General features: G+C 45.2%; 1 protein-coding gene across 1 annotated transcript; it reads left to right on the forward strand.

The window, feature by feature from the left end:
• Positions 1-48,179: 48,179 nt before the first annotated feature.
• Positions 48,180-452,077, forward strand: MDGA2 (MAM domain containing glycosylphosphatidylinositol anchor 2). The gene is made up of 17 exons (XM_086613247.1): positions 48,180-48,273; positions 189,327-189,466; positions 219,376-219,550; positions 257,912-258,108; positions 261,755-261,887; positions 281,676-281,945; positions 305,684-306,013; positions 320,358-320,651; positions 369,705-369,974; positions 401,100-401,248; positions 423,396-423,573; positions 431,504-431,524; positions 437,220-437,375; positions 438,476-438,634; positions 445,150-445,280; positions 451,146-451,251; positions 451,989-452,077. The coding sequence occupies exons 1-17, from the start codon at positions 48,201-48,203 to the stop codon at positions 452,075-452,077; spliced, it is 2,871 nt and encodes a 956-aa protein (XP_086469373.1). The 5' UTR covers positions 48,180-48,200.
• Positions 452,078-576,716: the final 124,639 nt, after the last annotated feature.

The raw sequence follows: 576,716 nt of genomic DNA on the forward strand, positions 1-576,716 counted from the left end.
TAAAGGCTGAATCTCCCAGCCGCTTGTTGCTCCAGGTAGAACAGACCTCAGCGAGAGCATCGCGCTGAGCTTTTTCCCTCCCAGACATTGTTTTCCTCCCTCCTCACCCAGTAAATCATCTGTTGTGATCTTAAACCACTTCCTGGGCTTAGAGTTATAATCTTTATTGACTGAAGTGCTATGAACGGCTCTTAGGACGTAATAAATAGGTGCTTCTGGATTGGCTCTAATTTATTGCAAAGTATAAAACCTCAGGTCATCAACAAAATCTCAAATCTGTGTGCAGTTATTGGTTTGTGGGTTTTTTTAATGTTAACACTCCAAAATAATAACGTAGCCAGACTATGGTTCTGGGGACAGAGATGACTTCTGTTCAATTACAAGTAGAAATATAATTCCTAACTGAACACATAACACAATTACGTTATTACATTTCAATATAATTCCAAAGTCCAGCTGTGTGCATTCAGGCTGCCAGTGGCTCCTCCACAGACAGTTGTCTCAAATGATGCAATCCAGCTCATTTCCCCACGTTTGTAATTGACAAGATACCTAAATAATCTAAAGTTACTGAAAGCTCTAAGTCTAAATTAAAGAATCAGATTAAAATATCTAAAATTTACTATTTATATGTATCTTATTTATACGAAGTAAGACTGTAAGAACATTTTTCCAAAAAAACCCAAACTAGGGAAAAAGTGAGAGGTCCCTTTCGGCATATACATGCAATATTTCCTAACTTCCTGCTCTCCATTGTTAATTAAAAGCAGTGGCAGTAAAATTCAGCATTATATATATCTCAAAAAGTTTGATTAGGACCGGGAGAAAAGCTGGGGAAGTTAGTTTACAACTATGTGTGAGTTACACACCATAGTACTATGCTATTTCAGGTTTTTTGATTTCTTTTCTTAGCATCGGCTCCAAACACCAGTTCATCCAAAGTCCCTTTCCATCTGCAAACCTGATCTAGTTGGAGATATCCCCGTTCCTTGCGGGGGGGTTGGACTAGATGATCTTTGAAGGTCCCTTCCAGCCCCTAACCATTCTATGATTCTATGAAGTTTCCCAAAAACCTATGTTTTGTGTGTGCGTGCGCGGCTTCAGAGCGGTGACATTGCCCCAGGGTCTCTGCAGTCTCTGCAAAACCATGCAGAAAAATTCCCAGAGGTCCCTAAGCAAGGTCAGATCTCCTCAAACAGCAACAACATGTTTTATCAGACCAATGGGCCAGATGCCTCTGGGAAGGAAGGAAGACACTTCTTGAGGGATATTGGTGGAATAAGTGTCCCACAGGTGTTTTTTTTTCACTTTTTTTTGTTGTTATTCACAGAATCACAGAATGTTAGAGATTGGGAGGGACCTCAAAAGATCATCTAGTCCAATCCCCCTGCTTGAGCAGGACCACCTAGATCAGATCACAGGGGGTTTTTAGTTTTGGTGTTTTTTGGTGTTTTGGTGGTTTTTTTTTTTTTCAGATTCATTCCCTTCAGGCTGTCTCATAAGATACTGTCCAGCCCTACCTGCAAAGTTTTCCTGACATGGATGATGTGGGAGAACGTCTCCTGCCACTGCGTTCTCCCGCTGCTGGCAGGAGTGAGTGATGTAGACACTATTTCCCCGTCTTCTGGAAAATAAATTTATCTCTGGGCGGCAGCACAGATCTGAGTTCTGTCTTCCTGGGACATTTCAGAAGGCATCAAACGATGTTAAACCTCAGGGCTATTTAAGCAAATACCAGAGAAATAATTGCTGGCAATTCCCTGACAGCTTGAAGCAAGCTTCCCATGAAGTTCCGCAGTAAAACAAGCATCTGATGCACAGAAAACATGACAAAAACACTCTGTTTATGGTGCTATTTTTTTTTCCTTTTACTTATATTTAAATGTAATGAATAATGCTTTCAAATAAGATTTCCACTATAACACTGGTTGTTATAAGCTCATGTCTCAGTTTATTTACTTATCTATTTTAGCATGAACAGGTGGGGTTGCCTGCTCCTGCCAGGAACAGGTGAAAAAGATGTCTTAGCCTTTCCAACCTTATCAACAAATAGTCTGAGGTGTTTCCAGCTGGTGACACGTCTGAGGATTGGAAAAGTCTGCTGCTCACGAGACTAAAATCCAGCACAGAGGACTGGGACTGCCTGCCATCAGCCGGAGAAACGCATCGTGTTACACAGGAAAATCCTGGTAACAATCTATTAATAAAATATTTTCGAGAGCACTTGACGGGCAGCTTCGTCCCCCAAAATCCTCCAGCCCTGTGAGCCATCCCCGCTCCATCCGGGATTTTAAATGCCATTCGCCAAGCGCTCTGATCCTCGTGCATGCCTGAGCTCTCTGCCCAGCGAGGATCCAGTTATCTGGGTAAAACTGCTGTATCCACCTGTGTGGCAATATTTACTGACAAATGTCACTAATGACTCGTTAAAGAGTTTTGAGTTTGGTGTGTGAGAAATGCCAGTAGCCTCGCCGAGTCTCCACGGCCCAGCTCGAGAGCAGAATCTACAATCCGAATCGCAACCGATGGAATATGAAAACCTAGCAGAGAGCAGCATGACCTTTCTCTGAAGCCCACAAAAGAGTTTGCATCATCCTCCTTACCAGGAGGACCCAAAACTGGTCCCTGCTGATGAACTTCAGTCCACGAAGCTTTCCACATTCCCACCCAGGGTTCCAACAGAAGCAGCCTGGGATGAACGGGAGCTCTGGCAGCGCATGACAATATGTGGCAACATCTCTTTTCTGCGTAACGAGATGCTTGGGGGGATAAGAAAAGTAATTATGGGCATTATTATTCTCTAATTAGTGGGAAAAGCAACTACGTTGCTGTCAGAAAGGACATCAGAAGCACAGAAACTGGTATAAAGGCGAATGCTCGGCACTGCGGGTCCTGTCAAAGAGACTCTTTTTAAAAAAAGAAAAAAGAGTCTAGAACTGAGAATCAAAGGAGGAGGAACACATCCATTTGACAGACAAGACCTGTGGCATCCCAGAGAAGGGGCACCCACAATTAGGATATTAGTGGATGCAAAGCTGGTTCACACAGCTGCAATTTAAAAGAAGCCCCAAAAACACACGCCAGGTCTGGAAGCTCCTCCGGAGCAGCTCTGCTCTGCTCCACTGCTAAGAAGGTGATTTTCCCTTCCAAAAGAGAAAACTTTTGACACCAGGTGATGTCCTGTGTTCCAGGGGAGGTTTAGAATTAGATATTAGGAAAAAATTCTTTACTGAAAGAGTGATCAAACATTGGAACAAGTTGCTCAGGGAAGTGGTGGAGTCACCATGCCTGGAAGCGTTCAAAAAATGTGTAGATGTAGCACTTCAGGACATGGTTTAGTAGGCACGGTGGTATTGGTTGACGGTTGGACTCGATGAAATTAGAGGTCCTTTCCAACCTTAATGATTCTATGATCCTATGGATGTCCCCGGACTGTCACTAGCCTTAGCAGGACGTGCTTCCCAGGATGTGCAGGGGACATGGCCCCATGGTGTGGACTTATTCATAGATTCATAGATTCATAGATTTCTAGTTGGAAAAGACCTTAGAGATCATCGAGTCCAACCATCCCTAATCCCCATTAAACCATATCCTCAAGTAGCTCATCCACCTATTCTTAACACATCCAGGATGGGGCTCAACCACCTCCTGGGCAGCTTATTCCAGTGCTGACAACCCCTTTCAGAGAAGAAATACTTCCTAACACCAACCTGAATCTCCCCTGACTAAGCTTATGCCCATTTCCTCTTGTTCTATCTCCCATCCACTAATGTAAAGAGCCCCTCCCCTACCTCCCCACCATCTTTTCTCAAGTATTTATAGGCCGTAATCAGGTCTCCCCTCAGCCTCCTCTTCTCCAGGCTAAACAGCCCAACTCCCTCAGCCGCTCCTCATAAGTTTTATTTTCCAGCCCCTTGACCAGTTTAGTCGCCCTTCTTTGGACTCGCTCCAGGAGCTCAATATCTCTCTTAAAGCGAGGGGCCCAAAACTGGCACAATATTCCAGGTGCGGCCTCACCAGTGCCGAGTACAGGGGCAGGATCACTTCCCTGCTCCTGCTGGTCACACTATTCTTGATACACGCCAAGTATCCCATTGGCCTTTTTGGCCACCTGGGCACACTGCTGGCTCATATCAAGCCGGTAGTCAACCAACACCCCCAGGTCCTTCTCTGCCAGGCAGCTCTCCAGCCACTCCTCCCCGAGCCTATAGCGATGCTTGGGGTTTTTATACCCCAAGTGAAGGACTCTGCACTTGGCCTTATTAAAGCTCATGCCATTGGCCTCAGCCCAACGATCCAGTCTGTTCAAATCCCTCTGAAGGGCCTCCCTACCCTCGAGCAGATCGACACAGCCTCCCAGCTTGGTGTCGTCCGCAAATTTACTGAGGGTACATTCAATCCCTTCATCCAGGTCATTGATAAAGATGTTAAACAGAACTGGACCCAGCACTGAGCCCTGGGGACCCCACTGGTGACCGGCCCCAGCCGGATTTAGCCCCATTTACCACCACTCTTTGGGCCCGGCCATCCAGCAGTTTTTAACCCAAAGGAGGTGTTGCCTATCCAGGCCAGCAGTTACAGTTTCTCCACCAGAACACTATGAGAAACTGTATCAAAGGCTTTACTGAGGTCCAGGAAAACTACATCCACAGCCCTTCCCTCGTCAACCATGCGGGTCACCCTGTCATAGAAGGTGATCAGGTTTGATTGGCAAGACCTGCCTTTCATAAACCCATGTTGACTGGGCCTGATCACCTGGACTTACCTCTGTCTGGGCTTTGCATTTCCAGCCAGCCCCTTCTCTCACTTTTTCAATGCAAATTGAGTATTAGAGGCTTTGCATGGAGCAGCAGCATCTACTACTCCAGTCTACCTGGAGGCTGGTTTGTACTGCAGCTGCCAGCTCCAGGGTTAGATTTCTATGCAGGAAAAGGGGGAAAAAAAAAAAAAGTCCTGATGGGATAGTAAATTACCTTTCTATGTTTAAAGTCCTGATACTATCTTCCCTCCTGCGTTATAATTTATAGTATGTTTATATTTTTAAAATTTCTTTTCTGGTCTGACCATGCTTCATGTGTTTCATACCATCACAAGTACCCACTGTACCACGACGTGAGACATCACTGTCTTCTCGCAGAAAGACCCCGTTGTGCTTAACCAGTGCAGGTGGAAGCTGAGCCGTCAGGTGCTCAGACCAAGCGCACGTGTACCCTTCCTCTCCTCTGCCAATTTTAGGGTTCACTACATCACATCCTAATTTGGAAACCACGATGAAGACAATTGCAAGACTTCAGAGGCAATTATGGTGTGAAACCACTGATGAAACCCATCCATAGATAGTTTCCTCTGCAAGAGACATCAGTCCTAGAATGGTTGAGCTCAGGCACCTTCCAGCACACAGTATGTGGAACAAGTTGATGCTGTTGAAGCCCCGGTGATGTAACCCATGACTCAAGTGTAATGGAATTTTGGTTAATCAAGATATGTCTGAAAGGAAGCACTGCTCATTGATTTCTCCAGGGGAGAGCTGGCCATGTTAAACCTCTTTTTTTGTTCTTTTTGAAGTGCCAGACAACATTTTTGGCCAGTCTCAAGGCGTAACCAGGATAGGAGAGGTTTATTAAATGTTCCCTTATTCCTCATAGCTTGGCTCCAAAATCCATGGCTAGCAACTTATTTCTAAAGCACAGCAATGATCTACTGCCTTCCAGCCATGGCAGGGAGACGAAAGTATGAAAGCATCATTGCTGCCAGAACAGCTGGACTCCATCAGCCACCTGAGCAAAGACAAAGGGGCCATCTCAGGGTTTAATACATACGTTTTCTTTCGTTGTGAATTGTATCAGAGAGCACCAGGAGCCTTTACGATGCAGAAAGTCACTTCTGTACATCTTTCACTCTGAAAAGAAAAGCTCCAGCTTCACAGCTGCCTTGCTGGGAGGGTGTGAATGAGCCCAGGAGATGTGTCCCACCAAACCCTCCAAACAGAGGAAAACAGAGGGATGCTTTTGTTACTATTTGTTTTCTTCTCTGTTACCAGGAGAGCAATTTAACTGAGCTTCTCCAAGAGGGGCTAAGGACGCACCTTGTATTTGACCAGGCAAGCTTGGGTGGAGGCAGGTGCTATTTCTGCTTTCATGTTACCTTTTGGGTTTTTCCCCAAAAACTTTATTTTTTATTATTGTTCCTGGTCTCAAAACAGAAAAAAAAAAACAAACAACACAGAATGAGATTTCAATACACACTTCTAAAACTCCATGGCAGGCAGAGCTGGTGTGAAGCTCACCACGCCACGTGAAGTGAGGGAGAGGTGCTGTCACAGCACCCACAACCAAAACCACTCGGTGATGGAAAGTCGTTCCACCAGTGCAGAGCTGGTGACCACTTTCAGTGGCAGCCTGCAATCTATGGCTTCCCAATCTCTCCCAGCCACAGCACAACAGAAATGTGTATTATAATCTCCTTCTAGGAATAAAAATACCCCGCGTCATAATCTGCTCATCCTCGCTTTTCATCCCTAGATTTAGGAAAGCAAAATAAAGCGAACACGTTTTAAACAAATGAATGAAATGATTCACCCAGTAACCCGAGTTTAATCTGGAAAATTACTATTCTGGGATCTGAAACAGAATTGAGGCAAAACGCAGGAACCTTTAGACAAGAGGACTTTAAAAGGGCATCTCTCAGAAGCAGGGCTTCAGATTGGGACCCAGCTGGGACAGAGAGAAACAGTCCCAGTGGTACGTACAGGCATTTTATAATCACATTCTGAGCACCAGGCAAAACAAAAACAGAAGCAAAGGTTATACAAAAAAAACCCCAACCAAATAAAAAAAACAAAACATCCAAACAAAAACAACAACAAAAAATACACAACAGAAAAGCAGATGCACAAAATAAACCATCAGCTGGGATAGCTGGTTTGGGATAACCATCATCAGACATCTGCTCTATTGCGTGCTTGGTTCCAGACCAAGGGCTGCAGCCACCCTTCTCCACATTTAAGAGTTGCTTCTTGATATTTGAAATACTCCTAAGAAAAAAATGTAATGAAATTTAACCCTGACCTTTCTTTATTTTTTGTAATCCTAACATCTTGGAGAAGAAAGAAAGAAAAAAGCCAGGCATGCACATTTGCATGTGCAATTACGCCCCGTAATTTGCTGCTGTGATTATGATGAGAGCACATTAAATCATGTAATTGCATGCTTAATGGATAATTAGGCATGTGTGTGGATACAATCTGATAGCTTGCACATTTAACTGTGGCAGTAGTGTAAATATTTTGCACAAAAGTTTTCGTAGGCTTAACGAGTTTTGCTGGTGCAAGTGTCCTTGGTGTCCTACCTGACACCACTATCTACACAGCAGCTATTGCACGTATGTTCCTTCACAAGGAATTGAAGTGCTACATTTTCCCCATGCCTCTGTGGAAGGAAGGACATTAGTTTTGTGGAAGGACGATCATTTTGGCTCTTCTTGGAGATATTGTGGCTAAAGTGAATGATGGTGGATTTGGTCATTCAGCAGTGGGCAGTGCAGGGCGATCTCTGGCTGTTGCCATCACATGGAGGTAAGTGCTAGCTAATACCAATATTAAAAGAACGTTTAGCAGCATCAGACGTGATTTGCAGAGCCTGTATCTCCTGCTTATTTATTCTGGAGGATTATCAAGTCTGCATTATCTGTTGTTTATCTGTAATTAGGCCAAAGCAAGGTTTGCTTCCTTCATGTTCTTGTTGCACCCATTTTTCAAAGTGTCACCTTAATCTTCTGTAATTATTGAGTACTTCACAGATCAAGTCAGTTTTGAAACCCATTAAAAATCCAATTAATGCAAAACTCAAGAATTCCTCTCTTGCTGTGGGACTGCCTCAAGCCCTAGCTTTGCTTGCATGTGAAGTGCTTTTGCCTTTGACTTCACGTACTGCAAGGATCACTTGTTTATTGAATGGCTCGTCAGCTCCTGCTGCATAACTGTGATACTAATTGGTTGCTTGAATTTCATGAGCTTTCTAAGGAAAGATGTGGGCTGTTCTAGTTCAGCCAAGTTTGATAAACTTTGAACTTATTTCACATCTATCTGCTTCTGTCTCTGGCAGTCATACTGCCAGGCAAGTTCTCCAACAGCCATACACACAGACCTGGATTGATCCATTTATTCACAGAAAACTGAGATCCCAATGAAATTAATCTTCCCACTTCACCTCTGTCATAACTGGGTGGCATCTATCCATCCAAAGTCCCCAGAGACCCTTTCTCACCACACTAAGCAAAGCAATTACTTGTGGAACTTACCAACCATCCATGACTTTGGTGTTCATGATCTGAGAGCTGACTCCTCTCTTCAGTTGCTTTCCCTACCTCACTGACCCATCCAGAGGCAGTAAGCTGGACTTATCCCTTCTCCAGTTCTCCATCTAGTCTTCACTCTTTTCTTGGCCACCACCTTGAAACACAGAAATTCAGTTGTCCCTACCTCTCCAAAAAGTTTTGCCCTTACTCTGGCCAAAACTCTGAGGCTCGCAGTCAGTTTATTCCCAGGAGACCACAATCAGCAGGGTTCAAAATAAAGACGTGGTTCCTTCAAGCACTTGGGACCAACCCCTTCAACTCCCACTCCCAGATGAAGGGGAATTTTGAAGGGAAATCTGGCTTATCGTCTGTTCAGTCTGACCGTGCTTGGAGAAGGGTATGGATGGCTCTTCTCTGCAGTGAAGGTATCACCACCTCTGATGCACTTGGTAGATGTTACAGGGAGCTTCTTCACAGCCAGATTGAGCAACCACCACAGTCCTAGGCACCACTGAGCTGCTTTTACTCCTCAGAGTAAGGCAGTAAATGGCTTCGGGAAGTCTTAGTCTCTTCTGCAGCCAGGTTGAGGGCAAAGCCAATTAGCCCTTAAAGAATTATTTAAACCACCTGAACTTGCTAATTAGCTTTGTCATTGTCAAGAAGAGAGCAGGTCACAGCACTATTGTTGGGGTAGGCTGACCCCCGCTTACTGCCCCATGAGCTCCTGGGGATCAGACAAGTTGGTTACTGCACACTGAGAGGGGGCACAATAGCTTGTCTCAATTCTCTAATCAAACTTTGCAGAGGGAAAAGATTTCAGGGGAAACAAGACGTGTGAATCCCAACAGTAGACAGAGCGAAAAGACAGAATGATGAAGGCTGTAGAAAGATCTGTTTAATCACTTGCTGTGATTTTTGTAATGCCATCTATAGTAAGTAATTTTGTCATTACGCTTCTCATCATCACTCTAAATAACCTACTTTATAGAACAATGAGATTAATTAATCCCATTAGTTCAGATTTGCTGGAAGACTCTAATGAATTTTCATCTAGGATTTATGTCTTCCTCATCCTAAGAGCCAGTGAAAGGATTGGGAATATGGGAAATTTCCTCAGTGAGCACAAGATGTCCCCTCTTTCCTGACAGCAGATGGCTTTTCTGTGAAAACGACAGCTGTGCTATTACTAAGGGGGGTCTCAGTCTCTGCACTCATGTCCCTGGGTGGCATGACCCCTTGGGCCACCCTGATGGTGAACAGGACCAATTTGTGTCAGGAGAAATTCAGTAGTAGTGTAAAAACCATGAGAAGCCTTTGAGAGAGGAACGTAGGTGTTTAAGGCCAGGTTGGATGAGGCTTTGAGCAACCTGGTGTAGTGGAGGGTGTCCCTGTCCGTGGCAGGAGGGTTGGAATTAGATGATGTTGAAGGTCCCTTCCAACCCAAATCATTCTATGATTCTATGATCTGGTCCACAAGACAGGAGAAGAAACAACAGGAGTGAGCAGAGAGGAGCACGGGAGGAGCATCAGGGATTCCTCTGGCCTCCAAAAATCTACAGCACCACTTTACTGCTGGAATCACAACAGTAGCAGTCTGTGACGACGACATCTCTGAGATGAGATTACCAAAACAGGTCTGCATCTCCAACATCCGCCAGTGGCCTTACCTGATGGGAGTCTGGTCCTGCACACCACAGCGTGCAGCCTTCTGCTGTGGGAGGTTGCAGCCCGGTCACTGCGTCCCATCAGACTTCCCCACGCTGTGCCAGCCAGCTACAGGGTGCGATTCTTCATGGCACCTGGATCCAGAGCCAACAATCCAGAGCCAACCAATCCAGAGCCTGGATCCAGAAACAGGAGTGAAGGTCCTTAGGGATGGAACGTGCAGATGGGAAAAAGCGGCAGGAACAACTCTGAGCATCTGGCTGTGGCTTTCCATGGGCCGTGGGAGGTTTGTCACCTTTCAGAGAAACATGTCTCAAGCAGTTTTCCATAGGACTCATCGGCTCCCTTTCAGCTGACGCAACAACTGGTGCCAGGTCCTGGCTCTTCACATTTATCTTGTGACGTTGCCTTGTGCTCCAGCAGCGCTGGAAGCAGCCGCGTCGCAGAGGTTTCCCATATTGGGGCATCATCTAAAGGGCAGCCGTTATTGCGCATAAATATTCCAAAGGAATCCGTATTTACACAGCGGAGGAAGAGGAAAACGCAGCCTCCTTGCAGAACTTGCTGGAGGTAGCACACTTGTTTAAACAAAGCTTATTTTACCAGCATTGAATTAAAGCATCTCTTTAGCAGCCTCAGCGAAGGGGTTTCTCCCCTCATGCTCTGTGACTGGCATTAATTGTATTTAACGTTTGCATTTCCTTGCTTAGGTGCATACTTTTGAACGACCCCAGCCCACGGAGGGGACCATCACAGTCAACTTCGGCAAACTAGAGTGAAGGGAGAAGTGAGAAGCTTTCAAGGGAAACAGCCAGACCTCCCAGGTTGGATTATCACTTCACCTGAGATCAGACATTGTCAATTTGTCAAGAACTAGGAAGTTAACAATAGTGATTTGATCCCTCGGAGGATTAGTTTAATCCCACTGTGATAATCAATATAATAAGCACTTATTAGCTTTCTATTCAAGCTGATACCTCTCTCCAGAAGAGCACACAAATCTCAAATAGCAAAGGAGCCTGCTGATCTCCACCACCGGCAGCGGGTGCTGGGAGAGCAGGAGGAGGAGATCAGGACAAGGCAAGGAAGGGAGCTCGCCAGGAGCACACAGGAGGAATCGTTCTGTTCTGCAACCCTGAGCTGCCCATCAAAAAAGGTTTTATTTCAGGAGGCAAGGGGGAAATCACACCATGACCCCCCCGCTCTCTGCCCAAGAGTAAATCAGAAAGATCATATTTCTAGGAGAAACGTAATTTTTTAAAAGTTGCTGCCTTTGTCAGCATAGACAACGCTGTCTTGGGTCAGGTCCATGTGTTTTGTGTCGCAGCAAAGTTACTGAACTGGCTCATGCTCACAGGCCATCTGCTGAGGTCCTAATCAGTAAAAATCCTTTACTCATTTCATCTCCTTTCCTTCTGTTTAGCTTTTCCCAGGGCTTCAGTCCTGCAGCTGTAAACAAACTTTCCACCGATGCCCCTACCCAAAGAGGCACTGAAAGGCTGGCAAGGAAGATTTCCTTCCTTATTCTCAGCACTCCGCAATATCAGCCCAAATTCACTCTTGGACCATACTCTGGCGTTGGCTTCCAGTAGACTTGTAATGAGATTTGGATACACCGGCTTGGAAAACGGATCTTCCCTCTTTCCCTATCAGCTTCACCTGAACAGCTTTAAAAAACTATGTGGTTTCAGAGGAACACCACGCGCGTTATTTTTCGTGATGCAAAAGGATAAAGACCTGGAGTAGACACCGAGGAAGTGTAGAAATGAATGAACGCAAACTTCGGCTATTCCTGACATCATCCTAGCTTTGAAAAGTCACTTAATGTCCTCCTGGGACAGTCTCTTAACCACAGGAGGCTAACAGGCAGCTCAGAAATAGGTCCCATCACAGATGTTACCTTGCAGAAGAGTCCCAGTTTTCAGGTCCTCCCCGTCCCGTGGTTTATACCAGAAGGATGCACGCAGGTTTTCAGAGCAGCACTGGGGACCCAGCATTCATTCCAGTGAACTAATTAATTTAAGCAGAGCTCTCACCTTCTTTTCACCTTACTTACTAATTTCAGTGCAACATATTGCTTCTTCCAGAGATTTGTGAGAGTGTAAATAAAACATTGCTTCAGACTGTTTACGCCTGTCTTGCCTTTTGAAATGCACCAGTCCAGTGATACGTTGATTTTTCTCACCAGACTCATTCCTCATCTGGAGAGTTAATTGAATTGCCATTTTATCTGATTTCATCCCTCCTGGAAAGCATGCCTTGCACTGGTACAATTTTCATGGCTTCATTACAACCTACACGTTTATGAGCATGGGAAGTATTAACAATTCCCTTTTTTTATACCCACAAAATTCAGGCTGCGAGGAGGAGTTTACATTCTCTGCTGCAGAGTAATGACACTGGTGACTGCCAGCACCTAAAGCGTCTCCCCTCCTTATTGTCCCACTTACTTAATAATGATTTAAATAGGCTGGGAAACTACAGGCAGCTCCTGTCTTACATTATCTCCTTGTAGAGGAGCCCAGAATCATCTCAAGGCAGACAAATAATAAAAAGTAAATAATAAATGCCAAAACCCCCCAGTCTGCTCCCAGATCAGGACCCTGTGGCTCTGTCGAGGCAGGACTGCCCTTTCCCTCTACATGATTCAAAGCAAGGCTCCAGCTTGCTGCAGCTGTGTCTGTGGACCAAGCAAGCCATTGCAGACAGGCACCAAGAGTTGGGGGTTGTGGAGCTACAGGGTTCTTCTGACTCTGCGTGCATCAACCATCTGTCACGACAGACAGATAGACAGGAGTTTCGGTTCAGCAAAGCTGAAGGAGGATGAAAAAGTTCTTCACTTAGGAGCTGGGAAATGAAAAATGGAAGTGGAATATTTAGGTTTAATGCAATGGAAAAGATTTTCCAAGGCTTTCAGATAGACCGACTTTCTTAAGAAAGGCAGTGGAGATCATGTTATTTGGGATGCTCTCAGTCACGGTGAACTGAGCTTATACATCGACTGTGCAAATGATTTACTGCATCTGAACCCTCCACTGGGAAACCAAAGGGAGTAATAGCACTCCCATATGCATAAGTGGTTGTGGAAAACCAGACCTTAGTACTGTTGACAAGATCCAGGAAATCAGGATGGAATGTAGTGGGTTGACCTTGGCTGGACACCAGGTGCCCACCAAGCCACTCTGTCACTTGCCTCCTTAGCAGGATGGTGGGGAGGGGGGAGAAAATAAGTTGGAAAAAACTCATGGGTCAAGATAAAGACAGTTTAATAAAGCAAAAGCAAAGGCAGTGCACAGAAGAAAAGAAAAACAAAAGATTTATTCTCTGCTTCCCATCAGCAGGTGATGTCCAGCCACTTCCCAGGAAGCAGGGCTTCCGTATGCACAGTGGTTTTTCCAGAAGAAAAACGTCGTAATAACAAAGGCCTCCTTTCCTCCTCTCTTCTCTTAGCTATTATTGCTGAGCAGGCATCATACGGTATGGAATATCCTTTTGGTCATTTTAGGTCAACTCTCCTGGTTGTGTTCCCTCCCAAGATCTCACCCACCCTCAGCCCAGTGGTGAGGCGGGAATATTGGAGAAACAGCCTGATGCTGTGGAGCACTGCTCAGCCAAAACTTTGGTGTGTTATCAACACCTTTCTAGCAACCAATACTCTCTTAGTTGCCCAGAGAAGTTGTGGCTGCCCCATCCCTGGAAGTGTTCAAGGCCAGGTTGGATGGGGCTTTGAGCAACCTGGTGTAGTGGAAGGTGTCCCTGCCCATGGCAGGGGGGTTGGAACTAGATGATCTTTAAAGCTCCACTCCAACCCAAACCCTTCTGTGATTCTATGATATCACTGAATAAATAAGAAGGCATGCGAAAGACAAATAGTTCGACATTCCAATTCCAGAGTTAATCTTATAAAACGTCTTAGTACAAGGTTTTATGTGGAAGACAAACAATTTTAAAGAAACATCTTCAGTTACTATTACTTAATCCGAAATCAATACTTTGCTTACATGAAATAGAATTAAAGACTACTTTACAGTTGTCCGATTTCATTCCTCAATAATAAAAATTGATCCACCTTTCTTTGAAAGCGAGGGGAAAAAACAGCATAACTGACTGTTTTCAGCAACACTTGTGTAAAGCCTTTACCTGAAATATCACAAAATAACTGTTAATAGCAATTAATTCCACTGAAATACATCATCCCCCTAAGAGTTGGGTACTATAATGCACATTAGCAGGCAGCCTTCGGGATTTTACTTTTCAAAACCAATGAAGGAGAACATTAGATGAATATGAGCATCTTCTCCACTATCTCAGTGAGAAACTGAGGCATGGATTCAGCCCTTGGCCGTGCTCATTCAGGGAATCCATGGCAGAGTAAAACTCATCCCCAGACCCACAGTGGTTTCCAGTGAATTGAAGACTGTCCTAATAGCTGTTAAGGCTGGTGGAAAAACTCTATTCCTGAGGCTAGTTAAAAATTCTCAAATTAAATGACAGTAAATGAGTACTTGTCTCTTGGATAAGCTGGTTTTGGGGTAAGAATCCTGAAAAAACTCATGAACTTTATTCCAGACTTTTAATGTCAGTAAATATCTCAAGGCTGCTCTCCAGGTTAAGTCAATGGGAAGCGTAAATGCAACATCACGAAGCTAATTCTGAATGAGATCATCCACATGGGGAGATTAATGAGCTTAGCCTTCTTGCTTTGGGCTACTCTTCATGATTCAGGTTTCCACATCTCTTCTTTCTTGAGTGTTCCTCTGCAGAGGAGCTGACACTGAACTTCGCTACACATGCCTGGCAGTGGGCAAAGGGATGGAGGACCTGAAATCTTGATTAGGTGAACGCTGGGTGTTCCACTAACATCACTGTCACATGGGTGGTGCTTCACTTCTCCAAAGCCCTCACCTGCTGACAAGTCAACACTGAAAACATCCACTCAGAAAACATACTTTGAACAGGAAAAAGTGGCCATTTACATTCGTGCCCTTTCTGCTCTTTGCAGGCTACGCCGTAGGGGCAACGAAACGGCCAAGGCTGCGATGTGAAGCGGTGCAGCAGATGTGCAACCTGAAAAGCAGCGAGTCCAGCTCCTTCTGTGCTTGAGCTGGGCTGTAATTGGTGGATAAGTGCGAAATGTGCACTTTTAGCTGGGAAGGGGCAGGGCAGTGTGTTTGCAACAGCTTTGGAGGTGACTGGGGCAGGCAGAAGAGCCTTGTTCCATGAGAAGTGGTACCTCTGGCTTGGCCTACACTGAGGATGGAGAAGGCACTGCAGAGCACAGCTCAGACATGTCCCTGGCTGACAGCACGTGGAAAATGGCAGGAGCCAGGGACAGGCTCAGCAATTAGCTGAAGTAATTAATTAGGCAGTGACGAACAGCATGACAGACCCGCGAGGAAAAGAAGGTAACCAGTGTGGAAATGTCTGCTAAATGGGAGGAAACACAACCATGAAAGGTGTCCCCTGGTGCCACCAGTGGCCCCCGACGGTGAGGCCAGGGAAGGTGGCAGAGCCTTGAGGGCAAAGTCAGCACCGTCCACCTGGAGCCGACATCCATGGACACGGTGTGCTGAGACCAGACCATGCAGCCAGGTTACAAGATGTCCCTTCTGTCCCTGCTGTGGAGAACTTACAACCTCCAGCAGAAGGTAACATAAATACATCGGATTGATTTTCTTGAACTAGCATAAATCTATGAAGTCAGCAAAGCCACACTGATTTACTTCCCGTGAGGAAATGGCCAATAAAGGTGATGTTTAATCACTGTCTCTCTCCTTCTGCATGACACACGAATCATTCTCTGTTGCCCTCACGCTGTGACCAACAGCTTGGGCTTGTCCACAGCCCCTTGCAGGAGCCCAGACATGAGAAAGAGAATTCCAGCTTTGCCCAAATTGCTGCTGATCTGCTCCAGAGGGCAAATTCCCTCCGGAGAGTCTCATTTTAAGCTGTAATTTGGCTTTAACCTCCCCACCCATACTCACTGCTTTCCCTTTTCTGCTGTGTTAAACACTTCTCTAACTCAAAGCCAAGAAGCCCCAGGGCCAAGTCACGGCATGGCTGAGAGAGGGGCTGTCAGAGAAGGATCCGGTTTGTATAAGGGGAAAAGTAGAGTGAGATGCTGGACTCTCAGAGGAGTTCAGTTGCTGGAGCCTCCACAGGTGTCTCCATCCTCTCCCATGTCTTCATCCACGTGGGCAGGCTCTCGGCAGAGCCCGGTCACTGAGGAGGGGGCTGCAGGGACTCTCCAAGGGCTTTATCTTCTCCTGTTGGCCTCATTTTTGAGTCTGTGTCCATCGCCTGCATTGGGCTTGGGGCAGATGAGCTCCTGCTTCAGCTGCTGGCAAAACTCCACGAGTCCTCCCTGGGGCTGTTTGCACAGAATTAGGTCATTTTCAAGACTCCCAGAGTTTGCCTAAACCAGAGCAGAGCCTGTCATCTGGAAGAGCATTCCAACGAGCCTCTTCCTCACTTGGTTTGGTGGTGCCTGATGGGGAGTTTGGATGGGTGGCTATGGCCATCTCCTTGGGGACTGAGAAGGGAAAGGGAAAGGGAAAATCGAAAGGGAAAAGGGAAAGGGAAAAGGGAAAGGGAAAAGGAAAGGGAAAAGGGAAAGGGAAAGGGAAAGGGAAAGGGAAAGGGAAAAGGAAAGGAAAGGGAAGGGAAAGGGAAAGGGAAAGGGAAAGGGAAAGGGAAAGGGAAAGGGAAAGGAAAAAAGGAAAAAGGAAAAAAGGAAAAAAGGGAAGGAAAAAAAGGGGAAAAAGGAAAAAAGGAAAAAAGGAAAAAAAGGAAAAAGGAAAAAAGGAAAAAGGAAAAAGGAAAAAGGAAAGGAAAAGGAAAAAGGAAAGGAAAGGAAAAGAGGAAAAGGAAAAAGAGAAAAGGAGAAAAGGAAAGGGGATAGGGAAAGGGAAGGGGAAGAGGAAGGGGAAAGGGAAAGGAAGCAAGGCAAGGCGAGGGAAAAAATCAGCATAGGATCCTGAGATCCTACAGAAACCTTACTCCACATCTGTTTTCCTTTTTCTTTTTTTTTTTTTTTTTTGTATCAAACACAACAGTAATCTTCCCTTTCACACAAAATCCTATGTTTTCTAGCCTTTTTAGGAGTCTGATGTCACACTGATTCTGGAGTTTCTGTGTGCACATCCTTAATTTCACATGGTTTAACGTGTGTTACTGAACTGAGCTAATGAACTCAAAACAAAATCTTGGTGAAAACAGAGCTGTTCCTAGTTTTCAGAGGAAGCTACCAAGTCAAGGAGCACATTCAACGTGTATTAAGCCAGTGGACAAGTTTTAAATAATTTTCTTTTTACAAAGTGACACCTTAAACCTCCCAGTGGAAAGAGACACACCTGAACGCCACCGAGTTTTGACAACTTAACCTTTCCTAAATAAGAGATAAAAACCTTAGTTTAACACCCCTCTAGGGCTGATACCTTCTCATGTCACCAAACCAGCCACGTTCAACCAACGGTCCATAGTTCCAGCCCACTTTTTGTAAAATCTTCATGAATTAAGGCATTTCCATTAGGGCAACGTACTGTGTTTTCACAAATACACTATAGCCCTATCTGCAGCCTTGACCAGCCATGTGGTAGTAATAAAACCAGAGCCACGTCTTACCTGTATTTCACAATAAGTTATCTAATGCTCCTCAGTGCATGATAGTGAAGGTTTTTCTCTTTTGGGCTGTGCAAAAACACCTCTGGGAAGAGCTACAAAAGCTAAAAATTGCCTTGTCTTCACTAGAATCCTAACTGGAGTAAAGTCAAGAGAGCATCTGTTATATTCATAGCAAAGACAAGTCCTTCATCATCTGCTTGTAGCATGGTACTTACAATACCAAGAGTTAACTGCATCGGAAATTGGTGCAATCAGTTCCCAGAACACAAGCCTTAACACAGTAAAGGGAAATAACAATAACACAAAAATAAATTCCTACAGTTACAGCTGTTTTATTTCTATCATATTGGTAGAAATTTAATATCCCACTAGAGCTATTAAGCTGTTTGTTTTAAAGTTAACTTTGTCCTTTAGGAAAGGAATTGGGAAGAAACTGTGTAGATTTGTCCAATATCAGAGAAACACAAATCTTCCCTACTTAAGCAGACAGTCAATGGTCCCTGCTTGTCCTGCAGCCAGCATGGAGGCTGTCCTGAAGAGGGGTACTCATGCTGTCTCATGTTCTATACTTAAATGAAGAAAAAAATAAATGGTCCTATGAGAAAACCACCCCATGCGCAACGCTGTTGTCCAGCGTACAAAGCAAGAACCAGATCATAGAATCATAGAATCATAGAATCGTTAGGGCTGGAAGGGACCTTCAAAGGTCATCTAGTCCAACCCCCCTGCAAGGAACAGGGATATCTCCAACTAGATCAGGTTGCTCAGGGCCTCATCCAACCTGGCCTTGAACGTCTCCAGGGATGGAGCATCCACCACCTCTCTGGGTAACCTGTTCCAGTGTTCTACAACTCTCATAGTAAAAAATTTTTTCCTAATATCCAACCTGAATCTACCTCCCTCTATTTTAAAACCATTACCCCTTGTCCTATCACAACTGGCCCTCCTGAACAGCCTCTCCGCATCTTTCTTGTAGGCCCCCTTGAGGTACTGGAAGACCGCTATAAGGTCACCCCGGAGCCTCCTCTTCTCCAGGCTGAACAGCCCCAACTCCTTCAGCCTGTCCTCATAGGAAAGGTGCTCCAGCCCTCTTATCATCTTCGTGGCCCTCCTCTGGACCCTCTCCAACTGGTCCATGTCCTTCTTATGTTGGGGACTCCAGAACTGGACGCAATACTCCAGGTGAGGTCTCACGAGGGCAGAGTAGAGGGGGAGAATCACCTCCCTCGACCTGCTGGCCACGCTCCTCTTGATGCAGCCCAGGATGCGGTTGGCCTTCTGGGCCGCAAGAGCACATTGCCGGCTCATATTGAGCTTCTCGTCCACCAATCCAATTCCAGATGTTGGAATGCTGCTACTCCTACTTGTAGGATGAGGATCCTGAGCTGTGGCACAGCAGAGCTGTCCCATCTGAGCATCCCGAGTACCCCATGTACCTGTCGGCGAGAGACTCTGCAGGACACATGCCAGCCTGAGAACAGCAGCTACGTTCTCAGAGCAAAGGTCAAGTTAATCCAGTGTCCTGTCCCTGATGGTGGCCAAAAGTGGATGCTCAGGGAAGATACAAACACAAGGAAAATATATGTTATCCTCGCCTAGGTACCCCACCCTCTGATCGTTTGCAACTCAGGGACAGAACAAGATGTTGTGTCTGTGTATCTAGTGACTCAAAGTGAATTTCTGCCCCATGAATTAGTCCAGTCTCTCCCTGAAGCTGTGTAGTTTCCTTCTGGAGTTGCAAATGCTGGCAGAAATCCATTTCCCTTATTGGCTTTCCCACAAAAACTGCCTCTCCTTGGTAGACCTCTGGCATGAACCAAAGGAAGTTGGACTCTGTGCTTCAGACAAGCACATTTAAGGGAACACATAATGCAAATTTTATAATATGAAGAAAATCAGCATTATGGAAAAAATACTCATTGGAAGACAGTCTGACCGGCTCGAACCCACATGTGCCTTTTATTTTCACATGAGCTTGGGGTACTGATCCTTACAACAAATTCTTTCTGTCATTTGGGAATGCATTAAGTGGTGCCTGACCAAATTGCACCTGCTGCCTCGAAAAGACAAAGGTCTTGAGAGGCTGGCAGGCCTGATGGGAGAGCATTGGGCAAGGACTTGCCCAGAGAGGTGGTGGATGCTCCATCCCTGGAGACGTTCAAGGCCCGGTTGGATGAGGCCCTGAGCAACCTGATCTAGTTGGAGATATCCCTGTTCCTTGCAGGGGGGTTGGACTAGATGACCTTTGAAGGTCCCTTCCGGCCCTAACCATTCTATGATTCTATGATTCTATGATTCTATGACTTGGGCTCTGATGCTGGCTGTGTCCATGGGCAAGTCACTTCACTTCTGTGCCTTTCTTTCTCTTCCTCACCTTCGTTCATCCTGTGTGTCCTGCACGTGATCGCTCACGGCAGGGTAGCCTCTCGCTAAGGACTTGCCCTTGGATCATCTCTGTTCCGTATTTGTGGGTATAGAGGACTCTGTGCACCTCAAGGCCCTCCCTTCCCATCTATCCTCCCAAACGCAGAGAAGAAAATGATGCTGCGCTACAGTCCTGTTTCACAGATCCCAATGCCACCTCGGGTCTGTCTTTAGCTTTGCAGAAATATTTTCAAGAACCAGTAGCCAGATCCTCTACAGCTACAAATTGCTACTGTAAGCAACACTCATAAAACCACGTTTTGCAAAGCACTGGCCTGAAAAGATGCCACTGAGCACCTGCCACAGTGCCAGGTAGCCTGGAGAGGACTGCAGCCACCAGACAGCCAAGGAGGAGATCAAGGACGTGGTGTCACGTTTGCACCTAGCATTTATGACACCATTTTCATTGACAAGATACAATTTTTGGTGTCTACACTGAAAACCTCACAAGCATCAGGAGAGTGTGAGACCTGGATAACCTGCTCGTAACGAAACTCGAGATGGGTCTGTTTATAGAGGGCGTAGAGGGGACTTGTTCATCGTTTACAAGTACCTACATGTGGCACATTTTCTGATGAGAGAGGGCTCTTTCATCCAGCAAGAAAAGGAATAATTAAGGATAATACTCAGCACCCGGACCTGGAAAAATTCAGACTTGAAATGAGGTGAGATTTCTAACAGGAGCAGTAGTTAGCCACTCAAACAATTTATTTAAGCCTACAGTGGCTCTGACACCACTCAAAAGCCCTAAATAGAGGTCAAATAAGATTGTGGGAGCTCTGACATTGACAGAAGCCGAAGGCATTTTGGGCAAGGGGATCTGACGGGGGGGAGGTAACCCACATCATAAGCCAGCTCAGTTCAAGTTGAAGGTTAAGTGGTGACTTCCCTGATCCTGCAACTGGCACATTTTTAGCAACTTTAAAAAACAGGCAGTTTTGCACAATATCATAAATATTTTAAAACAGAGACCTGCAATGCATCTAAGGGGCTTGAGTTTTGAAGAAAAATACTTGAGTTTTTCTCTGGGGTTTCAGGTCTTCAACAATACTCAAGATCAGGACAACATTTTTGCAGAAAAGTTCAGCCTCTGATCAGATGTCACTATACTGGCAAATTTCCTAAAGGTCTTGTCCAGCTGGCTGATCTCAAGGTTTCTGATCTTTCAACTTTCAACCCTTTGGGTTATTTCCACAATTTCTTTGTTAAAAATAACTAGCCTCGATTTGCATCAGTCAAACACCTGGCTCCTGTTTCTACCTTGCTTCTCTACGCAGTTGCACAAACTGTAACATTACTTAGAATCAAAATTTTACACTCACTGATGTGTAGCAGGCACATACCATTAAAAGAGTTTTACCAGGAAAGATTATCCATCACTTTAAATAGGTCATGCATACACTTAGCATATGTTACATTAATTCTCTTACATGCAGCCAATCACACTGGCTAATTGAAAATTTCTGTAGTCACCACCAAAGAAAGTAATTTCTCTGGTGATTAATAAGCAGGGAGTCTGGGAAAAGAGGAGAAAAAAGAAGCAGGGGCATGAAAGAGGGACCAGACTTGGTGGGAAGCTCAAGAAGAGTTGCATCCTACAGTGGACCCTCCAGCTGCTGATGTAATTTATATTTTAAAATAAAAGTGCCATCTCCATCTCCACCCTGTACGTGGCAGCCCTAAGCAGGGAGGGACCCCTCAGCATCTTCTCCCAGGTCCTGCCATCTGCTTGGGAACGTGAGCGCTGAGGATCAGACCCATTTCAGAGCTTAACCCATTTCAGAGCTTAACACGTCCCAGGGCTCACCAAGGGGCCCGTGCGAGGTGCGGAGGGCAGCACTGAGATAGAATCATAGAATGGTTAGGGCTGGAAGGGATCTTCAAAGGTCATCTAGTCCAACCCCCCTGCAAGGAACAGGGATATCTCCAACTAGATCAGGTTGCTCAGGGCCTCCTCCAGCCTGGCCTTGAACATCTCCAGGGATGGAGCATCCACCACCTCTCTGGGCAACCTGTTCCAGTGTTCTACAACTCTCATGGTAAAAAATTTTTTCCTAATATCCAATCTGAATCTACCTCCCTCTATTTTAAAACCATTACCCCTTGTCCTATCACAACAGGCCCTCCTGAACAGCCTCTCCCCATCTTTCTTGTAGGCCCCCTTGAGGTACTGGAAGACCGCTATAAGGTCACCCTGGAGCCTCCTCTTCTCCAGGCTGAACAGCCCCAACTCTTTCAGCCTGTCCTCATAGGAAAGGTGCTCCAGCCCTCTTATCATCTCTTATCGAGATGCCATCGTTGGGGACACAGTTAATGCATCACTTAGCATGAATTCAACCAAGACATTTATTTTTTCTAATCATGCCCATGGCTTTCTTCAGCTGGGTTAAACTCCTCCTTAATGCCAGGTATTTTTAACCACTGCCCTTTGCAAATGCTGCACCAATGTCCCTGTTTCTCAAATTTCTGGTCAGAACAAGTTTTGCTGAATTCTTAAAAATGGGACAGCAAATGGCTTCAGCCTTGCCTGCTGACATACCACCACATCACACGCTGCTTCCCTCTGAAATATAGGAAGCGTTCCCCAGTCGCACTGGCAGAAACGGCAGATGAATCAATTCCTCTGCATTCATTCCCAGGCACCCGCAGTCGACTGTCAGGATTGGGCTCAGACCTTCAAGAATTGATCAAGTCCCTTCCTGGCAATTTACCCTCACGCACACGCTTCCAACGTCACCGTCCCGGGCCGCGTAGGCAATGTCCAGTTTGGTGCTGGTGGATCTGCGCCAGCTCCGAGCACTCCTCCACCCTGTTACCTTCTCAACTGAAATGATTGCAGGGCAACTCAGCATGGGAATATTTTTTTAAGACACACTGTAATACCCGTCAGGGACAGATGGTCTCGCAGGGATGGGCTGAGCTTGTCATTGATGTCTGCGAACCTCCTGGGCAGCCAATCGCTTGTTGCTTGTGACTACAGTGGGTTTAAAAGCTGGGAACGCCTGTGCTTGGCTGTGGGCACAGCTCTGGGAGCCCGTGGGGAGGTGGAAGAGCCGTGCCAGGGGTGGCCTTGGGGACCCGTCTTCCTCCGCATCTGAGCAAGGTCCTGGGCTCTGGTGCTGGCTCAACCCCAGGGGCAGCACCAGCACCTCTGCGCTCTGCAGGGGAGGCTTAGACAGGGAGAAGGTGACCAAAAAGCAGCAAAACAGGAGCCATCAAGGGAAGCTGCTTCAGGCACCCTTGCAGGAGTCCAGGCTGGCAGCTCCGGTGAGCCCGCGATCAAATCGCAGCTCCAGACTGTGAGTCTCCCGTTAATAACCGCAAATCCAAACTGAACGAGGCAAACAAACACGTTCCCTTCCTACCACAGCAGCTCCCAGAAAGGTAAATCTCAGTTTGCATTTAAATCGTGCTCATTTCATGGAAATTCCTCCAAGAAGCCCCTGGCAGTGAGGAACTGCATCCACCCACTAGATCCACGCACATCGCATTGCTCCAGCATCTCCCAGCACACGGCACTTTTAGTAGACTGTGCCTGGTTTCCCCTGTAACGAGTACCAGGTCTAAACGAATAAAGTTGATTTTGAGATGCTTTCATGAGCTGCTGCTTCGCATTTCCCTTGCCTGCTGCTCCCTGCAAAGCTTGCCTTGCTCCAGCAATAATGTCATTTGGATATTAATCCACCCAGTGTCTCCTAGTGTCTCTCTTCATTAGCTGAGAACATTGTTCATGGCAAGGCTTTAATTAATGAAGCCAGAACTGCCCTTTGCTCGGTTATTTTCATTTCCTTGGGCCAAGCAAGGTAGCACCCAGCTTCCCTTGTGCTTGGAGACATCTCCTGTTAACTTCACGGAGAGCTTTGGCTGTGTTGGCACAAGGTACTGCCTGAGAGGGCTGAATCCAGGATGGGATGTCTCAGCTGGAGTAGCTGTAAGAGGCGACCGGGGATGCGGAGATGGGTCCTGGGCTGAGGATCGTGCTCATTTATGGCAGCTGTTACGTATCTCCTTGTGCAGGTCCACAGATCTGAACAGCTCTGTGATAGCCACTATGATAGACCATCAAAGGACAGCTTCGTTGTGACGTTCATTATTCTCCACTGTCAGCCATCTCCTACACTCTTCTTTGGCAGGGAAACAGCTCCCAAAGCGCCCCAAACAAAAGCAGTATTTGCTTTTTCACACGACGTGTAGATCAGCTGCTAAGAAGCGTGCTGCAGCCCACTGCCCAGCTGTGCTCTGCACATCTGGGTCCGCCTGCCAGGAACGCGCTGCCGGGAAGGGCACTGCCTCCTTTGCAAGAGCTCAGTGTTATTCACGGCAAAGCACAAGACTTTGAGTTGTCATCTCAAGTAAAATCCATGCCAGACCCTCTCTCATCTGTGCGGCGTTTTCTCCTCCCATCAGCTCCACCATGGCTCTTGCCTCTCTGCTGGGAACACAGCACTCCCCAAACCACTGAAGTCATGCAGCTGTAGGTGCAAAGTGCCACACACCACCACCTTGCAGCTTCCTTGGTCGAGTGGAGCCCATCAACACAGTTGCCTGGAGCAGAGCCGAGTCATTCCTGCTCTGCTCGGAGCCTCTCCCGGGTGCAGATGCTGGGAGACCCACATCCCAACCTCTTCTCCACTAGCCTCATGCTGACTCCACTTGATGCTGCACCCAAAGCCCTGGAGCTTGCTCACGTCCTGGTCATGGAGCTCAGTGGCTTCTGCACATAGGAGGGTGCTGGAGTGATGCTGAGACAGGCTGAAAACACTCCTGCGCACGGGGCTTGCAAGTCATCTTCATCACAGAAGCTGATTAATTAAGGAAGGAAACATGGAGGCCAAGACGAAGCTGGATTAACGTGGTGATGGATGCTCTTGAGCAAGCCCAAGGACTGGACACAGAGCAGAGCCCGGTGGGAACGGGGACGGCAGGTGTTGCTGCCACGCCGGTCAGGAGCATTGCTGGTGCCGGAGAATAATGGGAATTCCCCCGTGTTGTGGCACACAGTTTCATTTTAAATGATTGCTCTATCTGACTGAGCCATTCGGCGCTGAACAAGGCTGTTGCTTTCTGCTGCTTTCAAGCAGTGCAGATGTAAAGCTATAAAATAATAACTGCATTATGGCAGGTCTGGGGTGGTAAGTATTAGAGCTCTTTAGCCTTTCCCCTTTAAGGGGATTGTTGAACAAAGGCAGTCCCACTCACCACTTTACTCCATCTTTATACTAAAGGGTACCAGCAGACCAGAAAATTATTTTAGATTTCAAAGGAGCTTCAGTTCTGGAAGGTGCCTCTGAGTTTTCTCATCCATAACCACCGAGAGGGAAGGTTTCTGCGTGGCAATAACAATCTGTTGCTGCATTCACTTCCAGAGAGATATAATACAGTGACATCCTTCTGACAAGACTCGCTGAGGAATAGTGTGCTGAAAGCATTCAAGGCAACCGGGGAAGAAATGTGAGCCAGTATTTCGACCAGGTTCCTAAATCATCACATTTTGGCAGCAGCATCAGCGACATGAAAATGAAGAGAAAACACAGAGACCCGAAATCAGTGGCACCCTAGGACACTGCAAAAGCTTTTAATAGCCTCCTTTCACAATCCCAGCTATTTATGCAAGTTGGTATTGTTTAACTCCACAGTTTGGCACAGCTTATTATTCAAGGGTGCATCCTTGTTCCTTCCCCAACGAGGAGAGCGAAGCTGAGGGGGGGCTGGAGCGCTCCCCCAACCCCAGCTCCCAGGCCAGCACTTCCCACTGGGAAGCTTTCACCTAAGTCATAGAATCATGGAATCCTAGACTGGTTTGGGTTGGAAGGGACCTCAAAGATCATCTAGTTCCAACCCCCCTGCCATGGGCAGGGACACCCTCCACTACACCAGGTTGCCCAAAGCCTCATCCAACCTGGCCTGGAACACTGCCAGGGATGGGGCAGCCACAGCTTCTCTGGGCAACCTGTTCCAGTGCCTCACCACCCTCAGAGTGAAAAATTTCTTCCTTAGATCTAATCTAAATCTCCCCTCTTTCAGTTTAAATGCATTGCCCCTTGTCTTATCACCATATGCCCTTGTAAGAAGTTCCTCTCCAAGTCAGCAAGCCATGGGAGCAACTGGCTTTTTGGCAAAACCGTGGTTGGTTTCACCACTAATAACTCAAGAATTTGGTGGCTTCGATGCTTATTTAATTTCAGTATAATGACCATCAGTTTTATTATTTAACCTCCTTGTATTCTGCGGTAGATTTAATGCTGCAAAGCACAATTCCTCAGTCCTGGGGGAGCGTAACGTGCCTGAATGCTGCTATAAATGGTAGCAGAAGGGCCACGTTCTGGCATAGACCCTCTAATTTATTTAGGTTTCTTACACAGCCTTCATCACCATAGTTACCTGAGTGCTATCATTAATGAATTCATTAACGTTGATGTGCTCTGTGTGATTTTACCCTGGGAGGGGAACAAGTGTGGTGCCTGGTTTGCAGAGAGAACTGAGGCAGAAGGCAGCAGGACATGCTGGGTGTCACACAGAAAGGCTCTATGAGGAGCAAGAAGCAAAGTGAGTCCACGCGAGCCCCCGTGCAGGACCACAGCTGCACAAAGATGTTTCTTTCCCACCTCTGAGGACTGATGATGAACATAAGCAAAACATATAAGCAATGGTAGTTCTCTGCCCTGGGATGACTATTGCACCAAAAACCTACACGTGCATCACAACTCTTATGAGCCTTCCAGTACTTAAAGGGGCTACAGGAAAGCTGAAGAGGGACTTTTTCCAAGGGCATGTAGTGATAGGACACGGGGCAGTGGATTTAAACTGAAAGAGGGGAGATTTAGATTGGATATAAGGAAGAAATTCTTCCCTCTGAGGGTGGTGAGGCACTGGAACAGGCTGCCCAGAGAAGTTGTGGCTGCCCCATCCCTGGAAGTGTTCAAGGCCAGGTTGGATGAGGCTTTGGGCAACCTGGTGTAGTGGAGGGTGTCCCTGTCCATGGCAGGGGGGTTGGAACTAGATGATCTCTGAGGTCCCTTCCAACCCAAACCATTCTAGGATTCATTCTATGATTCATTTCCAATGCAGAAAAAATGTTAAATTCTCATGTTATGTCTGTACCTTCATGAGTGGCTTTTATCTATTGTAATTTACACTTCTGCCAAAATTTCTGACCAGCAGGCACTAAACGCAGCACCAGGGATGGTTTGTCTGACCCTGCTTGGCCAGATGGTCTGGTCCCCTCAGCCGCGCATTGTCCCAGCCGCAGGGATGCCACGAGCTTCTGCAGTGTTTCATGTCACCTTCACCTGTCGGTGTGGGATGTTTTAGTCAATTTTCTGGGTGTGAAACTTCACTTCCTCAATAAACCCTGGAGAGAATGAACTCTTGACTTGTGTCGAAGGAAACAATTATCACAGCTGAACAATAACCGTTTTGATTGGCCTTTTTGTTTCCCAAAACTCTCGGTAGAGAAGCAGCCATCATCTTCACACCCTGTTGGAGCCAGCTCTGACTTCACGTTCCCAGTTTTCTTGGGGCTTTTTCTTTAAAGATGTAGAGAGCTTAGTGGGTGTGAATAATGCCTCAGCTCCTTGGGAAAGCTGTGCAAACAGATAAATCAAGCACAAGTTCCTAGAAACAGAAATATGTGAATTTGCTCTGACTGTAAGAAGGGATCTTTGTCCTTGGAGATATTCAGAAGTCAACTGACCCAGGATCTGATCTACTTCATTTAACTTTGCATCTGGCGTGCTTTGAGCAGAAGGCTGGGCCAGGCGACCTCCCGAAGTTCCTTCCAACCTAAATTATGCTCTGATTTCATTAATTTAATATCTGGTCAAATACCACTGACTGCAAAATCATAATAAAGCTACTGCACTTGGGTTCTAAAATATATTAAGTTAATCTAATAAGGAAGTAATTCATCATTCCCAAGTCCCATCTAGCAGAGGGAGGAGGAGTACTTACACTGAGCTGGATAAGCCAGAGGAGATGGGCAACATGACGGCTGGTTTATTTCAGTGCTAATAAATGCAAAACTCATTAGGACCCTTGCAAAGCCCTTATTTATCTGTCTGACCTTGGGCTGGTCAAAGATGCCCCCAACTCCTGCCAAACTCCTTAGGAGTTAGATAAATAACTCTTAGGAGTTAGATAAGCATCTAAGTTAGATACCCCAATTTTTTGCAGCTGATGCTGATCTCTAGTTCTTTCTCTGATGTCATTCATGTCCATATTAAAGCAGACCTGTCAAATACATATCTGTAGTGAGCTCTAGCAGCCACCTCCCTCCATCCCAAGATACCTCTGCTCAACATACATGGATACCTTCCCTTTGGCCAGCTCCCTAACCAGCTGGCATTATAGGCATTAATCCCCAGCACCTCTACCTTTGGTAACAATTTCCTGTGGGGAACAAAGTCAAATGCTTTACTTAAATTAGACAGCCTGGATCTGCTGCATTTCCCTTATCTAGGAAATTATTTTCATATAAAAAAATAAAAAAGATACGAAATGTCTCTGCTGTAATCTAACACTGATAAAACCATGATGTAATTTATCCTGTCCACTCTTTGCTTTCACATCCTTAATTACTCTTTCCTTTAGAAAGTGTTCAGAGGCTGAGCAGAATATTGAGTTCAAACCACCAAGACTGGAGTTCCCCAGGCCCCTTCACTTACACAGGGTTTTCTCCACATAGTACTTGCTAAAACCACAAAGACCTGCCTCTCAAGCTCTCAGTTCCTCAGCCAGCCTTGCTATTGATAATGACATTTTGTGTTTGGTGTTTTGTTTTTTTTTTTTGCTACTAAAGGCAAAAGATAGGCTCGTTCACATGCAGAAGTGGGAGGTTTTCTTGCCATTTGTATTTTGCAATTTCTGCTGCATCACTTCCATTTCCTTAAAGTAAGGGTTTAGACTCCTGGACAGAAAACAAAGGCAAATTCATTCAACATTTGTACATTATGTGTACAGTCACATAATTTGTTGTAACAGGCTGTTGGCCATTCCCGTTTTCCTTTTATACTTTCTAACTTCCGAGGCAAAATTTACCTTCCCAGACCTCCCCTCTTCTGTTTGTTGGGAAGTCTCTGCTCATTCTCAGCATCTTCTGTGATGTTGATCCGAGGGCTGGAGCACCTCTGCTATGGAGACAGGCTGAGAGAGTTGGGGCTGTTCAGCCTGGAGAAGAGAAGGCTCCGGGGAGACCTTCCAGCAGCCTTCCAGTACCTAAAGGGGCTACAGAAAAGCTGGAGAGGGGCTTTTTACAAGGGTGTGTAGTGATAGGACATGGGGAAATGGCTTTAAACTGAAAGAGGACAGATTTAGATCGGATACAAGGAAGAAATTTTTCACTTTGAGACTGGTGAGGCACTGGCACAGGTTGCCCAGAGAAGTTGTGGCTGCCCCATCCCTGGAAGTGTTCAAGGCCAGGTTGAATGAGGCTTTGGGCAACCTGGTGTAGTGGAGAGTGTCCCTGCCCATGGCAGGGGGGTTGGAACTAGATGATCTTTGAGGTCCCTTCCAACCCAAACCATTCTGTGACTCTATGATTCTATAATAAGCCTGTGCAAACTAACGAGCGATCTGCAGAAGGCAGCGCTGGGAGCACTCCTGTCCCTGTCCTGTGCTGTGGGATGAGGGACACTTCATGGAAACCAAAAGGTAGGGAAGTCTACGTTGATACAAGAGCTTAGCACGGAATTAGACTGTCTAATAAATATTATTATTAGATAATAATACTGTTAGATAATTAGACAACAATAACTGTTGATAAATATTATAGAAACTGAAAGAATTAATGGGATTCAATAAAGGATTGGAAGGTGATATAAACCTTATGGCAGCAGAGTACAGTTAAATCATGTGCTCATGAATTTCTGTGTGTATTTATGTATGTTCAACATATATATACATGTCGAAGTGTGTATATATACATACACAGATTCACTCACCTCTGCTTCAGAAACATAAATATATATGCACATATATACTTAAATAAATGGTGTATCAAAACTATAAATCAATATTAATGAACAACCTTGGGCTCGGACAGACCCGTTCTCTGAGCAGCATTTTGATATTCTTCTTCACCAGATGTGCAAACTAGAGGAGAGACAAACAAGGGCTCCCAAAAAAGCTGCAAATGGGCTGCTTGTGCCCTTCAACTGCTGTTACCACTGAGGACCTTCCTACTCACAAAGCATAAATGGCCTTAAAAAGCAGTTGACTTTCTTCTCTCCAGAGCCCATCGAAAGGAGTGGACAGACACCCACCAGCCAGGCCTTGGATCACACCCATAGGATGTTTCTGTCTTTTAGGATGAGGTAGGTAACCGTAGCTATCTGCAAAGGAAGAACAACTGTAAACATCAAACAAGTGAGACATCTGTTTTGCTCTCAGCAAATATCACCACGCTGCAGATGTGCCCTCGTGTAGATGAAGGGTTATTTTCTCTCTTTTCCTCTTCCATAAAGAAAAAGGGAAGAAAACTGTAATCCTTGAACAGGCACAGAGATCGCTTTTCACGAGGAAATGCACAAATTCAGCTGTTCTGGCATCTCCAAACCTCACTGGTGCTGGAGATGCTCAGCAAGACCTGTTGGTTTCAGAGCTGTCCACCGTGAGCGTGGGGACACCTCCGCATCAGGCAGCTGCATCAGCGGATGCTCACCATCAAACACCAGCCCCACGACGAGCTTGTCTCTCAAAAATGCTGGATGAGCTCATTCCAGGGCCATTTAGTGAATATAGGACATCTTGGGCACCGCAGTCAAGCTCTCACCGTTCCTACTGAAGGGGCTGACTGTATATATAGGACTGAAAAGTCCTAAGAAAAATGATTGCACTTAGATTAGGTCTGAGAAAATGAGTCTGAGAAGGAGAGGAAAGCAAGTGCCCAACTGTGGTTCCAGGACCAGGGGTCTCATCTGGAATCTTGAAGGCTCAGCAGCGCTGTGCATCTTTCTCAAAACTCACCACCTGACTACGGGATTAATTCTAATAATTAAATATTAACTCTGGTTAAACCAAAGAGATTCCACAGACAAGATTTCATATTTCAAGACAAATATCACCTCAGCTTATGAGCATACTATCCATGGTAATTAGGAAAGCTACTTGTTTCTGTAATTTGAAATTATATTCAGCATGACCTCCTAAGGAGGTGCCATTAGATGCACCAAAATTTACCACAATGAATTTCACATTGTCTAGTTAAAGGTGTTTTTTTTTTTTTTAAGGAGGGAAAATTTAAATTAAAAAAATAACTAAGTCTGAAAGTATGATCCCGAAACTCTGTTTGCCTGCTTCCCTGCTCTGGAGTCTCCAAGCTCCTTTGTTCCTGGTGGTCCTAAAGGTCTCCCATGCATAAAGGTCTTCTCCTGAGCATGTACAGAGGTGTCTAGGTTCTCAACAAGGCAGAGCAGATCACCTCATGTATAAGACATGTCCTTGCTGAGACAAGTCCTACAAACACAGGCCACCTCCCTGTGGGGTTTCTCTGGTGGAGGATAGAAAAGACAACTAAGTGCATGATGTTGGTTCCTGCTTGCCCATCTCCAGCTTTGCACCATGACATGTCCCCAGCCACAGTAACCTGCCAGCCTGCTCCATGCCCATCTGCCGTTGCCAACTCTGCGCCTCACCATGCCCATCTCGGGTAACCCCATGTTTGCACCCATTGTCTGAGCCAACTTCATGAGGTTTCTGGTTCCACACCGACATACATGGTTAAACGCTTCAGACTAGTTTAAGACTGTGACTGGAAAGCAAATTCTAGGTGAGGTTTATGAAAAATATAGCCTATTTTCTCATGCTTACTGCATTGTGATCTTGGATGTAGTCATGTAGCTGCCTGAGGCCAACCAAAGGTGCAAATTTGGTAAACTGTTTAATGTTCCGAGCTTCTTCCTTCTCCCTGTTGGGAAAGAGGAGAACAAGTGCCTCTTATCATATTTGTATAATTAAAGCAAAAAAGAAAATCACAACCTCCACCCTCAGCCACAACTGGGAATTCACGGGTGCGGAATGCAGTCAAATACAATTATTTATCAGTCCTAGCCTGAGAACAGCTTTTACGAAAATCCTTCATTATCAAAGGCAGACGAGGCAAAACCATCCTATGGCTAAGTCATTCTGTCCTTCAATACCTCTCTTACTGTTTTATCCTTACACCTATTTTCATGAACATATTTTGCCCAGTTTTCTGGGCATTATTCAGGTTATTTTTGGGTTTGCTTCTGAGCATTTCAACTCAGGTGTGAATGAGGGCACTCAGCCTCTGCTCTGCTCACAAAGCTGAAACTGTGGGAGTTGTTTTTCCATCTCACTAGACCTTGATGGTGAGATGGTGTTTTCTAATCAGACGTAGACTACGAGGTCTAATTCTGAGCTTCATTGCATAGGGCAAACCATTCCCATTGCGTATTTTCTTCATCAAGAAAGACTCCACAAGCAGTAACACAAGACAACTCCTATACTCTATACAGTGTAAGTTCTTCCCGTTGTCTCTGTGTGACACAGACATTTGATATTTTGGATTCAGTGGAAGATGCTGCGATCCAAGCTGCCATTATCACCCATCGGAGACCTGAATTAAACCCAGAAGAGAGAAATCGAGACATCCATATTCATCTCTGTGAGAATCAAGCTGCAACCTTTTTAAGGGACCCTTGCTGCGAGCTTTCCCGCATGGTGTGGCACTAAAAGTGGCACCTGAACTAATCCTACTCTTTGCTGTTGATATGCTTTTCAAATATTGATGTGTTAGTCTAAAGGAATAAGAGCATTACTTTTGTTGGAACAGGTAACGTTTCAGGTTTGAAAACGTGCTTGTACTGAAGACTTCTCTATGTTTTCTACCTGTACCCATCAAACCAATTAAAAGTGCCACCTCTCTGTGCAGACCTGACCTTACGAGTGTATGTAAAGTCTGAGAAGGAATTCAAGATATTCTGAAATAACAGTAAAGGCTGAATAATGAGATCAGGATAGCAAGCTATGAGCCCTTTTCCTTTGAAAGTTGGCTGAAATCCTAAATTAAACCCTTTCATCCCAGCAACTGGTTTGAAACTCCGAGTTCAAACCGAAAACAGTCAAAACCATCTCCTGAGGAACGGAGACTTGACCCATCTGAAATCTGATCTACAATGCTTATCTTTAAAAGTTCCAGTAATCCTCATAATTATTATATGGTAGACTTTTTTTCCTTTCTACTCCCACACGTGCACTTCAATAGAAAAACACTCTTTATGTTTCTGTTTTATGAATAATACAGAAATACATAAATAATAGATATGTTATTAATGAAATGGCCAAATATGTATTCCCCTCAAAATGCATGAGTTTGAATGGAATGTCAAACAGATTACTGGATGAATATTTGATATTTTAATTTATTGGGCAATTTCTTACAAGAATAGCTGAAGTCCTCAATTAGACTTCATACCCCTGGTCCTCCATCCCATCTGCCAGCAATTTATGCCATGTTCCTTCCACTCCTATGAACCTGCCTCTCAAGAAAGATTGGTGGTTGCACGAGCAGTCAAAAACTACCTTCAAGTTGACACTGTCAGTCGCAGGCTGTCCCTCACCAGAGATCGAAACAATCTTTGAGATGCTCTAACTTGCCCCAGGACTTGATGTCTCTTCTTTCTGGGATGAAAAGACATCTCCTAACAGCAGATGTCTGAGAGCAGGTGAGCTTTTGCACAGCAGCAGGCAAAGATCTCCAGCCAGGAGCTAAAACGATGGTCCAGCACAGCTCCAAATCATGCACCAACAGCTTCAGACTCATCCACAAAAAGTCGAGCTTTTGCACAAGCTGAAACCTCCCACCCAACAGACCTGGGCACTGCAGGCAGCAGGACCAGGGCTCAGCTCTGCGGGATGGTGGAAGCCGAGTAGAGCTCTGGTCCCACCTCCTCCCTGCTTAGCTGAAGCTAACGGGGCTCTTGCTCTGAAAGTGGTGCACACAGTCCTGCAATGCTCCTGTATGAGCAAAAGGCTCATGATAACTTCAGATCTCCTCTTTGGTCCTGCTCCCGCACACCCCAGGACCAGGCAGAAAGCAGAACGAGCCTTGGAAACCCCACTACCATGATTAAAGACACAGGGGAAACATGCATGTGGAAAGAAATCAAATACACTAATGCTCTTGAGCTGCCTGAAATTTTATTTAATTAGTTTTTCAATCATGTTGAGAACGGTGCGTGTTTTTTTTTCCCTCAGTCATGACGTTCTGACTGTTCAACAAAACTAAAAATAAATTTGACTCAAGTAGGAGATAAACAACAGCCACCAGAGTTTCTGCAGGGGATGTATCCCCACTCCTGTCGCTGGCTTTCTGCTCTTCCCACTGGAGAAGGGGTAAAATAAGAAAGAGGAAGGGAAGGAGCCCCTCCGAACAGAGCAGCTCCATGACATTTCCACCCAAGCTGAACTGAAACAGGTCTGTGGTTCAGCTCAGATCACTTCCATTTTTCAGCCCACCTTGCTAAGCAGTTTGCAAAGACAAAAAAGAGACAATAGAAAATAACAGAAAAGTCTGACTCACCTGAAACAGGAATAGAAAAGCATCTTTTCTGAGAATAGATGAAAAAGGAGTAATTTTTGTCTTGAATTCACCTGCAAAACTCATTGCCGTAAGCTATTATTGAGGTGAACAGCCTTTTACTGTTAAAATGATTAGACAGGTGTGTGAAGTATCTAATAAACTGGATATAAATTAAAAGACAGATTTTTTTTCAGAAAACTTAGTGCATATTAGAAAATTACAACCCCTTTTAAGAGCCGGGAGACATTTCCATTGATTTCACCTAGACTGAAACTCTAAAAGCAGCCGGTCCCAAATTCCACTCTATTTCAGTCTCAAATTCATATAACTGGCCTGAATCAGGAAAAAAACAATTAGATTCACAAGGCAGAAGAGTTTGGCAATGTCTGACATCAGTTCCTGTCGGACAAGAGCCCACCCAGGAGCTGTACATCAGACCCACCCACAGCAAGACGCCTATAGATGCAGGTACGTTATGTTTTCGAAAGCACATTGGCCACCAAAGCACAGCAGCTGGATTTATTGCACTTGAGGAGGTGTAACATCACCCAAGCAGACGCTTCCAAGAAGCTCCACGCCAAGGGCTTGGTTGGGGAAGATGGATAAGTCGTTCCCATCTACTCCAGGTTGGCACAGACCATTGCCTGTCAGCCTTTGCACAAACTCCACGCTGCACATCCCCCTATCGTTTACAGTTAAGTGTCTTAAAGGTCTTAAAAATCAACCAGTGTCCTTTGTCACACGTGTCCAGGGAAGCCTGGCTCCTCTTGGTACTCTGGATCCAGCTGAATGGGCTCCTATGGGAAAGGGTTATTACCATGATGACATTTTGGAAAAATCTGAAACATTGCCTAAAATTGCTTTCATAAGCAGAGCAGTGTCCCAGCTGCATGGTCCTCCACGTTGGTCTCCTGGAGTGATGGTGAAGGCTTTCGTATGCTCAGAGGCACTGTGCAGCACCACATGCCACTGAGGCTCGTTGTCCTGGTGTGCCAAGGTGAGTGCCATATGTGATGCCAAGAGTGACACCAAGACCTCTGGCAGGCTGCTGGCAAAGTTGTCCCATGGAGCAGCCACCCAGAAAGCACACATTGATCTGCTGCCACCACCACGTGCTGGATTCAGGCCATGAAGCAAAGGGGTTCCTTCCACTGCGCTGGTGTTGGTAAGGCAGTTTTCTAGTCTGTGCAGTGCCTGTCACTGTGAAGAAGTCACCCATTTGGGCTAAAGAGAGGGGATTGATCCAAACTTTTTGTCCTCATCATTATGCTCTAAGCATATGGTCTAATCATCGTTCCAACCTTAACGATGATGAGGAGGTCACAGTCAGTGCAGCTATCACCATGTGGGACAATATCCAGTCTAACCTTTCCCTGGTTCCTGTGTTACTTCTAGTCGGCCTCCCAGATCATGATCTTATCCCTCCATTAGTGTCATCAGTCCAGGGACACCGTGGACCTAAAGGTGACTTGATAGACACCAGCAAGACCCAACTGGAAGTCTTTCACTGCAGCTCTGGTGAAGGTGCTCCTTGGACTTGTTCCATGGCAGGAGGGGGCCAAACAGGTCCTGGAGCCAGTGCTGGGCTCCTCAAAGCTAACAGCCCTTGGCACCACTTGCAGCCACAGCAATCTGACCTCTTACAGTAAAACAACCTTTAAAGCACCTGATGATGAAGGCATAGCTGTCAAACGCCGTGGGATCTTGGGCACTGGCTAAGTGATAGCTAGCATGAAAATGGAGAAGACTTCATCCAGATACCTCTGTGAGGTTTTTTTTTAATGCACTGTGTACAAGGTCTAGGTCGGATGAATAATTAAGATGAAGAAGTTGAACTCCAAATCCATCACCTGAAGCTCCACGAATGTCTTTGTGGCAGTTTGTGGCAACAGTTAGGGGCAGGCTGAGGCAACATAAGGACAGCCATGACAAAAGAGTGTTTGTCAGTTAATCAGTGAGAGCTTTTGGTGAGAGTCACTCCCCAAAAGGGACTCAAGTCTATTTATCAACATTTAGAAGAGGTTAATAGCTTCTCTATTGGGCGGGGGTGCAAGCAAGCTCATTTCAGGAATCAGAGAACAAGAAGGCATCCAACTTCTCACAAGATCATAGAATGATCAGGGTTGGAAGGGACCTCAAAGATCATCCAGTTCCAATCCCCCTGCCATGGGCAGGGACATCTTCCACTACACCAGGTTGCACAAAGCCTCATCCAACCTGGCCTGGAACACCTCCAGGGATGGGGCAGCCACAACTTCTCTGGGCAACCTGTGCCAGTGCCTCACCACCTTCATTGTAAAAAATTTCTTCCATATATCTAATCTAAATCTCCCCTCTTTCAGTTTAAAGCCATTGCCCCATGCCCTATCATTACACACCTTTGTCCAAAGTCCCTCTCCAGCTTTCCTGTAGCCCCTTTAGGTACTGGAAGGCTGCTGGAAGGTCTCCCTAGAGTCTTCTCTTCTCCAGGCTGAACACAGCACTGAAGGCGGGGTCTCATGAGAGCAGAACAGGGGCAGAATCCCCTCCCTCGACCTGCTGGCCACATTTATTTGGATGCAGCCCAGAATAAGGTTGGCTTTCTGGGCTGCCAGCACACATTGCCAGCTCATGTTGAGCTTCTCATCAACCAACACCCCCAAGTCCTTCTTCTCCAGGCTACTCTTAATCCATTCTCTGCCCAGTAATTGTAACCTCCATAACTCACCTTTCCAACACGAGCAACTCAACACTCTCCAGAAGGAGAGTATGAAGAAGAAAAAGACATTGGCCTTACCCAGACAAAGCCACAACAGCCTCCACCCCCCCCAACCTCACTCTTGCCAGCAATATAACACTATGGAGGCAGCTGCTTTGCAGGTGTAAATGGTAGCATACTGATTTGCACCAGCTGGCAGGCTGGTCCCCTCAGCCGAAAATCTTCCAAACTAATGCAGTTACACAGCGTTCACCCTGCTGAAATCTTATTAACACTTTCTCCAGACACCTCTAAGCTCCCTGTCCACGGCCATGAATCACCAGCGACGCTCACAGTGTAATGGCCCAGAGAAAAATTAATTTGTTCATCTCCAGCTTCCTGGGAAGTGCGAGACTCGCAGAACTGATCCCTTAGTGCTTTCCCAGGAGATTTCACCCCACGTGGTCCAGGAACATCGCACCCTGAGGAAACCTGCCGGCACCCTGGAGGCAATGCCCAGCACCAGCTCCCCTCGAAGCCCCAAAACTAAATGAAGATGAGCGTATCCTTTTTCATCCTTAACCACAGCGGGTGAAAAACTGCAGCGGGTTTCTCTGGAAGGGGAACTGCCTTCCTGCAAGGATCCGGGGTGAGAAAGCGAGGTGGGATCTGGTGGTGCTTCGTCCCTCGGCCCGCGGCCAGCAGAGTGCACTCCAAAGACATCCTCTGCTCCTGCAAACCTCTCCTGCTCTTAAAACCCACCCTGTGTTTAGTATGTAGCGGCCGTAGCGAGGAGCTACTGAAACTTAATTGTTTCCCCCTGCATTATGAAGAAGAATAGAGACACTCCAATGGGATTTCGTTTTATTCGGGGAAATAAACTCAGTCTGATTGTGTTATTTTAAATAATTCCCAGGATTCATTTCCATAGTGCAACAGGGGCAACTTCACCAGCAGGAATGTTGTGTATTAATATTTCCCTTTACCTTAAGAAGAATTCACGTTGTTGGGTTTTTTTTTTTTTTTCTGCTGATAATGCACAAGACACTCATTATTTTTTTGAATGTCAGCCTTATTGGAGTTATCTTTGTGCACTACTCATTCGTAAAATAGCCAGGCTACGGCAAGGGCTGCATTTTTTAGTATCTTGTTTACTATTGCCAGGATGTCCAACTTCTTCTGTAGCCCATAATTTGAAGTTTGTGGCCACAATGCAGCCGATACATTGAGCAGCCCCCATTTGTCACTGCTTAATTAAACGTGACCCATTTCTTCCACGCTGTCCTTCCCTGCCACGCCGGGGAACCGCTGTTCACATGCCAGTCAGTGTTAGCGCAGCAGGGCAGAATATTATTTTGATTATTTGGCACAACAGTGCTGCATTTTTGCAGCCAAAGCCGTGTGTGTGCATACACACAAGCAAGAACACACACGTCTTGCCGGGGCAACAATACTGTCACTGTAGGAAGCCAAAACCAGACAATGGATGTGTCCAAGCACGGCAGGTTTAAGATAATTCAGCTGGTCCATCCCTCCAGATGCGATGCGTTGGTGTGGTGGATGGGACTGCTGAGTTTAGGAGGATCTAAGAGGACCTTTTCCTTCCCTCCTGGTCCAAGGAGATGGGGACCTAAGGTTGACTTACAGGTCAACTGTGTGCAACCAAGGAAAGCTTCCATCCGGCTCTCCCTAGGGTTCTTCCTCCAAAATGTAGACGTCCCTTGCGGCCACCCCACACCCAACCCCATGGGCACTGTTGGACCTGCTGCGGGTAGAGGTGCTGCAGGTTCTCAGCTTGGAGGGTAGCTCTTCCCATCCGGCAGATGGACCACGAGACAGGCAGACATCGCGTCTCACACTCAAACTTTCATTTTTCTGCCAGTTTAACACAGGCCCTTCGGGAAGATGAAGGAAAACTGGTGGACCAAAGCAGGGCTTGTTTCAGCCGCTCACAGTGAAAGGACCTGGAGGGTACTTTTTTTTCTCACATTACAGCTGGTGTGCTGGCTTCTCGCCGCAGAGCACAGTCCTGCTCCTCTGCAAGCCCCAGCTCCGGCTCTCCTGCCCTGCCTGTGACCACGAGCTGCAGCTCCTCGTAGAAACACTATGGAGAGATGAAGCTTGCCAGCAAAGTGAGCATTTCATTAAGGGTTCGTGGTGCAAGATAAGGGTGGGGGTAAAACATAGGTGAGATCAGCAAACAAAGACAGGGGCTGCTTACAGAAGTAGAAGCACCAGTGGATGTGAGCACAGGAGCCTCCTATGAAGCCCAGCAAGCCCTAGCAAGCATCCAAGTGTGGCTTTTCTAAGCATAAGGGGGCAAAAGGGCTGTAGCCCCGGCCACCAGTCTCTTGCTGATAGCAGATGACATGTACATAGGCATTTATTCATTCAAGCCACCTCTACCCACCTCCAGAGTTACAGACATGGATCTAACTGGAGCACCCGTATCTCCAACATGCAGCAGTCTCTGGATTAAATGGCTGCAGGCCCTGTAGCCCCGAACAGAGACCTGTCCTTCTTCATGAAGATGATGGAGAGCTCATGGCAGGTATTTGTGGCTTCATTTACAGTCTCTGTGGCTTTATTTCTGAGACAGAAACAGAGCAAGTAGTGCAAAATGAAAGACCACAGGAATGTTACATGGATTTGAACTCTTTATCCCAAGACACAAAACCTGAAGCCAATCTGACCCTCGGGGTCATGTAAAATAAGCTGCACACGTGTGTACAGAGATGTCTCCGGTCAATGAGAGACAGACCGATGTATATCTACGGATCACTGCTTCTCTCTTCCTGAACCACACGATGGTCGCTAGGAAATTTTCCCTCTAAGTATTCACCATAAAATGACAGGTTTTTTGAAGGAAAAAACCCACCACCTCACTCCTTGAGAGTGCCATGGCTTCTTGCCGTTGCCTCCATCAGTACGTGCTTCCTGCCTGACTTCACATCAGCACATCAGTTGGATTCTTTCCCCTTCTTTACGGGATGAAGCCTTTTGCTGAAAATCAGTGGAAAGCAATATTTTGCCTGGTTGCTTGGGCTGGGCTACAGTCCTGAAATGGACCTTAATGTAGACTTTACTGGGCAGTGCTGCCATGGCACTTAATACAGAGTCACTTTTTCCAGCCATTCCTCTGGATTCAGAACATTAACCCAGACAACAAATTTCAACCATGAGCATCACCCAGACTGCTAACTGACATTATCCTGGGGTGCACAGATACCAAAAGTGACCGCGTTTGATCTAAACACATGAGAAACCCCCCAGGGAGGGTAAGCCCAAGGCACACAATAACATTTAACTTGGCCTTAGACCAGCGTATCTCCCACCAGCGGCCCAAATTGTTTCATCTGTGTAAACTCCTGGACGCCAGAAAGATTCTTCTCAATTCACACCAGTCCTGGAGAGCAGACCTAGCCTGAAATTAGGTAGTTTGATGTAATTTATAATACTTCTGAGACTTAAACTGCACCAGTGAAGATAACAGGTGTGTCTAAAGGGTCCGTCACACCTAGTTATTTATCTAATAACTCCGTCCCTTGGAGGTTTGGTCCTAAACATTGTTAAATGAGCCTGTTTCAATTTTCAGAACAAACCACATCTTATCAAGAGAACGTGAAAAGGCACAAGGCAGATGCTGCTGAAACCTTTGGGGGCTCTGGGGCTGCCACTTCAAACGGGCCCTCGGTGGCTATTTTCATTCCCAGCATCTGACCCGAGGAAGGGAAAACCTCACTGATGCGGCAGCTAAAACCTACGGGCTACCAAGAAAGTTGGGAAGAGCCTGTGCTGTGCAAAGGCAGAGCGTTTAGCATTTGCACTCTTAACTTGTTCCTCTGCCAGTACGAAGGGTAGAGATTTAGTGTGCATGTGTGTCCGAGAGAAAAAAGTAAAAATGACATAAAAACGGAGGAACTCTCATCATGCTGCAGCTGCAGAAACCGGAGCTTTAGGGAAAATACTATATACTGCAATGCACGAGCAGAGCTGACAGTCGACTCTTACCTGGCTATGGAGAAGAGCAACATTTTCCCAGCAAGAAATGCTCCGATTTTTGTGCTGCTTTGGTCACAGTCCATCAATGTCAGACACTTTCTCACGCACAGCTCATGCCGGTTGAGCCCGTCCCACATGACACACACAGGGACCAGATGGGTTTGCGCCTTGGGCTGGGAGGTGGATAAGGGCAATGGTCCCATTTTCTCTGCAAATGCCTTTTGTTGGTCATTCCTGTGTGTCCTCGCCCCTAATACTTCCATGTGCAAAGGTTGTCCCTCTGGGAAGCAAACTCCTTCCCAGCCCAACAGAAAGTACTGTGGTCATGCCAATAGAAAGGCTGGGAAATGGAGCATCTGGCTTTGATGGAGTCACGCAATTCCTGCCTGGTCCACCTTGGAGGGACGGGCACTGTCCCACCGTGGGGATTCCTGCTGCACCTTTGCAGGAATTCAAACAGTAAATGATCCAGGCTTGGATCGAGCACCTGACACTTTCCTGTCCCTTTTTAGATACTCATTCTAGAGTGATTTGCTAATTAGGTATAATCTGTTCACCCTCTAAACACGCCTCACGTGACACATGCAGTCCCCAAATTCGGCAGAATTATGAGACCGAGTTAAATTATTTAGTTTTGCCTTAGTTTTGTTGGATGTTGGAAATCTCGAGCCAGTGTGGCTGATGAGGAACTGGAGTAACATGCACAACTCACCGACACCACCAAATTATTCAGAATTTTAATGCTACTTAATGGTCTCCCTCAGTCAAATCTCAATTATTTGTAGACTTGCTCCCAACAACGACAGAGAAAATAATTTGCTCCTGTCTGGTGCTGGATGAAATGAAAAAGCTGCCAAGAAAAGAGCTTCTGAAATAAATGGCTGCTGGAGTGTGGGAAGCATTAGAGTCCCAGAACTTTTGTTATTTGAGCAGTTAGCCTAATTCAGTTTGATTGATTTCATTTTACTTTATTTACCTCGCTCCCTCCTGCAGCAGGGGGTCTATAACACGCACTTGGTGCTACATCCCACTATACAACCCTCTGGATGCTGAGAAATGCAAACCAGCCCGTTGTGATGTGCTTCACTGGTGGCTCCGCATTTCTGGGAGCAGATGAGTGCAGCCAGCTTCACTTATACAGGAATATTTTGCACCAAGCAGCACGGCAGCGTTGCTCACACGGGGCAATTAATGCCCAGGCTATAATGATGTCCTGTCCTTGGCTGCAGACCTGTGTCAGGAGAAGGTGAGGGACCAACGCTGCCGTTACTTTCCATAGGAAACAGTTATATTTCCTTGGGATCCCACGTCTTTTTTGCAATCAACGCTGATATTCTGATAGACCAAATCATCGCAGCCCCGGCTGTGATAACCTACTGCACAACTCCTTGAAGCGTGAGGGCTGGCTAAAATCGAGCTAAGCAAGCAGCTAAAAACCTACCCCAGTGTCTGCTACAAGACTAATAGCATTTTTCCCGTTAATAAACATTAAGAGCAACCTGATGCTTGCAGACGCCCTACAGCATGGAAGGCACGAAGTAAACTTTCATAGATTCATAGATTTCTAGGTTGGAAAAGACCTTAGAGATCATCGAGTCCAACTGTCCCTAATCCCCATTAAACCATATCCCTAAGTAGATCATCCACCCTATTCTTAAACACATCCAGGGATGGGGTATTTCGTTCTTGTGTGATCTATCTAGGTGGTCCTGCTCCGGCAGGGGGATTGGATTAGATGATCCTTTGAGGTCCCTTCCAATCCCTGACATTCTGTGATTCTGTGTGATTTATCACGAGCTTGGACTGTGCTCCCTGACAGCTGAGCAGAGCCCTGGTTGCACACAGACATGCTCTGCAGTGGGTCCCAGAGCTCCCCGTACCTGCCACGGGACCCCGAGCACAGGTCCAGGAGGCTGCGCCGGGCACTGCGGGCACAGCCAGGGACCCCCGGCTGCCGGCTCGACCTCGCTGTCCTCCTGCTCTCCCAGCTCTTTGCCTCACGGACTCATCACCTGTCTGATGCGTGGTGTCCTTGGGCAGCCTCGGATACACTTTGCCAGCACTGGTGGGTCACTCTGCATCATCTGAGCAGGAGAGTCCTCGTGCTTTGGGGAGCTGGCAGGGAGAAGGGGACAGTACTGAAACAGGAACTTGTTTTGGGGTTAAAAGTGACAGATGACCCTTGTGAGCCTCTTCAGTGATAAGCAGAAGCCCTAAAATGAGCCTGTGGGTTCGTTTGGATTTGCAGGCTGAAGCAGGGCATGTGAATAGTCTGCGGGGACCTTCTTGGCGACACGTTTTCCCTCCGAAGCGAACCACAAGTGCTGGAGCTGATGGAGCCCAGTCACAAACCCCAGTCCTGGTCCCAGGAACACCCCAAATGAGACCAGCTGAATGTCCCAAGCCCCAGAACAATCCCCAGCTAACTTATTCCAGTGGGGAGCAACCCCACTGCTATTGAATATTGTTACCGAGAGCAATTTGGGAAACTCAGCGAAATCAGGTGGCTGCCAGCTCCGACTCGGTGGGTTATTTTAATTCCTTCTTTGTCCTTCAGCAAACTACTACCCAGTGAGATGGTTGAGTTTAGGTTCACAGCTCAACATCGTCAAGCAGATCTTAGCAGTAGCTGTAACGTTTAAATATTTAAGAACAAGGTATTTTAAAAGAAGCCACGTCAGACGATACTGTTCAGTGGAAATCATTTGGGCGCTTACCCTGCCGAGATTTATGCACCTGCTTAACTCCAGACTGTGAGTTATTTCCACGAATTTCCATCGCAGTGCTTTTGTGGTCAGGTTTAGTGGGTGCCTCAGCCTCTTGATGATCTAGCACAATGATGTGCTAACAAAATGCTGCGTCCCTTCTAACGGCTGTTCCACAGGGCAGAGCAGAAGCCAATTAATGATTTCAGCCTTCAGGACCAAATAACACAAATAATCAAATAACGCTGCGCTGTGACGACCTAGGATTTAACCACGTAAAGGCTGGAAACAGGGTGAGAAAGGACCAACCCTTTAGGGGTTACTGATGTTCTACCTCCAAAACAGACAATAAGGTACACGTCCCTCTTCCATCCACCTCCACCTGAAGTATCTCCAACAAGATAGATGAGATGGACGAGAGGGAATGGCCTCAAGTTACGCCAGGGGAAATTTAGGTTGGATATCAGGAAAAATTTCTTTCCAGAGAGGGTTGTGAAGTATCGGAACAGGCTGCCCAGGGAGGTGGTGGAGTCCCCATCCCTGGAGGTGTTTTAAAAACTGCGGATTTGGTGTTGAGGAACATGGTTTAGGGACCTTGACAGTGCAGGGTGAATGGTTGGACTCGATGATCTTGTGGGTCTCTCCCAACCAGATGATTCTATGATTCTAAGAAGGGGTAAGGCTGAGCCCTGGTCTTGTTCTCCTGCCAAGACCTGCCATAGACAGGGCTTTACAGGTGAAGAAAACACGCGCTGTCCTCACAAGGCCAAAAGAGGGTTTGGAGTATGTCCGTGTTCCATGCTGTGGGATTGTTGGTCACAGGAGTAAGAAAGGGGACTGGGGGGAGAAATTGCTGCTGGGGGACCAGAGACCTGGGTGCAGGTATGAGTTGGTTTGGGATTACCATAGCCCAGAAGATGTGGCACAGCTGTTGCTTTGAGGGCTAGTTTGGCAGACGTGTGGCTGGATGGAGAGGCTGAAGGCAGAGAAAAGACAAAAAGCAACCGCAGGTTGAATGTCATCTATTGAAGACCACACTGCGGGTTCAACCTCTGGAGATGTACTGAGGCACATTACCCCAAATTCTCCTTGCAACTGAAAAACAGATGAAAAGGAGCATCAGACAGACCCAGACATGCAGCCTGGGATTTCCTTCAAATAGGGAGGCCAACCAGTGAAGGTGATGAGATGCATTTGGATGGTTTCACGGAGAGAATAGCTTTGCTAGGCTCTGACCAGTGCAACGGTAGCTGAGGACGTCCCCTCCATACTCCAGCAGTGTCCATGGCTTCTGGATGTTTGGCTCTATTGAGCTGAACCTCCCTGGGATATGCTGGGCAGGAGGAAGCTACAAGCCCTGGTCTCCCCTCAACCCTAGATGTCCCATCACGGAACAAGACATATCCAGGACTTGCAAGTCCTTCATCTCCTGTTGATAAACAGCCCCACCACACCTGGCCAGCTTTTTGTACGTGAAGCAGGAGGAAACCTGCATTAAACAGCAACTGTGCTGCCATGTCCTACACTCGAGTTAGAGGCTGCTTGGCAAGAGTCTGCCATTTCCTCCAGCACATTACTGTGAGTGAGGAAACCCCCATGGAGCACCCTTTGCTGATGTCCACCCAGTGGCCACACAGAATCCGTCCCCAGGAGTCAGTGCAGCTGGAGGCACTGCCCTGCATTTGCTCGCGTTGCTGCCCGCCTTAGCAACAAAGCAACAACCCCGTGGATTTTGGTGTACATCTATATACCAACGTGGATCTCTGCGAGGCTTCCTGACCTTCAACCAGTGGAGAAAACCTTCCTGACCCCTTCCCTGACTTGATTTTCTATGAGAAGAGGAAATGCTTGCACACAGGGTCAGCTCTCTGGACGCTGGCCTTGCTCTGTGGACATGTCAAACCCTCCCTGCAGCCAGAGGCCGCAAGAGCATCTGGAACGGCACAGACCAGCGTATTTCTTGAGGGGACACAGTATTTTGAGGGCAATCACAGTGCAATCTCAGCACCATCCTCGCAGGCTCCAGCTGGCAGTGGGTTGGCGATGGGCTCCAGCCAATGCTGGGTGCCAGCTTGTGATCCGTGGGCATCGGGATGGTAGGGAGAAGCGCTGCACCCATCCCTCCTTCCACCTCCCACTTTCTTATCGGGTTGGGAAGAGAGAGCAGCCCCAGCCAGAACTGAATCCAGCCCCTTGCATCCATCAGTATATTTCCAGATGATGAATTGGATGGCTCTGAGCCCTTCGGGGATGGAAGCTCAACAGAGCAACATGTTGCACCATCTCGGAAGGGCAGCACTGAGGAGCTCAGCCCCCGTCACCAGTGGCCAGGAGAGCGCTCAACAGTGCCAGAAGAGTCTGAGCCTTGTTAACATTGTCCCACCTCATGCCAGTGGGGTCACAAGAAACCCCGACAGCACAATTGCTTTTTCCAGAGCATGTCACTTTGTCCTGGCTTTGAGCACTAATCCTTCATCGATGCAGGATGAAGCTGAAGGTAACTGTGTCCAAGGCACCCATGGCTTTGGTACGATCCTTGCAGGAACCAAGCAAGAGGGGAGGGGACAGTCACTTCCCAACAAGTTCTTGCTTTGTTCTGGTAAACTGGAAGCAAGAGACCTTCACCAGCACAAGTCATGGGACCCCAGAATGTACGGACATCAGGGAACCTGAGCATGGCCTAGGAAGGTGCTGGGAGCCAGTGAGGTATCTCAGATACTTGATGGAGGCCAAGCACCACTGAAGAGGGGAATGACCAGGTGAAAACCCAGCAGCGGGCAGCGGTTGGGGTGTGCACGTCAGACACACGGAGCTGCCTCGTCCCCTTCGTGCCCCCTCCCCGTGCCACCTCTCACCACACCAGGGTGCGGGAGCCCCCGCGCTGGTGACCGTCCTCAGCCCTGTGCCCTGGGGCACCCACCCTCGAGCAAACACGGGGCGTTTAGCCGCTGGCGGTTGGCGAAATCTCCGCTGCTGCCCCCCCCGGCGCCCCACGAGCGTGTGTCGCCGAGCTGAGCCCGGGGGTGCCCCCCCCAGCACCGGGCACAGAGCGAGGGGGGGGGACCGGGGGGGCGCGGGCAGCGAGGGGACCGCGGGCTCCGAGCGGGAGCGCAGCCCCGGCCGGAGCGGGGGCTCTGCCCGGGCCCGGCGGGAGATGCGCGGGAGCCCGCGGCCGGGCCAGCCCCCCCCCGCCAGCAGCCGGGAGCGGAGCGCGGGCGCCCCGCACCGTCCGCCCCGCGCAACCCTGCGGAGCCGTGTGACCGGTACCGGGGGGACAACCCATCAGCGCCGCGGCGCGCAGGGGGGACCCCCGCAGCGCGCAGCCACCGCGGGAGCGCGGGCGCCCCGCACCGTCCGCCCCGCGTCGCGCAGCAGCGCGCAGCCGGGAGCGGAACGGGACGCACCGCACCGCGTGTCCCGGCTCCGAGCGGGACGCACCGCGGAGCACGGATTGGCACCGCCCGCGGCCCTGCGCGCCCGGCGGCGGCGGCGGCGGAGGAAGAGGAGGAGGAGGAGGAGGAGGAGGCGGAGGAAGGCGCGCAACAGCGAGCCACGCAGCTTTGACGTCGCCGGGCTGCGGCTCCCCGGCCCCGGCTGCCGGCACGTAGAGCGCAACGTGACGGCACAGCGCCGCGCGCCACTCGCACCCGCGCGCTCACCCGCGCCCTCCGCGCGGCACAGGGAAACCCGCCGCCCCCCCCCCCCGCCCCCCCGCCGCCCCTCCGCCATGGCCGCCGCTCCGCAGGCGCGGTGAGGGGCAGCTTCCCGGCGCGCCAAGAACAGGACACACCTCCGCGGCTCCGCGCCCTCCCCCCGACGCCACCTCCGCGCCGCGCCGCGCAAGGGGGGCCCCCCGCGCACCATGCGGGGGCCGCGGCGCTGCGATGGCATCTGATGGCCGCGGGGCGCAGGCGGTTGCGGCGGCCCCGCGCGGCGCTCGGCGGCCCCGGGAGGCGGCGGCGGCGGCGGCCGGCGCCCTGAGGGGGCTGCCGCTTTGAGGCGGCGGGGCGGGAGGGGGGGTGGGGGGGGGGGATCGCCCCGCTCCGCGCCGCTCCGCGCCGCCCGCTGCGCAGGAGGAGGAGGAGGCGGGAGGCGGAGGAGGGAGGAGGAGGAGGACCGGAGCGGTGCCCGCCGCCTGCCCCCGCCGCCCTGCCTGCGCGGGCGTGCGCGGCTCGGCCGCAGCGGAGCGCGGGGCTCCGGCGGGCGCTGCGCTGCCTCCCCCCGCCGCCCCCCCCAGCGCCGGGCTGGATATGTGGATGCTCACGTGAAGATGGATGTAGCGATCGGGCTGCTGGGGCTGCTGACGGTTCTGCTGGAGGGCAGCTCCGGGCAAGGGGTGTACGGTGAGTCCGGGGCGCGGCGTGACCTTGTCGCGACTGTCGCCGGGGCGGGAGCGGTGGTGGTGGTGGTGGTGATGGGGGGGGGGGGGTAGGGGTGTCTTCCCCCCGCGGCGGCGGGGGCGGCGGGGCGCCCCGCTGCGCGCCGCGGGAGCCGGCGGAGGCAGAGCGGAGGCAGCGCCGTTGCCATGAGACGCTGACATTGCACGGCGAAAACGGGGGCGGGGGGGGGGGCGGGGGGGTGTCGGGGAGGGGGCGCGGGGGTCGCCGGCCGGTCCCGGCCCGGCTCGGTTCGGCCGCTGCCGCGGAGCGGGTGGGCGCCGCCGCGATGAGGCTCCTCCGCGGAGCTCCGCGGGGCCGCCGCACTTGTTAGCAGCGGCGCTGCCGCCCGCCCGCGGCCGCGGAGCGAGGGGCGGGGGCGAGCCGCAAACTTCCCGGTGCTCCGCCGGGGGCGCGCAGACCCCGCGGCCGAGCGGCGCGGGCGGCTCCGCGGGCGGGCGCGCAGGGGAGCGCCCCGCTCCGCCGGCCTCCCCCCGGCAGTGACTTGCATATCGCCGCCGCGGAGCGGGGCGCGGGGTCTCCGCGGAGCCGGGCGGCCGGGGCGGCTGCGTGGTGTCCGGCGCTGGGGCCGCGGGTCTTGTTGCTTCACCCCCCCCCCCCGACCCCCGCCCCGAGTTGGCCCGGTTTCGATGAAGCCCGGAGCCGAGCAAGCGGGGAGAGCCGGGCGTCCCACCGGAGCGCGGTGCTGCGCGGCGGGGACACCGCCCGGTGCGCTGCCCCCTGCCCCGGTGATGCCCCGGCGGTGCCCCGGCCCCGGCGCTGTCCCGGCCGGGGTGATGCCCCGGCGCTGTCACCGGTCCCGGTGATGCCCGGTGATGCCCCGGCCCGGCCCGGCGGTGGGGGGGGGTTATGTAAGCGGCGCGGCGACGGTGCGGTGCTGCCGGGAGCGTTGTCTCTGCTCCTCGGTGTTGAGACTTCATGAATTTGCCAGTAAATGCTGCCTTTGACATCCGCTCCTTTGAGCCCCTGCGCCTGTTTCACCACTAAAATATTTGCTTCGCACCAGCAAGGGAGCTCCAGCTATAGATACACTTCTCCCCCCCCGCCTTTTTTTTGTTTGTTTGTTTTTTTCTTTTCTAATTTTGCAAAATTTCAATGTAACTGAAGATGTCTGAGGGGTTCTGCTGGCGGTGGCTGGATGACTACTGTGCAGATCTCAGCGCCGGGGCTCCCTGCCTTCCCCGACACACAGGCACATATTGTTGGATGCGCTGGAATAGCAACTGCTGTCGTGAATAGGAGAGAGCTTGTTCAGGCAGAGAGTGTTTTTTTTGGGGGGGAGCTACAGGAAAGGGAGCTCTTGCCTTATTCTGGATGCCGACATCGATGTACGGGCGATGTCACATTCGTAGTAAGACTTTTGTTTGGCGATGATGCGTTTTCATCCTGTGAAATGTAACGCTTTATTTAGGTTAAGGACGATGGGTGAAGGGCTGGTGAGAGCGTAAGGGGTGGGGGGGAGTGGTGTGAAGTCAGTCGTGTGTGGCTGCACTGTATTTGAAACCAGTTTCATGTGAATTTGTGTTTTTTTGCGTTGCCTCCCGGAGGTCGGTTTGAGAAAGCGGACAGCCCTCTGCCAAAAAAAAAAAAAAAGCCAAGCCCAGGTTCTGCCTCCCGGCAGCTTGGAGCGCCTTGGAGAGCCCGCTCGGTGCACCAGGGCCATTTTGAGAAAGGAGATTTTGGAGGCAGTGCCCTGAGATTTGTTAGCAAAAACGAGCCCCAGCCCTGGGGAGGGAGCCTGCTCGGTCCTTGTTGCTTTGGTAAAAATACATTTGTGGGATTTGAACAACTTTTTTTGTCCCTTATTGAAGATTTCCAGATCCTCACAGCTCTGCTTGCAAGCATGGTGCAGTTAGGAAGATATCTCGCCGACTTAACCCACTTGTTCCCTGCTTTTGTGCCGATAACCTGAAATGCCGGTGTTCCTTCCGAGAGCGGGCAGAGCCCCAGCAGCCTCCTCCATGGGGAAGGCTCGGGGTGTTGCTCCGCTTCGCCAGGCGCTACGGTGTCTGGTCATCCTCCCCCAGCCCCGCACGGAGCACTTGGTGCTTTGCAGCTCACTCGGACCCATTCCAGGTGATGTCTGCCACTCCGACTCCTCTCCCGTTCCTCCCGTTGGGGTTGCGTCTCACCCGCAGGAGGACCCGTGTCCTTGGGACAGGGTCTCACCCGTGACGCGTGCTGTCCCGGCTCCGCCGGGATGCTCCCTGGCACTGCCCGCCCTGCCACGGGTGCTCCTTGCTGGCACTGCAGCAGGTGTAGAGAGGGAGCGCTCAGCTCTGCACAGTGCCTGTCCGTGCGTGTCCGCCCCGATCCGCAGCACTTGAGAGCTGTTTTTGGTGCCTTTAAATGTGAGATAAAAGGTCCATGTTTGCTTATTCCTGGTTTGTACAAGGCAGCAAATTAACGTCCCGTGGTGCCTGGCTGTACATCTCACCGTAAACTTTGCTCTGTTGCTTGTGAATAGTAAAGCTGTGGTTAGAAAGTTGGTTGCTCGTACAGCTGAACCTAAGGGGAAACTGAGGCACTGACACTGGGAACAGTTTCCCAACTTTAAAGAACAGGTCAGCCAGGGCGGGTCTGCCCAGTGCCCACCGTCCCCTGCTCTGTGCCACACGCTGCTTCTTCAGGGGATGGGGGGTGGAGAGCAGAGCTGCTAAAATCCCCTCTGAGACATGCAGTTCCTCAGCTTTGCTTTGCCCAGCTTGTTTCCTTGGCTAAATAATCTTTGGAAAAACTCAAGTGCTATATGCACTTTCCCTCCCCTTCAAGTTCTGCGTGACTCGCATGGTTAATAAAGCAGAAAACGCAGGTGTTCGGAATATGATGGTTATCCTTTCAAGTTACGGGAGAATAAATGGCTAAATGAGGAGGCCGACGTGGGCACGGAGCGTTTTTAAGCAGATAAGCGGTGGCTTATCAAAACGTGGGAGTTTGTGACAGTGGAGAGCAGGTTTCCCCATCCGTTTCCCTGGTGCAAAACAGCCCCGGTGCAGGGGGCTTGCTGGGGACCCGGGGTTCGGGTGCTGAGATGTCCCCGGCGTCCCACCTTGTCCCCTGCGGAGGGATGAGCAGCATCGTGAATGCCTGGAAAGGAGCCTGGGTGCTGCCACCACCTCTGGGGTGGGATCCGGAGGGATGCCCGGGGAGCAGGGGGGACTTGGTGGTGGGAGGATCAGGGGGAGCGATTGCTTTGGTGTTAGAGCCGACACTTTCTGATTCTGGGAAGCTGTTTCCAAAACACGCAGATCACCAGAGTGACTGGGAAGAGCCGTGTTAGGTGCTGAGCGAGGCGTCGCTGCACCCACGGGGCTGTCGCGTGTCGGGGGGTGCAGCCCACCCCGGCACCCAGAGCAGCCCCTTCTGTGGCACAGTTTCCCCAGGGCCACTGGGGCATGTTATACCCACTCCTTGCAGAGCTTTTAGTTATTTTCCTCAAGACTTCAGCTGGAAATAAGCAGGGCAGCTACTGCAGACAAGTTTTTCGTGTATGTAAAGACCAGGTATGTCATAAGGAATCACAGAATCATGGTTTGGGTTGGAAGGGACCTTCAGGATCATCCAGTTCCAACCCCCCTGCCATGGGCAGGGACACCCTCCACTACACCAGGTTGCTCAAAGCCTCATCCAACCTGGCCTGGAACACTTCCAGGAAAAATGTGTGTGTGTGCAATAGTCATCCCTCTGTGCACCCCCCCACCCCGTTTTGTACCGGCTCCTTCAACCAAAAGTGCCGAACATCTCACCTGCAGGTGCAGGTAACATTAGGACAGCCATAAAGGCCTCCTGAAAGCAAGTGATCACCAATGTGGTGAGTATCTGCTGTGCTCAGACATGTCAGAGTCCCCTGGAGGCTCTGCACCAGATCGGGGTGCGGGACTCAGCGTGCGAAGTGTTGGGAGAAGCGACCATGGCCAAGGGAACAACCACGCTTCTCCCTGCTGGTGGAAGCATAGGTATTTATCGGATCGAATGTCAGAGCTTGTCCTCGTTCCTCACGCCAAGCATCAAAGGTTCTCCCACGGGCTTGATTTTTATTGCAGTTGTGTGTTTTATAAAGAAGCAGGTTTGGAAACAGGGGAATCCAAAACCCAGAGCTGCCCCTTCCACCCCAGATGGCAGCTGGATCGGGGTCTGATGAAACGCTTTGTATCCCGAGGGAGGTGGAGCAGGGTCATGCCGTGCCGGGAAGGATCTTCCATCACCTCCGGCTGCCTCTTTATAATGATGATGATTATTTTGTGGTACGCTCAGCTCCCCGGGGGGATTAATGACTGGTGGCTTCCGAGCTCCGAGTGCCTGCGTGCCGCCGCCGACCTGCCCTTTCCCTAATGCTTGCCCCGGTCGACCAAGTGGATTGGAAGGATGAAAGAAGAGAGGGAGGGGAAAAAATACCCAACCCCACTCTGAGCAAGAGTGTTTTCCCCATTGGAAAGGCTGGTTGCCTGTTTCTGCCGGCGAGGGCAGCCACGGGATCACCGGCCCCAGATGCCACCGTGGCGGCACGGGGCTGGACGGTATTTCCGTGGTGCTGCTCGCCTCGGCCGGGTGTGAATGCGGGCGTTGTGCGCGCCGGCGTGACCCCGCACAATTCGGGATATTGTGCGAGGGAAGCGCGGCGGTCCCGGGAACAGGGGAGGAATTATGCGGTGCCACAGGGGCCGGCGTTTCGGAGCAGCTGCGCGCTCCTCCGCCGCCCGCTCCAGGAGGTTTCGCAGGAGCCAACTGATCGTGGAGAGCTTTAACTCTTCACTGAGCCCCGGAGAGGGAATTTCCTCCTCCCTCTCACGCCGCAGATGTTTACACTGGGATTTCGGCGCTGGTCTGAGACGAACTCCGGCTTCAGCAGCTAAAGCTGGGAGCGTGCGGAGGCGGGAGGCGGCGGCCGTTGTGCCTCCTACGGATGGCCGAGCGATCGGGATCGACTCTGCTCCCGCAGTTCTTAGTTGTGCTACAGGTAAGGGGCTGTGCAGCAGCCGGCGTCGCCGAAACAAGGGAGTCCGGTGTCCAGGTGTGCTGGTCAGTGCGTCCGGGGGGCTGTTTTTTTTCCTGGGATGCAAGTTTGGAGTCGAGGGATGCAGATGGATAGAGTCAAAATGTAAAAACGCTCCATAGTAAACGTGCGGGAGAAGCACAGCAATGGAGATTAAACCTAATTCCAGGTCTGCTGAATCGGTGCAGGAGCTTCCATCGTGTTTGGCGTGTCCTGGGATGTGTGACAGCTCCAGGCAATCCTCCTGGCACGCAGCGAGTTGCCTCCGTGCTGTGCTGGACGGCGTCGCAGCACGTCTCGTCCTCCCAGGAGCAGCTGATGATCCGTGCGTCTCTGGGCAAAATGTTGCTTTCGACTCCGCGTGAGGGAGATTTGGAGGGAATCTGGTGGCAAGGAAACAGTCTTTAAGCAAATAAAAGAAAAGGTCTTCTGGCTCAGAAGAGCCAAATCCAGTTTAATTAGAATCAGTCAGATGAAGTGCTGGGGAGGAAGGAAACAGATGAATGATTACAGCTCAGGTCTGTCTTCTACCTTCCTCAAATATTTTCTGGGACCTCCTTTGGCGAAGGGATGATCTGCTCCCTGCACGCATTGCAGTGCCAGCCTATATGTGCATGTATAGGTACGTGTACTCCTGTAGGGCTTCTGTGGTATATCCCCTTTCTCCAGCAAGGAAAAACACCCTTTTGGATGGGAGGCACCCAGCAGTGGCCCAGGTAGGAGCCAAAAGCAAGCAGGGAGGATGCTCCCTGCCTCCCCTGCCAGTGCCAGGACGCCGTCGCTCTCCCTGACTCGAATGGGCTCAGGGTCATAAGTTGTTTCTTAAATCACATTTCTTAAACCTGGAAAAAGACACGCTTTTTTTTGGAGAAAGGGGTTTTTGAGAGCGGCTGTCCAAGGGAAGGCAGATCCATCAGTCCCCACGCGCCGGGTTCGACCCAGTGCACGTGTTCCATGTGCAGTGCCGCCGCTCCGTCGCCACTGGAAGAGCCCCACCTTGTAGCCATGCCGAGTCCCCATGACTGGCTCCCCTTTAGGTCCGTTGGTTTATCTTTTTATAGCCCCTCTTTCCAGTTTCGAGTTATGTCTGGATCCCGCTGAATGATTTCCTGCCATCTCCAGAAATAATGGCCTTGCTAAATATAGCTGGAATGGAGGGAAGTCAGTTTGCTATTCTCAGACAGATTTTGAAGTCTGGCTCTTCTGGAAGGAGGACTTTCTTTCAAGACACAGTGGTTGCCCGGGACCAGGCCAGTGGTCCAGCCTGGGAGATACCTCCTTCCGTGAGTGCTTCTTGCATCCGTGAAAGGTTGAAGGACCAAGCAGTTGCCTTGAACATCCTTAATGGCCCTCTTGGCAGCATTTAGCTTGAATTTGATGTCTCTTTGCTCTGATTACTTGTTGCCAGCATGTTTGGGTACCAAGGAGGTTTGTGATCTGGAACACAGGTCATAGAATCACAGAATGGTTTGGGTTGGAAGGGACCTCAGAGATCATCCAGTTCCAACCCCCCTGCCATGGGCAGGGACACCCTCCACTACACCAGGTTGCCCAAAGCCTCATCCAACCTGGCCTTGAACACTTCCAGGGATGGGGCATCTACAACTTCTCTGGGCAACCTGTTCCAGTGCCTCACCACCCTTAATGTAAAAAATTTCTTCCTTAGATCTAATCAAAATCTAAGTCTTGTGAGGAGGGACTAGAGGAGCTCCATGCGTTAGGGGCGTTAAGACAGACCGAGGTAGTCAAAGAAGGAGGTAAACACATGTTATAATATTCTCGGGAAGGAGGAGGCAGGCAGTGGTGCAGAGCTGGCTCCAAGCAGCCACCTAAGGTGTTAGAGGAGCCAACAGCAATCATTTGAAGTTATCAAAGCCCACAGTGGAAATAAAGATGAGTTTTTTTAACAGCTGGGGTAATTAGCTGTTGGAGCAGCTCACCGAGAGACGCGCTGGACTCCCTGATGTCGAGTGTCTTTGATATAAAATCAAATGTTGCTTCTTAAATTGGCGAGCTCGATACAGGTGGGAATTGCTCAGGGAAATCTCTGGCTCATGGATATGTGGGAGGTCAGCCCAGATGAGACCCACTGTCTCTCCTGGCCTCAAACTCTAGGAAGAAGTTAATCTATTTTTAATATATCAAAGCAGCGATCGCAGTAATATACGTTACTTAGCAAATGGTCTGGACTTTAATTATGTTATTAATGCATTACATGATTAAAACACCGTGTACCCTTCAGAGTGCGGCGTACGAAATGCGTCGGTAGGTGACTCTCAGCGTGGGAAGGGAGGGGGAAATGGGATCAAGAGACCAAAAGATCCATTTCACTCCTCTGTGTGTGACGTGCAGTATCGCTTTCCGGGGGCTTTCTGGTGTGTATGGCACATACCTTGTTCCAGCCGTGGCAAGCATCACTCGGGAGATCACAGCCAAGTCTTTGGCAGGTGGCCTCGGCGTGCCAATGTGCCCGAGTCCTGTTGGCTTCAAAATGAGAGTGGTGCCCAGACACCCTGGGAGCGACGCTCTGGGAAAGCGTTGGAGCTCCGAGGTAGTTTTATTGAAGAAGAATTTTTACTGAAGACATGGGAGCAGCGCTGGATGAAAGCCACCTGGAAGGTGGAATGGAAGAGAAAGATCAACCCTGGAGTGAGACTGGGACCATGCTGGGGGCTGTGCGTGGCTGGGCTCGGGGGGAGGCTCTCCTGGCTTTCACCAGTCTGCCTGGTGGCACCCGGCTGGTTTTTCATAAAGGAATAATTCGAGAAGGTAGCTGTAATTTTAGGGTGAAGACAACACCCTGCTGCTGCCTTTATTGTGCTTCTTAGGTCTTCTCTAGTCCTTGCAGTGCTCTTCAAAGAGCCAGTGATGAAGAGCCTCCTTCTACCACCCACCCTGTGGTCCCCTGGGTCTGCCTGGCACCCAGCACTGGTACCATGGGGTGTCCCTGCACTGGAGACACAGGCAGCTGTGGGCTCAGAAAATGCTAGCATTTTGGGATGAAGTAGCACCCATCAGATACAAGTATGAGCCTCCTTGTCTCCTGCTGAAGCCTGTTCTGTGTCCAGCTGGCTGTGGGATGGCTCTGGAGCTGGTACATCGCAGACGTGGATGGGCACAGGCATCCCAAACATCCAAGCATCCCATGTCTCGACGTGGTAATGGGCTCTTGAGGGCTATTTGAATGACAAGGGACACCTTGGTGCCCGAGGGTTCACTGATGGCACATCCTGGATTTCATCTTCAGATGCTTTTGTCATGTGGTTGGCTGGTACTCATTTGCAGGACTGTGGGACATTTGTGATGATTTTCAGCTCATGACACACTTCTTTGTTAATAAATGGATGTGGCTGCACAATACTTCAGCATTTGAATGTTGGGGGAAGCAGGGTGAGTCATTAAACTGTGCTGAGATGCCACTGTCAAGCACCTTGCTCTTCTCTCATGGCCTGTACCTGAGGTGTACCTCAACACCCTACAGCATCATGTCCCCCTCTGCACCACGCAGGCAGGTGGGCTCGTACATCATCCTGCTTCTCCTTCTCCAACCTCAAGGACGGCTCCTGGAGCTTGTGGGGTGATAAGGACGCTGCAGTAAGCACCCAGACAGTTGAACTGAAGTTGGTATGAGCTCATCCATGGGTTTGGGTATGAGCTGCCCGTGCTTTGGAGTGGCCGTACATGGGCTGTATTGCAAGCGCGGGCGCCCGGAGTGGCTGTATCCTGACAGTTGGAGTGTGCTTGGACAAATCCCGATGTCGCTGCTGCCATCTCAGTGAAATGGGACGTGTTAGAACTTGCAGTGGTGCTGTGGTGAGGGGTGGGTGAGCTCCTGGCTCCTGGTGGGAGTTGGTTCGCACGTGGTGGGTGCCGTGCTTTGTTGTGTCTGTGCTGCACGGAAACAACTCGGGCAGTGTAGTTAACTGAAGGAGTCACTAGCTTCCTAGGAAAGCACAGTTTCCATTAAAAATTGTTAAAATGACCGATTTTCTTTACGACTCATGATTTTTTAAATAATCTGTTTTCCCCAAAATTTGAGAAAAATGGTTTTGTGGGTCATACCCACCGGGTGGGAATTACAGAGTCACTGGGACCACCAGAAGGACCCGAGGAGAGGGCAGCATTTACTGTAATTATCTGGTAAATGGGACTTGTGGCCAGTGAGACTTTTCCTTTCAGTGATGGTCGGGAGGACTTTGGGAAGGCAAGAGGAGCTTTGGTGGTGTGCTGATAAGAAGACCTGATGAGCCTGCCGGGTGGTGGGTTCAGCCTGCCCACAGCCACTGGCCAACTTTGGTGCTTCTCCATCACTGGCAGAGATGCCTGCCAAGGGCAGGTGGATATGTCTGTCCTTACATCTGTCCTATATGTCTCATATGGATAAGATGCTCCTTATGGGGAGCCTCTTATGGCTTTTAGTATCTCCGTCTTCTTCCCTGTGCAGTGGGAGAGTCTGGGTCCAGCAGCCTTATGCCAAGGGTCTTGTTATGCATCACTGGTGTCCGTTTTGAAGGGAGCCTGTCTGATTTGGTGAAGGTAACGGCTAACTGTCCTTGATGCACCAACCCAGGAACCTTCAGTCTTCTGGAGACAGCCAGAAAAGCTGCGCCGTCATCTCCAGCGTGAAACTGCCGGGACTTTTATTCCTTACATCGTTTCACTGACTAATTCTACCCGGTGGCCTATGGATTTGTGAGATAGGGATCAAAGAGGCAGGGAGATAAAAGCTTTATATCAAGGCGATCGACGAGCAGTCAGTCATCCTCCCATTTCAGCGGGATGTGCTGTGGTGCTTAGTTCCAATCGGGATGTTGAGAGGAGCTGCGCCGGCTCCGTCCGCGTGTGGGGTGAGATGCCTTGGTGCCGCGGCACGGCTCACCACGGTGTCCTCACAGGCACGCGCGGCCGGTGGGGCTGTTAATGCTTGGATTAATATTCATGGAATCATAGAATGGTTTAGGTTGGAAGGGACCTTCAAGACCATCCAGTTCCAACCCCCCTGCCATGGGCAGGGTCACCCTCCACTACACCAGGTTGCCCAAAGCCTCATCCAACCTGGCCTTGAACACTTCCAGGGATGGGGCAGCCACAACTTCTCTGGGCAACCTGGTCCAGTGCCTCACCACCCTCAGAGTGAAAAATTTCTTCCTTGAATCTAATCTAAATCTACCCTCTTTCAGTTTATTCTGGGTTTCTGTCTCATTTCTCAAAGTGTAGTTGAACCTTGTTGAGGAAGTTCTTGTTTTACGAGTACTTGAGCCCTGAGGAAGTCGAACGCTGAACTTGAAAGTATTTTCCGTACTAGGGAGGTGACGTAACATGATGACATGTTGCTGGAGCTACTGTGCTTTGCAGTCCTTCTCAAGCAGTCTGGGAGGATGTTTATAGAAATGATGTTGATTTTAAATATGTCTTATTTGTGCAATGTTTTGAGAAGTTACTTCTACTGCTTCCATGTCCTAAGGAGTGTGTCCTCCACAGATGTTATATAGCTTCCTTCCATTTGCTAGAAGAGCCTGACCCTACTGGGATGGGGACCCAAATTTTCATGTTGGGTAGCTTCTTGCACTGCTCCCTGTCTGCTTTCTGGAAATCTTTTTGGTCTAATGAGATCCTAACAGGCTTCCAGGTGAGTCCTGCTGACCGTTGCACTATTTTGAGCTGGCCTGATTAGATGATCATGGATTTGTGCTCACGTTGGTTTTCTGCCTTTCCCAAAGTCACCCCTTACTGTTACGCTGGTGATGGTTTCCAGACCTACCTTGACACAGTTGTACAATAACCTGCTTCAGGGGGAATAAAAATTCAGCTCAAGTGTTCCTTCTGCACATCGTGTGGTCACTGCCTTTATTACAGGGATTAAGATTCTGTGTTCACTGAGCACAGTTGCAATGAATTGGCAGCTGAAGTCGTTCTTTTCAATTGCTTAATCATTTACACACTCGTTTGCTCCAGCTCAAATTCTTTGGAAACATTTCATTAACATTGTGTTGTGCAGTAGCTGATGTGTGCAGGGGGCCATGTGCTTCGAATTATTGCACCATCAGAGCATCACTTAAGGTGGCAGGGGGCTCGAGAAGTCTCTGGTGCAACCCTTCCTCAAATGAGGGCCAACTCCACCATTGGGATGGGTTGCTCAGGGCTTTACCTGGTCCAGTTTTGAACATCTCTGTGGGTGTTCAAACCCGGCACCACTCTGGGTCCTTGTTCCAGTGTTTGACCAAAATTTTGTGCCTTATACCCAGTTACAAGTTCCCTTCTTGTGACCTGTGCCTCTTCCTTCTCGTCATTTTGCCGCGCACCTCCATGAAGACACTGGCTCTGTCTTCTCTATGACCATCCACTTGGTGTGCGATGACAGTGATTAGTGTCTTCACCTTCTCTTCGCCAGGCTGGATGTCTCTTGACCTGCTGCCTGTGCTGTTGCTGATACAGCTGAGGACATGGTTGGCTTTCATCCCTGCAGGAGTGCACCAAAACCTTCTCTAGAGACACTTTCTCCAGCCTGTCCTGCTCTTCGGTGTTCTCCATCCATGCCCTGTGTCCCTGGGCCATATCTCTATATTATCCCCTTCCTCAGAGAGGCACAGTGCCCCGAGCATCTCCCCTAGGAAGAGGAGACCCTCCCCAGAGCATGAGGGAGCATGAGCAAACGTGACTGATGCTTTGACTCTTGCCCCGTGCTTGAAAATGAAAGTCCGTTTTGTGTTCCCAGCTCACCGTGCTGGGACTGGTTGAGGTGAGATGAGAACTGCTCGTGAACCTGATGGAGATGGTGGTGTCCCTGCCCATGGCAGGGGGGTTGGAACTAGATAATCTTGACAGGTCTCTTCCAACCCAACCCATTCTATGATTCTGTGATCTCAGAGCAGCTCAGGGGGGTCCTACAGGGAGCAGGTCTCTGCCTGGGTAAACGAGGGGTGTGCAGTGGTATTCTGACTACAGGTTTTTCTCTTGAATATCTGGCGTCTTAGTGTACCAGTGTTGAAGTGAAAATCCTTGTGGAGATGCTCGCAGCGTGACGGGTGCTGGAACAAGTTCTGGCTGCTGAAATGTGCTCGGTGGGAGTAACGCGGTGGCGAGAAGGGGGTGTGATTTGCAGTCTGTAATTAGACTAACCCAACCGTTCGGAGAAGGATGAGCCAATCTGATGAACTGGTGAAATAAAAAGTCATAGAGATAATGTTTATAACAACAACGCTCTCTGCCCTTCATAGCCCTTTGTCTTGTAAACGTGACCCTTTTTCTAAGAAAATTATTTTCGCTGTTAACAATAGTGATCGATAAAAAAAGTAGCTGGTTGTTTGAGAAACTCCAGGATTTCCCCAAAAGTCAAAAAAAAGGACCTTTGCCATCCCCGCTGTGCAATCTGCCCATTCTCAGGGGCTCTTTGTGCTGGGAAGGGGTGAAGCCTGTGAGCGAGGGGCAGGAAAAGGCGAGAGGAGAGGGAGGACGGTGGTGGTTCCCTCCTGAGCCCCCACCACATCCCTGCGCTGCATCCCGTCCTCCATCAAACCATCCCCTTCCATCGTGTCACCACCCATCCTGGTCATGCCACCAACAGCTTCCAGCTTCACCCTGAGCTGAAAATGTGAAGGTCATTACGGTTTAGGGCTCAGGGGCTCGGATTAGGAATTAGCAAATAACTGAATATTTGCTGGTGGAAGGATCTGAAGGAATTGGATGCTGCATTAGGCTGCCCACCTGATTAATAGCTGTTTTTCTTGCAGGTGGAGTTACTCTGCTCCTCTGGGTGTTGGATTGCTTGCTTTTTTTTTTTTTTTTTTCCTTTTTGCTTAGCATTATATTGACGGAATATAAAGCAATAAAGCAGTCTTGGCAGCATCACACTGCGAGGGTCAAAGCAGTGAGGGAGCGGTGCCAGAGTAGCTGTTCTAGCCCAAGTTTTACCCTAGAACTCGATTTCCTCGAGTAACGGGGCAAAGTCCTCCTTTCCTTGCAGGCCTCGTGCTGGCAGAGGGATCAGATGCAAATGTGAGAGAAACATCATGATTTCGTGCAGCTGGCAGCATCCCCTACACCCGCTGCCATTTAGACCGCTCGTTATTCCAGTTGCCAGCCAGGGCTGTTCCCCACTCCCCTGGTTTTGGTTGGGTTTTTTTTTTTTTTTCACCCCCCATTTTCCCCATGTCACTGCCAAATAGTGCAAAAGAGAACTTTATATATCAGCCACTTTCCTGCAATCTCCCTCCCAACTGGAGCACAGCCTCACTTTTTCTTCTGCACACGAGCCCAGCTGCCAATGCAAAGTCAATTGCTGAGCTGTTTGCAAGGGGCACTGCTGCCCCACAGCTGGAATTAATTCTGATCATTACTTAAAGCAAGGCCAGGCTGGCAGCTCGCTTCTCTTCCCAGAGGGGTTGTGAGCAGCCTTGGAGTGAGTTGGCAAAGATGAGGTGCTCCAGTGACTCTTCTCTTCCAAATGTGAGTGTTTTTTCCTCTTCTTTCATTAAAATAACTCATTTGCCTATTGAGGGGGGAGCTGATGCTTTCTTATATTCACTGTATAAGTGGGTTAGAACATGGTTAAGGAGGTGGCTTCTTTGTTGTGAGGCTCAGTTCTTCTGTGGGCTCTTGAGCCAAGGTCACTGAGCAGCTTTGTGGTGGGTCTGTGGGGATGTTCTGGTCCCAGTGTTGCAGCATCTGTGCTGCTGGGCATGATCTACCACGTGACATCTAACCTTCTTCAGGTCATCGTGTGTGATGTTTGAGTCTCAGTGGAAGAGAGAAAAATGGTGCTTTAGGGAGAGATGGGTCTCTGGGAGGTGCCTGGTCTAAGTTCACTGAGGCTGGATCTGGGGCAAAAGGAGAGAAATGTGGTTTTTTGGGTAAGTGGTGACTTCTAAGAGTTGCAGGGGTTATCACAGGTGATCAGTGCATTTTGATGAAGTGGAAATGTGCTGGGGGTTATTCTGCTTTGGATTTTGTTTGGTTTTGTGGTTATTTTTTTTTAAATGTTGAGTGCTTTAATATAAAACAGAAGGCAATTTTCAAACAGGCATTTTAAAATAAAAAATTGAACTGTTTCACTTAAAAAAAGTCAAAACAGTTAAATATCTTCCAATTATTAAAAAATGTTGTCAGGAATTCATGGAATATGTCAGGCTTTGGAATTTACTATTGTTTTTTGGCTGGAAAAAAAGTTTTGTGGGAAGAAGGGGAGGGAAAGGTCCTCCTTGAGCTTGCACTGTAGTGAACCACACATGGTATGTTGTGTCCCAGGTCTTAGGTTAATGAGAAATGAGCTGATATCCAGTCACATACAAGAAAACCTGTCCCCTTTCAGTAGTTTCTCTTTTTGTGATATGATTTCATGTGTGCTATCAGCTTCCTTTGCACTGATGTTTAGAGTGATCTATTATACATGAGCAAGGCTGTTGTAACTCCTTGGCTTTCTTTGTGGCGAGAGGTCAGATGCAGCTCATGATGCCAGCTGGGTTTTGTCTGGCCTGTAGTCTCCTGCCCTATTGCAATGCCAATTAATTGATTATTAGTTAATCCATTGTACATGACTGTAAGTGCTAATGGAGATGTGGATGAAGGATTGTTTGAGGTGTCCCTTCCCGTGCAGAAACTGGGATGCCTCTGTCAGCAGAAAACAAGACTGAAACGATTAAGGTGTATGAATAATCCTTTTCCATATTCACTGGGCATGACTTAATTCATGTTGGTAGCAATGCCTTCCCAGGCTGCTGTGGATGTTCAGCCAGTGCCTGCTCTTACCCAAGTGCCTATTTCCCTGCAGACAGAAGATCTGCTTTGTAATTTGCGGTCAACCAAGTCGAAGAACTTTTCACTAATAAGCTGTGAGAGCGCTCATCTGAGGCAGAAGCTCTCACATTTTCTAGTTAGTTTAATTAATGTATATGTTTTGCCTTATAGGAAAGTTTAACTTTACCTCAGGCACCTGAGAAGGGGGGGAAAAAAAGGAATTTTACTGTTGCAGCTAAATAGTCTCATAAAGAGAACGTTTTATTGCCCACAGCTACTCTATACTCAACTAAGTAGCATCCTCAAACTTCAGGGGCTTTTAGAAGTGTAATACCAATACCCTGCAACTAAACTCCCATCCAGTGAGGTCCGATGGGATTTCACTAATGGGGTTTCCTGTCCCCCTAGCACTCATGTAGAAGCCTCCTGAGAGCCCTGTCCCTGGTGTGCTGTGATGAGTCAGAGAGAAGGGAATGGAGTTTCTGGGTATTTTTGCTTTAAGGATTAGGATAAGCCGTAGGAGTGATGCATGGATTTAGGGCAAGCACTGGAAATGAGTGTGTTTAACTGAGGAGTGGGTGTGAGTCCTTTCCTTCTGTGCTTACCAGCCAAGGTCTGAACTCCTTAGCTCTTGGGTAGCTCTTGATGTTCCTTTCACAGCTGATGTTCTGGAGAAATGGTGATGCCACATGCTCTGCCTGAGCTGTTCAGGCAATAGTGAATATTGATGGGGAAACCAGAAAACTGGGTACTTTGCTACCTACGGACAGTGTTGTCGTGGCAGTCTGGGATAAGCTGTTTGGTGAACCCTGGAACAGAGTTGGTGGACACCAGGTATGGAAACACAAGAGGGTGATTTTTAGATGTGGTTATTGTTGTTTCTGAAGTCCTTCCTTCTCTCAGTATATCGATGTGGGTAAGTACTTGAGATTTAGTTGCCAGGTTCCTTCACTCCAGTGACTTGTACATCACGGGCTGGTAGCCAGATTTGTTGCACTGGAGATGAACGTGGCAGATTGATCCATGAGGACAAGCATAGTCTTCTTCACCAACCCAGGTGTTGGAAATATAGGGCAGACCCAGCATTCACATGGCAAGCAGGATTTGTGTTTAAGATACTTGGAACTCACTTGCAACTCCAACCTCTGCAGCTTTTTGTATGGTCATCTTGTAGTGATAGGACCAGGGGAAATGGCTTTAAACTGAAAGAGGGCAGATTTAGATTAGATAGAAGGAAGAAATTTTTTGCTCTGAGGGTGGTGACCTGTGTCCCATGGGAGACCTGAGTTTTGTCTCGGTATGGAGAGAGAACCTTGAAGCTGCCCGAGTCAGTGCAGTGAGTCAGCCAAGAGGAGGGTGGGAGAGGGCTGAGCCCTCTGGGCACTGCTGTTGTGTGTCAGATGAAGAATAATTCTGTCTGAGTGACTCCAGACTTGCTGTAAACAAAATCATGGTCTTGCCCTTGTATTGTTCTCTCTGTTAATGACCATGAGTCAAAGCAGCTGGATGAAGCATGGAGGGGTGGTGCAGAGCTGGGTGCCATGACCAGCACTCCTGGTATCTTCCAGGGCTGATGGAAGTTCAGAACTCTATCAGTTTAGGCTGCCCAGGGAGGTGGTTGAGTCCTTGTCCCTGGATGTGTTTAAGAATAGGGTGGATGAGCTACTTAGCAATATGGTTTAATGGGGATTAGGGACGGTTGGACTCGATGATCTCTAAGGTCTTTTCCAACCTAGAAAATCTATGAATCTATGAAACTGTGGGCTCGGCTGGTGTCTGTTCACGTTTCCCTGACTGCTGGCTAAAAAGACAGCATGTGTAGCACATGGGAGGAAGTGTTGCTCTGACCCCAGAGCCTCTCCAGTACCAATGCCATGGGTGAGCAGGGTTTCTCACTCTACATTTATTGGTGTGGAAGCAGTCTTTGATCGGAGGGGAAAATGGCTGTGGAGGAGCTCAGCCTCCACTGGGAACCTGCTGTGGGAGCTGATATTTTGAGATGAGGTTTCTCCTCCAAGGCAGGAGCCCAGGTGTCTGTTGTCACTCTGGGTATGAAGCATGACTGCGCCGGTGTTGTGGATGATGGCTCTGGTGAAGGTGTTGGGGAGCGACTGTGCTGGGAACTCAACTCTTGTGAATGGGAGAGGGAAATACCTTAACTGTGGGGCTGTGATTCAGCCCTTGCATTGATTTGTGTCTCTCTGCTACTGAGATATCCTACCACTAATACTGCTCAGCAGGCTTGAGCATCCTTGCTGTGCTTCCACCAAATGCGTCTGTATCCTGATGTCTTGGTGGTTTGATCTGAATGGTTTAAGTGCATCATAGAATCCTAGAATGGCTTGGGTTGGAAGGGACCTTGAAGGTCATCTAGGTCCAACCCCCCTGCCATGGGCAGGGACACCATCCACTACACCAGGTTGCTCAAAGCCTCATTCAACCTGGCCTTGAACACTTCCAGGGATGGGGCATCCACAACTTCTCTGGGCAACCTGTTCCAGTGCCTCACCACCCTCAATGCAAAATGTTTCTTCCTTAGATCTAGTCAAACCTGGTGCTGGCCAGCTGTCCCCAGTTCTGCAGGGTACCTGCTTGGAGCAGTGCTGACCTTCCTTGGTTGGTCTCTTGGTTTCTGCTGGGAGGTGTGTGAGTATACAGGTGGGCAGAAGTAAAGCAGATGGGAGTGTGTGGTGATGAGGACAGCTGAAGATTAATCCGGGGTCAGTAGCGCTCCACTGTTGAGTTGCACAGCTGTAGCTAATACAGGAGTAAATTAAATTGCAGCAGTAGTTAGGAGTGGTGTTGAAAACCTGCTCCACAAATTGGCTGTGCAGTGAAATATGTTGAGAGAGGAGCCCATGGTCGTCCCTATTTAAAGCCTAGTTTGGTTTTAGTGTCTTGTGTTTAAAAATGGGTTAAAACCACTTTAACTGTTCTGTTGCCAACAAGGAGAAGAATTCAGCCCAGAGAAGCCCTTTTACATGTTTCCTGCAGTGATTGTCATCTCCATCCTTGGAGATACTCAAAAGCTATCTGGACATGGTCCTGGGCAACTGACTTTGGGTAGCCCTGCTTGAGCAGGGAGGCTGGACCAGATGGCCTCCAGAGGTCCCTTCCCACCTCCACCATCCTGTGATTCTCCATGAGCATTGGCCCAAAAGGAACTGCAGTCCTTACAAGGACAGCCTTACTTTTCCATTTTCTTCACTCTTTTTTCCTCTAAAGCCAGCAAATACAGGTGATGTGTCCACATTGCTGTTGGAAGATCAAGAAGAAGAAACGGAAAAACAGGTATTGGCATGTTTTCTACTGTGACACAGAATGATGAGAACTGGAAAAATCCTACTTTGTTTCTTATGCTGCCAAAACATTATGGCTAAAATTGCCCTGGCAAACTAATTCTCACAACTTGCTGTTGTGTGTTTTTGAGTAAGACTGCGAAGGAGTCTCCAAGTGAGCATGCTTTGTGGCCAGGTCTGAAGAAAATGCTGCTGTTGGGGCCACTGAGGATGTGGCTGTTGAGGGACGACACCTTCACTGTCACTTTCATGTGGTAGGTTGGTGCTGGTGGGTGGCCCGTGGCTCCTGCTGCTGCCAGGTTGCCTATCAGATTGGCAGATGGTTCATGGATTGGGGAAGAAAAAAGGTTAGCAAGATAGCTTGTGCCAGTGGGGAGGAAAAATGAGCCAGCCAGAGAAATCCATAAGAGAAGAGTAAATCTACTAGTGTGATGAGTGGGGAAGTGCTCTGCTTACACTGGGGCTCAACAAATCGGCATTGTGCTGTAAAAATCAAAAATTTCTACGATTATTTCATTATTTCTCTGTTATAGCAGAATTCTTACACTTTTTTTCTTAATGTGAAGTCTGTGGCTGCTCAGCTTTGTGCGGCTCTGCTATTGCTGGGCTTTGTGTTGTGACTCTAATGCAGATGTCTCTCTCAAACTGTGTGCACTTGCCCGTGCCCAGATGTGCTCACAGTGTTGATCCCATGGCGTTTGATGGGCAGGAGGTCAGGCTGACAGCCAGCTCCTTGCCCAGGGCTGCACTTGTGCCATTCCCATGAAGGGTAATGGGAGCCAAGGGCTGTGCATTAAGGAATCAATTCTGCAATCACCATGTGGGCAAAACCCACCAGGTGTCTTACATGTTTGGTTTCTTAGCCAGGATGGTCTCTGTTTCATCAACCTGTAATGACTCACCAGTGGTTTTGCTCTTGCAGGAAGGAGTATGTGCTCCTTCCTTCCTTCTGTGCATCCTTGGGAGAGCGAGCATGCAGCACTTGGCTGCTCGTTCTGCAGTTATTAGCTTATAAAGCACCATATGGAGGGATATTAAATGAAGCACTGGTGTTTTCTGAGTGCTGAGTGATGTTAACTGAAAGCACTGGTCCTTCTGAGGATGACAGTTGTGTTTCTGGCAGTTTTCCTGCTGCCTCTTGTAGAGTTTGTGCCACATCCCTCTTGGAAGGGATGATGCAGGTAAGAGCCACTCGGCACAAGGAGGACCTAGGGTCTAGGAAAAGGAATGGGGCTGCAATATTAACGTGTTCCCAAATCAAGGAGCTCCCTGCAAGGCTTGTTCTGGTGCTGGATGATGGCACAATGTGCACCTTGGTGGTGAGGACTGTTCCCAAGCATGATACTGTGTTCCCCAGCGAGATGGTGCTTTTGGGTTGGTGCCTTCCAGAAACCTATCTCTGGTTTTGGATGTGCCCTTTTCTTGCCCAAATTCTCCAGTTACATGTGTAGCAATCATATTTGCAGCGATAATATTTGGGCACAATAAATCAGATGTGTGCGAGAATGTGCCTGGTTCAGTCATGTTAAAAGAATCTAACTTTGGTGGAGCAAATCAGATGTGTGATGGATGGTGAAAATGATCTTGTGGGTTTTTTGGAAGCAATTTATTATATCTCTTAATGTTTCAGCCCTGGCTCCCTCATGGTGTTAAATATAAGGTATTGCCTAGAAAAGCTGTTGTGCTTATTGTGTTGAGCACTGGAATATAAGGTTTACTCTGGCTAATCCTTTGTGTGCTTCTCACCAGTTTTGGTTAGGTTACTGGGGAGGCAGCTGTGTCTTGCAGAGGATCTGCAAGGTGTCTGCCAGCTGTGCAGCACTGCTGCTCAGCTCCTGGGGTTCATGCTGAGCCCAGGCAGAGCTCAGTGCTGATGTGATGAGGATAGAGGTGAGCTTGGAGACACTTGGAGTGGTTCCCAGTGTTTTAGCAAGACCTTATTCTTGTGTCTGTCTCTTAGAATCATAGAATGGTTTGGGTTGGAAGGGACCTCAAAGACTATGTAGTTCCAACCCCCCTGCCATGGGCAGGGACACCCTCCACTACACCAGGTTGCTCAAAGCCTCATCCAACCTGGCCTTGAACACTTCCAGGGATGGGGCAGCCACAACTTCTCTGGGCAACCTGTGCCAGTGCCTTGCCACCTTCTGAGTGAAAAATTTCTTCCTTATCTCTAATCTAAATCTGCCCTCTTTCAGTTTAAATCCATTGCCCCGTGTCCTATCGCTACACACCCTTGTAAAATGTCCCTCTCCAGCTTTTCTGTAGGCCCCCTTTAAGTACTGGAAGGCTGCAATAAGGACACCCCGGAGCCTTCTCTTTTCCAGGTTTCTTGTCGTTGTCTCTCAAATCCCATCTTTGACAAACTACTGGGGACTTTTCCCACGTGCTCTGTGTTGGAGGCTGCAGCATTTGCTCTTTGCCCGACCACCAGGGCAGTGTGCGGGGAGCCTGGATGCTGCTCCCAAGCTGTGCAAGAGATGGAAAATATCCCCAAAGGACCCAATCTCTTGCACTGCTGAGAGATGCTGTTGTGTGTCTGTTGTGCTGGAAAATTTTCTGGTTTTAACTAGTTTGAGATCACTGTGGAGTAAGAGCAAAACCACGTGCTGAATTAGGATCCTCTTAGGGTTGATTTCTCTCAATTAAAATCTCAAGTTTACAGCTGCTCACTTAGAGCAGGAAATGCATTTTCCCACTTAAGAGTAGGGTTGTGTCATTAGCTTCATAATGGTAAGACTGTGTTATTGCACATTAAAACGTTAATGAAACTTTCCTAAAGCAGGGGGGTTTAAAGCAGAGCTCTGCCAAGCTGTGCAAACTCCGTGCTTTAATGGATCGGCCAGGATAAACTGGTTTGTCTATGTGTTGACCTTAATTGGGGACTCTCTGCAGATGCTTCCTCAGAGGAGTCTGCTCTCAAGTATCCATGATCCTGGGAAGCACAAGGTTTCCAGAGTATTAAAGCTCTGGAGCTCTGGAAGGAGAAGGCTGGTTTACCAATTTAAAAGCCATTTGGAGGGTGTGATGGGAAGGTCACTGGGGGACGATGTAGGATGGGAGGATGAGGAGAGATGGAAATGAAGGGAGAGATGAAGTGTGCCAAGGAAATAAGTAAAGAGCTTTAGCAGGGGGCAGAAATCCAGAGCTGTTTTTGTTTTTGAAACAAATTTACTTGGCCTGCAAAACCTTTAGGGTGGGACTGTGCTGTGTTTGCGCATCACCTGTCACAGTGGGATCGCAGCTCCTGGCAAAATTTCCGAAGTTTTATTGCAATGTAAATAATAGTAATTAGCATGTCCTTATGAAGCAGTCATGGTAGTGTTTAGATTAAGGGAGGGGAGAAAAAAAAACAAACGGAGAGGCATTATTAATGACTGTAAGAAGTATTAAAGGATCATTTGCCTCTCACAAAGGCAGGGGGAATGCAGGAGAGCCTGTTTTAATGGGAATCCCATTGGCTCTTCTGTGCTGGCCCCATCCCTGCAGCTGCTGAGAAGGACAGGGATGGAGCAGGATGAGCCCCAGATGTGAGTGAGATGTGAACTGTTGTCCAACTTCAGGGTAATTTCTAGAAGATCTTGTGGAACACTTTTTTTTACGTATTTACAAAAAACAAAATAAATTGAAAAGTCAGAAAATGCAGCAGGCTCTGCAAGCTTGTCAGCTTGTTGCCTTTTTAAATAGGAAGGTGAAAATGAGGCTTATAGAGAAATGAAGTGGGAATGAAAGGAAGGATGGTGATGGCTTTCCAAATTGTCTTGGAGTATCAAAGAAACATGGAGCAAATGCTCCCAAACTTGAGCAGTGAGAGATGGGAGACAAGCAGTCTGGGCATCTGATTCAAGTCATGGGCTAAGTACATGCTCTAATTATCTTACTGAAAGACTTTCTCATGCTCTTGTAGGGAAAAACCTTCTATTGACATGTGCTGATATTGTGATTCAACAGAATCCGTTCTCCTTTGTCTGGGCAAAAAAACCTTTTTCAACTTTCCATAGAAGAGTCTAGTGCCTTAGTGATACAATAATGTCATAAATTGGTACAGTCTGGTCAGGGCATTGTGTAGGATAAGGGAAGCAGCCCAGAAACAGCAACACTTAAGCTTTTAGGCATTTGAAGAGTTATGAAATGATGAAGCACAAATAATCCTAAAAGTAAAGCTGCCTTACTGCACGCTTTGGGGTATTGTGGTGTGTGTTCTTCAGGGGTAAGCACACAGTATCTCTGTTCTGATCCCTGCGATAGTGGGAGCTAAAGTAAATCCAGGAGATGTGTTCAGAAAATAAGTGTCTTGGGGGTTTGCTTGTGTGTGTTCATTTTAAGATGAATCTTGAAGTTCATCTCCCTTCCTTAGTCTCTGAGCGTGATTCTGCTGAGTACCAGCTCCCCTGTAAGAGTTTTGGGGCTGTTCTACTGTGTTGATTGATCTTGCTCTGCAGTCTTGTGGCACAGTCTTGAGCTTCAGCTAAACCATCCTGTGGACCTCTCACCTCTGTGGCAAGGAGCTCTGCCTCAGCAAAAGCAATGGGATGTGATAGGAAAACAACTCTTGAAGTCTTGTTTTGGACTCTATGGTTCTCTTGATGGATTTTGGGGAGAAAGTAGATGTGAAGTCTGCAAAAGGTGGAATGGGGACTTGAGAGGGAGTATGCAACAGCTGGGCCAGCTGTATTTGGACAAAACAGGTCTGAAAAATAGACAATGTTTTGAAGCAGCTCACTTTGAGAGCATCTCAGACATAATAGGAAGCTCTTGCCCCAGCCTCCCTGGAAGAAAGATTTAATGTTTCCTCTAAGACACTACAATATATCTTTTATTATCACACATGGATGGTGAGAACAGTAACTCACAGCCTGGGCAGGTTTTATTTTCAAGGGAAGGAAGGGATAAGACGTCCAAGGGACATCTCAAGTTAGCTGAGGCACAGGCTGCTTGCCAGCTGTGCATGGAGCAGCTTTAAACTGAAGATGCAGAGGATGGAAGAGAGTCCCCAGTGAGGCATCCAGGCTTAAAACAGATGTGTTGTTGCCGTGCCATAAACAGGATTTCTTCTTGAATGTGTCTGTGTCCCTGTGATTCAGGTTGTTGGACTAAAGACATCCAGTAGACTTTCAATTTTGAAAAGGGTATTTGGGCAAAGCAAGCTTGTTGAGTGGGTGAAGCAACATGCAGGAGGACAGGTGGCATATCTGTGTCTAGGTGTGGGTGTGTGGTGATGTGGTGGCTCTGGGTTTTGGTCAGAGGTGGTCACTTGTGTGTCCCTATGAGCTAGGCAGCCCTGAGGGTGTGCTTGAACCCAACCAGAAGTCAGGGACACGATGCAGAAAACACTATGGGAAGTGGCACCATTCAACTGTGGCTTCTGGAGGTCCTTTAAGGGCCCTTCTGGAGTGGGGGGAAGAGTAGGACCTGCGTGATGTTTAATGGAACCTGTAAACTACTGATTCAGCCTTCTGTCTTCTAAGGGAAGATATAGAGGAGTTTTTTGTTTTTCTTGATGTAGGGCTGCCAAAGAAAGTTTCCAAGGTGGAAATCTTTCTCTTAACAGCCCATCAGGTAGTAGCAACCTTGGAGACCTCAAGAGCATTGCATTCTCCCTGGGAATGTGAAGGGAGGCACAAACTAATGCAATACTTATGTTTGGATAACAAACAACACTCAGGGTTCACTCTGGGAGAAGTCACTGCATGCAGCCATATTACAGTAGTTCCATTTATACCTGATTTCACCAAAAGCTGTGTTCCTCGTGCTGAAATACAGTGTGCTCTTAAACTGATATCCCCACCTGTGTAAAGGGATGATCTCCAATCTTCCTTTGGCTCATGTTATTTCTAGGAGGTGGATTATGCTTTTAGCAGGAGTTGCCATGTTTTGTGCAAAACTCTTAAAACCTCAAATGACTTTTGAATAAAACCAGGCATTCATAGATACCACATGAAAAAAAAAGTGTTGCCACCAATTTCTGTGCCTCAGTATGGTGGGTGAGGGTCTTCTGGTGGAGGCAAAACCATGTGGTTTTAAAGGGTGCATGAACTACTTAAGGATATGGTTTAATGGGAGATTAGGGACGGTTGGACTGGATGATCTCTAAGGTCTTTTCCAACCTAGAAATCTATGAATTTCTATGTCAGGGGTTTCTCATGGCTCAGCTGTGTTTTCTACCCTCTCAGCTGTGCTGAAACCCCTTGATTTTTGTCTTTAACCTGGGTGTGTTCAGAGACCTCATTTGTAGCAGGGCCTCACAAGCAGTAGTCCTGGCTGGACCCAGGAGATCAGAGCAGGAGTGAAAATGTAGGTGGAAGCATCCTGAAATGGGTCCCCCACCACCATCCTTCACCAGAGTTTGTAAGAACTGAGTTATTGCATTATTTCCCTGATCATAAGGAAATGTGTCTGTGGTCCTCGACCTTCTTGTACCACTCCAAGGTGGGTATAACTGTGCAGTTGAGGAGCTGAGGGCTGCACTGAGCATCACGGGCAGGTTTTGCTCCCTGTGCTGAGCCCTGTGCCAGTGTGGAGGTGTCTCTGATACTCCTGGCTTTGGTAGCTTTGCTCACTAAGTTTGTGCATGGCGTGGTCATCTCTTGCTGCCCAGATACACCTGGGGAGCTGGAGGGGGCTGTGATTCATGTGTGGTGCTGATTCTTTTGGCAGTGTCCCCTCCTCTTGCGGACCCCCCCAGGAGGGGGTACCAGCACTGACCTGTGCAGCGACTCGGTGTGATGCAGTAACGCAGCACACGGTGCCAGGGGAAGCTGGAGCTGTTGATTTTGCGGCGTGGGTGCAGTTGGTACTTGAGTCTGGTGAAAGGGGAGGAAGTAGTTTATGTCCTCTTTGAAGAGAGGCTCAAGGATAGGCCTGATTTGAAGGACGAGTCTAAGTACCCTCGTGAAAACAGAAAGAAGGGTGTTCACTTGTCTTGGAAAGCACTTTGAGATGTAAAGTACTGAGAGGTCTGCCTCTCTGAGGGTTATTATTAATTAGGGCTGTGGCAGTGAAGAGCTTCAGGCTATGGAGGAACCTGTTCCAGGGATTCACCCCAAGTGTGCACATCACATTTGGATGTGGTACCGGGTGTGGGCATCAGGATCCATCCAGAGCTGTGTCCTGCAGGGAGCTCTCAGCACAGCTCTCCCAGGATCAAGTATTTTCCTTGAGGAGCAGTGCTTTAGCTTTGCTTCCCGTGGCTCTACATGCCTCATCCTGTATCCTGCTCAGGCCATTTATTTACAGGTTGACCTGTAAATCCACATCGGCTGACCCAACAGAGAGCTGTACTGCATTACCTGGGGCAGGTCTTGCCATGCAATGAGACCTGGTGTTGCCTTGGGGCAACCATCCATGCAGATGGGCAAGCTGGGCTGCTGAGCCCAGCCACCACGATGTCCCCTGGCCCTTTCAACACTGCTCTGCAACTTCAGGGCTGTGCTTAAAAAAACACACCCTGTACCTGCCCCAGGGGCACATAGGGTTTCTAAGCACTGGAGCTTTGCTTCCTTGGAGAGCAGAGTGGGTGCTGGCTGTGGGTGTCTTAAAAGCAACATTAACAGATGCAAAGAAGTGGCCAAATGCACAGAGGCCACTGGTTACAACTGGTTGCAGTGTCTCTTGTGCAACTCACGTCCCTGTTCCTTTGGACAGATCATCATTTCATAGGGGCTGCTCTTTCTGAACCTGGTACAGTCCCAGATGCCTGACAATCCCCAGTTCCCGTTGCTGGATACAGTGGAGACAACTCAGAATTTGTGTCGGGAGGCAGTCACTGCAGCAATAATAATCCCTGTCTCTGCAGTGCTGCAGGACTGGTGCCTGAGCCCGTTTTCCCATCCTTGGGCCCGTGGCAGTGAATGGCTGCAGGTTGTCCCATGGTCCAGCACCTTAGTGTTCCTCGTGTGTGTGCTCTCCTGGCTGGGTAGACCACCAGGGATTGCTGAAGCAGACCAGTGTGACAGGTGGGCTTTGTGGGAAACGAAAGCATCTTTGCAGTTCCTTTCCTGCTCTTCCCTGCTTGGTTCTTTACATGCGGGAAAGAAAGTTACAGAAAAAAATATTGAATATTTTTTTTAATTGTGTGAATCTCTGGCTCTCCATCTGCTGGATTTGAGACAGTCTGAGTTTGGGAAGATGAGGGATGGGTGCTGGGTCCTGCACAGAGCCCTGTAGCTGAGGACCTTCGTTTCCACTAGTAACAGTCCACGTTCAGAGTCAGGGGTGCTCCCTCTCCCGTTTGTCATTCATATTATTATTTTTTTTTGCAATTGTGTCCCAATAGGTACAACTGCTTGCAGTGTTATAAATGTCTTGGCTTCAGGTGCTGCAGTCCTTTTTTGTAGTATATCCTTGAAGACCCAGAGCAGGGAGAGCTGCAGGATGTGCTGCCACATGGGGCCCTTTTGTATGTAGATCATCTTTGCTAATGAGATTTAGATTTCGACTCCCATCTAACCTGAACACTTGCCCTAAGGTAAAGTGAAAAAAAAAAAATAGTGGTGAGCAGGTGGAGGCTTCACATACCACGTTGTCTGTAGTGTCAATGCAGAGGGCTGCAAAATCACATGTAGCCCTGCAGCGAGGACCAGGTTCTCCTTGAAAGGCTTCACTTAATCCAGTGGCACTGGAAAACATGTTTTGCTCGCTTGTAGATGCTTCTGTGAAAGCTGGAAACGGGGTAAAGCGAGGAGAGCGTGGGATGGTGAAGGGACAGCGCTGGCTGGGATGTGGTGTGACATGCACTAAGTGTTGTGGAGATGTCCTGCCCTCAAACTTGAGGTTAGACAGTCCACTCTGGTCCTTACTTCAAGGACTGAGGTGCAGGAGAGGACCTATGTCTTCTGTAGAGTAGCAACATTGCTAGGAAGAGTACTGGCTTTTCTTTGTGGCTTGCTTAGCTATGTATGTCTCTGGGAGCTTGATCCTTTCCAAAATGCTGCTAGGGGAGCAGGTGGTGCCCCAAAGTCCATCAATGTATGGATATTGAGTTAAAAGTCATCATGCAATAGGAGAGAGCTGTGGGATAAGGTTAACATGTATAAGTGTGTATGTAATGTAACTGCTAAGTATGTTAAACTGCCATGTATTTATGGGACTGTAGGATCGAATGTTGGTTTGGAGAACATGCATCAGGAAGTCAGACTATGTCCCCACTTGAGCACCTGAGGAAGCTCATGTAGGCTGAACCTGGGGGAGCAGCTTCTTTTGGGGCTTCTCGTGTATCCACCAAGATGTGGTTCCTTCATGGGCTGGTTCAGAGCTGATGTGCTGCCCCATGGAGGAACCTGCCCCTTTCTGAGCAGAGGGAATGTCAGTGTGGCTTTTCTGGAGACCTTATGTTTGCTTCCAGCTGTGCACATCTGGCAGCATTGCCTCACCTGCACTCCTAGCTCCATGCTTTGCAGGGAGACCTGCACCTGAACAAAACTTCTGCCACCTGCCATGGGACCTGGAGCTCCCTTTGTTCCTTTGAACCCTTCCTTAAGCACTTCGTGGCTATGCTGATCTCCTGCTCCATCCCATGCTGTGGTCTCCTGTGAAGAGACACTGAGAGAGTTGGGGTTGTTTAGACTGGAGAAGAGAAGGCTCTAGGGAGACTTTCCAGCAGCCTTCCAGTACCTGAAGGGGCTACACAAAAGCTGGAGAGGGGCTTTTTACAAGGGTGTGTAGTGACAGGACAAGGGGCAATGGCTTTAAACTGAAAGAGGGGAGATTTAGATTGGATAAAAGGAAGAATTTTTTTTACAGTGAGGCTGGTGAGGTACTGGAACAGGTTGCCCAGAGAAGTTGTGGCTGCCCCATCCCTGGAAGTGTTCAAGGCCAGGTTGGATGAGGCTTTGAGCAACCTGGTGTAGTGGAAGATGTATGGGCAGGGGAGTTGGAACTGAATGATCTTGAAGGTCCCTTCCAACCCATTCTGTGATCGCCCCTGAGGATTTTGGGGCAGTCTGGGGAGGGATTTGCTATGGTCTGTTGCTTTGAGGAATCTGCTGTACAAGTACAAGAGTGTTGGGGATTTCTTGTGGGCTTTAAGACAGCGTCAGGATGGCACTATCCAACTCCTGCTGAGTTTATTCCCTTGCTTGTAGCAGCTACAGACTGAGGTGGCCCGCAGCTCAAAGATGTTTGGTGTGAGCAGTTATGGGCTGGTCTTGCCTCTTGCCTGCTAGTGATAAAAATATCCCTCATGGTCTTGTCTGAATGGAGCTCAAAAATCAAAATCAGAAAAAAAAAAATTAAAAATCAGCAGCGAGGGGGTAGAAATGTATTTTGCAGTGGGATTTCCCCTCCATCCCCAGCAAGAGCAGTGTGTGTGGGGCAGTACCCTGGGGGCAGAGCATTGCTGAACCTACTGACTGCAAAGGGCATCCTTGATATTTTCCTTTTTTTAATCTTTTTATCGCAGCCTGGTGGCGGTGAAGGCTGTGCAGTGATGTGCCAGGCTGTGTCTCCTGCATGTGTGCCATGGCGAGCGGTGCTCGTGTGCCAGGACTTCACAAATGTAGCAGGGTAGAAATATAAATTATATAAAATAAATTCTATAAGTACATTGCCATAATGGTCTGAGCTGGACAGGGCAGGAGGTTTCCTGGATGGGACAGTTCTGCGTAGAGCTATAGATGGGGGAAGGATAGCTGGAAACTTTTGGCTTGTTTTCTGTGCAGGGTGTGGAAGGCTTACAAGGAATTTGGTGTTATAAATGTGGCTGTGCAATGCCCCTTACCTACTTCTTCAGGGTTTGGGACATCACAGGAGCTTTGCAGCTCTGTGCTTGTCCTGTGTTGAGTGCCATGAGAGAGAATCTTGTTCGGGTGTGTCATTAATTGCTTCATCACTACGCAGCATAGGAGATGTTAGAACTACATAAACAGATTGTTTTTCCCTGTATTCCTGGCTGTGGTAGGTAGGTCTTGTGGAATTACGTTTGTGATGTGCTCCTGTGTCACTGAGAAGTGGCTTTCATTTTGTGAGAGCTGAATAAGAACGTGCAGGATGACGTTGTGCTGCTTAAGCAAACGGAAGCAGCAGAAGTTGAACTAGTTCGACGTGTTGGCTTTTTGTAGGACATGAATGAAATTGCTCACTAGAGCAGCTGTGAGTTGAGGAGTTCTTGACCATACATATTTCAGGTAAATCAGTTGTGAAAAGTCCTTTCTAAAGTCTCCAGGGACAGAGAGAGCAAGGAAAAGGAAGTCAAATCGAGTATTGTTTTAAGGCGCCTTGTTTCTCGCTATGGAGCACAGCACAGGGCAGTGAAGCTCAGGAGACCAAAGGTTAAAATTAACATCCTGTTACATAAGCATTAAATAAGAAATACAATCAAGAGTTTACAGGAAAACAGTTGAGATCATCAGACAGAGACTTTGAATTTCTGCAGATGCTGGGCTGTCTAAATGCTCCTAGAAGGGCACACGGGATCCTTGCAGGCAAGCCAACTCTTCCTCCTGCCAGGCTTCGTCAGAAATTCTTCCAGCTCTTTCTGGTCAACAACTTACCTCTGGTTTTGAAGCAGTAATGTGTGTTGTAGTCATGCAGGAAGCACAGGCTCGTTTCTCCAGGACAGGAAAGCTTCAGTTCCCTTGGTCATGCTTGTATTGGCAGGGTGTTTCTTTGGCCGCAGGAGATAGGAATCCATGGAAATGCTGCAGGTAGAATTGGAAGCTCTTGTGGATCAGCACTCTCAACCCTTCAAGGTCATCCTGAAGACCAGGCTCTCAGACCTGGATCTGTTGCAGGACCTGGATGAGCTCACCCAAAGGTGACATCTAGACTTGTTAATGCTACTTTGTCCCCCTACCTTGTGGCCAGGGCAGGTTGGGAGGATGGTTGAACAGCCAGTGTCTCCCATCGTCTCTCCCAGTGCTGGTCAGAAAGATGCTGAGGTTGGATGGCTTTGAATTGTTTTTTATGGTTGTTGCTCATATGTATTTACAGGAAACTGTAAATACATATGAGGCTTAATATATTTATGAGGCTTTGGGCAACCCGGTGTAGTGGAGGGTGTCCCTGCCCATGGAAGGGGGATTGGAACTGGATGATCTTTGAGATCCCTTCCAACCCAAACCATTCTATGAAACATCACACCTGTACGAGGAGGTCTCTGCCATGCTCATGTGAACAGGTACAGCACAAGTTGTGACTTAACCCTAAACAAGGACATGAGAATGGCCTCCTTAGTTTGGACTGTGTCCAGTGCCTTCCCTTCACAGGAGCTTGTGGCAGATGACTGCAGAGTGTAAGGTCTGGTCTGGAAATGTGACTCTTTCCCTGCAGTGTGCCCTCCTGACTTCTGCCACCTCTGAAGGATTTCCTGAAACGAAGGTTGCGTGTCTATCTGTACATTTAAGGGTCTTAAACATGCCTTTCCTTCTTCATTACTTTGCACTGGTTTTGAGACACTTTGGTTTTGGTCTTCAAAATATTGAGAGCTACACAACCACCTTGCATGGTGTGAAGCAGCAGCCATGGTATTTCACTGCTGCCTCCTGGTTCTTGTGTTATGAAAACCAGTGTGAGTTCGCTCTGCTGCCTTCTCATAATACTAATGATTCTGTGAGAGACTGCAGCACCAGATGAAGCTGTGCAGAAGAAGAATGACTGCTGCCACTTCCCTCTGCAGAGCAAGTATGACAAACTCAGATGCTGGTTCTTCCAGCAGGTGACAGAAGTGCTCATGCAGCACCCTGGATGGCTTCATATTGTGGGTATCTGCATGGGACTGCATCGTTCAGCACATCTCCATATTCTGGCAGGAAAAATATAGATTCCTGGACCTTAAGGTTAGAAGCAACCTGTGAAATCCTCTGATTATTTCTATTGCAACATGGAGGCCTTTAAAGATGTATACGTGTTTCTAAGGGGTGATCCTACAGTCAGAGATGGAAAGCCCCTATGAAGCAGTGATGCTCTGAGTATGTTTTTGTAGTTCTTTACACATTTCTATTCTGGTTTTGGATGACCCAAAAGATTATTCTTCTTACTCAATTAGTTGCATTATAGTTTTATCAGATGATGAAGGGATGGAGGAAGACGAGCTGCTTGCAGACTTCATCTCTACGTGCATGTCCCACCTCCTGAACACAAGGTCTGAAGCTGTTGATGTTCTTTCCAAGAGGCTTTGGAGCCCAGGCAGGCAAAAATGAGTGTGAGTAGTTATCTCTGGTGATAACTTTGAGGAATTTATGGAAGGACTAACAGTGTGTTTTTTTGCTTCTTGAGACCTTGTCAGCTTTATTTGAAAGGCTCAGGATGGTGGCACAGATAGCATCTGAGCTTTCAGTTGCTTTTAAAGTAAACTTATGGTTCTCGTGATAGTATAGAAGAGCTTGACAATGTGACTCTTATGGGTTTGAAAAGCAATAACTTCAAATTTACTTCTAAGAACTCTTGATGTACTGGCCTTTCCCACGGATTGAGTATTGTCCAGGAAGTGCAGTACATCACATGCCCCCAAAACACATCAACTCAGATTTAATGGAGTTGGTGAGAGCTTGAGGTCAAAGAAAATAGCTGGGAAAGCTGGAAATCAACACGATTGGGGGAGCAAGGAACAGCATCCAGAGAAGGCTGCAGAAGCAGGCACAGCAGAGACCTTGCTCTGGCAGAGTGGGATTACTCGAATCCTCCTTGGGGATGAATGGATTTGAGAAAGGGACAATGCAGGAGAGGAAACAAGGCGAAGCTTCTGAAATACCAACAGCAGAAAAGTCAAGTGAGCCAGTGAGCTGATGGCTGTGGTGGATGAGATGCAGGTCCCCAACACAAGTGGGGTGAGAAAAGCCTCCTGTAGTGGTTGGACTAAAAGCTGAAACAGCCCAGTGCTGTGCTGTGCCTGGAGGGAATGGGTACAGTGGGAAGTGGGTGGGCAAAGCTCAAAGCAAATGTGTAACACAGCTCAAGTGCTTGGATCCTTCATGAGAGCATCTGGACCCCACAAAATCCTGTCTCTGGTTTGGCTACTCTCTTGATTTCCAGTATGTATCTCCAGCTAAATTCAGTGTGCCCAGGAGTGTCTGCCCAGCATGGGGCAGTGTGGTTAAACACACATAACTCTGCTCGCCTCCAGAAGAGGTTGGACACATGTGATGTTGCCTGTTGGGATGGGTCTCCAGCTCCTGGGGATGCTGGAGCTGTGCCCAGGTGGCTGGGAGAGCACTGCTTTGTGTTAAATGGTGCAGTTTAACATCTTTGTTGGCGACATGGACAGTGGGATCGAGTGCACCCTCAGCAAGTTTGCAGATGACACCAAGCTGTGTGGTGTTGTGGACATGCTGGAGGGAAGGGATGCCATCCAGAGGGACCTTGACAAGCTGGAGAAGTGGGCCTGTGAGAACCTAATGAAGTTCAACAAGGCCAAGTGCAAGGTCCTGCTTGTGAGTCGGGGCAATCCCAAGCACAAGTACAGGCTGGGTGGAGAATGGATTGAGAGCAGCCCTGAGGAGAAGGACTTGGGGGTGATGGTGGATGAGAAGCTCAACAGGAGCTGGTGATGTGTGCTGGTAGCCCAGAAAGCCAACTGTGTCCTGGGCTACCTCCAAAGTAGTGTGGGCAGCAGGTCGAGGGAGGGGATTCTGCCCCTCTACTCTGGTGAGACCTCACCTGGAGCACTGTTCAACTCTGGGGTCCCCAACATAAGATGGGACAAGGGGCAATGGCTTTAAACTGAAAGAGGGGAGATTTAGATTAGATGGAAGAAATCTTTTACACTGAGGGTGGTGAGACACTGGACCAGGTTGCCCAGAGAAGTTGTGGCTGCCCCATCCCTGGAAGTGTTCGAGACCAGGTTGGATGAGGCTTTGGGCAACCTGGTGTAGTAGAAGGTGTCCCTGCCCGTGGCAGGGGGGTTGGAACTGGATGATCTTTGAGGTCTCTTCAAACCCAAATAATTCTGTGATTCTACTTAGCCCAGGCCAAATCACTTTTTGCATCATCCAAATAGCCCATCCATACAGGTGACCTCCCAGGAACATCCCCTGATGCTTGGCTCTCTGGGCTCAGCATGGTCTCTCACCTCCAGACCAGCTGTCTTGCTTAAGAGGGCTGAGCAGGAAAATGCAGGTTTATGATATTGCATTTTTTTCATGGAAATCATCATGCAATAAGAGAGCTGAGAACACTCTGGTAGCTTTGCGTGGTTCCTCTCTAACTCTAGCACTGAAGAGCAATTAATCAATGTGAAAAGTAATTATGACATTAAACGACCAGTGGCAGAACTTATGTTTTCCCACCCACAAGCTTCTGTGGTTTTCTGAAGCTGCTTTTCTCCGGAGTATGGTGGTGTGGTGGGAGCTCTGATGCCATTTTCCAGCATCTTGTCTTCATTTCTTCATCTTGTCTTCTGAATCGTTCCTGTAACTTTCAGCAGGGCAGTCACTTGCTTCCTGGCATATGGAATAACTTGAGACATTTTGATAATCTTGGAGAGGTGGGGGGGGAATTATTTTCTGGAAATAGAAGTGTTGACATCTGCTTCAGAAAATAACAAATGTTCAACCAAATAAACTCATTAAATACCCATTGAGTGCCACGGCAAAACTATAATTGCACATCTTGCCTGACATCCTGAGCCTTCCATGCAAGGATTGCTAATTATTCTGCACTTTTCTCTTAGATGAGTGCCACAATAATGAACATTTATCACGAGGTTCCCAGTGGTTGGTTTGAGGAGTTTGATTGTGACAGTCTGAAATTGCTGGAATGTGAAACAAATGCCCAGTGTGTTTATGGAGATGCTGGTGACCACTCCAGCACTGAAATGGAGTAGTCATGCTGCTTTTTGTTGTATGGTGGCCTTCCTTGAAGGTACCAGTTGAGACTGGGGCCTCAGCAGCTTTACCAATACTTAAAGACTGTCTTTAAGTAGGTATATTTGGGTTTTATATATATATATAAATACATCTTTAGTACATAAACTACATGATAGATATATATTTTTACAAATACTTAAAGATGTTAAACCAAAATAGATAGAAGAAGGTTCAGAAAACTTTGCTGCCTTTGTTTTGAGCTGGCCATCAGGGCAGAGTTCAGCACTTGTTTTATTTTACATGAATAATTATCCCATGAAGATAGCTCTGGGGTATAGCTGCAGCTGAGAAATGGGGAAAGAGCTTGGAGAACTGCAAGAGTTCCCTTCAGTTGAGATGTTATTAAAATGTTTTTGTGATGTCTCAATATTTATTTGTTTTTTTTCATATTTAATGAAGAGATTAAAGCAGAGCACAACATAGATATTTTGGGTTTGAGCAAGAGGATCCAAAGTTGTGATGTTTCAACAAAAATTGAAAACTCAGCAGTAACAACAAATATTATTTCAGTTCAGCCTAAATAATTTTTTTCCCCAGTTTGGCAAGTGAACCAAAAAAAAAAAAAATCAATATTTGGGTCAAAAAGATTAAATGATTTCTCTGACATACAGTCAGTGGCAGCACCAGGAGCTGACTGTATGTGCTGAGCACACCCATCTCCACCTGAATAACTAAACACTTGTGTGTGTTTTATCTCTAGAATTTAAGGCTGCAGTGGTGGAATGGGAGATGAGTGTTTATTTTTCCCTTAACAGGTAGGTTAAATAAGGCTGGATGAGGTGTGTGGCTGTGGGTCGGAGCAAACAGCCCTGTCCCAGAGCTGTTGGCACTTGGCACCTATGTCTGGAGTAACGTGGTGGTGTATCCTCACTGTTTATCTCCAGAATCTCACTTGTTGATTTTTTACAAGGGTGTGTAGTGACAGGACAAGGGCAAATGGCTTTAAACTGAAAGAGGGCAGATTTAGATTGGATCTAAGGAAGAAATTTTTCACTCTGAGGATGGTGAGGCACTGGAACAGGTTGCCCAGAGAAGCTGTGGCTGCCCCATCCCTGGCAGTGTTCAAGGCCAGGTTGGATGAGGCTTTGGGCAACCTGGTGTAGTGGAGGGTGTCCCTGCCCATGGCAGGGGGGTTGGAACTGGATGATCTTTGAGGTCCCTTCCAACCCAAACCATTCTGTGAATCTATGATTTCCATAGCTGTCACACTTTAAATGCAAGGCTATTTATGTGAGTAGCTTCGAGACTGAAAATCTGAATATTGCCCATTCCCAATAACAGATTGTGCAGGCTGGAAATGGGCTTGGTGGGGCAAACAGCACTGGGGCATCGGGCCGTTAAACAACTCCTCTCTGTTTAAGGCAGAATTCTGATGTGCATTGGGAAGGGTTGTTGCGTGCACAAGGGCTTTGCTTTATATGGAGCAGGAGGTGACAGTTAAAAACTGAATTTTTATGAAGGTGAATGTTTGTCCACGTTTCAGAGCTGACACAACCATTGATTTGCTTAGAGCTTTCACTGTTTCTTTCAGATGGCCCTGTTTGTATTGCATCCTACCTGAAGAAATAGGAAGGCTTTTTTAGGATGACATCTTCCTATCTAGGATTTATAAACAGGCTGTTTTTTCTTTAGGAAAAATAATCATCTCTTTTCTGGGTATTTTGTGCATTTATTTTGCATTGAGTGGCTATGGCTGACTTGTGACAATAATGACAACCAAAAAAAACCACCAAATGTGTCATCAACCCAACCTGTCATTCAGCTTTTTGGATAATGTAGATACATATGTGTCCCCTTGGCATGTTGCCTCCCCATCCTCTGTTTCTCACCGACAGCCGAGACATTGACCATCACTGCCTGGCCCTTGCACATCAGAACTAAACCCACTTATCTTTGGTGTGAGCCCAGAAACGTTTGGACCATCACATATGCTGACTGGAATACTGCAAGTAACGATGAATCCAGCATTAACCCTTCAAGTGGGTATGGTGTAGCCTTATCCATGATCAGAAACATGCCCTTGTATCCATGCTGAGAGAAGAACAAGTTTTCCATTTCATCATGAGTGGTGCTGGGCTTGGCAATCTGTTTGATAGAGGAGGCTCTATGAGTATGTGGTTGTATTCAAAGTCATCAGTGGGGTGTCCACGTCTTCTGCAGCACTCTGGTATCATGAGTTTTAATGGTGGGGGAAAATACTTTTCCCTTGTCTGCACTTGTGTATCCTTCCCCTTTGCAGTTGAGGGTTTCCTTGTCTGAAGAAATACAACTAAAACAATTACTACTCTTCAGACTGAGCTGGTGACTTGGTAAATGTTGGGGAATAGCCATACACTGCTCCAGAGCTGCTAAATCTCAAAGTAGACAGTGCTTTATTTATTCATGAGTAATTAAAGCTGCAGCTGCTGAGGTCCCTTCACCATGTGAACAGACCCACTTTTTGATTACTGCCAGAGGAATGTGCCAGGCTGGGCTGGGAGTGTGGTGGAGGTGGTACTGCTCTTATGGTATGGAAGTCCTGTTTTTTTCTCTAATTGCATCTCTGACATGTGTGATGGTGTATGCGTGCACATGTGAACTTACCTGCTCCCAACGTTGTGCAGTCCCAGCCAACTGGATGGCTAAAGAGTTGGAAGTTAAGGAAGGAGAGTTGTTCAAGCAGCCTTGGATCAGAACCTCCAGCTTCATATCGCGATAGTCTTTAATTAGATAAGCACGAATTGCTTTCTCAAGATCCCCACTCGTCTCCACGGAGCAGGGGATGTCGCTCCATATATTCTTCTCTCCTTGTTCTGCGGTGTTTTCTTTTTATTATTTTAAACCTGAACAGAAAATTGAAAAAGATGCTTGATCCAGGTTGCGTGCTCTTGTCCCGTCATTAAGGGCACAATAAATAGACGGCGGTGGCACTGGAGGGGTGGTCGGGCAGGAGCCCCCAGCCAGCCACGCAGCCGCAGGTGCCCTTTGCCATCCAGACACGCCACTGTTCAGAATACATGACTGCTAATTTCTGCATCTTCTCACAGTAGGATCTGGCTGCTCGTTAATGACTTCTGGAGGAAAAAAATATACCCAGCAGCCTCCCAAGAGCTGCATCTGCACTTCTGGTCCTGCCGAACTTCCCCGTGGAACACCTTGTGCCTTTCTTCCTGGGTTTTGGAGGCCTTAGGGTTGTCACTGCTGCTGGTGACAGCTGTAAAACCATCCGTCAGCAGACAGTGCTGCAGGGTGGTAACGCTGTTTCCCAGAACAACAAATAAATAAAAACTAATGCCAGGCAAGTAACTGCTAATTTAGCATGTGCGAACATTCATCAGAGCTACAGTAGCAGCTGGGATCATCTAATTATTTTTTAATGCTTGAATTAATGGTGGCAGGAGGGCTGCGAGGTCCTACTGGGGAGATGGTGGGGAGGTTGTATGCCTGCCAGCAGGTCCAGGCAGTGCAGGACCCCAACCCTGTTGGCATCACCAGGGTTGAGCACGGTGGCGGGGTGCTGGTGTGTGTTTCTGCATGTTCCCTTGTGCTGGAAACATGAGGGGCTTGGCCAGGTTCTGTTGACTCCAGCGTGTGTTGGGTTGGACCTTCTGAAGGTGGTGCTGGACCCTACCAAGAAGTTGTTTTAGGCTACTATGGCTGTTTGCTTCTGGTGTTGACTTGGCAGACTCCAGCCACTCCAGCTTGTTTAGTATTCAGTGCCCAATTAGAGGTCAGAGTCCTTGTGTTTGAAGATGCTGGGATTTTAAGATTTCTATTTTATTTTTCACTGTGATAACAGTTGCTAAATATTATTCCTACAACTCTCACGTCTGTGAGACACAAATTCTCAGTATACATAGCAAACCATAAATACACACGCAGCAAAAGACTTTTTTTACACTTTTGGAGGTCACAGACCTTATATCTAAGCTAACAGTAGCCTGTACACAAACACATTAAGGAAGTAATATCAGTTTAATCAGTTGAATATCAGTTTAATGTTTGAATGAGTGAACAGTCCCAAGTCCCCTTAGGTTATCTCTGTGCTTCTGCAGCCACTCCCTGTAATCTCGTCTAATCTCTGTTTATACAGAATGGTATAAATTGAAATGATTGCCCTGCCTGGCAATCTTTTTTTGTTTCTTCTAGAAGCAAAAATTAATTTTTATGGGTTTTATGGTTTGTAGCTAAAACTGGCTCCAGCCCATCACGTTAGTGCCAGAAATGCATTCTAAATCTCTGAAATCAACTTTTTCTTAGGCTCTTTCCTGCTCCTAGGTAGGGTTTGGGTGTTGGGTGCTGTCAGAGGTGGCTTTGACATGTGACATGTCCGTAGCCTGCAGTCTGGCAGGGTGACACTGATGGTTCCCTAAAACCAGGAGTCTGTCTCACTTTTTCCAAGGAAGGATTTTGGTGGTTCTTTTCATATGGTGGAAAGCAGATGCCATCTCATTTGCTGTTCTCATTAATGGGGTGGCCTTTCTGGCCATGTAGTTTGCCAGTGCTGACAGCTCTGAGCAGGTCCAGTGCTCTTGCAGAGCATCCTCCTGGGGATGGGGAAGCTGGAAACAACAAACTCAGAAGAGCTGCCAAGTTTCCACTTTAAAAACATGAAGCCCAATCCAAAGGATCGTGAAAACCAAGGTGCACGTCTTGTAAAACGGCTCCCAGCCTCATTAGGATAATTAAAACGTTTCTATCTCCACTAAAATGTATTGTGGGATTAATGAGTGGAGTTTATAATTCTAAATGCAGATATAATGTCATCTTTTGCCATGTGTGATGTCTTCAGATGGTTGGATGGGCAGATTGCTTTGGTTCAGTAATCGCTTACGGCTGGGATAACGAGAGGAGTCCTGGAATAGTCTCTGATAGTCATCATGTTGCCACCTCTTTCTGCTGCTTCTGAGCCCTGGTATGGTTTGGGTGCCCTGGGGCTGTCCCATGAAGCTGTGGCCATGGAGTGATGCATCCCTGGCAGGGCTGAGCTTGTCCTGGCCATGCGGGCTTGGGAGTGCGTTGGGCACGTTGGCCATGGATGTTGGTACGACTGTGGAAATGAGTTTTGTCATTTCAAAACTGATTTTAATTGGAAGCCTGAATGGCATATTGAGAATGGGAGTGGGTAAGGGCCACTGGGAAATTCCTGGACTTAAAGTAGCTGGAAGCTTGTCAGCATGTAGCACAAAAACTACTCCCAGTGGGGTTCTTGATAGGATGGGGGCTTGCTGGGGCTGCGCTTTGTGGCAGAGCCTGGTGTGCCAGAGTCTTTCCGGAGTTATTTCTGACCCTGTATCACAAAAGCTGTGATTGATGGTGAGCCCAAGCAGTCACACAGTCAAATAAAATAACACCAATACCATGAAGCCAAGCAGGGCTGGAAGTGGGAGGAGGTGACGAGTGTTTCTGGGGGACAGAGGTCCATCCTTTCCTGCCAAATGCAGAGGAGGGCACTGGAGTGATGACAGATACCCCCAAGAAACTGTGTTTAGTGTTCAAACTATGGACAGGAGGTTTGTGATGCTGCAGGAGCTGCTTGTTGTGCATGAGCACTTTGATGTGATGTACAGCTGCGTCTTTCCAGGTAGTTACTGTGTGTGTCTGCAGGCTGGGGAGTGCTCATCTCTACCAGGTCCAGCCAGAGTGGGATGGAATGGTTCAAAAAATACAGAAAAAGTTACTAGGTTTCTTTTTATGAAGGTTTTTCCTCCACTGCTGTCATTCTTGAAAACAGCAGGCTGTTTTTATTCAGATTTCTGGAAAATGAAATCGAACTGGGGCTGGGAGAGAGCCTGAATAAAAATGACTCATAGGGGTGCATGCCATTGAAATCGTGTACGCTTGCAAGTGATAATTGTAAATTAAAACAGACTTATTCGTTACAAGCTCTGTTTTGCACACACTTAAAAATACAACTACAGCCTCGAGATGCTCCACCAGAGCCTCCAGTAACCCTTGTTTATCTCTTCGCTGTGCAAATCCGTGTTGAAGAGGTGGGTGCTGTGATTTAAATTGCAAATGGCAGATATTTCAGCAAAACCTGAGCTCTGCAGTAGCGGGAGAGGTGCATTCCGAAGGCATCGGCTCAGGCGTGTTCCCTCCCTGTTGCGTTGAATTCCGGTTGCATGTCCTCTACCCACCATCCTTGGTAGACTTCTGCACGTCGTCCTTGGCACAGCTGCCTTCCAGCTGTACATGGTGCTCCTGTCTGCCCATGCATGGGGAATACGTGGAAAAGCAAAGGTTACCCTCCTGGGACTCCCTGCCCTGGAATTTATGGAGTGGTGAAGCTGGGTTTGATGTGAGCCATAACTCTCTGGCATGGGATGGATGGATCAGCTCCAGTGTCAACTACGGCTGGTTTAGTCAAATCAGCCATCTGCCCGTGATGAATTTATACACTTGTGTGGCACGTTGCCGTGCAGGGGCTGAGCTCTGCCTGGCTCTGAGATGTCCGTGAGGAGGACATCTTCCTCCAAATCAAATTTTCTCCATATTTTCATGATTTCTTCCATTGTGACCATACTTTCTTCTCTAATTTGCTCCGCTGATGTTGTGCTGGGTGCACGGTCTCTGCCCCAGCAAGCTCATGGTCTGCTGGGTAAAGGAAATCAGGGAAAACCTTCTTTCCTTCATGGTGGGGTAGCTCCAGGGATGCTTGTGGAGCACCGGCGCCTGCTCTGTGGCGTGTGCAGGGATATATGCTGCTGCGTGCGAAGGCTTGCTTCCTCGGGGATGCTGAGCTCCTTGGTGGGGTAGGTGTGTAGATGCCCATGGGAGTTTACTTGAGTGTCTTCTGCTTTTGCTGAGCTGCATCCTCTGCTACTGGCAGCAGTGTGAAACCCAGCTATCCCTTTGTTTTTCCTTGAACATGTGTTTGCAGCTCCCAGGGTGGCTGGTGGCATCTTCTCATCCATGGCAGCCCTCTCTGCAGATGGCTTTGGATTAATGAGGACCACTGTGGATGGATGGGGAAGAGGATCCTTCTCGATGAGGTTGTTTGAAGCTCCCTTGTCCTTGGCTTGTCTGCACAGCTTGAGTGAGAAAGCCTGGAGATGTGCAGAAGGAAAAAGTCTTCTGAAAGGAGTGTTTCCACACTTCTGTGGTAGGAAGAGGATGAAAGATACCTCATACTGACGTGAGCTACAGCAGCAGGTCTCTGCAGTTGTGCACCCTCAGCCTTGTAGCAGCTCTCTTCCTACTGTGGGCATCAGCTGCAAATTGTGTCTAAAGCTTGCTTGGGTTTTAGTGACTATGGCAAAGGAAGGTGTGGAGAAAATAACCCTCAGCCTGGAGAAGAAAAGGCTCTGGGGAGACCTAGCAGCCTTCCAGTACCTAAAGGGGCTACAGGAAAGCTGGAGAGGGGCTTTGGACAAGGGTGTGTAGTGATAGGACAAGGGGCAATGGCTTTAAACTGGAAGTGGGCAGATTTAGGTTAGCTAGAAGGAAGAAATTCTTCACTCTGAGAGTGGTGAGGCACTGGAACAGTCTGCCCAGAGAAGTTGTGAATGCCCCAGGTTGGATGAGGCTTTGAGCAACCTGATCTAGTGGAAGATGTCTCTGCCCATGGCAGGGGGAGTTGGAACTGAAGGTCCCTTCCAACCCAAACCATTCTGTCTTTATGATGACTCTTACCTTGAGCAGGAGTGGTGACTTTTTATGCTCATTTTATTCGGTCATTGTAATTTTTTTTTAGTCTTATGTTCATTTTTCCCAGGTAAAATGTGTTCTGCTGTCACTTCAGCATTGCAAGCATAGTGGGTGCCCCTGCGGAGGGACATTGAGCTGGTTTTGGAGATCACAGTTGGCAAGAGTCACTGTTTGTGACTCCTGCCTCAGGCATTGAGCTGTCCAGGCTGATGATGTGATGGGTGTTATAACCCAGGAAAGGTCCCTGGGCTGCATGAGGGAACCATGAGATGTGCTGTGCCATGCCGTTGCGAGGGATGACTGTGGCTTTCTGTGTCAGGGCTTCTGGTCTGTTGGAGTGTGAGGGGTGGGATATCTTTGATTTGCATGTTTAGGATGTTCAGCCTCATGCTGAGGCTGTGGTTCGTGACCACATGAACACCACCAGGGAGCTGGCAGGCACATGTGGTTGAGGTGAAGCCCGTGCTGTTGCATGACAAACTTGAAGGTGATGCTGCGTGTCAATCCTGGATCAAAATCCTTTCCACAGGAGACCTGCACGATGCTCTGCCGAGGTTTCCTGAGGTAGTACCTGGAGCCAGTTGGTCATCAAGTTATTTGAGAAACACTGGAGGAAAAGATAGATGAACTGCATGGACGTGGCCTTTGCAAGAAGAGATGTCTGTCATGAAACGTTTTAGCACAGATGTTGCTGGAGCTGGTAGTCATGACGCATGTCATGGGCTTGGCCAGAGAACTGGTGACAGAGCTCTTGAATGAGTGACTGTGATTGGAGAGGTTCAACACCAGCCTGAGTGCCCCAGGGCCTCCTGTCTAATCTCCATCAAAGAGGGCAAAGGAAGGTGCAATTGTGTCTTTCATATAATAAGTGGGAAGAATATTTGCTTTGGAGGGATCGTTTCAGTACCTTCTTGGTCAACGGCAGATTGACCAAGTCTGGCAAAACTGAACCTGTCTCCTCTGTGTCCCTCTATAGCACCTAAACCTAATGGCTTGTGTCCTCAGGCTTTTCCAGCACGCTGGCAACAGCTGATTAGGGATGCAAATACCTTTGCTCCCTATTAGTTAAGAACACATTCATCTCCAAATGCAGAATTTTGGCTGGAAGCAGCTGAGGTAGGTTCATCCTCTTGGCTGGCAGTACCAAGCTGCCCAGGTAGTAGGTGCTTTTGCAGGAGCATATCTTAAGCAGAGAGTCCCAGGGACTTGTTCTTGCTGCTTGGTTCCCATGTATACTTAGGTTATTAACTCTTCTATACATCTGCCATTCCTCTTGGCGTATGTTATATAATGATTTTTGCTATAAAAATACCTTCTGTGTGTTGTAGTGTTTGCAAACCTTCAATCACATCTTCTAATAACCCAGGCTTAAAGCTTTGCACTCTACTCTGGTTTGAAATGATAATAGCGTGTTTCTTCCCAAATATGCTTTGTATAACAAAGTTAGTGAAGTAGGTATTTTACATTTGAAAGTATTTTCTACTGGAGGGAGAGGGGGGGAAAAAACCCCTTAGACTGCTGTATTTTTTTTATTCTGTCCTTGACTTGTCTCCGAGTGTTGCTGAAAAACACTGTCAGTTCCGCTGTACGAAGATTGTTTTCAGGGAAGGAAGCGTTTTGGTGGTGGCATTATGTTCCCATTCGATACACCTCTGGGTTTGTGAGCTGCTGAAGGAAGAAACGGGGACACTTTTGTTTAATTTCCAAAGCGAAGCAAAAGCCCATTTCTAAGGTGATGGGCGGTGTTACGAGGCCGGGGGTGTCTCTCTCTGTTCTGGTTGGGTGCCAAAATCTTGATGCAGTGGGCTGTGTGGCCACCATGTCAGCACAATCTGTGAGGTTCATTAAGTGATTGCCCCAAAGCTGCCCATCAGCACCTCTAAAGTGCGGGAATACACACCCAGAGGGCTTTTCTCACCTTCTGCCTCTGTGAACTTGCAACTTCATTGACATTGATGACAAAAAAAAATATTTAGTGTGCTGAGCTTGGAAAAAAAACCCAAATGTTTTCTTCATCCAGATCAGAACCTTCTTTGTGCTCAGTTCAGACCCACTGGCATTGCTGGTAACCAAGTTTTTGCTGCCAGCCAAAGCTGGTGGTAGCTTTCCCAGCAGCGTTGGCTCTGTTTGAGGAGTGTCTCCTGGGAGTGGCTGCTGAGCTTTGTAGGAGGGGTAGAAGGTTCTGCTCCAGGCCAGGCAGGGTCTTCAGGGGTTACAAGAAAGAAAACACGTCATTATGGGTAAGCTGTGTGCCTTTGTGAGTGTTAGGGAGTATTTATTATAGATATAAAGGTACTCTACGCAGCCAACTTTCATGAGGTTGACGTCTGTCTAGATTTTACTCCAGTAATCCTCCACATTTTCTGTATGCTTGAGTATTTAAGCTTAATCTGTCCCATCTAACTTGAGATGTCTCCATTGGAGCCAGCCAGCTTGGACTCCCTTCCATAGCTAACCTCTGTCATGGCCAGCTGAGGAGAACACAAGGTCCAACCCCAACTGACCAACCAGCCCCTTCACCTTCAGCTGGTAAAATCACCATCCTGATCAAAGTCAGCGAAGGGATGCCTCTGAAAGTCACCTCTCTGACAGGGTTTTCCTCTGGAGACCCTCTTAAGAGGCACTTGTCCTTCTCTTCCTTGCCAAGATAAGGAACATGGGTGCTTATGTTTGCAGTAATGCTTCATTAGCCACTGAAAATTTAATTGCAAGTTAAGTGCAGGCTGTATGCCATGGATTTTACTCCAGCCTGGAAGATCAGTGTGCTGTTCTGGCTTGTGGGACCAGATGGCAATTTAGAAATGTGATGGGGTCACTTCTGGTAGTTTGGCCAAAATCCAGTGTGAACCATTATATTCTACCTACCTAAAATCTTCCTCTTGCTTTGTGTTTAACTTTAGTTGGCAGCCAAACTGTTCATCCTTGGCAGATGAAAGGGCAGCCTCGGTGCTCAAAAGAGCAACGCTGAAGTTTTAATCGTTTAATGTTCTGCTGAACAAAGTCAGCAGAAGGTGATTAATGAACGTCATGTCGGAGATGTAAACTGGGACTTGCTGCTTTTTAGCAAAAGGATAAAACAAAAGCCAGTGGGGCTAATGGAATGAGTGTGTGAGGGGCTGCTTCTTTAGAAATCCTGGTGGTGGTTCTCGAAGCAGCAGTTCCATAATGTAGCACAGCTTGATTAATAGCAAATTAGTTAATGATCCAGATTTTTTATTTTGTTTTGCTTTTAATTTGGTGGAGTGCTAATCAATCATAACTCGCAAGGGCATGTGCCCTTTCAAATGTCCTGGTCCTGTAGCAAACAATCCTGGGCACGTTGATGAAGTCAGCTTTGGCCCAGGGAGCGTACCCAGTGTGCTGTAGCACCTTGATGTTACTGCAAAATATGGTGAATTTCATAATCCAAAATAATTTTTACCACTTCCATGCTACCCCTTTTAGCTGATGGTTAATGTCCATTTGCTTGCATCTGGGTGGTGCTCTGAGGCAGGAGCAAATGGCTTTGTACCTCCTGGTAGCTGATGAAGGACACAAATTGCTTGGAAATGCTGTTCCTACTGGCCCCTTGCTACCTGAGCTTGCTCATAGAACTGGAGTGAACTTTTAAAGTGTAATGATGGCCTTTTTTTAGCTACTCATGAAGTTGGAGAATAGGATGGGAGCAATTATGGCACATAAGAAGCAAAACCAGCTGTCCCAAACCATGCCCCTCAGCTGTGTCCATCATCCCCAGAGCACCTGCCCTTCATACAGCTGTGTGTGGGCTTTATTCTCAGGATCCTGCTGTGAGGTTGGACTTACTCATTTCACTGAGGCACAGGGTGGCAGGAGGAGAAAGAGTTGGATTTGGGGCAGTTTCAGCCACAAATGGGTTCAGTGTGATTTCCCTGCTCTTGGGAGGAATCCACTTCTTGTTCATGTGTTGCTGAAGTGTCCCTGCAAGAGATGACAATGTATTACAAGAAAACTGGAGAAGGACTTTTTACAAGGGTGTGTAGTGATAGGACCTGAGGAAATGGCTTTAAACTGAAAGAGGGGAGATTTAGATTGGATATAAGGAAGTTCTTCGCTCTGAGGCACTGGAACAGGTTGTCAAGGGAAGTTTTGGCTGCCCCATCCCTGGCAGTGTTCAAGGCCAGGTTGGATGAGGCTTTGAGCAACCTGGGGTAGTGGAGGGTGTCCCTGCCCGTGGTAGGAGGCTTGGAACTGGATGATCTTGAAGGTCTCTTCCAACCCAAACCATTCTAGGATTCAATCTCCAGTCTCTTTTAGGCCCAGAAATCAGGAGGTTTTTTTCTTTAGCCCTTTTTTTCTTTTTAGCCCTTTGTTCCCTGGTGCTGATGTGTCATGATAATGAAATTTTCTGCAGGTTATTTTTTTTTGGTAGAACTAATGACATTGCAGGTAGCTCTTCCTGGGTTTGTGCTTGCTGTGAGTTTGAGCCTTGAGCTGAGGATGCTGAAGACAGCAGAAGTAGGGAGTGATGGTATGGTGCGGTGTGGAGGTCTCCTCTTTGCAGTAGAGTTTGATGTTTGTCATGAGCAAGGCTGAACATGCTCATTTTGGAGACCACTCCATATTTATGGGTGGGGGAACCGAGGGTCAGGTCTGGCTGACATCCAAGATGCCATCTTACACTGAAAACCATGAAGCATTTCAGGAATGTCATCCACCCAGCATGGTGATAAACACAGCAGCATCTTGATACTGTAGCATGATTCATCTGCATATCTCAAAATCTTTTAAAGAGGAAATTCAGGGTAGTTTTCCCTGTTTTTGCAGAAGAGGAAATCGGGATGGAAGCATGTGTCTGGGGCTGTGACAGCAGGTCAGAGCCAAGGCTGAGGCTGGTACTGGGATTGCTGTGCTCCCAGGCAAGGTTGTCTCTCTGAAGGACATAAAAATTGGTTAGATCTCAGCCTGGCGTAGGCATCTCACCAGACTAGGAGCTACAGCTGGTTGAGATGCTGATTTATTTTTCAGATACTTATTTTTACTGAGTTTTTATCTATAAATAATTTTTCTGACGTTCTGGCAGTTTGTCTTAGCCCCGTCAGGGCAGCAGATGGAGTGAACTTAGTGTTTTCCAGCATAAGAAATGTGGCAATCTTCATTTGTGCATGGGAGAACTTTAGGTCTTTCTCATGATTAAATTGTTATGCCCACCAAATGCCTAGAAGTTTGAGTTCAAAGGATAGTTGTGTACTAGATGGTTGTGTTTTTTTAGTTAAAAAGGAAAATCAAACAAAACTATTAAAACGATATTTAATGAAACAGGTGGCTGGAGTAATTTTCTCAGGAAAAAACGCATTTTTAGAAAGTATTTCACTATGTCTGAAGACATTTCAACAAAGAATGATTTTTTTGCTGGTGGTCTTGGATGCATGCTGAAGGCATGTTGGAGCCTCCTCAGCTGAGGACTGCTTTGAGCAGGTCCAACAGATCTGTTTTCTCTTGCCCACTCCCCCACAGCAAGACCAATGCTGAGTAATTTATTTTCATTTTCAACCACTTTGGTTACGTGTTGTATTAATTGGGTGGTTTGATGATTTAGAGGTATTTAAACTTACTGGTTTCAGTCTGTTATGACCGCAATTTGATCGTAATTCTGTTCTCTCTTGAATTAGTTTGTAAACATGCTTGCTCAGTGCACACTTGCTTGCTCATCCTTTCTAAAATAAAATCTATTAAGAGGAAATGGAACAGGCTATTCTATCAAATTGCAGTGTGGGTTGCAGCCTCAAGGGCACAGGTGACCTCAACTGATGAACAAGGAAGATGTTCAGCTCTGCTTCCTAGCTTGTGCTAGTGGGATTGTGTCTGTTTTCTTTTTTCTGATGACTCCGGACTCTTTCCTGTTCAAGCAGGCCAGGTGGGAACCTGAACTAGAAGCGATTTAATAGGGGGTGGTGGTGTGAATGTAGGTCCATGCTGAAGAGGAGTCCGCTGTGGCTATGGGACTCCCAGTTGGTGCCCAGCTTGCCCTTGAGTTGTGAGTCTGGGAGATGTTCCTAGAGCACTTTCCGAGATCCCACTAGAAATCCTCTCTCCTGATGTTTTAAATAAAGCATTCAGTACTTGGGGATGATCGGAAAATATAGACCAGTGGCTGTCTGGTCCCTGAAGACAGATTGGTGGCATACCTGGTGGAACCATAGCTTGGCTGAATTCAACAGGGAAACTTTCCGATGCAAAGGCTTGGCAGGGCTGGGGTTTTGCTACAGACTTTTAGTCAACCCAGAAAGCACAGAGGATGGCCGAGAGCAGATGCAGAAGATGGCAGGACCATAATCTGCCTGTAAAATGGAAGAGGTGGGCATCATTTCAGTTGGTGGCTTCTGCAGCATCGTAATGCAGCATCCTCTGCAGCTGGCCCTAGATGTGCTGCAAGGGGAACGTTTGCTCGAAATAAAATTTGGATCCAATAATGAAAAATTCCTCTAGCGTTGACAAATTAAGACTTGAATTTTCATGCAAAGGCAATGCATAACAATGGATGTTTTGAGCTGTAAGTGAATGTATGTGTTATCTGGAGAGCAGGTTGTGTGCTGGGTACAGAAAGGTTGGATGATTTTATGGTTGTCATTCTGTGTAATGTTCTATTTGGTTATTAGCGTGAGTGAAGCACATTTGTGCTGCTTGCTGATCTTTTTATTACGTCTCCACAAATGCACCCTCTAAAATTAGCAAGTAGTCCAGCCCAGCTATTTTTAGTGAAAAGGTTTTATTTCTGACACAATTGGTCAAGGAAAATGAATAGGGTTTTCCAAGAAACTCTTGATGAAAGCAAGAGAGCAGCTCCTCTAGAAACCTGAACACTGTCTGTATCCCCAGCAGTTCCTGGGAGTTGAGAACATTTGAGCGTTGCCCACCATGGTATATAAGTACCCATCTCCCACTAAACTCATCAGATCAATGGGTTTTAGACCCCCTCCACTTGAAAATGGTAGGCCTGGCTATGTTGTGGAAGCAGCAGCTAGCACATGGCTGATGGGACTCAGAAGATAATCTAATAATTGCTGATGGTGATTGTATGTGTGTGTTGTGTGTGGTTTTTTCTTTAATTGAGTGTGTACTCGAGCATCCCCACAGAGCATATGCTTTGTGGGGGGGGGAAATGATTTGAATGAAATATAGAAAAGTGGTTTAATTCCAGTGATGTGTGTCTTGTTTGTAGAGTTGATTGGAAAAAATGTTGTGACGATATCAGTAGCCCATAACTGCAGTTTTCCCCTTAGCTCCTCAGTTACATTTTCTTTTTCTCCTTGGATTGCTTTATCATCTCTTGTGTTTGGGGATTATATATTGTGTGGTTTTTTTAGCCCTGTGAGTGTCTGCATTTTTACCTGCAACAATTTCACCCATCATCATCCTCCGAGGGATGTGTTTCCATGTCGTAATTTCCTTACACATCTGCTGGGCGTTTTTTTAACTTGACTTCTCTTGATTTTAATGGCTGTTTGACTCCCACATTTCAGTCAGATTCTGTTATCTGCAAAATGCAGCTGCAGGCATGTCTTCAGCAGGCATTCTTTTTTATATGTAGATATTATTTTTATATATACACAGGCACACACATATATACACCCTTTCTAGATGTTTTCAATATGTGCTCTAAGTCCTGTTCCAAATGAATTGCAGTCGAGCTTTGATGTTTTCTCAGTCTGACAAGTAGTCAGCAGACTCTCACTACGAAAATATTTGTTGATGCTTGAAGATTCTGTGCTGATATCTGAGCTGTGCTGATGGATTGTGAGCACTCTGGTTGTGAATTCACTCTGCTTCACGTCCCCGTGTTGATTTTCCCTTCTGGTAGATGACATCAGGATCCTTTCTTTGAGAAAAGTGGGAATGAGGGTGTATTGTTGGATTGGCAGAACGTGAGAAACTCTTTAGAGCACTTCATGGTTTATTTCAGCTGGAATATGCCAGAATGGCAGGAGAGGTTGGAAGATTGAGACTGGCATCTCATGGAGTTCTGCGTGTCCTAGACATGTACTAGATGTTAAGTACTGTTATTATTATTATTTTAATTTCAAAGGTCTTGGATTTCACCTGGTAACCTCCTGATGTAAAAGTCCAATGTGCCATAATGCAACTCCATGCAAATCTACCCAATGACAGCAGTCAGTGATATATTTTTGAGTAGTGCTTGTGGGAGGAATGGTATATGGGTGATGGGTCTCCCCCAAAGTCCCACCTTGTGCCTCCCAGCATAATAGAGAGACTGGGGGGAACAGAAGACACAATCTTATGTGGACCAAGTCGGGTTGCTGATGCCTTACTCTGCTTAGAGCTGTGGGCGAGGTGGCCTTGGTGTCCTGTGGCATGGTTGGGGAGGGGAAAGGAGCAGGTTCCTGTTTGTAGTGTTTTCTCCAGGTGCAACTCCTATAGGAGTTGTGTCCTTGCTGTACAAATCCATCAATTCCTGGGAGGGTTGTAACCATAAGCTGCTATTGAAGCTATTATAGAGATGGAGTGTTGCAAAATGAGTAATTGGCTTTCCTTGAAGTCTTCAGAATAAAGGAGCAAGGTGTCCCCTTCTCAAAGGGCAAAGAGAAGGAGAAGCTGTGTAAGACAAACCTTTGAGGCTTCTAACTCTTCTGTGGCAAAACACAAAGGTATGGATCGGAGGCAGGGAAAGAAAGCTCTGAACATCCTTTAATCTCAGATTTCCTTGACTGTCACGGACTCTGAGTTGAGTATGGATTTTGTTTTAGACTCTCTTCCGTAGCTAACATGTTTGGATTAGATGCAGCAATAAAATTTTTCCTACCCAAAACTGATTTAACAGGAATTGGATAGGACATTCCTCCCTCCTTTTCTGACAGTGCAAGATAGTCGGTGCTGGAAGGTCTCAAGTTCATGGCCAGTGCTTCTCCTAGCTAGAGCTTTGTGTTGATGTCATCTGTTCGTTAGTGCTTCCATCAGCTATCCTGCTCTGAGTTGGGATGCGCAGCATGTGGAGCGTGGCCACGGATGAGCAAGAGAGACTCTTGGGATGTAAATGAAGGAAAACATATTTCATGGCAGCTCTAGTTAGGGCTGTTTTCTTTACTAAATGCCTTCTACTGAAGTCAGCCTGGGACTTGTTCCTTGGTTACCCTTGAAACAGCTCTGCTTTCGTTGTCAGAAACGTGAGTTCGTGTTAGATCTTCCATTGGCGTTGCCATAGAAGTGACTGCCCTTCCAAGTCTTGACTTAGAAATCCGTGTATGTGTGCAGCTGGAGTGGGAAAAAATTGGAACATGTTGAAAGTGTGGTGAAATATATTCCACTACTTTATTTCTTTGACCAGTTCGAAGGTGTCTGATTCCTTCATGTTTGGTGATGTGGTGCATTATGTAGCTGGTGGGGAATCTCCTGTACCAGACAAATACTCATAATTTCAGTGTTGCTCTGTCATCTCTTGAGGGAACCACTGAACTATAGATTTGAATTAGTGTCCTCAGTTAAAATATTGTCAAATGTAGGCCACTGTATGAATGGAGATGGGTTTATTGTATCCACAGAGCAAGTCAGCTCTTCCAAAGCTGCTCCTATCATTGGCTCTTGAAAAGTAGAGACAGTAAGTAAAAAGGTTTAATTCATTTTTTAGTTCCTTTTATGTATTAGATTGTACATGGCCACACGGGTGGTGTTGTGTCCATAACAGGTAGCAAGGTCTGCACTTAACTGTGCTCCAGCCCCCAAATCCTGCTGTGCCCTTGCCAAGGCTGTTCTGCCAGCAGGACCCTCCAGCTTGACCAGAGAGTGGGCAGGTGTCAAAATTAGCCATGAAAACATCTCCCTGTCCTGTGCAAAGAGATATTGAGCCTTTGTTAGAAGCCAAATGGTGAGCAGGGCATGGGTGCACCATGCACAGACATCAAAGCAGTGGTTTGGCCAATGCAGCAAATGACTTTCCTCAGCAATTCTTCATAGCTCTTGGAGCATTGATGATATCTTCTTGGGGCTGTAGTGCCACAGCAGTGAAGGAGGAGGGTGGTAGTTTCCAGATAAGGATGGTGGATATCCTTTGCCATGTCTGTACTTGGTTGTGTCTTGGTCATGCAGATGCGTGGCCCTTCTCGTATACCCCTCATTATGCTATAGGCTTTAACTAGGAAGATTTAGTTTATTTGCTCTGTTATAATTTATTTCCTATAACAAGATTTTTATTTCAGTAGTCCTCATCTTCAGAGTCATCACTATTAAGGTGCTGTTTTGATGTGCCTCACATGCTCTGAAGGAGGCACCAGCTGAAGAAGCTCCCCTGGTGCTGACCCTCTGCCTGATGCTGGTCCTGCCCTTCTCCAGCCTGGGCTCAAGGTCCTCCTTTGCCTTTTGGGTGATATTTTCTTGAAATTGGGTAAGAGTCTGGCTGCAGCTCACTGTTTACACGTACAACCTTAAGCACATCAGGAGGATGAGGTGGAGTATTTCAATCAATGTGCTTTGAATTATTTAGGAATTCATCCTGAATTCAGCTCACTTAAAAAAAGAACCCTGAAAAAGGAAACGTGTTTTATGGATTATTCCATTCTGACATTTCCGAATGGGAACACTTTGACTTTGCCACTCTGAAATAAGGTTTTACTTCTGAACCTGCCTCAGCTTAGTATCTAAAAATGCGGAAAACGCAACAAATTTGCAAACAAAGCCTCTTTTTGTCCCATTTAAATGTATTTTCTTTTTTCTTTTCCCTCTGGAAATTCTGAAGCTTCTTCATTTTACATTGACAGAGCATGTTTGCTCAACTGGCAAGCCAAAAACTTAGGTCCTGGCTCACAATCCCTCTTCCAGCACTGGTCCCTGCTCCTGCTTGTTGGCCGTGTCACTCTACAGCCAACACTGTTGTTATTTTGGGGGGAAAAGGTTTCATTTTGAGTCTCGGCAAGTGCAGAAATTCGTTGTCTGTTGGGATGAGAGTGGAAGGACTCCTCTCCACCCCTTCCACGTGCCAAGTCCCGCTTTGGTGGAGGAGCAGTGACAACTGCAATTGGGGTCGGGGTTGTCATGTTGACAGAAAGTGCTTCTGAATGCTGGAGAGGAGAGCAAACGCTTTATATGCCTCGCTCTTCTCACTCAGCTTTTCTGGCAGCTGCCCAAAGAAAAATCCTTAATTTTTTTTTTCTTTGGACAATGCTTTTTCTCATGGGGGAGAAGAAAAATGAGTCAAAGAAGGTTGGAAGGAAGGTGATTCTGTAAATTGGCTGAAGGGGCTGGTTCATCTATAATAGTGTTAGAGAAGAGCTTCTGGTAGGAGTGCTGCTGAGGGTTTTGGTGGCATGGGCTTTAGAGGTGCACTGGAATTATAGCCATCTTATTAGAAAAAAATGGGGAATCTGGATGGTTTTGAGTGAGCTTTGGGGGAAGAGCCTTCTTCCTTGGGGATGTGGGAGTTGGGCTCCAGCTTGCTCGCTAGCCACATCCAAATGGAGACAAGAAGAGGTCTGCAAGCTGTGGTGGCTTTTGTTCCAAGGAGGGGGGAAATAAACAGTTTGTGACACTCAGGAGCAGAAGATGAGTGAGGAACTATGGAATTGACATCACAACAATGTTTTGGGGCTGAGTAAACTGTGCAAAAGTAAAGAAATCCAGAGTTAACTGTGCTCTGCTCAGCTATTGCCTACAGGCATGGCGGGAGATCCACTTGGATGTTGAATGGAGGATTTAGAGATGGAAGAGCAACCTTGAACCTGAGCTGCCTTGCTTTTGTCAACGCAGTTCAATCCTTAACAAGAATTTATCAGGTTTTGGTATTTAATTTCCTTTTCTTGCTGGGGACAGCTATTGGTCTGTGTGACAGCAGCCATTCTGGGGCCGGACCAGACATGAAGGAGCCACGACTCACCAAAAGCTGCCGATGCCAAAGGGATTCATTTTGTACTGTTTTGTGTATGTGGCATGTACAAGTGAACGTTAATAAGTTAAGTGGTACTCCTGATATCCCAGTAAACTATTCTTTTGCATCTGAGTTGATTTCTTTCCAGCATGAGAGGTGGTGGATGCTCCATCCCTGGAGATGTTCAAGGCCAGGTTGGACGAGACCCTGAGCAGCCTGATCTAGTTGGAGATATCCCTGTTCCTTGCAGGGGGGTTGGACTAGATGACCTTTGAAGGTCCCTTCCAGCCCTAACCATTCTATGATTCTATGTGCACTTCAATGTTCACACTGATGCTATAGAACATCACTTGGTGTAGCAGACATGGCCATAGCTAATGAAACAGTTGCTGATGTTCCTTCTGCCCAGCTCCTGACAGTCCTGTGTATCAGTAGCTTTGTTTTTTGTCACTTGAGTGTAGGGAAAGTGTTTTCAAAACTCTTCCGACCCTTCTTTGGTGTATTCTAGCTCTGAGCATCTGTGGAGACCTGTCTTCCTTGATCTATTCTAGCTCTGAGCATCTGTGGACACCTGGCGTCATCATGCCATGCCTACAGGGTAATTGTGTATTTTCCAAAATCTGGATCCTCTGCCCATGAAACTACATAAAAGCCTGTTATCTTGACATTAGGGACCCCTATGGCCAGTTTGAGCTGGGAAGGAGAAAGATTGTGCTTTGGGCAGAAGTGCTGTGAGTACCTCATGCCTCTGGAGGCCAACTGATGGAGGAGCAACGAAAGAAAAGCTTTAATTTGCAGATCATGAGATTACAACTTCTAAATGCCTTGTCCTGCCCATGTGTAACCAGGATGCTTGGCTGAGCACTGCAGGAGGTGGCTGCAGGCACGTTTTTAGAGTTGCCATATCACTAGCAAGTGTGGAGAAGGACCGAGAGGAGCCACTTGGCTCTTGGTCAGCACCAGAGCAGCGTCCATGTCACCAAAAATCCAGACAAACTCTCCAACACAATTTGTAGTGTTAGAAAGTGGTGTTACTTTATTGTGATGCCGGGTGCACGGGGGATATCTCCTCCTGGCATGCACGCCTGGCCCCTGGACAGAAACTTAGTTATACAATACAATAATGCATATTCATTGTTATTCTCTTAAACAATTGGTTATTTTTCTCTCTCTACATTTAAACTACTTTGCATGCTCAGTTCTCTCTTCTGCCCGTTTCTTTTGGGTCTGGGACGTGTTTAGAGGAGGTGGTCCATGAGTTGGTGGTCGCCATCTCTCCCTGCCAGAATTGCCTTTTCCCCAAGTCACTGCTGAGCATGTTCACAGCTCAGAAAAACATGGTCACAAAGTTTTTACATTTTCTGGGATGTTCCCTTCAAGGACAGCCAGTTCTTGATAAAAAGTCTCTTCCTAATCACTTCTGGCAGCTTCAAGGATGGTCATCTTATGTTCTTTGGGTGTGTGCAAGCAGCCTACTAAACCCTTCATGAAATTCTTACACAAATTTTAACCTCTTCATTGTTAGATAACATCCAGGTGGTGATGGGAGCTGGAGGTTTGGGGATCTGGCGTGTGGAGGAGTTGTTGGGAAGGATTATTCGCTGTCAGCCCCTGTCCAGAGAGTGCAGCAGCTGGTGGACAATGCAGAAATTAATTGAAAGTGTAATGAAGCTGAAACTATAGTCTCTCAACAAGTCACTGGGGCAGCGTTGTACAAAGCCTGTGCCCTCTGGTACCTGCAAACCTGATACCAGGAGAACAGGAGGGGAAATCGGGCGTGGGAAACTGGAAGTGGTAGCGGGAAACTTCTCGTGCGCTGGGGAGGCAGCTTGTTTGTTAGCTGGGTAACTCATCTCTTAATTTAGTGTGATTTGATTAATGTCAGGCAAGTCTTTAGGATTGCAAATAGGTCTAATCAGGGAGATGGGCAAGTTTAAAGTCCAATCTTTACGTAATACGGGCCCAGTAAATGTTCGTTTTATCTTTTTTCCCTTTTTTCATAATTACGCAATATCAGCCTCTGTTTCTGTGCTTCAGTTCTGTTCCCCTCCTCTTGTAAGATGGTGCAGGTTCTTCTTCCCCACGACTGTCAGCAAAAATTACTGGTTTTTTTATTTCAGCTATATAAGACCTTATCAGTGATTTCCCTGAAATATCTTTGATATAATGATACACACAAAACTCTTGTGTGTAAATCATACGTGTATTTGGAGTGGATTAGCCCAGTCCTGACTGCAGGAGAGAAATCTGTGTGTGTTCTGGCATCTGGAGCAGCAGTGCTGTGGGTTCACCCTTCTTCCAGCCATATGAAGCCCGACGTTGTGAACAGAAAAGCTTGCAAAACAGTAAAAGTCTGCTCACTGCTTTGATTTCACTCGTATTCACCACTTTTTTTCATGTTCCTAGCTCCAGTTTCTCAGCAGTAGAACAATATCTGATGCTGGTGGGTTATGGATCCACTTTGTTTTTCTTGCTTTACGCACTGTCACTGCCATTCCCTGCCTTGGAATCTCTCCAAATCCTTGTTGTCCACTATAATGAGCCTCAGCAGAATTTCCTGGCTCAGGATGTGTGATGTGGCTGTGCCTGGGTGTTGGCAGGACCAGCTCCCTACTGTGGGACGGGCTGCAGGTAGATCCCATCCTTCTACCAGACAAGAAGAAGATTTCAGTTAGCAACTGTTTCTGCTCTAGAAGCTTTTCTCAAGTTTTAACTCCTTGCAGCATTTTGGAGAGTGAGGTTCTTCTGGATGGTTGCTTGTGGTGTTAGGGAGGAGAGGTGCAGCTCTGGTCCCCAGCAGCACCTCATGGGAAATCGGATGGGGCTGTATGGGGAGTCCTGGTGTGTCCCGTGCACAGAGCCTGGAGGGAGCAGTTTTCCTTGGAAAATAGTCTAGAGAAGAGGAGAAAGAAGAAGGTGCAGTCTTTGGAAGAGCCTTTTGGGATGGAGAAGCTGAGCAGATTTTAATCTTAGTATTTCAAAACCTGGAGAAGGGATGGCTGTAGGTAAATGCAATTTTAATAAATGTGTATGGGAGGGAATTACTCCAAAATACAGAGCAAACCCAAATGGAAATAATTTGCATGATGTCATTCCATGATCATTTTGCTTTTTGTTGGGTCTTGATTGAACTGAGACAATAGGTGAAGTTCAGTCTTGCCTTTTTTTTTTTTGCCTCTCCTAGCAGAATATTTATGTTCAGCAACATGGAAAGGGAGGGTTGGCTCCTTTGCTGACCCTCTGACACCCCACGACAAGACCAGGGCACAGATCTTGCCTGGGTTCCCTGATGAACCACGACTGCACCAGCTGCTGTATGACTGGCAATAGAATAAAAACTGTAATTCCCAGCAATTTGACCCCAGAAATTCAAAACAATTATTTAATTTTAATGGAACTCTCCAAGGCACGAACAAATTCTGCTTTGCACCTTTCCGATACAAATCATGTATGTTTAGTGATAGCTGAGCAATTTTTTAAAATGAACTATTTTTCTACAAGGAGCTTTCAGCATGAGAAGCAAAACAAATTACTCAGACTCAGATTCCTTTCAGCAAACAGCAAGACAAAGTTAATAACGTAGCAATTAAAAGTGAAATTTTGTTTCCGTTTGAAAGGGGGACACATTAATTTTTCATGTCAAAACGAGCTTTTATTTTTAAAACGGTCCCAGAAATGAAAACAAAACAGAGGTTCAGTCTGGGACTGCTGAGAATACTTCATTTTGCCCAAAACTGTTTTCACCACAATTTTTTTCTTTTGCTGAGGAAACCAAACCAGCTTTTGATTGCTTCTCCAGTTCTTGTGTGTGACAGTAAATTGAAGTGAGTCCCAGCTATTCGGGGAGCTCTTTATGGCACCAGATGAGGAGACTTGGTATCAGAGGTCATTCATCTCTTTTGACCCTCAATGGTCTTCCTGCTGTTTTCTTCTTTGCTTTCACACCCTATTTGTATTCCCCTTTTAATTTTCCTTCCATTTTCACACATCTGAAGACTCCCTTTTCATTGCTGTGATTAACCTCTATACGTTTGCACCAGCGCTGGGGGATCCTACAGTGCCTTTTCTAAACCCAGAAGATGCTTTTATACATTTGGGAGATCCATCATGGAGCCAGAATCTCCTTGGAAGAGGGACATTTTTTTTTGGCATGTTTTTTTGTTTGCAAAGTCATTGCAGAGGCAGTTTTCCATGCCGGGCTGTGGCCAGTTTGAGGTTGAGCCAAGAAGGGCATCCAAGAATTAGGCTTGCTCCAAAATACTTGAAGAGATGTAAAAACATCCAACTATTTTATTCCAGTGATTAGTAACCTGGTGCTGTGCCAGTCTGCCATTGGGTCAGCTAACACCAAACTAGACAGTTCAATACTTGTTCTCAGTTACTTATAGTGGCAATTTGTTTTCTTTTAATTTCAGATTAAATTTTGCTTTGTTACATTGGACTTTTCATTGTGCTAAATTACATCCTAGGAATCATCCATTCAACTTTAAAGACATCTTTATTGGTTTATTGATGTCTTTTTTTTTTTCCTCTGGTCTCTATGCTGAAGATGTTTCTTGAGAATACAGCCTGCCAGAAATTGCTTTGTCTTCTAGACACAAATAAGTGTGGGTTTATGCATTGGTTTAAAGAAAAAAAAAAAAATGTAAAAAAAAAATCACTCAATGAACTTGCTTTAAGATATATAGAAACACAAGATGCAGTGGTTAATTCTTGCTGCTTAAAACATAAACCTAGATAAACCTTTAGGTATGTGACTATGTAATAAAATTCTCCAAGATTAGAACAAGCACTTTGAACTGGGAAATACTTTGGAGCAACGCAGCAGATGAGGGGGAAGAACAAAATAAGAATGAAAGGGAACAGTCACAGCACACTTGTAGCAGTGTCTTTTGTAAGTATTATCTAGGTTTTCACTGTGAGCAAGCTGTAAAAAAGAAAAAAAAAACACAAAAAAATAAAAAAACCCCACCCCAAACCACACAATTTAAAAGGGAAAGACTTGCAAATAAACCACTGTGAATAAAAGGTGTGGTGGGGGATAGCCTGGCAGTGGTGACAACCAACAGGTCACTTTGCTGTAGCTGCAGGAACATGCTGAGAGCTGGAGGTGGCACCGAGGAAGATGTGTGAGAACAATGGGCAAAAATTCCCCCTTTTATATAGAATTCTAGAATGGTTTGGGTTGGAAGGGACCTCAAAGATCACCCAGTTCCAACCCCCCTGCCATGGGCAGGGACACGTTCAACTACACCAGGTTGTCCAAAGCCTCATCCAACCTGGCCTGAAACACTGCCAGGGATGGGGCAGCCACAGCTTCTCTGGGCAACCTGTGCCAGTGCCTCACCACCCTCGGAGTGAAAAATTTCTTCACAAGCAAATTATTGAACTCTAAGGAGGAGAAGAATTGCCCAGTTAATTTCCTTTCTCCCAGACCTTCATAAGAGTTTGATTTCTGAAGAAACCCCTTGGGGGACTCGTGTCAGTACAGAATTTGTGAACCCTGCAGCGTGTTGCAGAGCTGGGGGGGCGTCTTGCTCCACCGTATGCATCTGCCCTTGGGTTGGCTCCAGCCAACTCCTAGTGTGCAGCACAAAGAAATCTTTTGTTAAGCAGAGAAAAACTTAAATGCCTATTCACTTCAAATTTGCAAGTGTATTAGTAATACTTGAATGCTTAAAACTGTGCATCCAAAAATGACTATTTCAGCTCAGCAATGGCACCGTACAGACCTTGTACATTAATTTTACTCCTTAGTATGATGCCAAAAGCTTATTTTCCTGTGCCTGATTTTTTACAGATGAAAATAATGTCATTAGTTCTTCACACAAAGCCATCGGCTTGCTAAATTGCCTTAAAGTGATGACAAGTAGGTGACACCAGCATGATTGCCTACATTAGTCATGAGCCTTTTAGGAGGCTTTTGCCAACCCAGCACTTAATTTGTTTTGAAAACAAACGCAGGAGAAAGATGAGTTTTAAATAGTGGAGTTTGGCCAAGACTTCTGAGATGGGGGATGTTCCCCTGGAGTGGGAGGTCTCTGAGGTAGCCTCCTATGTGTGTTAAAGCATCATTTTCAACCCTGATGCAAAATGTTTAGCTTTCCGAAAGATGCTGGATTTGGGGTATCTCAGTAAAAGTTACAGCAGGAACAGCCTCAACAAGGAGATGATGGAGCTTTTGTGACTTTTGGATCATGGGAACTTCTTCTCCCACCCGTGTGGGAACCTGTTGGTCCTAATTTTGGCTTCTAAGAAGTCTGAAGAAGTGACCTTATACTTCCTGGAGGAGAGGGAATAGACAGCTTCGGGGCTGCTGTGGATGGGAAGCCATAGGAGATGCCACAGTGGCATGGTGACTTAGGAGACCTCATGTTGGCAATACAGCACTGGGGAGGGGTGGTTGACCCCAAAGACATGTCCAGTGTCTGGAGCAGAGCATCTGCTTTGCTCCAGTGACCAGAGAGGAGTGCAAATGTTCTTTCAGCGTGGTGGAGACCACTGTCGACAGCTCTGGAGTGAGCCTGACCCACCATCTGCGTAAAGAGCACATTGCCTATGTAATCCCTAACACTGTCTGGGGAATGTGGTCATGTTCATCTAGCAAGGAGCTTGTTTACATGCTTTCCTACCTGTTTTCCCTCTTTCCAGAGCCATGGCCTGGCAGATGGAGCCTATATTAAGCCACTGCCCCTCTATTGCCTGGCTCAGAGGCGGCGAGGCAGTTGGCCTGCTCTCCATGCATCCATCTGTCTCCTTGCCATCCAGCCTCAATGAAAATATTTTGAACCCAGAGACCAGTTTTAACCACTAGAAGAAGCTGCCTCAGGGATAATGAAAGCTTCAGGGTGTGTAGTGATAGGACAAGGGGCAATGGATTTAAACTGAAAGAGGGCAGATTTAGGTTAGATATAAGAAAGAAATTCTTTACATTGAGGGTGGTGAGGCTCTGGCACAGGTTGCCCAGAGAAGTTGTGGCTGCCCCATCCCTGGAGGTGTTCAAGGCCAGGTTGGATGAGGCTTTGGGCAACCTGGTGTAGTGGAGGGTGTCCCTGCCCATGGCAGGGGGGTTAGAACTAGATGATCTTTGAGGTCCCTTCCAACCCAAACCATTCTATGATTCTAGGACAATCTACTGCTGTATGGAAAAAAAAAAAGTGGCATCTATGTCTCTGGGAAAGAATTACATGTATTTTGGCAGCAACCAGGTGATGTAGCATGAACCGTTTCGTGGTGGGAGGAGGGCTAAGGGACAAGGCTCTGGTAGCTTCGCAGCTTTCTGGGCAAATGGTCTCGTGTATTTATTCACCTTGTGGCTTAGAGAGGTGTAACAGGTCCCTGTTGGTCTGTGTGCTCCAAAGGAATTTTTTATTTTGGGTGGGGGGAAGAAGAAAGGGGAACTTTAGTGCTATAGCAAGAGGTAAAAGCTGGGCACGGGCTTCTGCGCAGCGGTGCTGGTGCCCCTGTGATGTGCTGGTGGGTTATCTTTCCTGGCAGTGTGCTGCAGTGCCTCGGAGGCTGCTGCCCACCGTGCAAGGCAGAGCAGAATGATCTTCAGGGAGAGCTCTGCTCACCTGGAAGAGTTGTGACTGATGTCGCGCAGGGCGGATTGCGAGCCCTGCTGATATGCTGTGTATCTTACAACGAGCAGAAAATTGGGTTTGGAGTCCTTGAAACAGTGTGAAACGCGAAGAGGAAAAAGCTCTGCTCTTAGTCTGACGTGAGCAACGTTGGAGCTCTTGACTTGGCTCTACTCTCCTGCCTGCCTGGCTTTTCCTTGCAGGTTTCCGAAAATGGCCTTTATAAATGCAAGAGGTGGCTGCTTTTTCTTTTTTCTTGCTGCATCCTGTGTTGTGTGTTGAAATCATGGTGGCACAATTCTGCTGTGCAGGTAGAGCGAACTGTTCCTGGGGCAGGAGGAAATGGCTTTAAACTGAAAGAGGGCAGATTTAGATTAGACATGAGGAAGAAATTTTTCACTCCGAGGGTGATGAGGCACTGGACCAGGTTGCTCAGAGAAGTTGTAGATGTCCCATCCCTGGAAGTGTTCAAGGCCAGGTTGGATGAGGCTTTGGGCAACCTGGTGTAGTGGAAGGTGTCCCTGCCCATGGCAGGGGGGTTGGAACTGGATGATCTTTGAGGTCCCTTCCAACCCAAACCGTTTTCTGTTTCTATGATTTGGGAACATGGGGACAGGAACTCAAATGAAAAAATGTGGTTATTTATAGGAGAGTATATGTTGTTGTCTCTTGGACAAATATATTTGTGGGACAGAGAAAGGACGTGATATGCTGCTTTATTCATCCCAGTTGGAGTCACCCTGATGTTCCCAGGCAGCTGTGTCAGGAACCAGGACCTTGGAGACCCTGGTATTGTGGTCTTCTCACTGGGAAGCATGGTATGAAGCCTACAGAGACCCTGTGCTGTACAGTGTATGAAAAGGCAGCGGCCGTTGGTGAGCAGTTGGTGCTGGGGCTGGTCCTGTCCTCTCTCCTGGTACATACTGTGCATGCACTCATGCGTGACGAGTTAAGTGAGAAAAATAAACTGTTAGGATCTTGGTGTAGGGTAATGCAGGAGTAGGGAATCCATTTGCTGAACAGGATGGGCAGTTTGTCAGGGGGGTGATAGGAGAGGCTCTTTCCAGCAGGTGAGCCTCCCCAAAATGTTCTGCTCAGTCCTTGCACCCACCGTGGTCCTGCTCCGGTGCCTGCAATCCGCTGCTGCTGGTTATTGTAAAGTGTGTGCAAAACATCTCCCAGCTACCTTAACTGTGTACAGAAACACTGTCCTATATGGCCACTTCAGCATCTGCAGGAACAGCTTCTGTTGACTCTTTAAAAGTGTCTTATCTCCGTACAGTTGACCAATTTTCTAGCAAATTGCCTGGGAAGTCTCTGGAGCAGCTGGATTCTTTCCCTGTGTGGCTTATGAAGACCTTTAAACAGTTAGTCATCATGAAGTATTTTTTAGGGACTTGGAGAAGCAACCTGGTTTGCAAACAGGATACAGTACAGGCTAAATTTCGTTTCTGTTGAACCTGTTTTACAAGATGTTTCTAAATAAGCCCTACATTAGTACAAGATGTGTGAGATTAGGACATGTTAACACCAGAAACGTTTTTCTGAAACACCTAGAAAAAGCATTTAGTCCATAGGATGAACTGAAACATACCTGCCAGAAGGGTGATTGATCTCGAGTTAGAGATCAAGAGCTGAGACTGAACAAGAAGACCTGGTCTGGCTATGAAGGCATGCAAAAAGAGCAGGTTCCCCATTGTGCAGCCATAGAATCATGGAATGGTTTGGGTTGGAAGGGACCTCAAAGATCGTCCAGTTCCAACCCCCTGCCATGGGCAGGGACACCCTCCACTACACCAGGTTGCCCAAAGCCTCATCCAACCTGGCCTTGAACACTTCCAGGGATGGGGCAGCCACAGCTTCTCTGGGCAACCTGTGCCAGTGCCTCACCACCCTCGTTGTAAAAAATTTCTTCCTTAGATCTAATTGAAATCTCCCTGCTTTCAGTTAAAGCATCTACCATTGGCAGGTACCTCCACGAGGGAAGGCAGAGGTTCAGGTGTCTGAGGGCCATGCCTCTTCCAGCTTTGAAGAGAGTGATTAATTTGATTACACAATTGCAAATTGCCAGTGATGACTGTAATAATATGGAGACAGATGGGTAAGGGGAATATTTTTGAAAGGCTTTCCAATATCCTGCTTCAGCAATGATCAACTTCATGTCCCAGTTTAGGAAGTCCTGGTGTTGAGCGGGTGCCCAGTCTGGATAAAACTGCTTGTGTTCTTTCCTGCAACAGAGCCAGAGCAGTTTGCTGAATCACTGTGTGAGAAGCAGCAGCTCTTCTAACCAAAAGTAAAAATGCTTTAAAAGATATTAAAAGATCAAAGACCCATCCTTTGAGTAGAAACCATCCTTTTGAGTAGTCTTCGTAGGATTTAGTCAGATGTGAAAATGATATTGCTAAAGGGTGGGGGGGAAACCCACCCCAGCCAAGCCCAATGAAGATGTAAAGAGAATTATAGGCAAAAAACCTCTCAAAAATTGAAGAAATAAAAAGGCATTTCTACCAGACATGGTGAAATAAAATCTAGACCATGAGAAGAGCTGCATTAAATGAGATCTGTGTTGTGGTAGGCAAGGCAATGAATCACACCACCTGCCTGTTGTTTCTAGATGAATAGCAGGTTGTACTTTGTGGAGGAACGTGCGTTTGGGAGGTGACCCCACTTGCCCGTTAGGCTGGAACGAGATCAGCAGTTAATCCCTGCAAGCGAGTCCTTTGCCTGTTGCAAAGGTGCTCGTGGAGCATCCACCACGTTGGGTAGGAGCGCTGCGGGAAGGGGGGTGGGGGGTGAGTGTGTGCTTTTGGGTGGGTGTGAGATGGGATCAGAGTGTGGCATCAAGGGGCGGGCAGTGCAGATGCCCCTAGTCTTCCTCTCCATCCCCTCTTGCTCTTCATAGAGAACACTGGCAGTTGCAGCAATGTCTGTTTAAATTCCAACAAGCACACCACGAGGCAGTCCCTTCAGCCCTCAATTTTGAGGGGGGACCTCATTAATGTTTATAAATATGTGAAGGGTGACTGTCATGAGGATGGAGCCAGGCTCTTCTCACTAACATCTAACGATAGGACAAGGGGAAATGGACGTAAGCTGGAACACAGGAGGTTCCGCTTAAACATGAGGAAGAACTTCTTCCCAATAAGGGTAACAGAACACTGGAACAGGCTGCCCAGAGAGGTTGTGGAGTCTCTTTCTCTGGAGATGTTCCAAACCCGCCTGGACACGTTCTTGTGTGATCTGATCTAGGTGGTCCTGCTCTGGCAGGGGGATTGGACTAGATGATCCTTTGAGGTCCTTTCCGATCCCTGACATTCTGTGATTCTGTGAAAATACACTATGCCATTCACATTTTATACTCTGTACATGTACTTGTGGGTCTCTCTTTGCTTTTTTTTCCCCTCTGAATCTTGCAGCAGTTGAGCGTTGCACAGTGGCTGCTGCTGGTGTCCAAGGCTTCAATGCTCTGCTGTTCCATGGGCAGCTTCTACTTCTCATTGCCCAGCTGGTTTTGACCCTTTCTAAGGGACATGCCAGTGCAAGGCTTCTGGGCTTTGCTGTGATGATGGCACAGGTGAGTGACACCTGGCAGGGATAGGTTTTCCTCTCTTCTTGCAGATGGCCCAGATATGCCATTGCAGGGGGCTGTGACCCCCAACAAGCAATAGGACTTTTTTGGCTGATGCTAAGTTTTGAACAGAGTTGACTCTAGGTGAGGGTGTTTCAGGGAACTGTCAAGTTGGCCTTGAAATAATTTAACTGGCTTCTTAATGAAGAGCTAAAGGCTTTAAATGACTTAAAAAAAAAAAACACAAACAAACCCCCAAACAAACAGAAACACAGAATGACAGAATGCTAGGGATTGGAAGGGACCTCAAAGGATCATCTAGTCCAATCCCCCTGCTGGAGCAGGACCACCTAGATCAGATCACACAAGAACGGATCCAGGTGGGTTTTGAACATCTCCAGAGAAGGAGACTCCACAACCTCTATGGGCAGCCTGTTCCAGTAAACCCACGACAAAACAAAAAAAAAAACCAAACCACATAAACAAAACCACGAAAACCCAAACTAACAACAAAACTATACTAAAAACCCAAGTAGTGAATTTTGCTTTCTAGACAATCTTGTGCATGTTTCAGTAGACATTAGAAAGCTCTTGAATTCCAACCACCAGTGATTTTTGGAGAAGACAAGTTATTTCCTTTCCTCTCAACATCTTTGCTCTGCACCATCATTCCAGCAGCTCAGGAGTGTTCCCAGAGGAAATCTGTTAGCACCCTGAAGAAGTTTCCTAGCTGCTGTTGCACCACGCGATGCAGAAGCAGAACCTGCGAGCTATGTCCACCCCAGCTGCCCTCCCACAGCGCTCTGTGGAAGAAGGGTTTAGTAACCATCAGCCAGATTTTCCTGGGAATGGGAAAAAGCCTGACGAAAGCCAAAGGAGAGGCGAGACGTGACATTAGTTGGCAGAAGCTGGAGCAGCGTATCCCGCAGGTTTGGATGTTGGACAGGACCCAGAGCTCATGTCCTTTATTTTTAACTACCTGATTCAGCACAGGTTTTTTTGGGCTGGTCTGTCTGTCTCACCATCCCCCAGACTGTCTCACCTCTTGGCAGCAAGACCCTGTGTATGCACCTGTGCCCGTGCACGCAGGGCCTCGAGCCGTCTTTTCTAAGATTTATAAAATTATCATGCTGATGTTGTCACTCTGGAAATGGCTTGGGTCAACCTTTGATTTCAATCCTTGACAGACCAGGAACACCCCACTCCTGGTGCTGGTGGCAGCAAGGTGACTTGTCACCTCCACCTGGAGTGTTTGGGGCAGTTGACAACCAAGGAAGGAATATATGCTTTTTTTTTTCCTTGGATTTTTTGCACTGTGTAGCTGCCTGTATGGTGGACCAGACAGGGCTTGGAAAATGAGCCATCAGGTCTAGCACAAGAGCGGTCCCCAGAATGAATAATCAATACTGGTTTCCCTACTACCCGTCTGTCCTGTTACAGCAGTGGAATAAAAAGTGCTATGTCAGGAATATTTCTCACTTAATTAAACTCTTTTCAGCTTTCTAAGTGCAGCTTGAGATAAGCAGTAGACATTTGCTTTGCACCTTCGAGCTGGAGAAGGTGTGAGGGTGAAAAGCAGCTCTGGAGATGTCGAGTGGGAGGATTGCTGGAGTGAGGTTTTTATACCTGGGCATCCCTGTATTAGTCTATAGAACTTTCAGATTCCAGATACCTGGAGCTCCAAATATAACCCTCTCCTGTGGGACTCACATCTTGACTTATGGAGGGGGTCTTAACCTGAAGGTAATGCCTTATAGGATACCATAGTGGACCCAGAGACCACATGCCCAGACCTGGGGACTGGAGGATCTCCCTGAAAATCCTTTGGTGCGCACTGGAGACCCCTTGATCCTGCAGATCCGTCAAGTCTCGGGAGCAGGATCCCATCTGGGTCACCAAAAATTGTCACTGAAATTCCAGACAGAAAATGTAACACAATTTGTAGGTGTTACTTTTGTGGCACCGGGTGCATGGGAGATACCTCCACCGAGCATGCACACCCCTTCCAAAACTCAGAGCACTTACACAGTGCGTATTACCATATTTACATATTTAGTGTTATGTTCTTAGGCAATTAATTAATTTTCTCTTGTTTAGCATGTAAATTAGTTTGCATGCCCAGTCCATTGGCTCCAGCTCTTTCTTTTGAGTCTGGGGTACGTTTAGGGTAGGTTGTCCATGAGTTAGTTGGTGGTCGTGATCTCCTTCTGCCAGAATTACATGTTCCCCAGTTACTGCTGCACGTGCTGACAATCCAAAACATGGTAACAAAGTTTATGCATTTTTCTGGGATGTTCCCCCTTCAAGGATGGCAAACTCTTGATAGGGAGTTTCTCAATTAATCACTCTTGACAGCTTCAAGGATGGTCATCCTGTTCTCAGACCTTGTGTGCACGTCTGTTTTCTTTAGGGGCGTGCAAACGGCCTACTCAACCTTCCGTGTGATTTGTTCACAAAATTTAACTCCTTGATTGTTGGTTAAGTCCCAGCTCCCTGGCAGTCACCAAGGGCTCTGCTGAAGAGAGCCCAGATAATGCTGATCCTAGGTCACAGCTAGGAATGAGGTCCTATTACTCCTGAAGTTAGGAACTGAAAGAGGAGACACAAAATGTGTCTCCACGCATGTGCCTTTATGCAACTGTTATCAATGCTGGTTGCCCAAAGGTTTGCACCTCATGTGTTTTAAGCTTGGTCTAGAAGTCCTGCAAGTCCAAGAGAAAATATGGGCAGTGCCTTGAGGGATCTCAGCACAGCTGCCTTTATAGCCGTCTCCTCCACTGGAAAGACTACTCATATGATTCCTTTTCTTTAGGAGCATTATAGTTAAGGGGACCTTATTGAAGAGTTGGAAGAATGTGAGTTACATAACTTAAGTCATAAAATCATAGAATGGTTTGGATTGGAAGGGGACCTTCAAGACCACCCAGTTCCAACGTCCCTGCCCATGGGCAGGGACATCTTCCACTAGACCAGGTTGCCCAAAGCCTCATCCAACCTGGCCTTGAACGCTTCCAGGGATGGGGAGCTAGATGAGAGTTAGAAGCCACAGACATGGGCACCATCCCAGCTGCTCAGCATCCCTGGAGTCCCAGAATGTGTGTGAAAGTTTCCCTGTTTCATGAGAAGCAGCCACAGCAGTTGCTGTGTGATGTGATGAGCTGCAGAGGAAGGGAGGGCTCGAGCGAGGGCTGGGGAGTTGGGTTGTGCTTTAAAGTGCTTCAGCAGATGCGATGCCCATAAGTGCATGGCAGAGCTGCTCCTGCTGCTGGCCTTCTGTGCTGACCAGGCTTGGGAGATGGAGGGGTGAGTCTCCAAAAGCCATGCTCCATCTCAGTCATCACCTCAGCATACGAGTGCTGTGTTATGGGAAGCATCAAAGCTGTCAGCAGCCTTGTTGGTGGGCAGCAGCTTGGGCTGGAGGTGCTCCTGTCCTGGGAAGGGGGAGATCTCATGCATGGGGCAGCTCACCTCTTGCACTCAGGACGTATTTTTGAGGGAGAAATAGATGTTGAGCTGCCTGGTTCTTACCCTTTCAGGACTGTTTTTACAGATATTTTATAGGGATGTCGCTATTTGAGTACCTAAATGGGTACTTGCTCGTCTGAGCGTTGCTGATTTCTACTTTTATTAGTAGAAAGGAGCCTTTTACCAGCTCAATAATACAAGTTATTGCTCTTATATGAGACTGACTACGCTGTAGTGAGTCTTTTCATAGTAGTATAGCCGTGTTCCCGTTGGTGGCAATGGGAGGCAGGGGAGATGGCTTGTGTTGATGGGATGTTCTTGTGCGCCGCTTCTGCGTGACCTTCTTCAGCTCAGTCCTCTGTAAATGCAGGTAATTGTTCAACAGCTTCAAGGAAACTCAAATACAAGGTGCCAGTTGAGTGCAGAGGATGTTGCCATGTCCCTACCAGCTCTCCTAACTCGCCCTCAGCTGGTGTTCTCATGGCAAGGCTCATCACAAGATCATTGGAATTACCTGGCTGGTCTCAAGGGTGCCAGTCACTTGATTGTTCTGCAACTTGCAGCACTTCCTTCAGCAAATGTCCTACTTTTAGCTTCATATTTCCAAAGGCCACGTTAGTAGCTGGCAACTAGGTGCATAATTCTGGTAGATGGAGTTTGGATGCTTTAGTCTTGTTCCCTGCAGGCCTTGGGTTAAGTACAAATTCATCACATGCAGAGTTAGAAATTGAGGATCAAACTTTTTCTCCTGAAAAAGGTAATAATTATCTGAAATCTCTTTTTTGGTAAATGGGGATTAGTTTGTTATTTTTAGCCCATTGAGGCTTTCAAAGTTAATCTGTGGTTGACATAGTTTCTATTTTAATACAATTATTAAATGAAAGAAGCCGCTAGTTATGTGCTAAAGCAGCTGTATGCCAAGGTTACTAGTTAATAACAAACTTCAGTAACGAAACAGCCAGTTGTGGCTGTATCAAAACAAATATTAATTACGCACCGAGTTACTGCTGCTTGACCTTTATGATCTACTTGGGAAGATTGTAAAAAGCAGTGTATTACATGTACAACAATTTGCACCCTAAAGCCTGGAACCTGGTATTTCTGTCGGAAAATTGCTTCTTTCCTGGAGCAATTAATATCTTACAACCCCTGAATTTATCGTAGCAGCCCAGGATGTATTTGTAAAAAAGGAGTAACCTTGGCAACGGCAACATCTCTGCAATTTGAGCCATGGAGCTTCTGCGCAGGAGAATGTAGCATGGACAGTCCTATGTGACTGAGTTTACCTTAAAAACATTTTGAGGTTGAGATGATGCTGTGTTAGCAAACAAATGTTCTGCTGCTTAGCATTGTGTTCTTGCAGCCCAGATGGTTTTATTTTGCTTTTCGTCACCGTTTCTTTTGATTTTAACCTTGCTGCACTGGTAGCTGGGCTGGTGCTTTCCTAGACCTGGGCTGACCCATGGCAAGGAGGCTCTCTGATGCTGTCTTTTGTTTCCCCAAATTGAGGTTAAATGTGAGTCTGGTGCTTCCAGAGAGTGAGTTACCATGGGTATGGTGTGGCATAAGGGCTTGAGTGGGTTCAAGGGAGCGAAGAAACACTCCGCACCAGGAGCTGGTGAGCGAGCGGTGCCTGAGCTGGAAGTGCTTCCACCGTGGGCTGACGGGTTTAGAGTCACCCAGGATGTTTTTGCCAGACCTTGAAAATGAATATGGGCTTCAGCCATCCTTCCTACTGCTGCAGGATGAGGGTGGGGAAGCAGGGTGGATCTGGGAGCTGGCAGTGGGGTGGGATCATAAGCTTCTCTGGGTGAGCCGGCCCCTGCAGCTTGCCTTCTTTCTGCATGGGGAAGGATGACACTAACTTGTCTCCCTGACCATCCCTGACATTTTGGGCTTTCTTTGAGCACTGTGGAGCAGGGAGTGAAGCTCCTGCATGCCTGTGGGCAGGGTTGGGCAGTGGGGCATTGCTGCCCTCAGCCCCCACCCCATAGAATCACAGAATGGTTTGGGTTGGAAGGGACCTTCAAGATCATCTAGTTCCAACCCCCTGCCATGGGCAGAGACACCTTCCACTAGATCAGGTTGCTCTAGGCCTCATCAAAGGGCCTCATCTCAGGCGTGTGGTTTTTTGGTTTGGTTGGGTTTTTTTTTTTGCAATACTGCATTAGAGAGCACTTCCTTCTGTATGGGAACAATAATTATTGTCCTTTAGGCTGGTTAGCACCAGGAGAGCGTGGCCTCTAGAGTCACTGTGTGCCCAGGGGAGCAGTGGTTGGCACCCTGATGCTGAAGCATCCTTGACTGCATTGAGCCATGGGTCTGCCCAGCCTGGACCAGTGCAACGGTGGAAGAGAGGGGTGGGATCCTGCATTAAGGTGGGTGCAAGGCTCACGCTGATGGAGCAGAGTCAGCAGCATCCTTTGAAAGCTCCTTGCTAAATTTTTGCTAAATTTTTTGTCGTTTGAGGGCAGAGGGGGAAGAAAAAGCCTATTTGTGGCAGCGACTAGCCTGAGGCACAACGGGAAACCCAGCAACAGCAAACACATGAGAGATGGGAATACGGGTGTCATGGCACCACTGGAACCAGCCTTGAGCATCTTCCCAGGGGAGAGAGTTCTGGAGAGTGCAGCAGCAATTAGGGAGGCCAGAACAGAAGAGGTTCATTAGTTAGGGCAGAGATAGGGCAGAGACACCCTTTACCTATGTGGGCGTTTAGGAACAGTTAAAAATGTGATGCAGATGCAAAAGGATCATTGCAAACTGCTCACCTTGTAGCATTGGCTGAGCACTGATAATTAATAGAAGCTAATAATTAAATAGGAAGGACTCTGTAAGAAACAATTTCTGGGTAGGACAAACAAAATACTCAGTTCTCATCAGTTCAGGACTGGCGTATTGCTGTTGGTACCTTAATGGAGAAGGGGACTTTAAAATCCAGTTGTAACTTTTGGAGTGTTTTTTGTCTGTTTGTTTGATGTTTTTCTTGTGGGTGTTTTCTGTGTGGTTTTTTTTTTTTTAATAAAATCAGAACTTGGAGACAGGGCTGAATGTAGAAGCACCAGCAGGTCATAAGGCAAATGCTGAGTAGGTGGGATTGTGTGCAGGAGATCTCCTTTCACTGAGATGCAATGGCCCTGCCAAATTGTCTCCTCTGCAGAAAGGTTGCTATGCTTGTGTTGTGCCTGGCAGAAAAGTCGCATTAAATCTGTCTGTGTTCCTATATAACCTCCTTTGAAAACAGTTAACGAGATCTCGGTCTGATGTACGTGGTCTTGACTTGAGTAGATCTCCATATATGAGCACCTGGAGTCCCTAAAGTGTGATTCTGCTTGCGTAAGGCTTAGAGCTAAAGGCTCAACCTTCCTGGTGTCAAGACTGTGATGATTAATCTACGTTCCTTTTAAAAAAACGCCTCTGAAAAGCCAAATTATGGCTTTCTGGAGTAGGCACCGTGGAAGGGTGGGTTGCCAGATGCTCGGTGGGGCCAGCGTTTGCTCTAGCACCAAAAACCAGTTCCAAAGCAGTGTCCTGCAGGATGGCAATGCTGCCGGGAAGGTTTCCCACCATGGCATTAATCCTCATGCCCCCAGACCGGAGGTCTTGTAGCAAGTGCCGTCTCTGCAGCTGGCTCAGGCTGTCAGCACCCTGACTATCATGGGGTGCCTGTGGGAGCATCTCCTTCTAGAGATGGGGACAGAGAAGATCTGCTGTCCGTGTCGAAGGACGTGAGGCTGTGTTTTTAACTGATTTATTAAGTATCATCTGGGATTGGATTAATTTTCGTCTAAACTGCCATGTTTTATGAAGATCAGAGCTGTGAGGGTGTTTGTAAATCTTCTCCTGAAGAGGCTTCAGAAAGAAAAAACTACTTATTCCTCTCAGCTCTGATTAAGAGCTTCCTGGAACATAAGGACAGATAACTGCTGTCACCCAGGCTTGGGTGACAGGCTGAAGGGCATGGGAGAGACTATCCACCCCAAAACCTCCCAGTTGTATTCACTCTTCATTCCTGTAATAGCGTGAGTTTTCCTCTGTTCTCTCTGTTCCTTCTTGTTGCATCCCCTTTTGGCAGTTTGCTCTCAACAGACTTAATTTAAGTGGTTAAAACCTGTTTCCTATTGAGGCTTTGGGCAACCTGGTGTAGTGGAGGGTGTCCCTGCCCATGGCAGGGGGGTTGGAACTAGATGATCTTTGAGGTCCCTTCCAACCCAAACCATTCTATGATTCTGATTCCCATGGGGGCGGGAAAAAAAGTGCAAAATTTTGGATTTCGTTGAGTGATGTCGCAAGGGCCAAGTTCTTTACAGACTTGGGTGCCATTAGATGCCACCAGTAATTAGAAGTCATTATAAATCCAATGCAGTATATTGGCAGTGGCGTGTCTGGACGTGCAGAAGGCGAGAGGATGGGAAGAGGGTCCTGCAGTGACTGTGCCCTGTGTGTGTGGTGGGCCGGGAGCTGGTTCTGCCCAGGAGCACTGCTGGGCAGTGAGCAGGGCATGAGGGACCCATCGTCCTCCAGCACGAGGGGTTCTTATACTCACATTGCTGTGTTTCGGGATTCGGGTAAATGTACATCTGTGCAAACTTAAGTTTTTGTGGGATCCCCTAATATCTACTTTTCATGGCTTTCATTAATTTCAGTTCCTACATCTGATATATTCCTGTATCATCAGGGGGAGCTTTGGTATCATAAAAAAGAACAAAAAAGTGCAGAAAGAATAAGAATCTGCCCTTATTTCTAATAAAAATATAAGCTTTTGTTGCTAGTGCTCTGCAAGGCGTTTCTGTGCATGCAGGGATGGCATCTGAGATACAATACCCAGGGCAACAGCTCTCTGCACGCTATAACCAGTAAATATGAGTTTTTTTCTCTGTTGTATGCTGAAAACCCAAACAGCTGCACCTGTGCATTCAACAACAAGAGTTCAGATAAGAACTGTTGGACCAAATTCCCTGTTGGCATAAAGAGCGGTTAGTGCTGTGCCGTGTTCAGGTTGGATCGTGGTGTAACCTGCTGGTGTTGGTGCACCGACAGCTGGTGGGAGCCCAGTGCTCCCTGTCAACCTGCCAGTAGAGCTGTGCCCCCACCCCGTCTTACCGGTGGATGCCGTGTTGTTGCTCCAGCTGCTTTAATGTAGAAGTTGTTCAGTGGGGAATAAAAGTCGCAATTTTTTCATCGCCTTAAATGTTCCTGTTTTACTTCGCTCTGTGGATGTAGCGAACAACTATGGCAGCAGAAGCAGGACAGGGACTTGTTGGAGCCGGTCCAGAGGAGGCCACGAAGATGATCCAAGGGCTGGAGCACCTCTGCTATGGAGACAGAGTTGGGGTTGTTCAGCCTGGAGAAGAGAAGGCTCCGGGGAGACCTTCCAGCAGCCTTCCAGTGCCTAAAGGGGCTACAAGAAAGCTGGAGAGGAGCTTTTTACGAGGGCATGTAGTGATAGGACAAGGGGCAATGGGTTTAAACTGAAATAGGACAGATTTAGATGAGATCTAAGGAAGAAATTTTTTTGCAATGATGGTGGTGAGGCAGTGGAACAGGTTGCCCAGAGAAGTTAGGGGTGCCTCATCCCTGGAAGTGTTCAAGGCCAGGTTGGATGGAGCTTTGAGCAACCTGACCTAGGGGAAGGTGTCCCTGCCTGTGGCAGGGGGGTTGGAACTAGATGATCTTGAAGGTCCCTTCCAACCCAAACCATTCTATGGTTCTGTACTTTGCCCCTTGGCCATGTGTTTCGCTCTCTGTACTTTAGGGTGTCAGCAAGAACTGAGCTGCTGGTCTGGGCATCCCTGGGAAGCTCCCCTCCTTACTGCACATCCTGTGAGGCTGAACCTCTGACAGCTGAGACTCCAGCTGGAGAAAACATGGAGCAGAGGAACGTTTTCTGATTTAATCTCTCGGATCCTCCTTCCTCTGGGTTGCTCTAAGTATGGTGTTTGCTGGAGTTAGCTGGGTTATGCTCGCAAGAGCCCGATCACTTAATGATGCAAAACCCAGCTCTGCTCAACTGTTGGCAACCAGTAATGGTTTTTATTGGTGTGAGACTGTGTTCTCCACTGCCGTAGCGATCGCTGACAACACGTGATCTGATCTTACTGGGGTAAAATCCGTGCTTGCAGGCTTTGCAGAGATTCCCGAATGCTTTTGCAGCTGGAGGCCCCTTACCTCGGAACAGGGCATACCACTGGCAACTTCAATTGCTGCAATTCCTCCTAATGCTGATTACCAGGCTTATTTAAGCTTCTGTATATTATTTCCTGGCTACAGTTCCCTATTTTAAAGGAATTTGCAAGCTTCTTGCTGCTTTTGTTTTGTTTCTGTGTTGACCTGGCAGCCAGACTGACTGCACTGATTTATCTGCCTCTTGGCTCTCCCACTTTGCCATTCAAGATGTGGTTGTTAATTAAAGATGCCCTCCACTCTCCCAGCAGACTAATAGCTTTCCTCCCCTGCCGTGGGTCCCTGTGCTGCCCTGGTCCCTGCGTGACAGACGTGCCCCTGGGCCAGGAGTGAATATTTTTGCTGCAAAAGTGTCCGTCTGCATCTCCCTTTATCTGCAGCTGTTACTTCCCTGCAAAACATAGAATTGGAAACTTTTTTTTTCGCCCCACGGTATTCAAATGAGCGTAACGAGCGTTCAGATGTCCATGAGTAATCCCAATCCCAGCTCTCTGTCTCTGGCAGGAAAAAAAAATGACTTTCTTGGGCTGTTTGCTTGCAGCTTGCTGAGCTGCTGTGCTGCTTTTGTGAACCTGGAGCAGAGCCAGTGGCCCTGGCGTGGGGTCCATCCCATGGGATCCATCCTGTGGGGTGGAGGAGCTCGTCTGCTCTGTGGAGAGCTGGGGCTGCCGTGAGGAATGGTGTTGGAGGGAGCACAGCCTTCATCGTGGGGTACCGTCCTCTCCTGTCACTGTTATACCACCTTTTTTTCTCTCCTGAGTCCACACATACTGGTGAAGAGTAACGTGTAAACAGTTTTTTTCTTCTCCTCCATGTCCTCCTTTCTGTCCTTCACAGAATATTCTTAAATCTTGAATGAATTAACTTCAAGAAACGTAAAACCATACTTGCTCCTTAATGTCAGTTATTCTATCAGCAGTATTCCCATGGCTTAGCTATCCTTTATTACATACATTGCCTTCTGCCTGTGCCCAGCGTTTTACTTTTTAATATATATATATCTATGTAATGTGCTTGTATGTGCAAGAAAGAACCAAGACTAGAAATCTTGGTTCCTACTGCTACGAATAGAAAACAGAACAAAACAAAAAATTACACTTTAAATTCAGGATGAACTACAAAAGGACGAGTGAGCTCACTCACAAGATCAAAAAAAGAATAAATGATGATGCGAAGGAGAAACATTAAATACAGATCTTCGAAATAATGTTGCAGAAACCTCATAAATACTTTGGATGGCAAAGTAAATTGTTTCCTGCACAAAGAGAACAGTTCTTGTTCTCACTTCTATCACAGTAAATCCCACGAACATCAGGAAAATCGATAGCGTGGCACTCATAGGAAGCAACAACACTTTTTCTGTGATTAATAGTGCTGCATCTGGGTAAGGAAGATGTAAAACAGGTCAGGAAAAAGCCACTGTGGTGCAAGCTCCTTCATAAGGTGTGAGGCTTTCTGCAGCCATCAGCATGGTTTCGTTTACCCCAGGGTGCAAATAGGAGTGCAGGAAGGTTGACTCAGTCAGTTGACTTTTTTTTTTGTTAGAAAGCTTTAGTGGTTCCTTAAAGTGAAACATCCAACTAACAAGCTCACTACCTTGGATTCAGGAGAGCAGACTTTGGCTGCTTCAGGGATCTGCTTGGGTAGAGCACGATAAGATGAAGCCTTGGAACTCTTTTCAGGTTGCCCAGAGAAGTTGTGGCTGCCCAATCCCTGGAGATACTCAAGGCCAGGTGGGATGAGGCTTTGAGCAACCTGGTGTAGTGGAAGGCGTCTCTGCCTGTGGCAGCGGGGTTGGAACTAGATGATCTCGAAGGTCCCTTCCAACCCAAACCATTCTGTGATTCTATGAACCATACAGTGGAATTGTACAGGGAGCAAAGTCTACACAAAGCAAGAACTGCCCAAATGTCTTTGGTGATGCAGTACAGAGGATATTACCTATAGGTCCTCAATTAGTCCTCACAACCAAGTCTCCTTGAGTGTCCAGAATTTAACAGTAGCTGGGTACTAAGTGCACTTCTGAAATGCAAGGAGGAGGAGCATTACTTGCCATGCACGAGGAGACTCGTAGACTTGCAGCTAATCCCATTAGTGTCAGATTCGGTGATTTTCAGACAGAAGGTGCTGAGGCTGTGTTAGCTGTGACATCCCTGCCTGCCAGGAGGTGGAAATCGCTGGGAGAAACGCCGTCCTAACCTGGCACTGCTGCAGAAGCCAGGGCTGTGCGTTCACTTGCCTTGTCTTCCATTTGTTTGTGACACAAAGCACCATTCAACGAGCGTGATCTTTCATTTCGCGCGCAGTCCCCTGATGAAGACCTTTCTTGGTCGTGTCTGGTATGAATACGTGCTGCATGGTGATAACGCTGCTGGTGAGCACAAAGGGGCATCTGTCTGAGCGCAGACGTTAACTCTTTTCTTGGCAAGAGACAAGGCAGGCAGGAGAAGAACGGGCTGCTGGGATGGGGAGCAAGGGGCTTTGGGAGAGGATGGATCCTTTTGCCCAATGTACTCCAAAGAGGATTTTAGAGCATCATACGTCTCAGCCTCCTCTGGCATCCACGGTCCTAATCATGCATCCAGGGCACCAGGCTGTTTTGGGATCTCCACTGCGATGGGACAGTGCTGTGATTCAGCAGCATGGCTCGTGAGCTGGGATCTGCTGGTAATTGCTGGTGATGTGATGAAGAATGTGCATATATCAGTGCACCAGATAGGAGTTGTTCGTGTGCTGTCAGGATCTCAGACCTGCTTCTGTTCACTTAGTCGTTTAGTGGATGATTGTTGAATCAATGTGCTAATGATTAGTGGAATTGACTGAGTTTCTTGTTCTCTTGCAGGAAGATGTTTTTGGCCAGAGAGGCATGTTTTTTCCTGGTTGACTCTTTATTCCTCTCTGTCCTATTTAATTCCTAGATAACCATCCTTCCCCCTTCTTGCTGGTCCAATGCATTGGCAATGAGTGCAGTGTAAGATCTCTCTAGGGGCAGGTGATACCTGGGTGGAAGCTGTTGATGGGAGAAAAGCTGCAGTCTACAGAAATGGGGCGAGCAGCAGCATAGAGGAGATTAGAAGAGCTTGTGGAAGTGATGAGGGGGTGAAGTTCCTGCTGAGGGAGATGTTCTGAAGGCAGGGTGAGCTACTGAAGTAGAAACACAATTGTTGTTAAAAGCAGAGAGTGGGCTTGTTTGCAATCACGCTGATTTCAATATGCCATCCCAGTCCTCCTGCATCTGGCACGCAAGCAGGAGTTGGATCAGGTCTGGTGGCCTTGCAGCACTGCTAGAAGCTGTGCATCTCAAAGCCGTGCCAGGGTGGAGGTCCCATGCCCGGGGGAGCCTCTTTCTTAGCATCCCATGTTTCTGCCTGGATGTGACAGCACGTGAAAATGTTTTCCCATAGAAATGATGGAAAAATCTATCTTGTGGTCTGCTCAGGTACTTAATGAATTTGAGAATCTTGATCAAAGTGGACAGTTTTGTAGTCGCCTTTAAGGTTGTTGAGTCTGGAAGTGTCTACCCAGGAGGTCACTCTGAGCACAACTGATAAGGCACTGGCTCCAGCTTTAATAACTGGATTATCCAGGAGGACTGTGGTTGTCTTGGCACACTGTTGGTATTACATCTTCAGATGTTCAAGCCGATAAGCCCTAAGAAAGGGAATCTTCAGTGGGAGATGAATGAGATTGCATTGAAATCTAAATGAAAGCAGTTTTGGCAAAAGACATCTGCGAATCCCTCAATGTAATACGCAGCTCTCAAACTTAGAAGTCAATTTATTCTGGAAATATGGGAGTATAAAAAGTATATCCGAGCTTAAAAATAAATAAAGAAATCATGAAGTATCCAATATGTGCTAGGAGAAAGATGAAAAAAATGGGAAGAAAACATTTGTTAAAAGCTTCATTGCAGGTAGCGCCAGGTAAACAGATAACAGCTTTTAGTGAGCAATACCAAGATGTTTAAGGAATGAGATATTTGCACTCCAAAGCAACAAATTGTAATGGATCCAAGGAAATCCAGCAGTATAAGGTCATATTACTGAATTCTGCCCATGGGTTCTCTTCCTGTCCCTGAAAACCATATACACGTTTAGATATAGATAAATAGATGTGAAACATTCCTGTGCAGGTACCCTGAACTTTACCTCGGAGCGCTTAACATTCTCTGATATATCTTGGCATCAAAGGAAAGAAGCGGGTAACCCATGGGGATGTAGAAACAGCTGTAAGAAGCAGCAGTGGAAGGAAAAAAAAAAAAATAGCTATAGACAAATTATTTCCCTTTTTGCAGAGAATAATTGAGTGCTGCTCTGCCGGAGACAGAGGAGGCTCATATCCTTAAAAGAAGATGAAAAGCCAAGGTTGATGGTAACATTTCTATTTCATACTTAGTGACATAATACATGGTTATGGCTGATATTCAGATCTGTTGGGATTGCATAAATTAGAGAAGCAAAACAGGGAACATCTCCCTGACATGTGGGAGGAGGTTGTGGAAGGGATCGTTTTCTCCCTGGATCTGTAAGTTCACGACATGATTGTTCTCCCATTAGAAAAGAGTTTATAAATGGCTCTGAAGGAAAATGCAAGCTGCTTCTCCATGACAAGCAAGAAGACTTTTAAAGGGTTCCAGAACTAGCAGAACATAGGGGATGGACATCAGGTCTAAAGAAGAAATATTTAGGATCTCAATGCAAAGCTCTGTACCATACTTAATGGTGTCAAAAAAGCGTAGATATTTAACTGTGAGGAAACCCTGGTTAGCATGGGGTGACCCAGTTGGCACCCTTGTCCCCTCTGGGTCATGGATGCAGCCTGGGGTGAAGGGGAGGGGCCAGCTGTGGTTCTTCTGCAAACCATGTCTTATTTTTCCTTTATTTTGTTCTTGTTGTGATAATTAGGACCTTTCATTCTCTTTAGCTGGGCACATACCTCCCTTGACTCTTATCAAGTGTTGCTTTTGCCAGTAAGGTTTCCACTGTGTCCAGCTCACTTAGGTGCGTGCCCAGGACTGAAGGGTAAAGCCTTCACGGTAATTTTCAGTTGCAGAAAACACATCTTTTGGTTTGGCTGCACTGACACAGGGAACTGGGCATGTGTTTGGGTATTTTGGGAAGTTGGAAAGTGTGTGATCAAACGGTGCTTGATTTATTGCTTGGTTGTTCTGTACCTTGTTAGCTAGAGAAGACAAACTTCAAGTAAGAGTAGTGGGCCAAAGTTAGTCTTCCTTCAAGACAAAGCACTGTGGAGGAGTTGAGTCCTTGATATTAAGGAAAAAGTCAAGCTAATAGGAGGTTTGCTCATAAATGAGGGAAAAGCCATTTTGCTAAGTTTGTCCTGAAGAAAACGTAGAGGGAATTTTTTGGAGAGAGCTGCCTGGTTGGATTCATTCTGCCTATCATGCCTCTGGCATGTGCTACTGTCTTGTCTCTCTTTGGAGTCTGACCTTAAGAGGGAATTGACTCTGTTTAAAACACGGTGGGATGAATTGTCCTCTGGTGTTGCTCTTCCTATCCTGGTTAGAGGAGTAGGCACCTAGGGGTTAGACCCCACACTTTAGATAGCTAAAATCAAGTGGGATGAGTTCCACACCGACTCTTTTTAGCATCTCTTGCCCTTTTTGGTAACTTCTGCTTCAAACTGAGTTTGCCCACCAGCTTACATTGGAGTCCAAAGATGACTGAGGACCTCTCAAAAGTAGCATCTACGCTTTTCACTCAAATGTATGTCATACATGACCTGCCTGGACAGCTGCGTCCGAGGGGGACAGGGCTAATCCATGCTGGGAACGGAGTGTGTGGCACTTAACACTAAGACACTTACTGCAATAATACCCCGGGGCAAAAGTCTTGCAGAGATGGACAGCAGGAATTGCAACAAGCAGCAGATGCAGCGTGACGCAGTGGAGAAGACATCTGCAGAAAAACCCGTGTGAGAACAAGATGGGGCATTGAAACTGGAGGAGGTGAAGTGATACTTGCTGCTAAACAGTTGATAAAAATGGCATAGGTGGCTTTGGCCAGCAGTTTCATAAGCTAATGGGTTGTTGTCTTACTGGTCATTTTGGCTTGAATTTTTTTTTGTCTGCCGATTTACCCGTTGATTTAAAAGTAAGTTGTGGAATAAACAGATCTGTACCTCATTAGAGGATAAGGATGAAATGCAACAAGTGGGCATGAAAATGCCATATTTTTACTAAGTATTGTGTGTTATTTTCTGGAAATCATCCATAATTACGGTCAGTAAGATGATGTCATGGATGCTTGCTTGTTCTTCACTTGACCCTCAGTCAAGCTCCGAGCTTCATTTGTATTTTCAAAATATTCTCAAAAGATACTCAAGGAGTCAAAAACATTAAAAAAAAAAGTCTGAGTGAGGTGAAATGTGTCAGATGTCACAAGGTTTGTGTTTGTCTTATGGTGGGGCATCTCAGGATGTAAGTTACTGTACCGATGGTAGTAGTTGGGTGCATTGTGGGAGACTGGGAACTTTCTAGCAAGTCTCTGCAAAGGATTGACTTCTGATGCTTTTGTGGTGCTGGTGGATCACCATCATCCCCCTTAAATCCTTCTCATCAGCGCAGTGCTATGAGTCAAAATGATCTTTGTCCACTTGAAGATGGCAAATGAGAATCTGAAAACTGGAGCTGTGGAAATGATGTAGGTCAAAATATGCAGTTTCAGGTCAAATCCTGAAAGCAGAAAGATCACTTGCCATTCCTGAAGTAAATCAGGAATAACTTCACTGAAACCAGGGGGCTGACAGGTACATAGGAATAATTCCAGGTAATATGTGCCAAAAATATGTAGTCTCCTACTGCCTGAGGATGTTTCCTTCATCATCTTCAGCTGAGCATTGCTCTGGGTTCAGTTTATTCCATCTTAATGGCTGACCTTATTGGTGCAGTATAGGTTGATGGACTATATTTTCCATTCATCTCTCCAAACTGAGAACTACAGGACCATTTCTCATGACCCAGACCTTTCCTGCTCTGTAGTGGTGGAGCTCCAGTGTAATGGATCTTCATTGTGTTAAACCAAATGAGGATTTACCTTTCTTTTCAGAGAAAAGGTAATAAATTAATGCTCTGTGCATAAATGCACAGGACTCTCCTGTCATACCTACTTCTTCCCATGGCCCGCTTCCAGACAGCTCAGACGTGCTGTTGGCAATAATTCTGTCAGGTCAGAGGATGTCTGGGATTTATAATGAATGCCTGTGATAGTTGGCAAGAGGGAGGTTTTTTCCAGTGTTTGGAGTTGAGGTATCTAAACGCGTTTAGCAATTTTTGGATCTGGGTCGGAGCAGGTTTACGAAAGCCAGACGTTATCGCTGGGGAACTGAGCTGAAGCTGGACCCAGAAATTCAGTCACTTAATTAAGTGCTTGAAGTTTTTAGGACTAGGAAGTCCCAAGTTGCCTGTCTATAATCACATTCTCGGGGCAAAAATATATCCTATTTGTCTTCTCTTTTCCCTTCTCTTTATCATATATCTTCCTATTGCAGGACCAAGAAATTAAATTCCTTTTTCTGACTTGTTACTTTGCAGTTCCTATTTGTTTATCACTGTTACAGCCTACGAGAAACCACTCTGGCTCTGAAGGCCTTCCCTCTCGTTTTCCTGCCTTATTTCCCCCTCTCCCAGGTGTTATCCTGGAGAAGCATCAGGCTGATACCTCAGTAGAAACTAAAGAGTAATTACGGGGATGCAGTTTGCGATGCCGTTAAGTCAAATGACGAAGGCGAAGAAATTCCTAGTAAAAACGTCAAGGGAGGAAAAACCTGTCAGCCACGTTTCCTAAACTGCCTTATTAGATGTCACACTGTTGTTATTTATTATTTATGTAGCACCACAGCTGTGCCTGGCACCCTAAATGTGAATGAAAAGACACAGGTTAGATTTAACACCAAACACACTGGCAGAACGTGGATAGGCAGCGGTCTATACAGGGGGGAAAAAAAAGGATGTTGTTTTTCCTGAAGTGGGAGAAGGAAAATGTGGAAACTTTTTGGTGTTTTTCTGTTTTTCTTTTAAATAAGATTCAGCAGCAGACCGTTAGGGAGGCTGTGATTCTGTCTGTGGACCGGTAGGCTAGGACTTGCGAAGTGGGAGATGAAGGATTTCTGAATTAGAGCCTGTGGTTATTAGGCATGGAAGATCTGTCTGATGTCTATAAATACATCACTGCGTGAATACGTGGTAGGAAAAAGAGGAATTTAGGCAAAAGGCCAGAATCAGTAAATATGCAAACAGACAAAAGTGGCTGGAGATAATGTTATGCTGAGACCTTCAGAGTTGATGCCCAACCATCTCAACCACGGGCTCTGGAAAGATACCCCAATGGGCTTCATAAGGCTGATAAGCCCAAGTACTGCTCAGATGTCATATGTGAACCTGCGTGTGACACATGTCTCCGGCGTTTCATCATGTCTGGTGTTCCTGTTGCGTGCAGTGGGCTGATCCACCACGGCTGAGGAGCGAAATCTGCTGCGAGGAGCAGTGTCCCTAGCAACTTCTCATGAGCACATTATTAATAAGCAGGAGCAAATGCTGCAAAGCAAATCCTGAGAGAAGAGACTTGTAGCACTGAGATACCCTTAGTGCCTTTTTCGTTCCTTTTTGCACTTTTGTCCATTGTCCATTATTTCTACTGCATGTGTTTGAAATAGGAGAAGAAACTCTACCTGTTTCTCTTGGGGTATGGACCTCCCTTGTTCAGGATGGATTTAGTCCCTTTTGAGTCTGCGTTTGAGCCTTGTGCAGGAGCTCCCCAGGAAAAACTGTTTTGTTTTGGCCACATGTCATGGTTTTGAGTTTCATCCAATTCTTCTCCATGGAGGGAGAGATGAATGCCTGGGGAGATAAACACTGCACAATGCGGTCATGTTCTGAGGTTTATTTCAAGACTCAAGTTCAAAATCCTTTCTTTTCTCAAAGAAAAGTCCCAGGCACATAACCCTCATCCAATTGGTATGGGATCAATAGAGGAAAAGCTAAAAATAAAGCAAGACAAAGAAGCCGTTGACACAGCTAATGGAGTTCCTTCAATACAGGGAGCCCTGAAGATCAATGCTGTCGTCATCCTGTGAAACTAGCCATTTTGTGCAACCACTGCAACACGCTCTTGCTTTGTAACAGTCTCCACTGTGAAAGCAAGTGCTATAGGGTGATATATGTTGTGCTATGGATTGGTAAGCAAATATGAAAACCACGTGGTGTTGCAAAGCAGGAATGTGATATAAGAGATTTAAGTGTGTCCTTGGGAGCTAGTAACTCCAAGATAACCAGACTTTTCATTCATGTGACACCAATAAACCGTTTTCAGTCACTTCACAAAATGAATAGCTTCACCAGGATGTATCCAATGATACGTACAGGCAGGCTCGGGGCAAGGGGGAGACACAAGTCATCTGTCAGAAGCCACCAGGGATTCTGTGATGGAGCTCATGTAATATGAATCAAAGCTCAAGAATGGAGGTGGGTAGAGATCAAATAGTAGATGTGTCCCAACCCTCTGTCCTGCATCCGCAGCACAGGCCAGGCCAAGGCTAAAGCCTGCAGCATCTTCTGCTGTTCTTACTGATGGAATGCTCCATACTTCTAAAGTTATCGGAGAGAAAAAAAAAAAAAAAAGAATTCCAATCTGCCCTTGTCTTTGAAATAACTTTTCTCCCTTCTTCATTAATCAGGAAAGCTGTTACAGCTCTTGACAGCACTCTGGAGCAAAACAAAAGGGCCTAATTCACTAATAGGACCTAATGCATAGTTAAATTCTGCAGTGAGTCAGACTTATTTATCAAGACAGTTCAACTTGAAAATTAGTCATGTAGAAAGATTTTTGTTGGCGTCTATGGAGTGGGCACGTTTTCCTGAAAAAGGGACGTCACTACTGGGAGGACTTTGAGAACAGAAGCCTCACACTTCTTAGATGTGATCAATGTATTTGAAAGTCAGGTCATTTCTCTGCCCAAATAGTTGAAGCGACTCAGGTGCGAAGTGTCTACTGATACAATAGTATGAATGAATTCTTCTTTGGCCCGAGGGAAGAACAAGGCATTCACAGTGCCCAGGCAGTCCCTGGAATTGCTGAAGCTCTCCCTTCAGTGTCCTTTCATAGCCAAGGTTCTGGGAGGCTTCTCTATCATTGCTGTTCAGAAAAAAATATGAAAAGTGTGCTTTAGATACTTTTTTTCTCCATCAACTTCTATACAAAGCATCCCTGCTAAGTCTGGAGTTTATGCTATAAGGCTGATATATCACCAGTAGGCTGGAGTACTGTTTATTGAGACCCAGATATGGACTTTGAGGAAGGCATTATCTGTAGATCAAGACACAAGGCATTATCTGTAGATCCCTCGTGAGACCTCACCTGGAGTACTGCGTCCAGTTCTGGAGCCCCCAACATAAGAAGGACATGGACCAGTTGGAGAGGGTCCAGAGGAGGGCCACGAAGATGATCAGAGGGCTGGAGCACCTTTCCTATGAGGACAGGCTGAAAGAGTTGGGGCTCTTCAGCCTGGAGAAGAGGAGGCTCCGGGGTGACCTTATAGCGGTCTTCCAGTACCTCAAGGGGGCCTACAAGAAAGATGGGGAGAGGCTGTTCAGGAGGGCCAGTTGTGATAGGACAAGGGGTAGTGGTTTTAAAATAGAGGGAGGTAGATTCAGGCTGGATATTAGGAAAAAATTTTTTACCATGAGAGTTGTAGAACACTGGAACAGGTTGCCCAGAGAGGTGGTGGATGCTCCATCCCTGGAGACATTCAAGGCCAGGTTGGACGAGGCCCTGAGCAACCTGATCTAGTTGGAGATATCCCTGTTTGTTGCAGGGGGGGTTGGACTAGATGACCTTTGAAGGTCCCTTCCAGCCCTAACCATTCTATGATTCTATGACACCTCTGGGAAAAAAGCCCATGGCTGCTGTTTAAGTATAATATGTTGTGGTTGCTTGTGTGGCAAATGGATATGAAAACACTCAGGTGACCTTATGTTTTATTTTTGTGTGTATTTGGAAAAATGACAGTTCAGATTTAATGAGGATATCCACCAGGTGTATGGGATGCAGTTACACCCAGCCACCCAGCCGAGATCTCTGGTTTTGGCTCCCAGACTGCTCAGCAGGATAAACTGGAGTTGTTCCACTGAAACCACACTGCAATGGTCCAGAGCGTGTACTTGGAGTCATCTCCAGATGGATTGCTTGATGGGTTTAAAATGGCCTTGGTGGTTGAGTTTGCTTGATACGTCCCATTGTAACGTCTGAGTTTTGATAGCATATAACTGAGTGACATTTTCAACTCTTCAGGCTTCAATTTTTCCTTTAGAGAGTCTTTCTAGGACTCAGGTTTTCAGGAATATTTTGGCTAATATGTTTCAGCCATTTGACAAAATGAGAGGAAAGAAAATGACGTCGTTTTGCTCATCTTAAAAGATATTCTTGGAGCTGTTTCCCTGAGGCAGCTCTGGCATTTTCATATCGTGGAGCAATGCCTTGGTAGCTGATGGAGGCATGTGCTTTTCTTGTAAAAGACATTCATATTTGACCAATTTCAAGTGCCTGAAAAATCTAAATGTGTGCTCAGTGGAGACTTATGGAAGCTTTGTTTAATCCAAAACCAGAGAGAACAAGTGTCCTGAAAGTCACGTTCAACAGATTGAGGATGGAAGAGTAGGGTGGGGAGGACCCAAGAAGAAGCCAGGAGGTGTTTAGAGGATGAGGAGTAGCTGGTGAGACATTGAGCATCATCTTGAGCCATCTGTGCAGCTACTTGCTGAGGGTGCTGGTTTTTGTAGCCCCACATAAAGACCCTCACTCCCCTGTGTATTTTTTCCATGGCACAGGCATTTCATAGAATCATACGTGTGGAGCAAAGTTTCTGGTTTCTCTGAATCAGGTACTGCAGAACATGAATTTCTGCATTTGACCCAAAGGAGATGCATGCAGGCACAGAAGGGATTTTTAGAAGCACGCAGTTGTCCAATCTTCATTGGTTTCAGTGGAAGAATAGTTACTTGGACACATCTAGATAAGTATGTGCACCTTGAGATGCTTTTAAAATTTCAGCTTTAATCAACTACAGTAAGACCATCTTAGGGAAAAAAAAAAAAACAAGGGCATGAATATCTCTGGGTAGTGGAAAACATGGGCATGGAGTGAAAATGCCACCTCGGGCACAGGTGCACAAAGGGGACATGCAGAAATGCTGAGTAAGTTCTCATGTGCTGGCTGAGATGGTGCTTGTGGAAGAGCAGCGTACGGGCATGTAATTGCAGATTATGGTGGTAGTCATCCATAGCAACCAGGAGAACCATTGCATAATGCTCAAGACGTGGGGCTCATAATGTGTTTGTTTCGGAGTAAGAAATTATTTCTTAATCATTTTTGTTCACTTCTGTGGGATGAATCTCTGAAAAGACTGACCAAAGCTCAGCTGTGAATTCAGTCTGAGAGTAAGCAAGCATTGGGAGAGCATTGTAAAATAAGCTTAAGTCTGTGGCTTAAGTCCCTGCCAAGACCAGAAGAAGTGGGTTTTCTGTGATGGACCAGCTCACATGTGGCAGTTCAGTATGAATGATAACTGGTTGCATTGGAGCTTGAGATGCTCCAGCCCAGCTTGGGGTGTGCTGATGCCCTGTTCAGGTGGCTAAATGATCAACTGAGTGCCAAAAGGGATGGATAAGGGACCTGACACAGTAGGCTGCTTCTTGGAAGCTTTTTGGGCTTACTGTAGTCTGCCCACAGACTGCCTCCTTCTCACTTTCTGTTATAAATTCCTGTTCTGATGGTGTTTCTAATCAAGGATTAGGGCTGCTGGAGAGGTGATGAAGAAAACAGTCTGTGCCTTAGAGGCCCTACAAGACATGCCACCAACAGATAAGTAAAGCAGCATGGAAGTGGTAGTCTTCCTGTGTGGGGTAACACACCAGAGGCTGGTGGAGCGGTGGAGATACCTGCACGCAGTTGGCCTGACCATCTCAAATTTGCCTAATTATGCATTCCAGATCCTTTTCTACTTTGCTTTTAATTACTGTTTCTACCAAGACTTCAAGTACCTGGACCTAAAGAATAATTACATAGCAGCTCACTAACACTCCTGCACTTTAAATACTATGAAAACTGCAATATATCTACTTCTCACCTGCAAGAGCATTCATTCTTTAATTAATGTCTCTGGAAGACCATTCCGAATCTGTTTGTTCCTCCTCTCCCTTCTCTCTCTCTCGTTGTTGGTCTTGTTCCTCGTTTTTCATTAGCGTGGTTCTCTCTCAAAATGAAATTGTAATTGATGATCTGAAATTGTAATTGATGATCTGAGTAATGTTTTGATAAACTTGAGAGCAGGATGGTGTGCGGTGCTGCCTTTGAGTGCAGAGCCAGGTGGCTTCTCCTGCACCTTCTTGCCCTTGGGCTGATGGTTGCCCACATCTAATAAGAAAATAAATCTGAAAAAAAACTAAACCCCACTCCTTCTACTTCCTCTACTCCTATAGAACATGTGTGCTTTTACCTTGCCTCTCTGTGGTTCTGTAGTGATGTCCATCACTGGATTATCTGTACTGCCTGGTCAAACAGTGTGATTTTATATTTTTTTTCTCCCAGAATGTGCAAGGGTCCTTCAGCTGCCTTCCCTGCACACATGATGCCTGCTTGCTCTTACAATCCTGGCTATTGCATTTACAAGAAAGCAGTTAAACACAGGTGAGCAGGGCCAGACATGCTCAGCAGGGCAAAATGTGATTTTAATTTGTTCGATGGAGGTATCAAACTTCTTAGATAATTTGTTAATAAGAAACGTGCAATCATGTCTCCAAAGGAAACGCTTCTCCCAAATATCAATGCCATTGATCTCTCTTCCAGTTTTGGTTAAGCCATATCTTCCTTAATGATAGCACAGCAGGTTGTTTTGCTGCTTGTTGCAGACAGAAGGGTTTAGCCAAAACCCTTTTGTTGCTGCTGGAACATCTGAAGCCTTTCATCCAGTGTACTCCAGAGGTGTAAGAGTCAAGAAGTTGCTTCCACAGGTTGTTGTTTTAATGAGTGCAGCTGCCTACGGAAACAATACGCTTGACACTCTTTGAAGCAGTGTGCTCTGGGCCAAAGCTGGAAAACGGGGTTGAACTGTTTTCCTCTTGCGAAGCAATGGATTGAACGGGGCAGACTCTCCTTGAATAATGGCCACTGCGTGTGGAGTTGTGGTGGGTGCCTGGAGGTGCAGTTTGTCTTCAGTGTAAAAGCTGGGAGAGCATGCTTTCAGGGAAAACCATGAGATCATAAATCAATCCATCATTAATCGTAAATCAAAATGCTAGCTATTATGTATATAATAGATTATTATGAATTTTTAAAAGGTGCATTTCCAAGAGTCTTGGGCAGATTGGGGTCTGAACACCTCCTGCCCCATCCCTGGAAGTGTTCAAGGCCAGGTTGGATGAGGCTTTGAGCAGCCTAGTCTAGTGGAGGGTGTCCCTGCCCATGGCAGAGAGGATGAAACTAGATGATCTTTGAGGGTCCCTTCCAACCCAAACCATTCTATGATTCCATGATAGCAAATGCTAGAGAGCTACTTGATGAGAAGCATGTAGACTGTTTTAATAGAAGTTAGTTTTCAATTTAAGGAAACTGTATTTATTTACAGTAAATCATAGAATCCTAGAATGGTTTGGGTTGGAAGGAACCTTAAAGATCATCCAGTTCCAACCCCCCTGCCATGGGCAGAGACACCCTCCACTACACCAGGTTGCCCAAAGCCTCATCCAACCTGGCCTTGAACACTTCCAGGGATGGGGCAGCCACAACTTCTCTGGGCAACCTGTTCCACTGCCTCACCGCCCTCAGAGGGAAGAAGTTCTTTGTTAGATCTCATCTAAATCTCCCCTCTTTCAGTTTAAATCCATTGCCCCTTGTCTTGTCACTACATGCCCTTGTCCAAAGTCCCTCTCCAGCTTTCTTGTAGCCCCTTTAGGTACTGGAAAGCTGCTGGAAGGTCTGCCCGGAGCCTTCTCTTCTCCAGGCTGAACAGCCCCAACTCTCTCAGCCTGTCTCCATAGCAGAGGTGCTCCAGCCCTTGGATCATCTTCATGGCCTCCTCTGGACCCACTCCAGCAGCTCCATGTCCTTCTTGTGTAGATACATGTAGGCAATATCTACAGATATTGGCAGACACGGTTGGTACTGTTAGCATCTTGGTTCATCCTTCACCAGTGCCACTAATAGTGGGGACATAACCAGTCCTTCCCCGTACACCACAGTTAGTGTGTGGTCCTGGTTGTTGCATTGCAACGTTGCACCCGATGCTCTGACAGATGAAGCAATATCAACTTTATTTTTCTGAGTATTTGTGCGTTTGAGTAGCTTGTGATTACCAGGTTGTTCCCAGTGCTGAGGAATATGTAAATGCCCGGGTGTGAAATGAGAGACGTGGCAGTGGAAACCATTTGTGTATATCTTTCTGGTATTTTTCTAGTCTATATTTCACCAAAAAAAAATTTGATAGCTTGTACTTAACCTGGCAGGAAAACTGCCATGGTTGGAGTGGCATGTCTGTTTTTTTTTTAATATTTATATGTATTTCAAAGTACAAAAATGCTTTTAGGAGGATAAAACAGAAGAATAGCTAGTGTCTTGAAGGGAAAAAATTCAATATGAAACAGCTACTAAAGTAGGTCAGTTTTTAAATCTAGCAACTTGTCAGTGCCTTTTAAAAATAGGAACCGTCAGGTATGGAGGTCCTCTGTCTGCCTGCAGGACTTTTGTCTGAGTTCTGGCAGATCCCAGACCCAGACAGTACGGTTACTGAATTGACATCAAGGTGCTGTTAGTGTGCTTCAGCTTAAAGTCACCATGTTCAGGTTCCAGATGCCTGCTTCTGCTGAGCAATCCTGAGTGCCCAAAGCCAGGAGGACTTTCTAGGGAGTGCAGAGATCCGGACCTTTGCTCAGATCGTAGAATGGTTTGGGTTGGAAGCGACCTCAAAGATCAACTGGTTCCAACCCCGCTGGTGGAGGATATTGCCAGGTTGGCTCATGTCCCATATTATGAGCAAGTTACAGCCATGTTGTCACTTCCAAAGTCATGGTAGATGATCAGAGTAGAGACTGGTGGAAAGACCTCAGCCCAGGAGCATCTGGGGCACCAGTTGGGACCTCTGGGCAGCCTTATCCTGACAGATGATGTTGATGTAGCAATAGGACAAGGGACAGTGGCTTTGAACTGAAAGAGGGGAGGTTTTGATTAGATAGAAAGAAGAAATTGTTTACAGCGAGAGTGGTTAGACACTGGAAGGGATTGCCCAGAGAAATTGTGGCTGCCCCATCCCTGGAGGTGCTCAAGGCCAGGTTGGATGAGGCTTTGAGCAACTTGGTGTAGTGGAGGGTGTCCCTGCCTGTGGCAGGGGGGGTTGAAACTAGATAATCTTTGAGGTCCCTTCCAACCTAAGCCATTTTATGATTCTATGTAGGTCTTGAGATGAGGCAGGTGGGAGTGAAGGGAAGGTTGGGTGATGAATTAGTCCATGTTAAGGAAACAGATTAAGGGGGAAGTTCTTAAAGTAATGACACATGGTGGTTTTTCTTAGAAGTGACAGTATGAGAGTGCAGCTGAATATGTATTCTTGCCCAAGACCTGAGGGATGGCCAAGGTTGTACAGCATCTCTGTGGGAAACTGCATGATGTGGTTTGTATATCTTCAGCCTCTATTAACCCTACAATAATGCCATCGCTGTCAGATGCCATCTTGTTTATCATTCATTGCAGTGACATAGATATGTGAAAGAAAAGAAATAATTAAAACTTGGCCTGAAACACTCTTAGGCTGGATTAGCAGAGGCATTATACACTGGGGGATGAAAAGAACAGTGAAAACTAAGAGTTAAGACTCTTAGTGAGCTGCTGTCTCTCTGCATCTGCCCTCCATGATCTTTATTCTTTAAAACAGGAGAGGCAGACAGGACACACAGACGTAAGGAAGGACTGTCACTTCAGGGGAGTTCAGCTGAGGATCATGGCAGATTGTTCTGCTTGGCTGTATGGCAGGAGAAGAGACTTGGCTGGGTGCTGGGGGGATGTGTGCTGTTGCAGAGGATGGACCTGGAGGTGCAGTAGGTGTGGATCAAGGTGGAACAGGTTATCCAGATGTCCTGGCTTCAGCCTAAACCATGACACCAGAGAAGTTGTGGCTGCCCCATCCCTGGAAGTGTTCAAGGCCAGGTTGGATGGGGCTTTGAGCAACCTGGTGCAGTGGAGGGTGTCCCTGCCCATGGCAGGGGGGTTCAGACTAGTTGATCTTGAAGCTTCTTTGCAGCTCAAACCATTCTATGATCCCCCAAAAATGCAGCGCTGGAAGGGGGATTACAGAGAGGCGGCTCCCAGAGCTGACCCAGTATAACACCCGTTATGCACGAGGAGCACCCACAGCACCAGCCATCTGTCTCCCATCGGTGACTTCAGTGGTGACTGACCCCTGGAGCTGGGTGCTGAGCGAGAGGGCGTGAATCCCACCTTCTGTTTGTCGGCTTTCGGCCGCAAGGATGCGGACGGGAAGGGAAAATTGTGCCTCGATTTATGTAGTAATGCTGCCTCTGCCATCAGTTTCTCAGTGAAAGCTGCTGTTCTGCAGCCCCGATTGCAGCACGGTAGCCCAGGTGTGTGCAAAACCTCTGAATTTGGTTTGTCCTCAGTAAAAACGCTGATGCCCTTTGTTTGCTCCTTTCTAAATTAGATACTACTCTGGAGAAAACAGAGCGGTGCAACATATCGATAGTATTCAGTGTGAATCCTATTCTGTGCTGATTCCTTACCAGGCACAAAAGGATATTTATTTTTTTTTTTATTAGAGACAGAAATCTCAGTCTTGCAGTGCTGTTTCTCCAAAAAGCATGCTTTTTGTCTTCTGAAAAATAGCTGTTGGGTGACACGAAGATGAAGGACTGCAGCTTAGATGTGGCTGTTGTGACACCTGGGAAGTTAAAGCTGTGGAAAGATTTGGCATTCCAGGCTGAGGTCTGTGCAGGATCCAAGGTGTCACTGTCATTTACATCCTTGTCCTCTGAAAAGTGAACAAAGCTGCACTCTTGCATTGCAAAAGTGCTGGGAGGGTGAGGAATGAAACCATCTATTTGTTATTCAGAGCAGGGTTAGAGCTTTCAGGGCTTATTTAAGTCTCTTGTCTTTCCGTGGAGCAAGCTAACGAATGTGCTAATGTAGAAACTTGCTGGAGCTCCCAGCAGCATGAAAAAGGACACAACTGGAGGAAAAGCTTGTCAGTCACTATTAAAGCTTGCCAACGTGGGAAGCGGTGCGATCATCACAGGTACCTCTGGTTATCATACACTGCTGGCAGTCTTCCCAAAGGGAGATTGCCATCAGAGCCGTTTGCTGGGATGGATGAAGTGCAGATAGTTGTCTCAGAGCTGCTTTGTTCGGTGCAGAAGCAGCTTGTGCCATGGTGGGCATATAGCTGGGATGGCTGAGATGCCCCATGGCTGCCCAGAGCTATGTGATGACTTGTAGGCTAGGCTGGTAGAAAATTGGGCTCAATATTCCCTCTTCCTTTTTTTTTTTTCTCTTAAAGTGGTTATGAAATAAGTGCTTGGGCTAGTCAAAGAGCATCATGATGTCAGCAGTGTGTGAGAGCACAGCCAGCACTACCTCTGTTACAGCACCTGCACCCAACTGACCTGCGGATATTTACATCTGGTTTGACTAAGGACAGTCTCGGGCATAAACTCAGTAAGACCAAATCTCTACCTGTAGATCCAAAGCAGGACCTCTTGTCTCTGATGTGCTGCCTGGGGAGGTGGTGATCACCATTGGCCTGACCTCCATGCAGGTACCAACAGGTGTAGACAAGTGGCATAGTTTGAGCTGGATGTGTCCCACTGCGTCTCTGTAGACCGACTTGTCTCGCACTGAAGGTGTAGCCATTCCCACAGGACTTCTCTGTGCGTGCACAGCCTTTCCTTTTATATGTTTCTGTGCTCATGCATCACAAAACACTAGAATATCAGTAGCTTCTCCTTCATTCTTCCCTGCACCAACACTGGCTAGTCATAATTTTGCATATTGGGTAACCAGATAAAGTCCTAGGCACTGCAGATCACTTTCTATTAATTTACTTTAATCTTAATGACCTAGAGTATTCTTAATGAGTTTTCCACCTCTTTCTCCAGCCTAAAAGCACCAAGACTACTTGTACTGGGAAGCCTTTGAGTACATTGAATGTGTTTTGGCCAATGGTAGGGCCATCTTGGTCCATCTTCCTCCTATGTGTTTCAATGAAGATCTGCCCTTGCTCAATTCCAAAAGGGAGTTGAGCTTGCGTTGGGAGAGAATGATGACTGGGAAGATCCAGGAGCTGGATAGCCTTCCTGACCTGTGGGTTTGGCTTCTTCAGCGTAGCAAATTGTAAGTTGAGAGGGAATACAGTGCTCCTAGCAGAAAAGGCATGAAGTGGTTGTTTAAGCCAGAGAACCAGAACTTGCACAAGAACAAATCAATATAAAACAAAGCAAGAAGACATTTGAAACTCCAGTTAAGGAGGAGATATATAATTGTGGGGACAGAGAAGCTCTGGGATGATTTTTCAGTATAGCAGGGTGTTGAAAAACAGCTCTGGACTTCACAGGTGGATAGTTCATAGGAGGGGTTATGTGTTGGAGGTACCTGTAGTATTAACAATTGGAGCCCAGGGCAGTGAGGTTCCAACATCTTTTATTCCTATTGCCTTTATGCTTGGATGCTTATACTTCAATTTGTCTTGTATACATGGTGTGCCCTAGTGTGAATGTAGGCATCTGCTCTCTCCAGCTCCAAGGTTTCCATCCAGAAGGCCCTAAATTGTCCTAGATGAAGCCATGTAGCTGGAGAGGTGCTTTGTGTCAGCTCTTCTGTTCCCCAGGAAAGGGATGCTGTGCTGCTCTTTGTGTGTTTGAATGCAAATAATAACTCTGTCTCTATTACATATCCTTAGTTTCTGTTTAACTGGAAAACTTGTCTGTATTCCCATTTATCAGTGTGTGACTGTAGTTTTTATACCTGGAAAGTCTTTTTCTGGAAAACCATAAGGTTCCACTGATGTAAAATGTAACAAATACAACAGCACAAGAGGATGTGTATATTATTTTTTTAATGAGAACTGGCTTGTTCTTGGGAGGAAGGAGTTTACCTTACTAGAGAAGATAAGTCTGCGTTTCCAGAGCCTCCCATGTAAGCCAGGTGATGAAAACCTGACCTCTACGAGGTACATCTGTACCTCCTGGTCACCTACTGGTAATACACAGCTCAGAGTCCATTAGGTTCAAAAGTGCATCTTCTGGTATAAGCTTTAATCTCTGCTGTAGGGTAGATTTACTTCTGTTTGTACCTTTTACACAGCCTACTCCATCCCTGCCTGCTCCTCTGCTTGAATTAGCCCCTAAATAAGTCTCGTTCTCTTGTCCCTGGGAATAGGATGTTAAAGTTAGGAGGAGATAGATCCAGATGGGCATTTTTGCCTCCTGTGTTTTTTGCTGGCCGTAGCAACAGGCTTGCAATCACCTGGCTTGCTTCTACACCAGAAAGCAGTAGTGATAGGACAAGGGGCAGTGGCTTTAAACTGAAAGAGAGGAGACTTCAATGACACGTAAGGAAGAAATTTTTTACAATGAGGTTGGTGAAGCACTGGAACAGGTTGTCCAGAGAAGTTGTGGATGCCCCATCCCTGGAAGTTTTGAAGGTCAGGTTGGATGAGGCTTTGAGCAACCTGGTATAGTGGAAGGTGTCCCTGCCCATGGCAAGGGGACTGGAACTAGATGACCTTGAAGGTCCCTTCCAACCCAAACCATTCCGTGATTCTATAACCCTGCTGCTTTGCAAACTGGCATCTGTGCAGAAGCCATGTGTGGCACGACAGTGGGGTTGCCAGGTGCCTGATCAGCATCCTTACCTGTCCCGACGTGATTGCCCTTGGAAGCGTGAGGGTGCAGCGGGTTGACGTGCCGGCAGCCCACTGGCCTTAGCTCAAAGTGTTGATTAACTAACCAGAAACATTTTTCCTAAACCCCCAGTTGCTCCCTGCTGTGCCATTCCTTTGCTTGCAGCTATTTCCAGGCTGCTGCTTCCCTTTGACAACACCGTTCCCAACGCTCTCGGGACTCCTGCTTTATTTGCAGTACAGGTCATTTCAGCTTAAGTCGCTTGGAGGTTTTGGGGGCATGCTAATAGAGCCTCGTGGGAGGTGGTCTCGTTTTTACATAGTGCTTTTGCTTGTTGGAGCTCTGTTTAAAAGAATACCAGATACCTGGTGTGCCCATGGAGATAAAAATGAATTGAAAGGTCAACACCAGCCTTCGTGTTCCTACTTTTGCCCGTAGAGATTTTTTCTCGCAGAGGAAGGGCTGTGGTCTATAATTTATTGCCTTGAGAAAGTGCTGAGAGGGCTGTACTAGGAACAGCATAGAGAAAATATGATTATACACACGCAGGCACACACACACGCACCCTGGTGACCCAGCAAAGGGAGGACAGAAGGCAGTTCACCATGCCAGGCCATGTCTTGGCTATTTGTGCACGTCACTTCAGGTGGCCAGAGCCCGTTTTGTGGCTTTCGTGGAGGTTTATATGTCGTCTTGTGTTCTGAGTAGGGTGAGCTGGAGCGTGTAACTGCTTTGCTCAAGACCTTCAGAGAGCTGTGGGGTGTGATGGTGAGTGCAGAATGGTCACTGCGGCACCTGTGAGGTCTCTGGAGCTAATGACAGGTCCTGAAGTTCCCCTGTATAGCTGGATGTGGGGTTTTTTTACACAGTATGACTCTATCTTCTACGCAGAACATGTGCCATCCTTGTGTCTCCCCCTCAATGCTCATCTTTTCCCCCTGAGGAGGGTGAAAATGAAGAAAATGGTTTTCAGAGAAGCCCTGTTTGAAGTCAGTAGGACTGACTTCCAAGTATTCTGCACCTCTGATTGTCTGGCTTCTCTGACTCCTCATTTTCCTGCTGTCTTATACTTGTGCAGATTCACAGATTCCTTGATGAGCTTAGGGTCAACTGTAGGATTGCAACAGACTGCCTGGACTGACCGCTATGGTTTCCCCTGGAGACTCTTACATAGTCTTAAACCTGTGGCTAACAGCAGTTCCCCTAAATGACTTGCCCTACAGCAGATAGACCAGCAACCTGTTCTCCATGGCTGGCAAGCACGTCAGCCAGGCTGAGAGTCCTCCTCTTTTACCACAGTCTGTTTTCATGCTGACATGTACTGTTCCCTGGGCAACACAGACCTACAGCACCCCAAAAACTGTACCTCACCATGTTCCTAGTGCATCTTATGGTATGCAGTAGGATGATATGGACCATTGACTTGTCATATTTTAAAAAAAAAGATGGTACGGACCATTGACTTTCCATATTTAAACTGATTGAAAGTGTACAGCAGATGCAGCAACCTCTCAGTGATGATTCTGGTGATGAATGAGTTCCTTGCCTTCTTCAACACTACTGGAATCCTTCTATACCAAGACTCTCACTGCCCCTTCCTCCTACCCCTTATGATTTATTTTTGAGGGCATCATAAAGCATAAATGACTGCAAATTGCAAGAATGGCTTTGAGGCTACTTCGCTGTGTGAGGGCTTCAAGGTGGGAGAGAGAATAAAGTATGGACCAAATGCCTTGGTAACACATGGCTGGCGTTTCAGCATAAGTGTAAATTGAGTCTGAGCTGGGCTGCATGAGACAGGATACATTTATGTGACAGAGTTGAGTTCAGTGAATCCTAAGAATAGAAAGGAAAGGGAAAAAAAAATAATCTTAGGCATATTGTATTGGGATGGCAGGCTAAAGAGAAAAGAAGGTCACCAGGAAAATAGAGATGGTTGTGTTATTCTGTCACTGAAAAAAAAAAAAACAACAAACCTTCCTGAGAAAGCATTCCCACTCAGGAAAATATCAGCTGGTAAAGTTTGTTTCTTGGTTTTCTCCAAGGCTTTACAGATCTCTTAAAGAAAAGAGAAGTTGCTGAGTGGTGTTAAAGCGTGGCTCCAGGAGGTCAGTGGTGTAGGTGGTTGTGTTCTTGTGATGTATTGTAAACATAGATAGTTCAGCTCGTGCTTGTTAGCCATGAGCATGTAAGGTTGAGAACGTGGAGTTTGGGGTGGGAAGACTATGACTAGCTGGGATGCCAGAAACCTTACATGTTCTTGTCAAACAGCTTGCCCAGAGATGCTGTGGAGTCTTCATCCTTGGGGATAGTAAAAACCTGACCATTTCTTGGAGCAACCTGCTCTGACTGGCCTGCTTGGAGCAGGAGACATTGCGCTAGATGATCTTGAGGTACTTCCAACCTCAACTGTTCTGTGATTTGATGGTTTGTCCGCACTTACGTGGAAAGGAAAGGTCTTGGAACTTTGTAGTCCCCTTCATTTCCATCTACCTTCTTGATCGTCTTCCATCCTAATACATGTACTGCCACACGAGCTGCGAAGCGCTTTCATTAGATTCTGGAAGGTCTTCTACTGAAAGACTCTAGCAGAATGACTGCTACAAAGAAGATACCAGCATAAAGAAACAAAGCATATATCCATGCTAAATGGGTTGCCAAAGCTGCATGGCCACAAAAAATGAGTGTTTTTTTTAGAAAAAGTCTTGGATAGTGATACAAATTAAGTTAGGGGACAGAAATAAGCAATTAAAGGTAGGTAAAAACATGTATGCTGCATGCCAACAAATAATATGTCAGAAAAAAGATGTTGTGTGAATTTAAGACCTTTGGGAAACTGTTAGATTTTGGGTAGCTGATCATTTGATTTGCCTTGTAAGAAAACAGCAGGAAGAGCAGTTAAGCTGCAGCTTTCACGTTTTCCCCACCGTTTGAAAGGAAATCTGAGTGCTATACCTGCAGTATTCCTGCGGAGGTCTGCCCTGGGATCAGAGCTTTTCCCTAGAGCAGAGAAGCAAAGTCTTCCTTGGGCGTAGGGATGTGAAAACTCTCATCGCTGCAGCTCCTCGTACCTGAGTGCAGATTTATGGCATGCTCCAAAATCATAGAATCATAGAATAGTTAGAGCTGGAAGGGACCTTCAAAGGTCATCTAGTCCAACCCCCCTGCAAGGAACAGGGATATCTCCAACTAGATCAGGTTGCTCAGGGCCTCGTCCAACCTGGCCTTGAACGTCTCCAGGGATGGAGCATCCACCACCTCTCTGGGCAACCTGTTCCAGTGTTCTACCACTCTCATGGTAAAAAATGTTTTCCTAATATCCAACCTGAATCTACCTCCCTCTATTTTAAAACCATTACCCCTTGTCCTATCACAACTGGCCCTCCTGAACAGCCTCTCCCCATCTTTCTTGTAGGCCCCCTTGAAGTACTGGAAGACCGCTATAAGGTCACCCTGGAGCCTCCTCTTCTCCAGGCTGAACAGCCCCAACTCTTTCAGCCTGTCCTCATAGGAAAGGTGCTCCAGCCCTCTTATCTTCTTATCATCCCCAGTGTTTTATGATCTTTGTGTGGTTCTGAAGTCTGTGTTGAGTAATTGCAGGTTCAATACCAGTCTGCTTTAGTGTGCAGTGTAAACCAATTAGAGGCAGCTGGTAGTCTGTGCCAGATACAATAGTCTTAGGATCTAGGAGAAGAAAGTGAGAATGTTGTCCTCAGTTTTCCTTAGCTCAACCTCTTTTCAGCACTGTTTCCTCCCCTCTTTCCTCAGGAAAGCGCAGCCAAAATCCATCTCGGTTTTCAAGGAGCTCTGCTCAATGGTAGCTTCTGGTTTGAGACAGGTTACGAGCTCAAAGTTTTCCTGTTTGGCAAAGCTGGCTGTTCTGGAGACATTTAAATTTGGGAGTGATGCTAACGGGTGGCGTCAGCGTGCCCAGTGAGAAAGAAATTACCTGGAGAAAGAAATTTGTGGACAAAGCCAAGCTGTAAGGAGAAGAGGAACGCAATAGAGTAATGTTTCATGTCCAGGTAGTTGTGTGAAATAGTCGAGTTCATATAAAAATAGCTCAAATCCAGGATCATCTGTGGTTTTTTTTTAAAGAGTTTCAAAGAAATGTCTAAATGAGAGGTTAGTGTAGAAAATACAAGGTTGAAAATTTGTGATCAGTCTTATGGGAGGTGAAGTAGGTAGAATTTTGTGGTTTAGACCACTTAAAAATGCAGCCTTGGATAAACGGCAAGGCAGTTTGGGCATCCCAGATTTTGCCGTGCAGAGGAACGGAGCAATCTCATGTTCAGTGCTTTGGCTTGGACACTGCTCCTTGTAGGATTATCTGGGAGATTAAGCTGCTTCCCGAGTTCTGGCATGCAAGAAGGAATACACTGGATACTTGGCTCTCTGGGGATGAGAAGATTACCTTGATGCTGAACATGAGAAGCAGCAGGTTGTGGCTTGCTTTTTTTTTATCCAGCAAGAAATAGGTATTATAATTCAACCCTAGAGCCACACTTGGCATCTTACTGGGAGCGATGGCCTGCAGCTACTCATATATTTGTGTAAGTAGGCATGGCTTTTGTATCAATGGATGTACTGCATGATGGCACAGAACAAATAAAGCCTGCAGGAATAAATAATTTATATTTTATGTATAATCTTAAAGCTGCATCATCTGATGCTTTCCCGTCACCTCTTTCCATTTCTTTTCCTTCTTTCAATCAATCACTGCTCTTGTATCCTTCATTTTTTCAAGCTTTCCACTTATTTTCTCAAGCTGCTTCTTGCTCTCCAGGATTTCCATTTATGTTCCCTCCCATGCTTGGTCCCTGTTCCCTATGTTTCCCATGTCCTGCATATGCTCTTTGAGATATTCTGGCATGCTCCGAGCCCAGGAGAAGTGCAGAGCTTTGCCCAAAGTTTGCACAGAATCATCCTGTAGTCCAGCGCTCGGGTAAATTTGTTCTTTGTATCCAGATTCCTCTCTGTGATGTCAAATAACGTCACTACAAACCACCAAACCAAACTCCATCATCAGCAAAGTCTTTATGAGCTTCTAGAAGCTCTTAGACTTGTGACATCTGCAGGACTACTTGTTTGTGTCTAAAAACTCAGTCTCATCAACCTCCACGTTACTTTTTAATGAAAACTGGGGGTGACTTTTCTCCCAGAATACACTTCAGTGTGCAAAAGCCAGTGTCAGACATGAAACTGTGCCACAGCAGCAACAACTTTGTCTTTTTTTTTGTGCAGTAAAACTGAGTATTTTGAGAATAAGGTCCATAAATGAAGTGTTACGTAAGCTTTTAATGATGTTATCTTTTTCACTTACTTTTGGCTTTACTCAGCATCTGGTTTATTGCATCTGTGGTGCTGCTGGGTTTTTAATGTGTCCATGTGAATTGAAGTCAGGGCTGAACTTCATAAAAATGTAATAACGGCCAAATGTTTAAAGGCACATGCGTGAAATGCACAATTAACCCTGGCTTCAGTGAAGTAATTAAAAATCATTCCTGAAATGTAGGAGAGCTCCACATGGTATCCTGAGTCTCCAAACAGCTGTTGTCTAGTGTCCATTTTATTCCTTAATTATTTTCTCACCTCATTCCTTCCTATCAATGCACAACTTTGTATTTTTACAGGAAAATAGCAAATTGTTTGGCTTTCCAGCGTTCAGTACTGCTTGTCAAAGCAGGCTTGATTTTGAGGGTACATGGTCAGGATTACCTAAAATCAGGCCACAAAACTGAGCCACCCTAATTAAGCATCTGCAGATGTAGAGATGATGGACCAGCAGCCAGTCCTGAAGGTCTCTCTCTAGAAGTGATACTGCAGGTTGATCTTGAAGGCATTCTGGCAAAGCCTTTTAGAATCATAGAATGGGTTGGGTTGGAAGGAACCTCAAAGACCATCTAGTTCCAACCCCCCTGCCATGAGCAGGGACACCTTCCACTGCACCTTTTGAGGTCCATCTCAGCCAGAGCTGTCTTCTGAGGACTCTACAGTGTCCATCATCTTGAGTGGTTCTTCTCAACTTCTTGCTGAAGAGTTGAATTTCCATGGCACTTTTATCCTGTTACTTTGGTTGGTTTGGGACGCACAGTAAGCATCTTAGGGGAGACAACAATTTTGTAGTTCATGGACATTTATGCTTGTACTGGAATGATTAGAAAGTTAATCATAAGACTAACTTGTCTCCAGTGGAGCCTGACGAGCTTTCTGCTTCTGAAGTCAAATATGTATTTTTCTTTTAATTCCAGGAGCGCAGAGCCAGACCTGGCCAGATACAGATCTGGTATCAAACCAGTGGTTCAGAGGGCTGCTTTAAAAATATCTTTTCAAAAACAAGAGCTGAATTTGTAAACTATTTCTGGGATATGTGCATTACAAAAAAAAAAAATGTGATGGTGTGAAATGGTGCAGGAGTTAGTGTCATTAAATCTTCCCTTCCAGCAAATGAAATTGCTGAAACGCTGTAAGAAGATAATGCTTCATTATGTTTGAAATTAATTAGTGTCTTTAAGGAGCCCTATATTTTAGTTGTCTGAATCTGAAAGGGTGGCTTGAACGGTGACATCTCCCTGCTTTTTTCATGACCTCAGCTGTGCTGTCTGCTTAAATGCTGCCTCAGAGGGGAGAAAAAAGGACCTGCTTTTCATATGAACTTCTCATCCAAGGCATTTGAAATGAAATAAGTTCTGAGATAAATGCCCCCCGGGCCCTTTGGGGTGTCACGGTGCATAAGTCTTCCTGGAAACCGTACCTGCAGAGCTAAAAATAGGGGAAGTCGTGTGCTGCTTTTCATTACTTCTTCGAGGAGATGAGGGTGGAAAACAGGCGTTGACTTTTCATTGGTGTGTGTTATTCACACAGGTCTAAGCAGCTTGAGTTCTGTTTATCAAAAACTGAAAAGGCACCAAAAAAACCCCCTACAAATGCTATGAAAAAAAAAAACCCAAACAAACAAAAAACAACCAAAAAAACCCCAAACTAAAAACCGAAGGGGGAGGTTTTGTGTTTGGAGAATCACATAGAGAAGGAGAATGAGGGAACATGGAAAGAAATTCAGGAACATTGCTGAGGCAGTAAGAAAAGAAAAAGACTTGGTGTTATTCAGGAGTAGGAGGAGATGCAGGAACACATCATGAGCAGATGTTTCAGCCTGGTGTGGTAGCTTTGATTTTTCTGTTAGATGATTTTTTTGGGAGACACTAGGCATAGGCACCATGGGTAACAGCCAAACCTTGCTTAGAAGAGTGAATGCAATTGAGGTGTCATCCAGATCTGTATGTCCAAGAGGGTGGTCCACAATCACCCTATCTAGCTACCGAGCAGCCAGGAGCTGTAGAATGGCTCTTCTCCCACTGGTCCATGTCTGCTGCCCTCCTGTTGTTTTTCTGGGCTATCGGTCTTGCACCTTCCTGGGATTCCCACACCCCAAATACCTCCCTGCCCCTCCTCCAGCTCCCTTTCCAACAGTATCTTGTACAAGTGTCCACCAAAACTTTTAATTCCTAGAGGATTTCCCTGATCACTCCAAACAAGGACTAAGGAAACTACCTTCTCCAATGGATCAACATAGAGACCTTGGGTTCAGAGGGATGGCTTCCTGTTTGTACTTCAAGTCTGCTTGTTCCCTTTGGCACCTGAAGATGACTTGTTAGGAGGTCTTCTGGCACGCTCAGCTTCTGAGATAAAAAAACCCATCACCTATGACTACAGCCTTTGCCTGATTTGATGGTCTTAAACCATCCTTACTGCTGTGATGCTACTGCAGAAGAAAAACACACAAAAAAAACCCCAGTAAAATCAGATTGGGCTGTGATTCAGTAGCTGATGGCATCAGGGTGATACGCTGACTGTTGTGGCATCGTGGTTTGCTGTTGTGGTGTGTGTTCTCTCTCTGCGTCTATTTGAAAGTTCCCATCTCTCTGGAAATAAGATATTTGAGCAGAATTGTCCCTGGGGTGTTTGAAGAGTGGTCATTGTAGTGGATGGTAACAGTGGTTGTGAGCTGCATCCTGGACTCCCAGGATGGGAGTTTGAAAACAAACCATCTTGTTGATGAGCTTATGCCAAAGGCTTCCCGTAGCTGTTGGCTTGGTGGTATCCAGGAGATAAGGTTGTTTGTTATGTCTTTTTTCCCCCCCTCATGCCAACTTTGTTTATACAACTTTCATATTTAGATAACTTTTCTGTGGGTGTACTGACCAGGAGATTTCTTGGTGCTGACCGGTGTATCCAGCCTGTGTTCCTTCCTGCTGTTTTCCACTTGGATTCCCAGGCTGTAACCCATACAGAGATGAGGGCAGCAGGGCTCTTGGCTTTGTTGTTCTGGTTTTCCTCTTGTGAGGATGCCATCCAGAGGGACCTCGACAGGCTGGAGAGGCGGGCCCGTGCCAACCTCATGAAGTTCAACCAGGCCAAGTGCAGGGTCCTGCATCTGGGTCATGGCAATCCCAGGCACAAATACAGACTGGGAGGAGAATGTATCCAGAGCAGCCCTGAGGAGAAGGACTTGGGATTACTGGTGGACGAGAAGCTCAATATGAGCTGGCAATGTGCTCTTGTGGCCCAGAAGGCCAACCGTGTCCGGCTGCATCAAGAGGAGCATGGCCAGCAGGTCGAGGGAGGTGATTCTCCCCCTCTACTCTGCCCTCGTGAGACCTCACTTGGATTATTGCGTTCAGTTCTGGAGCCCCCAACATAAGAAGGACATGGACCAGTTGGAGAGGGTCCAGAGGAGGGCCACGAAGATGATAAGAGGGCTGGAGCACCTTTCCTATGAGGACAGGCTGAAAGAGTTGGGGCTGTTCAGCCTGGAGAAGAGGAGGCTCCGGGGTGACCTTATAGCGGTCTTCCAGTACCTCAAGGGGGCCTACAAGAAAGATGGGGAGAGGCTGTTCAGGAGGGCCAGTTGTGATAGGACAAGGGGTAATGGTTTTAAAATAGAGGGAGGTAGATTCAGGTTGGATATTAGGAAAAAATTTTTTACCATGAGAGTTGTAGAACACTGGAACAGGTTGCCCAGAGAGGTGGTGGATGCTCCATCCCTGGAGATGTTCGAGGCCAGGTTGGACGAGGCCCTGAGCAACCTGATCTAGTTGGAGATATCCCTGTTTGTTGCAGGGGGGTTGGACTAGATGACCTTTGAAGGTCCCTTCCAGCCCTAACCATTCTATGACTCTATGATTTACGCAGTGCCCGTGGAGAGGAGTGTTGCTCCGGGGGTGCCTCTGTGTGTATTAGAGGGAGGAAGGAGTTCCTTGTTTTCACAGAAGGAAGAAAAAATAAAAATACATTTTTAGCCAGTAAATTTTCAAACGGTGTTTATTGATGCTTCTCAAGACTTCTGAGTATTAAGATAAATCTTAATTGACCACTCAGGGGCAGGGTGGTGCAGGGAAGCCTTGGCACGTGGGGGGCTGCCAAGGTTGGGTCAGGAGCTGGCCTTGGAGCATCACACACTGGTCAGGGAGGAGAGGGTCAGGAAACGGTGGGACAAACCAAGGTGTGATGGGGATGCAGAGCACGCTGTTGAAGGCAAAGGGCTGAGAGCAGCCCCTAAACGCTTCCAGGGTGACCTTCTGCAAAAGTGGATGAGAGATGCTCCAGGGATGACTGACTCTGAGTGGTGATTGATCACAAGAAACCTCTGGCAATTAACAGTTGAGGCATGTAGGATGTTTAATTAGCGCAGAATTCAGCAATTTGTTGTATCAGTGTGTGCTTAATCATTGGAGTGGGCTGCTCTGTAGCTCTGTCGTGGGCTCGTAGGATTTAAGGAATAGAGATATCCCAGGTTTGGCCAGTAAAGGTTATGAAATCCAGCACAACTCTGTATTTTCCTCTCTCCTGTGCAGTGTCTGCCTCTTTCCCATGTAGGATTGCAAACCTCAATGCTTTAGAAGCTGAAGACAAGCTGTGAAATAAATTATTTTTCCTTTCCAAGCCAAGTCTCTAGGATCATCTGGAAGAGCGGGTTGATATTTTTCTATGATTATTAATCTAGTGAGAAAGAGCATTAATAGTTGACATCTCAAAATGTTTTGTTTACCCTTCAGTTTCTGACCAATGCTGGTTAGAAAAGATGGGTTTTTATGAATGTTTTGGAGAAAATAGTTTTCCGGTGCTGATAGTTTAATCCACAGATTAAATTTGACCCACTTCTCTCAGTGTCATTATTTCACCTCAGGTATTTATAATCTAAAGTCCTTCCTCTATTGTACTGTGCTTCAAATCCTGGGAGGATTATATGTAATTATGTGACAGATGCATGGGATGGGAAAAAGCTAAAAATGTATGCATTAATTTTTTTTTTTTTTTACCTGCTGAGCAGTCTTGCTTTCCTCATTAAGAGATGTGGTGAGGAGAGGAGGTTCTTCCTGCCATTAACACACCAGACAGGAATATTCGTGGCTGTGCAGCTATTCCAGGTTCTCACGCAACGCTCAGCCCGTGGGAATAAGGTTTGTGGGATCGATATTAAAACTGATGAGCACACCTTTGGCTGGTGGATGAAATTTTCAGACATGGCAGACTATGAGACTTTCATAGGCAACATGCTCTTTACGGGGTACAAGCAACCTGTAAATAGTATGAGAGTTATGGAAAATGCATAGGAAATAGTTAATGGATCTCCTTGGGAGAATTAAAAGAAATGGAGCCTGGCTTGGTTTTTGGGTATCAAGTACTTAAAAGCATCTCCAGCAAGGAATGTATAAGCAATAGTTTCCTGGCGTGTTATTTTTGCTGTAGTGTCAAGAGTTTTATTCAGGCTCAGCAAAAAAATAAAATACATCTAAATTAATTTTACGAAATTTTGCTCCCTGAGAAATTGCAGGTTTTGGAACCCAGCCGTCCTATTCCAGTTAGACGTTATCTTTTCAAAAAGTACTTGTGAGCCACCATTTAGTGTCTTCAGCCCTCAAGAAACTGGCAGTAGTGATGTGCAGCACTGCTGTTAGAAACAACATATTCGAGTTAGAATCACAGAATGGTTTGGGTTGGAAGAGACCTTCAAGATGATCTACTTCCAACCCGCCTGCCATAATCCTAGAAATACTGCTAAAACCCATTTTTCTTGCAATTTTTTGGCTGTCAACTACGGAGTATTTTTTCTCTGTAGTGTTTGACTTCCAGAATATTAGGAAGATATTTGACATTACAGCCGTTGGAATTATACCACGAAGGTCCATGCGTGTTTTTTCTCCCATTGGATAACTTATTGCCATCAGTGGGTGGGTATTTTTTAGGAAACGAGCAATTTCGGAGAACAGGGATGCCTGATATTTGAGGTATCAATCCAAGTCATTTCCCGTGGAGAGAATAAGAGTGGTCAATACTTCAGGCTTTGTCCTGAACATTGGTAGGTCCAAACTGGCTCAGATTTGGTTGGAAACAGCACAGTTTTGAAATATTATTTTTCTGATGGTGCGTAACCATTGAAATAACCTGCTTTCTTGGCTGTGAGCATATCTATAAATACACACACGTTATTTATACATAAAATTGAGCATGAGCTCATATCTGTGCACAAATACAGAAATACTTCTGGTTTTGAACTGCGGTTTAGAGAACTCTGGGTTGTTTGGGGCTTTTTTTAGCTCTTCGAAGAGGGCAGATAAGATTTAGAAGAGTTTCTGAGTCTGAATGGAATGCCTCTGAGCTACAAAAAGTAATACCTACTGCTCAAAGTGCTGTTGGAAAATAATAGATAAGCTTTCCCCTTTTTCCACACTCACTCTCTCGCGTGTACCCGCCTGGCAGGCGACGTCTGCTGGGGCCGTGGCTGGAGGAGCGCTGGCAGTGACTAAGAGGTTGCCCAGAGGTGTTCACCGCTGTTCTTCTCCCTGCGTGGCTTTTCAGCTGTGCTGTATTTTTTATTTTTTAGGCTTATATCCCTTTATTTGTGTGGGATGTGGAATACGTTGGAGCACCTCTGCTATGGAGACAGGCTGAGGGAGTTGGGGCTGTTCACCCTGGAGAAGAGAAGGCTCCGGGGAGACCTTCCAGCACCTTCCAGTACCTAAAGGGGCTACAGGAAAGCTGGAGAGGGACTTTTGTCAAGGGCGTGTAGTGATAGGAGAAGGGGCAATGGCTTTAAACTGAAAGAGGGCAGATTTAGATTGGATATAAGAAAGAAATTCTTCACTCCGAGGGTGGTGAGGCACTGGAAGAGGTTGCCCAGAGAAGTTGTAGATGCCCCATCCCTGGCAGTGTTCAAGGCCAGGTTGGATGAGGCTTTGGGCAACCTGGTGTAGTGGAGGGTGTCCCTGCCCATGGCAGGGGGGTTGGAACTGGATGATCTTGGAGGTCCCTTCCAACCCAAACCATTCTGTGATTCTGTGATCCTTCAGCCCATGAGCTGTTTTAGCATTGCACAGTCGTTTCTTGTGCTGTGCCACTTGCATGTTCTGTGTTCATCTCAACTGTACTCTTGTTTTATGGACTTTATTCAGTTATCTGTGGGGTTTTTTGTTTTGTTTTTTTTTTTCCCCGACAAATTAGCAGCCCGTTTTTCCAAAGCTGTTCTCTGGCCTCTCTCTACATCTATTTGGATCTACGCAAACACTCACCATCCCAACGTATCCTCTGGCACGTTGCAAAGTATGTCACAACCTCATCAGAAGAATAACAGCCGGCGAGCTCCGCACAGAGCAGAGCCGAGTCCTCTGCTGTGGCAGCAAAGATCCCTCCTCTGCCCACTGCTAACAACTTGAGGTACAAGTAGGGTGTGTGGTTTTAACAGTGAAAATACAAAACCTGGCAAAAAGTTATGTGTTTACATGAATTTTCTAATACTGAACCTTTTCATGCAAAAAAACTTAACTATTGCCACTGCAGGGCTGTGAGTATGGAACAGGACTGTGGAAAAATGAACATCTTTGCATTATTTAGTATGGCATGTAGCACAGAACAGATGTATCATAGAATCATAGAATGGTTATAGAAGGGACCTTCAAAGGTCATCTAGTCCAACCCCCCTGCAAGGAACAGGGATATCTCCAACTAGATCAGGTTGCTCGGGGCCTCGTCCAACCTGGCCTTGAACGTCTCCAGGGATGGAACATCCACCACCTCTCTGGGCAACCTGTTCCAGTGTTCTACAACTCTCATGGTAAAAAATGTTTTCCTAATATCCAACCTGAATCTACCTCCCTCTATTTTAAAACCATTACCCCTTGTCCTATCACAACAGGCCCTCCTGAAGAGCCTCTCCCCATCTTTCTTGTAGGCCCCCTTGAGGTACTGGAAGACCGCTATAAGGTCACCCTGGAGCCTCCTCTTCTCCAGGCTGAACAGCCCCAACTCTTTCAGCCTGTCCTCATAGGAGAGGTGCTCCAGCCCTCTTATCATCTTCGTGGCCCTCAAAAAAATAGATTCTGAAAATCTATTGTTTGGAACAGCACTATAATTACTCTGTTTGCCCTGAATGGACCTGTTTTTTGCTTTGGTTTCGTTCTCTGGATACTTCTTACTAAATGTTGCTAGTAACTTCTTAATAAAATTCTGTGTTTTCTGGAAAACGCTGGTTTTTAAAGACTAATTCAAAATTTGTTTGCGTATGTAGGTGTAGCGTGGCATTCTGTCCATGAAGATGAACGGGTTAGGAGCATTATCCCTGGCATTTACCTGGCTGTGGAAAAGCAGTCCTGTCACGCAGACCTAATTTCCTCCTCCTACGAGGTTGCAAGTTTAACTGGCAAAGCTAAATTCAGTGAGACGCTGAACTTAGATTATTAGAAGCCACTTGACCTAGAACTAAATATCACTCTAATTAAAAAGTGATCCCTGCAACCTATGAAATCCTGATGTACGGAAAGGCTTAAGGACTGGCAGCTCTCATGAGCAGCAGGAGTTCATAGGGAATGGTCGCTGGTGGGAATTATAGTGCTAATGGTGTGACAAAGGCTGTGGGTGATTGAATTCACCACCAGTTACTGTGTCCACGCGATGATCGGGAGACAAATTTGAGTACACAGTGATGAAGACAGGCTACTTGCATACCACAGTCTGAAAAAAAAGGGAAAATAGATTTGGTAAAAATAGCAAATAGACATAGAGATGGTGATTGTCGGCCATGCACAGGGGAGGTGAGTCCTGGGATCATGTCATAGTCCTGGAGGGAGGTCTGGGGTGGTGATGCCTCTTGCAAAGATCTGAGTTTCCTAGCAAGGTGAGCTGCCAACGCTACGCTGCAGCAGCATGAGGACTGGGGTGGTGGTGGCACATCCCTGTGCTTCAGTAGTGAGGATAGCACTGGTCTTAATTGTTTTCACGTTCTTTTTGGTTGTTAGAACTTTAAAAATGAATGGAATCATAGAATGGTTTGGGTTGGAAGAGACCTTCAAGATTGTCCAGTTCCAACCCCCCTGCCGTGGGCAGGGACACCCTCCACTACACCAGGTTGCCCAAAGCCTCATCCAACCTGGCCTTGAACACTTCCAGGGATGGGGCAGCCACAGCTCGTCTGGGCAACCTATTCCTGTGTTTTACCTCCCTCATCATAAAAAGTTTCTTCCTTAGGTGTAATCTAAATCTACCATCTTTCAGTTGAATGTGGATTTTAGAGATTCAAAGTGCTTGATTTCTCTCTTCAATATGGCCATGCTGGCCAGGCATGGAGCAGGGCAGGGAGAAGATGAACTTACCCCTCCCATGGGGCAGGGAGAAGATGAACAACTCACCCCAACCGTGGAGGCTCTTTCGGAGGGAGCTGACTCTTGGATCACGGTTAGGAGGTGCTGTTGTTGCTCTGCCGATGCTCAATGCTTAAAACTGGCTGGTAAACCACAGTGCAAAAACAAAAGTAGTGGGCAGATTCAAAACTTTCAAGGAAGCAATTTGAAATTCGTTGATCTGGAAATGGATGTGCTGATGAGACTTTGTTTTAAGTAATTATTACGTGTCATGAGCCTAGCTTTGGAGTGGAAGTAGTTGTTTTCTTTTTTCCTAAGAGCTCAAGAAAAGCAAAAGAGAAGCAGTGTGTTTCCCCTAATATTTCCATTTTCAGCTGCATCTGTAACCTCTCTTCCCTTCAGATAATGCTGGTATCAATGTGTTTAAGTGCAGGCTTATTACACACCAGTATTTTGACCTTCACAAACAAGCATCCCGTTGCCTACAGACTTGTTTTTTCTTCACCATTTCTTACAGCAGCATATTTAAAAGGCTTTCTGTGTTCTTTTAGCAGAAGACAAATGCATAAGTGAAGGAGTAGCTAGTATTTGTTTGATGTATATTAAATAAGGTCAAGTTTGTATGAGCAGATTTTCTTGAAACCCAGTAGAAGAAACAGAGGATGCCACCACTGAAGGTGCTTCTTCCACAAGGCTGTCCTTTCCTTTGCTGGTCCTGGGACTTGTGGATGTAACCGGGGCCACCTTCATGGCCCTGAGGAACAGAAGTGTCTCCTGGCTCTCCTTTCACCCTGTTGTCATCAGTCCCTTGTCACAGCTTCCTGAAGGCTCTTCAGAGGAACAGGGACCTCCTTATTAAGCTGTTTCTGGTGGATCATTGGAAACAGTCTTGTCTTTATTTCCTTCGCTCGGAATTTCCCACTGTCACATGTTTTCATGGCTCCAGCCCAAGACCTTTCCTGCATTGCAAAGCTGGGTGAGCAGCTGCCTCTCCAGCCAACGTCAATGGCTTTCCTGAGGAGGTTGCATGGATAACTTGTTCATTGTGACTGCACAAAAGCAAAGCTTTTCCTTCCTTCCTCCATCGCTTCCCTGCCCCATCCAAGCCCTCGGTGAGCCCCCGAGCGACTCGGCACAGGAGCAACAGCAGGAATGGGTAAGGGAGCGTTCCACCACCATGGTGGGTCTTCACTGTTCACCACCTGCCCTTGGTGCTTAACGGGAAAATATGTAGCATGAACGTGAACAAGGACAGCCCTGACTTTGGGATCAAAGGACCAAAGCTGGCATGGTGTGTGCCAAATTCGTGTCCTCCTGCTCTCTGCAGAAACTGGGTGGCAGCTTTGGCTCTCCAGACAGTGACATTTCTGAAGTTACATGTTTTAACTGGACCCATGAAATAAGATAATATACATATAGATTTTTTGACTCGGGGCAGAAAAGCACAGATGATTATTTTTATCACAGGTTTTCCTTGCCCAGTGGTTAGTCATTAGAATATTAACATTTATATTTGTTTTTAATATATCTAAACATTTATATTTTTATATACATTAAATAAAATTGCTGAAGTTCTATTCATGTAACACTTTCTTGCAAGACATGGTGATTCAGCCTATGTTGATTTGTACCGGATAGGATTCCCACGTTCATCAGCCAATACAAGAATTCGGGGTATGTCTTGGGATAGTTCTTTTTATCCCTGTTTTATCCTTTTTATCCCATCTGCTGCGGTGTCAGTAAAATAAGTGGCTAATCATTAGCATTTAAATAAGCTGTAGTGAGGATCTTAAGCTTTTTATTGATGCAGCCAGAGCAAGAAGAGGCAGAGCTCAGCATCTGAGACTATTTTAAGAATTAGCTATTCTGGCAAAAATGGTTGTGGTCAGCAAGGCTGGCTGGAGCTCTGCAGAAGTGGAGAGCAGTCTGGGGAATGGGTGAGGGGGAAAAAAAAAACCAAAAAAACAACAAAGTGGGCATTAAGCAAATGTTATAATTAAAAAAAAAAAATGTTAGTTGCTGCTTTAGTTCATGGGAACTGGAAAAAGTCCATTTGTCTGGAGTTGCCTGTCTGTACCCATGATAACACTAAGCTCTTCTGACACATCATTATTAGCCAACTGTTTTATGGCCAGAAAACTTGGCACCCGCAGGGACCTGTCCCAGCAGGCAGTGTGGGGGTGCCAACGGGAGAGCCAGGTACCTGGGATGGAGCGGGATGGTCTTGGCAAGGGGAGGGAGCAGCAGCGGTGGCTTTGGCAGGAGCTTGTTGCTTGGATGGCCATGGAGAGCACTGAAAGCCCTGGATTCAGCTTTAGAAATGGGAAAAGATGGGTGATAGAACCCATGGGTGATAGAACAAGAGGAAATGGGTATAAGCTTAGTCAGGGCAGATTCAGGTTGGATGTTGGGAAGTATTTCTTCTCTGAAAGGGTTGTCAGCCACTGGAATAGGCTGCCCAGGGAGGTGGTTGAGTCCCCATCCCTGGATGTGTTTAAGAATAGGGTGGATGATCTACTTAGGGATATGGTTTAATGGGGATTAGAGACGGTTGGACTCGATGATCTCTAAGGTCTTTTCCAACCTAGAAATCTATGAAATCTATGAAAACAAGTATCCTGCTATATTGAAGAGCAGAAAGTGTTTTTAATGGCTGTTGAGGGAAAGGGTGGGGAGTACTTACAAATGCTGCTTGAAAGGATCAGTCCTGGTTTCAGCTGGGATAGTGTTAAGATGATAGAACTAGATGATGTTTGAGATCCCTTCCAACCCTAACCATTCTACAGTTCTACAATTTTCTTCTTCATAGCTAGAATAGTGCCATGTTTTGGATTTTTTTTATGGGATTTGGTGTGAGAAGAATGTTGGTAATACACTGATGGCTTTAGTTGTTGCTAAGAAATCAAGGACTTTTCATCTTCCCGTGCTTTGCCAGTGTGCAGGTGCACAACAGGCTGGGAGGGAGCATGGCCAGAGCAACTGACCCAAACTGGTCAATGGGATGTTCCACACCATGCGACGTCCTGTGCAAGGTAGAAATGAGGGTTGGCCGGGAAGTTCTCCGTCTCTCTCTGAGGATTGTGGTTTTGGGATTTCTCCCCTCCAGAATCCCTAGCTGGGGATGGGATGGGCCTTGGTTGGCGGGTGGTGAGCAGTTGCACTGTGCATCACTCGTTTGTATATTCCATAATTATCATGATTTTTTTTTATTTCAGTTATTAAATTGTACTTATTAACCCATGAGTCTCCTCGCCTTTACCCCTCTGATTCTCTCTCCCATCCCCCTGGGGAGGGTGAGCGAGCAGCTGCGTGGTGTTTGGTTGCTGACCAAGTTAAAACCATGATAGTCACCCACAGGTCTGGAGCATCATGGAGGAGCTGCTTCCACGTTGTGTCCTGCAAGAAGAATTTCAGAAGCTGGAACTGCTTTAAAACTTAAAAAAAAAAAAAAAACCCACCCAAAATCAGATCCATAGCTTAATTAGATCAAAAAACCTCTCACTGGCTTCAAACCCCAAATGTTTCACATGCATGTGCTTCATTCAAATAATCTTCTGCAGAAAAAGCAAAACCAGTCTCTCTGATAAACCTCAGATATTTAAACACCTGGGCAGATGTCGGGGGAGATGTTTAAAAATAAGGAAAACATTCAGCTGTTCAGTCATGTTTAACTTAAACTGTTCAGTGTGAGAAATGTCTTAGGCTGAGCTGATGCTCTGGAAGTTGCTCCTCGTTACTTGAAATGGGCTGAAGTGGATAATTCCATTAGGAGTGGTACCTTTTCAGTGCCATGCTATTTCAGTGGGAGCAGTGCCCTCTTCTGAGGCTGGAGGTGGTGGCAGAGCAACGCAGCAATTCCGTGGAGAAGGGATTTGCAGATTTTCTGAATTTAAGCTGGCGGTTTTCCCTAGCAGGCTGAAGAGTAAATGGAGGTTGGATCCCAGTGGGCTGGGAATTCAGCGATGTCTGGATATTGTACTGGCAGAGCATTTCTGTGTGCTGCTGGGCAGAAGCTGGCACACTGGAGGCTTGCTAGCTAATGCCAAGGCTTGTCTCAGGGAGAAGTCTGATCTTTTGGGTTGCAGTATTTTATGTGTATATATATTTTGTCTGTTGGAAGTAGTAATTGCTCACAGAATCATAGAATGGTGACTCTAACTCATCCTCCAGATGCTACAAACAATCCAGTTCCAGGTGTTTATCAGAAATTTCCCTCCATGACCTGGTCCCAGACCCTGGTGCGGTGGTGGGCCACCAATACAGCAAGTAGCCCACAGCCCCTGGTAGACACTGCTGTCATCAGAGCGTGGTGAAGTCTCCTGCTGCAGTCTGGAGCGTGCGGAGCCCGTGCCGGGTGCCTTGGTGAGATTGCTGGTCCAGAGGCTTTGTGGGTCATGGGGTAAGAAATTTATTTCTCAGGCACTGTCGTTTTGAAGAGGTGCAGAAAAAGGAGGTGATGGATGTGGTGGGAACGCATGGAGCAGGCAGGCAGGGATGATGGCTGGATGTCAGCTGCAAGCTCCGAGAAACCTTCAGTGCTGAACCTCCCCAAGTCAAGGGGGCAGCTTTGTGTTTAATTGGGATGGCCTTGATAGGATTTCTTTCCATTAATTTGATGCTACATGATAAGACATGCATTAAAAATGTATTCATCTAATAAATCACAGAAAAGAAATAGTAATGTTAGAATGACTAAATATTACAAGTTATTACCCTGTTAATAGTAAAGTGATATGAGGCTTTGGGCAACCTGGGGTAGTGGAGGGTGTCCCTGTCCATGGCAGGGGGGTTGGAACTAGATGGTCTTTGAGGTCCCTTCCAACCCAAACCATTCTATGATTCTATATCTTAAAAATTCATACTGCAACCTCAAGTCTTGATTATGTACCTCTATAGTAAAAGAAAGCTTGTGTCTTACACCAATGTGTAAGTACAAAGTAGCCTCGCACTACGCAGAGTAGACTAAGTCAAAGGAATTACTCCTGATTTATGCTGAGAGTGCCTGGCTCAGTAATTCTTAAAGATAAATTAATTGTATATGAAATGCTTAAGCATACAAACAAACATCTTGGTGATTAATTTGTATTTATGCTTCAGTAATATATTGGGAACATCGTCATCTTTTTTCATGAAGGATCATCAGGATAAACTATCTCCAAGGTTTCTAGATGGATGTAGACATGTGTTGTTTGGATTATGTCGAGAAGCAGGATTAAACTTGGTTAAGTAATTGCACAGCAGGGAACAGATGTGGTATTGGAGTGAAAGTTGCACTTTGAAAATGAAAGTTTTATGTATGAGAAGGGAGAAGGAAATCAGGAGTGACAGTTTATAAAAGTCAAAACAGTGTTTCTCTTCTATGCTGCCAGCTGAATGTAATCAGCCATCTTAGATGTTTTTTCCTTTTATTCCTTTACTTCTTTAAAGAGATGTAAATTTTGCTGTTGAATAAGAACTACCTTTGGAAGGGCGACAAAATACATTTCGACTTGCCATGATGGATAATAAGAGCATTAGAGCAACAACAGAAAATCTGATTTAGGATCACCTGGAGGCACGTTGAGAGAGACTCCAAAGGAGCGTGAGCCAAGCTGCCGGAGTCAGTGCCAGGTGGGAGAACGAATCCTTCAGGAAGGCTGTCAGTTCTGGCAGGTCTTTGTGTGTGTGCTGGGGAGGAACGGGCAGCCCTGCGAGGCTGCTTTGCAGGACACGCTGTGGTCAGTAATATGTAACTGGGGGAAAAACATGGCACCACCACGGTTCTTCTGAATTACCAAGTTGACTTATTATTCCAGGCTGCTATCTCATATAATTGATTTCATAAACTGATGAAACTTCGACCTGAAGGTTATGCTTGTCTCTTGTGCCCGCTCCCATTATTGCCATAATATTCCAGGACCTTTTGTGATGAGTAGAAATCTTGCCATTTGTACCCTATAGTCATTCCAAACGAATTGGTTATTATTTGTTCTTATACAGTAGAGGGAATTCCTTTCAGGATACATCTCCTGCACAGATCCATAGGCAGAAATCATGATCCTGCTTGACTGTTGCTTTGGTAGCTCAACAAGCTACAGTAGCCAGTCTTTCTTTTAAGATCGGCTGTCCCTTGAGCATCCAACTGAAGACATCACATTTGGACCAAGGTGACAACAGTTTGTCGGCAGCAGGGTAGTCTCCTGGTCACACTGATACCATCTTGTTTTGTTTTAACATAATATGTGTATTTAGGACCTGTTTTATAGCCTTCATGTAGGCCATTCTGGATTCCAAGGTGTTAGTCCTGAAGGGAAGGGCAAGCACATGTCTGTGTTGATCTCTGATGGAGCCTGTGGGTTTTCTATGGTTGTATTTTCTGCAAACAATGGAGACTCTTAAGTGGGTCATTGCATTGTTAAAGGGACCAAAAAATTCACAGCACTTGGATTAAAATCCCTCTCTCTGTCAGTATCTCATGACACTTGTGTTGGCTTTAGGATTATTGAAACCAGGCAACCAGACCTAAAAGAAATTGAGCCAAAGTGGAACGTCGTTCAGAAAATGCATCCCAGAAACAAACAGGACAGGGTATTACTGACTTGGGGGGGTGGTCTGAATATTGTGTGAATAAATCTCTCTCTCCTGGGAGGCAGAGGATTGCATAACCTTGTACATGCTAGTAGTTCAAAGGATGCAGCACCTCTTGCTGTCTTTGAGCAACTGGATTGCCACAAAGGGAATATGGAGATACGTGGGTAATTCTGCGTGGTTTGGTGGCACCTTCTCCACCTGATGTCATTTCTATTATTATATTGACTATATTAATATCAAATAATATTATTTGACTTTGAAATTTTGAGAAGATGAGCTTGCCCTTTGCAAACCTGGTTAGCAGAAAAAAAAGTTTCTGGTTTGGGGGGGGAGTGCGTGTATTTTGAGTCAAGATGTCCCTATTTGCTTAAAAAAAAATTCCTAATGTTAAAAAAAACATTGTAATTTGTAATCTTTGATTACTTGTCAACTTTTTGTTTTGGAAGAATCCCAACATTTATCTTCATTTTGGGCGTAGTTCTGAAAAAACTAAATTTTGCATGCTGTTTTGTTGGTGGGCTTCCCTCAAAGCTGGCTTGAAGTAAGGATGACATCTTCTGGGTTAGCAAAGTGTTGTTTCTGCAGACAGGTCCCCAGTAGCAGGTGAATGAAGGAGCTCATGTTGGTGCCTTCAGAAGAACGAGGCTGATCGAGAGCTGTGCACCTCCGTGTTCTCATTTTCATTGTCTTCTGACAAAGTAGATTGAGGCAGAAAGCTCAGTAAGGTTTGCATTCCTCAGTCTCATTTTAGCTGTTATTGGCTAATAAGATCCAAGTGAGCTCTCACTGAGAGATGTCAGTCTTTGTCTCGTTGGCAGGTGATTAGACTATGGAGAACGCTTTGTTTGCGACAGCTTTAATGGAAAAGATTAAAGGCTCCATTCATGATTCTTACGCTCTTCCATGCGAAGTTGATTGCTTTTTTGTTGAATTACTCTCTCTGGATGAAAATCACAGCAGATATAGTACAAGTCTTGGTTTGACCAGAGTGCCTGAAGCTGTGCTTGGTGGAGCCTCCCTGGTGAGGTTGGGTATGGTTGAGCGTGGTTTGAGTGCTGCCATGTGGATGGAAAATGGGTGGAGGGATCGAGGCGACTTGTGGCAGCGAGCAGCAATCTGCTCTGTGGTTGCTGCAAGAAGAGGGGCTGATGAAGCTGTTGTAGGCTCTGTGAAGTCGTGTTGTAACTCCCACCCTTCTAATGATTGCTAAGAGGGGGTCATCAGTGTGTTGTCTAAAAGCATAACTGCAATTGGGTGAATAACTCTTTCAGTTAACTTCATCATAACCAACTCATTCACAGGACCTGATCTAGAGCCTGTTGAAGTTAATGAGAGCTGTTCCGCTGGCTCTTCTTGTTTCTGATTGCTAATTGTGTGTAAACAGCTTTCGGTCATCACAAGTTTGTTTATTTGAAATTTTTTGCAGATTAATTTTGGTAATTCATTTCTCCTTGAGTGTGCAGGGTGTTCAGCCTTTGAAGTAGATTAGACAGCCTGAGAGAGTTGGGGCTGTTCAGCCTGGAGAAGAGAAGGCTCCGGGGTGATCTTATAGCAGCTTTCCAGTACCTAAAGGGGCTACAGGAAAGCTGGAGAGGGGCTTTTTACAAGGGTGTGTAGTGATAGGACAAGAGGCAATGGCTTTAAACTGAAAGAGGGGAGATTTAGATTAGATCTAAGGAAGAAATTTTTCACTCTGAGGGTGGTGAGGCACTGGCACAGGTTGCCCAGAGAAGCCGTGGCTGCCCCATCCCTGGAAGTGTTCAACGCCAGGTTGGATGAGGCTTTGGGCAACCTGGTGTAGTGGAGGGTGTCCCTGCCCATGGCAGCGGGATTGGAACTGGATGATCTTTGAGGTCCCTTCCAACCCAAACCATTCTGTAATTCTGTGATTTCAGTTGTTCACATTTGCAGCTCTTGCTGGCGCTCTGTTCCTGTATCCTGACTGAACGGAGCTGTTGTGAGCATCCTCATTCACTTATTCAAAAGTTGCTTTTCCATGCATTCATGGTCAAGTTCACAGGAACTTCTGACCTGCTGTGCTGAGTCGGGTCAAAGCTCAGTCCTGCCCAGTGCGTATCTTGATAATGGTTGTATTATGGATGCTTAAGTAATGAGCACACAGAGTGATTGTTGTTTATCTTCCTAATGAACTGTAACATTACCCATGACTAATAATTATCTCCCTTGTAACTTTATGCACTGAGCATTGCAGCACAGAACATGAGGCTCCCAGTCCATGTAACTTTGGAGTGGGCAATCTAGATCAAAGCTCTTCTTTTCCTGAAGAATTTAAATATTTATTGATGTACATGTCTGCCTTATTTTAACATTATTCTGATATCAAACCATATTTTGGCTTTCCTTTTTTATGTTCAAAGTGATGCAGAATAAGCAAGTGACACTGAGGTTTCTGATTTATTCTATTTCAGCAAATATTTTGTGGGCCACAGTCACTTCAAGATGGGTGAGCACTCAAGTATCGATGCTGAGTTGAAAGGAGGAAGAGGAGTGTGAGCCACTGGGTCAAAGTCCCCATAGCGCAGAGCAGAGCATGGCAAGATAAGAGATTATCTTGAGGGCTGGAGCACCTCTACGAAGACAGGCTGAGAGAGTTGGGGCTATTCAGCCTGGAGAAGAGGAGGCTCTGGGGAGACCTTCCAGCAGCCTTCCAGTACCTAAAGGGGCTAAAGGAAAGCTGGAGAGGGGCTTTGGACAAGGGCGTGCAGTGACAGGACACGGGGTAATGGCTTTAAACTGAAAGAGGATAGATTTAGGTTAGCTAGAAGAAAGAAATTTTTTACAATGAGGGTGGTGAGGCACTGGAACAGATTGCTCAAGAAAGCTGTGGCTGCCTCTTCCCTGGAAGTGGTGTTCAAGGTCAGGTTGGATGAGGCTTTGAGCAACCTGGTGTAGTGGAAGGTGTCCATGGCAGGGGGTTTGGAAATAGATGATCTTTGAGGTCCCTTCCAACCCAAACCATTCTATGAGTCTGTGCTGCTCATGCCATGTGATACGGAGCCCAGCTGCTGGGTCCTGGTGGCCATATTGGGGATCTGTAGGATCTCTGAGGAGCCACATGCAGAATTTCTTCTCACAGTCTTCCTCTTCAGCCCAGGCACGTGCTTTGTGACTCTGGGCTGTGTGAGTCCTTTGGCTTGCAAAGCTAAGAGAGCTGGTGATACGGAATGGGAAGTTCTGCCATTGACTTTGACCATAGTCAAAGCTGGTGGAGATCGTAGCTAACAGCCAGGTGGCAGTTCTCCCATGGATGCAGAAAGTTACTCTCTTGAAAGTTTGCTTAACTCATCTTCAAAGACAGTAATGATCTAGAGTTATGCAGCTCAAAGTGATGTTGTGTAATTTGACTTCAGCCCGTACCAAAGTATCTGAACAGAAATTCTTCTAGACTGATCTTGCGTGTATAAAAATGTGTGTCTTAATGCATCATCTTGTAAAATATCTATTTGCTGGCACTTTTACCGTTCAGATTTTTGGAGCTCTGTTTTAAGGAGGAGAAGTTCAGTAGATTTCAACAGTGCCTGTGAAGGTTTAGATATCTGAGCTGGCAGGGAAGGTGGACCACAGGCAGGTTCCAGATACTCAGAATTGGTTCATAAACAGCTCTTGCCATATTAAGGTTGTCGGAAGAGAAACCTTCACCACCTGACGTTCAGTAGCAGTTACGGTGGCTGAATTATGGCTGAGAAGCACAAAAGCTTGTGCCTGGATGAATTTTGAAAGGCTGAGGAGTGGAGACATTGGAAGACCAGGTCAGCCAGAGAGCAGGCTCCGTACAGCGGAGATGCAGGGTGAGAGGACGTCAGACATCAGTGAACCGCTGTAGGAAAGAATGGGCTCAAAAGAGTACATGCTTGGTTATTTTAACAGAAAAAGCATGGATTTCTGGTGTCAATAAGTATAAACAGAAACACTGGACTTGAGCATCTCAAGAGTTTTCTGTATTAACACCTAATATTTATGATTCTGCTCCTGAGGGGCTCTATGCTTGTGTCTTGTGTCATGTGTTGTAAGTTGTTCTTTGGCCTCAATACACCCGGAGAAGGAAAAAGAGGAAAGGCAGGAGTGGGAGAGCATCACAGAGTGAGAACAGGCTGTAGGTTGGCACCACGTTTGCATGTTTGTGCAGCATGGGAACTGAATCGCGTCCTGAAAATCTGCGTGTTGCTCTGGCTGAAGTCATGAGGTGCTTTCCCATAAGAGCAGGGTACAGCCCTGAACACATTGTGGTGATTGGGGAAAAATGATGCACTCCAAGAAACCCGCGTAGATGTGGCTTCACAAAGCTTTGGTCCTGTAGCCGCTGGAAGGATATGAAGACTGTTATCTCTGTGAGCGTTTTCTCAAGTCCTCCACCTTCTGTGTGCATAGGCAGGCATGTGGGTTGGCAGAGGGTAGACCACCTCTTGAGGAGGGCTGGTGTCCTCCTGCTGCTCAGGTGCTCCTTGGGATGGGCCTTACCTTGTATTCCTGCAGTTGGATGCAGCGAGATCTAGATGCACCATCCATGCTGCAGCCAGGGACCCTGTCCTCCCCTTCCTCAGCTGGGCCAGGCTGACAGCCAGCACCGTGGGAGGGATCCACAGCTTGGAGTGGTCAACAAGCCCAAACTTACTCATGAATCGTGACACAGTGAGCCACTGTGTCTTCATCCAGCTTTGCATGATACAGCTACAGATGAATGGAGAGGACCCCGTTGGGTGGTGGGTGAATGTGCACCACTGCAGCCGGTGGCTGGTGGGATCTGCAGTGACCAGCCCAGGGCCCAGAAGGCTTCGTGTTGATGGTGATGGGACAGGACGAGATGCTACATGTTGTGGATGCTTCCTGGCAGGCAGCAAGGCTGTCCTGTTACGGGCAAGTCTCCTCTGTACTGTGCTGGGACGTCGTCCTTGCTTCCCCTCACCAGTTCAGGATCCTGGAGGACTTATATTAGTAGTTCCATGGATGATGATCTCTTAGAGCTCTTTGAATGGCATCTTTATTGTTGGTTTTCCTTCTGGGAAGAAACACAGGCAAATGTGTTGGGGTCATGTTTGTTCATCATATTAACTTCTTCAGCATTGCCTAGAAAATCAATACTATCTTTTAATACAGAAAAGCCTGGACAGGATGGCCCAGGTGAAAGTCCATGGGAAGAGTATTCCTTCAGAGAGACGGATGCTGGGTGAAACGAGCGCTGGTTGTCTTCGGCGCTTTGGCTGGCAAGCAGAAGCTGTTGTCAAACGAGCCGCAGCTCAATGGTGGTGGTTCCAGCTTCTCTGGCCAGTTTGGCATCGCGCCCATTCTGCCATCCAGCTGGCATGGGGCAGGACCAGACCTGGCCAACAACAGCCCTGGGCTTGGGCTCATGGATCCTGCAGAGCCAGCTCCGTCGGCCCCTTGGTGTTGGGTGGCTTTGTCATCTGAGCTTCCTAGGTATTGCTCAATGGAGCTTGGAAATCTCTTATGCAACAGTATTATGTGATGTAGCAAGTTTCTGTGTCAGAAATACATCTTTTTGCCTTCAAGTTGCTTTGTTAAAACAGCAGATGTCAGTCTGGACAATTTTTTTTTTTTCGGTTTGATTCACAATTGATTTCAGATAAACTATTTAAGCGTGGCTGTAGCTGCACGGATGCTTGATGCAGCTTAAAAGTCATCGCCTCTTCCCTCACCCTCTTCTTCCTTCTGCTTGTTTAATTGTCTTTTTAGAATATGAAATGTTTTTCCAAGCTTTTACAGAAGTTTAATAAAACCGTGAACTAGAGGTCACAGACTTGGAAGTAAGTCACTTCTCCATTTTGGTCTGGGCAGGTTTTTAGAAGTTTTTTTACACTCTCCCTGTCTCTTAACACATGGCAAGTGAGCAGTTCCCAGCTGACCTCAGGCTGGGATGCAGAGTGAGACTGCCATGGCATCGTCCATCATCTTGCTCAGCCCTCCGTGGCTTTGGTTTCAAGTTGCAACTGTCTTCTAGTCACTGGAGAAGTTTGCAGCCACCTCTTGCAAGGGTCCCTGGGCTGCCGTGGAGTGACGGGAGTGGAAATGGGGTACCTACATCCTCCAAATGCCCAGTGGGATGGGGGAAGTCAGGGATTTCTGCAGGAGCAGGTGGGGAGATGAGGGCTCAGGAGGGAGATATCGGGATCTTTGTGCATCTCTCAGGTGGCATGTGCCAGTCGGGACTGCAACACGCTTTAGTGAAAGCCAGGAGCAAGGATCTGGTCTATCAACTCTCAGCTGAATAGCAACAAAAATATTAGTTTGTTGTGCAATTTATTATCTAAATTATTAAATAATCTAATATAATAATAATACACAATATAATAATTTAGGTTATTACTATAATCTGAATTATTAAAGGGGACTTAGAAGAAAGCTGAAGAGGAGCTTTCGACAACGACGTGTAGTGGTGGAACAAGGGGTGATGGCTTTAAACTGAAAGAGGGAAGATTTAGATCAGATCTAAGGAAGAAAGTTTTTACAATGAGGGTGGTGAGGCACTGGAACAGGTTGTCCAGAGAAGCTGTGGCTGCCCCATCCCTGGAAGTGTTCCAGGCCAGGTTGGATGAGGCTTTGGGCAACCTGGTGTAGTGGAGGGTGTCCCTGCCCATGGCAGGGGGGTTGGAACTGGATGATCTTGAAGGTCCCTTCCAACCCAAACCATCTGTGATTCTAACTCATTCTGTGAGGGCCGAAGAGGGATTGCAGGAGGTGGAGAAAGCTGAGTATCCTATTCCAATGCTTTAAGCTGAGAACTTACTGAAATCTGATGAAAACACACTTGTGCAGGTAACGGGAGAATTTATGCTGACAGTTATGCTACACATACAAGGCTGTTTTTTTTTCCTGTTTATGCCAGTTTTACTCCATTGGCATTTATTCCTATTGTACATCACAAAAGAGAAAGTCCCTTATAACTAGGTAATTCATAATAGCTTATATTTTATTGTCTGACCCTTAAAGTAATTCTAAATTATTCCTTCATCTTGTGCTGTCTGCTTGCAAATAAAATGGTCAGGAGAACTTTTTCCTTAAGAAAAAGAAAACATAGGTGGCTTGATTTTTGCTGTTAATGTTGATGGAAAAATTTTTTCTAAATTAAATATTGATATAGCTGAATATCTTCAGTGCAAATTTCGTTTAAATGAAAAGGCATTCTTTTGGTTTTTTTGGTTTCAGCCTCTTAGAAGAACACTTTCATCTTCTCTACTTACATCAACAACTTCCAACTTTATGTTGGAAAGAAGCAAAGCTTCATTGTGCCAGTCTGCTCCCCTCAGCCCAGCACAGCTGAGCCTCCATCGGCGTGTGCCACGGGGTGGGGTGAAGCCCATTGGAGTGGACAACCGGCACGTGTGGGCAGTGCGCTTCCATCACGCAGACAGGGCAACCTGCTACTTTTTCCTTTCCTGCTGGTTTGCTTCCATTTTGGGTTCAGTTAATGAAGAACCATCTGCTGAATATTCAGGATTTAGAGCTGCACAGTCAGTACAGAGGTCTGGTTTTGCCAAGTTTCTAGCAGAAGAATGGAGGAAAATATCATGTTTTCCTCGGTTTTCTTGGGTGTTGAGTTGGAGGCGCCCAGACTTGCAGCACAAGAAGGTCTTGGCTCCCAAAGAAGAGTTGGGGTATGGAAGTCCCTGTTTTAATTGAAAACCATTCCCATGCTCTGTGCCCACAAGCTGTCCCAGCCCTTTCATCCTCAGAGAGATGCTTGGTGTTGCTCCAGAGGGAAACAAACCCCAGAAAAATTCCTTCTCATGGTGCTGTTTCTCCTCTGTGTGACTTCTTCCATGCAAGCAGCAAACCATCCTGGGAAGGATGCTGCAAGCCTGGACGGTCCATGTGCAGGTGGCCACCTTGGCCAGCCCAGAGCAGGCTCGAGCTTGCAGGGGTCTGGTGATGTCCCCTACTGTGCCACCACGCTACCAGCTCACGCAGAGGGGGATTAGTGCTGCCTTTGGTGTGTTATTTTTCACTGTGGTTTTATACCATTTGATCAAAACCTTCAATGTCCCTTGAGCAATAGCTTAAAGCTTTTAATTTTTTTGCACCTACGTCCTCCTCTGCGTAGATTGGGTGCTCGTGAGTACGTGTGGTGAGATGTTAAGCCTTTTGGGTCTTGTCTTAATATTAAACAGATGCAAAATCAGCTGTGATTTAAAACTATCAAACGCTTTTGTGACTTAGGAGGACCTAGATAACGAGGAGGATATTAGGTAGCCATATTCGTATTTTTTTGAGGTTGGGAGAAGAATTTATGCAATCATTATCTTTATTACGGACATTTTAAAGCCTATGTGGCTATTTTCATTATCGAGTGCTATCTTTAGCTCTTCCAATTAATTTCAAATTCCAGGAGTCTGTATAATCTGACAGAGTTTGCTGTGCTGAGAAATGTATTAAGGGCAGTTTATGATACACTAATTAGGAGAGCATTTAAAGAGCCAAAAATCTAATAGCTCTGAAGAAATCGGCTTAAGCTTTTTTCCATTTTCAGCTGTTATTTCTCAAGCGTTTTGTTTTCTGAGTTCACAGCAGCAGTATAAGGGCAAGACTGTCAGCTGCTGGAAATCAAAGTACTGCTAGTGAAGTTGCTTAGATGCTGCTGGATTACTCCAGCTGAGGATACGGTCCCCAAAGCTCAACCCTCAAGAATTCATCTGCTGTGACTTTGTGTTTCTTGTGTGAAGTTCTGCCATCTCCTGTGCATTGTAGTCAGTTCTACAACCAGAAGTTTATTGCTTTGCCTGGGGAAATATGCCAGAAGAACTATTAAACTCTTCAAACCAAGGCCTTGTTCACTGGAAAATACACTTTGTGGTAGATGTAAGGAGAGAAACATGATTGGAAACACCTTGAGTGTCATCAGGTTCTGTTTTACCAGGAAATACCAATTGGTACTTGACTCTGTAAATTATTTGCTGGTGATAGTATCTGTGGTTGATATGAAAGTATAAAGGGATGTCTTCTGGATTTTGATGGAAACACCAGTGACCAGGATTGAGATCTGAAAAGGTTGTCTGAATCTTATTTCCCCTGTGGCTATTGCAGTGCTGGAATCCTCGGAGGGGACTTACTCTATCACTGTATCTCTGCCTCAATGTCTGCATGAAAATCCGGTCAGGCAGATGCTACTTACTCATTACTCATCTATTGCAAATGTTTTAAGTTCCAATTCAAAAATGAAAAACATTTTGATGGAATTCTTGAAGGGGGGCGGGGTGGCAAGAAATCAATAATGTGACAAAGCGTAAGGATAATCACCATGTTTTGGATTTAGAAGTCAGTTCAAACCTTCTCTTCTGATGAAAGAAGAAAATTTTATAAAACTTGAGCTTTTTTTTTTTCCCCTTCTGCCATTTTTTTTCTTTTTTTTTTTTTTTTTTTTTTTGCTGCTGTTGAATGGCTTTGCTCTCAGGAAGAGGGATGAGGGGACTCTGTGATCTAACATGACCAAGCCCCAGTGACTGGGTCAGGGAAGCAGTGGGGAAGAGCTGAGCTGTTAGGGGGGTCCACAGGCAGACAGAGAAGGTACAGGAGAATCCCCCTTCTTGCCTTCATCCTCTGCCTTAGCTCCTTGTTGGGAATTGAGCACGTGGAGTGGCTTCTGGCTGTGATTTCTGGAAGGCTGAATCCTGTCTCTGGGTGAGCCTGTCCTCGGAAACCCTCCAGTGACCGAGGTCCTGCATCCCTCTGTTTTCACATGTTCTGCATCTAAACTTGTCGTCAGAGCAACTGCAGAGATTTGGAAACAGAATAAGCAGGACTGCACACTGGCTGAACATGTGTAGCAGATACATTTGTGGTTTTTTTTTCCTTAAGAAACCTACACCTGGAAGGTGTGGATAGATTATTCTGCCTCACTCTTGATGGGATCTGTCGCTCTGCTTGGGCTGCAGCTATCGGACACCCAGTGCTATGAGTAGGCAACATGATGATAGGAACTAAAAGTCTTATTTTTTTCATCTGAATTGGAACGATAACAGGGAGCAGACTACTCACAGGATTTGCAAATTAATTCTGCAGCGAAGGCTGATGTTGGCTTCCTTCTGTTCATAAAAAATACGGTTTTGCTTTGTGCTGCTTAGCAGAGCTCAGCTCTACGAGGAGCTTTTAAACTTTTTGGCTTTGTTATTTAAGTGTGGGAATGGGCAAAGCCAAATGTCAAGAGTTTACAGCGGTGGAAGTGTTTGACTTTGTCTTGGCGTTTCATTAAATAACAAGAAGAGTTAAAATAACACTTTCTAGTAATTTTTATAAGACTTTTTTTTTCCCCTCCCCAAATGCCTTTTGCAAGGGATCTGAATCATTCTTGGGGCGAGGTCTTTGGTGACATTGCCTCCTGGATCAGCACCAGTCAGTAGCTTTTGTGCCCAGAGTATGGTCCAGCCCGGAGCCGCGGTCACGTCTGCGCAGTGCGGGTTAGATGTACGGTGCCTGGCTGGCACCCGCTCCGGGAATTTCGCCTTTGCACTCTGCTGAGATCTCCACTACGGTTTTGCAGTAGAATATAAAGTTGAGGAAAGTAAGAGCTGAGTTGGGTTTGTGTGTTACATAGAACCACAGAACAGTTTGGGTTGGAAGGGACCTCAAAGATCATCCAGTTCCAACCCCCCTGCCATGGGCAGGGACACCCTCCACTACACCAGGTTGCCCAAAGCCTCATCCAACCTGGCCTTGAACACTTGCAGGGATGGGGCAGCCACCACTTCTCTGGGCAACTTGTTCCAGTGCCTCACCACCCTCAGAGGGAAGAATTTCTTCCTTATATCTAATCTAAATCTCCCCTCTTTCAGTTTAAATCCATTGCCCCTTGTCCTGTCACTACACATCCTTGGAAAAAGCCCTTCTCCAGCTTTCCTGTAGGCCCCCTTTAAGTACTGGACGGCTGCTGGAAGTTCTCTCCGGAGCCTTTTCTTCTCCAGGCTGAACAGCCCCAACTCTGGGGACACTTTTCTGCCGGTCCTGACCCCTGGGAAGTCACTTCTGGGTGGCTGTATCAGGGATCAGACGTGGCACCCCTCGAGCGCGTGCTGCTGCGGAACCCGAGGCTTGCTCAGTGCTCTGAAAGCCCTTGCAGCGGTGATTAATTTTGGCCAGGAGAAATTTCTCACTCTAAATGCTTTAACGGGCTTACGCAAATTTTGCACGAAAGGAGCGGCTCTGTAATTAAAGTTAATGGCTAATTGCACTCCGTTAATAAAATTGGAGGTGTCATCAGCTGCTGAAAAGGGACTGGTAAATCGTGTAAACAATAACACACAACCTGATGTTGCCTGAGCGCCGAGGTGGGAGTTTAATAATTTTTGTCGTTAATTTTTATTGATTTGTTGATCGCTCATTGATGCCTGGTCAAATAAATCATGGAAGTGCTGATGGTGAACTTAACTCTGAAGGCAAGTTCCGTATTCAGTGGCGCATCAGTACTGAGCTGTTAGTTGAGCTTCCCAAGGAAATGAGATCTATGGGAAGGTGATTTCTGTTTCTGCTGGTTTGTCTGCCAGTCCAAAGTGCCAATTAATGTCCAAAAAGTTGGGTCAATTTGAAGCACACTTGATGGAGGAGCCTCAAAGACTGCTCAGCTGCTAGTTCTTGTGGAAAAAAGTTGGTTGAGCACAAAGGAGTGTCCTGACAGTACTGCTTCCAGGAGAAAAATGGCAATGTGAGCTTACCTCCTAGTAGACATCAGAGAATCATAAAGGTGAGAGGGCAGGGATTGACTGACAGAGATATGCTATGAACTTCCCAGTTCCTGGAAGTGTTCAAGGCCAGGTTGGATGAGGCTTTGAGCAACCTGGTGTAGTGGAGGGTGTCCCTACCCATGGCAGGGGGGTTGGAACTGGATGATCTTGAAGGCCCTTTCCAACCCAAACCATTCTATGATTCCTTGAGGAACTGGGACTGCACTTCCAATTTCCTTGAGGAACAAGGGACTGGACTGAGTTGCTCGAGTTCCTTGGGGCAAATTTAAACATCTCCTCCTTAATTAGAATCATTGAATGGTTTGGGTTGGAAAGGACTTTAAAGGTCGTTAATTCCTGGTAGATCTTCCAAGCTGGCTGGGTGGTGGGTCTGTGCCGCTCTGTCGTGTGTGGGCAGTTGGCACAGAAAATCATGAACATCAAACATCATTTGAGGACCTCTGTCCCCTCCATTTTAAGTGCTTCTCTGCAGCGCTCTCCTGTGCTGACGCAGCCTGTGATTTACTAAAGAGAAGGAAGACGGGCGCGCTTTTGCTTCTGCTTATCTTGCCTCATGTCATGCCTTGACTAAAATTTGGGAATGCTTTGATTTATTTTATGAGCAGTCAGGGTTTTCCCTGGACTGCTGGGAAAGGCTCCTAAGCCGTCACAGCTTGATGCTCCAGATTTCTTTCACATGAGGAAAAGAAAAGGCTTAGTCCTGGTGGAGCCCCCAGTTCTGTTCCCCGTGCCAGTAGGAAACGGGTGCGTTTAAGGCAAATCAGCTTCTCCATTGCAAAGTGATTGAAAATGGGTGTTATGGACTTTTTCAGTGCCAGATGTGGTTGTTGCTGCATGGTTGAACTGATTAAGTGTATTTGCAGCTGAAGTGGTTGGGGGTGGAGTGCTGTGCTTTGTGGGTCCTGACAAGTTCCCGCACCATCCCTTGACCAAGTGGAGACATCTGGCCGGTTGACTTGGTCTCCCCAGGCTGGTGCTGACTCTCTGTAGAGCCACTGTAGGTAGGTTAAACATGCTTTTCCCCCAGCCTCAGACCTTATGAGGTCTGTCACTTTGAGCCCGTTTTCTGAGGAAGGTCAGAAGACAAAGGCCTTATAAGCTCTTCCTGAAGAAATCGTGCCAATGGCCAGTACAGGGCAGGCATGAAAAAGCACAAGACAATGCCCATCTGCAATTCCTTTCTCACTTCTGCCCCCAATTTTAAATTGTCTTTGGAAATTGTTCTGCCTATGGGGACTGCAGCGCCTGGCTTACCTGCTTAATTCCTCATCTCCTCATGGATGTTTCATACTTTCTCCCACCTGCTCCCATTCTGTATCCCCCATAAGAATTTTAATCATAGAATGGTTAGGGTTGGAAGGGACCTCAAAGATCATCCAGTTCCAACCCCCCTGCCATGGGCAGGGACACCCTCCACTACACCAGGTTGCCCAAAGCCTCATCCAGCCTGGCCTTGAACTCCTCCAGGGATGGGGCAGCCACAACTTCTCTGGGCAACCTGTGCCAGTGCCTCACCACCCTCAGAGTGAAGAATTTCTTCCTTATATCCAATCTAAATCTCCCCTCTTTCAGTTTAAATCTATTTCTCCTTGTCCTATCACTACATTCTGCTCCTGCTGTCAGGTTTTGTTATTTTGCCCTGAGGAAACTCAGTCCTGGTATTCCCCCTCTTCCAGGAAAGCTGGAAGAATAGATTGGTCAAGAATGAGATAATGCTTTTGTTCTATCCAGTTAAAAATCAGTGTTGATGCTTGTAGTATCTTGAGATCAGCCCAGTCCTGGATAGACCCAGCTCCTGCAACTCCGTAGCACAATGGGCATCAATCAGTTTGGAGTGCACAAAGCATATAGGTGGTCCATAAAGTGGAGCAAGGGCTGGTGAGCTTTATGTATGCAGCTCCTCCAGAAATTATGATGATTATAAAAATACCTCGTTTTGCTTAGTGTAATCTTAGACCAGCAAGACAGAGATAACAGCTCTACCCTGTTTATGCTCTCTTTAAAGAATGGAAATGAAAATAACCCAATCGTTAGTGATGTGGTTTAGGATCTAGGGGAGAGTCACAGCCATGGATGTGTTGGTTGGAATTGGCTTTGGAGATTTGGAGCGGGACTGTCGCCAACTCTGGGTCACATCAGCCATGGCATCGTCTACCAAGGCTTCAGCCTCCGAGGGAAGTGTTTCCACAACTGGTCTGGATCCTTTTTCCAGGGGATACACTACTTTTGTGTATGCGAAAAGAGTTTGTACAAAACCATCCTTACCACTGTCTTTTTGCTAAAGGACCAAAAGGTCCTTCAAAAGAAAACAAATCAGATAGAAACGGGCACTTTGTCTGATGACAAGCTCTCAACAAGAAGCACTGTTTTAAAAGACTCAGTGATAGAAAATACTATCTGTGATATTCCTTCCTGGGCTGTTTTGCAGAGCTGGTGGGTTTGGTGGAGGCTGGTGATGGTCAGGCTGCACTGTGAGCTCCTGGACTTGCTGGTGATGGTCGGGCTGTGCTTGAGAGCCCCTGGACCTGCTGGGGAGCTCCTTCTTGGTGGCCACTGGTACTGATAGGTTGTGTGCAATGCTGCTGGTCTCCTTGGGCAATGCTTCTCTCCTGAAAAGCCATGTTCTTCTCTTCTCATAGAGCATCCAGAGGGCTCCGCTCCTCCAGGGAGTGGGGAGATTAGGCTTAGTCACAAGAACCTGACCACCTCTTGCACAAACAAACTGAAGTTTTACGATTTAATTTAGAGAGTTGCTTCAAACAAGTCAGTTTCCATAAATAACTGTTTTTATTTTTTTTTTTCTCATTTTTTTAGGGCTGAGCTAAGAGGTCCCAAGCTGTAAGAACATGCTTGGTTAATCCTGGGCATCCCTGGGCAGGCTGGTGTGGAGCTGTAGGTGGTAGAAGCTGAGCAGAGGAGCTGCTGGGCACTGTTGCTCCCTCCCACCCCAGTATGCCCAGGGCTGGCAGTGCAGGCAGACTGAGCTGGGAAAATTGAAATTAAAATCCTGTAGTACAAAACCTAATAGAAAAAAACCGAATAATTTCCATGGTGCTTCTGCTGAGTTGCTTTTTTTTGGTTTTGTTTGCTGTTTAACTGTGTTACTCCTTTTCCTGCTGAAGCTGAAAGGAATTGCACAAGTTTTGGTAGTGCCTGGAATATGTAAAATCTGGTGTAACGTGTTTCTAGTTTTATATAATGGAACATATTCCAGTCACTCAGCAGTTACTCCTACACCCAGTGTTTCGAAACAGAGACGCGAAAACTTGGTGCGAGACACTGAAGTTCAGGAAACACAATTTTAATTCAAGAAATGATTTTTTTCTTCCTGAAAGGAGGTTTGTTTCCTTGAGAGTCGCTGTTCAGTGGGACAGATTTGTGCTATCTCACAAGAAATGCAAATCGCTGCTTAAAAAGCTGTTTATTCTTGCTTAACACTCTAAAGCAGCATTCTTTTCATTTGCATTCATGTAAGGCTATGTATTTTAAAATTCCTCTTTAATATTAAACTGTGGTTTTTTGTGTGTTTTTTTTTTTTAGTCAACAAACTAAACCGAAACCTTTTCTGAGAGCTGTGCAGCATTTAATGAAACTTTCATTACTGAGCCAAACAACAACAGGCCCCTTTCAGGACAACACGGTCCCTGTTCCTGGCAGTTGTGTGGGCTGTGTAGCACCTACAGCACTTTCTTCTGCTTTGGGACACCCTCATAAACTATTTTTTTTATTGCTTTTGCCCAGAATGATGAGAAAGTTGAACATTGCACCTGGCTTTCAGAAGAGGCAGGGGGGCTCTGCGTGTGTTCCAAGTCTGATTGTGGCTGTGCTCTGAGGCAAGGTTGACTCGTTCTTCTGCATCTGCAAGCCCCTTGGGGCCAAGAGTCCTGTCCACCCCATGTGCCGGCATGGGCAAGGGAAGGAGGAGCTCTGGAAATAGTCCTCGAGCTCTGGAAATAGTCCTCAAGCTCTTTGGGGTAGCACTAGGCTCAGTGTGGAAAAGGCTGCTAGGGAAGTGGTTGAGTCACCATCGCTGGAGGTATTGAAAAGACGTGTAGATGTGGTGCTGAGGGACATGGTTTAGTGGTGGACTTGGCAGTGCTAAGTTAACGGTTGGACTTGATGACCTTAAAGGTCTTTTCCTACCTTCTAGCCAAACCTTCTGGGCTGTCTTTTACCCCACAGCTTGTGGTTCAGGCACCCAGCACCTCTCACACAAGCATGGTCCAGTGTCGTTGAGTCTAAGCCGTGTTTTACACCGTTTGACTGTTTCCATCATTACTCTCATGAGATACCCATGGCCCCTCTGCAGGTGGTGGAGTGCAGATATGGTCCTCCCAGTGAGGTGCCCTGGCTGGGCGGTGTGCATTGCCGAGCATCGCTCTTCCAAGGGTTGACGCTGCCAAGCCGTGCTTCATGATGGGAAACCAGGATGGGCTGGGCTTAGTTAGCTCCAGGGGTGCTGGAGCTTGGAGCTGTTCCACCTAAATTCATCTGACATGATCGTGGATCCTGGAGGTGCGTACAGGTCTGCGGAGCAGGCGGCGATTTTTCATTCACTGCTGGGGAAAGGCATTTTAACGTTCTCACTGGATGCCAGCCCCAACCTCATTCTGCTTGGTTGCACTCCGTTGGTTCGTCAGCAAGTGCCCTACTGTAGATGTGGCATGACATAGACCTTGACGTGGCTTTGAGCAAGTGCCACGTAATAGTGGCACTATCAGATTAATAGATCGAGACATCTCCGCACCTCAGAGCGAATCTCAGTGGATCTTGCTTTGTTCATTCTATGCTTGGCTGCAGAGGGGATGGGAGGTGGAGGCAGCCTATTTCCCCACCAGCTTGTACTGGCTGCAAATGGAGCTTTGGTTGTTACAGTGGGACAGGAGAAACTGCATGAAACATGGGAAGAAGGTCCAGAGTTGGTCTACTCTGAACATCCTTGGTCCTGGACAAGGTCTGGTACCTGCCAAGAGCTTCTGATATGGATCTCGATTCCCTCCTACCTGCATCTGTAATTCAACACAGCCTTGGCTTAGTGTAATTTCGAGTTTCCTAAGTGGGACATGACCTTTGCTATGTTGTGTTGGGACCTGTGGCTAATTTCCATAGCTATATATGTGTGTGTATATATATATACACACAGATTTTTTTTAGGGCTGAATCCGTCTCCTTGGTGCTGTTTGTCATGAACTGTGTTACCAGAGGTTTCTTTCTCATTTCTGAAAGATGCTTTGTCAAAGTGTGCGAACGGGAGTAACGGTGAGGAATTCAGGATTCCTTTTGAAGAGGTGATTTTTAATGTGTTTGATTTTGATGTGTGTCTACCATTTTAGGTGGGGGAAAGTCAACATATTACTGTATGCTCAGAGCAGCCAGAAAAGTAAGACATGTTCACTGCTGGAGCGTAATACTGTTGAAACAGGTCTCGCAACATCGTCTGTTTTGTGATGCCAGGAACAACATCTTCTCTGAAAGGGTTGTCAGCCACTGGAATAAGCTGCCCAGGGAAGTGGTTGAGTCCCCATCCCTGGATGTGTTTAAGAATAGGGTGGATGAGCTACTTGAGGATATGGTTTAATGGGGATTAGGGATGGTTGGACTCGATGATCTCTAAGGTCTTTTCCAACCTAGAAATCTATGAATCTATGAATCTATGAACAACAAAGCGTTGCTTCAATTAAGCCCGTGACTTGTAGGTCATTTCTTTTCTTATTTTAGAAGACTCATTGAAGCTACTGCCTGCAATCTGTAAGTTGCAAACTGTTTGAAGAGCAGTTCAGGGAGGAAGATGTGGTGTAGGAAGATTTCCCTCTACGCTTGTCTCGACAATTCCCCTCAAATCGGTGTGATCCGGGAAAGATACCGTATCTGTTGTGGGCAAAGGATGTATCAACTTGGCGTGTTGTGAACTGACCAAGAAATCGTGACAGTGTCATTCTCTGAGCGTGCTGGAATAAGAAGTTGGGAAGTTTAGAAGTACTAGTTGCAGGGACCACTATTACAAGACAGAAAACATGGAGTATGTGATTTGTGGCACGGGAAAATGGGACTTCCGTGCTAAGCTTTAATTGCCTGTGGCCAGCAGAAGCAAGAGCTACAAGGCAGTGTGTCTCAATGACTTTCTTTTACTCATTGCAAGGACCCAGTTTAAAAACAAACAAAAAACCAAAGTCCTCCTCAGAAATCTTGCCTGGGATGTTTTATCAGTGCTGATACTCCCAGGCAATTCAGTTTTTATTTCCAAGGTCGAGAGAGACTGTTGTCATGAGTATGTCCCATGTGCAGTGCTAGTTGAAGTAGAGATATCCATGTTGTCCTTCTGTTTCTTTTGTGAGAGTAACTTGGCAGCCAAATCTGTAAATGTTTGATCAGAGAGTGTGCAAGCTAGCAGTCCTACAACGTGGAGAAGAGCAGTCCATCTCCTTGAATTAAATTAGCTGGCCTTTTGATGGGTGAAAGGAAGAGCAAGAGGTAAGTCAGGAGATGAATTCCTGCAAGAACGTAGAGGAAATTATTCCTAATTCTTTGCCTTGATGGAGATGCATGATCATGACCCAGCAACAGCAGTTGTGTTGGTGGCCCTTTGCTCCTGCGGAAACGGCAGCTGAGATGATATTGCAGAGAGGTCTTTCTGATGGCTCAGCTGAGGTGGAAAGAGGTAGATTAGTATGAGAAACATGTGGAGCAGGATAAAGGTTTTCTTTGGTGTGTGGTGATCTCTCTGATATTCCAGGACAATTCCCAAAAATCCTTAAAAAAAATAATAAAAAAACGCACTGACATCAGTTAATTCCATGTCTAGAAGAGGGAGCTTGTCTTACACCCATATGTACAGAAATACATATGGTGGTTGGGATGGTACAGAAGTCTTCCAAAGCTGGGCTTTCCCACCGGGTGGACATGGTGGCTGTCCTGGCAAGATGAGCAGAGAAGGGACTGAAAGGTCCACAGGGTTGCTTTGGGTCTTCCCTGGCTCGTTTGGATCTTTTCAGTTCATCTATGGAGAGAGCAGCTTTGCTCGCTGACTTTGCGTTGTACTGGTAAACAAAGAAGGAATAAATCTTCAAGGACAAATAAATGCTGATGGCAGAATCATAGAATGGTTTGGGTTGGAAGGGACCTCAAAGATCATCCAGTTCCAACCCTCCAAGAGTAAGCAGCAAGTTGGTTTCTAGTTAGCTCTACCTATTCAACAAGTTCTCATGTGTTTGGGAACGAGTTCCTTCTCTGGCTTCCATAGAAAACTCACATTAGAAGAGCTTTTTGCAAAGGATGCTCTATATTTGTGGTCCCTCAATTAACCAAAGGCTGAGACAGCACCAGTCAGACTGGAGACCATCTGCTTTGGGGCTGCTGCCAGGCGTGGAGAGCCTCAGTGTTACAGTTCCTCCCAAATGTGATTATCTCTGGCCAGTTATTTGCTGGTGAAAAGTTCCACTTAACACAGAGATTTAGTCGAGACTTTGTTGGAAAACAATGGCGAGAGAATTAAACGGAACAATATCAGAACCCAGGTTCTGTGATGATTTCCTTTAACCTGAGCAATGACAACATTTTCATGATTTGTGGAACGTGCAGAATCAACTTAAAGCGTAATTAAAATGAGATATAGAGGTGAAATAGGAGACTTAAAATGCTTCTACTGGGAAATGTGGAATGTATTTGTCACAAATAAAATGCTTCTCCTCCTTTAAAGCATTTACTCCTGCTTTACCCATCAGTAGTCCCTCCTGCTCTGCTGCAGCACTCGGAATTCGCAGCATCCTAGCATGGCTTCCTTCAGGTTCCTTGGTCCCACGTGCTGTTTGGAGCTGATTTCCCTCCTGCCCCACTCCATGGGGACTCCAGGGACAGGGCAGAAACAGGTGCACGGGGGGTGGTCGCCTTCCCTGGCTGCATTCCTGGTTTTGCCCCACCATCCGTCGTGGGGAGCAGCGCTGGGAACACGTCCGCGTGCTCAGCCTCGGACTCTCCGCTGCACGTGGGCATCGTTTGCTCGTTGTTCCTGTGGTTTTTACACTGATGCTCTGCATCATCAGCCTTCCCATGTAAAACCAATTAGCCAAGAGCGAAGCCTCCAGTGAATTTCATGCAGTTCTGCAGCATAAGGAGGAAATAATCCTTTTTTTTTTTTCTTCGAAAGAGAAGATTTAAAGTAATTGCAGATGTGTTTGCAGCTTTCAGAATTAATTTTTCCCATACTCATATCGGCTCTTAATTCTCCTAATTGCAAATGAAGTGAACTGGAATCTCAGTGGTGTTGCCATGATGAACGCACTGCTCTGTGGCGATGGTTCTCATCAGTGCCGTGTTTAGAGCATTGTGCTACAGGTGATACATGATGTCCTTTTCCAACTAGAGGTTAGGTGACATTCAGAGAACGTTTAGGCAACATTTGGCCAGAGAAGTTGTGGATGCCCCATCCCTGGAAGTGTTCAAGGCCAGGTTGGATGAGGCTTTGGGCAACCTGGTGTAGTGGAGGGTGTCCCTGCCCATGGCAGGGGGGTTGGAACTGGATGATCTTTAAGGTCCCTTCCAAACCTAACCATTCTATGATTCAGTCCACTAATAAATTTATTACTGGACTAGCTTTTTTGTTATTTTGAAAGTGTAGTATTCTTGGGGGAAGTGGAGAATGGGAAATGTTATACAACAAGTTTTTATTTAGTGAATATTCGGGGTATTGATTACATTCTTCATTTCAGGTCCCAGCTGAGACAAATGCCAAGTACCTAACACAGAGGGAGGTTCGAGGTGGCGTGATGCTGACCCGTGCAAGGGGCTTGCCCTAGGAAGGACCATTTGAAATCAGTTGTGGCCGTCCTGGTTCAGTCCATATTGTGCAAAGTGCACCTGAGCAAGCACAGGTGGTCTTGTGGAGATTTTTGAAATTATTACATTTGGTTAAAACTCTCGAATATCTTCTTTAGTATTGCTCTCTTTTAAAATTTTATTTTTTTAAATAGGGTTATGGCTATATGTTACTTTCAGTAGCCTTGATAGTTCAGTGATAGTAAGAGGTCTGCAGTTGGAAAGGTTCCTGTGTATCACTAAATACATCCCACCTACTTTATGCACATGGTAGCATCCGTCGTGTACTCTCCTCCTCCGAACTGACCTTGCCCACCAGACTAGCAAAGACAAGGACGAAGTCAGCTTTCTTTCCTCTTTGATTGGACTGATTTTTGCCGTGTTTTTTCCTATTTCCCGACATCTCTGCAACTCCAACTGCGTTTCCGGAGCTCAGGAAGGCTCCTTGATTGATAGCACTAACATAAGAAGGCACTGAGCTAATTAAATCACGCTGCTGCTTCCCAACACTGCTGTCACAGGATGACCTGATTTCGACACTATAAAGCAGAGTATCTATTGAGTTAGGGGAACCATGAAGCTGTTTTTAGGAACACGTAGTTTTTATTATTTTTTTCCCCCCTTTACAACTCATTGCACTGTTGTTTACTGTTCCTCCTGCATTAAAAACATTAAATGAGCATTAAAAACTTATGACCTATGGCATATAGAATCACAGAATGGTTTGGGTTGGAAGGGACCTTAAAGATCACCTAGTTCCAACCCCTCTGCCATGGGCAGGGACACCCTCCACTACACCAGGTTGCCCAAAGCCTCATCCAACCTGGCCTTGAACACTGCCAGGGATGGGGCAGCCACAGCTTCTCTGGGCAACCTGTGCCAGTGCCTCACCACCCTCAGAGGGAAGAATTTCTTCCTTCTATCTAACCCAAATCTGCCCTCTTTCAGTTTAAAGCCATTGCCCCTTGTCCTATCACTACACACCCTTGTAAAAAGTCCCTCTCCAGCTTTCCTGTAGGCCCCCGTTAGGTACTGGAAAGCTGCAGTTGTTGTGGCTTTTCCTTCCCCTTTAAGTACTGGAAAGTTTTGTTGTTACGGCTTTTCCTTCTGACCTGACACTTGGCTTTTCCGTGCGCGCCTTGCCGGGAACAGCACGGTGATGGATTCTTTCATGCAATATTTAACATGTATAATCACAAGACAAATTCTTCTAAAATGCCACAAACAAAATAAATGCCGAGTATATATTACTTTAATGTCTCGTCTGGTGTTAAATCCTTGGAGGCATATTTCAGAAGTAGCCGTAATGAATATTCCTGCAGTAGAGAGGGAGGTGATGTTTCATAATTATGCAATGACTTCTGAAGGCTTTGAAATTTAAAGAATTAAGAATATTTTGATTTTCCTTTGTTTGTTTGATCTCCTCATAAAGGAGTGTATTATTTTGCCATTCTAATACACAGGAGAGTATTTTTTCTTTTCTGTATTGCCTTTCCAAACCTAATGGATATGGAGCAGTGGCATAGACACTAAAATGAAGGACACTTCAAATGTAATTTCAAGTTATATGAATATAATATGAAGGAAAATGTAATATTAATGTAATATGGATTTAAAAGGCAGCAGGATGTTGGCATAATGTTGCTGACTCTTCTAATTTTGTCAGAAGTCTCATGATCTCTGCTGAACCTTGTTTTACCTTTCTGCTCCGTGGCTCTGCTTTAGCATTTCGGTGTTTTATCATTTGCGTTGTGGGAGATCATCAACACCCCAGTTGTGGCCCAGAGCCCTGTTGTACGGTGGCTGAACAAGGAGGATGCTCCATGTTCCAGGGCATTGAGGAGGGGGAGCAGCTCTCCTTGGACAGGGAAAGCTTCAGTATACCGAGCATTAGTGTTGCCGTTCTACTTAGGGGGGGGAAAAAAAAAATAAAAAATTTAGCAGATTCTTTTAAGGTCAGAGTGTGACCCATGGGACTGACTCCTAGACAAGGACGTCTTTGTCGTTGCAGGAGGGACAGTGAGCTCCATGGGAAGGGCCACCTGGACTGATAGTATAAAGGGTTGGATGGGTTCGATTTGTTTCTTCTCCGCGGTAAATAGCATCTTTAGCCTTGCAAAGCGCCAACTGTGTAATCCTGCGGGGAGGGTGCTGGGGCTGCAAAGCAGTTCTGAGCAGTAGGAAAGCAAAGCCCCTGTGTGAGGGGGAGGCAGGTGGATAGACGTGTCTGACTAAGGTGACCATAAGCTGAGCATTGCGTATATGTTCAGTCTTTGTGTCATACTTGGAAATAGCTGATGCTAGGGAGCAATTTCTGGTGGCCTCATAAAACTGCCAAGAGCAGGGATGCATCGGTCTTTAACCTGTATTCATCTTTGATAAATAGGGACTGCCCACAGAAGAGTGGAGAGGGTGAGTCGATGGGTCTTTGGAGCTCAGCGCATGGTGGCTGGAGGATCTGCTGGAGCTCGCTGCTGTTGTCATAGCTGGAGCTGCTGGGCCACCCCTGCCTGATGGGGGACTGTGACCCTGGGGGGGCTTTTTGCTCTTGTGCCCACTTGGTTAGTCATGAGCAGTCCCCTCCACCCTAAGCTTTGCTGATCTGATGGCCTTCCAGACTTGTGTCGCCTTGTACCGTTAGACTTACGAGGACACCAGGAATGCAGGAAACACCCATTCCCTGCAGGAGCACTTCTGCCTGTGCCAGTAGTCTGCAGAGAGGCCCTCCAAGAGGAGATCTCTTAAACACTTGCTGAACAGGTTAACACAGGCCAAGCCTATTAAAAATGATCTAGATATAGTAGACCGAGGTGGACCAGGGCAATGCAAGGTAGCTGGGAATATTAGGCTTAGTCATTACTGCCTGAAATAATTATTCTCTTCCTGTTTGTTTAGTTGACCTGATGCTGTCCTGTTCAGGGTCCTTTGCTTGAGTCTCATTTTCTTCAGCCTCTGTCAGAGGTCGGAAACTTGAATTATTAGCAGGTTTGTATCAAGCCTATGCATGGCGCAGCGCTCGACAGCACAACGCGCTGTCGGGTGGGACCTCTGCGTGGGTCAGCCCAGCAGTGGTGTGCTGGTGTTGGGGTGGGGGGGTTCCACAGGGGTGCCGGAGCCGTGCACCCTGGGAATCTCACGTGTGCTCGACGTGGGTCTCAGCTGAGCAATTTTGAGTTGAGCAAAGGAGAAGTGGTGTGGGAGGGAGGCGATGCGCAGCGCGGAGCCCTGGAAACGGAGCTGCAGCCTTGGGGAGGGGGTACAGCTGTGGCAAGGGACGAGGGGAGAACACACGGATGTTTTCCCAGCAGAACAAGGCTCTTACCCGTGGGAAGAGGGGCTGGGAGCTCTACAGCTTCGAGTCCTGTTGGGCTCAGCTCCAATTGTTCTGCTTTCTGGTTGTGATTTAAGGCTTCAGTGAGGACTTTTACATTGAGGGTGGTGAGGTACTGGACCAGGTTGCCCAGAGAAGTTGTGGATGCCCCATCCCTGGAAGTGTTCAAGGCCAGGTTGGATGAGGCTTTGGGCAACCTGGTGTAGTGGAGGGTGTCCCTGCCCATGGCAGGGGGTTTGGAACTGGATGATCTTCAAGGTCCCTTCCAACCCAAACCATTCTGTGATTCTATGACTTCGAGGCATATCTACTTTTACCAACCAGGTGCAGAGAATAGTTGAGCGGAGAGGGTGAAATAACGGGTCTTTAAACTCACCAGAATGACATTTTATCTCTTCTGCTGTTTAGTTTATGTTACTTCATTTGTCAGTAGGACTGTAAATCAACTTTCTTATCTTATCGATCCGCTCGCTGAAAATTTTAATAGCTGTGAATTTTGTGGTTCAGAAATAAAAGAAAATTGCAGAGCCAAGAACATGCTTTGCAGACTTGCTGGAGCAGAGCTGGAATTTGTACGTGTGGTATTAACAACAACGTTGCAGTTTTCCTACAGGTACAACGTGTAGAACAGCGTTAACTCCTGTAGTTCAGGTTGCATATACATGAGAATTAAAGTAAGAGTTCTGCTTGAATGTAACCTCTAGTCCAAATCCTGATCCCTCTGACAGCAACAGGATTTTGGGATTGACTATGGAAAGACGCAGCATCAATCCTACCGTTTCTCCTGCTTAATTTTAATGGTTTAATTAAAGCTTCTCATTTGCATAAAGAGTGCGATAATGCGTTTAGAAAGATATATAATAAAAAAAATTGCTGCTGCAATGGGAGTGGGTCCGAGCGAGCTCCGGGGGTGCCGGGAATGATGCTCACCTGGTTTCTCTCTCTGGCTCTTGCAGCCCCCCCCACGGTGCGGATCGTGCACTCGGGACTGGCGTGCAACATCGAGGAGGAGCGCTACTCCGAGAGGGTCTACACCATCCGCGAGGGCGAGACGCTGGAGCTGACCTGCCTGGTCACCGGCCATCCTCGGCCACAGGTGAGCCCCCGCCGTGCCCGGTGGCACCTTCCCTCTGCCCCATCTGTCTCGGAGTCTGCACTGGTCGGCTTCGTCTTCTGCTCAGGACTAGACTGGTGCAGGGTGGTAGAGACCTACGCAAGAGGATCCAAAGAGGGTATTTGTCCAGTTTGTTGGTTTGATGTTGGGACATTGCAGAAGAACCATCAACAGCAGAAAAGTTCACGACACTTTGGAATTCCTGGCTAGGAACGTGGTATAAAAATCAGCGAGTCTATATTGTGCTTTAACGTGGGGTCCTGATGTGAGTGTTTGAGATCCACAGAGATTGGTAGAAGGAAAGGAAAAATAAATATGAGGCCAGGGACGACTGAAAGCAGGCAGGGTGCTCACCGGAGTGAGCAGCTGGAGAGGGGGCACGGGAGAGCTCGAGGGAATCTCACTGTGCACCTCGGTCTGGAATGTCCTTGGAACCGCAGCATTGCAGCCCTGCAGAAAACAAAAGTTAAACAGAAACTACCATTTTCCAGGCCCAACTTTATTTTATAGCATCACAGTCAAAGATAGAGTCTTACCAGGTGTGCTACAGCTGCGTCCCCCTGTCACCACCCAGGGTTCCCTGTTAACAGGTCATTTTAGATCAGGACCTTTCAAGACCTATGCAAGTGTAATGCTTTATCCCCCCCCAGCTCTGCTTTTCCATTTCCATCTTTCCCTTTGCTCTCTGAACCAAGCCTGCTCTCTGTTCCCCCTTCTGCCATTGCCACTTTGCCTTCTGCTGTGTCCCCTCCTCTTGCTCAGTTGGTGAACGGTACGGAGAGCTGAGGGTATGTCTGTAATTAGCTGAGATTGCCACGTTTCACACTGCACGTATTTGATTTTGAACTGCTGGAATACCTCACAAGGAGCACCTCTCCTGTGAAGATAGACTGAGAGAGCTAGGGTTTTTTTTTCAGCCTGGAGAAGAGAAGGCTCTGGGGAGACCTTCCAGCAGCCTTCCAGTACCTAAAGGGGCTACAAGAAAGCTGGAGAGGGGCTTTGGACAAGGTTGTGTGGTGATGGGACAAGGGGCAATGGCTTTAAACTGAAAGAGGGGAGATTTAGATTAGATCTAAGGAAGAAATTCTTCACTCAGAGGGAGGTGAGGTACTGGAACAGGTTGCCCAGAGAAGCTGTGGCTGCCCCATCCCTGGAAGTGTTCAAGGCCAGGTTGGATGAGGCTTTGGGCAACCTGGTGTAGGGGAGGGTGTCCCTGCCCATGGCAGGGGGGTTGGAACTAGATGATCTTTGAGGTCCCTTCCAACCCAAATCATTCTATCATTTTATGAATTGAACACCTCCCTCTTTCAGTCGCATACGACTGGTGGAAACTGTGAACTGCAGTAAGCTGAGGAGAGGAGGTTCACTGGAGATCTGAAGTCTGCAGATAAGTGATGTTTCTCCAGGAAGGAGAGATGTGCTGATTCTCTGTGTATTTTGTAGCTGTTCACAATTTAATGAGAAGATGTAAAAATAGATAAGTTGAAGCTTAGCCTGTGCTGGTTCCGCGGAAGGCGTAGGTCAGGCTGTGTCTTAGAAGACCCTACTTTAACGGCGCACAGTTGCCCTCTCTCAGCTGCAGTCACACATTAAAGCCATGTTCTAAGCCAAGCCCTTTTTCTTTTAAATTAAGTGATCTCTGTCTAGTCCTAGGTGAAGGAGAAAAAAAAAAAAAAAAAAGTCCTAAGAGGAAAAACAAAACCTGAGCCAAGTGTCCAGATGTTTTGATAACACCCCAAACAAGAAGAGTGCTTTTCTAAAATCAGTGCTGTTTTTATGAAGCTGAATATTCAGTGCCTCACAGGGCATGAAAATTATTTACTACCCTGCTCTTGTGTTCTCTCCCATTGCTGGTAGTCGTCCTCGCTCCAACATTGCGTGGAAGATTGGTGGCCCATTGAACGTTGTTGGGAAGATGCTGGTGGCTCCTCGTTGGAAGAGCCAAGTGAGAGGCTCTGGACTGATACAGAACCTCGTTCACAAAAGTCGATAATAACATTTTTGAAGCAGGAAGGGAGCACCTCCTGTCTTGAGGACATCCTGCTGCTTTTTAGGGAATCTGTTACGGCATAAGGTGCTGCTCAACGTGGGGAAGGTGGGATCTGCCCCAGGCTGGCTGCCTTCTCCAGGCACCTCTCCGAAACAAGTCCATGTGTCTCAGTGCCTGTTGGTAATGTTGGATTCATTCCACCTTCCCAAGCTTTTCTTATCCAGGCTTATTTTACAACTTTTTAAGATCCAAAGCAGCTGGCTCTGGACGCAGCAGCTTTTGGCATCTGTGTGTTTTGGGGTGGGAGTACACATCTGTGTGCAGGCAGAGAAGAGCAGGATAAAGGTGGGCTGATCCATCCAGTCTGCTTCCTTGGAGAATGTTTCTCTCTCAAACTGTCTCCTCCATCTGCTCTGGCAGAGCTGACCAGCAGCCTGTGAGGTTTGGTGCAGCCGAAATCAAAGGTCCCTCTCAAACCCACCTGCCTGGAGGCTCGAGGCAGCCTCAAAGTCAGCGGGGCTGTTATCCGTCAGGAAACGCTTTGGACCAGCTTTGAAAGGTGCCATCTCGAGCAGTAACAAAGCTTATGATGCTGCTGAATCAAAAAAAGAGGAAAAAAAAAAATCTTTTAAACCAAACCGTCTTATCAAGAAAGCAACCACAAGGCTGCTTTTTTCATAAAAAAAAAAAAAAGTAAATCTCTTTTCTCATTTGGAATTATGGATGGAAAATTGATTTTTTTTCCTTTTTACCTGTTTATAGATTTTTTTCTTTGTCAGCCAGCACCTCGGTCTGCTCGCTGGCGCTTGCTGTCGTGCTGCAGCTCTCTGAGACTCGCAGTATTTTTGGCAGATGAGTTGCCCGAGCGCAGGGGGATAGTTTTGGTAGTCTCAGGTGGGTGATTCTGCAGCGAAAGGCAGGAGCCTTGGCAGGGCTGCATTTGAGCATCAGCCTTTTTCTCACCTTCCTATTAAATTTCCGTTCAATTTTAGTGCTCCAGAAGCTGGGAGGGGGGGAAAAAAGAGAAGGCGAAGACACTGAAACTTTTTGCATTGCCACATTTAAACTTCAACGTACAACTCTGTGGGAGCCACAGCCCCTCGGACTCGTTGCCCGTGAAATTTGGCTTCTCTTAAAGAAGATTGCCATGGATCTGGCCAATGTTTGTGTTGCTTTTGTCAATGGGGCTGCTGGGGAAAAGCACCAGTTGGGGTCAGGCAAGGGATGAGGGTTTGAGCTGATGCTCACCGATTCCACCTGCCAGTACCCACTCTTGGATATTTTAAGTACAGATGGTATAAGATTTTTATCTATTTTGCTGCTTGAATACATTCTGCTTTATGGGCCTGGTTCTTTAGGAGGAGGTCTGCAGTGTGCTTCTGTGGTGACCAGGAGGCAGTGGCTGGCTGGAAGGGGTGATACAGCATTTATTTTTCAGCCTGCCTTTTTTATATGTGCAGAATTTGTATCAGAAACTTGATAATGTATTGTTAAATTCTCGTGTTCAGACAGCCTTCAATATGAGATGGGTTTGAGGGGAAGTAGCTGGCAGGATTCTTCCTATTCCTGCAGATGGAAGTGATGAAAATACGCTTTTCTTTTTCTTTTTTTTTTTTTTTTTCTGCAAGAGACCTTCATCTACATTTTGTGGCAATTGCCAGTATTTTCAATACTTCAGTTTTTTACCAATTTTTTTTTTTTTTGCACAGGTGGTTATCACATTTGGTTTGCAAATTGTATGGAAATTATTTTCAGAATGATATTTTATCAGACCCTAGGAAGTGAGTTTATAAAATATGTAATTATGTATCTATTCTAAGAATGCTATTCAACTTAGATGCGTTTCTCAAACTTTTTCAATTACTATTGGCATACATAGAAACTCCTTTTGTTTTAAATGCTGTAAGAAGTCAGCAAGTCTGTGCTGGGCATTTATAAAATCCCCTTTGCTGTTCACTATATCCTCCCCCAAGTTAGGAGTGGGCAGAAGACACATGAAGTAAGGAGAAAATGAAGTGGTGAAAGCATGCTGAGGGTTAGCTGGTGAGACCATCCATCCTGCATCCATCCTTCCTTCCAAGAAGTGGCCTTTGCAGATGCTGGTGTGGCTTGTGTCTCTGCTAATTGTTATTGCTTTGGCCATCACAGGTGATGGCATTAAAGCTAAACAGGGGCTGCCAGGTTCAACCCATAAACACGTAGGTGGTCCCCATTGCAGGGAGAGGAGAGATGAATTTCAGGCTTTGGTCCTCAGGAACGTTGTGCTGGTTCATTAACGGAGCCTCTGCTTCTGCTCCTGCCTGGTGAGGTACGGGAGCCAGGCAGCAGGGCTCAAGTAAAAAGATCATTCAATACGTGAGGCTGGTGTTACTAACAGGCTATATTTAGTGTCCTTAAAGTGAAAATGTGGAAGTACCGTCTGCAAGACTTCAATTTTGGGAATAGCATTCAGGAGTGGGTGCAAAGGCTAAAGGAAAAGTTCTCGTCCTGATTTGCAAGCTGAGTTTGATAATTGAGCACCTTAATAGCTGGGGGTTTGGAGCTACAGTTAATTACACCTACGAAATTGAAGTGTCTTTAAAATCACATGCTCTACTTAACAAAGAAATTTTTTTCTTGTTTTGGGGGCTAATTAGCTGCATTCACCTGCTTTCCTGATTCTGAGCTCCCAATAGGTCTCCACAACTATGGAGAGGCGGTTCAAAAGCCAAGTATCTAATGGTTGGTAGACGAAAATCTCCTTTGAACTTTCCTCCTTTGAGTCCTCTTACGATCTCGGCCAGATGGCAGGCAGGCGTGTGCCAGACCTACTGATGGGCTGGAGAAGATGCCAGCACTACAGGGTGGGTCAGCTTCAGAAGCCGAGCCTAGAGAAGAACGAAGCTGAGCCCTTTGGCTGCAGAGGGCATCATCAGGTCTTCTTGTCTGATGTCTGTCGGGTCATTGCCTTGCCATTGCCAGTGGCTGTGGCTTAGAGAGGTGCCCACGAGCGAGCCTTGGGTGGTTGCTCCAAATTGCCGCGAGTGTGTTGGCCCAAAACCTGGGGTTTGTTCACCAGATGCATGATGTGCCAATCCACACACAAGAGTGGAGGTGCTGCCTTCTGTTACATATATGCATATTTATGAGTGCCTGTCCCAAGACAGCACACTGAAGTTCCAAATCAACAATCATTTGTACACAAAACGTTAACATATTCATTATTCTGGTACGTTTACATTGTTACTCCATTAAATGATTGGTTAAAATGTCTTCACCTAGGATGCAAATTGGAACCCATGCTGATTTTTCTACTTCTATTGTTCTCTTTTGAGTAGGTGGGATCAGTTGGGTCGATGGTCAATGAGTTAGTGGTCATGCTCTTCCCCCCCCACCCCAGAATTACCTTTCCTTTTCCTTGGCAGTTCCAGGCTGTTCTTTCTGGTTTGTTGACCACACTTGGAATTTATCAGGGAAACTTTGTTTAGCACAAACCACATTGCCCAGTGGTCTGCTGTTCACTTTCCTATTCGAGCTAAATCATTAACTTGTTCTAAAGGATGGGGCTTCACAGATGTCAATTTAACAGCACTGGTTATTAAGAAAATTCTTAGCTACTTTGATTTCCATGTAACAAGTGGAGATGGTCCTTAGTCTCCAAAGGCTCCTCTGTGTGCTCTGCCAGCCCAAGCACCTTTCTCCTCCACTCCCACCATCCCATGGAGCTTGCCTAAGGAGGGGAGACTTTGCTGATGCTCTGTTGCAGCCTCCAAGACTGCTGCTACCAGCACAGTGTCCATCTGCTTTTCCTTTCTACCACATTAAGTTTCCTTGAGAGATAAAGAGAGAGAAAAAAGCGTCTAAGAAGGTTGCAGACTTGTCCTCCTTTATTTTACCAGGCTACTCCTGAATATCCAAGTTGGTATCCAGGGCATGTTTACACATAAGCTTGTGCCACGTGCATGTTGTGGTGCGGTGTTATTTTACACCCCCTCCCCATGGGCATGAGGACTGTAGTATGAGGATTGTAGCAATGGGGAATCAGACCCAACTAGGTGGGACCTGTATTTTCTCCTTCTTCATAAAATCCTAGAATGGTTAGGGTTGGAAGGGACCTCAAAGATCATCCAGTTCCAACCCCCCTGCCATGGGCAGGGACACCCTCCACTACACCAGGTTGCCCAAAGCCTCATCCAACCTGGCCTTGAACACTTCCAGGGATGGGGCAGCCACAGCTTCTCTGGGCAACCTGTGCCAGTGCCTCACCACCCTCTGAGTAAAAAATTTCTTCCTTATATCTAATCTAAATCTGCCTTCTTCCTTCACATGTTGGAAAAGTCAAGGAGAAAGTGATGCTTATGGGGTTCCTCTCCTAAAAGTATGCTGGTGGGGCTGGTGTGGGTGTGCATGCCGTGGTGCCGGGCCACTGCTGCCTTCTCATGACACCCTGCATGATTTGAGGCTGCCCATGGTGGATGTCTGCTGCAGGTGAAAGTCTGGGAGGGCGAATGAATCTTTTTTTTTCTCCCTGTTTCATGTCAGTGCTCCTGCACGCTCTACCAAAGTGCACGTTTTTGCCTTTTTGTCTTTCCAGGCATCACTTTTAACTTCTGGATCAATCGATGTAGTTCTGTAACAGGCTGCTGACTTGGGTGTGCCTCTTGGTGATGGGCTCCAGCTCACGTTGAAATGATGCTGCTCTGTAGGGGCCTCTCTTGGAAAATGTCTCTTCAGATTTACCCACCACGTGCCACCAAATTCTCTAGTTATGGGCAGGTGGAGTTAGGGAAAGTCCATGTGTTCAGAGTGGTGGCTGCACTTTCCAATGGGAAACTGTTTTGAAACTTTAAACTAAGTTTGTTGAGGTCTAATCAGTAACAGTGAGGCTTTTAAGGAGAATAATGTTAAGACGAAGCAATTAATGCAAAGGAAGAGAATTACACTGTTGTGCCCCAAAACTTAACCTCGCTCCTGATTGTGCAGAAAGCTCTGAGCACCCCAGCAAGTTATTTTGTCTGCTTGTTATCTGTGCAGTGATTGTGCAGCGTCTGATACATCACTGCTGTTCATAGTCTGCAGCGTTCTTACACACAGCACTCATCACTCCATCTATTAAATGCGCCATTAGTTGCCATGGAAACTAATTTTCCTTGATTAAGTTTGCAAAATGCCACATCCATGCTCAGGTGAGGCTAACGGTGGGTGGGCAAATGCAACCTTTTTTTTTTTTTTTTTTTTCCTTCCTAATAAATTACTGTGTTCAGGATTTTGCCCAGAGATTGGTTTGGATTTTTGAGCAAAATTCTGCACAGCCCCTTGTTGTTTGGGAATGAGGTTGGTGTGATGAGTCCTCCCCTCTCTGTGGCTGCCTGAGCTGAGCCCACGGTCCGTGCTGGAGCAGCAGGGGCTGGCTGTGTGTCCTGCAGGGTGAGGGGCTGCTGTGTCACCCTTAGGACCCATCTGTTTTCCAAACATTAGCCCAGGAACCGAGCATTGTGCTGTACCTGCCTGTCAGCTGGACAAGAGACATGTAGGGATGCAATAAGGTCCCTTTTCCATATGGCACAGAAGTTATTTGCTGTTTTCTGTAGCTAGTAGGTGATGTTTTATTTACATTCGAGAGCCTCTCCTGCACAGCCTGTGGAGGTATGTGGCTTATCCCAACCTTCCATGGCTGCTGTAGCCTGTGCCAGGGGGTCTGGCTGGTGGCAGCAACAACTGTGGCTGTCCCAAGGTGAGGAGTGACGTTTGGACCATGGTGGGTCCAGCATCTTGTGAAAAAGCAGGAACTGGTTGGGATTTTGTATTTCTGGGTGTTCACAAAAGACTGGATGACAAAGACCTTGTTGGTCACTACAACCTCACCTACATTAGGGATTTTTTTCTGCTCTGGATGTTTTTGGTTTTTTCTCCCCCATGTCTTTCACCTGCATGTGCTGCCACAGCTCAGGTTCCCTTATCCTGTCATGAGCAGTACTTTGAGATGCAAAATGTTCTGAGTGGAGAGAGGGCGATGCCCCAGTCCTCACCCAGTTGCTTCACTGTGGCTGCAGGGTGGCAGTGGGGTCAGCTGCAGGAGTGCTCCCTGTGCCCAGCGTGGCCCAAGGCTCCCTGGCAAGTGATGGGGGTCCCCACATCTGTCCCCCAGCCCCGACCAAGCTCCAGGAGTCAGGGCAGGCACATGTAGTGCAGCCATCTGAGAGCTGTGTGCTCTCTGCTCCCAGCAAGCTCTGGGATTTTGACTATTTTGGGAATGTGACGTGCCCTGACGAGTGCTGAATCTTTCTTATGCAGAGCAGTAGCAGATTCCTCCCCCTCGCATCCTTCTGCCACCCCTTCTTCTATGCAGGGCTATCGGACTATATCACTTTATCCCCTTGGAATCAAGGGGGCTGAGAAGTGCGTTACTGCTGGTTGTACGTGATGAGAGTGGCAGATAACTTGGGAGGATCTGCGTTTGGAAGACCCCTAATTTTCTCCCTGCCTCTGTTTTGCTGTGTTTTCTTTCCACTTGTAGGAGTGGAGTGCTGTGCTGATGGCCACTCTGTCAACAAGTCGATAGTCCCCTCGCAGCTGAGAGGCTGTCAGGAGATACCTTCTGCTTCCTGAGCTCCGTGCTTGCACACCCAGAGCAGAGCCAGGGCTGATGCTCCTCCTGGGTGTGTGTGGGCCTGGGGACACGTACCTTGCCTGCTGGGAATTTGGGTAGGTGGTCCAGGTGGCACACATGTTCTGCCTCCCCTGTGGGGGAGCGGTGGGGATGCTGAGCTGGCTCACCCTGTGTGCCAACACGGCTGGAGCAGCAATGCCCTGAGCACACAGCCTGTCCTGCAGAAATGGAGGTGGTGGCTGGCAGGGGACACTCCCAGTGTAGGCTCCATCAAGCACAAGCATAGGCTGGGTGCAGAATGGATGGAGAGCAGCCCTGAGGAGAAGGACTTGGGATGCTGGTGGATGAGAAGCTCAACATGAGCCAGCACCATGCGCTGGCAGCCCAGAAAGCCAACCGTGTCCTGGGCTGCAGCCAAAGCAGCGTGGGCAGCAGGGCGAGGGAGGTGATTCTGCCCCTCTGCTCTGCTCTTGTGAGACCCCACCTGGAATACTGTGTTCAGCTCTGGAGTCCCCAACACAAGAAGGACATGGAGCTGCTGGAGCAGGTCCAGAGGAGGCCACAGAGATGATCCGAGGGCCGGAGCACTTCTGCTTTGGAGACAGGCTGAGAGAGTTGGAGTTGTTCAGCCTGGAGAAGAAGGTCTTCGGGAAGACCTTCTAGCAGCCTGCTAGTACCTAAAGGGGCTACAGGAAAGCTGGAGAGGGGCTTTTTACAAGGGCGTGTAGCGGCAGGACATGGGGCAATGGCTTCAAACTGAAAGAGGGGAGATTTAGGTTGGATATAAGGAAGAAATTTTTCACTCTGAGGGTGGTGAGGCACTGGCACAGGTTGCCCAGAGAACCTGTGGCTGCCCCATCCCTGGAAGTGTTCAAGGCCAGGTTGGATGAGGCTTTGGGCAACCTGGTGTAGTGGAGGGTGCCCCTGCCCATGGCAGGGGGGTTGGAACTGGATGATCTTCCAACCCAATCTTTCTATGATTCTAAGCACCTTGAATCCTCAAAGGTGCCCGGACTGACCCAGGCAAGCTACAAACCATGTCGGGACTGGCAGGGGTTTGCAGAACTGACCCGTTTTGCACCTGCCTTGTTGCAGCTATTGTCCGCAGCGTGCGGGTGACGAGGTTCATGTTGCACACTTCTACTGCAGAAGAAGGAATTGTTTGATTTTAGTTATCATCCGGTGCTGAGCGACGCGATGGGGCTTGAATAAACAACTGAAAGAGCAGGCAAGACGGGAAAGCAGTGATACCACGGTGGGGGAAAGCCTCGTGTTGCCTTGCATTTAATTTGCTGGGGTTTAGGTTTGTGTGTTTTTTCCCAAACCAAGCATGCTGACCCTAATAGTAAGGCTTGAGGGGGATGGCAAGGACCCTGTTGAAGCAAAGAGGAAAATAACCTCAAATTAGAGAGGAGGATCACTAGGGAGAGCATACAAGTGAGTAAAAGACTAGCACGTTTGTCCTTAGGGCAAAACCATGGTGTGGAGGGAGCCTGCAAGGTCAGTCCAAGTAGCCCAAGTGAGCAGCAGAGTTTACTCAGCCTTCTAAGATTGTATTTAGAAGCAACAGCAGGGAAGGAAAAGACTTAGTAAGAACATTACTTCTTTTTTGGGAGGTTTTTTTCCTCTCTCAAATGAACGACAGCAATCAACTAAACTTCTGGAATTAAATAGCTGCAACTCCAGGAGTCTCTGGCTCACTTGTCTTTCAGTGCTGTCCCTCGGCGAGGATGCTGCGATTTCTGTCCCAGACTTTTGTCACGTTTTAACACTTATTTCTCTTGTCAGACGGAGCTGGGGAGGGTGGTGGTGAGCACTGAACGCGTCTGCAGGGCTCTGCAGAGGTGTTGAATTCAGGTGCTGTATTTCAGGAAGGAAGCAGCAAATACACTGTTCATCGCCTCAGCAGCAAAAACGGCATGTCAATTTTAATCACTTATTTCTTTTAACGCTGAAGAATGATGGAAATACATGCCCTTCGTAGCTTTATTGAGTCAAATGTTTGTGAAGGGTTTTTTCCAGCACAAAATGCAGGCTAATTTAGTCATGAGTCAGGCTGGATTTTGTCAGGTGTTCACTGAACAGTTGTAAAGTCTTCCCGTGAACTGAGGAGTGTCGTATGAGATCATCATCAATTTTCCTAACACGAGTACAATTATTGTAGTCAGGACGTGCAGGATGCAGTAGGGAAACAGCTGTTCCAGGGTAAGTACCACCCCCACCCCCCCCCCACTCGCTGTCTTTGGCCACATCAGCAGTTAATAAGAATTCCTATCAATTGAAAGAGAAAATGTAGCATCCACTTTACCTCAAAGGAGCCTTTTATGTTTCACTTATGGCTGATCAAAGAGAACATCACGTGGGGGTTTGGTTTTGTTTTTCCGAAGGGCTGCTTTTTATATTTTAATGGATGGAGTGCCAGAAAAATGTTAGTTCTTTGGGTGCTTGCTAATAAGGTGAAGGTAGGATTCTGTTGTGAAACGTTAGAGGAGGCTGCACTAATCACACTGAGTAATTAGGATGGTATGCATTTTAAATAATGAAGGTGTTTCTATGTTGTTGCCACAGTTGCATGTGCCTGTTGATGGAGGCACCTCACTGCTTGACCAGGAGCTTGTTCCTTGGAGCTGGAAGGAGAGATGTTGCTGTCTGTCAGCTCCAAACGCTCGTGGCCTGGGGTTTTGCAGTGCTGGGTGATATCCTGATGGCCCACGGGTGTTTGAAAAGTGGCCTTTACTTGCTTCTGGACCTCGTTTATTGGTATTGACAATAAGTATATTTTTGTCTCCATGCTTCTTCATATTGTCTTGATGCCAAATCTTACATAGGCTCAGCTGCCGGAGGAAAGGCTTTCCTGATGATGACTGTGGGAACCTTGAAGTAAGAGCAGGCAAAGATAGTGAAATAAGTGAGGAAGGACGGAGGTCCAGAGGTGCTGAGACCCGGTCGTTCATATCGATTATGGCCTTGATGGTGAAAGTTAAAAGAATTTAGACTTCCCAAAAAGCAAATCAGAAGAAAAGACAAACCATTCAAGAAGCCGTTTTCCTCCAAAAATCTGTTTTGGACCTGAAGTCCTTGCCTAGAGTGGCAATCTAACACTAAGAACTCATAGTTAAGCCATAATTAATGTAGAGGCTTGGTGGAGTCGTCCTTGTTCGGTGGCAGTTATATGCCCCTTTCTCCACCTTATCCTGAAGTGCAGAACTTTTTGGGCAGCAGTGACGAGGCAGGTACCGCATCCTTACTGGTCCGTCCGCTCCTCTGGCACACGGACTTTCCTGGTGACCCTGAGCTGGGTGCTGTGGTCAGTGCCTGACGGACAGCTGGTGGCCTTCATTGCTGAGCTCCGTTAAGCCCTTTATCTTCAGGGTTCCCTCTGTATTAAAATGTAAACCTGTCTTGAGCGACATCATTCTATGGTAACTCAGTCCTGTGCTGCAAAGAGCACAGAGAATGACATGGGGTTGGAAATGACATCCAGGTTGGTGATTTTTTTACCATACCAGTTTCACGTTGACCCTTGTGGAAGCTCAGAAGCTGCCAGAAATCCCCTACAGAAAGTTTCCAATGAACGCAGAGCATGAATCTGCCATCATTTGGGCAACCTGGTGTAGTGGAGGGTGTCCCTGCCCATGGCGGGGGGTTGGAACTAGATGATCTTTGAGGTCCCTTCCAACCCAAACCATTCTATGATAATCAGAAGAAAAATTTTCTGGTTTACTGAAATACGCATCTGTCTTCTCCTTTTCCCCTGGATCTTCTCTCCAAACCGTGCTCTGCAGTCTTTGGTTTCTGTCAATGGTCAGCTTTTGTTTTCCTTTTTCTTCATGGCCCTTAAAAGCTTGGGTGCTGGCTGAAGGGCTGGACAAATGGCTCTGGGGTGCTGCAGAAGTGGCTGTTTTCCATGATCATTAAATGTACCAGTCTCATAATCAGAAATGAGGTGGGTGGTTTTGGAATGAGGTCTGTTGCTGTGGGGTCTTGCTGAAAAAATGTGTTTGATGAGTAAAGAGATACTTTAGTAACCCAGGGAAACCAGAAGCATATGCAGATCTGGGGCTGCAGCAGAAGTATGTTCTGGTAGCTGGTCCGTGAAAAGGTATCTCCTAAAGAAACACTTGAAGATGCTTTTTGTGGAGGAGAATGGGCAATCATTCCCATTGCTGTGGACATGGTGAAAGGCACGTTCTCCTCCATCTGTGAGTAAAACTTCAGAGCAGTGAGCTCCTCATATTTTTATTATTTTTTTCCCATAGCAGCAAGAAGCGTTCATGTCTCGAAACCACGTTTGTTTCGCTGCCCATTTAAGTTCTTCTCCAAAAAAATGATGTATGTTAGATCCAAAAGTTCAAACATATTTTAATGTCTCTGAAAAAATGTGGTATGACTCCAGACTTGATGCTAGTGCCTTCTATGCTTGACTTCAGAGTTTACCTCTAGAGCTGATGCCCTTCAAAGGGAGATTTATTTGACACCACTGTGCACTTCCATGACTGGTTGTTCAATCGTTGAACGTTAGGGGCTTGATAATTCTTCGGAGTCTTTTTTCTTATATCCCACTAAATTCAGGGGGCAGAGGGAAAATGGTTCTGTAACAACACTGTGGTTCTACGTGCAGGGAACATCCTGTCCTGTTTGCCACGTATCTGCATATAGTCTTGAAGACATGGCTTTCACAGCAATAACCTGATGGCACCTGAGGACCAGGATCAATGCCCTCAACTACTAAGGCAGGCTCTAGAGATGGTTGTCTTTGTGTTTTAAGGAAGGAAATGCTGCCCACAAAACCTTGTCTATCTCAGGTGTCTGATGATGATAGAGTTTGAAGAAATTGGGTTGTTTCTGCTCTGACTGTTAAACGACCCCTCTGTGATCCTTCTGGGTGGTTTTCTTCTCTGTGCTGCTACCAGGTTGTTCTCATAGATAAAAATTATGTCGTAGGCTGAGCTCTCCTTCAGGCTCCGACTGCTGGGAGTGGCTGTTTTGGGAAGTACCGAGTTGATTTTTGCTGCCATCCACCTGAGCACTCGTATCTGGTGGGCCCGTACCAACCTCATGAAGTTCAACCAGGCCAAATGCAAGGTCCTACATCTGGGTCGTGGCAATCCCAGGCACAAATACAGACTGGGCGGAGAATGGATCGAGAGCAGCCCTGAGGAGAAGGACTTGGGAGTACTGGTGGACGAGAAGCTCAATATGAGCCGGCAATGTGCTCTTGCGGCCCAGAAGGCCAACCGCGTCCTGGGCTGCATCAAGAGGAGCGTGGCCAGCAGGTCGAGGGAGGTGATTCTCCCCCTCTACTCTGCCCTTGTGAGACCTCACTTGGAGTATTGCGTCCAGTTCTGGAGCCCCCAACATAAGAAGGACATGGACCAGTTGGAGAGGGTCCAGAGGAGGGCCACGAAGATAAGAGGGCTGGAGCACCTTTCCTATGAGGACAGGCTGAAAGAGTTGGGGCTGTTCAGCCTGGAGAAGAGGAGGCTCCGGGGTGACCTTATAGCGGTCTTCCAGTACCTCAAGGGGGCCTACAAGAAAGATGGGGAGAGGCTGTTCAGGAGGGCCTGTTGTGATAGGACAAGGGGTAATGGTTTTAAAATAGAGGGAGGTGGATTCAGGTTGGATATTAGGAAAAAATTTTTTACCATGAGAGTTGTAGAACACTGGAACAGGTTGCCCAGAGAGGTGGTGGATGATCCATCCCTGGAGACGTTCAAGGCCAGGTTGGACAAGGCCCTGAGCAACCTGATCTAGTTGGAGATATCCCTGTTCCTTGCAGGGGGGTTGGACTAGATGACGTTGGAAGGTCCCTTCCAGCCCTAACCATTCTACAATTCGGTGATCTGGATGCTCTGCAGAGCGCGAGTGAGCTTATCAGGCTGGAAAAAACAAAAAAACACGGCGCCTTTTGCTGAAGGATGCTCTGTAATTGAGGCTTCTTCCCAAGTGGTGCTGAAGAGCTCTCGTTCCGTTATCGTTGTGTTAGGCTTCCCCCTCCACCCCGCCAAGCTTTTGGAGTCAGCTTGGGTACATCTGGGGTTTTTTGTTTGTGTGTGTTTGGTTTTTGGGGTGGTTTTTTTTTTCGATAGATTGTTCTGTGTGTTAGTAAAGGCAAGAAATCTCAACCTGAAGAGGAGATGATGAACTTTAAATAAGCTTAACTATTTAATCTGTGTGTAAATGTTTGCCTTCCCAGCCAAAAGCAATTAAAAAGAAGACTCAACTGTCGCTGTCCTAATTCATTTGGTGGGCACCAGGTATTTGTTCTGGTATGTGCTACAGGGCACACGGCGTCGCTGCTGAAATAAAGCTGAACAGATCTAAAAAATGATACTGTTCTGGTGAGGGTGGCTACATTGGTTGTCTCACAGGTGGCCAAAAAGCACAAGGAGCTTTAAAACCTCTTTCTAGAGCACAACAGCGTCTTCCATTAGAACAAGCAGGAGCAACTTGTTTTCTTCTGTGCTGTGTTTTTCTGTGTGGCCTGTTATTCTTCTTTATAACAGCAACTGCATAATTAGACACCAAACAGTAAGAATTTCCCAGATTATTCTTATCAGCGACTTTTTTACAGAAAAATTTTGCTGCACTGGGTGACTCTTTGCTCCTTAGTTTTGAAAGTTTCTCCCTCCTTTTGGTTTGACTCGTTCTACCTCAGCGTGGAAGGTGTAACCTTGGTATAGATTTGATAGGTCCTTATAAATAATTACAGCAACATTATAGGCTGAATCGTCTTACTCTTGCAGATTTCAGGATCCAGGAGATAAAAATAACAAGTGAGGTGTTTTTTTTTTTTCCTCCCTGTATGTCTATCAATCAAAATGATAAAGATATTTATGACTTGCACGTTTTAATGATGTAATTAGATATAATTACATGTTCAAATGATTACACATATGAACACTAATTACATAATTGAAGACAATTATGCTAACTAGGTAAATACATAATTAACTAAAAATCTCTTGTAAAATCAAGGAAATCTGCACGACAGCCAAAGAAAGCAAAATCACAATAAAAAATAAATAACTCTTAGTCTGACAACTCCAAGAGCCAGCCAGCCCTGAATAGTTGGAGAAGACCTGGCCATTTAACTTCTGGTGGTCTGAAGCTCAGGTCAGCTGCCTGTTCTATTTTACAGTCCCCTTGTAAAAGGAAGGTGAAAATTAAAGCAAAAAGATGTGCTGTAATTGTGTTTATCTTGGTCTCTGGCAATGTTTTTCTAACCTCCATAGGTTGGATCTTTGAGGTCCCTTCCAACCCTAACCATTCTATGATTTTGGTGGTTCATTGAGGCGTGGGCTTTTTTGGGGTGGGGAGGGAATTGTCCAATTTGTCTTTATAATGGTGGGTTCTTAGTATAGAAGGAAGGGAAAGCTCAAAGCTCGTTAGTTTGTTCCTATTTTAATGCAACTATAATATACCAAGAAGGGGCTCATAAGGGCAGTGCTGCCCTGCTGAGGCTGCAGGATGGAGGCTCATCACCAGCCCCTGCAGACACATCAGCTTGCCTTGCACGCCCTTTCCAACTGCAACAATTGGTTAAGACTCGTACAGTAGAAACATAGTGAGATGGCCAGAGCCTCAGTAAACTCTCCAGTGCAGAAGAGCATTCGAAGATGGATTGTTTTGGGAAGGAGTGTTGATCCATTTGATGATAGGAAGGCTCTGCAGAGGGATCTGGACAGGCTGGATCGATGGGCCGAGGCCAATTGTATGAGGCTCAACAAGGCTCAGTGCTGGGTCTGCACTTGGGTCACCACAACCCCATGCAGTGGTACAGGCTTGGAGAAGAGTGGCTGGAATGCTGCCTGGTGGAAAAGGAACTGGGGGGTGGTGTTCTGAGTATGAGCCAGCAGTGTGCCCAGGTGGCCAAGACGACCAAGAGCATCCTGGCTTGTATTTCTGAGTGTGGCCAGCAGGACCAGGGCAGTGACCATCCCCCTGTGCTCAGCACTGGTTAGGCTGTACCTCGAATATCATGTTCAATTTTGGGTCCCTCTGTACAAGAGAGACCTCAAGGTGCTGGAGCGTGTCCAAAGATGGGCAGCGAGGCTGGTGAAGGGTCTGGAGCACAAGTCTTGTGAGGAGCAACTGATGGAACTCGCGCTGTTCAGCCTGGAGAGGAGGAGTCTGAGGGGAGACCTTATCGCTCTCTACAACTGCCTGAAAGGAGGTTGTAGTGAGGTGGAGGTCAGTCACTTTTTCCAAGTAATAAGCGATAGGACAAGAGGAAGCAGCCTTAAGTTGCACCAGGGGAGGTTTAGATTGGATGTTAGGAATGATTTCTTCACCAAAAGGGTTGTCAAGCCTTGGCACAGGCTGCCGAGGGAAGTGGTTGAGTCACCATCCCTGGAGGTATTGAAAAGATGTGTAGATGTGGTGCTGAGGGACATGGTTTAGTGGTGGACTTGGCAGTGTTGGGTTAACAGTTGGACTGGATGATCTTAAAGGTCTTTTCCAACCTCAACGATTCTATGATTACTGTTTGTTGGGCAGTGCTGAACTAGTGGCTGTAGCCCCTTTCCTGTGCTATCAACTTTTTCAGTTTGAGGCTATCTTCAATTCCCTTTGGAAATCATCTCAGTTCATTGTTGCTTCACAATCGTGATGATTTCCTTAGCCTGCATCCTATAGCCCTCTAAGTCTGTTCCCTTAATTCTGTCCTTTTATTTCTAGTTGCAAGCTGAACCAGGTTTCTTTTTTTTTTTTTTCCTTAAAGTCTATTTGCAATTCTCTTGATATGTGGGAACTGTTCCCAGATGCCTTTCCTTGGCACTCGTGGGAGTCATTTAAAGGTATGCCAGGAAAGCTCAACGAGACGTGAATGATGCTATTTGTGATTATTACTGTATTTTTCTTTTTTTTTCTCATTGGGTTCTGAATTGAAAATAAGCAAAGATCTCAAAGTCAGTAGGATTCAAACACCTGCTCAATTTCTTTTCCCTGAACAAAGGTCTTGCAGAACCCTTCTCAACTGTGCCAGGTACAGGGCAGAAGAAACTCAGTCCTTTTCCGCTGTTGTTTAATATTGTTTTAGACTTTCTCACTGTCTGAAGGAGACTTTGCCACTTCTTCATCCTCTGAAACAAAGGAAAAAAAAAAAAAAAAGAGTACACAGAAGCAAAAACATGGCAACAGTGGTGTGCTCTGGTGTCTGTCACTGGCACTTTGTCCTATCTCCTTTCCAGCACCTGCAGTGTATAGGTAGGATGCGCTTACTCTTCCAGTCTCCGGGTTTCTGATGGTTTGGAATTGCCTGAACAAAAGGTTGTATCTGGTGACTGTGGTAACTGGGTATAGGTAGATTGAATTCCCAGGAAGGAATATTCTCTCTTTTGGAATCAGTTTAGAGCCCTGGACTTCATGTCATGGCGTTGGTTAATAATTTGAGACTATTAGTTACCCAACACAATTATGTGTTGAATTTTGAAAGGAAAAGAAAAAGTTGTTTTTTTTAAAAAAAATGCTGTTTGGATAATTTCTGTCAATGCTTCTGATTTCTTCCATTTCAAGAAATCGTGGGCTTGATGTAGGATCTGTGACTTGTGCTCAAGCAGCTGCTGATCTTTTCTGGCCTCAAGTTCTGCTGATGGCATTTCATACCAAGCTGCCTTCTCAGCTGAGCTGCCAACCCTCTCTTGTCAAGATTTCTTCTCTTTTCCCTTCTCTCCCTGCTACCTCCCTTCCCAATTCTTCCAGCTTTCAAGCAAAATAAAATGTCATCCCCTTTCTCTGTCATCACAGCTGAAACAAGTTAAATCTCAGGATCTCACTCTCCTTTTTCAGCTCATTGAGATTGCACGGTGTAATTCAGCGCGTACGAGTGGTGGTTCCTGTGGAGGGAAGATAAAGCACAGCTAATGTTACCGGATCGCTGGGATTTAGGATTTAATTCCGAAAGATGTCTGGAAACAAGCCAGGTGTGCATCTTCACTCTCAGAGGGACGCGGCGCAGGGCGCGCTGTCGGAGATGCCGATAAGGTCCGACGTGAAGGCAGAGCCCGGTGGTCTTCAGCTTTGGATATTTAGAAGGGATTTTTCCTCAGAGTCTCTCCCTGCACCATGTCTGCTGCCGGTGGCGTTGGAAGCACAGCACGATTTTTCCGGATTACGTTTTATGAAGTTTTTGAAAATGGGGACGGGTTTGAGTAAACAGGCTTCTGTTGCGTTGCGGGAGATGGATAACGGCGGCGCTCTTTGCGGAAGACGATGTAGTGGGAAAAGAGCCGTTTAAACCCGGCGTTTAAGGATGTTGGGTGGAGTGGGTTTAATTTGCTTGATCAAGCAGAGGTGGGCCAAAACCATGCGGGGGGTCACCATCGGTGGCACCACTGCCTCCGTGGGCTGGAGCTTTGCCGGAGGAGGACAGGCAGCGCCTTGCTCGCTCCCGCGGGAGCAAGGAATTGAGGAGCCACAAAAAAACTTGGCACTGGAGCCCTTGGAGGTACAAGCAGATTCTGGAAACAACGTTGTTTTTCGTTTTCACGCAGAAGGAAAACCAAGTGTGTTTTTCCTTCTTTCGTCGACTCAGCCATGCCAGGGGTGTGTAGGGCTCTGCCCCGTAGCGTTCGACATCTGCACAGCCATAACTTTCTCTGCCATTCCGTTCTTACCGTGCGTGCAGCCGGGCTGGCGGCAGCTGCTTTGCCATGAGGATGGAGCCAGGCTCTTCTCACTGGCATCCAATGATAGGACAAGGGGGAAATGGAGATAAGCTGGAACACAGGAGGTTCCGCTTAAACATGAGGAAGAACTTCTTCCCAGTAAGGGGAACAGAACACTGAGACAGGCTGCCCAGAGAGGTTGTGGAGTCTCCTTCTCTGGAGATGTTCCAAACCCGCCTGGATGCGTTCTTGTGTGATCTGATCTTGGTGGTCCTGCTCCAGCAGGGGGATTGGACTAGATGATCCTTTGAGGTCCCTTCCAATCCCTAACATTCCATGATTCTCATTTGCAGGTACCTTTATTCGTGACACTTGTCAGTCTGTTGAAAGGCTGTATGTCTGCCCAGAAATATCTCCTCTAAGGATTGTTGCAGGAAGCAGGTCGAGACGCGCGTTGCTGAAAGACCAGAAGAGAAACATTTTCTTCTGCCTTTATCAGTTCACTCGTCGTGAGTCTCTGACAGCGTTTTGGGTGTGCTCTGTAAAGCTGTTTCTCTTGAATGCGCCGTTTCTCCCCAGAGGTCTTACAGGGGAGTGAAATGGGTAGAGATGAAGAGAATGAGCAGCAGAAGTAATATCTGAAAGGACTGTTACAAAAGGAAAAAAGCATCAGTTTTAAACTGTCTGGATTTCCAGATGGCTTTGTCACCTCGAAACTCAATTCTGTTATGAAGAGTGACTTCAAAGTAGTGAAATCCTGTTTACCAGCCACTTTTTCCTTTCTCTGTTTAGACTCCAGTCTTCTGAGTTTAATCACAGAAACGCGTTTTTTGTGCCTTTTTGCTCTTGAGGGAGACAAGTAGTTCTGGGGACAGGGGGAGCTGATGGCTTCTGGTGTCCTAACGCTGCTCGTGCTGTGGTTGAGCAGCAGCTCCTCAGACCTCCATCCTCCAACACCCACCCACATCCCCATCCCCAAACTGGATGAAGGCAGGAGGTGGGGATGGTACTGTGCTGGGGTTGGCTTTGGGTAAAACTGGGCTCTGAAACCTTGTGCAGGGAAGACCAGCAGAGAGGTGAGGCACTTTGCTTGCAAAACTGGGCTAGTAAGAGTGATTTGGGGTAAAATAGGGGTTTTATGTCTGAGGACAGTGCGTTGGTTGTAGAAGCACTGGGTGATGGAGGTCCAGCACCAGGTGATGGTTTGGGCTCTAGAGCTGGTTCCTGGTCGTGAGCACAAGGAGGAGATTTCATATCCCCCAGCACTCCTGGAAAAGACCTTTGGCACTGCTGGCTTTGATTTAGTGAAACGTTTTGGATAGAAGAAGTTTTGCAAGAACATCGTAGGCTGAGTAAATAGAAAGTGATTTCTAATCCATTTTATTACTGCCTTAACTTTGCCTCTTATGTTGGAAATTGATCCTCTATCGAATTTTGGTCCCTCATGTGTGTTTTAAAGATGTTGATTGCTTTTTCCTGAGTTTTCATTTGATACTGCAAATTTTCTGAGCTTATCACTTGCACTCTTGAGCGTGTTTCTGTTACTTCAACGAGTATTGTGGCTTTTCTCTATACCTTTGTGGATTCTTCAACATCTTCCTGGGGTATAACCCTCAGAGTGGAACTGTCACCTTAGACTTTATTCCAAGGGCAGTTGTAGGAGCTTCAGGTAGAGACAGTGTAAAACCTCTGATCTATCTGATTATTTTCTGCTTTATACAACCAAAAAAAATATCTCTCAACGTTTTGGTTCACTGGTAGTTCAGAGTACTGGTGGGGATGGCATGAAGCATGTCGTTAGCTATGGTACCCCCTCCCCATCCCCTGTCCTCTTTAGCAATTGCAGCTTCTGAGAAGTGCACAGAATGATGACTTCTTGAGAGGTGACCTTTTTGAAAACTGTAAACGTTTTTAGATCGTTTACTGTATCTCTGTGGCAACAATAGCAACTTATTCTGTCACTGGGAAAAAAAAAAAAGTACTATGATTTAGATGGACCCACAAGAGTCTGGATGTGAATTTCAGAGTGTTCTCTGATGGTCTCATCACCAAGCTTAGTTCTGTGCTAGTGGCAGGAGCTACAAGTTACAGAATGTCTTGTATTTATTTGCCTTTACCATTTAAGAACTATAGCGAATAAATTTTAATGCATTGAAGTTATGAGGATGTGTTTATGACTCTGGTAGTTTAACATGGTATACCAACATTGGAAGCCCACCATAAAAATTAATAAGTAGGAATTCAAATGGTGCTATGTCTGCTTCATTCTGCACTTAGGTTATGTTCTTTATTATGAGAGTGAAAAGTTGTATTTCATTTTGAAGCAAATTAATGCTGCTGAATAAAAAAGCTGAGAGAATAATAAAAATGCACCATTCATAGATGTTTGGGTCATTTCAGGAAGCTCAGCAAATAATTTAGGTGATGGACAGTAAATAATTTCCCATTAGGAAGGCATAACCGTGCAAGGCGCTTGTGAGTCCCGCAGCTATTGACAATTTTAAAATGATACTGACCTCAGTAGAAACAAAGTTCTGTGAAATTCGTTGAACTCAGCCCTTCCCTGTTAATGCTGGAGAAGGTATTTTTCCTGCCAGGCAAGAAGAAAAAAAACTCCATCCTTCAGTGGGATATTTATAGTAAAATGTATATTGATTATTCAGTATAAAAGTGCTAATTTTTCGAAGCAGTGAAACATCTTAAAGTCATAAGGAAAAACGTTATAGTCAAACTGGGATAAATTGCTGCAATTAATCATTTAGCAGGTTGCTCAGGTGTTTTGAAAAAGTCCATATAGATGTTTCCTCAGACACTGCCTTTTCTTAAAGATACCTGGACTGATTCAGCTGAGCGAGATGCTGTAGGAAGGACCTAGAGCAGAGCTGTTTAACCAATTTACCTAATGATTGCAGTATTCTTTTGTTCAGGATCCACTCATTGATTTCCTGTTAAATTGGTCAGTGATCACTTAAAGTTTCTTCATTTATATCCAGATAATCTTTAGTTTTTCAGCCTTTGAGCTGAAGAAGCACTCCTTCTGCGTTTCCAAAACCAAATTCTTAATTCTCGGTGTTCAGTCGTCCAACGCCTGTGCGGTGCCTAATTTTCAAGAGTTTTGCTGACAACATGTACGAGTCTGGGTGGAGCAACTGAGACGCAAACCTTTTGAACTTATGAACAGTGAAGTAACCTTTCCTGCCTGGAATTTGTAGCACTGGAGAAATTGTGTTTAAAACAAACAAAATAAAAAAGTAGTTTTCATGGAGGAAAATATCTCTGAAAACTCTTGGCTTCGGGATGCTAAGTGAGACTGGTGAGACTTGAGTAACTCTTGGGTAACTTGGGATTAGGTATAAAATAGGAATAACCCGTTTTGAAGAAGTGCAGGAGGTTCAGAGATGAAGGAATAGTCACATTAGATACAGTTTTTTCTCCCATTATGAGATGCTGAGGTCTTGAGTTATTCACAGAATCCCAGAACGTCAGGGATTGGAAGGGACCTCAAAGGATCATCTAGTCCAATCCCCCTGCTGGAGCAGGACCACCTAGATCAGATCACACAAGAACGCGTCCAGGCGGGTTTGGAACATCTCCATTATTCTTCTTGACCCTCTCGTTTATTACAAGTTATCGTTTTGGAGTCTTAAGACTACGGTCTCCATCCATAGACTCTGGACACGGCATTGCTATGACTGGTATGTTTTGAGCTAAAGTGGGCTATGAAGAAAGCACCAAAGTTTTTTCTGATAGGACTTGATTGCTTGTAACTTAGTGGTTTTAACGCTGATTTGCTCTGTAATTAATAACCGCAATTTTTCCTCTGTTAGAGAATAAGAGGGAGTCTGTTTTTTTTCTATGTGTTATTGCAATCAAGCTGGAAAATAACAATTTCTCTGTGATCTCTGGCACTGAATCAGAAGTGATCATGTCCTGCATGTTAACAGTTACTGTCACAGACTGTTTTCACTTGGATGAGTAAAAAATTGTGCTTTTGTATGCCAGCCTACTAAAGCATCAGTATGTGTGTAAACATAAGCACATGAGTTGTCCCATAAGGGCACCAGCATCAGCCCCACGCCTGCCCTGGGGCCAGCACTCAGTTTTCTTCCCTGGTGTTTCTGTGAAGTTTCAGCAGTCCAAGTACGGAGCGATGCAACCCGATGCTCGGAGGTGACTGCATCTTGGCTACTGCAAACTCAAAGAAACATATTTACTAACCAGAGATTCTCCAGTTGTGCATTTGCTTTGCACTGGTAACAGCTTTCCAGCCCTGCCCAAGGTAGAGGATCACCGTTTCTGACAATCAACACGGCTTGCTTTGGGTCGACTGCTTTGCCGTGCCAATATTCCATGCAAGAATTTTTGACTGATGAAGAGTACTTTTACCTGAAGCCATTTTAAAGCCCAGTATTTCAGACTTTATCCTATGAAATGAATAGGAAGAGGATTTTTCATGCCACTGTTGCATGTTGATAGCCTGTAGCAACATCTTTTCCAATAACGACAGATGTTCTGTACCCTCCGCCGCATCGGGCAGGCTGCATTGTGCTGCCTCTGGTTTACTAAAAATCAACATCCCTGCCTCCCGCCATCTTATTTAGCTGTAGGGGTGATGGATCCTGTGATTTAGACATGGGAGTGCTTTCCTTTCATGTAGGGTGAGAACGACCTGGTGAACACGTGGGAGATTTCCTGGAGTAAAGATATCCTTGCAAAAGTGAGCGCAAGGGGATGTCCTGCGGAGCCGTGGTGTTTTAGGTCAGTGATGAGTCTCCTGTCTTGTAGGCATGGTGCAGGAAGAGCTGTGATTTGGTTTAGATGCCCAAGGGAAGGATGTTTAGAAACCCTTGGAGGTGTACATTGGATTAGTCTATGCCCTGAGTCATCAGAAGGCCTTGCAGAAGTGTTTGCCTGGACGCAAGTCAGAGGGCACATGTTGAGACAAGGAGCTCTTGAAGTCACTTGGTGATGGTCTTTGTGCCAAGGACATTCTGTGCGGAAACCTTGGAGTTGAACAGCTTGCTCTCCACTGTGAACCTGTGCCCATGTAAGCCTGGTAGAAAATCCATCCCTGGCACTCCTGCAGTGGTGATTCACATCTGCCTTGCAATGGTTTGGCTCTGTGACTTGTTTGCAGGAAGGGATGGGGGTCCTTGGTGGAAAAAAAGGCTATTTGGGGTCAAAACGTATTCCACTTATTGCATATAGATACGAATTGTGTCTCCTGGTGTGAGGCAATGAAAACTTGGATCCAATGTGCTCTCCTGTTTGTTTGTTTCTGGTTTTTTTTGTGGTTTTTAAAAGTAATTTTGGATTTTTTTTATATTTTTTTTTAGTTTTGAATCAGAGAGTAGGAAGGGAGTATTGGAACTTCGAAAGTGAGTTTGAGCCAAGTTACAGAAGAGTTTTAAATATATGGTGTGGCTTCTTACGTGATTTGGTTCGTTGTCTAACAGAGCAGCGTATGGAGGAGATCTCTGCGGGGCTGTGTCTAGACCCCAGGCTGGCCCATGTAAAATGATCCTGGATGTACCTGGCAGGTCACCGAGATCTTCAGTGGGGTTATATCCCTGCTGTAGAGAAGGAAGAGGTCAGGGGGGAGGCATATGCTCAAAACTGCTTCAGATAGTTCCCTTAACTAAAGGAGCAGAAGTCACGTTCTCTATCCTGGCCCAAAAGTGGTCTTTTTTATAGCCTATGTTCAGTGTTTATTGTGAAAAGAGTGAGTACTACTTGCCTTCAGTAGCTGCTCCCCCAGCCATTGCTTTCCTGGGAACAAAAATAACCTCATGAAAAAATATTAAAGGGATTATTTTATTATTTCTTTTTTTGGAGGAGTGATGGGTATGTTAAAGATAGCTTTTACCAAAGGCTCTGATGTCCTTAGGCATGAAGAAATGTTCCAGCACATCCCAGTGAAGTTGTGCAAAGACCTCTTTTGCGGCTGTTGGCATACGAAGGAAGGATTTTAATCTGAGGCAGGGATTTGGGGATTATGACAGTGCCCAGGAGGTTCTCCTCGTCCTTGTGTTCGTAGTGATGTCAGAGGGCAGTGACTGCAGTCCATAGTGGTGAGATGTGGTACCAGCCCCCAGCACAGGCACTGGGTGTGTTTTAAGGACCGTATTTACTTGCAGTTGTTCCATTAGGCCGATCTTAGAGTCATGGTATAAGAAAGAGATTGTCAAAATCTCATTTTCCACCAGCTATTTCCATGGAAGAAAGAAAAGTTAGAAAAGCTTCCATTGCAAAATGATTATTTTTTTGGTTGCGGTGGTGGGTTTTTGGGGAGGGTTTGGCAGTGATTGTTGTTTTGAACCGAGCAAGATGTTTTGTATTCAGAGTAAAGATATTTTAATGTTTATTGTCACTGACAAAGTATTTAAAACAGAAGTGTTTCATTTTTATAGCATCAAAATTAAATATTTTTCTTATTCTGATGTCTTCTTTTTGAGCACGCGTACTTTGCTTAAGCAGAGAAAAGTTAGGCAAAATATTCTCAGAGGTCTTTTTTTAATCAGCAGTTTTAGTCTAAAAATGTAAATAAAGTCTGTGACTCCTACTGAAGTTGAAGGAAACCTCACTGAGAAAGCTGAAGCTGTAGGGTGAAATATGACTGCGTGTCTCAGGGCATCTGCTGAAGCCAATAAAATACTGTCAAATATATTGGTGGTTAGAGAAATTACTGGCATATAAAATCAGGCATGGGATACGATGTGGTCACGATATGGCTAGATGGGTCATAACTCACTAATTTTTAAAAGTGGAATAATTTTTAGTTGAATTATTCATAATTTTTTTCATGTTTTGCAAGAAGAAAATAAACATTTTTATAAACAAAGACCATAATCGTATGGCAGAGCAATGACAATACACGGGTGGGATTCCCAACTACTCATTGGAGTAGCAGCGAGCACTTTGGAAAATTGCATCCTTAGAAGCCAGCGAGTGCGTGTCTGTGGATGGATTAACATTTATCAGTCCAGTTCGTGTCCACTGTGATGTGCAGACACGTCATCTTCTGATTAAGACTTTGCGTTACAAGCAAGAATGGCTTTGACTTCTTGGTGGGATGGAATTTATTGACTTCCCCCGTTATCCACGCAGTCCGGGTGGATGCGCAGAGCACGCAGTGCGACTTCTGCACAAGCAGCTGGGAGGTTTCAACCAGAAGAGCAGGTTCTGAGTAGCAAACACTGATAAAATGCGTCTGGGTGAGCAACTGTTTTGTGTCATAGATTTCATAGATATCATGGATTTCATTGTTGGAAAAGACCTCGGAGATCATCCAGTCCAACCGTCCCTAATCCCCATTAAACCATATCCTCAAGTAGATCATCCACCCTATTCTTAAACACATCCAGGGATGGGGACTCAACCACCTCCCTGGGCAGCCTATTCCAGTGGCTGACAACCCTTTCAGAGAAGAAATACTTCCCAACATCCAACTTGAATTGTGTCAAGTTGTTTGAAAATACTGGAGCATCCAAACTATGTGAATATACAAACTAATGCTTCTTGTTTTTTTAAGAAAAAGCTAGTAATCTAGAGGCTTTGTTGATCCTCTACCATACAGAAGAATGGATGCTGCTTTGGGACTTGAGGCTGATACCTGCCACAGTGTCCCATGAGCCCGTGGTCCACCTTTGCCAGCACTGCCCACCTTGAAAATGGGATAATGCCAGTGCTGGGGCAGTAGTCGCTCTGAAGGTCACTGCGTTAAGCAGTGATGAGGGCTTGGACACTAGAGCCATGAGGTGCTCCATCTCTAAGGATGGATTTGATGGTCTTTTACAAGTCATTAGAGGTCACCCCAAAGCATGGATAGGAGCTTGCAGTGGATGACTCTGCTGAGGAACCTCTCTGAAGAGGTTGTCAGTCTCAGACATCTGTCTTTCCTGTGCCAAATTATTTGATTACTGCATTAGCAGGGGTTTTGAGTCAACTTTCTTCACAGTGAGTTCAATGAATTACAATGCAATATCGATCAGTATGTTTTTGTGGGTGTGTTGAGTTAAAGCTAAGGTAAATAATGAACTGAAGTTAAATCAGACCAGTGACATTCCTGGAGGATATCTTTTGAGAGAGAATCTACTTGACAGTATTCCTTTTATTCTTCAGGGATTGCTACATACTTTATAAAATTAGTTAATTGGTTAAAATTACTTCTTTTTCCTCTAAAACAGATGTTTGGGTTTTTTTTTAAAGCTGAAAAGTCTACTTTTGACAGCCAAACAGTATCCTGTTAAAATTCCTTATAATAAAGAGAAGATAGATGCATCAACATTAAGATGCAGTGGTGGGGCCAGGATTTTATATTCATAAAAGAAAGATAAAACTCTGACAGTATCTAAATAAACTTTGCTAGGTTTTTTTTTTTTGAGTTATGTAATGTTACCAGTTGCATAGAGGCTGGTAATACTTACAACACGTTATTTAAGTTATATGTTCTTTTGACAGGACAGACTGCCTTCCACTGGAGACTTTTTGTAGAAGAGGAAGGGAAGGAAAAGACAAGTCATGTTATTAATTTTTTTTTCCAGTTAAATAATAATAGTTTTTACAATTCTGCTTGCATAAAAGGAAATAAAACATAATAAAATCATATAAAACGCATAAGAGATTCAGTGAGCATCTTAAATACTGTTTTCAAATGCTTCTCAAGCTTTTGAAATCTGTATGATGAAATCGTATCCTGCAGCATGTAGAAGCTGAGCGTGTGCTCCAAAATTATCCCGCAGCACATTTGTGTGGCTGATTTAAAAAACCCCGGAGCCAAGAGTTTGGAATAGAAGAACAGACAGATTGAGGCTGGTAAATATAGCAGTGCTAAGTAGCATCTCTTCCACACGAAGACCGAGTGGTGTAGATGTGGAGTTTGGCATCTTGGCTTTATCCCAGAGCAGCAGAACCGTGTGAGTGTCATGCAGGTCACCTGGCAAGAGGGCAAAGCCACTCGGGCTGCTGGGTTTAACAAGCCAGAAGGAGGTGAAAGTTTTTTGGAGGTATCGTTTGCTGTAATTTCAGCCTCTGAAGCCCACGCCTGCTGCTGTTTCAAGGGGGAGAGAATTTGCATGGGCTACAGCTGGTCATGAATTTTTCAGTTCGGAGCCTTTTGTAGAAGATCTCTGCTGCCTAGGAGAATTCCCAATGAGAGGAAGGCCGACCTCTGCCCACCTTCTGCTCTTGTGCTGGTTACTGGGATCTGGACCCCAGTTCTGGGTCAGGACTGGGAACAGTGAAACTCAAGTGTCTCTGCAGCCTAGGGGAATGATCTCCCTCCGGCCAAGGCAACCCTTTGGGCCACCTTGGTGCCCACCATGGGCTGCCCAGCTTTCTTCACGTGGGAGAGGGCTGGAAACACACCGTGTCCAGCTCAGGCTTGGATGGCCATGGAGAAGACAGACACTTACTACTGGTAGTAGGCATGCACTGCCTGAGCTGCCAAGGCTGCAACATCTTGTCCAAACCAAGCCAATACTGGCTTAAAGCTGCTTGTAGACAGTCTGCTTAGCAGATCCCAACAGATCAGTGTCTAAATGCTGTTCTTTAAGTCATGGCTTCACTGACTGTTTCTGGACAATCTTTGAGGACCGTAGCCCAGAAGCTAATAGCCAAATATTTATTATCTTGTCTTGTGTCAATCTCATTTTTATCGATGACTATAGAATTTTTGGTCTTCGTCCTGGCATAGCATTAGTGGATGGAGTTGAGAAGAGAGAAGCTTTGAGAAGCTTCAGAAGAGACGTAAACTTCTCTTTATAGATGTGTCCCACTTGTGGCTCCTATAGGCAAGAAAAAATTGCCATTTAAAAAAGCAGTTTTGGTCTGGAACTGAACGTTGCTTGTCCTGGTCATTGAATTAGCGTGAACTGAAAGAGGAGGAGATACCCAAGGAGTCTCTGGAGGTCCAGTGTGTTTTATGAGACAGCTGAGTCTACTGAGTCATGCAGACAGGGACTCGGGTCATCAAGCGTGGCTGTTAGCAATGTGTGTATCCACCTCTGTGCAGCTCTTGCTTGTAGTGGGCTGTTACTGGCATTTTTATGATTTTAGAATTAAAAACTTCCCTTTTAAAAGTTTTGACTTTTGGAAAATAATTACTGATGTAAAGGAATCTGTAATTGCCATAAATGACATTAAAAAATCCACCTATTAGAAGAAACAGATGTTAGTAGTTTGTTGCCGTTTCAAGGAACTGAACATTTGACTCCTTAAAATTGGATTTTATTGCTGCTAAAAGATAATCCATCAGTCGTTTTGAAGGTGCCTTCCAATGTGCCCTCATCTTTTGTGACTATGATTTCAATGAAAACGATGGTCAGTGCAAGAGTAGCCTTTTCTGGTGAGCTCTGCTCACTGCCATTAGTGGAGAATTTTTCTGCAGCTGTTCCAGCTGTGTCACTGATGGTGGCTTGAGTTGTTCTCCATGTCTCTGCTAGCGGTGTTTGTTATGATGCATTTCCATCACAAGTAATTAACAATTTCTAAGACACGATGGTAAATGCAACATTACTATTCAGGGGCTCTTGGTTGAAGTGTTTGATTGTAAGTGTGAGCTATTCCATTTTCTGGAGAAGTTCCCTGAGTCCTCCAATGTAAATATGTGGCCACTGCACTGTGGTTCTCGATTTGATGAGAAGAGATCTATACTCTGCTCGCTTTTGTAGACCTCAAGTAACAATCTTTTTTGGTGCTTGCTCAGATCAGGTGGACCAAGACAGCAGGAAGTGCCTCTGACAGATTTCAAGATTCGAGTGTCTTCAATGAAACCCTGAGGATATCCAACATCCAGAGACACCAAGGAGGACGCTACTACTGCAAGGCTGAGAATGGCTTGGGTTCACCAGCCATTAAGTCCATAAGAGTGGACGTGTACTGTAAGTAAACCGCTTGGGAAATCCTTACTATGCTTTTTATTAACTTCTTGTAGGATATTTCGTTACAAAGAAGTGACCAGCTCTTTGTGAAGTCCATCTTTAGGGCAGGTTCTGCAGCGTTTGGGAATATTTATGATCAGAAGACTTGTGGCTGCACCCAGTGAAGTCAGGTGGGGCTGTTTGCATGTGGAAATATCTTTAAACAAAATCACAATACTTTGGTGAGAAAGGTGAAGCTCTGATACAACCGAGCTTGCTTAGATGTCAGAGGAAGATTTGTCTGTAGCTTGTGTAGGGTGAAGACCTAATAACGTAGCACAGCCCTTAATCTCTTGTACTTTTGGCTGTGCTTGCCCTCAAAACTGGTATGGGAGGAGGTACAGATGTGTTTTGCTGTTTTACTTTAGTTGCTGTTGAAAAATGTGGGTTTTTATGATTTTAAATGGCAATCTCATCACGTTCCTGGGAGACGCAGTTTTAAAAGCTGCACTTGGAATGTTGGGCAGTGAAAAATATGAGGTACTGGGATTGCAATGCAATGGCTGACAGAAAAAGAGAAAAAAAATGAAAACATCATTTTTTTAATGATGTAATTTAATAATTTACTGATTTAATTCCATCGTGTGCGTTTTATACTACAATAAATGCACAAAACGGAATTAAAAAAAAAAAAAAAATCCCAGTCTGAGTTGCACAGACTCCAGTGTCAGGGAGTGGATCAGGCAGATGAAGCACAGCTCTTGCTTGTGATCAGGTAGTTCAGTGCTGTAGGTTTAATGGTAAACTTTGTATCTGGCTCTGCAAATTATGTGAGTGGACTCAGCTGTTGGAAAGCAGAAGACCTGGATGCCTGGAACAACTGTGGTTTTCTGTACGCTTCAGATTGAGAAAAACTCTTCAAAATCAGTTTGAAATGCTCCAAGGATAGAAAGTCTTTGCAATATACCTTTGGAGACTCTTCTAATGCAAGTAGGGTGGTGTAAATAAGTATGTTTAAGGGCCACATAGATAGTTAGACAAAGAGCTAGAGCTCAAAGTTAACCCTTTGGTCTCCTGAGTCCTTCAAAGAGAAATCTGACTGTCTTATGACTGTGCAAGCGTTGGGCTTGTGTTTGCCAAAAAGTACCCTCTCCATCAGACGAATCTCAGGATGTACGTTGATTTAGAGACCTAAATGGTGACAATTTTTGTGGGTTAGTGATGGGGTTGGTGGAGGAGAGCAGCTGCCTTCTGGGGGGTTTCCTTGCCTGGTGCCTGCACTTAGCTTCATGATGTGCTTAACGAGCTATAACGTACCAGTGCTGAATTTGTAGGTCCTTTATGAACAATAACTGAATTAGAAGTAATTGCTCATTAACTTGTTGGAGTCCAATAATGAACAGGCAACTGTAACGACGGCGTGTAAGCAAATCACACAAAGCACTCAGTGTTTGTAAGGGGCTGGCCTGAGGCTTGCACAAGGGGCGAGCAGGATGCCTGGTCCAGGTGATGTCCAGGGCTCAGCGGTGCAGGGCATGGTCCTGGCACCCAGGGAATTCATTGAAACTTCTTTCTGGAATGTGCCTTTTTCTTTGTATCATATTTCGTTTAGCTATTAATATGTGTTCTCGGATTTACAGGTTTAATTTTGGGTTTTACATCATATGCTGCTGCTTAATATATCTCAAATACAGATGATGTCTTTCTGGAACATGACAAACTTCAGGTTCCAGCTGTGATTAGATCCTAGGTGACTTCCTGTCGTACACAGACTGGTGTTTCACTGGGCATTTTCATCTGCTAATGATCAATATTTGCAGGCAGACAGTGCTGCTGTGGTTAGCTTGAGATGCCAGTGAAGATTGAATCTAGCTGTGACAAAGATAGGAGAAAAAACCCTGCACCCCACGGAAAAGCTCATCAGAAATCGAAGTATTGGAAATTGAAATACTCCTGTCAAAATTTCCACATAGCTTAAAATAATTTTGTCTTTTTTTTTTAATTAGTTGAAATTTTCTGGTTTGATTTTCTGTTTGGTGAATATTTACTTTATAGATTGTATGTTGGATGTGCCACGTCAAGAGCTCTGGGCAGTGCTGAGCAGGAATATTGGGGGTGGGTGTGTTTGCTTGAGTAGTTGCCCATGAGACACTTTTGCTCAGAGACCCCAAAACGAAGGATAAGGATCACAAGTACTAAGCCAACGTTTTTTATCAAAATGTGTTTTGTTTTTTTAGTGAACACGTATTTAGTAAAATTACGTAGACAAAGACAATTTTCTTACAGGTCTAGTTAACTGTCAAGAACAAACCTGTGGAAACCAGTTTATATTCCCTTTTGAAAGCAAAACTTTACCACTAGCGCAACAAAGAAATGTTTTTAGTTTTTTGATGAAACCCTCAAATGTGTTTAAGGAAACATGTAAAATGCTTCTGTTTCTTAAAAAGTGTATGGGTGAAAAATCACTTTGGAAGCATCTTGGCTTATAAAGCTAAAGAGAGAAAATGATACTAAAGGTGTGTTTCATGTTACTTTGGGATCAAGAGGACTTCCTGAGGGCTAATTTAAGTCTTCAGGCTCTAATTTAAAATTCGAAAAGGCACTATATCTGTGTAGCTTGAAAATGAATTGTTGGGAAAAAAAAAATCCTCAGAAAAATCGTTGTTTCCTCATTCATCTCCATTATTGACTTGCTGCCTGGTTGGGAAATTTTAATATCAACATTTGGATGGGAAATCTCACTCTCCAGTAATTTCCTGTTTTTCATTTTCCAGTTAGCTCTGGCATTCAGCAGCATTTGGAGCTGCATTTGCTGCTACTGCAATAATTAATTACAGAGATATAAGTGGTGAACGAGCCAGAATGTTGGGCTGTGTGAGAGGAGAGGGGGTGGTTATGTTGTTATGATGGACTTTCTGCAGTCTTGAAAATACTTTTAGTTTTGTTTTTGGAGAAAGGCTCCATCAGAAGTCATGAGATGTTTTGCATGGGTCTGCACGTGTCAGGTAGCTTATCTGTTAAAGAAGTCTCAAAACATCATCATCAATTTCTCATGATCTCAGATGGCTCTGACCGTATCTTCTGACCGCTTGGTTCTAGGTCTTCAAGAGGTTCTTCATGCGTCTTCTGTAAAGAAGATCTAAGCTAAAACTCTTGGGACCAAGAGGGTGGATGCTGGGTCTCAGTTCACACGTTGCACAGCAGGATCCAGATGGACAAGTTCATTCAGTATTTGGAAGTAAATAATTTTAGTGTTCATAGATAGATGCATCTTATTCCTTCATCTCTGCGAGTTCGGTGCAGGTATAAGGACTACTTGGTGTTATTTTGGTGTACCCTGTAGTTACGATTTACCACTTTCTGAAAACTATTCAGCTATTAGTCTGAATTCTATGCTGCTCGAGGGTGTAGTATTTTTTTCTGCTCTAAGAAGTTAAACAAAACCCCAGGCGTTTTATAACTACGTTCATGGGTAAGGAACACAGCTAAGGAGTTAAACACAGACAATGGTTTTGAAAACAGCAAGAGGTGTTAAATCCTCTGCTGGACTGAAGGAAAGAAGTGCTCCATGAAGAATCATATCATGGATTATGCCAAACTAGGCTACAATCTCTTCTGTTCCTTTCACATACCCAGATCTGAGTCAAACCTTCGAAAACCAGCAGTCCTTTTTGGTCTGGTATCAAAATACTTGAATATAAAAATGGTGGAGGAGAGAAAAAAAAAAAAAAGAAAATAAAAAAGGTGGTTTGATGTTGCCAAAGTTCTCATTTCATCTACAGCTACTCTTGGAAAGAGCAAGGAGTCCTTGGCTGTTCGTGGGCAGGCACAGAGCCTCCTTCCAATGCTTTGCAACTCATCTTCTTGGTTTTCTTTGCTGGCTTCTTTTAGAAAGATCTCCTTTTTGCTTTTGGGGAGGATAGGGCCGTGTTAAATAGACTGGTAACAATCTCTTCTTTAGAAGACAACTTTCTTTCCTTACTTTATATGTCTTAAGAAAATAGTTTTTTGCTCTCCCAGCTTTGGCTGAAGATCCTCATCTCTCACATCAGATTAAAACAAACGCACTCGGTCCCCGTGGCAGCATATTCTCAGGAGAGAGGTTTCCATTCCTGCTGAGCTACCAGGAGAAGAAACTGCCCCGTATATCCAAGCTCTATTCATCCTAGACTTGAACTCTTTTTCTTCTGTCTCTGGAAGTATCTTTTTAAAGTACATCTCATCTTTCCTCTTTGAAGAAAAAGCTTTTGTACTTGACTCCTAGGAAAATTTTTGCTTGACTTACGGAGGACACTTTCTCCTTTTATAAGGAAGGAAACTTATGGTATAAATTAAGTATTTTTATTTAAAGAAGCAGAACTCCTACAAGAAAGCTTTTCTGCTTGTTCCCGAAGGATAATTTACCAGATTTTTAACAAAAAAAGCACTAATTGCTTCATTGAAAATAGATTTTTGTATTCCTCTTGCTCCACAGATAGTTACGGACACAAGGGCAAGCTGCACAGCTTCAGTGAAAGAAGGTGGAACGAAAGGTCAGGTTTATGTTAAAAAAATTTTCTAAAATTAATTTGGAGGTCAAGATGAAAAATGTTTTTCAAACAGATTTAGTGCACAGATATGTTAAGATTTTACTGTGTGGTATATGAGACACATACGTTGTGTAGAAAACACTGCTTCTTGAGGAAACCTCTAATTCCAGGATTACGAGGTTGATCTGGGAGTTTAGGGGAAACAACCATTTCTTTTGCTCAGAGATCCACTTAACCCTTTGCTTGCAGCTCTGTTTCCAGAAACTGTCCCTTTGCACAAGATTAGTTAGATCCACCATGGGGTGTTCTGTTTGCGTGACACGTATTAAGTCCATCCACCATCAGCTGCTGCTGTGTGCACTGGATTTTGGCTGCTTTTCTGTCACGATAGCATGACGGCGAGGGGGAGGCCAGGGCATCCTGATGAAGTATCTCCTATGGTGGGGATATGCCCTGCACCAATTCCAGTCCTCTGTGTATCATCATGCAGTTATAGGAGGGGAGGCTCCTGCAGACCCCTAGCTATTCCTCCTAAATACCTCTTCATGTGCGTGTAGATTGTGTGTAATATCCATGAGGGTCATAGTTACCTTGGGTCACTGTTTACCACCTGTGAGATGTCCCCAACTCTTTCACTTCTAGGTTCAAATCTCTCGTTTCAGTTTTTTAATGTGTTGCTTCTGTGGTTTTTGCTTCTCCGATGGGTCTGGTGTGGCAGCAGCAATTGGTTTGCTGTCCATCATCTCTGTTGCCGTAAGGAAGTTTGTGGTGTTGGCAACTGCAGCATCTGCCCTGGGCTAGCTGTGAACATCATCAGGACGCTTCAGGACTGGTGTTAGCAAGGCCCGTGGGTGCTCAGGATTGCATCCTAATCTTGTCCTGAATTTGAGAAAGAAGTCAAAAATATCTAGCTTTGGTCTCAATTCCGGGCTCAATCTTGATGCCCTTATTAATAGGGGTAATTTTATTCTGAAGACTACTCTTTTCATAGGTGTCGTGCATTAAAGACCTCATCAATACCTGTCTCAGACTGGAGACTTTGACAAAACACCTCATAGAATGGTGTGGGTTGGAAGGGACCTTCAAAGACCATCTAGTCCAACCTCTCTGCTGTGGGCAGGGGCATAATCAACGAGATCATGTGGCTCAAAGCCCTCTCCAACCTGACTCTGAATGTTTCCAGGAATGGGGCATCTACCACCTCTCTGGGCAACCTGTTCCAGTGTTTCACCACCCTCATTGTAAAAATTTCTTCCTTATACCCAGTCTCCTCCTACAGCTCTACCTGTCTCCCAGACTTTTTGACACAACTCAGTCCTGGAGTCAGGAGAGATGGGACCTCTCAGCTTCAACATTCACGATATGGGATTGATTGAAACATGTTCTGTGTTGACAGCTTGTTTTAGCAAAGAAGGAGCATCCCAGCTTTCCTGGCTCGGGATGACACAAAATGCTGCTGATAATACGTGTCAGATGCCAAAACTATCAAAATGCCAATCTCTTTCAGCGTTGGAGTGTGTCTCCTGGTAGCATGCGCAGTCACCAGTCTGCCAGAGAAGTGTTGCTCGGAGGGAACCCAGGGGCTGCAACTGGGAGATGGTGACGCTGATTTCCCTTACCAACCCGGAGAAGGATGTTGCAGGGAAACGCCGAGTGTCGTGCGCAGGGATGTGGTTGCGTTGCTCTCCATCTCTGTCGTCACCGTTAACGGCACCTGCGCTGCTCCGTCCCCCCCACTTGGTCCACCCCTGATTTTCTGCCCGCTGCACAAATCCTGTCATTAGGATGCAGAATCAAATGCAGTGTCAATAATTATTTGATTCCCAGTAGTTGCTTTGCTGGGCTCCTGCAGAAGTATTCCGCACCGTGCTCCAACCTCTGCTGCCGTGCGGTGCCGTAGGGCGTGAATGTGCCTGTTGGGACACCATGGCTTTGCTGGATCTGTTCATAAATGACATATACATCCGTGTGCACACAAGTGGTACCATTTGCTTACTTATTTGGAGCAAAATAGATATGATATTGAAGATACAGTACTGGGAACGGGGAGGGGAATTGGCTGAATCCACCAGCTGCTCCTCGCATCTTCGCAGCCTTCCCCAGTTCACCGCAGTCCTAAGAAGCCAGAGAAGCTGGATTTAGACTTGCTGGGATGAGGAGGAGGTGATGCTTTCTCCCAGAGTGCTATTTTTGTCTGCATGAGATAATTGCATGCTGCTCTTGAATGATAAGGAGCCTGCCCTCCGATTCCCTCTGCTTCTTACGCTGCTAGTGCGTGGCCAAGTCTGCCTGACACTGGGAAGGAAGGAGCAAAGGGAATTTTATATGGAAAAATATGAAAAAATGAGCTCTTTACACTAATCCTACTGAAGCAAATAACGTGTAAGTTCACAGGGAGGGTCTGTAGCAATGGGCTGTTTTATGCATAGAACATTGGTGGTAAAAGTGAGAATTGGAGATGGTGCCCTCTGAGTCTTGAAGTACCTCCTTAGGTAATTACCATGTTTCAGTCTTTCAGCATCCCATGTTTTCCAGTTTCCATTGCATGAGAGTGTTAAAGAAATCCCTTTCTCTCACTCAGCTTTCTCCATCCTAAATAACCTCCGGATTTTAAAATATAGGCACTGGCAGCTTCCACTTCTTTACATTCACATTATTGTTGCTCCTAGAGTGGCTTTTAGGAGAGAGTGATGTGTGTGTGTGAGCTGAACCTTTCTCCTGCACACTATAGTATTCCTTTGAGTTTTTTTTCTGAATAACACTGATGTAGCTGTTGGACTGTTAATCTTAGGATGACTAGAATGCCTGAGTAGCAGCCTAATCCTTTTTTACTCTGAGGTTCACAGGGGGAGAATGCTTTGATACCTTCTGAGGGTGGAGCTACTGGGCTCTGTGCCTTCTGTGATCATAGAATGGTTTGGGTTGGAAGGGACCTCAAAGATCATCCAGTTCCAACCCCCCTGCCATGGGCAGGGACACCCTCCACTACACCAGGTTGCCCAAAGCCTCATCCAACCTGGCCTTGAACACTGCCAGGGATGGGGCAGCCACAGCTTCTCTGGGCAACCTGTTCCAGTGCCTCACCACCCTCTGAGTGAAGAATTTCTTCCTTATATCCAGTTTAAATCTCCCCTCTTTCAGTTTAAATCCATTGCCCCTTGTCCTATCACTACATGCCTGTGTCCAAAGCCCCTCTCCAGCTTTCTTGTCACCCCTTTAGGTACTGGAAGGCTGCTGGAAGGTCTCCCCAGAGCCTTCTCTTCTCCAGGCTGAACAGCCCCAACTCTCTCAGCCTGTCTCCGTAGCAGAGGTGCTCCAGCCCTCAGATCATTTCCGTGGCCTCCTCTGGACCCACTCCAGCAGCTCCGTGTCCTTCTTGTGCTGGGGACTCCAGAGCTGAACGCAGTATTCCAGGTGGGGTCTCAGGAGAGCAGAGCAGAGGGGCAGAATCTGATAAGCAGAAGATGATAAGAGGGCTGGAGCACCTTTCCTATGAGGACAGGCTGAAAGAGTTGGGGCTGTTCAGCCTGGAGAAGAGGAGACTCCGGGGTGACCTTATAGCGGTCTTCCAGTACCTCAAGGGGGCCTACAGGAAAGATGGGGAGAGGCTGTTCAGGAGGGCCAGTTGTGATAGGACAAGGGGTAATGGTTTTAAAATAGAGGGAGGTAGATTCAGGTTGGATATTAGGAAAAAAATTTTTACCATGAGAGTTGTAGAACACTGGAACAGGTTGCCCAGAGAGGTGGTGGATGCTCCATCCCTGGAGATGTTCAAGGCCCGGTTGGACGAGGCCCTGAGCAACCTGATCTAGTTGGAGATATCCCTGTTCCTTGCAGGGGGGTTGGACTAGATGACCTTTGAAGGTCCCTTCCAGCCCTAACGATTCTATGATTCTATGAATCCTCTCCCTCGCCCTGCTGCCCACGCTGCTTTGGATGCAGCCCAGGACACGGTTGGCTTTCTGGGCTGCCAACTTGTAGAAACACAAAGATTTGGGTTCAATCCACACTAATTATATGGGTTTTGGAGCTGCAGACATGTTTGGAAAGTGAAAGTAAGTTTTCCCGTGGGAGGAGGAGAGGAGTGCAAGCAGCTGCTTTAGAGATGACACACTTGTGTGCTCGAGGCTTTTCTGTGGGAGTGTCAGAGACGTGGCAGAAAGCTGGATGTTAGCATGGACCAGTTGGGACTAAGCCGTCTCATTGCGTCCTCCTGGACGGCTGAGCATTGGTAGGGCTGTTGTGATTGTGAAGAAGCAACAGCAGCAGCTGCTGAAGCTACACTCAGATGTCCTAACAGCCAAACTTGCGACCTGCTATTTCCTGATCCATCCCTTTTTGTTTCCAGCACCATTTTGAAACTCTTTTCTGCTAGAAGAGAGAAAAAAGTATTGTGCATAGCAGCTGGGGTCACTGGAACAGCAGCAGCTGGGGATGCTCACTGGTGCTCTAGATACCTCGTGCAGGTTGGCCACCCCATGACTGCAGTGTTACTGGGAGCACAGTGAGAAAGTGATGGAGGAGGAAAACAAGTGACACCCAGTGCTGTCAGACAAGGTTGTTCTTTTTTTAAAACCAACCTCTTGGTGCATTGCCAGGTGGTGGCTGAAGACTCCAGCCCCTATCTGAGAATTTTTGCAATGGCTGAAACAACAGGTGATTCTGCCCCTTTACACTCATGAGACCCCCCCCTGCAGTGCTGCGTTCAGCTCTGGGGTCCCCAGCATCAGAAGGACATGGAGCTGCTGGAGCAGGTCCAGAGGAGGCCACGGAGATGATCCGAGGGCTGGAGCACCTCTGCTATGGAGACAGGCTGAGAGAGCTGGGGCTGTTCAGCCTGGAGAAGAGAAGGCTCCGGGGTGATCTTATTGCAGCCTTCCAGTACCTAAAGGGGTCCTACAGGAAAGCTGGAGAGGGACTTTTTCCAAGGGTGTGTAGTGACAGGACAAGGGGCAATGGCTTTAAACTGAAAGAGGGGAGATTTAGATGAGATCTAAGGAAGAGATTTTTTACAATGAGGGAGGTGAGGCACTGGCACAGGTTGCCCAGAGAAGCTGTGGCTGCCCCATCCCTGGCAGTGTTCAAGGCCAGGTTGGATGAGGCTTTGAGCAACCTGGTGTAGTGGAGGGTGTCCCTGCCCATGGCAGGGGGGTTGGAACTAGATGATCTTTGAGGTCCCTTCCAACCCAAACCCTTCTGTGGTTCTATGAACAGAGCAGTAAAATGTGAACATCTTTAGGAATTTGTATCTTTCCTTATAAAAAATATAGGAGGAGTGGATTTTTTCTCCCTGTCATGGCTTTGGCCATTCCTTGTGCGTGCTTTTTCCGTCACCCTGGGAGAATCTGCTTATCCCTCACTATTTTTCTGATGAATCCTTTGGCTGGACGGTTGGATGACGGAGAATTATTCTGCCTAATTATCGCCTGAGGAGGTACAAGATTGCGGTGGAGGATGCGTTTGGGAAGCTGAAGGGCAGGTGATGGTGTCTCCCAAATAGATCAGAGGCTACTGTATAGCAATATTTGGCTGAAATTAGTCTCCTGCTATGCATGTGCACGTCATCCAGGGGGGTAAGGAAGAACACCCAGATGAGGGTGGGAGTGTTGCAGAATTTCGGAGGGCAATGAAAAACCAGTGAGCTACCTTTTGTTCTCCAGGAAGATGTTTGCCTCAGGTGTACAAGCAGAAATGCCTTTTGTAAAGATTTGCCTTTTTTTTGGTTCTGTTTTTTGTTTTGTTTTTTTTTTTTTTAAAAAAAAAAAAGAAATCAGTGCATATATATATATTTCAGGGTTTTTTTTGTAGCTTTTCATCTTTTTTAATGGAAAAGAATTTGTCTGAAGATGGAAGACTGTGCTTTTTCACTGCAGAAGACCTGGCTTATTCCTGCTTTTTGCACAGTCGTTACACGTTCGAGTATAGAGGTTTCTGTTTCCCCTGGTTTGGGGAAGCGTCACGTTCTTTGGTAGTGTGTTGGTGCTGGTTTCAGTTGAGGTCTTGGTCCCCAGTGTGGGACAGCAGGGTGGGCTGTCATGGAGTTGTTGTGAAACGAGGTCTCCCTGTGCATTGGCATGAAAGCCACCAGAGTTGAACCAAACCATTGTTCTTAACAAAAATGGGAGTATAAATAGAATCATAGAATGGTTTGGGTTGGAAGGGACCTCAAAGATCATCCAGTCCCAACCCCTCTGCCATGGGCAGGGAAATGGTGTAAAGGTATTTCATGAGAGCCTCTGGCAACAGAGCCATACTGCTTCCATCTAAATTTGGATTTTTATTCTTATTATCTTGTACATTTGATTTGGAAATTGGGTATCAAATGCCTGGGCATCCTGATCTAATGATTTGACTGAGTAGATGAGAAAGTTTACGGTAGGTGACTGACAGTGCATTTTGGACTGGGACAATTTCAAACCACGTTTCGATTTTGCTGGTAAGACAGGGTTTGTAGAAGCATTAATGCCAGCATTTGAAGTAATTTACCTTCTCTGAAAGCCTTGTGCACGGGTTGCTGGTGGTGTCTCCGATACCATCCTTGGTGGTGGAGCTCGTCGTGGCAGCTTGGAGACTGTTGTAGGTACTACTGGTAGAAATCACGCTTGCGTCTCTGCTACTTGTCCTAGCAGTGAAAGGTGTTTTTGTGATGTTAAGGGATGAGAAGCTGGGAGTAAGCATGTTTAGGAACGTTAATTGAAGCACAACTGGGTGCACATGGGCATTACTCAGCACAGTGGTCCATGGCAATGGTATGGATAACGTAAGGAAGGATGTAGTGGTGTGTTGTGGAACGAGTCAGGGAGCTGTACCATAAAATATTCCTGCAAACGTGGGCTGACAATAATTTCAATACCTTTTTATACCCCCAGCAGACACTTTCAGCCTGAATTAAATAGCTTTGCAGTGACTGTTAAATGTTATCAGTTCCTTACTAGCTTCTGTGAGTTCTCATTTTCTACAATGAAAATCTTTGTACGAGCAAGAGGGGGGAAAAAAAAGAAGAAAAGCAAAGCCTGATGTTGTTTGCACTGATGAAAGGTTGTACTCAATACTTGTAAAATGCCAAAAAAAATACTTGTATGTTCAGAATTGAGCCAGAATGATCAAATGCTTCGGGAGCTGCAAAATTCCTGGTTTGTGGTACACTTGCAATCATGTTTTTCGTGGTAAACTTTCTTGTTTTAATTCAGCTCAGAATGGTCTTTTGGGACTGGAGAGAAGTTTTGTGTGTGGAGGGGGTGGTCGAGGTGGAGTGAGCAGCTGGGTTCTCCCCCTGGGAGATGAGGTCTTTCCAGTCTGAACCCAGGTGCACAGCACAGAGCATCTCTGGTGGGCTGCAAGGAAGGGCAGTCATGGTTGGCTTTGCTTTATGTTACTTTATTTTATTTACTTTATTTTTTTAAATTATATTTTATTTTTGAATTTTATTTTTTAAATTATATTTTATTATTTTATTTTTTATCTTTGCTTTTTTATTTTTCATGTTTTAATTTATTTTGTTTTTTTAACTGCGTTATAATAATTATTATAATTATAATAATCTCATTTCCAGCTCTGTGTGCAAACCCCTGAACTGACCAGCCATTCAGGAGAGTCTGAAAACGTGCGTGTCCTTCTCCTACACTGCGTTTTAGCCCCTTGTTGCTACTTTTAAGCCTTGCCAGGCAACTGTGCACAATGGTCTGTCGTGACTTACTGCTCAGAAGAAAAACTTTTCTCTTTAAAACCTGTTGGAACTTGAACTGGAAATGCTGGGAAATGATCCTGGCTGCTGCCCCAGGCACCGCATCTGATCCCTTTGGGGTGTGTTTGAGTTCAATCCCGAAGGGAGAATTATAGAATCATAGAATGGTTAGGGCTGGAAGGGACCTTCAAAGGTCAAGAAGGAGGAGGATGTTGTTTTGCCCCATGTGGTTGCCTTCACCTTCCCTGGGTTTGTGCTGGGTTGGGCTTGTTTTCTGAAAGTGTTTCAATTTAGAGTGCTTGATGGAAAGTCATGTGAAGTGTACTGACCTTGTTGTCCAAAATAAGAGCATCATTTAGACAGAGAGCCAGGTCTATATGTCCTTTTTTATAATGCAAACCTCTTGCAGCCCTTCTGCTTCCTAGTAGAAACATACAGTTGAAAATACCAACCTGAAATGATGTAGGTCGGTGTAGAGATTTCCCGTAGGGTGCGAATCCAAATCCTGGATGAAATGAAATTTGTAGTGAACACCTTAAGGATGAGTAATGTAGCCCAGGAATGGAGGTGGTACAATCCCTGCTTACCATAAGGCACTGAGTCTACATGTGTAATTTGCTGAACTCAATGTTTCCAGGATGGTTCTCTTTGTAGGAGTCTATCATCAGTGTCAAGCCTTCTGTCTTTACTAATTTTATTAGAGCTGGAGAGTCGGTTTAAGGAACAAGAGCTGCAAGTCAGAAGCACCAGTAATGTGACAGTCAGTGCCTGTATGGCATTTTTTAATAAGAAACCCCCAAATTTCCAGCGTGTTGGTAATATAGGACAAGGAAGAGCGATTCTCACGTCTGCTGCACTTGACTGCAGTGGTGTGATGAGCAGTCTACTGGAAGAGGGGAGGTTTCAATTAGATCTAAGGAAGAAATTCTTTGCTCTGAGGGTGATGAGGCACTGGACCAGGTTGCCCGGAGAAGTTGTGGCTGCCCCATCCCTGGAAGTGTTCAAGGCCAGGTTGGATGAGGCTTTGGGCAACCTGGTGTAGTGGAGGGTGTCCCTGCCCATGGCAGGGGGGTTGGAACTGGATGATCTTTGAGGTCCCTTCCAACCCAAACCGTTCTGGGATTCTATAAACCGAATCGGATAGACCGAGTTCATCTGCCCTTCTCCCAAAGTGAGCCAAATACTCCTTTTTGGGTTTTTTTTTAGGACAAGAAGATTTTTCAGGGGTTAATTTTAGGTTTTGCAGCAGTTAAAGCTCCGGGTCACCAGTGTAAGGGCGATGGAGCACTTGAAGGTGTTTTATGGAACTTTTCCAAGGGTGTGTAGTGACAGGACAAGGTGCGATGGCTTTAAAATGAAAGAGAGGAGATTTAGATTAGATCTAAGGAAGAAATTTTTCACTCTGAGGGTGGTGAGGCACTGGAACAGGTTGCTCAGAGAAGTTGTAGATGCCCCATCCCTGGAAGTGTTCAAGGCCAGGTTGGATGAGGCTTTGGGCAACCTGGTGTAGTGGAGGGTGTCCCTGCCCATGGCCGGGGGTTTGGAACTGGATGATATTTGAGGTCCCTTCCAACCATTCAATGATTTTATGAAGCATCTCTGTGGAAGGCTGCTCTTCCAGACATGATGGGAAGACAGTGTGATTGCTATGAGTTTATCTGTTTTCCAGTACTTTTCTTGCCAGCCATGCTTGGGGTGAGGCATGTGTTTACCATCACCTGCAAATACGAAACCCCGGCAGGTGCTACGAGCAGTCCAGGAGAAGCCAAGCAGTGGGGTGGTGGGGTTTGGCAGAGGAGTGGGACTTCAGGAAGGAAATCTGGAGAGCACAGCCTCTTGATTTCCTTGGGTTGTTACAATGAGATGTATTTTAGACACCAATTGCAGCCTCATCATCTGGAGACCACCACAAGGTTTTTAGACATCCCTCCGATGCCGACGTGACCGGCAGCTTCATCCCAGCTCACCTTTCCCGAGTCAAGCGCTGGAGTTCCTCAGAGCTGAATTTCCCACTTCTCTTGTTTAAATATAATTTTAAATGCAGCTGCTAATTTAAGACTTGGCAACCTGCTGATGGCCTCATCTGAAATGATGTTGGTTTGCTTAATAGCTTGGGATTTTTGTACAGTAGGTGTTGGGGCTGCAGAGTCCCTAATAGCACATTTTGGAGTGCTGATGGATTTTTAAATAGCCTGCCAGCATTAAGGCAGGCTTTCCTGTAATCTGTGTTTTCCAGTAAAATAGGAGCCTGGTTAACCTACTGGTCTGCAGTTTTCAGGAAAGCTATTCATGCTCCTTCCCTCCTTTTCACTCTCCCTTGTTTTTTGCCTTCATCGCTCCACGCACGGCACTTAATTGATGTGCTGCAAGCAGCATCTCTGTGGCAGGGCCAGGGAGGAAGAGGAGGAGGAGCAGGAGAGGGGCATTGGGATTTTATATCTGGAAACATCAGTCCACGCAGTTCCTTATAAAAAATTAAAACTGCAAGCTGATGCATACCCTTTTCCTTGTGGATAGCCTGCACGGACAGTGACCCCTGTCAAGGTACACTTTGTTTGGGAAAAAAAAACTTTATATAATCCTCTCCTTGCAGTAGAAGAGAGCAGTTGTGGGTATGCAACTGTCCCCATGTATTGTATGCTTTGCTACTTGCTGACAGGATTTTGGGGGGATTTTTTTTTTTCTCCCCAGGTATTTTTCAGTTTGCACATGCAAATATCTGTTAGGTCGCTGGGGTGCAACATACAGGAACTTCTAATGGATGCAGATTTTCAGAAAAAAATTCCTATCTTGTTCACATTTCCTTTTGTTGAAGTATCTGCGTTGCCTACGCTTGGTAAAACTATAGTTAAAGTAAGTTGTAACGTACCCTCCTGTGCCACCCTGGCACCATGAGCTGGGAATTTGGAGCAACCTGTAACTTCTAATGGGGTGTGAGAGTATGTGTAGTGTCAAAATTTAATGCATCCTGTTTTATCTAGCTGGAGGCACTGCTCATAAATTAAACAGCCAGTGATTAGTGATGAAATGAAATATTGCATAACCAGGGTTTGAAACAGCTGATGTCTCGCATGGCTTTTTGTAGCTTCTTGATAAACGGGCACCAAGTGGCACGGAGCTGAGGACTTTAAGGAGGCAGCTGTGACCTCAGAAACAGGTTGGACAGATTTGAAAAGTGGTTTCTGAAATATGTTTTGGGGAGAGTGTGTCCTTAGCTTCTGCAAAGGAAAATAACTAAATAAATAGTAAATAATAAATAATAATAAATAAATAATAAAGGAAGGTCTGTGAGTTGAGATGAGTGTGAACGTGTCGTAACCGTGCCGTGTAGCTCTGGAAAGCAGAAATATGGCATTTGGAAGGAGATGAGGGGATGTTTCTGTAAGGAATTGATATATCCCTTCTGCTCTAGTGCTTCTTGGTCTGGGGAGGGCTGCATCCTTCCTCGGGGAAGGTGTGAGTTGATGGTCAAGGTCGGAGGAGTGAGAGGATGAGCAGGAAAGGTTGCTGGTGCAGGAGTCAAACGATTCGTGAGGATTGTTCGTGGCGAAGAGGAGAATTCCAAGGAAGGGTGCAGTTAATAGGAGCCTTCAGATGGACAAAAGAAAAGGAGAATTTTTCTTTTTCTGAAGATCCCTGAAGGATCAGACAGGCGGTGATTGGCTTAAATTGCAGTGAGAGATGTAGATTAGACAGCAGGAAAAGCTGTTTGATGCTGGAGATGGGCAGATACTGAAACAGGAGCTCCAGGGGACTGGGAGCATCTACTGCAGGGAGCTCTTTAAGGACAGGCTGGAGGAGCATCTCTTGGTGCTGGCAGTGGCAAAGCCAGTCCTGTCTCCAGGCACAGGAAAGGGTGACCCAGAGCTTAGTGGAGCTTTTCTGGCCCTTTTTTGGAGGATTCTGTTCCCAGCATCAGTCCTGACCAGGGCTGTGACGTGGCTTCCACACAAGACCATCACAGGCTGAGGTGGCATTTCTTCAAGAAGGGAAAATGCAGAAGAACTATTGGAACACACAGAGATTAGGCAACTGGACAACTGAACTGGGGGAAAAAAAAAAACACAACCTCTCCCCACCCCTCACATACTCCAGCCCCCACCAAATCAAAGCATATATCATATTATTATTATGCTTTCTAAAAATACAGCTCGAGAGAGATGCAGCTCGATTGCTGGTGTATGATGATTTTTTTTCTCTGTATTTGTATGAAATAATAATTAGTCTCTTTTGAAAGCAGAGAATGCCAACCAGCTCAGAGGCCATTATTTACTTTATCTTTGCATAAATCTGTCAATGCTGGGAGGAATCTGTACATGTTATTTAAGCTTTGGACCTGAATTCCCGCGTACTTACACTGCTCATTTGCTGATTATATTCGTACTAGATCCAGAAGATCCACTGAAATAAATTAGAGCAGAGTTGGGCCCACTGTGTTTATGGGATGGCACAGCCCAACACCAGTGCAGTCTGCAGGACTGTGAATGGCATGGGCTGGTTTGAAATTAAACAGAGGAAGGCAGGATGTGTTAAAATATCCCAACAGAGAGCCTGTTTGCCAGCTGTTGGATTGTTTTCCTCTGGCGGTATCTGCAAAGCAATTAGGCATAAATAAAAACTTCTCGAGATGCTTTCAAGGAAATATTGACCGCTAATGTTTTAATTAAGGCACATTGAAGCAGAAACATTTGAATCAACAATCTGGACAATAGCAAAGCAGGTGGGGCTTCAGAAGAGGAGACTTGTTCACCATCCTCCTCATAAAACATCCAGTCTGTACCCATGACCCAAGTGTCCGTTTAAATTAGGTATATGGAGGTTGGATTAGATGATCTCTGAGGTCCCTTCCAGCCTATGCCATTCTATGATCTTACCCCTCTTGGTCTTAATAATCAAAAAATTGAAGAACAGGCGGTTTTAAAATAAGCTTAGCCCATCATTCACATCCATAAACAAAACATGTTTGTGCACTGAACTGTTGCACTCATGGAGTGGTATGAGACAGCCCTCCTGAGAGCACCCATCTCCTTACTGGTGGCAAGGTGGTTCTGCAGGGCTGGAGGATCGCTGGCGTTGCCTTGCACCACAGCAGCATTTCTCCAGCATTGCTGCTAAGATGAGAAGAGGTAAATGTGTTCTGCAAGCTGCTGGAGAGGGAAGAATGGATGGAGCAGTTGTCTTGGGAGCTTGACCTGGCTGTGACTTTCACAGAATAACAGAATGCAAAGCCAGTGCTGAAAGCGTTCGATTTTCAGGGGGATGGTGGATATTGGATTACTCCTGATCAAACCATCCCTTCCTTGCACAGGAACGGACTAATTTTCCCATTAATGCTTCGGCTGGGTTACCAGACCCAAACCCACCGCGTCAGCTTCAGTGGGCTGTGGCTAAACTGAAACAGGGGCACAGACCTGCAGGAAGAGCCCCATCCCTGGAAGTGTTCAAGGCCAGGTTGGATGAGGCTTTGGGCAACCTGGTGTAGTGGAGGGTGTCCCTGCCCATGGCAGGGGGGTTGGAACTGGATGATCTTTGAGGTCCGTTCCAACCCAAACCGTTCTATGATTTTATGAAAGGTGCAGGTTATTAACAGCATGTGGAGACCACCTTCATGCTGTGGAACTTTATTAAGAAAATAGAGTTGCTCCTTCTCTGAGGGCATGTGGCACTGGCACAGCACAGTGTCATGCCAGCCTTCCTGGGCAGGAGCTCTGCTGGATAGACAAGCCCTAGGAATGTTTTCTTTGTTGAAGGGTTGTTTTCTAATTCTGGAAGTTTGGGGTTATAGCTTTTTGCTGAGTAACTCAACAGAACAGAAGGGACTTTAACCAGACCAGGAGAATCTTGCAGCCCTTTTCTCATTGAAATTTATGCTGAAAATATGAATGTGCTTTGGGAAACATCGAGTAGAAAGAGATAAATAGCCACCCTAACATGTAAAGATCCCAAGGAAATCAATTACTAGAAAAAGATGGGGTTTTTTTTGTTCTTTTTTTGAAAGAAAAACAGCAAAAAAGCACAGCGCTGGGCCTGTGAAGATACTGCCCCTTTAAAAAAAGAAATCACAAACCGCATCCTAAAGAAGCTTCAGTGGGTACCCTCTGAAATTCAGCCTACGTTCTCCCCATCCGTCTGTCCCGCAGTGTATGCCATTGTTCATAGTATATTCTTTCTTCCTTGAGGAAATCCAGTGTGTCAGTCATCATGGGATGGCAAATGTTGAGCTTTAATAACCTACTTGAGGCTGTCCTCAGCGTGGAGATCAGAGTAAGGGGCTTGGAGTCTGATAAAACTCAACCATGCCCAATTCTCATCGGTTTGTGATTTGGTGATGACCTGGTTTTACAAGTATGGTCAATATTTTCTGGGCTAGACCAGCGTTGGATTTAGCTTTTTTGATGAGCCATTATGCATTAGGTATGGCCAGTGTAGGTGGCAAGAGAAGCTGAAAGTGATGATGCATTTAATTGGTTAACTAGGATCTTCTGGAACCAAGCTGTGACCTTCTCAATTGCTTTTTTATGGATTTTGTGGATGGGGAATATAGGCAAAACACAGATCCCATCTTAAAAAAAACCAAACAAACCACCTTCACTTCTTCAAAGACTGGTCTAGAACAGTAAGGATAGTAGACTCAAAATTTTAAAGGATGTTTGCATGACTATTTGATCTCTGACTGTGGGATTTTTTGGTGTTTTTTTATCAAACATCCCCCCAAAACCAACCAACCAACCAAAAAACCCCGTAGTATTTTATCAACATTTCTAATTTTATTAACTGGCATATTTGAAACATATTAGCCACAGGCTTGGACTATGATTTCGTTTATTTCCGTAACTTAATTACGGAGGAACTCGGTGAAAGCAGAGTCACCTTGAGGAAAGTCAATACTGGTCAAAAGTACTTGGTTTTCACAGGGTTGCTTTTTTAATCCCCTATAACTCAATGAAATCAGTATCTTGAAAGAAAACTTTGGAGCAATTCAACTGGCCATGCATTTGAATTAACCTCTTATTTAAATGCATCAAGGGGCTTGTGGCTCTTAGTTTTCAGCCTTTCTGCAAACTGCTCTGTCATCTCCCTCGCCTCTCATTCTCAAAGTTTTCTTAGTGCCTACGCTTGCTCATGCTGCTACTTTCTCTCTCTCCTTTTACTTAGAAAGTGCTGAACAAAAAATGAAATTCCATTAAAACAATGCCGTAACTTCATGAAGGTTCCAGTACATCTCATTAGTGTTTGCTGGCTGTTTCAAAGACTATTCATTATTCTCAAGAAATTTATTAAGCATTGTTTACGCATATTTTAGTATTTTTTAAGTAAAGGAGGAAAAGCAGATATTAACATATTGGATGGTTAATTTAATCGTAGAATAGAATATTACAGTTGGAAGGGACCTACAATGATCATCTGGTCCTACTGCCTGATGACTTCAGGGCTGACCAAAAGTGAAAGCATGTTGTTAAGGGCATCATTCAAATGCCTCTTCAACACTGACAGGCTTGGAGCATCGACCACCTCTCTAGGAAGCCTGTTCCAGTGTTTGACCACCTTCTCAGTAAAGAAATGCTTCCTGATGTCCAGTCTAAACCATTCCCGTGCGTCCTGTCCCTCAATACCGTTACACAGTATAAGGATACAATGGATAAGGGGATCCGTTACTCAAAACTGTATGTGGATCAAAGTGTATTTTTGTTTTTCAAGGACCTCTTGGAGCTGGTATCTTAGAAAAACTTGGACATGATACTGAGCAACACACTTCTAGTTTACCTGGCTTTGAGCAGGGGGGCGGATAGCGCGCTCTTCCACCTCAACTATTTGATGATTCTGTGAAGTCTTGCAATTCCTGAATTGCTGCAAAATGTATATTGCATTTTCATATTTAAACTGGACTAAGTTGTAAATTAAAAAAAAAAAAAAGAAAGAAAAATTGAACTGTCTTTTGAGATTTTAAGGTGCCACGTATGAAGATTTTCTTGTTGCTGGTTTTTTATATACTGGATCAAAAAGCTTTCCCGTATCTTTATCTTCACTGATTGCTCAGATCTCTTCAGTTGTCTCGAATGGGAGGAAAACGAAATGGCTGTGATAGAAGGCAGATTAAAGGAACAATGAAATCCAAACTTAGCTCACGACCTACGGGTTCTTAAAAAAAATTACTATTCACCGTAGACCAAAGAGCTTTATGCATAACCTCCTCTGTTACATGCTTGGCATGTAGTAGCATCAGCTGATGATATATTAAATAGCTGAGGGACTAGATTCCCTGATTTTTTTGCACAGAGAGAATCAACCTTGCAGCCTGAAAGGCTTGTGTGAGTGTGATGTCTCTCAGCGTGAGAGACCTTCTCCCGGAGTCAGCCGTGGAGGTAAGAGGAGTTGACATCATGGCTTTCCGTCTTCCCGGGCGTGTAATCGTGTGGTGTGTCCGTCGTCTGTGTTGGCTCTTAGTCTAAGTGGAACGGGTGGAAAAAATAACTTTAAAAGATATGTGTCCCTCCTGTTTTAAGCAGACAGATATTGAGCGTTCTGATGAAAATTTTTCTTGACTTTGATTTGGAAGTAAATGAATGGAAGCTGACAAACTCTACGTGCAGACCTCTTCCGTTGACCATATCTTTCTGGGAGGCACGTTTACAAGCCAGCCTGTAAAGCTGGGGCTTCATCCTGGCTTGGCACTGCCAAGGGTTGTGTGAGCCTGGCCAAAATCACGTGAAAAAAAAAACTAATAAATACGCAGGTTGCTGTTTTTTTACCCAAATGGGATGGAGAAGAGTAGGAAGCTTCATTCTGGGAGTTGCTGCCATTGCTGTCACTGTTTAACTAAACATCCCTGCTAGGATGGTGGCAGAGAGGACAGTAAATTTGGGCAGCACATGTTTTTCGTGCTGACATGAGCTCATACCACGTGGTGATTGGTGATTTGGGTGTTCAGAGGCAGGAGTCAAATTCTGTACATCACTGATTGCGCCCTTTGCTTGTGTTAATTAGTCTGGCACAGATTGACTCTCGGGGGTCACAGAGCTCCTGACCTGTGCATGGGTCAACCCAGCTGCTTGAGCTCTTGCTGCACATGTAGATGTTCATTGGGGAGCCTCCAGCATCGTTACTGTCTTCCCATGTGGGTGCAATGTTGGGAGAGACTCCTGGAGTTGATAGGAGTGTGAGTCAAAAGCTTTCAGGCTGTAGGATTTAGCAGGCTCCTTCCTGGCTTCCTTAGCAGAAGTTCTGTGCAGGAGCTATATGGTGCAAAGGTACTTGTATGGGTCTTAGGAGGCTCCCAGGTGCTCTCTTGGGTGTTGGAGGGCTTCCTGGAACTCTTTTTTGTTTTTGTTAACATTGTCCCCCGTTTCCAGAGGTACAGTTGTAACTGTCCCAGTGATTTGGGGACTTGTTAGGGTAAAGGTTGCTCAAGTGAAATGTGAACAAAGTGGGCGACCTCTCGCATCTTGGGACGATTGTCAGGAATAAAGGGAGTCTTTCCCTGTGGCGGATGCTAATTAAGAGTCTGTTGGAGCACTTATGGGGAAATAAATCATTTGGTTCTGCCTGTATAAGCTGATATCCGATGGAGATGTTAGTAATAACAGTATCTACAAAGAAAGCATGAACAAAAATCTTGCTTTTCTTTGACTTCAGTGGAGTCATTTCTCAACTTCAGTGTCATTCACTTCGGTTTCAAATCTCTTGCAAGAAAAAGCTCAATTTCATTTGTTGAATGATCTTCTTGGATTAATTAGCATCGATTTGGTAACTACATGTTAACACATCAGTGTAGATAGTGCTGCTAATGCCTGGTTTGGACTTGCTGCTTTTTTTTCCTTCTCTCTTTGACCAAAGGAGCTATAATGCACTTTCAAAGGTTTGCCATTCTTGGGAAACTATTTAGCATGTATTGCTAGTTGTTACAAACTGAGAAAGAATGGTTAAACCTCAGGTTTACCAGCCTACTTCCAGTAAAGCAGTCAAATATCTCAGAATAAGGTCTGGATGTATACGGGTTGGAATACGTCGTCTTCTTTACTTCTTCATCCTGTGGTTTAATTTGCTTTACATGTGTCCGTTTCCATGAGACATTCAGTGTCTCCTGGCAGTTTGATAACAAGACACCAGCTAGTTTAGCCTGCCTTTGAAATTCTAGAAGACTCAGGAGAAAATGATGGAAGTTCTGTGCAGAGGAACTGAAGAGCTCAAAAGGGGATTTCTCTTTGAGCAGTATTAGTGTGGTAGGGCGTCCCAAAAATCCATTCCAAAAGCTCGTAGGGAAGTGATAGTGCTGCCCTTGATGAAGCCTCAGTTGTGCTGCCGTGGATTTGTGTCGCACAGCAGCAACATTCCTGCTCGTTTCCCTTTTCTCCTCAATTTTAGGTTTATATTCTAGTATATCCAGACAAATGAATCTGCCTGCAAGGGAGGGAGAGATCCTTTAGGTTGATTTTTTTTTTTTTTTTTTTCCTTGCAAATCATAATTAGAGCACTGAGCAGTGTAGCAAGTACTTCAATTTTCTTTTTTTTTTTTTTTTTAAAGAAAGATTTACCCTGGTTTTATAGAAGAATATTTATTCTTCAGGTGAGTCTTAGTCTGTCCTGTAAATTCTGTAAGATCTGCACTGCACCTTTTGCTGACTGTTTAACTCTTGGTCGGTGACAAAACACCTGAGATCCAAAGCCTCTTCTCCCTCCCCTTCTCCTACAGCTTTTTATAACACTGCTGTCACCCAGGGATGGAGCAGTAAGTTGCAATTTTCTTCCGTAGCTTCAACAGCCATGGAGTAACCACAAGACTGCTGACATGGCATCATGGTGGGATACGGTGGGTGCGTGTTTTCTGAAAACGAGGAGATTCTTTCCATCCTGTACGACTGCGGTGGTGTTTCGGTGCTTTCCAGGACCGCGCTAAGCGATGTGACTTGCATCTGCCAAGTGCAGTTTGTCTGTTGATTACTTACACCAAATAATTTCATAGATTTCATAGATTTCTAGGTTGGAAAAGACCTTAGAGATCATCGAGTCCAACCATCCCTAATCCCCCATTAAACCATATCCCCAAGTAGATCATCCACCCTATTCTTAAACACATCCAGGGATGGGGACTCAACCACCTCCCTGGGCAGCCTATTCCAGTGGCTGACAACCCTTTCAGAGAAGAAATACTTCCTAACATCCAACCTGAATCTCCCCTGACTAAGCTTATGCCCATTTCCTCTTGTTCTGTCACCCAACACTAATGTAAAGAGCCCTTCCCCTACCTCCCCACCATCTTTTTCTCAAGTATTTGTAGGCTGTAATTTGTCTATAACCCAGGGCTTGCTCTACCATGCTTTCATTTGCAATCACTCCACTTGCAAGAAGTCTCTGATTTGACTTGACCGTTGACCTTGACAATAAGTGTGCTGCATTTTGTGATTCCGTGGTTTGCTCTCCTGAAATATCACCAAAATGCAGTGTTGCTCGTTATCCAGGATTATAAAAGGTTCCTTTTGTGTGTGCCTGTTTCTTACAAATTGATGGATATCAGGAAGACACAGAAGGCACAAACCAGCAGTGAGAACAGACATTGAAAACCATTAGAAAATTTTATTAAAATTGCAGCAATTTCAATAAAAGCAAGCCAAGAATAAAGCAAGTGCAAGGTCGAGCTTGTAGCTCAACAAAAAGCCTCTTGAACTCTCACATTAACATTTTTCATCAGTCTTGTTGCATTCCAGTGTGTTCCTGGCACTTGTTATTTTCTGGAGAGAGGAGGGGAAAAAAAAAGTTCACCATGGACTATTTGTGTGTGTTTGTAGAGGTGCCCATTGTTAATGGAAATTCAAACAAGCCTCACCAAAAAAAGCGAGACGGTGGTTCAATGGTAGGACAGAGTTGGTTTTTTTGTTCTGGAAACTTTGTGGTCATCCTGCAGAAGCAGCTCCAAGATAGTAGGACAGGGCAAGGCTGTGTCAGGAGCGATGCTTCCATGCGTCCTTTGTCAGGGGCATGAGCTGGTTTGGGGGTTTAGCAGGGACCCAAGTGCTGGTGTGGGTTTGCAGCCTGTTGAGCTCCTCCTCAGAAAGGAAGCAACAGGCTACGATCCCTTCCCGGTCAAAAAAAACCTCAAAATGTTATCAGAAGATGATGGCAGATGCAGTGAAAGTCAGTAGGCATGTGTTAGTGGTTCTGTCCTTAGCTCGTAGTGTCAGGAGGTTCCAAATGATACAGGGAGTTGCGCTTAAATAAAAAAAATAATAAAAAATAGTTTTATGTAGCTGTAAATAAAGACTCCTGTTTGAATTTGCAGCTGAAGCAGGAGTGTTTATTCTGGGTGAGAATGCCAAGGGGTCAAACCCTTCAAGGTTTTTGGGGATAAGGGGATCCTGTATTTCACAGGAGATGGAAACGTGAGCCCGAGAGCCAGGCACCGCACCGACCGAATTCCCCGGGAGGCCGCGGCGTTCACCTGAGCGCAGAGTTTGAAGCAGGCTGGTAAAAGCAACATTATCTTAGTTGTTGCTTTCAAAACACATGCTATCGTTAGGATTCATTAGCTCCAGACCAGTTTGTGCCCCAGCATCCACCAAAGCCTACAAATACTTGAGAAGGGATGGGGGGGAGGTGGGGGAAGGGCTCTTTACATTAGTGATGGGTGATAGAACAAGAGGAAATGGGTACAAGCTTAGTCAGGGGAGATTCAGGTTGGATGTTAGGAAGTATTTCTTCTCTGAAAGGGTTGTCAGCCACTGGAATAGGCTGCCCAGGGAGGTGGTTGAGTCCCCATCCCTGGATGTGTTTAAGAATAGGGTGGATGATCTACTTAGCAATATGGTTTAATGGGGGATTAGGGACGGTTGGACTGGATGATCCCTAAGGTCTTTTCCAACCTAGAAATCTATGAAATCTATGAAAGCCTCTGCCTGGCTCCCTGGGACCACCTGGGGAGGTGCTTCTGTTGGCCCCATCTCACTCCTGGTCCTCTGCTGGGGCATCAGCACCCGTGAGCACATTTATTTAGAATAAATTACCAGAGGGTCATTTATAATGTTAATTATAAATTTTAATTATTAATTATTTTAATTTTAAATTACCAGAGGGTAAATACAGCGGCATGGCTCAAGTTGGTGAGTGCTTCCTCAGGTGGTTGCCCGTGCCTGGCATTGCTTGCACGTGCCTTTCTGTTTTGGGGCTATTTCATAGGGTCTGGGGCCTCCAGAGGTTGAGATTGCACTGTCACCACTCCCCAGGCAGTTCTGTTAAAGGTTTTACGGGATTAGGGATGCTCTGGAAGGGGCAGTTTTAAAAAGATTCAGAAGTAGGATTATTTTTCCTTCAGGTTAAAATACGTACATTCATATGATTATGTCAATTATGGGTGAATATTGTCATGAGAATAATACACTTCAGATATGGTACTACAACTGTGATACTAGAGGGTGTAACAACACAGAACACTGACAGGGACAGTTTGCACAAAAAAAAAAAAAAGAGATAGTAGAGAGACAGAAAACAAGTCATGGGAATGGTGGGGGTCAGCAGGAGCAAAAGCAGCCACAGCACACCCCTCCCACCTTGCTATTTCTGGGTGTCCAAAGACATGGACTTTTTACAGAAACCACAAAAATAACTGGCTAATACTTACTGACAACCTTGCTTGTGAAAATTAAATATGCATGCATGCAGGAATGGAAATGCAAAATTTCTACTAGGATCAGCCAAGGAAGACTTGTATTTTCATGTTGAGCTCGTTTCAGTGATGTTTAATTAGCCCTGAATAGCTGCTGAGGAAGGTACTCTGCAGAATTTGTTCAATGTAATACTCCAGACTTCAGTATTTTTAACAAAAGAAAAAAGCTTACAATTAATTAGAGTATTAATTCCAAAGTATTACCTGGCTGCGTGTGCGGGTTTTATTTTTCTCCTTGAACAAAAAAAAAAAAAAAAAAAATCTAGTAAGAGTGCTATAAGGTTATTTGAATGCCTTTTATGCTGTTCCTTTTCTAAATTAAAACTGTCTCTAACACATGATAATAGCTGTAGTTAGATCAGTCTGAGATGAGTACGTGTCAGATGAGGTTCAAGATAATTGATGCCGTAAATATCCCTCGAGTGGAAAGATAGACTGTATTAATGGCTTGAAAATGCCGTCTGTTTGTAGGAATCTGATTTGAGCTGTAATAGAAATAGGCTTAGACTGTATAAAGCACTGAGTTTATGGCTTACGATGTCTTTCAGATTTGCTATCGCTAACTGGAATACTCCCCTCCTGCCAACTGTACGTATCGGAAAACTTCCCTGGCATATTTTACGTTGAGGGTGGTGAGGCACTGGCACAGGTTGCCCAGAGAAGCTGTGGCTGCCCCATCCCTGGAAGTGTTCAAGGCCAGGTTGGATGAGGCTTTGGGCAACCTGGTGTAGTGGAGGGTGTCCCTGCCCATGGCAGGGGGGTTGGAACTGGATGATCGTTGAGGTCCCTTCCAACCCGAACTGTTCTGTGATTCTACATGGTTTGTTTTGTAGGCACCTTCTCTGGAAGGTGAGATTTTGTTGCTGTTTTGAAGAGATTTGGTGTGGGTTGTCTCGTTAAAACCAGAAAGGCACTCCTTCCATTGATGCCCCTTATCTGGGGAGCAAAAGGTGCTGGGGAAGGCTCAGCCCTGGCAGTCAGCACATGCAGGGCTACCAGGAGCACTGCAGAAGGCATCTAACCAAACAGCTCAAGGTCCTTCACCTGCGTAAATATACTTTATTTTGTATAATTGGAGTAGCAGAATTAATAAAACTTTGATTCTTGCAGATTCGTGTCCTTCCTCCCCACACCTCTGTCTCCCTTCCCTCTCCCTAAGACTTGCTGTTCCCCATAATCTCTGGTATCTCTGTGATGGTGGGCTCTGCACAGGCCACCCATGGGTGCCTGAGGCCAGGAGACTGGCTGCATGTCCTCTGGCCACCATCAGCTCATGGTGCAGCGTTTCCCTCAGCTAATTTGAGCCTTGCCCCTATGCCCGCATCTCCCCACGTGTGTGCACCAATTTTATAGAATGTGCTGGAGGTTAATTATCTTTGGGATCTCAATCCCCATTTGAAATTTTGCTAGAAGGAGCTAAAAAGCTCAGCAGGTTTTGGGGAAGGGAGGCTTGGCAGATGGGCAGGCAAATGTAATTATCTAAGGAAGGAAATCTTGGATGCTCTGTGGGATTCAGCTGCATTTACGTGCTGTAGTGATGTTTCGGTATGAATTTTTGCTGATGATGCAAAATTGATGGCGTCATCAATGGAGAAGATGTGGAGAGAAGCAAGATGTGGACTAGAAAAGGTCCCTTGGAAGGTGGGTGGGATTTTAGCCCGTGCTCCTAAAATGGACTGGCTGGGGAATTTCTTTCAAGTCAGCAGAAAGGCCTCACTTGTCTGGGTTCAGGTGTGGGCACTAAATATTCCGGGCATGTTCATTTTCCTCTTCCTCTTTGCTGTAGCTTTGCTTGATTTGTCATCTTCATCTGCCTCCAAGGAGATTCTTACGTGCCCTCCTTTTTTTCGTCATCCACTCACCATTATTTATTTCCTCTAGTCTTGGCTTTCTTTTTATTTCTCTTCCCCTAAAATGCATATTTTTTGTATTCTGTTCCAGAAAAACTGGGAAGAAATACGGTCTTCTTTAGGAGTAGAGATTGTGAGAAAGTATGTAGAGCACTGTTGAGATTTCTATACTGACATTTTTAATGGTAAAGAGTTTAAAGCTGGAAAATAAGTGTCAGTCTTGGAAGAGCAGAACATATATGGGGTGGGGGTGGGAAAACATGGCACTCTCTGTTATATAGGAATGGACTGTCAAATATATGGGTGGTGTTGTGGTTTTTTTTCTGTAATATAATGTTTTCATGCTCGTTTTAGAAAATGTGAAGTCCAGAAGAAGGCAGTAAGAGAGCAGTGGGGTGTTACCAGGAGCCTCTGCTCTCCAAGGGACCATTATTTGCACTTGATACATTCAAAATGTGGTTTTTAACAGGGATTTAAACTATCTGAGGAGCCTCTGGAAAAATTTTCCCACAGCCATTAAATGGAGATGGATGTGGCCTAGAACTAGCCTTTCTTAACCCAGTTTGGTGTTCATTGCTTCAACAAAATTAAGTTTCTTTTGTTGAAGGAGCGAGCATTAATTGAGTTTGCGATTATGCAACCAATAATTACTTATCATGTTAGAGAGTCCTATTTGTAACAATTATTCCTAGTAATGTGTTGTGCACGTTGGGTGGACTTTAGTGTTAGTGGTTGCTTCTCCTGGCTTGGTTGGTAAATCCTTTTTTCTTTTAGAATGTAACCTTCCGTTCGGTTTCTTTACAGGTACAGAGAAAATTAAAAAAAAAAAAACTAAACACAAACAAAAACCCAACAAGGTTAGCTGTTTAAAACCCAAGGGTAACAACAAGACAGTTCTTGCAGAGTTCCTCCTCAATCAATTCTGTATATTGGGATAAAAATTTACGTTGTTTGAAGACTATCCAACTCCTGTATGCTTATATCTGAATCTTAGTTCTTAAAAGGAACATAAATCCCTGGAAAGTGAAACTCCTGTAGCAGAGTCATACGTTACGAGTGCTTTTGTAACTGCTGTCCCGTTACCTGGATGTCCTTTCAATCCCTGCAGTGTAAGAGTGGCTCGAACTCTTGTTTCCTACACGCTTGGTTTATGGATCGTCATGGCTTGTCAGCATTTTTCACATGTCTGGCGTGGTGGGGAACCAAAGTGTGGTATAGCCTAATGCACGTGGAATGAAAAGATTTCATAGATTTCATAGATTTCTAGGTTGGAAAGACCTTAGAGATCATCGAGTCCAACCATCCCTAATCCCCATTAAACCATATCCCCAAGTAGATCATCCACCCTATTCTTAAACACATCCAGGGATGGGGACTCAACCACCTCCCTGGGCAGCCTATTCCAGTGGCTGACAACCCTTTCAGAGAAGAAATACTTCCTAACATCCAACCTGAATCTCCCCTGACTAAGCTTATACCCATTTCCTCTTGTTCTATCACCCATCACTAATGTAAAGAGCCCTTCCCCCACCTCCCCACCATCCCTTCTCAAGTATTTGTAGGCTGTAATCAGGTCTCCCCTCAGCCTCCTCTTCTCCAGGCTAAACAGCCCCAACTCCCTCAGCCGCTCCCCATAAGTTTTATTTTCCAGCCCCTTGACCAGTTTAGTTGCCCTTCTTTGGACTCGCTCCAGGAGCTCAATATCTCTCTTAAAGCGAGGGGCCCAAAACTGGACACAATATTCCAGGTGTGGCCTCACCAGTGCCGAGTACAGGGGCAGGATCACTTCCCTGCTCCTGCTGGTCACACTATTCTTGATACACGCCAGTATCCCATTGGCCTTTTTGGCCACCTGGGCACACTGCTGGCTCATATCAAGCCGGTAGTCAACCAACACCCCCAGGTCCTTCTCCGCCAGGCAGCTCTCCAGCCACTCCTCCCCGAGCCTATAGTGATGCTTGGGGTTTTTATACCCCAAGTGAAGGACTCTGCACTTGGCCTTATTAAAGCTCATGCCATTGGCCTGAGCTAAGATAGATTAAATGACTCCATTTCTTGATTCAAGTGTGCTTGATTTAATGATAATGATCTGGAATTCTTTAATCAACTCTAATGACATTTTTTTTTCCTAAAAAAATAATATTAGAATTGACCATGACATCAGTCTCATTTGTTCTCCTTTATCTTACAGCCCTATCTGTGGTTGGTTGGTTGGTTTTTGGTTTGGTTTTGGGTTTTGGTTTTTTTTTTTTTTTTTGCTTTTCAGCTGTTCTTATATTGGATGTAATAATTTGTGTTTCGCTAAAAACGCCTCTGGTTGCATTTTGCAGAGGTGAGGAGTCCTCTCTATGCCCAGGTAGTCTGTTCCTCTCTTCAACTCCTTTATCTTCAAAAAAAAACCAAAAAGTCTGATCTTTCCCGTACTGAATTGGGCTTCCTTCAGTTTCCAGCTATTGTTGCTTGTTGTATATATTACCGGTAGCCTAAAGAGCTCTCTTGTACCTGCTGTTTTCCCACCATGAGGTACTTACATCCTATCATAAAGTCACTCCTCAGTCCTCTTTTCTGAGAAATTAAACGCGTCTCGCTCTTTACATCTTTTACTGCAAGCTGACGTCGTGAGTGCTTTCTCCAGTGTGTAAGTACTTTTCTGTTGCTCTTTTCTTTGCCCTTTAATTTCTTAATGCTGCTTAACAGTGGCTGACACCAGATTAGGATCCTGTACTCAGGTCACCAGTTCTACATATGAGAGAAGATTATATCCGTGCTCTTACTGCACGCAGTGATCTCGGCAGGCCCATCTCTCTTTATTTGCATATACATGGAATCATAGAATGGGTAAGGTTGGAAGGGACCTCAAAGATCATCCAGTTCCAACCCCCCTGCCATGGGCAGGGACACCCTCCGCTACACCAGGTTGCCCAAAGCCTCATCCAACCTGGCCTTGAACACTTCCAGGGATGGGGCATCTACAACTTCTCTGGGCAACCTGTGCCAGTGCCTCTTAGACATATGGAAATTCAGTATTGTGGTAGGTGTTGCTGTTTTCTGCTGTTAGTGCTTTAAATGCAAAACCCTCAGCGCCAGTGTGCCTGCTGTCCAAGGACTCCTGTGCTAATCCAGACTCAAAAATAACGAGCATTGGCTCAGTTTGGCATCCTGGGATAAACAAAACCATCGCTGCCCACTTACAGGGCTGCGTGCTCTGTGCCATCCTCGCGACGTCATTAGGATGCACTCGTATGAGCAGTCCATGCAAGTTTCAATCAGGTATGTTTATAACCTCATTAAAAGAATAAAGCAAACGTTTTCTCCATAAAACTACATCACCAAGTGTTTGTTATGTTTCTCCTCTTGGATTCTTTGTTGATAGACTCCAACCCTTGGCAGGCAGAAATGGTCTTGAGCTGCGCAGGGCATTGTTGACTACTAAGGTCATCCTGTTTGTCCTTTTGTGTTTGAGCATGTTAACAGCCTTCTGGCATGTGTTTGATCTTCCCAAAATGGTATTGGAAATCAATAGAAGCTCATCAGGGGTCTCCCAGGGTCACGCTCTTAGTCTTGTGGGAGCAAGGAAGAAAGGCTTGCTTGCTTATAGCATCTGGCCATGCAAGTGATGCTGGCTTTCTGCTGTTGTGTCCCTACTGCACATGCAACACGGCACTGCAGATGCATAATAAATCTCTTTTAAAGGGCTGTAGAGGGAAAAATATCTTATGTGGAGCTCCAGGTAACTTGGCTCCCCTATTTCCAGCTCGTTTGGAGCTCTTGTGTCTCCACACTACGTGTACTAATGGATGGTACGCAAGACAGCTCAGTATCCTTTCCGTAGGTATGCAAGAAATAGGTATTTGTTGAATTTTTTTTGTGCATTTTCTGAATCGTGTGTAACTGCCGTATCTTGTTTTACCACGAAGGACTTCAAGCCTGCATAATTATTGATAGCTTGTGCTAGGTAAGGCTACAGTAAGGGAAATAGCATGAAAAACATAGCAGTCCTACATGTTTCGTATTTAAGAATAACTCACGAGTTAGGCTAAATATATGCATCACTGCTGTCTCCTCTCTGGGTGTCTTGATGAAGCAGCTTCAATCGATTTACCAGATGCGCGTTTTATTATTATCCTGACTTCCAAGCATCGCTTGCTTTGAACATCTGAAGACAAAGGCAGCTAATTAACAAACGAAATCAGCAAGCCGTGTAGTCCCAGCAGCTGAGAAAAGATGATGTAGCAGATATAGTCTGTGATCCTGCTTTGCTCTTTGTTCGTGTGAAACTTCCCTGGAGCTCAGGTGAGGGTTGCAGGAGATGGTCCGTGTTTCCTACTCGCAGACAGAGCGATGCCTCCAGTGATTTGCAGTTCAGCGTAGAGAGGAGGTTGATAGCATCTGCCCCACTTCTGTGCACCTTCCACGTCAACGTCTCTGACCAGCGCGGTGCGATTCGCAGTGCATTTGGATTAGACCCGTTTTTAGACCCGTTTTGACCAGCTTCTGCTGGGTTTTCTGTTTGTTTGGGAGCTTAGGGATGTGTGAAGGGAATTCTTCCAGTGCCGTGTTTAGCATGCCTGTGCCATCTGGGTTTTGGAAAGTGTGTGGTTCAATTCAAAGATTAAAGACTGAAAAATTGAACCTAATGGTGGCATAAACCTCTGTGGAAAACATACTTCTGTAATTATTTTCGTTTTGATTAATAGGCTTTAACTACATGGCAACACCCATGACTTCGGTTTAATTTAAAGAACGATTAGTCAGTTAACTCTTCATAATTTGATCAACCCAAAATGAAACTTTTAGGATTTTTTTTCCTCTTAAAATTCATCTGTTGAGCTTTCTAATGCTAAAATCTTTCTCCATTGCAGTAAGTTCTCCCTTCTCTTCAGAGATCTCCCCTCTTTCCTCTTCCCAGGTTAATTTCTGTGCAATACCTGACGTCCATAGCTTCCATCCCAGCCCGCTGAGTCCCTGACTGTTCCAGGGCTTTTGAAGAGCAAACACCCACAGATACTTGCACATATGCACAGAGCTCTAAATAGATATATTTTTTTTAAAGTCTATTTGGAAATTTGGCTATCGATTAGTAACAATTCAATTAGATGCTGAAACGATGCCCCATCCCTGGAAGTGTTCAAGGCCAGGTTGGATGAGGCTTTGGGCAACCTGGTGTAGTGGAGGGTGTCCCTGCCCATGGCAGGGGGGTTGGAACTAGATGATCTTGGAGGTCCTTTCCAACTCTAACCATTCTATGAGTCTATGAAACTGGAGTTCTCGAGCGCTTTGACGAGTGGGCATTAATGCCACCGAGATCAGGTGACTTTAAATACCCTGCCTGAAGGCAAGGAATTTGGCAGTTGCATGCCTCCGTTGTAGTAACCCTGCAGAACACCTTGGCAGAATTATTTTAAAAAAGCATATTTTGTGTTATGTTTGCAGCTCTCGCACTGCTTGAGCAAGAACACGGTCTTACATAACAATCCAGTGAAGCATTTGTCTCACCCTGCCCAGCAGCGGGGCCGGCAGTTGAGCGTTCCGCGAAATCTCGGAACAATGGCAGGCGTTGTTTTGTCTGCTGTCAGTGCTGCTGCTTTTGCTGTGGTGCAGCTGTTGAGATCTTTCCAGCACTGCCGATGGAAGAATCAGTCAAGTTCTGCAGTGCAAATTTTCCATTAATTGACTGTTATGAAGTGCTTTGGTGGAAGGCTTGCCGCGTTTGCATTCCCAACTTAAATTTCTTTGAGGTTTCATAGAATCATAGAATGGTTAGAGCTGGAAGGGAGCTCAAAGATCATCTAGTCCCCCCCAGGGACACTTTCCATTACACCAGGTTGCACAAAGCCTCATCCAACCTGGCCTTGAACACTGCCAGGGATGGGGCAGCCACAGCTTCTCTGGGCAACCTGTGCCAGTGCCTCACCACCCTCAGACTGAAGAATTTCTTCCTTAGATCTAATCTAAATCTCCCCTCTTTCAGTTTAAAGCCATTGCCCCTTGTCCTGTCACTACACGCCCTTGTAAAAAGTCCCTCTCCAACTTTCCTGTAGGCCCCCTTTAAGTACTGGAAGGCTGCAATAAGATCACCCAGAGCCTTCTCTTCTCCAGGCTGAACAGCCCCAACTCTCTCAGGGCTGCTCTCAATCCATTCCCCACCCAGCCTGTACTTGTGCTTGGGATTGCCCCGACCCACGTGCAGGACCTTGCACTTGGCCTTGTTGAACTTCATTAGGTTCTCACAGGCCCATCTCTCCAGCCTGTCAAGGTCCCTCTGGATGGCATCCCTTCCCTCCAGCGTGTCCACAACACCACACAGCTTGGTGTCATCTGCAAACTTGCTGAGGGTGCACTCGATCCCACTGTCCATGTCACCAACAAAGATGTTAAATAGCACTGGTCCCAGTACTGACCCCTGAGGAACACCACTCGTCATTGGCCTCCACGTGGACATTGAACCATTGACCACAACTCTTTGAGTGCGACCATACAGCCAATTCCTTATCCACCGAGTGGTCCATCCATCAAAACCAAGTCTTTCCAGTTTTGAGATAAGGATGTCGTGGGGGACAGTTTCCTTGTAGTCATATCAAAACCCATCCCCTGTCATAGTACAGCACCATGCAGAAAGAGGGTGTCTGCTTCTCTGTGTTGTAGAGGACACTACTGGTGTTGGAGGGGCTGAACCAACATCCAGCATGGACCCATTGCAAGAGAGTAGGTAGCACGAGGAAGTGATGACATCACAGCTCATGATGTCGTGGAGTAATTTAGATTGGGAAACAGCTCTTGTCCAACCTCCTGTTCAAGCCAGGGCCAACTTCACAGTAGGTTAGATTGCTCAGAGGTGTGTCATGCTTTGAACGTTTCTGAGGATGGTATCTCACATCTTCCCTGGGCACTTGTCTGTTTGCACGGGGAATTTGTTTTCACTTATAACCAGGAGGAATTTCTCTGGGTGCAACTTAGATCCATTGACTCATGGTCTTTTGCTCTGCATCTCTAAGGAAAGTTTGCCTTCATCTTCTTCCTATTACTTCCTGGTAGTCAGTTGAAGATAGAAGTTGGATCTCCCCTTCATCTTATCTTCTTCAGGCTAGCCAAACCCACCTCCCACAGCCTCTACTTGTATGGCACCGGCTCCAGCCCTCTGATCATCTTGGTGGCCTCCTCTGCGCTTGCTGCACTGTGTCCATGTTTTGACCTGGACAGGGTGCTCAGGATGTTGTCTCACAGCTGCAGGATAGAGGGGAAGGATCGTTTCCCTGGATCTGCTGGATGCACTTTTGCTGTTGCAGACTGGGATATGGTTGGCCATCTCTTGTTTAACCACCAGGACCTCCAGGGTCTCCTCTGCAAAGCTGTCCTCTGGCGAGTCAGCTGGGATGTTGATGGCCACCTTACACTGGGAGGCTTCGCAATTGCCTTAAGTCCCATTTTGGGGCTTTAAGTGATTGAACGTGTCTAGTTTTGAGTACCTTCATCAAAATGAAGCTGAGTCAAGACTTGGATTTCTGTGTGTTTCACTTAAGGGCATGGACCTTCATCTAAGGGTGAGAGATTCGAGGGGTGGTCCCCTCACTTGGTGTTGGAGGCTCTTGACTGCCAGTCATAGAATCATAGAATGGTTAGGGCTGGAAGGGACCTTCAAAGGTCATCTAGTCCAACCCCCCTGCAAGGAACAGGGATATCTCCAACTAGATCAGGTTGCTCAGGGCCTCGTCCAACCTGGCCTTGAACGTCTCCAGGGATGGTGCATCCACCACCTCTCTGGGCATCCTTCTCTGTGGTCTAAGGATGGGCTTTAATAATCAGACACTGGAAAGCTTTCATGTGTGAAATGTTCTGATTTTCCTCAAAATACAAGAAACAGGTGTTTTGGCCTAGAAATTGAAGCTAGCTGATTTCCTCCTTTTTATTTTCCGTTGCATGAGTAGAAGACATAACGATGCGACAACCTCATCGCTTTTCAAATGCTACCGTGATTTCAAATAACCTTTAAAAGAAAATGGAATCTCATTAGAAAATGCCATCCTAATTTGGAGCCGCAGTTTCATAATTTGTTTCTGTAATATTAAATTAAATGTTTGGTTGAGTAGAACGAAGGTAACATTTACTTAAAATCTGTGCACTATTGCAAGATATTATTGCTTGAATTATTCCAAATTTTAGAACATGTTTTGTTCCTAATTAATCAAGAGACTCTCAAGCTTTATTCTTCTTATGCAAATTAAAATGTAAGCATCTAAAGAATAATTTTTAAGTGCAAACCACTTTTCAGTGCGGACATTTGAAACATGCTAATCTATTCAGATTGTTAACGATGGTCTTCCTTCATAATCCCATGAAGCTCTGCCTCACCTCTAGTTTTTAAAAACTATCAAACACTCAAGTTTTTTAAGAACTGCTGTGCTGATAGTCCATCTTGCAGAGTACCCTGTGGTGGTTACAGTGGTGTTTGGCTGGCACGTGGGGAAAGGACATGGGACCAAAACGCATGTGGTGCTTCATCCAAAACTACCATCCTTGTTGTCCACACCTTTGAAAAGGGACTCAAGGCTGCAAGTCCCTTTGAGCATGACAATGTTCCCTTTGGCACCGGTGTTCGTGCTAAGATTTGAGAACCTCGTTCTGCACTTCACTGAATCGCAGCCTCAGACAAATCTGATGAATTGGCGTTTGGCTCACACAAGACTTTCATAGAATCAGAGAATGGTTTGGGTTGGAAGGGACCTCAAAGATCATCCAGTTCCAACTCCGCTGCCATGGGCAGGGACACCCTCCTCTACACCAGGTTGCTCAAAGCCTCATCCAACCTGGCCTTGAACACTGCCAGGGATGGGGCAGCCACAGCTTCTCTGGGTGACCTGTTCCAGTGCCTCACCACCCTCTGAGTGAAGAATTTCTTCCTTATATCCAATTTAAATCTCCCCTCTTTCAGTTTAAATCCATTGCCCCTTGTCCTGTCACTACACGTCCTTGTAAAAAGTCCTTCTCCAGCTTTTCTGTAGTTCCCCATTAGGTAGTGGCAGGCTGCTGGAAGGTCTCCCTGGAGCCTTCTCTTCTCCAGGCTGAACAGCCCCAACTCTCCCAGCCTGTTTCCATAGCAGAGGTGCTCCAGCCCTCAGATCATCTTTGTGGCCTGCTCTGGCCCCGCTCCAGCAGCTCCATGTCCTTCTTGTGTTGGGGACTCCAGAGCTGAACGCAGTATTGCAGGTGGGGTCTCACGAGAGCAGAGCAGAGGGGAAAAATAGGGTTAAATTTGTGGACAAGCAATTAATTGAGCCCTACATAAAGAATTACTTATATTTTGTTTTAAGGAAGAAGCGCTGGTGATAAGGTTCTGAAATCATTTCAGTCAAGACCGAGTTGCCCACGGGAGCGTGGTGTTGCCGTGTGCGTGCAGACCGCGTCGGTACAGGTACAACTGGGCAAGTTGTTCCTGCTGTCTGTGGGCAGCAGCAGCAGTGCCTGTATTGTAGCTGTAGGAGCCAAACCTGGACGTAGCTTTAAAACATAGAGGCTAGACTTGGAGAAGCAACTTCTCCTTGGCTGCCAGCCCTCCAGGTAGTGTTACTCCTGCCTGAAGCTCGCCGGAGAATTGCTGGCCACATCATTTGGAGGTTGAGTGTTGTGAACTAGTGCCTAGTAAAGATGGGTTTTGCTTCCTTTCTTTAGTTTATGTATTTTTCCTTCTTCATCATAACTGTACCTTCAGGGAAAGCTCATAATAATCAGTAGTAAAACTCTGCAAGCAGGAATCGACTTGTTCCTGATGGAATAAAGTCCGGATTAATGAATTAGGCGTACTCACATTCCAAGGGCTATCGTTGTTGCTTCCCTATATAAGATGAGTGATTTCTGTTGTGAGGATCTAATTTTCTTTGAGCTGATGCAGTGGGAGTAATTATGTGATATCTGTATTTTAATCAAGAGAATTGGGTTCTAAAACCTGCAATGAATTTACCTGCTAGGCGTTAAATGCATGTAACGGAAAGAAGGGGACATGCATTGTATTACTGGATTAAATTGCTGCTTTAAAGGAAAACAGATGCATGCATGTGATCTACTGGATCCTACCATTAGGATGCAAATTAGTCTGTCTATTTATTTCCAAAGCTTTACAAACTATTTAGTCGAAGCGATGTTTAAATTGAAATCATACATGAGAAACAAGTAGTAAAGATGAAAAACATGTGAAATGGAAGTGTTAGTGGAAACGTAACAAATACAGTTGACACTATCATGTATGATATCGTGTGTGTTGTTATATCCGAAAGCCTGAGTTGTAAACAAAGATCCAGTTGTGTGAGGTGGATCATCTGCAACCAGAGAAGTTGTGGCTGCCCCATCCCTGGAAGTGTTCAAGGCCAGGTTGGATGAGGCTTTGGGCAACCTGGTGTAGTGGAGGGTGTCCCTGCCCATGGCAGGGGGGTTGGAACTGGATGATCTTTGAGGTCCCTTCCAACTCAAACCATTCTATGATTCTAGGTGCTGAAAACTAAATCTGGATTTAGGACTGCAGAAGTCCTAAAACATACATTTGTGGCTCTTAGAGCCTGTGTTTTCCTCTTGACTTGTATACAAGGCAATGCACGCGCTTCCCATGAGTAGAACCATCGTAGAGTCGACTAAAGCCTGACTTTATTTCCTTGGTTTTGCTTTCTGTCTTTCCAGATTTGGACGATCCCATAGTAACAGTCCACCAGAGCATCGGGGAGGCAAAAGAGCAGTTCTACTATGAGAGGACAGTGTTCCTCAGGTGCGTGGCCAACTCCAACCCGCCCGTTCGGTACAGCTGGCGACGCGGCCAGGAGGTGTTGCTGCAAGGGTCTGATAAAGGAGTGGAGATCTACGAGCCCTTCTTTACCCAGGTAGGGAGGAAGGTACAGCTTTTTTAGCTTCCCTAGGCTGCTTGCACCAGATTCTTTGTAACTGGGTTTGTCTATGTGTCCCTGCTGGGTTTGTGGGGTGGGAAAGTGGGCAGACCCTCCAGATAACTACACCCCGGCACAAATGCACCTGCATGTTTTTATAAGACTTGTTAATATAAAAGATATTTTTAAATTTTTGGTAAGATTATGAAATAGAAAATTACGGGAAGATGCGCAGCAGGTGCTATCTGGTGGAACCCCTTTGAAGTCGTTTTGCTTGGGCGCTGCAAGCTCAAACCTCTGGTTTGACTGCTATTTCCTAATTTTTTCCAATACAATGCAAAATGATTCTGCACAGAAGTTACAGCCTGAAAAGCTTTTCAAGAAGGCTAAGCTCTCTGGCAACTCCCTGTGTTGCTTTTTTTTTTTTTTTAATTATTATTATTTTTTATTCCGCCTTTCACTTCTTTGACTATAAGTTTTTGTTCCAGAATTACATACTTAAAAGATGAGGTGGCAAAAATGGAAAGAAATGCTCTTTTAAGTCTTCCTAGTCTCGTGCACAGGCATGAAGGCAGACTGGGCCATCAAAAGAGTCTGTCAGATTAGACCAGATTAATTTATTGGTAGCACATTTGCACAGTCCTGGAATAAAAAGGTGGCATATCCTATTGCCTATGGACTAAAGTGTGTGATGGTGTTTGGGGGGGAAAAAAAAAAACAGCAAGGAGGATAAAAAATTATTTTGGAAAATCTCAAGCAATAACGAGTACAGACAGAGGTGAAAACTGGCTGGTAATTTGGGCTTTGTAGCAGAAAGCGACCTGCGACTTTCATAAATAATTTTCAGCTAATGATTTGAGAGCACCTTCATATTTTCTTTTTATTGTACTTGACAGCTTTATATTGCTACAATGCCGTGGTATTTTGCTGAGAAACGTGTAGCCTGGAACCTTGCAGAGATGAGAATTAGATTACATAGTCAAGTTATTGGTCTCCGAAACGTGATGAGATTATTTTTAATTTAACGTGTACAGACCCAGTTTCGCAAATCTGTGGCTTGTTTCCTTGGATTCAAGTGTGTAAACTGGAGGATTTTAATGTTTTAATTAAAAAGTGAGAGACTCCCTTGACGTGGGACTTTGTTTTGCGTTGCAGTATGGAAATGCTGACAATTACCTTTCCTATTGTCTCATAATAACATATCTAATAAAATGTGTCACATGAAATTAGATTCAATTTAAAAAAAAAACAAACCAAACCAAAATTCTAGGTTACTACAAGCGTTTTTCCTAGAACCTCTCTATCTGGGCTGAATTAATGAATAAATCAGATTGTCATGTTGATAGTTGAAAGCTTATCCATAACCTTTTTACATTTATTGGAGATCAGGTTAAATTAGTGTATCTGTGTGAGATCTGATATATGTTTATAGGAGGAAAAGATGTAATTAAAGGTTTAAGAGTCACAAATGTCTCTTATGCACATCTCTGCATAATTGGTTCTGCTTACAACAGGGCAACAAACAGTAAGAGCTGATGTCCATAGGGATGGAGGGTGTCTGACCTCAGAGCATCAAGAGAGATGAATTTGAGGTGGCATTTTTTTGTTGAGTGCTTCGAAGGTGGATTATCAATCTGAAAATCAAATTACATGCAAGGGAAAATAAGTAGTAACACAATTAGGTTTTTCTCAGGGATAAAGGCTGGTTGTACTTTCCAGTGGTTTTCTTACGAAATCATAGAATGCATCTGGAAAACTGGGTAGATGCAAACAAATCCTTGAACTTTAAACAGGTTTTTTTTGATGAGTCAGGTAATGTCACCTACTTATTTTAGCTGCCGTGGGGAAAAGAACTGCACAAACGTGCACATTCTCATCTGCAGGAGTGTTTGAAATACTGAACTTTCCAGAGCCAAAATCTGGATACAGAATTTTTTCCTAAGAGTTTGCATCATCCTCATTGCACATTGTAATTGCACAGCCTGAGTACAAGATTAAATTTGCTGTATTTACAATAATTATGCAATTAGACGTAATTAGACTAATTATCCAAACCAATGAAGAAAATACATACATTTTTATAAATCTCTGCAATCTGGGGACATGATCCAGAATACCATTTGGAGTTCAGCCCACAAGTTCCAAGTTGGAGTCCGGAGCTAAGGATGGAACTGATGGGATGCAGGTGCTCCGTGCTTCCAGAACTCCACGGCCTTAGGAGCCGTGTTCCTGCTAACCTGGATCGGGCCCTTCTCTAGCCTGGCTAAACCTCTGCTTAAAGGAGGATCTTCATCTTTAGGAGCAACTTTTCAAAGGCTTAGTCTTGCAAAGACTAAACCAGCAGGTGCTTAATTATGTGCTTAAATCACACAGTTTCTGTGGGACCGATTGCACGTACAAAGCACTTCAGTTCCCGTGCTCCAAACATCTACCAAGCTTGATTTCATGACCGTCTCTTTTCTTGTCTGGCTAGCTGTATCTCCTCTTTTATTGCTTTTTGCTAATTCTGTACATTCATTTTCACAAACTGCCACGTTTTGTATGTCCTTGTATAGGCCTGGGCAGCTGGTGCACATGATATTTTTATATTGGAAGAAACTCAATGCGCTGCTCAAGCTGTGATAATATTAAAAGTTGCTGCAGCTTTAACAGGACACATGATCATGAAAATTTTCCAAATTTTGCTCTTTTTGATGCTTTGCAAGCCCGTTCAGAGTGTCTGCCCCCCTGGGCTGGGGTTCTACCTTGGCCTTGTGTAAGCATAATACATTTTTAGCTTCTCACTATAAACACAGGCAAAGACTTGAAAGTGGGCAGCTGGAGGTGGAGATGGAAAGCCTGGAGAGGTTTGTTCTGTTAATGCTAGGGTGAATAATGTGCAGGTATTGAGACATACAGATTTATCCAACGTTTTCAAAGCCCTTCACGCTGTTGCATCCTCACACCTGACACGCTGATGTGCTTTCTTCCTCCCTGCTCTCTCCCATGACATCTCTGCCTGCTCAGGATTTCATACCCAACGTTTCTTTCAGCTTTGTGTTACTCTTGTTGCTTATGATGCTGTAAGATTTTACATACGTATTTCAGCAACTGACTTTTTCTCCTGAGTTTCTGGTTCTGCAGTGCCAATTTCACATAGTGCTGCAGTGGGAATCTCATATTCTCCGCTTTTCTTGTCATTGTGTCTGAAGGAACTCCTTCATTACATATCCCATTCAGGTCCCTGCTCCATCATTTACACTGCTGGCTAAAAATAAAATCCAGCAGCAGCTCATTTTGGAAGGAAAACCACAGGACTTCTGTAGCTCCTGATTTTTTTCCATCATGTAGATTTTACCTTAAGATACATTATCCCAAATAATGCTGCGACCTCAAAGACTCTGTCAAACCGATGTTCCTCTCACTTCTCTCTTTTTTTTTAACCTTTAATATGTAAGTGGAGCTGCAGTTTTAGGTTATGCCAGCTGCCATTCTTTCAGATAATTAAATAAAATATGTTTTCTGGACCAGTTCAATATCTGCTACTAATTAACCACCTCTGCATCTTCCTCTTGCCCTCCTGAAAGCCAGTCTTGGTGTATCCTGCATCCCTGCTTGTTCCTCTGCCTCGGTCCTTTCTTAACGCTCTTTCTTGCATTCCCAGGGAGAAACCAAGATCCTGAAGCTGAAGAACCTCCGACCTCAGGATTATGCGAATTACAGCTGCATCGCGTCAGTGAGGAATGTCTGCAGCATCCCGGACAAGATGGTGTCCTTCCGACTCTCTAATAAAACAGGTGGGCCTCCAGCAGCGACTTCCTCTGGTCATTTGATGTCCCCATGGGCTTTTGTGTTTCGGTGGTGTTCTCTTCCTTAAGACACGCGTGACCGTATGGAGCCGCGCAGCGGTCGGAGCTACTCGGGAGCAAGTTGTAGGTGTTGTCTTTTTTCTCACCAAAGTTAGGATTTGAAGAAGAGTTTTGATTTGTTGCTCTCAATATTGGTCGCTCTCTGGATTTTTATATCAAGATTTGCGTTTTCCCCAGTGTCAGGGGTTTCACTGTTGTGGATAGGCTTCAAAGATGCCTCAGTAAGGAGAGAGGAAGGGGATGGAGGAAAACCAATGCTTTAGAAGCCCTCCAAATGCTGTCAACTGCATCTCTCCATGCTGTGTTGAAACCTGATGATTTTTAGTCAACAAAATACGTTAGGAAGAAAAATCAACCTTTTTATATTCTTATCATTGATTTCAACGATTGGTTTTGTCTGATTGATTTGATATATTCTTACATCGATTCCAACATTGATTTCTTACATTGATTTAAACCAAAGTGTTTGCTTTCAGCTTTGATTGGTTCAAAGGAAAATATTCAAGCAGTTGTGCTGAAATGCGTTGCAGGAGGATACCAGAGTGTTTCTCTGTCTCTGACCGAGCCGTTTCTCATGGTGTGGCTTTTCTTGTGCCTTTGCTCTTTTCTTTGGACTTGCTGCTGGCTGAGCAGTGGTCAGTTGTCTGTCTCCCTCTCGTCCTGGCTGTATCACTGCTGTGTGTCTCGAGAGCCTCATGCCAGGGGTTGACCTCAGGAAGGGCGACTGGGAATGCTGCTTTCCAGGAGGACAGAAATTATATGATTTTAACTCTCCTAAAGTCTCTGTGTGCAGGATCCGCAGGGGATGTGTCTGAAATGGTTCATAGATTTCATAGATTTCTAGGTTGGAAAAGACCTTAGAGATCATCGAGTCCAACCGTCCCTAATCCCCATTAAACCATATCCCTAAGTAGATCATCCACCCTATTCTTAAACACATCCAGGGATGGGGACTCAACCACCTCCCTGGGCAGCCTGTTCTAGTGGCTGACAACCCTTTCAGAGAAGAAATACTTCCTAATGTCCAACCTGAATCTCCCCTGACTAAGCTTATACCCATTTCCTCTTGTCCTGTAACCCAACACTAATGTAAAGAGCCCTTCCTCCACCTCCCCACCATCTTTTCTCAAGTATTTGTAGGCTGTAATCAGGTCACCCCTCAGCCTCCTCTTCTCCAGGCTAAAACCTGGTTTATAAACTTATAAACCTTCTCCAGGTTTATAAACTTGATGCCAAAGAGCAAAGGCTTCGGCTTAGGTTTTGGAATAATTAGGAATTTCAGAGAAGTGTTTTCTGGAGAACAGCTCTGCAGCAAACGTTGTAACGTTGGAAGACTTCAGGTCAGATTACTCTGGGTTGTGCCTTGATAGCGTGTGCCTCAGGGCGCCGAAAACAGGTGTAGCAATGAACAAAACAGTTGGGGCATTGACACGCTGAGTGTGTCTAAGATGAGCTGTGAATTTTGTTTGCACTTGCACATTTCACGGTGTTTCTGTCCTGGCGGCTTTATTCCAAGGAGTTGCCTTCAGCTTTTTCTGAATTTCTGATTTGACAGCAGGGACTTGAAAACTGTGGTGTGTGCCATTACTGTACGTAACCCACCGCAAAGCAAATTCACAGCTCAGCTTTAAAGCTGCCCCTGGCAGTGGGGGAATTACAGTCAGCTCCGAAGGTATCTGGCAAAATGATTTGGAAGCCCTAAATTTTCTCCCTCATTAATTTTGCTGGGGAAGAAAAAACAACCCATAATGTGAGGCTGGTCCCTCATTAGCTGCTCTGATTTCATACCAGAAGAGGCACGAAATCCTGTCTGCCATGGAGGGGTGTAGCTGAGAGGTGGGAGCAGCTTTCTGCTCAACACCAGTAATAACTCACCCACTTTCATCCATGAGAGCAGAGGACAAGAGTTGTCACTGCTCCCCTTTGTCAGAGCAATAATTTTGCTTTTGGAGCCAGAACGGCTCTTTGTCCGTGTTGGACCTCATCTGCAACAGGAGTTTGTGTTACAGTAATGGGGGAACATCAAACAGCATAACTGTTCTGAACTGAGGACAGGCGATCATGATCTCATTTTGCAAAAATAAGAAATTATTCCCACCTTACAAATGTCATTTTTATTTTGGGAGAAGGGTGTCTTGCTATATTGACAGGAATTGCTCTTCTGGAGTAATTCCCAAAGTAAACAAGCCTGAAAAATTATGAAGATCCACGCTTTCTCATGAAGAACTTGGTGGCAACTATCATCAAGGGCAAGATTAAATACGTGTAGTAATTACTGCAACTTATCGTTAAAGATGATGGCAGATGTGTCGATTACTCTGGGACAAAACTTTTCTCGTTTGCTGTGACTTCATCTGAACAGTTCTTTGGTGGAACTTCACCTGGTGTAGCTTCATAGAGGTTATACAAATTGTAAATCCAGAGTAATCCAGGATGAATTCAAAATAATGAAAATATGAACCTGGACTTGATACTCTGTTTCAGTGTAGAGCAGTCCTTGTTTGTCCGTCTGATCTTAATTTGAAGCTGGAGGCATGTAATGGAGATGCCTATCTCATGGAACAAAGGAGGGACAAACAGAAGTGTCTGTAAGTGGCCAACATGCATGATAGTTATTGTCGTTAACGTGGCCACGAGTGAATTTAAGTTTGCAGCCTGGTCTAGGGTAAGGTGTCCCTGCCTATGACAGGGGGGTTGGAACTAGATGATCTTTGAGGTCCCTTCCAACCCAAACCATTTTGTGATTCTATGATTCAGCTGCAAATTATGTGATCCCCATCATAAGAGAGACAGAGATTTGTTGGAGCATGTTCAGAGGAGGGCCACAAAGATGATCCAGGGGCTGGAGCACCTCTGCTACGGGGACAGGTTGCAGGAGCTGGGATTGTTCAGCCTTGAAAAGAGAAGACTTCGGGGGGACTTAATAGCTGCCTTCCAGTACCTGAAGGGAACCTACAGGAAGGCTGGGGAGGGACTTTTTACAAGAGTGTCCACTGATAGGACAAGGGAAAATGGGTTTAAGTTGAAGGAGAACAGATTTAGATGAGATCTTAGGAAGAAATTCTTCAGTACGATGGTGGTAAGACTTTGGAATAAATTCCCCAGAGAAGTTGTGGATGCCCCTCCCTGGAGGTGTTCAAGGCCAAGTTGGATGGAGCCTTGAGTAGCCTGGTCTAGTTGAGAGGCGTCCCTGCCCATGACAGGGAGGCTGGATTAGATGATCTCTGAGGTCCCTTCCAGCCTATGCCATTCTATGATCTTAATGGAAAATTGCTGGCAATTTGGCTGTTCGGCATTCATCAGTCTGTAAGTGTAAGCAAGAGAAGTTTTTGTTGAACTTGGCTGTTGTCAGGTTCCCTGTGATTGACTCGTGAGCAAAGCTGGGGAGGTTTTTCCCTGCCGTAGACGTGCGTTCCAGCTCGGGTTGCTGAGGGACATCAGCTGTCCCAGCAGCCAGGTTTGGGGACCATTGGGCGCGGTGGCTTGCCCTTCGCCTCGGATGATGGCCACGGTGCCCGCGTGACAGCTGGGAAGCCGCGATGCCGCAGGGAGCCCCTTGGCTCCCCGCTGGCCCTGATGGATTGCCAGGGCACGCTGATGCACAGCAGGACCTCGGCATGCCGTAACGGGCGTTTGTCACGTGTGATGATGGTTGGCACGCTGTGCTTGAGGAAGTCGTGCCCAGCAGATGTGAAAAAACCCAATGTAACTATAATTGCATGCCTGGAAATCCTTACTGCCCTTACAGTATCCTGCTACCACCCTGCCTGCTGTCCGTGGCCAGGGTCGTAGAATCATTTAGGTTGGAAAAGACCCTTAGAATCATAGAATGGTTAGGGCTGGAAGGGACCTTCAAAGGTCATCTAGTCCAACCCCCCTGCAAGGAACAGAGATATCTCCAACTAGATCAGGTTGCTCAGGGCCTCGTCCAACCTGGCCTTGAACGTCTCCAGGGATGGAGCATCCACCACCTCTCTGGGCAACCTCTTCCGGTGTTAAGATCATCGAGTCCAACCATAAACATGGCACTGCCAAGTCCACCACCAAACCGTGTCCCCATGCAGCCGCTTGCTCACTCCCTACCGGTGGGATGGGGGAGAATTGGAAGGGTAAAAGTGAGACAACTTGTGGGTTGAGATAATGACAGTTTAGTAGGTAAAGCAAAAGCCACGTGAGCAAGCAAAGCAAAACAAGGAATTCATTCCCTACTTCCCATCGTCAGGCAGGTGTTCAGCCATCTCCAGGAAAGCAGCGCTCCATCACATGTAGCCATGAAGACAAACGCCATCACTCCAATCATCCCCCTCTTCCTCCTCCTTCCCCCAGCTTTATATGCTGAGCATGACGTCATATGAAATAGAATATCCTGTTGGCCAGTTTGGGCCAGCTGTCCTGCCTATGCTCCCTCCCAGCTCCTTATGCATCTGGCAGAGCATGGGAAGCTGAGGGTCCTTGACTGCTTAGCAACAACTGAAACCATCAGTGTAGCATCAGTATTGTTCTCATACTAAATGGGAAAACATAGCACCGTTCTAGCTACTGGGAAGAAAATTAACCCTATCTCAGCCAAAACCAAGATAGTGCCGCATCTACACGTCTTTTCAATACCTCCAGGGATGGTGACTCAACCGTCTCCCTGGGCAGCCTGTTCCAGTGCTTGACAACCTTTTTGGTGAAGAAATATTTCCCAATATCCAATCTAAACCTCTGCTGGTGCAACTTGGGGTCCCTGAGGTTCTCATATGACAGCTAAGTCACCTGTGGAACCTTCTGCTTGATGATCTTCCCATATTGTTAGAGAATATGATGGCAGAGGCACATAAATGCTTTTTTTTTCTCCTGTTTCTTTCTCTGAAACCCTCTCAAGTCTCCTCGCCTTCCCTCACCAAGAGCTGTAGGTGACTGGGTCGTGAACGTAGACACTTGTTTCAAGGAAAGCTTTGCAGATTCAAGCTGCTATTCGTGCCACAGGGTATTTCATACATCTCTATTCCCGTGCACACACCTGAGTTGAGAGGCTAATTTGAGGAACACCAGGCATGTCTCCGGTGAGCAGTTCAGCTTTCCGTTCACTGCCACCCGCCAGCCTGTCCCGGTGACCTTTTTGTTTTCTGTGCTCGCTCCGTCTTGCCGATTGTTTGATTGCATGTCGTGGCATCACCAGAGCAACAATCAATTACCGTGATAGAACCAATCCAAAGAAACTTTCTGCCTACCTCTCCTTGAATGATTAGAGAGGTAATTAAGCTGGTGCCATCAGATGAACAGTGTATTCATCAGTACACTTTGGACATGGTGCAGGTTTAAAGTGTTACACATAGGTGTAATTAGGTACATTCACACCCCCTTCATTTGGCAGCAGTGTGTTAATTACATCTGCTCTGTGAGTCTGAAGCCCTAGATGCACCATCGTGTGTCTGTAGGTACTGCAGGAGTTGCACTGGCATCATTTTTCAGACACATGGATTTCTTTGTTCCAGTGCAGACTAGTTTAATACAACAACAACAACAAAAAAGTGGACGTTGTAATGGGAGAAGCTGAGATCATCTCAGAAGCCCATGACCATGCGTATGCTGAAGCCCAAGAAGACAGTTAGCAGTAATATTGTACGGCAGCAGGTAGAGGCACTTGTTGAGCACAGACCCACTTTGTATCTAAAGGCAGCTATTGCTCTGCGAATTTATTATCTAAATAGATGAGAAATTTGAAGGGAAGCAGAAACGCTGTGAAGTGATTCACCTGCTGGCAGATTGCTAGTGAGTGGCAGGAACAGAAATAGAAGTCAAGATGTGAGGAAGAACAGCAAAGGCACTAATTTTGCAACTCTCATTTGTTTTTAATAGACTGAGTCCCTTTAAAAATCAGCACAGAGAAGTTAATTTGGGTACGTTATCGCAAGCAGGAGTTGTGAAACCAAATGCAGCTGCTTTGCAACAAAATCAAGGGGTTATTCTGGCAAGGAGGAGGAACCCTGACAATTTTCTCAGCGTATGTGCTTGAGTCCATGCTGTCGGAAGAGGAGCAGCTGCGAGGGTGGGCGTCACACTCATGACCTCCGTCCTTTCTGTCCACATTACCTGGTTTTGTTGCCTCACTATGTCCATGCTGTACCAAAGAAGAAATCCTATTGATCCATTTCTGGCTCCTCCTTGACCCGTTGAGCTTTTCCTGGAGTTGCTACTGTCTCTTCCTCAAGATCTCAGAGGTTTCTCGCATGGCACTCGTGACTTTTCCCCATTCGTGTTTTTCACCCTCTTAAAGCTCTTAGTGTATTTGTATTCCTGGAATCAATGATTTTTTTTCCTCCAAACGGTCCCTTGCGGTTTGAAACTGCAAGAAGCAGAAAAGACAGAGCTGGCAGCAAAGGCTTCGGGAGTGGGAGAGCGCTGCAGGTTGCGTCTTCTCATGGGAACGGCTCCCCGACACCTTTCTCATCTCCTGTTCCCACTTAGGAGTTTTTTGGAGTCACCCTCTTGATTCCTTTATATACTTCTCATCCTCTTGCTTTGTATTTAGTAAGACCTGTAACATGACCTCCTACAGTTTCCTTACAGCCAGGTTTGAGAGATGCGAATGATTAGTGGGAAAATCATAGAATGGTTTCAGTTGAAAGGGACCTTAATGCTCGTCTAGTTCCAGCTCCTTGCCATGGGCAGGGACATCTTCCACGAGATCAAGAAGGTGCTGGGCCTTTGAGCTTGAAGGGTGACATGATGTCTGATTGGTGATCATTTCCTCACGTCATCCCTCGGGGATCAAAACTGGGAACAAATAGTGTACAGCATCTTTATTAATGACCAAAACAGTGGGACCAAGTGCACTTTTGGTTAAGTTCTTGGACAATACCAAATCGGGAGTGATGGACAAAATAGGATTCTTGACAGGCTGGAGAAAGGGGCAGACAGGAGCCTCATGAAATTCAGCTGAGGTGGATGCCACGTCCCGCTCCTGGCAAGAATCAACCACCCCCATGTACCACTACGTGTTGGGGCCAACTGGGTAGAAAGCAACTGTACAGGAAGGGGACTTGGTTGCCCTGTGGACAAGTTCAATGTGAGCCAGCAACGTGCCCATGCCAAAAAGGCCAACAGCAAACTTGGCTGTACTGGCAGGACTGCAGCCAGCAGGTCCAGGACACTGATCCTTCCCCTCTGTTCAGCGCTTGTAAGATGGCATCCAGACTGTTGTGTCCAGTTTGGGGCTCCCTAGAGCAAGAAAGACAAGGATGGACTAGAGCAGGACAAGTGGAGGCCACCAAGATGGTCTGGAGCTAGAGCAGGTGACGTGAGAGGAGGCTGAAGGAGCTGGGTTTGCTCACCTCGGGGAACATGCTCAAACTTTGACTAGTGGAGGCTTTAGCAACCTGATCTAATTGGCATTGTTTCAAGCAGGGCTCTGACCAGAGGCCTCCAGGGTTCTCTTCTGATGAAGATCGTTCTGTTGTTCTGATTAAAGCAAACACATTAAAAGGCAAAACAGTGTTGTGGATGTTGTGGTTTGAATTCAGTGTTGTCTCCCCTCCCCAGCATATCGTTGTCTATGTAAGAACCCATTAAAGTCCTGAAGACCTATCACCCCGCCTTATCCTGGACCATATGTTGGTCAGGAGGAGCTTCTTTTGCAGATGCTTAGCAGCAACAGGTGCAGTCTCCTTAGAAATACAGGGATTATGTTATTCCAAGAACAACTCTGCTCTGTATCAAACATGAATAATTGACAGATAATGTTAAAATCTGTCACCAATTTGCATGTGACTCACTTTAATCTTTTGAGCTTGGAAAGGTCACTTTAGATACAACTAACCCTACATGGCACATCTGAATGCTCAGGTCTAATAACAACATGAATGGATCCTTTTAAGTGTTCATTGTTTCAAAGTATCAGAGAAAAGGCATGATATTTACCCATAAACCCACTGAAATTCTGGGCTTCCTGTAATATTTCTTCTAATAGGACTGAGTAAAAGCAAATAAAACTATCTTGACCTACAGAGTATTTTTGCTGGCACATTTGAAAATGTGTATTAGTTTGTGCATTAGCAGTCAATTCAGGCTGCTTAGTGCAGGTCATCATTAATGTGTAATATTTAGGCTGAATTTTGGCAGCCTCCAACACAGAAATAACCCACAACAGTAACTTTTACCAAGAAAGATGAGTATTTCAGTACGTGGTTTTTCAGCCGCATGACATAGTTGATACAGATCGCAGCCAAAGCTGGCGTTCTGTCTGGGGCGTGTGGTGGGAAACAAATTGAAGAAGGCTTAATTCACTTTTAATCCCTCCGTTAAGCAGTAGTCTGTCACGATAAACTTGTTTTTTTCCCTTCATTCAGACAGTATGGTGTTATGAGAATTATCTCGTTTTGAAAAAAAAATCTTTCTCGTAGCATCCCCAGTGCGACCCGGCACTAAAGAGGCTCGAAGTCCTCAGATAAGAGACACAGCCAGCTGTATGCTCAGAGCTGAAGCCTGAAGGTGGAGGGTTTTAATGCTTTAGCAAAAAGAAATAATAGAAAATAAAGCTGGGAAGGGCCCCAAGAGGTCTTCTAGTCCCGTTTTCATGGCAGAATGCACTAGGTCTAAACCTTGTCCCACTGATGTCCATTTAACCCAGCTGCCAGCAGCAGAGGTGAAGTCTGGCCCATTGCTGTGGTCCTGTCCACCACGGCATGAAGAAGAGATTATTAATGGCTTTAAACTGAAAGAGGGGAGATTTAGATTAGATCTAAGGAAGAAATTCTTCACTCAGAGAGTGGTGAGGCACTGGAACAGGTTGCCCAGAGAAGTTGTGGCTGCCCCATCCCTGGAAGTGTTCAAGGCCAGGTTGGATGAGGCTTTGAGCAATCTGGTGTAGTAGAAGGTGTCCCTATCCATGGCAGGGGGGTTGGAACTAGATGATCTTTGAGGTTCCTTCCAACCCAAACCATTCTATGATTCTCTTCCCCTTCGCAGCAATGTTTCGTACATTTGAAGATGGCCATCTTGTCCCATCTCTTCTGTTGGATAACAAACCTAGCTCCTTATTTTTTCCCTGTGAGTCACATCATCTCAAACACACAGTGTACCTGTTGATCTCCTCTGTCTTCCTCCTTGGAGAAGTTCAGTGCTTCAGGGCATGTAGAGTACTGCACAGCACCCAGCCTCGTAAGCATGAGGGTCAACGCAAGACTTGTTCCATACATTTCCCTGCAAAGTTCTTGTTTATGCATCCCTGTATAACTCCCTTTTAGCGAGCGCGTGTTCCGATGTTTGCTTTGTGTCCAGATTGCCAACCTCCTTAACCCTGAGGGTCCTTTCTCTGCAGCTCCTCGTTAGCCAGTCGTGCCTAATCTGCTAATTGCGTGGGCGATGGTTGCTGTTGCAGGATGGGATTTGTCTCACCTCAACACCCGTCTGAAATCTTACCTGTCTGTAGTACACAGTTGTTCAGGGAGCACCGTACTTAGCGGAGAGAGACGGATCCAAAGAGCAATTCATCCCATCTGTTTTTGGAGAGCAGGAATTGTGCTTTGGGGGTGCTTAAATCTCGTTGAGAGGCACGACCTCGGATCACACGGCTGACTTTCGGGTGGTTGGAATTGGCCAAGATGAATTTGAGCCTACACGTGGCACCGCGCATCTAAACATAACGATGAAGGGGGCAGTTTGGTGATGGGGCTCAGCTGATTGAACGCCGCTCCGCTGCTGAAGGGAGGATCATAGAATCGTAGAATGGTTAGGGCTGGAAGGGACCTTCAAAGGTCATCTAGTCCAACCCCCCTGCAAGGAACAGGGATATCTCCAACCAGATCAGGTTGCTCAGGGCCTCGTCCAACCTGGCCTTGAACGTCTCCAGGGATGGAGCATCCGCCACCTCTCTGGGCAACCTCTTCCAGTGTTCTACAACTCTCAGATCCTGCTTTCCCTTCATCCCTCTTGATAAAACATCCACAGAATGAATAGTTCATACAGTGTGGGAGCTGTGAGCTATTGTAGTCATCTCCAGAGCGTAACCAGCGAGGAAGTGCTCTGAATAGCCAACGTACCCGCCTCCCTTCCTCCCTGTCGGAGCTATCAATGCCACATCTGTGCATGAACGGCAGCACGACCCGAGCGCCAGTCATCAAAGTGCTGCTGCTGCTGGGTGGAAAGCAGCCAGGCAGATCGGGAATAAAGAGATGAGTCATCAAAGCTGCATCCCCATTGGTTAAAAAACAGAGGATTTCAGAAAAAGTTGGAGGGGGGGGGGGGTGGGAAATGGTTGTTGAGAATAGAGGGAGAGCGCGGGGAGCGGACCACGGTTACCTGGGCTGGCACTCCAGGCCAGCCTGTTCACATGTACGGGAACATGTAAAGGCTGAGCCCAGCTGAAAATGGACCTTTTTAAAATATTATCTCATTCTTTGCTTTTTTTTCTTTCCTGTGACTCCCCTCTCTGCTTGCCCTGCGACCTCATAATTTTCTGTTCTTGATAGCCTGCCCAGACAAAATGATCTTGCACTTTTCTCAACTTTTAAGCTTTTAAGGGAAAATGAAAAATACGAGTGTTTTTTTTTATCTTTGACCAGGTAGTGTATTCAGATTGAGCAGTGAGTGCTGGTATGTGGGGGCACATGCACCCCAGTCTGAGGTTAAGGCACCCAGACTGATGGGTGTCTTCAGCAATGGTGGGGGGAGCCACCTCTTTGTGCCGGAACAGGTCCGGGTGCTTTGGCGAAGACGGGAACCCTAAAACACTTGCAATACTAAAATCTCGTTTGGGAATATATTACTTCAGTAATTCCATGTATTACATGAAAAATGGACACGTTCTTGAGAGAATTGGGGTTTGAACCCTTTGCCCTTGCAAGTGCTGGTATTTCAAAGGCAATGAAATGGGAGAAAGAGCAAGTAACACAAAAATAAGGCTGATGTGTAGTGGAGGGTGTCCCTGCCCATGGCAGGGGGCTTGGAACTAGGTGGTCTTTGAGGTCCCTTCCAACCCAAACCATTCTAGGATTCTATGTATGGTGATTGTGTCTGGATTGTGTGTCTAAACGCAAAGATGTTGAGAACTGGAAGTTGTTACAGCTGGAGTGTTTTGCTGCTCTTCTGCGCTTAGATCGCGTGCAGCACCTGAGTGAGACACCGCTGAAGTTCAAAGCTCTACATGACTGTTTGCTACTGGACAGTGACTATAAAGCCACATTTCTACTGGCACAGGTGGCTCCGAGAGGTTGTGGAGTCTCCATCCCCAGATATTCAAAAGCCATCTGGACACAGCCCTGGGTAAACTGCAGTAGGGAACTCTGCTTGAGCAAGGGGTTGGACCAGGTGACCTCCAGAGATACCTCCAACCTCAACCATTCTGTGATGAATTCTGGTCCTAAGCCTGCAAAGAGCTCATGTTTAAGTCTCTCTGAATAATTTTTCTCCCTTGGCTTTGTTGGAGCACTCATTGGCAAGACAGAGGTGAACCTACCCCTGGAAGCCTTGCCCCTTCCCAGCAGAGTCCACAGCAAAGCTGGCATGTCCTGGGAGAGTAGATGAGCTGTCAGCACATGTAGGAGCGTGCTTGCTTGAAAAATTTGGCCCAGTGAAGTATCTTATCGTGGCTGGTTCAATACACACTGGCACTTTCTGCCTAGGAGAGTTGTCTCCTTTGTGAGACCAACGAGTAAGACTGTCAAACAGCAGTGAGAACGTCATGGTGCTCTCAGCAGCAGCAGCAATGGTAAAGCAGAGAGGATGGGTGTATAAAAGTGATTTTCATTGGATTTTGGGTTTTCATTTTTAAGTTTTGGGGTTTTTTTTTGTTGGTTGGGTTTTATTATTTTGTTTTATTTTATTTTTTAAGGATTACTGATGAAAAGCAAGGACCTACCGTATTGCAGCATGCCGTGGCAGTGTGGTCAATAAAAAGTTTATTTTTACCCTGTAATTTAAAATCTGGACCTCAGCTGGGAATTATAATCTATTCCTTTGTGAACTTTACTGAGTAAATACGTACAGAAATGATGATCCCAACCCAGCAAGGACCTCAAATGTTCTTTTTTTTTTTTCTTTGCTCTGATTTGAAAGGGACTATTCACAATGTGTATGGTTAGGAATATATGCATTGTATTCCTGCAAGAAATCATGGATGTAAATTAAACAGATGCATACACACACGCATATATATGAAAGTATAATTCAATTATGTTATATTAATTTGGTTCTGCATATAAAACAATTCACAAAACTGGAGGAAATAACGTCGTTTCATTTTTGTTCATCATAGATGAGTGAGTTGTGAAGGACAAGACTTTGTGCCTCTGCTTTGATATTGCTATTAAAGTATTAGTTTTCTTTTGCATTTCCAGTAATCCCTAAAGCCAATTGTGACATTTTCTCAATTCCATATACCCGGTCTAAATACATATTCTTGTCTCACTATAATTATAACGCACGTTGGCATCAGATATTTTTCCTGGATGCTGCACCAATGATAGAGCCCTTTCTCCTCCCAGTATAGTATTGGTCTCAGATACCCACTCCAGGCAGCAGCAGAGACTCTGCTGCTTTCAAGTTCAGTGAACATCAGTATCGGGTCATTGATTAGAAGATGTTTCCAGTCTCCCTGCTGATGATCCCGTGGCAGCTGGGAGCATTTTGTTGTAGAGAGAGGTGGTTATGTCGAAGGTGCTTGATAAACTGATCTTGTTAAGGGTGTATCTTAGGGTGTTAATGATGACTTAATGACTGCTAGCTTCCTGCTGGATCTGAGAAACTTTTGCCCCAGTTGTTAATCAAAACCAGTGAGTGTTGCATGCTGTATTATTACTCTGTGAGGATGGGTGTATGTCGTAGCCACGTTTTATAATTAATCTCCATCTGGAGATTGGGCACTGGAACAGGTTGCCCAGAGAAGTTGTGGCTGCCCCATCCCTGGCAGTGTTCAAGGCCAGGTTGGATGGGGCTTTGGGCAACCTGGTGTAGTGGAGGGTGTCCCTGCCCATGGCAGGGGGGTTGGAACTGGATGATCTTTGAGGTCCCTTCCAACTCAAACCATTCTCTGATTCTATGATCTGTATGTCGTCAGTGCCTAACGTGTGCACGTGTTAATACCAGGTCAAAAAATCATTGCAGGGCTGATGTAAATTCTGCGTAGTGGCTCGCAGGGCCATGCGTTGTGACCCGTAGCACTTTCTCCTGTGCACTGTCGAGTTCGCAGCCGGGCTCTACAGCCCTGTGAAATACACTGGGTGCAGAAGCAGCACTTGCACACGGACGCCTCTGAACTGAAGTCCCTTTAAAAAGGATGCAGCTGCAATATGAATGGGGACCCGAGCAGTTTCCCTGGGCATCAGTAGCGCCTTGTTCTTCGCGGGGAAGAGCTCGCAGTGGCACTGCGGCTTTCTTTGTCCCCTGGCAAACCAACCATGACTTTGAAATGTGGGACTGACGCTCGGAAACCCCTACTTCTAAAGGGCAGTAAAGATGCAGGGCTCTTTTGAACACTGAGCCGTTCTCATTACGATGCCCAAATACGACGTTTGGAAAGCTTGTTCCATGCACTCACCCATGGAAATATTTACCAAAGCTTGCTATTGTTTTATAACGAATTTTGTTAGTCCTACGGAGAGTTGAAAGAAAGTTTCCGCTGGGCGGGTTGCCTGGCCGAGTCTCTGATGATGCCGGGGTGAAGGTTCTGGCTGGGAGATGCTTTGCTTGCCAAACCTGGATGGCCCAGCATTCATCTCCTTAGTGCTGATGGCTGGTAGTCATCTGAGAGAGACCTCAGCCGGGGTGAAGCTTTGAAAGCGGCTTTGGGGATGATAATATACTCCATTTAGTATTGTCTCCTTTTGGCAGGGACGTTCCTGTTGCATTAGGAATTCTGTGTAAGTTTAGAATATTTCATACATGAGCACCTCCTGTGTCTCCATCAGTTTTGGTACTGCATACTTGTGCTGGCTCTGATGCTCATCTTTCCAAACTCGATACTGAACGTTACTTAAAACTGTAAAATCCATCACTCTTCAACTCTGCATGAAATTGAGAACATCAGTCCTGTATCTGCGTCTGTGTCAGTTTAGCTCCATGACCCAACCCTTGACCCAGGGTTTTGTGACATGGAACAGATGGAGCTATGGGGCCATGAGGGAGGAAGTGAAAAAATTCAGACTATTTAGTTTAGAGAGGAGATGAATAGGAAGGAAGACAGCAGAAATAAGTAAATGACGTAATGCAAGATTAAACCAAATCCAGAAGAATAGAGCAGTGGAAAATAATAAAACAGATCTCTACCTTCTAATGGAATTTAGCTGGATCTCTGAAAGATTTAAGCAGAAACTGAGGAGCTTTTCCGTATGCCAGGAGCAGCTGTTTAGCAGAGAAAACCTCTGGGCTGGTGCAATTGTGCAACTTTTCTTTTGATTGCATATCCATCTGCTGAGTTCTGGGGCTCTGCAGTGCTTTGTTTGTAAAGTGCCTTTCACATAAGAGCAGCCCCGTGTAAACGTGGTGACCAGCCAAGCACCTTGCTTGGTGAAACTGAATTTTGTAAAACTTAAATAATAAAATCAAGATTGGAGGCATAAATTGCTGCCTTACAGTTGCTGCAATATGTAAGTTTTCAAATTATCTCAGTTGGGACCGTATGAAAACTTTTTTGTAAGGATGGTGAGGGTCTTCTCGAGTCTCAAAAAGCTTGGGTTACCTTTCTGTGCCTTGCAAAAAACCAAACAGGCAGTTCACACAAGCTGCTTTCAGGAAAGCAGGCTGGGCTGTAGGAGGGGAAGGGACCTTGGCTCACACCTGTATTTCTGCTCCCACAGTTGGTGGGGATGCCATTGGGTGGAAACCACTTGTATCTTGGAGGCTGAAGCCTGACTCCCCAAAGGAATATTCATAGTAGAGGCAAACTGAGTGCATTTCAGACTTCTACCAGGAGCGCACAATTTCACGGACTAGTTTTTCCAAGAGTCATTTTAATAAGAGTCGGGTCTTTTGGAGAAGTCTTTCTCCTTTTCCTTCTGACTCAATCACACGATTTCCTTCTATCTAAAGGAATATCACAGCTTGGGCTGGGTCTGCATCGTGGGTCTCCTGGTTGGAGTTCAATCATGCTAGAAGCTTTGCAAATGCAAAGGATGCATAAACACGTACATTGTCCTTTTGGATCAGATCCCATGTCTGTCCTTAACAGAAGCCAGCAGGAGACATGTTGGAAGAGTGTGTAAAAAGGGTGCAGTAGACAGATAGGTGATAGTCTGCCCTCCCGTTCCAGAAAAAGATACCATTTTATGCCCTGAAGCATGAGTTTCAATAATCCTTCAACAATATTTTGGTATAATCATCAACTATTATAATTGCTCTGGATCATCTTGTCATCTTTATAAAAGCTTGCCTCATTTTTTTTTATCATGATGGACAAAAAAAAAATAATTGAGTGGCAATGAATTACAGAGTTCAGATTTATGCTGTATATGGTGTTTAGCCCCAAAAGTTGACAAATAAATAAATGAGATAACAAATCCATTTTAGAGAGAAGATGAGGCCAAATTTTCCATTTTCTGAAAGTGCAAGGATCTGAGAGGATTTACAAAACACTGGGATCAATGGGAGTTTGGTGCATGTACGTTGTTAAAAACATCACTTTCTGCCCATTCCCATCTGTAGGCTCCTGATGCGTTTGTAAATCCTCATCCTGAAGGTGGGATTGATGTCGCCCATCTTCTGCCATCTAAATCTTACTTGCCTAGATTAAACTCATCTTCAGGCTCTATCTGCCGTCAGCAGGGAGAGATGGATACCACAGGGTGAGACCCTTCCCAGAAGACAGCTCAAGGTAGATAAGAGAAATCACCGTTTGGTCTTGGTGTCATTGAAATTAGAACAGGGAGAGATCTCGCATGATAACGAGCTCCATTTCCTTAACTCAAACATGAGCTCATCTCAGTCTTTGTGTCTCACAGATGTTTGCTCAGAAAATCTGGAAGACACTCTGCAGCAACCCTGAGGAGCCCAGTCCAGGGGTTACTGTCCCTACTGTTAACGTGGAGTTTTGTCGTTGCACCTTCGTTGCTCCTTTCTGTGCTACAGCTTTGCATGCCCTGTCTGCAAGGAGAGGCAGCTGTTTGCAGCTGCATTGCTGGAGCATCCTATGGGGAGCAGTTAGAGGTGTTTCTCTGGTTTGGGAAGAGAAAGCATTTCTGGATGAAGTCAAAAAGAGGAGCTATGCGGTAAAGCAGAGCTGCAGAAGCCCTGCATGCTGTTAATTAACCCAAGTCAATTAACACAGATCTTCCAGCAGGTGACTAGACTTGAGATTTAGCCCCATTTTGTTTCCACATCAGGGCTGACGTACAGAAATTAACATGAGCATTCTCTAACTTAGAGTTAAAGCTGTTTTTCTGTCCCCTCATGGTGTCTGAGCACGTCGTTGGAGATATCGAGCGTTTGGGATTTTTACCATTTGCCACCTTTATTCCCTGGCTAACTCTCCCAGCTTCTCTCTTCTTCTCTCTCCCCTTCCCTTGACAAGTCAGCCAGCCAGAGCCGTGATGGGAAACCACAGCTCTCTAGTTGTGTTTGGCACGTGAGCAGCTGAGTGTTGACCACCACCCTTCCCCATCCGTGGCTGGAGGGAGGAGAGGTCAATGTCGATCGCGTTGGGAGCAGAGGTTGCGCTCACAGGGATGGGATGAGCATGTTTCAGCGGTGGAAGGGCAAAGTCCAAGTGACTACTTCCAGTCTCTCCATTCCTGGGCCAAAATTTGGCAACGTGCACATGACAATGCATCAGGCACGCAGTGGGGTAGACCCAGTTCTATCCTTGCTCACACCATAAAGCTGAAAATAAAGACGTTCTGTTATTGATGCCTGGCCATACAGTGCAGATTATGTATAGGGTTTCAAGCAGAGAAATATCAAAATAATAGCTCGTTGTTGCTGTGGATTCGTGTTTTATTCATGATAGGTATTTCACCCTTTATATGCTACACTGAGTTTCATTTGCTGGAAGCCTTAACATCCCTTCTGAATTTCTTAATATTCTGTGGTTTAAATCAGGCTTTTAACAGTAGTCGTTGAGTGTATTGCTGAATTTTTGTTTGTGTTTGTCTAGTGGGATAGGTTGTAGTTAAGTGAAATGTGTGGTGTAAGCAAAGAGAAATTGCTGTATGCAAACCATAATTTTCATGTACTTACTGTTTTGAGTGCTGTGATGAAAGGGATGTGTCACAGCATTTTTATCACATCAGCCGCTATCTTTGTCTCTCTACCTGAAGGATGGCAAAGGGTCCCCTTTCATCTGGAGGATTATGAGGCCATTATGGTAAACAGCACCACCAGGTTGGGTTGACGTTGTTGGAGCTTTCATCTTTTGTTCGAAGTTTTGAAGGGTTATTTGTGGTTCTCTTGTTCCCTGTCTCATGACTTGATGTTTAGTGAAAGCAGAGAGCGGCTCCTTGCCAGAGTTGTTCAGGAAAAATCATTAAACTCAGGAGGGAGGGAGAAAGAGGGGCCAGCTGCTTGCTACCCCCTGGTCGGTGATGACCCTACAGGTCTGGAGCTCAGTTCTAGTTGCACAGCAGTACCTGGATGCCTTCTTCTGCTGCCTTCGCCCAAGCAAAATCTACTTAAGCATGAAACATGACATACTGCCCGGTTTCATACCTGTAATCCCAAAAGATCCCAATCCTGAGAGTTGTAGAACACTGGAACAGGTTGCCCAGAGAGGTGGTGGATGCTCCATCCCTGGAGACGTTCAAGGCCAGGTTGGACGAGGCCCTGAGCAACCTGATCTAGTTGGAGATATCCCTGTTCCTTGCAGAACTAGATGACCTTTGAAGGTCCCTTCCAGCCCTAACCATTCTATGATTCTGTGAAAACAGAGGTCTGTCAGCTGATGGATGCATCAACTGATGAAGGAATATGAGGTCAGAGGACGTGAGCAAACAGACACTGACAGTGGGCAGTGCTGGCTTGTTTTCTGTCTGTATTTTCAGCTGTGCACCCAGTTTCTTCACCTTAAGTTGGTTACCTGAGTGCAGGAATTTATGCTGGGAAGTATCTGCAAGGTCCCAAGCTGGGAGGAGCTGGAAGAGGGGACTTTGCTTGTAAACCTCTGCTCTCTTCAAGTGTTTCCCTGGCTGGAGGTTGCCTGTTGTCTCTATACTGGGACAGGTATAAATGACGTTCTTCCCATTTGCGTGCTCCAGCTTCTGAATGCAGAGCAAGCTGATTCCTCTTGGGTGAACTCCAAATAAAGAAAACTCTGATTTTTATAGTTGGGTCTTGTATTTGCATTTAGTGATTGATGTGTATCTTTCAATATTGAAGATGCAGATATAAAGCAGAAGACACAAGAATATATCTCTGTAATAATGAGGATAGCGGTATGATTTTTGAATGTAACGTTGTTATTTCCTTTCATTTTTTATTGTCATGTTTTCTGGTATTCTTTGCCCAGAATTTCAATCCTTCACTTTTGTGCCTAAATGTTTATTTAGCATTGCTGTTTTTTCTCTACTAGTAATATGTGTTTATATATTGGCTTGTCACTTATATGGTTTAGTGTATGCCTTCAAGCAAAGCCTGAACCCAGCACGGGTGGATCCCTCAACGCAAATAACAGGGGATGTCACAGCTCGGATTGTGATTTTTAAATTCCAACATCTAAATTGGATTGCTCTGCCCTGCCCCTTCATACTGAGCATTTGTGTTCTCCTTTTATCATATGCAGATATTTCATGGAAAAGAAGAGGCAAGAAGAGAGAATGAAATTTGTTGACTTTCTTCTCCCTTCTGAGATCAGCAGCACCTTTCCCTTAGCCTGTGCTGCAATGTAGTTTGGCAGGTTTGGTGGTCCTGCCCAAACAAAGCCCCTGCAGCTGGTCACTCAGCCTGTGTCTCCCTGGCTGTTGGGTGGGAGTCAGTAGGGACCCAAGTCTGCATCTCTCTGGTGTGTCTGAGAGATGGAGCCATGGCCATGTTGTCTGCTGGGGCTGAGCGCTGCAGGTTGTGCTGCCCATGCAGGGAACAAAAGCATCTGTGCTGGATTCTTCAGTTTCCCTGTGTGCAAGGAGATGCTGCCCCAAGGGAGATGACTCTTCCTGATTCAACCGACCCAACTCAAACTCTACAAATTCATCTCAGTCGGCAGCCAAGTCCCAAGGAGTTCACTGGGGAGGCGGGTGGATTGAGACAGCCAGTTTCAATGGGTAGGATGTGACTTAGAGAGCACAACATGCTTTCCATGCCAAATGAGAATCATGGAGTCATAGAATGGTTTGGGTTGGAAGGGACCTAAAGATCACCTAGTTCCAACCCCCCTGCCATGGGCAGGGACACCCTCCGCTACACCAGGTTGCTCGAAACCTCATCCAGCCTGGCCTTGAACACTTCCAGGGATGGGGCAATAGGGCAAAGATGATTGTTACTGATTCCTTTCTTCTGAGGTTTAAAGTCCAGTGTGCTGTCACCTGTGCCATACGTTATACATTACTTCTCAAGAACATCTGCAGAGTTGTCCATGCATAAATCCTCATCTGCAGTTTGACAGCAAGGTGAAAGTCGATGACTGAGCAGGGTGAGAAATGTGGTGTCAGGGGGAGCATCAGGATGGGGGAGCACCTTCTCAGAGGGCACACAGTCATGCCAAGAGCTGATGTGCCTTTGCTGATCTCCGTTGGCTTCAGTGTGCTTCTCCGGACTGAGCAATACCGCAGACGTAGCCCCGCTACATCTTTCTCTTCCTCTTGTGTTTTGCAGCATCGCCTTCAATTAAGCTTCTTGTGGATGACCCAATAGTGGTGAACCCTGGAGAAGCGATCACGTTGGTCTGTGTGACGACGGGAGGGGAGCCAGCCCCCAGCCTGACGTGGGTGAGGTCTGCCGGCGTCCTGCCCGAGAAGACGGTGCTGAACGGCGGCACTTTAACGATACCTGCCATCACGTCAGAAGATGCTGGCACGTACAGTTGCATCGCCAATAACAACGTTGGAAATCCTGCGAAAAAGTCCACCAACATCATCGTAAGAGGTAAGTTGAGATGGCAAACTGTTGACCTTCATCTTGGAGGATGAATTGAATCCTAACCTGGCAGGGTAGCAGTATTGACGTGGTGGTGTCCTGTGTTGCCAAATGTGTTTCTGGTCATTTCTCATAATGTATGAGACAAATTAGTGCTGGCTTCAAATAGCTGATGGCTCTTGTGCTGGGCTCAAACCCCTTGGTTGGAACAAGGGTGGCACGGTGCCCCTTCGTACTGTGAAATGCAGCAGCTCTCCCATCCAAACTGGAGACAAATGGTCACCAAAGGGACACCATGTCTTCTGGCCATTGCCTGTGCTGACCCCCTGCACACCCTGCCTTGGCAGCGACTGCATCCCAAGATGCTGGAGATGTCATTGCCTACTTGACCCTTTTCTTCCTCCTCATCAGCTGAACTTGTTATTGAAATTAAGTCCATGGTGCACGCTGTGAATCTGCTGCCATCAGACGACTGCTCCCTGGGTAGAAGCTTTAGATTAGTACCTATGCTTTAATTATACTAAATAGCAGGATACATGTCTTGGATAAAAGTAAGAGACAAGTGCTTGCAGAACAATTACTGTCAGGTGGAGAGAAACTCTCCCCAGTTGTTTATTGCTTTCTGGATAACCCCAGGGACATGGCCAGTTGGTTTGAAGAAGGAGTTCGATTTGCAGATAGGCATCCTTGGAGTGGATTAATCTACCTGAACCAAACGGCTCATCTGAAACTAATTTTCTATAATCTAATCTGTGAATGGTGGTGAAACATAAACTCCCACACTATAGGAACTTTAAATAATAGCATGTGATCAATCATACTCAGGAGAAACTGCTGTATAAAGAGCCAGTGGTGTGAATATTTTATGAGAGCCATAACCCCTGTTCTTCTATTGCCCAACATATCATGCTCTTCGGCAGGATGAGGCTTTAAAAGCTATTTCTGTTCTGGGGGTCAGGGAGAGAGCATCACATCAGCCTAGGTCTGCAGGAGTTGATCAGAAGATGTCCGTGGATTTACTTGTAATGTTGTATTTCCCTTTGAATTTTTGACATTTGGCTTAGGGGTTTTGTTGTCAAGAAGCAAAAGCAGACTTGTTTCAAGAACGTGGTGGCATCAACGTTAATTTGCTGTGATTTACGATGGCGATGAGGTTGGGAAGAGGAGATGGGAGTGAAGCACACGCTCGGAATAAGCAAAAAGAGAGGAAAAGCTTTGTGTGAAAAGAAATCTTGATATTTTAATTGACCCAGAGAGCCCAGAGGAAAAGCCAAAGTCCCCAGCTCCCTGCAGATACACGTTTCATGAGTCATAGCATAATAATAATATGCCCTCACATTTTTATTTATAGAAGACCGTGCGTATGAGATGCCTAGAAGTTGCAAGATGTTGAACAAAATATCATCAAAGCGTTTGAGGTGACTTTTTTGTTTTATCCTCTCTGCCTTGTGGCCCTGCTAATTCTGAGGAGGGACCTCAATGAGGAGCAGCTCATTAAATACATGAAGCACAGCTCCCTTCTAGCCCTAGTTCTTGCTACCTGCTATGATTTTCCCCTTCTAATTTATGTTAAAGGGGAAGAACTGTCTTTTAGAAAAAAAAAATCTTGATTCCAGTCTTGATTGATTTATCTTTACTAAAAGTGATGCTGAGTTTAGGAGTGAAATAGAGAAATCCGTATCAGAGTTTTGATTTTACTTAGTGTATATATTTCTCAGCATTTTGCCTATAGCTTATTACTTCTCTCTTATTTCATCTCTTTTTTTTGTTGTGTATCTGGATTTTCAGAGAGCAGCTGAGGATTTCCTTGAAATAGCATCCAAGCCTTGCAGGAGAAGCATTTGCTAAAAGGAGTTCACATCTTCTGTCAGGTGGACTACCAATTCCAGGATTAGACAATAAGCCCCTAATCTCAGCCAGAAAGAAATGTAAAGTTGTCTAAAAGCATCATCAGGTTCAGATGAAATTGGTTCCCTTTAAAATTCACTGAATTTCACTGTGCATTTTTCTGAACATGCCTTTATGGTGTGTGCTTCATTCCATGGATGCTACGTTACCTTCCACAGCTCTTGAATTTTTTCCTGGGCATTTTCCTGTCTTTGTGGCTGACTGCCCAAGTCTGTGGCTACCCACCACGTCTGGCTTCGAAGCCCTTGGGAATGATGTCAGATGACTGCCACTTATTTAATAATAATCCAAAAAATCTAAAACCAGAGGGAATCCTTCAGCAAGAAACAAATAAAAGTAAATGAATGAGTAACAGAAGTAATTTATTCTTTTTGAAAATCAGAAATTACGTGGATCGATAAGCAATAAAGGCAACAGAGTCTGTGTTTAAAGGGCAAATTCAGGCATTGAGGTGCTGACGTGACACCCAGGTGTATTCAGGTCAGCTCTGTGCTTCTCCATCAGTCTTTTCCGAGACTCTTAAGAATTGGGGATAAATACAGTGAAAAGGCAAGATGACCAGATATGATGGCTTGAGGGAATAGAGATACATATCATCTGAGAGATGGTGCAAAATGTGCCCGTGTGGAAGTTCTATGTGACGTGTGTTCTCCACTTCTCCAGGTTGTAAATAACTCAAAATATGTTTTCTCTGCTTCTTCAGGGTGTAAATAACTAGTAATGTGTGTTCTCTGCTTCTGCAGGGTGTAAATAACTAGCTCCTGCAATTGCCACGTGCTCCTGGAATTGTGGTGGGATAGCAGGTGCTTCTAATGGTCTCAGTGCGTTGCTTTCCATTTCTTAGCTCCCAGGGTTTGTCTGCAAGCCTCTTAATGTGCATAACCAGTTAATATGTTCCCTGTTTTTCCACCATTCCTTGATTTCCTCCCCTTCCAGTGAGCATCGGCACGGAAGGAGGTGTTTGTTCTTAAAATAAAAAGCAGACTAAAGCTGCCATTGCAGCGAGGAACCCGTTTAGTTGTAACCATCTTTGGAAATTTTTTAATTTTTTTTTTCTTCTTCTTCTTTTGGCCTGTGTAACTTAAAAGGAATTGTAAATCCTTCCAACAGAAACAAGCTGGGGGCTTGCTCGTCAGTTCGGGTGAGCAGGGATCTCTTGCAAAACAACAGGCGTTTGGTGACTGCAAAATCAATCTGCTGCCTCCTTAAGCCGTTAAATTAACACTTCCAGATAAAGCCAAACCCTCTGAAGATACCACTTTCTGAAGCAAGTTGTAAGCTGCAAACTCTGCTCCCGTTGTCTCCGTGCTTAACAGCACAGGGGAAAGGGACCTGGGGGTCCTGGTGGACAGCAGGATGACCACGAGCCAGCAATGTGCCCTTGTGGCCACTAAGGCCAGTGGCGTCCTGGGGTGTATTAGAAGGGGGGTGGTTACTAGGTCGAGAGAGGTTCTCCTTCCCCTCTACTCTGCCCTGGTGAGGCCACATCTGGAATATTGTGTCCAGTTCTGGGCCCCTCAGTTCAAGAAGGACAAGGAACTGCTGGAGAGAGTCCAGCACAGGGCCACAAAGATGATGAAGGGAGTGGAGCAGCTCCCTTCTGAGGAAAGGCTGAGGGAGCTGGGTCTCTTTAGCTTGGAGAAGAGGAGACTGAGGGGGGACCTCATTAATGTTTATAAATATGGAAAGGGTGACTGTCATGAGGATGGAGCCAGGCTCTTCTCAGTGGCATCCAATGATAGGACAAGGGGAAATGGAGATAAGCTGGAACACAGGAGGTTCCGCTTAAACATGAGGAAGAACTTCTTCCCAGTAAGGGGAACAGAACACTGGAACAAGCTGCCCAGAGAGGTTGTGGAGTCTCCTTCTCTGGAGATGTTCCAAACCCGCCTGGATGCGTTCTTGTGTGATGTGATCTAGGTGGTCCTGCTCCGGCAGGGGGATTGGACTAGATGATCCTTTGAGGTCCCTTCCAATCCCTGACATTCTGGGATTCTGTGTGCTGCCGAGCTCTTGTGCTAGTGCCTCTCCCATTCGGCTGTCAGATAATGTAAGTTTTGCTGAGATGATGAAGAGAAATTGTTTTGAGTACCACAATGCCCTTCCTTAAGAGGCACAGACGTAACGCAATATCCCTCGTTCCCTCCGTTTGCTCCACACAGGAGCTCGCCTGAGGCAAACTGGTGGCTCTGTGCTGTTTACCTGGAGAAATCACTACTTAGGGAGAAAGTCTGTGAAATGCAGCCGTGTTAAAGAATGCCACTATCAGCTCAACTGCACCCAAAGTTATTGCAAAATATTTCATTCCATCAAACTCATCGTCGTCCATCAAGGTGTCTTGGGTCAAAACAGAGAAAGAAGAAAAACTCTCTCCTTTCAGCAAAGCTGGCTGCTCACCAATTCTCATTATGAAAGCTTCTTTCTAAGTATTTTCTTTAGATTAATGAGTTCCTTAAATGATTGCAAGTCTGCTAGCATTTGAGTATTGGTGGGTGTTCTCATCAGTGGCATCTTCACATCCTGCTCTCAGACTGATGATTAGAATTGCTTCCCTTAACATATTTCTAGACAAAACCATTAGAAAGCAGAGGAAGCTCGAAGGGAATCTTGACTCCTCTTTTTCTAATAGAGTTTGATGTTGTTCTCCTATTGAAAAAAAAAAAAAAAGTAGTAAATCCCAACACAGCTCTCCTCTGGATAAACAAATTTCCTGACAACCTCCATGCGTGGTATCTGTATTTTTTGCTGTGCTTGCTTGGAGGATCTTCTGTTTTTCTGACTTTTCTCTGGTGGAGAAAAAAAAAAAATGTTGTTTTGGTGCCATGGAAATAATTCATCATAAAGGCCAGGACGGGGGAAATGTGACACGCTTCTTTCAGAGTTCTTTCCCACCTGAAATATTTCTGTTAATTTGCTTTCATCATTGATTTGTCACTAGATACCTCTGGTCCTACTTAGAGGCGGATGACAATCAGTCTTCCTATGAATGTTTTGTTAATTAAGATAAGAAGCAAACATGCACACATACATTTGCATTAAAGTCAGATGGAAAATCTGATTTACTCACAGCCCTTGTGCCAACACACATGGTGATACGGATCCTTTTCCATGTCCCATGCACACGCAGCCACGCGGAGAGGACTTTGCATCATCAGCAGGAGCTTGGTAGGACCTCACCTGTGATGTGGCCCCAGGCTCAGTTCCTTGCCCTAATCTGGCATGGCAAGTTGAACATCCAGTTTATCCCATGTCCCAGGAAACTCTTTTAGCCTGAGGATCTTTTAGACTTTGCTGTTGGAGGTTGTTTTGCTCCTTTAAAATTCTCTTTTCAATGCCTATGTGGAGAGGGAAGCAAAAGGCATTAAAGAAATGGTGGTACTGGCCTTGTAATCCTTAAGATGCTACATTAAAGTGTGATCATCACAAAACCATGCAGGTTTTGGGTGACAATTGGAAATGTCAAAAGAGGCAGGAATCAAGATAATCATATGCCTACAGCTTCTGGAAAATGACACGTTTTCAACATGACTCAAACTGGGTACTCAGAATTATGAGAGTGTAGAAGAACAAATACTCCAAAGACACCACGAAGAGGAAAATGACAAGAAAACCTCTTTCTAGCTACCAGTATGTCAATGAAGAATTAAAGGCTTTCGATGATGAAGGATGTAAGGTGGCTTCTCCATCCAGTGGGAGAGCAAAAACACTGGGTGGCATCTTTGAAGGACACCTGTGCATCACAGTGAGAAACAGGTAGAGCCAGAGAAATGTTTTACAGGTCTTTAAGTCCAGAGCACTGAAATGACTTTTTACAAGGGCCTGTAGTGACAGGACAAGGGGCAATGGATTTAAACTGAAAGAGGGGAGATGTACATGAGATATAAGGAAGAAATTCTTCCCTCTGAGGGTGGTGAGGCACTGGCACAGGTTGCCCAGAGAAGTTGCAGATGCCCCATCCTTGGCAGTGTTCAAGGCCAGGTTGGATGAGGCTTTGGGCAACCTGGTGTAGTGGAGGGTGTCCCTGCCCATGGCAGGGGGGTTGGAACTGGATGATCTTTGAGGTCCCTTCCAACCCAAACCATTCCATGATTCCATGACTTGGAAGGGTGTCAGCGTGCCCCAACTTGGATTTGTTGCCTCATCAGCAACTTCTCCCATTGCCTTCTTTGAATAGATGACTTCATCTCTTCCTTTGTAGCTGCAACATTTTTTTAGTGCCAATTGACTCCTACTGCGTGCCTTTTCCCTTCTGTGAAGCGGAAACGTAGTGTCTGGAGTTAATTTTTCAAAGGGGTGGGATTTCCCTGTCAGTTTAAATACAAAATAATAATTTTAAATGACCTGTGCTCAACATTAGCACAAAAGCTTTTGCTGAACAAAAAGCACTCTGGGGAAATGCGTTTTAAGGCCGAGATTGCTGGAAGTGCCTATTCCATTATGGCTTTAAAAACTGTATGTGAACTGCGTAGTAGTGGCTGCTAAAAAGAAGGTTAAAGAAAAAAAAAAAAAGACCCAGATTGTGAAATAAATGAAACTTTTGTAATAGATTTTAAAAAATAATCCTGTAAGCTGGTTATTTCTGATGTCTGTTCTCCCATACCTGCTTACCCTTCTGCTTTCCTGCAATGGATCTGTTTATCCCAGAGCTTTTTCTTAAGAATTTCCCTTGTTGGTTTAGAGCAGTTGCATGATGTAAGCGATAAAAGTAAGTCTGGTTATTCATCAGCACCTCTGCTGTCACCCCTTGAAGATCCTCAAATGGCAATGTGAGCAGGGCCCCCACAGGCTGGTGCCCAGTGCTGAAATGGAGGCAAAGCTCATGAGTTTTATCCAAAAGGTGGAAACTGGGTTTTGGTGGCACCTGTGACAGTCGTCACCTGGTGGGACACGTGGCAGTTTTGCAGCAGCTGGATGCAGTGGCCAAGCAATGTGTCTGTCTGACCCGCGCCATCGTTAGCCAGCATCATCTGTGATGGTGGGAGCACTGGTTGGGGATGTTGGCTTCAGCATGCTTCACTAAGGGCAAATCCTGCCTGACTAATTTGGTGGCCTTCTATGATGAGGTTACAGCATTGATGGATAGGGGAAGAGCAACTGACATGAGAGTTGTAGAACACTTGAACAGGTTGCCCAGAGAGGTGGTGGATGCTCCATCCCTGGAGACGTTCAAGGCCCGGTTGGATGAGGCCCTGAGCAACCTGATCTAGTTGGAGATATCCCTGTTCCTTGCAGGGGGGTTGGACTAGATGACCTTTGAAGGTCCCTTCCAGCCCTAACCATTCTATGATTCTATGACATCGTCTGCCTGGACATATCCAAAGCATTTGATACTGTCCCACACCACATCCTCATCTCTAAACTGGAAAGACGTGGTTTTGATGGATGGACCACTCGGTGGGTAAGGAATTGGCTGGATGGTCGCACTCAAAGAGTTGTGGTCAATGGTTCAGTGTCCAAGTGGAGGCCAGTGACGAGTGGTGTTCCTCAGGGGTCAGTCAGCACTGGGGCCACTGCAGAGGGGGTTTGAACCAGATGATCTTTGAGTTCCCTTCCAACTCTAACCATGCTATGATTCTATGCCAAGTCTAAAACGTTGAGTTTTCTGTGCAACTAGCAGAATGATTTTTTTTTTTTTCCCTCCTTTTTTTTCCCCTCTTCTGTTCTGGGAAGGTCTCACAGCAGACTGATTATACTGGTGCTCGTTTCATGGCTGGAGAAAGCCAAAGGCCGGGGCAAATATCCGTACACATAAAACAGGCATTACTACAGCACACGGAAGTGACGACCACCGTTGGCTTCCTAAGGAGGGACGGTGCAGGCACGTGGAGCTCCATCGTGCGTGGTGCTGCCTGGCCACAGGTGCTGCAGGTGGGCAGAGATGAGCTCCCCGGGATGCTTCCGTAGGGTGGAAATTGAGCAGCACCTATGCTGGCTTTCAGTATCCACTGATGGTGGTGCTTTCCTTCGGGCACACTAGAAAGCAAGAGCAAATTTATGAAAGTGCTAAGGTTTTGAAATTCATATTCCGGAATAGGACTGGAAGGGCCCTCCTGGGTCATCGAATCCAGCTGTCTCTATCCTGGGCATCCGTTTAATCTCATCTCATCTCTTAGAATCATAGAATTCTTGTATACTCTTGCATCATCGTTGTGTAGGTTTTTTTTTGTAAAATGACCAAATCCTCCTGCAATTTTGATAGCTTTTTTCTAGCACCCTCCCAGCTCTTCCCAGGACACTGTTCTCATATCTCACTGCTCTGACGTTGAGGTCCTCAGTTATTTTTGTCATGATTTTAACAGCCAGCGCTCCCAAACTTGCTTAGTTTCTGCTGTGTCTTGTTGGACAAGACAAACTACCTTCCTGCGGTGTGGGGTTTAAATGGACCTTTCAAAAATGTTTCCAAACGGGCTTTGGGAGAGACCCCTGTGCTGGATGAGGATGAGGATCAGCTCTAAATCGGAGGCTGGGCACCAGCCTGGTCTCCCACCCCACACCAGCCCTCCCAGCTTGCCCACGGGAGCCAGCACCGCTGCAGGCATCTCCCCAGGGCTTATTCCAGCTTTTTATGCATGAGTACAGTTTACTCTGAAAAATAATACCAGCCAACTCTGATTTTGCCACTGAGAGATGTGCCCTGGGAGTGAGATTGTGATGAGACAAGGTTTGAGCCCAGAAAACCTCGTCTTACAGCACATCCAGCGTGTTGCTCCAGCCATAAGTTACCAATGCGCTATCCTAAAACTTTACAGCTCTGAGAATGAATGTGTAAAAAAGTTGAGCTTCAGAGTTTAAGTCCATTTATTTTTATTATCTGCAATAGCAGTCTCAGGCGTGTGCGCTCTCTCCCAGGCTGGGGTGTATCACGGACAAGTTCATAAAACGGTTCCATATAAAAATGTAGATGGTTTATTGATTCTTCTGCCTTTCATTAGGACTTCCCAGATCTTTTCGTGTACATAAAATTTATTTTAAAATAGGTTTGCTGCTCTGCAAAACGTCCTGTGGTGTCTGTCGGGCACCACATGTCTGTAAAGATATAAGAGAAAGGATTTCAAGAGGTAATACTCATTTGATCTCTCTCCTTCTGACCCTTGCAGTTGGGCTGCTTCAGGTAGCCACGTTCTTTCTTCATCAGAGGGCAAGGAAAAAGAAAGTTATCCTCACTGTGGCTTGGCTAGCAAGTATTAACAAGTAACGCATGCTAAATTCTTTTGGCAAGGATGTGGTGTCATGGTTTAATATTGTATTAGATCTTGGCTGTTTGATGCATGCTGATGTCTTTGTAGTCTTAACAAAATTATAATTTTAGCAGAAAAAAATTGAGGTTTTCAAGGGTTTTTTTCTTATCCCATTGGGAGAGGGAGAGAAGAGAGGAGAAAGAATCATAGAATCATAGAATGGTTAGGGCTGGAAGGGACCTTCAAAGGTCATCTAGTCCAACCCCGCTGCAAGGAACAGGGATATCTCCAACTAGATCAGGTTGCTCAAGGCCTCGTCCAACCTGGCCTTGAATGTCTCCAGGGATGGAGCATCCACCCCTGTAAAGAATGAAAGAACAGTGTAATGTTTTGGTTTGATGTTGCCAAGACACTTTGATGACCTTGAAATGTGTTTTAATATATGTACTTGTCTTGCATCAGGCAGTTGTGAATGAGGTTGGTAGGTCTCTGCCCAGTCTGGCAAATAATTTTGGAAAGTTTTATAGGATCCTGATTAATTTTTGAGGCATCGAACTGTGGAGTAAATACAAAGTGTTGAAAGGAAATGCCTCCCATGTTGGAACAAATCCAGGCTCTAATGAAATCCTTGTCGAATAAAGCTCTTGAGCCACACAAGAAGCAGGAGATGGGGACAATCCAGTGTGGAAGCCTTGGAAACTGAGGGTTTGCTCTAGGTTTTGGAAGAAAGGCAAGTACTCTGTGCTGAGTTTCATTTGCAGTGTGTGGGCAAAGAGAAGAGTGAAGGTTTGCAATATATTACTTTTTGGCATCCAGGAAAACTCAGCAACACTCTTTTTTTTTTTTTTTTTTTGACAGCTTTGGCACGAGAATTAAACTTTATAAAGGCATTGGCCCTGGAAAACACCCAGCTGTAATGTTCAGAGGATTTATGATTTGCTTGGCAAGTGCACAGCCCACTGGGGATTGTGTCAGCTTCTCCGAATTGTTGAATTTATATCCCAGTTCTTGTCTGGCTTGTGAAGTTCCCGTCTGCCTGTGAGCTGGGCGGTGGTGGGACGGGGCAGCAGAGCCCACGGCTCTGGCTGGGATCACACGTGGTACATTGGCTTGGCAAGCTGTCACAGCCTGGGAGTTTGCAGCAAAAGAAACGTTTTGGTGGCTTTTTTTCTCTCTTTCTTCTGCTTGGGGTTTCGAAACGCGCTGAACGCCAGCTGCCTGTTTGTCTCCACTGCTTGTTGATCAGCCTTCATTCATTTTTTTTCTGTTTCACCCTCATGTACTCACCTTGATGCATTTGAATCGTTATCTTAAAATCAGAGAGGAGAGCAGCCTTCCAGCAGGCGGACGGGGCTGTGGCACATGCCAGTCCTTGGCAGGACGCTACGGTTTACATCCCAAAATCAGTGGGTGACACCACTGAGGTGACTCCTGGTTTCCACAAGCAGAACGTTGTGCTGTCTCCATCCCTGGAGGCTTTTGAGCCCTGAACAACCTGGTCTGAGCTCACATCTTCCCTGCTTCAAGGAAGAAATTTTTCACTCCAAGGGTGGTGAGGCACTGGCACAGGTTGCCCAGAGAAGCTGTGACTGCCCCATCCCTGGAAGTGTTCCAGGCCAGGTTGGATGAGGCTTTGGGCAACCTGGTGTAGTGGAAGGTGTCCCTGCCCATGGCAGGGGGGTTGGAGCTGGATGATCTTTGCGGTCCCTTCCAACCCTAACCATTCCATGATTCTATGCTTTGAGCAGGAGATGGGTCTCGAAGCCTCCTGAGCTCCCTTCCCACCTGAATATTTCTGTGAACCTATAGGTCTTTGTTCTTCTCGTGATGCTTATTCCTCTTGAATATTTACTTCTAAAAGCAGTTAAAAGAGAAACCATGCTGTGTTTCACATACTTTGATCTCAGCTTCGTCTGTTTAATGGATCATATACTGGGTAACTCATAAACTGAAATCTTCTTCATTACAGAGAAGTACACACCTCCCCTCCCTTCAAAATGAAAGCGGTGAAAGAAATAGGAGCTAATTAGCTAGAGCACACACGTAAAAACAGACACCTGCCACATGGCATGTCCAGAATAATAAATCTTTTTTCTTTTAAAAATTAGAAGCGTTTATAAAAATAGAGACAAAACCTGAAATCTCTCCACAGTATTTGCATTTAAATTGAAAATGTGAATGCATCTGGTCTTGTAAGTGCCAAGTAATTAGTTGATATTAAAAAGTTTGGAGATGCTCTCGTAGAAGATGCTTGACAACTTAATTGTCCTGATAGCTACTGAAAGTAAATGTTTTAAAAAACTTTTAAGCTAAAAACATGTTGACAGAAGTAAAATGAACTGTTGGTAAAATGCTGAGAGTATGTGTCTTTTTTTAGCAAGACCATACTTCAGGTCTGTCTTTGGATAGGAAGATGACTAAAGGGAACATGCAGGCAACGTAATTTTGTCAAAATTATCTTGCAGAGTCCTAAATACCCTGTTTAAGAAATTTGAATTTTGAGAAGAGCGGTCAATGTTGGTGCATTCTCCACAAAAGCTCTGTCAATGTTTATGTAGTTGTGTTGGTTTTTTAGTGTTTTCCTTATCACCCAAACAAGGGGCACCCTGCCTGCTCGCTTGGTGGGTCCGTTTCCTTCTGGAGAGAGTTGTCTTATGTGGAAACATCAAATAGCATTATTTGATGCTCGTGTGGGTGAAGCTAGCACTGCGCGAAGCTCATGGATGATTTTCATTTGATGTTAGACCGACTTTAATTCTGAGCAAAATGTGCAGACCTCTTTTCAGAATAAGAAAGTTTCCATACCTCAGCAGTGGACCTGGCAGTTGTAGGGTTCTAGAGATGAGCCGTAAGGTGAGAGAGCTTTCCCTGCTAAAGGAGGAAAAAAAACCAACAGCATGATGCTGACCTTGGCAGAGCTGGTGGTCCTCCGTCAGCCAAGAATGAATCTGAATAACTGAGTACAAAATAGATGCAACTGCTGTGCAGGCAAGTTGGCAAGACTTTGAGTATTTAGTTCAAAAAATGTTGTGGGCTAGTGCTATGCAGAAGATGTTGAGGGATCTATCCCATCCGCTTTCTTTTTGTCCAGTTTGGTGTTTCCATGGAGGTGTTCAAGGCCAGGTTGGATGGGGCTTTGGGCAACCTGGTGTAGTGGAGGATGTCCCTGCCCATGGCAGGGGGGTTGGAACTGGATGATCTTGAAGGCCCCTTCCAACCCAAACCATTCTCTGATTCTGTAAGAAAAAAAGGTGAAACTCATGGCTGGATAGAAGGTTGTCACTCTGGGAGTTTCGAGGTCCTGTGAACTGGCTGGAAGATAAAGCACATATTGGCAGATTTCCACAATTTTGGTTTTCTGGGATGTTTATTGCTTTGTTTGGTTTCAAAAATGACCAGTGAGGGTGAGCGTTCTTACTGAAGGACACTGAAATGTGCGCTGATTTGTTCTGTATGGTGGATCTTGCAGACCCTGTCAAGCCACATCTACCATGATTTATTATTTGAGACCCAGTTTAAACACCCCAGGGAGGGGATGGCTTTTGTGATCTGTGGTGCAGGCTAGTTTTCAAGATTGCTCAAAGACAGAAAGCAAAATCTGGATGGAAAGAGGTGTCCGTTGCCTCGCAATCGCTTTTTGACTTAAAAAAAACCACCACAAAACACTGTGATTATAGCAGCTGAGTATTAGAATAGCACAAAAAATCAAAGGTGAACAGTGGAAGGAGGAAACAGAGGATTTACAGAAACCTTGGCATATCCAGAGGGAAGAGCTCACGCACCTGAGGCTGCTACTTAAGCAACTCAATTTGGGACCATGTGCTGTCTAATTAGAAGTGCTCAGTGCACAGTGACAATGAGCAACTGCAGATGGAACTGTGAACTGCAGCTTTTCTTTTCTCCATCCGTTATTTTAATTACTCATCAGCAGATGTGTAAGCCTTTAACCATATATTTTAGCTTTTAAGCTAATATTAAGAAATGCATCTTCTTTAAATAACGCTGAATTTGGACATACTTTTTTCTTCCCTGTTTATATTATTCCCCCAAATCTGTTAATCTTATTTCCCTTACTGTTTGGAAAATCGACTTCTTAAAGCACCAGTTGGACACACAGGTTTTCTCCAACAGTTCAACAACTGCATCCCGTTAGTAAAGCTTCCTATTCTTTATTGTCCAAGAGTCAAACCATGCTCCAAACTCAAAACCTCCAACACATCATGAGGTCCAGTTTCACTAGAGCAAAGTTTTCTACCCCTGACCTGGCTACAGGTTTCTTGATTGAAGTATGGCATGAAGCATGTGGCCAGGTTGGATCTTAGGTACGTTTGGACTTGAGGTTAAGCTGAGACATTACTTTGCATCAGGTGTTGATGTGGCCATGATCTTCACAGCAGGATAGTGTGGCCTTAAAAAGAATTTGGTTTCAGTGTTACTGAAATTTTCCATACGTGGTTGCATGTCTGTAACAGCGCCGAGTATGATGGATGATAGTCATTCATCACGAAGGAACAGAAGTTATTGTTTACAGGACACTTCAGAGTGGGCTTTTCTGTGTCCAGGATTGATGTGCAGACTGTACAGATGTCACAGTCCAGATAAACTTTCATTATGGAGAGCCAATATCTGCAAACTTTGTTACCTCGAGTGTGGTTTTGCTCTTCTGTTTTAGAATTAGGCTAGAAGACTGTAATACTGAATGAGTTTCTTTTTGTTGTTTTCCTTTCAGATGTTTTGCGGGTTGGCAAAAGCAAATTTGAGTTTTCAGTGTTCCTTATCCGCATAATAATGTCAAAATGTATTTTAATGCAACAGAATGAAGTTTAACGAACTACACTGTGATATTCACCAGTGAGAAAAATATTTTAGACAGTTGTTAAATTGTTTCTACTCAGCTTAGCTGTTTGATAATGTAGTTTAAGGCAATATTCTGTAGAAGACTTAAGACAATGCAGCTTTGTTGCCCGTGGCCAAAATAAACAAAGACTTCTTGTTTCTTTGGAGCTTATGATAGGAACTTTGGTTTTGCTTCTATTGATTTGATAGAGGTAGACATGTTAATGAGGAAAGAAACATCAGAGAAGGATTTCCATGAGTCTTTCTTCAGTGGGAATGACTTGTTATTTAGTAAAGAGACCCATTTACGCTGGGCTTTCACATGAAAATAAACAAACCAGATAATATTAACTGCACTGCAGTTTCCAAGGTGTGGTACTGGAGCAGATTCCTTTGTTTCATATGTTCATTCATGGAATCATTCAAACAAATCTGAAACCCAGCCTGGTTGTGTAGATGTTGAATGATAGGTTTGACAAACAGGTGTCTAAGAAAGCATCAAGAGGTGTTAATATTTGTTTTGTTGATTGCCTGCATTGCAGGGGAGTGTGGTAGGGTGGTCCCTATCTCGTAGGAAACCAGTGTTGCAGACTCCTGGTCAGCTGGTGGCCTGTGATCCCCCAACCTAAACACGGATCTGTTTTCACTTAAGAGAGGAGATCTGCGTAGTAGTCCAAGTTTGTGATTGCTGTGCAATTAGTTACGTGTATTGTTGTAGTACAGCAAAGCTCAGCTCACAGAAAGGGTGCATCAGACTAATGACCGAAGTCGAAATGTGCCTTTTTCTCTGCTGTTTGAGGTTCGAAACAGATTATTTCAGGGCAACGTAAATAATTCAGAATTCCTGCATCACTTGATGTACTACTACGCGTTTTTGTGTGCCTTTAACGACAGTGAACCGAGTAATTTTGTTTTTTCCTCATTTCTCAGTGATGAGACACTTACAATTTTATAAAGATGATGCGTTAATCATGGAATCTACCAAACCAGATACAGGTGCTTACAGCACATACATTAAATACATCCATTCTGTACACTGAATTTGTGTGTTTAACCAACTGCTGTATTTATTTATTGCTGAAATTCTCTATTACAAAGCTGGTGCCTTAACCCTGGACAGGCACAGGTGAGCTGTGTCTGACACCTCCACAGCTGCAAGCCAAATCAGTGAATTGCTCCTTGAGGGGAAGGAAGTGGAGTTTTTCTTTTCCTCTACAAAATCTGGGAACAAGCAAAGACTACAAGTAGGAGCAAGAGCATGCGATGAGAAAAGTTGGCTTCTTAAGATGTCTTGACAGATTAGGAAAAGGTTTAGGTTTATGAATGCTCTTTACAAGTCTTTTAGGGACTATCTCAAATCTTTGTTGTAAGGCTGTGAATCTTTCGAACTGCAGTTGTGCGAAAGCAGGATTGCTTTTCCCATATGTAAGGCTCTAAGGAGATGAGGGACCTGATAGGATTGAAGCAAGAGCTGATGATAAGAGTTGGCTTTCTCTACCCACCGCCTGCCTTACCTCTTTTTCTCAAGAACCAATGAGTCATCCCAGTAATCATCTTTTGGTACAAGGATCGCAGCAGTAACGTGGAGAGTTGCTTCTCAGTCTTTTAAAGCAAGGAGCCTGTGTCTGGATTAACAGACTGGAGTTTCTGGAGAATGAAGCTGAGATTTGCAGCTCACTTTCCAAGCAAGCTGTTCCCACAGTGCTTTTTCTGCTTTGTTTTTTTTCTTTTGATGTTAAACAGAAGTCATGGCAAAGGGCTTAATCCAAAGCATATAGAAGTCACGGAAGGACCATCGTTCACTGTGGTGAACTTTGGATCCGATCTTTGAGCTTTTCCTTTCTGTTTCTCTGCAGGCCACTGGCCTTAAAAATAAAGTCAAGAGTCTTTCCAATTAGCACAAACTCTTTTTTTCATGCGCGTGAGAAGGAAACATCAAGGGGTCAGTAACATCTGAGCACTAGGAAAGCATTGCTGCCCTGCCTGACCCAGGGGATGCAGTTGCAACACAGAATTCCCAGTGGTTTTGGAGGGTCCTGGAAGTGACATCCAGCTGCTCCATCAAGGTTAAAATCAGTAGTTTGTCCAGTTCTACTACTGAGCATGGCCTTTGCCTCGGGCTGCGCACAGACCTCAGCAACCACAAAGCTGAACGTTCCCCAGTGGCCTGTGTCAGTGCAGGAAGCAGCCAGTGGCCAACAGTGATGGTGTCAAAGCTTGCAAAGGGTGCAGCAGCTGATATATTCAGTTATGGTATGTCCCAAAATGTGCGTTGATGAGATACGGACGTTTTGGTGCATTAAAGGAGCATGTTGGGTTGAGCAGGATGGGAGTGGGAAGATCCAACTTCACTTAATGAATGCAAATAGACCTCAGTTGAGCTACCGAAATGCATTTTATTACTTTGAAATGTCATTAATGAGGGAGGGCAAAGACAGTTTTGTGAGGAGTTTGAGGACAAAAATTGTTTCATCTTTGTTTATTTGATCACATCATAGTTCTTTGGGGCCTCTTTGGAGAAAGACTGGCACTTCCCTGAGTCTCAAAGTACAGTTACAGACTTATTTGCACATTTTCTGTTATTTTGTAGCTCCGTGTGTTGATTATATTCTGAAATCTCTTCTGGGAAGCAGCTGTGGTTAGCATATCTACAGCAGCATCTCCCACATTTTGCTGGTTAACTTTGTCTCTTGTATTTGCTATATCTAACCCTATGGAAGCCTTCAGTGATACCTCAGATGTCACTGATAATGCAGTGAAAAGCCGGAGTCAGAGTCCATTGTCAATCCAAGTCAACTTGCTTGACATTATACAGGGGAACATCTGAAAATTATGGTCCAAGAACCTACCCATGAGGATAATCTAGTGTCGTGGTTTTTGGACTGAGGGTCGAGACAAGAACCGAGAGGGAGCACCCACCAACCATGGTCCCGGGCAAAACATGACTCAGGCTTTCTTCATAAAACAAAACTATTTATTAACAGTTACTTAACAAGAGACACAAGGGAACAAAACCGGTTACTTGAGAGGAGAAAAGAGAAAACAAGGCCAGATCTTAAAACAACAACCTCCCCACCCCGTTTCCTTTCGTTCCTGGCTCAACCTCCCCCCCGGCGGCGCAGGGGGACAGGGAATGGGGGGGTGCAGGTCAGTTCATCCATGTTGTTCACTGCCGCTCCTTTCTTAAAGAAGGAGGAGTCTTTACACCATTTTTCCCTTGCTTCGGTGGATCCCCTACTCACGAAGAAAAAAAGTCCCCAAACTTTTCCAACGTGAGCCCTGCCCGCAGGATTGCAATCCTTCCCCATGGATCGCACCAGTTCGGGCTTTACCAGTCTCGGCCTCTTAGGGAGCTGCTGCCACTCGCGTCGGCGTGGGTCGTCCCACGGACTCCAGATGCCTCCACGACCCCGCCGTGCATTCCATGCCCCATTATCAACAGTACCTGGTCGCGCATCCCCTGCTCCACAGCCTCTCCTGGGCTCAGGCATCTCCTTCCCGACGTGGGTTTCTCCACGGGCCGCGAGTGGGTCGCTGCTCTGCCGAGCACACCCTGGCTGCAGGGGGCTGCCCGCCATCTCACACCGATTGCAAGGGAAACCTCAGCTCCAGCACACCTCCTCCTGCTCCATCTTGGCTGACCCGGTCGTTGTGGTTGTTTTCTCTTAGATATTAATCCTCTCAGGGGGAGCTCGGCCCGGCGGGCACCCCGGGAGCAGAGCGCTTCCCGAGCCCCCCATGCGGCTCCCCCGGTGCCATCTTGAGCACATGGCGCCGGCCCGGGCCCGAGCGGCCGCCCGGCCGGGAGCCAGGAGCGAGGGCAGCGCCCTCCTGCTCTCTCCTCGCTCCTGAGCAAAGAGCCCTTTCCCGCCCCTTTGTCCCAACTTAAATGGGGCCATTCGCAGAGGCGCCGATTTGGCTCAACCTCCCCCGGGGGGGATGGGACTCAGATCTGGTGGCACAGGGAGCAAATCCCCTCCCCTGCCACCAGAACACCCCCCCACACATCAAACTATCACATCTAGCCACTGTTTTATGGGAATTGACCATGAATGCAAAGCCATGTGCAGCATACATACGGAAATCACTTTGCCATTACCTGGTGGATTCGTACGAGACTCAAGAAGTCAGTATATGAGACACAGTGTAAATCAGTCAGGTCTGAAGTCTTTTTGGAGACCACATTTGGTATATGTGTATCTAAGACTCTACACCTTCTTGCCTGCAAGAAACAGCTTTGTATTCCCAAGACTGCTGAAGGCACAGTCACTCTGGAGAGGTCTACTAACCCCATGTCATTTTGCCAAGGGCAACCCTGTTAGCTCTGGGTCTGAGACGAGCTTAATAGGGCCCTTCATTGGTGTAATAACTTTTCTTTCAAAGACCTGAGCAAGGTCATCCCATCCTCGCCTATCTCTACCAGCAAAGAGCACTCTAAACTCTGACTTACACAGTCCTCTTCTCCATTGGAACGTGTCTGAGAGTGGTTTAGCTGCTCAGAAGGGTTTCTGACCTGGTAGGTCAGGAAGTTTCCAGTATAGGAAGTGATTTTGAGTCTCATCAGTCTGGAGTGGGAGATCCAGGTTCAATTTCCTCTTGCTACAAAGAGCTCTAGCTCCTAAGGTGATGTAGCACCATAGCTGCTACTGCCATTTTCAGGGTCTGGGGAAGGGAGGTTTATTATTACTTAGGGGCGGTGGCAGTACTGCAGTACTTTCCATCCTTGGAAATTAATGGTGGAGCAAGCCCACCAGGAATTCCAGTGAGAGATACTCTAGTTTTTGGGCTGCTTCTGGGCCAAATATTGAGCAACTAAGCACATCTGGGGCAATTCTGGCCATAGTCCCAGTGTCAGGAGAAGCGTGTCTGCCCATCATGGTGCTGTGCTGCTCCCACTGCTCTCCAGCTCCACATGCCTGTGGCTATCAGACATCTTCAGGCACCTGTGGTTGGTTTCTTGGGGACATCTTCCAGGTAATGATGGTGATTTTCACATGCTTTGCTGGCACATTAGAAATTCCAAGATACAGAGGTTAATTGTAGAGATCACTGTGTTTATTCTGGTGCCAAGCGAGATTAGGGATTTATGGATATGGGTCATTTAATGATGTTACTTAACTCTGAAATGAGGCTGTATTTTAAAGTCAAATTTTTTGCTGATTTTGTTGGTAGCAGAAGAAAATGCTGATAGCCGTGCAGCTTGTGGAGTCTTGGAGAAAGGGGTTATAAAAACAGTGCATTGACTTTCAAACATAGGTTGTAGTTACACAGTTGTTGGATTGTTTGATGTGGGGCTTTCATGGCCGTTACTGATGAATATAGTGTACACGTCCACATGCCTTAAGAGATGTTAAGAGGTTTTGTTTGGGGAATAGAGCAAAGAGACTTTCTTCCTTCACTTCAGAATTTCTAGAAACTCCCTTAACTTCTTCTATGTAGTGCCCTGAGTCACAGCCCTCCTCGGAACTCCTTGTGTTTGTACACATTTGTACAAACTCCTTGTGTTTGTACATCCTATTGATGTACAGAAAAATACTCAGCTCAGTTGTCAATATGCTTGGCACAGTTTTTTGGTGATTAGTTTGCTGTAGCAGATCAGGGCAGTGGATGATCCAGCCCAGTTGTGCCTAACACTCAGCTTGTATAAAACCAAACCAACAAGCAACAGCCACAAAACTTTTTTTTTTTTTTGTAATTTAGTCCATGAGCCAGAGGGCACAGACCCTCCTGGCCCATGAAGTAAGTGGCTTGTGGCCCAAAGCTTGAGGTTCTGTGCCCTTTATCTTGGCTTGCAGATGGTATTGCAGCACTAGCCATAACAAAGATGAAAGGCAATGTGACTTTTCTGTTAGACCTTGTCGTTCCTTTATAGCAAAGAGAAACTGCTGAAATGGTCTATATGAGCACTTGAAGCAAAGGAGAAAAAAACCAGAAGTAAAAATTAGTTTATTCAGGTTATTAGCGACTAATTCTGTTTGAAATGTGCTGCTCATCGTGCCTATCACGAGTTATTTTTTCTTTTTCACTCTCTGAAAACTATTTGCATAACATATTTGCTGGGTTTTGTGTATGTAAACATTGTTTGTTCTTCCATTTTCAAACAAAAAAGTTCAGCTTAAGTTTCAAAATTACTTGCCGTGGCAGTTTCCAGCTGTCATGCAATGTATGGTTGATCCTCTTGAGTCAAAGCACGTGTTCATTCTGCTTCCTGGGGAGCTGGCTCCAGCTTTTAAAAGGGAATGAGAGATGCTCAGTAAAGACTAGTGCATTTTGGTGCAAATTTAATATTGATAAAACTCAAGAATCATTTTCTTAAATAAATGAAATAATAATGAATTCTTAAAAACACATCAACCATTTGGCTTCTTGAATAAACTGTTGCAGCTAAATAGCAGCACCCAGATCCGTGCCATACCCCATCAGCACAGCAAATGGAACACTTTTTTCTTTCCCTGATTAAAAGAGCTGCCTTCCTCAACAGGAGAAGTTTCTCACACCACGTTTGAGGGGGTGTCCGCAAGTAGCCAGATTTTATGCTGCTTTTCCCACGTTGAAAAAAAAAAAACCAACTAATTATTAGATAAATGTTAATTCTTTTCAAAGTTGTGAAATTGCTAATTCAGCATGGCGTTTGCAAGCTCCAAAGAGTTGTTTTGTTCAGGGACCTACTGAGCTCGCAGAACTGAGTCTGCATTAGCATTTTCACCACTGGTCGAGATGGAAGGAGCCGATGCACCGTGCTTGGTGCCTCAAACATCTATTTCCACTTGATGTTGTTACGCTTGCTGTACCCAGCAAGTGAAAAGTAGGTATCACCCAAAGTACAGGATCCGGAGGAATTTTCAACTCATAGCCATTTGTAACAACATCACACTGCGTCGCCTGTAAGCAGGTAAATAGAGGAGAGCAGAAAGGAGAGTGCTGCAAATGGGTCACTTACTCAAATGCTCCACGTGGGGGGCAGAGGGAGCAGGAGGGGAACACTGAGCAACTTGGAAAACTTTTCAGTAGAATCACAGAATGTCAGGGATTGGAAGGGACCTCAAAGGATCATCTAGTCCAATCCCCCTGCTGGAGCAGGACCACCTGGATCAGATCACACAAGAATGTGTCCAGGTGGGTTTGGAACATCTCCAGAGAAGGAGACTCCACAACCTCTCTGGGCAGCCTGTTCCAGTGTTCTGGTACCCTTAGTGGGAAGAAGTTCTTCCTCATGTTTAGCGGAACCTCCTATGTTCCAGCTTCTGTCCATTTCCCCTTGTCCTATCATTGGATGCCAGTGAGAAGAGCCTGGCTCCATCCTCATGACAGTCACCCTTTCCATATTTATAAACATTAATGAGGTCCCCCCTCAGTCTCCTCTTCTCCAAGCTAAAGAGAAGTCAGCACGATGACAAGAAATGGTAGATTTAATTATTTGTCCTTCAGTGCTTGCATTCAACCTGGGTATTTCCTTGCAACATTTTGACTGGTATTTCCATTGTAGGACTTTGCAGTTGGAGATAGCATATATGAACATACATATATACTTATGCACACGTATATAGGGAGAGAGGGATCTTGGGAATGTATAAGTAGCGTTTTATATTCAGTAGATCAAAATATATGTGTATTTGAAAGATTTAATGGCTGGTTCTGAAGCACTTCTCCAAAAATAAGTGTCATACCAACACTGCTTTAGAGCAGTCACTTTATTGATGTAAATGGTGATAGTTTCTGGGTAGTTTTATGCTCATTTAGAGAGTGACAAGAAAAAAATCAGGTGAGTGAGTCACAGCATGATTTTGCTCCTCTGCAGTAGATTGATGAGGGAACACTGGTAAAAGATGCTGGTCTCACCAGGAAAATGATGGGAAATAGCGTTTTCCAGTATTGCTGTGCCCCTGAATCGGTGTAGAGCACTCCTGAGTGCTGAGCCTGCCTTTGGGATGGTCTCAAAAATTCATCTGCCTTGGAGTTCCCGTCTGAAACAGCGAGACTACCTTATGTCTGCTTTGCTATGGGTTAGAGAATTAGTTGAATTTGTATTGGAGGCTTGAATAGTCTTGGATGCAGATAGAGATCCTTGGGATACACTGTGCCTGTCTAAATGATAATGTTCTTCTCTCAGTTGTGTGTGCAACTTTCAGCCTCAGGTTTCTCCCGCGAGTGTGGAATGAAATTTCCTCATCTGACAAGACCAGCCAGGGAATCACAGAATCATACAATCACGGAATGGTTTGGGTTGGAAGGGACCTTCAAGATCATCTAGTTCCAACCCCCCTGCCATGGGCAGGGAAGCCTTCCACTAGATGATATTTCTCAAAGCCCCATCCAACCTGGCCTTGAACACTTCCAGGGATGGGGCAGCCACAACTTCTCTGGGTGACCTGTTCCAGTGCCTCACCACCCTTGTAAAAAAAATCTCTTCCTTAGATTTAATCTAAATCTCTCCTCTTTCAGTTTAAAGCCATTGCCCCTTGTCCTATCACTACACACCCTTGTCCAAAGTCCCTCTCCAGCTTTCCTGTAGCCCCTTTAGGTACTGGAAGGCTGCTGGAAGGTCTCCCTGGAGCATTCTCTTCTCCAGGCTGAACAGCCCCAACTCTCTCAGCCTGTCTCCATAGCAGAGGTGCTCCAGCCCTCAGATCATCTTCGTGGCCTCCTCTGGACCCCTTCCAACAGCTCTATGCCCTTCTGATGTTGGGGGCTCCAGAACTGAATGTGGCACTGCAGGTGGGGTCTCACAAGAGCAGAGTAGAAGGGCAGAATCCCCTCCCTCAACCTCCAGCATGCAACCAAAGTGCTCGTGATGGGCTCTCCTGCGTGGTTACATCTCAGAAGAGAATCTTTTAGACTTTTCCTGTTGACCATTGCCTAACGATGTACTTTCAGCCCCCTTACCTTTTAGGAGCTGGCAGCAGTTTCCCCACCTGAACAAGACAGTACCGTTGGCTGCCGCTGCTCTGCCGTTCGGTGGGGTAAGGCATCCTGCCGCCGGGCAGCCACGGGGACAGAGGGAGCCCTCGGGGCTGCCACGGGGAAGGAGCAGAGTGTGTAAACCAGGGCAGGCTGTAGCCTTGGGCATGTGCTTACCTGTTCTCGTTTAACCAGCTGGCACAAAGCTCTTTTGCATGGCCGTGTTCGTTTCCAGATAGATTGGAGATGACACTGCTGGTTGTTTTAGTGATGTTAGGTTGATACCTCTATTTTCTCTTCTCTCAGTGCTCTGATAGCATGGGGGTGAGGAGGGGCTTGTAAATATCTCCAGAGACAGGGTAACAAACACTGAAGATTCATGAATTATTTTGGTTACTCATCAGTTGTCGGCAGCTCTGCCTAATTTAGGTGCTGTGACTTCATATTTTTCATTTTGGAAATGACAAGTACTTCAGCAATGTATAACCTGTGATGATATTTGATTAAGATCTAATCCTACAAAAAATTAACCATGTGCCAAACGTGTGCATTGGAAGCTTCAGTGACTTCCCGAGCATCATAGAACTGTTTAGGTTGGAAGGGACATTTAAAGGTCATCTAGTCCAACCCCCTGCCATGAGCAGGGACATCTTCAACTAGATCAGGTTACTCAGAGGCCCATCCAACCTGGCCTTGAATGTTTCCAGGGATGGGGCATCTGCCACCTCTTGGGGCAACTCGTACCAATGTTTCACCATCTTTATAATAAAAAATGTCTTCCTTATCTCTAGACTGAATCCACACTTTGTTAGTTTAAAACTGTTACCCCTTGTCCTGTTGCTACAGGCATGATCGTGGTAAGTCCTTGCAAAGTCTGAACATACAAAATCAGTACTTTATTAGAGTAAACTTTTTTTCATATTTCAGCCTTAAAAAAAGGACGTTTTTGGATCACCCCTGACCCATATCACAAAGACGACAACATCCAGATTGGGCGAGAGGTGAAGATCTCCTGCCAGGTGGAAGCCATCCCTTCTGAAGAGCTTATGTTCAGCTGGTTTAAAAACGGCCGCCCCTTGCGAAGCTCTGAAAGGATGGTCATCACCCAGACTGACCCCGATGTTTCACCTGGCACCACCAACCTGGACATCATTGACTTGAAATTCACTGACTTTGGGACATACACGTGTGTTGCGTCTCTGAAGGGAGGTGGCATATCGGATATCAGCATTGATGTCAACATCTCCAGCAGTACAGGTAAGGAGGCTTGCTTTGATATCAGTTTTCCTTGGATATAGCCAAGCTATGGCTTTCTTTGCTCTTGGAAAAAGGTGTATACGTAGAGCACTTCTGACCATGGGGATGTCCAAGCAGACCCTAGATCAGGGGCTGAGCTGCTTTGATTAAAGGACAGAAACCTGAGTAAGTGGCCTGTGGTACAGTCTCCCAAGAACACACTGATGTCTGATTTACCCAAACATGCCCTCTTTTACTGCCAGAAAAGTTAGTGCTTCTATAAGAGGACTTTGGCCTTTTTTTTAGACTTCAAGACAGTCATGAAAAAAACAGCTGGTAGGAAATTGCAAGGAGAAAGAGGAGGGTGTTAAACTGAATTAATCCAGCTACTCTGATCGAAGAGCAAGTGCCGAGCATGGAGGAAGGAGCCCTTTTTCTCTTAAGGATTGTGCATTGCACGTTGGCGAATCATCCTATTCCCGACAGGCAAGAAGTTTAAGGTGTCTCCTGTATTTCCAGATCAGTGATTGAAACCTCTCTCTGTGATGAGATAGAGCCTTGGCTATCACTTTGATAATAAATACCTTGTTATTCCTACTATGGAGCAGGAATATGTAACACAATAGTAGTCACCTGCTTTTATTTCATTGCTAAAAGCTGGTTTGTAACCAATAAATTTCATCTACTTTTCCCCCCCAATAGCTGATTTTGGTAACTAAAACAGTCCATCTTAATAGAATGAACTAGAAAGCATTCTGAACGCCGAATTTTTTCCTGCCCAAAATTAGTTACAACCCAGGAAAAAAAAAAAAAAAAAAAAAGAAGAGTTGTTGCTGGTTGATTTCTACCAAGAAGGATAAAAAAAAAAAGCACTTCAGTTTTCCAAACTCTGTTTTACGTTAAAATGCAGAGGCAAATAGTGTCAGTATTATATCTTCTAGCCCTCCTGTCTTTTATACGAAGTGTTGCTGTGGTTTTCCTGAGATTGTGCTTGTTATTCGCTGGGGTGAGGCACGCGGTGCGCGCTGTTTAGGAGTCAGACAACAAAGAACACACTGGAAAACATTTTTATGGCGAGGAAGGAAAATGTTTAATAGACATCTTCTGACCTCTTTTTACCAAAGACATTCAAGTATATGCTTTCTACTTTTTCAAAAAGATTAAACGCATGCTTTTGCCTCAAAGAGTGTATCCACAGTTCTCCAGATTTTACAACATCACTAATGCTTTGCAAGTACATGTCACGTCTAAACAGCCTCTTACAACTTTCATGGTAAATTATTGCTTAGATTTTAATTCAGCAGCCTGCCCTCTGTCTTCAGTTCGATAGGTGGTGAGGCACTGGAACAGGTTGCCCAAAGAAGCTGTGGCTGCCCCATCCCTGGAAGTGTTCAAGGCCAGGTTGGATGAAGCTTTGGGCAACCTGGTGTAGTGGAGGGTGTCCCTGCCCATGGCAGGGGGGTTGGAACTGGATGATCTTTGAGGTCCCTTCCAACCCAAACCATTCTGTGGTTCTGTGATTCTATGATACTGGTACCATGGGTCCTGCTTGAGGGCCACATGGGTTCTGACGTGAGTCTGGAAGATTTGCCCACTGCAAGGGTTTCACGAGGAATATTATGTACAACAGGGAGACGAGGTTGGATTGACCTGTGGTTTGGATAGGAGCCTGGAAAGTAAAGCCATGTGATTGAGGTAGGGGCTGCTTAAGCAAAATGGACGTATATAATCCCGTGGGACTGGATAAGAGGTATCTAAGGGAACTGACCAGAATCACTTCCAGGCCACTTTATTGTCTTTGAAAAGTTGTGATGACCTAAGGAGATCCAACAAAGACTGGATAAACTGAAATTCTAGCCCATCTTCTAAGAAGACAAGAAGGAGATTCAGGGGAGTTATAGGGCAGTCATCCTCACCTCAGTCCCTGGGAAGGTCAGGGAACATGTTCTCCTAGAATCCATGTCCATCTACATGAAGGACCAGGAGGTGACTGGAAACAACCAGCATGGATTATTGGAAGCGAACTGAGCCTCACTCAACCTGGTTGCCTGCTGTGATAAAAAGAGTGTCTCTGTGGGCCAGGGAAGGGAGAGGAAAACTGTTTGCCTTGACTTTAGTAGAGCCTCCAGCACAGTCTGTTGTAGCATCTTCATAGCCAAACTGGTGAAGCATAGTTTGGAGAGGTGGACTGGGCATAAAATGGGTTTGGAAAATGAGATGCAGAGAGATGTGTTCACTGATAAAGAGTCAAAAATTGTGTGGGTATAAGTGAACAAGCAGTCAGCGTTTAAACAGTTCACCTTTGCTGTGTCCCACCCTGAAACATAATGCTCACATACACAAACCTTGAGAGACAGGAGGAAAACACTCATTTTATTTACTTTAGTTAATTCCTATTTTACTATTTGCTATTTTTTTTCTATTTGTGTTATTGTTCAGGGATCCTCAGGCATTTTACTTCTTTTTCCCAATTTTGGGGAGCTTGGGGAGACAGTTGTGGAGGGCTGTTCCCTTGTGATGGTACCTGCGGGGGCTGCCTGGCTGGGGAGCAGCTCTGCGGAGTCCTGGTAGGCAGCAAGAGGACATGAGCAGCAGTGTGCCCTGACAGAGATGGAGGCCAATGGATACTGTGTCCAGTTTTGTGCCCCTGATGCAGGATAGGCTTCAACAAACTGGGGTGAGTCCAGTGGAGACTGTGAAGATGGTCAAGAGGGGGAAGGAGACTTGTCCAGCCTGGAGAAGAGACAGCCCTGGAGCACCTAACAGCAGCTGTCCCCTTCCTGTAAGGAATGTACCAAGAGGATGCAGCCAGGCTCTTCGCAGTAGCGTGTACTGGGAAGGTGAGAGGCAATGGGCATGAGTTGAAATGAGAAGTTCAGACTGGGTGTGAGTAGCAACTTTTTCCCCATGAAGACATCTGAGTGGGAAACAAAGACCTTGTGGGATCTCCACCCTGGGAGGCTTCGAAGACCTGAAAAAGCCCTGAGCAGCCTGGTCTGACCTCACATCTGGCCATACTTTGAGCTGGAGCTTGAACTAGAGGCCTCCTGAGCTCCCTTCCAGCCTCAGTTATCCCATGAAGACTGTAATGATAGAACCACCACCAGATTCATGGACAAGGGAACAGCCTGTCTCTTGGCCTAAAGAAACATGTTCTTCAAACTTATTAACACACATCTTATTAACAGGTAGAGCACTGAGAAGATTATTATGGGGTAAGAGCCAAGTTTGGCATGACGGATGGCAGTTGCATGCAAACTTTGTTACCTGCTTGCCAGGGTGAAGTGGACAGTGACGCTCGTGCCGTCACGCATTGCCCAACTGGCAGGCTGTAGCCACTGTTACCTGTACTTGCTGGGGAATCGTTTGGGAAATTGATGGGATTTATTGGAAACATCCATTACATGGCAGGCAGTGATGAATTATGTCAGCTCTGAAGTTTACCGTTTCGTAACGCTCAGGAAAATCAGACAGGGGGAAGAAAACGTTTGAGATCAGCCTTATTTAGCATCTTAAAAGAAGTTCTGCCTGTTTGTATGACTTCATTACCCGATTAAGTGGAAGCTGAAATAGTTTCAGTGTGCATTTGAAGGTCATTACTGATTCATCAAGATTCATTACTGCTGTGGTAATTATGAACATAAGGCCGAGGCACGGAGACGTTTTCCAAATGCCAGGAACTTGCACAGATATATTAATATCACTCTGTGTGTCTCTGATGGTTTTGGGGAGAATTGTCTCTTCCTGATGTGCAGGAGGCTCCTCCTGGAGCCACAAAGAGGGGCAGGAGGGGCTGTGTCACCTCGTGGGGAGGGAGGGAGATGGTTGTTAGGTCTCCTCTGTCCCTCCAGCAGATTGGAAAGGGACGTACAGCAGTGCGAGGGATATTCCAGCCTCGTGGCATACTCAGCATTCCACTTGTTTATGAGGAATATTTTTCCCTTGACGTTTTGTACTTTCAGCAGGAAAGGCATAGATTTATGTCCTGAGTATCTTACATAAATGGACCTGAAGTAATCCCCTAGCAGCCTCCCCCCCCTCCGCCATCTCCATAAAGTAGGTCACTGGATGGTGGAAATGAAGACTCAAATGTTGAACGTTTGCCCTATAAAAGCCCTGTCATCCATAAAACCAACCCTGGGCAACCGTTACTGAAAGACAGGATGGCTCTTCTGCGTGCGTGCGTGCATGTCGTGGGCAATCTGAAGGCAGAGCGTGTTAAAACAGCAACAAGAAAAGCCCAGTAAAGTAGGCTCATGGTAGGCACAAAAGAGAAGTGGATCAGGAGAGCGTATTAGTGTCTCTAAGTGATCTTTTTCTCTGCTTTAAATATTGTATTCGAAGCAGGAAGAATAAGGCTTGAGGTGATGCATGGTCTGCTGCGTTCGGTTCGGGTTCTTACACTGTCTTTATCCCCCTAAAATCAGTATCGGTACAGTAGGAGATGCAACATCTGTCACTTCTGGCTTATGCTCTTTTCATCTGCTCCCTGGAGGTAACGTTGTGCAGCGAGGTGAGTTGTTATTTCAGGGGGGTTGTTCTACTTTGTTCTCCAGCTGCACTGCTCTGAATCGCTACTGGAAGGGCTGGATGGAGGAGATGGCTGATACTCTGGGGCTGGAGGTGGTGGTGACCCTTCATGTCCTAAGAGAGTCCTTTCTACTGTTTCACTCCTACCCAGCGCAGGCACAGTTGGGTGTCCTACGTGGCAAATATGTCAACCAAATTCTTCATCCCTGGGTGAACATGAAGATGTACTGAGCGTTTGCCACCCTGGGTACCCTGCCTGGGGTACATCCTGGAGTGGGACACGGATGTTGGGCATGAGCACAGGGCAGGCTGGTGGCCTCCAGGTCTCCTGTTCCATTTCTGAGGCTAGTCATGCCAACAGATAGATTTTGTTTTACGTAAGTGCTGCCAGAGATGGGCAGAGAAATTCCTGAAAAACTGGTGTATATGAGGCTGGGTATCCTCCCTGCAGTATAAGAGGGCTTCCCTGTTAAGCTAATCAGCTATCTATTAGTAATGAATTAATTAAATGTCCAGGCTGCTGTGTTAGGACATGTGGCCTTGATCTGTTTGTGAAGTATGTGTCCTCTGGTCATCGTGTTCCTCCTTTGATGATAAGTAAAAGAGACTTTCATTGTAGTTCTAAATGTTTATTAAAGTCACTGTACTGCCTCTTTGCATAATGAAAAAATGCTTTTTGTGAGATAATTAGTGGTCCAATTAAGATATTTGTAAACCCTAAGCACTGTCCAGAGTGCTCATTCACAGGCAACCCTGAGACGTACCAGCAAATAGACAGACGTGTCGTTATTGCAGCAAATTGATTATTTTTGTGAGCCATTATCTTTGGAGTTTATCTTTGAAAGGAATAGGTGAACAGAAGGGACAGATAAACGCCGGATTTTGTTAAAAAGCTTTTCTTTTATAGTTCTATTTTAGTACTTAATGTGCAGAGATTTGGTTTTTTCTTTTTAATTCTATCCCTGGGAGCTGCCGTCCCTCTGCATCACGCAGCTTTTGGCCGTGGTCCTGCGGGGAGGGGACAAGGACAGGGACAGGCCAGCTCCTGCTTTGCAGCCCCTTCCCTCCCCAGCAGCCTCTCTGGGATGTGTTCATCCACCACGGATTGGCTTCAGCTGGGTTTCTGGGAGCAGACACCCTCTTTAGCAGCCACGTATTGCAGAGTCTCTTTATTCTTCTCCGGAGGGCCGTGGAATCAGCCCATCATCTCGCGTTGCATATGGCTCACGGAGCTCCTCAGCATGACTCCTGCGAGATCACTGAAAGCTAATTTGGCTAATTTGCTGCTGGCTGTGTACGTTGTGGGTTTGAAATGTTCCTCTTCAGAGCCTGACTGCAGAGTAAGGGGGTGTTTTAAGGTATTGAAAGTATTTTGAGCTCTAAGTACCGATTCTGGAATTATTTTACTGCCTTAGCAGATCTCTTGTCCAATCTCCCACCATGAAACCCATTGATGTTCATGTCTTCACTTGCAATGAGAAGTGGCTGGTGCCCAAGGAAACATGGGCTACGGTGCTTTCTCTTCTCCTGTGCCTATGGGCAGGACAGCACACCGGTGACTGGAGCGATGAGAAACAAAAGCAACCGTGAAATCAAGACGTGATTTCCTTACAGGTCGCTCGATTTGTCTTCCACATGAGTAACTCAATAGAGCCTCTTTCATGGTGACGAAAGGCCATGGAAAGGTTAAAATAAATTCTCCTGACTTCAGCTGCTTTTCCAATCGTTTGGCTGGATCAGCAGTCTCCCCAAGGGCTCTTTTCTCACCTCTGGAGACCCTTTAAGCGTATGTTCCCTGGAATTCCCAACATTTCTTCTAAAAGAAGCACACATTAAGGGTACACTGAGCAATTTCAATCTCTGTTTACAGAAATATCTATAGGACCTGAATAATTATCGCTTGCTGCCCTTCAAAGGCTAAAGGATCTTGCTCAGATGCATTTTCGGTACAAACTGAGCTTCCTCTACCAAACCTTAGTCTGCCCTGTCTTAAAAAAAAACCTCCATCACATACAGACCATGAATCATGAACAGGGTCCAAAATGCATGTCTCTGGCAGAGGATGATTAATACTAGAGATTCAGTCCTTCAAATTCATAAATATTAGAGAAGGAGGATACGCAAATAATTTCACCTCTATCTCCTAGCAAGTGCAGTGCAGATTCTTCAGTGTTCCTCATCCAGGCTGGTTTTAAATTCCTTGAACAATGTGACTTCCAACACCTCTTTGGAGAGATTATCTCTGAGTAATCTGTAGGGATTATTTCTTGATACTCAGCGTGGACGCTCCATTGCTCTGCTTTATCCTGTAATTAATAGTTATAACCATTAGTCCGTTTGAAGCAGCCTGGTCACAGCAGCCCACAACTCCCAGCCCACAGCCTCCCCATCACGGTGAAGATTGCTGGTCATTGCTTCAGGGCTACGGCTTTCCTTGCTGCCTGTTTAAGGCACCGGAGGAAATTCGGAAGTGACAGTAGCCTTTACTTCACCTGAGCCATCCTTCATCCCCAGTAGAGAGCTCAGGAGTCATGCTGTCCCTTCCCAAGCCTACCATGGGGTCAACGCTTCTAGGGCCTCCTTGTCCTTCTCATGCTGGTCATCTTCTGCCCCTCTGAATAATTTCTGTGTAAGAAGATGCCTCTTCTGTTGCCTCTTTGGCAATTAATTAAGCTATTTGGCAATTAATTAACCTATTTGAAATAGGGACAGTAACTGGACTCGTCAGGATTTCAAAGGTCTAGAGTAGACTAGAGCTAGGTTGTGTCTACCTAGAATATGCAGTGAATAAACATTCTAGGCTCGTGCATTTTGGCTTTTTCTTTGCAATAGCTACTTTGGTCCTGTCCCCATTCTCCTATAGACACAGTGGCTGTTATGGATCAAGGATACTACGGAATTATAGTAGAACTACCACAGGAGATCAGGCGGAAGGGTCTGGTCTGGTTCCCTATCTCCAGTAACAGACAGACACGTCTGCCTAGGGAGCAGTTTAACAAAAAAAACACAGGACAAGAATACAGTGATACCTTCTGCCACCTGACCTTCTGGTGAGTCAGCGACTTGCAGAGACAAAGGTTGTCTCAGACCATTTTATTTAAGAGCCAGGAGTGGACATATATCACCAGTAGCCCTCTTGTACGTGTGCCTCTGCCCGTTTCGAAGGACAATAGTATGTGTTTTTAAAGCGGGTACTACTTCAGTGTTGCCAACACTTTTGTTTTTCAAGTGATAACCCTCTGCTTTAGGAAACAGATTTAACAGCTGAGAGCATTAACTGATTTTTTAAGCCACTTGCTGCATGAATCAGGTAACGTTTGTTGTTTCAAAGATAGGGTTTAGCTCATTTGTTATTCTGCACAAGCAGGAGCAGGATTGACCTTTATTTGCAGCAGGCTCTGTGGCTGGTGCTGCAGGAGGCATGCTGATGCCTCGGGGAGGAGGGCTGAGCCCCTCCAAGACTCTGCTTGTGCCACAGCAGCACCTGCTGGGAGCGGGAGGCTGGCACAGCTGGTGGCACCCTGGCATGGCCAGCAGCACCCCGATACAGCCAGGAATACCCCAATACAGCCAGCAATACCCCGGCACAGCTGGCAGCACCCTGCTCTCTTGCTTTGCACTTCTGCTTGCTCAGCTGGCACCTCTCTGCTCACCCCACTGGCAGCACCTTTGCTAGGACACTCTTGTTCATGCACGTTTCCTCGTGCACCCTTGCACCTTGGCTTATGCACTTTAGCTTGTGCACCCTTGTTCACCCACCTTTGCTCGTTCATCTTTGCTTGTGCACCCTTGTTCACCCACCTTTGCTCGTTCATATTTGCTTGTGCACCCTTGTTCACCCACCTTTGCTCTTTGCTTGTGCACCCTTGCTCAGGCATCTTTACTTCTAGTAACTAGAGATAGGACAAGAGGAAGCGGCCTCAAGTTGTGCCAGGGGAGGTTTAGATTGGGTATTCGGAAAAAATTTCTTCACCAAAAGGGTTGTCCAGCATTGGCACAGGCTGCCCAGGGAAGTGGTTGGGTCACCATCCCTGGAGGTATTTAAAAGATGTGTAGATGTGGTGCTGAGGGACATGGCTTAGTGGTGGACTTGGCAGTGCTGGGTTAATGGTTGGACCTGGTGATCTTAAAAGTCTTTTCCAACCTAAACGATTCTATGATTCCACGTTCCTACACCCTTGCTTGCACGGACTTGCCAGGACCTCCTCCACAGCAGGCTCAGCCACTTGATCCCTGGCCCTGGAGCTTCCCTGCATCTTGGGTTGTAGTAAGGGAAAAAGAACTCTGGTTTGTTGTTCTCTGGCTCTTCCCCTCTCTGCCTTGCCTCTCATCTTCCCAGTTTCTCTGTTAACATTGCACTGATGGAGTTTCTTTTGTGGCTTTTTTTAGCTTTATTGCTTATGAAAGCAAGTCATACGTGATCAGGCTGCCAGTGCCTGTCAGTTGGCGTGTTGCAGTCCCCCACACCCCCTGATATTTTTTTGACCCTATAGCTAATTTAAACCAAATTTGACAGCGGATTAGACATCTTGGAGATAATAAAGTACCTGTGAGTTCGTGAAAATTAAATAGATGGCTATAAAAAGGGAAACCCTACAAAAAACCCTCCCTGAGCGAAGGTTTAGTGCTGTCCTAATGAGACAGCAGAGAATCAACATGTGAGTCAGAGGGACCCGTAGCCATAACTGCTGTGGTGGGGACAGAGGATAACTTTGTAGGAGCTCACTGTCTTGGGCACTGTCAGTCAAATACAACACGTGAAAGCTGCAGCCAGGCTTCTTATTTATGGCGTTGGCCATGAAATGATTTGCTTTAAAAGATGGCCTTGTCCCACCTCTCTCCTCCTCTGTTTCCAGTAACAAGAACATTAATAAATACAGTAGACCATAAAAACATATTGGCTGGCTTACAACATGACAGATACGGGTTGTGTTGCAAAATGCCACAGGAGAAGATGGCTCAGGGTATTTTGAGGTATCTTTCCATCTGGGGTACCGATACAGCCTATCTTATCAGCCTGCCTGCAGACCTGGTAGCCTACAGTCCTTATCTCACCAGTGTGCGGTTTTTGCAGTACTCTTATCTCTATTTTTCAGAAGAAAACTGAGTTAAAGAGAGGGTAAATTACGTGCTCGCAGTTGCACAGGACCTTTTTGGCATGCATCTTCCTCCCCTCCTCCAAAGATGCGTATCCTGTGCCATTCCCCCTCTTTCCTCTCACGTGCCTCCAGAAGCTACATGTGACCATGAGAAGCAGGGGGTGTATTCTTTCCTGGTTTCTTCCTTGCATGGTTCACAGTTTGCTCGGAGTGTACAAATTTCTGAATTTCCCTTGTCTCTTGGTCTGGGATGCTGTTCCCTGCAGCTGGCAGGCTCCCGCAGCCGGAGCTCCGTGCTGCTGCCTTCCTGCATCCCCGCAGTCCGGCTGCGTGGGAAGCAAGCCTTCGCCAGCCCCTGTTGCACTCACCCATCTCTGCCCTCCTTCCTCTCTAGGTCCACCTCGTGTGCACACTAAACGTGTCTCTTTACTCCTCCCAGATCACTGCGACGAGCTTAGTGAAGGAGTTTCTTAAACCAGAAAGTTGTGGATATGTAGGGAATAGCTCCTCAATCCTCCATTTATTTGTATCCCATCCCTGTTTCAAGTGCAAGGTTGGGTTATTCTGTCTCTCTTCCATCATGCGTTGCCTTCACAGGCACCGTTTGCGCAGGACCACTCGCTGTGCCAAAGGCGAGTCTTGCTCCTGGCTCAGTGTTTGAGATAGAATCACAGAATGGTTTGGGTTGGAAGGGATCTGAAAGATGATCTAGTTCCATCCTCCCTGCCATGGGCAGGGACACCTTCCACTACACCAGGTTGCCCAAAGCCTCATCCAACCTGGCCTTGAACACTGCCAGGGATGGGGCATCCACAACTTCTCTAGGCAACTTGTTCCAGTGCCTCATCACCCTCAAAGTGAAGAATTTCTTCCTTATATCTGATCTAAATCTGCCCTCTTTCAGTTTAAATCCATTGCCCCTTGTCCTATCACCACACACCCTTGTAAAAAGTCCCTCTCCAGCTTTCCTGTAGCCCCCTTTAGGTACTGGAAAGCTGCAATAAGATCACCCGGAGCCTTCTCTTCTCCAGGCTGAACAGCCCCAACTCTCTCAGCCTGTCTGAGAAGTTACAGCCAGAAACCAGATGATTTCGCAGGGTGTGACTTTATAGTCCAAACCTGTCGCTCTGATGGCAGTTTGGAAAGGATGAAAGAGGCTGCCAGCACAACATGTCCAGAAAAAGGTCTGCACAGACAATCACCAAAGGGAAATCTCATGACCTGGACCCACCTGGACCATGGGGTTGCAAGCAGAGCTGTGGATGGCGCTGTGGGTGGTACGTAGCAGATAGCAGACCTTTTTGCTCTTGGTAGCAGGTATCTTGTTTGAGGGCAGTGCCCCTGTTGTCTTGGCCTCACGATCTTCACGGTCAGCGAATCCCTGAGACGGGAGAAGGTTGTGCTGTGCTTCCCTGGGGCAGGGAGCGAGAGGAGAGCCACGAGGGAGCCTGCAGCATCCGCCCCAACTGGGACATGCTTCAGTCAAAGCATGTTCCCAGCAGGGAGCAGATCGGCTGTGCAGAGGGGAAGGGACAAAGTAAATGTTTTTCTACTGATCCAGACAGAGCTGGGTAGTGTTTGAACTAAGCTGAGAAGCCACAAGCCAGGTGAGCTGGAAACAGTGTTCAGGAGGCTCCTTCCTGCAGGCAGGCAGTGCACAGCGTGCTTTCAAACCTTCCTCCTTAAACTGTGTTTTCCTTCTCGGAACAATACCTTTTTTCCAGTTTAGTCCGTGCTTTCATAGAACGTTGCTTTAGGACATGGCCATTTGGTACCTTGATGTGCTCACTTTCAGGAGAGAGTCATAGAATCGTCTGGTTGGAAGAGACCCTCAAGATCATCGAGTCCAACCGTTCCCCCTGCACTGTCAGGGTCCCTAAGCCATGTTCCTCAACACCAAATCCATACGGTTTTTCAACACCTCCAGGGATGGGGACTCCACCACCTCCCTGGGCAGCCAAGGTGGAGGTGGAGAGAAGGTGGAGGAGTCCCACCATAAGCACCCGGCTGACACAGGTCCAGCACAAGTACCATCTACTTTGCAGCAAAAGTGTGGGATGTAGAAACAAGGGAGAGGGAGAGGCACACTGGTGGAGCAATGCAGTCAGAATAGCTTGGAGAACCACAGAGCAGCACTCATCCGCTCTTTCTGTCTCATCCTTCACTGCCTTCCCTCTGTATTTTTTTTTCCTGTGAGCTCTGATGAAGCTCTAAGAAGACTGCGGTCATGGCTTTGTACCACCCTCCCTTCGCTGGGGTGGACTGTCTTGTGTCCTGCAGCCCTTCCTCACCAGGGGCTTTTGGGCATCTTCATGGGGTGGTTCATCTCTGGCTTCCTTCAAGTGACCCAGGTCTCCTGGGCCTGTGCTCAGGACCTGCTATGACACATACGGGCGTGAGTGAAAAATAAGAATGTTTTATTAATGTTGGGAATGTTTTATTAAGCAGTCTTTGTCTTTTTTCTTTTTAGCTTCTTTTTTGAAATATAAAATAATTTTTCCTTTACTCTCCTGTGGAAAAAGTTACTTCCACTTTTGTGTGTCCCACCAGATTCAGAAGGAGCTATTAAAGCCTTCAAAACAGCTGAAAACAGCATTTTGGTGCCTATGAAAGTCCCTGATTTAAACTCTGATTCCGAACAGCCTTGTCAGGTCCGTAGGCACGAGGTAGATCCCGGGGGAAAACTGAGACTGTTTCTCGCTGATACAAGTATGTTGTTTCTGTCTCTGGAGGCCTGAAAATAGCCTTTAATTATTTTTTCCTGCTCCCCTAAGCAAGAGTCCCTGGAGCTGAAGGCACCATGTGTGATCTGGAGATCACAGGTGGCTTTAGAGACGGCGATTTCGTTTGTGTCATGCTAAGAAAAGAGTAAGAAATTGTCTATAAACCCAACGTAGGTATGACGAGGTGGGAACCTTAATTGGACATGGCAAAACCGTTCTGGTCAGGCTGGCAGAGCTTGCCAGTGCTTCGTAATTATCCAGCGCCATCACCTGAATGGCTGAGGCAGAGGGGCTTCTGATGGGACCAACGGTGGGAGCTCGCTGGGATGCCCATCGTGCGAACACCAACGCTTTTGCCAGGGATGCCACGGCGTTCCTGTCCTGACCCAGCAGCGTCTCTCCCGTGGGGAGTGAGCTCTTGCCCTCACTGCCGAGGGCTGGTGGCTCAGAGCCGTGGCTGATAATTCGGAGAGGCACCGCGGGCGATGAGGAAGTCTTGCAAGACTGCGGAGAGCAGGAAGGATGATGGATCCCTGGGCATCGCCAGCTCACCGCGCGGCAGTGCCGGGTGTTCCTCATGTGACAGGATGCCAGACTCCTGCTGGAAACAGTTGTTCATGTATTCCTGCTGGATTTGTTAGCGCAAATCTCCATGAAAATTGAGGGGGGGGGGGGGGGGGGGGGGAAGGTGAAAAGCAGCCCTGAGGAAAAGGACTTGGGAGTGCTGGTGGATGAGAAGCTCAACATGAGCCGGCACCGTGCGCTGGCAGCCCAGAAAGCCAACCGTGTCCTGGGCTGTATGAAAAGGAGCGTGGGCAGCAGGTCGAGGGAAGTGATTCTGCCCCTCTGCTCTGCTCTCCTGAGACCCCACCTGGAATACTGTGTTCAGCTCTGGAGTTCCCAACACAAGAAGGACATGGAGCTACTGGAACGAGTCCAGAGGAGGGCCACGAAGATGATCCGAGGGCTGGAGCTCCTCTGCTATGGAGACAGGCTGAGAGAGTTGGGGCTGTTCAGCCTGGAGAAGAGAAGGCTGTGGGGTGATCTTATAGCAGCCTTCCAGTGCCTAAAGGGGCTACAGGAAAGCTGGAGAGGGGCTTTTTACAAGGGTGTGTAGTGATAGGACACGGGGCAATGGATTTAAACTGAAAGAGGGCAGATTTAGGTTAGATATAAGGAAGAAATTCTTTACATTGAGGGTGGTGAGGCACTGGCACAGGTTGCCCAGAGAAGTTGTGGATGCCCCATCCCTGGAAGTGTTCAAGGCCAGGTTGGATGAGGCTTTGGGCAACCTGGTGTAGTGGAGGATTTCCCTGCCCATGGCAGGGGGGATGGAACTAGATGATCTTTGAGGTCCCTTCCAACCCTAACCATTCTATGATTCTATGAAAAAACATCGTTTTACCAAACCTCTTGCCATAGAAAGGCGCCGACTGCGTTTCGATTTCAAGTCTTGAGCTCTGAGCCCGCTTCTGAATTGGCACGATTCTGCCTCATCGCGCGGCCGGTACGAGCAGGATAAAATCAGCAGCCAGTCTGTTATAAAAAAAAAGGAGTTTAGTGCCAAATACTCATAAAAAGGAAAGCCATAACTTGGGGTGATAAAGCGCTAGCTGCAGTCAGTGGTCCAAAGGCGCCGATGTGCAGCAGTACGGCGTGTTGGACACGCAGGGAGGCAAGGAGGTGTCACAGCTGGGGCTCTGAAAGCTTATTTTGACCACTTCAAGCAGCTGAGCACCTCGTCTCATAAATATAGTAGCATTGCACGGTCTTTTGGTATGAGGCTTTGAGCAACCTGGTGTAGTGGAGGGTGTCCCTGCCCATGGCAGGGGGGTTGGAACTGGATGATCTTTGAGGTCCCTTCCAACCCAAACCGTTCTGTGATTCTATGTAGTCAATAGGTGTTGCTGTCTGTGTATAAATTGCTTCTTGATCTACGACTGTCCAAGCAAGAAAGCCACCTGATGTTTTTGTAACGCTAATTGTTGAAACATCTCTTTTTCTCCTTTGAAGTCCCACCCAATTTGACTGTTCCTCAAGAAAAGTCACCCCTGGTCACCCGGGAAGGGGACACGATCGAGCTGCAGTGCCAGGTGACAGGGAAGCCCAAGCCCATCATTCTCTGGTCCCGAGCAGACAAGGAGGTGGCGATGCCGGATGGGGCGATGCAGACGGAGAGCTACGATGGGATCCTGAGGATCGTGAACGTGTCCAGGGAGATGACGGGAACCTACAGGTGCCAGACCAGCCAGTACAACGGGTTTAACGTGAAACCCCGAGAAGCTTTGGTACAGCTCATTGTACAGTGTAAGTAGACCCTTCTTTTCTTTCCAAGTGGTTTTGCTGAGAAAAAGAGGTTGATTTTTTTTTTTTCTCCCCTAAATACACAGCAGCAAGAGTCTTATGGTTGTTACATTTTTGATGTTTGGCTCTGCAGTTCCCTGAATCCGTGATTTTAATGTGAATACAGAAGTGAAGATGACATAGGAGTCCCATTTATATTACAGGGAAAACATGAGGCAATAATTATTTTCCCAATGCCTTGTTTAAATTTCTTGACACAGGAACAAGCCCATGAGATAGGAGGACATATTTCTATAAATGCAGATCTGATACTGATCTCATTTGTTGATACTGTGTAAAACAAGAAAAAAAAAAAGAGAGAAAGCTGTTCCATCTTAGCTGATCTGCATACAGATCTGCATAGCCTGCTCTGACTCTGAATGCGAACCATCAGCATCAGGAATGGGGTGGAAAACATAAGGGGAAATCAATTATTTTGGAAATGCTCAGCATTTATTATTGGAAAATGAAAAGTCTGGTTTGATATGGTTCGTGGGAAATAATGAGCTATTCTTTGTTGCTGTGTATCTGATAAAGATGTTCACTAAATGCCTTTCATGTGCCTGGTGTATTGCTGGTTACTTATTTTTACCTTTTTTTTATGAAGTGGCTTGCGCAGCCTCATTTGTTCTGTTTTCAGATGCCCAAATATTATGGCAGATTTGCTCTTTAAGAGTGTTCTGTGCTCAGCACAACTGACCTCTTTTGGGGCCTCCAGGGATAAGATGCTGCGATATACATAATTATTGCTAATAATCAACTGATTTGTTTTTTCCAAGGTCTGTTGTATAACAAATTATTTATGCACTTGATTACATGTTGTGGTATCTGCAGCTCTTTCATCAGAGCTATTTACTGGTGTGCCGGCACAGCTTTTTCTCAAAGCACGCTTCTGTCCCAGCCAGCAAGCTGGATGTGGATTAGTGACACCCAGAGCTTCCTGAGAGCCAAGCCTGACAGCAAACTGGGACCTTCTCACTTGGGCTTCTGGTTGTGGTTTCATCTGCGTCAGGACTGGCTTCATCCCACCCTCCCTGATGTATCTAAATTGGGAGCAGAGGTGTCTTTGGGTCCCTCTCCAGAGCTTGCAGAAAATGGCTTGAATCTCAGAGCATCCTCCGGAGAGGTCCGTCTGTGCCTATGGAGCATAAAAGGATCACGGGGGGATCAGTTTCCTACTGATGGCAATTTTAAAGCACATGGGTTGTTGGGAAGACTGGCTCCTGTACGAACGGGCTGGACCCGCCGGCACGTGCTGCATCAGTTCGGAGCGGTGGTAGCACGGAGGGGCTGAACACAAGAACTTTTACTCATGTCATTGTTAGTAGGATCGTGGTTATTCCGGTAATGGCTTTTGTGGTTATCATGACTAGAACCACTCCTGATGACATGCAGCTTCTCTTTTCACATCTTCTATGATAACCTGTCATCATTATAGGTGTTAAACTTTAGCTGCACAGAAAATGGGATTTACAAAAGGTAAACGTCGTGAAAGAGTAGATGAAAGATGTGGAAGGGCAGAATGTAGGGTATGTGGAGGAGACCCCAAGTTTGTCCTGTAAAGAGTCACGCCACCAGGACACAGGTCATTGTCAGGGCTGATAGAGCTGGTGATGCTGTGTCCTGGGCCCTCGCAGCACGAACAGTGCCAGAGAAGAGGTCGATGCTGGGGAAGACGCGGAGAGCAGCAACACAAAACCATTTCAGGGGTTCTCAGTTGCTGCAGTTCATCAGGTGTGTGCACAGAGGCTGGATGTGGTATGCTTGGACTACCACAGCTTTGCTGGGACCTGCCTTTGCTAGCCATCGCCAACATAAAAAACACAAGGAAAGGTTGCTCAGTGCAGTTGTATTTTCTTTTTGAAGAAAACCAGGGTTGAGAAAACTCACTGCGATGCTCCCCAGCCCGTTGCTCTTGGGACGTTGGGTTGGGACAGCTCATGAGGATGGCAACAGCGTGGCTTATAGAAATGGTGGACTAAGACTGGTTCCTCGTAGAGCAACAGTGATGGGTGAGAAAGGTGATAATGCTCAAGATTTTCAGATATCTTGGACTAAAGATTGGCCGGTGTGGTGACTGCAGGCCTTGATGGTCTTGAACAGCAGAGAGGAAACGTGAATAATAAACTCAGTCAGAGGTGATTCACAGAGGACTCTGAGTCTGTGAACAAGAGCAATGGTCCTCATGACTAAGGAGGAGAGAAGGTGGCTTCTTTTCCCTTTTCTGTCACTGATTTGCTATGAGAAATAGAAAAGATTTTGTTTCCCGGGCACTTGAGTCTTCCATCTCTCCATGTTAGCCAGTTGGTTATTATTCTGTTTTTGTCAAAGTACATCATCTTTCCGATACGTCTGTGCAGAGTCCTGCATCCTTATGGTAACATCCTGGTTTGGGTTGTTTGCGATGACGTGTGCAGGATGGACACGTGGTTGATGGACACATGGATGATGGAGGCTTCCTCAAGTAGTTTGGTTCACGTACAAATGCATGCGTGGGGTGTTCCTCATCAAGCAAGAGCTTCAGTGGGAAAGCTCTGGAGGTAAATCCACTCCAGCAGTTACAAACAGCAACCCTACAAAGTGATGGCCAGGGCAAGCTGGCCCTCCTGTCCCCAGTGCCAAGACTTTCTCGTCTCGATCCTTGAGAGCGATATGAGCCCAGAATGAGCTCTGTTTCATGTGTTTTCAGGTAATGAAAGTAATTTTCAGCTTTGCTTGCTTTTCTTTTTTTTCTTAAACCCTCAGAAGCTCAATTCACTGGGGGATACTGGAAGAGCAAGTATTCAGAAGCACTCTTGACATGGCTCTGTATAACAGCTGCGATGTGTCCCACTTTTTGCCCTGGAAGACTTTCTTTCAAGTCTTTCACAGTCGTAGAAACTCTTCCATTTATCCGGCGAGCTCTGCATCGTTTATCCTGGTCTCCATTTCAAAGCTTTTAAGCAGATGCTGTTATTTTCTTCAGCAGGGAGGTAATCATGAATTTTGTGGTAGAGGAAGGGACAGCCGAGTCTGAACCTTGGGGAACGTTACCCAGGGTGTAAGATGTGGACTTCCCACCAGCTGCACTTTTCAAGACCTGAGCCAGTCTCTGGAGGACCCAGTGGGATGACTGGGTAACTAGCGTAGCATTTATTCAATTGTCATAAAAATCGGTTCTTTTCAGTAATTTTGTAACATTTATTTGAGATGCTTCTGTCAGTTGTAAGCAGGGGAAGATATTTAATGAAACATTTTTGTTTATGTGATAACTCATTGATTTCACTTTGCGTGTGGTGCGTGGGTGTGTAAGCAGATGTGTTGGTGGACGTTGGCAGCTGGGTACATTCCCATTCTCTGGGGTGTCAGAAGAGTTTCTCCTTGCAAGAGTGGGGCTTTCTGTCTCACCAAAGTGGTGTATTACTCTGTTTTGCTCCACAGGACAAATCTTTCAGAGGAATTACTGCTCTAGCTCATATCTTTGGCTCAAACTGAAGAAAAATTAAAGGCAAATTCAAATATAAAGGCTTTTTTATTATTATTTGACCCAGTCTCAGTTCATTTGACCAGTTTAACAGAGTTTTTTTTCCTCACTCCTCTTTTCCTCTGCCATGCCTTTAACCCCATGATCAGGATGTCAGGATCCCAGACTGAGTTCTCTAGGAAAATGGCTGGTTTCTGTGCTTTGTCATTGTTTGACCTCATTTGTGGTTTAAGATTTTTGGTTCTTCATGTTCACCATCGAATTCTAAAAATCGGAGTAGGGAAATGGAAAGGCACAACTGGAAGCCAAAAGTAAAGGAAAACTCATCTCTCCTAGCCTAGGTCTGTTGAGCAAGACGTGGTCGGTGTGCTTTTTGGTACACTTTGAGCCTGTGATCCTTGTCGTGTCCTGAAGTGATCATTCCACAGTAAAATACAGCAAAGATGATGCTTGTTTTGGGGTCTAATTGAGTAGACCTTGGAGAGGAATTGAACTGGAAATATTAATTATCTGAACATTGAGTACCTGTGCTCCCTGCATGGCTACGGAGAGCGAAGGATCCGCAGAAAGCAGCAGAGCCTGTCCTAAGGGAAGTGTCTGGGATGGTTTTGCTTTGTCCCAGTTCCCTATCTGTAAAATAGAGATAACCTACCCTAGAGGTTTCAGAGATGAGATTCTGAGGATGCTGTGGTGATGAAAGACGTGCAATATCCGATTTGATCAATAAACCTCATATCCCTTGTTTATTGCTATTATTGTCCTGCGGTGGTTTCTCTTAGGTGTGTTGGCACTCGTCACAAGCTATGGGCTTTGCTGACTTTGATCTTTATTGTTAGGCAGATTTTGTGAGTGCTGCTAGCTTTTCTCTGAGGGGTTGATTAGGATCATGGAAGTCGAGCACCAGCAGCAAGAAGAGCTAAACGTCTTCGGTGGGATTTCATCACTGTTGTGTGGGAGATTGGAGAAGACCTCTGGGGGAAAAACAAGAGTGAAAGACCACTCTTTAAAGTGCTTGAGTTCATTTCTTGCTCTTCTCTGCCTTTCCCCACAGAATAAAAGAAGGGTGAAGCTAGTTGTGATGCTAGGGACAAGGCTGAGGGAGGTCTGCTGTTGTAGGTAAGTCATCAGCAGAGCCTGGTCTCTGAAGTCCTGCTGACATGGGTTCCCCAGGAGCCATACAAACAGAGCCAAGGCCCTGAGCAACCTGATCTAGTTGGAGATATCCCTGTTCCTTGCAGGGGGGTTGGACTAGATGACCTTTGAAGGTCCCTTCCAGCCCTAACCATTCTATGATTCTATGATTCTATGAGACAGCATTCAGAGAGCAGAGATTTTTCCCAAGAGCCATGTATGTTGCCTTGGAGTCTCTTCCCTGGAGAGGAGCACACAGCTCCAAATAGCCTGATTTGCTGCGCAGCCAGCTCCTCTGTGCCCACCTTTGCAGGGACTTTCTGCCTGTTTCTTACAGGCTCTTTTGTATGTGCTGTCATCTGCAGTATGGTCCCATCCCTGGAAGTGTTCAAGGCCAGATTGAACGAGGCTTTGAGCAACCTGCTCTAGTGGAGGGTGTCGCTGCCCATGGCAGGGGGGCTGGAACTAGATGATCTTGAAGGTCTCTTCCAACCCAAACCATTCTATGGTTCTATGGTCAATGTATGAGCCCTTCAGAGAATGACATTTATCCTTCTGTATCTTACTTTCACGTTTTGAAGAACTTTTTGCATGGGGAAGACCATTTTCTGGGTCCAGGAGTATCCCTTCAGCAGGTTTAAATGACATGAGCAGTTTACTGGGAGGGCTGAGCTAACCATGCAACATCAGCCTCACAAAACAGCAGTGCCAGTGGTTAACTGGTTCATCTCCCAGCTGTGGTTTGCTGTGTGACTACGGGTGGGAAAGGGATGCTGAGTGGGGCAGAGGAGACACGTATATGATGGTTTAGATTTCATAGATTTCATTTCATAGATTTCTAGGTTGGAAAAGACCTTAGAGATCATCGAGTCCAACCGTCCCTAATCCCCAGTAAACCATATCCCTAAGTAGATCATCCACCCTATTCTTAAACACATCCAGGGATGGGGACTCAACCATATAGAGACCTATACTCAACTATAGAGACCTATACTGGCTCATGGTGACTTAAAGTACTCGTGTAACGGCACTGTTGATGATGTTGTTTTGGTGCTGCAAGACACAACGCTTGTTTCACCCAAAGCTGGTTTTCAAAGATGAAAGGTGAAGGTGCAGGTGGAGCCATAGCTTCTGCTGAAGCATGTGCCTGCCCTTGGGCAACCCGTCAGAAGCCCCACCAGCCATGAACCTTCCTGCTATGAGCCCAGAAAGGTCTCTAGGACGTGGCTTCCTTGCTCTGAGTTGGGAAGGTGGCATTTGAAAAGGAAGGGCTGCTCCAGATGTGCTCCTAAAGGTGACTTGTCCCAGTTCAGTGTCAGAAGGGCACGAAAACAGACAAGTGGGAAGTAGGAATTACGTGCAGTGACGATGCTCGGAGCCCTGCACCTGCTCGCAGCACCAACCATCTTCTTGTGCGCAAATCTGGATGAATAAAAGTTAAAATAAATAAATAAATGCCCGCTGTTGGCAGACAGGAAGCAATCCAGTAAAAAATTTAAATGCACCACTTTTACTGCTGGAAGAGAATGCTGGGGAAATAAAAACGCCGTCAGGTACGATATAATCAAATGTTTACATCGTGTACCTTATCAAGTGATGATGGCAGGAAGGACAGAATCATTTTTCACAGTGGACATTGCTGCGTGTTGGGCGCGCGTTTTATGTGCTCCAGTTTTGCTTTGGTGCTACATAAAATATTGTTTATAATATAAACTGTTTTCCAAATGCATTGGTCTCCAAGTACTTGTAAAGCCTCTTAAAACATCAAAGATATTTCATGGTAACCTGGTTGGCAGAGCAGTTGGCCACATCGTGATGCTCTGGATTTTCCTTTCAGTTTTAAGTTCCAGTTTGTGTGTGTCATTCCTACTAGGTCATAAATTCTAAACAACTAATGAAATCACGCTGAAGGGGGACATTCTTCAGGGATTGTATCTGAAATGGAGCAGAGCTAATTAGTAAGAAATATGAGGCTGAATTATGATCTCAGGTGCATCGTTGCAAATCTGGAGTGTATCAGTGGGGCGTAAATTAGTTGTTCGGGTTTTACATCGGGAGGAGAGTTCAGAACGGGGTCCACTTTGCTTTGATTCTGGATATTATTTGCAGCTGAGGATGGGAAAAAATAATTTTCTGCTTTAGACAGGCAATTTGGCAGCTCAGGAAAATTGCTATATCTATTCTGTGACTCTCTAAATATGTGCCTGATGAAATATTTATACGTAAATATTATATATTGTATTAATAATGAAATAAACAGTTGTTGCAAAAGAAAGGAATGAAGCGTTCTCCATCTAAAATAGAACTAGAATTAGTGAGCTTAGAACTCATGGAGATTTAGGAAAGTAATTATGAGAAACTTTTTAAACGAGTGGGGTGGCTAATCCCTGCAGTAATTTGCCAGGATTTACAGACTCTGGGTCCATGGATGGGGTTTTTTTGAAGCTTTTTTTTTGGACAAAGCCAGTGGGGATGGGCAGGAAAGGGGACAAGGACCAGGACCACTGCTCTGGTTTGGAGATGTTCACAGTGAGTTTCAGCACTGTGGTTCCTAATAATGGGCTCATTATTTAGGAAGACTTTTTATGCCCTCCAAGTTCTTCATTCATATCGCTGGGCAGAGCCAGGAGAGTTAATGGGACCATTTTGTCAGTGGGGATGAGGAGTGCAAATAAAACTCCCAGAGAGTGAAACCTTCTAGATTTTCAAATCGGCTTATAAAATTTTATATATGAAAATGTCTTAAAAAGGGGGTGGTTAGGGAATCTCCATAGATGAGAAGAATAATTGAATGGGGAAAATGTCTCTAATTTTAAATAATCATTGAAATCTATTTTTAAGCAGATTGAAATGATAAAGGAAATCAGTATTTACATTTTACATTCATTATTTACATGACAGTTATTTTTTTTTTTTCTTTATGTTATGATTGAAGATTTGAGTGGAAAAAGTTGATTAGTATTCAGGACAAGTTTTATATAACCCAGAACATTCCCAGACTGTTGGGCTTATTATTTTCTGAACTACGTCCTTCTCTGCAGGTAGGATTTGGTTTTGATTTAGGCTGTTTGTGGTGGGAGAGAGGGCTGGAAGGGGGCTAGACCTGGGTCTTGCTACTTTTATATTTCTGCATCATTTTTCGTGTCTTTTTGGAGTATGGGAATTAATAAACGACCTTAACAACTTTAAAATTGCAAAATATGTGTTGTTCCCATTTGCCTTTATCATTTTGGGCTGTTTTCTCCATCCTGGTGTGGTGTGCTGGAGGAACTCCTCATCCCTGGGTTGCAGGTTTTTCCCAGGATTGCTGTCATACGGCACAGATACACGCTGCCTACCTGAGCCCAAAGATTCAGTCTGCCCCATGGTGATGTATATTTAGGCAGTCCAGACATTGTCACCCCTGTCCTTGTGTTTAACCTAGGGTTAGAGTTCCCAGCTCCTTAGTTCTTAGACTAGAAATTTTCCAGAAAACTCTCTTAGTACTTTTATGTAAAACAAGGGTCAAAATCTCGTCTATTAAATCCGCAGTGAAAGGTGGCAGAGAACGATTTATTTCAGCATAGTGCATAAGCAATTATGGCTTTCGATGTAATTTTTCTGAACAAAACAAGGGAGGAAAACTATATGGAAATAATTGATGGCTTGATCAGCAAAGCAAAATACTTGGAGCTTTGTGACATTTAGCAAGGTCAAAGGCAATGTGTGTCTGGTGACCTGGAGAGGTAATAAATATGCAAACACTGGCAACATGGAAAATTGTAAATGAGAATGAGATCATTTGAATTTTTTCTTATTTAATATTAAAACTTTAGTCACTGAGAGAACCTCCTGAGATGTATCTTTTACTTGTTAGAAATTCCAAAAGACTGCGTAGCAGTGAGTACCCCAGAACCTGAAGCATAAACACGGATTTTATTGGGAAAAAATGAATTATTCATAGAGGTTTCTTTTTGACAATTGGTCATGTAGAAGATAGTCTTACACCACAGAGCAGTTCACAGCAGTGTCTGGGGCCAAGACCAAAGACAGTCTTCTAGACAAAAACTTTTTTTTTTTTAAGAAGTGAGAATGAGAGGAGGAATGGGAGCAGATGTAGATGTTGCATATCTATATTTAAAAGGTGAAGAATCAGAACAAGATGTCTTTGAATGCTCTACCTCTCCTGGAGACTGCATCAGGATCTGAGTAGTCAAATTGTTAATCTTGGGAGAATGCTGCTTTTTAATCCATCAGTATTTTTTTCAGCTTTCTTCGCAGAAACTTGCACCCTTCTAACCACGGTAGCTTTTTGCTGACACTGGCGTGTGGGTATTTCCAGCTGTTTCAAGTTATCTCCATGAAGCTAGGCCATCCCCTTGAAACTCCAGAGAGGGAGGATCAATGTGAAGCAAACAGCATCTCTGCTCCATTAAACACCTTAATGGTAGGTCAAAACGTAGTGGAGTTTGGGTTTGTTTCACCCTGATGCAAGGAGAAGACTGTCCCCACCCAGAGCACTTGGGTGCTCTGGTCCTAAATGCTACCAAGCTGGGCAGGAAGCCTCCAGTATAAATGTGACCCTCTGAACGTCAGGAAGGTCTTGCACGTGCATCTCTCCCCTCTTGTACATCAAAGGAGACCAGCATCTTTCTGTGAGGTTTCACCCTGCTTCTTCCCACCATGGGGTTTAGGGTTGGATAAGCAATTGTGGGATGGTGCCTTTTCTAATAGTTCTATGAGTAATGCAGGTGGGTGGAAAGGCTGTGGAAATTTGTGGGCAATAGGATGGAGCCAGCACCAGAGGAGCTACGGAGCAGAGTGTCTGCACACACTGTTAAATAAACTCCTTGGCCTCCTGAAGGTCTGGGGCACCCAGGGACATCTTGCTGCCATCTGACTCATGCTCAGGGCTTTTTTGGGATGAAGGTGAGGAGCTTCCAGGGTCAGAGTGATGCTCCCTCCCACTTCATGGAAGAGCTGCGACAGCTCTTGCTGCTCTCATTTGCAGGATGCTGGTTTCATGATTTCTAGGAGGATACACTGGCACTGGTGCTTTCTCCCTAATTCTGTAGCAGTGAGGGGAGGTAGTGGGGAGATGTGGCATGGTTAGGTCCTGCCTAACTGGGCAGCACTCAGCTCCCACCTCGGCCAGGCAGACGTTAGTCCCTTGGCTTGCAAAGAGGTGATGTGCGCCTCCCGATGATGCTGTCCTCGCAGAGGGACCTTCTCGGAGGTGACACCAGGAGAGGAAAAGCTGGTAGCACCCACGTTGATCAGCATGTCAGCTTGCACAGCTGCCAGATACGCAGCACCTCCCGTAAGGAAGCAAAAATTCCTGGTTGTTTCTTGGAAAGGCTTTCCTGGGCTTCTGAGAGTGAATGGGAATGCCTCCATGGACAGTGACTGTCTGTGGAGCTTTATCTGCTACATTTGGTATTTTCAAGAGCAAAGGTTTTCTTCTGGCTTTGTATTGTGCATTAGACAGTGTCCTATTTAAAAAAAAAAATAAATGTGCTGCACTATGATAAGAGAGAGACCAACTTCACAGTTAATAACTAGTTGAGAGGTAGGAATCAAAAAGCAGATGAACACAGTGAGTTACAACCAAAATGTTTAGAGGGAAAGGCGGGAGACTCCACGATAAGACTTGTGGTGTTTGGTGAAATCCATAGAAGTAATCGCTGCAGAATGAGAAGGAATGTTTCAGTTAGGAAAAAAATAAAAAAAAATAAATGAATTGGTGTCCTGGTTTCAGCTGGGATAGAGTTAGTTTTCTTCTTAGTAGATGGAACAGCACTACGTTTTGGATTTAGTGTGGGATTTGGTACGAGAAGAATGTTGATAACATACTGATATTTGTAGTTGTTGATAAAAAAAAATATACACAGATGTCAGCAAACACCTTCATCCTCTCTCTGGCATTTGAAGTTGTTAACCTCCCCTTTCTCTCTGTACTACTTTCTTAGTAATTGAAGATGCTCTCCAGGAGTGTTCTTATTTTGGCTGTAAAAAGTGTTACGCAAAGTTCAGGCGCACATGCATGCTTTTGCCAAAGCAAATTTGTTAACAAAGTCAACAAGCACCAAACTCATGGAATGGTGAACTGGAATAATTAGGTTGGCCATTCGGCTCAGTTTTTTCCTATTGGCCATTGTAACTGAAAAAGATGTTAGGTAAATATATTTCCTTTTTTTGCCCCATATTACTTAGGAGACTTACTCCCACAATGAAAGAAATACACGTTTCAGCTGAAAATATGATTGCAAAGTGAAGCATTAAAAGTTTAAGGTTATTTGGGTTGACGTAGGCACACAACTAATTTCGTCTGTGAATGCCTCTCTGGTACATCGTGTCTTTGTTTACATGATTATTTATTTTGCTCTATAAATCACTGTCTTCCTGTCTAACTTTCAAATGTTGGACTTTGTTGCTGTGTCTCATACAATAGAGTCTTTTAAGGCAATACACATATTTAAGGAAAGGTTGCCACTTTCTCTGTGATCCCTCATCGGAAATTTTATTTTTATTTTTATTATTCAGACACGTTGTCCATTGCTGTTAGTATGAAGCTTTGCGAATCGTTTTACCTGTGGAGAAAAAAAATGGTGTCAGCAGGCACATTCCTTTCACTCAGCAGCAGGAACGGAATTAGACCTCAATTGTGCTGGTACATAATCAGGTTTTTCTAATGGAGGTGATCCGGAGGATGCTGAACTCGTTTCAGCAGTTGCTGAGATGCTGTGAAAGCTGAGAGAATGTTTGTTGCTCTGAGGCAGTGATGCTTTCTTGGAGACCTTCCTTCTTCGGGTTGCTCCCATCAGGCTCTGGAAAAATCTGTGTTGCCCATGTTGCTTGAGATCCTCTTGTACTCTTCTCCTCCCGGGAAAGAAACCACATTATGAGTTAAATCACCGAAGACAATAGGAGTCTTGGCAGTGGCATCAGCGGATGAAGGGTTTCAAAGAGCGCGGGGCACGTAGGTTGTCCATCTTCTATGTCCATGGCTTAGTTAGGGTTTGGATTTAACCTTCTGCTCCCTGCCCTTTGCCTTGCTCACCAGCTCCACCACCTTTCTGGGGAGCATCGTTCTGTTTGGTGCAAAGAGATTTAAGTCGTGCCCGTTGTTACCCAGCAGCGATGCCACGCGCCGCTCTGACCTCAGCTTCTTGCGGTGGGGACCACGGTCATCTGCAGCGGAGGGTCTTTGTGGGCTGGTGGCAGCATCAGTAAGATAGAATGGTTAGGGCTGGAAGGGACCTTCAAAGGTCATCTAGTCCAACCCCCCTGCAAGGAACAGGGATATCTCCAACTAGATCAGGTTGCTCAGGGCCTTGTCCAACCTGGCCTTGAACGTCTCCAGGGATGGAGCATCCACCACCTCTCTGGGCAACCTGTTCCAGTGTTCTACCACTCTCATGGTAAAAAATTTTTTCCTAATATCCAACCTGAACCTACCTCCCTCTATTTTAAAACCGTTACCCCTTGTCCTATCATAACTGGCCCTCCTGAACAGCCTCTCCCCATCTTTCCTGTAGGCCCCCTTGAGGTACTGGAAGACCGCTATAAGGTCACCCCGGAGCCTCCTCTTCTCCAGGCTGAACAGCCCCAACTCTTTCAGCCTGTCCTCATAGGAAAGGTGCTCCAGCCCTCTTATCATCTTCGTGGCCCTCCTCTGGACCCTGTCCAACTGGTCCATGTCCTTCTTATGTTGGGGACTCCAGAACTGGACGCAGTACTCCAAGTGAGGTCTCACGAGGGCAGAGTAGAGGGGGAGAATCACCTCCCTCGACCTGCTGGCCACGCTCCTCTTGATGCAGCCCAGGACGCGGTTGGCCTTCTGGGCCGCAAGAGCACATTGCCGGCTCATATTGAGCTTCTCGTCCACCAGTACTCCCAAGTCCTTCTCCTCAGGGCTGCTGTCGATCCATTCACCACCCAGTCTGTATTTATGCCTGGGATTGCCACGACCCAGATGTAGGACCTTGCATTTGGCCTGGTTAAACTTCATGAGGTTGGTACGGGCCCACCTCTCCAGCCTGTCGAGGTCCCTCTGGATGGCATCCCTCCCTTCCAGCGTGTCGACGGCACCACACAGCTTGGTGTCATCGGCGAACTTGCTGAGGGTGCACTCCATGCCACTGTCCACGTCACCGACAAAGATGTTGAAGAGGGCCGGGCCCAACACGGACCCCTGAGGGACGCCACTCGTGACCGGTCTCCACTTGGACATTGAGCCGTTGACCACTACTCTCTGAGTGCGGCCATTGAGCCAATTCCTTATCCACCGAGTGGTCCATCCATCAAACCCATGACTCTCTAGTTTAGAGAGAAGAATGTCGTGCGGGACAGTGTCAAAAGCTTTGCACAAGTCCAAGTAGATGACATCCGTTGGTCGACCCTTGTCCACCGATGTTGTCACCCCATCGTAAAAGGCCACCAAGTTGGTCAGGCACGATCTGCCTTTGGTGAAGCCATGTTGGCTGTCACCCACCACCTCCTTGCTCTCCATGTGCCTTAGCATGGTTCCCAGGAGAATCTGCTCCATGACCTTGCCAGGCACAGAGGTGAGGCTGACCGGTCTGTAGTTGCCCGGGTCCTCCTTGTTCCCCTTTTTAAAAATGGGGGTTATGTTCCCTCTCTTCCAGTCATCGGGGACCTCGCCAGACCGCCACGACTTCTCGAATACAATAGCCAGTGGCTTGGCAACTTCATCCGCCAGTTCCTTCAGGACCCGCGGATGGATCTCATCAGGTCCCATGGACTTGTGCACCTTCAAGTTCCTCAGATGTTCTCGAACCTGGTCTTCAAGTACAGTGGGCGGTGGTTCATCCTCACAGTCCCTGCTAGTTCTTTCCACAGCTTGGGTGGTAAGACAAGAGGCTTTACCAGTGAAGACTGAGGCAAAAAATTCATTGAGTACCTCAGCCTTCTCTATGTCCCGGGTAACCAGAGCACCAGTATCCTTCCGGAGGGGGCCTATGTTCTCCTTGGACTTCCTTTTGTCCCCTACATACCTATAGAAGCATTTCTTGTTGCTTTTTATATCCCTTGCCAAATTCAATTCCTTTAGGGCTTTAGCCTTCCTCACTTGATCCCTGGTCACTCTTACAGCTTCTCTGTATTCCTCCCAGGCTATCTGTCTCCGCTTCCACCCTCTGTAGGCTAACCTCTTCATTTTCAGTTGGTCCAGGAGCTCCTTGCTCATCCACGCCGGCCTCCTGGTCTTTTTGCCCGACTTGTTCTTCGTCGGGATGCACCTCTGCTGAGCTTGGAGAAGGTGCTCCTTGAATGTGGACCAACTTTCCTGGGCCCCTTGTCCCTCCAGGGCCGCCTCCCACGGCACTTTGCCCATCAGGTGCTTCAAGAGGCCGAAGTCCGCCTTCTTGAAGTCTAGGGTACAGAGCTTGCTGAATGGTTTCCTTGCTGCCCCATGGATCTTGAACTCCACTGTGTCGTGGTCACTGCAGCCAAGGCTATCCTTAAGTTTCACATCGCCCACCAGTCCCTCCCTGTTGGTGAGCACAAGGTCAAGCATGGCACCCCTCCTTGTCGGCTCCTCTATCACCTGCAGGAGGAAGTTGTCATCCACGCATTCCAGGAACCTCCTGGACTGCCTGTGCCCTGCCGTATTGTCTCTCCAACAGATGTCAGGGTGGTTGAAGTCCCCCATGAGGACCAGGGCTTGTGACCGCGAGGCTGCTCCTATCTGGCTATAAAGCGCCTCATCTGCTCTGTCCTCCTGGCCAGGTGGCCTGTAACAGACCCCTACCGTAACATCCCCTATCCGTCCCCGTCCTCTAATCTTGACCCATAAGCTCTCTGTCAGCTCGTCCTCCGACCCCAGGCGAAGCTCCACGCACTCCAGCCGGTTGCTGACGTAGAGAGCGACACCCCCTCCTCGTCTCCCCTTCCTGTCCTTTCTAAAAAGCTTATACCCCTCCATGTTGACACTCCAGTCATAGGAGTCGTCCCACCACGTCTCCGTGATGCCAATAAGGTCGTAGCCCTGCTCATGTACACGCATCTCTAGCTCATCCTGTTTATTTCCCATGCTGCGTGCGTTGGTGTACATACACTTGAGATGGGCCTCCGACAAAGCCGACTCGCTGGCTGGAGTGACAGGTGTTCTCTTGGACGGCAGTGTAAGATCGTTCGAACATACCTGCGATCCATCCTCAGCTTCTGGACCCTCGGTGCTGGCACTGGTGCCATGCTGACAGCGGTATAGATCTGACTTCTTGGCTGGAATTCCCTTCTTCTGTTCTACAGATACTTCCAGCATATCTTTACCATTCTTGATATTCCCCCCCTCCCCCTTCAAATCTAGTTTAAAGCCCTGCCAATGAGCCCTGCCAATGTGCCCTGCTAGATGCACAGGTTGCTTTCTTGAGGGAAGTTTAGGACAGAAAATTCCTAGTAGGAAGATTTCTTATGCTCTCCTTCTTATATTCAGAAGCTTTCTACGGAATAAAAGGGAAATTTCACACCTTTCATTTATTATTGGGTCGGTAAATAAAAATTCTGGAGAGTAAACAAAGAGGAGACATATCCTATTTCTTTTTTTTTTAGAGGAATTGTTATTTCTAGGTAGTCCAGCCCCTTGAAAATATATTAAAACCACTTACCATTGATACATTTTTCTCACTTTTCCAGGCTCCTTTGTACTTGCTATGCCCATTAATACATATCCTTATCAATAAAGCCATTTTTATCTCTGTTTTAATCAACTGTTTCCCTCCAGGTGTAGCAGCTTATTCAGATTTATTTTATCATCCATATTTATTATTGGCATACTTTCTCCTTTTTACTTTCTTTGTAACACCTCATAGACTGTATCTATCCTCGTTTTCCTGTTTGTGGCAGGACTGGCTGGCACACAGAGAGGACAGGGGCACGAGCAACGTCCGCTCTTCGTTAAAATGAAACAACAGGGGACTGGCCTCTCCAACCAAGGATGGATATTTTTTCTCTTGAAGGTCCTGGTTTGTACTGGGAAGGCCAACAGATGCAGTTTCTTCTGTAACTTGTTTTGTAAGGATAATTATGCTGTGTTTAGGCTTGCAATGTAAGACCATGCCAAGCACTTTGATCCGTGAAGAAGTCTGTTATTTATGAATGATCTCATTAGAGATGTTTTCCTGTTATGATCTTTCGTACCCTCGCAACACGCTGTTGTATTTTGGGAGCTACAGAGGGAAAACATGCACGTCTCTACATATCTCAACACTGGACATTTCCCCAACACTGAACACTTTTAAGATTCAGCTGGGCAGGGTGTTTCCTATCTTGTCTGGACCTAGCTTTTGCCAAGAATGGTTGGACCAGATGATCCTTCAGGTCTCTTCCAACCTCGTATTCTATGATTCTGTGACATCTCCTCCATTTAAGTCTTTGGTGGTATGAAAAGCGAGACTGTTGGGTTTTATTATCCTTTCCAAGCTAAGCTCTGAAGCTGGAAAACCAAACATCTCATTCTGTTGGAGAGTGTAGACATTTTAAATCTACATTAGCATAAAAGGATATTCTTCTCAATGTATGCATTCATAGGGCTTTCTCAAATTGCCAGTGTCGTGGCTGTAATGTACTGGTGGAAGGTGCCCTAAAACAGCCCTACCAGACTCCTGAAAGACATTGGTCAAAACTGTTCATGTTCTTCAGCCTCCACACGCCCTCTGTCCATCTCTGCCCTATAGCTCTTTCTCATTCTCTGCTCGTACAGTTTAAGCCCCTTATGCGTCATCTAACCCACAGTGGGGATGGAGACCAGTTTATCCTCTTTTGGTTGCTCCTTACTTGTTAGACCATTGCCCTGTCAACCTTCAGGTTTCTCTAAACTACATGGACCCACTTTCTGCAGACTTTCCTTATACACTGAATTGTCTAGATGTGATCACTATTGCCATTTTCATCCATACTCGCTGAGGTTAGCCCCCATCTTCTCGGAAGTGCATCTCCAAGCCTGGGCACAGCTGTGCCCCGTTCTGCCTGTGGCAGAGAGGTGTACCATTGCAGTGCAGACCTGTTCCTCCATCACAAACTGGTGCACAGCATCATGACACCGCTTATCCCTGTTCAGCTTCACCGTTGTGAAGCCAAGGAGCTATTTTGCACACCCCCTTCCCACCTGATGGTTCTCCATGCTATCTTTGGCTTGGATAGAGCTGAACCCCAGGGCTTCGGATCTGCCCAGAAACCTCTGGCCAGGGCTCTGTCAACATGACTGATGAGTTTGACATCACCCTGTGGTCAAGTTTCCCCACCATACTGGGTCACACTTCTATGGCTGGCTTATGACAAACAGCATCAGACGCCTGGCTCAGGCCAAGACGCAAGGTATCAGCGATTTCTCCCCAACCACCTGTCTCTCTTGCACTCTCAAAGAAGGAAATTAGATTATTTTGACATGATTTTCTGTTGACAAATCCCTAGTGACAGTGACTCATTTCAGTGTTATCTTCCAAGCGCTCACAAATTATCGGATTGTTTGTTACAGAATGTTTCTGGGAACTGAAATTAAGGTGTCTGGGCTGTAGCTCTCCAGCTCCTCCTCCCACCCTCCAGTTTTCAAGGTAGGCATTGAGTTTATCATTGGGTAGCTTTCTTGTACTTCCCTGGTTCCCCACAAGTTTTCTCCAGAGGTTTCAGTGGTTATTTTAGTCTGATGCTTGTCCAGGCCCCTCCAGTGTGAATATATGTGTACTCTTGACATTCTTCTAAGCTCAATTCTTCCTGCAGGTGTAAATTATTTTTGACATCTGAGGAGGGTCAGCTCTTTTAGAAAATCCTACTGCACCAAAGTAATGAAAGAGTTTGTACCAAATGTTATTTGTGTGGCGTGGCTATAAAACAGAATAAAAGTATATCATCTTTCTAATAAACTGTAAAGAAATTGTTGGGATTGCATAATGCCACCAGGAAAATGAGAGTAACCACAAGTCAGGTTCACGTGTGCTACATGTGCTCTTGCTCATATCCTTTGTGCAGACCTAGGTTGGCTTTTTGCTCTCCAGATAGAGGTCAGAGCCCCTGAGTTACATACTGCTGCTGTTTTTGTTCTCAAAAAAGATGGTTGACTGCAATGCCAAGGTCAGTTCACTTGCAAATCCTCTCTGTCCTGTTCATGACCTCTGCTTCAGCCTGATCCGAGGCAGTCCTGGCCTTTTATCTTTAGTCATATAGAGATTAAAATTCATTCCAGCCTTTTATGGAGCCTGGAAGGTCTCAAATTTGTGACTTCTCAGGCACTGACTCTTACACAACCGGGTCATCAGAATTTGACCATGTTCCTAGAAGTGCTAATCATGGAAGTTCCCACCATCTCCCTCCTTGCTTCCATCTCTCCCATTTCATTAGGCTCTTGGCAGGGTTGTTTTGCCTGAGTGTAAAGTTCAGCCTGTGCATGTGCTCAGTTATTTGTGCTTTTTTGTCATTTTAGTCCTTCGTGTCTGACAGCCTGAGCTGGAATTTTTCAACCAAAGTGATGTGTTGGAGCTCAAAGCCTATGCAACAGTTAGCCAGCTGATTTATTTTCCTAATCACCCACGTTACAAGCCTTTTTGAAGAAAGCCACTGATTTTATTCACAAATGTCTTGTATGCTCTTGCTGTATTTTGAGTATCAAAGCTCAACATGAAAGAGGCCGTGCTAATGTGAGTTCTATTTATTGTATATTTATTGTTTTCAGCTTCATTAAGAGAGCAAACTGTCTCCTGTCTGTAATGGATTAGAGGAGAAAGAAGACAAAAAGAACTTTGTAATAAGCTCAGACATCCACAGAGGCCTCCTGTATTTTGGACATATCTAATTCCAATTTTGTCCCTGAATTTCTTTAGTGTGGCCGTTATTTAGTGCATCCACAATTGTACTTGCATTTTCTTTGGACCAGAACAAAAGTCCAACAGCAAAAGAACAAAGGAAAATAAATCCTGGCTGGGAAAAACATCCTATTTAATTTAAAAACTCCAACCTAGAATGAGTTTATTTTAAGCCATTTTCTGCTGCAGTGGTGTATCTTTAAGATACAAAAGCCATATTTTCTAGTGGTGAACATGGAGACAGCTCCAGTGGTTTTGGTGTTCTCTTCATGTAAAGCCAGAAGGGAATGTGGTCCCACGAGTCAACAGTTGAATATTTACCTTGAAGAAATTAATTTGAATCTTTGCTGAACTTCTGACTTGGGTGTTAATTAGCCCAGGTGTAATCAAATCTGTGATTCTCTTAGGGGTATTACCTGGCTTGCTAATTTTTGAGCTCATGATTTTGGATGTGGCAACCAGTTTCTTACTGGACCTACATTTGACCAGACTGAATTTATTGGTCAAAACAATGAAGATGTAGAACCAGTAACAAAAGCAGCCTGATCTTCTCTGGGCTGTGCTCCCTCTTACCAGGTCATGTCAGTTATGAGATGAAAAGTTTTTAGAAAGGCTGTTGACTCTCTCCTTTGCAGTGATTCTCCTGCATGCACCTAGTAATTACTGAACCGTATGGAACTGTGCATCTATGACCCTTTAATTGTAATTTTCATCTTAGTGTGTCTTTGAGGCACTTGGTCTAACCCATGAGAGTTTGATCCTGGATCAAAACATTAATGTGCTGCGGTGTGTAGGCAGCATGTCGACATGCTGACTGTGAAAAGGCAAATTAGAATAAGAACATTGATGTTAAATGATCTACAGAAACGAATGAGAAACGTCTTCCCTGGGTTGTGCCATTTGTGCCACGTTGGACGCTCACGCAGCACAAATCTGTAGATATCCAGCCATATCTCACTAATCCTCTAATCACATTTCTTCACAGGAGCTCATACAGCTTTGTTTCTGAAAATTGGTAATTAGCAGCTTATTCCTCTTAGATGTATTATGCAGGATGATTGCCGTGACCCATCTCAAAACTTCGTGCCCCTTGAGATATCACTTAGTCCTTCGTAAAGCCTCCTTGAAGAGAAGTTTTGATGGTTGCAGGTTTTTTTTTCTTCTGCAAAAGGAGGAAATTAGCGGTTTATGGCTACTCTTAAGGGCTGCCTTGATTTTCTTTTCGGATCAAGAAGGGTTTCTGAGATAAAAAATTATCCATGTCTGATATATAATCAGCGCCCGTCAGACTGCAACTCAGCAATGTGTGCGTGCTGATTGCTTCCAGCTGAAAAACGCTCCCAGTTCCCAGCTGCTTCAGGTAGCTCCGTGTGCTGGTATGTGTATGTTGCTATTGCACATACACGTATGGTGGTATCATCTTACCACCTGTAGTACCTGAGGCCGTACACACGTGCGCTCCCCTGGGTGCTGTGCCATGCGGCACGGTCCAGCATGAGCGTGGTTGGCATGCTGAGCACCCATGGAGAGGTTAAGGTTACAGGTTTGAGGTTAGAGCTTAATCTTGCTGGAAGAGGGTGTTTATGGGGAGGAAAGAACGTTCCCTGCTCTTTGCTGCATTTGCTGAGAGGGGGTGAGTGATATTGTGAGGCCAGTGTCCACTTTCTGTCCAGAGCCATATCTCCATCCAGCTGTAGAATTGGATCCAGCTCCATCAATATGTAGAATTATTCTGTACTTCGGGTGTCCAAAGGCAGTATTTCCTCATCAGCTGCAGCTGCATTAGGGTTTTTCCAAGTCTGATGTCATTGGCGTTATTGGAGGGAGGAAAACTGTAGCCTGCCTGCCTGTCTCCCTTTGCACTTCAGAGATGCTTCCTGTAATTCACTTATAATTAGACTGAAGCAGTTTAATTTCTTCTTCATATATATGTGTGTGTGAAACCGTGTTCAGTGTCTGATCGCCGCGTATCTGGATGATGATGTTGTTCTTGTTTTTCTCTTCTTACAAAACCTTTCCAAGTCTGGTATGCGTTTTTAACTGACTTCTTCCTAGTGATGGAGAACTAAAAAGCTCAAGCAAGCACATTAAATTAAAACAGATGGCGGCACAGAATACAGACTATCTGCTTCTCCATTCCAAAACCATTGCAGGAGCTACACTGAGCACAGGAGAATCATACAGAGAAGAGGAGAGGAAAGTGCAGGAGAAACAGAGTGCCTTCCTTCTGCTCTTCATGCAATGATTTGCTTCACCGGGGCGATTATTTTTAGGCTGGTGTGGAATTGAGCTTAGCCCTTCTTCTGTAATGTAAATGCACTGACTTCATGGTGGTGGTGCTGTGCCTCCCTGTTTCTGTCCTGTGGTCTCAGATCATTATGTTTGAACTAAATTTCCTCTGGATTTTAGTTACTAGGATTCTTTGGTGGGCTGGCTGCCAGTCCAGTAGCGGGATTTTAAGTGTGGTTGGAAGAGGTTCCCACCATAAGTGGGTGTATGGTTATTTTAAGACAGCTTTGGTTCATGGAAGCAGTTTATAGGGGAGACTCAGCAAAGTAAATTATGTCAGAGGTTCAAAAGTGCTCAGCAGAGGAGAGAGTCCAGGGTCTGTTTTGGAGTTGGGCCTTGCATAGGATGAGAAAACATGGGATTGAAAGGGTCTTCATCTCTGCACATACTGGGTCGGTGAAAGAAGCAACTAGATAGCAAGGGTGAGTTAGAGCTCAAAATCATCAAAACCAAGTCAATGCTTTGAAAGTACTGAGTGGCACTGTCTCAGGAAGGAAAAATAAGATGAATAATGTCAGAATGTGAAAGGAGAAATTACCAGAGTAAGACTCAGGAAGCTTCACTTTTGGAGTTGAATTTTGCTTGGATGAGGCGTTTAGGGTCTCCAGATTCCTGCAAAAACTGATTCATGATGTCTTGGGTCCTGCAACAAAGTTTAGTCCCTGTATTAGAGGTAAAGTAAAATAAATATGATCCTAGCAAGAACAGGCCTCACCTCAAGTTTCTGCAAAACTTTCAAAGTAAAATTTAACTTAAGAAGTTAAAGGAAGAGTGGTGTGAACTGTGACATTGATATGACAAAGATCGATGATATAGGAAGAGTTAGTAATTTCAGATTGATAAATTAATTGAATTTTAAGGCAGGGGAGATGTGGAATATCCATTTGTATTAGCACTACAAAACTGTGGGGTTTCTGTATCTTGGTAGAGTGAGTGAGTTCAGGTGTGTCTAATAAGTGATTAAAGGGTCTGGCTCAGAGAGGAGCAGCCAACAGATAAGTTTTTGTAAGGGAAATACTACTCTGAAGGGAAGAGTTCCTCAAAAGGTGGTCCTGGGGACAGTTATGTTTAATGCCTCAGTGATGGCCGTGGCTCAATAGAAGGACACGTTTTGATGGAGGTTGCTAATGCCATGTAGTAAGGTGCACTGCCCCAGAGCAGTTCCAGTTACTCACCGAAGCTGTCCTGGGGTAGCCAGAAACAATTTATCTACACTATTTTTGCTCTTTTTCCAGGTTTTTCCTTCTGATTCTCGAAAGTAAAATTAGTCAAAGCCCAGCGTCAGACAAATGCTGAACCTACATCGTTCTGCTTTAACAGAAACCTGCCTGGGAAGTATTGCAGGTACTGTGTGCAACACGCCTGCAAGGTACAAAGGGCATCTAAAATGCTGGACCCTTCCTGGGAACCTGGTCTACTTCTAGTTCCAGTGGTGGAGAAGCAAACGCTGTGGGCAAACCTAACAGGTCTCAGTTTATTAGTAAGGTTTGGTTGGTTTATTTCAGTAAGATAAGGACATTTGATCACAGTCCGTTCTCATCTTATGATCAAGAAAGGTTGTGCTTGCCCAGAAGTTTTGAGAATAGTATCGTGGGGCAGGAAAGCTGGAGAGGGACTTTTTACAAGGGCATATAGTGGTAGGACAAGGGGTGATGGCTTTAAACTGAAAGAGGGGAGGTTTAGATTGGATCTAAGGAAGAAATTTTTCACTCTGAGGGTGGTGAGGCACTGGAACAGGTTGCCCAGAGAAGTTGTGGCTGCCCCATCCCTGGCACTGTTCAAGGCCAGGTTGGATGGGGCTTTGGGCAACCTGGTGTAATGGAAGGTGTCCCTGCCCATGGCAGGGGGGTTGGAACTAGATGATCTTTGAGGTCCCTTCCAACCCAAACCATTCTGTGATTCTATGATTCTGTGTTAGGATTCAGTTAGCTAATATCTGCTACACTTTCAAATTCACTGAAATTATGCAGTATCTAATCTTTTAAAATGAGATAATGCATTATCAGCTGGGTGTTATGGTATGGATTGGAGTGAGATGTTTTCCCTTCTGGTCACAAATCATGGAAGACGGTTGGTATCTGCGTAATGGACTTGTGGTTTGGCTGATGCATGTCTACCGGAAAAACGAGGCAGGATTTGTGGATTGGAATGGTGGGAAAAGCCAAGAAAACGCAGGGCATTCCGAAAGGATGTGCCAGTATATTTTTCATAGCAACGAGGTAGAATAAACCCAGCAGTACTACTGACTGTGCAGAGCTCCAAAATACACCCAACACAAGCCCTGGCGGAGTTCAGGGAGGAAATGAAAATAGAGAAAAACATATTTCTTCAATAACCTTGAAAATTCAATTTTGGAGATAAAACAGAGCTTGATAAAATTGGTTGAGAGGGTAGATGAACTAGAACAGTAGAGGAAACAGCTGGAAGAAAGAGAATAGCAATATATAGATTTACTGAAAACAAAAAGGCAATTATGTGTAAAACACTGGGAAAAAAAAACAGACTTAGGAGAAATAACATAAAATTTTATGGAACCCTGTGGGAGGAGGAAAACAATTAAATGTTGGACTTTATTCCCTTCTGCATATAATTGCTGGACACAGAAGACAAATCTGACTGCACAAAAAACAGCCCCAAAAACGAAGGCTAAATTCTTTATTTATGCATTTATTTATTTGTGCGTTTATTTATTTATTGGAAATTGTATCTGAATACAAATCCAAGCCTGAGTTTCACAAGCAGAGCGTGCTTCATTCGAAAGGCAGTGTCTTATTAGCCATCTTCCCAACGGGAATTAAATTATTCCCAGCGATAAGCTCTAGGAAAATACAAATGAACTCCCAAAAGCAGGTTGTCGTGCTGTTGTGTTATGACAGATCTACTCACGGTGGTTTCATCTCAGCCCATGTCCCTGGTTTCGTGGTGGCCATGAAGTGCAGAGTCATTTGGCCTCTGCCACGATGAAGACGTGGGATATCGTGTGCTTATTTCTTTTGAGGAGCTCCTAGCTCTCTTTCCTGGTGTCTGCTAGCGATGCTGCCGTAGGTGCTTGGGTTTGGGGTGATGGCACCATCACAGCATCCATATCCCTTTGGGGTCCCCGCGGAGGGCGTGAAGCATCACGATGTGAGATGAGGCTGTTTTGGGGAGACACCGGTGGAGAAGGGTGGGTGACTCGTACCTGCCCATCAGAATATTTGTGTTCCAGTGGCGTTGTTGTTTCTACGTGGCATCTGATTTATTTTTCCTGGATCTTCATAGCTCAGAATCTGTGAGAGCCAGAGGTGGGTGGGAAGGAGGAACCTCCTTTCTTCCCATGTTGTGGTTGCCCGTTTGCTGGCCAGGCTGGAGGCAACTCAGAGAAGAAGAGGTCCAAAAGAGGCAGCATCCAGCAAATGCTGGATGACCTTTATTTTGTGCAAGGGTGTTTTTCATCGTGAGGAACAACTGAACAAACTCAAAGAGCTCATCCCAAAACAAAACCAAACCCTTGGGGGAAGGGCTCTTTACATTAGTGATGGGTGATAGAACAAGAGGAAATGGGTATAAGCTTAGTCAGGGCAGATTCAGGTTGGATGTTAGGAAGTATTTCTTCTCTGAAAGGGTTGTCAGCCACTGGAATAGGCTGCCCAGGGAGGTGGTTGAGTCCCCATCCCTGGATGTGTTTAAGAATAGGGTGGATGAACTACTTAGGGATATGGTTTAATGGGGATTAGGGATGGTTGGACTGGATGATCTCTAAGGTCTTTTCCAACCTAGAAAATCTATGAAAAATTCCAGTGGCCAATCCCTCCCAGCGCTTGCACGTGAGCAGAAATAGGGTGGAAGGAGGTGGGAGCCGTGGCTGAAGGAGACAAGGGACCCCCTCGTCTCTCATAGGAGGGAAGGCCGAGATGTTGTGAGACTGATTGCTGCCAACAACTCTGCCTCCTTCAAGGAGCAGACGAAGGCAAAGGTTTCCAAAACTAAATGTGCAGAATTGTTCAAAGTCCGTTTTCCAACCTCAGTCTCCAAATCAGGGACACGGTAGGCACTGACGTGCAGAAATCTTAACCTACAAGATTTATTCAGCTCAGTTTCTCTGTTTCTGCACCTCGTTCTCTCAGACCTGGTGGACCCAGATTTGTGTGCGAGGGGCTGGAGGTGGAGCCCGTTCGGAGAGCTGGGAGCTGCTGGGTAGGTGCTGCATGCACCGGCACTGGTGGCCGTTGGCTGTGTCCCCTGTCCAGGATCTCCAGCCTTCCTCTGCGGGGGCTGTTGTATCCCATTGCTGTCTCCACTGTCATTTCCTGCCTCCATCGCTGGGGCTCTCTGTCAAAGTTTCTTCTTTTGAAATAGTTTACTCCCTATTGAACCCCTCAGGTGAGTAAGGGAAAGGCAGTTTTGGGAGGTTTTTGTTGTATTCCTGCTTTCTCTAGTGTCTGGGCTTTCCAAAACATGTATGCAAGTCAGCAGAAATGACCCAAATCCAACAGCTGGTTGGTGGTTGGGCAGACCTGTTGAATAGGTTGGTCAGGACTGACTGACTTTCCTCTTGGCAGTTACGATCGTTAACGGATACTGCAGTTCTTAGGAATATCCAGTGTGTGTATTGTGTTTGCATTTGCTTGGTTTTATTTTTAGGGAGCCTCACATTTCATTAGAGAGGGCAGCAGAAACGTTTTCTGCAGTGCGTGTTCTGTTTTGTTCTTCAGTTGAATTACGGTATGTCCAAAATCACAAGCAGAGCTGTCATAGCCCCCAGCTCATTAGATGATCTAATGTGATGTTTTCAGTGAGCTCTCTTGTCAAAGCAAAGACTGGCGGTGGATTAAAGTGTCACAAAAGCTTTAGAAACTGATTTCTGGGTTGGCTTTGCTTGGTTTTCCTTTGGTGGGTTTTTTTTTTTTCTATACTGTTCCAGAAAGTCTCACGCCAAACCACAGGGTAATGGTTGGGACATTTGTGTGCAATGTCAAGTAGTAATATTTTTAAGTCCAGGCTTTACTTGATTTAGAGAGAGGGTTTGATCTCACACAGAAATTCTCATTATTGGGCACTTTTTCTGAATGGTGTAATTAAGAAGTATTTATATAAGCTAGAACAACTGCTTCTCATTCAATCTCTAGACCTAGCAGCTTGGTGAACCTGGGTTGGTTGTTTTGTTAAGGTCCTTTCAAATATGGAAAGAGCTATTCAAACCTGAATTGCTGGAGGGGGAAGCAAGTGGCTGAAATCTTCTAAAGCCAAATTTTCATAAATAGATGGCTGGATTTTGCTCTGAATCAACACACGGGTGTTGAAACATCCTCACAGGTTTGGGGGTCAAGGTTGTTTTGTTTATTTCCCGTGAGTGTTACAATCCGTTAAGTGTTGAAAGCCACCGTTTTCCATCATTTTTCATTCTGACATAAGAGCAAACACCACCCTCAAAACATGACATTTTTCCTGGGAAGGGAGCTGTTGTCTTCTGGGCAGGCCCATTAATTAGGTGCTATCTCCGAGTTACAGCAGCCTCTCCGGAAGCCTGCTAAGTGGCATCACAAAGTTTTCTTTGTCCTTAAGAAAATGCAATTACATTAAGAAATTGCTTTGAGGAGTGAAACAGCAGTGAAGTCTCGAGGTGATGATTTCTTCCCTTTCAGTAAATGCCACAGTGGTAAAAATTAATTAGCGGGGACGTTCCAGAAGTACGGAGATAATTGAACTGTTCCATGCATCCAAATCTGACTTCGGGGTAGAGGAGCCAGGGGTAGGACGGGAAGAGGGTTCACTCTGGTTTTGTGTCCTGTAGCTGGTAGTGACACAAACAGGGACTAAAGACACAAGTGGGACTAAGGAGCTGTCATTAGGAAATGGAGGTTCGGGATAGCAGAAGTAAAAGCTGGGGGTTGAGTGATGTATAGTCAAATTAGAAGTATAAAACAGTTCCTTAGGAGGGAAGCGAGCGGCACAGCTTCCTTTGGGTGCATCTCCAGCTCATGTTTTATTTAATATAGATGCTTTCCAGCTGTAACTGCCCCTAAGGTGTGATGCCGAGTCCACCGCTATGCCATCTGCGTCCTCCCGTGGCTAATAAAGCCAAGCTCGTGCTTCAACCTTCCCATCAGTGAGGATGGTTAGTAGGATCTTGATTCTTTCTCTAGCAACCTTCTCTTCATTAAAATTGTATGAACTTAATATCTTGGAGGCAGCTTCCGTTCTGCCCTGCTTGCTCGATACCGGCCGGTGAATTGAGCGCTGGTGGCTGACCCTGTCCCCCTCACGATCGCCGTTGCCTGTTTTATGCAGTTATTGACTGCATCCCATCCTAAAAGTTGATTTAAAAGGAGTTCATTCTCCCACGCTGCCCGAACAGAGAGCTTTTCTCCTCCGGCAAGGTATCTGTGCTCCCTGACGGGGCACTGCGTGCACACCGAGCCATGCTCAACTCTTCCCTATCTTCCAGATCAAGTGAAAGCAGGGAAGAGAATGAGTTTAATTAGAAAAGTGGTGTAGCCTCTACCAATCTGATATCGAGTTCATTTATGAGGATAAATAATAAAATGATAAAAGAGGTTCATTTCTTAGAGAGAGGAAAGCATTGGCAGGAAGATGCAAGATATGGTGTGGAGGGGGAGAACAGCATCTGTTCCCCTTTCAGGCTGGGGAGAGACTTCAGCCCATCTTGTCCCTGATAATTATTCTTTTCTCAGCACACGGATATTCAGGGCTGTTAGTAAGTCGTCAGTGAGCCCCTTTGTCGTTCAGCTGCCAGGGCAGAGCAGTGGGAGGGGAAACCAGCGTGTGAGCTGGTCGTTGCACTGGTTTAAGGAGGGACCCTGCAGTTTAAAGGACAAGTTTTTGCACTGATGCATGAGGCTGCAGTTAGTCACATCTGCTGTGCCGTGCTCGCACGTGCTGCTGGAGATGCCCCTGGTTGCTCCCCTCCAGGGATCTCCATCGGGTCTCCATGCGCTGCCGTTTCCCTCAGCCTCTGCCATTTGCAGGACCTGCTTTGTCCTGAGGTCACTCTGGGACCCGCCATAAGACCTTCATCTTCAGATCGTGACCTGGAAGTCCCTGTCGCAGACCCAGTGCCGCCCTTTGCCTTCTCAGACCTGTTTATTTTTCAGTCACTTGTCTGGAAGATTCAACTTGTGATGCTGGAGCAGCCCAGGCAGCAATTATCCAGCTATTATGGAGTGAAAGGCTGGAGTAGGGTAGGCAGAGATTCAGCTACATTTGGGAAAATGTTGTGTCAATATTCCCATGAACCTGGACGTAGAAATCATAGAATCATAGAATGGTTAGGGTTGGAAGGGACTTTAAAGATCATCTAGTTCCAACCCCCCCTGCCATGGGCAAAGAAATCCTCCACTACACCAGGTTGCCCAAAGCCTCATCCAACCTGGCCTGGAACACTTCCAGGGATGGGGCAGCCACAACTTCTCTGGGCATCCCAAATTTCCAGTGAAGGTACCAAACAGTTTTGCCTAAGTAAAGAAAAAAAGAAAAAGAAATTTAGACTACCTCTGCATGCCTGTGGGAGGAAATTTTTTCCCTTTTATCCTGTAAAACCATGTTTGTAGCCTTCATGTGCAGTGCCCTTCCCTCTTCTGCCCAAGGATTTTCACCCGTTGCACACCTCGAAGAGCAAGTATGATCAACAAAGCAGATGGGATCTGGGGTGTTTTGTCAGCAGTGAAAAGGGTTTTCTGTCTCTTCTTCTGAATTGCTTGACTGACATTCAGGTTGGATGTTAGGAAGTATTTCTTCTCTGAAAGGGTTGTCAGCCACTGGAATAGGCTGCCCAGGGAGGTGGTTGAGTCCCCATCCCTGGATGTGTTTAAGAAAAGGGTGGATGAACTGCTTAGGGATATGGTTTAAGGGAGATTAGGGACGGTTGGACTGGATGATCTCTAAGGTCTTTTCCAACCTAGAAATCTATGAAATCTATGAGGGTGTCCAGGGTGTCCCATGGCCAGTTCTCAAGGAATTTTGTTAACTGGTGTGGGAAAGTGATTCATTGCTCTTGTCCGTAAGATGTGCTGCTGCAGTTCAGTATCTTCAGTGCTCAGCAGTGTAATTCTTGCAGTAGGGTTGCAGAGAGCAGATTTAAGCATCTCTCCCATGGGATCCAGGCACCGAGCACTTTATTCCTCCACCTCTTCCCATTTGTGTGCCACCATTGAAGATTTACTAAACATAGAGCAACTAATTCGAACAGGGTAAACACTCCCAAAACTGGTGATCCTGCCCTAGCTGAGGGCACCTTGTCCTGCTTTTGCTACTGAGGCACCACTGGGAGATGGTCCAGAGGAGAAGTTGCTGGCTGGGCTGAGAACAGGCTTGCTCTAATAAATTCCCATTTTGCCCTTGTCCTGCTGGTGTATCTCTGAGCCGTTCTCTTCTGACGCTTAGTTTCTCGCCTCCTTATTTTCTTCTATTTTCTTTTAAACTTGCCAAAAAGTTGTCTTTGTAACCTACAAGACAACTTGCCCTCCAGCTCGGAGCCTGTTCCCTCTCATTTTCCATGGCTGTAGCAGAATCCCAGGCTGAGGCGTCTCCAGGGTTGAAATCCCTGACCTCTGAATTTAAAAACGTTGACCTTGGCTGCTTAAGAGTAGGGCCAGTTGAGTTGGCTTCAGTGCAGTTGTACTCTCTGATGTTTGTTGTATGTCCCAGCCTCCAAAGGAGATGAAAGCCTAACCTGGCCCAAAGGTACTGCCGTGATGTAGCGTAATACTGTGACTTTTCCACCTGAAATGGCCCCAAAGTCTCCCCAGGACAGAGTCAGCCTTGACACAGAAATAAGTGAATTTGCTTTCTTATTGGTAATTCTTTGCTACAGATCAACAAAAGAAAACCCCATTTGGTTATAAAGTGACCTTGTCCACAAGAGAAATGAAGCACGCGGGTGAAGAAACTGATATCTGTTTCAAGCCAAATAATGGTTCCTGCAAACACCGTCCAGAGCAGCAGTAAAAAAAAATTTCTGTGTTGTTTCAAGTCCATACACTTGTTTTATGTTCACATTTCTATATTTTCTGCTCTCCCTAGAACATCTATTTGCCTCCCCTGTCCAGATAAAAAATGCTTTTTATTGCAAAACATTGTGCAGAAATCTCCCCCAGGTCTTTCCAGATGTGCTCTGCTCTTCGCTCAGCGTGTCTCTACTCTGCCTCCTCTCCTCGCCTCTTTTTTTTTTCCGGATTTATCCCTGTTGCATTTTGTACCTGAGGCATTAGCATCCTTCTCCATCGCTTCCCGGGGAGTTTGGTGCAGCCTGGGCGGTGCGTGGGCACGGCTGCAGTGCCATGACCCCGGCAAGGCAGCGTTTCAGTGTTGGTGAAATGAGGCTCCGTGTTTGAAATGCACGGTTAAATCTGTTAAACTCTTTGGTTTTCTGCCTTGGATAAGCCCTTTTGTCTCTCCATCAGATCAGATTCCTGGCTCTGTCTTAGGCTCCCCCCTCCCCGAGCAACCTTTTAAATACGTAGACAGTAGGAGTGTTTGCAAGCTGGTGTTGCCCACAGAGGTGTGCTCCCTTCCTTTCTCCCTCTATCAGCTTCTCCAGCTGCTCATTGCTGCACCAGGAGCTCACGGTGAACTGCTCGTTGTTGAACGTTGTTCATGCCGTTGTTGAACGTTGTTCAAGCCGTTGTTGAACGGCAATGTCTCCGTTGCTTTCACAGTCTCCATTCTGTAGATAAGGCTGGCACTTTTCAGAGACACTGGAGCAGCTCTGTCACCAATGCTAGACCAGATCAACCATGACTTTTCTGTCCAAGTTTCGAAACCACCAAGGATGGGGACTGCACAACCTCCTGTCCCAGTGCTGCACTGCCCTCCTGATGAAAAGGTCTTTCCCAACGCCTCTCCTGCCCCAGAACAGACCCAAGGTTGGCAGCAGTGCAGAGCCTGGGCCGCTTGCATGGCGCCGTGTTGCTCTCCAGCAGGTGCTGGCGTAGAATTTCGCGATTCTGCCTTTGTGCAGAAACTTGCAATTTGGTTGAACGAGCCCAGCTTGCCAGTTAACCAAGCTCTAGGTATGTCTGCATCGTCTACTTTGTTATTTAATATTCGTTTAATCCTGGTGTTGTATGTCCTCTTCGCCAACGCAAGGTTCATGAGTCCTTCCTGGCCATTGATTAAACCATTCAGGCTGTAGTATGACATCCATGGAAGTTACCTGAAATCACGCTTCCCCAGTGACATCCGTCCTCAGGCCACCTGTGTCCATCAGCTCAGTGGTGCGATGTTAAGGTGTGCAGCCTTAGGGAATGCAGCATTACCTCAAGGGGGCCTACAGGAAAGATGGGGAGAGGCTATTCAGGAGGGCCAGTTGTGATAGGACAAGGGGTAATGGTTTTAAAATAGAGGGAGGTAGATTCAGATTGGATATTAGGAAAAAATTTTTTACCATGAGAGTTGTAGAACACTGGAACAGGTTGCCCAGAGAGGTGGTGGATGCTCCATCCCTGGAGATGTTCAAGGCCAGGTTGGACGAGGCCCTGAGCAACCTGATCTAGTTGGAGATATCCCTGTTCCTTGCAGGGGGGTTGGACTAGATGACCTTTGAAGGTCCCTTCCAGCCCTAACCATTCTATGATTCTATGATTAGGGCACACGTCTGGGAAGGGATCTGGGTTTTCTATTCGAGAGTTGGGGAAACTGCCTCGCCGTGAGAGACTCAAAAAGCTAATTCTGTATAATTTATTCAAGGAAATAAAATACATGGGTAGATTGTACTCTATATATTACTTTTTGAGAATACAATTTCTGAAAGTAAGTAGAGGAAGATCCAGAAATGAAATCTGTTTTTTGAATCACGTGGACAACTGAAATATGGTTGTGGGGTCATGTTCGTTGTCAGAGATCTTGAAATTGAACTGAGACATCTTCTGCTAAAGTCTGTATCTTCCAGCCCAGAGTCAAGTCACAGGTCTGACATGAAAATACTGGAGTTTATTTCTGGAGGGATGGGACCACAGCACCTACTTGCAATTGTCCCTTCTGTTGCTGGACCGCTTGGATCTCAGAACACATCCAGATAGTTTGTAGACTCAAAGGTCCCAGCATATTTCACGCATCTCAATATTTCGGCTACACATAAACAAAAAAAAAGGTGACAAATTAAGGATTGATTCCTAGTGGATTTATTAGCCACCAGATACCTAAGAAATTGCCAGAACCATGGTTGGTGATGTGAGCTCAGCAGGACTCCTGTTGAACGGTCATGCAGGCGAGTTGGATCCAACACCATGAGTGACGTGTCACCTCTGCCTGTGCTGAGCCTCCCAAAGCAGTGAATATGCACTCTGTTCTAGTGATTCTGGGTGTAGATACCTCCATATCATTCATTTCCTCTTTGTCAATATTAACTGATGTGTTAGTGATTAAGCTCAGCCGAGGCATTATTGCACCGTCATTAATCATGCCCACATCTGTCACAGAAGTCATTAGAAAGAACCCGTCGCAGCTATTTTTATACCCCATTTAATTTCCATGCAGGCATTGCGTTTTAATTCTTGTAATGTATCTTCACAGTGATAAAAATTTGCATATCTTCATTCACTGAAGAGGATCTATTAGCCAAAGCACAAATAAAATGCTATTGCTGGTTTCTGTAGGAATCGGATTCCGATGACCACGTCTTTACGCCTACACGCGTGTGCTACCTCGAAAGGAAACGCTTCGCAGGTAGAATTACTGCCCTGGACAATTCTAATTTGGTGGAAATTAAACATAAGTGGTTGATTGTGGCTGCTACATGACATAAATTAGTAGCAAATTGCTCTGTTAGGTTTCATTATAAAGTACATGCTGTTGTGAATGATTTGCTGCTTTAGTCCCGAACTTTTATTTGCGTGCCAGCGCTTGAAGGACAGTGGCAGAACTTCTGTTTAGTCCCACAAATCTGGAATTGATGCTCTTTACTTATCTTGTGTGGCCTTTCAAATCTTCTTGCATTTACTTTTATCCAAAAGCCAAGCACAAAAAGCACTTGTTGAAATGTATTAAGATCTTGTATTAATGCTGCGGAGTATTTTTAGTAAATACAAAGCAACATCAGATTCATGGAGGTTTTTCTGGGCTGGTGTAAAGCACTGTAGCACTACTGGCTTTAGCTGAGCAATAACAAAGCTTAAGTGGAGCTCCTGTGAGAATAACAGTTCTGAAATGTGATGGTAGTGCCAATGGGAAGACTTTATGTTCATGGATTGTTAAGACTGGAAAAAAAACTTCATCACCATCTGCGTAAAAGTTCTCTTGGCAAGTCTGGTTTTAAACACTATTCCACTCTGCACCATTCCAATCATTCTGTGGCTAGTGACTTGCACTACAATTTGAAGGCTTTGGCCATCATCCTAACCTCAGTGCGCAGCAGCCATCCTTCCAGTATCTGCATGCAGAATAACTCAGGTACCTCTCACAGGCAACTTTATATTTTCGGGGTAGACCCAAAATTCAAGAATCGTTTTTCCCACTCCATAGCCTGTTCCTTTACTGTTTCTTTTTTGCCCCAGGGTGGTAAGGAGGAACTCAAGGGAGAAAGAGAGCCGCAATCATCTGTTTACTCAGATGACCAGAGGTACAAATGTAACACATCTGGCATCACTTCTCTGCGCTCAGCTGTAGGACGTGTTTAATCACAGAAGCAAAGTAGAAATAAGCCAGTGCTGCACTGTCCCTTGCCTGGGATGGTGGCCTTGCATTGCACCCTTGTGCTGGCCTCAAATCCAATCCTGTTGCTGCTGCAGCAGCTTCCCTAGTGGTTTCCCCACTGTAGGCATCCTGAATGGTCTGTGGTGTTGGTAAGAGCTTGAGTTGGCTGCTGCTCCTTGCTCTGACCAACCCCCTTGATTTCATGCCTGGATACAGTCAACAAGGTCGAGGACTCACTCAGCAAGCCCCAGGCTGGCAAGACTGCAAAGAAAATGCACCTATTCGGGGATGCATGCAAGGGAGAAAAAAAAGTGAGGGAGCCCGTGTTGGGAGTACTGGCAGAGCAGCCCACCCCACCGGTTGTTCGTGCTACAGCAGCATCAGGGAGCTCTGTGCACCCATCAGGGACCATGCTGTGAAATGCTGTGATATCGTGGTAATGCTGTGGAAAAAAAAAGTGGTTCCAAAGGTGTGGGATCTGATGGAAGAGTATGGTCTTGTTATAAGAACTAGAAGATCTTCTTACAAGGGCATGTAGTGATAGGACAAGGGGCAATGGCTTTAAACTGAAAGAGAAAAGATTTCTATTAGATCTAAGGAAGAAATTCTTCACTCAGAGGGTGGTGAGGCACTGGCACAGGTTGCCCAGAGAAGCTGTGGCTGCCCCATCCCTGGAAGTGTTCCAGGCCAGGTTGGATGAGGCTTTGGGCAACCTGGTGTAGTGGAGGGTGTCCCTGCCCATGGCAGGGGGGTTGGAACTGGATGATCTTTGAGGTCCCTTCCAACCCAAACCATTCTAGGATTCTATGATATTTATGATTTATGCCACAACTTCCCTGATTGATGCCCTTTCTTAGCCCTGGCTTTTCAGGGGGGTGGTTTCTGCGGGGGGCTGTTGGTTTGGGCATCCTCATCTTGTTATTATAGGGCCCGATCCTGCAAAGGATGAAGTGCTCCTTGTGGGACTGGGTGGCCTGAAAAATTGATTTTGGTGCTAAATATTTCAAGGGAACTGGTATGAGTCGCTTAAGGAAAGAGTAAGGGTGTAGCGTACTGTCGGGATCGCTCAGGGAGGAGAGCGGAGCCCCCAAGTTCAAAGGCACCAGGCAGAGGAAGGACTTCTTCAGTATTTAGAATTAGGCTCTTAGAAAGTTGCTTGGTACAGCAGAGAGCAAATACTGAGTGAATATTAGATTTAACGTGAGTATTTAAGTGCTGAAGTGTGTTAAAGTTTTCTTTAGCTTTTCACGTGGCAGTTTTTAACCACTGTGAAAATTCTTCCTTGCAATTAAATACTAGCAGTGTTTGATAGAATCATAGAATGGTTAGGGCTGGAAGGGACCTTCAAAGGTCATCTAGTCCAACCCCCCTGCAAGGAACAGGGATATCTCCAACTAGATCAGGTTGCTCAGGGCCTCATCCAACCTGGCCTTGAACGTCTCCAGGGATGGAGCATCCACCACCTCTCTGGGCAACCTGTTCCAGTGTTCTACAACTCTCATGGTAAAAAAATGTTTTCCTAATATCCAACCTGAATCTACCTCCCTCTATTTTAAAACCACTACCCCTTGTCCTATCACAACAGGCCCTCCTGAACAGCCTCTCCCCATCTTTCTTGTAGGCCCCTTGAGGTACTGAGAAGCACTGACTCGTGGGAGCACCGTGATATTTAGTAGTAAAATATTTAAATCTTGTAGTCATTTTCCAGCTGTCTTTTTAAAAGACAAATAATATATGTGAATTAAGGATCTCTTCATTCTAAAATTAACTTTTTTACATGGACTACCTGAATGGATAAATAATTATCTCTTAGAAAAGCATATAGGAATTAATAGGAGTTAAACCAACATGTTTTAATAAATATTACTGCTATTTCCATTAGGGTTTTTTACATTTATGCGAGTTTGGTTTGTTTATTAAAGAATCATAGAATCATTAGGGTTGGAAGGGACCTTAAAGATCATCCAGTTCCAACCCCCCTGCCATGGGCAGGGACACCCTCCACTACACCAGGTTGCCCAAAGCCTCATCCAACCTGGCCTTATTTGTTTTTCAGTTTTTATCTTAACCTACCTAAAAAAAAAACTAGAAGAGAGACCTTAAATTATCTTTCACAGTGAAAAAAAAAAAAAAAAAAAAAAGAATTAACAAGTCACACTTTTGCAACACTTGGTAGGACTTTTCCTGCAAGGATTTCTGAAAATATACCTCTGAGACATTATGATGAATTGGGCTGAGGAGGAGTCTGGTCTTTGCAACGCAGCAGGGTTTGGTTGGGGTTTTTTTTGAGGTGTGAGGACAGAGTTCCTCCTAATAACTGGAAAGGCACATCTCGTAGAGCAGGGAGAATAAGTGAATAGAGCACAGGAAAGCAAGAGAGACAGCAAGTCTGGTACTGAAATAATAATAAAAGTTCCCATGTCTAATCAGGTAGTTGTGTTGCCAGTTTCTTTAAAGTCACATGGAATCTTGAGTTTCTCCCCAACCGAGGAGCTTGTTTGGAGCCTGATTAAATATCCAGGAGGCCCGTGAAGTGATTTGAATAGGGGAAACAATATAGTTTTAGCAGCAGGGAAGGGGAACATCTGATCAACAGCCGTGTGGGTAGGGCTGGTCTGGAGGAATGAGATGTGATGAGACCACACCAAGATGCAACAGGAAGGTGGTTCTGGTAGGGCTCCTGTCAGATGTTGCTTTGAGTTGGTCTCCACGTAGGTCAGCCCTTTGATAACTGCGGGAAGTCTGCTCCAGGGAGAAGGAGAGACAGATATGGAAATCTTTCTCCCCCCATATCTGAATTTAAAACAAGCTTCCTGGGGTTTGACAGGTATTCAGTGCATTTTTTTTATTCTTTTCTGAAACTTATTCATCCGCTTCCAAAACAAACATCCTGATTTATGACCATCGGCAGCCGGCGGGGAGCAGCTCCGAGCGGAGGCAGCTCCCGTGGGGAGCAGCTTCCATGGGGACGTACGGCTTTTGTTCTGCATCATGGCATTGTTGTGGGAGTGCGGTCCCTTTTGTGGGTCCATAAAACACTTTTGAGACCAAGTGATGAGGCTTTGAGCAACCTGGTCTAGTGGAAGGGTGTCCCTGGCCATGGCAGGGGGGTTGGAACTGGATGATCTTTGAGGTCCCTTACAACCCAAACCATTCTATGATGATTCTATAAGTGCATGGCTTGCAAAACCGAACACGACTCAGACCCACCTGCAAAGTTGGCAGATGCTGTTGGTGGGTAGTATCTCTTCAGCTGAAAAGTGCTTTAAAATAAGTGTAATTTTTCCCAGGAAGCTCTCTGCAAGGGTGTCACTGATGGGTCCCTGCTTCTCCAGAGACATTCCTCAGTCCAGGGGAGGGGAGACACAAATTCGGGTCCGTGCAGAGGGGAGGACAGCTGTTACGAGTTCAGACACTGCTTCCTTCGTGATGTCTTGTAAGATAAAAAGTGTTGCCGTGGTGGTGTTCGAGATTTATGCGTTCAGACATTACAACTTTCATTTCCCAAAATATAAGGAATAGCAGCACAGCCCAGAAGAGATCATTAGCAGAGTAGACTCTCTTGAAAGATTGTGGATTTTACCCATTCCGTGGCTTTTTGAAGCAGCTCATCGGCATTCAGCAATCGCATTCTCTCCAGAGCTAGTCAAATATAGCAAATAATGATTTGCAGATATGTGGGAAAATTAATGTTGCAGCTTTAGTCCTAAGTTATTTCTTGTTTGTTTACTCATTTGAATATTTTTCACTTGCAAAAGTTTCACGTGTTTTAGCGCAAATATTTAATCTTATAAAGCTCAGAGCTGCTGTGTGATGCTTGCTGCTTGTTCAGTACTTTCGGAGCATTTGTTGCCCTGTCAAGAAGCTAAACGAGGACAGAGGCATCAGCCAGGAAAATCCCAGCAAATGTCTGCAGCCAGTGGGTGCAATTTGAACCCCAAAATCAAAATTATTGAATTCTTGACAGTGGTGAGTAGGCTTCTGTGATTGCAAATCCTTCTGCAGATCGTGGACTAACACGTGCTGTAGTAGCCAATGTAAAAAAAAAAAAAAAAAAATTACACTGAAATGTAACTCAAAATCCATCAAATTTTAAATTTAGACCTTGTTAGGTCTGAAATTTAGATTAGCTGGAAAACTTTAGATTCCATCACAATCTGAAGTCTGATGCCTGCTGTCCCATGTCTGGAAGAAGCGTGAGTCGGTCTTGGTGCTGCGGAACGCTTTCTGTGCCAGGAATAAAACCCAAGTTATGTCAGGTCTCCTGGCTTCTTCGTGCAGGTGTTGTCTGCATCCAGGGGGACAGATCACCTTCTCCCTGCCCTAATGGAGCTCACCAAAATTATCCACTGTGCATCCCTATAATAATGACCCTGAATGGTAATATGTGGTTTTGGCTTATAGCTCTGTTGGGAGCATTCCCTGGTGCTTTGGAGGGGGATGGTGGCTCACTCATACCTGAAACTCAGCTCTCCAGAAGTCCCCTGTGAGATGTCTCCTCCTGGATGTTGGCTGGAAGTCGGGACAAGAATGATAAATCTGAGAGATGTCCTTTTTCTTGCTGATTTTACCCTTTTAACATCCTCTAGGATGTCAGACAGGTTTCACATGACATCGTGGAGTGCAGCCTCCCCACAGGGCTGCTGTTATTTCAGTTTTAGTACATTAAAAGAGTATGAAAAGCACCTAGAAAGGCTCCTGCCGGCGATCTGTGCCTCGCGTGACCTTTTGCTGCTGTGAGCTCGTGTCTCCTCTTTTCACCTTGCCAGCTCTCGCTGGATGCCATCCCCACGTGCCGTGTCTCGTTTGTACCATTAAGAGTCCTGGAGCAGAAAACAGTGAGTTTTTCGTTGAGGATCTCGTTAGACCTGCCCCACCGAGGTGTTCAAGCATTCTGTAACAAAGAAAACCACTACTGGTTTTAACCAAAATCAGCTGAAAACTAATTAGAAACATGAGCTTCAGCTGATCCTGGCTTTCTAAGAAGAAAATAGCAGTTTGATGGAAAAGAAAATTATTTAGGGAAAGTCGATTTTCCATTCAGATGTGTTGAGGACAGTTCTTGTTGACCACTACCCATGAAAACTGCTATTTAACATTAATTGTAGAATGGGGAAAACAAAAAAAAAGATAGTTGATATGCACATCATCATTTTTCTCTGGAAGGAGATAGATTTAGGAGCTTCTCTGTTTTGGTATGTTATTTCCTCCATGGAATTCTCCATAGAATCATAGAATGGTTAGGGCTGGAAGGGACCTTCAAAGGTCATCTAGTCCAACCCCCCTGCAAGGAACAGGGATATCTCCAACTAGATCAGGTTGCTCAGGGCCTCGTCTAACCTGGCCTTGAGCGTCTCCAGGGATGGAGCATCCACCACCTGACACCAGGGATGGAGCATCCACCATAACTGACACCTGGTCAGAGCCTGGGAGAGACTCACTGCATCACCCTTATATTGCAGCTTGGGCAGAGCGATGCCCATCCCTGACCTCTTTCCCAGGGGGGAAATGTGTGAATGTCCCCCCCAGACTTCTGAGGTGACAGCTGAACAGTCCTCTCTACCTCCAGAATTGTTAGATCCTTCATTTATTGTCAATTAGAGCATCCTCTGTGAGCGACAGTTAAGTATCTCCGCAGAAGTTCAGCTTCATTAGGAGAAAAAGCTATTTTTTTTCCTTTTAAAAAAAAAAAAGCTGGATAATAAAAGTAGATTTTTATTTGTCTCACCCTTTGTACATGGGTAGGGCTGATAAATTTACTGCTATAACCTAAAATAAATAGATCAATTACCTGACTGGCTGCAATATAATCCTCAGCTTCCTCCTCCCGGCTCGCAGAGATCCGTGCGTGCTAAGGCGATGCACCTCTCTTGTTCTCCTTTTTCCAGAGTAATTACTGCTTATAAACTGAATTTGGCAACACAGAGCATTGGTAGGCTCGGAGGAAAATGTTTTTGTGTTTGTTGGTGCTGTCGTATTTCGTGTGTTATCAGATGGTTGCAATCCCTGCCGTGGCGGTGTCCTAAAAACTGCTTCATGAAGATTTCTGGGAAGGAAAACAGAAATTGAACAAGAGCTGGGGGCGGATGCTCAGCTAACGTCCATGGCTGTATCCCTGGTGACACCAGCAGCACCTTGGCTAGTCGTGCCAGCTGGGCACCTTGCCTGAGCACCAAGATATGTCCTACATCAGAAATGTTTTCTAAGGACTGATGGGAGTGTAGTCATTTGTAGTAGGTGTGGATTTTTAAAAATTGCCTATTAGGGTATTTTTCTAGTGCCAGTGGTATGTTGTAGAAGCAAGGATTGATAAACACTGCTGGATGTTCCCTTCTCCATTTGTTGGTCTAGGAGCTGCCTATCCTAATTAGCTCTAATTACCAAAGGTGTGCTTCAGAAGGACAGCTCATTTACCAGTATTCTGCGTGATGGCAATGGTGCTATAGGTAGCCAGGAGCACCAACGGTGCCCAGCAGAATGTTCTCTCCGTTCCCTAGCACTGCTCCTGCCTGACCATGCCAAGGCTCAGTGATCATCCCTTGGTCCAAAAGGTTCAGAAAACATCAGTGGTGTCCTATCTGGAATCAACTTTCCATGGAAATTTGTGAATTTGTGAATGCATGGCTCCAGATTGGTTTTGCAATTCTATTTTGATTTATGGGTAGATATTCCAATGTTGGGGTTTTTTTATATTTCTGGACGTAACGTTTTCATTTCACTGAAATAAATCTATTACCTGAGGTTGTAATATCTGTGTTTGAGCTTTGGCTGGAAAATTAATGTTGTCATTTTCATGGGGATCACAATCATTATGTACTTGAGTTTCCTGAAACTCTCTGGGCATCTAGTCTGGTCATTTCTGTGTCCTGGCCGTCACGTTTCACTCAGTCCAACTCAGTAGTTAAGTAAAAGCACAAGTTTGAGTAGTATAGATTCCAGAAATATATAAATTCTGAAGTGTACCTTTATGATCTCATGAAATTCCTTTGAATTTTCTATCTGGTTAGAAGACCAAGCAAGATCTGTAAGGCCAGCACTATGGGAAGTTTCCCATTGCCTCAAAAGAGTATTTTCTTCTTTTTTGTTTTTTTCTTTGACTAGCTCTTCAGCATTTTTAGGTTTTCTCAACTTTTTCACAAAATAGAGCCTATACTTACTTTTGTCATTTATTTATGTATATATAGAATCCTAGAATGGTTTGGGTTGGAAGGGACCTCAAAGATCATCCAGTTCCAACCCCCCTGCCATGGGCAGGGACACCCTCCACTACACCAGGTTGCCCAAAGCCACCCTCCACAGGACTCTGGGAACCGAGGGGATGTTATGTCCTGTACTCTCAGTTGTGCCACCAAACCCCACACCAGTTAACTTTAAACTACAACGCTGCTTACAGTTTATAGGGACTTTTTTTAAAAACCTGCGCAGGTGTGATTTTTATTTCTCTAGAAAAACACAGTGTTGGTTTAGCTTTGAAAAGATGCAGACAGATGGAGGTTGAGAAGCTCCATCATCCACCTACTTCTGGAAGTTGTGAGAGGCATTTTCACAGGGATCATGCCCTGCCTGTATAAAGGGATAACAGCAGCTGTAAATCACTCAACGAGTTGTAAAGACTAAAGAATTTACCTGTCTGCGCTTCCGTAGCACTTCCACCGTTCCCAAATCTGAGAGAGGTTTTATACAGTGCCGAGAGAGGACTGACTCGGATAGTCTTTGCAGTGCCCAGAGCGAGGGCATCTCTCCAGTGGTGGGCAGGTGAGGGTGGTGCTCCTTCCCCTGCCTCCTTGGGAAAGGGTCCTGGGGTCTGGTGGGCTCATCCTTGGAGAAGCACGGCAGGGTGGATGCCGCAGGCAGAGCTGCTGTCTGCTCCCATCCATGCTTCTTGGCACATCCTTTGCCCATCAGAGGGTTTTAGTGGATGGTTTGTTTTAGCAGAGCTGGCTCGAGAGCGGTTTAATGGTCCCAGTTGAGTGTTTCTACAGCTCCCTTGGAAAGGAGCACTGTTGGAGCAAGCACGCTCTCCAACCCTTGCCGTCAGTCTGGCTGCTTCTCCACGGTAGCCAGGAAGCGGATTTGAATTTATTTTTTGGTGGTGTTTTGTCTTCTACTGCGTTAAATAAAACCAAATCAGGACCTGGAAAGCGTAAAGCGCCGTTTCATTTTAGTTTTCAATTGCATATGAAAATTATCCTCCGAATAGCTGGAGGTGCCCGGAAAGAACAGCTGGAGGATGGAGAGACGTGGGAATAACGACTGCGGAGGGGTGGAAATCGTGTGAGGCTTTGCCAGCGTCGTAACGAGTCCTGCAGTGCAGATGAATAGAGCGATCTTCCCCCAGCATGTTTCAGCATCCAGTGATCTGCTGGGGGCTCTATTCCCACCACCAGTTTCAACAGCCGCTCGTAGGCGTATCGTGCCCGGCCGGGTCTGACTCTGTTCTTCTGACTTTGACCTCCAGAACAAAAAATGGCAATGAGTTGTTCCGAGTGGCTGCAGTACTTTTTCTAAAGGAATAGCTCCTGACATTTACCTTAAACCTGCTGCACGATGGCTTCACTAGGTCTCTTCCTTTCAGTTGGCTCTGGACATGACCGGCTGTTTGCACCGTTAATGAACACTGAGCTGTTTTCAGAGAAATAGCCACAGCAGCTCCAAGATCTCCTTCCTGAAAGGCACCACTTGATGAGACTCCATTAGACTGGATTTCATTAGGAACTGGGTTTTCCTTTGCAACTGATGAATTTGCAGGCTCTACGGAGGGATCTGGACAGGGGGGATCAATGGGTGAGGCCAATTGTATGAGGCTCAACAAGGCTCAGTGCTGGGTCTGCACTTGGGTCACCACAGCCCCATGCAGCGCTACAGGCTTGGAGAAGGGTGGCTGGAATGCTGCCCAGTGGAAAAGGACCTGGGGGTGTTGGTCTGAGTATGAGCCAGCAGTGTGTCCAGGTGGCCAAGAAGGCCAAGTGCATCCTGCCTTGAGTCAGAAAGAAGGTGGCCAGCAGGACCAGGGCAGTGTCCATCCCCCTGTACTCAGCACTGGTGAGGCTGCACCTCAAATACTGGCTTCAGTTTTGGGTCCCTCACTACAAGAGAGACCTCGAGGTGCTGGAGTGTGTCCAAAGAAGGGCAGTGAATTGGTGAAGGGTCTGGAGCACAAGTCTTATGAGGAGCAGCTGAGGGAACTGGGGCTGTTCAGCCTGGAGAGAAGGAGGCTGAGGGGAGACCTTATCGCTCTTTACAACTACCTGGAAGGAGGTTGTAGTGAGGTGGGGATTGGTCTCTTTTACCAAGTAACAAGTGATAGGACAAGAGGAAATAGCCTCAAGTTGCACCAGGGGAGGTTTAGATTGGATATGAGGACAATTTCTTCACCGAAAGGGTTGTCAAGCCTTGGCACAGGCTGCCCGGGGAAGCGTTTGAGTCACCATCCCTGGAGGTATTGAAAAGCCGTGTAGATGTGGTACTGAGGGACATGGTTTAGTGGTGGACTTGGCAGTGCTGGGTTGACAGTTGGACTTGATGATCTTCAAGGTCTTTTCCAACCTAAACGATTCTATGAATTAATTACGTGCATGGTTGTTATTACGGAGTTACTCAACATTGCAGTGTTCTTCTGCAGCTGCTCTTAGCCAGATTCAGATTTAAATCCTCAGCGATGCCCCCCCAGTGTGCCAGACTGCTGGTCAGGGTGAGCAGCGGGTGTCTTTGGGAGCCCACACCAACATCTGACGACATCCCGGGTACTGTGAACTCAGCTTTCTTCTTTCCCTGTATCTCCTAATTAGGAGATAATCTAATCTCACTAATCTCACTAATACACAAGAAGACCCCCCCCATCCACACCTGTGCACCCTAATCCACGGGAGCTTGTTTGTTTTTTTTTTTTTATGACCTTTTGCTGAGGTACCTTATTTTAATTTAAAAAAAAAATAAAAACAAACAAACAAAAAACCACAGATAAAAATAGAACTTTACTGTCAGGTCTACTGACTGTCTGCCACAGGGGTTCCAGGAGTGTGGCTTCTCTGAGCAGCTTTGCCAAGGAATTCTGCAGAGCTGTATATCAAACAAAAGCACACAGACTTCCTGTATTTTTAGGTTCAGAACAAATGGTTTTGGAGGAAGGTAAAACCCATTAAAATATTTGAATAGACATTATATATGTTTTATTGACTCTGTTGATGTGTGCAAGCACATATCAGACAGAAGACTTTCAGGCATCTAATTCTAGTATATTTACACATATATATTAATAAATCATTTTTTGTTACCAAAGCACACAAACCCCCTTGCCAACAACATAATATGTAATACCTGCTTTGTAACCTATAAAATACTTGCTAATGTGGCCTGGGAGACAAAGTGCTGCCTCTGCTGGAAGTTGAAGAAATGCCACACAATTTTCCTGAGAGTAATTTTCAGAGCCTAGGAATGATATATCAGAAGCACAGGCGTAGACACAAAATAAAAAAAAAATAAAATTGACTGCCTAGCTCAGGCCTTCATTACCAGGCAGGATACAAATCCTAGCAAGTAACTTTCCCTCACAGGCAAACATGCCCTCAATAACTCAAAAAGAAAAAGAAAAGGAAAGAAGAAAGGCTGCCTTTTTAAGCTAGAATGACTCTGACTTTCCACTGCACATCCCTCAGGCACTAAAATAATTTACAGTATGTTTCAATCAGATATTGGAAACACCGCTTGCTTAAATCGTCCTAGCTTTGCTGGCATTTTAAATATGCAGTGGTTTAGCACCATTCCCCAGCTGGGAGGGTGTGAGTCCCACCTCCCACATCGCCCAGTCCATCGCGGGCTGGTCTGCAGGGCAGCGGTGTGGTCCCCTGCCCACCTCCACCCTCAGCCCCCTGATCAGATGGTGTTACCTGACCTGATTTATCATTTTCTGGTCTTGTTCACTGTGGTGCAAACCCTACCCCAAGAATATTTAAGGTTACTCCTCCGTAGCTGACGTAGATTGCTGTTACAATAAAATTTCTGTTGGGAGGATCAAATAAAAAGTGGTCACAAATGCAACAGAAACTGAAGCAGAGGCATCAGTTTTTCATCATTATTCCTGTTGCTAGAGCTGGGAGAGAGAAGCTAATTAATTTTCTTAGGCTAGAATGCAAATTGGAGAAGCCAAATCAGCAGGTAGAGTCTCTGCTCAAGGCCACGCAGTCAAAATAAATTCACTGAATGGTACGTTTTCTCCTTAGCAAATCTTACAATAAAGACCATGATATGATCCACACCATGAACAGCAGCTGTCTGGTTTAAAACAAACCAGCATCCTTGCTGTTGTTTCTCTTGATAGCTAGAGAGCCTTCATTTTCATTTTATAATCCTTAAGACATGAATGTACTTAGGCTAAAAAATTCATTAAACGTTAATATAAAGCCTGTTTTGACTTCACACTAGTTGCTTCTCAAAGATAATTGTTGAAGAGAATGAACTGTAGTCCCTTCACACCTTTTTCATATATTTTTCAAAAACTAATACTAGAATTATGAAATATAGGAGTAAGTACAGCAAAGTAAATTAAATCAAATTGCTCAAGCCTTGGGGAAGAGCTAATGCAAATGAATTAAACACGTGTAAGTTCCAAACAGCTACAGACTAAGTTTCCTTCTGAGCATCATTACTCTTGGAAGATGCCTGAGACATTAACACTTTTGCTGGCTGTGAAGTCACTTTCTTGTAAAAACAAAAAAAAAAACCACCAAAAAAAACCAGAAAATTAAACTGTTAGCTCTGGCCACTGTCATATATTGTAGTTTTTATCATCCTTTTGTTTTGCCATTGAAGTTACTACCTACATAAATGTAACTCTGAAATGAGCAACCAAGTTAATTTTCTTTTCCTGTCACTGGGTATCATCTGTTCAGGGATAGATGGAAATTCTGTATTTTAAAGACTATTTTGACCTTAAAGGCAGGGGAAGCTTTCATTTAAAAGCTATTTATAAGGTTAAAGTATCTCGTAAGTAAATAAACCAGGGGAAGGAGGAAGAGGAGACTGAATGCCAATGTCTGCTAAAAGTCATTAAAGCAGAGCTGCCACGGAGAGGTGAACAGAGAATTATTGTTCACTGAATGTGGTGCATCAAATGGAAACAGCAAAACAAATGAAAAAGGAGGGCATTATTACAAATTGTAGACGAGTTTTGGATGTTCAGACATCGAAGGGGCTTGTAAGTAACGGGAGAAAACGACAGCAAAATAATCCATTAAAGTCTATTTAGCACATCACGCACACAACTTTGGGAAAGTTCCTGTCCCAAAGCTCTCCAGTGCCCTCTGTGCTCTCCCTGTCCCCCAGGCACTCAGGACCAGTGGAGGATGCTGGGCCAGGAGGGGCTTCAGTCAGATATTGTTTGAGCATCCCTGTGTTGTGTTATTTTATAGGCTAATCAATGTCTGGCTCAGAGTTTTTGATAATGTTACCTGGATTTAAAGTATATTATGGTGCTGGCTGTGAGGGTAAAGGCCATAGGGCTGAGGAGGCTATGGATATGGAATTCATGGATTCATAGATTCATAGATTTCTAGGTTGGAAAAGACCTTAGAGATCATCCAGTCCAACCGTCCCTAATCCCCATTAAACCATATCCCTAAGTAGTTCGTCCACCCTATTCTCAAACACATCCAGGGATGGGGACTCAACCACCTCCCTGGGCAGCCTATTCCAGTGGCTGACAACCCTTTCAGAGAAGAAATACTTCCTAACATCCAACCTGAATCTCCCCTGACTAAGCTTATACCCATTTCCTCTTGTCCTATCACCCATCACTAATGTAAAGAGCCCTTCCCCCACCTCCCCCCCATCCCTTCTCAAGTATCTGTAGGCTGTAATCAGGTCTCCCCTCAGCCTCCTCTTCTCCAGGCTAAATTATCACAGTGGAAAGGAAAGAAAAACTGTAGAGCTTACTTCTCCGGGTGGTAAGTAGTAAATATTAGGAAATTATTACTACTCTGGGACAGTAGTAAATATTAGGAAATTCGATTAGCAATTTCTCTGGTATCTGTTATATATCGTGATTTAGAAGGTATTGGAAAGCAGGAGCAATTGTAGGACAGGTTGGTTAGAGGAAAATATGAGAACCTGTGAAAGGCAGATCAGGCTTCACTCACTAAACAGCTCCCCCGTAGAAGAAAGTCAAGACCTGGCACATTTTCTTTCCCAAGAATAACTCTTATCTTTACGCCAACAATTCCCTGCAAAGCTACTGCCTTGGGAAACTATTAGTGAAGCAGAATAAGGTGAAGAAGTTGTACAGCGAGGGCAGAAGAAGCCACTATTGGGTTGTGTTGAAAGGGCAAACATCAGGCTGGAGAGAGAGACTAGTGGAATTTCTTAAGAATTTGTCTTCTTTAATGCTTTTATTCTGTAGCTGGGCACAAAGAATAGTCACGCTGTGGTGAGATTTTTCTGATGACACAAAATTAGGGGATATTATCAGTGGAAAGAAGGCTTGCTGTATTGAGGATTTAGGATTTCTGGTCTTTTGTTTGCAGTTATCTGTGACTGTACTGCAGTCCATGTACCAATTAAGAATCCAGCTTCAAAGTTATACAAAGCCATATGATATTTAATCTATGAAGAGGAAAGGTCAGACTGGGATCAGTGGGGTTCTGAATTGGTAGTTTCCACATCATCTCTTCTTCACTAGTTACTTTTTGGGGAATTTCAGTCAGGGGCAATTGTCTTCAGAGTTAATAATCTGCTGTTTCATCAGCCTGTACCGCTGAGCCCTGTGTCCCACCTCTGATGCTGTTCACCACCTCTGCCTCTCTGCTCACCTTGCTGCCAAATCATGGTAGTCCTGTCCCAGTAATTCCAAACTTGGGTCATAATACAAGTTAAAAGGTGATTATTGTAGCGAGCTACAGATAGCTGGATGTCATGAGCTCTAAGCAATGTTGTCTTAATATGACAGTCTCCAAAATTTACTTTAATTAAAAGTACTCTGTGTTTAGCTGCGTTCTTCTCTGAGAGATGGTGAGCAGCAGTACATGTGCAAGTACAGTTCCTAATTTACAGGAGCTGAGGGAATCTGTTTACAGCTTCCATTATGTAGGGAATTTTCTTCACTCAGGGTGGTGAGGCACTGGACCAGCTTGCCCAGAGAAATTGTGGCTGCCCCATCCCTGGAAGTGTTCAAGGCCAGGTTGGATGGGGCTTTGAGCAACCTGGTATAGTGGAAGGTGTCCCTGCCCATGGCAGGGGGGTTGGAACTAGATGATCTTTGAGGTCCCTTCCAACCCAAACCGTTCTAGGATTCTATGAATTAAATATGAAGAGTCTGAAGGTTATTGGTATCTTTGAGGGAGGTACCAACCAATGAAGAACCTGAGGGTGAGATGCTCTTGGAGAGACAACGGTAAAAGAGAGATCCTTCTGAAAGGAGCATGGTGTGGAATCTGAAGATTGTTCTCTTGCAGGGCTTGTCAGGGATTTTATGTTTTTGTGGTTTATGTCTGTAAGACAGCTCTGTTAATATGGATGCAAAAATTTCATGTATCTTACTGGCAAAGGAGACTTTCAGGATTTCTTCTTTCTCATGGGCTAAGAAATGATCTATGTTTTCTAAAGAGCCAGAATGTCTTGTCACTCAGTGTTTTGCATCCCAGTCCAAGCACATGCTTTGTTTTCATGCACATTACATGAGCTAAACAGCTGTGCTGACCAGAGCTGAGTGCCTACATTTTTCTGTCCAGGTTGCCCTTATTCTTCTGCATTGATTAAGTTATCAAAAAGCAAACGGGATGGTGAAGTTAAGTTTTTGCATACACTGTATATTGGCTATATTTCATTAATTTTGTATTTTTCTGGAGTCAAAAGTCTGTCAGATTTTGTAGCTACAAATCTAAATTACTTAAAATGCAGTTTAATTCAAGTTAAGGGAAAACAGCCCATTCTATTCTTATTGGAATATCAAAACTACCACCTAAGTGCATAGAAAAGATTAACCTATTACTTTATATTTCTTAGAGCCTGAAGGGAGCTGCCAGGATGGAGTGTGGATGGGTGTCTGTGCTGCTTCATTGATCCATCTGCTGCCACTGCAAAGTTAGGTCCCCCACTGAACAGGGAGTCGCTGCCTCAACTCTGTGCCAGGGTCATGCTCGCCTTCTGTGCTTTATCTAAACTGAGTCAAGGCTTGCGTCTCTTTTTCTCCCCCTTCCTCTTCCAGAAAGTCCCATGTGTGGGAGTCTGTGGTTCCTTTGGGAGGGCTGAGCCTCCTGGACTGCAGGGGCATGGCACCTCTGGCTGCATCCTGAGTGATGACATCAATGAAGCAGCACAGTGTCTTTAAGTAGAATCACAGGATGGTTTGGGTTGGAAGGAACCTCAAGGATCATCTAGTTCCAACCCCCCTGCCATGGGCAGGGACACCCTCCACTACACCAGGTTGCCCAAAGCCTCATCCAACCTGGCCTTGAACACTTCCAGGGATGGGGCAGCCACAGCTTCTCTGGGCAACCTCTTCCAAGTACTCATCAGAAAACATCAGTGGGCAGATGCAATGCTTTGGATGTGTACACCTCTGTTCCTAGCTGTGGGTATCTCTCGAGGTTGTATAGTCACCGTTACCGAGCTCCCCTCTCACGGATGCGGTGCTCTCGCCTTCCAGCAGCAGCTGGGTAACTCCATCCCTCGCGCCTGATTGTCTCACCACGCTCCTGCTCTCCCTTTCTCCTGCAGACCCCCCTGCCGTGGAGCCCACCTTCCTGGAGATTCGCCAAGGCCAAGGCCGGAGCATCACCATGAGCTGCCGCGTCCTGAGGGCGTATCCCACCCGGGTGCTGACCTACGAGTGGCGGCTGGGCGGCAAGCTGCTGCGCACTGGCCAGTTCGACGTGCAGGACTCCACCGAGTACACGGTCAGCAGCCTCTCCCGCGACACCTACGGGGTCTACAACTGCAACATCATCAACGAGGCGGGCGCCGGCCGGTGCAGCTTCCTCGTGACAGGTAGGCTTGGAGGTGTCCCAACATGATGGACCAAGAGTGCCGCGGGTCCACGCGTCGTTGGGTGACGCTACTCCTGCTTCAGCTAAGGACTTACCAAAGAGATGTATCCCTTGATGGAGAGTCGTAGCTTAAGGCATCTGGTTTGGGTTCTGGGGAGGTCGGTAGCAAAACAGGTGATTTAACTCCTTTCAGTGGTTTGATGATAAAGATTTTTACGTGCAAAATGTAAATATGCCTTCTCCGCAGGGATCTGTCGCTGTGCTTCGGAGAGAGGCCTGAGAGAGTCATCAGGCAGCAAATTTCTTCTGTTTGAAGTTTGCAGTAGGGCTGGAATTTCCTCTTCTCTTTTGGTACGCTCTGCCATCTCAGAGACCAGGGCGGGCAGACCACGGTCTCACGCAGCTTCGAGCTGCACTCGAGTACAGAGGGGTGTTGAAATCTGTTCCTTTTCTCAAAAAGCAAAGGACTTTGTGAAGTTAGATCACAGCCTCAGGGAGGATGTGCAACCCCTGCCATGATCTACCCATGTTGTTTAATTAGTGCACCGAGTTGAGACTAACTTTATATTTATCTTTTATATCTTGGATCTGAATGTTAAACTGGGTGTAGGAGTTGTAGAACACTGGAACAGGTTGACCAGAGAGGTGGTGGATGCTCCATCCCTGGAGACATTCAAGGCCAGGTTGGACGAGGCCCTGAGCAACCTGATCTAGTTGGAGATATCCCTGTTCCTTGCAGGGGGGTTGGACTAGATGACCTTTGAAGGTCCCTTCCAGCCCTAACCATTCTATGATTCTATGGGTGTCTAGACATGCACATTTTGATTCTTCCTCTATTGGAAATTAGTTACCATGACTGGAAGATGCAGTTGCCTGATCCTACAACACCTTATTCCTGCAGCAGATGCTGTCCCCAAGCTGAGGTCCTCTGGTTGCTGGAGTCACATCAGCTATAGGTTCCCCATCCCTCTGGGCTGGTTTTCCAGGCACTTTTTAAAATCACTGGAAGAAAAAAAGAAAAGTTTTGCTATTAAGCAAACCATCTCCTCCCAAGGTCTGCAGTGGGTCAGGAACCCCCTGTTCCTCTGCACCAGCTGAGAGGGGTGTCCAACCACCTGCCCTCTGTGGGCTCTCTCTGGAGGTCCACATGAGCAGCCCCAGCCTCCCTAAGGATGTTGGAGCAGCAACCCCATTTCAGCTCAAAATCCCTCCTGTCAGCTGCTGGAAACGGAATGATGAGAAAAGAAACCAAGAAGCAAGAAGTTCAGAATAGGTAGAGACGAGTTGTCTTAAAAGGCAAGATCCCCCATCGTAGCTGGGATTTTATTCTTGTTTACTGACTTGGCTCCAGCTACAATCCGATCTGAACGAGGTTTTACCTTGGAGGTTGCTGGCAGCTTGGCAGCTCCCTGGACCCTGCCATTGCTTAGCAAAACGGGCATTATTATCAGCCTTGCTGCTACCAGCAGAAAGGGCATGGATTTAACAGCAGAGATCCTGTTCTGCACAAGTCCTGGGTGCCAGGGTGGACCCTCCCTACACATCTGTGCTGGGAATAAAGGAAACACGTCGATTCAGCTCCCCAGTGTTTTTCATTGAAATTTGGCTTTGTAGGAAAAAAAGTGGACCTGCCTTCATGTGGATACTTTTTTTTTTCCTTTCTTTTGGGCTTAGTTGAACGGTGTCTCGTTGGCAGGGATTTCCTCGGGCCGGCGGCGCGTGGCACAGATGTGGTGGGAACACGGCGAGCACCCTGGGGACTGGTGACTCTGCCCCTTCCAAAACGTCCTCAAGCCTTTGGCTGACTTATCTTTCGGAGCCTGCACGGAGGTATTTTTGCAGCCACTGACTTCTCCAAACCTTTGGGGTTTAATCCAAAAGGTGACTCTGAAGGAAATCGGAGAAACAGTCTTTTTTCCTCAAATGAGTGAATGCGGTTCAATTTATTGTTCATCACGCTTTGGGCCCAAGACTCTGGAAACCTATTCTAAGGCAGTTATTTTGCCAAGACTGGGGCAATCTGAGTGGCTTTCTGTGATTTATTACCACGCCAAAGCAAGCCACATAACTGAAAATTAGTGCTAAAATGGTTTTCTGATATTCTCCATCTCACATCCCTCTGTGTGCCTTTCTCATTTTTAATTTATACCATTATGCGAATTTGTGCTGTACGGTTGGGTTAAGGATGCTGAAAGTTACACTTTGACTTTTGTGCTTTCCTCAGTTTTTTAAGGTTAAAGCCAACGTGTTTAGTAAATATATTCCTTGGTGTGTGGAGTTGGAACTGCTCTCAGCAAAGGGCAGCAGCTGAGTTCTGGTCCCAGGTCTCATCAGGGCAGATGAAGGGGAAGCACTGGGGAGCTGGGAAGGTGTAGAAGAAAAATGACAAAGTGGTTAAAAAGGAGCCTTACATTTCACAGGGAATGTGATTACAGAAAAGAAACAGGTCACTTCTTCGACACATGAATGGTGAAAAAAGCAGGATAAATAACCCGATGGCAGGAATGTGGTGAGAGTGGAGAGCTTTTCTTTTGGCTGGAATAATGGGAGTCGTCGTAGCCCATTTCCCATCGGTTTTATTTCCAGGTTTTCCTGTAGCAGTGGTGTGCTGCAATGCTCACGTTGCAGGGGCTGCAGAGAAGCATTGGTATGCTAAGAGGAAGGTTTTCAGTACGGTATTAAAAGCAGCCCGGATGAAAAGATTTATACTGGCCCTAGAGTTTGTAAAACCTGGGTTTACTGCAGTTTTATTTTGAGCCAGATTCGAGAAGATGAAAGGGAAATAAATCACGTGTGGAAAAAAGGAGTTGATTTATATCAAGTGGGCCAATCTGAGGCAGATTTAACCTGCTACTGTCCTAAAAAATAAATAAGAGCATACAAGCAAAATTGTATTTGTGGGAGAGCAAAGTTGAGTTGGTGCTACTCGCAGCTTCACTATCTATATATTTTATTCAGTGGCTGATAGTGCACATCATAGCCAAAGAGCAACAAAAAGTGCATTTCAGGCAGTGTGTCCTTAAAACCCTGCCAGGGCTGGAAGCAGATAGGAAAAAGAAAATAATAGAAGCACAAAATGGCATGAATGGCACAGAACGCTGCATGCAGGTGGAGGAAGGATTCCAGTGCTGGAGGAAGAGGCTGGGTAGGCACCAGGAGGAGACCTGCAGCCCTCCCTGGGTCGCATCCTGGCTCCTGCCAGCCCAGATCACCCTGGGGGCACCTTTTTCTGGGCAACTTGGGTCTCTTCAAGGCAGGAGAGGTTGAACTCTGTGTTTTCTAGGTTCCCAGCGTGCAAGAGATTGACCAAGCAGACCATTGCGTTGCTGTCAGAAAGGCTGGTGCTGTGGTGGGGGTTTTTAGCAATATTCTGGGCACCTGGGATGCTATTGAGGATTAAGATTACCCGTAATTGAGGTACCTGACAGGTCTTGGCATAACACTTTATCTTCAGGGACCTCTAACTTCAGCAAACTTTAACCACTCGCACTGACATTTGCTGTTGCTGGCTGCCTCAGGCTGAACTGGTCACGCAAGCTGCTGTCCAAAGAGGGGTTTTTTTTAAGTAAGGGAAACAATATTTTGATTTATCCGTGTTAAATTCTTGCAGCTGTTTAATGAGTATTTTTAGGAAGGCCAGATAGACATCCCTGAGCGATTCCTTGCTTAAGGTACATCGTGAAATCTGTCTGTCTGTTGTCTGTGGTGCTGGCTTGACAATGCTGTGTGTAATTTGTGAGATACTATTTAGATTAATAATCATAACATTGGGTAGTACTAAACAGAGCTACTAATGGCATTATGTTAACGTAGTTACTTTCACCAACTAACTGCTGATCCCACCATTGAGTGCAGGCAGTTTCAAATACTGATTTTGTGTTGCTCTGTTTTGTGGCATTTTTTCACCATAAAACATTGCATTAATTAACAAGCCGATCTTGAATTCTTTACCTGTCCAGTCTTGTGTCACGTTTTCAGTGCTTCTGGCCAAGAGCAACGTCGAGCCAATCGACTCGTAATTATGTAGGTTGTAATTGTTAGCTACCAGCATGACCACAGCTCTCCCTTTCTTTGGAGACTCACTTGGTGTTGCTGAATTAAAGACAGAGCAGAGCAAACCTGGGGGCATAAACTTCCCTGCCCGTGTCCACTCCACCTGCCTGAGGATCTCCCATCTCCTGCCTTCCTCTCCGCCTTGCCTTAGGAGATTGGAATCTGAGGAGCTGGACACTGAACCATCCCTTCTGTGTGATCCCAGCACCCATCCTTGGTTGGAGCTGTGTGATTCCTCACGTAGCCTTGCGAGATCATCTTCGCTGGAAACCTGTTCAGCTGAAATCTGATCAGAATTACCATCCAGCCTTTTCTGAACGCCGGGATGCTTTTCCCACAAGGGCATCATCTTCAAATAATTTGCAAGCACTTGAAATTACAGGGTATGGGGTTCTTCTCCGTGGCCCTCTTAGCTGAATTAAACAGTGTTCTGTCGTTGAGGATTTGTTAATCCTTTTTTTGCTAGGGAAGGCCTTTTGCACTGAACTAAGGGACAGAAGTGTACGTTGTTTGTAGCTTCCCATTTTATTTTTTCTCGTAGAAACTCTATGGGATTCATGTAAAGCAACAAGAAAAAACCCTCTTTTAGAAAACTTGGTGGAGGGACTTGCAGGAGCTGCGTGCTCTTTACAAAAGCTTCAAATTCAGCAGTTTTCCTCTTTGTTTTCCAGGACCCTGTAGCTGTTGTGCCAGACACCAGAGCCGTTGCGACTGGGTTGTCCCTAGCAGTGGGTGAGGGATGCTGGGCGTTACTCAACCCTTGCTCACAATAGTTAACCTGAGTTTTTTCCAAAACCATTTTCCTCCTCATGGTTCAAGCCAATAACTGCCAGCAGTTGTTTTGGGCTTTCAGTTATCTGTGTGTTTGGTGTCTTGGTTGACCAGTCAGGTTTTTTGGTAATAGCTCTCAGGTGAGTGCAAAGACGTGGACACGTTAGCAAAGCTCGTTGCCAAGAATGGCAGTGGAAATGTAGGGATCAAGAACAATCTACCTTTCTGAAGTATTTCAGAAGAATATTCTTCCTAAACTAATGATTGACTGGTGAGTTGAAAACAATCGTTCACTTTTCGTCTCAATGAGATGTATGCCAGCACAGTTTAAATTAATATTTTCATTATTTTGGTAACTTTTAAAGCTGTAAGAGACCGTCCTGTCTTCCCTGTAGCACCAGCTCTTGGCACACTCTCAGTTTAAGGAGGCTGTCGAGGGAAGTCACGAATTATAACTTAGGAGCAAAACCCGGTCCCTGGCAGAAATACCAAAAAGTAAAATTTTGACCCATTTTTGGTGTGTGCCAGTTCATTTTATGCTTATTTCTAAACGAAAACATAACCTGGAACTGAAACAAGCACCCATGCCCTGGGTGTTTGTCCTGACGCTGCAGCAGTCATCAGTTAGCACTGCGGTCCTCCCCCACCAAAAGGACAGCTTCTGCCCAACAAACCTCTGAGCCTCAAACACGCACAAGTGGGGAGTAATAATTTGATTTTATGCTCTAATTCCTTGTCTGGAGAGCCTTGCAGTAGTCATGCTGTTATTTTACCCAGGGTATGAACCTTGCTAGCCAACAGTCTCCGGCTGGTGGTCAAAGCCTTACCTACCCCTGTATGAGGATGGTGGCTGTGCCTCCTGCAGGTGAGCTCCGTGGCTCTTTCCTTGGAGATTTTGGAGGAAAATATGTTGGCTTGTCGATATGAAAAGTTTCAGTGTTGACAAACGGGCTTCATAGCTTCCTGAGCTGGGAGCTGGCAGCATTCCTGCTCTGTTCCCTGCATCCTCCAGGATGGATGCACCTGCCCGTGCTGAAAATACCCAGCTCCTCAAATCATTGGCTGCTGCCTGGTGGTAAGTTAAAGGCAGGCATTTACTCTAAATCTAATCAGGCTCACGAATCAGATTACAATAATTTCATATCCTGAGTCCTCTCCTTCACCCTCTCTCATTAATAGGAACATTTCCAGTTATTTTTTCAGGCTTAAAGCTGCGGTTTTCTCTCTCCTGCTGGTGTCCTCAATAAATATACAGAGACATTGACTGCATAGCTGGCCATCCCAGGTCAATCAACATAAGGTGCTGATGACAAATGAAATCTGGAAAAATATTTTTTTCTTTTTTCCTCTTTCCATTCTACACTGGGAAGTGTTTCTGTGTTAGCAACACGGAAGCTGGGACAAAAAATGTGTGCGGTTCAATTGGTAGTGTCTCTTTAATTTTAAAAATTGAAGCAGAGTGGTAAATGACAGCCAGAGGCATGTTACTGGGACAGGTTAGGGACAGCTGTAGGTCTTTTAGGAAGCTTATATGGGAAAGGCAAGTTCTGTGCTGGAAATACAGACGCTTTCCTTTCTTAGAATAAATCTAATATTCTCCTTGCTAGATACACTTCTGTTTCTCTTATACACATGTCCTTCAGTGGGAATTAAGGAATTATATTTACTTTGTTCTTTTAAATATTTATCTTTTAATATGTGACATTTTTCTTCCAAACCATTTCCTGTTGGTATTTTTGGCAGGGTAAAACCTGCTTCAGCTAAAGTCTAGAGAAAACTGATCCACCCTGGTGAATTCAAAATCTGTCATGTAGAGGGCTCGAGGGTTGGTGATTTGTTTGTTGTTTTTTTTAAATCAAAATCTTCCCTGTTCATGCTATCTGCTTCTCTAATACTGTGATATCTCCCCAATGCCTTCTCGCATCCATCCTCTGCATCCTCTCTGTTGGAGCAAGTCCCCGCACGAGTACGCGGGAGCCCTGCAGCAGTGCGCTGGTGCCCGTTAGCTAGCTGCCATTAATTTTTAATCTAAAGATCCTCTCTTATTATTCCTGTTTGGTTATTTCAGCTTTTTTTTTCTTTTTTTCCTCTCAAGCTTGCTTTTTTGTCATTTTTCCATCTGAACGCAGAGCAGGGGTTGTCTTTGCAGCCGGGTGCCCGGGGGGCTGCCGGAGGGCAGCGCAGAGCGGCAGAGCGGGTCTTTGCCAGAAAATTCAATTTAGCCATTTTCTCCCTGAGAGTATTTATTAGGAACTTTTATATCCTTTCCCTTCAGCTTAAGGCAGATTTAGTGCTCGAACAATGGGAGAGACAGAAGGATGGAGAGGGGAGGGGGACTGCGGGACGTCGTCCCGTTGTCTCCCCGCTCTCGCCCGTCTCATCCTCTCCCTTCTCCCCACGTGGCCTGTACTGGTTTCAGAGGATGGGGACAAAAAGTCACATGGGGTCAACGAATGCCCACACAAATATACCAACAACATACACAAAAATCTCTTTATCCCAGCCGACTTGTGCTGTTGGGTACTTGGATGCTTCTGTCCTTCTGTATTCCATTGCAGTTCTGTGCTCCATCTGCTCCCTGCCCCCAAATCCACTATTTTACCTTCTTTGAGTGTTAGACAAATTATTTCTTTTTCTAAGTCGTTATCCTGTCATAAAGATTGCTTTAAATAGAATCACAGAATGGGTTGGGTTGGAAGGGACCTCAAAGATCACCCAGTTCCAACCCTCCTGCCATGGGCACGGACACCCTCCACTACACCAGGCTGATAATAAAACAATTTAGCATCATGACTTTTTAATGTCCAAACTGTCTTGGAGCATATACACGTTGTCTGAAGATATTTCTGGATTGAAAGTGGTGCTTGGACTCCCTGCCTGAATTCCTGCAAGTCTTTTGTGACTGGCTGCTGGCTCCAGACCGTGGAGCACTGACCTCTTACTGCTTTTAGATACTTCATCTGCCTCGAGATTAGCCATGACATCTTCCCGAGCTGCTGAGATACTTCTGGTAGGTTGGCCCCGGGTCGTCGGGCGATGTGTTCCCGTCTGTCAGCAGCACTCAGATACTTTGCTTTAACGGCCAGTTTTCTGATGGTTATCCTTTTGAAACCTGCTGGAGTGCAAGGCTGAGTCGGAGGTCCGATTCCCTTTGCTCTTTATCTTCTTCTCTTGGGTAGTGTTCTTGAGAGCCTCAGACTGAATTTTCATCTCCTTACTGCTGATTTGCAGCCTGAACAAAGATGCTATCGCAGTGATGTCTGTTTTTGAAAATTGCTTTAAAACCATGCAAAAGTGGAGAACAGTGCATATTTTTTTCTTTTTTTGTGCTTTTTTTTTTCTTTTCAACAATTCAATGCCAGCAAGACCAGCTGTCTTATTTTCGAGGCTGTCAGCAAGCTCAGAGCCTGTTGACTTCAGTGGGATGTGCAAGTGCTCAGCAGCATGGAGAAGTGAAGCCATCCTGCCCATGCCAGCTGGTCCAGCCCAGCTCTTCCTCCTGAGCGGGACTTCCTGGAAGAAACTGGTGGAACACTGGTTTGGAGATACCCACGCACTATTTTGTGCCTCTTGTGAGGTGATTGAGCTGTAGGGAATCCACCGTAGAGATGGCATCACTGCCCACGTCTTGTGTTCCAGTGAGGATCCAACTGAAATGATCACATCTGATTGTCACCCAGCATTTGGATGTGCCTGTTCCCCAGTAAATACACTTCTAATAATATTATAGTGACAGAGGAGTGATTTCTTCCTTGTGCTTTACTGAAGAGGAGAGTCTTGGCCGTGGTCAAACCATGCCTGCAAGTCACTAGTCTATCTGGGATGTCTTCGGTGCAGCCAGGACAGCTAACGGGAGCAGCGAGGAAGGCACAGTCTCTCCACCCAAACTAAACCCAACTATTTGTACCACCCTCTGTTCAATTTGATCACTACTTTTAAATGAAAAGGATTCTATGATTCTATGAAATTCCAGGTAGAATCATAGAATGGTTTGGGTTGGAAGGGACCTCAAAGATCATCCAGTTCCAACCTCCCTGCCATGGGCAGGGACACCCTCCACTACACCAGGTTGTCCAAAGCCTCATCCAACCTGGCCTTGAACACTTCCAGGGATGGGGCATCCACAACTTCTCTGGGCAACCTGTTCCAGTGCCTCACCACCCTCAATGTAAAGAATTTCTAAAGGTATGCCACCTTTGCCCATGTGAGCTTTGATCTTGAGAAAGTCAAGCTCCAGCACGCTGCAAAAATTTGGGGTCTATCACTACAATATTCTCAGACTTGTGACCTCATCATTGTGTGTGAAGGAGGAAACTGATGTCTGACATCTGTGAGCTCCTGAAAATAGGGTAAATTTAGAGATAGTTTAGAGAAAAGGGCTCCGGGTAGGATGCTGAGTTATTCAGCATCCCCAGACTAGTGTACTGGCATTTCCATTTTTCAAAGTGTGGTAGCTAGATTTTCAGGCATTAAAACATCCCAAATTTTCTTCCCGCTTTCCTTGCAGTGACACAATTGTGTTTTGAAAAAGTTAAGAGCCAATGGTGCTTTGTTTTGATGTTTTAATACGTTACTGTCAGGGGAGTTTTACTGAAAACTCACCTGTATTTAGTGGTTCCACTTTTTCCAGAAAACAGAATTTAAAGATCAAATCTGATTTTAAAAATCAATAAATAAATCAAATAAAAAGCTGATGTGCTGGCTTTCTGGAGAAAACACCGTGTTAGTTTAGCTAGATCTTTTTTTCTTCTTCTTTTAGGAGTAAATGTAAACGATTGTGTTGTCAACCCACTTCACGAATGGTATGTCAGATACATTAATTAGGTCGAGGACTTTGGGTAGTCTCAAAATGCCACGTAAAAAGGAAGGATATCAGGCAGAGCACAACCCCTTTTTCTTGACAAAAACCAAGGCAAAGTCTTTTTTTCCATCCCACGGGCTGCTTTGCTGAAGGAGCTGGCAGCACAGCCCTGCTGTTCACATCCAGGATGTTTAAATGATATAGGGTATCCAGAAGGTGGGATTTTTTTGCAGGTTTTTTTACAGGAATATTTTTTCCGTGAATATTTATTTTCCAGAGCTTGCAGAAATTTCCAGAGGAAAAAAGTTTCAGGTTTTAGAGTCAAAAAGAACTGCCACCTTTGGTCACGATGCAGTTCATGCCTTGACCAAAATCTGCTGGTTATTCTGGTTTATTATTAGCTGTGGGATAGCATCTACTTTGCATTAAGCATTTCACATTTGTGCAAAATAAATATTCACTGTCCTGAAAAACATAAAATATTGACAAAAGATAAAACTTTTTTTCTTTAAATAAACCAGACAAACCCTTATATGGCACGTAACAGAAATGGTTTTCTAACAGAATTAAGAAGAAATGAGGGACTTCAAAGATGAAGTCAGAGAGGTTAAACCCAGTAAAATGGAGTATGTTTTCTGAAAAATTGCCGAGTTCAAAGAAAACCTAATCAAACATCAAAACAGCTTCTTTAGTGCAGTAAAGCATAGGTTTTTTTTTTTCCTCAACTGCAGAATTCGTGTTTGTGCTAATATAAATAATTTATATGAATCCAGAAATGAGGTCCCATTAAATCTTTTTAAACACAGTTATTTTTTCCTCGATCAATTTTGTGGCTCGTGAGGATGTATGTGTACTCTGGGAAGAACTCTCTGGATGCGGAAACGTTACTTTCTGGAGCCAAGTGTGGGATGAGTGGCACAGTTATTTGTTAAATCAGCCTGAAATACAGAAAAAGGGTTGAGGATAAAGAATAATTAAATAAAATTATAAGCTCAATCCAGGCCAATCAACAGGTTCATGCCTTCAGTTTAAGAAGGACGTGGCCGTGGAGTGCATCCAACATGGGAAGCACAACGGCGAAAGAGGGAGGTTGAGCATGACCTAACATCTCTAGAAGTTCAAAACAAAATCAGCAGGAGAGGATGAAAGTTTCTCCACCCTTATCCTACCTTCTGCCCAAAGCCAACTCAACGGGCATCATAGCGTGGGAATTAGCTCATTACAGAGTTCAGATAAAGAGAGAAAATGTTCTGATGGGAAAGGGGGAGCAGCAGCAGCATCTTTTCCCATCATCAGCACTTCCCTCTTTTCCAGGTTGAGGGTTTTGGACCTTGTCCTTTGGATGTTATCTGCGACACTGAATTGTTTCAGGATTCAGTTTGTACGAGCAAAAGCAGAGGGGAAACATCAATTTTTGTGTGATTTCAATCAAAATTTGCTTTTCTTGTTCAGTTAAAATTAGAATCGACAGTAAGTTATTCACTTAATCCTTACAATTAACTTTGTGCATTTCTTTTCAACATGCCAGTTTCTTTATTGCATCTTTTCTTGTGGTTCAGCTCCACTGTCAGCTTCTGGTTGATGGTATTGGGGTGGGTAGATTAGCGTTCTGCCTGCCCAGACCTCTCAGAGGTCTTCTTGTTCTTGGCCCTGCTGAACCCAAAGTGGGTTGCATCAGTCTTCCACTGGATTTTTTGTCTCAGGGCCGTGATGTTTTTCTCCATACAAGGCAACTCCTGGCTCTTTTTGAGGAGCATCGGTGACTCTCAGGTGGCCACATCAAGGGGAGCCCCAAGGATAGGAGCATGTTGCACCATCAGCATCTGATGTGCCACGTGAGGGTTGTGCTGGGACAGCTCCTGGCTTTTACCTCCCTGAAAAAAAAAAAAAACCCAACTCTTCCACAAGGAGTTTTTTGAGAAGTGATCTTGGACTGAGCTTATTATCCCAGTCCCTCCAGCGTGGTGGGCAGTGACAGTGGCACAATGAGCCCTCTCCTCGGTGCATGAACAGCTGCTAATGGCATCTCCTGATGTTTTAAAGACTCCTTCTCCCCTCCATAAATTAAAAAAAACCCATACAAATAAGCAGACTGATGGCAGCAAGATGTTAAATAAGTGCATGGGGCTCAGCTGTGCCCTGACCTGTGATCATTTAACGGCACAGCAAGGGGAGATGCCAAATCTCGGTGTCCCCAAAGCCCCGCGCGATGCCGGGGGCATTTGCTTCTCCCCCCGCTGTTTTTCGGTTTCCTTTCAAACTGGAGGTCATGATGTACAGATTTCTAGAGGCAGCTGCCAGTGCTGCTCAGCTGAGGGATGCTTTATATTTACCAAAACTTGCTCCAACTGTTAGCAGCTGCATCGAGGCACGATGGGAGGGACGTCCCCATTCTGTCTGATGGCAAAGTCTGAGCAGCCGTGAAGGCTGTTGGCTTTTGGTCCCAGCCCAGTTCCTTGTAGAATCGTGCAAAAAAAAGAAACAAAATTGTTTAAAAGATCTAAACTTGTTTTTTTTTTAATGCCAAAAAGTAGTGTAAAGTTACTGGGTGTATGCTTTTTATTCTTTTTTGCTTTTTTTTACCCCAGTATTAAAAAAAAAAAAGTGTAAGACAATTGCAGATTATAATCAATCAATGTAAGAGATTATCTCAATAGAGGAGAACTTTTTTGGTGCTAAGAAAGTTCTGACAAAACCCCTTCAAACCTTAGTGTGTCCCAGTATAGACAAGTCAAAAGACTTCTGTTTTCTGACAAAAAAAAAACAGGTTTATGTCCTTTCCTAGACCATCTTCAGCCTATTTTTTAAAGTTAAAAATTGAGAATTAGTGAAAAAAAATGCCCTTATGTATGACTATGCAGCAGGGTTGGCTGGAGGAGCGATGCTGTTTTTCAAGGCACCTACTGCCAAAATGATCGAATGGCTTCAGAGCCTGGGCAGCTCAAACACAATTTTACACACTTTGAAACAGGAACAGTGCAGAGTGACACAGAAATGTGGCAAGAAAGAGTGGTAATAGATTTAAAAAAAAAAGTGAGGAAGGGAATAAGTTGGAGATTCATGACCTCAAATCCCATTTGAAACCACTCTTCACCTTTGGATAATGTACTTTACTTTTCTTGAATAGGGCAGCCAAACTCCTGAGCATTGCTACAGGCCTGATGTTTCAGTGGAATAACAGTCAGTTAATTTAATTAAACTCCTCTGAGGCTTTTTGTCCACGCTGTATCATTGGCTTCTTTGCTATAGCAAGACTCAAGAGGGCTTTGACAGTCGTGTGTTTTATTGAATCGTGAGCTCTGATCTCAGGGTACCATCCCGAGCTCCTGCCCATCATCCCGAGCGCAAAACAACCCTACCCCTTCTCTTGTTGCTGGTGTTTGACGAGCAAAATAACCTGTAAATTATCCAGCAGGCTTTGGCATTAGCAAGGGCAGCCGAGGACTGACAACATTTTTCAGTGATGTGACTCTGGTCTTGTAGACTGTGTTGTGAGTAGCTGCTGGGTGCAGCTGCCTCGCTGGCAGACAAGTCTTTGAGCATAGATGAACCTCAGAAGAGTCAGAAGCACAGATGGAAGGCAGAAATTTGGATTTAAGTTATCTGTCCATGCAGAAATTTTGAGTAGCATACTTTTTTTTTTTTTTTTTTTTTTGCCTGGTGGCCATTTTGAGAAATCTTCAGTTTGTGATGGATAACAGCAGGTCGTCCTCAACTTTGACCATAAACTGCCTTTTTTTGAAGCCCCGTTCCCTGGGTGCAGGAATTCTGATGCTAGGCTTAGACTTTCGCTTGCTCATAGGCGAAATCCAGGAGGTTAGCTGAAGAAAAAAACTGCTGTATGAGGATCTAGACTTCTTAAGGGCAAGCTGGCATCTAGCCACGGATCGAAGCCTGCCACATGCAGAGATCTTCTTCTGAAAGCCTAATCAGGGACGAGAAGCAACATGTTTAAATATCAGGAAGGTTCATTCCCCTAAAAGGGATGCAGAGGGGATTTGAAAGGGCGGAGATCTTTGACTGTGCCTGAGACTTTAGACAGGAGCCACTTGGTCCTTCTGCCCTTCTCCTTTACTTTCCTGGGGACCAGACTGCAACGTGCCCATGTGCTGCATCCTTCTGCATCAGCAAGGATGGATCTCCACGTGCTGTCCCTCTGCTAAAGTTGACACTCAACGCTGTCTAGCTCCTGTATGCCACATCTGTAGACCCAGCTGCTGGGAAGCAGGACTCCTTTGCCTGCTCTCTTGGGTTTCTTGGATGGTCCCTTTGATCTCACTTCACTGCAAGTGCACCTTGTGAATGCACAGTGTGCAAGGTTGATATAAAATAACACAGACGTGTTATGTTGTCTTGCAAATTCACCATCGTTCCATTTTGCCACAAAACTGGGGATAATTTTGTGCAAAAGGACAATGCAAAATGAAATGAAGAAACACTAGTACAATTACATTTGCTTCTGTGTTTATTATATAGAATAAGTCTAATATAACAGTTATGTCCAGCCAGTTAATCTCTGGGTCTCAGAACGTCCTGCTGAATGGACTGAAAAGTTCAGGAGAACATTTACATGTTTCGTTTGCCACCTATTCTGTAAAGTCCCAAATCCAACGTCACCTTTGTGTTTGGCTGCTTCTCACTCGGGTTCATCTGGTATCGCTTGCCTCTGTGTTAATCTCCAGGTTGAACTGTCTCTTACAATTCCCTTTCTACCTGACTCGTTCTACCATTTTTCAATAGCACAATGAAGACCAGTTCCAGCCAAGACGTTTCTTCAAGTTATTTGAAAACAGTGTGATGTTTAAAGATGGAGAAAGTTTATTGAAATTGCCTGGTTTAAAAACATGTTAGCAGCTTGCAATCCCATTTCTGAAATTAGCTTTATTAGTATCCCATCTGCCAGTTGTATTTCTCGTAACTTGTGGGCAGAACTTTATATAGGTTGCTTGAACCTCATTTGGTTTGAAATCAATGATTTTGCAAAGTATTCTTTCTTCACTCAGAGGGTGGTGAGGCACTGGAACAGGTTGCCCAGAGAAGCTGTGGCTGCCCCATCCCTGGAAGTGTTCCAGGCCAGGTTGGATGAGGCTTTGGGCAACCTGGTGTAGTGGAGGGTGTCCCTGCCCATGGCAGGGGGGTTGATCTTGAAGGTCCCTTTCAACCCAAACCATTCTATGATTCTGAGCCCACGTTGTCCTTTTGTCTTTGATCATTGGCTTTGTCTGCCCTTTCCCATCTGGCTGGCTGGTAGCTTGCCAGTGTGGAGGAGCATTACCCAGCACATCTGAGCCAGACCTTGGGCAGTAATACATGGTGGATCACACGTGATTTGATGCAGAGATCCCCAAACTGCTGTCACCATGGACTGCCTGATCTCACAGCACTGCATGGAGACACCAGCCCTTACGGCTGATGCCTGTGTGCCTTCTCTGCTCCCCAACACACTGGCGACCTCTTGGCTTTTCAGGTAGGGTTTGGAGATGAACCCCAGCACTGTGTTGGTGTGGTTTTATTCTCTATCACTGAGCTAGCTTGCTCATGCTGTCTCTGGCGTCTGGGGTGGCACCCCACTGTGGTCACCCACAGACTTGCCCTGGGTGGCCCCCGGCACCAGTCACTCTCCCAAGAAGCTCCCAAGAGCGTATGCTTCTACCGCATCATCTCACTGCACCTTGGTGGGGACACGTCCTGATGTGTGGCCGAGAATGGACTGTTTCAACCCAGTCTTCCCTTCTTAGAAGGAAATCAGAGATTGCACGTGCAAGCCATTTACATTATTTGCATATTCATCTTTTTTTATGCCGCCGTGTGCAGACACGTTCATAACTGCTGTTCTGCTCAGGGTTTCTGCCTGCATGCACATGGTCAGGACTGCTCACGTTGAAGATCTGGATGCCTGGACAAGGCAGAAGTGCAGAGGGCAGCAGCAAGTAAGGACAGAGGCAGTGTTAGAAGCAAGCAAAGTCCTTGATTTCTATAGACAGGTTTCTGAGCACAGCTGGGATAGCTGATCCCTGTTTGACCTGTTTCTTCTGGGCATTTTTTACTGGTTGTTTTGTCAGAATAGACACATGTGCTCGTGTGGTGCCTGTGGAGTTTGCCATGTTTACAAGAGACGTCCCCGATCACTCTGCGGGATGTGTGGATGCTTTGCAAATCTGGTGGCGTTGGGAATATCAGTGTCTTGTTTGATGGTGGTGGAAAACTGTCACGGAGAAGTTGAGGGAAGAAATGACGAGGTGTTTAGCATCACTGATAGCTCAGTATGTTTTCCCTTTCCTCAGTACAAATGTCTATCACAAGTTGGGTCCTTCCAGCCTGGTGGAAACAGCTCCCTGTTTTGGTGAGAAACTGTGAGTTTGAGGTAGGACCTTGAGAGCCTGTACGCAGCTGAAGCTCCTCTATTTAAATACGGAGAGAGCTGGGAGAGTGAGCAATTTGAATTACTACTGGAATTAGAATTAATTTATTTCTTTATGAAGACACTCATACAAACTACCTGTAAATCCTTGCTGTCTGTAGCACTGTTTCTCAAGGAAGATTTGATTACAAGGTGACTATAAGTTATTAGCTATAAGTTATTAGCTTTCCAATAAGTCTAAATGAATGTTACAGACTATAAACCGACTATGTAAATTACAATCTCTCATGTAAAGCTTAATGATGGTTGCAGTAACATCCATATCTTTCCCAAGGACAGGAGAAAATTTCTTACTGTGTCACTGATTACAATAGACTCGCATCCCAATTTCGTGTCTCAAGGCAAACTGGCAGTGTGTTATTTTATTTTTTCCCCCCTATTCTGGTGTCTTTGGGCTGAAACTTGGAGTGCTTTCCTATGCTCTTGCGAGCATCGCCTCGCGGCAGCACTGTTTCCCATGGAAAATGGGTGATGGAGCTGGAGTTGGGTATGGACCACCTCCTTCTCCAGGAAAAGCAGCATGTGTCCTCCTTAGGTTTGGGTTTTAGAATCAAAAACCCGAACCATTCTATGATTCTGTGATCATCTAGTTCCAACCACCCTGCCACAGGCAGGGACATCTTCCACTAGACCAGATTACTCAAAGCCTCAAAGCCTTTTAGCTCTTGCAGCCCTGTTTGCTCCTCATGAGCAGGACAAATCTACATCTCCATCTTCCCCTGGTTTGGGGAGCAGCAGCCCTTCCTAGTCCAACCACAGCTTTCACAGCTGCAGCAAGATCTCTACTGTCTTCTCAGGCCTTAGGAATAGGAAGTTAGGATCTACCTTAGTTAAATGTTAACTACTCAGTGCTTATCTTAATTCAGAAATACGTGCAAAAATGTCAGAATAAGTAATTTATCTCCCCACTTGTTTAAATATTTCTCAAGGTTGCCAGTCTAGGAACAGTCATGGATGGCTGGGAACTCTAGGAAGTGGAAAAAATAGTCAAAGACCATATGTCACCTGAGTTCTTATTTGTGCAGTATTTAAAATTTCTACTGAAGTATCCCTACCATTTCAAAAACCTCATTTTTCATTTATTTGCTAGGCACAGTAGGTATTTGGTTTTAATTAAAGACCTTGGAGGCCGTGGAGATTATAACTGAGCCCAGAGCGTCTCCTAAAAATGTCCAACAGGAAAAGACCGTTTCCAGAGCACGCCGAGTATTGATGTTGTTTTGCTTCCCGCTGAACTGGCTCCTGCTGGAGGAGAACCTGAATTAAGAGGAGCTTTGCCAGCCCCCTCGGAAGCAGATCGCTGCCCTATCCCACATGCTTGACCAGGGCACTTTAACCTGCGGGCGGTCGAATAGGAAAGACAGTTCTTACTGTGTTAACAGGTTTTTTTCACAGTCCTCTGGTCCAAAGCCCAGAGAAGGCAGTGGACTCTGAGCCAGAGACTGCCTTCTTGACAAATAATTTCCAAACTCGGCAGAGTTTTGTAATTTGGGATATTTACTCCTTGCAGGTCATCAGTGGAGCAGGCAGTGCCAAATGTGACCTTTTAGCAAAGGTGACAAGGTGTTATTACTGGATCTCAACCGTGCTTTTCCTGTCACCTAGTAAAAAGAGAAAAATGAAGTGAATTAATTCCATCCTGAGGCTGAAGTATCTAATTTGAGGAGTGGAGGGAGGGGTTATCTGAGGTTTTCACTGTGCTTCACACTTAATCGTTTTCGATCCAAGCCTCCCCTAGGGAAGAAAGGAAAATAAAATTAGTTCACCCCAAAAAGGAGAGGGTTGTGGACGCAGCTGTGGATTGCACCACTTGAGAAACTACTACTTGCACGTTCTGTTTGGGTTCGGTTGTGTTTCTGCACGTTGCTGCGTGAAAGCCACCAAAGAACCTGACGAGCCCGACCTGGTTCTCCCTTTGCAGTGCAAAGGGAATGGCATTGCCATCTCCTATTCCCAGGCTGCTGGCAAGCCGTTAGCGTAGGTGGCTACTGAGCTCTGCCATCCCAGGGGGATGGGAAACCACTGTTTCTCGGGCACTGGTGGATGTGGCCTCCAGGAATGTGTCTAAACGTCTGATGTCCTTTTGGCCTCCGTGGTTTGCAGTGTTTCGGGATGCTACAGTGTGGTCCCAGGTGAAGGAGGTGAGCTGCAGCCGGACGTCCCCAAGCACAGCATTGCTGCTGCCTCTGTGCTTCAGTACTGTGTCACAAGCTGTTTCAAAACAGCCTCCAGAGACTGATAACGAAGGATAAAAGCATCCCTTCTTGTGACCACAGGATGCTTTGTGCAACTAGAGTAATCATAGAATCCTGGAATGGTTTGGGTTGGAAGGGACCTCAAAGATCATCCAGTTCCAACCCCCCTGCCATGGGCAGGGACACCCTCCACTACACCAGGTTGCCCAAAGCCTCATCCAACCTGGCCTTGAACACTGCCAGGGATGGGGCAGCCACAACTTCGCTGGGCAACCTGTTCCAGTGCCTCACCACCCTCAAAAAATTTCTTCCTTAGATCTCCTCTAAATCTCCCCTCTTTCAGTTTAAAGCCATTGCCCTGTGTCCTATCACTACACGCCCTTGTAAAAAGCCCCTCTCCAGCTTTCCTGTAGCCCCTTTAGGTACTGGAAGGCTGCTGGAAGGTCTCCCCGGAGCCTTATCTTCTCCAGACTGAACAAAGATGAGTGGTGCAGCTTTTGAAGTGGAGAGCTCTTGGTAGCTGAGCTGTGTAGGGTATAAATCTGTATCTGGGGGCCAAACCGGTGACCTCAAGAGTTAGAGGACGTGGAGCTGCCTCCCTGGATGATGCGAATACTTGAGCATGCGATGGTCTGGGATTGGGATAGTTATTTTATGTTGGACGAACAGAACTAAAAAAAGAAGAGGAGCAAAAGGCATCCCTTCCATGGGCTGGCTGCTCTGCTGCTGGCAGCCCTGAAGGTGAGTTTCAGGCAGTCTGGTACATGGGAGTGGAGAACACACCCCAGTTAATATTGGAGCTCAACCAGGCCCTCAGGAACCTGCCCGCTGCAGTTGCTGCAAATAATTTTGGGCGGACATGGCCACGGGGCAGGTGCGGAGGAAGACCTGCGGTACTCGGCAGCGGGCGGATGCTCGGGAACGGCGTGCTGCCTCTTCCTTGCGTTGCTCCCAAAGGACTACACCGTCTTCCATTGTCTGGAAGATGGACTGCATCATCTTCCAGCTGCAAACGCTTCTTCTGTAACTCAGTGTTGCACTCTGGTCCCGAAACACGTGTTTTGCCAGGCGCTGCCAGAGCTTCCCCACCTCACCCCCTCATCAGAGCCACGGTTTCCTTGACATGCATGTGGTGACACGTTATTATTTACGGTTTCACGGCAGCATCCTGCTCTCTGGGTGACGTCGCGTTCCTTTCCCGACCCATCCATCGTTTGTCGGGTCGTCAGCGCTCGCTGGCAGGTGCCACTGCTTCCCCCTTCTGCCATTCCCGGGGGGATTTCTCTAGAGTTCACTTCGGTGACAGGTAAATTACCACCTCCACCTCCAGCAGAGGCTTCGCTTTGTTTCCTGTTGAGCTGTGTTTCACCTTGCTTTTGTAACTGGTTTCTAGTCAAGCACAGACACGTGTCTGCAAACATGCACGCACGCATGTGTATAGGGTGTATGTAAGTGTGCTACGTGCCTATAACAAATTATTACCTGAAATTGTGGCAAATAGGCATATGTTATAGAAAAATAGGTGTTATTATTATATGTAGGCTCATATTTCTGCATAGGAGCTTGCAGAAAGCTCGCCAATAAAAAGGGGGCTGTGTGTGTCAATCAGCCACCTTCAAAAACTGTTCTAACCTGGATTTATTTACCCCTCAAAATGTCATCACACAGGTCCCATCTTATCATGACCTGTTCGAAATGAAATCCGAATACGTCGTACCATGTTGTAAACCTGATTTCAAATTGTACTGAAGCCTTTTGTCAACACGCACAGGCGTGTTAGGCCCAAATGAAACTCCGCAACACGATGTGTTGAGTTCTCGGTGAGGTCTGGTCTCGCTGTGAAAAAGAACAATGGGGTTTTTTTCCCCGTGAATCCGGTGTTGGAAGGAGGAGGAATTGCAGAAGAGAGCAGCGCCAGCTCTTCCACAGCTCAGCCAGCAGATGTCACGTTTGGTTATGGCTGGCGAGGCGTTGGATCCACGGCATTGGATCGCGGCGCTGCCCCAGGCTGGGGATCGGAGCAGGAGAACCAGAGGGAAAAGGGAAAAAAAAAATCATAAAAGTGCACGTGGGGAGATCATCTCATGGATGAAATGTGTAGCGTACTCCATGGCATGAGCTTCTATCAGTTTAAGTGTTCACTGGGCTGTTGGTTTGCTGGTTCAAAGCAGGCCTTTCCATACCTGGGATGGGAACCTGTTAAATCATTTGGGATGGGCAGAGTACAAGTACATTTAAATTTGTGCTCCAGTTGGGCATTTGAAAGTTCAGTTTGATTCCTAAAGGATTCCTTCCCTGCAAGTCGAAGGGTATATATAGCAAATCTATATATAGCAAATCTATATATAGCAAATCTATATATAGCAAATCTATATATCACTTGGGAATAGGCTTCTACTGGAAAGTGTAGGATAGCGTTGTCCTCCAGTTCACAGCGTTGGGAGCAACAGGTGTGTGGTTGTCTGTCCTTTCAGTGAAGAATTCCCTCCAAGAGCAGCCTCATCCACCCTCTTTGTGGGCATTATTTATTGCTAGTGCTCGCTCTTGCTTCGCTTTGCAATTAAATACTAATATGTAATTAAATGCCTCTTCCACCACGCAGCCAAACTGTTCTGTTATGGCTCAAACTGCCCTTTCCTGGAAACCAAAGCCCAAAGATCCTCCCGTGGGCAAACTGCTTTTGGTAGAGCAGGAGCTCCAGCTTATGGTTTGGTGCTCTGGGCTCCAGTCCGGGCTTTGCTTTGCAGGTTCCTGTCTGACCAGCTGCCATCAGCGTTGATTTTCTCACACCAGGACAAATGGCTGTGTTGGAATTCACCTGGGGCTACAGGTACAGACTGTAGAACTGTGACCCTCAGGCTCTGTATTGACTCCAAACACCACCAGTCCCTGCAAAGTCACTCTTTAGGAGCACTAAGAGAAGGCCATGCCTGCACTATTTGCCATCGATCCTCACGTTTCACCAGGCGATATCTTAGAGATGCTGTGTGGATGAAACGGACCACGTAGAAGTCCAAATGGAAAGATTTAAGACTGTACAGATAGTTCCATATGAAAAGTACCATCCAAAAGTCAGTGATGTGAGGCTGATGGTGGTTGCAGGGGAAGAGCTGTGTAACTGGAGGAAGGAATAAGCCAAGCTTTTTGTTTGGTTAGAGCTAGACTGCCATGGAAGAAAAAGTTCTGATAGTTCTGATGTGAAACTGGTAGCATATGAAATACAAAATCATAGAATGGTTTGGGTTGGAAGGGACCTTGAAGATCATCTAGTTCCAACCCCACTGCTACTGGCAGGGACATCTTCCACTAGATCAGGTTGAGTATCAAAGAGGACCACAGATGGAGCCTCTGAGTGGTGTAACAGAGCACAGGACCCTCAGAAAGCCACTGATCTGTGAAGCACAATGAGCTTTCAGTATGGAGGAAGCTTGTTGTATTAGAGCTTTTATGAAAGCTGGGGAGAACAAGGGTGGGCAGCTGGTTCTAGCATCTCATCAGGTGGAATTTCCAAAGGGACTGGGACTATATGAAAATGGATATTCACCTCTAAAAGCAGTTTTGGCCAAAAAAAAATCGTACGGAGAGACTTTTGCCATTGTTGAAACACGATTTTTTGTGCTGTGTGTCCTGAACTGCTTGTGCGTCAGCCACCAGCGTGGATGGGGATGGATGGGCACAGACAGTAGGGCCAGTGATGGTGGGAAATCCAAAACAGGGATGCAGAGAGCTGGAAGGGGTGGGATTATAGTGAGGCTGGAGGTGACGGGGATCATTCGGCTGCAGAATTGGGACGGTGTTGGGAGGAGGAGCAGATCTAGGAGAAGACATATGTTTCCTTTCACATATGCAAATAAAGAACAAAGTATCTTCTCTTTCTTATTGAAAATCCTTCATAAAATATATATCCTGTAATAAAACAGAGCATAGTAATGGGCAGCATTTTTCATAAACTCTGTCTCCCGGTATTTTACACAGTTAAATATATTGTTTTGTTTAGGATTTATACTCTTCTTGCATTTTAAAGATAGAAAGGTCTGGATCTGAATTTGCCAAAAGGGGAAGCATTCGTAAATCTCTGATTTTATTTTATCCTTCCCTAAATGTTTATAGCTGCTGTTATAAAGTGCAAGACACCCTGATCATCACTTACACTGAACTCCTTGTCACGATAAGCCAAAGTGCATATGTGCTACCAGTATGGAACAAGAGATGGCAAAGATGCTGCTTTCACAAACCAGCTAACGCCGAGCAAATTAGCAGCAATAGATAGGAAGATAAGGGGAACATAAACAGACAACACAAGGAAATGATTCCATTAGTGCTGTCTCTGCACGTCTGCTAAAGCTGTCACTGTTACTGGTGCTGTGCCTGCACAGTTACTACTGTTTGTTTCTGCATGACAAGCCAGCACAAACACTAACCCGGTTCTCTGAAATTCCATCTGGGGTATGTAGTCAGCTGCTGTAATTAGGGAGAGCATGTCGTTGTTCAGTTTGTTGCCGTGGCTTGAAATCAGTGGGTTGTGTTTGCACTCATTGCAATTTGAATTTGTGATGCGTCTTCGTGATTTCTTGCGTTACTTCGGAAACCACGTACCGGCAACTGAAATGAAACAATTCTTTTAGAAGGTTAGAATCATAGAATGGTTAGAGTTGGAAGGGACCTTAAAGATCATCCAGTTCCAACCCCCCCTGCCACAGGCAGGGACACCCTCCACTACACCAGGTTGTCCAAAGCCTCATCCAACCTGGCCTTGAACACTGCCAGGGATGGGGCAGCCACAGCTTCTCTGGGCAACCTGTTCCAGTGCCTCACCACCCTCAGAGTGAAAAATTTCTTCCTTAGATCCAATCTAAATCTCCCCTCTTTCAGTTTAAATTCATTGCCCCTTGTCCTATCACTACACGCCCTTGTAAAAAGTCCCTCCCCAGCTTTCCTGTAGCCCCTTTAGGTACTGATAGTTATTTTGTTTTCCGAAGTTTCTAAGGGATAAATGACTGAGTGATCTGAAAAGAACCACAGGAAGTTCTGCTGTTCCTGGTTGAGGAGTTCCTCTAATAGGTACCAGTTCAAGACCCATCTCAGTAAGTGCATCAATCCATTTCTGTTCAGGACAGTACTTCAGCGTTTGCTGAGATCCCAGTGGTGCAATGGGATGTAGCACGAATTTAATGGTAAGCAGTCAAAGTGGCTTTTCTCTTTGTTTGCTTGTTTCCTGTGAATCAGTTCCATATTGTCTTTCATAGTATTTTTGACCTCACACAAGTAGAGAGCTGGTAGATAATAATTTTGGATGTACTGCCCGGAGGAATTCACATCCTGCACAGCAGATGCTAACGACTGCAAACGGGCTCCGTGAGTGAGAGGGACTGTTTCTGGGGAAGAGCACTGCATTCGTTCTGCAGCACTGGGACCAGTGACAGATGATGCTTGTTCCTCTTCCTGATCCAGTTTTAGATTCATTGCGAAACAAGTAATTACCGAAACTGAGCTTGTAACTTGATGACTCTTATCCATCAGAAAATAACGATGGTTTAATACTGTCGGCTATATTATGCTCTTCAATGCTGCTGAGCTGCTGTCACCTCATCCATACATCAGGAAAACATACGTGTCTGCTTATGGCTTGGTCAGCTGTTGCACGTTAAATGAAAAACTAATTATTGTTCAGCAACACGGCTGAACGCGTCGTATCCGTTATGTTCAAATAAGCTGTTCCTTCCCGTGCCGGGGCACGTCCCGCGGAATCCCGCGCCGTGCGGGCAGGTATTCCTGTCACTCGGGAGCAGAAGCGGTTCGGGCTCGGAGGGGATGATGGTGCCAGAGCTGTTGAGGCAGTTTTGCAAACTGCTTTGTGCCCGCTTCTCCTGCTGAAACTCAGGGATTCGTGGGGAATCTTCGTGCTGGAAAAGGAGAGAGAGGCAGTTTGGCCTTGGCTCCCGGGTTTATGAGGGTGTTTGCGGTGCCGTAGCCACAGCCGAGATGCTCGCCCTCGGGAAGTGTCCCCAGCCAGCTCTGAGCCCTTCCAGAGTCCTGTCCCTGGGCTGGATGTGCTCCGGAGGAGGTTTGCGTGGCAGCAGAAGGGTGTTCCTGCTGCGCCTGGGAAAATGACTTACTCCATCACTTCTGCACAGTGCACTGCATTCCTCATCTCCCAAATCCCACTTTTTCCATGAAACCTTCACCCAAGGACTATTTCCTTCCTGGCCAGGCTTGGGTGTGTTTCCATGGGGTTTAGGCTGAGCAATGCAGCCCATCCCCATGGTGCACGTGTTTGAGGGGAGGTTGTGCTTGTACGGCAGCAAGAGTGCTGCCGCAGCGGTGTCTGGAGAGAGTGCAGCTAGAACAAATGCAACCAGAAAAACAAACCACAAATGTCAGATAAAACAGTTATGGATGTATGTTCCAAGTTCATCATCGTTAAATGGCTTTAAACTGGTAGAGGGGAGATTTCTATTAGATATAAGGAAGAAATTTTTTACATAGACGGTGGTGAGGCACTGGAACAGGTTGCCCAGAGAAGTTGTGGCTGCCCCATCCCTGGAAGTGTTCAAGGCCGGGTTGGATGAGGCTTTGGGCAACCTGGTATAGTGGAGGGTGTCCCTGCCTGTGGCAGAGGGGCTGGAACTAGATTATCTTGAAGGTCCCTTCCAACCCAAACCATTCTATGATTCTGTGAAATATATTTTTCCGTGGGCTTTCTCCACTTTGCTAAACAATGAATAGTTTCTTTTTCATTTAAGAAGCTGTACGATGCCCTACCTACAGCATGCCCGCAGGTGCGTGGTGGCAGAGCAGTGCTGGCATGGCCGTGTTGGTGTTTATTCTTGAGATGCTGAGACCCGGCGGTGAGCGCAGCGCAGTGCTCCGCGGGACCACAGCAGCCTCCGCGCTCTGCCCGAGTCCACAGCTCTTTTGCCAGCCACCACCTTGGCTTCTCCTGCCCGTGCTCATCAGTGGAGCAGCCACGCTGCTTTTGGTACAGATGCTGTCTCGTTTGAAGCTGGCTCAGATAACTGCTACTGTCTGCAGGCAGCAAGACTTTTTTTTTTCCTATGAATACATGTATTGAAGTTGTTCCTAGCTGGCTGTCCACTGTTTGAAGTACTCTTCAGCTCAGTAAGTCCTCATGCTCAATACGTCTCAGGAGCGGGTATATTCTTGTCCCACCCAGAAGACTCGTTAGTGTTTGGGAGCTGCTGCTGAGAAAGGACCTTGGGAAATACATACCTTTGTGCCACACTAATTAATCACAGTTGTGTCCCGAGATCAATATTCCTTGAGATCTGGTGTTGCGCCTCCCTGAAGTCCTACTCTGCTCTGGAGACAGGCTGAGAGAGTTGGGTCTGTTCAGCCTGGAGAAGAGAAGGCTCCGGGGTGATCTTATTGCAGCCTTCCAGTACTTAAAGGGGGCTACAGGAAAGCTGGAGAGGGGTTTTACAAGGGCGTGTAGTGACAAGACAAGGGGCAATGGCTTTAAACTGAAAGAGGGCAGATTTAGATGAGATCTAAGGAAGAAATTTTTCACTCTGAGGGTGGTGGGGCACTGGAACAGGTTGCCCAGAGAAGTTGTGGCTGCCCCATCCCTGGCAGTGTTCAAGGCCAGATTGGATGAGACTTTGGGCAACCTGATGTAGTGCAGGGTGTCCCTGCCCATGGCAGGGGGGTTGGAACTGGATGGTCTTTGAGGTCCCTTCCAACCCAAACCATTCTATGATTCTATGATATGTAGCCAGTTTTAACTGCAGTGATAGGGGACGGAGCAGGGGACTCTTACAAAGTCAGTGGCTGCTTTCTGGAGGAGGATCTGCGAGTTGGCTGCTGATCTGCTGGGCATTAAGTAGAAAATGCACCAATCATGCCCCATAAAAAAAGCCGTTTGACCTCTTGAATTAAAGACACAAGAAGGAAAAATTGCTGCTCACTGCCAATAATCACAGAGCTCTGCAGTGTTTCGACAACTCAGGAGCTTTGCAGGGCTGGGACGTGCTTGTGAATCCAGATGAATGGGAGTGGAGAATTGGGTGCTGGGGTTTTTTTTTCCTTCCCCCTGTGCTAACCTGAGGAGGGAGATGATAGCTAAAATCCTGAGCAGCCCCTGTGTGCCCAGGAGTGCCGTTAGCCATAATTGGTAATTGAAGGCTTCATATGCAGATGGGTTCAGGTTGATGGAACAACGGCGACAAATGCAGCAGGATGTGTAATTGCTGGGTGGCCTCTGCAAGCATGCTGGGGAGAAATTCACACTTCATTTTAGCTGTGTAGCCTTAAAACACAACATTTGGTCTGTCTGTTCATGCATTTTTGTCTCATGCAGGGGCCAGCCCAGGTGAGCAAAACTGCGTTCGGTGTTACCTCTCCGTACCCCGCACCCGCAATCCCAACCCTCTTTGTTTCTGCATATTCAGAAAGGAGGAAAAAAAATAAATGTTTTGCTAGTGATAGAAAGGAAAACAAACAATATACTCCACATCAAACTATGCCATGTGTCCTCTGCCTGGCAGAGCCCCAAGCATCACAGTTACTCGGATTCCAGCAGTGCGAGCACAGAGGGAGGGATTAATTAAAAGTAGTACATGTTAATGGGGCTCTGAACTTGAGTTCAGATTGCCTTAACAGACACAAAAGATATCATGGCATTAAGTTTTCCTCCCTGGGGACCTGCTGGAGTGGTGTGGTAGTGAGAGACAGCCCTTTCCAGGGATGTGGTGCTCCTGGATCCGTCGACACTGCCCTGCCTCTGCCCTGCCCTTGGCCGGTGCCCACGGCGTGCTGCTCCTCTCACCACTGACCAAGAAGAGTTTCACTGTTTTCCCCTATATATCTGAATCTGCCCAGGTCCCTCCCAGTGCTCCAAAATCCCCTGCAATGGGCAATAGAGGAGTGGTCAGTTGGTCACAGTTACCTCCAGTCATCTGAAGCCTGGTGAGGTTTGGTCCCAGGGGCAGGCTGCACTCTGCCTGCTCGTCTTGAAATGTTTTCATAAATCCTTGAGTGCTGCAAAAGCTGAAGGGAGTGAGAGGAAGGCTGGTTTTGCTGCCTGTGCTTTAAAAAGGGCAAATGATTTGGTCCATGTTTCTTGTTCTTGGAACAAAACCTTTGCTTTTGAAAGGTGAGATGCCATGGCTGTAGGAAGAAAGGCAAGTGGAGGTGGAGCTGGCAGACCCGAGGGATGCCCATTTGGGGTATGAGGGACAGCAGCCCCATGTGCTGCATGCTTGAGACATCTCTGCAAGAGGGGAACGTGTGATAACCTCCTCCAAACATGGCCAGGGCTTGAAGGTGGCCGCTGAGCTAACCTCTGCTGCTGGTGGTTTCCTCCAAGTAAGCTCACATTCAAGTTGTGCCAAGTCAAGGGTTGTCACTAGGTCTCTTACACTCTTCATCATCTCTTCATTTCTCTAGTGGAGGATAACCTTTGCTGGACAACGTTGCCTCTGGAAGCGGCAGGCTTGGGTGGTGGCAGGCTTGGGGGGTTTGGCTGGAGTCAGAGCAAACGGTCATGGTGATGGGGGACACCTGCCAAGCCTGGGCAGGCTGCCCATGTGTCTCAGAGCTCCCCCACCTCCAAAGGTGACATCTGCTTTTTGTGTGCTCTAAAATACTGCCCAGAACTCTTCTACTTCTGAAGTTCACTAGTTAAAGTCTTAATGTTGTGTTGTTAAATTTTCAGCGTCTCCGTTGGCACCAGAAAGCTCTTCTGTTCAGAGGGATTTAGAATAATGCAACTCTTCATGAGCCCTCATTATTTCTCAAAAGGTGACTGTGTTGTTCAAGTGCCCATATTGTGACAAGCTCCTAATTATGGATCGTTTCTGTAGACCCCCAGAGATGCCATTATGTCCACCTGCAGCAGAAGAGGGAAGATTATAATTTGCATTCAGCTTTTCTCCATTATTTCCACTGCACATAAATAAGGAAAACAAATCTTATCGACCACTGATCCTCTTTTCATTCATCTTACATTTCATTTTTTAAACCAGCAGTTTTGCTTTGCTCCCTTTCCTTGGAGTATTGTTGTTTGCTGCTTCAGCACTAGCGTATCTGCTCGAGTCTGGGCTAATTGAAGGTGCACCTTCATGGCCAATTGGCAACAATATCTTGGCTAAAAAGGGCTTTTCATCCTTCAAAAAGAAAAGCATGGCTGGAGGGGATGACACCCCCAAAGATAAAGCGTAATCAATAGCCACACCATTGGTATATATCCACATGATTTTTCCTTTGTCCTTTGTATTTTTTTTTTTTTTAAGTGCTCTTTTCCCCTCTTCTCACTGCCTTTCTGATGATTGAAGTTCTCGGACATCTAGGTCAAAATACCTCCCCATCCAGCTCTGTTTACACCTGGAGATAAGAATAGTTTTGAGGAGAAAATACGAAAATAGAGTATGCATTTTGGCACAAGCTCCTAATACCCGAATTAAAGGTGAGTAATGAATGCATACCTCTCTCATAGGTAGACATGAACAGGCAGACCACGTCTTCCCATGAGGGCGTCCTGAGTTTTCGTTGAATTTCATAGTTACTCCCACTGACAATATCCCTGCAGAAATTGGAGGGCAGAAGTATAAGCTTTGGGAGGCGAAAGACCTCATTCTGCTTCAGTTTTTCTCTAATGACAAGTCTCTTTTAGACCTTCGCAAGAGGATAACATCTGGAAATGTTTTGGTTTCCCATGTTTCGTCTCTTTTTTGCATAACTCGGGTGACAAAATGTAGCATTTAACACAGCAGAGCCTGGTTTGTGTTTGCCCCCATCTGTTTCTAATAGCATTAAGCTCAAAGCTTGGAAGCTCCAGAGAAAGGAGGCAGAGCAAGAATGGACCTGCTTCATGAAAGATCACAGAATCCTAGAATGGTTTGGGTTGGAAGGGACCTCAAAGATCATCCAGTTCCAACCCCCCTGCCATGGGCAGGGAAACCCTCCACTACACCAGGTTGCCCAAAGCCTCATCCAACCTGGCCTTGAACACTTCCAGGGATGGGGCAGCCACAGCTTCTCCGGGCAATCTGTTCCAGTGCCTCATCACCCTCAGTGTAAAAAATTTCTTTCTTAGATCTAATCTAAATCTCCCCTTTCAGTTTAAAGCCATTGCCCCTTGTCTTGTCACTACATGCCCTTGTCCAAAGCCCCTCTCCAGCTTTCTGTAGCCCCTTTAGGTACTGGAAGGCTGCTGGAAGGTCCCCCGGAGCCTTCTCTTCTCCAGGCTGAACAGCCCCAACTCTCTCAGCCTGTCTCCATAGCAGAGGTGCTCCAGCCCTCAGGTGATCTTCGTGACCCTCTTCTGGACCTATTCTGACAGCTCCATGTCCTTCTGATGTTGAGGACCCCAGAGCTGAACGCAGCACTGCAGGGGTTGGCACATTGCCCAGGCTCATGTTGAGCTTCTCAAAGGCTATGCTCTTTTTTTTTTTTTTTTTTTGGGGGGGGGGGGAAGTCTTTGACTCAAGCTTTTATTCCTGTTGTATCTGTCAGGGCAAAAACTGGTGTTTAGCAATGCTTCCTACAAACCCAGCTGTTAAAACGTGTTTCAAGTCAATCCAAACCTTTCTGCTCTAAGAAACAGAAGCAATGCTGTGTTGTTGGTGTGACATACTAAAGAAAGATCAATGAAAAATGACTTAAAAATAGAAAACTCATCTGCCTTTTTGGCACATATTGGTGCATGCTTGAACATTGTTTGACTTTCCTTTAGGACAAATCCAGTGAGACTTTTTGGGGTATGCTGGAATTGCATATTCTAATGAAGCAAAGTTTTTTGGTGCAGCTCTAATTGCAGACATCCCTGTCTCCACCACATCTCCTGGTAGCCTTTATGGACTCATCTTACTGGCTGGTACAGAGGTACCTGGTGGTACATGAGATGCTCTAGGATGGTGCACGCGGCTCCAGCTATGGCTCTAGCAGGTCCTCGGTCTCTTATAGCTCTTGTGTCATATCTTCCACCCAGTCTCAAGGCTCAGCTACCCTACGGCATCTCAGATGCCACTACGTGCCCATGGGTGGGCAACAGATTGGGCACTCTGTGTCATTTTTTTTGACTATACACAAATTGCTCTTTATGGGATACTCTGGAGGACACAAAGGTAATTTGCGTGTAAAGGTGTCACTAGTAATCACGGGTTTAAGTCAAAAGGAACTCAGATTTAGTGAATTCAAGCAATGTTTTGTCATGCATTTGGGAAACCATCCTTCGGTCTTTCACATTTATAAAGGTTGAAGGCTATAACAACATTCTGGTGAAACACTGGTGTATCCAAAATGCACTGGGAGATGTCATTTCCCTCTGTTGTGCAAAGCAGTATGTTCAGTTAAATAACGTTCTGTAATAGTGATGTTACGAAGGATGGCTCGTGTGCATTTTCACTTGGGAAGCTGGAGAGGAGAAGATGTGATGAAGGCAGCAGTCGCTGGAAACCCCCATCTTGTATTTCCAGCTCACGGATGTCATCTCGTGTTATTTCTGCCAGGTACAGCAGCTGTCACTGAGTCTTCCTCTGCTCGGTGTAGTGCAGATTGTTTTGATAACTCTATTTTAGTCAGCTGGGCCATGGAAAATTAGTGCAGAGGCACGTTGCATCACTCCAACTTGGTTTTGCTGGGAGCTGGGTGAATTTTTCCTCTCCGGTACCCACACCTGAGCCACGGATGCCACAGAGGAGCGAGCTGACTGTAAATGCAAACCATTGCCACAAATCCTTCAAAACAGTGGATGGAGGCAAATAATTCCAAAATGTGTTTCTGGAAGAAGGGATTTAACAGAATGACTCCAGACACGGGGGAGAGAGGGTGGTTGCAGGCTGGGCATCAGCACTTGGCTCCAGAACCGGCTGCCTGATCGCTCTCTGGTTTCTTTGTTTTCCCCATTTTTGTTCCCGTCTCCTGCAGGCAAAGCCTACGCTCCCGAGTTCTACTACGACACCTACAACCCACTGTGGCAGAACAGACCCCGTGTCTACTCCTACAGTCTCCAGTGGACCCAGATGAACCCCGATGCTGTGGACCGCATCCTTGCCTACCGCTTAGGGATCCGGCAGGTGAGCGAAGTTGTTCATGCAGGATGTGCCTTTTGAGTGCTGACCTCTGTGAAGACTGCTGAGTCCTTAATTTATTTCATTTTATTTTATTTTCTTATTTTATTTCATTTTTTTTATTTTATTATTTTATTTTATTTTGGTTTATTTTTATTTAGTTTAATTTTTTTTATCATTTTTTAATCTTATTTTACTTTATTTTTTTTTTCCCTCCCTCTTTTCATGTTCTGTGAGTCAGAGTTGTTTCTCCTCCTTCTGGAAGGTTTGCTGCCATCTTGCAGCCGTAGTCTTCTGGCACTTGCAGGTCCTGGAATTCACACTTGCAGTGTGAAACGCATTGATTAAAGAGCTCTTCCTCCAAGGGTTTGCAGAGGCTGTGGCTCAAGATATGCTAGAAAGATTACATGAAAGAAACTTGCAGTGAAATTAAACTTTTTATCTCTCTGTATGTATCTGTATCTCTTTTATTAGATCTTCCATGTAAATAGATAAATATAGGGGTAGCTGTAGCTTTCCTGTGGAAACACGTGATGATCCCTGAGAACTGAGGTGTCTTTCCTGACCTCATTAAAGCCCATCACACTTGTGTCCTCATGGATTCACTGTGAACTTTTCAGTGGGAATTGGCACTGCTAAGGAAGCTCGGGACCAACCCGCTTGCAGAGGAACATTTGAATTAACATAGCCATCCCCATTAATTTTCGCTTTAACGATTTTAAAAGGAGAATATCATCTGTCTTGTCTTCTTTGAAGACTTTTGCTACAAAGCTTGAGTTTTAATAGTCAATTAAAGTGAAAGAACCAATCTGTGCGTTGCTTAAACTCTTGCTAAATGGCAACACCTCTGCGTTCTCCCCTTTGCAGGGCAAAGTCATCTTTGTTTGCACTTACACTTTCCTATAGCAAAGCCCGTACGAAATCTCACCATTTTATGTTCTAGAGGCAGAAAATTTTTGTGCCATAACACTTCTTCATGATGCTGTCTAGAATGTCCATGCCAAACGCTGCAAGTGTGCCAGAGATTGATGCTGACAGCTTGAGGTTTGGCATTGCTAGGCTTCCTTAAGGAAAAATACATGGTCTGAAAGTAACACTCCTTGCTAGGAATGCCGCCTGGGCCACCATGTCCACCTCCAAGCCATATCTTACGCGTTGGGCTGGCAGAGGAGGCTGTGCCATGCCATGCCATGCCTGGTCAAGGTCACAGGGCTCCCACCACCCCAGCTTCTGCTCCCAACCTGGACCTTCTGCGACCAAATGAAGAGGTTTTGCTGCTTACTCGTGAGAATCCATCTGATATTGTTTTGGTCTTGTTTTACGCTCTCCCGTTGAGCTTGCTTTTCTTTAAATGATATCACAACTGATTCATTTACAAAGTATATGTTTGATTATTCAATGCCTGAAATAATAGTTTGTGGAGGGAGGCAGAGATCGGGGATTAAGACAGATTCTTGAAGATATATATTTTTGAAAATGCGAGTGCAGAAAGTATTTTGTTATCCTGCAGATCTCCTACTGGGATGAGCTTTGTAAGCTGCAGAATAAATATACAATTTGAGGATGTTCTTTATGCCGAGTGGATGGGGTTTTGCTTGTATGTAACTTCAGTGGTAGTTGTGGAGTTGACTGGGACACGTCCAGGGAACAGCTTGGACACCTGGAGGGTTTTGGCTCTCCTTCACTCAGAGTTTGTCTCTGCCTGAATATAACTGATTTGAAACGAAATTTAATACATGTTTCTGCAACTGTTTGCATCATTGGGCACAAATCAGTTCCGTTATTCCCAGTACCCGAGAGGAACTATTAGATTAAAAAAAAAACCAATTTGCTGAAGTAAAAGAATATATAATGAAATTAATTGCATTGTGAGTTTTAGCTTCTTTTTTTTTTCATTTCATTTAATTTACTTTTAATTGTCTATTGATATAATTATCTGGAGTTATTTTACTCTAATTTCCTTGACAAGACTCTCTGTCAGCCTAATCAGAATATTTTCCTTTCCTCTGTCTGAAGCCACATTTAAAACTTGGGTGATTTAGAACCCAGCGAGCCATCCGGACACGCTTATCCATTATTGCAGTAATTCCCCCTGAAACAAGGGTGATGATGAAACTTCTTTTTTTATTTTGACACCTACCACAACCAGCTACCAGCAGATTCCCCTCTGAACTGTTTGCGTTTAGATAGTTTATTTGACTCAGCAATGTATTTTTTACCAAGTTTTGCTGTAGTTTTTATTTAGCAACAAAAAGTGGGGATGAGCATCCTTTGGGAGTGGCGGAAAACACCGCTCACGTCTGACCTTTTTGTCAGGCACCTTTTTGTCTGACCTCTAAATTGCTGCTTTCCCTGGACACAGAATCCAGGCAGTGTTTTGGGAATATTTAGTCGATAGCAGGTTTAGGCTTGCTGAATTTTCTGTGGAATTGTTGAAATCCGTAATGTTGACAATATTTTTAAGGTCAGAAAGTATCTCCCCTGGTTGGCGTGTGGTGAGATTGTTTGAGAGCTGGAGATGTCTCTGCCTTGACCAACTCAAGCAGGCAGAGTTGTGAAAAGTTTTGCTGGCAACAGAAAAGTACCAGAGAGAAAAGTCCAATGCCAGGGCACCGTGCCACGCTGAGGGGGATGTATGCAGTGGAAATAATTCAGTTCTGTTTATGTAAAGGTATGAGCAGGAGGGACAAGGTATCGCACCGTTGATGCCAGCAGCAGCTGCTGTGCTATCAGGACCTTCAGGATTCTGTGGTTGCTTTGTGACATCAAAAATAAACGTTTTAAGAGCAAAACTAATCACTTGAAGTAGTTGAGCTGAAAATCTGTAAGAATCGCTGCGTTTGTATGTATGTTATCTATATGTCTGTCTTTAAAATCATTTTATAGGTCTTCCCCCAGCCCTTTATTTAAAGCCACAGGCTGCACTTACAGCACACTGATGGTGAGCAGAAGCTTGTTCGGTCAAGTTTGTCCTGACAGCATTGTAGTACATGACAGATGCTCCCTCCTGGGACAATCAGAGAGGGACAGGAATTATTTAGAGCACTTTGCTCTCTGCTTAAGCCCAGACACTCCGGTTGTTGCCTTTTGAGGGTTCGTTCTGTGCTGAGCATTACTTTTTAACAAGCACGGGCGCTTGTCTGTGTTTCTGGTTGACCCAGCACATGGATGGTGGCTTCCCAGTGCTGGGTTTTAAGCAGCTCTGAGGATGCTGAGCTGCAGCACCTGCCAAGCCTGCGATGACCGAGCATCTGCCCGCCAGGCGTTGTGCACGGCCGTGCTCCTCTTTAATTGAACAGTGACAAATAACTGTTTTAAAAAATGAGGTGCTGACGAAATTGCCGTAGAGTTTGCTAGTTGAGTGAGTGTAAGAGCTGCTGTTCGTGTGCTTTGATAGCGCTCAGGGCCCTCAAGTATGTCTTGAGGAGATGGCATAGCTCTGCATTATGCATCCAGGCCCTGTCCCTCCAAGGAATTAATTCAGCTGTGGTCTTCTCCTCGTGGAAATTTCTGACTTGTTGGCTTAGAAAAAAAGAAATTAGTTGATGAGAGATAATAGCAAGAGACCTGGTCTGATTTGCAGTTTTTGTAAGACCAGTCTAGGCAATTTTGGCAGGGTAAAATGGACTTGAAGTGCTTTCCCTTTGCTGAAAAGAGGAAAGGTCAGTCCTGAGGACAAAAAGATCAGTCCTGCTGCCAACATTTGGCATAAAGAATGTTTCAGAATTTGGCAGAGAGATACCACAATGTATATAATATCTACATCTCTTGGGCCACCAGAGCTAAGGAAGCAAGGATTAAAGTATTCCTTTCACTACCATGCGTTCTTCCGCATGTTGCCCAAATTTAGGAAGCGTAAAGGTGGTGGACAGCTATTCTGGTACATCTGGGCATGTGCAAGCACATCTGCTGTCCGAATTCCACGTGCCAAAGAAGGGAAAGAAAGAACTGATCCCATCCGTTTTCCCCCCAGTCTTTGTGAACTTTTTCTGGGCTGACAAGGAGAGGAGGACGTACTCCTGATCCAAGGGCACCACATCATTCTAGAACCTAAGAGCATCCATCAGTAGCAATTTTCCAACTGGTCAAGGGGAAATTTGAATGCATATTTGAGCAGAAAAATAAGGGATGCATGGACCCTAAATGAAGGTCCATTTGAGATGCTCACATGATTACCACAGTCTCGTACAGCAGAGTAAGCTGGAAATTAGGGATAGCGTTAGAGCAGGGTATAGTCAAGAGGGATAGGTAAGAGTCTGTGGTTGCCAGCTGGCAGAGAATGAGGGCAATTCATCTCATGCTTGATGATACAGATCTGAAAGTAGGGGGAGAAGAAATGAAGTTAACCATTCTTGACAATCTTGGACTAGTCATGGAGGTGTTCTACAGCTTCTTCTGCAGGACCATGTCCGCTGAGTGAACGCGCAGCCTTTGCCTGGCAGAGCAAGTCCAGTTACCTGCTAGACCCGTGTTGTCTGTTGCAGTGACCAAAAAGGTCACTATTATCTTAAAAACACAAGGATTTTGACATGTTTCCATTCTGTAAGTACAGATGTGCATGTGTTGGTGATGAATTAGGGCTCAGAGTCCACCTTCTTCTTGGTGGTGCTTAATAACCCAGACCATTGCATGGTCCATTGCCTCTGTGGGACCATCTCTCTCTCCAGTTGCCTTTCTCTGGGGCTTGCTTTAATTTTCTTTATATTCCTGGAATAGGGCTGCCAGAGTCCACCCTGTACGAATCACCAGAAGAGTGTTACACGTTTCTGTCAGATCCTGCACCTTGCCACGTGCCTTGTCACTAGGGGTAAAACAAAGGCATGTCTCAGGCACAAGAGGGTTATTTAATAGTGGGAAAGCGGGACACAGGAGAAAGTTGTTCAGCATTTTAAGTGTTGGTTAAAGAGAAGCTGAAAGAAACCAGCACTGCAAATGGTGGAAAAGTTCTTCGAGAGAAAAGCAGAGCTTGGCTCAACGATGTCTCGGGGAAGCCAAGAAAATCGAACAGGGAAAGGCAAGGTCCCATCAGGTGAAGAGGGAGTCACAGGGATAAGAAAAGTGTCATTTTTCTGCCTATAAAGTAAAAATGGAAATAGATGAATAGAAATCATTATTTACTGGAGTACTGTATTTAGAATGGAAGTCACTCATGAGAAATTTATTTCTTTTAGCACACTCAAGGCCCCCACCTGATGGGTAGTGATTCTCCAGATGTTCCTTCTGTCAGGATCATGGTGCTGTCATCACACAATGTACTGCTAAGGGAAAGATGTTTGCAAGCTGGCTATTTTCGTTTGGTTTGCTATAGAACATGTGAAATAGCTATACATCAAAATGTGTATAAAAATCGTATGCAGAACCATTCAGAAATAATTACTCTCATCTGTAGTAATTAATTTCAGGAGAGGAAGTGAGAGAGTTGAAAAGGCTAATTCACATATATTTTGGAATATTTCTAATGTTGTTTTCATGAAAAAATGTTAAGCCTTCTGCTACAGAGGGATATAAGCTGTCCAGAAAATTTCATAGCGTGCATTTCTTTTTGGAAGTCTAAACAAGGCTTTGCTTTTTTCCTGTTATATCTGCACTTGTGCAATGAGACCGAGAGGGTTTGGCCAAAAAAAAAGAAAGAGTGCAACATGCAAAGACACATTTCTTATTGATTTTCCTGGGTTTGATAAATTGAATTAGAGAAGTAACAGTTGTGTTTTACAATTTTCAGTTTGCAGTACTGATATCTCCTATGCTTATTCTTCACCAGACTGAGGCTTGAGTTTCAAAATACCATGCTGGGGGCTGTCATTTGAGATTTGTACCCAATTCTTTTAGTTGCCATTTAAAAATGCTTACATGTCCCAATCTTCAGATAGATTAGGCAAATGCTTATGTGTAACTCTGAAAAAAAAATCTGCTGATTGCGTCTTAAGAAATTCAGAGGTGAAATTTATTTGCAGAAATACATCTTTTTCTGTCAGGTCCTGACGTTCTGACTTTCATCCTGTGGTGTCTTTGTTACCAAAGATGCTCCTGGCTGTAGCCACACTCCCTGGTCGGGTTGTTGAGCTGTGCACCACCAGAGTAGCCAGTTCACTTATTTTAGAGGTAGTGGGCTGTATTTTCCGGAGATGCAAACAGAAAACATCCCAGACTGAGCTGTGCCCATTCCCACAAAACGTGGACTGTAAAACTAAAGCACCCTTTCTTCACAAAAAAAAAAAAAAAAAAAAAAAACCAACACAAAACCCTTACAGGAAAAATTTAACGTATTCATTTGATCCAAGCAATTACTGCCTGCTGGGGCTGCCTTGGTTTGATTTTCATTACATAAACATAAACTTCTGCTATTTCACTGCTAATTTTAATACCTAGTTGATTTTAACTTTTTAGTCTGGTTTCTTAAGGAAACAAGACACACAAGAATGTCATCATTTCTGAACCTGGCTCTTCTGAACCCATCAGACCTGATGGAGCACAGAGATGCAGCAGACAAGGAAGATCCCACTGGTGCTGTGAGAGCATGTGGACCAGTCAAGGAGAAAGATGTGATTATGGAACAAGGATCACAGGCACTGGCACAGGTTTGCCCAGAGAAGCTGTGGCTGCCCCATCCCTGGCAGTGTTCAAGGCCAGGTTGGATGAGGCTTTGGGCAACCTGGTGTAGTGGAGGGTGTCCCTGCCCATGGCAGGGGCGTTGGAACTAGATGATCTTTGAGGTCCCTTCCAACCCAGACCATTCTAGGATTCTATGATTAATCAAAAAGAAAAAAAAAAACCATGGACCTGAAGCAGACCGTATGAATTTCCGAGCTTCATAGCAAGCTCTGTGCAACCCCCTCCTGGGATACCTTGACTTTTTGGGCAAGAGCTAATAGCTCTTCAGAGTGCCTCAGGCATATCTATAAATTTATCTGTGTGTATTTATACGTTGCAGGAGCCAGAGATCTCCATCGTCAAGTCTCCTTCTTGACTTTTGCCAGCAATGGCAAAGTAGTAATTCCCTAAAGGACAAATCCTTCACGGTGAGGAGCTCTTGTGCTTGGAGCGATGACATTGACATAACCTGAGGCTTTCCTTGCACGTTTCCCTTCGGTGAAAAAAAATACAGACTTATTTGTACTTAGGAGCATACGCTTTGTAAGTCCCACGCTGGAGCCTCAGCCTGTGCATGGTGGTCACGCTCAGCTTTCATTTATTCCCTCTCAGCAGAAAAATCTGCAGTATGGATTGATTGCTGCTGACAAACGCAGAGTGTATCAGTCAAACTTTAGGAGAGACGCAGGAGAAAATGGAGTGAGCTGAAGAGCAATTTAGTGAGAGAAATTACTCAAGCTGGAGGGATTTGTTTTAGTAAATGAGTTACTTGCTTTTCACGACATCTACACCCTTACGGTGGGGTTGAGCCTCCCCTTTTCTGGCGTCCTGAGCTACAGCCAGACCTCGGGTGGCAGTGGCTGGACTGCACGAATCATCTGCACCATCCGAACAAGGATGTGCTTTTCTTGGAATTGTCGAGCCGTGCGTGGGCACCCCTCCAGCAGAAGCTGGGCTCTGGATGAAAACGTTCTCCACTTAACGGTGCAAGCAGCAGAGGAGCAGATAAGATGGGAGGTGTGTTTTCGTGGCTGCTTTTTCACCCTGCTGCTGCGTGGTTGCCCAGTGAATGCGAACAGCAGGCAGTCAGGGTTTTGATGCTGATCAGATCCAGGTTTAAAATGAAAAATATGATTGCCTAGAAATATTTTTTATTACTTTTGCCTTATTCTGTGTATAAATCCCTGTAATGCAAGACTGTTTAAAAAAAAATATCTGTAAATAGCAGCAACGGTTTTGTTGTTAGAGTTGATTTCGTATGATGTTTTTTGGATATTAGGAAAAAATTTTTTACCGTGAGAGTTGTAGAACACTGGAACAGGTTGCCCAGAGAGGTGGTGGATGCTCCATCCCTGGAGACATTCAAGGCCAGGTTGGAGGAGGCCCTGAGCAACCTGATCTAGTTGGAGATATCCCTGTTCCTTGCAGGGGGGTTGGACTAGATGACCTTTGAAGGTCCCTTCCAGCCCTAACCATTCTATGATTCTATGTCATACAGTTGTTCAGAAATATGAAAGGATTTGCAAAAATGCAAAAGAACAGAGAAACAGAAAAACGAAACTTTGAAAATTTAAGATCTACATAAAAGTTATGGCATACATCCTTAGGCAAAGGCACGACAAGTAAGAGCTTTGTGCCTGGCATGCAGCACGCTTTTTGTCATAGTAAAATATAGCATAAATATATATTTGAAAAGGCCTTTGAGCGTTACAGAAACATCATTCTGATGACGGATGCATCCTCTTTAGTGAAGATAGTTTCAGAGCAGCATCAAAGCCTAAGAACCGCTAATAAATTGCATAGTATATTCCAGGTACTCTTTTAAAGTATGTTAGAATATCAGGATAAAACTTAGCAATAGCTGCACTTGCTCAAGGTGTAGGTCCATTATCCCAGGAGTTTATCGGCGCTGATAACTGAAACATAGACAAAGGTCAGAAATATTCACTACTAGTAGGGCTCACTTTGGGAAAGGGATTTTTTCTGTGTGTATTTAAGACAGCATCAAGATTAACGCTCAGAGATGCTGAAATTCGGACATCTGTCACTGTGAGCAGATGCTGTCACCCTCATGCTGGACTGTTTTGTGCAGTGTTTCCCCTCACCACCCTCCTGAGACATCTCTCCATTTCCAGAAGTTGTAGATGCCCCATCCCTGGAAGTGTTCAAGGCCGGGTTGGATGAGGCTTTCGGCAACCTGGTGTAGTGGAGGGTGTCCCTGCCCATGGCAGGGGGGTTGGAACTGGATGATCTTTGAGGTCCCTTCCAACTCTTAACTATTCTGTGATTCTGTGATTCCGTAGGCTTTGCTTCTGGTCTCGTAGGCAGGTTATCTTCAAATTCAGAGCTGTGGCCAGGTGACAGGAGGGCAGTGGTAGCTCATGGTAGAAATGTTAAAGAGCATGGCAAAAGAGCTTAGACTCCAAGGGAGGCAATGGTCTTCACCAAACCCAAACAAGACCATGGAGTTGCCCTGCACAATACTTCACAGTGAAAAAAGTCCATTTAGTGTTTTTTCTGGTGGCCAAGTATTGAGTATTCACTGTGTTTCTGGTCTTTGGTAACAAATGGAAGTGCTCTAATGTGGCTAAGAAAGCTCTCATATCCCTCAGCATCTCCCCTCTGCACTGAGATGGGCAATTCTGGCAACCTGTAGAGGGAATATTTGTCTTCTGAGTTTCCTGACCTGTTTCTAAGGCCACTCAGGTTGAGTGAGTATCTGCACATCTAGACGGTGCGTGAATGCAAACAATTAAATCTGAGGTCTGCTTGGATTTTCCCAACTGCTGTTAATGAGTGCCTTTACAAAATGAGCACTGCAGATCTTTAGAGGTAAAAAACAAAAATGAGATTAATTGCCTCCTAACCAATGATCAAAGCTGAGACTTAGTCCCCATGAGCAGCCTTAATGACTGCGTAAGGGACACCTGGTGCAGGACAGATCCCAGCACTGGGAACTCTGCAGACCAGGGCTTCCTCTTGCTGGGATGCTCCCCTGGCTCCTGCCTCCAGGTTTCTGCAAAACCAGCTATTACCTTCGTATAGTCTTACCTTTGTGTTTGTTTTAAACTAAAAGATCAGGAATCCCAGATGTCTGCTAGACACTTGGCTATTCTTTACTGGGTGTAGGCTCATTGCCTCTCACCATAAATTCTATCCTCACTGAAACAAATATATGTAATAAAATAATCATAAAAAATACATTTGGGCAAAAAAAAAAAGAACAGTGCCATTATGAAACTAAACCTTTTTCTGTACTGCAGTGATGTCCTGTCTCTATTCATTCAACCAAGGCCAGGAAGGATTTCTTTGTTTTTAAAAGTCCTGTGCAAATTTTAGTTGCAGTTTGGAGAGATGAGATGGTGAATGAGAATTATCCTATTTTTTGAAAATGCAATTAGGTTGAGAATTCCTTTAACAGAGATTTCGCTTGCTCCTAGGAGGGGGATGTTTGTAGCTAAATCAGAACATACTAGCCAATGTATATACTAATTAAGTGCTTTTGTCAAATAATATGCATTACATAAATTGTAAATTGTTGGGATGAGAGTGATTTGTCCCTAAAAACAACTGCTTCATCCATTCTTTTGCTGTTAGAGAATTCTTTATTCTCTGAAACATACATATGTTTAAATTGAATACAAACCATATTGCCTTTCAATAAGCAAATGAGCACCCTACTGCAATGCATCTGTGGTTTCGAGCTGATATAAAACATCCCATTTACATTTTGAGAACTTCATTAAACATCTACTGGCTATTTCCTTTCCTCTCATGCAGCGATTGTCTTAAGAAATGTTTTGTCGAAACGTTCATATCTGACAGTTGAGCTGTTATTTATTGGCAAAAATTCATTCTTCCTTTAAAAGTTAGGCAAAACCAGTGAGTTCACTTTCCTTAGAAATGGGCTTTGGCATCATATGCTTGTCTTATTGCATTATTGCTCGTTGAGCTCTTTATGCAGAGACTCATGTAGGTTGCTTAAAATGCAGCCTTGTTTTTCCAGTTCATTTACCAAGACAACCTCGCTCGTTCCCAGCGTTGACTGAGCGGTGACTCTCCAGCGTGCTGTACCTCGGAAGGGTTGGCTTTGTCATCTTGATTGCAGCTGCAGTCATTAATTTTTCCTTGGGTAATTATTTTGTGTGAAAAAATACGGCCGTTCGTAAATAGTTTTTAGAAACCACAAGAAAATGAGGTCATTCACTAGTGACGGGAGCGCGCTGTCTTCTCCTTCGAGATCCATCTGGAGAAGGTCATAGCGTTGTGAGATGCTCAGGTGAGTCGTTGCCAAGGAAATACGGAATGTGTCTTGGGATGGATAGTTTCTTGATCATGGAAATGTAGTTGTTGGTATAAGCATGAAGTGTTTAGTTTAAACCCAGGACCTGAATCTTGGTGCCACTTTGATAATTCTGTCTCTTGTTGCCCGGGTAAAAGTAGTGCTCTGCCTGTTGCAGATGAACCCGCTGCTTCGTATGCCAAGCCACGGCCGTGCTGTTGGCAGTGACAGCGCTGGCAGTGCCTGGCTTGCCCGCTCTGCCGTGTGCTTGGAATCATAGAATCATAGAATGGCACAGGCTGGAAGGGACCTTAGAGATCATCTAATCCAACCTCCCTGTCATGGGAAGTGTGAGAGTCGGTGCCAGCCCGCTTCCCCAAGACATGAACTTGAAATTTGATATGTCACTGAGAAGGAAGGAGAAGACGTTCTCTGGAAACTAGCCTTAACGTGGGTTAATAATTAACCTGCTTTTTGTGAATTCCTGATGAAACAGGGATTAAAAATTGGAAAACTCTTTGAGTAGATGGCTAGCAGTAGTGAAAGAGCAGGAGAACCTGCCTGCTGGGGCTGGGAACAGTGCAGCTCCTGTTTAGTCCCACAGACTTCAGTGAATTCATCTGGGAGCCAGCCAATTTTAAAGTCTTCAAATGGATCCTCTTGCTTTATATCACATTTTAGCCTTTCTTTAAGGAGGAAAAATAAATAAATATATTGACTTGAATGCAGTGTCACCACATTCAAGGTTGTGACTGATCTGAGTCCACACGTTGGAGAAGGGCACGTCGTGACCCGTACTAAGAGCAAAATGGTAGCGCCTGCTTCCAGCCAACGGGTATTTCCACTGTTTCCCTTAAATTCCAAGCAGAGGGGATGCATCTCCCATGGTTCAAGTCAAACCTTGACATGGTAGAACCTGACAGGGTTAGAACTTCTTGGGTGATGGTGGTGATGAAATACTCATTGTGCTCTGGGGAGATCAGGGCCACATATTACAGCCCTCGGTGCATTTTTATTACCAGTTTACTGCAAGAAGATAATTATTTTCAAAAAGGTTTTTATACTTGGCTCCTTAGTAGTGCTCCCATCTTTATTCAAACTGTAGATAACTTTGTTTCAAGAAGAGTTCCAAAACAATACAGAAAACAATAGCCCAGGCACTCAGCAGATCCTAAACATCGATGTGATGATCAGGAAACATCAGCTTTGCTGTGCTGCTCGGGTGAGCTTTGATCGTGGAGCAGAGCAGACCTCAACCACAGGGAAGGGAAGGGAAGGTGGATTGTAGGTGGTGAGGAAGGGTCTGGGAGCAAGTGACTGCCAGTCCTGGAGTGTTGATGGGGAGTACAGTCAGTGGGAGGTCCAGCCTCTTCTCTGCAAGGCCCTTTTGGCACTGTGAGTAGAGTTGGCCGACGGGTACAAGATTTCATCCGTCACTAATGGCAGACTGGTATTCACTTTTTGTAGTCAAAATCGTGGTGTGAGGACGTGTTCAACATAATCAGCAATAAAATTGACATACGTGACACCACCAGAACACCTGGTTTGTATCGCAGTGTAACTCAGGAGGCTATAAATCCTCCTGCCTGCAGCATTTATGGAAAAAGCAGCGTAGAGTACAGGGAATTTCCATTTCTCAGGGTGACTGTTGCATGCAGCCCTTCATTTGTAACTCTCCTGCTCAGCACTCGAAGTGAGGGATAAGGATAACTTTGTGTGTCTTTCTTCATGGTGACTGCATAGATGTGGTCACCCTCTTACTTGTTTCTGAAGGTGCTGAGGTCTGCCAAGGCGTCCACACATTAGGAGCATTTCTCTGTCTCATTAATAGCTCTCTGAAGAATATTCTGACATTAATGTATTTCAGCTTTGGATTTGGCTTTGGAATTAGTGACTTGGCTTCTTCCAATTTTTTGTGTTTCAGAACATCCTTGTACGTGTCCCCGGTCAGCCTTTGGAGGTGGCCATGACTCCCGTAGCTACTTTCATTAAATGTTTAACGATAAAGTAGAGTTCAGTCATAAGAGCAGCCCAAAGCTCATGAAATAAATCAGCAAACTCATGTAGCATGGCATGCATCAGGTTAGGAACGTAGTCAAATTCAGGATTTTGTGCTAAATAGCCATGAAACCTTTGACATTTTCTTGTATGTTTTCCAAGTGCATACAAAAATGATCTCAAACGTCACTCAGAGTGTTTCTACACTCCTGAAAGTTTATCAAAATGACAAACCCACTTTTGGACCTCACCTTCAAGCTCTTGCTTCATGGAGCACATGCTCAGTTTTCATTGGGTGGCTGTGGATATTTTTGTGCTTTTCCAGACCAGCTCCGAAACGGGTGGCAGGAATGGCTTCACCTGCAGCCCCTGGTGCAGCTCCTGGTGCAGCTCCGTGCTGGCAGCCTGCTGCTGCTCAGAACAGTCTGGTGCCACCTGGGCATCACGTGGAGGTGTTTCCTTTCCACAATTTGTTTTTCACGTAAGCCAGATTCAGGTAGTTTTTTATAAATGGTGATAGTTAGTGAATCCCCAGTTGCACAAACATTCAAGCAGCCACGAGCGAGTGCTTCCACCTCCCTGATATTTACTGCCAGCACGATGAAAGCGACTTTCCTGGAGCAGATATGAAGGGTCTGCAGCTCCGATCTCCATGGTTGGTGCTCTGCTCCTCAGCAGGCGATAGCCACGTTCCCTACCCCACCGGCAGCGCTGCGGCCACGGTGACCTGGAAAACAAGCCACTCCAATAAAAAGTCAACTGGTGCCTGTAAACCAGAGAGTAACTTGTTCAAGCTTGTTATTTGAAAGATTAAAGTTCCTACTTTTCCTTTATTTTCAGTGTACAGATCATAGAATCATAGAATGGTTAGGGCTGGAAGGGACCTTCAAAGGTCATCTAGTCCAACCCCCCTGCAAGGAACAGGGATATCTCCAACTAGATCAGGTTGCTCAGGGTCTCGTCCAACCTGGCCTTGAACGTCACCAGGGATGGAGCATCCACCACCTCTCTGGGGATGTCTGCAGTCGGTTGATAATGAGAAAGTCTCTTCAAAGAGCCCGGAGTGGGTCACGTCCCTGTGCGCTTCCTTCTGGTCACCCTTTGGTTTTGGTGTTTCATTCAGCAGCATACAGGGTGGGATGTCTTCAAATACACGTTGTGTAGTCGTGAAAGGGGTTTCTGGGAAGGTTGCATAGTCACTGGCTGCAAAATGTAGTGTATCGTTTTCTGTCCGTGCCGTAGCACGGTTCTCGTACCCGTGCAGGTACAGGTGTGCATCAGGTTTGCCACAAAGGAAAAAGTGAAGGGAGATAAATGTTATTACCTTCCTACTTAAAGTAAGCCATACCTGTTATAAATACAAAGTTCCCTCTTTGTCCCTGTGTGTAAGGTTGTTAAAAGCAAAGGAGCAACAACCTTCCAGCTGTGAAATACCCTAAATTACAGTTTACTTAACAAATAGACTGAAGTGTCCTAATTCGTATCTTAAAAGATGTTTTTATTATCATTCATTTCTGTGGAAGAACAGAAGGCAGTGTATTTTAGCTTCCAGTTAACAAGTTTTTAGCAGATATTTGTGCTGTATTTTGATTTTACTGTGATAAAAATGACCTTTCTCTTTTCCTGGGTTACCGTTTTCCACCCTACCTTTAAAACCTGAGATGTAGTACATATTGGCCAGGTTGGATGAGGCTTTGGGCAACCTGGTGTAGTGGAGGGTGTCCCTGCCCATGGCAGGGGGGTTGGAACTAGATGATCTTTGAGGTCCCTTCCAACCCAAACCATTCTATGATTCTATTTAAAGAGGACTTAACTGTTGGATCACCTAGCTTCCAGCTTTAGCATACCAGCGCTCCTTAAATTGTTCCCGTCTCTTTCTTCTTCAAATATCAGGCCATAAATTTGGATCATGGACAGATGTTTCTGACATCTGAACCACTCATCCATCAATTCGTAGCCCATAAAAACTGCGTAACATTCTGCACCTTTGTACTCCAAGCTCCTAATTACTGAAGGCTCAGAGACTTTTAGTTTCTTAAAAAGGAAAACAAGAAAGGGAGGAAAAAATTTTATGCTTTTGCGTGTACCAAATAAAACCAATTTCACAATGGGGTAAACACAAAATAAGTGAAATGGATGGTAGGAGCAAATACAGAATGATTGTTAATGTGGTCCTGCAAGAAGAAATTCGATTACGTGCCTGCGATTGTTCTTATGGATTAGAAGTTAGTTGATTGGAAAAGATTGTGCCCACTGTTAAATGTGCTTTTCCAGGCAGAAAAGAGGGAAAGAGACAGTTTCTTGTTTCCATATGCCTCATCTCCTGGTGAAGGTAGGCTGAGGGTGCTGGTGACAGCACCCGGCAGCAGATGCAGGTCCTCCCCAACAGAGGGGTGGCCACGTGCTCCTCCAGCAAACATCTCCAGCCCCATAACGGTGTCCAGGCTCCCTCGGGACACTTTGGCTCAGAGCGTGTCTCTGGCTCCAGCCGGAGAACCTCTCGGCGCGCTCGCTCCGGGCTGGGTTTGGCCTCGTGGTCCCTGTTCCTTCGGCAGCAGCTGGGATTTGCAGGAGAAGCTCCGCACGGAACCAAACGTGAGGTTTTGCCGGTTCCACTGATTGCATGTGAAAATATTAAAAAAGCAAAGAGATGTCATCCAGAGCGATATTACACGATGCGCAGTGGAAAACAAACTGATGACGAGCGTGGCAGAACGTGCTTTGCAGCTGGCTGTGTTGGTTTTGCCTGAATTACAGATATTTGTCACTGTGAGTCATTTCAGGGCCGTAACGGCGCTTTGAAATGGAGATGACACGGGAGCCACCTGCCTGATGAGGTTTATGTTCCAAACCAGATAGCTCTGATTATCTTGCTGGACAAACTTGTTAAAGAAGTGCAGCTGCTGGATTTCTGCAGCAGAAAGAAGGCAAACGCTGCACAGGAGTGTTCCCTCCGTGGTGTGTGGGTAGGAGAAGGATTTGCCCATGAACAGCATTATTTTATATATATAACTGCTAAAGAAAACTCTTTTTTTTATTAAGGAAAATCAATTGTCATTGTTATAAATTGTAAAGAAATAGCTTGAAAGACCGTCCGAGTTTTTTATAGGAGTATACAGTAGATGAATTTACATTGCATTCAGTTGTCATTAATTAAAGAGATGCTTGTGTGACTTTTTGAGTCAATGAAGAAATTTACGGTGGAAATCAATAGGCCAAGTACAATGGACTAAGGATGCGTTTATTTTTTATAAACATAACCGTGCATATAGGCAATCAATATTTAATCATCCCATAGGATTAATTTCTCAAGAAATCTCTACGTTCAAGTCTTGTAGAGAATATAGTGTTGCTCAAAACAGGCACAGAATAAATACCCTTTCGTTGACAGCACAGAGGGGATGGTGTCAGCCTGCTGCCACGAAACGCTGCCACGCTTTTGCTTTCCCATTTCTCTGAGGGCAGGGAAATACATTTTGCTTTCCTGGTAGCTTTAGGGAACAGGTTGCCCAGAGAGGTGGTGGATGCTCCATCCCTGGAGACATTCAAGGCCAGGTTGGACGAGGCCCTCAGCAACCTGATCTAGTTGGAGATATCCCTGTTCCTTGCAGGGGGGTTGGACGAGATGACCTTTGAAGGTCCCTTCCAGCCCTAACCATTCTATGATTCTATGATCTATAACAAAGATTTCTAACTATTCCAAGGTAACCAAGAAAAAAGGAGTCCCTGTGAAGCCTCCTGTGCTCTGGATTGACCGTACGTAGGTATGATCTGCTAAATTAATTACAAGTTGGGCATGTGGTGATGCCAATAAATGCTCCAGGAACTGATGTGGTTTTTCCTCAGTGCTTCGCGAGCGTTCACAAACCATTGGAAAAGTGTTGTTTCAGCTTGGTCAAAGTAAATGTATTTCATCCTGATTTTTGTAAGGCAAATGGCTTTGCTTATAAGGATTTTCCTCCTTCAAAAATTCTTTTCCAAGCAAATCCTCTTTCTTACTATGTTTGAAGCTCTGGACACAAGAATTGACGTGCAGGAAGATGTTCTACGGTTGTGTTTGCTTGTGTATTCTCTCTTTGAAGCATCGATATCGAATTTTTAATGTAAAAAGGCACAGCCTGAGGCTGTACAGGTGATTTCGAGGAAGTGGGTGATGTGTATTTGATTCCTTCCCATGCAAGGGAGCCAGAGGCGATGCCCAGGTCTCTGGAGGCAGTGCTGCAGGAGCAAGGGCAGAGGACTGGGCTGTTCTTGATGCTTTAGTGCCAAGCAGCGAGTAGCCAAGAGCTTTGGGTGCCTCCTGCATGGGGTCTGGCTTTGCAGAGCCTCCCCCGTTTTGTGCTAGGAGTTTGAACCGCCCTGAGACGTTGTAGGAATCTAAATCCTATTTTTAGGGCGTCTTGAGCATTTCATGTTGCTGTTAGGTGCCTCAGCATCATGCAGAGTTTCCAAAATGTTGTGCTAGAAAACCCTTGTTCCTCCAACTGGTTGCATTTAGGTCTCAATATAGATCTGACCTTCATTTTTTTTTCTGTATCCCATCAGCAAGTAAAGGGGCTCAACTGCTACTCTTATTTTCAGCAGTTTTGGTATTTGTCAGCCCAGGGTGCTGTTGCTGCTTCCCACCAGCTTTGGGAAGGGGCTCAACAGTGGTGCCCAGGCTGCTGGAGAGGTCCAGCAGGGATGTCCTGGGCTCTGGACACCTCCTTCAGGCTTGTTTTCCTAATGGAATGAGAAGGTTGAAAGCTGAAAGTGGTGAAAGCTGTGTGGATGCTGATTTTCTTTATTTATTTGTTCAACAGCTGAGCTGAAAAGTCAAGCAAGGGGATGTTTTGTGTCAAAACTAGTGACAATTTTGAGATGTTTGGGGCTTTTTTTTCTGGATTTCATGGTAAAAAGAATTAGAACAGAGCTGATGTTGATTGCAAGGCAAAAAGATGTGTTTTGCTTCCTATGGAGAAATACCAATATCCAGTGCTGGCTTAGGATGCGTAATACTAAAATGAAAACTCAAATATTTTTGCTTTCAGAATGAATAAAATAATGGAGCTTCTTTATTACTTTTGTTTGGATGGTTGTAGAAAAGGGTGATAATCTAAAGCAGCAACTGAATTTGATACCAATTCATGACTTGTTTTGGTAATCGTAAACTTTAAGCATGAAGTATTAATTATTAAAATTATTTGTTGAAGTCTCTGTTTCAGTATTTCCATATCCAAAGACGAGGCGTAATAGGGAATGTTTTTATGGCAGACCACTGCAAGGAATCAGAAGTACTTCTAAGCAATGGCTAAGTAATGTCAAACAACTTCCAGAAAATCAGTATTAGCTCCCACAGCTGGAAGCACAGTTTTATTAATGCACTGTTCACAAATTTAATTGGCAACTAACATGATGGCATAAAACACGTGGCTTAAAAAAACACTGATGATATCCATTTCAAAACTATAATGAATTGGGTTTTATGTTGAAAATTAGGCGATTTTCTCCCGAGTTTTGTGTTTCTCTCATTCTTAATTTTCATGAAAGGGACAGACACAATCATGAAATCATGTTTGGTAGTATATACCACTCACTTTTGGGGAATGGTTTTAATCTTCCTTGCAAAGATTGCTTGTATTCAACTTGATAGTTTGGTTTAAAGAAAAAAATGAAATAAAAATTGGAATCTACTGCAAAGAACAAACAGCAATAATTACAATGCAAGTGAGACCAGGGAATTTTCCTGTTGAAGGACCAGCAGCCTTCATGAGGTCTGCAGAGCAGTTTCTGTTCCAATATACTGGCATTGCTTATATTGTTTGGGGAGATGTTCAGGCAAAGTGAAAAAATACAGAGATCTTAGGTTTCCATTTGTGGGCTGAACTAGTTGCATATAAATTTGTTTCCCGTTTGTGAGTTCTGTAAATTGCTGCTTATCATTTTTGTTTTAAAATCAAGTACGTATTTCAGGTAAAGCACTCGCTCTTCGTTATAAAGCTTTTGAGAAATTGTGCCAGGAACTGTGCTGGGTACCTTGTTGTAGTCACTGTCTATAAAGATATGGTGAGTTCAGCTCCTACCATAGTTTGGTATACTCTGGTAGAATGGAGTTTCTCGGGAATTTTTTTTTTTATTATTTTTATTTTTTTCAGTATGGGATGTATGAATTAAAAAGTTTCTCTTTGAGAAAAAAAAAATCTCATTTAACTGGGTCATTTTTACATTTTTAGATGTACTTGTAGGACGTTTTAAAGTAGCCATGCTAGAGTTTAGAAAAGTTAAAAGTTGTGTTTAAGAAATACAAACCCAAAAATATTTGCTCATTTCAAATATAAGATCTTTTTATTTGACTCACTGGGTAACTTGGTAAATTTATGAACATTCACAAAGGCTTGTTTCCAGTTTCTTCCCTTAGAGCAGCAGCTTTTCACCGAAAGCACTTTCCAGTTGGACCACACTGGGCGTAGCAAGCACCCGTCCACACGGATCCAGCGAGAAGATCCGTATGGGCAAATTCCCCATGCTCCACTTTAAAAATGCATTCTAAATCTTATCATCATTATCCCTAACATCTTTTCTGCAGCACACTCACCACTTTCCTCCCAAGGACAACAGCCTACTGGAGACAATGCTTATCCATTACTGGGAGGGCTCCCTGACCGCCCGTGAAGGTGCGCGGTGCCTTATGCATTATTCAACGTCCATGCAAGGTCCCGGTGCCTCTCCTGTTTGTTTTTGCAATGTTTTAAATAATCTGTGAGCACTTAATGTGGTTAAGAATTCAATGGATATCTAAAGTAAAGAGAAGGAGAAAAGACTGAATTTCTGTTAAACAACTTGTGTCTTGGGTTTCATCCTCTGTTTTGTCGATGTCTGTACTTAGGTACAAAGAGCTCTGAAAGAGCTGGTGTCTAACGGAATCTGTCAAATATTTTTCAGGAGCTCCACTGGGGTGATCTTCTAAAGATGCAATATAAATGCAGATATTTTCAGTGTCTTTATTACCTTCAATAACTCTCTGTAGCGTAGTGGCCCTGGAAAACCACGAAGAGAGGAATGCTGCACAGTTCCAGGCTGTGTACATTTCATTGTGGTGGACATTTCATTAATTTAGCAACATGGTTTAGGGACCCTGAGAGTGCAGGGTGAATGGTTGGACTCGATGATCTTGAAGGTCTCTTCCAACCAGACAATTCTATGGTTCTGTGATAATCTCATCTTATGAAGCGGGTCATTTCAACGCTTGCAGCAGGGAAAAGGTGATGCTGTCGGGGTCGGTGCTCAGGTGGAGCTGCCCAGGGCAGACACTGCAGGTTGTGGAGCTGCAGCATCTCTGGGCTCAGCAGCTGGTGGGCCCTGGCCCCACGCTGGCATGCCCAGGCTCCTCAGCAATGCACGTACCTCTCTTCCTGCTCTACACCCACACGTCCACCCAAAAGCTTTCTGGTGCAAGGGCCAGGTTCCAAAGGCAGGCTGCCACCCTGTGCAGGATTTACATTAGCTGAGATACCTTTGCCTTGCACATCGGGCAGGCAGCAGCGTGATTTTTCCATACAGCAACTTGTTTTTACATTTCTAACCTAATCTAAGGGGTTTTTTTACCTAGCGTTTCGCCCATGCATGACTTAACCCCTGTGATGCCAGCCCTGAAAAGCCTATGTCGTGGCTCACCCAGCATGTGGCAGAGCAGAAACCCTGAAATAACATCTCAGATGTGCTCAGCATCGGTCTAACTCGAGCCCTGCAAAGGCTCGAAGTGCAGTAAAACACACACTGACTTTGGTGGCAGCAAAGCAAAGCTGATGCCTAGAGCTGGTCCATCATCCCAACTTTCTTACAAATTCCCCTTGCTTTTTCACTTCACAGTCCGAGTTTCATTTAATGGGCATATAGCTGTACTTGTGTAACATACTTTAATGATCAAAGTATTGACATCTCTGTCCCACTGCTATGAATTTAAAGCTTGGAGTCTGTTAATATTGCTGCAAACGTCGTTTATTTGGCTGAAACGTGATAGATTTAGTAGTAGAGTTCAGCAGTTTCAATGTACCTTTTTATGGCATCAGCAAATTAAAGTTTTGGAGGAACAGGTTTTCTGTCCTTAATCATTTTTGTATTGGTGAACATGTAATACATGAGAACTTCAGCGTGCTGACAGGTGTCATAGGCTTAGTGGAACGTCTTATTTTAGCATCACTGCACCTGTACGGTTGTCTTGGGATGTGTGGGAAAAATCTAATGATTTTCCCTTTGTTTTCTGCAAATAGTGTCTGTGATAAGGCAGAGTATCTGCAAGTAATATTGGGATGTCAAGTCACTCTGCTGCCCAAAATGTGTATGATTTCTGCTTGTCTATAAACTACTTAAAGTAATGTTAGAGATGAAGTGGCACTCTCTTGTGATGCCCCCTTGTTAATTAGATTTTTTTTTTTTTCCATTTCGTTTCTTGATAAGGCATGTAAGTAAAAGAAACTATAGATTTTCACGTTGAAAACACTGTGCAGTCTATAAAGCACAAAAATCTATGCTTTGGGCTTTTTTTAAATAAAATAGCATCTTGTTTGCTCATATTGACTTCCATTGTTCTCTGAAATCCATTCATCTCTGAGACTACGGGGATTGCTGATAATTATGCACCAGGGCCGTTAATGGCTAGCCTATTTCCTTCTCACTCATCAACAAAAGTGGTAAGTGCTTGGAAATCAAACTGCATTTCAGTTTTTCAGTACTCTTTTATTAGCTTCACACGGTGCCCCAAATGGCAGCTGTGAAACCTCAGCGCCTCTAACGAGGAGGCACCACCCGGCTCGCGGAACCGTGGCTGTCCCAGCCCGGCGTGCACAGTGGCAGAAAACACATCTTTTTCTTGTTGTTGTTTTAAGGAAGAAAGAAGTTATTTAACATTTTAACAAATGGGTTTGAAACACTGGGGCAAGTCTGCAAAGAAATTCAGGCTCTTAAAGATGGACCGTGCGGTGAACATCCAAGTGGTGGGCTGCCCGAGGTTGGGTGCGGGACACGCGCGGGCAGAGGAGGACGGGCAGATGGCAGGCAGGGGTGGCCTCTTGAGAAAATGAGTTTGCAATCTGTGACCTTGTCTGTTTGTTGCAGAAATGCTCAGTAGTGGGTTATTTTTGGGAGGCTGGAGTTCTCGCTGTATCTCTGATCCTCTTGGGTTGTTTGAAGGTTGAAGGAGGCACCTGGGGTAGCAAAGGTCTATGAGTGCTCCTGTTCATTTCTAAGATGAAGACAATATCTATCCCAAAAGCTCTGACATTTGCATCCTTCTTTTGATTTTAGGCTGGACAACAGCGTTGGTGGGAACAGGAAATTACAGTGAATGGAAATATTCAAAAAGGAGAATTAATTACCTACAACCTAACTGAGCTGATCAAGCCAGAGGCGTACGAAGTCCGTCTAACGCCCATCACCAGATTTGGAGAGGGGGACTCAACTATTCGGGTCATCAAGTATAGTGGTAAGAAGATCTTCATGTACAAGGACACGTGTCGTGGTGCATCCTGCACAATTCCATCTGCTGCACGGGTTACGACTGCGCCGGGTTGCACTGGGGAAACCGATGGCCAATCCTGCGAATAATGCTGCGAGAGGGATGAGCGTGGGCTTCCAGGAAGGATGGTTCTGGGTAGAATGGGGTAGAAACAGTAGTCTCCATCTCTAGAAAGTTTCACAGAGGAGGAGGGAAAAAAAAAAAAAAAATCTGATCAGCCAAAATGCAAAATCGTATCAAAGTTTCTGTGAAATAACAGAAAAAAAATGGAACCAATTACTATTAGGTTCCCAAAATAGCTCATTTAAAGAGTTTGTTCTTACTTCAAACACTTTGAAGAGCGGTGAGTTTTGAAGAAAAATCTACAAAACAAGTAGTATTCTGAAGGTGTCAAAGAAGTGTTTTGATATCATCAGAATACCCTTTTTCCCCCCAGAATGAGCACTTTTTGAGAAGTTTTTGTTTGAATGTGAATGATTTAAAAAAAAAGTTACAGTTTCTATTGCTATGCAAGTAGAAAAGGCCATTTATACAATTTCCTCGAAAAGGTCATGCTGTGACAAAGATTTGTCCACTTTAATCTAACAAGAAAAATACAGTATTCTTACATCCTTCCATTCAGTCTCCCAGCATTATCAGGAAATTATTCCTAGGGCTCTGAAAAATCCCTCAAAATACCTTTCTTAGGGTATTTCTTTAATGAATAACTGAATCACTTTTTTTGTTTTTCTTCTGTAGAAATTAGAATGGGCAAGAGGTGCCTTAGAGAGAAGGCAGCTCTACCAAAGATATAATTGTGCAGTTTGCAATGGGAACCTGATGTGCTGAACTGAAAAAGGGAATGGTCTGCCAAGGGGAGGTATTTGTAAACATGGAATCATGAAAGTGTGAGTTTATCCTTTGGGGACAGACTTTTTAGTAGACCCTGTTGGGATAGGACAGGGGATAATGGTTTTAAACTAAAAGAGGATGGATTCAGACTAGATACAAGGAAGAAATTTTTTACACTGAGGGTGGTGAAACATGGTAGATGCTCCATCTCTGGAAACATTCAACATCAGGCTGGACAGGGATTTGAGCAACCTGATCTAGATGAAGATGTCCCTGCTCACTGCAGGGGGGGTTGGACTTAGATGACCTTTAAAGGTCCTTTCCAACCCAAACTGTTCTATGACTCTATGATTCTGTCATGAGGAACTGTGCTAATCCTGCAGGACAAAAGCCAAATGACATGCAGGTCAAGTCACAGCTAGCCAGGTAGGTCAAATTGCTCCAGGAGCTGGATCCAACAGTAATTAGTGCCATACAGGTACCTAAGAGAGCCTAAAGCAGGAAATCACATGCAGCAGAAGGCCCAAAAGCAACCTACAGATCCAGAATTACTTTCAAAAATCATTCTCATATAACTTAAAATAGTGAACAAATCTGAAAAAAAAAATTAAATGTGCATCTATGTGCAATTCTTCATGATCAAGGAAAGCTCAGCCCTACTCAACCTCATCATAAATTATTTTTATCACTGTATTAATATCAAGGGAATAAATTACGTTAAACAATCTTAAACGTCAATTCTAAAGAACGCAGTTGCACGTTTCATTAAATGCCAGACCTGCTAACGATGATGATGGATGATCTTAGGTTTCACCTCTTACAGGGAAGTCTTTGCAAAGTCTACGTTTCCCAAAGCTCATGAGAACAAAATCTCAATTAAAAGAACTTGTTTACTAAATCTGTGAGCGTAGAAATGAGGAGAAGATGGTCATTCTGCTGCAATTCCTGTTGGATTTTGACTCCTCGTTGGATGTCTTTAGTCTAAAAAGTGCCTGTTCTCTGACACTAGTGGTAGGGGCTCCCCTCATGCACAAAAGAAAGACCCAGGGTCTTCCCAAAGGCAATCAGGAGGAGAAGCTTCCTTCAGATGTTTGGGATGTCTCTCCAGCAATCCCAGTCTATCCTTTCTGGCTGTGATAGGGAGACTCGTGTGCTCACAGCCAGCTCGTGCCAGGCACCCACTGCCCACTTCCGCGGACCTCGAAATTCATCCAATGACTGAATTGACACCTGGAGGTGTTCAAGGCCAGGTTGGACGGTGCCTTGAGTAGCCTGGTCTAGTTGAGAGGCGTCCCTGCCCATGACAGGGAGGTTGGATTAGGTGATCTCTGAGGTCCCTTCCAGCCTATGCCATTCTATGATTCTATGAAATACTGACCAGTGCTCCCATAATGAGAAAAAAACACCATTTAGGTCACTCAGTCTCTGCAGCTCCTTTTTGGTGGTGGTTGTATCCTGGCAAGTCTCAGGAGGTTGATTGAGGTCTCGGCTGTGGCTCACAACCATGCTGAGTTTGAGGTTTTAATGAAACATGATGTGATTTACATTTCTAGCCCCTGGCTGGCAGGAAGAACATTCCCATGCAGCATAAAAGGCGTATTTTGTCTACGGCAAAATTTTTCTGCTGGAGTCTGCCATTAGTGCAGATGTGACTAACATCCCGTTTCAAACGTGCTGATGAGGTGCCAGCACAAAATCCAGCGCCCGGGAGAGAAGCAGCCAGCGCCTCGTGCCCCAGATGGAGGGATGCTTTTGGAGCAACGCGCGGTGCTATCGCTCTGGGTACCAACCAATTCAGAAATTGGTCGAAATCACGAGCCAGATGCTAATCAATAAGATAAACCTAAAGTGACTTCCCTTTGAAGAGGGATCCCGGAACCGCTGAGGCTTTCTCTGCTTCAAATACGCATTTTATCTCGGCATCCGTCCAATGGCTGTGGTGTCAGCAAACTGTTACCAGGCTAACTTGAAGGATGCTATAGCTTCAGCTATAAAATAATCATATTGCACACATTATTGTAGTGCAAATCCAATACTCATAGTGGGAAATGCTGGAGTCTTAGCAAAGCAGTTAATGGGCTAGCAGGGTGAACAGCGGCAGGCCTGCGTCGATGTAAGAAATAATTATAAACATTATCCAGAAACTAAAAGACAGCATGCAAATGTTTCTTAAAAGGAGAACTAAGATGATGTTTTACATTTTTCTCCCATTACATTGTGAGACCTCATGCAAGCAGGAAAACATTTAAATTTTCCGATTTTCAGTGGGGTTTTGTGTGGCTCTGGCTTCTGCACCCAGAAGCACATCGGCCTCTGGCAGTGTCAGCCCTTCTTTCTCATCCCACCACTTAAGGAACATTCTTTTTTGGAGGACAAAGACCCAGGACTATGTCCATTCACGTCTTGAATATCTCCAAGGATGGAGACTTCAAAATATCATTGGGCAACCTGTTTGGTGCTCAGTCACCCTTAGAGCAAAAAAAAATGCTTTTTTCTTAGGTTTAAAATGCACTGATATATTTGTATTGCTGGGGAGGATTCCCATTGCAAACATCTTTTCCCTTAATTTTTTCAGCTTTAAGCAGGCTAATAGGATTTCACCTCGTTTTGAAGAAACGGAGCCAGTGTAAGAAGGAGATGGGACACGTTGTAGTTAGAGTTGCTAAAAGTGTTTTTTGCCTTTAAGAAACGCATTAACTTTTACAGTTAAGTTTCATTTTTGTGCCAACTGAGGATGGATAGGCCATGCTCTGCTTCAGCTTGTCGTTTGTAGTAGGACAGTGTTGGGTGGGTACCCCACAGAACTGATTTATCAGAATAGTTATAAAGTGTGTAAGGATGAACGTGAGGTTTCCAGTGTATTGGTTGTTTTTGCTGCCTTACTAGAGAGGAGGACGTTTCTCCAGATTTCATCCAAGGGATGAATCACCCTCTGGAGATGTCCATATGTCTCTAGAGACACCCCAGTGACACTCTTACATGAGGTGTCTAAGTTTTAGATCACTAAAGTTAAGCCACATTAATCCTACCTGTGAAGTGATTTTTGTTGGGTTACGCTCCTGTGTACGTGATGCAGGGCACATCACCTTTTAAATTAAAACCTACAACTGGAGATGAACGTGGAAAGTGCTAATATATAAAAAGAACAGCTTCCAGTGTGCTAGCCTGCTGGTAGCCATCTGCCCATCCAAAATAAGGAGACTATTAAAGCAGGAAACCCTCAATAATGCACTTTTTACAGTATACTCTGCCATCCAAAGAGGGAGCTGTAAATACAAAATAAGAACTCCACAGCATCCGATCCCCTAAAATGAAAAACTTACCCATGGCAGAAGCATTTCGTAGGGAAATCCCTTGCCTGCCATGAATTATTCTCTCTTCTGCACACCAAAAGGACTGGAGAAAAGAGCAATCATCACAGTAGGAGCGACATTGATAATTGCAGCTAAATATCACTTGACAAATTCTTTGGTAGATACATATGTTACTCTGCTAGTGAACACAGTCTGCCGAGTAAATACCAACAGGGCAATTTAAGTAGCACTAATGAGTGTTTTGTAGGCTAATACAAAGCAGATATGTCTCATAGTAACAGTTTAAATATAATCTCCATCACTTTACATAAATCTGGGTCAGCCTATTTGATGCAAACTGGCTGTAAAGTCCTCCAGCTACTCCAGTTAAAACTTCAGCACTCGTCGCTCTAGATGTGCACTTGTGTTTTAATATTTTTAAAGTTAATCAGTGATTAAAGAAGCACATTTAGCTCCCTTCTATGGAAAAAGCCAACAGCCCAACATTACTGTTCTTCGAATGTAGAATCAGTGGTGGATGGATGATGGTGGCCAGTTGTTCTTTAATCCAGCTTGTGTGTTTTCACATGAGATTTAGACGCTCCCCAGATTCTGTATGGAAGAAGAGTACATAATTGTGGTTATTATTATTGCTATTATTTTTGTTATTATTATGTTGGTAGTCCCCAGAAAAAATACAATTGACACCAAATAGGGAATAAATGATAGGATTTATAAGTTTGCACAACCATGCACTTCCAGTATTACAATGTTATAAATAGTAAGTTAGGAAAACTGCTGTCATGGGAGGAAGAAAGCCTTGTCCTTGTAGAGTACCAGTATTTACAGTGCATATTGCTTCTCCTGTGCAAACCAAGTGCTTAGAGGTGTGGACTTCTGATCTTGGTTAAAGCTTTTAAGAGCAGTTTCCAGCGATAAAAAACATAGCAGCTGAACATCTACCATGCTTCTACTTACCTGGCTTTGTTGTTCATGGGTAAGAAAGCTTGGTTTGCAGCTGATTTTTTGAAGGGGAGACATAATGCTGAGGTCTCTGAAGGCCACCTCACTTGTAAGCTGAACAAGTGTTTGTGTTGGGAAGGATCTGTAGGAAATGTAACTGTCTTTGTGTAAATGCAGCTGCACCTAGTAGAAGGGCAAGCATTAAGGAAAACCATTCAGCCCTCATTTTTCTGCTGTGACCTGCACAAACACAGATCACCGAAAAGTAAAATCATCCCACGAACCGAAATTCCAGCAGGTTTTATCCTCTGCTTGCTGGAGGAAAGGCAGGAAGATTAAGGGATCATCCGTCTTGGCTCTAACCAAGCTCAAACATTTCCTGACACTTTGTTCTCCTCCCGAGATTCTCCACCAGCAAAACCTTCCTCCCAGCACGAGCCGGGGTCGGCTGAGCAGAGCAGCGACAACCCTCTGAGGTGCACAGATTTTCCAGACATTTCAAAGTCAGCCTTGGGAATTTACTCCCTCACTCATCCATTAATTTGCCTTTATGGCTAATTTAACTCGCTACCCGTGTGTCGTGCACGCAGCAACCTTCCCTTTCCGCCGTGCGAGCTCAAGCCTTTGCACCTTGTCTTACAGCAGTGTGCTGCATTTCTTAGAAGAGTGGGGTTTTTGTTTGGTCGTGGCAGGTTTTTTTTCCCCAGTTTATGATGTTAGATAAGTTCAGCCTAACTGTTTTAATTTGAATTTCTGCTTTTGTCAAGTCAGTGTGAACTGGAGCTGCTTTGGCCAGAAGCCTTTTTAGCTCTGCTGAGAATAATCTGAATAGCGTGGCTCAAGGTTACACGTTGGTGATAGTTTCCATAAAAGCCCGTACGTTTAGTTACAAATGAAGCATCAGTAAATGTAGTTCCCAGCAATTTTAGCTTATTCCAAGTTCAATCACTCGAGGATTTCACAAAATGAATGTTTCTTGGAGACTAAAAGGTAATTTGTTGGTAAAAGCTATGAAGTTATCTAATATAATGTAATGACTAAGTTTCTTAAGAAGATTGCACTGGAGCACATCACTGTGCATTTGTTTAAAAGAAGGCAAGGTAAAATGGCAGAGGTGCTAATTCAGAGCTGTTTTGAAAACATCAGCTTGAATCCAGATCCAGAATCCATGGCCGGGGTCACAAACCAAGAGTTCATGTCTGTAAACATGGCATGGGAACAGCAGCAGGAAAACGTGGAGCAACACTCGTGCTGAAGTCTGGCTTTACCAGATGTACCCATTATTTGGAGATAAAATTTTATTTCAAATTTTATGTTAATAACATGCAGTTCTGACTGTGAGCTTAGCATCCTTCTGCCATCCTCAAATTCACCCTTCTGCAAACAGGTAGCACAGAACTGCAGACTGGTTTCTCATTCAAGCCTGATTTCCAGTATTAAGCATTGTACAGGTTACTCTGGGTCTAAACCTGGGTAGCCATTCCCCTGGTTAAGATAGCCACTGTCAAGGTGTGGCTTTCATTCTGTTTCATCCTCCTAAGGCATTAAGTAGACGAACTTCGATATTGAAGAATTATGGATGTAGAAGTTTTTGTAATTTTGCCAAGGGTCTGTGAAATAAGAGTGCCAGTTTTATCAGTTTCTCCAAAGATTCCCAGTACCCAATAGTCCTGCCGTGTCAGACGGGGCATTGGACAGACCCACAAAAGAACAGACAGAAATAATATTTTTCAGCAAAGTCACCTCAAAACTTCTATGCAATGTTAGCAAAATTATTTTTGGTGCCTCTCACGGTGAGGGATCAGCATGGGCTGCTCCTGCCGTGGGACGGGGAGTGGGCAGAGGTGGGATGCAGAGGTGGGATGCAGAGGTGGGATGCAGAGGTGGGATGCAGAGGTGGGATGCTGCACCGATGCTCCTCTGGCTTCCGAGAGCACAGCCCCAGGAGAAGCAGCATCTAGAACCCAGCCATGGTGGTGGGTCCCTGTGCTGGTCACTGAATGTGGGCACTGGGTGTGCCAGCACTGCTGGCAGTTTTTTAGGACACCACGTTTCACCTTCCTTTGTCATCATCTTACATTTCTTTAAAAGACACCTTCCCTAGAAGAGGGTTTATGTGCTAGAAGACTCATGTTTTTTCTTGTATGCGTCACTTGCTCTAATGAGATCAAACTTCTTCTCACAAACTTCCTGTGCATATGTTTTCTGCTATTTAAAAAGGAATTTGGCATTTCTGAGAAGAATGCAAGTGCTGTTTCTTACGACTCGTGTACACAGACATCTTAAATCGAAGAACAGTACTATTCATTGAGTAAAGGGTAACTCATTATGTGAAATATTCTTGAACAACACTAAAATGAAATTTTAAGTGATGAGCAAGGTCCGATGCAGAACCTCTGCTTTTGATTAATTCATTTCTTCTGTAGTTTGTGTTGGATCCTTGTTCAAAGGCATCACCCTGGAGTTCTGCTGTACAGCTGTCCCCATCCTTACCATATCTGCACCAATTATCTAGGCTTGATGCTTAATTACAGCATCTCGTTCCTCAAGCTGCAGGTACTAGTGATGGAGCATACACACTGCGGATGGGAGAGGCTATTATTTCCCACTGAAACCATTGCCTTTGGGTCGCCAGGAAGCCACAACATTTGCTCAAAAAAAGAATTTCCCAGTTTTGCCGACTGTCTCGGTGTAAGAGCAGCGATCAAGGTCTTGAGGAGGAGGGAACAATGGGAAATTTAGGCTCATCTGAATATGGATGAATTAGAATTTCTTCTTTGTGCTAATTCTATTTTTACTCTGTTTTCCAGCTCCAGTAAATCCACATCTACGTAAGTATTTCTTCATCTTTTTAGCTTTTATGTGTATGAAGAATTGGTTTTGCACCTGTTGTCCCTTATAAATAAGAAGTAAATGATAAGTATTTCACTTTCAATTGCAGTTCATGGATTGCAGGGACCACCTTTGTTTTGTGTGCAAGCTGGGCTGGCGGCTGAAGGTGTCATTCCTCTTGTTCTGCCAAGGCACAAAAGCAAGGGTAGATGGAGAGAGGAAAAATTACAGCTCCAGCTCATCTTTCTTTCGCACTGCCCAAACAGTTCATCTAAAAGAAAATACTAATGTTCTGAAATAACATCCCTTTGTGGGCGTTGCAGCTCGGTGTCTATGGGTGATGCTGTGGTTTAGTCATAGGAGTAGCTGAATACTGATAAATAGCTGAAAATTCAAGTACTGTGTAGGAACAGTGTCTGCCCCTCAACGGATACTGTGGAAATCTTGAAGGAAGAGCCAGTTTATGAGATTTTCTGAATTGAATTAATTTGTCCTTGCATAAGAACTGCATTTGCAGTTCTTGAGCTGTTTTGATGCTTCCAAGGGTAGTCAGAAGCTCATCTGCAGCTTGAAAACCAAACGAAGGATGTTTTGTTCACGCAGCGCGTGCAGGAATCGTGGACCTCGTTTGCACAGAGGAACGCGGAGACCAAAAGTGTGACGAGGGTGTGAAAGTGTTCAGACCAATTCACAGGAGGCAGCTCCAGAGGCACGACTGGAGATGCAAACTGACGATGTACTCGCTACGGTGCTGGTGATGGGGCACGGGGATGTTGCAGGGGAGAAACGACCCCTCCTGCAGTTTGCTCTTAGACTTTTCCGTGTGCAAATCCCTACAAATGTCACAGATGGGAGACTGCACTGGAGCTTTAGTATGTCCCAGTAAAACCACTCTGTTTCTAAGAGTCCCCACATCTACCTGCATCACGATTTGCTTCCATGCCACGGCGTGTTTTGCTGTCGTAACATGTTCTGCCGTTACTCTTGCTTTTAGAGCAAGAGTACACGAATAATTTTAATACACAAAAAATATTCATAGAATCATAGAATCATAGAATGGTTAGGGCTGGAAGGGACCTTCAAAGGTCATCTAGTCCAACCCCCCTGCAAGGAACAGGGATATCTCCAACTAGATCAGGTTGCTCAGGGCCTCGTCCAACCTGGCCTTGAACGTCTCCAGGGATGGAGCATCCACCACCTCTCTGGGCAACCTGTTCCAGTGTTCTACAACTCTCATGGTAAAAAATTTTTTCCTAATATCCAACCTGAATCTACCTCCCTCTATTTTAAAACCATTACCCCTTGTCCTATCACAACTGGCCCTCCTGAACAGCCTCTCCCCATCTTTCTTGTATTCCTGTAAAAAGAGTGGGATTCAGTCTGGAGTTACAGCCCAGCCACAATCCAACAGAAAAGCAGCACCGGGCTGTTGAAGCAGCCTCTCTCCATCTCTCACACACAACAGCTAAATCTTAAATTTTAAACTTATTTGCAGAAGATCTTGTACAACGCATTAATAATTAATCAGAGCTTAGTTCAAAGCTCACGGGAGCTGAGGGAACCACTCCCATTGACTTAAATGAGCAGTAGATGAGACCCTTGCTAATTAATAGATTAAATATATATTCTATGATCTTAAGAAAAAAACACATTGCAGTCCCAAGTGCTTCTCACTGTAGTCCTCTGTGATCTTTAAGATCTGAAACTGTCTCATGCCCACAATGTCTCTGTAGCTCAGTTAAAAGCAACGGCTCTGGTAGGCACGTGGCAGAGTGCAGGTGGCATCTGAACTGCCCCTACAACAGGCAGCTCAAAGGAGGGAGGGCAACTCCGGCAACCTGTCCACTTGAGAAGATGTTTTCTTCCTCTGCTTTCTAGATCTGCCCCTCTGCGCTGGTGGCCATGGGAAAGTTTGCCCACCAGAACTGTAGGGTATCCAGTGTAACGTCTTTCAGATGAGCAAAGAGATGGTAAAATCTTGGTTTGTTTTTTTTTTTCCCCAAAGACTTTTTGAATGAAATCCTTTGGTAGGGAAGAAATCTCGTTCTAATGGATTCAAACCAGTAAGCTGGAGATACAGATTCTGTCTCCTGTAACAAATTCAATCTAATAATTAGCTGTGCTACAATTTCATTCTATTTTTACTGAAATTACAGAGTGAATGATCATATATAATAGACAATATCAACCAAGTTCTACTTTTTTTCTGACCTGTTGAGCTGAAGGAAATCACTTCAGTTTGGAAATCGCTTCAATTTTGTTTACACAATGGTGAATGAAGAGTAAGAGCTGTATTCAACTGAGACAAGATATCTGTATTGGAAACTGAAGTCACGTTCTTCCTGCTTCAATTCTGGAATAATCACATGACAAAAGTCCTTCCTTTTTGTGAAATTTCTGCAGTGCATAAGCAAGTAGCATCAGATGACTTAAACACTGAGATGTATCACAGATCTACATTTTGTGATGTATCATAGAAATCATTTAATGTAAACCATAAGGATTTCATATCACTTAGTTCAACTAGATGTTACACCTGAACAATGGAAGAGATTAGATGCTGGAGAGTCACATTCAACTTGAATTTTATGGAAACGGATGACAAGAATTCATACTACAATGAAGAGTGTTTCACCTTGAGAACAGTTTCAGAATTTGCCCTAATTGCCCATGAAATTATTAATAACCTGAGTCCAGTTCCAGTGCTGGCATGTGCTTTGACAAAAATTGACCACTATCTATAATGGTAATTGGCAGCACTGTTAGTGCTTTCAGCAGTCCATAGTGGTCTGAGAGGTGTGATGGGCTGGTGCACACGTGGGTGCTGGGGAAGGGCCAGCTGGTCCTCCTGGCACTTGATGTGCCCCATTCATGAACAGGTCGGGAGCATCCAGATCTATTTAAAAGCTCTTACTTCTTGCGTAAGAATACTGAGCTAATCCTGAGGAACTGTTTCCCATTTTTATTCTTCTGTCATTTTTTAAGAAGTGTTTAATGCCAAGAATGTTTTACACTAACCTTTCCCAATGTATTCCAAATGGCAGTCCCATACAACATCGGTGTTTTCCTATTACATAAATGGCAAAGTTTTACTTCTCTTTTTTTGTCTGGCTTGAATATTTTTCTTTTTTTTTTTCTACTTGAAGAAAAACCTTTTGTTCTGCTGATGTGGAATTTCTTAATGAAGCTCTGAGGGCATGGTGTGACATGCAAATGCAGCTTTAAGGTAGTGGAGGGGCAGTGTTAGAAACTGCTGAATGGCTGGAAATGCTTTGTGTTAATTCACTTCGCTGCAGGACTGGATCCGGTAATCAGAAATTTTCTCCTTTAGTTAATGTTTTGCACTTTAATTTTATCACCCTGTGTAGAAGCAGCACCAGTTTTGCTCCAGGAAGGGCTTGCATAAGTGGAGGTGGAAGCCAAATGCACAAAATATGGTGTAAACCAAGCAGATTTGGAGCTCAAATTGTGTAAAAGGTGTTCTTGGAGATGAGAGGCACAGCTGGCGTTTTGTTCGGAGCTCTTCATTTGAGTCCTTGTGTCTTTCAAGAGCTTTGTCAGGGTCTTCTCCTTCTCATCCTGGTCTTCGGGGTAAAGATGGAGGTGTCGGTCTGCATCTGTTCACATGGTTCTCTCTTGAAGGATTTTGGATGTAATCCGCCCATGTGTATTCCTTATGGCCTCGTTCTTTGATTTACTCATCTCTCAGGAAAAAAACCATAATCGGGCCTCTGTTTGTATTTCTTCTTGGCAGTGCTCACGATGGTGCTCCTCCATTGAACGATTGTCTGTATTGCCACTTTTTCATCATTCAAAATTCAAGCTTCAGAAGACCTTGCTTCCAGAAGCAAACCAAGGTGCAAGGTCCTGAAATTGGCTCTCCATCATGCCGATGGTTATCAGTCGTGTTTGCCAGTAAAGGAGCGGTGATTTAGGAAATTAGTCCTCCCGGAGGATCTAAGAAAGTTGATGGATTTATTGAGAAATCAAGTCAACTGCTTGAGGTGCTAATAGCCGAGGACGTTTCCGTGGACTGCATTTTTGTGATAACCTGGTTTTATAGAGAGGTGTTTTATGGTGACTCTTGTGGAGGGGGTACAGTTTGTGTCGCTCTTTGGACGAGCAGAAGCAGAATAAGGAAGACTTGGAAATCACTTCTAATGCACCTTGTGGTTTGGAATGGATTTTTCAAGCCTGCTTTTTCAGTTTGCAGTATTATCTCATTTTAAATAAGTTTCAGACCAGCATCCTTGCTTAGCAGTACATATCCAAGTTAAGCTCCAGGTCCTTCTGTCTTCCCTGATTTACAGTGAATCTCCAGTGGCTTAAGTGGATTTATAGTTCACCGAAACCCCAAACCTGCAAACATTTATATACCTTCTCAGTTTAACACAGATGAATAATCCCATGACGCCTGGTGTTAGAGTTCCTCATAACAATGAATATAAATTGCACCCCTGTGAAGAAGGCATGACACAGTAGGCGTACGGCTGCCTTCTCCCTAGAGAAGAGAGATTTGCTTGTTTTCTCAGATAAATCAATTGACTTTGCTGCAAGAGTAGACTCAGCAGGAACTGTTCATGTGCCTACAATCGAGCTTTTGCACATTTTACTACGTGAGGCCTTATTCTGTTCTGAGATGAAACTGAAAACTGAACCTCGAAGTTTTGGTTTGGTTCCTAAATGTCTGACAGTAGGATTTTATCATCCTACCGTAACCCAGGAGGTGGGATCACTGGACTGGTGTGTCTCCTAGACCTCTGTTTCGTAAAGGGGAGGATCCCAGTAATGCTCTCTGAGGTTCCTGGTGTTTTTATTCTTTAGACTTAAGCTTTTACCACTCAGCCTCATGTATATAACAGAGATCTTAGTGAAAGTCTAGGAGGTGTCTTCTGAACATGATACAGTCACCTGTCCTGTCCATATTTATGGTTAGACTCGATGATCTTACAGGTCTTTTCCAACGTAAATGATTCTATGATACTATATAGGTTCAGACAGATGTAAACCTTACTCCCAGGTATTTGTCTAATTGATTATGATAATTGATGGGTCTCGTTGCTTTTCCTGAGCAATCTGTTCATGTGCTTCACTGTCCTGATTTTTAGAGATTTTCTTCACGTCTTCCCTGAAGCTCCTCTGTTCTCATTTTAGCCATTACTTGCTTTCCCATCCCTGCTGAAAACCAAGACTACTTTAGGAGATGTCACTTGGAGATAATGTTTTCATTTTGAAGAGCTATTATCCTTTTTTCCTTAATGTTCTTATCCCTAAACCAAAATAACCCACTTCTTAGGGTTTTTACCCCCCATAGTTCATGTTTTATGGACGTGCTGCATGTTCTTCAAAACTTTTTAGAAATGCTAGCTGGGTAAGAAGAGACAATATCTCTAAGGGCAGTTGTATACATGTGAATTTGTGAGGACGAGCTATACAATAAGACTTGAATATAATTTCAAGTAACACCGACACAGATTGAGGACTATGATTTTTTTTTTTCATTGAGATTACTGCGAAAGAAAACATACACTAAACACTAGAGACTGACGTAAAACAAATGTACATCCATTTTCCAGTGCTGTTAATAAGCATCATCCCACAACGTGTTTGCTGTAATTGCCGAGTACTTTGACAGAGAAGCAAAGGATGAATAGTTCCAGCCACTAAATTTCTGCTCGTTTTCTGCCTTGGCAGGAGAGTTCCACTGTGGGTTCGAGGATGGCAACATTTGCCTTTTCACTCAAGACGACACAGACAATTTCGACTGGACGAAACAAAGCACTGCCACTAGAGACACAAAGTATACCCCCAACACGGGGCCAAACGCGGATCGGACTGGCTCCAAGGAAGGTAAGCTCCAGCTGTGGAGGGGACTGGGAGCTCTGCTGCTCCGTTGGGATGAGGGACCTGTCCAGGACAGCCAATTCAGCCAGCTACGTCATTTTTCCTAATCATACCAAGAACAAGCATACTTCAAGGACTTCTAAAAGAAATTGGCAGTGCTGAGACGCGCGGCTGGTCCCAAAGCACCACCCACTAACGGTGCCATTAACCACCTTGTAGTGTTTCCGTTGTGCCATTCTCGAAGCGATTGCTTTCACGTTACACTCTAGTGGGGAAACATTCTGGCACGTCTTGAAATAGTCTTCTGGTTTATGTCGTTGAAATTCTGACTTGGACTCTCTCAGACTGTCACAATGAGAATTTTTTTTTTTTTTTTGCCCCGTTTTTACTTTGAGTGTTGCTCAAATGTGTAATTTTCAATCTGCTACCCCGGTTGACAGAAGCGTGCCATCTTGGCTGCAGTGCATATTTGCATTTGAAAAGTCAGCCATATTGTGCTGAATTTATCAAGTACTGCAGTAACTCATGCTATTTTATTGTAAACCCCCTGCTTGCGCTACCGAAGGGGAGAAAAATCACACTGCATTGTGTCTGCTTGGTCGGATTAAGTAAATACTCTCTCTGTTGTTGGCACAGTCCAGGATAAGAATAAATTAATATTGTCTTCTTGCACGGAAGTGAGCTTTCAAACACGTGATTGACAAAGTGTTCCTTGAAAGGTTTCCATCAAGATGTTTTCCCTTTATTTTACAAGTCCTCCCCACTCACGGTTCATAGGAACAAACTGCAACCTTGAGACTGAAGTGTGAACCCCGTCATAAAGGTTTTTTCTTTTCTTGTGCATATACAACGTTACATCGATTTGAAGTTATTCACGAGTACTGACCTGCTAGCCCTGGTTTTACACTTGGTAGAAAACAGGTCTTTGAAGCAGTTGTGGAAAACACATGGGCTTAATGCAGAGGAGACATGTCCCAGAAACCATGGTGATGGCAGATGAATGTGAAAATTAATCAAGATGCTTGATGTCCTCGTGCCTTCCTGCATGTATGCGTGTTGGATTTTGAAGACTGCAACCTAACAATTTCCATTTGGACTTCCCCCAGGTTTCTACATGTACATTGAGACGTCCCGCCCCAGGCTGGAAGGAGAAAAGGCCAGACTTGTTAGCCCTGTTTTCAGTGTCGCTCCAAAAAACCCGTACGGAGCTACGAACACAGCCTATTGTTTTAGCTTCTACTATCACATGTATGGACAACACATAGGTGAGAGAAAGCCAATGACCCTGTCTTTTCACTTTAGCAGAAATAGCAGCTGGAATGTCCACTCATATGAAGGAAAAGCACTTGAGGACTGCCAACACCTGCAAGGGGCGGTTGCAACCAAAGCTAGCAAGAGAGGTGCCTGATAGCATCCTAATTGCTGTAAAACTGTGGTTTCCACTAACGAGCACACTAGCAGGAGCCCTTCTTACAGCTGGGACGTGTTTTGTGGATGTGTGAGGTTTGGGGCATGAGAACTTTAGAGTGTGGAAACAGAAAAAGTGGTATTTGCAAGGATTTTGCCTGATACTAACGTGGTGGTTTGAGTCGCTCCTCACTAGGTTTAGGATCAAGCGATGAGCAGCAGCACTCCTCACGTGCTGGCACAGCCTGTGTGCAATTTTCCTTTGGAAAAGTCGTGTATATTTTCGAGGTCTACCTGTAAATCTGTTTTTAGTCACAGCTCTTTCAACACCTGCGTTTAACTTCTTTGCGTAGAGTGAAAAAAAGACGTGGGAAAATATAAAAGTATAAATGATAGACAGCTGGTTTTTATAAATCCTGTAAATCCCCGTGGGGTGCTCGGCACTTACCGGTGTGTCAAGAGGCTTTCCAGTGCCAAGCTGACCTGACTTGATGTATTTTTATATATATTTCAAGGGCAAGCACATCCTCACAATGCATTCTGGTGGTGGCTTCGGAAAACCTTCGCCTGCCCCCAGGCAGAGTTCAGGTTTTAAATAGAGCAGACAAGTTCACTTAGGTTTTTTGTTAGTTGTCTCCGCAGTGCGAGCACATGAATTCAGCCCCAGGTCTAAGTTCTCCTGGCTCTGTGTTGTAGCAGGAGCTTGGCCATTTATTGGAAGGAAACGACTGAGCTGTGCTTAATGAAAAAAAATATAACCTGCCCTAGGTGGTCGTATACCAGACTATTTCTGGTACATGACAGTGAAGAGCAAAGTTACAAACAGAAAGGGTCAAAGAGGTTCTCTGGAATACCTTAAGGTTGGGATAAATCATAAGAAAAACAGCCACTGAGCCTGATGTCTGTCCACAAAACAGTGACCTCTCGTTGGTGCAGTTTTGGGTGTTCTCCTGGGCTGCCTTCTCAGCGAGTGTCTGCGTCCTTGGATTTTCGCTGGGATCGCCCTTCCTGTTTGTGTGTCATCTCTGGAGTTGACATGTGTACTGCTGGCTAACGAAGGAGCTGATCCACGGGTGGAGGTGGTGATGGTGATGATTAGGGGTGACAGTTACACAGGATTTCTTCATGGCAATGTGGACACCTAGTTGTTGAAAACCGAAATTGCTTGATACCACTTTTGTTCCTTAGTGTTAAAAAATATCGTTAGCATCATTTCAGCTAATGTTCAAAAAGGATCTACCTTTGAATAGCTTTGTACAAAATTACATATTATTCTGTCTTTAAAGAGGAGACTGGCAGAAAAATAGTAAATTAATGGCATTAGCCATGCGTTTAAATGCACGCTCATACACGTCTACTAAATTCAAAATTTTAATTCCTCATAAGGACAAAACGTTATGAACCATATGAGAACGCCACATGCATACAAGAAAAAAATTATGAAATCAGCAAATATGTACCATTTGAGTTGTCGGATGTGAACTCTGTCACTGAAATTGTTCACACGAGGACAGTGAAAAGAAAAACCTAACGAGTGATGAAATTGTAAGACGTCAATGATTTAAGCACAGGATTGTTGTATGGATACTCATATTGATGAGGTAACTACTTGAACAAGTTTTTAAAGATTTTTGGTCTTGGAAATTACTTTGGGTTAGGAAAGGGGTTATTACAACACAATGATTTGCCCAAAGAAATCAAACCTTATCACGATGCAGTGTTTCAGATGATGCGCCCTTGTGTTAAGGATGGCCACCAGCCTCCTGGGCTGCATTGGACAGAGCGTGGCCAGTAGGTCAAGGGAGGACGTCCTTCCCCTCTTCTCATCACTGGAGAGACACAGCTAGGGTGCTGAGTCCAGTGCTGGACCCCCAGTAGAAGAGAGATATGGGCTTACTGGAGAGAGTCCAGCTCAGGGCCACAAATGCGATGAAGGGACTGGAGCATCTCTCATGAGGACAGACTGAGAGAGCTGGGACTGCTCAGCCTGGAGAGGAGAAGGCTCTGGGGGATCTCATGAGTGTATATGAATACCTGAAGGGAGAGCATAAAGAACATGGAGCCCAGAGATGCTCAGGAACAGGATGAGATGCAATGGGCACAAACTAAAATTGAGGCAATTCTGTTTAAACATGAGAAATTTTTTTTTTTTTTTAACTGTGAAGGCAGTCAAACACTGGCACAGGTTGCCCAGAGAGGTTGTAGAGTCTCTGTCCTTGGACATATCCAAAATCTGATTGCACATGGACCTGGGCAACCTGCTGTAATCTACCATGGTTTGAGCATGGGGCAATCTCCAGAGGTGCCTCCGACCTCAACAGTTCTGTGGGAAACATTTAATTAGTAATATTCTTTTTTTCAGAAGAGTTGCATTTTATTAAGGATTAATCCCCTGTGGATAATTCTAAATCTTATTGCTGAAACAGATTGACTGTTTTATCACAAGCTGTTAGAAGCCTTGACCTTTCACCACTGTTCAGGAATTTGCAGCCAACGTATGGAAGGTGCTTCTTAGTCCCATTTGGGAAGGAGCACTGCCAGTCAGGGCAGCTAGGGACTGTAATGTGCACTGCCAGCTCATGGATTCCTTCACAAGAGCAGGATAGGAGCTGCTGGCTGAGACTTCGTGTATGATCTCTGTCCTGTAGGATCTTTTTTTTGAATAACCGTGAGCTGCAGATTCTTGACTTGACTTCATTGAAAACTGGAAGAGTCTTTCGGGGGAGTTGGGCTTACATACATTCCAGCTTTTTCCTTCCTTGGAGCTGTGGACAGTGTGCTCAGAGAAGATGCGTGGCCATTAACCTTTGATTTTTTCATCCAGAGTGCTGCAGCGTTGTTTAGCAGACTTTGGTGCATTTCCACTGGGTTGTTTTCTTCTCCCTAGTTGTCCATGTCCATAAGATTTCCAAGCAGTGTTAGGGTTGTTATTCCCATGGCTCAGGGGCAAAGTACTTTGTTTGCAAAACAAACAGTTTTGGTGCTCATCAAAACGTTTCTGCATTTCCGACAAGGTTTTGAAGGATCCCTAATAAAACGGAAAGTCATCTTGGAATGATGCTCTGTTGGTGGTGTGGAGGCTTAGGAGAAAAGATACTTCATCCTCCGTTGGTAAAAATGAGTGACCCCAGTGATACCAATTTGAGAATATGCCTGTTGCATTATATTGAAAAAAAAATCAGCCCACCAGGTTATCCAGCTCAGCCTCTCTGCCTGCTGTTGAGGTCTTTGGTGTCTCTGGAGAAGAGGCTGAGGATTTCTGTGGCGATAAAGAGAGGTGCTTGGGAATCTTCTCAGAGAGCAGAGGACAGATCTGAGATTAGCACTTACGCTACAGCACAGCTCTAACGAGATAAACAAGGACCTGCATCCCATGCCATGACAATCAGATTCCAAAAGATAAAGCGTTTCTTTACCTGAAATAGATGGCTCTTCCTCACAAGTCAAGTTGTAATTCCTGACAGACCACGCAGGGGTAGCTCTGAGAGTGCTGGCTGCTGGAGAAGCTGCATGCACGTCACTCCACACCCTTCCAAAGGAGAAGGTAGATTATCCCTAAAGCATAAGAGAAATACAAGTTCCCATTACTTGATTTGCAGCAAACAATAAGCTATTGTTGGGGAAGAAGAAAATGAAGAGTCACTGCCCTTACTGTGTCTCTACATAGAGAGAGAAATAGGTTGTAGTTCCGTCATAGCTGTCACCATCTTTTAAAACAATCTGTATTTCGGATTTTTCCATCTACACCCCAAAACGGGGCATTTCTAATTAACACTCCAGGAACGATCATTTTTCTTGTCATCAGAGAGCCATCACAGCGCAGAAAGTGGAAGCAGAAGGTGCTGTCAGAGCATGCTGGGGAAGCTGTTGGTGTAAGATTTCAGCGATGTTTTGGGCAGCTGTGTCCATATCTAGCAGTGAGGGACAGGCAGGTACTTCCATACTAACCAACATGCTGGGCAACAGCTGAGCATGAATGGCTATTTTGTATTTTAGGCTGCTATCATTATGGCATTAACTCGAAGAAATTATGTGACACAGAGAGGCTGAGTATGTGATGACCAATCTTAAATCTCTGCTGCCTCAACAGTGATGGAATTCCATGCTTTTCCTACTTAAATTATTTAGTTATTCCAAACAGCCCTGCGGTAATAGCTCTATCAGCCTGCACAAACAGGTGGAATAATTAGCTGTTCATCCCTTGCTTGATATGGGCGTTGATTTTTGTCTTTTAGAAAAATAACATTGTGTATAACTCTGTTTTATAACCAGAGGTAGTCTTGTCTAAGACCTCACCTTTTTTCAGACTGGAGACCCAGTACAGTCATAGAATCATAGAATCATAGAATCATAGAATGGTTAGGGCTGGAAGGGACCTTCAAAGGTCATCTAGTCCAACCCCCCTGCAAGGAACAGGGATATCTCCAACTAGATCAGGTTGCTCAGGGCCTCATCCAACCTGGCCTTGAACGTCTCCAGGGATGGAGCATCCACCACCTCTCTGGGCAACCTGTTCCAGTGTTCTACAACTCTCATGGTAAAAAATTTTTTCCTAATATCCAAAAAGTCACTGAAAAAAGTCTTGGAGAGAAGCAAGGGAAGTGAGGACGGGTGTAGCTGAATAACATAAGCCTTGCCCAAGAGCTGTTGTGGCTGTTTGGAAGAGGGCTGAGGCTGGGCAGCCCTGCACAGCCCCACGACGTTCTAGGGGGGTGCTTCAGGGAACCCCCCTGAGCGTTCCCCTTCTTTCAAGCCCTTTCTGCGTCAGGTCTTTTTGTTTTACCCAGTAGCATACGTGTAGGCAGAGATGGACTATCCTTGGTAAAAGCCATGATTCCTTTGTGCTGGTTCTGCATCCTCCCTTGCATTTGGAAAATCAAATTCTGCGGTGGGAGGCAGGTGGGAGATGCGGTGCCACCCAGTCGCGCCGGCGAGCATCGCTTCCCCCACCTCCTCCAAAGAAGATGTGTGGCCTCGTTCTGGGCACCCCGGTAAAACAGCCATGATGAGAATATTTGCTGCTCCATTACACGTTTAGCTTTATGTTTTTCAAGGCAGTGAGTTTTGCTGTTGCTGGAAGTAAGAACTTTTTATTCGCAGGAGCTGAGTCACTGTGCAGCTGCCTCAAATCTGAGAGGTTTCATTGCAAGTATGATTTGTACGAGCTTCCCAGCTGCCATTCCAAACTCACCCAAGAAAAAGTGGTCTTGCTTAAACCTGACTGTCTGAACTTTCTCAAATGAAGGCAAGGGCAACAATTTACGTAGTGCAAAGAGACACCACTGCCCCACACCTCTGCAAATAACAGCGGTGAGCCAGAAGGAACAAAATCTCCAAACAATGTGAATTACTGAACCCTGCTAAATGAAGTTCATGCATTTGCTATCTCTTGGTGCACCAAGACAGTTTGGCTTCTGTTGGTGGTCTGAGACAGGGGTGTTGATGGGAGAGAAGGGCTGCCAAATGCAAACCATCTGTTACCTATTGCAAATAATGTCTGGGCTGGAACCAGTAACTTGATGGGTGGTGGTGGGGAAAGACCAAGGGCTGCGGGATTTTTCTCCACAATGAGGGACAAGGTTTTTTCGAAGGTTTCCAACTGAAAGAGGGGAGATTTAGATTGGATAGAAGAAAGAAATTTTTCACTCTGAGGGTGGTGAGGCACTGGAACAGATTGCCCAGAGAAGTTGTGGATGCCTCATCCCTGGAAGTGTTCAAGGCCAAGTTGGATGAGACTTTGAGCAACCTGGTGTAGTGGAGGGTGTCCCTGCCCATGGCAGGGGGGTTGGAACTGGATCATCTTTGAGATTCCTTCCAACCCAAACCATTCTATGATTCTATGATTATTTGAACTTAAAGGATTATGTTGTTCTTCAGAGATACTCCTTACTAGTAGCCAGGGCATCACATCTGTCTCTGAGATGGATTTGCCAGGCTCTGTGGCACTCCATTAGAAGCTGGACAGTCTCTATGAGCGTGGGCTAAGTGTAAGGCAGCCAAGCTGCTTATTTACCCTTGGGTTAGGAGGTTGTTTGCACTAAAGCACAGAAAACTCTGTTTTACCCATCTCCCCCTGGGAAGCCTGGTGTCCTTCTGAGCTACAGGGAGCAATGGGTGCAACTGCCTGCAACAGGGAGCACACTCTGTGCACGCTCCGTTTGCCTCCGCTGTGGGTTCACATCTCCAGTTCATGGTGTTCCCGAGTTTAAAGTTTTCAAATATAAGACAAGAAACTCTCCACATCCATCCAGACCTAGCAGAGGCCCATGAAACACGGGAAGGGGGATGAGCAGGGGACTGCTGCTATTCCCAGCTCAGCATCTCCGCTCCATCAGAGCGCCCAACCAATTCCAGCTCTCCCCCTCTCTTCTAGGAAGCTTGAACGTTTACCTGCGGTTGAAGGGTCAGACCGCCATAGAGAACCCGTTGTGGTCTTCGAGTGGAAATAAGGGGCAGCACTGGAACCAAGCCCGCGTTAACATCAACCCCCCGACTTCATTCCAGGTAACGGCGTGTGCTTCGCACAGCGGGATCGGGAATATTGGGTTTTTGGAGGGGTGGGCCTGTGTACGCTGACCCTTTCCTTCTGACACAGGGTTTCACAGCTTCATTTCAGCTCTGGAAGCTGCTTTCTGGGCAGATAATTGCGTTCCTTGCTTTAAATAGGTGAGCACCACGGAGCTTAACAACGCACACTTTAACGGCAGAGCAGCAGCTCTTTGCTGAAGACAAAATGTCTTTTAGTTTGCAGAAGACGCTGTTTGCTGATATAAAATGTTGGGGTGGTTTTCTTTCAGATTAGCAACTGGAATACAAAATTGCTTCCTGTGGAAAAATTATTTAGAGTCCGTGGTGTAGTGACTATGTTGGAGGTCTCTTGAAACACACGCGTTTTCGGCAGAAAAAGGAGTGATCTCTGAGAGTTTGCTGGAAGGTGCCAAAGCAGCGGCGCTGCTGGTACGGCGGAGCCGCACGCCTCGGTCAGCGGCCGTGTGCGAGTCAGGACAGGTTTTCCACACGTTTCATTTTTGGTTTGGCAGCGAGATGCTGGTAGACTGTTATGGACAGTTCTCGTTCACGCTGTGAGCTGTTTGTAACTGGAACGGACCCAAAAAGGAGGCAGCTGCCACAAGGAAGCCCTCGTGTTTGAGGCTGGGAGCATCGGTGTGGAAGATGGGAGTCATGAGCTGTACCCTGTGGTGCAATGTTCTCCGGGCTCCTCTGTCCCATCTCCGTAACCTCCGGGTCCCCTGTGGGGGATAATAGCTTTTGGGAAAAACAGCCGTTGAATGCAAGTCAAAACTGCTGTCTTAAGCGTGCAGATTGGGATTCACTGTTTGAGTAATTATTGATCCTGACCCTTTGGTTTTGTTCCCATGCATGAGGGGCAATGATGGAAGAGAAATGATTTGGCGTGTGTGATCGCAGAAGCGTTGCACGAGGGGAAATGAGAGATAAATTGAAGGAGAGATGCAGAGTATAGCGTTCCATGATGTCTGAGCAGGACAAAGTGGCAGAATTTGGTAAAAAAAGGCAGAGCAGAGGGATACGAGTGTTGAAATAGATTTAGAGCATGGGGCAAAGTACAAGGGAGCTGACTGGAGTGGGTAAGTTTTGCATTGGTGAAGTCAGGATGAATCCAAGAAATACGAATAGTGAAGTATTCAAGGCCAGGTTGGATGAGGCTTTGAGCAACCTGACCTAGGGGAAGGTGTCCCTGCCCATGGCAGGGGGGTTGGAACTAGATGATCTTGAAGGTCCCTTCCAACCCAAACCATTCTGTGATTATATAAGTATAAAAGAACGATTTAGTATCTGAACATGACTGGTACGGGGAGAGAAGAGAAGGCTGGGGAAGCTACAACTGAAGTGATCACAGTTGTGTCTGAGAGGGATTCCTGAGACCTGGGACAGGCTTTGGCAGAGGCAGGGGAAGAACGAGGACATCAGCTCTGGGCAGAGAGATGCAAAGGATTTGGCACCAGCAATGCAGAGAAGTGAAGGAGGGTGATGGGTACAAACCTGGGGTCATCTCATCAGCATGGCGAGGTAGGCGTACGTTTGGGTGGAAGAGCCAGCTGAGGTGTCTGCCTTGCATGGGGTCAGCTGGGGTGAGGCACTGGCAGAGCAGCCAGCAGCTCCCAGTACCCGGGGTGCTGCTTTCGCCGTGGAGCCTGAGCATCAGCCCTTGCACGGGGCCCTGTTGCTTTCAGAAAAGTTACAGGGGTCACTTCTGCCACTGGTGCACCTCACTCCCGTTGCTTTGAAACCACATTCACTGGTGCCACTAGCTGGTCCACAGAATGGAAGCTCCTCTGCTTGGCTGTTTTTCACCTTTTACATTGTTGTGTTTAAAGGCTTCAGCATAAAATGAATGTAAAGCCATGAAGCTCTCCACAAATATAACAAATAAATGTCAGAGTGGTTGGAACCTTAAATTACGTTTTTAGCAGCTCTTGCATTGAGCAAACTTTATTTTCCATTTAGGAGTCTAAGTAGGAAGACATACAAACCTCCCAGTTAAATTTAAGGAGAGTGAATTGAAGGGAGTCTTTGCAGTAAAACAGTACACTGACACAGAAATTAAAACTTTTTATAGGTTAATTTATATGAGTAAAAGTGCAGCCCAGATTTGTATTATACCTTCCTAGCCCCGTGATATATGGCAAAGCTTCTGTCGTGAAGAACTGAGAGGACTACAGTGCTTTGAATCAGAAAAACTATTGCATGAAAGGTATCTCAGTAAGATATTAACTTAGTAAGTATTTTTTTGAAGAATAAACACCAAAAAAAAAAAGAGCATGTGGAAGTGATGCATTGCACTCTGTCATCTAGGCTGCCCCGGGAGGTGGTTGAGTCCCCATCCCTGGATGTGTTTAAGAATAGGGTGGATGATCTACCTGGGGATATGGTTTAATGGGGATTAGGGACGGTTGGACTGGATGATCTCTAAGGTCTTTTCCAACCTAGAAATCTATGAAATCTACGAAATCTAGGAAGGTGTCAGTCTTACTTTGGATTTGAGCACGAGCACTGCCACCACCTTCAGCTACGCTTTCCTTGACACCTTCTTGTGTCAAAGACATTTTTTGAAAAAGAGGGGTTTTTTTTTGGCATTGAGAGGCTGATCTACCCTTGAGTGAGTGACCCAGCTGGACTACTGAGATTTTCAGCCCCTTACAGCACGTGTGAGGGGCTTCTGCTATCGTCATCGTGCTGTCCAGCTAGGGACGTTCATGAGGCTCCTCTCTACTTCTTAGTAGGAGGCTGGTCAGGAAGGTAAAATCTGTCTGAAATCCTGTTGAAGAAGCACAAGCTGAACCCCTCGGAGACACTGGGGATAGCTCTGGAGGCACTACGTGGGCTCATTTCCTTTGCTAAGAGAGCAGAGTGGCCTTTGCCCCTCTGTTCTTCAGCCAAATGTGATATTTTTAACAACAGCTTTGTAAAGGCACGGAGGCGCAGATAAGAGGTTTTTTGGGATGCTGATAGGGGATTCTGATCCCCTGGCACCTCCTGCGAGTCGCCGTGGGCTGGGTCGTGCCCCGTGCCTCGCCAACGCTCGTCCGCGGTGGTGCGTTCTGCGCGTGGGGCCAAGCTGGCTAACAGCAGCCCGGCTCCGGGGCCGTGAAACACGCTGCCAAATGCAGATTTTAGTTAAATGCTGGCCGTTGTATTTGTTTAGAGTCCTTTTGTCTGGAAACAGTGTTTTTCATTATCAGGAAAGATTTGACTTTAAACCCCGGTGACTGGTTATACGCCTGCTGCCAAGGAGCAGGAGGGCAAGCTGGGCTTTGAGGGGGGAAGAGAAGACCCTTTCCTCTCCAGCTGAATCCTTCCCATCGTCAGAGGTAGAGTGGAAAAATTGTCAGAGGGATAATTACTTGAGACGCTGTTTTCAGACAACAGGGTAAATTATGGAAAAACTTACTGTTTTCCCAATTACGGTTCCCTGTTGCATTAATACCCACCTTGTTATAGTAATTAACCTACTGCATCGCACTGCAATAAAATACCGATGGATTTTCCCGCCCCAGATGCACAGCTTTCATGTTTATTTAGCACTCCCAGCTTAGGGAGCGCTCCCAGTGCTGCCTGGATTAGGATGCCCCAGGCAGGCTGTAAATACATGCCGTACATTTTAAGCCTACTGCTGCAGGGTCAGGCACCCACTGGGGATGCTCAGCTTGGCAGAAGGACAGGATGTGCCTGGCCAAGGCCAAGGGACCTCCACGGAAAGGCAGAGTGGAAAATTAGAATCATAGAATGATTTGGGTTGGAAGGGACCTTAAAGACCATCTAGTTCCAACCCCCCTGCCATGGGCAGGGACACCCTCCACTACACCAGGTTGCCCAAAGCCTCATCCAACCTGGCCTTGGACACTGCCAGGGATGGGGCAGCCACAAAATTGCCTGTGCAATGCGATGTCCGGTGGCATCGTGGACCGTTGTGGTACAATCCTTGGGTGATACGCATCCAGCTGGACTTGCTACTGGACCTCTGTCATTTACAGGGTCACCTTCTGCTGCCCAGAGTGTTTACTCCTCATGTATAATGAAAGGTGTTCATTTCAAACGAGCAGCTCTGGTTGAACCGGATTAATGAGCAAAGAAACGTCGGAAGCTGCCAATGGAAGAGGCTCAGATTTCCTGCTGAAATCAATGACAACAGAGAGAGCCCATCCGAGTGCCCCAGACATCTCCCTGATGCAGTTCGATCATTATGAAGTGTAATTTAAGTGTTTTGCTCCAGATGGAATTAATATTTTTTTTTTTTCGGATTGACTCTACCCCCAAGAGTTAATGTCTCCATTAGTGCCACAGCGTGCCCTTATAAAATTCATTGAATTTCATGCATATATTGTTGCAGATTAAAGTTAAAAAACTTGTCATCTAAGTTAACGGAAAATATTTCAAAGGACTGAGGGGCGGGGGGAAAGGGAGAGGAGCAATAACCGTGCAAACGGTGCTGCTTGGGAAATATGTTCCTTACATAATTCCTTCATCTCTTTAGAAAGGCTTTGAAGTTTTCCAGTGAATAAATTTCTCGCAACGCTGAGTGAGACCACCCTTCTGCAGAGCTAATTAAGCGGCAGCGTGGCAGGACAGCATCACATCGGGTTTGGGGAAGGAGAGCAGATAACTTTGTTTCTTTGGTACAACAGTAATCCATAGCTAATAAGGGACATTATGACAAATAACATTACTGACTTTGCAACAAGCCACCCTTCTCCATACAGGCACCGTTTCCTTTCCCAGCTGTAGCACTTGGGGTTTCAGACTAGGGATATTTGACAGAAAGTGATTAATAGGACCTTGAAGTCACAGGCATCCGTTTAGCAGAGGTTAAAGCCTTAAAGAGGAATAATATCCCTGTCCTGACCCTCTCTGTGGTAAAACACGTCACAATGTCCTCTGATAAATATAAAAGCATTCCTAGAAAGGATGGAAGCTTCTAGACATGACGATTTGACTTTCAAAGGGGCCACTAAAGGAGCCACTAAAAGAGGCAGGAGAAAAGCATCATCATGGCAGGAGACCTAGGAGGTGAAAATCCACCAAGGTGATCACAGGAGATCACTGTGGGACCTCAGGGAATCTGAATCACAGGTGGTCCCTTCCTGACCCCTTGAGATAGAGCCTTGCATTAGAGGTGAAGGGACACCAACTGGCTCCTGACAGGTTTCTCCCAAGCTTTCGTGGGCCAGGGGAAGGTTGCAGGGGAGCAGCTCCTGTCCTCCTCCTGTCTGCAGGGAAGTGCCACTGGGTGCAGACAAGGGAGCCCAGGGTAGGAGTTGGGGTGGGAGAGACTGGTTGGGCCACCTTCAAGAGCCAGAAACCTCATTTTTCTGCAGAGTTTTTCTGGCTCCTGTGTGTTTTCATGCAGCCCGTGGTCAAGAGGATGCTCAGTCCTTCAGCATGTCGCAGGTGCTGTTCTTCAAGCTGTGCCGCTGCCACTCGCTTCAGGTGGCGGAAGTTTCTGGGGAAAACACCCCAAATCTCTTTAAAACCTTTCCTCCATTTAATCCTGCTCTTTGCTCTGGGAATATCCTACTTACACAAGTACACACGTTACAGTTGCCATAGTGGTGAAGCTGCCCTGGAGCCACCAGGTAGACCAGGCAGACAACTAGCAGCTCTGATATTTGTCAGCTCATTCTGCAGAGTAAAAGCCTCCACAGCTCACACATCCTCTGTGTTCACTTTACAAGTCTGTGTGATCTTGGTTGTGTTTTTTTTGCACTGTAGAAAGGGTTTGTAAATTATTCCAAGCCCATCCATGTAGGTTAATGTGGTGCAAAACGCAACTGAACGTTTTCTGTTCGTCACCCTCTGATCTGCTTCTTTATTTTTATTTTTTTTTTGCAGCTTATATTTGAAGGGATCCGGGGCCCCGGCATCGAAGGTGATATTGCTATTGATGATGTATCAATTGTGGAAGGAGAGTGTATGAAATCAGACCAACCCGCCAACAGTAAGTGGCTCTTCCACACGTGGGGGAGAACAAATTGCTTCTCGTGGTCATAAATTTGAGACACCTTCCAGAAGGGATTTTCTCCAGGAGAACAATATATTGTTTGGTTCGGTTGGAGAGGCTTGAAGTGAAACTTTTTCCTTGGAAGCAAGCTCTGGAGTCACAGTGCCTTTGTTCAGATGGTGGTTTAGCAGAGATGCCAGTGGAAGGCTGACGGGCTTTAGGCAGAGGTGAAAAGCAGTGGGCTGCTCTCCACAGTGGGGCTGTGATTCCAGATGGGTGGACAGATAAAACAACATTAAAAAAATGTTCAGGGGATATAAACGACATGAAATTAATGAATATCAGTGTTGTGATTCCCTGTGGACCTTGTTTCATCCCTCCACCCCCACGAGTACGTTACAATACAGACCTTAACTACACAGCCAGGTGGTTTTTTAATCTCAGCATCTCCTGCCTCATTGGCAGCACTGTTCTCGTCCCCTCTTTGTAGGAGGTGACCTTGCAGAGCACTGTCCCTACAGAGACCAGGGCTCTGCCAGGGCACGTCGGTGGCGCTCGGTGTGACAAGCGGAGATGGCCAGGGTGAGCAGCACCCCGTTGTCCACCCCGGCTGCCTCCGCCTTGGTGTGCAGGACAGGTTATGGTGGCTGAGCCCGTTGTCTTCTAAGGCTTGTAGCAATGCTGACTGTGTCTGGGCAGCTCTTTAATTCTACTTTTCTCCCCCCTTTTTGTAGATTTACGATCAGGTGCTGTTGGGACATTAGCGCATATACGACTTACCCCAGTTATCATCCTCATGTCTGTCTTAAGTCATCAGAGGTGACCTTATCCTGGCAGAGGCTACAAAAGATTCACCAGGCACTGGCATGAAGAAAGAGTCTTTGTAAAATGGACATTTAAAAACAAACTACCAAAGATTCCTCCACTGACTGACTCGAAAGTTAAATAAATACATACATAAATAAATAAATAAAAGATTAAAAAAAGCACTGGGGACGTAAAAGGCATCACGGCAGTGTGACTCACTATGAACCACGCGTGAGAACGAGATCTGGCCTAAGTAAGGAAGAGACCTTCAGGTGCTTTTGTGGTCAATAATGAATACAGCATCATCTGGTTGAACTCTCGGAAAAGAGCTATAGAAACCCTTGTCAAAGCACAAAGTCATGGCTGGTTTTGTTTCAAATGAATAGTTTGCTTGTTACCATGGAAACCTAATGGCCTGCCAAAAAAAAAAAAAAAAGGAGAGAGAGAGGAAATAAAAAAAAAAAAAAGAGAGAGAGAAACACCTCACTATAAACAGGGTATGTGAAGAGCTGGCATTCATTTTCCCTTCGAGAAGGTTTTTAGTGTAGAGTTAAATAAATGTAGGCCCTTTCTACTTTGGCTGTCACCTCCCCTAGAGAATAACCCGGAGTCAGAGCTGTTTTAAGACATTTCTGTTTCATTTCTCATGGCTATGCTCGATATAACTGTATGCTGTCTCCTCTTGCATGCATTACTATCCAGGATGTGCGACCTGGGCTTACATATGACACAGGCTTCTCGGAGTTTGCTCGCGGCCACTCCAGCACCCCTGTCCCCTCCCCAACTGAGTCATCCGTTCCAACGAAGTGAAGAAACCAAACCACCGTCTTTTATAAATTGCCATGGAAACCAAGTGCCTTCAATGAAACAAGCCTGATGAAAACAAAGCGAAATAAAAAGAAAGGATAAAAATAAAAAATCGGTAAGAATGATTTCAACGGAGAAGCTTGCACTGCTAAAATGTGGTTTGTGCAAACTCTTTTTCTAAACAAACTACGGAGCCTGGGTGTGCAGACTGCAGGCAAGGAGACGAAGCCGCTTCTGGAGATGGATGGACCTTAAGCTGCTGCGTAAGCCCTTTCGGATGAGATATTTGTTGTTTAAACTTCCAGACAGCCATGGCCTTTCAGCTTATTATCCATTAGAAAATAGCTTCCGTTGGTCCTGGAAATGGGAGCAGCACTCTTTTTTTTTTTGTTGTTGTTGTTGTTATCGTCGTTTTTTTCAGGTGAATCAAGTGGGTCAACCAGAAGAAAAGGTTGTTCAGATGCACTTAGCGCAGAAGGTGGTGAAACACAGGAGTGATTTCCTTTCCTCTGCCCTCCGTGGGCGAGGTGGTGGGCCCCAGCGTCGGCGGGACGGGGAGGCACCCGCGGGGAACGGCGGCGCGTGCCGAGACACCCGGCGAGCCGCGGAGCGCCCTGGGTGCCGTGCCTCTGCCCTGCGGCCAGACTCTGGGCAGGGCACAAAAGATTATTTTGCTATCGTAGCGAAATCGAAAAGTGGGGGGGGGGGGGGGGGGAATAAATCCACTTTTACAACGAAAAAAGAAAAAAAATGAAAGCTGTACAAATGGTTTTGAGCTGCCCGAACACGTACCGTTAGCCAGTCGTTTTTCCACTGCATTGTAAAGTTCCCTTATGACAATTTGAAGACGTTTTTCCTTAAATTATCTCAGCTTTTAACTTCATTTCAAAACAGAAAGACTTTTGTCTAAAGAGGAGTATTATTATTATAATTATTATAATTATTATTATTATTATTCTGTGTTCTCTTGACACCCTAGGATTAAAAAAAAAAACACACACCAGATATGCAAGTAATTGGAGTACAAACATGAAAACAAACAAACAATATAATATTTGCAAATATGAGTATAAAAAGCACAACGAGATGCAGTAAAACAATGACAAGGCTTGATTTTTTTTATTCTGTAGAGAAATGTTTGTGCAAATTCAGTAATTCAACTGAAGAGATAATTTTACAGCTATGTTCAATAAAGCCTCTTTCCAGGTAAGGTATGCCAAGTGGTGCGTGTGTTTGTTGAGCAATGTGCCCGTGCGCCCCGGATGGGTGCCACTGGGATGGATTGGTTTTGCCCCCGGTAAACTGGTGTTTTCTGAAGATATAATGGTCCGTACTGGTGATGCTCAGGGGCTGGAGCTTTCCGAGGACGCTGCCGGCGCCCTGGTTTGTAGGCAGTTCATGGTGTCTGCTTGGAAGATGGTGGGAGCTCTGAGTCTGGATGGACTGTGGGGTTCGACACCCTTAAAAAAAACCCTAAATTTCCCACTGGCAAGCACTGGGTGTTAATTGTGGACGGAGGATCAGGTCAGGTATGGTGAGACCCCGGTGCAGATGTTTGCTTAGGAGGTTGGTGTGTCTCGTAATTCAGGATTCGTGGGAACCCAACCTTCACGTGTATCCTCCCACTGATCTCTCGTGAAAGCCACAGAACTGCGGGATGACAAACCTTCTTCTGCTGGTTTATGACGCCCGATTTCGCTGTCTCCATCAGATGAAACGGGGAATATGAGGAAAAAAAAAAAAGAGTGGAAATCTGTCAGTCATTTTGAAGTGAAACGCGAAGCCTTCTGTTTCCTTTAAAATATTTTCCCGTTTTTCCCTCGAATTTATCCCTTCCAAAAATAGACTCAAAGTAAACTGAAATTTGGATGCCCAGTGATCAGGACAGGCCAGTAGAAGTGTCTTCGAAGGACCAGGCAGAGCTCGGGCTCCAGGGCCAACGGTGGTGGCGTGGTGGGGGCCTCGGTGGGAAGGGAGGATTTGGAAAGTGCCCTGTGATGTCATACTCAGGCAGCTGTGATGAAGGCAGCCTGAAGATAATGAAATGGAGATCACGCTTGCTTGTTTAGATCCCAAGCTAAGACTGCAAACTGAAACCCATGTTTCCTCTTTGTATTTTGTTTTTTCTTTCCCTTGTCCGAGGACCACGTTGAGTTGATAAAGGTTTTCAACTGACAGCCAAAGACCACAGTTGTCTTCTTTCAGGGCAGGATAATCTGTCCTGAGAAGCCTGGGTCTTTGTGTGAAAGGAAATTCATTTCCCATGCCCATTTCAATTTTACTCCACTTGGGTGCAGAAGAAGGTGTAAGAACAAGGGGGTTTCTCTTTCAGGTGTTGATTTAGTAGTGTAAACTTCCTTTACATTCCTAATGTGAGCTGTTGACAAGGCAATGGGATTTTACTTTGTCTGGGCCATGAGCAAGAAGTACAAACTGAGATATGTATTTCCTAGTCTTGAGTGAGAGAAGCCTTCCAGTACCTAAAGGGGGACCTACAGGAAAGCTGGAGAGGGACTTTTTACAAGGGCATGTAGTGATAGGACAAGGGGCAATGGATTTAAACTGAAAGAGGGCAGATTTCGATTGGATAGAAGGAAGAAATTCTTCACTCAGAAGGTGGTGAGGCACTGGCACAGGTTGCCCAGAGAAGTTGTAGATGCCCCATCCCTGGAAGTGTTCAAGGCCAGATTGGATGAGGCTTTGAGCAACCTGGTGTAGTGGAGGGTGTCCCTGCCCATGGCAGGGGGTTTGGAACTGGATGATCTTTGAGGTCCCTTCCAACCCAAACCATTCTATGATTCTATGATTTTTTTTCTTTTCTTGTTCGTTTTGGTGTGAAAATGAATGTAGTAGTTGTAAAATTTTTGGACTGACAATCAGAAGAAGGGAGTTTGAACTGGTGGCTCTTCTATGAGATTTGCCAAATGCTACAAGTTCGTTCTTGGGTACCCAATCTTGTAATGTTTCTGATGTATTTTTAAATCGGACATCAAATACATAATTGTGCAAACGTGGACTTTGCAGAAACTACAACACTTGGCTATTGGGATCGGTGACCGTGGTTTCTGTGGGGGTGGCCATGGCAGTTAGCTGGGTGTTCCCGAGGCAGAGGTAGGTGGAGCCCATGATAAACTTTCCAATTTTTTTAATTCTTTCTCAGGATGATCCTGGCAGAATAGAAAATTATTGAGGGTACTCCCCTTTCATTGCTTCCAACAAAGCCATGCAAGTTCCTTTCTTTCACAAAGCACGTAGTTTGAGTGTGAAATCCCACATGCAATTATGAAGTACTTTGATCTCACTGTGCTACCAACCCACCACTTCTCCAGCTAGGCTTGGATCCTGGATGAGACACAAGGAGGGATAAAAAAGCATAGACTAAAAGGGGGCAAACACATTACAAATGCACAATTAGGATTTGAAGGCATGAGGCTCCTTGAGAGTCCATCAAAATGACAATGGCTTATGTGATGAAGGTGTTAACTAGTGGAGGGTCGGGTCTTTACACTGAGCTCACCTCATATCAGCCAGTTTTTGGAGACTATTATCTAAGAGTGTGCTTCTGTCAGGCCCACAAAAATCCTTGGAAATGTGAAATTTCCTCTTAATTTGGGAGAGGAACTGTGAATTCACCCAAACAAGATGGAGCTGCAGGTGCCAGTCCCCAAAGAGCTGCAAGCCCCAGGCACAAACACCAACCTCCACTGACACCGGAGCCATTTCCATCTTGACACCAAGAGCTTGAATCTCTGCCGTGTTCACCGGTGTAAATGGCATAGTTTAGTTTGAACAGCTTTTGGGGCAATTTGGATCCCCAAACTTTGGAATGGAATTAATCAGTTAAAACACCAGTTTATTGTTCGAGTTTGGTTTCTCTTTTACAGCCTTGTAAGGCCAGTGAAATCCCTTTGTAGGGAGTAGTTTAGCCAGAATGATCAGGTTTTTTTCCACCCTTAGTGGAAGAGGCTTACCTGGTTTTATTTTTGGAGGTTTTACTTGCTGTTATTGCTTTTTCATGTATCAAAGGATAATTGAAATTCTCTTCCTCCCTGAGAAGAACTGTGATCCATCAGAAGAATGGCTTTCTAGAGCAGTTCAATAAAAAAGATACAGTTTGGTATTATAAGCACTCTCTGCCTATATATGCTAATAAAGAGATTGGGTGCCATCTGGATTAATTCTCATATTTTTCCATAAAACTATAAAAAGCTATAAAAAAGCTGATTATTACATTTCAGGGTGGTTTTTTTTTTCCCAAAAAACGCCACCACAGGAGCATGCTCCTTCATTTACAGCTGCCCCACCACAAAGGCAGTGTCAGCCCCCAGCAGCAGAGGAGGAGTTAAACCAGCACGTACCAACCATTTGATTTTCCTTCATGCCAAGGAGCTTAGGGACCCACAGCTCCTGCAACCCTGCAGTCGGGAGATCTTCCATCTTCAGAAGTTTTGTGTCATCTTTCCCTGAACCTCCATTCCCGATGTCACCCTATAGATCCCATGGGAACGCGCGCCGGCACGTGCTGGTGGAGGGATGTGCTGGGCACACCTGCTGCTCACACATTAATCAATCTTAAAACCGATTAAAGGGTAGAAGAGGGAGGATGTGTTTGATTTTTGCCCACGGTGCTGCTGGTAAGGCCACTGCCAGGAGGTTTGCCACCCGCATTCTTGTTGCCAGCATAAATGTGTTCTCGGCCAGTTTAGCATCATTTGTTCTTGGGCCAGCAATGTTAAAACATATTTTCCTGCCTTTCTGGTGTTAAGCTCCTCTCCCTCTACTCCCAGACCACTTCCAGGTCCCCCTCTTGGCTGTTTTTGGCCAGGCTACCCTTTTTGTATCTCTGAGTTAGCAAAGATATGTAGTAAAAAAAAGGAGCTGCCATTAACCCGAATACAGGATGCTTGGGATGGTACATCTGAAGTGACTTCCTGAAATACGATGTAGCTTTCCTTCGTTAGCTGTCAGATTAGGGAGCTTGTACAATGAGCTTTATATTATGGGAAGAGTGTTGCATTTTCTCCCCCGAACACCACATCCAGAGTCTGTGAAGGTGTCACCCCACTTACGCTTTAGTACTTCTAGAGAGCAAATCTTTCAGAGGTTTCAGTGGTGACCCTAAGACTTTCCTTTAATAAAATATCATTTTAGCCGCACCTCTCAGAGAAATAGTTGTGTTATGCTCAAGTGAGAACAAACAGATCCAAGTCATCAGAGAACGCAATGACATTGAGGAGTGTGAGGAGTAATTCCCTCTTCCCTGTGTGTCCCTCAAACACCCAGAACAATCCAAGTTCAGCAATGAGCTCCCGGTCACTCGGCACATTTTGTAACGAGCAACCCTGGTACTTGAATTACAAAATCTGTGTCAGATGCCTGACAAGAAGCTGAAACATAAATAGGAAGATTACGTTTGCGTTCCGTCTGTAGGTGTATCTCCATGCATCCTGCTAGCCTCACCTAACATGGTCTCTCCTAGCTGGTTCTTTGTGTGACATGATCAGGTTGAATGTCACCTTATCGGAGCCTACCAAGGACCTATGACAGGTGACTTGCAACTAGTTTTCTTCCATTTCTATTATCTGTAAATTTTTTTCCATTGAGAAAGAGACTTGAATGTTGGCAAGTGCTTGGACAAATGAATATCAACGTAGCTTTGCTCACAACTTAAGGTCATGGCTGGCAACTGGAGAAATGTCACCACCAATTCCTCAGGATCCAGGATCTTTGCATGCCACAAATCTTTGCCTTCTGCAGGTTGGAGGTTTGCAGTCCTCCACCCGTAGGGAAGAAACAGGAGCAGTGCAACAGCGGCGACTGTAATATCTATGGAATTGTTTTTGATGGATATGACCACAAAAGAGATTGAAGAAACACACGTTACCACGAGTAAGAATTAGCAGCCTCAGCACCTTCTCAGGAAAGATCAGATGCGCTTCTGCTTGCACACTACCAACTGCAAAGGGAAAAAAAAAAAAATCTGTGTGTTCGTGTGTGTAAATATGATATAAATAACTGTAATTGTATGTACTTAATGTATATATAATGATTATTACATTTTAACGATCTCAAGTATTGTATATAGCCAAGACTCGGTCTCTTATTTTACTAGCACACCCACTGTAGATTTACTTTTTGTCATTGTTGTTAATGTATCTGGTTAAATTACAAACTGGTCTCACTTTTACCTCAAAGGGTATATGTTCTTTATGTACATTTTATAAAAAAAAAAAAAAAAAAAAAAAGAAATCGCTCAGTATTTTTGGTTACCTTTTCAATTGCCAGCAGTACTTTCTGTCTTTTCCTCTTTGGCTGCATGGTGCCTTTGCTCCTGCCCCCAGATCCACGGCACTGCAGGGCGGAGGGCAGGTGGGAGGGACTGGGGTTGGTGGGCAATATTTCCCGCTCCATATGTCCCTGCCTTCCTGAGAGATGTAGGGAAGGAGGACTGTCTGTCCTCGTCCCATCCCTCCACCATGTCCTTGGTACGAAAAGGTTTTGATTAGACCACGAAGAGGCCATGCCACCATCTTCTCTACAGGAGCCTTTCCTTTGCAAAGTTTTATGCAACCATATGGACTGTTGAGTGGTGAAGTCCATTTCTTTGACTTTCCATGATGCTCAAACAGTATCCCTGGGAAGAAAACCAAGAGAAACCTGCATGAAAATGTGTGTGCCGTGCCAGACCAGGCTATTACAGAGGTCTCCTCCCCATGCCAGCCATGTGGGTGTAGATGTGATGGACACACATAGCTATGCAGAATATCTCTACCTTTGTGTAATGGTGTAGTGTAGGACAGCATCTCCAGCTCCAGCCTGGACCTTATTGCTTGATGAGTCCAGATTTGTCAAGGTCAGTGGCTACGTAGTCCAATGTGGAGGTTGCCCATCTGGACCTTGGGGACCGTAGGGTTGATGCCCATTCTCTGCTGCAGGCATGACCTGGGTATTTCTTGTCCAGCTCTTCTATTGAGACTGCAGATTTGGGCCAGGAGATACCTCCAGCTCTGGGCACCAGGACAGTCAGGCACACTTTTAATGAGTTACCAGAGTACTACAATGTAGTATTACAGTACTAATGAAGAATTAGGAGAATTATTTGTTCCTGAAGTATAGTATTAGCTCACTTAAGGACATGAAGGCTCCAGGTTTTCACTGACTAGCTACTAAATATTTTGAAAAAGGCCAAAGTAGACCATTAAACTTCTCTGGTGTTTGGTGCAAATTGGGTGAAGTTCTGCACTCTGATTTGGCCGTGTTGCGCATCCGTGTCATGCTGCTGGAGAAATGAATGCCCAAAGAGCAAACCAGCCTTGAAGAGGGAACCCTCACTTATGGTTCCTTCTGTGGCTGTGTTGTGCTGGTCTGGGTGGAGATAAATGTTTTTACAACCTTTCAGAATTAGAAGTCTATTTTTATTACAGGTGAAATGAGTCTACAAGCCACAGAAATAGAAGCATACTGTGTATCTTGTTACGTTTTGCAAACGCTGACATTTCTTTGCCCTTTTCAGGTACAGTGGTTGTCTCCATCATTTTCTTGATTAGATTTGTGACTGTCAGCTGTCAGCTTTGAAGTACACGTTCACATTAACTCACAAGATAAAACTCAGAGTTTCCAGACAAGTCTTCCTCTCCAGTGGCCTCCGCCACAGATGGTGACAAACAGCAAGACACTGAAATTCACAGCTTAAAAAAAAGAAACATGCTGGTCTCTTATTTTTCAGCTTAAAAAATTCCACTGTCCCGTTGGATCTCACAACCTGAAACCCTTCCTACGTGCCCTCATCCTGTCCTTAGGATATTCAGTACTTACACCAATGGGCTGAAGCACTTTCTTAATTTCATAGATTTCATAGATTTCTAGGTTGGAAAAGACCTTAGAGATCATCCAGTCCAACCATCCCTAATCCCCATTAAACCATATCCTCAAGTAGATCATCCACCCTATTCTTAAACACATCCAGGGATGGGGACTCAACCACCTCCCTGGGCAGCCTATTCCAGTGGCTGACAACCATCCCACCCGATTCCATGAAGGTTTGTGGAGGTCAGTAAGACTGACACAAACAACTGTGTGAAAACGTTCGATTTTGGCATTGCTTTCCTACCAAAACCACCAATAAGTTCATTGGACAGATTTCACCCAACTTCTGGTTTGTGGAAACTTTTTAATCTGTGGAAACGGGACCATGTCAGAGTAAAATTAGCTAGGACCAAGCCTGTAAGCCCAGTCTGTAAGACAGGCTGCATGTATAGCTCAACGTTTACTCCTAATCATAGAATCATGTAATTATGGAATGGTTTGGATTGGAAGGGACCTCAAAGATCATCCAGTTCCAGCCCCCTGCCATGGGCAGGGACACCCTCCACTACACCAGGTTGCCCAAAGCCTCATCCAACCTGGCCTTGAACACTTCCAGGGATGGGGCATCTACAACTTCTCTGGGCAACCTGTTCCAGTGCCTCACCACCCTCAGAGTGAAGAATTTCTTCCTTATATCTGATCTAAATCTCCCCTCTTTCAGTTTAAATCCATTGCCCCTTGTCCTATCACTACACGCCCTTGTAAAAATCAGGTGCTCATTTCTGTGGAGTGGTGTGTTAGTGCTCCGGATGTGAGTGGCACAGCGTGTCGAGCTGCCAGGAATGTCAGATCTGTCTCCCTAGGGAATGTTTTTTGTTCTTCTTGGAGGTTTTTTCCCTATGTTGCTTTTTTCTTTTTTTTAATGACAGGAGGACGGGTGTATTTGCAAGGATTAAAGAATTACTGCAGTGGCTCTAGGCCTTTCACAGTCCCCATTATTTGCTGAATCCCACCAGAATACAATGCTTCTCTCATATTCCTTAATTACAGAGTAAAAATTAATAAGAAATAAGCTATAAAAAATGACATTCTCATGAGGGATGTAAATCCTGATTTATTTTGGGGGCAGCAAAAATTTGTAGTTCTGCTGTGTTCAGTAATACTTGACATTTTCAGCCCAATTCCTCAGGGAACAAGGCTTACACAATCCTTCTGTGAGCCGTTTTCTGTATCTCTGTCCTTTCATTTGAATAAGTCCCGAAATTTTTGTCCCATTTCAAATGGGCTTGAAGAGAAGTTGAGATCACAGTTACAATTCAATTATGTAAAAATGGGCGTTTTTTTGTAAAACGGACCACCAGGTAAGGATGTTTTGTTACTACTCCCCGGGGAGAGTGAGGCTGTAGTGCACATTTCTTGAGTGCAGGGAAGGTTTAGTGGCCAGCAGAAAATCCAGCCAGGAAAAGCACATCAAGGGAAGTTTGGGTTCATGCAGTGGCCTGAAAATTCCAGCAGGCCCAATCCTGCAATAGCTGAAAGAGGTTTTGGATGGGTAGAGATGAAGTCAAAGCTCTTTAGCCTGGAAAAGAGGCACTGAGAGGGGCTGTGATGGACTTCTGCTAAAACTTGCAGGGTCTGGAAAAAAGAAACATACAGAAAAAAAAATCACTCAGCCTTACAATAGCTTTTCCTCCCAAGTTTGTCTCAATGTGCAATGCACACCAGTGCTGTCCTTCCGTGTTGGAGTCTGCCTGCCTTGTCCTGCACTTTCCCACCTACTTCCTAGGAAATCCTCTGAAATATATATGAATATATTAAAAATAGAGTAGAGTGGAATGGAATGGAATGGAATAGAATGGAATAGAATAGAATAGAATAGAATAGAATAGAATAGAATAGAATAGAATAGAATAGAATAGAATAGAATAGAATAGAATAGAATCTTTCCAGTTGGAAGGGACCTACAAGGAACATCTGGTCCAACTGCCTGACCACTTCAGGGCTGAACAAAATTTAAAGCATGTTTTTAAAGGCATTGTCCAAATGTCTCTTCAACGATGACAGGCTTGGAGCATTGACCACCTCTCTAGGAAGCTTGTCCCAAACATTGACCACCCTCTCAGTATAGAAATGCTTCCTTAATGTCCAGTCTAAACCTCTCCTGGTCTCTGAACCATTCCCAGGTGTCCTGTCCCTGGATGCCAAGGAGAAGAGATCAGCACCTCTGTCCCCATGTTCCCTCCTCAGGAAGCTGCAGAGAGCAATAAGGTCACCCCTCAGCCTCCTTGTCTCCAAACTAGACAAACGTCAAGAATATGCCTTCCAGCCCTTTTACTGGCTTTGTTGCCCTCCTCCCCTTCCTGGCTGTCAATGAGCAAAGGCAAACAGTAACTCTGGCAAACGCAGTCTGGGATTGTACCAGGACATTCACGCTTAGAAACCTCTTCAGGAGCTAATCAGCTCAGGCTGATGAACATCTGGTCACAGACAGGCTTTTTTATCTTTTATGTCCTCCTGCTCCTTCCTCTGGTTATCATCATATCTGCCAACTCTCCTTTGATGCTGTTCTGATTCCCTTATGAAACATTCCTGATGCTCTCTTGCACTTTCGCCTCATTTCATTAGACCCTGCCAAGGGGTTAATACTGTCCTTAGACTCACCTTTCCTTACACAAAGTGAGAAATAAGACAAATACAAATCCTACTTGGCTTTAAAAGACAAAATGTTCAAAAACTTACTAATAAATTGTCTTCGTTGCTAATAGGTGGTAATTGCATCCTGTGTGAAGGCACTGGGAGGGACTGACTGAGGCTTAAACAGCCTCGAAACCTCTTTCTAATTGTCATTATGGGTCCGGCTGCTCACTCAGCAACAAGGGACAGGCTTCCCAGTGCCAGTCCCGTTCCCTGCTGGGTTTGAACACAGACGAATACTAACACGGAGCTAATGCAGGGGAGATTGACCACTTGAAAGAAAAGAAAGTATTTGATTTTATTAAAAAAAAAAAAAAAACAAGAACTCTTTTTAATTAAAGAGACATTTAACAGGATAACTGGCTGAAAGTGCAGTCTGACGTTTTCCATTTGATTCAGCCTAGGCAACATCTGGGATGGCATCCCTTTGCATGGTGGGGAACGTGCATCCCTGGGTATTTGTTCAATATTGAGTATAATGAGGCTGCCTGATAGGAGCACTGGTTGCAGATTTGATACTAGTCCTGTTACCATTAACAACAGCATTATAATAATGATAGCAATGCTCTGTGGGACGTGGGAGCTGTCAGGAAGAGAGGCAGCAGCTGTCTGCATTAGGTTTGACTCTGGACAACAAAGACTTAATCATCTTTCAGAAACTAAAGGAAAATAAGAGGATGATGCTGTGATTTTTACCTGCCATTGAGTCTCAGTGGATAGAGACAACTCTCCAAGGTGGAGACTGACTCTGTGGGCTTGGCTACAGTATGGGCTGATGGGTGGCTGCAGGTCTTGTAGCTATCTTAAAGTTACACGTGAAAGCTTGCACGCCAGGAACTGCCTGTGAAAGCACTGTTTTCAGAAAAAAAGTGCCTTGGATGCTGGAGGGCCACATGTCCCTGCCCATGTCAATGTTGTGAGGGTTTAAGTGCTAGTGACAGTTATGCCACCCAGTACAAAAAGACTCCCGGTATGTCTATGAGAGTTTTAATACAAGACCAAGCCCACTTCACCCGTAACAAACGAATGCAGATGTGCCTGGTTTCAGATACTTGGATTCAGTGTCTATCAAAAAGGTGGCTCAGTTTCCTGCTTAGACTCACAGGACATTAGGAGGTGGAAGAAAAGCGGAGAACACAAAGAAATCTTGTATTAGCTACAGCAGCCCTTTCCTAGTAAAATTAGCAAGTTGGCAAGAGTGATTAATCTTATAGTCTTGGTATTTTGCTGGGAAATGAAGAGGTTAGTGGGGAGGAGAACAAAATTTCCTTTGTCTGACCTGGAACATAGAGCACTGCCATAACCAAGCAGCGAGCACGAGGCTACCGAAAATCCATGTAAGTTCCTTGCTATACTGCATAGGGTATCCAACGCCTCCTGGCCTCCTTGTTCAACAAGGCCAAGTGCAAGGTCCTTCCTATGAGTCCGGGCAATCCCAAGCACAAGTACAGGCTGGGTGGAAAATGGGTGGAGAGCAGCTCTGAGGAGAAGGACTTGGGGGTGTTGGTTGATGAGAAGCTCAATTTTGCAAGGGTGTGTAGTGATAGGACGAGGGACAATGGATTTTATCTGAAAAGGGGTAGATTTAGATTAGTTCGAGAGAAGAAATTTTTCACTGAGAAGGTGGTGAAGCACTGGAACAGGTTGCCCAGAGAAGCTGTGGCTGCCCCATCCCTGGCAGTGTTCAAGGCCAGGTTGGATGAGGCTTTGGGCAACCTGGTGTAGTGGAAGGTGTCCCTGCCCATGGCAGGGGGTTTGGAACTGGATGATCTTTGAGGTCCCTTCCAACCCAAATTATTCTATGATTCTATGAGTCCTTTGGGACCAGCACTGCCTCCAAAGGCTGCAAATTGCATTAGTTACATTAATCCTAGAAATAGAATGCAATCTGGTAGTCGTGTGTACATGCCAATACCGAGACAGCATGCCAGGAGAAATGGGAAGTTTAATATCAGTTTTGGTGTCTCAGGTGAGACTAGTTTTCGTCACAAAAGATAGGCTTTATGCTGGGAAGAAAAATTCAGCTATAGTCAGCCTTTGTGGTCCTCTTTAACCTTGGAGTCTGTGACTCTCCACAAAATCCTACCCACCCTTCATGGGCAAGAGCGGAGAGAAAAGCCTGTCTTGCCCTAAGCATGCTCTGAACAAGTGAAGACTGTGATTATAATCAAATCTCATGTCTCATGGCTTCAGGCAATTGCTTGCAGGTGCCAGGAAGGAATTCACCTCCAGACACAGCTGCTCACACTCGTTCTGGCTGTATTTGCTTGCTGTTAAGTTGAAGAAGCAGAGATTTGCCACAGCTGGGGAGGGACAGGATGGATGTGCAGGTTGTACTTGTAGCTGCTCTATCTGGATGCCTGCTGGATGGTTCTTGTTCACTTTTGTAGGGTAAGGTGGCATATTTGCAGGTTGTGCAGGATTTTTTGACCAGGTGGAACTAATAGAGATTGTTTTGTTCTTTCCTGCCTTCCTCCACGGGACAGTCTGCCATGGGTCATCTATTCAATTCCCTGCTCATGCATCCATGGCATGTTGGTCTCCTGTGGCACAGAACATCTTATCCTTTAGCAAAGAATGAAAGATTTCCATTTGCTTACTGCCATGAGAGTGGATGTAGGGGTTTCCAATGAAGCTTAATGATCTGTGACATTCAGGCTATGATCCAGGTGATCTAAGAATTTCATCTGCACTTAAACCCTATGAATTTTTTCTTAGTGTAGACACTAGCCTCACAGCAGTAGATTTGTCAAATGAGTAATCAGGCAGGGTTTTATATTTGTTACGTGGTTAAAGGCAGAAACAGTGTCGGGCAACGTGTGGTGCCTTCCTGATGGTAACTCAGTCTTTTATAGACCTGTAAAATGAGGCCCTACCTAGCTATGCTTTCTCTGTATATCTAATGCCAGGATTTAAATCTCACAAATTCATCATCCTGCCCTGGGGATGGAGAGATACACGGGACTGGTGTTTGTAGAGCAGTTGGCAGAATTTGCCTCTGGAGATAACAATATTTGAGTCACCTTGTGTGGAGAATTCATGATTGCAATTCATCTGTTTCCATGAGCTGCTGTTTGACCAGTATGTCTCATCACAGCATGGTTGAAGCTGAGTGTATGAAAACTCTGAATAAATATGGCAGTGGCTGCCAACTTTATTAGGATCAGACCCTCCTTCCACTCCCTCTCTGCAAGATCACTCTTTTTCTGCTCCTCCACTGTCTCCAGCACTGCTGCCACTGCCTCTCCACCTCGTTGGACTTTGGGTGACATTGAGGCTTGAAGCAACTTGGGGAAGACGGAAGCTCCAAGCATTTTGGAGCAGATGTAGGTTGTGAAATCTGTCCCAACAGGACAGAATGTTGCAGGGAAAAGTCCAGGGAGAGGTTGGGTGGGATGCTGGAGCTGAGGGCAAGGACAGGGATCTGGAGATAGGAGCTAGGGTTGATATTAGGATGTGTCCCTGAAGGGAAAGGAAGGGTTGGGCAGTGATCAGGTCCTAGGATGGTACACGGTGATCAGGCTGCTGACTGGCACTGGGGCTCACTCACTCCTCCTGGCTAATCTGCCCTCACTCCCTGGGAGAAATGATCACCTGCAGCAGCGAGAGGCTCGAGGGGACTCTGGGGTGAGGTTGCAAACCCATCCCTTAAGCCAGGACAGGATGAGGCTGACTGCCTGTCTGCTGTCAGCTTCTGCCCTGGTCCAGTGAGGGTGTTGTGTTTGAACACTCAGGGCTTTATCAATTAGAAATTTTGGGGCAACATTCCAAAATCGCAATGAAAATAACCTCTGGCCAGCCACTACTTAGTCCTGGAGTTGCCTGTGCTCTCTAAACATGTTCCTACTCCCCTCCCCTCCCGCAGCCTTTGCACACCACATATAATTTCTAAGCATGCCAAGAACTTTTGGAGTTTCAGCAGGTTTAGCCAGGCTTTTACCTCCAACCCAATCCTCTTCAGAGGATCTGTGGTGTGCAGCCGTAGTCCACGCCAGCAGGACGGCGCTCCATGCAAATGCAACTCTAGCCAGTGCTGTGTGATGGAAGTTTTTGGGTCATGTTGCTGCTCATCATGGGCTCTGCAACGGAGAGGCTGGATAAGTCCAGATGGCAGCTTTTCCCCGATGGCATTTGGCCTTGTCGTGGGTTAGGCCGATCCGGCAACTAAACCCCACGCAGCTCTCCCACCCCAGTAAAATGGAGAGGAGAAAAATGTAATAAAAGAGCTGAGGGTCGAGACAGGAACAGAGCAGCACCCACCAACCACGTCCTGGGCAAAAGAGGCTGTTTTCTTAAAGCAAAACTGTTTATTAACAGCTGCCTACAAAGAGAAAAGCACACAAAAACGGTTACTTGAGAGGATAACAAGAAAACAAGGCCAGGTCTTAAAATTAACACCACTGCCCCCCTTTGCCTTCCCTTCCCGGCTCTACCTCCCCCCCCAGCGGCGCAGGGGGCAGGGAATGGGGGGGTGCAGGTCAGTTCATCCCGTGCTGTTACTGCCGCTTCCCTTAAAGGAGCAGGAGCCCTTACACCATTGTCCCTTGCTCCAGTGGATCCCCTACTCACGGCGAAAGCGTGAATCCTGCCCGCTGGGGGGCAAATCCTTACCCCATCGGATTTGCCCCAGTGCGGGCTTTACCAGCCCTGGGCTTTTAAGGGGCTGTGGCCACTCGCCCTGCCGTGGGCCATCACACAGACTCTAAATGCCTCCGGCGTGGGGCGGCACAGCGACCCGAAACGCGGCTCCGCACGGACTGAGATGCGCAAATGGCCTCGCACTGTGCCCGGGAGTCACAGCAGGCTCCGGCTCGGGCATCTCCTGTAACCAAACCCCTCCCCATCGGCGGGGGCATCCCACGGGCTCGAGATGCACCGTGCTCAGGCTCGGGCATCTCTTCTCGACGTGGGTCCTCCACGGGCTGCGAGTGGGTCTCTGCTTGCCCCACCGAGGGCTGTTTGCAAAGGGGCTGCTGGCAAGGGGGGCTCAGCCGCGGCACACGTTGTCCTGTCCCATCTTCACTGACCTCTGATCTGTGCGGCCGTTTCTCTCAGATCTCAGCCCTTTCGGGGTGAACTCGGCCCGCTGGGCGCCCCGGCAGCGGGGCTCTCCCCGAGTGCCCCACGCGGCTCCGCCGCCGCCATCCTCGACGGGGCGGGCATCGGCACGGGGCGGGCCGCCGGGAGCGAGGGCCGTGCCCGTCTCCCGTCTCCTTGCTCCTGGGCACAGGCACCCCTTTCCGGTTCCTTTGTCCGACGTAAATAGGGCAATTCGCAGAGGCGCCGATTGTCTCAAGCCCTGAGGGGGACGGGAGTCCGGTGTGATGGGCAGCTTCTGCCACCCGGACCTCCCCCCCCACTTCAAACCATAACAGGCCTGTTCAGCAAAAATTACAAAATTTGCAGCCTTAAAGGGTGTAACGGTGGAAGGCAGCGTGGCTATGTCACCTCGTACATGGCAGACTCAGCTGAAGCAGGGAGAGCTGCCTGCTCCTTCCTCCTGGAGCCAGCGAAGCAGGGAGTGGGCTTCAGTGCAAGAGTGGGGGGAAGAGGCACTTTGGAGCTATGTGCCTCTTGCAGATGCTCTCCTGAGCACGTTTGCTCAGCCCAAGCAGAGCACAGGATCTGGCTCCTTTGGCAAGATGATGACATGATTCATGGCCGTGCTCCTGGGGATGAAGATAATCTCTTCAGAGAAGGCTGAAGAATTGGTACCTCGGTAAAACTTCTATTTTATTAATTGAATCGAATTCTTCCTTTGCTGATATGCAGAAGACCATATTTTTTTGCTTTGTCATTCCTAATGAAAATGTTCTCACATCTGGGACATATATTACGTACCCAGCTGGCATATTAAATGCATTTCCTTTGCAATATAAAGATTTTTTTTTTATTTAAGATGAAAAATTAATTGAACAACTAATTTTCTTGCTTCTGCTTTTGCTGTATATAGTGAAATTTAATTTCATTACTAAAAGTACATGTTCCATTTCACTTTTTAAATGGTATATTTATTTTTCTAATAAACTTTAATTTTAGTCCCTTAAGGAACATGATCACATTGAGATCCGGACTAAATTCTGCATTTTCCTTTGAGTTGTAGACATTAGTCAGAATGTATTAGATTTATTGGTTCTTTTGATTAACCTTAAAGGAGACAAGACTTCATAAGTAACCATCTCTGCGAACATTTTTCTTTTTTTAAATGTATGTTGATCAGTTTTCCAGGCACACCTCCATGTGCTGGCTGTATTGCTCAGGTTTCTTTTCATCTTGGTTACTTTAATCCAATGGAAAACTCATGTCAATTCTAATTATTCCAGTTTTGGACAAGTCTTCAGAGTCCTACCAACACCCATTATGCTTCGCTTTGAAATAACTTGGAAAATGAGACTGAAGTTCTTAATCCTGCCAAATTTAGGCATACGCTCCGTTTTGCTCAAGGGAATAAGCCCTTGGAAGTGATTGTGTTCATGTACTCATGACAGGCTGAGAGAGTTGGGGCTGTTCAGCCTGGAGAAGAGAAGGCTCTGGGGTGATCTTATTGCAGCTTTCCAGTACCTAAAGGGCCTACAGGAAAGCAGGAGAGGGACTTTTTACAAGGGTGTGTAGTGATAGGACAAGGGGCAATGGATTTAAACTGAAAGAGGGGAGATTTAGATTGGATATAAGGAAGAAATTCTTTACATCGAGGGTGGTGAGACACTGGAACAGGTTGGCCAGAGAAGTTGTGGCTGCCCCATCCCTGGAGGTGTTCAAAGCCAGGTTGGATGAGGCTTTGGGCAACCTGGTGTAGTGGAGGGTGTCCCTGCCCATGGCAGGGGTGTTGGAACTGGATGATCTTTGAGGTCCCTTCCAACCCAAACCATTCCATGATTCTATGTGCCTAAATCTCTGGGACCTGGGAGCAGAATGGTGTACCCATCAGGCAGGATGCTTCAGAGAGATCCAAACTGCTGACCTGACCCAGTGTAGGTCTGGAAAACACAGTGCAGCACAACTTCCTTAGAGCTTATGTCTGGATGCAGAAAAAGGCATGTTTTCCCTCTAGTGCCCCTGAGCCAACAAATCCTGCTTCTTGACTGTGCTGCCTTCTGCTCGCAAGATCCCTCTCCCTCCAGTTGTGAGATGAATCATTGCTGAGAAATTCCAGAGCCTCCACGCTTTTGCTATCCTTTCCAAAGCCATCATAAACAGCACTCTAGTATACCAATAATTTTCTTGGCTTTCCTTTCTATATGTGTAGGACCAGATGCCAGCTGAACTTTGTGGGGGTTTTTTTCTTCCCCTCTCTTTCTTTTAAGCCAAATGTTATTGCTTATTCCTTTTCATCTAGGCAGAAATTATTTAAAATTCTTTCCAATTGCTGTAATTGAAAATTCATTCAAATGGATTATAATTGAGATCTGAGGTTTTTGTTTCACACATGAGAAAAGCCAAGATTATCTCCTTTTGAAAATCACACCTGGCTCCGAACTTCAAAATTAATATAAGCCACAGTTCGTCATGGGAGACACAATCTAGGGCAGAGGAGAGAGATGGAAATAGCCCAGTTAAAAATTGTCATGGAATTCACAGACTGAAATACTGGGTTTAGGCTACACCTCAGCATCTAACTGAAAATTCATTTATTTGCTTTTCCTCAGGGAGAAAAAAAAAAAAACAAAAAACAACACAACCAACAACATAACACACCAGGTTTAATCTGGATGAGGAAAGAGGAGTGAGTATGCTGTCTCTCAGCACTGTGTCCCTTGCTCAGCAGGAGGTGTAAGGAGGTACAGTGGGAATCAGGAGAGGAATAGATACTTATTCTACTTACAAGCAAAATGTGATTTCCCAGCAAAGAATGCATTGACTTCTTTAGTGCAGGGATAAACCGTGATTCATCTCTGAGAAATATTCTGAGATTGTTAAGAAATATGTCAACAGAAGATATATGTAACTACTGGAAAATTGTGCTCACTTTGCAGCATTCCAACTCAAGAAATATCCAGAGAAGCTGGATATCCTACAAGACACTGCCGTCAATGAAAATGTGTTTGAACAACTTTGCCTTTCTCCTGGGGAAAGGTACAAGAACTGGCTTGAGTTCTGGAAGAGAGACGATGGAAGGGGATGTGATAAACCTTGATGGAAGGGGATGTGATAAGCCTTTTTGGAAGGAAACAGCAGCAGATATTGATGTGGCCCACAGATGAGCAGTGTGACCTGACGATCACCTGTGTAATGGTGACCAGTTGTCTGAGATGGCCAGAGAACAGAGATCAGTAAGGCTGTGAATGTTGTGGTGTTGGAGAGCTTGTTATCAAAAGAGTCATCCCTCTGCCTGTGTCAGCAGGAAAGCATGGGGTGGCAGGACTAAGGTGAGTGCTGGAGGTGAGGTTGTGTGTCATGAAACCGTTCCCAGCTGTGACAGTGAAATCACCAGGATGCCACCTCTATGGAGAGGTTTCCTTGGGAGCAGATTAGACCTGGTATGGTCCAAGGGATCTTGGCCAAACCTCAATGCAAGAGCTGCAGTGGTCAACTTCCTTGAGATATGCATCCTCCAACCCAGGGGGGCTTTTAGCTGGTTTGGCAATGGTGAGGTGCATGACCCTTCCCCAAGACTGATTTGCTGCGATGAGATTTAGTTAGGAGTCTTCTAAAAGATGGGAAGTCAAGGGAGAGGGTGGCTGGAAAATGCTGGGAAATAGTATAGAATTATTCCTTGTGCTGTATCAGTTCTAATTTTTTTTAGTGAAGTCAGTCTGGGTTTCCCAGCCAGGTCCTTTAAGGGATTTTTCCCCATGTCCTTCTCCCAGGCTTTCCTTAGAGCTCTTCAGGAGGTTTGGTAATAAATCTTCAAACTAACAAATTTTTAATGCAGAATTCGATGGCCATATCCTACAGGATATATGGCCCATGAACGGAAAAAGTTTGGTTTTCCTCAGTGTAAATCAAAGTAGCTCTTTCTCGTGTGAAAAATTCTCCATTACTCAAAGAAAGACCAATGAAAAGCATTTTCAAGGCCAGTAAGCCACTTAGAGAGACAAGGAGGCATAGCAGCTCAGAAAAGATGCCCTGGATGTTTTGCTGATCTAAAGATATTGGGAACCAGCCAGCCAGCTGAGCAACAATTATTTAAGAAACTGAAGATTTGCTCTTCCTTTTTCCTATTTTTTCCTGAGAGTCATAAAGAACTAATGATGAACAGAAAGGGAAATCCTCATTCAAACACATCATCTCTCCTGAAGATTTGAGGAGTAGCTCCTTTAATTTCCTTCAGCTGACCACTGACCACATCCAGCTGTTCCCAATTTGATCTGGAATCACTTCACTTTAATTGAAGTGGAAAACAAAGGCAACCTTCCTCATGTGTCTGCTCTTGGTTTCCTGAGTGCTGAGCTTGCTAAGAGTGAGTCCTCCTCGTGTGATGGTTTAATGCCAGCAGGGTAAGTTTAACAAGAAATATTGTAACTTGAAGCAGAAATTCCAAGCACTCTAATTTGGCAACTTTTATGTCAAAGGTCTCGTATTCCTCTGTTACTTTTGAATTCTGCCTTATAAATTGTGATTGATTGCTTCCAGAAAGGAATTTAGGCTTGAAGATCTAAAGAGATGAAAACCAAACAGTTTTCCCTGGCAGGTGATCTTTACAGTTAATGACTCTCACCATTAAAATGGTGTGATTTACTTAATTTCCTGTTTTGTCAGATTCAGGTGGGAGTATCTTGCTATGCTTTCTCTCTGCTATATTTGAAAAGTTCACTTCTATATAGAGAAGTTATATAGCAGCTATATAAGATATATGTATAAGATATGCTATCTTATAGCAGCTTTCCAGTACCTAAAGGGGGCTACAAGAAAGCTGGAGAGGGACTTTCTACAAGGGCGTGTAGTGATAGGACAAGGGGCAATGGATTTAAACTGAAAGAGGGGAGATTTAGATTGGATCTAAGGAAGAAATTTTTCACTCTGAGGGTGGTGAGGCACTGGCACAGGTTGCCCAGAGAAGCTGTGGCTGCCCCATCCCTGGCAGTGTTCAAGGCCAGGTTGGATGAGGCTTTGGGCAACCTGGTGTAGTGGAGGGTGTCCCTGCCCATGGCAGGGGTGTTGGAACTGGATGATCTTTGAGGTCCCTTCCAACCCAAACCATTCTATGATTTTATTGTGTGTTCTCACTTACCATACACATGAATCTTAGTGTGTCTTGGGTGTCTTCCTTGTCAAGATTATTTCTGGGCAGACTAAACTATGGCCTGTCATTTTAAGGTGGCTTTGGTGCTGTGCAATTCTTCTATCACAGAAATATAGAGAGTCACACAGCCATAAAATCGATACAAATCAGAGTAGGACCAAAGTCTCCCAGAAGGTCAATGATTTAGTGGCCATGAGGCACTGATGGACATGTGAAGGATACGGTTGCAACTGTGTCTGTCACCTTCCAGCTTGACAGGTAGTTTACTCACTCTATTGCAAATGAAATCAGCATAGTTCTGAATGTTTGTATTAGAAATTAGTAGAATTTAAATTATTTGTAGCTCTGCATTTAAGAAACCATTGACCAGTTAAATATGGAGTCTTTTCCCTCTCCCTGTATCTCTATTCTACTGGTAGAAACTATATTATGCCTTTAATCAGCTGCAGCACAGGTCTATGCTGTTGCACACTAACGTTTTTGAGGTGCTCATACTGGTTTGCTTAAAGTCAGGTGAGGAACTTCTGCCTCCACTGTACGGTGGACATGTGTAGATTTCTAAAGAAAATTATTACTGACCTGCCAGGTGAGGCTTTCTGTAATTTACTGATAGATAAATCCCTTTTCCTACATGCCCTGGTAAAAAGAATTGTTGAAGAGCAAAGCTGTCTTTCCTACAAAAGCATATTGTGAGTGAGTCAGAAGATGAAATTCTGAATTTAACTGATGGACAGCGAGGATCAGCTTCCTGTATTATTAAAATGTCCCGAATTCATCACAGCCCCATATACCCTTTACAACTCGAATGAGAAACTATATGTTTGTGATCCAAATCCAAAACTGATAATCTGTGTATTGTTTAACTACAGCCCTCCTTCCAGGTGAGAACTGTGCCCTTCTGCGTGCTGGAAACCAGATCTGGTCTTGTCAGCTTTCACATCCTGTTATAAACTGTAGGAGATGAGGACAGAAATGCATGAGGGGTAAGATGGGGTACGTATAGACTAGGTTAAAGCAGTTTTTTTTTTAAAAAAAAAAAAAAAACTAGCATTCCTTTTTTTGTTCCAAGATAACACATATACAGAAAGGCAAGGAAAATGCTTTGGAAAGCTAAAAATGCTGAGGTAAGAAGCGAGTTTGAAACTTAAATGTCTTGTTCGACAGAGGAATCTTTCCCAGATATTTGTACCAATTCCGAAACACAACTTTTGCATCGAATAAGCCGTTAAGAAAACTCTAGCTGAAAAAAAAAAAATGAAATTATTGTGTTTCTAAAACAACATCCCCGTCTGCAGGCTGGCAATGAGAGTAGTGGAAGATCAGAGACCTGAAATACAAACGCTCAGCCATCCAGTGCCAACCAAGAGTGGCATATTCCTGCTCCCCATCCGTGCCCACTGTGGCCGTGGGGCTGTAAGGGGGCAAGGGTAAGGGAAGAGGATGGGCAGCTGGCTAAAGCCCTACCTGGATTACTGGGACACGAAAAGAACACTTGATAGCTGACCTGAGAAATAATTTGGAAGTGTTTTTGTGGGTATTTCTGCAGTAAGACTTCAGGGAAGAGTATTTTGGATTTTTCTTTTCAATTGAGTTGTGTTTCTGGGCTCCATCCATGCCCAAACCAACTTGTCAGGGCAACTCGTGATGGTGAAAACATTTAGTGTCTCTTTTATCCAAGGGTTTGAATGACAGGGTCACTGCTCTTAGAAGTGCCCTAGGACAGAAAGATCCTTGGCAAAGTCCTGTGAGGGAATTAAATGTGATATACATTCTTGGGATTGTCCCCTGTGGTCCGACAGCCAAACGTTCATGCTAATCACTCGGGAGTCTGCGTGTGAGTGTTTGGTACGTGCTGGCAACACTGGTTTTATTTATATTTATTAGCTGAATTGTTAATGACACAGGTACATGCTTCTTGGTCATTTATGTAGCCTTGCAGTTCCTGGCTGGCTGCTTAAGAACATCAGATTTCTGATTTTTTTTTTTTTTTCTCTCCAAGGTGAAGTTGACCGAAAAAAGAATTTAGCTTAAAAGTTGTAATCTTGTACTCTCCAAACTCTGAATGGTGGTAACTTACATTTTGTCTCCTTCTGACTATATTGTATTTATGGGTCTGGCTAACTTGATTTAGTTTTTAAAACTTAACTAACACCTTGGCATAGGTTTTTTTTTGTGCTATCAAAATAGCCAATGGGAATAGTCTGCTCAGCGCCAGCACGCTTTAATAGTTAAAATACATTTAAAAAGAAAGTATTCTGTATTTCTTTGAAAAACTCAAGTGTGTAGTTAAATCACAGATTACGTTAAAAACAAGATCAGTTGGTGTGACCTTCTGACTGAAAGAGGTAGAAAAGAGTTATCTTTCTCTCCATCTTCCTTCACTCTTCTCAAGTCCCATCCTTCCTTCTTGCCCAAAAGAAGCTCAGGCTGTAATAACAGAAAGGGAAAGAGCTGCAAAATTGAGGTTCTTTGCATGACTTGCCTATATTCTGTGTTAGTAAGAAAGGTACACATAAATATTCCAATGCACAGATAAATGCCATAGATTTTTCTTTTCCACCCTGTTTTTCATTGATATCTTTTACCATTGCCACTTAGGTCTTTTCTCTGTTTTTCCTGCCTATGCATACAGAACGGAATACCACTGGCTCTGGGTGCTGAATGCCATGTCAAGAAATTTTGCTAACACAAATCAGCAGCGTACAGTGTAAATGCAGGTTGTCCTGTAATCAGGCAGTCAGTCCACTGAGTTTTGAACTGTTTTAAAAAGAAGTCTGTAGACAATATGGCAACAGTGTGGCACAAGCAAGATGATCAGCAATCCCATCCAAACTAAGTGCAAAGAAGTTTATTGTCTTGAATGTGGCCAGTCTGCTTTGGCTTTCTCTCCAGTTGTTCAGCTCTTTCCTTGTTTTTTTCCCCTCTCACCTCCACAGAGTGGTTTTATAAACAGCTGCTGATTTTATTTAAAACCATTTCTCTTCCAATCTCAGACCATGAATTAATTACATCTATTTTTTTTTCCCTGCTACCCAGTATTCTGGTTGACTGACAAGGGCAAAATGTTTTATTTCTTTATTTTTAGTATATATTAGAGGTAGAACTTAATTTTAGCTGTATGCTTTCATTCCCAAGAGACAAGCAGGCAGCAGCCTCCTGGTGTGTGGTCATCAGCATTGCTGATGACATGGTAGTGACTTAACTGGAAACTTGATGACAAACCAGTACATCGAGACCACACCTGGAGTGCTGGGTCCCGGTCTGGGCTCTCCAGGACAAGAAAGGTGGGGAGATACTGGAGAGAGCCAGCAAAGGGCCATGAAGATGGTGAAGGGACTGGAGCATCTCTCACCTGAGGAGAGGCTGAGGTTTGGGGTTATGGTGCAGTGGGGCACAGCCAGGCTCCGGAGCTGAGTGTGGTGGGTGCTGGGGAAGGGTGGGATTGTCGGGAGGCTCCGAAGGGCTTCACATCAGCATCTGTCCCCAGCAAAGGAGACACCAGTCGTATTCCAGAGTAGGGCACTGCAGCCCTCGTTGCCATGTATGTCCATCCCTGCCCCGAGGTCTGTCCCTGTCCTGGGGTCTCCATGCTTCTTTCTGTGTTGGGCTGTGTCCGTGAGTCCTGCAGGGACCTGTCCATCCCAGCTCCCCGCCGAAGGGCTGCTTCTCTCGGGATAGGGGCCGGGGCAGTCCCCCCACCATGGGCTGCCCCACTGGCACTGACTCAGCCCTTCAGGGCTCCCGGCTCTGCTCTGGGGCTCCGCAGGGCTTTGGCACCTCTCGGGTGCCGTGTCCTGGTGCCCCCTGCACTCCCTCCCCCCCTTAAGTGCCTTTAAGGATATAATCAATAGCAATAGGATATTTAATGTATATATTTATTATGAAGCTCCAACATATTGCAATGTAATGTAAAACAATTCAATATTCTTGAATATTGAATATTCTTTTTACAAGGGCGTGTAGTGATGGGACAAGGGGCAATGGATTTAAACTGAAAGAGGGGAGATTTAGGTTAGATATAAGAAAGAAATTTTTCACTCAGAGGGTGGTGAGGCACTGGAACAGGTTGCCCAGAGAAGCTGTGGCTGCCCCATCCCTGGCAGTGTTCAAGGCCAGGTTGGATGAGGCTTTGGGCAACCTGGTGTAGTGGAGGGTGTCCCTGCCCATGGCAGGGGGGTTGGAACTGGATGATCTTTAAGGTCCCTTCCAACCCTAATAATTCTATGATTCTATGATTCTCTATTGCAAGGGTTTCCTTTTATGAAAGAGACTGTGGCACACAGGAATAGGTTTTACAGAGCACTTGGGTATCTCGCATCCATTGATGTCAGTTTTGGGCACCCAAAGTGATATTTGAAAAGTAGATCTTGTCTCAAGATGCAGGAGGATGCACGGGTGGGATCTGCAATGGTCAAGAAAGGATCTCCCCTCATGGCTGTTTGCTGAGACTTGTCAACCCAACTGGATCAGGCCCTTGCGCCCAGTAGGACTCAAGTCCTTGTATACACTTAATAAAGCAACTCTCCAGTTTATAAATATGCTTTAAGTCTGACTACATCTTTCTGTGCCTGAGTTTCCTAGAAAATAGGCTGTTAGGAACTCAGACCTTGTTCTCTTCACCACTTCTGATCAGATTAAAGAGGATACACTGGAGGACCCTGTGTCCAACCTGCTGTAGCGGGTGTTCGCTTGCACCCAAGCCCAGGGAGCTGAAGTGAAGTGGGGGGTTTTCGGGCCAGCAGGTAAAATCTTGAAGAGTGGATATCTCTTGATGTTGCTGAGCCTGCCTCTGCCAAGTGATGAGGAGTTCCTCTCTGAAGGCCAGCATGTCTCCACGAGCAGGTATTGAAGCCTTTGTACTGTGCATGCTAATGCACCAGGGTTTGACCCCTTCTCCATGCTGGCACCGTTCGACTGGGATATTTACTTAAAACAGTAAGCTGTGGCAGCAGCTGGCACTTCATATAAAGGTGTGCGTCAATAAATAAACCACCTTCTCTGCGAAGTTGCTTTTAGGAGCTCAAGATTTATGTATCTGAGTGGGATGCTTGTTACAGATAGAAACTTCAATATACTTTGGTGGAGCAGAATGCAAACAGAGGTCTTGCATCAAGGACGTCCTCGGAGCAGGGAGCTGTGAAGCAATGGAAGCAGCATGCCAATATGATGTGTTAGAACAATATGATGTGTTCCAGTGTTAGAACACTGGAACAGGTTGCCCAGAGAGGTGGTGGATGCTCCATCCCTGGAGACGTTCAAGGCCAGGTTGGATGAGGCCCTGAGCAACCTGATCTAGTTGGAGATATCCCTGTTCCTTGCAGGGGGGTTGGACTAGATGACCTTTGAAGGTCCCTTCCAGCCCTAACCATTCTATGATTACATGGGCCTATGACTAATGGCATTAGTTAGCACGCTGAGAGGGAGCAGCAACATGTCTTTTGGCTGTTTGGGTACAGGTTTGGGTTTGAGCAGGGAGTGGAAGATGCAAATGAAACCTCAGGGACATGTTTTGGAAGTTGAGAAAATTTCCTGAGTGTGACCAACTGGCAGGTGCTGCCCTCCACCAGGACTTGCTCCTGAGGGGAAGGCAAGCAGAAGACATGTTGACGTGTTTGGGAAAACCCACCACCATGTCAGCACAGGCACTGCAGGCATGAGCCAGCCCTGCAGTCCCTGCTGTCCTGCACGCCCTTCCTGGCACCACCAGCACCCACCCGCCTGAGAAGGTGCAAGGCAGGGTGTGTTGGGTATGGAGGAGCCTTCAACTTTATTTCCTCCAATCAACATGGGTTTCAGTCTGGTTTATGTACCAGGCACATGTTGGGTGAGAGTGTTGATCTGCTTCAGGGTAGGAAGGCTCTACAGATGGGTCTGGACAGGGAGGATCAAAGGGCTGAGGCCAGTTGTATGAGGCTCAACAAGACACAGCTGATTGAATACGAGCCAGCAGTGTGCCCAGGGGGCCAAGGCGGCCAACAGCATCCTGGCTTGTATCAGAATGAGCGTGGCCAGCAGGGCCAGGGCAGTGTCCATCCCCCTGTACTTGGCACTGGTGAGGTCGCACCTCAAATACTGGATTCAGTTTTGGGCCCCTCACTACAAGAGAGACCTCGAGGTGCTGGAGTGTGTCCAGAGAAGGGCAGTGGAGCTGATGAAGGGTCTGGAGTACAGGTCTTATGAGGAGCAGCTGAGGGAACCGGGGCTGTTCAGCCTGGAGAGAAGGAGGCTGAGGGGAGAACTTCTCGCTTTCTACAACTACCTGAAAGGAGGTTGTAGCGAGTTGGGGGTCAGTGTCTTCTCTCAGGTAACAAGTGATAAGACAAGAGGAAATGGCCTCAAGTTGCGCCAGAGTAAGTTTAGATTGGATAGGTGGAAAAAATTCTTTATGGAAAGGATTGTCAAGCACTGGAACAGGCTGCCCAGGGAAGTGGTTGAGTCACCATCCCTGGAGGTATTGAAAAGATGTGTAGATGTGGTGCTGAGGGACATGGTCTAGTGGTGGGCTTGGCAGTGCCGGGTTAATGGTTGGCCTTGATAACATTCAATGGTTCTACTACATAATCCTTGCAAAACTCTGCAATGAAGCCTCTGCTCTGATTTTGTATTTTCACTCTTGTCACTTGGAATCTTATTCTTCCCAACCAGATTTAGTCCTTTTTTTCACTGAATCTCTTCTGATGAATAATTTCTTAGATTGACTATGCATTGGGCAGGAAAATATTTTCCTTTTAGGGCAAACTATTTTTCGGGCTAAGTCAGCATCTCCACTTCTTTGTAGGGTACTCGCAAGAGCCACAGTGAAAACCGAAGTGGCTCTCTGCCTACTCTCCCAAACTGGTGGTGGTTCATCCTGTGCCATTGGAAGCAGCGAGACAGATCCATCACAGAATCTGAGTTATATTTAAATATTTGGACTTCCATTAATTCACTTGCCTCACCAAGTTGTTTCCTAAGCAAAACAGTAATGCCAAACAAAAAGATCCATAATTTATAGTGAAGTGTTAGAATGCAAATAGAATCTTTTCCTTTTCTTTAAATTCATTCAACATATCTATTTTCCTTTGAATTGATTTGTAAGAGTTCTTAGCAGGCTTATATATAATTCATAAACAATTTCTATTTTTTTTATATTCCTTAAGCTGCTTTGATTACTTCTTTCTTATCTCTGATTCATTCCTCACTTTCTCTGGCAAAAGTGGTGCTAGTTGCTATGGTAACTTCTCCTTCCTACCAGTTTTAGGGATAATTTTTTTTTCCTCCTCCCCTTCCCCTTCCTTCCCAGAAGAAACTTTTGGTCTGTTTGCAGACCTCTTCCCTGCTCCCCACTGGCTTGGCTGCATATTTGCACTGAGCAGAGGCTGCAGGAGACATCTGGAGACAACAAACTGGGAAAAGTTCTCCAAGGCTCTCTCCAAGCTTTGCAAGCCCCAGGGACACCCTCCACCTACACGCAGGTACCACTGGCTCCTTGCAACCATGCACCTTGTGCCATGGGGTCAGCAGGGAGCCAGGACAGACCTTGCAGCTACACCCTTGCCCCAACCCCATCTCTCTTCCCAAACTCACCCTCCATCAGCCCACCCTCAAAAAGAAGACAGAGAAAAGAAAAAGAAAGAAAAAAAAAAAGGCAACTAATGCCCTCAACTTTGTATACAGCAGCTTTCCTGTGTCCCTTCAGCCTAGTAGGTCCCAGCTCACTCTCCCTGAAGAGCTGAGCCATGTGGGTGAGAGGGTGGGCAAGTCATTAATTGTAAATTAATGACTTAGAGGCCATCCTGAGATGTGTTAACTGATTGAGGTGGGTCAGGGAGAGCTCTGAGTTAGCACTGTCCTCTGGGTCTTATAGGGCTCCTCTAGTGTTTGCTGCTGGGGAAGTCTCCGCTTCATAGCACAGCACTGGGTCCATGCCAAGATGACCTACAGCCTTGGGAGAGGGATGGGATGAGGGGTATCTCCAGGTGCTGCTCAGCTCTTGGCTCCGTGTGTCATTCTGCAGCCTGTCCTGGGTGCAGAGCTGGGATGCAGGAGGTTGAAGGGAGATTTTGGCAGCCTTATGGGAAGGGTGACATTTGGATTCCTGCTGCTGGGGTCCACAGGGACCCCGAGCACACAGGGACCCACCTGTGCTCGCGGCGTGTGCTGCAGCGATGCCTTTCTGCTCAAGCTGCAGTGAGTGCATACGGTACAGGCAACGTCTCGTGGTCACACCAGAAAGACAGAAGCAGTAGGACAGAAGGGAGCATGCTGTTTGTGTAACTGTTTCACTGAAATATGCATTTGAACATAAGTTACAACAGCAAAGTGAATGGAAGGAGCACATGATTTTTTTTTTTTGATATGTAACTCTGTAATATTCCCATTACACCATGCTCCTTGTAGTAGGAGGTCCCATCCAAGGTGTCATTTGTAGGAAGTTTCATCTCTTTTGCTAGCTTTGCTCATGCAGTGAGAAAAATGGGCAGATTGGGAGTCTCCTGCTCCGCTTGTTCATCATAGCTGTAGTCTTCAGCTGAACTGGTGTTTTTTAGACCAACACATACAGATGACCACAGCCACAGTCCAGGTTCTCCTCCATCCCTTTCTGCACCCACCAGAAATAACTGATCCCCCATAAGGGAATTACCACCACTGCCCATCTGCTGCAGGAAAAAACCTGCTTGGCTCACATAGTTTAAACCAAATCAGGGCTGAAGCGGTTTATTGATTTATTAACAACACTTAATTAACTGGCAATCAGTGAACTCCGTGTTCAGAATCAATACTGGTGATACAACAGGTAAGCCACAATGCTAGACACTCACAAAAGGGGATAAATGCCCACAAATTTCTGAACATGTGTCTTTAATCCCAGAAAGTTGTAATTACACATGCACACACAAAGCCACAGAGGACATGTGTGTACAAACCCCCTCCCTGAATGCAGTGTCCAACAGGAAGGCTGCTCTGTGTGGTCTTGGAGAGGTCGTGGTAACATCTGGCTGCTTCTGGTAGCATCAAACCAGCTTTTACCTCTTTCCACCTCAAGGTCTCTTCCCACTGTTACAAATGTTCATGCTATTTTGCTGCCTCTTCTCAAGCTTCTTCATTTCCAAAGCCTTTTTGTGATCACCAGCTTACTGTTTAATCCAGGTGATCATCATCTTCCTCCATAATATGGTCAACTTTGGGCCCCGAGTGCTCCAGTTTGGTGCATTTGCCCACATCTGTGTGGTTGACACCCATGCTGGGTTTCATCAACATCATTTGCTGAGGGTGGTCCAGGGGAGCTCCCTCCACCACCATCTTCTGCACCCAACCACGCCCTTTGGGATGGAGGTGGACATCCAGCAATGGTCAAACCTGCTCTGCAAATCACTCCTGCCTCCAGGGAAAGGCAAAGGAGTAGAGCTATTCCCTGGTGAGCATCGCTTCAGTAACAGCCACATGTGCTTCCCTCCTAGCAGGCAAGGTAAGCACAGATGTTCGTGCTCATCAGCACCTCGTGCCTTTGAACAAAAAGTTTCAGATTGTGTCTCTCCACCACAGCAGAGGTCCATGAAGCCACAAAAGTCCATTGGCAGTGGCACTAGTCTAGTGTTCTAGTGTTTGGTTTGCTATTCAAGGTACTGCTTTCAGATGAGATGGAGCCTGTGAACAAAATTACACTGTGGGATAGAGAGAGAGAAACTTGGTTTTTATTTATCATTGCTGTAAAATTGCAACTAGGCTTGAAATAGAAAAATTCTGCTTCAATTAAGAAACCAAAACCCAACCCAATGAAATAAAAACAGAAGAAACAAAAACCAAATAAATGTTTCCAGTATTATTTTGACTGTGAACATTCCATGACTCTCTGGTAGGAGCCATTGGGGGAAAATAGGGAATGAAGTACGTTTGTTTTTTTTTTCCACGTTATGAAATCTCGAAACAAAATGCAACAGAAAATAATCATATTCCACCTTGCTGGGTGTGTGAGGAATGCTAAGGCACTTCAATCTGCATTACCAGCCCACAGAATTAGCATATAAAGCCATTCTCTATGAAACAGATAATCTGCAGCATGACCTTGCTTTTTCCAGCTTTAAGAGAGCAGGCTGGGGGCCAAGTTCTTTTGTGCTGGGTCCTGTTCTTTAACGTGCATAAATAATAAATATGCAGAAGGAAAAGCAAAGCTATTAGCAAACACACAGGCAGCAATAGGGGCCCACAGTAAGTGCATAATTTATTCCTCCCATTTTCCTTCCAAACTAAAAAAGATGGGGCGGAGGGGATGAATTTGCTCCAATGTTTGGTTAATTACCTCAAGCATTCCAAAATGTGGGCTTTACAAATGTTTGTGCAGTATTAATTTAATATAGCTAATTTATACCCTATTTAATAAATTAACGTTGTAGTCTCTCAGGACCTGGCTAACAATCTGACACAAGTTGGATGAGCAAGGATTCTGCTTTCTCACCTTGCTGTCTTGGTTTTGGGGTGGTTTTTTTTAGTTGCTAAAGCAGCATGCATTGGCATGAGTCCAGTGGTGAGAATGCCAGCTTTGTAATTTTTTTTTTTTTTTTTAATAATTATTATTACTACTACTTCTTCTTGCACTTCTGCTGCCATGGGGGCTCTGCAATGCCAGGTGCAGAATGCTGTTCTGATAAAATGTTCCTGATCAAAGGAATTCACAGCCTAAAAAGGAAAATGGAAGGCAAGAGAGAAAGAAGAGACCAAATGCCTTGCCCAGGATGCCCATAGCACCATCTATATTGAAAGGAGTGATAAACCACCAGTGCACGTACCCCTGTGACCCTGGCTCCAGCTTGGTGATGGGAGCCAAATAATCATAGAATCATAGAATGGTTAGGGCTGGAAGGGACCTTCAAAGGTCATCTAGTCCAACCCCCCTGCAAGGAACAGGGATATCTCCAACTAGATCAGGTTGCTCAGGGCCTCGTCCAACCTGGCCTTGAATGTCTCCAGGGATGGAGCATCCACCACCTCTCTGGGCAACCTGTTCCAGTGTTCTACAACTCTCATGGTAAAAAATGTTTTCCTAATATCCAATCTGAATCTACCTCCCTCTATTTTAAAACCATTACCCCTTGTCCTATCACAACTGGCCCTCCTGAACAGCCTCTCCCCATCTTTCTTGTAGGCCCCCTTGAGGTACTGGAAGACCGCTATAAGGTCACCCCGGAGCCTCCTCTTCTCCAGGCTGAACAGCCCCAACTCATTCAGCCTGTCCTCATAGGAAAGGTGCTCCAGCCCTCTTATCTTCGTGGCCCTCCTCTGGACCCTCTCCAACTGGTCCATGTCCTTCTTATGTTGGGGGCTCCAGAACTGGACGCAGTACTCCAGGTGAGGTCTCACGAGGGCAGAGTAGAGGGGGAGAATCACCTCCCTCGACCTGCTGGCCACGCTCCTCTTGATGCAGCCCAGGACGCGGTTGGCCTTCTGGGCCGCGAGAGCACATTGCCGGCTCATATTGAGCTTCTCGTCCACCAAGAGGAATGGCCAGAGGTCCCATCTTTCCCAGTGTGCCACCCAGTGCCGCCGCTGCTGGGACCCACATCCCAAAGCAAAGCTGTGGCTGCTGCTTCCTCTTGTCCTTCGCTGCCGTGTGCCCCTGACCCCAGACCCCCATCAACCTTCTGTGTGGCTGTACTGCACACGTGGTCACCGAAGGGCAATCACTCTTTTCCTGGCAAAATAGGGCTGTTTGCTTGCTCTTATCCCAGATTCCTGTAAAATCGATGTAACTAGCAAATGTAATTTGTGCCATCTACCTGGAGCTGTATTTCTGGGTTGCTTGAAATAGGTTTCTGTAAGTGCATAATATTTACAGCTTAAAAAGGCCCTGAATCTGAGACTAGTCTTGAGTGAGCATGGTTTATTTTGGAACAGAAGTCTGGCGGCCGTTGCGTGATTTCACTTTCTCCAATTCAATTAAAGCACTTTAATCTGGTTTCCTAAAGAAGTAATCCAGCTCTGACAGCAGCACCCAAGCTCCTTTGTGTCTCCTTAATATATTTTCAAATTTTCCGTCAGCTTCAAACACGTGTGGCAGAGGTGCACAGGCATCGGGCGGATTTATATGCTGTTCATGGAAATATGTTGCCTACTTGCTTCTCTCTCTTGCTGCAATAACTGAGGAAGGGTTGCTTTTTTGTTTCACTCAGTGCTAGGCATCAGAGAGTGTACTCAAGGTTTTATTCATTAAATCAAGTGCAACTTCAATGGGTTCTGGTGTTTACAGAAGTTTTGTTTCTTGTGCTCTGTACTCAGAGCATCAGGTGATCCCATTCCTCATGGAGCAGTTGAGCTGACAGGAGGCATCCCTGCCAGGCAGGTAGATCCTGTTGCTTTCCATTAGATGATTTTTCCACTTTTTCTGTCTTGACTGGTGGTCAGACATAGGTGTAGGAGGCAAAATCACTTCTAGGGTGACTTGAGAAATTCATGAGCCCCTGTAGTGCTCGTTGGGCCAAGCCAAGCTCTCGGGTAGGGATGCGGGGGGTTTGGTGATGCACTGTGGGAGCAGGACGTGGGAGAGGTCCCTCTCTCAGATCCAGTCAAGGCACCCCATGAGTGTACATCAGCTCTGAACAGAGCAGAGTTAATGTGTCTACAGTCTCTTTGTAGGGAGACACAGAAGAGGTAAGTTGCTTAGGGCTGACAATGGTTATAGGAATTTTAATTTGCATTCCAGGAGTGCTGCAAGAATTAGTGCTGTTCTGAAAATCCACAACGCACTTACTCTTTCTTGCAGCAATTTTCTTTCTTCTACACTTCATTTTGTTTCGGAGGCTGAGGATAAACTTTTTCTGCAGGAGTAGAGGTGAAAATGTTTCCCTACCAAAATCTTTCAGATTGGCTCTTGTTTCTCTTTCCTTCATTTAATTTCGTATTTCAACCTCTAGTGCTTAAAAGTTAGCATTTATATCAGCCCATATAATTTAAAATCTTTCTTTCTCCTTCTAGACTCTGTCTGGGGACCAGCAGGTAAGCAGGTTTACCTCATTTCTTTCCAACTAATGGAAAACAAATGAATAGCTGTGTATTAGAAATAACCCATGTTCTACTCATCATAAAACTCGCCCATTGTAATGTGACAGAACATAGTAAGAAGCACTTGACTTCAGAGAAAGCTGGAAAGAGTAAAATTATCCCAGAGCATCACGTAATTCAGCAATATCTACAATAACAAAAATTTCACTGTGCAGCAAAAGGCTTAGTAGCTGGACACCACTGCAGCAGCAAAGCAAGATGTAGCAGAGAGAATTGCAAAGGACAGGGAAATGTATAATTAACTGATCTCAAAACCTAGGAACTGCTCTACTGTAGGATCAAATAATGCAGTACATTTCCATGGACTTAGACAGCTTACTTGAAAGTCAATATGAGATGATTTTATGGGGGAAGGCAGGAAGCAAGTAATCCATCATATGAAAAAATATGAAACTTCTCAAAATAGTTCTATGAAAGATGGAGGTTATTTTGGAGTTTACTGTGAATTCATATTGAATTAATTCTGTAGCAGGTTTGTCAGGATATACACCCTGGGAGGAAGAGGCTGGAGCCTCCTACCTGCAAGAAGTCCATCTCTGAAAGTAGATCAAGCTGCTGAGTACTGAGGTCAGTTGTTGGGTTGAACCAGAGAGCTCTGGAAGGACAAACGATGTGTGGCTGGGTACAAGTTAGAGCTGCTTAAGCTTTTAGGGAAGATAGCAAAGCACACAGACTGCTATAAACCCAAGTGTGTGTGTTTAGATTGTTTTGTTGTTGTTAAGATGTGGCAGTACATAGTTTTACAAAAGACTGCTTTTAAATGCTGTATTTACAACTCATTGCAGGACCCGAAGGGGAGAGCTGGAGTAAACTAGCCCAGTCTGATCTATGGGTGGATGAGCAGGTAACAGCAGCCTTCGGGCCACCAAGAAAATGGAAGAATTCTGACCCCCTTTATGGTGATCCCGGGGCCTCGTTGCAGTCATCACTGAGAGCTCCGACCCATTGTTGGGAAGTTGGTTTCCCTGCCCATGGCAGGGGGGTTGGAACTAGATGACCTTTGAGGTCCCTTCCAACCCAAACCATTCTGTGATTCTATGAAGTGGGAAGGCTGTGCTCCAGTTTTTATGGGGAGCCTGACAAGGCTGTACAGCTTCTAACAGCCATCCCATGTCAGCTGCTGCACCATGGCAGAGGAGTGATGTGAGTTAACAGCCAGGCTCAAAATCTCAGCAGAAGGCAGGCAGGTCATGCCAGCCTCCAGCATTTCCTTGCAGGATCATTGCAGTTCAGATGAATCTCTTTTCTTGAACAACAAATTCCTGAATGTTAAACATAGTAAACTTGCAGAAGCTCCTACAAATGGCTCTTCCCTCCCTTCACACTGCTGTCACCTTGCTCTCCAGGTAAGACCTTCCTTTTGAGGAATATATATTTCGATGCTTGGACTCTATGTAGCCAGGGAGTGAAGTGGCACTGGATTCACTGTTGTGGCTGTATGTTGAAAAGCATGGACATACACAGAGAATTAATGGATGAAGAAAAATATTGCTCTGGGGAGCTGGGCTCTCCCCCAGGGAGAGGGATGGCCAGAGATCCCTCGCCATCCCTGCTGCTGATTCGGCTGTGCCTCAGTGTCCCAGTGCCAGAGGTGCACCTTCTGACTTGCCTCTTTGAACCGTGAGCACTTCAGCTGAGATAGATTCAAAGCACTTGGAGAACATCTCGTACTCTGCAACACCAGCCAAGGCTGGAGTTCGGTCATACAAATCCAGACAAAGAGGTTTGAGTGTCTGTAGTAAGTAGTTGCTCATGCAAAAATATCTTCTTTGAGACCTTGTGCCTTTTTCATAGAATCATAGAATCATAGAATGGTTAGGGTTGGAAGGGACCTTAAAGATCATCCAGTTCCAACCCCCCTGTCATGGGCAGGGACACCCTCCACTACACCAGGTTGCCCAAAGCTTCATCCAACCTGGCCTGGAACACTGCCAGGATATGCCAATATCCTGCATATCATTTTTGCATGATATGCCAATATTTTGTGGAGGAAATGCAAGGCTCAGTCTCTGAAAACTGAACAGGCCTGTTTCAGAGATGCCAAGTTTCTACTCTTTCCATGAACCAGAAGGCAGAGAGGTCTGACATGTCCGAAAAGCACAGTGATTCCCCAGCTGCCCAACTACATGGCTTTGAATACCTTAGGTTTAACACCTTTCCTTTTAGTATTGCAGACAAATACAGGTCTTACAAATTTAAACCTAAACCTGATGAAGGTTTTGTGTTGCTTATGTGGGTGTTTTGAGTCATAGTTATTTGCATAGGATGGTGCTCGTGGGAAGTAAGTCAGTAAGAGCAAAGAGTCATAGAATCATAGAATGGTTCAGGTTGGAAGGGACCTCAAAGGTCATCTAGTTCCAACCCCCCTGCCATGGGCAGGGACACCCTTCACTACACCAGGTTGCCCAAAGCCTCATCCAACCTGACCATACCAGTCATCCATGATGACTGTTGTGTATTGTCATTAACACTTCAGAAAGAAGTGGAAGTGTGGCTTCTCCTAGTTCTTCACGAAAACTTCCTAACTGACAAGAAAGGAAAACTTAGTATTTTTAAATTACAATTTAGTAAGCTGTTATTTGTGTTTCGGTGAAAAACAGGACATTTTAAAGGAGATAAAAATTGTACACAGTTTTTGCTTTAGAAAAACCCCTCATAGGTCGTTCTCTGTCAAAAGTGTTTTACAAGAGATCTTTTCTTGGCCACGACTCTGATACCAGCTCAAGATACATGGTCTGTGCTGTAATTACTCTCAAAATATACACTCATTTGCTTACAACACAACAATTGTGCTATTTTCCTTTCCAGATTGCAAGAGAATAACACTGACATTTTGCCATGTGCCCAGATGACGTTCAGCATCTCACAGGACTGGGCTGAACAGTAAGTCTCAACATTCGTCTGGCATTGTTCAATTTCTAAAATGCTCTTCAGCATTTTTGATTGGCATTAACAGCTTGACACTGTTACGAGAGAGAGAGGAGCTTTTCATTGTCTGTAATTATGAGACAGTAGATTTGATGCTGGATGAATCAATAATTCTATTTCAAGTGAATGCTCAAATTTGTAGCCTTTTATTCCAAGAAATATGACATATATTCAAAGAAGGCATCATTAAATAAAAGTAGTGATAATTGCCTGCCTCTTTTAAAAAAGAGAAAATAGTTGACCCTGCATATAAATTTTCCCTCAAGGAATCCATTAGTCTTTTTTATATTAGTTAGCACAGTTGGTAGTAATGATTCAGAGAATAAATGAGCTAATGGCTTTGTGCATGATCTGGGTGACAGACCTGAAATGGCTGGCAAGAATTCATGTAAAAACTGGTACGCTGCATGTGCTGTCAAATGCTGTTTTCACTTTTGTTGTAGAATCACAGAGTGGTTTGGGTTGGAAGGGACCTTCAAGTTCATTTAGTTTCAACCCCACTGCCATGGGCAGGGACATCGTTCACTCCATCAGGATACTCAAAGCCCAGTCTAACCTTTGAACACTTAAAATGATGGGGCATTCACAACTTCTCAGGGTAACCTCTTTCAGGGTCTCACCACCCTCATCTTCCTTATATCCAATCGAAATCTACCCTCTTTCAGTTCAAAACCGTTGACTCTTGGCCTGCAGATCTCTGTAAAAAGTCTTTCTCCATCTTATAAACCCCACATATGTTGAAAGACCACAGTAAGGTCTCCCTTCTCTTCTCCAGACTGAAGAACCACAACTCTCTCAATCTTTCTTCATAGGAGAGGAGTTCCAGTCCTGTGGTTGTTTTTATGACCCTCCTCTGGACCTGCTCTCACAGGTCCATGTCTCTCTGGTACAGAGGGCCCCAGAGCTGGATGCAGTACTCCAGGCAGGGTCTCACCAGAGAGCAGTAAAGGGACAGAATCACTTCCCTTGACTTGCTGACCGTACTTCTTTGTATGCAACCCAGGATACAGTGGGCTTTTGAGGCTGCGAGCACACGCTGCTGGCTCATACCCAATTTTTCATCTACCAATATCTCCAAGTCCTTCTCTACAGAGCTTCTTTCAAACAATTCATCCTCCAGTCTGTATTAACCTTGGGGATTGCCCCAACCTACGTGCTGGACCTTGCTCTTCACCTTGTTGAACTTTACGAGATTATATGGCCTTTGTTCCTGGGTATGTAGATCCTTCAGTTCCTAGCACAGCATCCCGAAGTGAGAATAAACTTGTCCCATTTATTACCTTGAAGGTGCTGCATGCAAACTGCTGATTGCATGAAGGCTGCATTTCAAGGATGAGCCAATGGTATCTACTACTTCCGCTTTATCCCTACCAAAACAGCTTTGCAGACGACTGGCACAGAGACTAGGGGAATGTTTTATTATGGCAAAATGTATTTCTGCAAGGTGGATGGAGATTTAGGCACTATTTCAGATTCTATCGCCGCATTAGGCTGCAGAATGGACATTGGAGGACTGCCACCATGTGCCTGCACTCATCAGCAAGGCAGCATCCTGCCGTGCCAAAAATCGTTGATATCTTCCAAAAATCATTTTCCTTCTCTTTTGATCAGCTCTGCTGAGGGTCTGCTTAAGCGTGGTCGTATCTCTGTTTCCTGGAGAGTACTCTTCCATGTAAGTGATCAAGCAGATACTGTGAAGACTGGAGCCACGGTACATTCGCAACATGCACATCTTTATCAGTCAGCTCCTTCGAGGTTAAGATCTTGTCACAAGCTGAAAGAAGTCTTGAAAATAACAGCTTTGAGGAGATAAGCTGCTGCAGAAATCATCCAGTTCATCAATGCAGCCCTTCAGGATGCCTGACAGAGTTCCCAGAGTAGTTGTCACTACTATGCACTTTCTCCTCCCTATTCTGTGCAACCCTCTTCAAAGAGTGGAGGTTACAGATTCTTTTCCTGTTGTCTTTACCAGATGCTCATTTCAATGAAAGTTGTCTGTTATAATGGGGAATATTTAGCTAGAAAAGATCCTGAGACTTCAGAATCAACTAGGTTCTCTCACTTGCACTGAACTGTCCTGTCCAAATGTTCAGTTTGCCAGTTCTTTATCCTGGGACTTATATTTTTTTATGCCGTAGACTCTTATGTTCCAACCTTAAACAAGACAGTGCTGGTAACAGCCTGCCAGGGAAGGGCAGTAGCTCCAAAGTAGATGGTCCTGGTATCTATCATGGACCAGTTCAGCAATTGCAGCCTCACTCTAGCACGGGGCATTGCATTTTCTGTATCTGCTGCTGGTTTCATCAGCATTAAAAGGATAACGTCCAACACACAATTGGGCAGTATCCTGTGCAGTAAGCCCAGCTCTGTCTGTATGTGGACAGGGCAGCAGATCAGCATGGTACTTTTTTTCCTGCTGATTTGCTCTCATGTGCCCAGGCCGAGGGACAGCTCTGCTTTCCCACTTCAGCTGACGTCTCCGTATGGTTGCGCTTGGTGGCGAGTGGATCAGACGAGGTCTGTGATAACCAAACCTTTCACAGCACTAGAGACATCAGCTTACGGTGCAGGAAGGCCCTCCAGAAGTCAGTCTAAAGCACCAGAGAACTTGTTAGAGCAGAGAAAAAAAAAGATATTTATTGTTACTGACATACTAGATAAATATACTACTCTCTACCCTTATTCAGCAACTGTCCTTAATTTGCATTCATGATCCCTGCATTCAGATGATGAAATCTTTCCATTACTTCCACCCCATTAAAATACATCTGTTTTCCTTTTTCTTCTCTGATTTCAAAGCTTTTAGAAATCATGTTTTCCATCATTGTTTGGCAATTTGAGAACTGAAAGCTTTCTTTATATCCTAAATGAGAGTTGAAAATGCGACGCTAAAACACACCCTCAGGACCCTCCCCATCTCAAACACAGGGGTCAAATCCTGTACGTGCTGGCACTGCCGTGTCTGACCAGCGTGCTGGGCTGATATCCGGCCACAGCCCTGGGATGTGTCAGTGCCTCCCTTGTCCCCTGGCACAGCTCATGCTTTATGCAGTTTTGGAGACTTATCTCAGCTCCGCCAACATCTCCAGGCCTTCTGAGATCACAGTAACTTCTCCGGATTGAGATGTGCCTCATTAAATACAAAAATAGCTGAAGGAGGTTCTGAAACCAGGGCGTTCGAATGATGATGTTCGCAGAAGCGGAGAGGCATATGGAAGAATGAAAGCAGATCATTTGCAGATTAGCAGGAAAACTTGTACACTTGAGGAATACAGCAGTAGTCAGTCTGCCAGAGAGCGGAATTCTCCACTAATTAAAAGCACAATACTTCAGACGAAATTTCCCTAAAACCTAGAACTCAAAGAGTCCTTGTTGCAGCCTCTACAGTAACAGCATGACTCAACCCTGCTGAGCCGTCAGTGTCGGACGGAGGGACGGACACCGTTGGTCTTCAGCTGATCAGGTTTTCAGCCCAGGTTTGTCCTGAGTAGCACTTTGCTCTTTAATGGTTTCTGAATTTAGGTGCGCTACAGAAAAATTAAACAGCCATCAACCCTAACTGGTTGGCACTGGGGGAAGGAGGAAAATGCTTCTTTGATTAAAATAATGAAATATGAAAGAATCAAGTTCTTAGAATATGCAGCAGCAGTTCAAAATTCTATTTTGGTATGGTATAAAATGAATTGTATTGCAGGCTGAATTCATAAAGAAACGAATAGTTTAGTAGAGAGAATTTTATTATTGAAACATTACCAGCAAGCGTGTCATATAACTTCCTTCTTAAATCTCAGACCAAAGGGACCTGGAATCTAGAAGTCTTTTTAAGCCATCAAACTGCATGAAGGTGTATCTGCCACCAATGGACAGATCTGAGGTTACCTGTAGAAAAGTGTTAAGTTCAGCACTGGGTTTAACACCACCATCTCTTTAAGAGATTCACCTGTGTGTTTGAGCATTGAGAGACACAATCAGAAACGTGTAAATATTGAGAAATTAATCCCTGTCTCAATCTTTTCCTCTGAAAATTCATTGTATTCCAACGGACTAGTTCTTTAATTAAAGCTCTTGCTTTGAAACACTTTGTCACGGTAGCAAACGACCATAAATGTTTTTCATCTAAATTAATTATTTTCTTCCTTCAAAGTTGGAATAATGTCATGTCCTTGTCTCCCACATGGACAAAAGGTTATAATCAGAGTGAACTCTTGTCTGACCTGCTGCTGATGTTCCTGTATTGCTGCAGAGTCCCTCTCTCCCGTGTCTGTTATCCTGAGACACATTTACATGTAAGACACGTTGGATTTGTCATGGCAGACTACAGAGGGTGTAGGAGTGATCGTGGTCAGAATATTATTACAAGAAATTTTAGAGCAGTATTGACAGGTTGGGTATTGACAGAACAAAAGACTAGAAATGATTAAGGAGCAGGGTGGATTACCTTCATAATGGCAGAGGTAACATCATATCTCCAGCTGTCTGGGAGATGTAGACACCAAAGGAGAAGGGAATGGATCCCCAAGATAAGGAAGGTTTCGCCTGAGCACCAGGGAAAGCACAAAGTCAGTTAGACTGTGCAGTGTCCCAAACGAGCTGCTGCCTGAAAGTTGGAGGGATCTGCAATATTAGCTTTCTTTCTCAACAAGAAAACGAATCATTGAATATTATTATTGAAGAGGAAAAGACACAAAATAGAAGTTCGTAATAAATCACTATCTGATTGGATCTACTGGAGCCAAAAAATTAACCATGGGAAAAAAATTGCTCAGTGCTGCAGCTTAGACAGTGGATTCTCAGATGCACAGATTTTTCCTATTTGCTTTTAACGAGCTGTGCTCAGTCATTATTCATTTCTAAGGTGTCCACATCTCCCATTCATAGATGCTTGTCAGGCTGTTTGATGTTATCTGCTGTGCTGAAAACATCCACCCTCTCCCCAGCCTCCAGCTAAAGAGAAAAAGTCAGTAAAAGAGACATTTTAGTGCCAGTTGGAGGGATTTTGACTCCGACACTTATTGCATAAAAGGGAGATACACTGTGGGCTTACACTCACCAAAAACCTGCCCAGGGAAGGATTTTAAAAACATGCAATGCTTATGCTAATAGATATCTCCTTAGTAAGCTTTAATGCACTACAGTGAAGAGATGCATTCACTTGTCAGATGTGACTTCTTCTGGAGCTCGTAGTACTTGTCCTCCTCTTGCAAGTGTAGTGTTCTTATTCCACACTTCTATAACCCTGCATTGAGGTTAGAAATTCCATGTTTCCTCCAAATAGTGTAAATGCTGAGAGAGGCTTTTGTGTCCCATTATAAGTGGTCATTGACCTAAACCAGTAGATCCTCCTCTGACTGTTACAAGGTGCATTATCATTTCCTGACCAAAACACATCTCCGAGCTGGGGAGATGGCAGGGAGACTGTGAGAGGATGCCAGACAAATGCCAATTGCCAAGAAGGCTCAAAATGGATCAGCAGCAGGTTTTGTTTGGCATATTTGCAAACTAAACCACCTTGTCCAAGATTTCAGCAGCAAAAAGGAGGGACTGGGGAAGGGCAGAGAGAACAAGCAGAGGGTTCTGAGAGGTTGCTCTGCTCCTCTCTAGTCTTCTTGTTTATCTCTTCCTTGCCTTTTCACTATCAAGTCTGCTGGGAAAGGAAGGTGAAGGCCTAAGGTGTTCATTTTTTCGCAAGAGAAAAATGAATCACAAAAATGAACAGAAAAAATCATCTACTATGATGTGCAGCAAAGTCATACAAATGATTGGCAGAACTGGCTTGGAGGTATTGGTGGAGAAGGCTGCCATGTGTCATACTAGGCAGAGTTAATATGTCAAGATTTAAGCAAAGTTTTTCAGGAAAATAGGTGTTTTGATTCAGCAGCTGCAGCTAAGTCTTTTTTTTTTTCATTTAACACCATAAGAAAAAATGTGTAAGAATATGGTTATTTGGGAAGGGAAGAGAAGAGAAAAGAGAAGAGAAGAGTTGAGTTTTCCCAAAGGCCAGACATGTCAAGAAAGACAAAAGTGATGAAAGATAAAAGAGTCAAGGGGCAGACTTGTTGATGAGAAAATATGTAATACAGATTTCTCATTTCCCTCTCTGTGACACACTGCCTCCTCCATGAAATTATTTCTAGATTTGCCTCCCATGTTCCTTGGTCTACTACTTAAAGATTGCATTTCCCCGATTTATCATCATGGCTGTGTAGGTTTTTGTCTCCCACAAAGGATATATCTTCCCAGAGTTCAACAGCTCTTTATAACCTGTCAGAATTCTAATGTAATGTGCATTCAATATATTTACAGTTTATTTTATAATGGCTGAGACACTCCTGGACTGCTTTTCCCCTTTTTAATAGGCTTTTGGGTCTCAGTCAGGTGAACTTCTGGTATAATTCTTTCCTCCTAGAGGAAAGACAGAGGAGTAGGATGGATATAGATTACAACACAGAAGATACTAACAGATTGCTATTTCATTCCTAAGTCCTTTTCACCTCGGATACATACTGACCAATTTCTTTGATTGTTTGCAGTATTAGGAATTATATTGTTGTCCCAGGTAGGACCAAAGAGGTCCTAGAAATGTAGAAAGTTTTCAGTTGTGTTGAACTTGAGCCGATGGGTCAACAGCCAAGAAGAAAAATCTGAGATACTTGTTTGGGACAGGAACACACAGACTAGAAGCTGAATAGTTATTAGAAGTAGTTAAACTGACACTTGAAATCACTGTACTGAAGGTGGAGAGGAAGGAAACGGAGTCCTACAGTATCCAGTCCTATGGTACGTACACGGAGAACTGGGAGAGGTGAGGCTGAGGGCCACTCAGAGGAGAGACAAGTGAGAACACAACAGCAAAAAGACTCTTTCTGTGTAATTTTAAAGACAACTGTGAGGTTGTAAAGGACAAAACTGTTTTCTGGAGTTGGTGTGAAAGAGATCAGTAGAGCCATTGGGGCTTTTTCATAAGATGTGAAGGTCTAAAGAATAAGGAGGTTAAAGAGGGTATGAGGAAGGTTGTGGAAGGGTGGACTGGTGTAGGGTGAAGGGACCAGGAGGAAAAGGAGAGGAGAAACGTCAGCATCTGTGAGCAAGAGGAAGGAGACTCATACCTGATGATGAGAATTTTATTTACTAGAACAGATGAAAACTTAGAAAAGAAAATAAAAGGAAGAAGGCATTTAATCTGATGCACAAAGCATTCGGATCTGATGCAAAATCTGAGCGCTCAGTAAGGGATTCCTTTCTCTAACCATTGCTCTCCAATACCTCACTAGGTCTGGACCCCTAGATACTGACTCATGATCTACTAAGTGTGTCTTTTCTGCCACTGCTACTAATAGTAATAGGTGAGGTTGCATGACGAGCTGTGCCATTTTGTATCCTGGGACCTCAGCTCCCAGCTAATCTCTTTGTCAAGTATCTCAATTATTTTAAAAGCCATCACTCTCCTTTCTGTCAGCGTGGGCTTTTGTCTCCTGCGGGGCAACCCAGCCCAGCACGTCTCTGTCCTGGTAGAGACCACACAGAGATACTCCTTTTCAATTGCAATAGTATTCTCTGATCTAGCAGATACTGTTCTTCAGGATTTATTAAGTGTGGGCTCTAATAACTTGTGATCTGCCATTGCAGCTCTGCAAAATTAATACTTGTGGCATTTTTCTTGCGGAGTAAATTCAATCGCTGATTCCTTTTCTTCCTGCAGAGTTCTGGCCAGCAGAAGTCAGCGAGCTCATTACAGGTGCTCTGAAGGATTTTGCTGCAATAGGTATCTTTTGTTTCCATTGCTTCGTGCCTGAGCTTGAATGATTATTGTCAGTAGCTCAAGGCCTTGGCTATTGCAGGTCTTAAACATTTTATCGCTGTTTTGCAGTAATTCTCTTCTAGAACCATGCAGTATCTGTACACAGAGCAGTGCAGACCAAGTAGAAAATGTCATAATTTCTTCCCAGTAAGCAGTAAAATACTTTTTCACCTACAAAGGAAGAGCACTTGTATTGTGGTCATGCTTTTTTCTTGATCCAAACTGCGAAATCTTGATATATCCCATGTTTGCAACCTTGCCACTTCTTACTATATCCTGCTTTGTTGCATTTGATGTTTGGATCTCTCTCATTCCTCTGCTCAGCACACCTAGTCCTGCTAGCAGGCAGCAACCTGCCAGGAGCTCCTGGGCACAGTGAGGGGCTCAGCTGCTGTCCGGGAGCAGGATGCCCTGGGACCCACCACGCTCCTTGCCTGAAGCACACCCATCATCTCCTGCCTTTGCACCATCACTGGACAACCTGAGGGTGCTCTTAGTGGGAAGGTGGGTAACAGCAGGATGGGTGAAGATTTTAAACGGTACTCAGCACAGCATAAAATGCATTCCTCTCAAGGAATGAAGAATTGCACTTGGCCATGACCAGCATGTCTAATCACTGCCTGGAAGGTGGGAATGTCACAGCCCGGCTGAATCGCAAACACGGGTTTACAAAACCAATATATATTTTAAAAACCCCAAAGGAAGCACCAGGTAACTGCTGCACTTCACTGCATTAGCATTTTTCATGTGTGCAGCTCTCCTTGCCTTGAGAATGTGCTTTTCATTTGGTCTCACTCTGATATTTTTCTACTGTTTCCTTGTACAGCAGGTTCAGTCTCCACCAGCATTCATGCTGAGCACCGACTCTCTCCTCCCTAACAATCATTTTGCTTTTCGGGAATGCACGGATCACTGTTAGCTTTGCTCTCCACATGGACTCCCGCTGTTCTGCCCCGAAGGCAGCTCTAAACTGGGATATCTTTTCAAATCCAGAGGACACCATCAGACTTCTGCAGCAGCGCCTGTTTCATAACCCCTCCTGTCTCCCGCTATTGCAGTTCTCTTTTTTTCTGTCTCCATCACAGCACTGGCAAATGGCTTGTTTATACCCATTTATTTTTGTTCTCCTGATGTTTGTTCCTCCTCACTGCAGTTCCCAGTGAGGATTGCTGGTAGGGAATAATCACAGAATCACACAGAATCCCAGAATGTCAGGGGTTGGAAGGGACCTCAAAGGATCATCTAGTCCAATCCCCCTGCCAGAGCAGGACCACCTGGATCAGATCACACAAGAACGCGTCCAGGTGGGTTTGGAACATCTCCAGAGAAGGAGACTCCACAACCTCTCTGGGCAACCTGTTCCAGTGTTCTGCTACCCTTACTGGGAAGAAGTTCTTCCTCATGTTTAAGTGGAACCTCCTATGTTCCAGCTTATCTCATGGCTTTCCTCTCTCTACTGCAAACAGTGCACTCGAGCTGAAAAAAATAAAACCGGTGGTAAAGTGTTATGCATCCATGTGAACTGCTAGCAGAAGAACAGAGAAAAATTTCTTGCTTTGTCATGAAGCAGTGTGCCCTTCCCAGCTGGAATGGCTCCTGCAGTTTGGGAGAGGCAGAAGGTCTACCACCTGCAACGAGTGGTGCTTTTCTCTGCACAATGGGACAGTCGTGGTGGCTTCTCACATCTGCCTGTGTCACTGCTCGCTACGAAGCTCCAGTGATTGTTTCAGCTTTATGCACCATATGGCCTTACAGCCCAGTCCGTGCCGACCTCTTACCATAAATGCAATTGGGTTCCTCTGGACACAGTTAAATGAATACTGGACCAAATTGACCCTGCAACTGGTCAGCGCTACTTGAGAAAAATCGCATACCCAAATGGTAGGAAAAAGTGCCAATATTTAAAACTACTTGCATCAGAAATCCTCTTGTTAAAGATGAAACGGACATAAATTGCCCTAGTGGTTTCGCAGCGGCGAATTGCAACAGTAAAAAAAAAAAAAAAAAAAAATCATTAAAAACTTATTGGATATGTCTAGGGCCACCGGTGGGCGATTGCTTGTCTTATTAACCACATTAATATCCTTTATGTAAGAAGTTTCAGTTTCAGTGACTGTAATTCATGTACAGCATACAAAGAAGATGATTAAGCACTAAAAGCAAAGGGTGGTTATTCCGAAGCAGCTACTTCACCGCCTTTCCCAGTGTGGCAGCGGTGGGACTCGTGCTGGACAGGAGGACAAGCCCAATGCAATGAATCCCTTGGTCTCCCAGCCCTGCTGCCCTGGGACCCTCATCAGAAGCAGCCAAATGACAGGCTGTTCTCACGTCTCATCCAAACACAGCTTCTGTTTCTACTACAATATGGATCTTTTTCACCATCGTGTAACACCGGAGAGATTTCCTTGTAGAGGAAATCCAACACAGAGAAAATATAAATATATACCTAGCTCATTAATATGTTTTAAAGTCTAAGGAATGGAATTCGAATAATTTAAAATAACAGCCTATTAATTTCTCCTTCTTTGACCTTCTTGTTCTATTATTTATCTAGTTTTAGTATTTCTTCCCTCTGTTTGCTGGCTTGTTTCAGAAGTCTACCTCCTCATGCAAAGTGAATTCATCATTTTGGTTCGGGTCATTAATCTCTGCTTTTCCTTCAAAAGATAATACATGTTTAATGGCTGGGTAATATAATAGGCAGTAAGACAGAAGTATTTGACGCACTTTTGAAGGACGTTAGAATAATGTTCCTCCAAATTTACTTAGATCTCTATATTTCATTTGTAAGATGTTCAATGGTCTTTCAATGATTTAATGAGTTTATATGGTCCATGATTATTTTGGGAAGGGATATAAACCCACCTTCCTTAGGAAATAAGTCAACACCTTGCAGAGGGGAAAGAGAAAATGTATTTTCCTTATTACATTCCTTATTTATTGCAGGACTTTCAACATTTTCTTCAGTCCCACTGTGCAGTAGATCCTCCCAAAGCTGGCAGTTGGAGTTCCCTCCGTGCAGCCCTTGCAGTGCAGTGGACACAGCTGGCATCCCACAGGCTACAGACAAGTGAGATGGGCAATAGGAACACAGGAGGGACATAGGAAGCTGGAGATGTGAGCCACGGTGTGTACATACGTACCAAATATGTGTATACACACACATATATGTACGCATATAGTGTAATGTTATGGTGCATTAGCCCTGCTCTGCACTTGGATTTGAGTTCAGCAGCACAGGTTCTCCGGTAGTGCATCCTGCAGGCCACTGAAAGGGGCGGTGAAGACCTGCTTGACCAGGGAAGAAGTTTTGGCTGGGGGTGCTCTGCCCTCAGAGTGGTGGGTTGGAAGGTGGAAGCCATGCTTCCTCCTATTATCCCCCCAGCAGATTGCCCAGGCTCTGAGCATACCTCTGCTCCCCAAACAAAAGCACCTGAGCAAGGTCGACTGGGACATTCCATACACCGGGAGACATCTGCCCTTATTGCTCACCTCAACTGGATGGATGCTAGAGGGAACAGCATGACCGTCAGGATTCAGACTGTTCTGGGAAAAAATAGGAGCACTGTTTGTTCCTTTTATTGAAGCCGTGGCAGCTCAAAAAGCACAAAAAAATGAGAGTTCACTGGGACAGAAAAGTTCCTTTCTGACCACTGACTCGCTGTCACTAGGAGAAAGAGGGAAGGGTGCTTCGTTTTCAGGGCTATCTTGTATTCTACCCAAATGCTACCTAAATTTCACAAAAGAGACCACTCTTCAGGCTATGTCTGGTGTAACTATTAATAAGCTTTCATGTATTGTGCACTTAAGCAGCATTTGGGTATTTTTTTCCTTTCAATTCAGGTGCATATAGTTGTAGAGTAGCCCTATGGTTCAGGAAGATGATAGTGGTGAATCTGAGTCTTCTCTCACAGAGTAGGATCTAGTACTTATCCGCATTTAAAAAAAAAAAAAAAAAGAGGAATAATTATGGCTAATTAATAACTAATAATTTATATTTTCTATCCTTTACCTTGGAGAGAAGAAAAATGTTTTCCAGTTCTGCAAATGTACCTTGCTCCCGGGTGGGGTGGTGGCACGGGACAGCAATGTCCATGTCAAATGTACAGAACTGAAGGCCAAAGAGTAATTAGAAATACCAAAAAAAATAATTTGGATGCTGAACTTGCTGTAAGTCTTGGGCATCTTAAGGAGCAAATATTACCATGGTTATTTCTCCTAAGGAAAATAACTGTAAAAGGATGACAGTTCATCTGGGTGAGGTCTCCACCTCTACTTTGGAAAAAGCCTGTAGCTAAACTCTTTAAATCTGCTGCGGTTTTGTAAGCTGAAAAGCAAAACACCACCGCTATGATAGTCCCAGTCCAAACAGTTGATAGCTTAGGGAAAACAGAAAACTGTAGCACTAGTTCATTGGTGGGCAGGTCCATTGGTGGTCACGTCCTCATCCCTTGGAAAGACCCACTTGTGCTCCTTGATCCGTGCCATCCTTCTGTGCCATACAAGGCAGCATGGTGTCATGCTCCTTCTCACCCTGACCCTGGAGTTTAAATGCATAAAAGGTGTGTGGCTGAGTGCAGATGGGCCCATCAGTGCTCTCTGGCTCCATGTTATTGAACAGGGTGATGCCAACAGCTCTGCTCTTCTCCCAGCCCTTGGTCACGAATGGTCCCCAGTGACCTCCCCAGGGCTGGTGCTGAGCAGTCCTCCTTCTCCACTGCCCTTGCCCACCTTCTTATTAATTACATTTGAAATCATGCAGATTTGGAGCTGGACCAGGTCAAAGGAGTTTAACTTTGTGCTTTGGCAACTGGTCTGATCTTAGGGCAAGTTCAGGATAGTGACTGATCACTCCCCTTACACCAATCCTGTCCGTCACGGATGAGGGCACGTTCTGCACCACCGCGCCTTGGAAAGGAACATCATCCTACTCATCCTCCCAGTGCTGAAATTTTACTTCACTAATGTTTCTCTGCCTTTGTGTTGATAAAAATTACAGAATACAGCTGGCCAGAGAAGTTTGCTGTTTTGTTTCTAACCATTAAAAATACCTAGGTAAAAAATATTTTTTTTTTCCCCAAGTTTCTCCAATACATATCAAATTTTCAATTGGATATGAAAACCTGCAAGAATAGCACCAACAATATCTTCTAGTTTTCCATGATGGAAACCAAAATAAAAGTGCCTGACTTGGCAACCTACCAAAGTGCTTACATTTTTTAGAATTATTTACCCAAGATACAGTGCTTTCATATTTTGTATTTTTTTTCTTAATGAAACACACTTCTTTGTTGAAATGGGCATTTTCCAAGAATAAATTTAAATGTGAAACCAGCCACTTTCCCTTTAAAATATTAGATGGAAAGATATTCTGTTCCTAATGGTGCTATCCTGGTAACATGTCGTTAAAATATGAGAGACAGGCATTAACTTACCTGACCTGGTGAGTGGTTTTGTGCATCACTGGGAAAATGGAGCCATATCACTGCAGGTACTTACAAAGGCAAAGGGATCTAGGAGACAAGTGATGGTATGAGAAACCAAATTCTCATTTCTATATAATATATAATGTTTATTTATCTGCTTGCTTTGGGAGAATTTGCAACCTTTCAATGATCAAAAAAACTTTTTGCTTTCATCTTTTCACAGACTAAGAGTGGAGTATCATGGCTGAAGGCTTGGGCACCCTCATTCCCTGCCAGCTGATGGGCAGGTTTGTGTAACTGCACCTCTGAGCAACCGTAGTGGAGTCGAGAGTGATCTGAAGTTTTTGGTTATGCTGCTTTATATATGTGTCATTTAGAACTTGTATTCAAGCATCCCCTTTTTTTTTCTCAGAGATGCTTTAACTCAAAGATCACACTAATGCTATGGCTTGCCCATTTGCTCAATAGGACAGCTTAGCTGATTTTTATATATGTGTGTGTATATATATATACATGGCATTTGACTTTTCAGATAAAGACAGGTGTAACAGACCTCAGACAGAGCCTGAGATGGATTACATAGCATGGAGACAGCGATTCCCACCTCACCAGCTCCTCACTGTGAGCAGCTTTTACTCACAAGAATGGTTTAAACCAGAAGGACTAGAAAAGTGAGTAATAAGAACAAGGAGATCAAATATGTGGGGAGGAAGAGGAGCGGTGTCACAATATCAGACAGCATGTTACAAGCCAGCAATGCGTTTTGGTGGTAAGGATGGCCACCAGCCTCCTGGGCTGCATCGAGCAGAGTGTGGCCACCAGGTTGAGGGACAGGGTCCTGCCCTTGTGCTCAGCACCATAGAGACACAGCTGGGGTGCTTGGCGCCCCAGTGCAGGAGAGACATGGACTTACTGGAGAGGATCCAGCTCAGGGCTACAGAGATGATGAAGGGACTGGAGCATTTATTTTATAGGGAAAGGCTGAGAGGGATGGGGCTGCTCAGCTTGGAGAGGAGAAGGATCAGGGTGATCTCACCCACCGCCTGATGGGACGCAGTCAAGGGGATGGGGCTAGGCTGTCTCAGTGTGCCAAGTGACAGGAGTAATGGGCACAAATTAAAAAACACAGGAAACTCCACTAAAACATATGAAAAAAAATTTTTATCTTGAGGGTGTTTGAACCCTGGATCAGGTTGCGCAGAGAGATTGTGGAGTTTCCATCCCTGGAAACAGTCAAAACTTGGTTTGCACTCAACAACCTGCACCTCTTGGATAAGGCAGTCTTCAGAGCTGCCTCCAACCTGAGTAATTCCATGAGCCTGTGTGTTTCTGTGAAATATTTTTTTTTAAAAAAACCAAATTCAGCCTAACTTTTAGATCTGTTAGCCAGTTACTTTCTGTAGCCCCATTGTGGCTCCCCAGAAAGTATATCCATGTAGAGGAAGGAGAATGTGGCTCTTGCTGGATTTATTAATCTGTCCGTTTTACATTAGCTATCTGTGGAAAATGATGGGCAGTTCTTATTCCAAACTTCTTATGGTGAAACATATGGCCTCGTACGTGATGTGAGAATAATTTCCAGTTTCTAATTTCTATCTAGACATAGACATGAATACCCAATAGGAGAAAAGGATATTTGAAAGCAGTTTAGACTAAGCCTCAGGTATAATAATCTGCAAATGAAATGCAAATTCCTCTCAGCAGGAGTGCAATATACTGTTGTCTCAACAGGAATACTATTTACTGTTGCTTTGGAAACGCTTACGAGGGGAAGAATGGACCATCACTTAGACAGAGAGTAAAAAGCAGCTTGTCTCGCTGTTCGGCTTGACTTCCAAACCCGGTTTTTGGAACTGGGGTGTTCACCCTTAAAGGCTGGGTTGTGCAGGAATTAATAGTTGTTCCATTTGTACAGAGTCCTACAGAAGACTGTCCGCTCCTGGGTCAGTAACAAGAGTCACAACCGCCTTTCACATCCCTGAGTTAAAATGCTCTTAGAGATACAGGCTGAGAGAGTTGGGGCTGTTCAGCCTGGAGAAGAGAAGGCTCCAAGGAGACCTTCTAGAAGCCTTCCAGTACCTAAAGGGGCTACAAGAAAGCTGGAGAGGGACTTTTTACAAGGGTATGTAGCGATAGGACAAGGGGCAATGGATTTAAACTGAAAGAGGGGAGATTTAGATTGGATATAAGGAAGAAATTTTTCACTCTGAGGGTGGTGAGGCACTGGCACAGGATGCCCAGAGAAGTTGTGGCTGCCCCATCCCTGGAGGTGTTCAAGGCCAGCTTGGATGAGGCTTTGGGCAACCTGGTGTAGTGGAGGGTGTCCCTGCCCATGGCAGGGGGTTGGAACTGGATGATCTTTGAGGTCCCTTCCCACCCAAACCATTCTATGATTCCATGATACCCTCACAGCACGCATCAACTGCACAGCTGATGAGTGACACATAAACACCACAACATTTATTATAGCCAAACTGTTGACTTATATTTGCCATCATTACACTGATGCTGGATTGCTGGTAAGCAGCCTGATGGCTATTGCATCCACAAACGTTCAGCCCTTCAGCCTTTGGCACCCAGTGCTCTGCCTAGGAACTGCCCTATACATGTAGGGATAATATATACAAATTTCCTGCATGAAAATCTGCAGCCTGCAACAGTTACAGAGCAAAAAACATAACTAGAACTGTAACCTGCGGCTTATAGCCAATAAAAAGGAAATTCTTATCCTCCATTTAATTAATATTTATACCAAGAACATCGTTAAAATCTGTGCATCTGTTATTGCCTATAGTTTCATTACTTTAAACACTGATAACGTTTGTCCCAGATATTGCAAATACTTCAGATACCAAAGGAGCTATAAAGATTCTATCACTGCTAATGTTCTATCGTCGCTCAAGTTCATGTTTAAATCTATGTTTTATGTTGCCAGCATCGGTGGGATGTTTCACCACTACTTTCCGTGACTCCAGAATTTCATCTGCTAATCAGAAGACTTAAAAAAAAAAAAATTAAAAATTCAGCTGTTTGGTCAGCAGAAACACATTTTATCCATAAATGCTCTTGACTCAGAAGAAGGCAGAACTGAGGATATGCAGTGTACGTGGGGATTTTCTCTTTATTCAGCCATTCAGTGCCACATTTCAGGTAAGTTGTTGGGTTGGGCGTAACGGTGGAGCACAAACGCTCCTGGTTTAAGAACTTTTGACTCCTTTTCCTTAACCCACTTCGGTAGTGCCAAGAGATATTGTCATGTCTGTGAAGTGCTTGGAGATGCGACGCGGGAAGCTGGGAGGGATGATGATTTATTATGGCAGTGAAGTGACAAGCCCTGTGAGTGCACACGGGACTGAGGTCTACCATCTCGTGAAAGAGAATCAATACTCTGTGTTCAACGTTCCAATATTTTCATAAACAATCGGTTCAAACATTCAGGGCAATCAACCTCATTCCTTGAGTGTCATTATTCATCATTTCTTAACTGATCAGGCAGAAATGTCAAAAGAATAGTAACAGCGAAAGACTGTAGGGAAATACTCTGCTTTAAGCATGTGGAAGATCTTCTGGAGTTAATTTCAATTTAATTTAATTGCTTTAATGAATGTGACAGCCAGAATGGAAATAGAGTGCAGTTTTCTACCTTTTCTTTCTGAATCTCCTAGGTGCCATTAAAAATTGACATTTTTCATTGTGCAGTGCTTTGTGTGGCAGAGATTTTAAAATAAATAAGTGTGTTATGACATCAAGTGTCATTAAATGTCATAAATCATGAAGATTGCTGGTTGAGACTGAAAGAAGGAGGGAATATTCCATAATACTAATTTAAAAAAGGCCAAGAACTCTACTAGTACCCTGTAAATTACTTTATTGACAAAATAAGAAAAATAAATGGTAAAGCAAGTCCCGAGGAGTTACAAAATGGCAATGGAGTTCAACATCCTGAGCTTAAATTTTGTGCTTGAAAATTAATTTTCATTTATGCTAAATAGCAATGTTTTGCATATTATCGTTAATAATTCCTGCAATCCTACAGATGCCTTAGCCAAGACAACCAACTCATCACAGCACAGAGTGGAGCTGCACCTGGCATCACAACCTCTGTTCCAGAGCACTGGTAGCCTCAGCGCACCAGACAGCCAAAGGCTCAGAGGTAAGAAACACTGCTGTTCTCATTTCATGGGTAGGAAATTCATCCAAGATCAGAGAAATGACATGTTAAATAGAATTAAAATTACGCCGTGTTTCCAATGTTCAGGCTAGTATCAAAATCCAGGACCATTATTTCACATCTGATTTCAGAAACATTAAATATTTTAAAGTTCGAGCTATGTAATAAACTAAGGTAAACCACATGAAAGGAAAAGTGAGGCCACTTGAGTGACTTAGAAATGGCCACGCAAATACATCCTTTTACTCAAATGGTGTATATATTTCCAAAAATTGCCTCCAGTGCTTTTAACCAGTCTTGAGACTTTGTTGGCAATGTACCTTAATGGATGAGCAGGAGGGGGAGAGAGGAAGAGCAGAACGAAATCGCTGCATGCAGAGGAAGCCAGAAAGTCAGAGCTGGGTGTAGGTTGCCCTTCTGTGTACAAGAAAAAGGTGGAAGAAAGGTACTGATAGATATTTCTCAAAGCTAGAGACAACTAAGGTTGCGCAGTCTGAAGAAGAGAAGGCTCCAGGGACACCTTCTAGAAGCCTTCCAGTACCTACAGGGGCTACAAGAAAGCTGGAGATGGACATTTTGCAAAGACATGTAATGATAGGACAAGAGGTGATGGCTTTAAGCTGAAAGAGGGCAGATTTAGATTAGATAGAAGGAAGAAATTTTTCAATCTGAGGGTGGTGAGGCACTGGAACAGGTTGCCCAGAGAAGTCGTGGCTGCCCCATCCCTGGAAGTGTTCAAGGCCAGATTGGATGGGGCTTTGAGCGACCTGGTGTAGTGGAGGGTGTCCCTGCCCATGGCAGGGGGGGTTGGAACTGGATGATCTTTGAGGTCCCTTCCAACCCAAACTGTTCTAGGATTCTATGACGATGGGGAAAAGCCGGCTTTTCATGCAGCTGTCGACTGACGGAGAGCTGCAGCACTTCTAGGACTGACTTTGAAACAGAAAGAGTTTAGTGTGAGTCAGATACATCTTTTTGCTGATGTTGAGGTGAAAGTCTTCAGCTGGGTTGCAGGAATCCCAGTAATACAGTGGGAAAATAACAACAGCTCCTGGTGAGGGTCCTGCTTGCAGGGAATTATCCTACTTAGTTGAGCATTTTGTTAAAATATTCCAAGTGGAGCATCCAGTACGTTTCTCAAGATGCCAAAATCAAGGCTGAGCTCTTGCTTGCCTGCAAGTTCATACTCTATTATAACGTGACAGGATCTTCATGTTTTTCACTGAACGGTGGGACGCACCTGGCTTAAGCCAGGATACGCAGCAGGGAGCCGTGACTCTGCGGCCGTGCAGGGCAGGGGCACCCGGTGTGGGCTCTGCCCTCCCCACACCAGCAGCACCCTGTCTGCTGAAAGCTGGGCTGAAGGTAAGCCAACAGGCACGTATGGACAGTCCCAGCCCTCTGTGCCTCCGAAATGCCTGGAAAGGTCAAAAAGAGAGAGTAGTGGCTGCATTTAATTCAAGTGAAAATGCCTAGTGACATAGTCCAAGGATGTTTTTTTTTAAAAAGTGGGCCAAAATTTGCATGTGAGGAGGGTCTATTTCTTAAATAAAATAACAGAGCTATTCTAGTTGTTATGTCTTTCTCAAAAGAGAGAGGCTTTGCTATGGGAGGAAGGAAAGTAACCAAATAACTGAAGGAGAGTCCCTGTGGAGACGCTGTCAAAGAGTTTGCTTTTCATTTATTCGCTTGTCAATATAGCCACCTCACCACTCTTACACTGCAGTAGCACCCTTCCAGAGGCAGCACTTTTTTCTTTGTCCTTCTAGTATTTCTCCCATCTTTCTTCCTGTCTTTCCTCTTCCCTGGGCTTTTCTTGTAGTGCTGCTGGTGAACCAGGACCCACCTCAACCCTCCCTCACCAGGAGAAGGATGCTGATGGAGAGGGACCACCTAGACTTACTAACGTCATGGAGCAGGAAGGGGGCTGGCATTTTAATTGACATGTTCTTGGGTCCTTCAGCCACTCTGAAAATTTATCCATGAGCAGAGAGATGCTCTGCTTCCCCCTTGGTATGACCATTTCTTCATGTCCTTGAAGTCTGCTCTATTAAAGCCAGATAATAGTGGCAGCTACAATCACTGACAGCTCAGAATGAAGTCAGAAACTCTTTCCATTTGACCAACAAGTGGCATGAGAAAACACAAAACTTCAGTTAATATTCTTAATATAGAGCCTCTGAGCAATGCTAATTGTTCCTCTGTATAACCACTTGATTTTGACTTTAACTGTTCCTATGTCTTACCTTGATTCATTTTGCCCCATATTTATTAGTCAATAATTTCCAGTTTGTTTTGCCTTTCTTGTCACATCTATCAGGGTAATCACACAAACTGGTGGCTCTGTACTTATAACCTGTTCCTCCTTTACAGCAGTAGTGTTATTGGAATGTATCTGTCTCCTTAATATCATCATTTCTATAAATATGAACAACAATCTTCCCAAAAGCAGATAATCCCCATCAGTGTAATGACAAGACAGTTTTTGTCCAACCACTTTAATAAATTATCAAAGTTTGAGAGAGGTATGGTCACTGGAAAATACATCTCAAGGGGACCTCAGGAGGTCATCTTGTTCATCTCCCTGCTATAAAACAGGATCACGAGCTTCTAAGCAATCCTCAGGATATTTTTGTCAAACACTAAAAAAAAGAATTCTTTAGTATCACCACTGACAATGGTTTCAGAGCCACACATTAGTATGCCCCAGATTCTCTGTTTCATCATCTGCATCCTAAGGAAAATATTTAAGAGTACTGAATCCAGGACAGCCCTTGGCAAGACACATTTCACATGCCCTAAAATAGACCACTGACAACTAATCTCAGAGTGTTTCAGCTGATGGCCCATCAATACTCTGATTTCACCTTCATCATCTTTCATTCATGGGAATGTCAGGTACAACTATGAAGAAAGAGCTGCTAGAGCAAAAATAGTGACTCTTTTTCCAGCTACTCTTTTGATAACAGAAAATTTGTTGGCTTGACACTACTGTCTTTGAGAACACCACGTCGGATGTTTTATCATCTTACTCTTCTCCTAGTGTTTATATATAGATTGCTAAACAATGTTTTAGTGTCCTTCTTTACAGAGGTTATGCTGATAAGTCTATAGTCCTGTCTCCTTATCTTCTCTCTTTTTAAAGAGAGGTCCTGTATTTGCTCTTTCCTGTACCTTGGGGACCTTACCAGCCTTTTTTGAGTTTTCCAAGGTAATCACTAATGGGTTAGAAATTGCTATGTTTAGTTCCCTAAGTGCTCAGATCGATTTCACCAGGTCTTGATGAGTTGAATATTTATAACTCAGATAAATAATGTTGCACTGATTCTGCGTTGTGTTGTTGTTAGCTACATTAATAATAATTCTCGGGAGAGCCTAATTAGTATTCATATTTTTTTCCATGAAGACTGAGAAAAATAGGCTTTAAGCATTCAAGCCACCTTCTTGTTTGGTGTTTCTTCTTGCCCATGGAATAACAAAATGACATTTTTCTGTCTCTCATTACTTCTAGTGTCTTACTGCTACTTTGTCTTATGTTCTTTCCAGCTGTAATTCTTCTTCTCTTAATTCCTCACTGCTCACTGCCTTTTTGCTTTTGCTCTTCCTCTATTCTTGTCCCGGTGCTGTGAGGTGGTCAATGGCAGCTTGCATACAGCTGAGCTTTTTCCAGACATCCCATGGCAGCACAGAAGTCAGACCCAGGAGCATGGCCAGCGATCTGTTTGTCCCTTGGGGTGCGGAGGTACCCATCCAGCATGGACCTCCATCTCCACCATCTCACAGAGGATCTCCCTAGAGCAGGATCAGCCTTCCACCTGGGAGCAAGCTCTTTTAAAAGAGGCATTTATGTGGAGCAATTGTGGTTTTTTTCTGGACACTCATTTCCTTGGCAAATTTTACTTACTCAGATTGTGTAAATCCATCTAGACGAAAAGGTGATGTTTTTAGCATCTTTCTTTTCCCCTTTCTCTCTTCTCTTTCCATGATTAATTAATTAGAATGGATGACTCCATTGTACAAATCCGATAGTAAATATTTCCATAGGACATCATTGCTCTGTTCCCACAAAGTCATTGAGTTTGGCTTTAGAACCTCATTTGGCTTCTTCCTGCCTCATCCAGATTGAATTCCAGCAGCAGATGCTTTTCCACTAGAATGAGTCTGGCTACCAGCACTGCTCAACAAGCATTTCTATTTGACTGTGAAAGGTTTCTCCAGCCAAACGTACTTGAAATTCATACTAAAGGCTCATAGTTACCAAACATCTATTACATAAGTTAACTGAAGAAATACTCTTCCCCCGGGCAGGTTTTGAAAGCCAGGCCTCCTAAAACCTAAGTTTGGAAGAGAGTTGTCATGCCTTTTGTATCAAGACTATATGGTATTAAAATATAATTTAACAAAGAATCTGAGCGTTGCTTACTAGTCTCAGTAATATTAGTAGTGCCATTTTTTGCATAAATCTTCTCTACCTTTTAATGCTCAGATGGGGAAGGAGTTATTATGTATAATATACCTTGTTTTGTATGTTTTAACATTTAAAGGATGAATATGTTTCATACCCTGCAGGCATTCATCTATTAAAATGCCACTGTAATGGATCTGAAAGCTTTGGCAGGAAAAGAATAGGAATTTTTTCCATTCTTTGAGCAAGATTGGCCTGTCCTGAAAATGATGGATCATCCAGAACAGAGAATGGGAATTGATACCTAAGATACAGCTTTGTTACGGTTAAGTAAAATTTATCATGTTCTGAAGTAGGAGAAATTGTTGTATTTTTTCTCACAATGCGCTTAATGCAGCTGGTAATTTAGCAAAGCAGAAATGAATTCTCCTGGAACGTGGAGACAAAAACTTCCCCTCTGCAGGTGACTGAAAACTCTGGTTTCCTTCAAGCTGAAAGCAGGCTGAAATGTTCACTGTAGTGAAACCATGGACCTCCTTAGGCAAAGAAAACGTACAGCCAGAAAGCTTAGATGGATTTTCATATTATTCAAGTTTAAATTTTGTCTGTATGTGATCACACTTGGACCTCTGTTTAATTTAATTCTGTGTATTTCATGTTAATTTACCAGCTTAGGTAATATGTAGTTGATAACTCCAAACTATGGAGGTATTTCTACCTTTTAATAGAAAATTTACTCCAAGATGTAACTGGATAAACGTGGGAAGTTTTCAAAACGTATTTCCTTGAAAATTGTGGAAAACTGTAGCATATTCTCTCTGCCATTCCTTCCTTCTTACTCTTTTCTTCTGCTGCTTCTTCCTTCTTATGCCTTTCCACTTCGTTGGCGTGGGTTATCCCTGGGCCATTCTCCCTTTGGGGCTTTACCTGCTCTGCCATGGAGCATCTCCTCTTGCTCTGACCTTGTCCAGTCTCCCTCTGTGTCTCTGCTCCATACATCTCTTAATACACTTTCTTAATATTTTTTCTTTTTCACAGAGGCACCATTCACATTGCTGATGGTCCCTGAAGAAAGAAGCACTTGTCCGTTTGAAGTTGAGGGAGATCGAGAACAACTCATCCTGTCTGCTTTATCTGGAAACACAGAACGTGAACTAACAGTGACTTTCCCAGATAATCATTACTGACATGTGGAATTGGATACGTCAACAGGAAAAGACGGTAAGAAGGGCAAAATGAAGTCCCAATTTATCACGTGAAAGATCTCATGTTCTAAAATGAGAGATGAGAAAGTCTTTGTCTACCTATACTAGAAGCAGATGTTTGTGGTCCCAATTAATCATAAGAAAGAGATATTTCTGTTCAGATATATTATGGAAAGATATGTGAACAGAGATATTCTCAGGAAAAGAGGAACAAAAAAAGTCTACAGGAAAAGCCTCAATTTGCCACACCTAAAATTTCCCTGTTCAGGGTCAAGCTTCCCATATCTCACATACATTTCCTCAAAGTTGAAGCTGACACTGTTACTCCTAAAACAGAGAGATGGTGATGGTCATTTTAATGGACAATTGAATTTTGTTTAACATGGAGTATTAGCAATAGAGATTGACTGTTGGTAAGAAGCAGTGAGTACATCATTGCAAACATAATCAGAACACTAGCTTGGACAACAAATCTGTGTTTTTCCCAAGCTTCAGCTACATAACAAGATATCCAATGCAGTTCCTTTTCGCCAACAGGAAACAAGAAAACAAGTGATAAAAACTTTAATACAATGAGAACTGTGAGACCACAAATCCATAAAAAGCAATTACTGCATGATGTCATTCTACGCAAACTGATGGTTCCTTATAACTAGCAATCCATTCCTAGTCTCTCCTAATCAGACCTGTAAATTTTGCTCTAAAGTGTTTGTAATTGTCTGTTTTGTCCTATTGATGTAAAAATTGTTTGACAACAAACCAGCAGATATTCATTCAGAGCCTGTAAGTTGTGACTGCTTTCCTGTTTCGAATATACTGCATAATTCAAGGATTTGAGAAAATGTAGTTTTAAAAGGACTATTAAAGAAAATATACAATTACTTACAACTCAGGTTTAATATGTTGTTCTATTTTCTGTTTACCCTTAGGATAACTCCACTCTTTGTATTGTAATTTGGTACTGAGGAATGGAATGAGCAAAGATGCAAGTTATTTAGTGGTTCAGACCTGCTAAATGAAAAATAATCACTTCCAACAAAGGAGGGACATTATTAGCTACTCATAGCATATACTTTTACAGTTCATTATTATTATTCCAGCAACCTTTCCATTGATTTGTTTCACTGACTGTCTGGACAGAAAGCAATCACTGATTTTCTCCAAATTCATCAAGATGCTCCTGGAGTAAACATTTCTCATTTATACTTCGAGTGCTCCACTCAGCTAGCACATTTGTCATGACTGACACCAGGCTATGAGACCTTACAGCTCTCCACGAGGTGCCTAAAAGCAAGGAGAACTTCTAGGCACGCACCGTGAGACACTCCAGGAGCTGCAAGTCTATAAAAGTGCATTAACTCTTGCACTGTCACAGAGAGAGTGACATTGTAGACCTCAACAGATTGCCTGTGGGCTCGGGTGTTGGCTCTGAGAGTTGGAGAGTGTTTGACAAAATGCACACCAGAGAGTATGGATAATCCAAACTTCTCTTCCAAAGCTTGGGGCAATCTTTGGCATGATTAGCCCTGCCAGTGTAATGCAGGGAATGCTTATGAAACTTAAGAAATGTTCAAGGACATGTGCTCACGCACAATCAATTCCCAAAGATGCAATAAAAGCGATGCAGGGTGAACTGTTCTCCCAGTTAAAAGGTAGTATGGGAACGGGACTGCTAAGGGAAGGCAAAAGGAGCAAAGAAGAGGCAGTGCCCGGTGGGCAGTGAAAGCATTTCTTAAAAATGAAATATGGAGCCTTTGAGGGAGGTAGATCACATGGAAAAGGCAGATGTGTCCAGCAGGTATCTTTTTGCTGTTGTAGGTGGAATGAAAGTTTTATCTTTGTCAGCAAGACAGATGTGAGATAGTATCTGCTAAAATCAAACACCACAGATGAAAGGATACAAGCTCCCGAAGGAAAATACTGAAGAGGTTTGTGAACCACTACTTCACTTTGAAGCAAAGCTTGGTTAATACTTAGTGGTCAACTGTTTTCCAGTATTGTCCTAATGATATGGAAATAACAGTCAGGCATTGCAACACAGCAAATAGTTTAGCAAAATAGGGATATAGATAAGAGGCTCCTCAATGTTGACATTAGGGCGGCTTGACCTGAGAAGGAGCAGATGGCAGTAGCCATCTAGAGCCATAAAGATAACGAGAACTGTTAACCGGAACCCTATTGTTCGTGAGGAACGACCTGAGAAGGAGCAAATAAGATAACGGGAACTGTTAACGACCAGATGATCATCATAATGAGGCGCTTGTTTTGCCACACGGTGTGCAAGTTTGTGGAGGAGAGATTCCCCCTTGCACCCAGCGCCGCAGTAACCACACCTGGGGGAGTTTCATAGAATCATAGACTGGTTTGGGTTGGAAGGGACCTCAAAGATCATCTAGTTCCAACCCCCCTGCCATGGGCAGGGACACCCTCCACTACACCAGGTTGCTCAAAGCCTCATCCAACCTGGCCTTGAACACTTCCAGGGATGGGGCAGCCACAACTTCTCTGGGCAACCTGTGGCAGTGCCTCACCACCCTCAGAGTGAAAAATTTCTTCCTTAGATCCAATCTAAATCTCCCCTCTTTCAGTTTAAATCCATCGCCCCTTGTCCTATCACTACACGCCCTTGTAAAAAGTCCCTCTCCAGCTTTCCTGTAGCCCCTTTAGGTACTGGAAGGCTGCAAGTTGTGAAATTTGCTTCCGCGCCTCACTAATACTTTAAAATAGGTGGACAGATGATCCAAAGGAAAATAGAGGAGTCAACATGGTTAACAATCAGGAAGGTTTTTTTCCGAGTCTAGCAAGATAGGTCTAAAAAAAAAAAAAAAAAAGAAAATAGATACAATTAGACAAAACAGTCTGGTTTAATGGGAGGAAGATTTGGTCTATTATTCTGTTGTCTTCTTACAGGTGGGTAGGTGTTAATGACAATCAGCATGTGAATAAAGCAGCATTGAACTTTTCAAAGCAGAGCATTCCCTGCTCCAGTGTCTGCAGTGCCAGTAACACCTGAGCCATTTGTGGAAATGCAGCAGCTGATGTATCTCCTTTTCCTCAGAAAAAAATGGAGAATTGTTGGTTAACACAGAAAGTCTTGCCCAAAGAGTTGATAGTCAGGAGACCTGCTGAATTTCTTGGTCTGCGATCAAGTATTCTTTTTGCTCTGCAGTCTTATGCAGCTAAAATTGAATAACCTGATTAGGAAAGCATGTGAGAAAGGTATATTGTGATATGTTTACAACAGCTTGGTTATTAGAATCATTAATTCCATATCATTGTTAATAGTAAAAGAATATGCAATGTCCGTGAAAACTATAAAGAGGGACCATTTGTTGACTGTAGTGGACCATCATAGCTTGAGAATCTGAATTGCTTGCTACATTCACTTATTTCTTTAGAAAGTCTTCAGATAAAGAAGAGATTTGTCTGCTTTCTTGAAAAAAAACAACTTCTAATACTAGGAAATCATTGTGATAACCCTACTTTCAGGCAGTGATTACGATCAAATGTCAAGCTCAGAGTTTAGCCATTTCCCAATCTGTTCTGGAAAACAATGTTTGTCCTGAGTGATTATTGCCAGATTATCTGCTTTCTGCAGATGTCTGAAGAGCTTTAGAGGATAGCTACAGGATAGTACAGAAGTAGGCATTCTTTAGCAGACACAGGTACTGCTCGACTGGTAATATACATAGTCCTACTGGGTGCCAGATCTGGGACCATGAAGGGATATTCCCTGCTGAGACACTGAAGAAGTCGGTGCTCTGACTCACCACAAAAGCTCTTCTCTTCATTAAAGGACGTGTATAGACTCCAACCCCCTACCTTAGCTCTCTGCATGCCCAAAACTTGTTCAAATTTCTGTCTTACCTGCATGAAGGAGAACAGGCTGCGTCCCTGAAATTGCAGAAGTTATGATTTATTACCCCACTTTAAGCAGGATAACAAACCAGCTCCGTAGCAGGCAGCACCCACATTAGCACAGCTTTTTTATTATCACTATTGCAAGGCAAAACATATTCATAGGTATTGTGTTGATTTGTTTTGTAGTTTTTTTCAAAAAAAAAAAAAAGTTTCATTTACATATTCACGCAAAACTTACTTACAGACGTGGGTTTTCAAGAAAAGTGCAAAATGTTGGAGACATCTTAAATGTTTCCGGAAAAAGGTATATCTGAAAGAGTTGAGAGTTGTAGAACACTGGAACAGGTTGCCCAGAGAGGTGGTGGATGCTCCATCCCTGGAGACATTCAAGGCCAGGTTGGACGAGGCCCTGAGCAACCTGATCTAGTTGGAGATATCCCTGTTCCTTGCAGGGGGGTTGGACTAGATGACCTTTGAAGGTCCCTTCCAGCCCTAACCATTCTATGATTCTATGAAAGAGCTTAGCAGAGGTGAAGAGGGGCTTTTAGGGGATGTGATGCCACAGATGTTGGGAGTTCATCTATTCCTCATCACGAAGAGGCAGAGAGAGTGTACAGAGCTTTTCATCTTCTGTCTAGCAAATCCATGGAGCAATATTCAATAAACAGATCAGTCACCTAAAGGTTAATAATTTCAAAGGCCCTATTGGAAGCTAATGATTGTGTGCTTGAGGTATTTTGGCATCTTTCTTTGCCTGCTTCTAATTCCCTAATGAAATCACCGAAAGTAAAAGACGATTTTTCGACAACTTTCAGTGAGACTCAGCAAAACTATTTTAATGACCAGCTCCTGCTTATATATGTGCTGAAGAGACTAAATGTGGCTGAGGCTGGAGTCACATATATGAACGCAGATCAGCAGGAATTGCATAGCTTATAAATAAAATATTTTGAATGTGATTTTTTAAAATATATATATATATATTTTACTTGCTTTAGATCAAAAGGCTGAGGATAAAATCATACAGTTAATTCAATCAGATGATGACTTCAGCAGACACACTTAAAAGGAGCACCAAGAAGCCTAATCAAAAAAAATGTGTGCTTTTTTGCCTCTATATACTTGTGACTTTCCTCATTCTTTTTGAGGCTTCCTAAGGCTAGGCTTCTATGTTTAGCTGGTTTTACTCTGAAATTTGTAGCCTTTTCTTATCACTCCACCCTACCCATATTAGTCTTTGAACAAATAAACAGATGGCAAATAGAAAATAGATGGATAATTCTTGCTATTTCATGTTGTTGCCTGAAGCAACACAGATTTCTCCATCCAGCACATCAGTGACCAGAGTGCCCCATAAATAAAGGACCAAGTCGTCTCTCAGTATCAGACAGTTTGCAATATTTCTGCCTTCTGGCTTTGTGTGGTATTTAAATCACTCCCTCTGCTACAAAATACCCAAGAAATGATTTTGCCTTCATGGCCCAGGACCATTGCTAGGTACCAAACACAAAACAAAATTAAAAGAGCAAGGAAAAGAATATAGGAGATGATCAGAAGAGAAATTAAAGAGGTTAAAAAGCACAGGTAAAAGGCAAAGCAGAAGTCCTCTCTGGTGTCTAAATTCAACCACGTCAGTAGCTAGTATGTGAGGGCAGGAGGAGAGTCCTATATATTTTCGTCTTGTTTGATCAAGAGAAGAAAAGAGACAAAGTTTCTGCCCTGCAGTTCACGTTTCTTCTTAGCTCAGAGATGCCACAGTGGCCCTAGGCATGTGCCAGGATATGGAGAAATGAGGTTGGCTTTGAAGTTGGCTGTGTTTCCCAGCAGGCTGTTTGGCCATCATCAAGATGTCCAGGAGGAGCAGGAGCCACAAGAGCATACTCCACCTCTTCCCCTGGGCTGCAGTGAGACCCTTCATCATCTGATTTCAGAGCTTCATCAGCACTACAACATCCTCTGCAGAAAGAAACTCTCCCATTGAGTGATGGAAGCTGTGGCCAGATGGGTAGGTCTGCTCTACAGCTTCTTCTGTCTGGCCAGGTCTTCACACAGTCAAACTTTTCTTTCTACTAGTTTATGCTCAACCTCCACATCACTTCGTCTTTTCCTAGTAAAACTACAGAGCAGAAAGTTGTGCTTTAAAAAAATATTCAACAGCCTTTTAAAAAAAATCATAAGGCCATTAAGGAGATGGCAATAACGTAACATACTGAAGTGATTTACAAAAATCGTAAAAATAAGTCTAAAAAATCCTTGTGTCAGTCAGACACAGGCAGCATATATATTTCCATGAAAATACCATCATAATTTAGCCTGAAATATAAATGGTGGCAATATTCTCACTTTGTGTTTTAAATACCTTATACGATCAAAAATCAACCTTGGTGATTGATTTAGCTAACTGATTACATACAAAATACAGTTTAAAAAATGCTTCCAGCTCTACAATTTCAGTCACTTCTGATTCAAACAGCTGAGTTATTTTTCCTTCGAAGAAAAATACTTTACATTTCCTCCTGCTACATAAAGTGATAATTTAGTCGTATAATTTGTGGAAAAAAGACCCCAGAAACTTAAAAAACCCCCAAAATCCCCAAAAAAAACCCTACAACTCTGATAATGTTTCTCTATTTTGGGCTGAAAAGTAAGCAACACACATTTACTTTTTACACTCTTTTTATGCTACTTGACAAACATCTATTTACCCACTGGAGTAATATAATAATATTGCTCTAATTTCTTTCTATGACATTGTAATTTGTTCAATGGATGGGGGAAAGGTGGGAACATCTTATATTTTGATTTAGACAGGCTTTTGACCTTGACTTTTATGATACTTGTCTAAGTAAAATCGAGGAATAGAGTCCAGGGGAAAAGTACTGCATAACAAGTGAAAAAATGTTGGCAAAACACACATGACTTTTCAGACTTGTAAAATGGAAAAAATGGTTTCCAGTGGGATTCTGTCTGGTGGCACAGAAGAAAACACAAGGAACAGCACCACTTCACTTTCTCTATGAATTACCCAAGTCTATTTTACCAACCAAGTGGCCCATTGCAAGTTCCAGAAAGTCAGAGCAGGCCTCCAGTATGACAGATTATGGACTGTTTGATGTATACTGGGATTCCCACAGCTATGACACTACTCCGACATAATGACTGCTCGGTAACGCGTTGCTAGAGTCTTGTTAGATGTAGCTAAGAAAAAATAGATGATAGATACAGCCAGTAGAGATCAGATAAAAAAATGAGGCTGGTGGATTGTCTCCTGGGGAAAGTATGGTATCTTCTGCCCTGTATTATGAATGCTTTAAGGGTAAAGTGGGTGCACTTCACAAAGTAGCAATATGTCTTTTTCTGTATTTCCAAATTCTCATTGCAATAGGAGAGGATGAAATTGTGTAAGGTGACACTTCTGTTCTTTGTAACACTTCAGCAAACCCACAGCACTATGGCAGTTCAGCTGAGCTGCTTCTCCAGCCCAGCCTTCCTGCTCCTTTAGAGACAGTTCCCCCTGAAAAAGGCAAGAAAAAGGCAGAAATCTGATTATTCCAGAGCAGATCCATCTTCCCAGATGTTCCAGATCCTGGCAGTAAAAGGTGACAGATTCCATGTTTCACCAGAAAGGAAATTATCACTAAATACTGGCCAAAGGAGCAGCTTTGGGTTTATTTCTGGAAGCTAAATGCTTCCAGGCACTGTGTCTTGCAGCTGGAAATGCTAAACTATTTGTCTCACCTTATCAACATCACCGAGGTGGAAAGGAAACACCAGAGAATTATGACTATAAACTCAGGTCCTCACAAATGACAGAAAGTAAATAATACAATTTTATAGCCTGCGATATCACTGCAGCAGATATTCCTGAGAAATGTGTCTGCATAAAGTAGGAACTAACCAAAGCACAGCCTGCTTTCAAAATAAGAAAAAAAAAAAGAAGAAAAAAAAATAGAAGAGTCAGTTTCTTTCCTGAATGTTTCTTTACAAATTTCTGCCACATTTTAATGGCATTTACATGTCATAAGAAAATGAAAATACTGGAATGCTTTCTTTGTTCTACTTGTGTTGCATATACTTACCTTTCTGATCCATTATTAGATCTGCCTAAAAAAAAAAAAAAGACAAATATTTTTGGAAGATATGGTTATATAGCTTTGGTTTTGCAGAATTGGGGTAGACCAGTGTCCTGGTTTTGGTTCTTTTAATTTACAACATAACATAATGCTCAATCCACATGTTTAGGAAAGCCATTGTAGCAGCCAGTACAATATATTTATGGAACTGTTTTTTGAATAACCAGAAATGTTAGTAACCATTTCAGTAGCAATTTCAGTAAAAGTATGCATTCAAATAAAGTGAAAAAGAGCAAAAAGGTGATCATTTTCTAGCTGTATTACAAAAGGCAGCACTTTTATTCTCTCTTTATTACGGCAGCACTTGCAAATCGCTGCGAAGTATGAAATCCAGTTGTATTAGGCTTTGTACAAGCATGCACTGAAACATAATATCATGCCATATAAATTTAAAGCATTTTTATTACAAATTATACCAGCATTTAGTCTCTCTTATCCTCAGCTGAAAGTTTTTTCTCTGAGATAACACCACCTCTCAGAAAAGCTAAAGACACACACAATGGCAGTTCTTTAAGGGCATCTGCAGGTGTGTTCACAGAAAGCTTTTCATGTAAACCTGATGGCAAATTTCAGGTGTTTAAAATTGTGTTTTGTTTTGTTGTGTTTTTTTTTTTTCTTTTATCTCAATAGCAAGGGATTGCTTTCATTTATAACAAGATTTGGAAAATAATAGATATTGTCATCAAACGGTCCTGTGCTCTTCTTCATTCATAAATAACTCCTTTGGGTTTGTTTCTAAGGACACGTGGTGATCTGCTTGTTGGACAGTCATTGGAACAACTTGATTAACGTCACAATTATGCCATATTTTTGAAAGTAAATGGGGATATTTAAAACCAATAACGACAAAGTAAAAAAAAAATCGTCATTTTTGCGGGTTAGTTTTAATTCTGTTTTTTGCTGCAGCTTTTTGGTGGATGCACATGCAGTTTTGTAAGACATTCTTCAAAATCTGCAGGAGGTCATCAGGTGAGGAGCTATCATCCATCGAAACACAGGAGGAAATGATGTGCCCAGGAGGTCAGGAGCTTCCAGGACAGATAAACTGATGAGGCACCCAAACTAAATCTCGTTTGTGCAGGTGACATACACTAGATCAAAAAAAAAAAAAAAAAAAAAGCAGAGTATTTCACTGTCTTTGTATGAAAGGGGCCAAAATGATCCAAAGCTCAGAGAAATGGCAAAGATGATGCAGTGGTAGGAGCCTTTTGGCAACTACTCACAGCTGCTCCTTGTTGAATAGTTCACTGGCAATAACAGCAATACTGTGACTGTGTTTAACTTCATCCCTGCTCCCGTGGGCTCAGCATTGATGTATCTGCGTGAGTCTCTCTGTTAGTCATTTGGTTCTTCCACTTACATTACAGAGGCCCTGGGAAGAACATGACCTAAACCTTGAACGAGCAAGAAATGCCAGTGCAAAGCAAAACGTATTCTGTTGCCTGACACTTGCCAGGGAGAACGTGACCACCAGGCAAGGTGACCAGGCAAGCCAAGAGGAAACCTTTTGCCTCCATGTGGACATGAGGAGGGATGGTATGTTGGATCATAGAATCATAGAATCATAGAATCATCTGGTTGGAAGAGACCCTCAAGATCATCGAGTCCAACCATTCACCCTGCACTGTCAGGGTCCCTAAACCATGTTCCTCAACACCAAATCCACATGGTTTTTAAACACCTCCAGGGATGGGGACTCCGCCACCTCCCTGGGCAGCCTGTTCCAATACTTCACAACCCTCTCTGTAAAGAAATGTTTCCTGATATCTAACCTAAATTTCCCCTGGATGTTCCTGTATAGACTCCTGACATGCAATCTGAAGCTCATTGTCTACCAGGGGCTCAGTAACCTTTCTAAATGGTGAGTCATGCCCCTGTTTACCATTTAAACGTCTGTAGGAGTATAAAAAGCAAGAGGGCAGAGGGACACTTCTATGTTGCAAACACTGCAAGGCTTGCCATGTTCTCAGTGTGCAACTGGTTTCCTTCCTTCCTTCCTTCCTTCCTTCCTTCCTTCCTTCCTTCCTTCCTTCCTTCCTTCCTTCCTTCCTTCCTTCCTTCCTTCCTTCCTTCCTTCCTTCCTTCCTTCCTTCCTTCCTTCCTTCCTTCCTCCCTTCCTTCCTCCCTTCCTTCCTCCCTTCCTTCCCTCCCTTCCTTCCTCCCTTCCTTCCTCCCTTCCTTCCCTCCCTTTCCATCTTGATGTTTTGGTCATGGGAACCTGACAGAGGTGGCACACATGGCTGGGCTGATGTCTGCAAGAGGCTACTGCTGCATGGGGGACCCCAGCTTGGAGAAGGGTGCTGGCAGGGGCAAACATGAAGCAGTCCGAGCAACTCCTCTATATTTCTGCTCTTAATGCAAATTGCTAGACAGATCTATTTTGTTTCATGAAATAGCCTAATCGATTTTTAAGCTCGTGTCAATTTTTATCATCCACAGTGTCCTGAGACCAAGTTATGCAAGAGCTGCGCACTGTGTGAAGAAGAATTGCTTCTTCTCCATCCCCAACAGAGCATCCGCTGGCTTCATGCTGCTACGGATTTCACGGCAAGGTTTGGCCAGGCTGGTAGAAACACAGCATACTGCTCTGTAACCTGCACTTCTGGTGCAACATCACCCTGGGAGATGCTTTGCCACCGAGTCTGTCCTTCCAGCCCAGGAGCTGCCTCCATCACCTTCATGCTCCCTTTAAATGCAGATTTGCCCTTAACCTTTTGGCAGGAGACAATCCAGCTAATGTTTACCTGCTTTATCTCCAACCCTTGTCTTAGTCTGCTAACAGAACAATATTTGCAGCTTTTCATGTCGGTGTTGGTTTTGTTGGTTGTTACCCTGGAGCGCTGGGAACCGAGTCTTCAAGACCTCCAGCCTCTCCACATGCCTCAGCACAATGAAAACACTTGCTTTAAACAAATCAAATCCAGCACCCTGCTGCAATCACACAAGAGCACACAGAGTTCATCCATTCTCGTCCTTGTGTTCGTGACACACAGGTAGGACTCCTCTATTTTCTTCCAATCCCATAGAAATTCAATACAAAGCAAAACACAGGCTCTCCACTGTGCATAGTATTCTGCTAAAAATCACGTGGGGTAAAAAAAAATAATCTTCCCCTCCAGCTATGCCAGCTATAAGGATGTCTAGAATAGAGTTAGAATGATTTTTAACATTTTTTTTTCTCATTTTGCATCTGCTAGCAACGATGTGCAGCCAGTGCCGTGAGAGCCGAGCTCGACCCTGCCAAAGGTGGTTGGAGCCTTTTTACTTACAGCTGGGCATGAAGCGTTTTTTCCAGCTTATATTAAACCTTTGTATTTAGAAGAAGAGAACCATATTCAGGAGGAAAAATTAATAGCTTGAAATGTATTGCAAACAGCGAAGAAAAAAATCTACAGGAAGAAGATTGTGTGTGTGTGCGTGTTTAGAGCCCTGCAAATGTTTCATTTACTTACAATTAAAACAAAACCTTCAATTCTGACATTTTTGAATGTGTTAGATAGTTTCTTTTTAATGAAGTTTTGGGTTATTGGTTGAAACCAGTTGTTTCCCACTAGTTTTTTTCAGTTTCATGAATTTGAGATTTTGTGGTCGGAAATATTTGGTTAAAAAATAATGAATCTGCTGCTGTCTTAGCGGGTATTAACCAGATTCAGTATCTGCAGATCACACTGATAGCTTCCCAGACCTGTAACACTGTTCCTCCTGCTTCTAAACCTCAAAAAAAATAAAGCTTTAGCTAAAATTCATTCCCTTTCTTTTATTAGGAAGGAGCCTGCAGTGTGGATGTGAGAAGAGATTCCTTCATAAAGACAGATCACAAGAAGCCGTCGAGTTTCTCAGCTAGTTTTTATTATTTTACTTGCAGCTGAAAGAATGAACATTGCTTGGTAACTTAAATGAATATATAGAAATTTCTATTTCAAGCTTGCAGAAATGAGATTCTTGATTGTTCTCCAAATTCAGTTTTAAGCAATTCTGGTTTTAACTACGAAATCTGAAGCTAAAATTAAAATTGTTTTCCTTGGAATGGCTAGGAGGTCTCCACAATGCTGGTCAAAAAAGTTGTGGAATTAGCAAGAAAAAAAAAACCACACCCACAGGATTTCTGAATGTTAAGCTTTACAATTTTTCACTAATAAAATACAGAAGGGTAATGTCAAAACGGTAAAAAGAGAGTTTCTCAAAGGACTTCAATGGAAAATTAAATTAGAGTTTAGAGTTTAGCATCATTCTATTGGAAAATGTGCTGTAAGAAACCGATGGGAAAACACCCATAATTAACACTTCTGATCAGAAGAAAAAACCTGGTACCAACTTTCTACACAATTAACTCTGAAACCTCTCAGGAAATTGATTTCTTTATTTGGCAGTTCGACAACAACAAACCCCAAATAATTAGAATAAAAAACCAGACAAAAACCTTAATTAATATTTTAACAATTTTGCACAAGTAATGGTTTACCGACAGACCCTTGGAGTCCCTTCGCACAGTCAATTCTGTTTGATTTTTATTTCACACTTCCCTGTCTCAAGTACATCTTCCACGTCACGCAGCTGATAAGCAGCACTATTCTGTTTTTCAACAGCAATGGAATTGGATCAGAAGTACTAAAATACCTACTCAAATGGTTGCAAGAATATTCCTGTAGAGTACTTTCTAAACAGCATAAGAGAAAGACCAGTAACAACAACAGAAGTCACACCACTGACTGAGGAACAGCAGGACAGGGGGAAGAATGGATTTTCTTGGTAGTGAATGAAAGGTTGAAGATGGTAATGATATTTTAGAAAAAAATTGAGGCAGAAGAGCATATCCAAGAGAACTGCATGTTTCTGTTTTAACAGGGGAAGCATGAAAGTCTTTTCCCTATAACGAGTACATGACCAGCAGAATTATTTTCAAATTTTCACCCCAAATAATATAATTCTGCCTGGCTTTGCTTTTACCATTCTGTGTATCTCTAAATTGACCATAATCATTGTGGAAAGCTGGCTGTGCTACAGAGAACAGAAATGCAAAGAAACCAGAAATAGAGCAGAAGGTCTTGGTCATCAGTGGCCAGGCACCAACTGAATGTGTCCCAGGTTGTTGTACTTTCTGATTAGAGATCCTAACATGTTTATGGGCAACACTTTGCTCATTGAAGAAGATCTTTCTGCCTTGGCTGCCTAGCACTGTGGGTAACAGTACCACCATAGGATCTGTTATGACAAATATAGAGAAATTCACATATTAAATAAGTGTAAAAAATCAGGTCAAAAAAAAAAAAAATCAGAACAGGAGATTCTGATGGGCCGTACAGTACCGAGAAGCCAATCTTGTTCTTGTGCCTTCCTCAGTAAGGACAAACCATAGGGCTTCAGTGATCACCTCAGGTTTTATGGAGCTGCTGCAGGGCGTCCAGAGGAGGCCATGAAGATGATCTGAGGGCTGGAGCACCTCTGCTATGGAGACAGGCTGAGAGAGTTGGGGCTGTTCAGCCTGGAGAAGAGAAGGCTCCGGGGTGAACTTATTGCAGCCTTCCAGTACCTAAAGGGGCTACAGGAAAGCTGGAGAGGGACTTTTTACAAGGGTGAGTAGTGACAGGACAAGGGGCAATGGCTTTAAACTGAAAGAGGGGAGATTTAGATTAGATATAAGGAAGAAATTTTTCACTCTGAGGGTGGTGAGGCACTGGCACAGGTTGCCCAGAGAAGCTGTGGCTGCCCCATCCCTGGCAGTGTTCCAGGCCAGGTTGGATGAGGCTTTGGGCAACCTGGTGTAGTGGAGGGTGTCCCTGCCCATGGCAGGGGGGTTGGAACTGGATGATCTTTGAGGTCCCTTCCAACCCAATCCATTCTATGATTCTATGATTCTATAACCTGCACATCTAAACTAGTGCCAGGAGTCTTTGAAACTCTTCTGATTTTGCCCATGAGACTGTTACAGCTTCTTTTCTGCTTATCTCTGTCGGTCTCTTGCTCTCTACTGTTTGTCAACAAGATTCTAATCTATAATTCAATTTAACCACTTTGATTTTTCTCTTTTAGTGGCCAGGCTGGTGAGACATTGTGATGTATCTGAAACTGGACTAAACTGCAAATTAGCTCAACCAAATCTTTCCTTTTAATTAGAATAATTGTTTTGCTGTCTTTCTTACATTCATTATGATATTCAGCCTATGGGTGAGTAAATTAAATTTAAGAGTATGTAATTCACATTGTATTTTTATTGGACTCTGAGCAGTAACTTGGTTTTAATCTTCATTAGAACTGCAGTTCCTCTAAACAAGCAGAATGTGTCATAACAATTTAACACATTATGGGGCCGGCCAATAAATCTGTTGCTCAGAAAACAGTGCCATGATTCAGTGCAGTGCAGCCTGGGTGAGAAGCTATCACCCTCTTAATCAGCAAGGAATTTGTGGATCTCCATGTGCCAGGAAAAGCAACGCTGCTGTCCCTGAGTGGTGGCAGTAGCTCAGCTGCTGAGTGTTGAGTTGCAATGGTGAAGGGCCAACGACTAGAACTGACGCAACAGCATGCCAAGGTAGATCTCCATCACCTGGACATACCTTGTCACATTGTGCTGGTTTGGGCTGGGATAGTTCATTTTCTTCGCAGTAGCTGGTGTGGGGCTGTGTTTTGGATTTGTGCTGGAAACATGTTGATAACACTGGGATGTTTTTGTTACTGCTGGGCAGTGCTTGCACAGCTTCAAGGGCTTTTCTGCTTCTCATCCCGCCCCACCAGCGAGTGGGCTGGGGGTGCACAAGAAGTTGGGAGGGGACACAGCTGGGACAGCTGACCCCAAGTGACCAAGGGATGCTCATGCTCAGCATATAAAGCCGGGAGAAGAAGGAGGAAGTAGGGGGGGATGTCTGGAATGATGGCGTTTGTCTTCCAAAGTCACTGTTACACGTGATGGAGCCCTGCTGTCCTGGAGATGGCTGAACACCTGCCTGCCCACAGGAAGGAATGAACAAATTCCTTGCTTTGCTTTGCTGGTGTATGTGGCTTTTGCTTTAGTTATTAAACTGTCTTTTATCTCAACCCACAAGTTTTCTCATTTTTACTCCTCCAATTCTCTCCTCTGTCCCACCGAAGGGGAGTGAGTGAGTGGGCATGTGTGGGGCTTAGCTGCCGGCCAGGATTAAACCACAACACACATTAAGCCAGTTAATAAACTCAAATAAATAAATTAACTTTCTCTTTTGGCTGCTGCCAAAAGGCAGGAGGGCCAATGTCCAGGCTGCTCCAAGAGTTTGATCGGTGCTCCCAGTATCGAAGTAGAAGATGAAGCCTGAGCTGGAACCTGGGCGCTCAGCAGGACGTCACGATTTAAAAAATATATTTTATTTAGAAGCTACTGAGCGTCATTGTTAAGGTTTAATTTGAGACATGACAGTCAGAACAGTGAGGGTAACAATACCCAACATTATCTTTAGGGTGAGGGTTTTGATATCAGGGAAATTTTTTGGTAGATGAGAGTATACTTGACCAGGCTATTACTTAAGCAGCTGGATGCTCCTCCACAGTCATCAAGAGTAGACACTGATCACGGGCAAATTAGTTTTAATTATAATAAGTAACCCTCACATTATCCTAATGCTGGACTTTCCACTTTCCATCAATAAGGAGCTCATAAACTTGTGACAAAGCACAGTGCCACGAAATGGTGGAGCTGAAACACCAATGTTCTTTGGTTCTAATCACCTACTTTTGTCCTAAGGCTATGTAGGAAGGATTTGCTCTGCTGTTAATAAAGACAAATTCATATTTTATTTTGTGGACTGGATGTATTTGCAGCTCTATATGGACCTGATGATGGTTGTGTCAGTCAGTGGAGCAAAGCTTGAGGAAATCCCTGCAAGACCAAGCTGTGGAAAGGAAGACACAGTGTAAGCAAAGGACCAGGTGGAGGATGGGTATGAGGAGACCTCTCTGACAGCCCTAAACATGGCAAAGAAGAGAAGGAAAGGAGCTGGAACAAGAAGTCTAAATGACAGGTCCTCCAGGAGAGAGGACTTTAAATTCATTTAGTATTTTATAAAAAATGAAATCTTAAAAAAGTTTAATTTCCATTTTTTGTTTTCGTTTCCCACTCTTATTGTGCCATTGGAATAAAAAGAAGCAAAAGGGAGGAAAGAAAAAAAAAAAAAAAGAATTGCAAAAAAAAAACAAAGAAAAAGGGAGAAAAATGCCTGATAATAGACAATGTTAATAAACTATTCATTAAATGCTTTAAATGAAAATGAGAAGGGAACTTTAATTTTCTTTTATAGCACAATAAAGAAAACTGATTTTTCACAATTTTAATTTTCTACGGTAACTCACTACAGGTGGTTTGTTTTTTCCCCAGCTCTTGTCATACCCTAAAGGACATAATGCTGTGCCACTTAGTAACAAGAATATTGAATCTCCACCTTTTGGTACAGAGATACAATGCAGCTTTTGGTCAATTAGAACAAAAATCTCTGTATCACTTATTAAACAACAGGGTTCTTTTGTAAAGAAATTTAATTTCCATGCAGTACAAACACAGCTCTTTTCCCAAACCACCTCAGAACAACCATTTTGCAAGAGAACAGGTGGCTGCAGAAAACAAGGTAGGTGCAGTAAAGAATGGCAGACATTAAGCTGAACAAACTCAGAATGGTAAAAAAAAATGAAAGCATCATCTGAATTTGGTAATAAAATTCCAGATTTCTATACTGCTGAAGCCTTACTGCAGATTTAGAGCTTAAATTCAGAATATTCATATGCACATTGACCATCCCCCAAAAAAGCCTTGGGAAATGCCTGCTGTAAAACATAAATTCGAAGGACAGAAAAAGCACAGACCAGATGTGGTAACTTTTCTGCAAAAACAGAAAAACGGAGCATTGCCAGCCCCATTATTTGAGCAGTGCTGCTGCACCTTCTGGCTAAGGTGAGAGATGAAGGAGTTGAGTCCAGGTCAATACTAGTGGACAACATGTGCAAGTGGGACTGTTGGATGCTGCCAACATGGAATCTCTTATGGCTCATGATCTTTCAGTGAAGGAAAAAAAAAAAAAAAAAAAAGAATTTGTTGCCATCTTTCAAGTTGAACACAAGGCACAGCAGAGAAATCTGTTTTAGGAACACCAAGAAAATCCGCAGCATTTTAGGAGGGTGATCAGAAGAAGAAAATAGCTGAAAAAATAACGTGTTTTAAGTTTCTACATTACAGCAGTACGACTGTTGAAGATCACACCGAATGTGTCCATGAAGGACCATAGCTGAAAAGTTGCTAAGCAGCATCACAGTCTTAATCCCAGAAGTGGCATCTGAAACCAGGATCACTTCTACAAATTGCAAGCGAGCTTTCTTCCCTTCCCAGCTCATTGTCATTCAAGGTGGAGGAGGCCGCAAACTTTACAACTTCCTCCTAAACTGAGCTTTTGAGCAGTTCCCAGACTATTACCCATGTGCTAAGACATCAGCAGAGGTGAGCTGTTGTGCTGGACGATGACTGATGACTGACTGATGACCTACTCACAGACAGAGCATCCTCCGGTTGGTTTATCCCAGCTGGTGCTCATTAAAGAGAGAACTCGAGCAACAGCAAGCAGAAAAAAGATACATCACAGGATTTTCTACAAGTTATTTTAATTTGGAACGGAATTTGCATGAGAAGAATATGAATACCTGAGCGATTTTAATACGCAAATCCTTTGGAGAGTTTGGCAGAAAAAGTTTCAGGCAGCGCTGGAAATTCATGTTTTAATGCACTTAGAAGCTAATGCAAAAAAATACACACTAGGCATGTTACACTGGCAACTCTCACGTCTTCACTCATGGTCTCAATTCTGGCACAATTCTCCTCCTGTTACCATCACCAGACTCATGACACTGAGCCCCTGCAATAATACTGGAAACCCTTGCAGTAATATTTTTTGGGTTTTTTTTGGCTCCTTTGTGCATGTTCCTTGTAAAACCTATCTTGGGAAGTGAGTAACTCCCAAAGGCTATGTCCTTCTGCCACTAGCTCCAGCAAGTACCACAGGTAAAGGGTGTCCAGACAACAGCTGCTATCACATCATGTACCTGTTGCCACACATCTTCTCCCCAGGTGGATCTGCACGTGTTCAGCTACCTCAATCTCATTGTGAAACCCTCTAACACAGTGGCCTGTACAGCATGGACACTTCATACAATAACTGGGCATACTGGAGGGATGTTATTCATTGGTCCTCTCCCCTGGAGCGTTGTGCATGTCCCACGCTGTGCCAGCTGTATCCCTTGTACAGGAGGAGACATGTCAGAGCAAGGGTCATTCTGTACATGTCCATGTATTCTTTCTCTGTTGGTTGTATAGGAGATAAAAGACAGAGCGAGATGATTATTTGATCTTACTCACTAAGGCAGATGATTGTATTTTTAATGAGTGGGTGAAGTGGTCTCACAATTCATAGCACAGAGTTAAGCATCTAAAACATCTGGGGCTAGGAGGAAGGGTATCTGAAAGTACCTAGCAGGGACCATAAATGAACCAGTGAATACATCCCAGTGATCCCAAGCCTGGGAAGTCCTCCTGCAATTGGTGTTTGGGTGACCAAGGCATCTGGAGAGGATCCACCAGAGTGTGCAGTACTCTGCTGACATTTGGTGGGTCTCTGGTCCTGACGGGATGATATAGTTCTCCCAAAAAATAGTGTAAGTGTTTTCTGAGCTCCATCTTTCCCACCTGAGTCGATTTGTATGCTGTCCTTCATCACATCTCACTGCACAAACCACTAATCTACTGAGAGGAAAAAGATGCAGCAGGTCCAGTGGATAACTACTTTATTCAAGGCATGGATTTTGCTGAGCTTCAGGTTCCTACAGGGAAATGAAATGCCTTACAAGGAGAACTTTATAAAAGATGCTGGAAAACTGGCTGAAATGACCAGCAACCTGAAGGATTTGTGCAAGGGAAACTGGGGGATAGTGCAGCTATTTTTTTCATCTGACAACAAGAACCTTGAAGATTTCTCTTGAGTATTGCTCTGCAGCGAAAAGGGTGAAGAAGGAAGGGAATTACAGCATTTCAAACTATAGGAAATGCAGACTGAAAAGATTAACTGGGAGTCTATAGTCAACCTTAACGACAGAGCTTACTTGCAGTAAATGCAGCTGTATTTACTTTATAGATCTCAAGCAAGGCCATGGAAGAGCACTCCCAGGAGCTCTGACGGGTGCTTTTGGCCCAAGCAGAGCTGTCAATGTCAGATCACACTGAAATCATAATAACTGGGATTCTTCAGCCTTCATATAATTGCACAGAAACAGCTCATCAAAATTTATTTCATTCAATATCATGGCCTTACTAGTGTGGTTTACTCTCACCCCTGCAATGGCACAGCATCAAGCTCTTCTGGCAAAGCACACTATAAAACATCAGCATCTCACCGCTTGTTTTACTTCTTCATGGTCATACTGACCATATGCTCTAGGTGTTGTGAGGATAACATACACACAAGAAAATTCATGTTCAAACATAACCAATAAGTAGCAGTGAAACTCAGGCTAATCCACTATGAGCACACCAGAAAAAAAAAAGAATAATTCGATTCCCCTTTCCTTTCTAACTGTTTTACCCCATATTCATATATATGGAACCACAGATGATTTCAACACGAACACAGGCAATACAAGGAAATCATTCAGATACTGGATTTTTTTTCCCTTGTTTTCCAGAGATATGCATCTTATGGGTATAAGCTTAGTCAGGGCAGGTTCAGGTTGGATGTTAGAAAGAATTTCTTCTCTGAAAGGGTTGTCAGCCACTGGAACAGGCTGCCCAGGGAGGTGGCTGAGTCCCCATCCCTGGATGTGTTTCAGAAAAGGCTGGATGAACTACTTAGGGATATGGTTTAATGGGGATTAGGGACGGTTGGACTGGGTGATCTCTAAGGTCTTTTCCAACCTAGAAAATCTATGAAATCTACAAAATCCTGACCGATATGAAGGGATGAGCAAAAAGTATCAATATTCAGTAGGATGAATGAAGTTGTTAGAACTTCAAGTTTAGAGAACTTGTCCTATGAGGAGTGGCTGAGGGAGCTGGGACTGATCAGTCTGGAGCAGAGGAGGCTCAGGGGGGACATTATCGCTCTCTACAATTGCCTGAAAGGGAGTTGTAGGGAGATGGGGGTCGGTCTCTTCTCCCATGTTATGAATGACAGGACGAGAGGGAATGGCCTCAAGTTACGCCAGGGGAAATTTAGGTTGGATATCAGGAAAAATTTCTTTACAGAGAGGGTTGTGAAGTATTGGAACAGGCTGCCCGGGGGGTGGTGGAGTCCTCATCCCTGGAGGTGTTTAAAAACCGTGTGGATTTGGTGTTGAGGAACATGGTTTAGGGACCCTGACAGTGCAGGGTGAATGGTTGGACTCGATGATCTTGAAGGTCTCTTCCAACCAGACAATTCTATGATTCTATGATTCTATGAATGAACATTGCCAAGACAAGTGGTCAGTCCCACCAACTCCCAATCTCCCAAAGGGATCATATGTGCCAGAGCCCCTCATCACTGCAGACATCAGCCCATTGCTGGTCCAGGCACTGCTGAGCAGGGAGTGACAAAGCAAACGAGGTCATGGCAGAAATAAGACTGTTCCACGGTACTCTGTGACCTTGAGGAAAGTTAAACTCCAGCTCTGGTGAGTGCATAATTGAAGAGTCATGGTACAAGCACAGCTTTAGTGCACTCCTCCATCACTTCCTCCTTGGAAGCCTCCCTGCTCCACGATGGTGACCTGAGTAGATGTGGCAGGTTGCAGCAGGAACGGGTAAAATCAGCTCCTCACCTGTACAGGGACACAGATGAACGCCTATCAGTGGGTATTGACTGCTTTCTACATTAAAAAAAAAGAAAAAACAACCTAAAAATCCTCCATCCTGGTGTCCTGTCTGCAGGTGAGTAACGGCCGATGCAGGGGAAGACTGGATATGAGGGATCACCTCGGCCCCAAGATGTTCTCCCCAACGCCAGCAATAAACAGTTTAAGCTGCTTCCAAATCAGCATTTTTAATACTCTCTGAAGGACCTACCTTCTGCGAATATGGCTAATCCTTTCTGAAAACATTTCTATTTTGGGAAACTCACTTTGACAATAAAGTCGTAATTTAATTATTTATTGCACATTTCCCTGCTTTCAGGAGTCTGAGTTCAGCTAGCTCAGCATTTTGCAGGATAGTCATCAGATGACTTCAGATTGGGAGCAAGAATGCTTTTCTTTGTATTTGGGTTTTTTTTTGCTCTGTTTGCCATTTACCATGTCAGTTTTCTGTGCTTACCTGTGAAAGCCTGCGCTTGGAGCAAGATTTACCTGGTAAAAAATAAAAGGTTTTTTCGCTGCTAAGTGCTCTTTCCTCATTCTTGGACATGTTGCTATAAAGAAAAAAAATATTCTCAGGGTGCAGCAGAATATTTAATTGATGTATGTAATCCGTGCAGTGTGCAGGTCGCTCTGGGGAGATGGGAAGGGGGTTCAGGCAGTCACTAGTATTTTGGCATAAGGTACCAAACGCCAAAATGAGGTAGGTAACTGGTGATCCCCAGCCTGAAGGTCCTCCTGGCCAGTGAGCTGGAACAAAGGCATTACCCTTTTCCACTGTTGAGGCTCTGGGATTGGCTTTAGAGGGAGTGAGCTGGGCAAGGAGTGCTGCCCTGGCGTTCTGGATGATGGCCAAGGCATGGAAAAAGGTGCCTTTGCATCCCGAACGCCTCCGGTGGGACTCCAAAACCAAGCAAGGATGCAACCAGAAATAACCCCTGCAAAAGGAGAGCTCTCTTCCATCAGCAGAAACACGTTTTAGCCCAGCACTCAGCTTGAAATCCACACAAGCCTGAAATCTAAGCGCTTGTCCATCAGTCTTCTGCCGTGGATTAAATTCGTGTCGTTCAAATGAGCTGTGTTTAAGGCATGGAGATGAAATGGCACTAACAGCACAACATTTTCTGGCGCTGTCTGCTGCTTTTCATTACAAAAATCTAGGTCAAGATTATTTTAAAAGTAGCTTTCCAAGTGAGAAGTATCAGTCAGACATAGAACATTTGCCTGAAAACAGCTAATATAAAATAGGTACGAAACTGCCAGATAAGCACAGGGTGCAAAAACATTGTTCCTGCTCTCAGTAACGTCTCAGCGGCTTCCTAGAACATAAAAACTCGCTGTAATCACGCATTTTACTTTACTTCTCTCTATCACATTGATGGCCAATTTATCCACAGCAGCGTATTTACAGGCCTGTTTACTGAATTGTTGTTCTCCTCCAGAATGGATGCTCCACTGCCTCGAAGCACGATCGGATTTAATTGAAGCAGCATGAGAGAGCTGATGAATGGGATGCTCGCAACGAGGGGACTGGGGCTGGGGCAGAATTTCAATGGAGGCATTAAAAAACGACGTTAGTCATTCTTAGCAGGTAGCAGAGATGATTCAAGATCGACTTCCAAGTGCGTAGAGCCAAAGTTCTTTCCTTCAAACTATTGACAGACACCTTCTTTCCAATCATGTAGCAAAGTTCTCACGGTTTAATTTGGTGTTGAATGATGTCATACATGTGCATGTCTGACGCAAGTGACGTGTAAGACATTGACAGAGAATCATAGAATCATAGAATCATAGAATGGTTAGGGCTGGAAGGGACCTTCAAAGGTCATCTAGTCCAACCCCCCTGCAAGGAACAGGGATATCTCCAACTAGATCAGATTGCTCAGGGCCTCGTCCAACCTGGCCTTGAACGTCTCCAGGGATGGAGCATCCACCACCTCTCTGGGCAACCTGTTCCAGTGTTCTACAACTCTCATGGTAAAAAATTTTTTCCTAATATCCAACCTGAATCTACCTGAATGCTAAGAGCTTAAGTAAATTGTGGAAGTTGGACAACACAAAAACTTTTTGGTTTTATTTTTTTTCTTATGTATTCCAGACCTGCCAAATTCTGTACTGCAGCTCTTAACTCCACCCTGTAAATGCCACAAACCATCTGTGCTCATCTTTGAGACCAAATAGCACGTGATGTAGGGGTATGGTCCATCCAGATACCCTTTGTGGAGGTGCACTGGGAAAAAGGAGTAACCTGATGTTGCCCATTCCTTTGCAGAGCTTTTTTTTTAGGGCTCTGCTCTTTCATCAGGTACCAGGTTTCAGAGCAACCCCAGGGTGAGCCTGAAAACATCTCTACCCGCTGTGATTCCTGCCAGGACCACAGGATCTGCAGCCACAGGGGCTACTCTGGTTTGAGACAAAGCTACTAGGTCCTTTCCTGTGGCCATAGACATCGTTGTATTCTTTATGCTAACCCCTTCTTCTTGAATTTACTCTGCTGTCTCTCTGTGACTCGTAATGTGCCACTACAGTAAAAATTACACCGAAATCCCAACATTTGGGCTCTACCATGTTTTTGGTGCCTATAAAATAAGTGGTTAGGGGAAAAGCTATTGTGTTTCGCTGGCATGAGCTACGTTTGGCCATCACCTGTCACTTACCTCATTTTATATCTGTCTTCATAGTTTTGATTCTATCTTCCCACAGTTCTAATGCCATGCTAGTCTTCAGATTATTGCTCAGAGTACCTGTTCTTTGTGTGGGCAAGTGATTCAGATGGAGACTTTACCACTGTTTCTTCTCGTTTAACCTCCTGTGTAGGAATATACTTGCTAATCCTGAAGAATCACACACATACAGAGCACCAGTTATTCTTGTCGGTTTCTAGATAACCAGGAAGGTTGGATGGAAAGGGGTTTGCTCTCCACACCAGCTTCGTTGAAGCTCTTCCTTCTTGGAAACCTTCCACATCAGGTACAGGGGTTTGCGAGTATGAACATTCACCTGGGTCACGTCCTTCCTGCCAGAAGTTGAGATCGACTCTTGATGAGTCCAAATCTTTGCTTCACTCTCATTACTGAAGTAATTATGATCAATAAAAAAGGGTCTTCTTACTTACTCCTACTCTGGCAACATGTATTTAAAATAGAAATTAAAAAAGAGAGCCAAAACCAGTTAAAGATATAAATGGATTGAAAGATGGAAGCTAACAGTTAAGGAATCTGGATGTCCTAACTCTGTCTACACATTAATAACATTCATTGCCATTGAGGCATTTCACTTTTTCTATGAATACATCCTTGCTGGGTTTTTTAAAGATCTATTTTAAAATACCTGTGTATTATTCTACCTACCTTTTTTATCTGAAAAGCCTGTTCAGGGTACAGCCATTCTCATCAGATGAATAGCAATCTTACATTATATGACCATTCTGACTTACAGTATTTATTATTTCCCATTGTGTATTTTTCTATCTAAAACATTTATATGGACATTTAGTACAATTACTTATTCTGGAGTATGTAGTAGAGAAAAAGCTGATCTATTTATCTAAATGTTATTATGTGCAGTAGAAAAAAACATTTTCCCAGCCAAAGCCTGGCTTCATAAAAGAAAATCGGTCATTTTATTTATTTAATTTTTCTTCTCAGCGGTAACCAGAAATTTAAAATGACAAAACAATTTATAGTACAATAGACCCATCACTATGCTTCTGTAATAACTTGTGGCAGTGGGTAGTTTATGGAAATCCATGCTTTGGAAGTGTTTTTTGTAACGGCAGAACGTCAGAAATTATTCTGAATTTTGCCCACAATGTTGTCTTGAAATATGCTGAAAGTATCTGTGGATTGAATCAAGAGTTCTCCCAGAAGAGCCAGTAAATGCTAATTAAAATTCAATAGTTTTTTCATTACCTTCACAAATGCAAATAATGTACTCTAAACACTTGCAAATAAGTGTTATTGATCCTTCTGAGTCAAAGCAACTTCAGTGCTAATAGGGCTCCCTGGTAGCCTTCCTACAGCTTCGAGATTAATTGTACTCACTTCTATCCTGGTAGCCCAAAGCTGTCCAAGTCTGATGAGCCTCCATGCCTCTGAAACCTTGCCAGTCTGAGGAGGTGATTTTGCACCTTTTTCCAGTTAAGGCTGGAATATTTCTTATATTTTACTGTATTGACTCAGAAGGGGATGCACTGGCCTGTAAAGGCAGCTGAACTGGCACCAAGCAGCACTGGGCAGGAGCTGTGTTTCTCAAGAAAATGTGGAATTTAAAAACTGTCTGGTTTTGAACAAAGCACAGGCAAAGGTACTGAAGAGAAACCATCACAACTGTGTTTGGAGCAGACTGAAAATGATATCTCAATAAACTGAAATCCTTTATTTATTTTTTCCTATTTAACTACATATTGGAGCAGTCAGTTTGAAACAAGATAAAAAGTAAAAACCACTTTACTCTTCTGTGTTAACTTGTTTGTCTTCCAACAGAAAAAAAATCATAAAAAAATCAGCATATCTCTGTCAATTACTTTAATTTCTATTAACCAACAGGAGTACAAACGCCTATGGGAAACTACTGATGTAAGCACACGTTCTCAGTTTTCATAGAATCATAGAATCATAGAATGGTTAGGGCTGGAAGGGACCTTCTAAGGTCATCTAGTCCAACCCCCCTGCAAGGAACAGGGATATCTCCAACTTTTGACCCATCCATGAGTAAGGTTGGAAATGTTCTATATCTACTCCTAAACTACCCAAACTGAGAAGCTCTAGAGTAAACTCTACACCAGAGTGTGACTCTGAATACAACAGAATACCCAGTCATGTCAGTGGAGTACTTACACTAACGTTATGTATCACATAAACGTTTTCTGGCTTAAAGCCTGACTTGAGTAGGCATAAATTTGGCAACTGGGATGGTGGGAGACTGAGGAGAAAACACAGATGAGGTCTTGCAAGCACTTTTGGAAATAGGTGGGGGCAACGGTGATGGCGCACACTCCTGGATAGCAACTGCACAGTCTGAAGGTTCCTGATATTTCAAAATATTTCCCTTTTAATTGGCTCCTGACGTCCTTCCTGGTAGACAAGCAATGGGCAGCTACTCAGATTCATCTTCTTGTTGCAGCAGGGTTGCATGCCAGGCACGAGCTCGGGAAAGGCTCCTATTCACCACGGCTCCTTTTTTCCATGGATCAGGGCAAGCTGCAAGGACAGATGGACACAGCTGTGGGACTGGCTGACCCACACATAGTCCGGATTGGGGGAGCAAAAGTGGTGCTAAATGACAACAAGACCTGCTGGGCAGAGACAAAAGGCTTTAAAAGGAGTTATAGAGTACTGGTTTAGGGGTTGTTTGCAGTCTGTAACCATCTGGAAGAGTTTGTCACCACCTGGAAAGGTGGAACTAATGAGGAAGACTCAACGACACAGACCCTCCCAGGCCTTTCCACAGGATTAGCTTTGTTGCAGCAGGAAAAAAAAAAAAAACCCACAACATTTTTTTGCTTGAGTCAGTTAAAAGTTGGGTAAGTCAGAAGTGACTATTGAAAATTGCTGCTCATTGAAGCGGAGTTGTTAATGGGAGTTGGAGTGAGGCACACACCTTGCTGCAGCTGCAGATGAACCACTGCACGTCAGCAAAAGCATTTATCTATCCCAATGGTATTTTTTCAAACATGCAAAAGAAATACTGAAACCTGGTAAGCTACAAAAGGTTGGGGGAAGACCAAAACGAGTCTTTTCTTGTCGCAGGAAAAGTCTCAGTAAGACTCTAGGGGGAAAAAAAAATCACAAAAGTAAAGAAAACAGAGCTTTGAAATATTTGACAATTTAGATACAGTATATAAAAAGGTCTAAATCATGAAAACATTTATAAAAAAGGCCTGACACACGGCTGCCTTGAATTAGCTTGCTTTAATTGATTGGAGAGTTTTAGATTCCTGGTGGACCTCTGAGGTATTTAACAGTATTGTCCCATACGGAAGATGTCAGGAAGTTTAAAACACAATGTTTCTTCTCTGGTTTACAATTCAGCTGACACTCTGGGCTTCCATGAAAACATTTTTTTTTTTTTTTTTTTTAATTAAAAAGTGTTCAGCCACTCTAAATTGCTTTCCTATGTGTTTTCATCTTGAAAACAGCAGGTGGATGCGAACAAGCCCAAGCCTATTTTTATTTCATAGTAATTCCCACATGTATGAGGTTTGCAAGGTAACATTCAGGAAACCTGCTGGTGTGCAGGAGAACCGTGGGCAAAACGAGACAGACATTGGGAGGATACTCAGAGTTCTAATTTGAAATTAAAACACAGTTGGCACAAAGACACCACAGTCCAACACCGGGGAAGTTCTCACTGAAGTTGGTAATTCTGGTTTCAATGGACTAAACTTTCTTGATCGACCTTAGATCAATCAAGTCTAAAATGAAGTCAACACAGAAGCCAGATAAAATAATCATTTTTTAATAATTTATGTCTTCCTGCAACTATTTTCTTGTTGGATCGTGTAGGATAGAAATTGAGCTAATTACAGGAGAAAAAAGTGCATTAGACTCTACTCTCCAAACTAAAACATGTTATTGTACTGATGAATTTCCTGGTTTAGGCACCAACTGATAGTTTTTTAAGTGGTTTTGTTGTTGTTGGTGGTGGGTTTTACTTGTTTCTTTTTAAGAAACAGATATTTTGACCAAACATATTTAAAATTGAAGCACTTCCTTGATGAACTCCGCTCGAAGCCCAGCAGGCTGATAAGCACCCACCGTCAGCTAAAGCATCTTGACCTGTGCTGGAAGTTGAGCAGAGCATTCAGGCCAGCCTAAGCCTCCACAGAGCAGATGGTCAGGGATCAGTAGCTTGGAAGATTTTGTGAAATGAGTCCTGAGTGAAGCACCCAGGGTGCCAGGCAACAGTGCTCAGACTTCAGTGGAGATTTGACAAATTATTGCACAAAAAGAAGAAACTATCTCTAGCTTTTTTTTCATAGTATTTTTTTTTTTTTTAATCTAAAATAGAGCTATATTTGCTATTTGGGGCCATTTTCTGAAGGGCTGAGGTGCTCAAGTGCCTGGGGTCACTCACGTACCCCGCTGTGCCTGCACACCCTGCAGCTGGGCAGCTCCAGGGACACAGCCCAGGGTGCTGCACATCCCGCAGAGCCTCTCCACCTGTCCCTCGGGCACTGTGGGTGAGGAGGACGTGGAACTGCAACCCTGCATAATGCCCCTAATTCAACAGACTGAGAAAACCTACCAGGCTAGCCATGAAGGGACATGACTGCAGGTGTCCTTATTTTTAACCTAGTCAAGTGAAAAAAAAAAACCAACATAACTACTCCTATGCGTAAGGATGGAACCAAACCCCTTAACTCTTTTCCCCCAGAATTTGTTTTCAATTGCACCATAAAGACGGCTGGTCCTGCTTGAAAAACAAAAAGCAGATTGATGGGTTTTAGACACTTTGACTGTTTAGGAAGAGCTGAGCCATTTTCGGAATCACAGCTTTGGACAAGAAGGGCTAAATTTCCCCTGAAAGCTCTTTGCAAACGGATGGTTGCTCTGTTGTTAGCCCAGGGGAGACATGCCACTTGCAGAGGAAGGTATTACTGGGGATGAATGCAGAACACTTCAGGCGTTCAGCCTAACATTACAGTTTCCTATAGCAAGTGTTTTACTCGATGAATTTCTGCTCCAGCCAGCCTCGAAGGGAAGGAACGAACACAGAGAAGTACAAAAAGTGCACTCAGGTAAGGTAAGAAGCTATTAATTCTTGACTGACCATCTAAAAAGAGCATTTTTCTCCTGAAGATACCGCACTCAAAGAATACAGGCAGAAAATGAGACTTCTGCGAAGACATAAATGCACCTTCTCAGCTCAGTGCTGAATGATGGGTCAAAGCTTCGAGACCTCTTCTCCCCTGCAAGGCAGCCGCGTGCCGGGGCGCTCAGGGATGCTCAGGCAGGCAGAGCGCTCGCCTGGTTGGAAAACTGTAGGTAAAAGTGGAGTCAGTAACAAAAGAGAAGCGATTTGGATGAGCCAAGCTTTGGGCTGTAAGTTAGGGAAGCAAAGCAAAGCTGTTCCAGGAATGATGAATTGCTGAGAAAATCAACTTCAAGGCACAATATGCCTTTGTAATAAACAAGCACAGTAAGAAATAGATATAATGAGTGAAAGAAAACAGTTTGGAAATTAAGGCTGTTTTTACTTTCTCTGAACTCCTGGAAAAATGGCACCACTTGGCATTGAGGAGAGCAATGTGTTCTGCTGGGTGGAGCGCTGCTCCGTGCGAAACGTGAGTGCCATCCTGGCACCGGGCAGCTCCGGCTCATCGGCTCCCCGGCGTGCCGGAGAGCACGGGGAGAGGGGAGGGGATTGCAGGGGATAGGGGTTTTGTGATCCTGACTTATCGCTCAGCACCGAAATGAAAAAGCACCAGTTGTGCCTTCGCAGGTGTTATGGTTTGAAGTGGGGGGGGAGGTCCGGGTGGCAGAAGCTGCCCATCACACCGGACTCCCGTCCCCCTCGGGGCTTGAGCCAATCGGCGCCTCTGCGAATTGCCCTATTCACGTCGGACAAAGGAATCGGAAAGGTGTGTGCCTGTGCCCGGGGGCAAGGAGACGGGAGAGGGGCACGGCCCCTGCTCCCGGCGCCCGGCCGGGCCGGTGCCCGCCCCGTCGAGGATGGCGGCGGCGGAGCCGCGTGGGGCACTCGGGGAGAGCCCCGCTGCCGGGGCGCCCACCGGGCCGAGTTCACCCAGAAAGGGCTGAGATCTGAGAGAAACGGCCGCACAGATCAGAGGTCAGTGAAGATGGGACGGGACAACGTGTGCCGCGGCTGAGCCCCCCTTGCCAGCAGCCCCTTGCAGCCAGCCCTCGGTGGGGCAAGCAGAGACCCACTCGCAGCCCGTGGAGGACCCACGTCGAGAAGAGATGCCCGAGCCTGAGCACGGTGCATCTCGAGCCCGTGGGATGCCCCCGCCGGTGGGGAGGGGTTTCGTTAAAGGAGATGCTCAGGCGTTTCAGGTCGCTGTGCCGCCCCACGCCGGAGGCATTTAGAGTCTGTGTGATGCCCCACGCCAGGGCGAGTGGCCACAGCTCCTTAAAAGCCCAGGGCTGGTAAAGCCCGCACTGGGGCAAATCCGATGGGGTAAGGATTTGCCCCCCAGCGGGCAGGATTCACGCTTTCGCCGTGAGTAGGGGATCCACTGGAGCAAGGGACAATGGTGTAAGGGCTCCTGCTCCTTTAAGGGAAGCGGCAGTAACAGCACGGGATGAACTGACCTGCACTCCCCATTCCCTTCTTGTTTTTCTCCATGTCTTTTTTTTTTTTTTTTGAGTGCTTTATTCTTAGAAGAAAAGCTTCGTGGCTGAATTGCTTATTCGACAACCAAAGCACGCGCAAAGTACATTCCCCTCCCTTTCCTCAACAGATTTATAGGGCCGCATTTCTTCTTTATTTGAAAGTCCATTTTTCACGGCGGATGCGGCACGTGGGAGCCAACCCCGGCGATTTACAGCCGGGGAGGTGGCGCTGGGCTGGCCGCCAGCTCCACAGGACGAGGGGCGCGCAGTGAGGGCAGGAGAGCAACGCCGTGTCTCGCCACGGAGGCTGAGAGATCCTGAGCAACGCTACAGAAAGTCACTAACTGCCAAGCTAATCAAAGGTCCATGGTAGGTCAGCTTTTGGCCTCCTGCCCTGGCTGGTGTCCATCTCCCTCATCAAACCCCAGTTATTTCCTCGCATAAAGTGGCTTCACCTGAAACATAAGCAGCCAGAGGATGGGGACGAGATTGAGTTGTACTTTAAGCACAGAGATTGGTTAAAAACAAGCCCATCTAGCATGTAATTTAGAGAGGAGTAAAGCTGGATTCAATGCTTAGAGCAAGTACAATGACTAGCATGACCTTGGCTGCGTGTACTGCTCCATAGGTAGCAACCCAGAGCTTTTATGCATATAAACCTGCATGGTTTTGTCAACTTCAGCTATTCGTGCCTTCGTTTTGACCCACAGAAGAGCACAAAGAACCTTGGCCAAGCCAGGAGCTGGCCCCTTGTTTTGCTTGTTTGGCTCAGGTGCAGAACGACCATCAGGAGGTTTTTGGTGTAGCCAACAACTTTGGAAATTAAATTTTTTTATGCATATAAATATAAACCTTTCAACCCTGCCCTTACAGAAAAGTAAGCCCATCCCTTGCTGGGAGATATACTGCAGCATAGAGTTGGGTCAGAGTCCAGAGGAACTCCTGCTGCTCTCCTTGCTCCCCATATTGGCAGTATGGAAACACTAGTTTTAGTATTTGAGCATGTTCTGGCAGTGTACTGGGATTAACAGGAATGCACTGGTATTTGTTGCTCTCCCTCTCCCCTTCCCACTCAATTAACTGTGTTGCAATATAAATGCATCTCTGCATAACACCACACGTTTAAGAAACGATGCACCAGTTCAGAGCCGTAGTTCACATAGCACAGCATCCCATCTCAAGGCAGAGACCCAAAGGGATACCCAGGGAAGAGAAAAACTGCTGCATTTCTACAGGTTACCCATTTCCCTTCCTACAGCTCACCGAGAGGCAGAGATTTCCTTCTTGTCAGTCAGCTTGTCCAGTTTCCCTTTCCAGATTCACAATGAATTTGAGCTTTGGCAAAGAAAGTGTGAATAAATTTTCTGCAAATTTAATGTCCTAATTCTTAATGAGCTCTCTGCTCATTACACACACTGCAGGGTGCTCTTCTTTTCTGGCGCTTGAGTGGGATGGGACTGGGGCTCTGCCCAAAGGGCATCCCGCAGGGACTGATGGGGGGCAGCTGACAGCCAACGATTCCAGCCTTCTCCTAACCGTGCTACAAGAAATTCTTTCTGTGGAGAGACGGTGCTGATGCCAGCCACGTATGCAGGGCAGTAACCCTGACTTTAACATTTATATAGAGTCTGCTTAGTCATTTTCAGGTGAAAATGGCATTTGAACATACTCAACACAACCAGCGAGGCGCCCTGTGAAGCCATGGCTGTCAAGGTTGAGAAGGTGTAGAATCATCATAGAATGGTTAGGGCTGGAAGGGACCTTCAAAGGTCATCTAGTCCAACCCCCCTGCAAGGAACAGGGATATCTCCAACTAGATCAGGTTGCTCAGGGCCTCAGGACATGTGTAGGACATGTTCTTTTCCTCATACCACACATGGTAGAGAGCCCACTCCACCAGTGCCTCTGGAAGTCTGAGATCACAGAACTGTTCAACAATTTTTGATTTTTTTTTCCCCCCAGGAGCTCCAAAAGGTTATGAAACGAGATGAGCAGCAAAAATTATTTTACACTGTCAAGATCGAGATGACATGAAAACAGAAAACTGACACGTTAACCGGTTTGCTTTTAGCTCACATGTCCTCAGAGCATCCTCCATGCCAGCAAAGTGATGTATGATCTCTAGATCTTTGTATACGGTGCTGTTTTCAGGGGATATTCTCAAAGATGGGATTCCTACCCCAACACGTGCAAACAGCAGCCTCGTGCGCAGACGTAGCACCCTGGCAAGCGCTGCAGAATACATCAAGGAAGCCCTCTCAGGTCGTTGAGAGTGGTACCCTGAATAATTCAGAAGACAGTGTATCACTGGGTTTGGCATTTTCTAAGTGCTGCAGCTATTTCAGCATTTACACAGCTGAAGAGCCATCTGAGCCATCAATTCAGCTGCTCTGGATTTGTGCGTGGCCGCAGCTCCCGATGGAGCTCCGGCAGTTCCGTGCGATGCTCGGCGCAGCCTGGCACAGAAATCCAATGGCACAGGCAGCGAGGCGTGTTTCCCTGGCACACACGTGCTGCTCCGTCTCCGAAGCACAGAGGAGGGGGCTGGCAAAGGAAAAATGCCAGCAGATCCTGCAGGATTTCAGAGCTCAGACTTCCACAAAAAATTTCAAGCAGGATTGTCAGGCAGTGTAAACACGCGCTGCTCCGCTGAAGTCGCAGCGCTACGCTGAATTATGTCATAGAACCACAGAATGGTTTGGGTTGGAAGGGACCTCAAAGATCATCCAGTTCCAACCCCCCTGCCATGGGCAGGGACACCCTCCACTACACCAGGTTGCCCAAAGCCTCATCCAACCTGGCCTTGAACACTTCCAGGGATGGGGCAGCCACAGCTTCTCTGGGCAACCTGCTCCAGTGCCTCACCACCTCAGAGTGAAAAATTTCTTCCTTCTATCCAATCTAAATCTGCCCTCTTTCAGTTCAAAGCCATTGCCCCTTGTCCTGTCACTACACATCCTTGTCCAAAGCCCCTCTCCAGCTTTCTTGTAGCCTCCTTAAGTACTGGGAGTTGCTGGAAGGTCTCCCTGGAGCCTTCTCTTCTCCAGGCTGAACAGCCCCAACTCTCTCAGCCTGTCTCCATAGCAGAGGTGCTCCAGTCCTCGGATCATCTCTGTGGCCTCCTCTGGACTCATTCCAGTAGCTCCACGTCCTTCTTGTGCTGGGGACTCCAGAGCTGAACACAGTATTCCAGGTGGGGTCTCACGAGACCGTGGAGCTGCAGCAAACGGGTGCAGATGTGAACTGCTGAAGTCGTACCGCTGACTGTAAAATACAATTCATTGTTACTTACGAAAGAGAACAGAAACAGCAATTCATTTTGGAACTTTTTTTTTTTTACTTCTTTAAAGAAATGCTGCTTCTAGACACCAGAGGTAAAACTGCAAACAGCAGATTGGTCAGGATTTGATTAATAATTACTTATTAAATGATTTTTAATCTCTATTCTTTATCTGTTTATCATTCTCTTCTCAAATGAACAGCTCAAATTGAATAATTATAGAAGTTATAACATGCACTAACTTCAACGGACAACAGGATTTGGGCATCTCCACCACATCTTTCCTTTCCTGTGTCACAGTGATATGTATTAAGAAGGGAAACTGTGGACAAGCTGACTTGTTTTTTTCCAGGCAGAGAGACTTTTCATTTCCTGCATTGTGTAAAACAAAGCAAACTCACAAATCTCTGGCGTTTTCACGCTGAATGTCTCAATACCGTCCACTGAGAAGGTCTAAATGTCTCGGTTTAGAGCAGAACTCCTCAGTTCCTTTTAATTGCAGTTCGTTGGATAAATCCATCGAGGTCACCTGGGTGGAAAGCAGTTTGCTGGCTCCGGGTCTGCCGTGAGGACAGGCTCTGCATACCAATCCGGCAGCGGGCAGGGATTGCTCCCCAGCTGCCCACACAAGGGCTGGGAACAGCAGAAAAATATAGTCTCTCCTGGAAGGAATGCGGGGAAAAATCATGTGCTTGGGAATTTGGTGAGACTTTGGGGACTTTGAGTAGTAGAAATGGTGCAGAGACCATGACTGGGCTGAAAAAAATAAAAATATTCTATTTCAGTTCTCAACGACCTGAAAGTGAGTATCTCAATAAGATCATCTTTTTTATTAGGAGGAGGGTAAAATTCCCAGAGACAATTTCAGTTCTGGAGAGACACTTTTTCATTCAACTGAAATGAAATGACTGAAAAAAAAAAAAGCGTTCAGTCAAAGAAAATTATTCTTTGTAGCTGCCATGAGCAGAGTATAAAGAGGGAGTTAAACTTTAGGGGAGTGTTTTAATGGATCCAATGTACAGCCTGGTCTCCTCAGCATTCAGCTTAATTTTAATATTCCTGGATTTTCCCCATCTGGAATCTGTTAACTAGCACAAAAAGGAATCATTGGAATTAGCTTTTCTTTAGATCATGTGCTGATTGTTTAAGGTGTGAAGAATTTCCCTTGCAAAGTGTTCAAGGCCAGGTTGGATGAGGCTTTGGGCAACCTGGTGTAGTGGAGGGTGTCCCTGCCCATGGCAGGGGGGTTGGAACTGGATGATCTTTGAGGTCCCTTCCCACCCAAACCATTCTGTGATTCTATGATTCTCCCTCCATCCAGCTAATATTGCACTTGACAAAGCTGATACATAAACTCCTTTGAATGGCTTTTCAGCTGTTAACATTTGAGAACAACTTAATTGGGCATGGTGAATTACAAATGACCTTGTGGGGCTGGTAATGCCTTCTACTGCATCCTGCTGCAGCCACATGTGCCTCAGAACTGCTTTTTCTTTCACCTTTAATAGCTGTGAATATAATTTAATATGGAATAGTGACATAATAATCTCAGTGCAGGCTGCAACTTGTTCAGTACAGTGAGGTGACTATACCTTGGACTGTAAGACTTTTTTATGTAAATGCATGCTTTAATTAAGAGATATGGAAGTGAAAAAAAAAAACAAAAAACAAACCAAAACAAAAAAACAAACACGAAAACCAGGAAAATGGTACAACAGAGCTTCCCCTCCAAACAGGGATGATTTATAAGAATGTTCTGGCTAGATATGTCTTAGCAGTCTGTGGGCTGAGCAACCAAAAAAAGCACTGAGGAGCTGAAAACCTGTGTTTTGGGAGGAGGAGGAAGGAGGCTCAGAGGTCAGGGACATAGAGCCTCACAGGGAGAAAACTCCCAGGACACCTGGGACTCCCTCACAGCAACGATGTGCCTTAGGACCAAGGTTTGCAAACGGGATGACATCTTGCCATCAGAGGGATGGAAGAAGAAGAACTTCTTAAAGTTATTTCAGAGTTCTCAAAACATAACGAGTAAATATTAATTATTTCTGATTTCATTACATTAGTATACTATGAGTTTTACAGGGGGGAAGAAAGGAGGAGGAATAAACTACATAACGAGACTGTGAAAATCTGCGTTAAATGAGTGGTCTTACATCTCCAGATCAGCTTACCCTGCTTTTGAGGAGGAGATCAGCCTTCCTGATCCCTTGGGATCCTTTCCCCAGTCCCCAGGCTCTACATGTGGAATAGTACTGCTTTGTACATGTATGCTCTGCAACATCTCTCTTGCTCACCAGGGAATTCATCCCAGCCCCATTCCGCCCTGCATGAGGGAATTCCAGTTTTCTACATGACACCCTGATGTTTCCTTCTTAAAAGCACACCACAGCCCTTGTCCTGGCTGGGTTCCTTGACTGTGGTTTTTGTGCCATTTGCCCAGTTCAAAATTTTGATCCTAACTTCAAAGCCCTCGCAGTCCTTTGTAGCTGCCGTCCACAAATTGTATGGGTGTGTTCTTCATTCCATCATGCAAGCTATTAAGAAAGTACTGAACAGAACTGCACTCGAGACGAAATCCTGCGGGAATTCACTTGAAATGTTCTCTGAATTTGACTACAAAACATTGATTGTGCTTACCATATAGTGGTTTCACACAAACCCCTACTTTTCAGCTTCTGAAAACGTCATGTGAGGCAGCATCAGATAGACACCTTATTAAATATGTCTCACAGTGACACATCAATCATAGAACATTGACACCCTTTTGGTATTCAGAAACAACCCTCTGAGAATGTCTCCGAGTCAAGATCTCAAAGGGAACAGTGTACAGTGAGGTGGTGGTTGATGGGAACCTCTGTGATTATCTCATCAGATTCGACCCCAACTCAGACCACATAGACTTGTGCGTCCCCCAAAAAATGGTGCAAAGCTTATGGGGCTGCTGGCAGCATAGCCTGGAGGTGTATCTTTAAAGTGAGAAGTACAAAGGTTTTTAAAAATACCTATTAGCTGTTCATGATTTCAAAATTGGGTGAAAAACCATCCTAGTTAAAAGAATACAGAGCGCTATGGTATCATAGCAAAGGAAATAAATTCAAAGTTTGAAAAGGGAAGTGACTGGCTGGGGAAGCTAAGTTAGCAATGAGTTGGAAATCCCTAACAGGATTAAAGATAATAAACAGTCATTACAAATATTAGGGAAAAAACCCTTCAGGCCAGGTTTTGCATATAGATCATTGCTACATACAGACTGTAACCCTTGAAGTCACAACGTAGAAAAAGAAGAATTATTCAGCAGATATTTCCATTTTTCGTTTTAGCATCGATAAGGTACAAGTTAGCAAAGGAAAATTAAACGTTTTCACAGCACATGTGAGTCCTCAAGGAACTAGCTGAAGATCACTTCTAAATTTCTCCATTTTTCAGACCCAGAGCACCAATAGGTGTGAGGTGCTCTTGGATGGCTGGGCATAGACAAAAGGTCAAAGTGATCACAGAATCATGGAATGGTTTGGGTTGGAAGGGACCTCAAAGATCATCCAGTTCCAACCCCCCTGCCATGGGCAGGGACATCCTCCACTACACCAGGTTGCCCAAAGCCTCATCCAACCTGGCCTTGAACACTTCCAGGGATGGGGCAGCCACAGCTTCTCTGGGCAACCTGTTCCAGTTCCTAATAAGAATTTTAGTTATGTTGATAGTGGGTTTTGCCTTCCTCTAAGTGTAGGTCCTAGATCTCCTCGTATCCCCACTAATCATGTCTCCTCCAAAGTCTTCAGTACTGATACACCTCAGTGTTTAGCCACATGAGACCAATACATGACTTTTCCAGGCTCTGGGTAGAGGTATGTGGGTGAAATGGAAAGGTCTATAATGTACAAGAGGTCAGAGTAGATCTGATCATGGACAGGGACCATGTAAAACAGCTCAAGTGCCTCTATGCAGCAATATTAATTCCAGATTGAGCGTGTTTATTTTCATATACTCTAAGACTATCAATTGCAAATAGGACACAGGACAACAAGGGAGCCTGAAAGGACAGGTATTTACCAAAAATATTCCCTTTTCTATCAACAAATTGCTGCTACTGCTGTTCTGTGTCCTTAGCCAGGTGGTGATTTTTCTCTCCTAGAGGTTATTGAAGGGAACCTACACTAGCCCTACACTTAGGCATCCACAGAGAAGGGACTCACGGGTTCCAAGGAAGAAATTTTTTACATTGAGGGTGGTGAGGTACTGGAACAGGTTGCCCAGAGAAGCTGTGGCTGCCCCATCCCTGGAAGTGTTCCAGGACAGGTTGGATGAGGCTTTGGGCAACCTGGTGTAGTGGAGGGTGTCCCTGCCCATGGCAGGGGGGTTGGAACTGGATGATCTTTGAGGTCCCTTCCAACCCAAACCATTCTATGATTCTATGTTCTTACCTTGAACTCACACCCAGTCCCACGCAAGTACTGGCAGCAAATCACAGACACCAAGGGACAAGGCATGCTGGAGAGTATTGTTGATGTTTACTTGGTTACGCCTATCTGGAAAAAAGATGGACAAAGTTGAGTGTCTACCTTTCATAATGGCTTACTAACACTTTCTTCTCCGTGTATCTAGCACGGAGTTACTTCTGCTGTCTTTGCTACTATTGGAATAATTTTGTGTACTCCCTGGGGATCCCTGCACTGGAAGCTGGTACAACTCTTTGGAATAAACCTTTTACCCTGATATAACACCCCTATCCATACTATGATGAATGCAGAAATGGAGGCTGAAATAAGAATTCAAGAGATGTCATCAAAATGAAAAAAAAAACAAAATCAAGAAACATCATTGAACAACTCTCAGGTGCTGTGCATAGGACATAGCTACTTGGCAAGATAAAACCTGAAATGCTGGATTGTAATATGTAAAACAGCACTAGAATATAAATCTTGACAAAACAATTAGTCTTGTTTCTAGTATGAAATGCAGTTTGCAGCATATTAAAATTCTGACAAGCTCCATCTGCTTAAACTACGCTTCCTTATAATTTAATTACACAAGGTATCCGTGCCTGAGTCATTAACAGCATTATGAATAATGTGATTCATTAGCAGTGGCCTACATGTGCTGTTTGTTTCTTTTTTTCCCTGAGTTATACATCAGTTACTCACCAAGATTTGTATCTTGACAATCTCCATCTGGGCTATTCAAATACAATTTTCCAGGACCTATTTGTTCTATTTCAGCGAGTGAGGCATGTTGCAATCTTTCTCTGAGGTATGGGAACAGCTTTATAAATGCTTAGACAGATGTGTAGTTCCACAGTGTTAGCAGAGTTGCATTTTCTCCAAATAAAACTGCCTTTTTTACAACCACGAGCAATATTCTCCGTGTTTCTGTTGGTACTGCTTCGGTAAATATTTTGACTCTTTCTTTTCCTGAGTTGAGATTGTATTTTCGCAGACAGATGGCAAAAGAAAGAAATAAACAAAATAATTAAATAAACAAACAAATAAATAAAAGAAATAGATAAATAAACAACATTTGTGTAGACAGGCAGTATCAAAAATAGGAAAAATTGGACATTTCCTCAAAACGTTGAATGCCAGACATCCCAAACAGGAAAACAAGTTAATGGTTTTAAATGTTTTACATAGTTCAAAACATGACCTGTCCCACTGGCATTAAGTTTGCATGACAGGTTGGGTTTTTTTTAGAGTTATCTCTTCAAGTGATATAAATGTAATTGCACTAAGACCTCACGGACTGTTACAGGAGAGCAAGGCATCACCTAACCGAACGTCAGAGAGAAACGATTCCTTACTAAAATCTTGTCCTTGTATTAGGGTCTGCTCTTACACCCACGTATCCTGATCCATTCGGGATTCCAGATAGGCCAAACCTCACCCAAGAAGGCAGGACTAGTCACTGGAAATAAGAAAAAAGATGTTTTCAGCAAGTCTCACTGCATGTTTACACCTTGCCATACTCTTACCTAACCATTTCTGCTGGCTGCGGTTCAGGGCACAACGCTGTAGTAGGTGAAATTTTGATCTGAAATGAAGAGTTTTACATGGGTAATCTGATTTTGTTCTCCATTGCTGATCAGAGGTAAGATTGATGACAATTAATACATTTTCTAGTGTCGTGACTGCATCATTGTAAGTGTAGCTGACCCCACACCAAACAGGGACAGACCTCTGGCTCCCTTCCACAGGGGTTTTTGGTCTATCCCTGTATGCCAGGGTGAAAAAGGAAGACAAATAGTATTAGTTGATGAAGAAGGTGCCAGAGGTGAAGTTGGAGAGAATTTCTTCGCACAAGTAGCATCTATTTTAGTTCTTGCAGCTGATGGGAGTGGGATCCCTCATGCCTTGGGCATAAAGGCACCTGAAACACAACTTTAGCCTGAGTAGATGCAGCATATTTTGCTCCTCACAAGGTAAATTTTTCAAGAACAGTGACAAAAACCAGGTCAGAAGGGCTAAAGTAGCTGGCAGTCAAGCCAGACTGATGGTCTTACAGTGTCTTCTGCAAACATGCCCCGTACCCTCGACACAGTTGAAAGACGTTCTCTGTGGAGACAGCAGAGCACATGGACAGTCCCATAATTTGTCCCTGAAGTCCCCTGTTCCAAGAAGAGTTACTGGCATTGCAAAAGCAGAGTGGATCTCTCAGATATCCTCATCAGTCTACAGTCTCCTGCAGTTTCATGCTTACTCATCTCTGGATATCCTTATTAACGTCCAGGCAAGGTCCCAAGCAGTCCATGGTCAGTCTGGGCATCATTGCAAGAGGCAAGTCATTTCAGATGGCAATTTTTCCCTTTCTGGAAAAACCTCCACATTGGAATTGTTGAGGAATTAAGGGGCGACAAATCGGGTCTGAATCATCACAAATAATCTATCTGCTATGCAAATGCCACACTTCTTGCTAAAATTTAGGCAGTTTTCTGGTAATTCTTCGAAATAGTAGCGTTTTCTTTTCTGGAAAAAACGAGCAAGTAACTGAGCTTTCCAGGAGCTGTCACATGATGGACAGCAATGACTTTAACCCACAGTCTCTCAATTACTCTAAGTCAAATGTCTTGGCTGCTCAGATGGCTTTGTTACATTTACCTGATGAACACAACATCTGTACAGATATTCTTCCAAGAAGATGTCACGTGTACGTGCTTTGAGAAGCAATGGAGAGAACGTAATAAATATGGTAACTACCAGGTGATGAGGAATCTGATGAAAATAAATTCAATATGGCTATGAAGACTAAATGAATGTTTTAGTACATGTATAAATCTTCTGCTCTTTATTAAGTCCTGCAAAGATTTATTAAATTTTGTGTGGCTTAAGAAATACAAAAGAACTGTAATAATAAGAGAGAGGGGACTGCATATAATTCACATTTTAATAATGGTCAGATGGGTTGATTATATCTTTTCTGATACGACGAATATTACATTGCAGGGTTGGGAGCAGATGTGAGCATGTGATCACAGACATGTGCAACAAGGGCTTCCCTCGAAGCAAGAGAAGGCAACGTTGACTGCACAGCACCCTCAGAGAGACCCAGGCAGTGCTTCAGTGCCATGAAGACCACATCCAAAGAAATCACATATGAGGAGGTAGAAAAGGGAAACAGTGATGTAAATAACCAGCCACAGTCGGTTAGGGTGTAAGGTAATGGGTGTACAAATGGCAGTGAAAATACGTGGATGAATAAAGGTTAGATCTTGTAGATGTTTTGCTTGGAAACATCTCCTGGAGTTCTAAGGTAGAGCAAGATGCCATGTACTCTAAAAAGACACTGTTCAGCACCGTAACCAACTTTGTGCACTACAGCTGCAAAAAAACAATGCTGAAAATATAACATAGAACCGCAAGGAAAAACGACTACTTCAAAATATCCCACCAAATTGAAAGAGAGCAGCTACCAAAACTATTTTCCTGTGTTCTTTTATCTGAAAAAATTAGGAAGAGCCAGATTCTACCTTCAGACACGAAGTACATGGACACGTTGCTTCAGCTGGTCCCTTCCAGCTGCTCATGTGCGCAGGTTCAGCCAGGACTTTTGAGGAAACTCCACTGAGCTTGTCATGAGACCAAGCAGGTCACCTTCCAAGCCTTTCTTTGCTTGAGAGTAGGAACTTACCCACTACCGTGATACGCAGCAACACGCTTGTCACCAAAAGAAGCTGACAATTTCAAACCTTCACTCAATATCGCAAACAGCTTTGGATAAAAAAAGTAACAGTTATTAAAAATTCCTTGTAAAAAGAAAATTTACTGGATGACTATAGGACCTCTTGATAAGGAAGAGGGAATGAATTGATTGAAGGATGGTGAAGGAGCTGGAAAGAGAAATCATAGAATCATAGAATGGTTAGGGCTGGAAGGGACCTTCAAAGGTCATCTAGTCCAACCCCCCTGCAAGGAACAGGGATATCTCCAACTAGATCAGGTTGCTCAGGGCCTCGTCCAACCTGGCCTTGAACGTCTCCAGGGATGGAGCATCCACCACCTCTCTGGGCAACCTGTTCCAGTGTTCTACAACTCTCATGGTAAAAAATGTTTTCCTAATATCCAATCTGAATCTACCTCCCTCTATTTTAAAACCATTACCCTTTCTGTTTAAAATGCAATGCAAAAAGTCTTTATCCAAGGGTGCTTTTCATGGGAGCTTAGAATGAGACCTTGACAGAGACAGATGTCTCTGAGGAACCTATGAAAAAAAAGCATAAGAAATTCAAGAGCAGTAAATCCTCAGGAGTAAAAATTCTGAGGGTTCTGAAAGAAATAAATTGTAAAATAATAGGGATAATAGGAAATAAAGTCACATTTCTCTGCTCTGGTGAGATATGATACACATGAGGACTACAATGCTAACTTCTTTAAAGAGAAGACGTATAAAAGAAGCTATGGATGGTAGCATATTACATCCATATCACTGAATGCATATTGCAGAATCATCTCTGTCCAGCATAGAGATCTCTGCATACACCAGTTGTTTCAACATTTGAGAAAAGTGTTTTTTCCTATAAGACCTGAAAGGTCATTGATGTTCCCTTCTTCCTCAGAAAAGCGTGAAAAATACAAAATCCAAGAGTAGGTCACTACTTCTTTGCGATACTGATTGATGGATGGATTTTCCAAACGTGATTTCTAGATTTGAGTATATTTAAAGGTGTGATTTTGGCAATTTGTGTGCCTGACCAATAAAACACATCCAGTCATATCTGTTAATTTAATCAACATATGACACGTCTGCAGACCCCAAACCCAGCTCTAAGGTGGCTCAGCCCTCTCTCTAACGCCAGCCCTGGCTCTGACTCATGGAGCTGTCTCATCTACCCCCACACAACTGACAAGGCCCTTCAGCTGATGCAGCTGACCACGTTCCTGACATGGATCACCTTCCAAACAAGCCTTCCCACACCCACTGCTTTCCCCAGGTGTGCACACGGATGCAGGAAGAACTGCAAACCCCACGAGCATCACTGGGGCTGCGGTCTGCGGTGCAGCCCCCGACCCACTGGCCTGTTCTGGATGCTGAAGACTTTTGAAGAACCAATCTAAGAAACAGGTCTAGCCCACTCCAGGAACAATAAGCATCATTGTCTGTAGAGATGTGACAGCTTTGCTACATCACCAAGCAGCGGCCAAGGTTTGTGATATCCTGTAGACAGAGCGAGTAGAAATCTGGTCATAATAAAACTCTTCTACTAATTTAAGAAGCTATTTTAGCCTGAGGCTCCTACTTGGTTTCTTTTCACTTCATCACATCATCATCATCATCATAATAAAAAAAAATCCATCAGTATTAAGTATTTAAAAACTAAATGTGGAAAGAAAAATATTTTAGTTCATGGTCATTGTCAGGTTTATATTTCTCTTCCCAAGATTTTGGAAACTGATACTGTAATGAAGATTCATGCTTTAAAATGAAGCTCTGATTAGCAGCTATTTTTCTCCAAGGCAGACAGCAGCCTCATGAAGACTCATCTCGGTCCAATGCACAGAAACAGTGCAGGACCCAAAAAGAGTTTTCCAACAACAATGCTGAGAATTTTCTCATTTTGTTTTTTCCATTGTTATTACTGCTGATTACAAAGATTTTTAACGCCTTCGTTGTAATCAGCACTCTTTCCTCCTTATTTACTAATTAATGCCACAGCCCATATTGTGATCTCAAAATTGTTCCCATGGTGACAAACGGGTAATGTCACAAAAACGTGATTGCAACATCACTGCATGGGCAGGGCAGGAACTCTGGCTAAGTGCAAATGGAACAGCTGCTGTTTACCCACAAATATCCTAATAACCAGCAAGGAAGGCAAAGGAAATGCAGGCAATTCAACAGCTATCTTGAATAATTGTAATTTTTAATCTTACAAACGTGGCACTGCTTTCTCTTCACGTGGAGAAGATGATGACAAGCGGTGTGAGGTGTGATTCTGATGCAAAAATATCACTGAGAGGCTGCGAGATGCAAAGATGTCCACCTAGACCTGCACCCTCTGTTTCTTGTCTGTGGATACATGAGCCAAGGCCATCATCTCCTGGGCTGGTGAGGCTTTAGGAGGTAACTGTTTAGTGGAGTTGTACTCCATAGGATCAAAATATAACTTACTTCCTCCTTTATTACCACTCATTTATGGATCGTGGGGCCTCCCAGAGCTCTTCAGGCACAAATCAGACAAACCCCTCTCAAGCAGGTACGGGCTCCACCTTGGTGGACCTCCCTCGTTGCAGTTACAAATTTTTATATATGACTGAAATGGAAACTACAAGGTGAGCTGGAGCTAATTAAAAAGCATTGATCTGCTCCAAAAATCCCATGGATGAAAATCGTAAAATTTTAAATGAAAATTGATTTTATGGTGTGGGTTGTGGGTTTTCTATTAGTCACAGAAAAAGCAGTAAAAGAAGAGGATTTTTCAATAGCTTTATGAGCATGGACAAAGAAACTGTTTTTACAAAAAAAAAATCCAAAACAACAAAAACACCTTGAAGGATCTTTATGTTCAGGACAGCAGGAAAACAGAAGCTGTAGGATATGGGAATTTTTCAGATCCGGTACTTTTTTGGCACTGTTTCTCTCTTGATCCCCAGTTTTCAAAACCCACTTACGTTCCCAACTCTGCAGTATGTCAAAGTGGCCAGTATGCACATTCTTGTATTCCTCTAAAAAAAAAAGTCCAACCAGTATATTTTAATATATTCATGCTGGGGTATTTTAAACTGCTTTTGCCATTTTTTTTTTCTCCTTTCACACTTCTCAGGAGGACATGCTCTCAACTACATGGTGGTGAAACAGTTTTCTGCTTGGAGAAATCACTCATGAGTGGGTTTTTCTGGTTTTAAATGTGTTCTCCTTTTCCCCTATGCGTTAATGTCAGCTTCCAGCAATTAATTCTGGAGTATTCACTTTGTATCCTTCAGAAACCAGCACCTATTGATCAGCAAAACGCTGGCTGTTGACACCCTACCTTACAGTTTGCACTTTCCCTCAGATGAGTTGGAACAGTCAATACCCCACGTCTTGGCAGCAGGTCTTAGAATCATAGAATGGTTAGGGCTGGAAGGGACCTTCAAAGGTCATCTAGTCCAACCCCCCTGCAAGGAACAGGGATATCTCCAACTAGATCAGGTTGCTCAGGGCCTCGTCCAACCTGGCCTTGAACGTCTCCAGGGATGGAGCATCCACCACCTCTCTGGGCAACCTGTTCCAGTGTTCTACAACTCTCATGGTAAAAAATTTTTTCCTAATATCCAACCTGAATCTACCTCCCTCTATTTTAAAACCATTACCCCTTGTCCTATCACAATGCTGCTGTCTTCTGATACTGCTCCACCAAAGTTAGGAAAGGGAACAGGCTGGGAGACTCCAGGAAAGGCTGACACCTTTTTAGTGGGAATGCAACGCTAAAGTAACTGTAAAACAGCAATACAGCACCTGGACACAGTTATATCCCCAGTCTTCTGCACTGAACCCTTCTCATCTAATAGGTGCTTAATTACCTTACAGAGCATTCCTGAATCATTCATTCTAATCAGATAGAAATTACGTTCAAAAACCTTATATATTTCTATTTCTTCGTTTAATATTCCTGATTAGTCAGTATAACTTACCCTGCATTTTTACTGGAACTCTTCCTTTCACAGTAGAAATTCAAGCATCCTCCATGTGGGCCACGATTTCCCTTCAGCAGCACTGGTGTAAATCTGTATTCATTTCCACAGAAGGAACGAAGCTTCTGAAATTTTATACTGGTCCAACTTTCCCTTACGTCTTCTTTTGTAGGAGGTACTTTGTGTCCATGAAGCATCAGATAAAGTTTTTAAATATCAAATTCAATGAGTTCTGCATGACAAAGTGCTACAAACGGGGTCTGAACGCAATGCCTCCAGTGTTCTTCACGTTACATCCACAAAAGCCCAAAGAGACCACGTGTGCAAACACCTAGGAGCACAGAGCTACCTAAGCACCTTGCACGTATGATGGAGATTGTCAAGCTGTGCTGGATTCCTCTGAAGGAAGTCTGAGAAGGAAATACCAGCCCTGTTTCGGGGAGCAGAGTTATACTTACAAAGACCATGCAAAACTTGTGAAATTATGGTTCTTCAGAAACAGCCTTTCCACAGCACCTACGGTCCACAATATGCACATCTGTAACACCGGGAGGCAGCCTGGGAAGCTGGCAGGAGATTCCTTTGTCCTTTCTCCCACACCATCAATCAGCTGGTGGAAAAATTTAATAGTGACTAATTAATTACCTTTTTGGTAACGATTTTCCACCTGAAGCTGTCTTCCCCTCATGAGTCATGCTTCCCAAACTACTGGGATCACCTTGGCTTCAGGCTCCTTCCCTCTCCCCCAGTGCCCCAGAGCAAATATTGATCTTTTCTATCCCATCAGCTGAGGCCACTGATATTATTATGTATGGTTTACACTAGGACTGAGCTTTAAATCCAAACAGGAAAAGGCTCCTGCCAGGCTTTTGTCCCACTGGAGATGTCCCCAAGCTGTTCAGCACCTGGGAGAAGACTTGCTCTGTCTAAAATTGCAGAGGCATAGTTTAAGAATAAGACTCCTGATTCATCCAGGATCTCACCAGAGACCTTTCTCACTCTTGCAAAAGAGCCGATGGAGTGGAGTCTGTCGTTCACCTTGACTTGTTATCCTGTGCCAGTTCCCAAGGACCAGTCATGCATTTAGTTCGTTCACTCCCCAGTACCTCCCACACTCGAGGAGCAGCCCTGCCCTCACTCCCTCCCCTGAAGTTTCTCTATCACATTAATTTCTCTCAGGAAAAGGACAGCAAATTTTTAGGCAATTTTATTTCCTTAGTAATTTACAGTTCATCACCCCAGTGCTGTGCCAGAACCTAGCAGAAAGCCCTCATTAGTCTGCCTTGCTCTTCTTCTCTCCCTTGTCTTGGGACATGACGGCAGGCACTGTCTTTGCAAACGACAGATATAAGAAGGAAATTCTTTACATTGAGGGTGGTGAGGCACTGGAACAGGTTGCCCAGAGAAGCTGTGGCTGCCCCATCCCTGGAGGTGTTCAAGGCCAGGTTGGATGAGGCTTTGGGCAACCTGGTGTAGTGGAGGGTGTCCCTGCCCATGGCAGGGGGTGTAGAACTAGATGATCTTTGAGGTCCCTTCCAACCCAAACCATTCTGTGATTCTATGATTCTATGACAGGCCTTGAATGCTAATTTTCAAAGAACGAGACAGTTAAATATTTGGTTTGCAATTACAATAACTGTGTCTTTCTAAAAGATCGGAAAGTTGAAATAAACTTTATTTTGGTATGTGTAGTTCCTTGACACCTGAAGAGCAGCTGGTAATTACGACCTTGAACAAGCTAGTGTCTCACCAGTGTCACTCCTCAGTTTTGGATGCGACCATTCTGTGATGCAGTTCACGGTGATGCAGTTCTGCACCTTTTAAATGAGTTGTTAAAATACTTTTGCTGTAAGAATAGTCACAACCACCAGACAACTGTCAATAGAGACTGCCAGCTCTCTGAACTACTCTTTCTTTAACAAAGATATCAGTGCACTTCATCTATTGTCTGATAGCTACATTTGCAACATTTTTGTGGTGTATAAAATGGAGGAACATCCATTTGTTCCACGGTAAAAAAAAAGAAATCACAGAATGGTTAGGGCTGGAAGGGACCTTCAAAGGTCATCTAGTCCAACCCCCCTGCAAGGAACAGGGATATCTCCAACTAGATCAGGTTGCTCAGGGCCTCGTCCAACCTGGCTTTGAACGTCTCCAGGGATGGAGCATCCACCACCTCTCTGGGCAACCTGTTCCAGTGTTCTACAACTCTCATGGTAAAAAATTTCTTCCTAATATGCAATCTGAATCTACCTCCCTCTATTTTAAAACCATTACCCCTTGTCCTATTGCAACAGGCCCTCCTGAACAGCCTCTCCCCATCTTTCCTGTAGAAATAAACATAGCTGCTGAATTCTGACACGGACTTAGAAGAAACCTCTTCTTCACCATCCCATTTCTGTGTTCTCTCAGCAAAGCGTTAGACAACAACAATCTATATCAGAACTACATCACAGATGGCATTAGAGCTGGAGAAGAAACTCGTGAGCTAAAGAGGACCTCCCGGCTCCAGGCAGCTATTATAGTTTGTAAACTAATGCTGTAATTCCGCAAAGGCTGTCAGTGCTTGCAAACAAGAAAGTCTGGCTTTAAGTGGCATCCCAGTTTCTCTTGTCACATCCTTCACTCCTTACTCAAGGTTTTTTGCAATATCCCTGACAATTTACAGGAGTGAAACCGTGGAAGGTAATCAAGATCTGGTTTTAATTTTCCTTGTCCTAACAGACTCTTTAGCTCCCATCTGACAAGAACACACGCACTCACACACTGTCATGGGAAAAATAGGGGAAGTGGAAAAAAGTGCTGAAGCATTATCAACACAACAAATCTGACACTTGCAGATGATGACGATGAGATATTGATCCTGATTCTGTCACAGCTGACCTTGCTATTGTCCCACTTCCCCACTTTCCAAACGGTTCTGCTCGCCGCTTTTCAGATGAGCTTATTTGGGCTTTGGCAGGCAACAAACTGGAAGTTAAACAAAACTGCAAAATCATTGACAGCTGAAGCTGTGGCCAGTGCTGATGTCCCATCTGCTAGACACTTTGAGGCCACCAAATGCCGTGATCACTTGGAGGAGACCTTCTTTCCACATCTATGATGCACCTGGGTTCCTTTCTTCAGTCTACTTGTTAAAATAATGCCTCGGAGGATTAACTGGTGGATGCACTCACCAGCTTAAGGCAGCTGGTGCTGGTTCTCAGCATACAACACACAAATGAGCCAAGTCCTACATTGTCCAGATTTTGTTTTATGTCCAGTTTCTGAATCCCTTAACATTGCCTCTGACTGTAGGAAATAATTGACCAGCTGTTCTTCCATCGGATGCAACAGTATAGGCTGCAACAACAAAACTATTTAGGAATATAAAAGATGGCAGATAGCACAGAAAAATCATTAAACCCCTCAATTTCCGTTATGACTTACATCCCAGCGTTTATGTCAGATTATTAAGAGCGTTCATGGTAACAGCACTATTGGTTCTAGAATCTCTCTGAGCACTGACGGAGATTATAAGCTGAAAACTGTTTCAGAAACAGGTAGGTTAGAAAAAGGGGAGCAAGAAACGCAGGATTCATCCATGTGATGACGATACTTACATCATTTTGTCTGTAATGTGCATCTTGGGGATGAGTCCATGAAAGAAGACATCATCTCACGAGTAAGTCCTGAACACTGAGAGAGAGGTGCTTGTCATCCCAGGTGACTTTTGTTTTCTTCACCTTTTTTGGTTTTTTTTGTTGTTTCTAACAGAAGAAATAAAATGGGGAAAACTAAAACTTTGAATTGTTTATTAATACTTTTTCATAAAGCAGTTTTAAAACTCAGCAGAGTTTTGGTTTATGGTTGGGGAGGTTTTTAGGAGAGCTGCTTGTCTCTAAAAAGCAAACCTGACACCCTTCTAGATGGGTGGCACCACCAACACAAGTCCTCGCCTCAATTCCTGCCCCAATTCCTTCCCTCAAAGGTCCCGTGGAGCCCACCTGAAAGCAGGAGCTCTGGTTTCTGCTGCTTGCAGGCAGCGTCTGGCAGTGAAACGGTGGCATAAGTCTTGGAAAGGCCTCCTGCCCCCCACACTTTATTCTTAAAATCTAGGAGAGAATTACAGATCAAAGGAAAGCAAAGGCAGCTTTGTCTAATCTTGCTGCTTTTGGAACTCTATCAGCTTCTGCCAAGCCCCTTAGGACTCCCATTTGCCATGGGAGCTAGAGGTCTAAATATATCTTTGAGGAGCAAGGCTTAATCTTTCTGTTCTATGGGAAGGATTGTGCTCATCCCATCACTTTCCCTCAAAACATTTTTTTGCTAAGCTGTGAAGTTTCCAGGGTGAGAATCCTTCTCAGGGCAGATGGAGGGGCTGCTCTCTGAAACAACTGCAGAGCAGGTAGTCCTTATGGGTGGTTCTTCTTCTCCTAAGGGACGTGCTGAAGATAGACGGAAGGACGTTTTTTCTCTAGAAGCATCTTTCTTGTTGAGTGTAATGGAGAACTACTTTTAAACTGTATGACTTAAAATAAAGCCCAGTGATAATGAATCCCACTATTTGCTTTCAAAAAACCTAGGATACATGGATATTTACACCCTGGCCTTTCCAGAGCTACAGAGTGATGCAGGACCCCACCGTCTTTTGAGGAAACAGGATGTAGCTGCAGGGGGTTGGTGCTATAACCAGGACACACTGACAGAGGCACAGTCCCACCTGCACCTCATAAAGCCCTTGTAGGTAAGGGAGCGTGAACGGGTCTGCACAAAAAAGAGGAGGTGAATGTTGTACCTTCTCATTCGTCCAGGATCTGTCACCACCAGTGACCTCCTCATGTGCAGAGGAACAGGGAAGCCAGAGAAGCCCTTGCAATCTTCAAGGATGGAACAATTTCCTAAAGAGGATGCTGTATAACGTACCCAAAGCATCTGCTGGGTGGTGTGGAAAGTCGCCGTAGAGAGCACGTAGTGGAAAGTGGAGAAACAAATGTTTGACACAAACCTGCAGACTCATTTGCCTTGTTCCAGGCAGTGATCTGAACAAAACCCTCCAACATCCCCGGAGACCCCAGGGCTCTCTTCGCCAGCTGTCTTCAGCGAGGTTGGCATTTCCATCCCCACGTCCCGACGGACAGCCCTGCTAACGTGCTTCGGGGAATCGGCTGCCGCAGCTATGGCCAAAGAAGTTGCTCTGCAGCAATTCTCTCCAAGCAACTTCCCATGTCCCTCTGTACAGACACTCCTGGCTGGAATAAATTTGCTTCACACGAGCAATCAGTGCACTTGCTACCTGAACAACAGAGCACTGCCAGGGGATCTACCCCAGAACGCCGCACGTCAGAGCCTCCGCTCTCCGCCTGCGTGCCAATGAGCTCTGTGCCACGCTGGCAGCGACACAGGGCTATATATACCACTCTATACTGACTTTACATCAATGGTGAAGCAAGTAAAACCACACCTATCAGCTACTTACTACATGAGACAAATAGCACAGTATTTCTGCAGGGTCCCTGCACTCCACATGCCCAGTACGGGTATAGTTATAGCAAAAAAAAAAAAAAGGTTATTCCTGCACTGGAGTGCTTTCCAGCCCAACAGATAGGACAGAAACTGGGAGACAAGAATAATTATTACACCCATTTTTCCTTTTTAGAATTGAGGACTAAACAGAGCAAATCACATGCCAGGCAGTCAGCAACAAAGCGCAAATCATTCTGTCATTTAGGGTCCCACAACGGGACACTGCCAGCATCCTCCTTTGAAACCAGTCCATTTCCAGCCTGTGAATGGCTGTTTATTCCAAGCAGACGTTTTTGCCCGATATTTCTTTCTCCAAGATGCTGGAAAGCAGACCCCAGAAAGTGCCCAGTCAGCACTTCCATAATGAAGGTCACTTCTTTTGCTGACTCCCGTTAAAGGGGTCCCTGGGTACCGTTCCGGTTACAGGCAGCTCAGTGAGCAGACATGCTTTCCTTTTTCCCTTTTCATTCAGTTTCTCTTTTTTCTTTTTTTTTTTTTTTTTGCAGTGTTTCATAGTCCAAAGCATCTGATTAATTCAGAACTCTCTGCATAGCTCTCAGGCAGCTGTATGATTAGCCTCGGAATGTATTTTAAGCTGATATGTGCTGAACTGCTGTGGTCTTCCATAAATTCTTTTATTACTGTGAGAAGCAACTACCCGTTTAATAAGGACAGTCTCCATTAATTCTATGAGCTCACAATGCCCCAACACTTTTTTCAGGAGAAAAAAAAAGATGCGCCTTTCACCTTAGAATTTTAATAATCATTTTTGTTTTTCCCATTCTTACCTTTGCGCAGAGTCTGTTTCCCTGTGACAGACGAGACACGATATGGTTTATCTCACACAACATCTCAGCTCTGCTTCTGTCACTGCATGTCAGGCAAACAGATTTCAGTCAGTCCAGAGAAATGGGTGACTGACCTATTAAACAGGGAAAAAAACAAGTACTGACCCATCAGCAGATAGTTCAAGAAAGAAGATGCTCCTTCGTGTCCCCCAACACAAGAAGGACACGGAGCTGCTGGAGCGGGTCCAGAGGAGACCACGAAGATCCGAGGGCTGGAGCATCTCTCCTGTGAAGACAGGCTGAGAGAGTTGGGGCTGTTCAGCCTGGAGAAGAGAAGGCTCCAGGGTGATCTTATAGCAGCTTTCCAGTACCTAAAGGGGCTACAGGAAAGCTGGAGAGGGGCTTTGGACAAGGGTGTGTAGTGGCAGGACAAGGGGCAATGGATTTAAACTGAAAGAGGGCAGATTTAGATTAGATCTAAGGAAGAAATTTTTTGATGAGGGTGGTGAGGCACTGGCACAGGTTGCCCAGAGAAGCTGTGGCTGCCCCATCCCTGGAGGTGTTCAAGGCCAGGTTGCATGAGGCTTTGAGCAACCTGGTGTAGTGGAAGGTGTTCCTGCCCAGGGCAGGGGGGTTGGAACTAGATGATCTTGAAGGTCTCTTGCAATCCAAACCATTCTATGACTCTATGTCAGTGGCCACCTGAACCAGGCAGAGATGGAACTGTGGGAGAAAAAAGCAAGAGTGCAGCCGTGCCAATGTGCTCCAGGAAGACTCGAATCAATGAGAGGACACAATGTGGAGACACTTAACTTTAACCTCTTCGCCTCTCCTCTCCAAAACACTGCTGCTGGAGTTCCCTGCTTTGCAGAGGAGAAATCTGCAAGCTGGATCTCTCCAGCTGCTTTGGATGTCTCTGCAGTGGGCTTTAGTTACAACCCAACTCTCACCAAACTACTGGTCATGTTTGCAGCTCAGTGCAATGCAATGTTCCAGGCCCAGAGCTTGGCAAATTGTTCCTCTTTCTAGGCAGAAAGAAAAGCACACGGTAAAGACTGTGAAAATTCTCAGTCCTGAAAAGCAATGCACCCTAAATCCCATAAATGCTGCAAGAAATACTTGAGAGAGCTGATGACTCAGCTGAAACCCGGCTTCGGACTGCAGCATCTCCCAGGAGAGGGCTGCTTGCTGAGAGACCATTAGGAAAGACAAGAAAAGAACACAGCTTACAACAAAGCTTTCAAATGAGGATGAATGTGTTTATCAGCGGTCAGTGATGAACCTCTGATGCGCCTTGGAGGAGCAGAGATCTCATGCATAAAACATAATCGCCGTACGGGGCCCTGATCTGAAGTCGTCGTTAACGTGATGCATTCTGCTTTTGCATCAAAGCACGAGAAACATGCTCGACTTTATTCCAAAATACAAAAATCATCTTGCATCTAGTTTCCGGGACTACTCTGCTCACAAACCCCCCCAATACAAAAGCCATCTGATTGGAGCAAATAGAATCATAGAATGGTTAGGGCTGGAAGGGACCTTCAAAGGTCATCTAGTCCAACCCCCCTGCAAGGAACAGGGATATCTCCTACTAGATCAGGTTGCTCAGGGCCTCGTCCAACCTGGCCTTGAACGTCTCCAGGGATGGAGCATCCACCACCTCTCTGGGCAACCTGTTCCAGTGTTCTACAACTCTCATGGTAAAAAATGTTTTCCTAATATCCAATCTGAATCTACCTCCCTCTATTTTAAAACCATTACCCCTTGTCCTATCACAACAGGCCCTCCTGAACAGCCTCTCCCCATCTTTCTTGTAGGCCCCCTTGAGGAACTGGAAGACCGCTATAAGGTCACCCCAGAGCCTCCTCTTCTCCAGGCTGAACAGCCCCAACTCTTTCAGCCTGTCCTTATAGGAAAGGTGAATAAAGTGATTCAAGAAAGCTAAAAAGTCACGTTTGCGTTGTGCTGGGCTCTGCACACACACAGGTGAAGGCAGAGATGACCTGAGAAGCTTATGTTATAAAAGGGTAAATAATACAAACAAATAAAGCAAAGCAAAGCAAAACCTCGTTAACATTCCAGAATTAATCTGCAAATTGAAACTCTATCCTCCAGAAATAGTCTTTCTATGATTTGAGGGTTTCTTGCTTTTAAGGCCAAGCGTCTCTCTTGATCTTTTCTGGAGACCTGATACACCACTGCTTCAACGCTAACCCAAAGCAGCAGTCTGTCACCCAACCAGCACAGATTATGTCTCATCATCACTGTCCTTGGTGACTTTTTTCTCTCTTTTAGACAGGAGTTTTTAATAAAAACAACTCATAAGCTCTGGAGTTGTATAAACAAACTGGCCAGGCGGTGAGACACGTTTTGGATGAGCTGTCACTGCAGAGTCCTCTCTGCACTCTTGGCTCGTTGGCCTGGATAGTTGCTTGTGTTGCACACCCTTAACATGGCCAACTGATAGCACTTCTGCTTTGCTGCCTTCCTGCTTTCACTCTCCTCTCGCGGACAATTTTTTGTTCCTAAACAATGCTTCATCAGCCCTCCAGCTGGCAATTGGGAACACGAAAAGATCAGGGAGCTGACTCTTCCTTCAATGACTTAGAATCATAGAATCACAGAACGGTTTGGGTTGGAAGGGACCTCAAAGAACATCCAGTTCCAACCCCCCTGCCATGGGCAGGGACACCCTCCACTACACCAGGTTGCCCAAAGCCTCATCCAACCTGGCCTTGAACACTTCCAGGGATGGGGCAGCCACAGCTTCTCTGGGCAACCTGTGCCAGTGCCTCAGCACCCTCAATGTAAAAAATTTCTTCCTTAGATCTAATCTAAATCTGCCCTCTTTCAGTTTAAATCCATTGCCCCTTGTCCTGTCACTACACGCCCTTGTAAAAAGTCCCTCTCCAGCTTTCCTGTAGGCTCCCTTTAGGTACTGGAAAGCTGCTATAAGATCCCACAAGACTTTGCACTTGAAGCTTCCATGAGATCCAATACTCCAAAGTGTTTGACCCAAAAGTTGAAAGCGCACATCTGTCGATAATACAGGTGGTCATCAGTATTCTTGGAGGGTAAACAGCATGCACACACTCCAGGTCTGCAGTGATTTTCCAGCTCCCTTCCAGATGCAATTGGAATTTGTCCTTTTCATCTTTTTCTCGGCCACGGTCTCACGACACGTGGGTCACTACCATGGTTGAGTATCCTGTGTTAATGCTCCCCTAATTTAGTAAAGCTGAGGCAAGAGGGTAAACGAGGAGGATTTACCTGCTGGACTTGCCAAAAGCTCTTGCTGAATCACGCACTGTTAGCTGTAATAATCTTCTGAGGTTTGTTGGCATTTATGGAATTACTTTGTTTTTAATCGAGAAGCGTATTTCGAAAGTATGGGCAGTGTGACAGATTTCTTGATTCCTGCAGATTTATGAAGGAAGGAGAGGGATGGAAATGCAATGAGGTAGAATTATAGCGAGTGTAGGAGGAAGAGTGAGGACATACACGTTGCTCTGTTGTTCATTTGCTTTTATTGCCTCTTTCCTGTGCATAATAAGTGAAGAGGTGTTAGAAACAGAAAAAGCAGAAAGAAAACCGTAACAGGCATGCTGAGATGCTGCAAAATATGAGAAAGCAGCAAGACACAAGCACGTCCATCAGGAAATTAAAACTGTTTATAATGATCAAGGTAAAATCTTGGCACTGTCTTTGGCTTCTCTTTGGCCCCTCCTGTGAATGTGTAGTTCAGCAATCAGAATGAGAGTCATTGTTGGAAATCTTCAGCTTTTCCACGAGAAGGTGGAATATTACTTCAATAAAAACCATCTAGTTTGTCCTAGATAACACTACTCTGATTTAAGTGAATATCCAGCAAAAGATGCTCTCCAAAACAACTACAGTAGAGGTGGTTTTTTAATTGAAAAGCATTCGTAATGGAACTGAATCAATTGAAAGAAAAACAGCCCTAAACCTCCCTGTTTCTTAAAGTTGTCAGTCCTACTAAAACATATCATTTAGCCCTTCAAGAAAGGTTTGTGCCCTTTCCAATAAAATAGTAATTTTAAAGTGCCGACAATTCTGTTTACTTCAGGATATTCCCCTAAAAACACCGTCTGAGCAGTTTAAAATATTCCACCAGAATCTCATATTTCCTAAAATGGTATTTATAATACAGTGATTTCTTTGTGCTTGGAAGAATTACTCTTGATTTATTCTGATCGATTCTGATTCTGCTTTATATCTCATAATGTTAGAAACTGGTCTTTATTATTGGTAATTCTCTTGGCCATGTTGAGTTGATTCTCATTGCTGTTACCAGCCCAGTGTGTAACACGTTAATGGTCCACAGCTTTGCCTTAGGAACGCCGACTAACGAACCGGTTGTTTATGGCTGGTAATGATTGATTTGTCAGGGATTATATTGCTTAATTCAACTGAGGCATGAATCAAAGATGACACTTCTTTCTTTTTAGGCTGTCACTTAAGCTTTAGTGCTCTTCACGGTAATGGGTGTTGAAGGGTGTTTATTGTGATGGCCTTTCTCCACGTTCCCTTCTTACAGCGCTGTCATAAACTGTTTTTCAGTCTACGTGGCTACGGACATAAATAGCTGATGATTGAATCGTGCAGAGAAGGAAAAGGTCCCAGATACTAACCTTGCCATGATAGCCAGCTTGGATGCAGCCCTACTTGTTCTTGGAGCTCAGCCATAGGATGGGGTTCAACACGATGCCATATGTCAGCTGAGCCAGAATAGCTGTCCATATGGGTGCCCATCTAGGCAGCAACAAATGGACTAATTCAACCTCATGTGAGCTGCAGTGAAGTGAGTTTAAACAAGTCAAATCACTCCATGGTGAAAGGCATGCCCACAAGCAGCTCTTGGGGCTCAGCTGATGTGTGCCGATCCATTTAGGTTCAACAATTCAATTGGGCTTCCTAGCAGCCCAGTTATGCCAAAGTTTCTTTAAGCAACTTTGGCAGCACGAAGGGACCATAAAAGAGGTATAAATTATGGTTTTATGCAGTTTCAATCACTTTAAGGATCATTTAAATGCTCATGGAAGCGTAAAGGGATCCCAGTGGAGCATCAGGTCAGGGAGCCAAAAACAACCTTTCAGTAGCCTGCTACTGCGTATTAATCAGTGAAAGTCATTCCTTCAAAATGCTCCCAGTGACCACACGCAGACACCTCCCCAGAGACAGAGCTGCTGCAGAGCATGGCTTTGCAGCCCGAACTGGTGGGGATGCCAGTAAGCTCCTTCCCAGTTACACTCACCTCCAGAAGACCAACGTCCCCTTCCTACAGCACCCTCTGCACATTCGGGAGCAGAGGGGACAGTGGGAGTAGTCCTGCCTGCAACGTACAGCTTGCACATCACGTGCAATTCTGGTATTAATTCTGGTGGTCTGGGGGGGTTTCCATTCTCACACTGCTCTCCTTGCTGTGCTGCAGACTGACCGAGCCGATTTCCATAAGAAACTGAGGTTACTAAAGGCGTGTTTCTGTTATTTCTTTATTTCCAAGCATCTGGAAGAATAAGGACGTCTGCAGAATGACAGCTCTCCAATCTTCATCCCCTCCCACACCTTCTCGGACACACGTCCCTGCGCACGAGCACAACCCTGCTGTACTGGGACTGGGCTGCAACCTCCCCCTCCGGAGAGAGGGACTGCCAGGAGCCTTTCGGAGAGCTGGATCTGCTCACATCTCCCTCGTCAGCCCCACGGAGGCTACGCACAAGATGAAAAGAATAGGACGGACCCCGAGTTTGAAAACTTTGCTTCGCTGCTTTCAAAGGGCTTTGCCTTCTGGACTGTATTACCTGCATCTCACGACCAAATGTCATTAATTTTTCTCTACATGACTGTAGGCAAAGTGAAATGGCTTATTCACCTCTTTGACATATTAAAAAAAAAAAGCCATTTATCTCTGCTGCAGGTATATAAAAGACATCACCACCTACACATCATCGAAATCTGATGTTCAAGTGCTTTGGGAAAATTTCTTTGCTGAAATCTACAAAAAAAGCTTTTTTCCAGTACTGTACAAGGCCAGGTATATAGCTGGAGATTCTCTCCACCAAAATAGAGACCACAATACCACCATTTCAGCGAGCTGGATTCCGTGATTCTGTTCTCTGCTGTCTCCAGACATATAATTGCAAGATGATTAATAGCACAGTAAAAAAGATGGATTTGTACTCCCAGGGTAGCATAACCACTCGCACTTCAAATACACAAAAATGACAGAAAATAAAAATGCTTTGGCTCCTGTTACTTCGCAGACCAATTTAGCTGAAATGTTCATGAATTAACCAGGACAGAATTGCTTTGGAGACAGCCTATTTGTGGAAAAAACCTATTTCTTCCAGGCTTTTTTGCCCAAAATCCTCTCGTGCCTACTTTGCAAACTTCCAGATTTGACACCACGTGGAATATTTGTGGAACAAAGTTATTTTTTAAAACACACTTTTAGCAATGATACTGCATTGACCAGTGCTGTTCGATAACACGACATCACTAGTGAAATCACTATTTTTGGAAAAAATATGTATCTGGGAGTGAAATATTACATTCTCCCACCTGTGGCTTTGGTTTTGTCTCAGCAACACAAGCCTTGGAAAACAAGGTTACACATTTACAAGCCTCAGAGGCATCTGATGAGTTCACACTTCTCTCTGAGTGCTTTCCCAAAGGAATATAACCACAGACAACCCAAAACCTCAGCATATTCTTAAACTGGCAGACATTCCAGCCAGTCTGTTGAATATATATGTATATATCCTTTTGTTTTAAAGACGAATGAGATAGCTTACAGGTCTGTGCATATATACTCATATACAAGAAATCAACTATTTTTTAAAAATAATATGGAATTAGAGTGGGAATGCTGGTAACGAGGTGATACAAACTGATGAAATGCTGTGGTCAAACCACAGATTAGTGATTTTTCTTTCCTGAACGTAATTAGAAATGCTTAAATTCAGAGAATTGCATCAGGATCCCAATTTCAAGCTGCTTATTAAAACCTACTAGAATTACAGAGAGAAACAAACACCTGCCTTGCAGCTGTGCGTTTTGGATGGGTCCATATGAGGATCTGGGCAGGGATAGGGTTCAGGTGGTTCTTTAATGAGCTGTAAGCAAGCAGGCACGATGCGCGGGCTGGGAACGCCAGGAAAAAAAATGATACCAGACGTGTGCAGTGGCAAAGTCCCATCTTGTTTTCTGCTTCTCTTTCAGCTACATTTGCTTCACAGCGACGTCGCCCAGAGCAACTTTAACAACTCCCCGCTGTTCTCTTCCCCCACCCAGAACCAAACTCCTGCAGTCCTGCAGCTCAGCTCAGCGCTGCAGCGAAGTGAATAATTAACCCTGCTATGCTCAGTGGTACCAAACAAAAAAAGGGTTTTCAAGTCCAGCCTTGGCCTGGGACTTCTCAAAGTTAGCATCCTGCCTTGGACTACTTTGAATTATTTATGGCTGCATTTGTACCTACTTCAGTCTGCGGCAGCAGTAAGATGCTGCGTTCAATTTTAGCCATTTTAGCTTCAGAGAAGCCCACCTGACCTGCCTACAGCAAATCCCATCTTTCTGCTTGTGCTGGAAAGGCAAAGGGGGAAGGTAGGAGTGTGCTGAAAGTCAACAGAGTGAGGCTGCACTAGAGCAGAAGTGAAAAGAGCGAGAAAACAAAATATAGCGCACCGGAGATGCGTGAACCAGAGGGGCCAGCAAAGAGAGAAGGAAAGCTGAGGAGCTAGAGAGATAAGAGGCAGAAAATCAACATGAAGGCAATCCAGGGAGAGTACCACCAGGAAAAGAACAGATCTGTTCTGGCAGAGCCAGCATACTGCATTAGCCGAGGCATGAAAACAGTCGAGGCAAAAATACAGGGCAAACCCAAAGGAGAGGAATGAGCAAAGCCCAAAGAACCTGCCCTGCTGCTTTTTTAAAGGACAAAAGGATGAAGTTCAGATCACATGGCAATGGTAGATAGGATCCATGATGCACTTCATTGTTGTCAGAGCCCTGGGAGCACTAATATGCCTTAACGGCCCTGGATCAGCTACTGCCATGCCCATGTCCAGGCTCAACCATGGACCATGGTGCTCCAGATCCTGGCCTTCAGACTGACTTCCCAGCTTGACCTTGGACCAGCCCCATCACTATAAACTTGTCTGATGATCTGAACTCTTGGTTAGGCCTCACTTGTTGCCTTGTCTTTGCCTGAAAACCACCAGACTGTCAATAGGAGCTGTTGCTGTCACCACTCTGCTCACCTGCAGAGCATCCCTGGCACTGATGCAGGAAAGGTCTGAGAGCCACTCATCTCACCCTCATTGGACTTGGGGCTTGAAGTTTCAAGTGTCTGTTTGGTCTGGTGGGTGCATCACTTCTCTTTGCCTTCCTACTGAGATAACAGGAACTATAAGCCTGCACACAAGAAAATGGTGGAAAATAGAACATAAATCCACCTCTCCTAGAGTTGGGTACCAAAACCAGCCCTCTCTCAAAAATCACAACAGATGACACACACTTTCTGTTACCCATGAGCAAACAGACACAACATTTACCTTGTATCTGAAGACTGTTGGGGGTTTTAAAACTTTTGGCTACAAGTTCCTTCATCCTTCCAGTTAAATCTTCTCTAATTTGCAGTTCAAAGTTCTCTAAAAGGCATCTTCTAGCTGAATCAGTTAATGGACGTGCAGTGGAAATCTCTGGGCGTTGCAGGAGGCCGAGGCAGATGATGATGGGCAACCTGTGTTAAGAAACAACCTTCCAAGCTACAGCATTGCTCCAGAGCAGCTCTGCAGAGCTGGTTTCTATTAAGCTGAAGTAGTCTCTGCTCCCTGCGTCTGGAAGCTTGCCTGGATGGAAACTCACCTCTGCAGCTCAGTGAGCAACAACACAAAATAGCAAAGCTGAAAGAAACTTTTGCAGCTATTAGTTTGGCACCATCTCCTTCTCTAGCAGACCCTGCAAAAAGACTGCAACACAGAAATCCTGACACAGGAAGGCCAAGGAAGGTGGGCAAGCTCTATTCAAGCCCCTAGAGAGTTCGACTGAGGACCCACACTAAATGGGGAAGTGTTGATCATTACCCATAGATACAAAACTCCCACTTACCACAGAATCATAGAATGGTTTGGGTTGGAAGGGACCTCAGAGATCATCTAGTTCCAACCCCCCTGCCATGGGCAGGGACACCCTCCACTACACCAGGTTGCTCAAAGCCTCATCCAACCTGGCCTGGAACACTTTCAGGGATGGGGCAGCCACAACTTCTCTGGGCAACCTGGTCCAGTGCCTCACCACCCTCAGAGTGGGTGGCACCCTCACCACCAACTCAATGAGATCTCTCTCTGAGCACGTAGCTTCTCCATTGCTGAGATAGACACCATAGCTTTTGAGCATCTATCCACACACTTAAAATTTATTGACTTCTGCTGTGGAAATAGGACAGATAAAACATAGCTTTTGATTTTCAGGCTGTTTCCCTGTTTTCCTAGGTCCCTGGAGCCCTCTGCCTTTCTCTAAACCTTTTTGTTGTTGTTTGGGTTGGTTTTTGTAGCATTGCTGTTTCTCCAAAAGTCATGCTTTATTTATAGAGGACTAAACCAAAATATTGGAACCAATGTGGAAACAAACATCGAAAGGGTCGCAGAGGGAAACAGCATGTGCTCCACCCTCATCAGTAGGGGTACCACTCCTTGGTTTCTCCTAGTTTATAAAAATACCTCTTTCATTTCTTTGACCTGACTATCTTACCAGAACTGGGCATCTTAAAGCTCAAAAAGCAACGCAGCCTCAGTTTGGGAAAACTCTGTGACTGTTTATGTAAAAGATCAGGACTGCACTCTCATGCAGCAGCACTAGCAAGCAGCCACTTACATAGGTCCTCATCTGATCTTATAAAGCCCAATGAACATTTTCCATCTATTAACCACACAGGTGGCTTGGTGGCAGGGGTGACAGAGTTCTGGAGACATGAGACCCATGGAGTACATGTATTCCCAGGTCTGGGAAGTGATTTTTACCCCAGGACAAAGGCTCATCACTAACCCAGCTGTGATAATATTGGGTAAGAGGTCTCTTGGTTCACACAGAATCCCAGAATGTCAGGGATTGGAAGGGACCTCAAAGGATCATCTAGTCCAATCCCCCTGCTGGAGCAGGACCACCTAGATCAGATCACACAAGAACGCGTCCAGGCGGGTTTGGAATATCTCCAGAGAAGGAGACTCCACAACCTCTCTGGGCAGCCTGTTCCAGTGCTCTGTTACCCTTACTGGGAAGAAGTTCTTCCTCATGTTTAAGCAGAACCTCCTGTGTTCCAGCTTATATCCATTTCCCCTTGTCCTATCATTGGATGCCACTAAGAAGAGCCTGGCTCCATCCTCACGACAGTCACCCTTGGCTCACCTCTGGCTTCTTCGAGCATCATCTCCCAGTCAAAGTCTTCTGGACAATTCAAGTACTCCACAGAAGAAAGGTTATGTTATGTCTCACTTTTGAACTGAATCTTCACCAGAAAGGTGCCCTTCATCCACGCTTAGACCAGACCTGACCCCTAACTCATTTCAAGTCTATACACAGGGCCAGTGGCATCCAAAGCCCACTTAGTGAACATCAGCTGTAGTCGAAGAAGCTCAAAGATCATGAAACCGTGCTTTTTGCTCTTCACTGGCAGGCAGGAGCTGCAAGTTTGCTGTGGTGCAAAGCACCAGGCTCCAGGTTAATTATCAGTTTTAATTCTGTGTCACTGCATCAGCCCATTTCCTCATACAGGTAATGTTTGCTGTAACTCTGAAGGCTTCGTCTTTACCAAGATGCCTGGGGGGAAGTTTAGATACTGGACAACCAGTAAAAAAATCCCGAGTAAAGCCTAAATTGTGAAAATTCCGTGGAATTTTTCTTACTATCAAAGAGGGAAGCATAAAATCTGAAAGCAGGCTTATAGAACTGTAAAAAAGGACGGTATTTGGCTATTAAAATACAAATTACTGTTAAATTCCAAGGGAAAAGGGATAAAGCCATGAACACTAGAACTAGATCTAATCGGCAATACCTAATTAAAACTTCTATGTAAGGTTTCAATGGGCATTAGCAACGATTTGAATTCAGTCTGGCATTCATGTGAGCTTTCATCAGGGTGTCCTTGTGTATATGCAGAGACACGTACAAATAAAAATTTGCTGAATGTGCCACACGCGCTCAGCACAGCGCAAGAACGCACAGATGTTAAATAATTCCCATCCATTGGATTAGCTCAGACAAACGGGGCTTTTGCTTTTGTATCGTTCCATCTAAATAAATTCAGTGCAAGGATGGAAAAACATCAGCTGCATGGTTAAAATGGTGCTTGGAGAGGAATTACTCGGATGAGAAGCTCCGGGATCGGGACACCCGAAGGACAGCTGCGTGGTTGGGGTGGTGACAAAACGACAGCCCCGAAGAGGGTGCTTGGAACTTCTGCATGCTGGAAGTACCAGAGTGTCCCAAAATCTCTGCTTCCTGTCTCATTGACATTAATTTTATATAACTTCATCTTTTCAGAGATACGTGCTTGTGTTCTTAACAAAACTCGTGTTGTGTTTTCTCATTTAAATCTATTAAGTCAATCCCAAAGCTGTTATCCCATTTATGCTCCCGTAAGGCAGCTGGAGATGGCACTGAGCACATGGTGCTGGTGGTGACCGGGACTGGAGAAGGGACCAGCGGGAGCTGTGCTCTGAGCATGGGCACCAAACTTTACAAAACCAGGGCTGTGGCATCCCAAACATAGCACCCAAAATTAGGGGATGCTTTTCATTCGATCTTTTCGAGTCTCCCTTTTTTCCACGTGCAGACAGGAGAGCAAATGTTTGTTTTCTCACCTCAGAGCTTATTCAAAAACCACATCTATGAAGGACTTTGATCCTGTAACGGTGCTCAACCCTTCTACCCCCAAGAAATCGTGACCTGTTTCCCACCCAGAGCCAGGTTTGAGTTCTGCCCAGCAGATGAACGTTGAAGCCATGGACCACGTAAACAGCATAAAGTAAACAAGAGCCCAGATGCTGAGTGAGCACTGCCACTTCTGTGCCCTTCAGAGGGTCCTCAGTGGAGGTAAAAGGGAACGTGTCGTTAAACACTGTGCCACAATGAACAGCCCTCAAGAGGAACAGATAAACCCCCACAATTCTGCCCCTTGCTTCCTGAGGGACACTCTGTATCCTTCACCAAAGGCTTTTAAAACAGCTCCTGGGTGGTACCCACGCACACATTTAGTCAAAGACTTCTAGTAATCTAGTCTGTCTTTTGCAAAAAACAACATTTCCATTATTTTTTGTTATTTACAAGGAGCTTGACCCGCTATCCTGCTCAAAAACTGAGCCCACGGTCCCTAGATAGGCACTGCTTTGTTTT

The sequence above is a fragment of the Tauraco erythrolophus genome, chromosome 6 (genome assembly GCF_009769465.1).
Source record: "Tauraco erythrolophus isolate bTauEry1 chromosome 6, bTauEry1.pri, whole genome shotgun sequence".
Classification (NCBI taxonomy): domain Eukaryota; kingdom Metazoa; phylum Chordata; class Aves; order Musophagiformes; family Musophagidae; genus Tauraco; species Tauraco erythrolophus.

What these genes read in the sequence shown, in the direction of transcription:
- MDGA2 (XM_086613247.1), top strand. Translation starts at nt 48,201, where the DNA reads ATGGATGTAGCGATCGGGCTGCTGGGGCTGCTGACGGTTCTGCTGGAG. An exon ending in CTCCGGGCAAGGGGTGTACG is followed by an intron (nt 48,274 to 189,326) that starts GTGAGTCCGGGG and finishes TGGCTCTTGCAG; the next exon opens with CCCCCCCCACGGTGCGGATC. An exon ending in CACCAACATCATCGTAAGAG is followed by an intron (nt 281,946 to 305,683) that starts GTAAGTTGAGAT and finishes TTCATATTTCAG; the next exon opens with CCTTAAAAAAAGGACGTTTT.